This window comes from Megalobrama amblycephala, linkage group LG2, assembly GCF_018812025.1.
Source record: "Megalobrama amblycephala isolate DHTTF-2021 linkage group LG2, ASM1881202v1, whole genome shotgun sequence".
In the NCBI taxonomy this organism is placed as follows: Eukaryota; Metazoa; Chordata; class Actinopteri; order Cypriniformes; family Xenocyprididae; genus Megalobrama; species Megalobrama amblycephala.
The window spans coordinates 60,557,839-61,065,338 of NC_063045.1; the positions used below are offsets into that span (position 1 = coordinate 60,557,839).

General features: G+C 35.8%; 7 protein-coding genes and 1 long non-coding RNA gene across 12 annotated transcripts in view; 3 read left to right on the top strand and 5 right to left on the bottom strand.

Annotated features, from left to right (window-relative positions):
• Positions 1–24,459: 24,459 nt before the first annotated feature.
• On the bottom strand, positions 24,460–29,768 carry plk2a (polo-like kinase 2a (Drosophila)). Its single transcript, XM_048181326.1, has 14 exons — positions 29,514–29,768; positions 29,170–29,277; positions 28,975–29,091; positions 28,765–28,894; positions 28,496–28,679; positions 26,988–27,186; positions 26,736–26,883; positions 26,551–26,645; positions 26,322–26,460; positions 26,152–26,232; positions 25,810–25,969; positions 25,599–25,728; positions 25,394–25,504; positions 24,460–25,169 (listed from the first exon to the last, which is right to left on the bottom strand). Exons 1-14 carry the CDS (start codon positions 29,757–29,759, stop codon positions 24,978–24,980), a joined length of 2,040 nt encoding a protein of 679 aa, XP_048037283.1. The 5' UTR covers positions 29,760–29,768; the 3' UTR covers positions 24,460–24,977.
• Positions 29,769–32,427: 2,659 nt separating this feature from the next.
• On the bottom strand, positions 32,428–36,135 carry LOC125262528 (ATP synthase subunit C lysine N-methyltransferase-like). Of its 4 annotated transcripts, none has more exons than XM_048181328.1 (6): positions 36,045–36,135; positions 33,913–34,095; positions 33,728–33,832; positions 33,512–33,643; positions 33,374–33,424; positions 32,428–32,789 (listed from the first exon to the last, which is right to left on the bottom strand). In XM_048181328.1, exons 2-6 carry the CDS (start codon positions 34,069–34,071, stop codon positions 32,601–32,603), a joined length of 636 nt encoding a protein of 211 aa, XP_048037285.1. In that variant the 5' UTR covers positions 34,072–34,095; positions 36,045–36,135; the 3' UTR covers positions 32,428–32,600. The 4 variants fall into 4 exon arrangements, with proteins under 4 accessions (XP_048037285.1, XP_048037287.1, XP_048037286.1 ...); XM_048181330.1 differs by having other exon boundaries at positions 36,049–36,080; XM_048181329.1 differs by lacking the exon at positions 36,045–36,135 and adding an exon at positions 35,684–36,028.
• A 588-nt stretch (positions 36,136–36,723) lies between these two features.
• On the top strand, positions 36,724–71,298 carry LOC125262529 (ras-related protein Rab-3C-like). The gene is made up of 5 exons (XM_048181332.1): positions 36,724–36,934; positions 39,127–39,336; positions 56,059–56,177; positions 65,423–65,547; positions 68,294–71,298. The coding sequence occupies exons 1-5, from the start codon at positions 36,911–36,913 to the stop codon at positions 68,485–68,487; spliced, it is 672 nt and encodes a 223-aa protein (XP_048037289.1). The 5' UTR covers positions 36,724–36,910; the 3' UTR covers positions 68,488–71,298.
• An 11,272-nt stretch (positions 71,299–82,570) lies between these two features.
• On the bottom strand, positions 82,571–381,264 carry LOC125262530 (cAMP-specific 3',5'-cyclic phosphodiesterase 4D-like). The gene is given in 19 exon segments (XM_048181333.1): positions 82,571–83,898; positions 83,900–83,947; positions 86,284–86,466; positions 86,729–86,851; positions 86,944–87,098; positions 88,933–89,032; positions 89,390–89,554; positions 91,450–91,548; positions 92,658–92,833; positions 92,922–93,015; positions 106,282–106,394; positions 112,541–112,590; positions 112,738–112,814; positions 116,138–116,174; positions 123,694–123,756; positions 125,906–126,097; positions 299,105–299,343; positions 340,066–340,151; positions 381,159–381,264. Coding segments are annotated over 18 exon segments (2,364 nt in total). The 5' UTR covers positions 340,108–340,151; positions 381,159–381,264; the 3' UTR covers positions 82,571–83,490.
• Positions 381,265–387,099: 5,835 nt separating this feature from the next.
• depdc1b (DEP domain containing 1B) lies at positions 387,100–406,596 on the bottom strand. Of its 2 annotated transcripts, none has more exons than XM_048181334.1 (11): positions 406,416–406,596; positions 404,106–404,371; positions 403,198–403,336; positions 402,957–403,084; positions 400,126–400,256; positions 399,980–400,027; positions 399,116–399,256; positions 396,004–396,170; positions 395,666–395,842; positions 391,441–391,632; positions 387,100–388,537 (listed from the first exon to the last, which is right to left on the bottom strand). In XM_048181334.1, the coding sequence occupies exons 1-11, from the start codon at positions 406,461–406,463 to the stop codon at positions 388,373–388,375; spliced, it is 1,602 nt and encodes a 533-aa protein (XP_048037291.1). In that variant the 5' UTR covers positions 406,464–406,596; the 3' UTR covers positions 387,100–388,372. The 2 variants fall into 2 exon arrangements, with proteins under 2 accessions (XP_048037291.1, XP_048037292.1); XM_048181335.1 differs by lacking the exon at positions 406,416–406,596 and adding an exon at positions 404,934–404,983.
• A 136-nt stretch (positions 406,597–406,732) lies between these two features.
• elovl7b (ELOVL fatty acid elongase 7b) lies at positions 406,733–412,013 on the bottom strand. The gene is made up of 8 exons (XM_048181336.1): positions 411,902–412,013; positions 411,491–411,580; positions 411,217–411,407; positions 411,050–411,130; positions 410,893–410,949; positions 410,703–410,808; positions 407,802–407,938; positions 406,733–407,695 (listed from the first exon to the last, which is right to left on the bottom strand). The coding sequence occupies exons 2-8, from the start codon at positions 411,552–411,554 to the stop codon at positions 407,483–407,485; spliced, it is 849 nt and encodes a 282-aa protein (XP_048037293.1). The 5' UTR covers positions 411,555–411,580; positions 411,902–412,013; the 3' UTR covers positions 406,733–407,482.
• On the top strand, positions 411,582–413,187 carry LOC125262533. Its single transcript, XR_007183586.1, has 2 exons — positions 411,582–412,224; positions 412,866–413,187. It is a non-coding gene; the product is annotated as an uncharacterized LOC125262533 (long non-coding RNA).
• Positions 413,188–452,491: 39,304 nt separating this feature from the next.
• Positions 452,492–507,500, top strand: part of zswim6 (zinc finger, SWIM-type containing 6) — a 101,741-nt gene continuing 46,732 nt past the window's right edge. Inside the window, exon 1 of the mRNA XM_048181337.1 lies at positions 452,492–453,014. Within this exon, the coding sequence (XP_048037294.1) occupies positions 452,588–453,014 (427 nt within the window). The 5' untranslated portion in view covers positions 452,492–452,587. The remainder of the gene's footprint in view (positions 453,015–507,500) is intronic.

Genomic DNA, 507,500 nt, shown 5'->3' on the forward strand with positions numbered 1-507,500 from the left:
GGTTATCGATTATCAGTTATAATGTTAACCCTGAAATAATGTACAGTAACTGCAAAAATGTGTCATGCATTTAATTTGCCTGTATATATTACACATTTTTTGTAGTTACATTATTTCAGGGTTAACATTATAACCGATAACATTATAACCCATAACTGATATATTGGCCGATATATATATATATAGGTATAGTATATATCGGTTATCGGCTTTGAAATGTAAAGAATTATCGGTTATCGGTCAAAATTTTCATATCAGTGCATCCCTAGCAATTATGTGCCCGAAAACATTCCATTCATACTTTCTTTTTTAAGTATATAATTTATATATATCGGCCAATATATCAGTTATCGGTTATAATGTTAACCCTGAAATAATGTAACTACAAAAAATGTGTAATGCATTTAATTTATATATATATATATATATATATATATATATATATAGAATTAAAGAATTATCGGTTATCAGTATCTGTCAAAATATTTATATTAGTGCATTCAATTATTTGTCCGAAAACATTCCTTTCACACTTTTTAAAGTATATCCTTTTTAAAGTATAAAGTATATGGTTATCAGTTATCGGCTATAATTTGTCTATATATATATATATATATATATATATATATATATATATAAATAATATCGGTTATCGGCTTTGAAATATAGAGAATTATCGGTTATCGGTATCTGTCAAAATTTTCATATCAGTGCATTCCTAGCAATAATGTGTCCAAAAACATTCCATTCACACTTTATTTTTAAAGTATATAATTTCCATAATAATTACTCTTTTTTTAAAGTATGCTTGAGTGTACTTTTAAATATATATATATTGCATTTGATTTGATTTCACTCTATTTTATTTTGTCTGATTTATATTCAACCATATATCCATGTCTTCCAAAGTCGACAACATAAGTAAGCAGTGTCAAACTGACTTCATTTTTGGCCTCTGTGAGGTTTTCTCGGGTTGGAGTTGATCTGGGTTACATCACGGTCTCTGAGCTGAAGTGAAATCAAACAGTCAAACTTGTTTCCTCACCAATTACAGCCACTTCCAGGAATTTTGTACTGTGATTTTTCCACAGAAGGAACCCAACAACCCTGAACAATCTTGAGTAATTGTGCACCTAACAAAAACATCAACTCACTGTGGCATGTGCAGTCAAATGAGGCCTTGCATTGTATATGCAATCAACAGAATCAGTCAACTTTTTATTATGTTTGGTTTTGTTTTGTTCAAGCTGAGCCGACGTCAGACGTTTCTGCCAAGTGCAGCTGCCCTAAAGTGCGACAAAAGCCTATTTTTTTATTTTTTTATTTACTGCAGTAAGACTGATGCTTCTGAAAGGATTTGTATACTTGTGAAAAAGAAATACACTTTAGCATACTTTTAAAAAGAGTAATTATTACAGAAATTATATACTTTAAAAGGGAAGTGTGAATGTAATGTTTTCGGACACATAATTGCTAGGGATGCACCGATATGAAAATTTTGACCGATACCGATAACCGATAATTCTTTATATTTCAAAGCCAACAACCGATATATTGGTCGATAAATCTAAATCCAATTTTTTATATAATATTTGAGAGCCTGATTACAAAAACAAAAGTCTCACCATTAAAAGCCATGTCCCAAGCACACAATTATAATGTTCTCAATATAATTTTATGTAACCTACACTGTAAACCCAAATAAGTTGGGCTAACTCAAAAAATGTGAGGTAATCAGTTACATCAAATTATTAAAGTTATCATGTTCCCAATTTTAAGTAAGCAGAACTATGAAGTTTTGAGTTTGTAGTACTCATACATGTTAATTGCTCCTAACTTGAAGCATACAGTTCTCATACATTTTGATTGCAATTAACATAAAAGATGTAGTTAATCAAATGAGTTATTAACTTGTCAGAACTCAAGTTGAATGAGATTTTTTTAAGTTAAGAAACTCTGAGTTTAAATAATATTTTTAATGTGTACTCATACATTTTTCTTGTTGTTAACTTGAATTATTTGAGTACACTAATTCATACATTTAACATAAAATGATAAGGTTATCTCAACATAAATATTTAGCTATAATAAACTCATTCAGAAAATGCCAACTTCCAATTTGCTAACATGTTAACAATAGCATTAGCACTTACTGAATGAGTACAGCAACTTAAAACATGTAACTTACCTGCTCTCAAACCAACTTGTCACCATGATGGTATCTCTCCAAAAACCCACATTAACAGAAACTCTTCTAAATTAGCATAACAAAACATTAATCACTACTTGCCATTAATCTTGTACAAAAAACATTATATAACACTTAATTTTAGCATTTACTTTCCCTTTCGAGTGCCATGGGCGAAGCATACTAGGAAATAAAAAATCCCAGCCCAGTTTCAGTTAAACTTAAGTTTGTCTAAATTAAAAGAAATTAGTTCATACAACTCAAAACAATGAAACAGTTCAGTTTACTTGAAATATGTCAGTGCTGTGAACTCAAAAGAAAAAGAAAGTTAATTTAACTTAACTAATTTGTTTAAGTTTGTCCTACTCAAACCAATTAAGTGTTTTGAGCATTAGGGTTTACAGTGATGATAGACTCACGCTGCACATGTTGCACTTCTATGCACATCTAAAGTGTTTCAGATGAATGAAGGAAATAATCCAGTATACACTAGCACACAAACTCCTCCTGTTCTGCAGTGCAAGGTGTTGCATATGTTTGCCCATATAAGCATGCATGGCTGCAACTTTGGCATGTTTTCTAGACACACCCACTGGATCACAGGAATGCAGGAATACAGAACATAAGCATTTACAGCGAGCGCTGCTGCATTACTTCCTGTGAATGAGGAAGCATGTGGTTTCCTGCTCTTCTACACAAAAGGAAAATGATTTTTTAAATTCAGATATAAACAAGACTTGTTTGTTTTTGTTTATATCATAGGAATTTTCGTTGAAATTTTGAGATATAACTGCATCAAATATCTGAAAGAGAAACCTCTGGGATAGATTTGTCATGTTATTATGACACCCATCTATCCATCTCTGCTCCACTAAAGCTCGTTTGTGAGCGAGCCGCTAGTCAGCGATCCCGGTGGAGTGTGTCCTGCCAAAGGCTTCCACAACACAGAACAACATCAGAAACACCCATCAATATCTCGCCAACACACAGGCTTCTTTGCCGGCTGGGCTCAGGCTGATGGACATTGTTAATTATGGTACGTCATTTGTGACATTCCCGTTGGGCAGACGAGCCGGCTGGCAGACAAACTGGCATTATCTGTGGACGCGGATGAGCGGAGAGCTCTAAAAACTCTCTGAAAAGAAAGAGAGAAAGATAGCGGATGCAGAAACAGAACATGGAAACTTATATCACTCTTGAGTAGATCACTACAAGCAACAAACACAACTACGTTTTTCAGTAGTGAAACAGTAGATACAGAAAATGTGAAAAAGGACAACCCAGTAACTTTGTTTTGGTAAGCCTTTCTATGCAAGCATGTGAAAAAATGAGCCACTCAGATTTCACTCCCCTAGTGACGTAGGAAGGGGATCTTATTATAATATTACCGTTCCTTAATATGCACGTTTCCACCCACGGCGCCGCATTTTTGTTTTTGCAAGCGAAAATGGTGTACCAGTTCTAACACCATGGCAAAAGTTGGAGCAAAGCATGCTAACTGTTCTGTCGTTGGCTGCACAGACGAGCACTGAACACTATTTAGCGTCTTGTTAGCTTGGATAGCCTGCAAGTTGACCCTGGCAAGCTTGATTGCTAAAAAAGGAGCGTTTCTGTCCGAGCGATATTTTGGAAAAATAGTAGACCATTCACAGCATTTGATAGCAATCATAAACGTTATCCTGGAGTATATGGCTCTGTTTGGCAAACGGTATGATATGTATAGTGGGTTTTGCACAAAAGATTACCATGACGGCACATGCTAGTCGATGAGTTGAATCAATTTATCCACTAACCATTCAGAAACGTCTAAAAGTTGTAACTTCTTCCTGAGTCTCTCCATCAGTGTCGACTCCGGTTTGAACAATGTAAGGCTGAACACCGTTACTGACAATCCTCATTTTGGCTGCGTGAGATTCTCCAGCTTTGTTGTTGTTGAGCTGTTAAAGCTCCGCCCTCTTCTGGAAAGCAGCAGCAGCTCATTTGCATTTAAAGGGACACACACAAAAACGGCTCACACCCAAATAGGGGCAAATTTGACAAGCTATAATAAATGATCTGTGGGGGATTTTGAGCTGAAACTTCACAGACACATTCTGGAGATACCAAAGACTTATATTAGCCTACATCTTGTAAAATGGGCATAATAGGTGGCCTTTAAAAAAGTGTTGCTTTAACCAAGTTTGTCATATTGTATCCTTGCTGAATAAAAGTATATATATATATATATATACTTTTACTCAGCAATGATGCATTAAATTGATCAAAAGTGACAGTAAGGACATTTATAATGTTACAAAAGATTCTATTTCAAATAAATGCTGCTCTTTTGAACATTCTATTCATCAAAGAATCCTGAAAAATATGTCTCATGGTTTCTTCCAAAATATGAAGCAGCACAACTGTTTTCAACATTGATAATAATCATAAATGTTTCTTGAGCAGCAAATCATCATATTAGAATGATTTCTAAAGGATCATGTGACACTGAAGACTGATGCTGAAAATTCAGCTTTGATCACAGGAATAACTAAAATGTTTTATCTGTTATGCTGTTTAATAGACGTTGTTCACCCATTCAAAAATTCTCATTTTGTTTGTGTCAGAAAAAAATGGCTCTGATTGAAATAATAATTGTAAAATGAGATTCATTTCACCTGATCTTTTCTAACCACTCCCAGCATTTATTGTGTCACTGAATTTTTACAGGCTTAAGCCACTATTGACCATAAACCACAGGGAATTTCCAGGGATCTGGAACGGCTGGCCTCCCAGACGGCAGGAATGCTTGAAGTATATGTTGTCTACTGTAATTACATTCAAACTGATTAAACTATTACCTGTGGAATGTTTTAAGTGATGTAACTGTAAGTAATGTTTATTGAATAACTCAAGGCCAACAGTATCCACTTAAACCACAGAATGACAGGAGTTAATTAATCATTAACCAACCTACATGGAATTGTCTAGCAAGACACAGTGACCCCCTAAAAGTATATGAACACTTAACATTACAATCACAGATTGTCTTTTAACACTATATTTATTGTTTTATCATTCCAAACCTTAAAAAACATGTTTGTGCAGTCTCTCTTTAAAATACATTGCATTTTTTCTAATGCAGTGACATTCAGACTTCATTACACTTGGGGAAAATGTATTGCACTTGTAGTGTTCTTCAAATCTTAAAAGTATATTTTTATTAAAAACTGAATTTGCAGGTAATATAATATTAAAGAAACAAAAGGCCATTTAAGCGTAAAGAGAGTCTACTTTCATGACTGTACTTAAGTACACTTTGTAAGTGTTTGTTTGAAGTGTTTACACTGCAGCAGTTCTTTAAATGAACACAAAACATTTCTGAAAAGCATCGATGTACAGCATACAAGCAGATAGAAGTAATGACAACCATTTTATGTCCTTCTGAGCTGTTTGGCGTTATAATAAGTGGGATTTGTCTTTGTTGAGATGGCCAGTGTCAGCTGGCACCCTAGATAGTGTTTGCTTATGAGGCTTTGCACCTGGCGCTTGTCAGTAGCTGCTGTTTGACATTTATTTAAACATCCTCCATATTAAACTGAGGGGAGATGAGAGATCCTCTGTGTTTCATGTAGAGGAGCCTCGTTTTATAGTTGTAGTAACACTTTATCTTTTATTTTTGCACCAAATTTTGTAATTTTGTTGAACTAAACAGCCTGTTTTTGCTATTGTCCCCTCATATTCTTTGTTAATTTTCTCTATTGCGATTGGCTAACCTCTTTTCTTGGGAAAATAGTACTAAAACAACCCCACCCATACTGATGGGAAATATCACAAGAACATCACGCTCAGATTTCCCGCCTTAAATAACAACAACAGTATACAGTACACAGTATATTGCATCATTTTATAGTTCTATTATTGTACAAAATACTTTATATAATACAATGATTTTTTAAATGTAAAGGCAGTTCAACAAATACTACAACAATTTATGAATATGTTACAATAAAAATACAATGGATGGATGGATAAATGGATAGATAAATGGATAAATTAATGGATAGATAAATGGATGGATGGATGGATGGATGATGGATGGATGGATGGATGGATGGATGGATGGATGGATGGATGGATGGATGGATGGATGGATGGATAAATGGATAAATGGATGGATGAATGAATGGATGGATGATAAATGTATGGATAAATAGATGGACAAATGGATGAGATGGATGGATGGATAAATGGATGAATAAATGGAAGGATAAATGGATAGATAAATGGATGGATAAATGGATTGATAAATGGATGGATAAATGGATAAATAAATGGATTGATAAATGGATGGATAAATAGATAAATAAATGGATTGATAAATGGATGGATAAATGGATAAATTAATGGATAGATAAATGGATGAAATGGATGGATGGATGGATGGATGGACAGATAAATGGATGGATAAATGGATGGATAGATGGATGAAATGGATGGATGGATAAATGGATGAATAAATTAATGAATAAATGAATGGATGGATGATAAATGGATGGATAAATGAATGGATAGATGGATGAAATGGATGGATGGATAAATGGATGAATACATTAATGAATAAATGAATGGATGGATGATAAATGGATGGATAAATGAATGGATAGATGGATGAAATGGATGGATGGATAAATGGATGAATACATTAATGAATAAATTAATGGATGGATGATAAATGGATGGATAAATAGATGGATAAATGGATGGGATGGATGGATGGATAAATGGATAAATTAATGGATGGATAAATGGATAGATAAATGGATGGATAAATGGATTGATAAATGGATGAATAAATTAATGAATAAATGAATGGATGGATGATAAATGGATGGATAAATAGATGGATAAATGGATGGGATGGATGGATGGATAAATGGACGGATAAATGGATAAATTAATGGATGGATAAATGGATAGATAAATGGATGGATAAATGGATTGATAAATGGATGGATAAATGGATAAATTAATGGATGGATAAATGGATAGATAAATGGATGGATAAATGGATTGATAAATGGATGGATAAATGGATAAATAAATGGATTGATAAATGGATGGATAAATGGATGAAATGGATGGATGGATGGATGGATGGACAGATAAATGGATGGATAAATGGATTGATAAATGGATGGATAAATGGATAAATAAATGGATTGATAAATGGATGGATAAATGGATAAATTAATCCATAGATAGATAGATAAATGGATGAAATGGATGAAATGGATGGATGGATGGATGGATGGATGGATGGATGGATGGATGGATGGATGGATGGATGGATGGACAGATAAATGGATGGATAAATGGATGGATAGATGGATGAAATGGATGGATGGATAAATGGATGAATAAATGAATGAATGAATAAATGAATGGATGGATGATAAATGGATGGATAAATAGATGGATAAATGGATGGGATGGATGGATGGATGGATAAATGTCTTTTATTTTTGCACCAAATTTTGTAATTTTGTTGAACTAAACAGCCTGTTTTTGCTATTGTCCCCTCATATTCTTTGTTAATTTTCTCTATTGCGATTGGCTAACCTCTTTTCTTGGGAAAATAGTACTAAAACAACCCCACCCATACTGATGGGAAATATCACAAGAACATCACGCTCAGATTTCCCGCCTTAAATAACAACAACAGTATACAGTACACAGTATATTGCATCATTTTATAGTTCTATTATTGTACAAAATACTTTATATAATACAATGATTTTTTAAATGTAAAGGCAGTTCAACAAATACTACAACAATTTATGAATATGTTACAATAAAAATACAATGGATGGATGGATAAATGGATAGATAAATGGATGGATAAATGGATTGATAAATGGATGGATAAATGGATAAATTAATGGATAGATAAATGGATGGATGGATGGATGGATGGATGGATGGATGGATGGATGGATGGATTGATGGATGGATGGATGGATGGATGATGGATGGATGGATGGATGGATAAATGGATAAATGGATGGATAAATGAATGAATGGATGGATGATAAATGTATGGATAAATAGATGGACAAATGGATGAGATGGATGGATGGATAAATGGATGAATAAATGGAAGGATAAATGGATTGATAAATGGATGGATAAATGGATAAATTAATGGATAGATAAATAGATAGATAAATGGATGGATGGATGGATGGATGGATGGATCAATGGATAAATGGATGGATAAATGGATGAGATGGATGGATGATAAATGTATGAGATGGATGGATGAATAAATGGATGAGATGGATGGATGGATGGATGGATGGATGGATGGATCAATGGATAAATGGATGGATAAATGGATGAGATGGATGGATGATAAATGTATGAGATGGATGGATGGATAAATGGATGAGATGGATGGATGGATGGATGGATGGATGGATGGACAGATAAATGGATGGATAAATGGATGGATAGATGGATGAAATGGATGAATGGATGGACTGATAAATGGATGGATAAATGAATGGATGGATGATAGATGGATAAATGGATTAAATGGATTAAATGGATGGATGGATGGACGGATGGACAGATAAATGGATGGATAAATGGATGAAATGGATGGATGGACGGACTGATAAATGGATGGATGGATAAATGGATGAATAAATGAATGAATAAATGAATGGATGGATGATAAATGTATGGATAAACAGATGGATGGGATGGGTGGATGGATGGATGAATAAATGGAAGGATGATTAAATGGAGGATAAAAGGACATATAGATTTTTTTTTTTTTATGAGAATGTTATGTTATTAATTGTTCTAATCTTCTATAATTTTCTTCTTCAGTTTTCTCATTATATTTTTGGATGAAACGCAATCAGAGCGTGTTGTTGACGAGTTTGTGAGATTCACCAATTACTAAATGAGTTGTTTCTTTCAGTTTAGTTTCCGTGTCTGTTGTGGAAGGCCTGTGGATGGAGAGTTGTTCATGTTAGAGTTTGTCTGCACAGACTCTTTTACTTGAGAAGAGCAGGAAAAATCTCGTTTTCCATGATGCAAAAACACGTTCAGCCCAATTTTTGAGGGCGTTTGAAATAGTGTTAGAGCACAAAACCACCGTTCAGCCTCAGACTGCGTCAGTCCTCACAGTCTCTTTGTCCTTGTGCGTTTTCCTTGGGCAGTCGGTGTCTCATTTTCACTCTGAACACATGCGACACTCTCTCACGCTCCTGTTGCGAGGCTGAGAGGACGTGAGTGTTAGAGTCAGCTCTGTCTGAATGCCACGCTCTCTCTCTGTCACCTCGCTCATTTCCTGTGGCATCTCTGACCTTAATGTGCGAGGCAAACAAACCAGGATCCCGTTCACATTCGCCCAGAGAGTGTCATGCAGATGTCAGTGGAGCACAGAGCTGATATCAGTGAGCATTTGACTGATGACTCACTCATTCAAAACCACACAGGCGTGTTTAATGAGTAAACCACGAGCTTTATTGAAATGTAGTGCGTTCATTTTAATATGACGGTTTAAAGGCATTTTGCATTCACAGGCTCAGCTTTAGGTAAAGTTATGCATTTTAGATCAAAATGCATGTTGAAATAATTAACGTTGTCGACAGGTTCAAGAATGACTTCAGAGTAAGTGAGATTAATGGTGTTTACAGGAAATACAGACAATCCCTGTGCAAATGTTCAGAGCTGCTGGTGTCACACAAACTGTATGTGGCAGAGAGAGAAATAAAAATCATTTCATTACAGTGTGGATGTGGTTTGGCATCTGAATCGCCCAATTAAAGCTTGAACTTTCTACTTTGAGATCAATACTTGAAGTTACATTGTAAATGTTGCAAACAATTCTAAGACTAGTAAATTTCTACAAGCATGAATTAAGTACAAAAGTATACATTTTCAAATCATTTATTCAGTGTAGAAAATAGTAAATATTTTAATCAGTATATATGAGTATATATAAATGTTTACTACATTTATTTATATACAGTATAAAATATTTTTATATATATACATATTTACCAAAAATTTAATGTATATATATATTTAATAATGAAAAATATAAAAAATAATAAATTATATTAAAAATTATTTATTCATGCATTGAATTGTTTTATTATTATTTTATATTGTTTATAACATATTTAATATAAAAGCTTGTTTATATATATATAATGCATTTATAATAAAATATAAATAATAAATAAATAATAAAAAGATAAAACTCTATAAAATTATTATAAAACACTAAACATATATATATATATATATATATATATATATATATATTTTTTTAATATATATATATATATATATATGAGAAATAAAATATAAATAAAAAATTAGATTTTTCTATTTTTCTATTTTTCTAAAATATAAATAAAATAAAACATATAATATAACATAATATAATATAAAACATTTGAGTTTTCTAATTGCTATTTTTAATTCATAATAAAATATAAATAATCAATAATAAATAAATATTAAAATATATTTTATATATATATATATATATATATATATATATATATATATATATATATATATATATATATATATATATATATATATATATATATAATGCCTTTATAATAAAACATTAAATTATTTATTCATGAATTTAATTGTTTCATTATTATTTTTAGATTTTTATAACATACTCATATATGTATATATATATATATATATATATATATATATATATATATATATATATATATAATTAAAATGTATTTTATACATATTTTATTATTTATTTATTTATTTTTAATTTTTTAATTATTTATATTTTATTATGAATTAAAAATAAAAGAAAAATCAATTTTGTTTTTTATATATTTATTTCATATATATATATATATATATATATATATATATATATATATATATATATATATATATATATATATATATATATATATATATATATATATATATATTTAACAAAGCTTTTTTGATATTAAATGATTTGCTTGTAGCATGAAATCTCAGTTTCTTTCATTATTCAACACTTATTCCTGGTGGGATCTGTTTTTCCTCACTCCATTTTTTACATGCTCTGGTTTGGATAACACTAGAGAAAACTGTAATGTGAGATGGGAGCGATGTAGAGCCTTACAAGAATTAGACAATAAATAGGTAGATAAATAAATCATTATTTCAAATATTGGCTTTTACTCCCTTCATCCCAGAGCTTATTTATTGAGCTGTTTGTGTCCCATGGGTGTGTTTGGAAACCCTATCCAGGAGTAAATACATTTCTGGAAGAAAATCAATGTTTTAATACACTCTCCACAGATTTGATTATGAACAGCTCAATTCTGCAGCACAGAAAAGATGCTTTTGAGTGACTTGAGCTTGAATTCAAGACAAGCCATCTTGATTGTATGTTTGCATTCATGAACTCTTCATTAAAGTGCATCTTTTCTCAGGACGACTCGTGACATTCAATCCCAACATCAAACAGATCCCGTCCTATAAGGTAACATGGAAGGCAAAGGCGTGTTTTTCTATAGTATGAAATTTCAGATCACTCTTCTGCCCGTCTCTTTAAACCCACTCCAGCTGCACAAACATCTCTCCCCGTCTGACCCGCTGCCAGTAAAAATCCATCTGTTCAGTTAGGGTGTCAAACCTGCAGCCGACATCAGATGCCATAAATGAGAGTCCCCGCGAGGGCCGTGATTCTGACAATAACAGGTATGTTGAGAAGTTTCACAGGGCGGCTGAGAGCTTTTGAATTTAACCAGAACACTGTGTGCTGAACCGCCCCGAACCCAACAAAGTGTGAAATAACCCACAGAGACATTTCTTTGCTCAGAGTTTCATCGTTTCATTTTCATCACTGAAGAAAAAAAAAAAAGGTCTGGATTTACTTTAAAATTTCACAAATAATTACAAAGAAATGGAAAATCACACATTAAATTAAACAATGAAGTAGAATGACTGAAAGAGTATCTATCTATCTATCTATCTATCTATCTATCTATCTATCTATCTATCTGTTGTTCTATCTATCTATCTATCTATCTATCCATCCATCCATCATCCATCCATCCATCCATCCATCCATCCATCCATCTATCTATCATCTATCTATCTATCTATCTATCTATCTATCTATCTATCTATCTATCTATCGTTCTCTCATTCTATTATTTTATTGTAGATCTTTTTCTTGTATGAGAAACCAGCAACGTCACACATTTTTTTGAGGAACATCCATTAAGACCATCCATTTGTTTTTGCTGTTTTTCAGTATCAGTTCTCTCTGTATGCATTTCTCATTGTTATTATCTTTTTTTTTTTTGGAAAGTCATTATTCTGAGTATTTCTTTGACTGAATGGCGATCTCATTCTGCCAATGTATTGATTCCTTCTTGTTTAGCTCCTTGATGCAACATTAGGTCAACTGCAAAGATTTATATTTTCATAACAGTTTGCAAAGAGTAAGAACATGTTCAAATGCTTCTCTGAAAGCTCTATTGTGTTAGTGAAATCTTCACTCCTCCACAACCTCGAGCCCTCTATTCTGCGGTCGCCAGCAGCTTCACAAGCCCCATTGTGTGGCAATGTACATTGCATACTGTACCGGCTGTGTTGCAACAATCGTCTGCATTGTGTTTGCTTCTCTTAGAGAGCAGTGTAGGCAACACTGAGAATACTGTACACACTGAGACGCATTAGCAGCGATTTCTTCAGATATAAAGGCATGCAGACATCGCAATTTACTTCGTCTGATTCATAGAAACATGTGCAAGTTTTTATTTACCCTATTTAGTTTCCTGGTCTTATTGTGAGCGATTTATCAGTGCATGTTATTCTAAAGAAAAGCATTGTCTTCATAGACTTTCATGAAATAAGATCTTCTGAAACTCTCTTTTTCAGTTTGATCTTATACTGAAACAATTGAGATTTTGATTATTTGTGATTTTTATTTCCTCTTGCAGAGCGGTTAGATGCAGTGAATGTTTTTGTGCTCTATGTGGTTAAAAGGTGGGATATTTTAATTTTTAATCTCTTTATTTTAATCTTAAAAAGGGAATGTGTGGGAAAAAAGCCGTCAGGTGTGTTGAGGAATGTCAGGCGTGGTCCTGTTGAGGAAACTCAAAGATATGTTCATTTCCCACTGTGCCAACCGGCATGAATGAACTCGTTGCAAAGCCACAAATATGCAGTAAATAGCTTTTCTGTTGAGGTTTCCTCTGCTCATTCACTCCCTTACAGGCAAAAGATAAAACATTCTGATTAATAACTTAAAATGTAACAAAAAATAAAACATGAACATGGGCGAATCTGCCCTATTTCCACCTCAGAAAGAAAAAGCATTTCAAAAAGGCCAACTATTATTAATATTTATTTTTTTTGCAATGTGACATTATTTATGATGATTAAAAACTCAGTCATCACTGATTACATTCTTATTATTGTGTGCAAAAAATGTACATTTATAAAGCCAAAATTAAGTATGCATCCTATTTGTCATACTAAATTTAATTTATGCTGATTAAAAGTACATTATGTCTGAACAGTCTTTTACAGTAATGAGAAATGGGGTGAAAATGTGATGTTTGTTTGGGTAGTTTTTGTGTTACCCAGATCCTGAGTCAGATGTAACAACCCAGTGTTTGGACAGTTTATCCTGGGTCAGTCGTAATAACCCAGCGTTTGGGTAGTTTTTGTGTTACCCAAATCCTGGGTCAGACGTAACAACCCAGTGTTTGGACAGTTTATCCTGGGTCAGACGTAACAACCCAGTGTTTGAGTAGATTTGTGTTATGCAGATCCTGGGTCAGACGTAATAACCCAGCGTTTGGGTAGTTTTTGTGTTACCCAAATCCTGGGTCAGACGTAACAACCCAGTGTTTGGACAGTTTATCCTGGGTCAGACGTAACAACCCAGTGTTTGAGTAGATTTGTGTTATGCAGATCCTGGGTCAGACGTAATAACCCAGCGTTTGGGTAGTTTTTGTGTTACCCAAATCCTGGGTCAGACGTAACAACCCAGTGTATGGACAGTTTATCCTGGGTCAGACGTAACAACCCAGTGTTTGGGTATATTTGTGTTTCGCAGATCCTGGGTCAGACGTAATAACCCAGCGTTTGGGTAGTTTTTGTGTTACCCAAATCCTGGGTCAGAAGTAACAACCCAGTGTTTGGACAGTTATCCTGGGTCAGTCGTAATAACCCAGCATTTGGGTAGTTTTTGTGTTACCCAAATCCTGGGTCAGACGTTACAACCCAGTGTTCGTGTAGATTTGTGTTTCGCAGATCCTGGGTCAGACGTAATAACCCAGCGTTTGGGTAGTTTTTGTGTTACCCAAATCCTGGGTCAGAAGTAACAACCCAGTGTTTGGACAGTTTATCCTGGGTCAGTCGTAATAACCCAGCATTTGGGTAGTTTTTGTGTTACCCAAATCCTAGGTCAGACGTTACAACCCAGTGTTCGTGTAGATTTGTGTTACACAGATCCTGGGTCAGACATAACAACCCAGTGTTTGGATAGATTTGTGTTACGCAGATCCTGGGTCAGACGTAATAACCCAGCGTTTGGACAGTTTATCCTGGGTCAGACGTAACAACCCAGTGTTTGAGTAGATTTGTGTTATGCAGATCCTGGGTCAGACGTAATAACCCAGCGTATGGGTAGTTTTTGTGTTACCCAAATCCTGGGTCAGACGTAACAACCCAGTGTTTGGACAGTTTATCCTGGGTCAGACGTAACAACCCAGTGTTTGGATAGATTTGTGTTACGCAGATCCTGGGTCAGACGTAACAACCTAGTGTTTGGGTATATTTGTGTTACGCAGATCCTGGGTCAGACGTAACAACCCAGTGTTTGGACAGTTTATCCTGGGTCAGTCGTAATAACCCAGCATTTGGGTAGTTTTTGTGTTACCCAAATCCTGGGTCAGACGTAACAACCCAGTGTTTGGGTAGATTTGTGTTACGCAGATCCTGGGTCAGACATAACAACCCAGTGTTTGGATAGATTTGTGTTACGCAGATCCTGGGTCAGACGTAACAACCCAGTGTTTGGACAGTTTATCCTGGGTCAGTCGTAATAACCCAGCATTTGGGTAGTTTTTGTGTTACCCAAATCCTGGGTCAGACGTAACAACCCAGTGTTTGGGTAGATTTGTGTTACGCAGATCCTGGGTCAGACGTAATAACCCAGCGTTTGGGTAGTTTTTTTGTTACCCAGCTCCTGGGTCAGACGTAACAACCCAGTGTTTGGACAGTTTATCCTGGGTCAGACGTAACAACCCAGTGTTTGAGTAGATTTGTGTTATGCAGATCCTGGGTCAGACGTAATAACCCAGCGTTTGGGTAGTTTTTGTGTTACCCAAATCCTGGGTCAGACATAACAACCCAGTGTTTGGACAGTTTATCCTGGGTCAGACGTAACAACCCAGTGTTTGGATAGATTTGTGTTACGCAGATCCTGGGTCAGACGTAACAACCTAGTGTTTGGGTATATTTGTGTTTCGCAGATCCTGGGTCAGACGTAATAACCCAGCGTTTGGGTAGTTTTTGTGTTACCCAAATCCTGGGTCAGAAGTAATAACCCAGTGTTTGGACAGTTTATCCTGGGTCAGTCGTAATAACCCAGCATTTGGGTAGTTTTTGTGTTACCCAAATCCTGGGTCAGACGTAACAACCCAGTGTTCGTGTAGATTTGTGTTACACAGATCCTGGGTCAGACATAACAACCCAGTGTTTGGATAGATTTGTGTTACGCAGATCCTGGGTCAGACGTAACAACCCAGTGTTTGGGTAGATTTGTGTTACGCAGATCCTGGGTCAGACGTAACAACCCAGTGTTTGGGTAAATTTGTGTTACGCAGATCCTGGGTCAGACGTAATAACCCAGCGTTTGGGTAGTTTTTGTGTTACCCAAATCCTGGGTCAGAAGTAACAACCCAGTGTTTGGACAGTTTATCCTGGGTCAGTCGTAATAACCCAGCATTTGGGTAGTTTTTGTGTTACCCAAATCCTGGGTCAGACGTAACAACCCAGTGTTCGTGTAGATTTGTGTTACACAGATCCTGGGTCAGACATAACAACCCAGTATTTGGATAGATTTGTGTTACACAGATCCTGGGTCAGACGTAACAACCCAGTGTTTGGGTAGATTTGTGTTACGCAGATCCTGGGTCAGACGTAACAACCCAGTGTTTGGGTAAATTTGTGTTACGCAGATCCTGGGTCAGACGTAACAACCCAGTGTTTGGATAGATTTGTGTTACGTAGATCCTGGGTCAGACGTAACAACCCAGTGTTTGGGTAGTTTTTGTGTTACCCAGCTCCTGAGTCAGACGTAACAACCCAGTGATTGGGTAGTTTTTTTGTTACCCAGCTCCTGGGTCAGACGTAATAACCCAGTGTTTGGACAGTTTATCCTGGGTCAGACGTAATAACCCAGTGTTTGGGTAGCTTATCCTGGGTCAGACGTAATAACCCAGAGTTTGGGTAGTTTATCCTAGGTCAGACGTAACAACCCAGTGTTTGGGTAGTTTTTTTGTTACCCAGCTCCTGGGTCAGATGTAATAACCCAGTGTTTGGACAGTTTATCCTGTTTCAGATGTAATAACCCAGTGTTTGGGTAGTTTATCCTGGGTCAGACGTAATAACCCAGTGTTTGGGTAGTTTATCCTGGGTCAGACGTAACAACCCAGTGTTTGGGTAGTTTATCCTGGGTCAGACGTAATAACCCAGTGTTTGGGTAGTTTTTTTGTTACCCAGCTCCTGGGTCAGACGTAATAACCCAGTGTTTGGACAGTTTATCCTGTTTCAGACGTAACAACCCAGTGTTTGGACAGTTTATCCTGGGTCAGACGTAACAACCCAGTGTTTGAGTAGATTTGTGTTATGCAGATCCTGGGTCAGACGTAATAACCCAGCGTTTGGGTAGTTTTTGTGTTACCCAAATCCTGGGTCAGACGTAACAACCCAGTGTTTGGACAGTTTATCCTGGGTCAGACGTAACAACCCAGTGTTTGGATAGATTTGTGTTACGCAGATCCTGGGTCAGACGTAACAACCTAGTGTTTGGGTATATTTGTGTTTCGCAGATCCTGGGTCAGACGTAATAACCCAGCGTTTGGGTAGTTTTTGTGTTACCCAAATCCTGGGTCAGAAGTAATAACCCAGTGTTTGGACAGTTTATCCTGGGTCAGTCGTAATAACCCAGCATTTGGGTAGTTTTTGTGTTACCCAAATCCTGGGTCAGACGTAACAACCCAGTGTTCGTGTAGATTTGTGTTACACAGATCCTGGGTCAGACATAACAACCCAGTGTTTGGATAGATTTGTGTTACGCAGATCCTGGGTCAGACGTAACAACCCAGTGTTTGGGTAGATTTGTGTTACGCAGATCCTGGGTCAGACGTAACAACCCAGTGTTTGGGTAAATTTGTGTTACGCAGATCCTGGGTCAGACGTAATAACCCAGCGTTTGGGTAGTTTTTGTGTTACCCAAATCCTGGGTCAGAAGTAACAACCCAGTGTTTGGACAGTTTATCCTGGGTCAGTCGTAATAACCCAGCATTTGGGTAGTTTTTGTGTTACCCAAATCCTGGGTCAGACGTAACAACCCAGTGTTCGTGTAGATTTGTGTTACACAGATCCTGGGTCAGACATAACAACCCAGTATTTGGATAGATTTGTGTTACACAGATCCTGGGTCAGACGTAACAACCCAGTGTTTGGGTAGATTTGTGTTACGCAGATCCTGGGTCAGACGTAACAACCCAGTGTTTGGGTAAATTTGTGTTACGCAGATCCTGGGTCAGACGTAACAACCCAGTGTTTGGATAGATTTGTGTTACGCAGATCCTGGGTCAGACGTAACAACCCAGTGTTTGGGTAGTTTTTGTGTTACCCAGCTCCTGAGTCAGACGTAACAACCCAGTGATTGGGTAGTTTTTTTGTTACCCAGCTCCTGGGTCAGACGTAATAACCCAGTGTTTGGACAGTTTATCCTGGGTCAGACGTAATAACCCAGTGTTTGGGTAGCTTATCCTGGGTCAGACGTAATAACCCAGAGTTTGGGTAGTTTATCCTAGGTCAGACGTAATAACCCAGTGTTTGGGTAGTTTTTTTGTTACCCAGCTCCTGGGTCAGATGTAATAACCCAGTGTTTGGACAGTTTATCCTGTTTCAGATGTAATAACCCAGTGTTTGGGTAGTTTATCCTGGGTCAGACGTAATAACCCAGTGTTTGGGTAGTTTATCCTGGGTCAGACGTAACAACCCAGTGTTTGGGTAGTTTATCCTGGGTCAGACGTAATAACCCAGTGTTTGGGTAGTTTTTTTGTTACCCAGCTCCTGGGTCAGACGTAATAACCCAGTGTTTGGACAGTTTATCCTGTTTCAGATGTAATAACCCAGTGTTTGGGTAGTTTATCCTGGGTCAGACGTAATAACCCAGTGTTTGGGTAGTTTATCCTGGGTCAGATGTAATAACCCAGTGTTTGGGTAGTTTATCCTGGGTCAGATGTAATAACCCAGTGTTTGGACAGTTTATCCTGGGTCAGACGTAATAACCCAGTGTTTGGGTAGTTTATCCTGGGTCAGATGTAATAACCCAGTGTTTGGGTAGTTTATCCTGGGTCAGATGTAATAACCCAGTGTTTGGACAGTTTATCCTGGGTCAGACGTAATAACCCAGTGTTTGGGTAGTTTATCCTGGGTCAGATGTAATAACCCAGTGTTTGGGTAGTTTATCCTGGGTCAGACGTAATAACCCAGTGTTTGGGTAGTTTATCCTGGGTCAGACGTAACAACCCAGTGTTTGGGTAGTTTATCCTGGGTCAGACGTAATAACCCAGTGTTTGGGTAGTTTTTTTGTTACCCAGCTCCTGGGTCAGACGTAATAACCCAGTGTTTGGACAGTTTATCCTGTTTCAGATGTAATAACCCAGTGTTTGGGTAGTTTATCCTGGGTCAGACGTAATAACCCAGTGTTTGGGTAGTTTATCCTGGGTCAGATGTAATAACCCAGTGTTTGGGTAGTTTATCCTGGGTCAGATGTAATAACCCAGTGTTTGGACAGTTTATCCTGGGTCAGACGTAATAACCCAGTGTTTGGGTAGTTTATCCTGGGTCAGATGTAATAACCCAGTGTTTGGGTAGTTTATCCTGGGTCAGATGTAATAACCCAGTGTTTGGACAGTTTATCCTGGGTCAGACGTAATAACCCAGTGTTTGGGTAGTTTATCCTGGGTCAGATGTAATAACCCAGTGTTTGGACAGTTTATCCTGGGTCAGACGTAATAACCCAGTGTTTGGGTAGTTTATCCTGGGTCAGACGTAATAACCCAGTGTTTGGGTAGTTTATCCTGGGTCAGAGGTAACAAACCAGTGCTTGGACAGTTTATCCTGGGTCAGACGTAACAACCGAGTGTTTGGGTAGTTTTTGTGTTACTCAGTTCCTGGGTAAGACGTAACAACCTGCGGAAGTGATACTATTATCTCATTTCACAGATAGTTTGTTTCTGTACTGTTTCTATATAAAAATGTTGATACAGTGTAAAGTATATGCTTGTTGTACAGGCAGAATGTGGCGTCTGGTCGGTGTTGTATTTGTCCTGCCCCTCCCCCACTGTGATTGAATGGCACAAAGTGACAGTGATGAGCGCAGTGTTTTACTCAAAGATTCTTCAACTCGAATCGACCGGTAAAAAACAGAGCGCTTGAGCATGAAAAAGACGCACCTGACGTTTAAAAAACATGACGTTCCCACTGAAAACAATTGGAAAAGTATGCTAGCCGCTGGAAAAAACGCTTTGGTGGACACAAGGCCTAAGGAGACATTCACACAGAATGCGTCATTGCGTCTAACGTAAATAATAGAAACAGGCAAACAGCAGTGTAACGGTCATACACGTCCATCTAGCATGATGGAACAATGGAAAAGTAGCACATTGGAACGGCCCTTAAGTTATTAAAATGTTCTTTCTGAATGTTCTCTGAAACCTCCAGTTTTTTAAATGTTTTTAAAATGTTTTTCCTTTGTTACACAAATGCTAAGCAAACATTCCATTTTTATCATTCTTCAAACATTATGTGAATGTTACTTTTGAATATTTTCTGAACATTCCAAAACAAGTAATAACATTTAAAAAATGTTAGATGAATGTCCAACTAAAACATTTCAGGAAATAAATATTCCATGAACAATGTATCAATTACGTTTTTGTGCTAACGTTTGGAGAACATTATTAAAGACCAGATAACATTGAACTATGAACGTTCTGAGAACATTCCCTGTTAGCTGGGATGGTCCAAAAATAGGCTTTGTTTTTTATGCAAAATATAAATTCTTGATTTTTTCTTTAGATATTTTGTGGTGAAATTTGAAACTGCATCAACCACAAGAAGCTGCATTCAAATAAAAAAACTGTGAGACTGTGTGATTGCACATGTGATTCTGAGGTAATGTGATATGAGATCTCTTAATGAAACCCTCTGACTCCTGTCATTATAGCTGAATTTATACTGAATCAAATTTCTCTGAATTGAAGACTGTTGGTTAGACACGTCATGCATTATCCCTAAAAGCATCTCAGCTCTGCATGTGGATCCATTCAAGACAGATAAATCAGAATCCGTCGCTGACTGACATGTTCTCAACAGATTCAGACATGGACAATCACAGTACATGGAAACTGGGGCAAATGTGTGATGTGTCCGTGTAATGTAGGGCAGTTGGACACCCGGATATGAAGGATGTTGGAGTTGCCAGCAGATGGATGTTAAATAATCGGGTGTGATTCATTATCTTCATATGTTGTTTGCCATGTCTTGAGAAATAACATGGGAAAGCAGTAACCTCATTTTTTGTTTCCTGTGACATGCATAATGAACTGAATGGATTATTATTACATTTATGCATACACAGATATTATTGCACTTCATGTTTATGGTGTAAAGTTGTGGCTTAGATCCCTCAGACTGAAATATATGTTGACTTCATGTTGGAATGAAAGTCATGAACCACACAAACACAATGTAGTAACATGTCTCGAAGTATTTGAGGTTTGTGATGACATTGTGGAAAACATGCCATAAGCAATAGCTCATAACCACTTATTGTAATCTACCAATTGTGCATCCATTGTCCACACCTAAGGATGTAATTGTGATCCAGAGAATCCAGAGATTATATCTAATTATATCAGCGGCACTTAAGAGGAACTTGATTAAGATAATTAGCACAGAACATTTTCATTATAAGAATGCTGTCTAATACTTTACGGATTTGCACACTATACTCACAGTTTGTGCCAAGACATTTAGCCAGATTTTCTAAGCATTTTTGTTATTTTTTGTACATTTAGTAAACCTGAAGAAAGGATTTATATATATTTTTTAGTTTCTAGTAGTTTCTAAATATCTTCATCTTCTCTTGCGTGAACATGACTATTATATTATATGATATTATATTATATTATATTATTAATTATTTAATTTTTGTCTTTAAAATCCCCAAAAAGTCGATTGTGTCCCTTTCTTTACAATGCTGAAGCATCATTTATATTATATTATATTATATTATATTATATTATATTATATTACTAATGATAATAATAAATAAAAACACTAATATATATTATTATTCAAATCATGTATAAACATCATTATTTTAATGTATTATTATTATTATTATTATTAATCACATTTTAAAATATGAATTTTATTACATTACTTTTATTTTATTACTTTATTACTCAGAGATCCAGTCATGTGTGCTGAAGGCCTGTGTAAAAGCTAAAAAGATAATTGCTATGGTCAATATCAGTGGCTATGTACGTGTTATGTAACTGTAAAAGTGTTAGTTTGTGAATTCAGCCTATTAAGTAATCTGGCATTGACTCAGAGAAGACAAAATGGCCTACATTTCAAAGTGACAGATGATGCTAGAAAGAGACTCCAGGCGGCCAACTGTGAGGCTATACTGATCTTGGACAACAAACGCGTCTCTGTTCCTCGAATCTTTCCTTGTCAAGGCCAAGAGAGACAACAAACCAGCTGGCTCGATACAAAGATGAAAAAAACGAAAGCTGAATCTTGACATGGTAACTGTGTGACATAAAGGCCCAAATGTCCTCCCTTTCTCTTCTTCTTTTTCATTTCTTCCTATACTTTGTTCTGTAAATAAAAATGCATTTGCACCATAGATGGTTGCCATAGGGCTTCTGTTATTCCAAGATGAATAACAGTTAATGTTTCTTTAACTTTGAAATAGCTAGTTTTGTTCCTAACCAATTCATAGTAAAACCATGGACACACTACATCCACCATGTTGTTACTGTCATGAGACTCATACAAAAGCTTCCTGAAGCAGTGTTTTGAAATCGGCCATCACTATATAAGTCGTTATTTTGTTTTTTTTGGCGCACCAAAAATATTCTCGACACTTTATAATATTAATATTGAACCACTGTACTCACATGAACTGATTTAAATATGTTTTTAGTACATTAATGGATCTTGAGAGAGGAAATGTCATTGCTCCCTTTGCAGGCCTCACTGAGCCATCGGATTTCATCAAAAATATCTTAATTTTGAAGATGAACGAAGGTCTTATGTGTGTGGAACGGCATGAAGGTGAGTAATAAATGTCATTATTTTCATTTTTGGGTGAACTAACCCTTTAAGATTCTTCTCAGATTCGGGTATCTTTGGTTTTCCATCATACTTAAAGAACGAAAGTATATTAAAAGATATTGTGAGCCAGCTGTGTCTATTCTGCAGGTGTTCAATTAATTCTGAAAACCTTCTATGAGCTATTCATTCATCTTTAGTGTACCCTATTTATCCTTAAATTATGACTAATTATAACAACTGAGTTAATTAGTGCATGATCAAAAGACTTACAAAATTGGTGTTTGTCACAATAAAGGTGTAAAGCTTCATTATTTCTTTGGGTTGTGACCTAAAAGCGTGCCACAGGTCTGTTCCGATTGCAAATAGCTGAAATAATGAAATGCAAATAATATAGTAAAGCAATTCATCAATCAGATCAAGTATTTTTAAGCAATGCATTATAGAGAACAAAATCAAGTCAATGACAAGTAGGTGGTGAAAACAACACTCTTTTCATGTTTTTCTTCCCTTTTGTAAGCATAATGTGTGTTTTTGAAGTGGCTTCACCCTGGAGGTTTACATAATAGACTGCTTTGGCACTCAGACGCAGGGACAATTGGGGTAATTGTGCTTCAAAAAAGAAACAAAATACAACACCTCCACGATATTATTCATCTTTAATCTTTATACAAACATCAAGACAAGACAAATGCCGATTGCGGTTTTGCCACTGGCCTTGCATAATGAGTTCATCTCATCTCCCATGATGCCCTGGGAGATTGACGCAAAAGGACAAAGCGAACAATTAAATAACATGTGTTCTTGAAACATCACTCATGAACACTGACATAATTCTAAGGTCATCTTTATTAAATAAATAAATAGTGGGTCTGTCTGGTAATAAGTTATGTCCATGGCATTGCAGAGCGTGCGCACAGTGAAACGCAGCCGGTTCTTCCCGCCTTCCGGAACAGCGACGCACAGATAGGAGGAACCGGCCACGCAGAACTACAGCATCGGATCATTTCACTCTGGAGCCCGTGTCCTTAAGCAGGAATGTTTTCACAGTTAAACGAAATCTGCTCTCAAGAGAGCTACATCCAACCACCCTGCCTTGCTAAAGCCTCCTTTCCTCAAAGTTAACTCTTTCCCCGCCACTGACGAGTTTTTCCGGCAAACTGGGTTTTTACTGTTATACTGTAGGGGGCGCTGTTACGCCTTCTGAAATAGTACAGCATCTCCAAATCCAAAAACAAGCGAAGAAGATGATCTGCATAAACCAGAAGGAGAAGTAAGCTACACTCTAAAAAAATGTGGGGTTGTTTTAACCCATGTTTGGGTCAGATATGGACAAACCCAACCATTGGTTTAAAGGGGTCCTTGATTATGATTTGACTTTTTTAACTTTAGTTAGTGTGTAATGTTGCTGTTTGATCATAAACAACATCTGCAAAGTTACGACACTCAAAGTTCAATGCAAAGGGAGATATTTTCTGTTACAGAATTTTGGCTGCGTGAGATTCTCCAGCTTTGTTGATGTTCAACTGTTAAAGCTCCGCCCTCTTCTGGAAAGGGGGGCGGGAGCAGCAGCTCATTTGCATTTAAAGGGACACACACAAAAATGGTGTGTTTTTGCTCACACCTAAATAGGGGCAAATTTGACAAGCTATAATAAATGATTTTGAGCTGAAACTTCACAGACACATTCTGGAGACACCAGAGACTTATATTACATCTTGTGAAAGGGGCATTATAGGTCCCCTTTAAATTTCACCCAACGGTTGGGCTTGTCCATATTTGGCCCAAACATAGGTTGAAACAACCTCGCATTTTTTAGAGTGCAACGTGATCATCAATCATTCAACAGCAGAGGCGCTGGTTGGCAACTTTCGTAGTAAACGCTGGCAGGGAAAGAGTTAACATCTCCGTTTGGCTTCAACAAAGCAAGATTTCTGCATTTAAAAAAAGATAAACACCTAATTGAGATATAATTGTCTTGATTTCATCATCGTCTCTGGTTCCAGCCCAGCTCAGTTCAGTCCATTAGTAAAACTCATAATCCAATGCATCTCCTCCCATCTTCAACACTCTCCCGTCCAACCATAAGTACTCCACATTCTGGTCTTTTCAAAGTATCCCAGTCTTCGTGCGCTCGTATCGTTCAGTTGCATCTCTGCAACAGCATGTTAAGTGCATAGTCCATGCGGCTGCGAAGGTCCGCCGAGCATCCAGACACGAGCAGGGTGCTGAGCCGCAGCGTGGTAGACACACGGTCCTCGTTGATGTACGTCAATAGATATTCTTCGCTCTGATTGCACAGGATGATCTTGGTGTGATCGTGGTAGAAGTTGACCTGTGGGAATAGAACGTGTTAGAACGTCTTAATAGAATAGAACGTGTTACTTAGTAGGTGGCAGCAAATTGTCTTAATGAGTGAGTCATCCAGTCAAACGATTCATTCAAAACGGTTGATTCATTCATGGACAAAGTGAGTGTTTAGAATAGAACGTGTTTAGCATCCAAGTCAATGTTATGTAGATGTTTTTGCATTCTAGCAGAGCAAATGTGACGTTTTACCTGGAAAGTGCCATCGTTGAAGAGCATCATGAGTGCTCGGTCAGATTTGAGCCACTGAAGAAGGTACAATCTGGGTTTGCCTGCATCAGTTAAGTTGGGTAAATCACCTCCCTGTTGAGGAACAGCAAACGATAATCAGAAAACCTGATGCTTATTATTGATAGACTTCCAATGCAACCCATTTCCACCAAGCGAGGACACTTACATCCATCAGATTCTCCTCCATGTAGTGGGCGAAGTATTTTAAGATGGTGACCTGACCGACAAACTGCTCTGGGGCTTCGGTAGTGGGGAAGACCGAACATTGTCCCAGCTCTGCATAGTAATGCACCGTCCTGGAGGACAGAAAGACCTGTTAGTCTTCATGATTTTGATCAGCAAACGAGCTACAAAGACATTTGAGATCGTCAACGTACTTTTTGTCCGACAGCAGGCTCATGTGAGTGCCGTTGTTGAAGAGAACGCCAACTGTGTGATCTGACAACTGGTAGCCAAAGCCGTACTTGTTGGAATAGTCCACCCACTTAGTCACCCACTGGAAGCTGCTGTTCATGCTCTCCTTTGGAATATTATTAGCTGTAAATGAGAGATTAAAAATAGGTTATTAAAAGTGAGAATTATGGAATAAATGTTAATTTTTTATCTTACAATATGTATTATTTTTAAACACATTTTAATTTACTTTATTATAAAGAACGGGTTATTAAAAGTGACTTTGCATTTGTGAATCAGATCATGTTAGATGCTCTGATACGCACCTTCCGGCATGTTCTCCAGACAGCCTCTCAGTACTCGGGCGACGGTGTCCGCAACGCTTCCCATTGTGCTGTCCTCAAGACCTGCGGACACAAAAAGCACCAAAACCCATTAGATACGGCTCTGAAACATCCATTAACATCCTCACTGATCTGAAAGTGCAGTCTCTTACATTCGCTGCTGCTACTGCAGCTCCCTAGAGTTCCCCGCACTATCATTCGAATGCTGTCTCTAATGTGCTGCTTGCTGCTGGAGTCCTTTGCCACCGGGACAGCTGCTTTTCCAGCAGTTGTGATGGAGGGCTTAGTGTCCTGTGGGAAATGTAGGAAGGAATGTGGGGTTAGGTTACAATCTTAAACTTTCTGCACATCGATGAGAAGGATGAGGACGAAGGAGCTCACCTCAAGGGTTTGTCTGCAGGGTTGGGGGCTGACTGACGTTTTCCGAAGGTCAAGGCATAGTTTGTTTATGTCTTCCTCTTCCTTGGTTGGTTTATCTACAAGAAGCAAGCGAGTTTATCAGTCTAATTATGTAATTTGGGTAATCCACAAATGGTTTGCTGTAAACTAGGGTTGAAAGTGCTTACTTTGAGTCTCCAAGTACTTTGCTTTGTCCTTCTTTCCACCAAACAGGGCGGCTGCAGCTTTCTTGAAGAAGCTCTTGGCAGGGCTTGTGTGGTGAAGGTCTGGGGCTGCGTGGCAGCAGTTAGCAGACAGTCTGTCTGGTGTGAAACCCTGATATGAGAGGGGGAAAAAAACAAGCTCAAAGCCACTGAATACTTGAATACACTGAATTGGATCTGATTGAAGACGTTTCGTTTGCACAAAGAGACACACACCTGGCAGAAAAAGTCGTGGCGTAGAATATCATCGAGTTGTGGCCTATCCACAGGGTTTTTGGTGAGCATACTGCTGATGAGATGCTTGGCCTGGGGCGTCAAAGACGACGGCATGGAGTATCGCGCTTCCCGAATGCACCGGTACGTTTCTTTAAGGTTTGTGGTCTCAAACGGAGGTCTTCCCAAAAGCATGGTATACCTGTTGGGACACAAATTATCCATCATAAATAAACTTCTCCATGAGATTTACATGAAATCCAAGAGAAACATCCTTGCAATTTAAGAAAAAAAGACATTGTATGCAATGTGACTGAAATTACTTAGTAGGTGGCAGCAATGAGTGAGTCATCCAGTCAAACGATTCATTCAAAACGGTTGATTCATTCATGGACAAAGTGAGTGTTTTTATTAGTGAGTCGTTGAATCATTTATTAGGATTTAGGTGTTTGACTGATTATCGGCCCCGATATTAAGCATTTTTATGGTTATCGGTATTGGTCATTTTCAAAACTGATTTGCAGATTAAATAATTTAATTTCCACCTCTGTCGGAACAGCATTTAAGCAAGTTTTTGTCAGAGCCCTTGTTATTCTTTAATTTTTTTGTACATAAATTCTCATTTTTACACCAAATATATAAATATATATATATATATATCGGTTAAAAATATTGGTTATCTGTCTAGCTGATCTGTAATAATCGGCATCGGCCCTGAAAAACACTTTTTTTAAAATTATCGGCGCCAATATATATATTTTTTTTTTTTATAGTTATCGGTATCGGTCATTTTCAAAACCGATTTTTCTGAATAAATAATTGAATTTTGAAATGCACTATTTGACTCTGATGCAGACACCTGTCGAATCAGCATTTAAAGCAAGTTTTTGTCAGAGCCCTTGTTATTCTTAATTTTTTTTTTACATTAATTTTCATTTTTACACCAAATATAAATATATATATATTATATATTGGTTAAAAATATCGGTTATCTGTCTAGTTGATCTGTAATAATCAGCATCGGCCCTAAAAAACACTTTTTTTAAATTATCGGTGCTGATATTAAAAAATGTTATGGTTATCGGTATCATCATTTTCAAAACCAATTTGCCGATAAAATAATTTAAATTTGAAATGCACTACTTTTTGACCACAAATGCTCATCTTACATTAGCTCTGCGATGCGCCAAACATTACGTAATCACATTGGACTCTGACGTTAGAGACTACAGTCTTTAGCCTCTTTGTTAGAGCGCCCGTCTCCCATGCCAGCGACCCGGGTTCGAGTCCTGCTTAGAACGGGCGGTTCGAACAGGAGGAGGTAACATGAAGAAAGAAAGACATGAACATCTTGGATGACATGGATGGGGGTGAGTAAATTATCAGGAAATTTTAATTCTGGAGTGAACTAAAATTTTTTTGCCCCATATCATGTATTTTGGGGGCATTTTTATTAATTTGGCTGGCATTTTTGCCCTGAGCCCCAGTTAATTTTCAAGTGGTTTACTTACATCACACATCCGAGGGCCCAGACGTCAGATTCACAGCCGTGCCCTTGCTTGTTGAGGACTTCAGGCGACAGGTAGTTAGGTGTCCCGCATATTGTTCTTCTACGGTTCTCAACCGGCTCCAGCTTTGCAGCCAGACCAAAGTCTCCAACCTTGAGCTCCATTGACTCATTGATGAAAAAGTTACCTGGGAAAAGCAACAGAATCGGGTTACGAAGGTTCAAGGGGGTTTATGTATTATTTGAGATTGCATGCATGCTCTAGGCGCTTACCTAGTTTAAGGTCTCTGTGCAGAATTTCTTGCTCGTGGAGATACTTTAACCCCGAGACGATCTGTCTGAGGTAGTACCGAACCTCTGGTTCTGTCAGCACCTTTCGAGCCTTGAGAATATGTGCTAGTGACTGAAGAACGACAAAAATAAATACACCAGTCCAATAATATTTCCAACAAGACCTTGAAGAAGGACGTCAATAGTACTCACCCGTCTGCTGCAGTATTCGAGCAGGATGTAGATATTATCTTTGTCCTCGAAATGGTGGTAGAAGTGAACGATGTGTTTGTGATGCAGGGCTCTGTGCAATTCGATTTCTCTGTCGATCTGTCAATCAAACGGTTGCAAACTTAATAAGAGATTTGCAGCCAGCAGCAAATACGTGACAACAGGACAGCAAGTTACCTTTTCCCTTTGGTGAGGTTTGGAAACGCGCGTGTGTGGAATGATTTTGGCTGCATACATTTTGCCTGTGCTTAGATCTGTAAATTCATAGCATTTGGCAAAACCGCCCTGCAACAGAGAGAGAGAGAGAGAGAGAGAAAGGATGCATTATAAGACAATGACAAACTAGAGCATTACATATCAATGTATTCAATTGGTACAAATAGTTGCATGCATAATGCATAACTAATTTTATCAGTTTATAGAATTAAACAAATAATCAAACATGATGCACTTACAAAGTACTTTTGTATATCATGGTACTGTATAGCACTTTTTGAATAAGTCAAATGCAAAACATTTACCTTGCCCAAAACTTTTCCTCTACAGTAACATTTCCCAGTGGCTGAATCCGTGATGATGCGTGACATTTCTTGCGTGGCATGAGCATTATTATCCTCTACTTTCCCTCGTCTGCTCTCAGTGGCTCTGTGGTGTGTGTGTTCACACATCTTGCCGTTATTCACAGGCTGATGATGGTGATGATGATGGTGGTGGTGAGTTATAGTCCTGAGTATGTCCATGCTCGAGTCCCGACTGGGAAGAGTCATCACAGAGCTTCAGTCTTATACACGCGCGCGGTCGCTCCGCCCTCTTAGTTTATTTTCACGGGCGCGTCACGCGCGTTCACTGAGAGCGCTGGAATGAACACGCGCGTCTCAAATCAAAATGTTATGATTTGCGCTTTGACATATTGTAATATTTTATTACATTTAAACGAAATGTATAACTTTTAAATTGAAATAAAAATCTAAAATATAACTAAACATTTTAATTTATTATTATTATTATTTTGTGTTCAGAATTGAAAGTTTGTAACATTTTCAAAACACACTTTTTTTCTATTTTCTATGTATCTTACAATGTGTTTTCTGATTATTAACGCATATATTATTACGACATTTAACCTGTCCAAATATTCAATATGTTTTGTATCAAAAGCAGGACTTGCATGGACATGATTTAGAGACTGTATGTCACAGTAAAGATCTCTAGCGCCACCATGTGGTGGCTTTATAATAGTTTTACTACGGATTTAGATGTGTGGTGCATGCATGACTCATGCATGGTACTGACACCCTCCTGATACTGACGTACAGTCAACAGATTTATCATAAAAGTATGGGTTCAGATAGATAATAAGCATTTAACCTACATTCAAAATTCTAAATTATACCAATAAATTATGGGTTTAGATCATAGGCCAACTCATAATTGTTTTGCTTATCTAAATAGTGGCATGGCTAATGCAAACAGTATGTGTTGTGCATTCATCTTTATAACAACTTGTGTTCTTGTGAGATGAAGTGAACACTGCTCTTCTTTCTTTATTCAATGAAAGGCCATCAGTTCTCAGTCAAATTAAGGTGACACATTTCATACAACACGTTTGAAGAGATCTTTAGAAAGAGTGGGAGTGTGTTGATGCTGTTCTGAGAAGGCTGGTTTTCGAGTCCTGAAGTATAAATTGTTTACATGCTGAACTCAGTTATTTATAGTTAAATTCAACAGGTAAACATTTATATTTATTGCATGCAAACAAAGCAGATTCACAGCGCAGGCTGCTTAATGAAACACAAAACAGTATCAAATTGAAACCATATTCCAGTTGTCAAATGTAAAAAAAAAAGACCCTTCCTTTTTTTAAGTGACCACATGTGTTATGAATTATTCATCAGAGACTGCAGCAGAGTGTAAAGACTATGTGGAAGAGTGAGGAGCTCGTGATCGCAGGGAAATTGCATAAAAACAAAGAAGCTTTTACAACCACAAGCAATAGTGATAACAACATGTATGTAAATATGACAGACCTTATTGCTCATCCAAGACATGCAGGGTGAATGTGTGGGAGATTATGAAACACATGAAGATAAGATGTTTATGTATATATAATGTAATGAATAAACCAATAATCAGCACAATAATAAGCATCGTTAATGTAAGATAACATTTGCAAAACATGCTGCTTTCCTGAATTTTAATGTGACAGATATGAAGTGGGGTGCAAAAGTCTACGTCAGAGAGAAATCTGCGATCGCTTTTCATTACGACCTGAAAAAGCTTTTTAATAAGGATTTTTTTTGGGGGGGGGATTTTCATCAATAGTTTGAATTAGTTTTTATTTTTATACTTTCCATTTTCATTTTTAGCTAAAGTTTTAGTTTGTTTTTTTATTTTTTTGTCTGTATAATTTTTTATAAAATTTTTATTTTAGTGTTAGTTATTTTCAAGTTAAACTAAATGAAAATGAGAAATTTTGAAATAGCTAAATAAAATAATTTTATTAAGATTTTTTTTTTTAAAAAAATGTATCATTTACTTATTTTTAACTTGAAAATAGCTCAACTAAAATTGAAATAAAAATTTTATTTTAGCTATTTGAGTTCAAATAAATGATACATTTTGAAATAGCTGAAATAAAATGTCCTTTTTATTTAGATTTTTATGTCTATAATTTTATTTCAGTTTTAATTTAGTTATTTTCAAGTTAAACTAAATTAAAATGACAAATTCTGAAATATCTGAAATATAATGTTCTTTTTATTATGTGCATATAATTTTATTTAAGTTTTAGTTTAGCTATTTTCAACTTTAAATTAAAATGAGGAAGTTTGACTTGGCAACTGTCTGAAATAAATTCAGTTCATATATATATATATACACACATACATACATATATATGGGTCAAAGACATTTAGATGTCCGCAGTAATAAAAATTTACAAAAGTGATTTTATATACATAGAAAGCACATTACATGCAAGTAAAACGTTTACTTTAAGGGTTTCAAATAAGTTTTGGGAGAATAAAATGTCAAAATGTGGGTGAAATAATGTTCCATTGTCATTCAGTCTAACACATATTTATGTAAGAATGGAAACAACATACTTATTCTGACCGGTACGTATTAAAATATATAAAAGAATAAGTGAGCATACTAAATTTTATTGCATTTTAAATTAGTAAAAAAATTCTTGCTGACGAATGGGCAAAACCTAAGATAGTGGCAAAGTTTAAAATTGCAAAATTACAAGTAATTAGCATTTGGGGTAAAAGTAAAAGTCTTTAATATGGCATAAATAGATTTTTGTTGTTGTTGTAAAAATACATATATATATATATATATATATATATATATATATATATATATATGTAACAAGTATTTTCACTAGTGGTCTTTTAGAATATGTCCAATTTATGTCCAATAAAAGGCAAGAAATGACTGAAAACAATTTATTTAACATCACACATCCAATACTCTGTAAAAAGCTTTAGAAATGAATTGTTCTGCAGTCACACATCAGGACCACTGACCATAAGAGGGTGAATATTCTGATTTCTGAGTTGCATGTGGCATATTTGTCACATTTGAGAAGCGAGAGCAGTAGCTGTTCAGGCCTGTCGCTGGTGAGGAGAAGTTCTGGATGATTCTCTAGCAGTGTGAACATCATAAGCCCAGACCTGGTTCAGTCCAGATCCAGCAGTGCAGCTGTGAGGCCAGCGAGGAAAAGGGAAACGACACACAATGACTCTGGCATCCTCAGGAAGCTCCTTTAACAACTTCTCTTCCAGAACCCCCATCTGCCACATCAACAAATATAAATCACTGTTAAACATCTTCAGCCCTCATGCTAAGATGGTTTGGTAACATTTTACAGCATTAACTAATGCAATAGTTTGAGCATTTAATCATTTTGGTTATTAATGTCAGTTTCTATTAACATAATTAATGCTTCTTGAACTAAAAATGATTCAAAATTAACCTAAAAATAAAAAAATGCTATAAAATTAGTATTTGTTGGTTATGATATTTTATGCATTGTCTAGCATCAAACGCCATTTGAGCATAATAAACAACATTTATGGGACAGTTCATGCAAAGTCCCTTTAAGACAGTGTTATTCTATAGTCTTTGGTTCATCATGTCAGATTTTGTTGCTGATGTGAAATATGTAATTTAATTGTGAGTTCGGCAAGCAGTTTTTGAGATTTCAGGATTTTCCCATTTAAATAGATAGGACTTGGTCTTGGATGCCCGAAATAGCTGCCCGGAGGCGTTGCAAATATCAACAGACTTTCTTTGAAAGGGACTTTGCCACGACAAATAGACAGAAAATACATGACATGATCCTATAGCGCCCCCACATGGCGATCCAGCAACATACCACTGCAGGAGCCAGAAACACGGTCACGTTTCTGTATTTGGACAGATCAGTCTGGAATATAAAAGAGCTACAGTAAGGAAAGCTGTACTGTATCTTAATATAATTTGACTTAATGAAATATTTATGCATTAACTTTACCTTCCAGAAGTCTTTCTTGACAAAATGAATATCATTGCCACTCCACCATGCTTTACTCCTCGAATAGGCCAACAACATGGAGTTTATTTCAAACCCCGTGCACTGAAATCCCACAGACGAGGCTGCAAAAACCTGCATTTTTAATTCATGAGATGTTGCACGTTCATCTAGTGCGAGCTGACATTTTATCTTCATTTAAAAGTCAGCGAGACTTACCAAACGTCCGTCGCCTGATCCCAGGTCAGCCAGACGGCCTTTGCGTCCATCTAGAAGCTTGATAACATTTGCAGTTTGTTCTTTTGTTGAAGGTAAAAATGGCACCTGAGAACATCAGACCAGACCTTTTCAGCTTCCTTAGCGTCTCTCTATTAGAGAGAGAAATGTGTGGACAGTCAAAGCACCTTTAGTCTGAAAGGGACCCTCAGTCCAGGCATACAGAACGCGGCCCAGAGTCCGTAGACTCCAGCGAAGGCCGATCCGATCAGCAGGGTGACGTTGTGACTGCAGTGACGACTGAACCAGCTGCGCTGCTCCAGGATGACCTCGATACAGTCCTCCATACTGATGATAACAGACCCGCTGATCTGCCAAATATCATCATGGTCCAGCATATCAGGGCAAACATGTTTGCTGTTGTTGTTTAAACTTTGTTGTTCAAATTATTGGTCATAGGATGGAAATTAGAATTAAAATAACAGGATTATTCTAATACATCCGGGAATCACAGTCAAACAACAACATTTAAAATTGGGACCGCGATACTATAAATACTAATTTCAACAACTTTGTGTATGTCTTATAAATAGCAAAAAAATAAAAAATGTTTTAAAAGAATGGCCAATCTATATAATAATAATATAATACATAATTTCAGCAATTAAGATATTATAGTGATAATTTAATTTCAGCAACTTTATGTACATCGTATAAATAGCAAAAAATAAAAAATAATATATATATATATATATATATATATATATATATATATATATATATATATATATATATATAAGAATGACCAATCTATAATATAATATGATATAATATAATACAATATATAATTTCAGCAATTAAGATATTATAGTGATAATTTAATTTCAGTAACTTTATGTACATCTTATAAATAGCAAAAAATAGCAAAAAATAAAAAAAAATAATAATAATAATAATATATATATATATATATATATATATATATATATATATATATATATATATATATAATATATTAAATGACCAATCTATAATATAAAATAATATGCTATAATATAATATATAATTTCAGCAATTAAGATATAGTGATGATTTAATTTTAGCAACTTTATGTACATCTTATAAATAGCAAAAAAAAAAAAAAAAAAAAATATATATATATATATATAGAAGAATGACCAATCTATGATATAATATAATATAATATAATATAATATAATATAATATAATACAATATATAATTTCAGCAATTAAGATATTATAGTGATAATTTAATTTCAGCAACTTTATTTTATAAATAGCAAAAAATAAAAAACAGAATGCCAAATCTGTAAAATATAATTACAGCAATTAAGATGTATATAAAATTGCTGAATATATATTTAAATATCTTTGCAGTGTTGTTATTGTTAACTGTAATGTAAACTAAGGCAATTACAAATAGTTTTCGTTCATCGAAATTAAGCTTAAATAAAATTAAATATAAATATTACATGAAAAACAAAAATTATATATAATTAAATAATATAATTTTAAGTTGAATTAGCCTATAAAATTACTAAAGCTACTGCAAAAACAATAAAAACACCCCAAAACTAATAATAAAAATATAAAAATAAAAGTTAATTTTAAATTGTAATAAATACTATAAACAATACAAAAACAACATGTAGGCTAATTAGATCTCACTTCTCGAAACTATATCGGACATTAAACACTATTTATACATATTACTTAATGTTTCTGTATATTTATATATCATCCTTTTTTCTTTTTTTTTTTGCTTTTTCTGTAACTTCATTTTAACTAGTATTTTTGAGCTTGTACAACATATTATTTTGTACAGGAGTTAAATATATTTTCATTTGATTTGCTCTAGCTAAACAAACAAACAAACAAAAAAACCAATTGACTAAAATATCGGTTGATTGATTTATTGAGATGATATTTAACACTTACACATGAGCGGCCAGTAGAGGTCGCGCTTCTGCAACAATCCGGTGAAAATGGAACATGCGTATCGTGCACGCGCGCATGTCTCAAGTGTCAAATGATACACTGTCACTAAACAAACGTGACGTGTGTTCGACACGGTGCACGAGCCGTCTGTGCGTTTAAACGACTGTAAATGCTGTAAATACCGCAGTGAACACACTGAAACACGTCCTGTCAGCGTTACACGCCTCAGTCTCAATCGATACGATTGACAGACTCTGAAAGCCACTGCAATATTGAGCTACATTTAAATATTAATATGTTTAAAACACTAAAATGGGCCGTTTTTACTTAAAAGATATTTTAAAGATGTGTACTGCCTTACCTACTTCCTACAGCGGTTTCAGGCCGTTCGAGGTTAAAATGATTGACAGGAGCGACAGCCAATGAGATTATCGATCTTATCGATCTGCCCTCTGGACTTCCGGTAAATATTTCAGACAAACCTGCTAAAATGTTTATTTCTATTGTCTAATTTATTTCTCAAATATTTTATTTCCTAACTTTAAAGTTAAATATGATTTAAGTACTTTATAAATACGTTATTATATCGCCTTTAAATGATTGTTGATTTAAAAATTTTGGATACTTGAGTCAAATGAAAATTAAACATAGATTTATTATAGTAAAAGTGTAATAACTATATGTTTTTTTTTTTTTTATTAACCATTTGTATAACCACAGTTTTACTACTTATGGTTAAACTATGGTTATTTTAGCAAAACCATGTTTATTTTGTGGTTACAATGGTTTAACTACAATAACCATGTTTTATTTTGGTTTTATCTGTAGTAAAACCATGGTTCATTTTCAAGGTGCGTGGTTATTGGAGAGGTTTGTTATTTTACAACATCTGCTACCGCAAACATAATTTATTTATTTTTATTTTTTTTATTTTTGGGAGAGTGTAAATTGTTAACATGCTATTATTTTACTAATTTACATCGAAAATGCCAATTCTCTTCCGGATTTTAGGACTAAAAGCAATCGAATTGTTCTTTGGGGAAAACTACAACTCCCAGCAGCAAGCGCGACTGAGTGACGTCAGAACGGCCGGGAGCGCGCACAGCGGAGCGTCAGTGCGCGTTCTCTCTCTGGCGGCTGATGCTGATGCTCAGAGGACACGGAGTGATTCGAGCATCACCGGGAAGCGACTGAATTATCGTGCCAAAATCTTCGGGCTTCGGTAGGATGCGTCAGGACGGATCCATGCAGGTGTGTGCTTGCTTTTTTAAAGCTTTTATTGCCATGCGTGGCTTTATAATATTAAGTTACTTCATTATAATTACAGTTCCGCCTATCATTTCCGAATTGTATAAATGAAGATAAGGCGAAATATGTCACGATTGATTGTTAACCTTATTCTCAACATCATTAAATCCGTCGTTATGAACATAAGGGTGAATAAAATGCATATGGTTATTGGTGGAAACACACCCTAACCCTCTGTAATGTGGGGGTTGGGGGAATATTCCTGTACTAAAGCGTTTTATATCTCTAAATCGCTTCCTTACTTTACATTCATCATTATCTTAATTAAATGATTGTCAGCTTGACTGTATTTTTGAGATGGTGTTTGAGGATGGATGGCTTTCTAGGGTTCTTTCAGCCAATGACAAGCTCCAAATTTGATTGATGTCAACTCATAAAATGTGATATTTATATGTTTTACTGTATTTAGTTTGGTTTGGATGTATAATTTAGAGAAATAATCTCACTAGGCCTGTACTTTTCACAAGTTTCCTTAAACCGTACATCAAATCTGTCTTTTATAATACCCCTTTTAACCATATTTAAAAAATAAATAAATAAAAATGTTTAGGAGGAGGAAAAATACTTTAATATCTAATATTATTTCTACTTTAATATCAGATCTAGAATATTTCCAAACACTAAAATGTTCACAGGGTTAGGGGTCGACCGATATGTTTTTTTCAGGGCTGATGCCGATACCGATAATGCCGATAGTTTGAAGTGAGATATATATTAAAAGTACCGATAATGCCGATATTTTGAAGTGAGATATATATCTCACTTCAAAATATCGGCATTTTCGGGCATTATCAGCCCAAAATATCGGCATTATCGATATATATATATCTCACTTCAAAATATCGGCATTATTGATATATATATATATATATATATATATATATCTCACTTCAAAATATCGGCATTTTCGGGCATTATCAGCCCAAAATATCGGCATTATCGATATATATATATCTCACTTCAAAATATCGGCATTATTGATATATATATATATATATATATATATATATATATATATATATATATATATATATATATATCTCACTTCAAAATATCGGCATTTTCGGGCATTATCAGCCCAAAATATCGGCATTATCGATATATATATATATCACTTCAAAATATCTGCATTATCGATATATATATATATCTCACTTCAAAATATCGGCATTATCTGTATCGGCATCAGCCCGATAATGCTGATATTAATATTGCCGATATTTTGGGCTGATAATGCCCGATAATGCCGATATCGGGCTATGGCGATACCGATAATGCTGATATTTTGAAGTGATATATAAATATATATATACTTATATATATATATATATATATATATATATATATATATACTCCAAAATATCAGCATTATCGGTATATATATATATATATATATATATATATATATATATATATATGTCTGGTGTAAAAATGAAAATGAATGTCAAAATTAAGAGTAACTTTCGTTAAGTGCTTTTAAACATATCTTTAATTCTGAGAACTGTTAATAATAACATTTAATTTTAATAATAATAATAATTATAACATTAAAAGTGCAGGGAGCACCCAGCAGCATTCTGTAAAAATTTAGTAAAACTGGCATCAGAGCCAAATAGCACATTTGAAAATTACATTATTTTATCGGCAAATCAGTTTTTAAAAAAAATGACAGATACCGATAACCATAAAAATGCTTAATATCGGCGCCGATAATCGGTCAACCTCTACACAGTGTGTTTACGGTGTTTACATAATTACGTAACATCCAATTATTTAAGTGAAAAATGCATAGAATGCATATTTTTATTACGAAAAATTTATTTAGAGTACAAAAAACATACATTATATTATCATTATTCATGTTTATATTGTTGTTGTCTAATGAATATTATTGTGGTAAAAAACAAAAAGTAATAAAATAACAGTATTATCAAGTGACTCCCTTTTAATCCAAATTTCATTGTTAATAAATGTCATAGTTCTGTACGCTTCAAAATCTGCCCTTTATTTGTTTTTTGATTGGTGTCCACTAACTATTGTAAAATAGAGCCCCATAATAAACGCATGTTGTAGATTTGTTAGTGCACGTTTGTGTTGCTGCAGCAGTTTGTTCAAAGCGTCTTTTCTCGTTCCAGATGGCTGCGGCACAGAAAGAAGGATCTGACCAGAACTTCGATTACATGTTCAAACTGCTGATCATCGGCAACAGCAGTGTAGGAAAGACGTCGTTTCTCTTCCGGTACGCTGACGACTCCTTCACGTCAGCGTTTGTGAGCACGGTGGGCATCGATTTCAAAGTCAAAACCGTCTACAAGAACGACAAGAGAATCAAACTGCAGATATGGGTGAGTTGGCCTACATTACACAGCAGGTTTCATTAGACTAGCCTTGTAGCTTGAAATGAGGCCGGTTAAATTGATGCCTGGCTTGTCTCAGGTCAGTGCTTCCCAACTGGTGGGTTGCAATCCACCAATTAAGACAGATATCAGATATTCCCTCCTCCTTAAAAGTAAATACACTAGCTTTTGGTTGCTTAAAAGTATACTACATCAGTCTGTTTTGAAATTATTATGCATGGACATTCATGTTGTGAGATGGCCTAGGGTGTTGAATTTCATTGCTTTATTGTTCCAGAAAATATTTAATATGATTGATAAACTAAGATACTCACTATCCAACGTACACATGGCATGTTTGGTTTGAATAAAACGAACTCTGCTCCGATTGCTCTGTTCATCTGAAATAAGTATAAACAATGCCATCCAAACCCTGGTGCGCAGCAAACAAGTGGACCGAGACCCTTTCCAAACAAACTCTGTTGCGGTTCAACTGAAATATGAACCAAAGACATGTAAACGTACCAAAAACAGGATGTAATGTCACAAGATGCGACCTGTCTCTCAGCATGCAATCGCAAATTTAGTTCTCTTTCATGTCTTTTTGCGCTTTAATGGTCAAATACACACGCAGTTATGTCAAAATGCCCATCGTGTGGAGGATTCATGTAAACACAGCTGGTTAAGTCTCAAGTGAAAGTAAACAGTTGGGTGTAAACCGGATGTGTATCAGTATATTGGATCCGTGCATTTGGTCTTAAAGTGACAGCAGCCTAATAAATCTGCTGCTGCTTCTCTGTGTCATTAACGTGAATCAAACAAAAGAGAAGATAACTTACTGCCCTTGACTGAATAACAGTTTTTTGGCTTAAATAAGAATACATTTATATTTAATTTATACAGTGAAGACACAATGCATTTGATTATTTGATTATTACATTTCTGTACTACGTTAAATAAACGTAGCACCTGAAAATTCACATTTTTGTATTTGTCTTATTGTTTGTAATTTGCTTAATTTTTCTTATTTTTAATAACAGAAATGAGATAAAATAACACAAAATAACTCTATCGTGAAATCGCCCACCCCTAGGTGCAGTCATCGGAAACACTGTTTCTTTGCAGCAGATCTTCATTTGTTTTCTGGTGCTTTTTTTGACTTCTTTACACATTTATAAGCTCTTCACGAGTTTGTATGCACAAGCAGCGAGCGCATTTAGTCCATTACACAGCATTGTTTTGGATGTTCGGTAAGTTAAGTCGCAAAATATACGTCATTTTTCTTTAGTATTTTTAGGTTTGGTGTTAAAAATGACAGTGTGAACTTAGGGTGTGTTCACATTTGTAGTTTCTTTTGATGAAATATCGGTTTGCTTAGCATTCACACTGTCATTTCTAAGATACAAAACAAAAAAATGGCTTTTATGACGTATATTTTATGACGGAACTTACTGAACATCCAAAACAAGGCTGTGTTACGGACTAAATGCGTTCGTTCATCGTACATATGATGGTATTTTTACCAGCTGAGAACTCAAGGAGAGCTTATAAAATGTGTAAAGAAGTCAGAAATGCAATGCAAACAAACAGATCTCCTGCAAAAAGACATTTCCGAAGCCTGAACCGAACACATCTAGTGACATCACGCCCTGTTTTTGGGTCTCGGTCCACTTGTTCGGTGTGCACCAGGGTTCACATGGTAGCGTTCACACTTATTCAAATGAACTGCACTAACACAGCAATCGCACCAGAGTTCGTTTTAATCAAACAAAACATGCCAAGTGTAAATCATTTTCTCTCAAAAGAACCAAGAGAACCAAACCTAAATCAAAGCCACTTTGTTGCATCATAGTTCTAGACAGATTATTTAGCAAATTCTGATCGGCACAAACATACGAGTCAGTGTGACTCAAAATGGATGAAATGCCCAAAGGCAGGTGATGAGCAAACATAAAAGTGGCTTAGTGGAATGATGTTTTCAGTGGCACTGTACTTCTGTTAGACGTCTGGTATGCATGCTTTCAGAAACCAGACAGATGCAGGAATGTTTTTATGTTTTTAAACTGAACTCATTTCATTCATGTGCAGTTTTGCTGTAGTGAATCAGCCCTTTTTATGACACCGGATATAGTCGTGCTTAGTATGTCGCCTCTATTTTGTCCTTATTAAATCTTCAATACAGATTGATTGAAAACCGATTCGATACCGGAACATTTTATCTAGATGATAAACCAGCTGTATGGAAACTAGCCCAAAGCAAAAAGTGTGCATGTGTTCAATTCACATTGACGTCATTGATTTGAAGAGGTGGCCGATAATGTCATTACTTTAACGTCATTACTTTACGTCATGTGTGGAGAGCAAACGCTGATTGATCGCACATTCACAGAGTTTTGCATCAGTCATTGATTATATGATCAGTCACTTCATTTTTATGCAAGCACAGCTTTTATTATCTGCTCATTTGATGCTCGAATATATTGTTAATAATCCGTTATTGTTGGAAGTACCATTGGTACTCTCTGACAGAATGATTTCTGGGAAATCTATGGCATTACACTGAAAAGACTGTAAAAAGATAAGTGAAGAGACAAGAGAAAAGACCATGTTGTTTCTTTAAAGTACAATTTAGGTTTGTGTTGTCAAAATGTCGAGAAGACGCTGTTTTCAGCTTTGCGAATCCACTTTGTTGCAGTGGGGCGGAAATTGATACGGTAAAACAGACGCCATCTTTATTGTTCAAATCACTGTGTATCGAGTGCTGAAGAAGAGCTAAAATTCAGATATGCTAATTGACATTTGGTTTCCAACACACGCTGTAAACGGTCGACCAATCACAACAGACTGGGCCATCTGACCAATCAGAGCAGAGTAGGCTCTCGGAAAGGAGGGATTTAGAGAGACCGAATCCTTTATTAAACTGTTTCAGACACTGTGAGAAAAGAGCTGATTTTACAATGTATATTATGAGAAAATTAAAGTGTTTTTTGACCTTAGGTGCATGTAAACAAAATTAGGAGCCTTTAAAATGGCATAATATAAAGCAAATAAAATTAAAATGAACAATTTTGGTTTGACTTTGGTGTCAAACACTGGCTAGCTTTGCTAACTGTAGAAATTATTGTGAGTTTTATCAAATTTTCTGTTATTATTTAGTACATAAAAGAAAACATGATGCTTATTTTAAAAATGTCCTTATTTATTAAATTAAACCGTAGCTAAAAACATTCTTCAAAAGTGAAATTTATATTTTTACGTTGTAGCAGCTTTTGTTTATGGTGAAATTAAGCCAAAATTAATTATATTAACCTACATTAAGTAACATTTTGGCTTATGTCTTAAGAAAATATATTGATTAAGTGTGCTCACCAAAACCATGGTAATACTGTAGTACTGTTTTACCGTAAAAAAGTCACTGAATTAAAGCCAAACGTTTCGATTCAGTAGCGTCGTCGCACTATGTACATTATTTTGCAAAACATATCCTAGCACATTTCAGTATGTAGGACATGAGTTTATCGCAGAATAAATGTGATAAAACATCCTCAAGAGTCTTTATAGCTCCTGTCGTTCCCCTATTATATTAAACAGATGTCGGGGACAGGAACAGCTGGGCTCAACGTTTTTGTTACAGGAAGCGCAGCCGCATCGGCTGTGAATCATGTGTCTCATTCAGCGCCGTGAGAATAGCTCATTTAGCATTATAGATCTGAGCGGCTTCATTTTGAGTTTAAAGAATGCAAGTCAATCAATCCAGTGAAAAGCTTTTGAATTTGCCCCGACGTGCCATTTAAAGTGACAATGCGCATTTAGTGCAAACTGAAAATGTCTGATAATTACTGCACGAGGCCAAAAAGTGAAAACCAACTTGTTAGGGCTAAATGTTGAAAAACTGAATGGCTCTAGCTAAAACACGTCTAAAGCGCGTGATTTTATTAGCGTCGCCTCCTTCGCTCTCACTGTAGAGGGTTATTGAAGTGTGTCAAGAAACTAGACTCTCATCACCTCATGCTCATTTCGGAGATGTTGCAATAAACTAATGATGGGTTTCTGAGAAGAAACATAATAGGAAGTGTTCCCACGTACCTCACATTTATTATTAAGATCACTCTGTGATCACTTGACACCTCTGAACCTGCTCTAATTGCACAACCTCCAGTATACAGAGTTCATTTAATTCACAGTTTATACTGTATATATATATATATATATATATATATATATATATATATATATATATATATCAATATGACATTATTTTAAGATTGTCAGCTGATGTCTGCTTGACTAATTAATATAATAATAACAATAATAATAATAATGTTAAACTTTATATAAATTGTGTCAATTCCATCTACCAACAGATTTTTCAACAGATAATAAAAATTTTCAGATGTTTTTTAAGGTTAATATGTTTAGTATCTTGCTTTCTATCATTGAATTAATAGGATAAATATCCCTTTAAAGGGGGGGGGGGGTATCACACACAGTTTCTGCCAATCTCATGTCAATCTTGAGTACAGATAGAGTAACAATGCATCCTTCATATCTTCGAAAAGTCTTTAGTTTTGTCATATTTATAAAAGATAGATACGCTAAACCGAGTCTTTCCAGAAAAAGCTGAGATCCTGGAGGCGTGTCTTCCGTCAGTGCCATGGGCAGAGCTAAAGAGCTTCTGCAATGTCTGCTAGCTGCAACATCATTATAAATACAAAGGGAACAAAAGCGTTCGTGTTGTTTAGATTATATGCACTTGTGCGCTGATTGCCAACAAAACACAGACATCTGATGCAGCTTTACTCACCACCTGACATCTGCAAATCCAGTGCCGAACTGGGACTTTTTTACAAAGCATTCATTAATGAAATCCCGGGAACAAACAAACATATGTGCACAACTCCGTTGTGGCCCCGGAAAAACAAACTTCATCCTCTGTTCCCTTAACGCTGGGTTCTTTGGGAAGCTGAAAAAGGTAATCTTTCCCTCACAACCAAAAACACACTCTTTCGGTGACAGGAGCTGCGTCTCATTTCAGAGACTGCGTCCTTCGGAGGTCACATTTGAAGGCTGCATACGTCATCAAGGATGTCATATTTAAAGGTGCCCTAGAATTGAAAATTGAATATACCTCAGCATAGTTAAATAATGGAAATGACATACAGTGAGTCTCAAACACCATTGTTTCCTCCTTCCTATGTAAATTTGATTTGTGCAAAAGTCCTCTAAAGAACAGGCGAATCTCAACATAACACTGACTGTGATGCAACAGTCGGGATCATTAATATATACGCCCCCAATATTTGCATATGCCAGCTCATGTTCAAGGCATTACACAAGGGCAGCCAGTATTAACGTCTGGATCTGTGCACAGCTGAATCATCAGACTAGGTAAGCAAGCAAGAACAATAGTGAAAAATGGCAGATGGAGCAATAATAACTGACATGATCCATGATATCATGATATATTTAGTGATATTTGTAAATTGTCTTTCTAAATGTTTCGTTAACATGTTGCTAATGTACTGTTAAACGTAGTTAAAGTTACCATCGTTTCTTACTGTATTCACGGAGACAAGAGCCGTCGCTATTTTCATTTTTAAACACTTGCAGTCTGTATAATTCATAAACACAACTTCATTCTTTATAAATCTCTCCAACAGTGTAGCATTAGCCGTTAGCCACGGAGCATAACCTCAAACTCATTCAGAATCAAATGTAAACATCCAAATAAATACTATACTCACATGATCTAATGCAGTGGTTCTCAAACTTTTTAGCCAGCGACCCCTAAACTAACATCGACGAGAACTCGCGACCCACTACCACAGAATACACAAACAATAAACAAAAAAAAAGTTGTTTTAAATCCACATCCACTTCCTATGGAAGCTTGTTTCCACCACAGAATAAAAAATAAAAAAGGTAATTGCGACTTTATATCATTTATAACTTTATAACTCGCACTGCAAGTTTATATTTCACAATTATGAGAAAACAAGTCAGAATAGCGAGATGTAAACGCAATTTTTAGATTAAAAAAATCACAATTATCTTTTCAAATATTTTCTTATGTGGCAGAAACAAACTTCCATAATATTTACTGTATTTAGGCTTACCTTTAAGTGGGATGGGTGCACTTGTTTTTCGGTGCACAAAAGCGTAATCTGTGGCCTGATGTTGGATACGGCTACTCGCAGATCATCCTCAACATCAAGACGTGATCTGTATTTATTTTTCATGTATGTAACAGCGGAAAAAGTCTGCTCGCACAAATAAGTAGAGCCAAACGGAAGCAGTACATCCATTGATGATGATTCAGGCAGACTGTCCACAATTTCCTCAACATTTTTAACCTTGCGAATTACAAATTTATCCATTCTTGCAGTTTCCACGTGCAGTTGCGTACAGTATTGATAACTAGCGATCAGTCGCCGCACGGTGACGTCATGAAATATTATTTAATTTTTTTTTTTTTTTTAAAACCTTCTAATCAATTCTGTTCAATTCAAAAAATATTTATTTGTAATCTTAATTTTTTAGTATTGAAAAATATTTTTTGTAATCAGAAAATACAGAATTTTTTCAAACCAACTCGCGACCCCTTGAAATCATTCTCCCCAGTTTGAGAACCACTGATCTAATGCATGCATGCAACATGCATGACGAACACTTTGTAAAGATCCATTTTGAGGGTTATATTAGCTGTGTGATCTTTGTTTATGCAATGTATTATAGAGTTGCGAGCTCGGGGGCGGGGAGCGTGAGGATTTAAAGGGGACACGCACTGAATGGGTGCATATTTAATTATGCCCCAAAATAGGCAGTTAAAAAATTGAATAATAAAAAATCTATGGGGTATTTTGAGCTGAAACTTCACAGACACATTCAGGGGACACCTTAGACTTATATTATATCTTGTGAAAAAGGGTTCTAGGGCACCTTTAAGAAAAGTAACTGTAATAAAATTGACTGATGTTCAATGTGAGGTGTAAAATACTGTAATTTCTTTCTTACGTTGCAATCTAACGGTTATTTTTTTTAAATGAGACCGATGATGTATGCAGCCTTCAAAGGGTGCAGCTCCTGAATTGGGACACAGCCATTGTTGAAAAATCTCTCGGCTTCCGTATCCCTAACGAAACGCGTTGATGGGCGTGATCTTGCTCTGGGTGATGCGTGTGTGCACGCTTATCAGGGAGAAGTGTCTGTACAAGGAATTCCGCTCTCTTTTGACATCATACAGGACACACTCGGAAAAAACTCTCAGAATCCTGTACCGAAACCGGAAGTAGTCATTTGGCACAGAAATACTCCATCATACATCCAACACATGTTTTGAAACTTTGGCCATGTTTGGCATGAGAATGCAACTCTTCAACAGTGTAAATAAGTCAGAATGCATGGAATAGCATTACACCCCCCCTTTAATTGTTGTGATGTTATATATATATTAAAATTAGTCAAGAAGTTGTGGGTATTTTCTGGCAAACTAAAAATAGTCAAATATCATATTACCACTGATTGCAATCAAGAATAGAGCAGATTTTTGCTTTCCATCTTGTATTTTATTATTTATATCCTACTTAGTTGCTTATTAGATTAACCTCTAATGTCTGTAATCTAATTTGCAGTCATGGACTGAGAGTGATGAGAGTGTAATTATTATCAGTTTAGTATTGAATTTAAAGCTCTACCAGTCTTAAAATGCTTCATATCTACCCAAATCTGTACGTTCGTCGTCCATGTGCTTTGTGGTCAGAGGAGACGCCACCACCGATGGCATGACTATTCATCTTGAGCTATTTTTACACTCACTCTTTCAACCACGAAGCCTCTTGGGAGAGATCGTAGAGGTAGAATGAGGAGGTGAGCGAGTTCATGTGTGTGTGCTTGTGTGTGTGTGTGTGTGTGTGTGTGTCTTCTTTTCCCCGTGGCATATGTCTCCTTTCATTCACAGCTATTTAATTTCAATGCTTTTTTGTGTTCTCAAAAAATCAAAAGTCCTAAAAGCGATGCAAAATGTGTTCACTTTGTAAATATGATAAAAAAGAGACCTTTCAGCTGAAGAAACTAACATTGCTTCATTTGGAAATGAAATACCCAACTACCAAACTTTTCTTACAGTTAAATTTGCATTTTCAACACTTTGTCCTAACCAGGCAAAACACATTTGCAGTGAGAAGTAATTTCTCTGTTCACACTGAATGTGAAAATCAGAACATGTTTAATATATACTGTCATCATAATCGCTTGGTTTGGACAAAAGTGACAGTCTCACCAGACACAAGCATGTTGCGACACATAATCAATGAAGCCGTTTATGCTTTTTTTCTCACAGTAGATATATTGCGGTATAAACTGTATGAGTTTTAACCATCATTAACTGTAGTGAAACTGTAGGTGTGATTGATCTTCATCACCTGCCGTGGTTCTCCATCTCTTTGCACTGTGACATGCTGTCTGTGAATTTCTTTGTGCGAGCGTGAATTGATTTTCTCTGCTCTTCGCTCGCTGAGCGTCTTTCCTTCAGACTGTGAAAGTGTCAGCTGTTTTTTTTTACCAGTCCTCATTTGCTCAGCTGCTGATCTTAAGTATTTTAGCTCACTCCCAGCATTCACCCTTCTAAATCAAATCTCCTTCTCCCAACCGGCCCCAGAGGAAGGAGGTAACAGCCCATCTCCTAAATGACTCGATCACATTGTCTAACGTTAATTTATTGGCCCAATGAAAGGATAAAGGGTTAGTCCACATAAGTCACAGATCAATAAAACTCAGCGTGGGATTTGGAGCGTCTCCAGACACATGAATCTCTCAGATGGCATGCGAACGGACCGGCCCCATCAGAATGAGGGTGACGCATTGACGAACATGTTCTTCATTACCTTAATGACGACACGGCCACTGTTCCATATAGGAAATGAAAACCACTCACATATGGAGCAGAAACAACGCTGCCTCTGTGTCTGTTTTCAGGGCTTCCTGTTTGGGTCTCTAGCGCTGGAAAGCATTTCTAAAGCTCTCGCTTGATCATAACCTTTCTTTTCCCAGTGATATTCCTCTGAACTTTTCTCTTTTATAATGTCTCTCAGCCATCTCTCTTTCTAGTCTTTTTTCAAATCTCCCTCTTGCTCACTTCTCTCTCCTCCCCCGTCATGAGTGGACACGCCCCCTACTGCTGATTGGCCCGCTCTCTCCTCCCCCTTCATGAGTGGACACTCCCCTACTGGTGATTGGCTCACTCTCTCTCCTCCCCCATCATGAGTGGGCACGCCCCCTACTGCTCATTGGCTCACTCTTTCTCCTCCCCCATCATGAGTGAACATGCCCATTACTGCTGATTGGCTCACTCTCTCCTCCCCCATCATGAGTGGACACACCCCCTACTACTGATTGGCTCACTCTCTCCTCCCCCATCATGAGTGGACACACCCCCTACTACTGATTGGCTCGCTTCTCTCCTCCTCCATCATGAATGGACACGCCCCTTTCTGCTGATTGGCTCACTCTCTCCTACTCCATCATGAGTGGACACTCCCCTACTGCTGATTGGCTCACTCTCCCCCATCATGAGTGGACACACCCCCTACTGCTGATTGGCTCACTCTCTCCTCCCCCATCATGAGTGGACACACCCCTACTGCTGATTGGCTCATTCTCTCCTCCCCCATCATGAGTGAACATGCCCCCTACTGCTGATTGGTTCACTCTCTTCTCCCCCATCATGAGTGGACACTCCCCTACTGCTGATTGGCTCATTCTCTCCTCCCCCATCATAAGTGAACATGCCCCCTACTGCTGATTGGCTCACTCTCCTCCCCCATCATGAATGGACATGCCCCTTACTGCTGATTGGCTCACTCTCTCCTCCCCCATCATGAGTGGACACACCCCCTACTACTGATTGGCTCGCTCTCTCCTCCCTCTTCCTGAGTGGACACTCCCCTACTGGTGATTGGCTCACTCTCTCTCCTCCCCCATCATGAGTGGACACTCCCCTACTGCTGATTGGCTCACTCTCCTCCCCCATCATGAGTGGACACTCCCCTACTGCTGATTGGCTCACTCTCTCCTCCCCCATCATGAGTGGACACACCCCCTACTACTGATTGGCTCACTCTCTCCTCCCCCATCATGAGTGGACACACCCCCTACTACTGATTGGCCCGCTCTCTCCTCCCCCTTCATGAGTGGACACTCCCCTACTGGTGATTGGCTCACTCTCTCTCCTCCCCCATCATGAGTGGGCACGCCCCCTACTGCTGATTGGCTCACTCTTTCTCCTCCCCCATCATGAGTGAACATGCCCCTTACTGCTGATTGGCTCACTCTCTCCTCCCCATCATGAGTGGACACACCCCCTACTACTGATTGGCTCACTCTCTCCTCCCCCATCATGAGTGGACACACCCCCTACTACTGATTGGCTCGCTTCTCTCCTCCTCCATCATGAATGGACACGCCCCTTTCTGCTGATTGGCTCACTCTCTCCTCCCCCATCATGACTGGACACTCCCCTACTGCTGATTGGCTCACTCTCTTCTCCCCCATCATGAGTGGACACACCCCCTACTGCTGATTGGCTCACTCTCTCCTCCCCCATCATGAGTGGACACACCCCTACTGCTGATTGGCTCATTCTCTCCTCCCCCATCATGAGTGAACATGCCCCCTACTGCTGATTGGTTCACTCTCTTCTCCCCCATCATGAGTGGACACTCCCCTACTGCTGATTGGCTCATTCTCTCCTCCCCCATCATGAGTGAACATGCCCCCTACTGCTGATTGGTTCACTCTCTTCTCCCCCATCATGAGTGGACACTCCCCTACTGCTGATTGGCTCATTCTCTCCTCCCCCATCATGAGTGAACATGCCCCCTACTGCTGATTGGTTCACTCTCTTCTCCCCCATCATGAGTGGACACACCCCCTACTGCTGATTGGCTCACTCTCTCCTCCCCCATCATGAGTGGACACACCCCCTACTACTGATTGGCTCACTCTCTCCTCCCCCATCATGAGTGGACACACCCCCTACTACTGATTGGCTCGCTCCTCTCCTCCTCCATCATGAATGGACACGCCCCTTACTGCTGATTGGCTCACTCTCTCCTCCCCCATCATGAGTGAACATGCCCCCTACTGCTGATTGGTTCACTCTCTTCTCCCCCATCATGAGTGGACACTCCCCTACTGCTGATTGGTTCACTCTCTCCTCCCCCATCATGAGTGAACATGCCCCCTACTGCTGATTGGTTCACTCTCTTCTCCCCCATCATGAGTGGACACTCCCCTACTGCTGATTGGTTCACTCTCTCCTCCCCCATCATGAGTGAACACTCCCCTACTGCTGATTGGTTCACTCTCTTCTCCCCCATTATGAGTGGATACGCCCCTACTGCTGATTGGCTCACTCTTTCTCCTCCCCCATCATGAGTGAACATGCCCCTTACTGCTGATTGGCTCACTCTCTCTCCTCCCCCTTCATGAGTGGACATTTCCCTACTGCTGATTGGCTCACTCTTTCTCCTCCCCTATTATGAATAGATGCGCCCCCTACTGCTGATTGGCTCTCTCTCCTCCTCCTTCATGAGTGGACACTCCCCTACTGCTGATTGGCTCACTCTTTCTCCTCCCCTTCATGAGTGGACACACCCCCTACTGCTGATTGGCTCACTCTCTCCTCCCCCATCACGAGAAGACACGCCCCCTTCTACTGATTGTCTCTCTCCTCCCCCATCATGAATGGATACGCCCCCTGCTGCTGCAAAAATACAAAGCAGCACAGCAAATCATCATAGAATGATTTCTGAAGGATAATGTGACACTGTAAATGGAGTAATGATGCTGAAAATTCGTAATTTTTTGCTTTGATCACAGGAATAAATTATATTTTACACTATATTCACATAGAAAAACTCTTATTTTAAATTGCTATATCATCTCACAATATTAGCTCATTAGTTGACCAGATAAATGCAGCCTTGATAAGCAGAACAGACAAAAATATTAAAAAATCCATTGACCCCATCTGTCTTGCTGTGTCACAGTGTATGATGTTTTTGTGTCATCTCCATTATAAGTCACAGCGTTTTTGACAGCTTGACCTTTCAACAGCACCAGTCCCACATCTGAGTCGGTAACAGTAATGACTCCATTATCTTCTGTGTCTTTTAGAGAACATCATTTCAGCCTTTAGTTTGTGACCCAGTGAGTCTGAGGTCGAAAAGGTTATGCGTAAACCAAATCAATCACAAAAACATTTATTAGAAGCAATGGTTGGTGTTTTAGAGGCAGTGAAATGAAGGATATAATGTACAGCATGTAATGATTTTAAAGCAAGCTCATTTTCCTTGTTGCTCGCTACTTCATATATTGTCATTTTGAGCAAAATAGTGACATTTTAGTTAATGAATTCGATTTGTCTTGATGTGGTGTTGCATGCACAGTCATCTTTATTTATTCCCTTACAGCAGCTGAAGTGTTGTAACAATGACGCTGTCTGCAGTCAGACCATAGGCCGCTCACGCTGACTCAAATTAGTGTCATACGCTCACTAGCATTTCATGTGTCGGATATGAAGCTCTTCCGCTTGCATAAGATCCCTTAAGTGACTCACATGGATCAGTCATCTGCCTCCTATATCTTATAGCTCTCAAGTAATATTAAAGGTAGGGTCATTAATTTACAATGCTGATTTAATTGTTTCAAGTATTAATAATTATTTTTTTGTTTTTTTATTGATTTTATTATTTATTTTAAAATAGGTTTTCATTAGTTTTTTTTATAATTTACTTCTAAAGCTACATTTTCTCATCCCTTATTTATTAAAGAATACAGTATATTAAAAGTTGGACTGATGATTTAAATTGTTTAATTTTATTATTTTTTATTTATTTTAAAATATATATATTTTTTATTTAATCATTATTTTTTAATTGAATTCTAAAGCTAAATTTTTTCATCCCTGATTTTCTTTTTAGTAAATAAAATATATAAAAAATAGGATCGTCAATTATTTAATTTATTTATTTTTAAATGTATTTATTATTTATTTTTTTTAAGAGAAGAAAGTACTATTAAAAATAGGGCTGTCAATTTAACATGTTGGCTTATTTATTATTTATTATTTTATTAATTTGATTACATTTTTAATTGATCGACAGGCCTAATGTAACCTCAAGCAGACTGAAAGAGTTATATGTATATATGTACCTAGTAAATGGTACATTTTGCTCTCTCTCGAGGGGTCGTGGACAAGATTGACCAGCACCTGCTAAGGGAGCGACCGCATGCTGTTTGCTCTTATCAGAAGCTCTGTTTGTGGTAATTAGAGCCTCCACTTCAGTCTGTGTGTGTCCAAACAGAAGCCTTTCACAGAGCCATAAAGAGACGCTCAGAGCCCATTTTATAATTGCTTGCGGTTCTAGATCATCGTAAAGCCTCCTAATGGAGCCTGATGCTTTATATTTTGCCCACAATGTGTGTGTGTGTGTGTGCGCTTCTCTTTTGTATTGTATGTGTGTGTGAGTGAGTGAATAAGGTGTGTGGTCGCTCATTGGATCTGTCTGTGGCAGATAAGAGCACACACTCTGTAGGAGGAGCAGGATTTACCAGTTTGTCATGGTCCACTTCACACTAGAGGGCAGTGTTAGTGGCACAAAATATTAACTGCTGCAGTGTATTTCATTTAATTAATTAGAATTAATATTTAAAAAATGGTTTGAATGAATGATTCAATGACTCACTCAAATACCTCACTTGTTTCATTACTGAATGAATCTGCATTTTTGAACAAATCTCTTGATTGAATGATTCAGTGACTCACTCAAATACTTCACTTGTTTCATTACTGAATGAATTGGCGTTTTTGAACAAATCTCTTGAAGGAATGATTCAATGACTCACTCAAATACTTCACTTGTTTCATTACCAAATGAATCAGCGTTTTTGAACAAATCTCTTGAATGAATGATTCAATGACTCACTCAAATACCTCACTTGTTTCATTACCGAATGAATCGGCATTTTTGAACAAATCTCTTGAATGAATGATTCAATGACTCACTCAAATACCTCACTTGTTTCATTACTGAATGAATTGCCATTTTTGAACAAATCTCTTGAATGAATGATTCAATGACTCACACAAATACCTCACTTGTTTCATTACTGAATGAATCGGCGTTTTTGAACAAATCTCTTGAATGAGTGATTCAGTGACTCACTCAAATACCTCACTTGTTTCATTACTGAATGAATCAGCATTTTTGAACAAATCTCTTGAAGGAATGATTCAATGACTCACTCAAATACCTCACTTGTTTCATTACCGAATGAATCTGCGTTTTTGAACAAATCTCTTGAAGGAATGATTCAATGACTCACTCAAATACCTCACTTGTTTCATTACCGAATGAATCGGCGTTTTTGAACAAATCTCTTGAATGAATGATTCAATGACTCACTCAAATACCTCACTTGTTTCATTACCGAATGAATCGGCATTTTTGAACAAATCTCTTGAATGAATGATTCAATGACAAATACATTTTACATAGACATAAAACATTTTAAATACATTTTTAACAGTCACTTGTCGCCTCCTACTGGTGTAATGATGTAATTTATACAATCATTATTTGATGCATCAAGTTACTTTCATAAGGTGATTTACTCTATTTTGATCGCTTCCGTAGAGGTCAGTGTTTATATCCGAACTATAAACTATAAATCCCAGTACTTCTATGATAATTTGAATTATTGTAAGACAGAAATAATGATGATGTGTGGTTGAAAAGAAGTAAAATGTGTTTTAACACGACAACATTTTCAACTAAAACCAGAAAACTTTTTATGTATTTTGGCCATTCATTTACACAACAACTGCGTTTTGGGGGCCTGAAAACTCAAGCTTTTGAAAACGGATTTCAAAGTGCACGTTTTTGAGAACGATACCATTATTGTAAATATGAAAAATGCAAATTTGTAAAAACGATGACGTCATTACGTGTTCAGTCTATAGGTGCGTAGTGTTTTTTTAAAAAGTGACATCGCCATCTACTGGCCTAGCAGCAGAATACAGCATTTTTAGTCGTTTTTGCAGATCGGTCTTTGACAACGTTTTTCTGTTTTTAGTACTTCGCTGTCTTGTAAATGTACCTTAAGTTGACTTTAAAGCACCTTTGTGGTTCATTATCAGGGTTATTATAGTTAACTAAAACTAAAATCTTAGTTTTACTATGTTTTACTTAAAATAAAATAGAGTATTGTTTTATTTCAGCTAGTTGCCAGGAAAACATTTTGCATGTTCTCATACATGATGCATTAAAATAACTAATAACTAAAATAGCTAAAATTTTTATTTTAAATAAAAATAATAAAAAGTAGAAAGACATATTTAAATAAATAATATAAATGGCACAAAACTGTACTAATTACTAAAACTTTAACAAATTAAAATGCAAATGGAAAATATAAAATTTTTTGACAACGTTTTTCTGTTTTTAGTACTTCGCTGTCTTGTAAACGTACCTTAAGTTGACTTTAAAGCACCTTTGTGGTTAATGATTAGGGTTATTATAGTTAACTAAAACTAAAAACATAAAAACATTTTGTTACTTAAAATAAAATAGATTTTAAAATAGACTTTTTTTAATAAAAATTCATAAAAACTAGATAGATATATTTAAATAAATAATATAAATGGCACAAAAACTGTACTAATTAACAAATTAAAATGGAAAATATAAAAAACTAATTTAAACTGTTAATGAATAAAAGCTATAATAGTACCGCACACCATTAATTCGTATATAAACGGCATTTCAGTAAAACATATTTAATGTGGTTTATTTTTGTGTAAATATTTTTTTTTTTTTTTCTGTGACGTTTTGTTGCAAAGCAGTTATCAAAAAGCTTTTAAAAATTATTTTAAAATATTATATCACTGCATTAATTTGTGTCAGAACAATATCTTCCTTTCCTTGTTGTACTCGGGGTTGAAACTGAGCTCATTAACATATGACCGCCCACATTTACATATCAACAGCCATTCAGTATTCAGCAACTTGATTTGCAATCACCAAAACAATCATAACAAACATCAGAGAGAAAGTGATGTTGTTGTTTTTGATGCAAGAATCCTTTACTAACATTATAACTGCTCAGCTGGGAGAAATGACATGCAACAAAAGTGTAAAATATGACACTTTAAGGTCCATAATTTGCTCTATTATTTCCACCCACCCAACCAGCGCTACTGATACTTCCTGCCGTACTGCTCGATCGCCATGGTAACCCCTGGCATGTCTCCACTTTTCCCTGCTAAATTTGGGAACAATCTGGAATAAAATGTTAAATGACTTCCTGCTCTCATTTATCAAGCCTTCTGAAATATTATATGAATATTATTTGAAATACAGAGACTTTATAGGTAATTATAGGCATTATAAGTCCCCTTTAAACACAAGAGAAGAGAGATTTTCTTCACACACAGTATAAGTTTGACATGTTTTTCCACACCCTTTTGATTGACAGGATATAATCTGCCCTGATCATCGGCTGTTTTTAAACGATAGTGAAAATAATAGCTTTTATACCAATTATTGGTCGATACTTCAGTGCATCTCTAGTTACTCTGGGATTTTGGGTTTAAACTGTTAAAAAAGTGTTTAAGAGTCAAATTCAAATGAGTGTCTGATCTAACAAGGTTGTTTTGTGTGTATTTTTAAGGATACTGCCGGTCAGGAGAGATACCGCACCATCACCACGGCGTACTATCGTGGAGCCATGGGCTTCATCCTCATGTATGACATCACCAACGAGGAGTCGTTCGGAGCCGTCCAGGACTGGTGAGTCACCTCTGCTGATCTTTGCGATCGGAGCCAAAATCACTGGACGTGACGCCAACATTTGATCATGCAGAGCTGATTTTGCAGAACTTGAATTGGTATTTCTGCATAACAGATTGTGTGTGTGTGTGTGTGTGTGTGTGTGTGTGTGCAGAACAAAACACCAACGCCATGATTGAGACAGAATAAATATCTCAAGTTTATAAATCATCATCACATTGCTTTAGTGATTCATTGTTTGGTATTAAAATAAACATAGCAGTGGCGAGGCCATACATTTTAAAGATTATTTTGGTAATCGAATTATCTGTCGATTATTTTGACGATTAATCGAGTAAGCGGATATTTTTTGTAGTTCTAAAAATACACTTAGGCAAAGACCTAAGCCTTTAAAAATGATTTAAAGGGTTAGTTCACCCAAAAATGAAAATTATGTCATTTATTACTCACCCTCATGTCGTTCCACACCCGTAAGACCTCCGTTCATCTTCGAAACACAGTTTAAGATATTTTAGATTTAGTCCGAGAGCTTTCTGTCCCTCCATTGAAAATGTATGTACGGTATACTGTCCATGTCCAGAAAGGTAATAAAAACATCATCAAAGTAGTCCATGTGACATCAGTGGGTTAGTTAGAAGTTTTTGAAGCATCGAAAATACATTTTGGTCCAAAAATAACAAAAACTACGACTTTATTCAGCATTGTCTTCTCTTCCGGAATCCTTTCCATTGAATTGATTCCATTGAACTGATTCCATTGAACTGATTCCATTGAACTGATTCCATTGAATCCTTTCATCTGTCGGTGTTGGTAATGCACTTTTACGTCGCCGTGGTTGTTTTTGGCGATTAGGACATCCGCGACATTTTGAAGCATCGAAAATACATTTTGGTCCAAAAATAACAAAGACTACGAATTTATTCAGCATTGTCTTCTCTTCCGGGTCTGTTGTCAATTCGCGTTCATGACTCCGCTTCTTCTTCTTCTTTCCTGTTTTACGGCGGTTGGCATCCAGCTTATTGGTGCATTACCGCCCCCTTCTGCTCCGGAGTGTGGTTCACGACTCCGCAGTGAAGCTGCTGACGTGTTATCCAGTGCGGCAGAGCTTCGTTTACAGTCTGAGGGAGACGCACGCTGTATTCAAGCTATTCTACATTGTTTGTATTTTGGTATTACTATATTTTTTAAAATGGTGCGTAAGCGTGCATGTCGCGGATGTCCTAATCGCCAAAAACAACCACGGCGACGTAAAAGTGCATTACCAACGCGACAGATGAAAGGATTTAATGGAATCAGTTCAATGGAATCAATTCAATGGAATCAATTCAATGGAAAGGATTCCAGAAGAGAAGACAATGCTGAATAAAGTCGTAGTTTTTGTTATTTTTGGACCAAAATGTATTTTCGATGCTTCAAAAACTTCTAACTAACCCACTGATGTCACATGGACTACTTTGATGATGTTTTTATTACCTTTCTGGACATGGACAGTGTACCGTTCATACATTTTCAATGGAGGGACAGAAAGCTCTCGGACTAAATCTAAAATATCTTAAACTGTGTTCTGAAGATGAACGAAGGTCTTACGGGTTTGGAACGACATGAGGGTTATTAATGACATAATTTTCATTTTTGGGTGAACTAACCCTTTAAAATACATATCTAATAACAATGAGGCAATAATATTACATATAGACAATATATGGTTTTATAGAACAACACTGTTAAAATACATAATATAAACTGTCATCTTATTGAATTTAATTCAGTTTCACTTTATTGTTGGAATTTCTTTCAAGAATTGTCTCGCATCCCACAGCGTTTACTGTCTCACATTAATTCACATCTATACACATCCACATCAAATAATACGACTCTACAAAAAAATAAATGAAATAACTGCTGGTCTAGGATGAGTTTTCTTTGCAATAATAACATGATGTGACAAACGATCCCGTGCATATCTGTGTTTGTGCCCTGGAGAGCATCATCACAGGTTTCTATTTACTGCATGTTTTTGCAGCGTTGAGCAATCACAGACATATCTGTTGATTTCTTGAATGCAATACCCAATCAGAGGTGTTTAAACCACTCAATGCCAGAGTTTTTGTCCAATGCTGAGTTCTGCACGCTTCAAATCCTCTCATTTTTGTACATGCTGCAAAGTTTTGGGAGTGACATCCACTAAATTCTTGTATTTGACAAATTATTATTGTCATCTACAGTATGCATGATTTTTTTCTCCTTTCCCACAAAATATAATTTTATGTCTCATTTGATTGGGTGGACCAACCATCAATCTGAGTGGGTCAGTGCCACTGAGCAGTGGGTTTTTACGGAGAAATTTAAAGATGTGTGACTAACAAAACTTTAAAAGCTGAATTATAGAATATTATAGAATAGGACTGGGTACAAAATGTCGATTTCTCCATTTTAATTGATTCTCATTTTTATGAACCGATATCGATTCTTAAATCCCAAGAATCGATTAGTCTAGTCTGTTTTCAGTTAATGAATGAGCAGAATGTGTAGCTCCTCCCATCCAATAAATCACAATAATCTTTGTGCTTTGTTACTTTTAATATGAAGGAAAGTCTCAGATTTCAAATGACGTCCATCTTATTATGAGATTCAAAAAATAAATACCGTTTTGGCGCTGTTTAATGTGGCGTGACAGATCACTTTAGCGCCTCAGTTAAAGAGAAGCATGTGATCATCCTCTCCTCCGCTTTAATACCAGTTACAGCGAAATAAACATGCATGAACATCTGAAGGTATGTTAAAATATACAGTACAACTTACTGAAATCCGTATCATGTCTCGTGTAATCGCTCAATCAGTGCTTCAACCTCGGAAAGACGTCAATAAAACAGCTTGTAAACAATGTCACGCAACTTCACATTTACCTCAGAAAAACATATTCAGTGACCATAAACTCATTAGTCAGCTAGAAAAGTGCTCTAGAAAGCAACATTCTGATAAATATAGCTATGCACCGTTACATATTCATTATAATTTTTAATGTTCTTCAATATTTAATGCATGTTTGAATAAATCAGTTATGACAGCCGCAATTTAAATGTTTATTTTTTTAAAAAACAAATATGCTATGAGTAGAAATATGATTATGTAATTCTAAACTTTATTTATAATAAAAACATCATTGAGTGTAATTTAAGTGTTTGTATATAAATAAGTTAATTTAACCTTCAATATTATTATAGTAGTACCAGCTGACTCTCATGTGTAGTTTACAGCATTAGTTGAGAGATTGTTTTCCTATAGAAAATGTGCCATGAACTGAAACTGAAATACTACATCCAAAATAATCGATAATCGATATATCAAATCGTGAAAATTGTGTCAATAATTTTTTTTTTCTGTAAGAATTGAATACTATTTATTCAGCAAGGATACATTAAATGATCAGAGGTAAAAGTAAAGACATTTATAATGTTATAAAAGATTCTATTTCAAATAAATTATGTTCTTTTCAACTTTCTATTAATCAAAGAATCCTGAAAAAAGTGTCACGGTTTCCACAAAAAAATAAACTGTTTTCAACATTTATAATAAATGCAGAAGAATAATTTTTGAGCAAAAGACATTAAAAATCTTACAGACCCCAGAGTTTTGAACAGTAGTGTGTCATTATTGACTTTCTTAATTCACATTCCTGGTCTCATTGAGAATAATTCATCAGTGCAAAAGACAAAAACAAAATGTTGGTCCTGTAATGTAATAATTTGATAAGTCTCTGAAATTACTTTCATTTTCAGCTGATGTCATCAAAAATTATGTAACCACCTGTCATATATTTTCAACATCCAATCAATTCATGATGGATATGTGATGAAATATTCTTTTCAATTCAGAAACGTCACATTATTAAAGTAAAATTGATTGCGAACGGCGTTTCACATTGAATAAATTCAACAATGTGAGTGAAAAAGAAAACTAAGTGAGAAAATTATTGATTTTGTTTAGTTTTGGTCATGATATTATTAGTTAATAATATATTTTTATTCATATTTAGTATTTTTATTTAGATTAATTGTATTATTAAACTATTTTTTATTTTCTTAAGTATGGGAATGTGTTTTGTGGTGTAGAAAGTTATTATATTTTGATGGGATATTACGAATGCAAGCTTACACTAAGATGTTTATTAAGAGAGTAAACTGGGTCTGTTTTGATTTCATGTTGACTAAACGGTCCTCTGTGAGCAGTTAAAGAGGCCTTAGAGGAAAAGTGGCATTATTGAGTCTTTAGGAATCCATCTTGTTAATATTTAATAAGAGTCATTTAAATTTCTCTCAGTGTTAAAGGGCAGCAGGGCTCAGTTCAAGGCTTTACGGATGCCGCCCTATTGATCGGCTCAGCTGGGCGTCCGGCTGTGGTCAGTGAGCAGAGGTTGATTTAATTAGCGTGAGACGAGAGACTAATGAACATCCTGATAAGAGGCTGAGGAACTGGAACTGGAGCATAGCGGAGAAAAGGCGACCCGGGTCAGCTGCTGAGTCATTACAACCGCACAACGGCTTGATGTCTGAGGTTTATTACTTTATTAAGCAGAAATGAGACCTGAATTTACTGAAAGGACAGAGCTGTGGAGGTGAATTTGCAATTATACTGCTTCATCAGCAGATGTTATCTTTCTAAAGTAATAGTTCACTCAGAAATTAAATTCCGTCACCGTGTTGATGCTGATCTTTTCCATACAATGAAAGTAAATGACAAAACATTATAGATCCAAACAAGCACCATCAAAGTTAGACATGAATAAATGATGTAAAAAAACAAACAAACAAACAAACAAACAAACAATATATATATATATATATATATATATATATATATATATATATATATATATATATATATATATATATGATGTAAATAAAATAAAAATAGTATTTTCTGTCATACATTGCTCATTTTTTTATTTAAATATTTTATAAATAAATATTTAGTGAAATACTACTGTTTATCACTATATATATATATATATATATATATATATATATATATATGTAATAGTGTTAATAATAATATAATATTAATAATAATTTAATAATGTAAATAAAATAAAAATATTCATTTGTCTGGTCATTTTTTATTTTAAATTATTTAAATATTTTATAAATTAATATTTTCTGAAATAATATATATAAAATATATATATATAGTGATAAAATGTTGTATTTCAGAAAATATAAATTTATAAAATATTTAAATATGAAATATTTATAATAATATTAAATATATATATATATATATATATATATATATATATATATATATATATATATATATAATAGATTTGTAACAGTGTTTTAGATTTATTTATTTATTTATTTATTTATTTATTTATTTATTTAGATCCAAACAAGCACCATCAAAGTTAGACATAAAAAATATTATATATATATATATATATATATATATATATATATATATATATATATTAATAATAAGTTAATAATGTAAATAAAATAAAAATATTCATTTCTGTCATTTTTTTTTATTTTAAATTATTTAAATATTTTATAAATGAATATTTAGTGAAATACTACTGTTTATCACTATATATATATATATATATATATATATATATATATATATATATATATATATATATAGATAGATAGATAGATAGATAGATTTGTAATAGTGTTTTAGATTCATTCATTTGTTTACACTTTTCTGTTTTATTTTTATTTATCTTGTTTGTTTCCTAATCTAGTTGTCTGATAAACCTGCCATTGTATATTAAATAGATATTGTTGGCTCTTTGACAAATTGCTTTTGTTCCTCTTTTGTAAGTGTCTTCTGATAAAAGCATCTGCTAAATGCATAAATGTAATTGTATTTCATGTAAATGTACATGAACACTGGAAAAAATAGCAAAATAAAAAGGATTACATCTTTAGTCAAAAATGTTATTTTTATGTTAAAATTGCAAAGATTTCACCTCCTTAAAAAGCTACTTTTTGTTAGTAATTTGTCATGATGTTTTTCAGAAGGGTAGCTTGACTATAGTTCAATTGATGAGAAGCCTGTAGTTCTGCAAGCTTAAGAGTCGAAGCATTAGTCGCACTTTATCTCTTTATCTTGAGTCTGGTGATACTCAAGAGACTCCAGCTGCGGTCAGTGAACTGACACCTAATTAAACCAGACGTCTGTGGAAACGCTGGGGAATTACAGAAGCAACTTACTACAGTCTCAACAGTATCGCTTCGACATACATGAGCAAACGCTGTAATGTGTCGTGGGCTTCAGTGAGGCAGCTGTCTGCTGTTGCTATGGCACCTAAACTGAGACGTGTATAAAACATTAGCTTTAACTGTAAAAAAATCTGCAGGAATTTACAGGATTAAAGAGTATTATTTTATAATAAATTACTGTACATAATTATATACATAAAATGCAGCTCAAAGTGCTTTGCATAATCAATATCACATCTAATAATCAAAAAATCAATCAAAAAGTATAAAATACTAAACGTATACTGTAAAAGATAATTTATTAAAAACATAATTCAAAGACAACTAATTAAATGCTACATTCAAAAAATAGCATTTTTAAGAGTGTAAGATAAAAAGATGGGTTTTTAGTTTTCCTTTAAAAATACTGAGTGAACTGGCTTCCCTAATATCTATTGGTAGTGTATTCCACAATGATAATTGATAAATGATAATTGTCACCTTATTAATACTGGAGTTAAAACTTAAATCAGAATCTAAAATAACACACTTGTAACATCTAGTCTAACCCAAGGAGTCAATTTACCCAAATTCTTAAAACTAGTCAGAAATCTTCTGTGAAATCAATGTATGCTGGGTCACTTTCTTACTAATCATTGTAAATCAACAGCAGAATGATGCTGACATCACAGTAATTTCTTCACTGCTCTTGATTTATTGTGCATTCACATTATAAAGTCGTCTTTAACCATGTCACTGTTATAAATTATATTGTTTAGCACTGTAATTGTTTTGAAGTCACCACAATTGTGATCAGTGTTCAGTTTGCTTGGGATCTTGGACCTGGTCTATTTATATTCAAATTTCTGATCAAGCAAAGTCAGAAGTGTGGCAAACTGTTAAAACGATGACAAGCTAGAATAAGAAATAAACAAATTGGCTAATTTTAAGTTCTAATCTATTCTTAGCATTGGTTTTATTTTAGTATGAAGATTTGCCAATAACATATTTCAAATTCATAACTGTTTGTAGATGGATTTTTCACAGTAGTGAAGCAACAGCTGAGATGCATCTTTAAAAGATCTTTCAACACAAGATTTTTTTTCTTGTAAGCATAAGAATGATGCACAGATATCGATACATGACATGTACAAAACACAACTATGGTGAAACTCAACCAATAAAAATAAAACACAACATAAACCAACAACAACACAAACTGCTAAAAGTGCTTCAAGAATTTAGAGAAAAAAAGTTGAAATAAAATGTCATCAATAAACTCACATTTTAACTTACAAACGTACGTTTTAAGAATAAAGTCATTGAGTTTTAAGAAAAAACTCGCTAAATTTAGAGAAGAAAGTCTAAATAAAATGTTGAGAATAAAGTCCTATTTCGAGAAAAAAATCATTAAATTTTGAGAAAAGTCGAAATAAAATGTTGTTAAGAAACTCATAAAATTTTGAGAATAAAGTGTTGAGAAAAAAATCTTTAAATTTTCAAAAAAAAGTCAAAATAAAACTCAAAACTCATTAAATTTTGAGAATAAAGTCGTGTATTGAGAAAAAACTTCATATTTTGAGGAAAAATCTAAATAAAATGTTGAGAATAAAATCATTAAATGTTGAGAATAAAGTTGTTTTGATAAAAAAACATTAAATTTCAAGAAAAAAGTTGAAATAAAATGTCAATAAACTCATTAAATTTTGAGAATGAAGTGTTGAAAAAAATCTTTAAATTTTGAGAAAAAAGTCCAAATAAAACTTGTCAATAAACTCATTAAATTTTGAGAATAAAGTCGTGTATTGAGAAAAAACTTCATATTTTGAGAAAAAAGTCTAAATAAAATGTTGAGAATAAAATCATTAAATGTTGAGAATAAAGTTGTTTTGAGAAAAAACATTAAATTTCAAGAAAAAAAGTTGAAATAAAATGTCAATAAACTCATAAAATTTTGAGAATAAAGTCAATGTTTTAAGAAAAAACTTGTTAAATTTTATAGAAAAAAGTCTAAATAAAATGTTGAGAATAAAATCATTAAATGTTCAGAGTAAAGTCGTGTTTCGAGAAAAAACATTAAATTTCGAGAAAAAAAGTTGAAATAAAATGTTGTCAATAAACTCATAAAATTTTGAGAATAAAGTGTTGAGAAAAAAATCGTTAAATTTTGAGAAAAAATATGAAAATATTGTCAATAAACGTATTAGATTTTGAGACTAAAGTTGTATTTCGAGAAAAAAATTGTTACATTTAGAGAAAAAAAAGTAAAAAAAAATGTTGAGCATAAAATCATTAAATGTAGAGAATAAAGTCATTGTGTTTCGAGGAAAAACATTACATTTTGAGAAAAAAAAGCAGAAATAAAATGTAGAGAATAAACGCATTCAATCAGTGTCATATTCAGTGCATACTGATAGAGGACATGACAGAGACTAGAGATTTAACACGTTTTTTTTCTTGAAACACAACTTTATTCTCAAAATTTAATGAGTTTATTCTCAACATTTTATTTTGAATTTCTTGAAACACAATGACTTTGTTCTTGAAATTTAATGTTTATTTTCAACATTGTATTTTGCCTTTTTTTTCTCACAATTCAATGACTTTAATCCCAAGATGGTTTTATTTTTTTTATTAATGCTTGGCCCTAATCTTTTTCTGTATGTACATATGCGCTATTGAAAAAAAGTATAAAATTGTTTGTTTACAGTCCTTTTTTCCAAAAGTGTTTTCCAATACTGTAAACTCACAGACAGTAAAAGCAAGATTTTTTACAGTACAATTGTAAAAACTTAACTAAAATTGTCAGTAAAGTACTGTAGAATGAAAGTAATGCAGTTATTAACCTGGAATATACTGTAATTGCATACTAACATTTTTAACAGTGTATGTTTGCAGATGGAGCCCTGCATGTACAGTACAGCAATGCATCATCACAAAGTGTAGAAATAATCCATGAGCGATGCTTGTATGTAAAGTATGTGGGGTATAATTGCATTGTGAGAATGAATCGTGATATCCTTGGTTGTTTTTATCTAGGTCAACCCAGATAAAGACGTACTCCTGGGACAATGCACAGGTCATCCTGGCAGGAAATAAGTGTGACATGGAAGAGGAGAGAGTGGTGTCTGTGGAAAATGGCAGAATGCTGGCAGAGCAGTTGGGTAAGTTCACTCTTCCTGACCTCATCCCCAAACTGAGTTTGATTCCTCCAGGGACTCATTAGAAACTACCTGTGGAGCCAGTCAGGTGGGTCAGAACAACTTACTTCTTAACTAGTTTTGCTTCAAGACCCAGATTTTGCAGTGGACATTGAATAAAAATTGAGTACATAGTTCATAAGTGCATAGTGCTTCATTTGAGACAAAACATTTTAGCTATCTGACATTTTCATGTTTGACTCCAAAATGAACCAGATTTGAAATTAATCTCACCATGCATAAAATGCACCATTTTTGCTCCTATAGAAACACTGTAATAGAATATATACCTTAGACAGCTCACGTACTGTCATATGTTCACTGTGCATAAATTAGAGCATATGGAGGGAATTGCAGCTTTGAGCTCAGGCGATAATTAAACGCATATAATTGGATGACACCAGAATGTGCAGACAGGCTTGAAAATAGACACAATTACTGCATGTGTGGTGTGAGAGAGGACATACCCTTGTCGCTTTAAGACCGTCAAATTAATTATATCTCACGATTTGTAAAAGAGCACACATTCTGCCTACATAGGCAACTTACTTCTGAGGCACCATCCATATAGAACCTCATAAGTCACAGAATTAAGATGATCTACATAGTCAGCAACTTTGTGCAAAAATTGAGCTCCTCGTGTAAAGTGAACACGAAACTTGACATAAAATTGAAAAGAGATCGATGGTTACATGTTACTAAAAATACAATACTCTAATAAAAATAAAATACAATTTTTAATTTTAAATATAATTAACTATTTTTATTAATTATGATACATAAATACATTGAATTACTAATTAAATTATTAATATATTTATCAAATACATTTCTATTTATTAAATATATTTATTAAAATGCTACATTATTTTAAAAATAATTTAATATATTATTAAGCAGTATTGTACTATTTATATTAATGTTTATATTATTACTTATGTGTATTTATTTATGTATTTATTATAATATAATTTATATTAACTATTTATTTATGCATTTAATAAATATCTCAATAATATTTTTTCACTTAAGCTTGTTGAAATGTATCCTGTGATTTCTATTTGTACTATTTATATCAATATTTATATTAACTATTTATATTAGTATATATAATAAATATATAAATATATTGAATAGATATAATAATTACATTTAAATAATCAAAATAGTTTATTAGGGATGCACCGATATGAAAATTGTCTGATACCGATAACCGATCATTTATATTTGAAAGCCGATAACCAATATATTGGCCAATAAATCTAAATCCAAAATTTTATATAATTTTTGAGAGCCTGATTACAAAAACAAAAGTCTCACCATTAAATCCATGTCCCAAATCAACATATATTGGCCGATACCGATAACCGATAATTAGTTATATTTGAAAGCTGATAACCGATATATTGGCCGATAAATCTAAATCCAAAATCTAACTGATTTTATATTTAAAAATCAACATATATCAGCCAATGCCGATAACCGATAATCATTTATATTTGAAAGCCGATAACCGATATATTGGCCGATAAATCTAAATAAAAAATTGTATATAATTTTTAAGAGCCTGATTACAAAAATAAAAGTCTCACCATTAAAAGCCATGTCCCAAATCAACATATATCGGCCGATACCTATAACCGATAATCATTTATATTCGAAAGCCGATAACCGATATATTGGCCGATAAATCTAAATCCAAAATGTTATATTATTTATGAGAGCCTGATTATAAAAACAAAAGTCTCACCATTAAAAGCCATGTCCCAAATCAACATATATCGGTCGATACCTATAACCGATAATTATTTATATTTGAAAGCCGATAACCGATATATTGGCCGATAAATCTAAATCCAAAATCTAAATGATTTTATATTTAAAAATCAACATATATCAGCCAATGCCGATAACCGATAATCATTTATATTTGAAAGCCGATAACCAATATATTGGCCGATAAATCTAAATAAAAAATTGTATATAATTTTTAAGAGCCTGATTACAAAAACAAAAGTCTCACCATTAAAAGCCATGTCCCAAATCAACATATATCGGCCGATACCTATAACCGATAATTAGTTATATTTGAAAGCCGATAACTGATATATTGGCCGATAAATCTAAATCCAAAATCTAAATAATTTTATATTTAAAAATCAACATATATCAGCCAATGCCGATAACTGATAATCATTTATGTTTGAAAGCCGATAACCGATATATTGGCCGATAAATCTAAAAAAAATTTATAGAATTTTTGAGAGCCTGATTACAAAAACAAAAGTCTCACCATTAAAAGCCATGTCCCAAACACACAATTATAATGTTCTCATTATAATATTATGTAGCCGATATGACAGAAGTGATTTCAATCATATTTCAAGCAATTCAAAATCATGGCAAACATCTTAAGTGTCTCAGCTGAAGGAAATAATCCATTATTTATCGGCTTTAATATATTGGCCAAATTTTCTTATCGGGCCGATAACGATAAATAAATCAACATATATCGGCCGATACTGATATGGTAGCCGATATATTGTTTATTCTTCCATCTTGGATTTATTGTTTCACTAAGCTTGTTGAAATGCATCCCCAATACCAAGAATACAAGCAAAACTGCCTTAGAAATGTAATATTTATTTATATATAGAATATAATTAGTTAGGGATCTAAACTGTGATTTGGTGTCATTTCTGTCTACCAGGTTTTGAGTTTTTCGAGACGAGCGCCAAGGACAACATCAACGTGAAGCAGACCTTTGAGCGTCTGGTGGACATAATCTGCGACAAGATGTCAGAGAGTATAGAGACTGACCCCGCCGTTACCACCGGAGCCCAGGGAACGGCCCGGTTAACGGATAACCCTCCTCCACTACAGCAGCCTAACTGTGCCTGTTAGTGCTCAGTCTATATGGTAGCATAAGTGTGTGTATGTGTGTGTGACACCCTTTAGATGGATGCATATATCCTTTAATGTCATAGAATGCAGGTGCTGGAACAACCTGAATTTGATTGGTGCATGCCAGAAGTCATGTGACCCATTTACAACTACACCCAAACAAGAGCTGTTTCAAAAGCAACTTTTCAGTGTTTTAGAAAGCAGGATAGATAAAAATAGATATTGTTTTCAGTTTAGGCCACTAGAGGGCGTTCACACAGGACACTTTCTTGCAGGAGTCTTTTTTAAAATGTCTGATGCACGTGAATACACGTTGTGTACTTTGAACGCTCCTTTAGCCTGTTTTGTTCCAGCACCTCTGCACTAGAGTCACGTCTGTCTATACGGTGCCTAGTTCATTCTGACACACTGCTTTCTTTACTGTCAATCAAAGTCTTAACGGCCTTTTCAGCACTGTTAGTCAAGACCTCGCCCACAAGCATGTTTATTTCTCTAAGCTCCGCCCCTCTTTCTAACGCAAACGGAATGATTTCTGTTTTTTTTTTTAGCCAGATATTTAGATATTTAGGAAGATATTGCGATTATTAACAACATGACATTTATGTAAAGCTGCTTTGGAACAATATGTATTGTGGAAAGCGCTATACAAATAAATTTACAAATTAATTCTAAATTTTAAATGTTCAAAAATTTAAATATAATTACATCATCACACAGGACTTCCATAGAACACAGCCACAGCTTGTCTGGCAACAGTTGGAAAGGTGTGATTGGTCAGAATTCTTTTTAAAGGCGGGGCTTAGGAGAGGGAACCTAAAGCAACTGCATTAACACACACACACACACACACACACACACATGACTCCTTGTTTTTGTAGATCAGGAATTCATCCCATATTAAACTAGTCAAAATTTCCCATCCTGCGGCGGCAGCTGCATAACTATAGTGTGTGTGTGTGTGTGTGTGTGTGTACGCTGTAGATTATTAAAGAATATTAAAGTCACCTATATGAATACATGATATATCTAGTGTACATAGGTTTGTATATACCTCAGTCAGATGAATATAATGTTGTGGATTCGAGTAGCTGTTCAATACAGGGAAAAAAATGTGCATTAAATGTTTCTACGCATTTAATTTGATCATTGTAAATTAATTCACGCTGACTTGATGAAATGAGATATTTATTTATCTATTTATTCAAAGCAAACAGACTTTACAGTGAGAAAAAGATGAGCTGCGTGTGTCTGAAAACGAAACATTCTTTGTGTTTTTCCCCCCAAACCCTTTTTTCTCCATTTCTCTTTTCTGATTTATCGCTGTCGTCGGTTGTTTTTCTCTGCTGGCTAAAAAGCTACTTTGTGGAGGACGTGATTTGCTGTCCCTGCTCTTATCTGGCGTTACGCTCACGGCCGGAGAGGATTCGGTGATTTTAGATGTTATAAGGAATCTGAGTCGGGTCGAAGCTCGCTGGAGCTCGTCTTGTAAAATGATGCAGTAATAGCCAAGGAAATGTGTCGGGCAGCTATTTTCAGAAGTGCATCAATATTTCATCCGACAAACCTTACATGACTTTGGCCGTGGATGGAAATTTTTAAATGTTTGAGTCAGAAATACTGTATTGCTAAGAAAGAGCAGTCCTATGGTGAATGTCTTGAATATTCAGATAATATTTCACCTCAAAATGACACATTTTCACATTTTTTTTTACAGTACTATTTATCTATATATACGCCGATCAGGCATAACATTATGAGCACTGACAGGTGAATAACACTGATCATCTCTTGATCACCGCATGGATATATTAGGCAGAAAGTCAACATTTTGTCCTCAAAGTTGATGTTAGAAGCAGGAAAAATGGGCAAACATAAGGATTTGTGTGAGTTTGATAAGGACCAAATTATGATGGCTAGACGACTGGATCAGAGCATCTCCAAAACTGCAGCTCTTGTGGGGTGTTCCTGGTCTGCAGTGGTCAGTATCTATCAAAAGTGCTCCAAGAACCGGCGACAGGGTCATGGGCGGCCAAGACTCATTGAAGGCTGGTCCTTGTGGTCCGATCCAACAGACGAGCTACTGAAGCTCAAACTGCTCATGAATTTACTGCTGGTTCTGATAGAAAGGTGTCAGAATACACAGGTGGACCAACACAATATTAGGAAGGTGCTCATAATGTTATGCCTGATCGGTGTGTATATAAATATATATCAGGACCGTAACTACCATAAACATTGAGGGTCCCACCCCCAATAATTAGAAATGGCCAAATTGTCCTCCCTAATATTTGATATTATTGATGCCGCTCTGCTGTACTCCATTATGCACCGCTCTGTTTGTTGTTAGGATGACAAAACGAGTTTTAAAAGTTACATTTTTAGGCTGGTCTGCCTCAGTGGTCTAACAGCGCTCGTCACTGTCAGAATGAATGAGCTGGCCAATCAGATCAAAGAAGGCGGGGCTTACTGTTCACAGAAGATGAGTGTGAATTCCAATGCGACGCTTTCGTTTTAGCAGTGAAAGAGTACGTGGCGAGTCGCTAAACATATTTGATATTTGATGATAATATTTTATGATTGGACAGTGTTGCAAACTACTCCAAAATTGTATTGAATGAAATTTTTGCCGTTTTGAATTGAAAACATGCTATTATTTGATTAATATATGATTAATGTAATTCATAACTGAATGTGACGAGACAAGAAACGTTTTGCGTTTTTGACATATTAGATATACAAATAAGAGTGAATATATTTTTTAAAAAATAAATTGATTATTTAAAAACTACAATAATCCTGGAACAGTTTTTATTTCTTTTTCGTTATTTCCTTAAATCCCTTTTAATCTTTTAATTTCTTTTAATCAAAAAAATTACCCAATAACACACCGAAAAAGAAAAAAAATCATGGTACCCCAATGTTCAAGACATGGTTATGGCCTTGATATATATATATATATATATATATATATATATATATATATCAAGGCTGTAATGAGGGCAATGTATATATATATATATATATATATATATATATATATACATTGCCCTCCAAAAGTTTGGAAACGCCCTAAAAAAGTGGCGTTTTGGACAATATTGGCATGAATCCTTTTTAATTTGTGATAATTTTGCACTGATAAGGGACAACACAAACTCCAAAAACATATTTTACATAAACAGTTTATACATAGAAAAAACTTAAATTTTCGATTCATCAAAATATCCAGCATTAGCAGCTATCTGACCTAAACTGGGTTCTGATTGGTTCATTGTATTCTAAACTTAATTGGCAATCAATTGTTGAAGCTATTAAGGTGTGCTGACCCAAAAATCTTTTACAAACCTGGGCCAAGTTTAACCAGCATCACAGCTGGCAAAGGGGCATGTCTGACTTTGACATGTATATATTGCCATTATTATGTAATCAAAATGAAAATTATTATTGCTGGTCTTCAATGATAATGTCAAGTTACTTTAGAAAATGATATGGATTTATGCTGATATCATATATATATATATATATATATATATATATAAATTCCAAATCAACACAACGATTTTCATGGTTAAAAAAGTAAATACTAATATAAAGATTTTATTTGCATTATTGTAATGAGAATTTGGGACAAAAACACACAGAATTATCATTAATATAAAATGTACAACAACAACAAAAAACCCTATTGATCCTAAAAATGGGCTTCATTCTCTCTATATAAAATATAATTTCTAATCTCTCACTTTATGTCATTTTGGGCTGAAATATGACCTGCGCACGTTCCTGACGAGTTTCATGCGATTATAGGCGGTTTTATTTGTTTCTCATCCCTAGAGATGGTCCGACTTCCATTGTGATGTATAATAATCTAGGTAGAATTAAGGTAAAATAGCCCTTAAATGATAAAACTACATGGTGTGGTCTGTTTATATGTGTGGTCTTGTGAGTGTAGTACATAAAGAAGCCTCTATAACGTTAGGCCGACCATATATCCGGCATTACTTAAAACATATCATGGTCACAGGTGTACTGTAGACTGAATTCGCCGGTACTTATATTGCTAATAGTCCATTGATGTGTCCTCAGAATATAGAAAATCAGTACTTTGTTTCCCCAGCACAAGCCACGTTTAGCATCGTCCCTGCATGAAACTGTACGACATCTCTATTTAGATACCTGTATCTGTATAATCTTATTTATTTGTTCATTTATGCGTCCCTCGGTATGTGGGGCGCAGTGGGCCAGCAAGTGCAATATTTTGAATCCCTATCTCTTGTATATAGATGAATGACTGTGTGTGTGTGTGTGTGTGTGTGTGTGTGTGTGTGTGTGTGTGTGTGTGTGTGTAGAGCGTCTCGATGTGCCATGCTGATTTTGCACACTATCTTAACCCACGTGTGGATGATCGCTCTGCCTCACCTTCAACTATCTTTGTGCTGACATTAACACAAAATACTGTGGAGTTACATATAGGTGTGTGTGAGTGTTGGTGTATATACTAGTATCTTGTTGCAAGTCATCTCTGTGGTTTTTCTTTGTGTTTGTGTGTAAATCTCATTCAGTTAGAGCATGCATAGGGCTATAAGAATCACTCTACTGCAAAAAGAGTATTCAGTAGTTTTATAATAGCTGCATTTCAGGTGTAAAGCATGCATAAAAACGGCTTTTTAAATATGAGCTCAAAAAAAGAGAGTGAAAAACATCTAAACATAGGCTATACAAAAAAGTACTTGTACTAGTTCAGTATCAGATGGTAATGATACCTGTTCGTATATGATTCTACCATGCTACATGTCCAAAAATAAACATGGTACTTTATGTTTAGAAAAGTAAACCTCTTTGTTTGAATGATTTAGTGTCATTAACACTACAGATTTCATGTAAGAACATAATTATGTTTATTTTATCAATCATCTGTGGCTGTAAGCTACATGTGTAAATACTAATATAAAGATTTTTATATTAGTACTACTGTATTGTCCCCGAAATGCGGTTTTATTTAAAATTTTGTGGTTTTATTTTAAATATTTTGTTTAAAAAAGCTGGTTTGTGTGGAAAAAAAAAATCTGTTGGACCTAACTTGTGATATATCCGCAGTGATTTCTAATATTTTAGCTGAAGGAATCACTCTAGAGCTGTGTGTGTGGAGTGTGTATGACAAATGTGTGTCGATTACTGTTGAAAATATCAATAAATATTCCTATTGTGTTGATAGTCCTGTGGTCTTTTGTTGTATTAGTACAACTTGGGCAATAATATTGTTATAGTTGTTATATATTATTATTATATTATTATATATTATTATTATTATTGTTATTATGTTAGGGTTAACCCTATTATATTATATTATATTATATTATATTATATTATATTATATTATATTATATTATATATATTATATATTGTTATTGTTATATATTTCTCCTCAAAAACGCGATGTGAAAGCAAACGCCTATGATTGGCTCACCTCGGTCACCGCTGAGAAAAGTAACAGGTACCACGTGACAATGGCATATTTCGGCGCTTGAGCCGTTATTTTGACAATGATTTAAATTACATAGTAAATATATATTTTAGCCTTTACTTTCCTCCAAGGTCAACATAAACGTACATTTTCTAGGACAAAATACGTCACGACGTTTTTAAAGTTTTGTGTTATTGATTTATCTCAGAAGATCAACGAATATTTGATTCTTCATGACTCATCTGCACTCTAGAGGTCAGTGGTGTGTGTGTGTGTCGTTGAATTGGTTTCACTGCCCCCTGGCGGCAGTACTAGGTTATGACAAGCATGACAAAGCACATTCATTTTATCAATGTTGATCTCTTAATATCTTATCCAAAGCCATTTGAAAGATTAGAAGAAAAAAAAGGCGGGAAGAAGACCAGAGACCGTTTTTTTAATGGATGTCAGCGGCTTCACTACGCCGAATAAACTGATTTTGTGGCAAAACGGTTTATCATATAATGAATCTCAGCCCATTGACTAATTTTCAACATGTTTGCGCTTAAATATTGGTTTTAAATCGATCTATTTTTAGTTTACGCCGAAAAATGCTGTTTTATAAGAGAACAGGTGTAATTCACTTCTCATTCGAATTTCATGACGTCAAGCTGTAATGTGATTGGTTATCAAGGCGCACGTGACTTTAGTTAGCCGTTACTCTTTCTTCAATGTTGGTATACAAAGTTTTACATTTAATGGCTTAATATTCCAGCTGCATAATTTCAGTCAGCAGTGAAATCAGTCGTAATATTTGGCAATCGTGTACTTTCAGATTCACTCTGACATTGTCAGGAATTAATTCAAGCGTACATTTTCAGTTCTGCTTTTATACCTGTGGTTTATAGGCTACTGAAATATATTTTTTTAAACGTACATTTTGCATAACATATTTTTTTTTATTTAGGCCTATTTGTAACGGTGTTTTGCCAGAACCATGGTAAATATTTAAGTGAGGTAAGGTTTTCCCGCCTTTATTTTTATTGCCGTTTTAACATAGATATGAACATGAACAACGGCAGGCATAGTTTTATTGACATCCATTTGTATGTATGGCAAGTTCATAGACATGTTATTCTATTTAAAAGACAAAGCACATTCATTTTATCAATGTTGATCTCTTAATATCTTATCCAAAGTCATTTGAAAGATTAGGAGGAAAAAAGGCGGGAAGGAGACCAGAGACCGTTTTTTTAATGGATGTCAAAGGCTTCACTAAGCTGAATAAATTGATTTTGTTGCAAAACGGTTTATCATATAATGAATCCACAGCCCGTTGACTAATTTTCAACATGTTTGCGCTTAAATATCCGTTTTAAATGATTCGAAATGATGTCAAAGCTGTAATGTGATTGGTTATCAAGGCGCACGTGATCTTACTTTGTCTAATGTTGGTATACAAAGTTTTACATTCAATTGCTTAATACTCCAGCAGCATATTTCCAGTCAGCAGTGAAATCAGTCATAATGTTTGGCAATCGTGTACTTTCAGATTCACTCTGACATGGTCAGAAATTAATTCAGTTCTGCTTAACGTGACGCTCATTTTTTTGTGTCCTCATAGTTTTAGTTAAATTTAAAAGGGTAAAAATTGCAAAATAAATTAACAACTTACTTACATACATTCTCTTTTTTGAGGACCAAGTCTAAAATTTCTGGTTTTAATCAATTTTGAGAGAATATTTGGGGATTGATTGCAAAAATGTCAATGTGGTGTAACCGTAAAAACTTGGTATCAAATAATTGATCTTATTTAAAAAAGGTGAAATTCTCAATAAAACACCATATAAGGTAGTTTGGCATAATCTTACATTAGAACAATTTAATAGTAAATAAAAATAAATTTAACACCATTGTTCTGAATATTATAAATAGTTTGGGGAATCATTGGAGTCAAGTCAAATTCCTGAAGTGTCAAGGTGGTGTAACCACCATTCAAGGAGCCATTTTGTTAATATTGTGCAAGAAAACCATGTGACAGGAAATTATATCACAAAGAGGTGACACTTAATGCTGCATGCAAAGGTTAGTAACTGTCTTTAAAATATGAGATAATTTGACATTTTTAGGGTATGGTTAGGTATTCTTAGGTATACATGTCAAATGGTATGACCCCATAAATACATTGATAATTCATCATTATTATAAAAATGTGTGTTAACTTTAAAAATTACATTTGAAATATTTCCACCAAGGCCATGTGCTTACATAGGTGTCCATGATAATACCTGTCAAATTTGGTTTTAAATTGAAATGTCAAATGGTGTAACCGGTTACACCATTTGACTTCTATTACAAGCCTTTCTGTTAGGGGCAAATTTAGTCAAAATCACTAGTTTATATTGCTGATTAAAGATGAAATATAAACTAAACTACAATTTGGAACTATTTTCAAATGTTCAATGTTTTATTTTTTTGAGAAAGTGGTGCTTTATCCACAACTTTATTATTAAAGCTCTGTAATTCAGTAAAATAATATATAGTTATGTTGCACAACATTAATGTTTAGAACATTAATGTTTAACATTGAAATGTTTAGCTTCAATATTTCTATTCCATTCACTTAAGCAATATAAAATCATGGAGTGATTGCTAATGAAAGACAAGTGCGTCAAACGTATCGACAACAGCTTTTATTATGCCGCAGTCGCTGCTTCTGCTTCTTCAGGTCAAGCGTATGTGATGTAAAGCAGCTCTGTTTTAAAATATTAGACACATTTGTGTGTTCAAATTTGTTATAATGCTACTCTGTGCGTTCGCTCGGCAGCTGCCATGAGACACTTGTTGCACACTGCAGTCAACTAGATCCATATTAGGCATGGTAAAACATGGTACTCGCAGTAAATCAAAAAAACAAGATTTAAACAATAAGACTAAACGTGTTTAGCTATATAATATGATTAGATTTCTGTCGACGAATGTATCCAAACAGTTGCTCATCTGTCTAATAAAACACATAATATATTAAAGCGTCTTTGGTGTTTCTGTGGTTTCGACAAAATAAAACCGGAAACCGAGATTAACGCGGGTATCATGTCATTGATAGGCGACGCACGGACATGGCTCGTGTCCTGGTTATTATTTCTCTAGGTTTAAACATTCTTGGAAACATCTGGCATAATATAAGTACACAAGTCAACAAAATATATAAAATTGTCCAAGTGGTTTTTTGATATTTGAATCCAAAAGTCTTACATATTGTGCATTTAACCAAAGACTACAATTTACATCTATAAAATACAATTCATTAAATTTCTAAGATTTTATAATTAAAACGACATAACAGAGCCCCTCTTGCCCCAATCGATAAATCGATATAGTTTCAAGCAAGGAAACAGTGGCTCGAATTCTGATCCTGCTATCAGATATTTTTTTCTTAAGAAATCATCACTTTGATGATTTCTTGTTATCAGATATTGTTCCTTAAAGGGTTAGTTCACCCAAAAATGAAATTTCTGTCATTTATTACTCAATCTCATGTCGTTCCACACATGTCAGACCTTCGTTCATCTTCAGAACACAAATTAAGATATTTTTTGATGAAATCTGAGAGGTTTTTTGTAATCGCCCATAGAAAGCAACGAAATGCCCACATTCAAGGTCCAGAAAGGTTGTAGAGCCATTGTTAAAACAGTCATGTGACTGCAGTGGTTCAACCTTAATGTTATGTAGAGATGAGAATACTTTTTGTGCGCAAAAACAAAATGAAAATTATGACTTTATTCAACAATCTCTTCTCTTCCTGTCATTATCCTCACGCAGGTGACACAGTAACACAGTGAAGCCTTCCTTCTTTATGTCTGAATGCCAGCTCAGTATTGGCCAAAGCTGATCACGTGATCAGCACAGCGCATGCGTGTGAGACTGACGCAAGGCCCGGCCAATAATGAGCCGGTGTTCTGACGTAAAACCTGGAGTTTCTGCACTGTGTTTACCATGTCAACAGCATAGGAGAATGACAGGGAAGAGACAAAATAGTTTAATAAAGATGCTATTTTTGTTTTGTTTTTGCACAAAAAATGTATTCTTGTCTCTTTATAATAAGGTTGAACCATTAAGATTAAGGTTGATCCTTTGCAGTCACGTCGACTGTTTTAACGATGTCTTTAGTACCTTTCTGGACCTTGAAAGGGGTAATTTCGTTGCTTTCTATGGGAGATAAAATTATCTTAATTTGTGTTCTGAAGATGAACGAAGGTCTTATGGGTGTGAAATGACAAGAGGGTGAGTAATTAATAACAGAAATTTCATTTTTGGGTGAACTAACCTTTTAACTGTAAAATATATGAGACATGATTTCACTGTTCATTACTATGATTATTTCTTGTTGCCAGATGTTGTTTTTCATCACTGAAACCACTTAACTTAACTTGCTGACTGTCATGCTTGATTTTCAGTGTCAATTTGTTCAACAAACAATGGCCTTTGGCTGTAGAAGTAACATGGTCAGGTGGTGTAACTGGTTTGTGTCAATTGGCGTAACCAGTATTTTTCATAAAAAATATAATTATTTACAGAAAAATTAATGTGGAATAAAATGTAATCATCTAGTTTAGTGTAATAACATGATTTTAAACAATTTTAAAATAATTTGTCAAAGATTATTTAGAAAACAAATGTGTTTTCAGCATGTGTCCCACCAAATATTGCAAAAACACGTTAAAATTTACATTTAGAGATAACTCTAATAAAATTATTTTTCATTTGATATTTTAAATTGAAGTATATATTTCTATAAGTGAGCTTACATGCCATCTAGGTGGATAACATATTTAATATTTCTCATTCTTTGGCGGTTACACCATTTGACATTTTTAGGTACATTCATTCTTAACTTTAGTAAAAAATTGTGCAAATGTCATTTTTATCAACATAAAATCAACTTAGACACAATATATACATTTTAACGTACCTGATGCATGCTTTTAAAACAGGTTTTTAAAAGATTTTTTAATTTCTCATCTTGCCGCACCATATTTGTCACTGACCCTTTTATACCTGTGGTTTATAGGCTACTGAAATATATTTTTAAACGTACATTTTGCATAACATATTTTCAATGACATCTTATTTTTATTTAGGCCTATTTGTAACCGTGTTTTGTCAGAACCATGGTAAATATTTAAGTGAGGTAAGGTTTTTCCCGCCTTTATTTTATTGCCGTTTTAACATAAAAATATGAATATGAACAATGGCAGGCATAGTTTTATTGACAAGTTTATATGTTATTAGCCTATTTAAAAGCCTATAAGGGTAGATTCTTTCATAAGTTTGAAAAGTGGGTACAAATTAAGAAGCTAAATGCCCAAAATATTATATTTTCCATTGCTTTTTATCAGTCGCTTAGAAAAGAATGTAATATGAACAGTTGTTAATATGAAGCTGTTACTCTATTTGCCCACCAGGTGGCAGCAGAATCAAAGTTTCGATTTATATTCGACTGAGGGCGCTGTTAATGTTTTTTTGTTTTCATACAAATGTGCCTTCTAAAGGATTTTAGACTATTTTAGCCATAAAAATTATGTAACCTATAAATCACCAGTTAGCTCAGTTTCTACGGTCATAATACAGCGTGTATGAAATAAATAAAGAATAAATAAATGTATATGAATTATTCTAAAATACCTTACGTCAGTTTTGTTTATTATTTCATATGCTAATATATATCGTATTTGCATATCCGTACTGAGGCAACCATCGCATCGCGATACTTAATATTTTAACAGTTCACATATGTGACTACAATATAAAATACCACATGCCTAGTATATTTAATGCAAGAGCCTTTTTTGGAAAGAAAATTAGAGAAAACATTAACCAAACATCACAGTGACGCATGACGTTGTCATTCTCTGAGCGTCCACAAGGTGGCGGCGGCGCGCAGGAAGACCTGATGACGCACTGACTGAACCACATCAGAAGACTTTCAGTTTGACTCATCAAACCAAATCATGATGTTCGTGAGTTAACCAAGGACAAACCCTTATGAGCTTCACATCTGCAACACACACAATCATGCGACACACGTGTGGAATCAACCCATGCTTTTATTTCATTCGTTGCATATAAAATGAGTTTTTCTGTCTTTTGTTTTGTAGTTAAACCGTTTGGAGATGGACCTACAGTACAGACTGTATAAGAGACAAAAGTGTTTGGGTTTTTAATCAGCAGAACTTAGGAATCAAATGTTGAAGTATCCCTTTAATGACATTGAAAAAATACCAGTAATAATTAATAATAATAATAGCCACGATTGGCTTTGGTCCAGGGCTGCTAAAATCTACAGTATGCGTGTCAGAAAGTATGCTTATTTAACATCTGAAACTCTAGGGACTCGTTCAGTTAGTGCACAAGCACATCTACAAGGCTGGATGAGATGAAGGTCGCAGACGGTACCTGAACAAAGTTAAAGAACAGCGTGAAAGTAGAAGATCACAAGCAGCTCTAGGGCAAAGCAAACTGTCCTGCGTCTATTGCATGTTTGCTATGTGCCACTGTTTTGGACCTACAAATGAAAAGAAGAAACCTAAGGCGTCCTAAGCTTTAAGTGCAGCACATAAGATGCCCTGATAGCACACGTCGTGTCGGGACAGCTGTCTAAAGACACACAAAGAAAGATGTTTTTAAGTTTAAGGCACAGCCCTGGGGCCAAACGCCAGTGGCGACGCGTCTCAGATGGTTTGGCTATCCCCAGATCTCCAGAAACAAGCTTCTTATTTTTATACAGAATATTATTATCATCATTTTTTTTTATACATTGGATAATATCTATAATAATAATAATAATAAACATTCTCTCAACAAGAGTTTACCAAATACAGCAACTCCATCCGGGATGAAGTTTAGAATCTGTCATCATTTACAACAAACATTACAATATATACAGCAAAAAATAAATACATCGTTGTAAACAGCAAAAAAAATAAACAACAATAACAACAACAAAAAAAAAAAAGGTAAGGTCATCCGGTGAGGAAAGAATATATCATGGCACAAAACTTAAATAAAAATATTTATAACAAAATCAGTACTACTCGAGCCAGGTTTCAAGTTTCTGTGAGCGTATTATGTTTCCTACAGACTTTAAAAAGTTTTATGTACACGACCAGAAGACCAGTAACTTGCAAGTCCACACGCTCTATGCTACAGTTGATGGTCTACAGTACTGCTTTCAAACAGAAGCTAAACAATAAATAAAAACCATATACAGATATATATATATATATATATATAAATAAAAGCCACGTGCGGGAGGGAAGTTTTGGCATGAAATGCAAATGCGGATTTTGACGCTAAACTGCATCTAGCCCTAAGAGAAGATCTCTGATCTAATAAACCGTGAGTGGATGTGTGGGGAAAAAAAAAAATAAAATCGGTCAAATCGAAAGGCATTGCACAAGAAATACTCTGGGATTGTAGAGTATTAACGTGCAGGATGTGTGACGCGCACGCTGATGTGGTTTTCTGGGAGATCCTGCAAATGAAAGCAGAAAAAGGCAAAAGAAAAAAATCTCACATGCTACAGATGTCTTTACAACAGAAGTGCTTCAAATAAACGGCTTGTGAGGTTTAAGGTTTGACTTCTGATACACCCATAACAGGATGTTGCCATTGAGAGAAGTTTTGAGTTATAAAGCCCGAACAGGATGTTTGTGTCAGTCTGAACTGTGTTAAAGCCAAAAAAATAAGAGTATGCATGGTGATTAAATCAACAATAAAGTTCGTATAACACTTTACTTGGTGCCTGTAATGTTATGTTTAATATTACATAATATGTATTATGCATATATTACAATGTGTCTGTGTGTATAATACTAACATTATAGTATTATGTAATATATATATATATATATATACGTTATATTATACACATTTAAATATATAGTACCAGACATTGGAAACATTACTATTTTTAATGTTTTTGAAGTCTCTTCTGCTCATCAAGGCTGCATTTATTCGATCAAAAATACAGAAAAAAACAGTAAAATTGTGAAATATTATTACAATTTAAAATAATAGGTTTCTGATTTAATATACTTTAAAGTATAATTTATTTATGCAAATTTTCAGCATCATTACTCCAGTCTTCAGTGTCACATGATCCTTCAGAAATCATTCTAATATGATGATTTATTATCAAAAAATAACAGCATTTATTCAAAATAGAAATCTTTTCTAACAGTATAAAGGCTTTACTATCACTTTTGATCATTTTAACACATCCTTGCTGAATAAAAGTATTAATTTCTTGCAAAAAAAGAAAAAAGAAATTACTGAACACAAACTTTTGAGTGTATAATGTTGCAGAAGATTTCTATTTTAAGTAAATGCTCTTTTTTAATTTTTGTTCATCAAAGTATCCTGAAAAAAAGTATCACAGGTTATAAAAAAAATATTTAACATTAACTTTAAATCATCATATTGGAATGATTTCTGAAGGATCATGTGACACTGAAGACTGGAGTAATGATGCTGAAAATTAGGCTTTGCATCAGAGAAATAAATTATATTTTAAAGGATATTAAAATAGAAAACCATTATTTTAAATTGTAATAATATTTCACAATATTATTGTTTTTACTGTATTTTTGGTCAAATAAATGCAGCCTTGATGAGCAGAAAAGTCTTCTTTCAAAAACATTAAAAATAGTGATGTGTCCAAACTTTTGACCGGACCGGTGCTATCTATATATATTATAAATGCATTAATATCTTTATATCACAGGCTTCAAGTGCAGTGTTGCTGAAAGAACGGCTCTGAAACGAGACAGGAATCACTCAGAAAGAGTTGAATGTTCATAAAGCATCTGTAGGTGAAGTGTATTAAGAGGTTGACTGGAGGTAAAGTGTTGGACGAAGTAAAAAACAACGTAAATACAGCTTCTGAGAGAAGGGCGTGCGGCAGCAGTGATGTGTATACGGTGGCGAACGCACGACCCACGTTGCGTACTTGCAAGTTACCCTTCGCCTAAAGTTTCCTTGAAAACGCAACAGCTGCTGTTTTGATATTAAAAGTAAGTATGTAAAAATCTGTATGTATACCGTACAAAAATCATCGAAGAGGCCATGACAGCGCTGAGCTGTGTGTTTTTTTTTTTGTTTTTTTTGTCTTTTGTGAAATTTTTCTCAGTCAAAGTTTAGGAAGACTTAAAACGTAAAAAATAAGGTCTCTTTGAAATCCAAGGAAACGTGTTCCTGCGTCGATCTCCTCGGTGGGCGGCGTCTCCTCCGATTGCTTTGTGTCGAATCCCCGGAGGAGGGCGAAGGTAAACAAAACCAAGCTTGAAAAGACAGAGGACTAAATGTTATTCCTGAGTGCAAATAAAACGACAACCTACCGAAGTCTTAGTGTCCTCTCGTCTCCAGGCAGCTCGTAGAGAGACGGAAAGAGAAGGAGAGAGCGAGAGAGGAGTGGCCGAGGTCTCGGAGTGCAACGTGCGCTTTGGAACTCAATTTCATTGTCATTTATTAAATATTCGCGGCAGCTAGTTCGGGACGCGCTGCTACGTGTCTGCCGGCTGCTCCTCTTCGTCTTCCTCCTCGTCCTCCTCCTCCTCCACCATGCTGGGTTCCGTGGAAACCTCCTCCGAAATTCCCTCCTCCGGAATTTCCGTGGATTCCGAGTCCTGCGTGATGAGAGTTTTTGAATCACTACAGCTGTTGTCCTCCTCCTCGTCCTCGTCCTCCTCTTCTTCCTCCTCGGCCTGGCTGCCGCTGTCCTTCTCCGTGTCGGATTCGCCGTCCTCCTCCAGCGTCAGCTCGAACTGGAACTTCTCGGCCCCGCCGGAGCGGCTGCCGTCCTCGGGCTGGTCGGGAGCGGGCGACGGGCTCTGGGGAATGGTGCTCTGGTACCACTCTCGGTTGTCCTCTAGCGTGTCCAGGATGTCCTGTGCGTCCGGGTGCACGAGGTCAGGCCCACGTCTCCCACAGCGGGTGCACGATATAGTCAATGAAGCCCACCTGGAGACACAGAGGATTACAGTCATGTACAATCAATCAATCAATCAATCAATCAATTTCTATAGGATTAGTTGTTAAATATATTATTGTATGTTGAGTTTATCCTGCTGTCACCCTTCATTTTTGAGCACAGATCTGAACTTAAACTTGGTTGTAATTCATGAACACTTTGGAAAACAGACTAAGATCTGTCACTTTATTTAAAGAAGACACTCAGAAGATTATTGCAGAAGTGAGGCAGTTCAAAAATGGTTACAGATAAGTTTACTGTAACTAAAATTTTTTTATTCTATACAAAAAATATAAATATATATACTATGGAAGATTGTTTCCGCCATGAAATAACAAATAAAAAAGGTAATTACGACTTTTTATCTCACAATTCTGACTTTTTTTCTCAGAATTGCGAGTTATAAAGTCAGAATTGTGATAAAAATTTGCTATTGTGAGAAAAAAAGCCAGAATTCCGACTTTATAACTCTCAATTCCGACTTTACAACTCACAATTCCGACTTTACAACTCACAATTCCGACTTTAAAACTTGCAGTTCCGATTTTATAACTTGCAATTCCGACTTTATATCTCGCAGTTCCGACTTTATAACTTGCAATTCAGACTTTATAACTCACAATTCCGACTTTAAAACTTGCAATTCCGACTTTAAAACTTGCAGTTCCGATTTTATAACTTGCAATTCCGACTTTATATCTCGCAGTTCCGACTTTATAACTTGCAATTCAGACTTTATAACTCACAATTCTGACTTTATAACTTGCAATTCCGACTTTATAACTCACAATTCTGACTTTATAACTTGCAATTCCGACTTTATAACTCACAATTCTGACTTTATAACTTGCAATTTATAACTCACAATTCTGACTTTATAACTTGCAATTCTGACTTTATAACTCACAATTCTGACTTTATATCACGCAGTTCCGACTTTATATCTCACAATTCCAACTTTATATCTCACAATTCTGACTTTATAACTTGCAATTCCGACTTTATATCTCACAATTCCAACTTTATATCTCACAATTCCGACTTTATAACTCACAATTCTTCTGACTTTATATCTCACAATTCTGACTTTATATCTCACAATTCTGACTTTATAACTTGCAATTCCGACTTTATATCTCACAATTCCAACTTTATATCTCACAATTCCGACTTTATAACTCACAATTCTGACTTTATAACTCACAATTCTGACTTTATATCTCACAATTCTGACTTTATAACTTGCAATTCCGACTTTATAACTCACAATTCTGACTTTATATCACGCAGTTCCGACTTTATAACACGCAGTTCCGACATTATAACTTGAATTCTGACTTATAACTCACAATTCTGACTTTATATCACGCAGTTCCGACTTTATATCTCACAATTCCAACTTTATATCTCACAATTCTGACTTTATAACTTGCAATTCCGACTTTATATCTCACAATTCCAACTTTATATCTCACAATTCCGACTTTATAACTCACAATTCTGACTTTATATCTCACAATTCTGACTTTATATCTCACAATTCTGACTTTATAACTTGCAATTCTGACTTTATAACTCACAATTCTGACTTTATATCACGCAGTTCCGACTTTATAACACGCAGTTCCGACATTATAACTTGCAATTCTGACTTTATAACTCACAATTCCGACTTTATAACACGCAATTCCGACTTTATATCTCGCAGTTCCGACATTATAACTTGCAATTCTGACTTTATAACTCACAATTCCGACTTTATATCACGCAATTGCTACTTTATGAAATGCAATCACGACTTTGTCATGCAATTACAACTTTATAACACTAAATTCCGACTTCATAACACGCAATTCCGACTTTAAATCTTGCAATTCCGACTGTATATCTCACAGTTCCGACTTTATAACACGCAATTCCGACTTCATAACACGCAATTCCGACTTTAAATCTCACAATTCCGACTGTATATCTCACAGTTCTGACTTTATAACATGCAATTCCGACTTCATAACACGCAATTCCGACTTTAAATCTCAACCGACGTATATCAATTCCACTTTACTTTCCGACTTCATAACACGCAATTCCGACTTTAAATCTCACAATTCCGCTGTATATCATTCCGACTTTATAACACTAAATTCCGACTTTAACACGCAATAACTCACAATTCCGCAATTCTGAGAAAAAAAGTCAGAATTGTGAGATTAAAGAGTTGCAATTACCTTTTTTAATTTTTTTATTTAGTGGCGGAAACAAGCTTCCATTCCAGTTTTATTTTGGGGTTGTTGAAGTGATTACTGCAGTGTGTGGCGTGTGCTACCTGAGACTTCTCCACCGAGGCGTTGTGCTTGTCACACATGGGGCTGATCTCCATCCCTCGCTCTCTCTCCCGGTCGCCCTGACTGAAGAACTCCTCCATGATCCGGTCCGTCCACTGTCTGTACAGCTGCAGGGGTTTGGTGGGGTTACTGAGATCCGCACAGTGCACCATGTTCTGAAGCACCTGACCGACACCAACACAGACGATATTAACACTTCTGCTTCAGTTAGACAGCTAAAACAAACTGCATGATATATTTACAATAAATCAGTATCATGAGTTACATATTAAAATGATAACTTCTTTAATGTCCAATAAACAGTTATATTTATAGTTATATTTAAATGTTAATTAAATGGGTTTATTAAACACCATTGGTCAACAAAAAGACAGTCCCGCCCCCAGCTTCACGCCATTGGCTGAGACAGAAGTGGTGTATCCTCACTTGTATCCTGTCTGAATAGTTATCCAGCAGCAACACTCCAGAACTGGTGACCTTCTTCGTCTCCACCATCGTCTTCAGATCGGCCAGCAGGTTCATATGTTTGGACATATCCGTCGCTAAGACCTTGAAGAAACGTATGAGAAAACCTTGAGACTTCGGAATAAATAAAAAAACACACACTAGATGTCATTTCAAGGAGCTCCAGCAGAACGTACGATGTCTATGACCATCTTGCGCAGCGATTGTCTCTGTTTTTTGGTCAGGTTCTGGAAGATGTCACAGTTCTCCTCCTGCAGCAGTTTGAAGCCCACCGCCAGATGATGGTTCTCCAGCACCGATGAGTCATTGTACATGAGGGCCAACTCGGAGTCTGCAGACACACACACACACACACACACACACACATGAACAAAACACGGGAAATTCTGAAGCTCCCGAACACGACCCCGACCTTGTGCTAATCTCTACATCAGCGTGACGGACGCGCCGCAAACAGCCGTGTCAGCAGCAGGACTCCATCACTGTCTGCCAGAGATTACAGCGTGTGACGCAGCGCTAAAGCCTCTCAGACAGACACACACGCTCCCATGAGGCCTGAGTCGCATTTATCTGTCGTATCAGTGCATCAGGGCTGCTTATGTCAAAATAGAGTTATGTAAGAGGTTTTGAGGACAGATGTGCTGGTCTGTCTGTCTCTGAGCTGATGGGATTTGGTTCGTCAATGCAAGACTCTGAACTGAATATATAGATCCATGCATTACGACACAAACGCTTTTAAATACATATATTGTGATTTATATAATGCATAGAGCCCGTTTTGGTCAAATAATGCCTTCTAGTCATTCTAAGCAACTATTAACCTTAGTTTACAAGTCAATATGTGGAAGGAGAACTTGATGAATTTGCTTAAAATTTGTGCCCTTCATTTTTTATTATTGTTTACTATTTTCTAAAAGCAATACACATTCTGTCATATATTCACATCATAGCACGGCCTGTCACACCTTATTGCTTAATTACAAATAGTCATAAATAATGATGAATAATTGACACTTGAATAATTGAATAATTAAATGATTATATTTAAATATTTAATTAATGAGACTGTATTTAGACATTCTAATTATTTAAGTCTCTAAATATAATCTCATTATTTAAATATCTAAATATAATAATCTAATTATTTAATTGTTATATTTAGATATTTAAATAATGAGATTACTATATTTAGATATTACATTAAATTATTTAGATATTTAAAAAATGATTATTATATTTAGACATTAAATAATTAGATTATTATATTTAGACATTTAAATAATGAAATTACTATATTTAGATATTAAATAATTTAATTATTTAGATATTTAAAAAATGCATTATATTTTGACTAACATAATTTGATTATTATATTTAGACATTAAATAATTAGATTATTATATTTATGCATTTAAATGAGATTATTATATTTAGACATAAAATTAATTATCTTATCTTATATTTAAAAAAATATTATTACATTTAGATATTAAATAATTAAATTATTTAGATATTTAAAAAATGCATTATATTTAGACAAAATAATTCAATTATTACATTTATGCATTTAAATGAGATTATTATATTTAGACATTAAAATAATTATCGTATATTTAAAAAATATTATTATATTTAGATATTAAATAATTAAATTATTTTGATATTTAAAAAAATATTTAGACAAAATAATTAGATTATTATATTTATGCATTTAAATAATGAGATTATTATGTTTAGACATTAAATAATGAGATTATTATATCTACACATTTAAATTATTTGATTATTATATTTAGATATTTAAATAGATTTTTATAGACATTTTAATAATTTGATTATTTTTAATAATGTATTATATTTAAATAATTTAAAAATTAGATTATTATATGTAATACATTTAAATAAATAATGATATTATTATATTTAGAAATGTAAAAAAAAAAAAAAAATATTATTTAACCTTGAACAATTTTTACTAAAAGCATGGCTGCAGAGTTGTTTTTTAATGTTTTAAAATGTGCTTTATTATTATTATTATTATTATTAATAGTATTTTCTGTATCCTGTAACAAGCAATCAAATACATGACCACTGTTTAGTTCATTTTAATATAATTGATCATGTGCTCAGTTGTTTGAATGACTCGTGTATTAAAGCACACTTACTGGTGTTAATGAGGAACTGGTTGGAGACGCCCGGGTGGTCGACGTCGTGAATTGCACTGGCGAAAATGGCAGCGAGAATTTCAAGGTCTGTGAAAACCGCCTGAAAGAGAACAACATGTGGATCAGTGCGGTCAGTGAGAGCAGACATTACCTTCACCACATAACCTTTTCATGAATCCAGTTAATGGGCTCATATGCTACACCTGTAGTCAACTTATAATGTCAGTCAAGGCGTGTTGCACTAAAAACATTCAAAATTCAGTTGTTCCACAACTCTATATGTGAATAACCTCTGTTATGTGAAATGACCAACAATGGCCAGTTGTTGAACACTGAATAGGTGTTGATGTGGGCAGTAAACATTCACGGTTGTGGCATCAATACAATGGCCATTTTTTGTAGCTTAGTTTCCATGAATGTTCCGGGTGGAAGGTCTGCAATGAACCGCAGCTCTCACCTCCAAAGCAGGCGTGGAGAGCAGCACGTGTGTCGACTGCGTGACGTCAGCAGCATGAATGTTATTGTGATATGCAACATCAGCATGGTAATGGTCTTCTAAGGTCATCAGGTACGTTATGAAAGTGTCCAAGGGAATTTTAAATGTTTTGAGCAAATCCCTCTCCTGTGGGAGAGAAAACAGAGAGATAAGGGAATGCAAGTATCCATTAAAAACAACATGGAAATGCATATAATTTCAGTCTTGTGACTCAGCATGTCCTAACCAGATGCGATGCGATAAGACTCCAGTGACAAGCGATTTGTCAACAACAAAACAAAACCAATCCAAAATCACAGCCAATCAGAAGAGTGAGTGGGCGGAGTCTCTCTGCAAGCGCACTGCACTCGCAAACAAATTGATCAAAAAGCACAGCCAATCAGAGGAGCGTGTGGGCGGAGTCACTCTGCAAGCGCACTGCACTCGAAAACAAATCGATCTAAAATCACAGCCAATCAGAGAAGCATGTGGGCGGATTGTCTCTGTCTCTCTGCAAGCACACTGCACTCGCAAACAAATTGATCAAAAAGCACAGCCAATCAGAAGAGCATGTGGGAGGAGTCACTCTGCAAGCGCACTGCACTCGCAAACAAATCGATCAAAAAGCACAGCCAATCAGAAGATGTGTGGGAGGAGTCTCTGTAAGCGCACTGCACTCGCAAACAAATCAATTCAAAATCACAGCCAATCAGAAGAGTGTGTGGGCGGAGTGTCTCTGCAAGTGCACTGCACTCGCAAACAAATTGATCCAAAATCATAGCCAATCAGAAGATGTGTGGGAGGAGTCTCTCTGCAAGAGCACTGCACTCATAACCAAATCGATATAAAATCACAGCCAATCAGAAAAGTGTGTGGGCGGAGTCTCTGTAAGCGCACTGCACTCGCAACCAAATCAATTCAAAATCACAGCCAATCAGAAGAGGTGTGGGAGGAGTCTCTGTAAGCGCACTGCACTCGCAACCAAATCAATTCAAAATCACAGCCAATCAGAAGAGCGTGTGGGCGGAGTGTCTCTGCAAGCGCACTGCACTCGCAAACAAATTGATCCAAAATCACAGCCAATCAGAAGATGTGTGGGAGGAGTCACTCAGCAAACACTCTGCACTCGAAAACAAATCTATCCAAAATCACATCTAATCAGAAGAGCATGTGGGCGGAGTCTCTGTAAGCGCACTGCACTCGCAACCAAATCAATACAAAATCACAGCCAATCAGAAGAGCGTGTGGGCGGAGTGTCTCTGCAAGTGCACTGCACTCGCAAACAAATTGATCCAAAATCACAGCCAATCAGAAGAGGTGTGGGAGGAGTCACTCAGCAAACACTCTGCACTCGAAAACAAATCTATCCAAAATCACATCTAATCAGAAGAGCATGTGGGCGGAGTCTCTGTAAGCGCACTGCACTCGCAACCAAATCAATACAAAATCACAGCCAATCAGAAGAGCGTGTGGGAGGAGTCTCTGTAAGCGCACTGCACTCGCAACCAAATCAATTCAAAATCACAGCCAATCAGAAGAGCGTGTGGGCGGAGTGTCTCTGCAAGTGCACTGCACTCGCAAACAAATTGATCCAAAATCACAGCCAATCAGAAGAGGTGTGGGAGGAGTCACTCAGCAAACACTCTGCACTCGAAAACAAATCTATCCAAAATCACATCTAATCAGAAGAGCATGTGGGCGGAGTCTCTCTGCAAGTGCACTGCACTCGCAACCAAATCAATTCAAAATCACAGCCAATCAGAAGAGGTGTGGGAGGAGTCACTCTGCAAGCGCACTGCACTCGCAACCAAATAAAAAAGTGTATATTGTTTATCCAGCTGCGATGTCACAGAAATAGAATGTTAGAATCCTAAAGTAGAATCAACTCTTATCACCGTTAGGACAAAAACTCTGATCAACATGGAAAAGACGCCTTTTATGGCATATCGCGGCATCAAAACGCATCTGGTTAGGACACAGCGTCAAACACGTATTAGCACAGTAAACAAAGACCATTGGTGAATGTTTATGATTGTTCTTACCTGAAATATAGTGTACATCATCACCGTTAATGGCCTGTTGCCTGAAAACTCTGTGACTTTAAAAACATTAAGGCCCCATTTGTTTATGTCCTCCAGTTCCTGAAACAAAGCAGCAGATCATTAGATGGTGCTGTGGTGTGTGTCATGCCACTAAACTAAATTACTAATTGGTTTCATAATTGATGAACTCTGTAACATCGACACTGTTACTGAGAATCAACACTGAACTGACTTGAGCTGAATAATGACACTATTGTCTTCTGTAGAGCCGCTTTATACAGTAGTTGCAACTTTTGACAATGTAATGCAACTGAATTGAATCAACAGGACCAAATTAAGCTGAAAAATGACACTATTGTCTTCTGTAGAGATGTTTTATCGTTTGCTTCATAACTAATAAACATTGCAACACTGACAATGTTACTGAACTGAATCAACACTTCTAAATTAAGCTGAAAAATGACACTATTGTATTTTAAGCTGAAGCTGAAATTGAGGTAGTTTCTTTATTGATAGATTTTCCTGTTTAGTAACAGGAAGCTGCTTTGAAGCAATCTTTTTTGTATAAAGCGTTTTATATATATATATATATATATATATATATATCCTGTTTGAACTGCCTGCTCAAGGCGGGACTCGAACCCCGGCCCATCCGCATGGGAGGCGGGTGCTTTAACAAGGAGGCTTAAGACCACGGTCCGTTACATCTAAAAAAATGAGACTTGACTAAACCCATTTGCAAAATGCATTAAAAAAATACATGTTGGTTTGGCTTTCATAACAGCCACACAATGTTCTGGAATGATCCGGGAGTCGTTTTTAAAAATAACCAGTGAATTTGAGGAAATTGGTCTGAATAACCTGCTGAAAAGAGCGGTGTATGTTGGGTTTTTAATGCATTCATCAATCAGCATGTTGATGAACACTAGCAAAATGCCGGTCGACAACCTTCCTGTTGAACAGCGTGACACTAAACCAGCATGGAAACTCATGCTGGTCCAAGCTGGTCTTTTCAGCAGGGCACAAAACCTTTCCAATTCCACGTCATCCGTCCACGTCATCCCAATGACCTTTCATCAAGGACTACTAGAGTCTGTGATCAGGTCCAATCAGGATTCAATTGAGAGGATTGAGGTTATGTCCGAGTTTGAAGTGCTTGAAGGAGCTCTCCAACACAAAAAAGCCTGCCTGACATCCCTGTCACTCACCTTGGCTAAGGAGTCTTCCGTATCCGTCTTGACCCCGAAGCGAGGGATGTTGGAATTGGTGAGGCTGGTGCTGTGCATGAGTTTTTTCACCCCGCTGATCTGACACATGGGCTTTTTCTTCTTCTCCTTCTCCTTCTGCGTCTGCGGAGAGGGCATCTCCACATCGTGCTGTTTGTCTGGAGGAGAGAGAGCGCGAACGTCACATAAACTCACGATAACACTGACACGTCGACTGCATTGATGTTTTTGAGATTGATGGTTTACCTAAAAATGTGTTGGAGATGTACTCTGAGACCTGGTTGCCAGATCTGCTCATCTCAGACAGGTGGGTTAACTCCCTGTTCAGCATCCGCTTGAACTAGATAGACAGACAGATAGATATGATTTATGATTAGGTGACACATAGACAATGAATAAATTAATCAACTGAATTTTAAAATCAATCAGCTGTAACCTTCTACTCTAATCAGTGTGAGAACAGACTGTTCTTAAATACACCCTTAAATAAAAACCTAAAAACAACAACAACAGCAACACACACACACACACACACACACACACACACACACACACACATATATATATAATTTTTAAATAATTTTGCAATGCAAAAACTTTCTCAAAATGTTTGCTATCTATCTATCTATATATAAAATGAAATAATAATAATAATAATAAATATATGAAAATAATTGTGCAATGCAAAAAACATTCACTTTCTAAAAATGTCTGATACATATATAATGAAATAATAATAAATATATAATTTTATATATTATATATAATATATATAAAAAAATATATAATTTTGCTAATCAAAAATTGCAATTTTTTTCAAAATTTTTAAAATGATATTGCATATATATATATATAACATGAAATAATATTAAATAAATAATATAACAATTTTTAAAATAATTTTGCAATGCAAAAACTTTCTAAAAATGCTTGCTATATATATATATATATATATATAATAATAATAAATATATGAAAATAAAAAAATAAAAAAATTTTTAAATGCAAAAACATTCAAACATTCTAAAAATGTCTGATATATATATATATATATATATATATATATATATATATATATATAAATGAAATAATAATAATACTAATAATAATTAATATATAATTTTGCAATGCAAAAACATTCTAAATTCAATCTAATTCTTTTTCTTAATACACATTCGTTTTTTTCCCTTGTAATTGTCACACAAATTTGCCGTACCTAAAAATACTTTAATCTGTATCTGCAAGTCTTACATTACAAATGCACTGATTTTCAACATCACACCATCAACACTGAATATATCTGCGTATGGCAGTTTAGCAAAGATCCACCTAAAGCCTTCAAAACTCATCACACAAAAATCGAGAAACTCGTTTTTTCTCACGCCGTACAGACACTGTCCTGTTTGGATCATTGCATAAAATATTAATCTCTGCTAATTTACATGTAATTTACAAGTGGCGTACCGCACTTATTTGAATACATCAATTCATGACGACACAAAACCCACAACTAAAGAACGAAGGTAAATGCAGAGAGCCCAAATTGATTGTTTTGTTCACGTTTTGCTACTTTACAACCTCTATATTTGTCCAAGCCTACAGATTCATAAATCCATATTCAGAAAAATCATACCTTTATATATCCCCATGACACTGAGCGTAAATAATTTGCGTCAGGCATCTTCGCTAAAGCTCCAAATGCACACAAAAGCAAGAAATGAACCGCTCCTAGATCCTTCAGACAAGGCGACGCAAACGCTTCTGCAGTCTCAGTCTCAGAACTGCATGTGTGGATCAGGTGGAGGTGTGATGGAGGTGCGGAGGCTGGCAGACATGGCTCGGCTAGGCGAGGAAGATGCTGTGCTGCTCGACACCTTCCAAATATGGGACTGCTTGTATAATGGATGCTGCTCGTGCCCCTCCACACAGCCAATCACGGCTCATTACTGAGAGGGAGAGATGGGGGCAGGAGCGCCGTCACCCGCTGATGGAGGACGCAGGCCTTGGAGAACAACACGGATTTCACAGCTCACCTTGTACCTGGTATAATCATGAGCGGCAGTGTGTTCAGTTGACTCATCAGAGGAGTGGATCTGCTCACGTGATCTCTTCAAGTATTGATAGAAAGATTGATATAATTTGGTCCTTATAAAATATTTGGCTGCTATTATCGGCACTGACCAATCAGAAGCAGGAGCTTCCACTTGCATCAGAGCAAACTTTTTTTCATTTTTTTTTTTTTCCCAAGCACTTTGAGAAAAAAATTGTGTAATATTGTATGGCAGCTTTTCAATGATAACTTTAAAAATTAAAACATTTAAATTAATATATTTTTTTATTTAATGTATTTAATTAATATATCTTTCAAATATAAACAAAATAAAATAATTTATAATTAAAATAAAAATAATAATAAATTTAAAATATAATACGTACAATCAAAAATAAATGAATAGAATAAAAATTAAAAAATAATAAAAAATATTCAACTTGTTATTAAACTGGTATTAAGTATTAAACTGGACTTTAAAAAATATGCATAAAATAGTATTGCAGTGTTTTGATAACAATGATAATGATAACATTAAAAATAAAATATTTATATTTTATTACTTTTTAATATATTTAGTTAATATTTTCAAATATCAAAAAATAATTTATATTAAATATTATATATGTATATATATATAATATTTTTATAATTAAAATAAAATAAATGAATACATTTTAGAATCGAAAATAAATAAAAATAAATAAATAGAATAAAAAGTATAGTAAGTATTAAACTGGACTTTAAAAATACATACATAATAAAAGCACTCAATTATATGATAACATTACAAATATTTATATATTTTTTATTTAATATATTTAATTAAAATTTCTTAAAAAAATAAAAAAATACAAATAATTGAATACATTCAAAATATAATATGTACAATTGAAAAGAAAATAAGTAAATAGAATAAAAATAAAAATAAAATAAAAAGTATTAAGTATTAAGATGTTAGAAAAATACCATAACAAAACCGTATGGCAGCGTTTCAATGATAATGTTCATAAATAAAATATATTATTATTATTTATATTTTATTATTTTGTAATATATTTAATTAACGCTTCTTTCAAATGTCAAAAATTCAAAATAAATTCATGAATTATAATAAAATAAAAACAAATGAATACATTTAAAATATAACATGTATAATTGAAAATAAATAAAATAAAAATAAAAAGTATTAAATTCACTGAACGTATAAATAATAGATATTTTTAGGATCAATTTCTAGATAAATAAAAGAAAAGAAAAAATAATGTTTTCATCTCACATAATAAAATAATTTTATTTAAAATAACTATAATATGTATATATTTCTCGTTAGATACAATCGTCAACACTGGCCATTGAAAAACTGCCATTACACCAAAGCAGGGCCTGGTTGTTGGGATGTTCGTGAAGACAATTAATTTCAAATCCATGATAGTCAAAAAGAGGAAGTAGTTAAACTTCTCAGACTGTAAAACTCTTGTATAAGTGTAAATATTGACATGCTGATAAACAGGCTCTAATCAAAGGCCAATCAGAAGTGCTCGTCTCTGATGACACTTGCTACCTGGAGAAGGAGATCTGGAAATAAAACAACATGTCTGGAACAATACGGCAGCATTCATATGGAGATATCCACCCCCGTCCGAGCAGAACACGAGGCTTTCATGTGGCCGGGGCTGAAGTTCTCATTTGAAAAACAAATGGAGAGATCAGTGGCTCTTTTATGGAAGCAATAGCCATTGGCTGGATTTGTTTGTGGCTGATTTGAATATGAACCTGAAGCCCGAACCATTTGGCATCGATGCTATATTATCAGGAGAAATATGAGGCCTCTGCGGTGGCGTATTACGTCAAAGCATTTCTTTATGCAAAGAGAGATATTATGTGGTTCAGTAATAACAAGGAAATAAAGCTTGAGAGAATCCTTGTGTGTGTCGATTTATTATTGTTTGTTGTATAACCAAGAACTCCCTAAATGACATTTTAGAGTCAGAAAACGTTAGATTTTCGCTGGTTGCACACAATCGATAGATGTGCATTTTGGGATATCGCATAAAACAACGATGGATGGAAACGCCAAGATGAGCCTCAATTAAAAAAATGTGCATAAAAAACGTATGTGCTCAATTGAGGCGGATACATTTTTATAAAATCATTTGATGCACAACAAAAAACACGACTTTGCCTCAGCAGAGGATGTGATAGGATAACTGAATGAACCAGCGGACCAATCGCATCACAGCATCTCAAACACAAGAGAACATGACAGTGTTTGTTGAGTTTCATCTGCATTTATGATGTCTGAAAAAGAGCCACAGTTTCAACTTTGGATGGAAACATAGCTAGTGATGTCTGGTTGATGACTTCTCTGATTCATAAACTCACATATTATCATTTTGAATCTGATCAGATTTATAATCTGTTTATAAGCTGTTATATTATATGCACTATTTGTTGTGATATTTTTTTGTTGCCAAATAATAATTTTAATGAATAAATATTTATAAAATATCAAATAAAATATTTAATTCTTTATTGAAACATTTAATGAAACATTTAATTTAATTTATTAATTTTTTATTTAAAATATTTAATTAATATGTCTTTCAAAAATAAAAATAAATAAAAACATGAATAAAAATAAAATAAAAATAATTGAATATATTTAAAATATAATATGTACAATAAATAAATAAACAAAATAAAAAAAAATTAAAAAGTATTAAATACACTGGACTTTAAAGAATATACATTAAAAAAAATATATATAATAAAAATACATTTTTAGGATCAATTTATAGATGAATAAAGAGAAGAAAAAATTATGTTTTCATCTTAGATATATAATGTCGGGCAGTTTTGAGTCCTTTGTGTATGGAGCTGTTTTTGCATTATTTGTTAATGTTAATAAATGTTTTTGTTTTTTTAGCTAAATAATAATTTTATTTTTTTAAATATGTACAATTTTAATAAATAAATACATTTTATAAATATCAAATAAAATATTTAATTCTTTGTGTATATATATATATATATCCTTTTCAATAACTTTAAAAATAAAAAAAATACATTTTACTTCATTCAAATATGAAAAAATAAAAATATATAATTAAATATTATACATAATATTTATAATTGAAATAAAATAATACATTAAAAATATAATATGTACAATCAAAAATAAATAAATAGAATAAAAATTAAAATCAAAATAAAAAATATTAAACTTTTTATTAAACTATTGGTATTAAGTATTAAACTGGACTTTAAAAATATACATAATAAAATTGTATGGCAATGTTTCAATGATAACATTAAAAGATAAAATATGTATATTTTATTTAATATATTTCATTAATATTTCTTCCAAATATATAAAAATTCAAAAACAAAATAAAATAAAAATTATTGAATATATTAAATTATAATATTTTAATTATAATATGAATTACATTATATTATGAATAATACATTACTATGAATATCAATAATGATATGAATAATAAAATTGAAATATAATATGTAATGTATATATATATATATATATATATATATATATATATATATATATATATATATGTTTTGGGGTTGGATTTCCAGCAAAAATAACTTATTGAAATTGTACATGTCGGTCATGTCGCCCACCATAGCCATGAAGCATAATAAACGAAGGTGAAACAGGATCCTGTAAGAAACGCTGCCATACAGTACAGCAGATTCTGATTAATTATAGACTAGTGCTAACTCGAGGGAGTGCGGTCGTGCCGTAGGAAGAGTCTGGCTGCAGGTCGAGGCCGGTGTCACACTGATGGAAACGTCATGTGGAACAAGGGGGAAAACCTCTGACCACACCCCAAAATCTGCCGGCAGCTCTTTCACGCTCATCATCAGAAAGGCAACTCTATTTCTGGAGATCTAATTATCGCCACGTCAAGTTTTATTGTGAACATGCACACTCATAATAACACACATCTGACGGATACTAAATGCATCCTGGAACTGGATGAACTCGCATCTAAAGTGCACAAAGCCCGAATCTGATGAACTCTTACTGGTGCAGGTTTTGTATTGGTAGCGTGTTGAACACATTAAGCGTCTGTTCTGCTCGTATAAAGGCTGTACTACGATGCAAGAGGGCTGTTAGTTCTCTTTAGTGAGGAAAACAGACCGCTGTGGTTTTCTGTGAAGTAGTCTGGTGAATTCAGGCTGGATCTGAGGCCGGGCCTCGTGTGGCTTTGATTAAAGCCATCGGCGGACTCTTTGAGTATCGTTCAACGTTTCGTGCTTCACGGTCGCCGCTTCAGAGAGGACCAATGGGACGCCGAAGGCTTTACCACAGCGCGCGTGCAGGATCCAAATCATTCAAGAAACCCACTGGCCACAGATGCCCCCTCCCCAACCCATACGTCTCATTTTCCTCCAGTCTTTCTTGGTTTGGGGTCTCTGCGCCCCGGCACTGGGTGTGGTGTTTGAGGAGGATTCATGAAGGGAAGCTGGTAACTCCAGATCTGCTGTAATGGGAGGTCTTTAACTTAGTAGAAACATAAACATATACCAGTCAAAAGTTTGGAAAAATTACTATTTTTTAAATCTTTTGTAACAATATACACACATTTGGGGTGAGTGATTATTTTTCCATTTTTTTTTTTTTAAAGAAATTAATACTTTTATTCAGCAAGGATGTGTTAAATTGATCAAAAGTGATAGTAAAGACTTTATACTGTTAGAAAAGATTTCTATTTTGAATAAAATGCTGTTATTATTTTACCTTTTATTCATCAAAGAATCCTGAAAAAAGTATCAAGGGTTATAAATTTTTTTATAAATCAGCATATTAGAATGATTTCTGAAGGATCATGTGACACTGAAGACTGGAGTGAAAATTCAGCTTTACATCAGAGAAATAAATTATATTTTAAAATATATTCAAATAGAAAACCATTATTTAATATAAATATATATTGTTTTTTCTGTATTTTTGATCAAAAGAGACTTCTTTCAAAAACATTAAAAATAGTAATGTGTCCAAACTTTTGACCGGTATATATATGAAGAGTTTGGTTCCGAAATGCGATAAACGCCATTTAAAAACAGTTTTTCAAGACAAGTTTTTTTAAAAACAGCTATTTAAGACAGTATAAGACACTCTTCTCTGCTCTTCAAATACATAAAACATTAGCCTTTATATTTATATAGAGTCTGTAGAGTAAAGAAAACGCCGTACTTATTCAAACAAACACTTCTTTATTTACCATTGCATTGCAAACAAGCAGAGATGTTACAATCACTTCATTCGCGATTGAGTTTGACAGACAGTTTGAGGAGTTATATATCTCTTTTTAATATGTTTCATTGGTTAAATAATTGCAAAACCCATGTAAAAAGTGACCAATAGTAATGATTTATGAAAAAAATTAAAATGACATCTCTGCTTGTTTGCAATGCAATGCATATATTTTATGATCACTCAGTAAAGTAACAGCAGACCTGTTCTCAACGACACATGACTGGAGGAATCATTCACGTCTGGAGCACAAACAGTGTGGCATGAGTTTAATTCTTAAGGTTAGGGGTTTGTTTAAATCCATAAAATCCTCTAAACCTGAGCCACAGTTATGGGATTATGGGATTAGTTAGTTGTTGATGTTGGATTTATTGTTTTCATAGTCCATAGAGATGAGTCTGATTCTGTATATCTCTAAATAAATACTGATACCACTACAAGGTACTTTCATTTGTTACATATTAGAATCATTCGACGCAAAATATGTTATGCAATAAAGATCTTCTAAGCAACGAGAGATCAGATAACACACTTAAATTTGCATTTGATGCGCTGTTATAGAGCCCAGTTCATTTCTGAGCAACGGCTTCATTTGCATCGTATTATGATGATCAAGTGCGTGAGGCGTTTTGCATTCGCTCTCACAACCCAGCCCTCCTTCACGGCCCCTCAGTCTCTCCCGCCTGTTTTATGGTTTGTTTTTGAACGTACTGAGCATGCTCCGGAATCACCGGCATAGGCCTGCCACGCTGCATACTGATGAACAGAATACCTACAGTACACACACAGCAACAACATGCCCTCCCTGTCACAGCGCAGACAAACAGGCTTGTGCAGGATCCCACATGCTTGCAGTCGCCATGGCGACGCAGACAAATTGAGCCCTGCAGTGGGCTTAGACGCAGCGCAGACGACGGGCACGCACCACATTCGGCACAAAGACACCCAGCCGAAAGGTTAATGAGGTCCACTAGCAAACATTACGGCATCTTAGCAGCTCTCTGTCTGAACACGCTTATATTGGCCTGAAACATTCAAGCACGTGTTGATGAATATGAGGACAGTCTGGTAGTGCATATCATAGCCTGTCTGCTGTGTGTGAACATTAAACTCTCATATATGCTGTAAAGACGCTATGATGTCATGCCCGGGCTAGTTTAAACACGCAGCGTCTCATTCTATATCAGCGGTGAGCTTTGTGACACCGTGGACAAGCATACGATACATACATCCAATGATATTGGTATAGTTTTTATATAATAATATGTGTGTATACACACACACACACACGTTATTATATATATATATATATATATATATATATATATATATATATATATGTTTGTAGTGTAAAGAAAATGCTGTACTTATTTACTATTGCATTGCAAACAAGCAGAGATGTTACAAACACTTAATTCACTTCATTTGAGGTTTGTAATATGTTTCATTGGTTAAATAATTGCAAAACCCACAGAGAGATGAGTTTTGCAATTATGTATATATATATATATATATATATATATATATATATATATATATATATATATATATATACAGGATTGGGCAAAAATACATCAAAATGTATTTTAAAATAAAATACCAAATACCTCAATTTTAAGTGTATCAAAATAAACTACAAAATACAGCAGCCACACCATGTATCAAAATAAACTACTGTATTTTTGTATTTTAAAAATACTAAAAAATACTTTTACAAGGGAGCATAACATTTCTTCGCAAACCTTCCATCAATTGGCCTATTTGATCGATCCCTTCAGCATTACACTGACTCAATTGATTAAGTAAACAATCAACTTTTTGATAGCAACAGCTTTTCTCTGCCCGAGTCGATCACTAAATCTGACATATGCAACAAGTTAAAGGATTTTTGGATTAATATATATATATATATATATATATATATATAAAAAACACTAGAACAATGTTATATATTTTGTTGACTTGTGTATTTACATTATCCCAAATGTTTCCAAGAATGTTTAAATCCAGAGAAATATGCAATTTTAACCAGGACACGTCACCTATCAATGACATCATACCAGCGTTACCCTCGATTTCCGGTTTTATTTTATAGAAACCATGGAAACACCAAATATTTTACTCATCTGTCTAATAAAACATATTATATGATTCCACAAAATCAAGGATAAGCGACTGAATAAGCGACCTCTAGCGGCGAAAATTTATATATTGTGGATTTAAGAGATCAAATATTCACATATCCCTGTGATCTTCCAGATGAAGGTTAGTTTTAAAGTAACCAGAAGTTTAATTTTTAACAGCTTGCGAATGACTTATAATTGTATCCTAATTTAGTTTCTTGGTGTTTGGTAATAAAGGGCCTACTTTGCCTCAGCAACACTGACTCAATGACAAACAAGTCATTCATAAGAAGACAACTGATGGCACCTGTATTCATAGCAAGTAGTTTATAACTAATTAATCAACTGATTGTTAATCATAAATATAGGGGGCTGCTGCTCGGTGTAATAGTTTTCAAGAACATTATGTAAATTGGTAAACCATTTAGCTTATAGGCTACTAAAAAGAACACCAAAACTTAACATCTATTCTGAACTCAACAAGTCTGGGCAAATTGAGTAGGCACCAATCAGAGGCCGCATTTTTCTGATGTCATCATGTAGACTTCTCACAAAGTATTTTACACTATTTTAAAACTACAAAAATACAAAACACTAAAGTATTTTGATACAAAATACAAAGCCATTTTCAATGATTTCAAATAGAAATGACAAAATACTATTTTGTATTTGAAATACATGTATCATAAATACTGCCCATCCTTATATATATATATATATATATGCACACACACACACACACCGCTGATCAAAAAGTTTGGGATCGGTATTATATATTTTGGCGTCTGCTAAGGCAAGAATCACAATTACTACTTAACATTAGGAATTTTTCAAAACTTTGTTTATTTTATAGGTGAAAAAAAAAACATCCTTGGGTCAGGAAGCAACAACACAGCAAATTTAAAGATGGCTAGTGACTGACCTAAGACCAGTTCTCAAAAGAGTGTTTCCTGTCTATTCAGCAATAAAAGCTGATGGTGTTACAGTGAGGTTATATAGTCAGGTGTCACTGTAAACAGTTTGCATAATGCCCGCAGATGCTGGTGGGAAATCACAATAGTTAGCATGATCGAATTATAGTTTTAAAAATATTTACACGTAAACATTGTCTCATATGTCTCATCCAGGTGGTTGAGGAGATTCCCCCTTCCATATGTAATTAATTCCATATTGAGTACCCAGAAAAGCGCTATATAAATGTGAGGAATTATTATATGGGATGTTTCAAACGTGTTTAAATTTCATTGCATTTCTCCAACAAGATAATGATAGTACTGCATCTTTTATGCATATAATTTAAAATGTCTTTAAACTATAAAATATATATGTATATAATTAGACAAGCATCACTAATCATGATTAAACTTTGTATTAGTCATGTGAACAAACCTTTAACCATAAGTATTAAACTTTCTTTCGAATGCAACCTCAAATGATCAGAATCTGCACCTGGTGTGTGATAAAAATGAGTGGAAAAATCCCACAGACCTAGATATGTAGATATTTATGACTAAGACGATGACGAGACGACACCAAGGTCATTAAAGGATAACTGTGACTATATTAACATGCAATATCTTTGACGAGACTAAAATATAGTTAAAAATAAAAACTTTACCAAAAACTCAAACAAAAAGAGGAGACAAAATATCACAGACTGCTGTACTACAAGCTTTCATGCTTGCGGTTGCCAGATGTCACAAGCTTAAATTCCCCCAATCAGAGCTTTTCAGTTGAAACGATACATTTTCTGACCGATGTTTTACTTAATCCTTGCAATCTGGCAACCATGTGCACACGCTCTCTCTACACAGCGGAAGAAGCGCCGCCGATAATCTGAAAACACAGATGAACATGTAAGCTGGAGTTCAGCGATCTCCATTTGAGATATTCTGCTTAAATGAAAGAGTCGCTCAGTCAGTCTGTGTTCCTTCATGAGCCGTTTGCTTTCAACCTTCTCAGCGATGAACTGTAATAAATCTAAACATGAATTTAACCCCGGTTGGGTTAAATATGGACAAACCCAGTGTTTGGGGTGGGTTAAATGTTTGCCCAACCTGCTGGGTAGTTTTGTTTAAAAATGACTGTATGGCTGACTTAAAATGAACCCAAAATAGGTTGAAAAGTAAAAATCAGACACGTAATTACTAGAGGCAACAATAATAATCAAAAGGTGAACATTTATTAATAAGGAATTTAATAAATTATTATTATTTAAGTGTTATTTATTACATTTTCAAGTAAGCAAACATTTAACCCAACTTGGGTTGTTTTTAACCCAGCATTTTTTTTACAGTGTATATTGTGTACACTCTAAAAAATGCTGGGTTAAAAACAACCCAAGTTGGGTTGAAAATGGACAAACCCAGCGGTTGGGTTAAATGTTTGCCCAACCTGCTGGGTAGTTTTATTTAAACCAACTATTGTTTAAAAATTGCTATATGGCTAGCTTAAAATGAACCCAAAATAGTTGGGAAATTAAAAACCAGATGCAATTAGAGGCAACAATAATAGACAAAAGGTGAATGTTTATTAATAAGCTTTAATATTTTATTAATATAAATTTAATAGTTTAATAGTTTATTAATATAAATTTATTAATAAGCAATTTAATAAATGTTTATTGTTTAATAATTATTCATTGAACATTAATAAATGTTAATTTCCAACATACTTTGGGTTAATTTTAATTAAGCAATACTGTAATTTTTAAACAATAGTTAAATCAAACTACCCAGCAGGTTGGGCAAACATTTAACCCAACCGCTGGGTTAAAACAAACTAATTGCGGGGTTTGTCCATTTTCAACCCAACTTGGGTTGTTTTTAACCCAGCATTTTTTAGAGTGTACGATTGTAGTTGAATAACTTATGCAACCTTGGAAAACATTAATGTAATTTGGAATTATTAGAATTATTATTAGGAATTTCACTGTTTACATTTTTTAGGAAGTTTCTGGGTTAAAAACAACCCAAGTTGGGTTGAAAATGGACAAACCTAGCAAATGGGTTGAATGTTTGACCCAACTTGCTGGGTAGTTTTTATTTAACTCAACTATTGTTTAAAAATTACTGTATTGCTGGCTTAAAATGAACCCAAAGTATGCTAGAAATTGACCTTTATTAATAAGTTTAATAAATAACAATTAAACAATAAATATTTATTAAACTGCTTATTATGTGCTGAAAGTGCAATTCTTATGAAATTTCTAAACTGACAATGATCAAATTAACCATGATTATCAATACATTATGCAGCAAGACTAAAGTTTTCATTGATTAAACTAAAATGGCCAGACATTTAGTCGACTAAAACCTGACTAAATAAGTTTGACTAAATATCATAAAAACTAAAAAGTTCATTTAACAGACTAAATTAAAAAATAACGGACAAAATTAACACTAAACTCCCAGGTAACAACCTACTGTAGCAACTACCCAGAACTCCCAGGCATTCACATAGCAACACCCTGGCAACAATCCACAACACCCTAGCTTCACAGCAGGCAAACACCCCTCAAAAATCGAATGACTATTCAATGCATTGACATGACAGCAAACATTATATCACCCAGTTCCAGTATGACCTTCAGTAATACCGGCGCCTCCCCTCCTCACAGACCTGCACCAAACACACAAATCAAAACAAGACCTCCATCTCATATTTAACCCCCTGGAATTGGCACATTAAAAGATGCCTGTGCAGTCATCAGCAATGCTAAACATGATCCCCAGCGATCTGACCTCCCTCCCACAAGAACAGACCCACCATTCCAACGACAATGATGCTTCAGTCTGACTAAAGGTCTAAACTGACGATTCCGGCACGGGAACACACGCACACGCGCATAAACAGACACAGTCGATTATACTCACAAGCATTTGGATGTCGCGTCGGACGACGGTAACGCGTGATGGACAGCATGACTCGCAATCCTGCACGTACATGACTTATGTGTGTATCTCCCTGAAACTGCACCCCCCCTGGGGCAGCCATCTTGGCTCTACGCTACCTGATAACGTCTCCCGTCTGTGAGCCAACAGCCCTGCCAAATCGCACCAATTACCTGAGCTCCCCTGGGCGGCAGTAATGACATTAAGTCAAGGGAAGCCCTTCTTTCTTAGTGGAATATACCATGTGTTGACTCACCTTGTTGGAGGCCATCTCGCTGACGGAGTGTCGGGTCTGCAGGGTCTCCAGCTGGTCCAGGCACCAGTCCAGCTCCTCCAGGGTCTCGGTGGCCAGCTTCTGGTAGGCCTCCTCTGGAGGGAGACAGGGAATGGGGTGATCAGTTTTGAGGCGCTTGACCGGGCTAGCCGAGGCTTCCCGGACATCGTCCACATCGTAGACAGCCATGCTGGGATGTCCACATGGGTGACTCTTCATGCTGAAAGGATCAGGGCTAAAGGATCGAATGACGCGATAAAACGGAGTCACACCGCTGTCAGTCCAGCCGTGCAGGGCTCCTGGTGTAGAGCGCACCAGAGCCCCATGCTCCTGGAAAACAAAACACACACATATACAAGCACAGAGAATCCCTTTCCGACGCGCTTCTACTGATTCCCAGCCAGCCGCTGTAACAATTACACGTCCGCGCGCTGGTTTACGATTACGATCTCCTCCACAGGTCCACAAACTTCAGAGGATGTCTTTCGGCTGACGTTCAGTCTCACAACAAAAGAGAGAAAATGCAAAGCACCTCCCACCGGCTTTCAAACCCCCCTTAGTCAGAGATCCAGACCCTTATATGAAGCAACGAGCGTTCCTGGAGAGCGAGTCGTAAAAAAAAAAAAGAGAGACAGTGAGAGAGCCGTGCGGCACCTCAGCTACACACACATGACATAGGAGGCATTGCTTTACACAAACATGAGCGGCTTCCTGTGAAACCACAAACCTACAGAGCTGGAGAGCACGACGCAGAGAGAGAGATGCAAGATGTGGACCGGAGCGCTGGAGCTGGAGCCGGAGCCAAGCATCCCTGCAGACTCCCTGCTGTCAGCAAAAAAAAAAAAAAAAAAAAAAAAAAAGGGCCGGATCTCTGTTACAAATGTGTATTAAAAATGCATGCTGCAGTTGTGTCTTAAACATGACACGGCTCAGGACTAGAGTTTCACTACATCTGAACGCAAGATCACATTAACCACAACATGTGTTAGCATTTTCTATATAAAATGCATATTAAAATATAATATATTTAAATTAAATTTATGGAGTAATGCGTGTGTGTATATATGCATTGGCGAAATCTGGGCCAATAAATTAATTAAAAAAAACTATATGTATATATATATATATATATATATATATATATATATATATATATATATATATAAACTGGCCAAATATAGGCCAGAATACCAAATATGGCCTGAACATTATCACTAACCAAAATAAAGGATATAAAAACGTAAAATTAAAAATAATCATTAATTATTTTTTGTATATACAATGTATATTAAAATTTTGTATATTAAACATTGAGTAATGTGTGTGTGTGTGTATATATATACATATATATATCTATGTATTGGCAAAATATGAGCCAATAAATTAATTATATATATATATATATATATATATATATATATATATATATATATATATATATATATATATAATGATAAATCACATCCAAAATAAAAGTTTGTTTACATAATATAAGTGTGTGTACTTTATGTATTTATTATGCTTATATAAATACACATATGCATGAATATATTTTTAAAAAAATATAATATATTTATATATAAAATATTTATATATATATATATATATATATATATATATATATATATATATATATATATATACACACACATATACATACTGTGTGCCAATTAATTGTCCTGAACATTATCACTAACCAAAAATAAAGGATACAAAAATATATATATAAAAAAAATAATAATAAATTAAAATGCATTATAAATAAGTAAAAATATCAGAATAAGCCTTAATTATTTATTTGTTTTAAAAATGATATATATCTGCCTGATTAGGCTGATACTATAAACAGATGTATATTATTTTAAACCTGATTATTATTATTTTTTTTATTATTATTTTTCTCTGGTAATTTATGCCATTTAGATGCCTGATTTCACTTATGAAGCATGTGATTTCAAACCTGTGTTTGTGTTTTAAAATCATAAAATCAGTATGGATGAACAATATTGGTCATTATATCAGTTATCGTCTAAAACAAAAATTCTGGGTTATCAGTCTCGGCCAAAAGTGCTCTAAGAGAAACAGAGAATAGGGAAGTGTGTCTCTAAAGCGAAAGCAGACTTAACCAAATTGAGTAAATGTGCAGCAAACAACCACAGGAGTCCGATTGGCATCAGACTGGGGGATGATGGGACAGACAGATTGCTGCTGCTCTTTCATGTCCCAGAATGCTCCTGGGAGGTTGTTTACTTTAGCCGTAGGCCATTCCAGCGCAGACAATCTGACACACACGGATTCATTCACTGCGATGCTTAAAGATTACGTGACAGTCAATCTCTGCAGATTACGACTCAAAATTAATCCTCGTTCAGGGCCAGATTTCTTATTTTTTTCATAATCCTGGATTATGTCAGGGCTGTGCAGCGCATTTAAAACCTGAACCTGCGTCACAGGACGTGCATATGCTCAAACCGCACAGGTGATCAACAATAACCCATACTGTGCTGACAAAATGTTGCAACTCAACTCGTGTGTATCGAGTTACAAAGCTACAGTTACAAGAAAATCTTTCATCAAAACAAGCGTGCTTACGTGTGACACAATCACAACACGCACTTCAGCGGTCACAGGATCTTGGTGCTATTGTTATGAGGCAACCTTTAGAGCGATCTGACATGCAACTCATGCATAGCGTTTGCCCAACCTCTGACTCAGAGCGCGCTACACGCACGGGTCAACGGCAGATTCTTCTATTGTAATGCAATGGTCTGGGGAAATAACACCCAAAAAAAAAATGCAAGGATGCACAGATGAAAGGTTTAAAAAGGAAAAATGTGGGAAAGGATCAGATCATGTGTGGCATTCTCTCCGCCCCAACCCCCCATTTCTTTAGCCCTCGTCTCAAACGTCTGTCCAATCACTCTGAGGAGAATTCAAGAGCAGGGGTCCACTGTCCTTGCTGACAACATCTCCTCTGACGTCAATGGCATTCTTCTTGTGTTCAGTGCGACACCAGAGGCCGGCCCCTCAGAAGCTGCTGTGACTGAGAGCGGGACAGGGCTGCAGACAAACTCTGGACTGGATTCCTCAACACAACAGACCGCACTGCACGCTAGACACTGAATAGAAAATGCTAAATGTATCAAATAAAGGAATTCAGGGACTACAAAGTTGTTGTTTTTTACCCAAAATCAAAAGAAAAATATGCAAAATTAGATTTTGCATAAAAAGCCTATTTTAGGACAAATTAAAATAGTTTACATTTCTTTCCAGCCTGTTGCCAATTATCAGAATCCTACTTTAATGTGATTATAATCATGTTAAGCATATATATAAGCATGTATAAGCATATATATAATGTATTTAGTACCGGTCAAAAAGTTTGGAAACATTACTATTTTTAATGTTTTTGAAAGAGGACTTTTCTGCTCATCAAGGCTGCATTTATTCGATCAAAAATACAGAAAAAAACTGTAAAATTGTGAAATATTATTACAATTTAATACAATGGTTTTCTATTTTAATATCCTTTAAAATATAATTTATTCCTGTGATCAAAGCTGAATTTTCAGCATCATTACTCCAGTCTTCAGTGTCACATGATCCTTCAGAAATCATTCTAATATGATGATTAATTATTATTTATTCTCTTTTTTATAAGCTGTAATACTTTTTTCAGGATTCTTTGATGAACAAAACGTTAAAAATAGTCTTTAAAAATACTTTCTGTATTTTTTTGAAAGAAATTAATACTTTTATTCAGCAAAGGTGTGTTAAATTGATAAAAACTGATAGTAAAGACTTTATACTGTAAGAAAAGATTTCTATTTTGAATAAACACTGTTCTTTTTAACTTTTTATTCATCAATGAAACCTGAAAAAAAGTATCACAGGTTCCAAAAAAATATTAAGCAACAACTGTTTCCAACATTGATAATAAATCAGCATATTAGAATGATTTCTGAAGGATCATGTGACACTGAAGACTGGAGTAATGATGCTGATTATACACTGAAGGCACAATAAATATAGAATGGTGCTAAAATAGGCTCTATTCAAATAGTTTGATTTTGGGGTGAAATATGTCTTGGACCTTTCTCTTTCTAAAAACATTGGGTAAAAAACTGTATGCAACACCAGGTGAACCCTCATTCACTATTTATAACATCAACCACCTGTTCCAAAATGTCCAAACCTGATGTTTTACCTATTGTGCCGCTAATCGACTGACCCATATAGTTCCTCAAACATCACACAAACAGGTCAGAGATGTGTAAATCACTCAGAGCCACCACCTGCCAGACAGTTTCTGAGAAACTCTTAATGTCACCCGTCAGTGGGTCAGCAGTCTTGAAATACACAAGACCTCTCCAGTAATAGTGAGAAAGCAGCCGTGGGAAACAGAACCCTCGGGCTGACGCAAACGCCTTCAGAAAACCAGCCTGATAACCTAGATGCCACATTCAGAGAGGCGCCAGAGACCGCATCGTCCTCGCATTCTTATGCCATCCGCTGTCGGGTTGCCAGGCAACCATTGTCGGATCGTTCGAAAGAAAGGGGCGGGGCTTCTCTGTTTTATATATGGAAGCAGCCAATAAATCAGTCTATATGAGTAAAATTACAACTTTGATTTTGCGGCTTCATTTTCACCTCTTCTCAAACGCACACACGTGTTGATGTGAGTTGTACACGTATGACCGTTTCTATAACAGGCTTTGTACACGTTTGCGTGAAAGACAACATCTTGATTGACGGACTCATCTCGGCACGTGATTTTCAGCACTGGAAGCACGTCTCTGGCCGAGCATGAAAGCGAGATGGCGTGTTTATGCGAGTATCGTGTCAGTCTGATGGGCTGCCAGCTGCGCCATGTCTATTAATATCAGCTTTGCATGATTCGAATGAGCTGAAAGATTCAGCAATGTCAAAGCAGGTTGAGTTTACTTCTTTTGGAAGACTGTAAACATGCATCTATATGGACATAAGTATGTGATTGCCCAAATATCTGGTCAAAAGTTTGGAATAATTGATCATTTTTTATTTTAATTGTTTCTGAACGTCTCTTCTGCTCACCAAAGCTGCATTTATTTGATCAAAAATACAGTAAAAATTGTGAAATATTATTACTATTTAAAATAAGTGTTTTCTATGTGAATATATAGTAAAGTGTAATTTATTTCTGTGATCAAATCTGAATTTTCAGCATCATTACTCCAGTCTTCAGTGTCACATGATCCTTCAGAAATCATTCGAATATGATGATTTGGGGTTCATTTATTATTGGTGCTCAATTATTAATAATGATTCTTATTATTATCATCAATTTTGCATCTTAATATTTTTGAGGAAACCAATATATATTTAATTTTTCAGGATATTTTGCTCAGTCGAAAGTTCAAAATAACAGCATTTATTTGTAATATAATCTTTTGTAACATTATAAATGTCTTTACTGTCACTTTTGATCAATTTAATGCATCCTTGCTGAATAAATTTATTAATTTATTATAAAAAAAAAAAACATACTTACCCCAGACTTTTGAATGGTAATGTACCATTACAATTTCAGTTTTTAACATTGATAATAATAAAGTTTTCTTGAGCAGCAAATCATGAAAATAATAATAAAATAAACATTTATTTTAATGTGTAATAATATTTCACAATATTACTGTTTTTATTGTATTTTTATCAAATAAATTGAAGTGCCTTCTTTCCAAAAACATTTTAAAAAATCTTAATTATTCCAAACTTTTGACCGGTAGTGTTTGTGTTTGATAAGCATCTAATTTCAAAACTGTTGGTATTTAATCGGGAGTTGATCCTCCAAGGCTTTTCACTAGATGTCCATGTAGTGCATCTCTTTTCTACAATAATGTAGAAATGTGCATTGAAAGACTCAGTAGCATTGCTGAACGAGGCTAGCGAACTGCTTACTGTGTGAATGGAAGGAGTTTTGTCGCTCCCTAGAGGTTTACTGCTGCTATGACAGGTTTGATTAAGAGCGCTGAATCCAACACAACCAACAGGAAAGAATCTCGATTAAATAGAGCACAAATGAGTCTCCTGCTTCTCAGATGTTTCTCCTTAGAAAAACACTCCAGTGTACTGAAAGAGGTCTCAAACTGAGCTCAAATCAAGCAATCAAGAAGTCAGATATTTCAATATATGTTCAGTATTAATAAATCACATGACCCTTTAAATTCCTGGAATTATTGAAAACCAATGGGAAACATCTCACCTGTGAAGGAGGCCTTTGTGAGAGGAGGCGGATTACACATGGGGGATCGCCTGTGAAAATTAAGGATGAAAAAGCAGAAAGCATTATATAACTAAACATTTGATTCTTGCAGTCAAAGTACCAGGTGATTGTTCTCTTCAGCTCTTTTTGCACATCAACAACGGTCCATGACACTAAAGCTGTGTAACTGCACTCACTTGTTGGACGTTCGATCTTGCTGGAGGTTGGTTAACGCTGCAAAGTTATTCCGTACCGTCCTCAAACTAGCCAGCACCTTCAAGAGCAGAGCAAAACACAAGAGGTCATTTAGGTTTCGTTTTATCCATCACATTTCACCTTCACATAATAATACAGGAAAATGGAAAATGTGAGCATGTGCAGAGCTTCCGTTCAATTCTGAGGCTTTACCCACAAATGAGCTTGAAATACTGTCAAAAAGTGTACTTATATATATAGTATGGAAGCTTGTTGAAATAAAAAATATAAAAGGTAATTGCAACTTTTTATCTCACAATTCTAGTTCTAAAGTCAAAATTGCATGAAATAAAGTCAGAATTATGAGTTATAAAGACAATTATGAATTATAAAGTCAGAATTGTGAGTTATAAAGACTGAATTATGAGTTATAAAGTCAGAATTGTGAGATATAAAGTCAGAATTACACGATATAAAGTCAGAATTGTGCGATATAAAGTCAGAATTACACGATATAAAGTCAGAATTGTGCGATATAAAGTCAGAATTGAGATATAAAGTCAGAATTACGAGATATAAAGTCAGAATTACATGAAATAAAGTCAGAATTACGAGTTATAAAGTCAGAATTGTGAGATATAAAGTCAGAATTGAGATATAAAGTCAGAATTACACGATATAAAGTCAGAATTACACGATATAAAGTCAGAATTTTGAGATATAAAGTCAGAATTACGAGTTATAAAGTCAGAATTACGAGATATAAAGTCAGAATTACACGATATAAAGTCAGAATTACGAGTTATAAAGTCAGAATTGTGAGATTTAAAGTCAGAATTGTGAGATATAAAGTCAGAATTGAGATATAAAGTCAGAATTACACGATATAAAGTCAGAATTACACGCTACAAAGTCAGAATTACACAATATGAAGTCAGAATTGTGCGACATAAAGTCAGAATTGAGATATAAAGTCACAATTGCGAGATATAAAGTCAGAATTACACGATATAAAGTCAGAATTACACGATATAAAGTCAGAATTATGAGATATAAAGTCAGAATTACGAGTTATAAAGTCAGAATTGTGTGATATAAAGTCAGAATTACACGATATAAAGTCAGAATTGAGTTATAAAGTCAGAATTACACGATATAAAGTCAGAATTGCGAGATATAGTCAGAATTGAGTTATAAAGTCAGAATTGAGATATAAAGTCAGAATTGAGTCAGAATTGTGAGTTATAAAGTCAGAATTGTGAGTTATAAAGTCAGAATTGAGATATAAAGTCAGAATTGTGATATAAAGTCAGAATTGAGATATAAAGTCAGAATTGCGTGATATAAAGTCAGAATTGCGAGTTATAAAGTCAGAATTGCGAGTTATAAAGTCAGAATTACACGATATAAAGTCAGAATTATGAGATATAAAGTCAGAATTACGAGTTATAAAGTCAGAATTGTGTGATATAAAGTCAGAATTACACGATATAAAGTCAGAATTGAGTTATAAAGTCAGAATTACACGATATAAAGTCAGAATTGCGAGATATAGTCAGAATTGAGTTATAAAGTCAGAATTGAGATATAAAGTCAGAATTGAGATATAAAGTCAGAATTGAGTTATAAAGTCAGAATTGAGTCAGAATTGTGAGTTATAAAGTCAGAATTGTGAGTTATAAAGTCAGAATTGAGATATAAAGTCAGAATTGTGATATAAAGTCAGAATTGAGATATAAAGTCAGAATTGCGAGTTATAAAGTCAGAATTGCGAGTTATAAAGTCAGAATTACACAATATAAAGTCAGAATTATGAGATATAAAGTCAGAATTACGAGTTATAAAGTCAGAATTGTGTGATATAAAGTCAGAATTGTGTGATATAAAGTCAGAATTACACAATATAAAGTCAGAATTGTGAGATATAAAGTCAGAATTACACGATATAAAGTCAGAATTGAGTTATAAAGTCAGAATTACACGATATAAAGTCAGAATTGCAAGATATAGTCAGAATTGAGTTATAAAGTCAGAATTGAGATATAAAGTCAGAATTGAGTCAGAATTGTGAGTTATAAAGTCAGAAATGAGATATAAAGTCAGAATTGAGTTATAAAGTCAGAATTGAGTCAGAATTGTGAGTTATAAAGTCAGAATTGAGTTATAAAGTCAGAATTGAGTTATAAAGTCAGAATTAAGTCAGAATTGTGAGATATAAAGTCAGAATTGAGATATAAAGTCAGAATTGAGATATAAAGTCAGAATTGAGATATAAAGTCAGAATTGAGTTATAAAGTCAGAATTGAGTCAGAATTGTGAGTTATAAAGTCAGAATTGAGATATAAAGTCAGAATTGAGTTATAAAGTCAGAATTAAGTCAGAATTGTGAGATATAAAGTCAGAATTGAGATATAAAGTCAGAATTGAGATATAAAGTCAGAATTGAGTTATAAAGTCAGAATTAAGTCAGAATTGCGTGATATAAAGTCAGAAATGAAAAAAAAAGTCAGAATTGCGTGATATAAAGTCAGAAATGAAAAAAAAAGTCAGAATTGCGAGTTATAAAGTCAGAATTGAGTCAGAATTGTGAGTTATAAAGTCAGAATTGAGTTATAAAGTCAGAATTGAGTTATAAAGTCAGAATTAAGTCAGAATTGTGAGATATAAAGTCAGAATTGAGATATAAAGTCAGAATTGAGATATAAAGTCAGAATTGAGTTATAAAGTCAGAATTAAGTCAGAATTGCGTGATATAAAGTCAGAAATGAAAAAAAAAGTCAGAATTGCGTGATATAAAGTCAGAATTGCGAGTTATAAAGTCAGAATTGCGTGATATAAAGTCAGAATTGCGAGTTATAAAGTCAGAATTGCGTGATATAAAGTCAGAATTGTATGATATAAAGTCAGAATTGCGAGTTATAAAGTCAGAATTGCGTGATATAAAGTCAGAATTGCATGATATAAAGTCAGAATTGCGTGATATAAAGTCAGAATTGAGAAAAAAAGTCAGGATTGTGAGATAAAAAGTTGCAATTACATTTTTTATTTTTTCATTTAGTGGCGTAAACAAGCCTCCATAAAATAGTGTGTAAAGTCAACATGATATACATTCCCTGTCATTTTGTGAAGCATTCGATTGTACACGTTATTCCAAAAACAAATCTTTGTAAACATTTATTAAAAAGAAATGTCTAAAACAACTTTCTTTTTCAGCTGACATCACCAATCACTTTTATTTTCCAACTACTATTCATAATCCAATCAGCTTCTGTTGGATAAAAGTCCTGAATATCCTGTACATGAAATTACAGAAGTTGCAAAACAGCTTCATGTTGACTTTAACACTGCAGATAGTCTATTTGCTGGATGAGTCCATCATGAACCGCTTCCTGGGTCACTGACCTGTGCAAACGGCGTGACGATGAGGTCATCCCCATGACTGCAAGAGAACGGATAAAGTCAGGAAATCAGCACACACAACTCAATCACAAAGACAAAGAAAACGATGACTCTTAACGCGTGATACGCATGTTTATAATGTTGCATGCATTTGTCATGACAGACGAACCATATCCTCAATACAAGTGCAGATTTTTCCCAAAGAAATTCACAGTATGATATTCTCGCGTTTAGTCCTTCAGGAGGAACGAGATATGGTTTGTCTGTGTGACAAGAGACAACAAGGCAGGGACACGCTTGCATTAATGCTTTCAGTGCTAGTGAACGTTCACTACCAGTGTGAGGACGACCTACATCTCACCGTGAGACTCTGCGTCAACACATTCAGTGGGCATCACACATGCTGCTCATGTCTAATTGTCTACAAGGAGATTTCACAAGTCAAAAGTGTCATTTCCGCTGAATAATATTTAAATTCCATGAAACTTTGATGATGCAGTGACAACAGTGATGATAATTGTGCACAAAGAAAACAAAAAGTTTCACGACAAAACATGATAGAAGATGTAAAAGAAGTAAACAAATGATTAAACATCAACTTTCCATTAAGTACTAGGATATTCAGATGTCTAGATGGGCATCAGAAAATGCTGTTGACTTGAATAACCTGATTCTGAGTGTTCACTAGGTAGGCAGCAGCCTGATCCCACCCGAAGAACATGACGCATGTTCTGGTCTCACTTTCAGCGAGTTTTCTTTTACCCGTCTCACCGTTGCTCATTATCCTCACTGTCCTGATCTGATGGGGAATTGTGGTGTGAAATGGGAAATATGACGCAAAAACCTTCAGCATCCTGGTGAAAGTCCTCATTTACGGAAGAGGATTATGACCAAGCAATAATAAAAAATAAAACCATCTCGAGATTAAAGTCATCATAATGCGAGATCAAACTCGTTACATTTCGAGAAAAAAAGTCGAAATACAATGTTGAGAATAAAATCGTTAAATTGAGAATAATGTCATCGTGTTTCGTTATTCGTTAACTCATTAAAACTTGTGTATTTATCCTCAACTTTTTATTTCAACTTTTTTTCTCAAAACACAACTTTATTCTAAAAATTTTATGAGTTTATTCTCAACGTTTTATTTAGACATTTTTCATCGAAATTTAAGTTTTTTCTTGAAACTTTATTATTGACATTTAATGATTTTATTCTCAACATTTTTTTTCTCGATATTTAACAAGTTTTTTCTCAAAACAACTTTATTCTCAACGTTTTATTTAGACATTTTTCATCAAAATTTAATGATTTTTTTCTTGAAACTTTATTATCGACATTTAATGATTTTATTCTCAACATATTTCGATTTTTTTTCTCGATATTTAACAAGTTTTTTCTCAAAACAACTTTATTCTCAACATTTTATTTAGACATTTTTCATCGAAATGTAATGAGTTTTTTCTTGAAACTTTATTATTGACATTTAATGATTTTATTTGACGTTTTTCTACTTTTTTTCTCAAAATTTAACATGTTTTTTTCTCGAAACTCAACAACTTATTCTCAAAATTAGAGTTTATTCTCATTTTACTTAGACTTTTTTCATCGAAATGTAATGATTTTATTCTCGACATTGCATTTCGACTTTTTTTCTCTACATTTAACGAGTTTAATATCGCATTATAATGACTTTAATCACAAGATGGTTATATTTTTTTTATTATTATTACCTGGCTCTAATCCTCTTCTGTGCTCATTAGCTCTTTAAAAGTGTTAAACTGTCAGACGTGTGACATAACGGGACGTGCACATGCTCGCAACACGCTGGAGATGTGGTGCAGGTTTGAGTCTCTGTATGTCCACTTTCCTATCCGTTACAAGCTGTAAATTAACTTATAGTACATTTTAAATAATAAATATGTAAATTTAGGTATAAACCAATAGTTTCAAAATTAATGCATGTTTCAGTTTAACGCTTTAAAAAAAATCTACGCAATTAACTCGGCATCCATTTTTTTCCGCCATCCTTTAGCTAGTGTTACATTATATGATCATGTTCTGCATTGAGTTTTTTCGTGCTTGAACGGACAAAAATGCCCGTTTTGTCTTAAACAAGTCAAATAAAATCTTAAATGAACATAAAAAGTTCCACATCATTGCATCAGATCTTAAAGTGACAGCAGCCTAATAAACCTGATTGAAGTGTTTGATAACTTCATTCAATTTCTGTATATTTCCTACCTGTTAGATAAAATATTTAAAATATACTGTCTTTATGTGGTTTCTACACTGATTTGGAGATTAAATGTGAAATGATTGCAACATAAAAATATATTAAAAACTTTAATGTTAGGTGTGATTAATCATGATTAATCACAGAAACAAAAATGTGTGATTAGTCAATTTTATTAATCGATTGACAGCACTAATATAACTTGTTCACACTGACAGTGATTAAATTACTAAACTTCAGTATGCAACTGTATTTGACCAACAAATTCCTACAGGTTTTTAATTAATTTACAGATTTATGAAGGAAAAGGGAAAAAATACTTTTTATAGTGATTGCACTCTAAAGACAAACAGATAAACTTTTGAAATGCTGAGCATACAAACATTAGTTTGTACATTGTAAAAAAAATATTTTTATGATTTATCACATTTTTTTTTGTTGTCAAATCAACTTTAATAATTAACGTGGTTCAGATAATATAATATTTTGAGTTTCTGTTGATTAAACCAATCGCCTTCATTGTATCAACTCAAATTTTTAATTTCAATGAACTCAAAATTTTAAGTCAATCAGGTAAATTACTTAGTTAAACCAACAGTTCAGTTCTTCTTTTATGAAATTTCATGACTTTCAAGGCCTGATTCCTACATAATTCCAAGTTTTCCGTGACCAATGGAACCACAGTAAGTAGTAAATCACTGTCAGTGTGGATGGGTGCCCTTTTAATCGGATAACCTGACCTGTAACCGTTCTGCCTTTCAGGCTCATTTGCAGGTTGTAAATGCTGTTAGTGAGCAGCTAGTGGCGAGAGCAACAACAGGCGCTCAGAAGTGCTGTTAGTCGCTGCGGTGGGGGTTACGGCGCGGAGGGGTCCGAGTAAGCATATGCCGAGTTTGTTGGGAGGAGGGAGCGGTCGAGTCTAGGTTTCTGAGCACAGAACGAGACCTCCACAGCAGCTCGAAACACAACGTACCTTCTCCGCCTGTCATCCGGCTGGCTAAAGAAGCGTCCGATTTCACGCACAGGCCGTGTCCGTTTCAGCACGTGGGTGTCGCTGACGCTCCTGCGGTTTAGCATGATGCCGCGTGTCTGTACGTCCATGTGTGTGCATGTATGCATGGCGGGCTACATTTCCACACGCCGCTGGAGAGGAAAAGGTCACCGGCAGCAGGCGTGTGTACAGCGTATCACGCGCTCCCGTCCAACTGCTGCAGTATGCATGTGTCGCAAACGGAGCGCGCTAAACATAGCACAAAGCCACGGCTTCGGCAAGAGCAACAACCTGCTGCCGTGGGAAGATGAAAGTGGCCGGGTCAGGTGTGTGAACTCCAGATGAACCTCACCTGACATCTGTGAGAGTGCAAAACTAACTATTGGCAATTTATGAGCTCTCTGCTCAGTATGCTGAGACTGGCAGACCTTTCAGACAAGCTAAATGGAGAAGCAGCGCGCAGCTTATCAAAGCCGTAAGATCAGTGACACCAGCTCGTCTTAAAATCCTTTGAATTTCCTTTTGATTTCAATATTAGTCCAAAAACGGTCTAATGCTTGGCCAATGAATCGCACAACACATTATTGCTGAGCCCATTACTTTTAATTTAAGTCTTATGTCTAACTCTTTACCCAAAATTTGAAAAGCTACTTATGTTCTTCACTTATTAAAAAGTGGAGACCCTTCGAAGTTGAACAATTATCGTCTTATTTCCTTCAATTCTAGCTAAGATTCTTGATTCTCAGGTAAATTTGCAGTTAAAACTGTTTTTACATGATAATAATATTATTAATTTTACCTGATTATTAATAATTTTTCTGATGAACATAATCGGAGTTATATTAATAAATATCCTGACACATCCAAGCTTTATACGGGATCAACGAGTATGAAGCTCAAGAAAGTGCCTCCATCCATCATAAACGTACTCCACACGGCTCCGGGGGGTTAATAAAGGCCTTCTGAAGTGAAGCGATGCCTCTGTGTAAGAAAAATATACATATTTAATAAGTAATAAAGTAAAATATCTAGCTTCCATCAGACTGCCTTCCGTATTCAACTTAGGAAAAAAGTGTAATGCCATTTGCAGTTCTCTTGCGACGTCAGTTACACTAGATATTTTACTTTATTACTTATTAAATTCAGAATTTTCAAAACGCACTGCTTCACTTCAGAAGGCCTTTATTACCCCCGGAGCCGTGTGGAGTAATTTTATGATGGATGGAGGCACTTTATTGAGCTTCATACTCGTTGGTCCCGTTCACTGTCATTATAAAGCTTGGATGTGTCAGGATATTTATTAATATAACTCAGATTGTGTTCATCAGAAAGAAGAAAGTCATATATACCTAGGATGGCTTGAGGGTGAGTAAAGCTTTGGCTAATTTCCTTTTTAAAATGAACTAATCCTTTAAGTGATTTTCAGCCTGGTTTTAGAACTGGTCACAGTACCATCATAGCTGCAATGGTTGTGAAAATTACATTGTTGGTGCATTAGACAGAAAATGGCACTGTGCTTCCTCATTTGTGGATCTATCTAAGGCGTTTGAAGGCAAATTGTTGCTGGACAAGCTTAGGAATGCCTGGTCTTGCTTCTAAAGCTGTAAACTGGTTTAAAAACTATTTTGCAGACCGAACTCAGTGTGTTGATGGTCATAAATCAGATTTTCTTGAGATAATTTCAGGTGTTCCCCAGGGTTCTATTTTGGGACCCATTTTATTTTCTATTTTTATAAATGATGTTAGAAAGGACATCCAAGCAAAATTACACCTGTATGCAGATGACTGTAATTTATAAAAATATTGATTTTGAATGCACAGAAAACAAAGTTTATGGTGTTTTCAAAAGCTTGATGATGCTAGCATTTACACGTCCAACAGTAAATCCATTGAAAGGGTGTCTTCGTACAAATACTTGGGTATACGGATAGGTGATAAGCTTTCATTTAAAGTACATATTGCTAATTTAGTTAGGGAGCTCAACATAAAGATTGGTTTTTATTTTAGAAATAAATCTTGGTTTCACTTTAAATGCCAGGAAAAAAACTTGTGGAAGCCATTGTTTTCGCCTGTGATTGATTACAGTGGTTTATTAGTGTATATGTACGCAGCTACCTCTGTTTTACAGAGGCTTGATTCAGTGTACCATGCATCTCTGCGTTTTATTACAAATGTAAAAAGTACTTGAGTTGTGTTATGAGCTGTTTTCATATTTTCTGGAGCGAAATGACATGCAAAATCACGCTTGCATACCTAGAAAACATGTCGACGAGAAAGTTTCAGGCCTCAAATTGAAAATGAATCATTCTTTTGAACAAAACCAAAAGTGTTTCACTATCAAAAAAAGAACCTGTTCATTGAAATTTGAAAAAAATAAACAAATAAATAAAAATGAATCAGTCTTTCCAACAGTATTAATTACAGTGCACTAAGTGCAATACTGCTAATCCAAAGGCCAGTGAACTACTAAAACTCCAAGAGCAGTTGTGACGGTAGAAGGTAACGTTCGGGAACTGACACGATATTTCCTGCCATTCCGGTTTGAGAATGGATTCTCTGGCAAAACGAAACAAAAACGTGTGTCCGCTGTCCCTCGGGACTCTACATAATGCATGAGCTGGTGCAGGGTTACATAGAGAAACGCTCTGAGCTTGCAAAAATCAGGCCAGAGAGAGGAAGTGCACTGATATCATCCATCACCCTTCCATTTGCTTTAGCTATATGATCTGCTGTTTGATCCTCCTGTCGTTTATGTGCTTGTTTTGTCATGCAACTGAAGTCATTTCTACAATAACTCATGAGTACATCTCTATTCTGTTGTATTCTTATGTTCTGTTCCAAAACCTAGTGAGCTGTCTATAAAGGAAGCGATTTAAGGTATCAAGTGTTCTTCAGATGCAAAGGTCGTCCCAAAAGAGAAGTAGCATGCAAATACTACTTTGATTTTTTTTTTTCATTTTGGCAAAATTAGAATACATGCAATGCACAGAGATCCATAAAAAAAGAGAAATTTTAATTAGAAACACATCCCGTTAAATACTGAAAAGATAACAATATTTGTAATAATTAATATTACTAATTATAAAATAAAAAATATAATTTTTATAAAAATATAAAGTACTATAAGTAAATTTATATACATAAAATATTACTAATTATAAAATATAAAATTATTAATATTTTTGTAAAAACAATAAGAAATGTTTAAAATAATATATAATTAAATACACAAAATATTGCTAATAAAACAATTATAAAATATTACTAATTATAAAATATAAAACAAAATTAAAATATAAAATTATTAATATTTTTATACAAATAATAAAACATGTTTACTATAATTATAAAATAATATATAATTAAATAAGTATAACACAAAAGTTATATTATTTTACACATTAATATAAAATAATACTCAAATATTTTACACTATTTATATGTATGCTTATTAGAGCATAGAATTAATAGCTTGGTAAAATGCTATTTTATACAGAAATCAACTGTGAAGTCACATATAAAACATTGTAAAGCGTTCTAAATCAGGGTCAGCTAAGATGCTGTCTAAGAAGGCAGCTCCCTATGTAGGCATTAGGCAGGTCACTGGGTTTCAATGCAACGAAAGAGCAGGGTTGTGTTTCCTAAAAGCATTGTGAGCACATGGCAATAGTTTATACTTGTGATCATTTCGAGATACTGTTTAAATGTGATGACTAGTCCAAAATCTAATTCATCAATTTCAGAATTTGACGTAAAGCTTTACAAACCATCTATTTCTATTGAATGTCCAGCATTTTATCTGCTTATTAGATCAATCTGCTGAGGAACATTAAATTACGCGACACAATAGAGCGTATGCATCGGAGGAAATAATAATAATAATAGTCACATGTGCACCTCTAAACCGCTGTTATCAGTGTCACATGCAATGCGGGATCATGGCAAAGATGGAGACTGACAAACACGCACTCACACACATCCAAGCCACAAGCGGCATGTCATCCGAACTCATCCGTCTTCTCCATGCGATATCTTTCATAACGTTCCCCTACGCTCTTACGACACACAAAGGTTTTAATGCCCAGAATCTTCAACCAATCAAATCAACCTGGAAACTGAAGCCTTGAGGTTTGCATGCCAGGTCGATTTGGTTGTCATTCTGCGCATTAAAAGGTGAGGGTGTGGGTGAGGGATCTCAATGCATGTGAGACCGTGATGCTCGCGTCTACGGGTGAAGCAAGGTGATGCAAATTAGACAAGCAAGAGCATTCCTTGAGGAAGAGCAAGGCCAGGAGCTGCCGTTAGGACAGGCGAGCCAGAACCAGAACTTACTTTCCACTAATAACCGGCTCAGATCTCCGAGAGACCAGGCCCGGTCTCGGCAGGTGGTTATTCCTATCGATAAGGACACAGTTTGTCAGACAAACACACACACACACTCATACAGAGTGTATCACACACGTTGCTTCTTCTACCTTTGTGGTTTGTGAAGTAGCTGTTATAAATGACCGTGTCTCTAAAGAGGTCAGCGAACCGCTAAAGAGTCTCTCAGGTTCTTCAGTGGCTTTATTAATGTCATATTAAAGGAATAGTTCATCCAAAAATCATCTACTCACCTTCATGTCATTCCAAACTTAGTTCAGAATTCAAATGTCCTGATAATTTACTCTCCCATGTCATCCAAGATGTTTGTGTTTCTTTCTTCAGTTGAAAAGAAATGAAGGTTTTTGAGGAAAACGATCCAGGATTTTTCTCCATATAGTGGACTTCACTGGGGTTCAACGGGTCCAAATGTCAGTTTCAGTGCAGCTTCAAAGAGCTCTACATGATCCCAGACGAGGAATAAGAGTCTTATCTAGTAAAATGATCGGTCATTTTCTAAAAAAATAAATAAAAATTACATACTTTTTAACCACAAATGCTCGTCTTGCACTGCTCTGTGATGCTCCACACATTACGTAATCATGTTGGAAAGGTCATGCATGAAGTAGGCGGAAATATCGCGGTAGGGTGAAAAACTCAAACTCAAACTTCAAAATCGTCCGATATCGTTGTTTTACCTTTTTTTGTAAAGGCCATTTGAATTAGTCTTTGCATGTACACTTTGTAAACACTTTCCAACATGATTACGTAATGCGTGGCACATCACAGAGCAGTGCAAGACGAGCATTTGTGGTTAAAAAGTATATAATTTTTATTCATTTTTTAGAAAATGACCAATGGTTTCTCTAGATGAGACTCTTATTCCTCGTCTGGGATCATGTAGAGCTCTTTGAAGCTGCACTGAAACTGACATTTGAACCCGTTGAACCCCAGTGAAGTCCACTATATGGAGAAAATCCTGGAATGTTTTCCTCAAAAACCTTCATTTCTTTTCAACTGAATAAAGAAAGACATGAACATCTTGGATGACATGGGAGTGAGTAAATTATCAGGAAATTTGAAGTGAACTGTGGCTACTAAGCTCTCAAAAGAAGATAAAACACTAACACTATGGCTTTATAAGTCTTTTAGACTTTTAGTCCAAAACAATTTCACCGTAGTTCTCAAATTGTTCAATTTTCAGAGATTTAAATCTGCCATAGACCCACTGAATTGGAAAAAAAAAAAGTCACACATTTGGAACAACATGTAGTTTTCACCTGAAATATTCCTTTAATGCCATATTTACACTAGCGTTCAAAGGTTTGGGGTCTAATATTTTTGAAAAGAAGTCTCTTCTGCTCACCAAGGCTGCATTTATTAAAAAAATACTGTAAAAATAGTGAAATATTTTTACAATTTAAAATAACTATTTTCTAAGTGAATATATAGTAAAGTGTAATTTATATCCTGTGATCAAAGCTGAATTTTCAGCATCATTACTCCAGTCTTCAGTGTCACATGATCCTTTAGAAATCATTCTAATATGATGATTTGCTGCTCAAGAAACATTTATGATTATTATCAATAATGATGAAAAAACTGGAATGGATTCTCTGATGAACAGAAAGAACATTTATTTGTAATAAAAATATTTTGTAACATTATAAATGTCTTAAAATCTTACTGACCCCAAACTTTAAATGACAGTGTTCATAAAGACTTTTGTTTTCCTCATTGAAATTAGACACAGAGAGAAAGACTAAGGTAAACATGAGAGGGTCATGTGATCTGAGGGCAAACACACACATACGCACACACTCAAACAACAGTGAACCATCAATGTCATCAATGGATGAGAGGTAAATGTTTATGTGGGTCTGATTCAAATTAGCATAATTTGTGTTTGGTTAATTGGCCTTTTTCGACCTGTAGATCTTTTTGTGAAGTGAAATCAAATGAGATCACTATTCTTTACCTTTTTTTCTTTTGGTTACTAAGCATGAAAACTATAAGAAATGGGTGTTTTTATATCTGCATGGGCAAATGAAATTATGATGAATCACAACACAAGCATCTTATTTTTAGTGTGGCGTGTCCACATAAAAGAAAACTCAACTGACCTAAAATAAAGCAAAGGATAATGGGAGAATGGCACATTTTAAATGGTTGGAGTACTCACATGTCACTGGCGATGGAGGAGTTTCGGGACATGGACTTCGGCGACAGGTCATAGTCACTGTCGGAGCGGTAGAGGAAGGATTCCCTCCGCTGGCTGTGTACAAAGTTGGCCTGAATGATCAGGCCCGAACCCGGACTCGTCATGGGATCCAGGGGACTCCGTCCTGACGACGTGCCATTGTCCACATCAAAGCTGTAGAGGAAGAGAAAGAGAAAGCATGTGTTATGAAACCAATTAAGAAAAGTTAGAGTTAACATATTAAAAATGTGTGGCTAGGAAGTAGTGAAGGTGATTCGTGATTGGCTGTTTGCTGCACTGAGTCAAACGAGACCACCTTTCTGTTTCTATGACGCTTCTATCCAAAGATATTCCTTTGATCTTTTTCAATGGAAGTCTATGGAACTTGTTGCTAGGGTGCTTTAAATGGTTGCTAGGGCATGGCTTGATAGCTTCACAAAGATCCTGAGAGACTGATTGGTTGCCTGAGTAAAATGAGCCCACCCCCTTGTCTCTATGACATCGTGATCCAGAGTTATGTTCAATACAAAATCCCTATGCAATTTACCATAGTAGGAAAAACATGTAACGCAATGGGCATTCCCTTTACCATAGTATGTCTATGGGGCAACTTTGAGCAGCTCTTGCGCCCTGGGGGTACAACTTAAACCCCATTGCTAGGTATGTTCTTATAGAGCCTGCCAGCCTCTTCAAATGTGGTAACCCACATGTTTCAACGAAATCCTCACTGGGAGCTATGACTCGCCAAAGTTTGTCACAATGTTAAGTCTATGGGATTTATTCGCCCACTTTTTCGCCCGCTGGGCGAACACCGTACACCCGATTGCTTACAGAAGTCAAAGCACACCTCTCCTCAACAATCCACACGATTTGACACCTCATTCATGGGTCTATGACAAACAGTGTGGGAGGAGAAGCGCATCAAAGTTTTGTACAGAATAATAATAAGTATGCAAGAGAACAATAGTGATGCTTTGGCTTTGTCAAGCACCGCTAATAATGATCTTAGTCTTTCCTTCCTGTGACAGAAAATACAAGAGTTTGCATTGAATTCAATCCTAGTTACAGTTTGTGTAATGAAAATACCAAGAACATCCTGGAAAAAAAAAAACATGAATAATGCAGGACTTTTAATTATAAACAAGCCAAAAATACAGAGGGACTCTTATTTTGAAATGTCCATGCTTTACTATTACCGGCTACTTATTCAAAAAGACGAGAAACTATGCACTCTAAAGACCTGGGTATACTTCGTTTTTTTACACAGTCGAACGCACAGCCTTGGAAAGTATACTTCTCTTGACTCGTACGCGTACACAGGCGTTTGACGCATGCACAATTTTGAGCAATCTCTCTCAACCCATGTAAACATCTTTGTCTTCTTTCATGCTAGAGTTGTATAAATGAGGGTACTTTTTTCACACAATCTCTCGTCTATATAGGCCTCAAATGTCGCTGTAGCTTGCATGTGTTCCTTTCGGTCTGTTCGGTTTATGCAATTTTTCTTTGACTACCTTGTGAATCGACGCCCCCAGAGCACGGTTGCCACCTTGTGGATAAACAAATTACTGCAAAAAAAATTAAATGCGCATGTGCGACCTGTGCATACAAGTATGCGCGGTTACAAAAATCCGGCGGTGCGCGTACTCTTCTGATGACGGAATTCACATCACGTGCACGCTAACCCTCGCGTACGCGTAAAAAGTGAACTCTACTTTCGGCTTTACAACCATCTACAACATATTACAATATAAACATTGACATAATTCGCCACCAGCATATATAAGCAATCGTTTGACATAAATGCGCAAGATTCATCGACTGCGAACTGCTCTGAAACAGCGAACCTATGTATTGTGTTTGCAAACAGCGATGGCGTTTTTGTGGGCGGAGCCTACCTGGTGGCAGAAAATGACAGTTCTGCAGTAGCAGTCTGTGGAAGCCACAGAATAAAAGTGTAAAAAATTATAATTTCGAGTTTATATCTCACAATTATGACTTTTTTTTAACGCAAATCCCACAATTCTTAGAAGGAAAAGGAGAACTGTGAGATATACTTGTCATTCTGTCTTTTTTTCCTCAGAATTGCGAATTTATATCCTGCGATTCTGACTTTTTCCCCCTTAGAATTTGATACAAACTGAATTTTGAATTGTGAATATCTAGTTTACATCAAATTTATGCTTTAATAGTAAACTAATAATTGCAGGTTTCAACAGTCCAGGCTGTGACTTGCAACATAAACGTCTGCGTTTAGCTTCAAAAGGCGTCTTCAATGACGGTATTCTATAGAAATGAAGACTATAGAAATTTTTTTCTCTTATTCTGTGGATTTTGCCCATTTTCGTCCACTTGTTACCTCTATTTTTCTGCCACCACTATGCATGCGCAGTGACGTAACTGTGATGTCCGCTCCAAACTGGTCTATAGAATGCGTAACTGCGCCTCGCTTTGACTTTGAAACGTGCAGTACTCATATTTATTAATAAATCATAGCCTTTTGAAGTTTAATACTCACATCAGACTTCCTGTTTTTCCGTCTCCAAATTTAAGAGCTCTTAAAATAATCATTTAGATGTTTATTATACCATTTAAGATATATTTCATCTATTTATAGTTGCAAATATGAGTGAAACTCTCGCACTAATGACCTGTAGGGGGCGATGTTCACCACCTCACAGATCTGAGCATTAATGAAGATGGACCCAAGGAAGCATGTTTGCGAACACATGGGGATTGCCTTAACTAACGCTTAAAGCTGCTTATCATAATGACCCTACACTCGCAGTGAGGTTTCCCTCCCAGTGACGTCTAGTGCACAGGTGTACATTGTCACTGGGTTTAGCTGTCATTATCCCGTACATTGTGTTTAAGAGGCTGTTAGGTGGCTAATCGCCACGGTGATGTACTTGTGACGTCACAGGCAGTGATTCATTAGGTGACCGAGTTTCCCCGCGAGCGTCCCCACGTAGCTCATCTGAAACCCCAGTGACTCACTCTCCGACTGTTTTAAAGATTCGCTGCAATTTCCTAGAAAGTCTGAATGGGTGAAACTGGCAGAAACACGTGGAACTGTAACGCTGCCGCGTGGACGAGATGCTCTTCACTTATAGGGAAAACACAAGAGCAGATTTCAAAACCAAAGAATCATGAGGCCTGTCCGGTGGGAAAAAAAATGAGCAGGGAAAGAGATACTCTGATAAACGTGGGGAACATGCTGAAATTCCTCTCCTAAAAAGGATGAGAGCCGTCAGCTCAGTGAAGATCTAAACGCACCTACAGTACGCTCGCTAACACAAGCCAGACCGCTGTGTGTTAGCAAAACACAACTGCAGACTCACATCGTCTTGTCTGAATAGAAATGACAGCTGGAAATAATGTAAACATGTTTGCTGAAGCACATATGAACGGTTTGATGTATAGCAACCTGCTAAACAGAGAGAAGTCGTCCTGTAACTTGATCTGAGCTGAAAGTGCTCCAGGAAGCTCTTTCCTCGTCCTTAAAGCTTCGAAACCAGAGAATGTTTTGAAAGACTTGCTTTGAGGTCTGAGAACAAGACGCTTCTGTTCCTTCCTGTTTCACACTTTGGCCACTTTTGCATCGCTGTGGTTGAGACAAAGTTGAGCAAAACTCACAAGCCTGAACAATTACTGAATACAATCAAATATAAAGAATCAAATGACAATCATTTAATCTATCATTCTATACTGTCCATCTATCCATCTGTCCGTTTGCCCTTCTATCATCTATCTATCTATCTATCTATCTATCTATCTATCTATCTATCTATCTATCTATCTATCCGTCTGCCCTTCCATCCATCCAACTATGTATCTGTCCATCTATCCATCTATCTATCTGTCTGTGCGTCTGCCCTTCCATCTATCTATCTATCCATCTATTCATCTATCCGTCCATCTGCCCTTCCATCCATCCATCCATCCATGTATCTGTCCGTCTATCCATTTATCAATCCATCCGTCTGCTTCTATCTATCTATCTATCTATCTATCCATCTGTCCGTCTATCCATCTATCTATCCGTCCGTCTGCCCTTCCATCCATCCATCTATGTATCTGTCCGTCTATCCATCTATCCATCTATCAATCCGTCCATCTGACCTTCTATCTATCTATCCGTCTGCCCTTCTATCTATCTATCTATCTATCTATCTATCTATCTATCTGTCCATCTATTCATCTATCCATCCGTCTGCCCTTCCATCCATCCATCCATCCATCCATCTATGTATCTGTCCGTCTATCCATCTATCAATCCATCCGTCTGCCCTTCCATCCATCCATCCATCCATCCATCTGTCCGTCTATCTATCCGTCCGTCTTCCCTTCCATCCATCCATCCATCTATCCATCTGTTCGTCTATCCATCTATCTATCCGTCCGTCTGCCCATCCATCCATCCATCCATCCATCCATCTATGTATCTGTCCATCTATCCATCTATCAATCCATCCGTCTGCCCTTCCATCCATCTATCCATCCATCCATCCATCCATCCATCCATCTGTCCGTCTATCTATCCATCCGTCTTCCCTTCCATCCATCCATCTATGTATCTGTCCGTCTATCCATCTATCCATCTATCAATCCGTCCATCTGACCTTCTATCTATCTATCTAACTATCTATCTATCTATCTATCTATCTATCTATCTGTCCATCTATTCATCTATCCATCCATCCATCCATCCATGTATCTGTCCGTCTATCCATCTATCAATCCATCCGTCTGCTTCTATCTATCTATCTATCTATCTATCTATCCATCCATCCATCCATCCATCCATCACCTACCTAAAAATTTCTTCAAAAACAAAGCCATGTTGAAGTTTTAAAAAGTTAAGATATGAGGTTTGTCTTGACAAACTCGTGATTTTCTTCTTGAAAAGTTCAGTTATATGAGTATTATTTAAATAGTTTTTAATTCTACTTCTTACATTAACATTACAATTCTGCAATCCTGATTCAAATTTTATTCAAATTCAAGAATTAAATTGGAATTAAAAAGCATTCTTAGTTCAATTCTAAATGTTCTGAAATCCTGACATCGCTTGACATCCAAGATCCTCAAAGCTCTGACTGACTGACCTTGAAGAGAGAAGCAGAAATCAATGAGCTCTTGTTCTGCAGCCAGATCCTTCAGCGTCAAGTCCTGAAAAGTCTTTGCTACATGTTTTCACCTGTCACATTACAGCCAAGACCCTAACCTTTATCATTTTCACATGCATGACATGTCTGCTGACCTTCTCGTGCTGTACTCCAACGTAACACCAAACATTTGCTCATTTAATACGACAAAAATAAGAGTTCAGGGACTCTCAAATGCACCAGCATGGTGAACATCACCAAGTAAACCCCTTGATGTCTAGTGACGCACAGCAAATGAGACATTTGGGACACTGGAAAACTGGCTGCTTTTAGCTTCTCCGTGGGATGTTCTCCCGCACTGGGACGTGTTCTGTACTACAGTGGGATTTGGCCTGTTCTGACCTCAGATCTGTGACGAAAGCCACAGTATTACACCAGCTCCATTAGCACGTTATCATCCTAATGCTCTTCTGCACGGGAGCGTAAAGATACCTGAGCCTTAGCCGATACTGTCGGAGTAGTGTATTGCGATACGTCCGCCAGAGGAGCGCTGGAGGGACAGAACGGATATACCGTATTACTTCACCGCCAACTCTAATAACCAACCCGCAACATTGCGAGAATACATCGAAACCTGTCCGGAGGCTGTTTGTCTTGGACAGTCACCATGGGAATGCACACTAAACTGTGATGTCAAACTACTGTGTGAATTGGAAAAAAATTGAGTACTACAGGATATTAAATGAACATTTGATTAGGCACATTAACCACAAACATGCACGGTTTGGCGCATTTACATGAAGCATCACTCACAACGCATCTCATTTCAGTAATATGACGCTTTTCCTAGAGAAAGCAGGAAATAACTTGATTTTATCATTCAGATCTGATTATACTGTGAAAAGTGAAACATGTCAGCTGTGATATTATTGGTTATGTCATTTTTTCCAACCTCAGACCCTTGGCTACATCAGTGGAAAAGAAATCATTTTTACATTAACATGCTCTGATGAATTTATTTAAGAATTTATTTATTTGCAAAAGCATCACCAGTGTCCATCTATGGGAATGCTTCTGAATGAAAGACAGCTGTATCACATTTGCTACTTTCTTAAAGAGACAGTTCACCCAAAAATTCTGTCATCATTTATTCATGACATACTGTATGACACTTTAATTTTTCTGTGAAACAGGTTTTTTGTAGAATATTTACACAAAAAAAAAAAAAAAAAAAAAAAACAGTAGCGCATTTTCCGGAATATAAGTCGTCTTTTTTCTTTTCATCCTAAAAGTCGTGGGGACTTTTTGTGAGTTTATTTGTTTAAGTTTAAATATTATTTCACAGTATTTCTAAAAGTAATAATAAAATGTGACTTATAAACCGATGCAACCAGGGTTATTATTGTTAATTAAAGTTATTAAACACATTTGAAATTGTTAATTGAAATAAATAAAACAAATATGAGATGAAAAACTTCAACTAAACAAAAATTATAAACTTTGCCATGGCAACTAACTAAAATAAATTTAAAATGGCTAACCTAACTGGAAATAAATAAATAAAAATGATAAAAGCACATAACAAAATTACTAAAAGTTAAACTAAAATTAAAATGAATTTAAACTGAAAATATGAAAATAAATGCTAATTCAAAATATTAATAAAAGGGTTAGTTCACCCAAAAACAAAAATAATCACCCGTTATGAATCTTTTGTGTCGAATCAGCGGTTCGGAGCGCCAAAGTCACGTGATTTCAGCAGTTTGGCGGTTTGACACACGATCCAAATCATGATTCGATACAAAAGATTCATAACACTCCGAACCACTGATTCGATACAAAAGATTCATAACGCTCCGAAGCTTCCTGAAGCAGTGTTTTGAAATCGGCCATCACTATATAAGTCGTTATTTTGTTTTTTTGGTGCACCAAAAATATTCTCGTCACTTTATAATATTAATATTGAACCACTGTACTCACATGAACTGATTTAAATATGTTTTTAGTACATTAATGGATCTTGAGAGAGGAAATGTCATTGCTCAGGCCATCGGATTTCATCAAAAATATCTTAATTTGTGTTTTGAAGATGAACGAAGGTCTTACGGGTTTGGAACGGCATGAGCGTGAGTAATAAATGACATTATTTTCATTTTTGAGTGAACTAGCCCTTTAATAAAAAATATAATAGTTTATACAATATTAAAATAAGACTTTCCGATCTTTTTTTTCTCTCTCTCTCTCTAAACAATGCAATTGTTGTCAGGTGTGACAACAAATGTTGTCTTATAGTCAGGTGTGACTTCTTTTCTGTAAAATACAATAAATGATGACAACTTCCATTTTGGGGGTGAACTATCACTTTAAATATAATAAAGCAAACTATAAACAAAAATTCGAGACAAAGGTCAGCGGAGCGGAAACAAGCGTGACATCTACCCTAGTGAAAAATAATACAAGCACAGCGGTCAAACACATCTGTCTAGCGCGTTTACATTGAAAAACAATGGAAAAACATTGCATTGGGACGGGAAACGTGTTCTGTGTGAACGGCCCCTAACACATACAGCAGCACAACACACTCTTGAAAACTCCTTCATCCAGCAGGCCGACCTGACACATCCGATCTGCTTCACCAGACGTCACGCCGAAGGCTTAACATCACGCGCGGCTCGCATCAAAGACCCCGAGCTCCGTCACGTGAGCCGCGGCGGCGTCACAGAGCAGCTGCACCTCTTCCCATTTAAAGCACGCGGGTCGGCTATGTTTGGGGTGCGCTGGCAGGTATCTGTCCACCGGGGCCCCGTCTCTGAGAGGCTGACGCACGACGGGGGCCCAGGGCTCCTACAGGGCCCTCTCTAATTGGCCTGACCGTCAACTGCAGGCACATGGACGACAATGAGTTTATTTATAAAGGTGCCGAAGACGCACGGGAAGAGAGAGAAAGAGAGATGCCCTTGGCCTATTTTGGCAGAGGTCGTCCCCAGATAGATCGCAGGCAGGAGACAGAGTCCAGAGAGACAAAGGGGGAGAGAAGTCGTTTGGTGACGGTGCCACGAGGCGACAGGATGCACGTCTTTCTGAGCGCGTGCAGTGCGGCCTGCCGCAGGTTTCCAGGTCAGAGCAGGCTGACGGTGTGAGGCGAGAGGAGAAAGAGACGAGCACTGGAGCATGATGGGGCATCTGTTCTTTAATACGCTCCTGCAACATACTCATAGTAGAAGAGTCACCTTATTGTTTCAAGACGAGTATTATCCTGCAGTAATGATGCATATTGTGCCGTATTGCAGGATAATAACTGCTGAGATGTTTATTCTGGTGCAGGAATGCGTGAGCTATTGTGGTCTCTTGTGTTGTGAATGGTCTCTAATGGCGCATCTGAAATTTGACTCAAGCTCCCAACTGACAGGATTATGAAAGAGCGAAGGACCAGTGGTCAACGCTGGGAAAAGATTCACATCTTTTATGGGCAATGATATTTTTACACTGCACTAATGCCACAGTGATGTCAGCCAACAACAAACACACCAGAACTGTCAGTGTCAACTAGAAGTGACAGAAATTCATTTATACATGTATTGTGAGCGATTCATTAGTGCATGTTATTCCATATAACAACAAAAACTTTGAACAACTTTCCTTTTCGGCTGACGTCACCAAACCCTTGTTTTTCAACTTGACTCCATTCTCGTATGTAACGCCCTCTTTTTACAACGCAGTCAATTCCAGATAGATCAAATAGGTCTCGTCCTACAGTTTTTCTTGTTAAATATCCTGTTTTACTCAGAAATAGGTTACAAATGTAACATGGGTTTCATGTTGACTAAATATTTAACCACATTATAGGAACACAGTGTTTGATGAGTCATTAACACAAAAAGTAGTGATTACTAATCAAATTGTGACTATATATATATATATATATATTATTTTTAAATAAATAAAGAAAAATATTAAACATACTTTTGAAGTACATATATATAATATTCTTTAGTTGCAAAATAATATATATATATAATTATTATTATTATTATTGTAAAATAATATAAATACTATTAAAAATAAGCAAAATATGTAACAATACTTTTAATTATAAAATAATTTAAAATACTTTTGAATTACTTATATATAATATTCCTTAGTTATAAAATAATTTAGATACTATTAAAATATTTTTGAATATATTTTGAAATATATAATATTATTTTTAAAAAATAAACAAAAATATTAAAAATACTTTTGAAGTACATATATAATATTCTTTAGTTGCAAAATAATTTAGATACTATTAAAAATAAGCAAAAATACTTTTAATTATAAAATTTAAAATACTTTTGAATTATATATATATATATATATATATATATATATATATATATATATATATATATAATATTCTTTAGTTATAAAATAATTTATATACTATTAAAATATTTTTGAATATATATATATATATATATATATATATATATATATATATATAGGTAACACTTAAGTTCCATTAGTTAACTACTACATTAATTAACATGAACCAATAATGAACTGCACTTATACCGCATTTATTAATCTTTGTTAATGTTAATTTCAACATTTACTAATATTATTAAAATCTTATTAAAATAATAATTATTAAAATCAGGTTAACATTAGTTAATGCACTGTGAACTAACATGAACAACTGTATTTTCATTAACTAATGTTAACAAAGATTAGTAAATAAAAAGTAGTTAGTTCATGTTAGTTAATACATTAACTAACGTTTAACTAATGAACCTTACTTTAAAGTGTTATCTCTCTCTCTATATATATATATTCAAATTGTCTCCGTCAACCATATATACACATATTTACATACATGTACATATGTATATATACATATATATGAAAAGAGTTTGGATCTAAAACAGCTTCAGCCATAATTTAAGTTACTGGACATAGCAAAAAATAATTAGCTATCAGTATCAGCCTTGAATGTGGGTGCTTACCAAAATAATAACTATAATATTAATACAAAGTAGTCTGTGGCAGACACCAAACTATGAGATGACACTGTCCACACTCAATAGTAAGCAGGGTCTGAACGCATGCCGCATGCCTGTGAGCCGCCAGAGAGCCAGAATGAGAAAAACTTTACCAGATTCCCTCCGTGTTCCTGAGAGAGCTGGTGGAACGGGAGCGCGGTTTCATAACGATACTCATGGCGAAACGTGTTCTGTCGTCTCTCGGTTTTCTCTAGACCTCGTCAGAGTCCGTCCTGCTCCGTGATGGACATGTTCTCCAGATAATCCAGCTCTGTGCTCAAACTATGTGTCTCTCTCTGTGTCTGCAGGGGAAGTAAGCCGGAGTGTGTATCACGTTTCCAGTCCTCCTCTACTTTCTTTTCACTGGGTTGCAGTGGCCTAGCAGTGGGAGTGTGTGTGTGTGTGTGTGTGTGTGAGGAGGGATAAACCCTCAGGGTCCTGTGTGTGTGTGTGTGTGTGTGTTTGTGCTGTATCTCAGCGAGGGAACCAAAGCGGACGGCTTTAGGGAGTGGAGGGGGTGGAAATGCAGCTGGTGACAGCGTCAGAGCCCACTTCTCAGAGGCATGGAGGACACACACATACACACACACGCTAACCATGACAAGACAACAAAAAACACCACCCAAGGGAGAGAAAAAGCACAATGAGATCTCTTTAGCATCTCATTTCATTCTCCAACATAGAGAACAAATTGAGACCTCCTGCTTCTCACGTTTCTCACGTGCCTCTAGAGTTTCAGAAAAGACCTCAAACTGTGCTCAGATCTATTAGACACTTATAAGTCGTCACTTTCTAGTTTTAAAGCTCAGCTTTAAAACCATTTATAGTCTTTGGCTTTGCAATTAGAGGTGTTGATATGTCGTGTGGTGTTTGTTTTTATGTCTTAAAGGGACCTATAACGCCCCTTTTACAAGCTGTGATATAATCTCTGGTGTCTCCAGAATGTGTCTGTGAAGTTTCAGCTGAAAATCCCCCACAGATCATTTATTATAGCTTGTCAAATTTGCCCCTATTTGGGTGTGAGCAAAAACCATAGACTGTAAAAAAATATGGACGTAGCGTCCGTGACGTCACCCATAGAGTTCTGAACAGCAGTTTTGACGCGTAAATGAGGCCGCGGCCATCTTAGCTGCGCGTCACCGCACGTCACTCCCGGATAACTGAAAATGGGCAAAGAGGCGGGGAGGTGGTTTGAGCTGATATGACTGGTTGCTGAAACCACGCCCGCCTAGCTCGACGTGACCATGTTAGCAGCAAAGGAGCTATCTATCTATCTTAGATACGATCTAAAATATTAATGAAGATAAGTTTTATCATCAGATCGTTCTAAAAGTTTACTGTCAATCTACGGTGTTTCTTTAAGATATAGATGCTCCAACACCAGAAGTGTTGGGTGTGCAAATAACAACATGGAAAATCAAATGGGACTTCATACCTTTATAATGAAATAGAGATCGCGAGATGAATCCAATCTGTGGCACTTGGGTAAAATATGAGTGTCCATTGCAAAAAACATTTCACATTTCTTCTGAATGATCTGCTCTCTGTCATCGTTCTTCAAGAAAGGATGCAATCTGAGCAGCGTTTATGTTGTAAAACTGTATACGATCGTATCTAACAAACAAATGAGCCCGTGTCCAAAGTATATTTTTTTCAAAATAGTGCAGCAGTTTTAGTTATAATATCCAAGCAGTGCTGTCGGATTTTGATATCCTCCCGCCATTGTCATTGTAGTAAATCTCACAACCAAAACTTTCAGCCAATGCCACGATCCAACAACGTGTGTTCTGTGTCTCTTCCGCATGCGAGCACATCTACACAGACACACATCAGTCTCGAATATTATGCAGCAAGCCATATTTTATAATTGTATAAAATAATCGAGAAAAAAAGCACAAAAACGGCTGAGATGCCAAATTCAGCGGCATCTGAGGTAAAGTGACGGCTCACAGTCACAGAGAGCAGTGCCAATCCACCTGTCACTCAAGTGACCACGCCCTTAATTATGCAGAACTTTAAGGCTTAATATAATTTAAACGGATAAGTTATAAAAAAATTCACCCCCCTCAGAGTTGTCATGAAGGGCAAAAATAGCAGTATAGACCAAAACCACAATTTGAACCAACTTGTAAACATGTTTTTTTCTGCTATAAACTTGGCCAATTTAACATGGGACTCTATGAGATTCTGCCCTAGCGGCCAGTCGATGAATCGCAGTTTAAGTTACTTCCGTATTGGCTTCACGAGAGAAAGGGGGAGGTTGCCGCTTGGCAAAAACACGCCGTTTTTGTGTGTGTCCCTTTAAATGCAAATGAGCTGCTGCTCCCGCCCCCTTTCCAGAAGAGGGCGGAGCTTTAACAGCTCAACAACAACAAAGCTGGAGAATCTCACGCAGCCAAAATGACGAAAGTGTTCAGCCTTACAATGTTCAAACCGGAGTCGACACTGATGGAGAGACTCAGGAAGAAGTTACAACTTTTAGACGTTTCTGAATGGTTAGTGGATAAATTTATGTGGAATCAACTCATCCACTAGAATGTGCCATCATGTTAATCTTTTGTGCAAATCCAGCGTTGAATTGAGCAGTCTGATTCCTGGAATTTTAGGAGAAACATCTGAAGACAATTCCCACAATGCGAGGTTTCTAGGGTGTTGCTATTTGGTTGCTAGGGTGTTCTTTGTGGTTCCATGTGAGAGGAGAAAAGACATGGTATAAAAAAAGGAAAGCGTGTGAGAAAGAACGAGCCTCTCATGGGAAAGCGATAAAGGAGGAGAAGAGCTGGAGTGTGAATGACGGTCCTGACAGGAGTCAGGAGATATGGAGGTGTTTCTGAAAGCTTGAATGGACTCCACAGAGCTGTCGCGGGTTTTTTCAATATATGTTCCTGGTATTAATGTGCATGATTCATCAGGGCAAATTGAAGCTCTTTCCACTATGGAATAAAAAAATAAAAAAGGTAATTGTGACTTTTTTCTCAGAGTTTGGGAGTTTATATCTCACAATTCAGACTTTATAACTCGCAATATCTCAATTCTGAGGGGGAAAAGTCAGAATTGTGGGATGAAAAGAAAAATCTGAGACTGTAGGTTACCTTATTATGCATTTTTGAAAAAAATAACACTTTGAAAGCCCTTATGTATAATGCACTATAAAGGTTTTCATAATGTACACTGTAATACATTATACTGTATGTTTTCATAAAAAATTGCAACCAAAGTTTAAATGCATTATAATAGCAGATTCTGAAATTGGTTGTTTGTCATGTGTTTTAATGCATTATACTTTCTAAAGTTGTAACAATAAGTATTATAATGTATTATAACTGTGGTTACAAATATTAGTGAAATCATACAATGCATTATAAAGAGCATTAAAAGGCATAATTAATGCATTAAAAATACTTTTATAATGCACTATACATAAAGGCTGTAAGTAAAGTGTCTTAATCAAATGTTTAATCAAAATAAAATAACTTGCATCCAATAATACTGGATCAATTTAACCAATAGCCAAATGTAGCTGTTTAGGAACATTTTAGCTAATGTCGGCTATATGCAACACCTATACTTTTGACCATCCAACTACATTTTTTCTCATTGAACATCCTGTTTCACAAAGAAATATGGGTTGGGACTTTAAAAAATAAAGGTTTTCTAAAGAAGAAAAAAAGTTTGTGGCATGTTTGTGGTTCACGTATGACGTCAAGACTTTATTTTTGAGAGTTTGTGTGTCTGTATTCTGCATGATGTGCTTTATTGCACACTTCAACTTCCTCAATGCTGAACTCGAGATGCTCTTACTGGCACTCTTAGATATGGGAATGCAATTGAATTTCCTTACATGCGAGTGTGTGTGAGTGATATTGCCCAGCAGACCGTATCTGATCTAATAAAAAGACTTACTGATCCATGAAGCAGCGTGTAACATCAGAGCATTTAGGCAGCGACATGCACTTCTCAACTCTTCACAAATCCACACAAGCCCCTCCTGCACTCCAAAAACTGCTGGGTTAAAAACAATCCAAGTTGGGTTGAAAATGGACAAACCCAGCAATTGGGTTAAATGTTTGACCCAACCTGATGGGTAGTTTTATTTAAACCAATTTTGATTAAAAGTTAAATATGGCTGGCTTGAAAAATTAAATATGGCTGGGTTAAAACAACCCAATCGATGAGTTAAAACAACCCATTCACTAGGTTAAAACCACTCATTTGTGGGGTTAAAAAAACCCATTCACTGGGTTAAAACCACCCAATCGCTGGGTTAAAACAACCCAAACTCTGGGTTAAAACAACCCATTCACTGGGTTAAAACAATTCATTCGTTGGGGTAAAACAACCCAAACTCTGGGTTAAAACAACCCATTCACTGGGTTAAAACAATCCATTCGTTGGGGTAAGACAACCCAAACTCTGGGTTAAAACAACCCATTAACTGGGTTAAAACCACCCAATCGCTGGGATAAAACAATCCATTCATTGGATTAAAACAACCCAAACTCTGGGTTAAAACAACCCAAACTCTGGGTTAAAACAACCCATTAACTGGGTTAAAACCACCCAATCGCTGGGATAAAACAATCCATTCATTGGATTAAAACAACCCAAACTCTGGGTTAAAACAACCCAAACTCTGGGTTAAAACAACCCATTAACTGGGTTAAAACCACCCAATCGCTGGGTTAAAACAATCCATTCGTTGGGTTAAAACAACCCAAACTCTGGGTTAAAAAAACCTAATCGATGGGTTAAAACAACCCATTCACTAGGTTGAAACCACTCATTTGTGGGGTTAAAAAAACCCATTCATTGGGTTAAAATAACCCAATCGATGGGTTAAAACAATCCATTCGTTGGGGTAAAACAACCCAATCGATGGGTTAAAACAACCCATTCACTGGGTTAAAACCACCCAATCGCTGGGTTAAAACAACCCAAACTCTGGGTTAAAACCACCCAATCGCTGGGTTAAAACAACCCAAACTCTGGGTTAAAACAATCCATTCGTTGGGGTAAAACAACCCAAACTCTGGGTTAAAACAACCCATTAACTGGGTTAAAACCACCCAATCGCTGGGTTAAAACAATCCATTCGTTGGGTTAAAACAACCCAAACTCTGGGTTAAAACAACCCATTCACTGGGTTAAACAACCCATTCGTTGGGTTAAAACAATCCATTCACTGGGTTAAAACAACCCAATTGCCGCGTTTGTCCATTTTCAACCCGACTGTTTTCAACCCAGCATTTTTAGAGTGTGGCTTTAAACATCCATCCGTCATTACAGTCCACTCAGATTCCTAGCAGACAGGCGCTCTAATTAAAGCAATTAGTAAAGCAGAGGTGTGAAGTCGATCATCATGATCACGGCCCGGCCACGACAGACAACACAAGCCTGAGGATGACAATATCTACGACCACTCATGAAAGAGTTAATAATAAGGAATGGAATCTGAAGACTTTCTGCCAGCCAAATTAAATGTAACTTCATTATAAGTTATGTTAATGTCATGATACAATCATAAAAGGACAGATTGTTGATCAAATCTTTTCATTCACTGCCTTCCGATAATTTGTGGAAACATTTTTTAACATCACTGTGATTGGAACAATATCACATTTCCTGGAAGCGAGCAGTTGTGTTACAGGGAAGACATACAAAAATCTCATTCAACTGTACTTAGAATAACCAAACTCATTGTGATCTGAAAGCAGATGGAAAATTGTGTGCAGAATATTAGCACAGCATCTCATGACATTCTGATGACACTCATCACTTGTGCGGTACGTGGCATGTGGGTTGAGTCTTTTTGAAATGCATCCTGGACAAGCAACACATCATTGTGCTTTCACATAAAAACTGATGAACCTTGCAACAAGGCAGAGGAAGTACATGTGCAATGACAATCACACATGCTCCATCTTTTCTGCTCATGCCACTACAGTTTTAAACATATATATTCAACTCATTCCAAACAAAAGCAAATGCATGCATTTACTCAGGCTTGATTTGAAAGTACAGCTGTGTATGAGAAAGATGCAAAGCCTCAGCAGAACCGGACAAATGAAGAGCTGCAGAAAAATGGTAGGACGCCCTCTGGTGGAGAATACAGAAATCATAAAACTGCTTCATTAGTGCGAGGAATTTCTACCTTTTGACAAAAGGTGCACTATAATGATGATAATAGTAGTAATAATAATAATGATAACTCATTCAGAAACATTTAAACAAAGTTACTGAGCTGATATTTATCTCATAAACTGCCATTTATTCCATTAGACAGTTTTTTATCAGAACTAGCTGTCTAGAGCTGCACAATTAATCATTAAAAGATTGCGATTTCGACTCAAACACCCATACAATCTTATTCCTAAAAGATCAACGATTTGCCTGTGTCTATTGACAAAACCATACATTCAGATCTGTGTTGGCGCTGCTGCTGATCCAGAGAGAGTCATTGTCATGAATAGGTATGAAGCAGCTTCATAAACAGTCTTTTCAACCACACATTATCATTATTTCTGTGTTACAAACATTTAAATTATCACAGAAGTACAGAGATGAAGGTTTATAGCTCGGATATAAACACTGATGTCTACGTAAGCGATCAAAATAGAGCAAATCACCTTTTGGAAGTAACTTGACTGTTACTGTTGATTGTATCAATTACCTTGTAACACCAGTAGGTGGCGACAAGTGACTCTTAAAAATGTATGTCATTGAATCATTCATTCAAGTGATTTGTTCAAAAACGCTGATTCATCCAGTAATGAAACAAGCGAAATATTTATAAGTGAGTCATTGAATCATTCACTCAAGTGATTCATTAAAAACGCTACTTCATCCAGTAATAAAACAAGTGAAGTCTTTATGAGTGAGTCATTGAATCATTCATTTAAAAATGTTTTTGAAATAATTCATTCTAATTATTAAACATTTTTAAATAGACTGCCGCAATTAACATTTTGACAGAACCTCTAGTAAATTGCATGTTATGTAGTCTGTTCAGAGTTCTGGGAGAATCACGATCTCTATATGAAAATAATAATAATAATAATAATAAAAATAAAAAATGTGTGATTCTCATTCATCCAGAATTGTGCAGCTCTATAGCTGTCTAGTAAATGCATGAGATCCTCTAACTGTTATTAAATGTGTGATGTGCGTAAATGCAATGGAAATGTGTTTCATCAATAACGTCTTTGCTGTAACACTTGAGGTTTTCTTGTGAAGGAAACTGAAAAAAAAAGCATCAGGGCCATTTATCAACATACTGGGCCAAAACCAGTTTCCTCTTTCAAAATGAATATCACACAATTTCCCACATCCTAAACTGATCTGCAGTGATAGTAAATGCAAAAAAAAAAGAACAAAAAAAAATCAACTGTATGCTAGGAATAAATTCTATTTTAAAAAATATTCAAATAGAAAACAGTTATTTTACATCGTAATGATATTTGAATATTTTACTGTAGGTTTGATCAGACTTTTAAAAATAAAAAAAATATATTTTACAAAGCATAATGAGGAAATATATATATATATATATATATATATATATATATATATATATACACACACACACACACACACACAGTATATATAGCTGCAAAAATAGTAATAAACAATGGACAAAAATTTGACATGCTAACATGATTCCTTTTTTCCTCCATCATCAAATTTTTAATATAAAATAATAAGCAATTGGTTGGAGTAAGTAAATTAGAGTAAGTAAATTAATTTATTTTTTAAAAATTTCTTTGTAAAACAATATTTATGCAAGCGATGAGTCCACCTGTCCTGACATTTCACTGCTGAGACAAGGAAAATACTATCCAGAACTGTCCAGAAGATTGAGATATACAGAAAGCTTCAATGCAAACTACAAACTTCACAGCAAAGCACCCACAACTTCTGCCAGCTCACCACAGAAAAAACACACTTTAGCAAACCAGAATCAGCTTATCTCACAGTGTCAGGCAGCGTGAGATCAAGAAACTTCCAGTATGCAAGTCAAGAGTTTCTGAGCTTGTTCTGTACCTGTAGGATTTGAGCAGGCGCTTTCGTTTCATGCCTCTGGTTACGGCTTGGACGGGAGTGATGAAGTCACCCGTATAGTCGTTCTGTAAGTCCATCAAGGTTACGTCTGAGCTAGAGCCTCGTCTTGTGATGTCAAGTGTTTCCTGGACTGAGTTTGAGTTGCACAATCTCCTCCCCTTCGCGTCTTCATGTGGCCTCCGTTAACCCTGGCTCCTCCCCTTCTGGTAATCTGATTAGCATTTAGGGACACAGAGTCCAAGCGAGGGCTACTCTTACCTCGGGCTTTCCCTTAAAGTACTGCACCAGATCCTCATGTACCCTGCATTTGACAACCCACCTCTTCTTTAAAGGGATAGTTCAGTCAAAAATTAAAAATCTGCTATCATTTACTCACCCTCGTGTCATTTCAAGTCAAGTCACCTTTATTTCTTCAGCATATTATTTTAATGTACTACCGTAATACATCAGCGCAATACATTACATAATAAGCTTCATACAATAAGATTGTTTCAAAGCAGCCTCACAATAATAAACAGGAACATAACTGAAACGATGCAAACTTCATCAAGTTCTGCAATATGGCAGCTCTAGAAAAACACAATAGTGTCATTATTCAGCTCTCAAACCCATTCGGTTAATCTTGAAAACACAAATTGAGAAATTTTTAATGAAACCAGAGAGCTTTCTGGCCCTCTACACCCTAAAGGATTATTTTCATGATTTGGTATCACAACTTTTTTTCTTTTGTCAAATCACCTTGGATAATTAATGTGGTTCAGATAACATAATATTTCGAGTTTCTGTTGATAAAAACAATCGCCTTTATTGTATGAACTCAAATTTTTAATTTCAATAAACTCAAAATTTTAAGGCAACCAAGTAACTTATTTTTTTAAATGTGCCATCGAACGTTTTTTTACAAGATGTAATATAAGTCTAAGGTGTCCCCTGAATGTGTCTGTGAAGTTGCAGCTCAAAATACCCCATAGATTTCTTTTAATTATTTTTTTTAACTGCCTATTTTGAGGCATAATTAGAAATGCGCCGATTCAGGCTGCGGCCCCTTTAATTGCTCGCGCTCTCCGCCCCCTCCCGAGCTCTTGACTCTATCATTGCATAAACAAAGTTCACACAGCTAATATAACCCTCAAAATGGATCTTTACAAAGTGTTCGTCATGCAGCATGTCTAATTGCGTAAGTATGGTATTTATTTGGATGTTTACATTTGATTCTGAATGAGTTTGATGGTGCTCCGTGGCTAACGGCTAATGCTACACTGTTGGAGAGATTTATAAAGAATGAAGTTGTGTTTATGCATTATACAGACTGCAAGTGTTTAAAAATGAAAATAGCGACGGCTCTTGTCTCCGTGAATACAGTAAGAAACGATGGTAACTTTAACCACATTTAACAGTACATTAGCAACATGCTAACGAAACATTTAGAAAGACAATTCACAAATATCACTAAAAATATCATGATATCATGGATCATGTCAGTTATTATCGTTCCATCTGCCATTTTTCGCTATTGTTCTTGCTTGCTTACCTAGTCTGATGATTCAGCTGTCCACAGATCCAGACGTTAATACTGGCTGCCCTTGTCTAATGCCTTGAACATGGGCTGGCATATGCAAATATTGGGGGCGTACATATTAATGATCCCGACTGTTACGTAACAGTCAGTGTTATGTTGAGATTCGCCTGTTCTTCGGAGGTCTTTTAAACAAATGAGATTTATATAAGAAGGAGGAAACAATGGAGTTTGAGACTCACTGTATGTCATTTCCATGTACTGAACTCTTGTTATTCAACTATGCCAAGATAAATTAAATTTTCAATTCGATGGCACCTTTAAGATTTTTTACAGTGTAGGTAACCAAAACTTAAAAAAGGTTAAAAGGCACTGTAAAACAAATTAATATGAATCGAGCAGTTTAATCCAAGTCTTGTGAAAAGATACAATTGCTTTATACTATAAACATACACACTGTAAACCCGAACAGTACTACTTAAATCATTGATGCAACTTAAAACAATTACATTTTCTGAACGAGGAGTTTAGTTTTATTTTTGTGTAGCTCAACATTTTTGAGTAAACACTTAAATTATTATTTTTAAGTTTACTGAGCGATATAAAGTGATGTCATCCATGTCACGTCTGCCGACTTTACTGACATAACCAACGTTATCAGAAGAATCCATTTAACGTTAAACTGAGTTGCAGCAGATTTCAAGTTCAGAGCTTTGCATCACATTCTGTAAAATGTTGAAATTAAGTGTTATTTTGTGTGTTTTTGCACAAGATTAATACAGGTGAAAAAGTGTTATTGATTAATGTTCTGTTATTTTGGTATTTAAAGGTGTTTCTGTGATGTGGTGAAGAGTAGTGCCTGTGGTTAGGTGGAGAATGGCCTATAAATACTGCATGTTGATTAACAGTTTATGCAAGTAAACAGTGATAGTCTCTTTGATGGTTACAGTAGTGGATGTTGGTGTGCTGTTGCTAACTAACACTTAACCATAGAGATGAGTTGTTTACTTAAATGTTTTGAGTATAACTTATTGGGTTTTGCAACCACTGCATCAAAATAATTGAGAAATAAGAAACATTACGTATGGTAAACAGTAGTTTTGAAGTACAGTGGACTTAAACATTAAAAAAAAAAAAAAATTCAATTATTTTTAGTTTGACTTCATTGTTACTTATAATCAGGGCTTGACATTAATACCCGCCAAATGCGGGTAGATTTCAGCTCTGGCGGCTAAGACACCCAGTCCCACTAGCCACTTTGGCGGGTTGAATATAATTTCAGCCTACAGCCAAATGAAAGATAGCCAAGCTCATCGAAGCACAAAATTACAATCCGATCACAATTCGTTATCGATTAACTTGCAGTTAGTGAAGGCGGGATAGGCGGAATGACACACAACAGAAGCACTCTCTCTCTGTCGCGCACGCGATCAGATCTCCTTGCGCCTGAATAGTCAAATACACACACACACAGATGTCAAAATGTCCATCGTGTGGAGTATCTCGCCTGGTCTTAAGTGGTCAAACAGGTTGCTAAAAACTGGATATGTGTCCATGCATTCAGCAGCCCAATAAAAAAAATACCTGTCTGTCATTAATGTTAATCAAACAACAAAACATCTTAAATAAATGTATACATGTTGAATAAACCCACTAAAAGAGTTTAGCTATTTAATTTACTATTGTACTTGTAATTTGCTTCTTTGTTCTTTTTATATAGCCTAACAAAAAAAACAAAATAAAATGTATCATATTATGGTCATATCACCCACCCGTACATACCAGCTGTAGGCCTAGTCTTGATTTGGGTGGTCAGTCTGCATTTGAAAGTTTGAAAGGGTTTTAAATCTAGCTAATCAAGTAAAATGACTCAAAATCAAGTAATTTTAGCATGCCAAAGTCAACTTTAATGATTTAAAATGTAATTTCCCAACAGCAAAAGAAGTTAACTTTATAACTAAATAAATTTGAGTTGCTTTACTTAATTTTTTTGAGGCAATCGGTGTCTACAATAATTGAGTATTCTCAACTTATCGGGTTTTACAGTGCAGTAGTGGCCAAAAGTGATAGGAGAATTGACCTCTTCTCCCTTTTCTCAAATATTATTAAACATTTGTTGTAGATTTTGTAAGCATATTGCATAGTTGCACTTGGAGTCAATAGAGAACCAACAAATTATTAATTACAGATTATGTTATAGTCAATGTTTGCTTTTTCCTGAGTTGTTTGTCTTTCTATGCATTTCTTTTTTGCACAATATTTTTTTTTTGTCAGATAAATATCTTAACCAAGTGTAGTGTTTTGTCCTTAAATATTAAACAAATATTTTTCTCATATTTTGATGGTTTAATTGAAATTATAGGGTCATTAAAAACAAATATCCCCTGTGGACATCACTTTTGTGCACTATTGTATATAATTTAGTCTTTTATTCACATATAAGCACACATGCATAGAGCACATCAAATATGGTAAACACGAAAGATTGCATGTGTTATGCTAGAACAAACCTCATTGGTTCTCGTGCATCACACACACATGCACGTTTGAGCTTGTTTACCAAATGTGATGTGTCCTAGTGTATTTGTGTCCATCATTGTTTATATGTGAACAAAAGCTTAAATTAAATCTGTTCATCGTATAAATCAACGGTATTTCTTTGGTGACCTGGACTTTCGATGGAGGCACAGAAACCTTTTTTTGTGTGTTTTGAAGATTAACCAAAGTCTTATGGGTTTGGAACGACATTTTTGGTTGTGCTATCCCTTTAAAGCGACCTCACCACACGTGCATGCTTACAAACCAAAAACCTCAAAGAGAACATTGTCACAGGAGAGGCGGTGAAAAGGTCTGTGGGTAATATCCTCTTTCCGATTCACCTTTACACATGACAACACACCCGTTTGGCCGCAGGCCGCGTGTAATTGAAGTCTCCTGCTTCCTCTGCGGTTAAACGCGCCTCACATTCGTGTAAGACCTTAAGAAGCACGATGGGGGAGGAAGTGCATCGGTATAATTCCTCCTGATGGCCTTGTGTGGATCTGAAACTGAACTGTGTTGGAGCTAGAGAAGAAGAAGAAGCCAAAGCTCTTTGTGTTTATTCTCTCTAAACCCATCAAGTCATCAGCAGGTTCAGCGCCTGAGTTAACTGCTCATCGTCTGCGCAAACTGAGTAACTCAGAACAACAGAAAGGAGCGTCTCGAGGGAACGCTTTCACCATCTCAGCTGCTCCCTGATAAAACACGCTGATGGGGCAAATTCTCACACTCTTAAGCTGCTTTGCTCCTCACATAACAGAGCAATCAGATTACGGCTGACATTTACAAAGTTTAGCGCAAACAGGTAAGATTAATTTAACTCCTCCAGGCCTCAGGAGAATAAACACCTTTAGTGTGCTCCTTATTTGATTTTGAGGAAAAAACTGACCTAATTCAGGGCTCCAGACTAACATTTGAGAGCTTCTACAGAAGGTGGCGCTGGGTTTTTACTCATAATCATAAATGTAATTTAATCATATTACTATTATTTTGCATTAATAAGTGCAGTTACTAATGATATTACATGTTTATTTATTGAAAAATTCGACAGTAAAGCACTGAGCTTGAATTGAGATGCAGATAAAATTAACTTAACAGTAACATGCAAAAACATTTTTATAGGGAAAAATGTAAATATTCTACTTGTATTAAATGTACCATACTGAACTGACTGACAGCTTCAGTGATTATAAAAGGAGCGCTTTTTACTTGCTTTCTGCGTAATTCAGTCACAATTTGAAGAAGTTTTTGTTTTTCATGAGACTTTTCCTACTTGTCCATATATTAGGGAGTCAATAAGTGGTCCTCTGCTGCCATCTAGTGGCAAACGAGTAGCAGTGTTTTGTTTCACTTTCGTTTCGTTTGCCGTTTTTATGTTTCTCATATGAAACAGAAATGGCAGCTCTTATCAGTTGTGCAATGTGCAACAAAATTTAGTCGCACCAGCAGAAAAAAACAGTCACTGAAATTGGTAAACTAAGTGACGGTTGTTGCTAAACACAATGCTACAGTAGGACATTTCTATGCGGTTACTAGTCCTGTCACTAAGAAAAATAACAGAAGCCATCTCCTCAATAAACCGCATGATTTGATGCATCATTCATGGCTGTAGCACAAGCTACGTGGGTTGAGTTCAATTTACAGCTTCGGACTAATCCCTAACATCATGTACACTCTTAGAATAAAGCTTCAATGGGGTTCTATATAGAACCCAATGCATTAACAAAAGTTAACAAACTGAAGCTTACTGTAACCTAACTTAGCAGTCGTCATTCAACCACGAGTCAGATGCAACATCAGCCATATTGGTGCATAATGCACATATATCAAATATTTTAATGTGCATATCTTTTTTGCAATCCGCAGAGTAGATATCAGCAACACCAGTTGACTACATTCTAAAAAAATGCTGGGTTAAAACAACCCAAGTTGGGTTGAAAATGGACAAACCCAGCAGTTGGGTTAAATGTTTGACCCAACCTGCTGGGTAGTTTTATTTAACCCAACTATTGTTTAAAAATGACTATATGGCTGGCGCAAAATGAACCCAAAATAGGTTGGAAATTAAAAATCAGACGCATAATTACTAGAGGCAACAATAATAATCAAAAGGTAAACATTTATTAATAAGCAATTTAATAAATGTTTATTTTTTTAATTATTAATTATTACATTTGCGTTCTTTTTAAGTGAGCAATATAGTAATTTTTAAACAATAGTTGAGTTAAAAAAAACTACCCAGCAGGTTTAACCCAACCGCTGGGTTTGTCCATTTTTAACCCAACTTCGTTTTTTTCTTTTATCCCAGCATTCTGTAGAGTTTACCAATAGTAAAAATGACACTCCCCATTGCAAACACCACTAATAATAGCATAATTGTCAGTAGGTTTCTAAATCTGAGTGAGTGTCTCTCACCTGATACGGCTCTATTTAGGCTCTTTAAGGTGAATGTGATTAAGTGATATATAAACACATCTCCAGCCTGAGCTCTGCCTCTTCACTCAATCACTTTAGGAATATACAAACACATGAGAGGAAATGTTTACACACTATAACAAACAGCCATAGTAGGTAAAGCAACCCAGCATAAACAAAACGCTAAAAACTTGAATTATGCACCACTAGAAACAGCATAAAAACAGCAAATAACAAACGTTACCATCTTCTCCAGGCTTTAATGTCGATGGGTTTGTTGGTAGCAAACGGTGAGCCGCTAGTGGACATACAGCGATGTTTGGCTAACAGCTCAAGGGAGAGGAGGTCGGTGCGAGTGGGTAAACTCATTTTGACATCAGCTCATCTCTTTCCCCGTCCTCTCTTTATGGACACAGCGCGAGGCAATGTGACACCTGCCGCCGCAGAGACACTGAGCATTCATAGTCATATTCAGACACCTCGCTGAACCTCTAGCCAAACATTAAACCCCGGGAACAGCGCTGATACGCTCTCGTCCAGAGACCTGCCAGTTTACCGCTGGAGCTGCCAACATCTGATAAAACTTATGAGACTTGATGTTTATTGACTGGTTCTTGGAAACCCCACGCATACCTGTCTGTTTGGTGTCACTGTGACACTCTTGTGTAGTGACAGACCGATATATGGACCAGGACTGTGGTCATTTTCAGATTATCTATGAAGATATGTAGAATTAGCCATTTTAAAGCTATTTAATCTGCCCCCAAGGGATGTGCAAAAAAAAAAAAAACATTGAAATTGTCATCTGAATATGTATGGACAGACTTCTACTAGGCTTGTGGGTGTTACTAGATTTCAGTTACAACACCGGTTACATCACATTGCCGTTTTGATTTTTTTTGTAGTAATAAAAATCATTTAGTTCAGTTAGAGAACAGACACTACAATTAAAAACTGAACATGTTGCAGCAGCAGGAGTCAGATTTCATTTATCACGAGAGTGAGGAGCTGACTGACGAGACGATAGCGGAAGATTTGGTGTCAAAGCAAAATGTAAAAGCGCCTATTTGGCAATATTTTGGATTTAAACCCAATGCTAACAACAACCTGCAAAGGATTAATTGATATGTTTTTCCATTAAGAATAATAACGAACCCACCATTCAAGAAACTGTCGCCCCCGAACTGGCGCTAATTTGAAAGCGAAAGTAAAATGCGCACAACCACACGGGCATTCATAACGGTGTGTGTCTACTTGCACAGAGCAGAGCGAGAGTTTTCAGAGCGAGATTGCAAAAAAACTCTGGGGCAGTTCAGCTGAGTTGAGAAAGCAATCCGACCCAATGGACCAACGAAGCAAGCGGTATCATTATCATAATGGCAAACGTGTTATATAAAAAGCAGCAGTGTCTGATTCTGTGAGTGAGCACATTAGATATTGCAGTTGAAAACCAAAGAGTGTCTCTTTTTCTTAAAATGTTTAATTTAATTGCTCTTCTCAGTGCATTGCAAGAATCCCGACGAAGCCACTCTAACTGCATTTTATAGGCTATATAATAATGAGGGAATTATGGCTACATTTGCATAGTATTTGCGTGTGTGCCGATAGTTACAAATAGAGATCGACCGATATATTGATTTACCGATATCTTTCCGGATATTTAAGCATTTTACCATAATCGGATATCGGTTTTGTAATATCAGATTTACAGATAAATGGCGCCATCTTGAGGGTGTTTTGAGAATTGCATGCAGGATTGCCATTACAGCGCATCTGAGGGGAGAAGAGAAAACGGCATGCACAGGTAAAGTATACTTACCTGATTGCTGTAATTAGTAAACTTTATTTAACATAACAGCCATTAATGCATGAATTAGATGTGTTATAAATGCCTGAAATGTAGCTAGATTATGCAGCTTGTTTCTAAGAAATAGAGACAAGCTCACGGAGTCACATAAGATAATCCGTCAAGTCCCAATAAAGATGTAACTTTGCATGAATTAAATGATACAGCCATGAATGAGCACATGTTGGAAATAAAAGCACTGAATTTAATTCTCTCTCTGTTGTCTGCTCATCATTAGTCTCGTGAAGTCGTCTGCATTCTGCGGGTTGATGCTCAGGAAGTGCTCCACGGCCACCGCACTTAACTTTTAACAAGATTCACTTGTTTAAAACAATGTAATTATATCAACATTTACTATATAATAATTAATTCAACTGCTACTCTATGGAACACAACTCTATGGAAATTAATTATCATCTCCATGAGCGATCACAGTTTGAGTATAGTTCTGTGTAAATGCATCATTAAACAGTGCTTTGTCAGCAGATATTTCATAATCTAGAACGACAAAAACATTATTAATAATTCTGATATAACACACCAGTTGAGAAATGCAATAAAATATGATGTTTTGTTTATTATATATTACAATATTCCAGAGAATATTATTCAGTTATTTAACATTATCCAGCTAATTATTCTTCGCTCTTTAGCCTATTAAACAGCTTATAAATCTACTAAAACTGTAGTTTAATATGAAATATTATTTTTTAATATTTATTTTGCTTATTGTTAACATTAATGCTGCTGCTGATGCTTTTTATAAATAAAATTATTTTTGTAATATAAAGATTAAAATTAACATGAAAGACTACAAATTTTCAACAAAAACAGTTTAGTAATAGTGCACTTATTTTTATTTTTTGCACTTTCAGACCCCTCTATTTATAGGTGTATAAATAAGATTTGTTTTGTTTTCTATGCAAGGAGGGAGTAATTGTTATAAATAAAATGGTTTGTTCAGTTCAGTGGTGTTGTAACCATGTCAAAAACAGAAGTATAACAGCAAATAAATATCGGTTCTGCATATTCTGTCCATATTCGGTTCTGTCCATCACTAGTTACAAATAAACCACAATATGCTCATGGAGTGAACTTGTCAATCATCCTGATGGATGATGCAGAGGAAACTCTGACCAATAAGAAGACAGATTTACTCGCATGTGACTTGCATAAACACATTTTTGTATGCTTTGAAATGCTGAATGCTGAAAGCGAACAGAACCAAGAAGAAAATGCAACATTGTAACAAATTAAGTCCCTGTATCGGAACAAAGCATACATTCTACAGGTCTTAAAATGCCCTTAGGGCATATATATATATACTGTTATATATAACAATATATATATATATATATATATATATATATATATATATATATATATATATATATATATATATATATAGAGAGAGAGAAAGAGAGAGAGAGAGAGCAAATATTAAGTACTACAGTGTTAATCGGTCATTCTGCTCTCTAGACAGTAGCATATGAAGTAACACTGTTACTAACTCTACTGTATGCAGCATGTGTAAAACTGCCATCCTCCTCCTGCAGTCACTATGAAGGGAACCGTGAGTGTAAGTGGACAGGTGAATTCATTGTGTTGATTTATGACCATGAGTTCAGCGCTGGTGATGAAAACAGCAGAACAGCAGATGTTTGTGGGAATCATAAAGCCTCTTCCCCTGACTATTAATTTCTCTACAAAACAGAAAACTATGACTAATTCAGGAAAAAAGATCTGGCTTCATTGATCCCATCTGCTCTCAAAGGATTTTGAGGTTGAAACTGATGATTCATTTAGTGGCGGGCTGCTATTGGGTCATCCCTGGTCAGGTAACCAGGCAGAAAATATGACCGCTGAATATACAGTGGCATTAAATATGAAATCAGGATTAAAATTGTATTATATTTATGAGGATTTAAACCATTCTATGAAAGTAAGGCAAACCCTAATCTGATTCAAATGGACTAAAAAAAAGTGCAATTAAACAATATTTTGAAGAAATTAATAATAATAATTAAAACAGTAATAGCTGTTGCAACTGTATGCTTTGGAATAAAACAAAAAAAGAAAATATAATTATTATTAAACGTATCAAATTAAGTTGAACAAATATAAAATGAAAAAATAAACAATTTATTAGTCAATTAGACGAGGCTTGGTCGAGCAAGATTTTATTATTTGGTTAGTCGCAGAAAAAAAAAAATTCGACAGGAAGTGGCAAAGTCACGCAGTCCGTGAGAGACAGATTGTTAACAGCAGGAAATCCAAACATTTGCATATCTTTCATCTTTCATCAATCTCAAATATGGCTTGTCAATTGAAAATTGTAAGTAGTAGCAACTTTACAAGTCACTCGCTTTAATGTTAGCCTAGTCCTAGATAAATGTGCGTTGTTGTAAGGTGCATATGCGAGTGTTTGTGTGGAGAGCGCGCTTATTGCATGACATGGAGGCGCCGGCGCGATCACTTTTGCATTTTAAAATACTCCATCATTTTAGTCATACAGATAAGAGTAATGCCAACTGTAAAGGGTCTACTTTTTCTGTAAATTCACAATAACAGCAAAACGTTGTGCATTTGTAAAACAATGAAAACAATCAGGATGCGCTTTCTGTCGTCTCGGCCTCAGTGAATTCGAGCACAAAATGAACTGAAACTCAGCGTATACTTGCTTCACAGACACCAGTGTGCTGTGGAAAGCTTTATGCTTGCACTTGAGCGCTGATTAGGCTATGTTTTATATATATAGTAGGGTTGCACAACGATTAATCGCGATTAATCTTTTGGAAAATAAAGGTCTGTGTTACGTAATATATGTGTGTGTTCTGTGTATAATAATTATGTATATATAAATACATGCACATACATGTATATATTTAAGAAAAAAATATATTTATATATAAAATATTTATATTTATATGTAATAGAAAATATATATAAATATGTATATTTATTTATACATGTATATATTTCTTAAATTTATACATGTATGTGCATGTATTTATATATACATAATTATTATACACAGAACACACATATATTACGTAACACAGACTTATTTTGCAAACGATTAATTGCGATTAATCGTTGTGCAGCCCTAATATATAGGCAATTAAAAGCTGGTTATTATGATTTATGGCTTATTAATGTAAACGTGCTCTTAGTCGACTAATAGCTTAAATGAACGACTACTAGTCGAATAGAAAAATCTTTAGTCGGGGGCAGCCCTACAATTTATATAATAATAATAGTTAGTGCAAAAGTATGCTTTGAATAAGGTGTCTGCTAAATTAATAAATCTAAATGAAATTATTAATAAACAGATCAATCAAATTAAGTTTAACAATAAAATAAAACAATTTAAATAATAATAATACTAATAATAGTTGGTGAAAATGTATGCTTTGGATAAGGTGTCTGCCAAATTAATAAATGTAATTGAAATTATTAATAAACAGATAAACCAAATTAAATGTAACATAAAATGTAAATAAAAATAAAATAAATTGTTATATTTTATTTAACAAAAAATCATGTAAAATAAAAAAAATAAAAAATACAAAGTAAAATTTGTGCCTCACATTTTATTTTTATTATTATTATTTTTTTTATTATTATTATCTGACCTGGTCCTATCCAGCAGTGTTTGCGTGCACATGCACAGAAAGGAGGTCAGCATTATGCAGATCAGGTGGCGTGGCAATATATCACTTTGTAAACAGCTAGTCTAAACTCCGGCTCCTAATCTCTGCATTTTTCATCAGCACTGTAACCATGGTCCCTGAGGGGCAGACGAAACCTCTACAGGTGCAGTCCTGTTGATGTGTGCTTCATGGAAACAAGCAAACTAAATTCTTGCCACATACTAGTTGATGAACATCATAGGCCCGCCCTGCTGGCTGGCTGAACCAATCACATCCCAGGAGTGAAGCTATATACCACAGAGAAATTCTCCTGTGATTAGATGCAAAACATTCTAATGAAGTGTTACTTGTCTGATCCTACCAGAGTGAACACGGTTTAGGGTGCTTGGTGCTAGTAAAGAATGCTGTGTTCCCTTTAAACACCACTAGATGGCGACACTCTCATATCTGATCTCTACAAAGCAAATCTATTTAATGATGTTTGCCAAACTCTGAACATAAGCTAGATTCATAACTAGTATTAGATCACTCAGGTCACACAGGCTGTAGCCAGAAAGGGGTCAAGATGGCTGACTAGTCATTGATCAACCGACTTTTTGACAATGATTAGGGGTGAGCTTTAAATGGGATGAACTTTGCAATTATTAAAAAAGGATTTTAATGCACTGTGCTTTAGTGAGTTAGACTGTCAGCATGCTTAAACCTTTTTAGAGATATTGCATCTGCAAAATCACATTTAAAGCATATCCAAGTTAACAGGGAATGTTCTGGAAAGGTTCTCTGAACAAAAGTTCTTCCTGTAACATTAATAGAATGTTCGTTCAAAGTTATCTCAAAGCGTTAACACAAAAAATGTTATTTATACATTGTTCATGGAACGTGTTTTTTTCTGGAATGTTTCAGTTGGACGTTTATCTAAGGTTTTTGAATGTTCTACATGCATCAGAATGTTCACCTAATATTCAAAAGTAATGTTCACATAATGTTTGAAGAATGATAAAATGGAATGTTCCCCTTAACTACGGAAGCTTGTTTCCGCCACTAAATAAAAAAATAAAAAAAGTAATTGCAACTTTATATCTTTTTTTTATCATGAAATTGACTTTATATCTCAAAATTCTGACTGTTTTTCTCAGAATCGCGAGATTTATAGAACTGAGTTATAAAGTCTGAATTACGTGATATATAGTCAGAATTGTGAGTTATAAAGTCAGAATTGTGTGATATAAAGTCAGAATTGTGTGATATAAAGTCAGAATTGCGTGATATAGTCAGAATTGTGAGTTATAAAGTCAGAATTGCGAGATATAAAGTCTGAATTACGTGATATAAAGTCAGAATTGCGAGTTATAAAGTCAGAATTGCGAGATATAAAGTCAGAATTTTATGATATAAAGTCTGAATTGCGAGATATAAAGTCAGAGTTGTGTGATATAAAGTCAGAATTGCAAGATATAAAGTCAGAGCTGCGTGATATAAAGTCCGAATTTCATGATATAAAGTCAGAATTGCGAGTTATAAAGTCAGAAATGCAAGACATAAAGTCCGAATTTCATGATATAAAGTCTGAATTGCGTGATATAAAGTCAGAATTGTGTGATATAAAGTCAGAATTGCGAGATATACTCAGAATTGCGAGTTATAAAGTCAGAAATGCAAGACATAAAGTCCGAATTTCATGATATAAAGTCTGAATTGCGTGATATAAAGTCAGAGTTGTGTGATATAAAGTCAGAATTGCAAGATATAGTCAGAATTCTGAGTTATAAAGTCAGAATTGCGAGATATAAAGTCTGAATTTCATGATATAAAGTCTGAATTGCGTGATATAAAGTCAGAATTGCAAGATATAAAGTCTGAATTACATGATATAAAGTCAGAATTGCATGATATAAAGTCAAAACTGCGTGATATAAAGTCTGAATTTCATGATATAAAGTCTGAATTGCGTGATATAAAGTCAGAGTTGTGTGATATAAAGTCAGAATTGGGAGTTATAAAGTCAGAATTGCAAGATATAAAGTCCGAATTGCGAGATATAAAGTCTGAATTTCATGATATAAAGTCTGAATTGCGTGATATAAAGTCAGAATTGCAAGATATAAAGTCTGAATTACATGATATAAAGTCAGAATTGCATGATATAAAGTCAAAACTGCGTGATATAAAGTCTGAATTTCATGATATAAAGTCTGAATTGCGTGATATAAAGTCAGAGTTGTGTGATATAAAGTCAGAATTGGGAGTTATAAAGTCAGAATTGCAAGATATAAAGTCCGAATTGCGAGATATAGTCAGAATTCTGAGTTATAAAGTCCGAATTTCATGATATAAAGTCTGAATTGCGAGATATAGTCAGAATTCTGAGTTATAAAGTCAAAACTGTGTGATATAAAGTCCGAATTTCATGATATAAAGTCTGAATTGCGTGATATAAAGTCAGAGTTGTGTGATATAAAGTCAGAATTCTGAGTTATAAAGTCAGAATTGCGAGATATAAAATCCTCTAAATGTAACATTTTTATTTGTAATTCACATGATTCAGATGGAAATAAACTCTTGGATGAGGTAACGTCAAATATAATATCGACCTTGTTTCAGAAACTGCATTAATCGGATGAATCAGCTTCAACTCGAGATGGCCTCTGGGACACAGATGCTGACCTAGAGACGACAGAGCATTTCTGGAAAAATAAAAGGAGGGAAAACAGACGAGGGCTGGAGGAGCAACGGGCCCCATGTGAGACCTTCTCCTGCCAAGCGGCTCTGTTTGATTGGTCTAATTCAGTGTCTACAGTGGAAACCCAGAGACACACAATCACATCTCCTGCCACCCCTCATTTAGCCCTGGCTTTGCACGGATCCACTCCGCCACCTGTGTCCCAAACCTCTGCACTCGCTCCTTGTGCCTCGTCCTGTGCCTTTCCAATGGACACGCTTTACATCAAAGCTGACTGGAGCTTCAGAAATATAAAAAACCCCCAAACAAACATGGACTATATTTGAGGCTGCTGTTTACACCTGGTATTTACGTCCGTCTCAGACAACCACAAGTGATCAACTGAAATGTTCTGAATTTTACACTAATTTTTCATGAATTTGAACTGAGGCAGCACACAGTATGCAGAAATGCAATTTGCATTTCAATGTAAGGAAGTAGAATTAAAATGAATTAATATTCAAAGTAATACATATGGCTGTCATTTTTAAACTATGATAGACAGAACGATGGATGGTTGAATGGATAGATAGATAGATAGATAGATAGATAGATAGATAGATAGATAGATAGATAGATAGATAGATAGATAGAATGATAGAATGATAGATAGATAGAAGGAGAGACAGATAGAAGGAGAGATACACAGGAGAGATAGAACGATAGATAGAATGATAGATAGATAGATAGAACGATCGATAGATAGACAGATAGATAGATAGATAGAATGATAGATAGAACGATAGATAGACAGACAGACAGATAGATAGATAGAACGATAGAACGATCGATAGATAGATAGATAGATAGAACGATAGATAGATAGATAGATAGATAGATAGATAGATAGATAGATAGATAGATAAATAGATAGATAGATGGACGATAGATAGATAGATAGATAGATAGATGGATGGATGGATGATAGAACGATAGATAGATAGATAGATAGATAGATAGATGGATGGATGGATGATAGAACGATAGATAGATAGATAGATAGATAGATAGATAGATAGATGATAGAATGATAGAACGATAGATAGATCGATATAGATAGATAGATAGATAGATGGATGGATGGATGATAGAACGATAGAACGATCGATAGATAGACAGAAAGATAGATAGATAGATAGAGCGATAGATAGATGGATGGATGATTAGATAGATAGATAGATAGATGGATGATAGAATGAAAGAACGATAGAACAATAGAAAGATAGATAGATAGAACGATCGATAGATAGATAGATAGAACGATAGAGCAATAGATAGATAGAACGATAGATAGATGGATGATAGAACGATAGATAGAACGATAGATAGATGGATGGATGATTAGATAGATAGATAGATAGATGGATGATAGAACGAAAGAACGATAGAACAATAGATAGATAGATAGATAGATAGAACGATAGATAGATAGATAGATAGATAGATAGAATGATAGAGCAATAGATAGATAGAACGATAGAACGATAGATAGAACGATAGATAGAACGATAGATAGAACGATAGATAGATAGATGGATGGATGATTAGAAAGAAGGAGAGATAGAATAATAGATAGATAGATAGATAGAACAATAGAATGATAGATAGATAGATAGATAGATAGATAGAACGATAGAGCGATAGATAGATAGAACAATAGATAGATAGATAAATAGAATGATAGATAGATAGATAGAACAATAGATAGATAGAACGATAGAACAATAGATAGATAGATAGATAGAACAATAGATAGATAGATAGATAGATAGATAGATAGATAGATAGATAGATAGATGGATGGATGATAGAACGATCGATAGATAGATAGACAGAAAGATAGATAGATAGATAGAAGGATAGAACGATCGATAGATGGATGATAGAACGATAGATAGAACGATAGATAGATGGATGGATGATTAGATAGATAGATAGATAGATGGATGATAGAACGAAAGAACGATAGAACAATAGATAGATAGATAGATAGATAGATAGAACGATAGAACGATCGATAGATAGATAGATAGATAGATAGACAGAAAGATAGATAGATAGATAGAAGGATAGAACGATCGATAGATGGATGATAGAACGATAGATAGAACGATAGATAGATGGATGGATGATTAGATAGATAGATAGATAGATGGATGATAGAACGAAAGAACGATAGAACAATAGATAGATAGATAGATAGATAGAACGATAGAACGATCGATAGATAGATAGATAGATAGATAGAACGATAGAGCAATAGATAGATAGAACGATAGATAGAACGATAGATAGATAGAACGATAGATAGAACGATAGATAGATAGATAGATGTATGGATGATTAGAAAGAAGGAGAGATAGAACAATAGATAGATAGAATGATGGATAGATAGATAGATAGATAGATAGATAGATAGATAGATAGATAGAACGATCGATAGATAGATAGATAGGTAGATAGATAGATGATAGAACAATAGAATGATAGAACGATAGATAGATAGATAGATAGAATGATAGATAGATAGATAGATAGATAGAACAATAGATAAGATAGATAGATAGATAGATAGATAGAACGATAGATAGATAGATAGATAGATAGATAGATAGATAGATAGATAGATAGATGGATGTAGGGCTGATCAGACTCGGCTCTCACAGAGAACTCTAATCCATCGGCACTTGTAAGTAATAAGTTAATGCAGGTGAATTTAATCAGAATGTCAGCGGGTGAGCGCCTGCGGTACGGTTGTGTCAATACAACAGCTTCCTGAGCGATAAAAGACCCTGAGCTAACTGAGGAGTGCCGTCTGTTCAACTGAGGCCTGTGAACAATGGCTCACTTAAACATGTTTGTCCTGTTGATGGTGAAACTGTGATTTACGACTGGCTGACATCACTGAACAATACACGAGTGAGTTGACTGATGACTTACTTGTGTTATCCTGGACTACATACACATGCTGGAGGGGATGTGTTATGAAACCCTGCTCATGCTCAACCCTGAGGGTCTGATGAAAACAGTAGGCACAAAACTAAAGTGAATCCAGATGTATCAACAGAAGCAAAGTCTTTGGGAATTGGACATCTTGAAAGATCAGCTTGTCCTTTGGAAGCAGCAAAAGCCTTAGGACTGTTGACCCAGGATTGTTTGGGAAGCCCCGTTGGAATGTTTTGCTTAGATCAAGTTAACTAGCCTCAGATCCCATCTAACCCTTCCAGACTGAACAGCCTAATAAGAAAGATACACTCTAAAAAATGCTGGGTTTAACGATAATTTGGGTAAAACAGTCATTTTTAAACAATAGTTGGGTTAAATAAAACTTCCCAGCACATTTGGCAAACATTTAACCCAACCGCTGGGTTTGTCCATTTTCAACCCAACTTGGGTTGTTTTTAACCCTATTTTTTTAGAGTGTAGCATCTATATTTACATATAGAATATAGATGAAAATATTATATATGGACTCTTCATGGATGCCAAACGGTGGTTTGGTCAAACAGGTACAGTTACGGCCACCAGCAGATACTGTAACACAAGATGACCATCTACTGAGATCACAAGTCACATGATACATGCTTTTAACTTAATAAATGAGTCAGCCTTTCGTTTTCCACAGCCATCATGATATTTTCTTTGCTGTCTTGTTGTGTTGGAGGCGGGTGCTCTAAACTGCCCTAAAATGACACAATTACTGCAGTATTTGCATATTAAAGCAGATGTTACACTCTAAAAAATGCTGGGTTAAAAACAACCCAAGTTGGGTTAAATATGGACAAACACAGTGGTTAGGTTAAATGTTTGACCAACCTGCTGGGTAGTTTTATTTAACCCAACTATTGTTTAAAAATGACTATATATGACTGTCTTCAAAACCCAGTGAATGGGTTGTTTTAACCCAGTGAATGGGTTGTTTTAACCCATCGAATGGCTTGTTTTAACCCAGTGAAAGGCTTGTTTTAACCCAGCGAATGGCTTGTTTTAACCCAGCGAATGGCTTGTTTTAACCCAGCGAATTTGGTTGTTTTAACCCAGCAAATGGGTTGTTTTAACCCAGCGAATGGCTTGTTTTAACCTAGCGAATGGCTTGTTTTAACCCATCGAATGGCTTGTTTTAACCCAGCGAATTTGGTTGTTTTAACCCAGCAAATGGGTTGTTTTAACCCAGCGAATGGCTTGTTTTAACCCACCGAATGGCTTATTTTAACCCATTGAATGGGTGGTTTTAACCCAGTGAATGAGTTGTTTTGACCTATTTTGGGTTAATTTTAATCCAGCCATATAGTAATTTTTAAACAATGGCTTGAAATTGGGTTAAAACAACCCAATCGCTGGGTTTGTCCATTTTCAACCCAACTTGGGTTGTTTGTGACTCAGCATTCTTTAGAGTGTAGAGGCAACAGTACTGTAATAATCAAAAGGTGAACATTTATTAATACGCAATTTAATACATGTTTATTATTTAATTATTTATTAAACATATTAATAAATGTTAGTTTCCAGTCATTTTTAAAAAATTGTTGAAATAAATAAAACTGCCCAGCAGGTTGGGTCAAACTTTTAACCCAACTGCTGGGTTAAAACCTCCCAAATCGCTGGGTTTGTCCATTTTTAACCCAACTTCGGCTATTTTTAACCCAACAATTTTTAGAATGCATTGTTAAAAATCATTGCAGATGGAACTGATTGCAATGCCAAAGTCATGGGTTTGATTCCCAGAGGATGCATTAACTAATTTAACTCTATCCATTTAGGAGACTCTTTTATCCAAAGCGGTGAACACATGAGGAAAATCACATGCAATTTGCCATATAGAGTTTAGTATAAACTAGACTAGACTATAAACACACTAGAGCAGAAGTGAAATGCAGAAATTATTTTTCTTTTTAAAAATTTAAATGAACAAATAAATAATTCAGAGTTAAAGTGCTACTGTATATACATTAGTCTAATAAAATGAATACATTTAAAGTTTAATGCAAAGTGTCTGCAAAATATATAAACATAAATGCGAAACGCCGATCCCTGCAGTATATGAGGTGTCAAATGTGTTTAAAAGGGCCTGTGCAAGGAGAGACAGTGCCAGAGCGGATCGCTTAAAGGTCTTCGTGGATCAGATTCTCAGTCGAGGCAGGATCAGCTTGACGAATGTGACTATGAATGCTGTAGAACAAGTTTAAATATCTGAGCTAAAATTAGCAACTGAGTTCTGACATCACTTCTGAAGCATTTTCACCTTGTAAAGCCTGACATAACAGAACCTTTAGACAACATATTTAAAAAATCGAAAGAACTGGTTGAGTATCATATTTGATACATCAGGCTTTTATGAGCTCATATTCAAGGAGGAAATGTTAACTAAATTTTATTCAGAGGCCCAAACTGAGCAAAAATATGCAATTTGGTGCAGTTGCTGATATTTACACTTATAGGTCTATGCTGAAAAAGTGAAGAAATGGATTATAACTACAGCATAAATATAACTTAGTACCACAAAATCCTCTTAAAATACAAAATATTAAACAAAAAACATTATAAAACTAAAATATACTACACGAAATACCAAAGAAATTGGTAGTTTTTACAGACACGCGAAGAGCACCAGAGGGTTAAATGCTTTGCCTTTGTTTTATGATCATAGCTCTAGTTTTAAAACATATGATGCAATACAATACAATGACGTATAAACAAATAAGCATTCCTCAAAAGCTGAAATTTCCATATCAAATATGATACAACAGGCTTTATAGGGTTAAATATCACTCCTTCATTTTCCCTGAAGTCTGCTAAGCCTTATTTGCCATCAAAGGCTGTCGGTTTGTCTTTCCATTTACCCAAGATGCTCTACTCATTACAGCAATGCGGTAAAGACAGACGCCACTCATGCCGGAAGCGTGTCGGTGGCGCCCTGTAATAAGAGGGATTCGTTTCTTTCTAACGGCAGGTTTAATTAGTGAGTGCCATGTGGCCGATCACCTGGGATGAGAGAGTTCTGCCAGCTTCAGCGTCTGGACTTCTGTCTCACTCTGTCTCGCTGCTTTAATGATCCTCTCCACAGGAGACCGAGCTTTCGCTCCCTCTGCGCCATCGCATCTCCCAGACCCGTTTGGCAAGAGCAGCGCCGACAGCTCAGATCTGCTCATTGAAGTTTTTTCAGGTACAATTTAGTGGAACGGGCCCTTTTCGACAGCGATCCGAGCAGGTTATTAAAGGGATAGTTCACCCAAAAATTACTCACCCTCAAGCTATCCTAGGTGTATATGACTATATTCTTTCAAACTAATACAATCTGAGATATATTTAAAAATATCCTGCTTTTCCAAGCTTTATAATGGTAGTGAATGGGGGGTGAGATTTCCAAAAAAATGCATCCATCCATTATAAAAATAATCCATACGGCTCCAGGGGGATAATAAAGGCCTTCTGAAGAGAAGTGATGGGTTTTTGTAAGAAAAATATCCATATTGAAAACTTTATAAACTATAATAACTAGCTTCCGGCAGACAACTGTATGCATTGATTTGTGGTGGTAGAGTGACCTCTGACCCGACACACTGACGAACGTGGAAGTGCAGAGGATAGAGCAAAACAAAAACAAGTTCTAAATATGGATATTTTTCTTACAAAATCGCATCACTTCACTTCAGAAGGCATTTATTAACACTCTGAGGTCTGAAAACGCGCCGGCGCGTTTTGCAGGTTTTTTTTCACATTGCAGCAAAACAGACTTAAAATACTCCGTCATTTCTTGTCATAGAGACATAAGTAATATATCAATTGAAACTATAGAATATATTCTTTTATTTGTATACACTCAGAGTAAAAACAAAATGTTGTGCTTTTTGTAAAATAAAGAAAACTAACATGATGCGTGATTTCTCCTCTCCCTCTGAACGAACTCCAATCTGATAGTTCTCAGAAAATGAACTGTAACTTAGTGAATACTAATCACAGAAAAATTAAACTTATGTCTAAAAAAACTTTAAGATGTCAGGTTTTAAATCATTTAAGTCAAATCGAAAACAAACCTTCTGTGTTTATGTAATCTGATTCAGCTCATTATCCGCTAATGCGGCCACGCCCACGGAGCCAGCGCTATTCAGACGCAAATTCAGAGGTTAGGGAGCTCTAGAAGACATGCAGTTAGTTCCTGTTTTCTTTTCTTCTATAGATGAATTTTAGATGAGTTTTTGTTTCTTTAGCGCCCTCCGGCTGCAGTATGAATTGGAAACTCCATTCATGGAATAGCCTCTTCTTCTTTTAGATGAATTTGTGGACTAAAAATGCACAGAGAGCGCCCTCCGACTTCAAGGATGAATTGAAAACACCAGCGCTCATAGTAATGACAATGAATATTAAATAAATATAACTCCTCTGTATAGAAAATTGACATAAGCATATGAGAATCCAATATTTCTCCAAATGTGCATGCTTTTAAACTAAAAGCCTATATTCAGACTCTTTGCATCACAGAAATACATTATATTTTAAAGTATAATATAAAACCATTACTTTATATTGTAATAATATTTTTCTGTATGTTTCATATATCATGATGAGCTTGAGACATCACAGAAGGTTTTTTTCACAGCCTACCTGACTGAAATGCCTCATTAATATGCAAGTCATTTCAGCTCATTACTATCCAATTCTTTTGTCTTCTCAGGTGAGAATGGCCCATTATTCAGTGGTGATTCACGCCTCCATGCATACTGTGTTTCTTGGCAAAAAGTGTCTTACAAAAACTAAATAAACATATTGTTTTATATGAAGGAGTAGGCAGCATAATTTTTACATAATTTTGAAGCAAAGACTCTAGTTTACAACCTCCAATACCCTAAAGTATTGTAAACACAGATTTACTATACTTTTTTTGGCCTTATTTCAGTGACTTAAGTTTTTTGTTTTTTCAATAACCACGCATAAATGTTATTCCTTCAAAAACACAAACATGTACATACATGTTCCTCACATATTATTGTAGCCTAGTTTGTGCTGAATACAGTGTAATGACACTTTTTCCATTAATATGTTTATGAACAACTGAAAAAAGCACAAATGTCAGGGCATGTCAAAACTTCTCCAGGCCCCAAATCAGCCTCAGACTCCAGAGGGTTAACCCCCTGGAGCCATATGGATTATTTTTTATGATGGATGGATATGTTTTTTCTTTGGGCCTCAAAATCTCGCCCCCCATTCACTCCCATTATAAAGTTTGGCCATTTGCTGGAAGCTAGTTATTATAGTTAATAAAGTTTTAAATATGGATATTTTTCTTACTAAAGGCCATCGCTTCACTTCAGAAGGCCTTTATTAACCTGTTGGAGTCGTATGGATTATTTTGATATTGGATGGATGTATTTTTTGGGGCTTCAAAATCTTGCCCCCCATTCACTATCATTATAAAGCTTGGAAGAGCTAGGATATTTTTTAATATATCTCCGATAGTGTTTGTCTGAAAGAAGATATGAACCTATGATTGCTTGATGGTGAGTAAATCATGGGATAATTTTAATTTTTGGGTGAACTATCCCTTTAATAAATCTGTTTCGTTTAAAGGTGAGCTATTACCAGGGCTGGGTAGGTTACTTTTAAAATGTACTTCACTACAGATTACAAAATACATGCTTTAAAAAGTAATTTGTAATGTATTCCGTTAGATTACCCAAGTTTTGTAACTTAATCTAAATACTTTAGAATACTTTGGAATACTAATAATATGTAACACACACAAAAAAAGTTAATTACAAGTTTTTCTCACAATTCTGACTTTTTTCTCAGAATTGCAAGTTATAAAGTCAGAATTCTGAGATATAAACTCGCAATTTCCCAGTAAAAAAGTCAGAATTGCAAGAAAAGAAGTCAGAATTGTAAGTTTTTAATAATGCAATTCTGACTTTATAACTTGCATTTACGAGTTTATATCTCACAATTCTGAGAAAAATGTTCAGAACTGTAAGATGCAAACTCGTAATTGCAAGGAAAAAAGTCAGAATTGTGAGATAAAAAGTTGCAATTACCATTTTTTACAGTTACAAGGGACTCACAAACACATGAAAACAGTCGTGGATTATCAGGTAATGACAGGACAGTTCAGATTCAAGGGTATATACATTTTTGAATGGGGCAATTTTTATAAATTCAGTCATTTTGTCTTGTGGAATATATGTAAGCATATTTTATGTGAAATAGCTTATTCAGGACAGTACTAAATACAATTAACTTGCAATTTTTATAATCCCTCTTATTTGGTTAAAATGATTAAAATGTTGCATATTCTGCAAACTTATGAGCAGAAATGGAGCTGATGCTTTTGCAGACTGTCAGAGTCAGAGAATCACCAACTGATTTTTACATGAATTACCCGTCACAGTTTACATTAATGTTTAAATGAAATTCAAAGTAATCACTTTGGTAATCTAAAATACTTTTCAAATGTAACTATAATTTGATTACCACCCACTTAAAATGTAACTGTAATGAAATACAAGATCCTAGTACAGAATAGGACCCTTTAAAAAGTGTGCGCAGGTTGGCATTACCATCAGCTGTAAGCGTTTCCATATACAGACAATGAGAAACTGAGCTTAACGTCAGGCACCAGCTATTTCGGGGACAAAATAAATAATGTGAAACATGAAACAAAGACAGACGGAGGGTATTTAAAAGAAAAACATTCTTTGAAGTCCAAATGAGATGAGAGGACATATTCTGGAGAGAAGACCACCTGTGCCTGGATGGAGGACTAAACGAGAACAAAAGAAGTTTAAGCCACCTCATCCCCTTAAATACCCTCGCCCGCGTCACAGATAACAGGGCAGTAAACACGTTTCTAACACACGCAGTCAAGCGCAACACTTGCTGACTGAAATTTACATAAATGCATATTGCACTTGCATTCAAGGTGTGCATATCAGTTCATGTGTATGTTATTGGCGATTTATACCTCCACGCGGCTGCCCTTCTACCACCAACATTTCCTGTGATTTGTTTACATCTGGGAACATATTTCTTAAAACAACATTCCCAGCTGGAAACTATTGCAAAGTTCCCAGAGGGCCTGAAAGCTTGTGCATTTATGTCCGCAACCTCTGTACCAATCAAGAAACAAGATCCTCAAATCTCAAGGGGAAATACGAGCAATTATGGGCCAAAAAAAACCTCAGTTAAAATACGAACAGACGCAGGGTTTAATCAAGAGCAAAAGAGTCTTTGTAAAGGTACAGCACATCATTCAGGTGATCAAGCACCCTGTCAGACTTTTATTTGCCCTTCTAAGATTACTAAAATGAAACAGTTGTTCATTAGAAAAAAAGTAAATTGCCTCTGTACTCATAAAGGTATAAACAATTTTTTTTTTTTTTTTTTTTTTGACTCCACTAACTATTCCCCCATACTGCACTGGTGTTTCTTTAGTTTACAGTCTGATTTTACAGTTGGTGCACTGCTGCAAATGTAGTCATGAACCACAAGAATAAACAGAGCTGAGGTCATCTTCTACATACAGGACAGAGTCTTTTACACTGTTCTTCAGTGCCCCGCCCAGTTAAATCATATTTTACCTAAGATGAATTTGATGAGATAAATTTTTTTTAAAAAGTACTGGAAAATAATGGAATGCAAACATGTCTTTCTATTGAGTTGCAAAGCAAATGTTCAGTGTGATCATGAGCAAATGACTCTTATGAACCTTTAATGAACGGTTCAAAAAGACTGATTCACTGAATCAGTCTGAAAGTTGTGTGTATTTAAAGATTGTGAGAAATAAACAATAAATAGTTATAAATACATATATATAAAATATTTTAAATGTATAATACATAAATAACATATAATATATGTTCTGAAATAAGTCTCTTTTGCTCACCAAAGCTGCATTTATTTTATCAAAAATACAGTCAAAAAATTAAATATTATTACAATTTTAAAATAGCTGTTTTCTATGTGAATATATGTTAAAATATAATTTATTTCTGTGATCAAAGCTGAATTTTCAGCATCATTACTCCAGTCTTCAGTGTCACATGATCCTTCAGAAGTCATTCTAATATAATTTCTTATTATTATCAATGTTGAAAACAGTTTTTGCTGATTTTTTTTTTTTTTTTTTTTCAGGTTTTTTGCAGTTTTTTTGGAGGGAAATCAGGATACACTGCCATTCAAAAGTTTGGGTTACGTAAGATTTAATAATAATAACACTTTAATTCAGCAAAGGCACATTATATAAATCCTGAAATAAATGCATTAAATAAATTGCTGAAAATAAATGCTGTTCTTTTGAACTTTCTATTCATCAAAGAATCCTGGGGAAAAAATCAGTTTCCAGAAAAATATGAAGCAGCACAACTGTTTTTAAAATTTATCATAATAATAAATGTTTCTTGATCATCAAATCATCATTTTAGAATGATTTCTGAAGGATCATGTGACACTGAAGACTGGAGTAATGATGATGAAAATTCAGCTTTGATCACTGGATATAAATTACATTTTATAATATATTCACATAGAAAACACTTATTTTAAATTGTAATAATATTTCACAATTTTTACTGTATTTTTGATTAAATAAATGCAGCCTTGGTGAGCAGAACCTTAATGTTTTCAAACTTTTGACCAGTACTGTATACATAATATTATAAAAAAAAATGACTATATTATATTGTGCATGTATCTTTCTCTCTCTATATATTATAATATAATTAAAAAATGACTTATATTGTGTACATTATATTATTATATAATAATGTAAATATAAAGGCATAACTAAATAAAAAGTAGATGGGAACAGTATTCTCTTAGGGAAATGCTATGATTTTTAGAGACAATGACTTTTAAAGCTCTAAACTCAAGATTACTTTCAATTTTTCAACAGGACATTTCAATAAATTATCCATAAAAATGGACACATGGATACGTACATGCATCTGAACTGTGCGGAGCTCCTGCTAATCTCTCCAGCCTCCGGTCACCTTCATTTGCACTGTTAAATTCAAAACAGCTCTGGCACTAAATCTTCAGAGGGTCTTTCCTTCGGTCTAATCCTTATATTATTCACAGCACAGCGGACATGGAGAGCGGCTAGCGTTTATGCCTGTAGCATTAGCACATGGCTGAGGTAATGGGTTTAGTCATTTTGCTGTTGGAAGTGCATCACGCTAATGCTAATCCCATCAAACCGTACCTTTGTGATGTCACTGACCTCCCCTTAGCAGTGGGTGTGCATACATATGGGACGTACCAGGGATGCCCTGTCTCAGGGGTAAGCCTGGGAAGATCTCCAGACGTCACAAGCAACACTGCCACGTCTTTTTATAGCACAGAAGAGTGCATCGTGTCCGCTGTACGATTACTACATCTTATCCTCAGGGTCGACTAACACCTGAAAAACGTCACTTGAGAAGTGCATTATGTAATCGGAAATGTTTTAGACACATACATAGCTAAATGACAATGTTATTCGCTTTAAAAAGCCCTCAAAGCCACGTTAAAATAAGCAGTTAGTTGCCAGTGTGTTTGCTGCTGTTCCCAATAATGCATTGAAATCCATCTGCTCTATATGGATGCAAAGATCTGCTGATTCAGCTCACGTCTGCACTATGAGAAATATTAAATAATGGCCTCTGCCTCTTCAATCTGACCCCAGGATGCTGCTGCTGATTGATGGGAAAGAGGAGGCCATGCAGTGATGTGGCATTGTGCTTACAATATTCCTAATGAATATAGACAGTGGATCCCAAAATGGGGTACGTGAGGTGACAGAGGGGGTACGCAAACAAAATGCTAAATTTGGCCATTTATTTAATTCCACTCAACCTTAAAATAACATTAAAATTGAGCATGCATTTCTAACTGGCAAAATGCCGTGAATACATGACATCCAATCAAATTACCTCACCTTTTGTGGTCAAAACTAACTGCATCCAATCTGATGTCTGCTGCCTTAGCAAATCATGCTACATTACTGCCGTTCTTGACAATATACCTTTGTAAAAGTGTTACTTCATTTTTATCATAATTGGATATTTCTCTATTTTTTTTTTTATGTTAACCCTCAGGGGTCTGAGGATTTTCGGGGCCCTGGAGAAGTTTTGACATGCCCTGACATTTGTGCTTTTTTCAGTTGTTCATAAACATATTAATGGAAAAAGTGTCATTACACTGTATTCAGCACAAACTAGGCTACCATAATATGTGAGGAACATGTACGTACATTTTTGTATTTTTGAAGGAATAACGTTTATGCGTGGTTATTGAAAAAAACAAAAAACTTAAGTCACTGAAATAAGAACAAAAAATAATATTATATATGTGTTCACAAGACTTCTGGGTATTTGAGGTTGTAGATTAGAGTTTCTGCTTCAGAATGATGTAAAAATTATGCTGCCTACTCCTTCATATATAGATAGAGAGATTTAAATTTTGTAAGACACTTTTTGTCAAGAAACACAGTATGCATGGAGGCGTGAATCATCATGAATAATGGGCCATTCTCACCTGAGAAGACAAAATAATCACATAATAATGACCTGAAATGACTTGCATAATAATGAGGCCTTTCAGACAGGTAGGCTGTGAAAAAACCCTCTGTGATCATATCTCAAGCTCATCATGGTGTAAATCAAACATACAGAAAAAACAGCAATACTGTGAAATATTATTACAATTTAAAATAATGGTGTTCTATTATATACTTTAAAATATAATGTATTTCTGTGATGCAAAGTGTCTGAACAATTATGTTACCTCTATGGCATTTCATATAGGCTTTTAGCTTAAAAGCATGCACATTTGGAGAAATATTGATGGATTCTCATATGTTTGTCAATTTTCTATACAGAGGAGTAATATTTATTCAATATTTATTGTCACAACATTTAGTTTTTACTCTGAGTGTACACAAATAAAAGAAAATATTCAACAGATTAAAATGGTGTATAACTCTTAATTGTATGTGCAACATTGACGGAGTATTTTGAGTCTCTTTCACACTGGTAAGAAAAAAAACACGGTGGTATCGAAAAAATCAATTGGAAAATCAATTTAGGGGTCAAATATTGACCCTTAACCCTCTGGTCCTCTTCAGTTAAAAAATGAAAATTTTGACGTTTTGAAATTTTACTCTTTTTTTTGCTTCATCAGAATGGGATGACACTTGGTGACTTTTGTTGCATTAGCTATGTGAATTCATGGACATGATCTTAAAGGGTCGGGGAAAAAACACACACACACACACACACACACACACACACACACATATATATATATATATATATATATATATATATATATATATATACATAAAGTAGCGCCGCGACTACAACACAGAGCAAGTTCTTTGCAAATGTGTGAAATAAAATAAAAAATTCAGCCACAAAGCAGTAAAAAAAATGAACGGCAAGGAAAAGAGGTTACACTCTAAAACATTGAGAGTACAAAACATACACACCCACTCAAACACACACAACACACTATTATACACACACAAACAAACTGGTGTGGCTGTAACAATATGGTAAAATTGAGCCAAAAGACTGAAATAAAAGGTTGAAATCAGATCAGACCCAGATTTATTAAGCTGTGATAAAACATACCTGTTACATTTTTGTCGAATTTTGATGTTGTGTAACAAAATGTTCTTCTCTGTTTTCAAGTTTGACTGTAGTAAAATTAAAGCAAAAACTGACACTTGAAATCAACATTTCAAACCCCAAAAAATCTAAACTTCGACAAAAAGTCTTTGAGAATGTCCAAGTATAAATCCAAAAATGCAACTTAATAAAAATAAGTATTTATAAGTCACTTTATATAGAACTATATAGGCATCTAGTAGTTACACCACAGCATTACAAAAGTTTTTCTTTTTTTACTCCCACCAGATGTCACTAATCTACCTTCAAAAATTGAATTTTAAATGTCGTTGTCTTTATTTTAATATGGAATACTGCTTTAATTGAAACATTATTTAAAAAATATATTAGAAAAAAAAATGTGCATTGTTTTTTATGGGAAAAAATAGATGGTAAAAATTGTATACATATTGCATAGTATCATAAAATACCCTCAAAATTTGAAATAATACTCAAAAAATATTGTTGAACAAGAATATATTACATTATTATTGGATATACAGCCTAGTCTCATTCCGGCTCTTTTTAAGTGGTGTGAACGAATTTTCTGCTGACCATACTATTAAAGTAGACAATTTTATCTCATAAGGTTCCCTGATTTTAGCAAGCGATGGCTTTTAAAGACACAAAGGCAGAGAGAGATGATCATGGAGGAGTGTAAAGCAGTCTCTGGTGTGTGGGTTATTTGTTATCTAGTGTGGCACACGCTCCAGGGACAGCGCTCAGGGAGCTTTGGCAGACAGCATGCAGTAAATATCACAGTGTGAAACGAACCATTATAAAGCTACTACAATAGTGCAGATGCAACTAATGGGTGGCATGTTGCTCTATGAGTGATTCCTAAACAGATGAACTGAGAAATTTTACAGTTACGCAGTCCTGAGCACTATGTACAGAATGAGTCACAAGGCACTGCATATTAATAAAGTCTGTCAAATTTTATCAGACTAAAACACTAAAGCTCAATTCTGAATTAGAAAGCTAATCACTCTATCGCCCTCTTGACAGTAACAGAAGAACGCAAGCTAAGTATGTGCAACTGGACAAATGCATTTCGCATATGCATTTTTGCATAAGACTGATTGTAGGTGTCGTAAATTGTAAGTCCGTTACCGAACGTCTCTCAAACACACTCTAAGCTCAGTGCTGGTTAATCCTTCATTATTTTGCTGCGTTGCTTTTGTGTGGTAATTGATTTTCCCAATTAGTGACGGCACAAAAGCATATGCAAAGGTCATTCAAACAAGCTTACGTGGCACATGCATGAAGAGTGGATGAGCACAATCATGTGAAACCAAGCAGAATAAGGTGGAGCACTCTGACAAGCACTGCCCTTCTTAAACTATTCAGAGCTCAACCGAGTAGATCAATTCCACTGACTTCACAACGTAACACCCACAATTCATCTGATGGCATGTAACTGCCTCAATATTTCCTGAAATGTACTTGGGAGAAAAAGAAAAAAAACACAAGCTTTTCATCATCCACGTAAACCACTCCGTAGAGAAGCAGGGGACCGGTTCAATAAGAGTTAAATGCAAACATGAAATGTGTGAGCGAGCGTGTTTCCAAAAGAAAGACTGGGATTATGTGATTTTGGGCTTATCACACAGCAGTGATAAAATGTTTAAAATTCTTTTATTGTCCGCAGACGTTCGGTATGCTCTCAGTTATTCAGCCATAGAATTCCATTAAAATCTCTCCCTCTACGAAACTCAAAATTATATCCATTTCAGGCACTTGATGCATATGATATTTCATATTATTTGGATATTTTGGAGTCCAGCCTCTTAGGTGGAAGCAACTTAACATCTAACAAAGAACAGCATAAGATAAAATAATAAAAAATAAATAAATAAATAAAGGATGCACTAATATGAAAATTTTGTCCGATACCGATAACCGATAATTCTTTATATTTGAAAGCCGATAACTGATATATATTGGCTGATAAATCTGAATAAATTTTTATATAATTTTTGAGTGCCTGATTACAAAAACAAAAGTCTTTCTCACCATTAAAACACATATCCCAAATCAACATATATCGGCCGATACCGATAACCGATAATTATTTATATTTGAAAGCCGATAACCGATATATTGGCCGACAAATCTAAATCTAAATTTTTAAGTAATTTTTGAGAGCCTCATTAGTCTCACCATTAAAATCCATGTCCCAAGCACGCAATTATGTTATTATTATAATTTTATGTAGCCGATATGACAGACTTGGCTGTACATTGCACTGCATTTTCCTTTTCGAAGTGATTTCAATCATATTTCAAGCAATTCAAAACCATCAGGATGAACATATGTATCTGAAGTGTCTCAGCTGAAGGAAATAATCCATTATTTATCGGCTTTAATATATCGGCCAAATTTTCTTATCAGACCGATAACATTAAAAATGAACATTTATCGATACCGATATGGTGTACCGATATATTGTAAATAATTATTTAATTTGTTAATATTGAGTAACTTGCATGTTACAAACAATATTGCCAGCAAAAGTAGTTTCAAACAAAACCATGGCAGAATTAACTGTAACGCATCTCTAAAACGACACAAAAGCATGTGTTTCGTTACTGAATGAATCCGTTTTAGAATGAATCATTTGAATGAATGAGTAAAATACTCACTCAAAGACAATGATTTGTTTTGCTTCTGAATGAATCATAGTTTTTTGAACGAATCACTGATTAATGATTCAATGACTCATTCAAGAAGTCCCGTAACTTGACAGCATGATTATGTAGTATATTATAATATAATATACTATAATATAATATAATAATACACTCACTATTGCCTTTCTTAATTTGAACCCACAACCTCAGCTTCTTTTGGTGAGTCAAAGAAAACTTGTTCAAACTGACTTGTCTGTTTCGCAAACAGAGGCAAATGAAGCTTGTCATTGTTCAGTTTCTGTAATTGGGACACATGTTTGCATAATCTTTGCGTGTTCTGCTTGTGACGTACGTTAATGTTTGCTCCTCATTGCTTAAAACAACATTAGTAGTCCATTTCTATAATACAAAACGAATCAAGCAGTGAATATAAAGAGTGTAAGTTCATTCCAATAAGGAAGACTGTGTTGTTCTTACCAGCAGGGAGCTTTGACATGTCTTGACCTGACAAATGCTTTAACTGCAACTAATGTAAAATACTGAACTGCACAGAAAACGTTTCACATGAAACGTCAATGGAAATGCCTTAGGGAAGACGACTGAGATGAGAGATCTGTCTTAAGGCTATAAAACACAACCTTAAAGGCTGATCTGAACCCAACCCTGTCATTTCTGAATGCAGAAATACCAGCTGAACAGCATACGGCAGATCACTGGACCATTGATCTCTTCTGAAAAAAACAGCATGGTGTAGGTGGAAGTGAAAAAATAGGTAAAAGTTTGACGGTTTAAAGCAGCAAACGTACACACACACACACACCCACACATGCTTTCAGTTCTCACAGAACAATACTGTCTTGCTGTAGGGTCTGAAAGAAATCATATGGTGCTTTCGCAACTCTGTAATTTGATCATAGCAAACAAAAATGCAAATTACTTGTCCAAATATTTAGGGAGCATTGTCGGTACATGAACTAAACCAACGCTAAAGGTCTGTTTAATGTCATTTGTCATGTGCTAAGTCCCTGCAGTGCTTCTTTTATGACCCCTCTGTTTAAGTTGTGACTTAAGGAAACTTAAGTGTGACACTCCTACATGAAACTAGAAACACGGACCTCCGTTGGACTGAATCCCTGTTCAACGTTCCTGTTACCTCATTTATCACCATCGCAAAGCAGCATGTCAGAGCGATGCCATTATAGACGCCACAGAGCCCTAGTGAGAAGCAAGACATTATACCCAAAGCCCGCCGCTGTCAAGTCTGATTCACTGTGCCGCTGTTTTTGCCCCTTTTTTGTTTTTTGGGCTTCCACACCAGAGCCTGCTGTTCATACTCGGGTGTTGACGGGCTTCAAAAGCTGGCTGGTGAACACACGAGGCCCGCGGTCACTAAAAAAAGGCTGTGGCTGCACACATAACGTGGAAAACACCCAATGTGGAGAGCGAAAATAAACAGTCACATGACGTTTGTGTAGCAAAGGCCTAATTTCCTGGGTGCCAAAAGCTAATACACACGGGAGATGGTAGTGCACATCGCGACTTTTTAAATGCTTAGCTTAAATGTGTGATATGAATAAACGGTGCTCATAAACGGCTGTTGAAATAGTATTTTCAATAGAAATGAGGTCCCGGAAACAGTATTCACAACTTAAGCGGATGGTGACCTTTATGGAGATTCCAACAGACCACAGTTCTCAGAAGTAAACTTCTATAGTGGTGAACAGAAATCACAACAAATATCATTTTTACGTTCTCATTTGCACCCCAAAAATGGCAAATTTGCGCTTACTCCTTCAGCCATTGTAATAGAAGCATTAGCCAGTTTTCTGTAATTTAAAGCCAAGGAAAACAAGTATAATCTTATAAATGACCTATAATGCCAAGATGTAATATAAGTCTCTGGTGTCTCCAGAATGTGTCTGTGAAGTTTCAGCTCAAAATCCCCACAGATCATTTATTATAGCTTGTCAAATTCACCCCAATTTGGGTGTGAGCAAAAACACGCCGTTTTTGTGTGTGTCCCTTTAAATGCAAATGAGCTGCTGCTCCCCGCCCCCTTTCCAGAAGAGGGCGGAGCTTTAACAGCTCAACAACAACAAAGCTGGAGAATCTCACGCAGCCAAAATGAGGATTGTCAGTAACAGAGGCGGGGTTTATGTAAATTTTAGGGTTTGTGATGTCACTAACCCAGGAAGAAGCTCGTTGTAGTCCCTACCAGCCGTTTGTTGTAGTCCTTAAGCAGCGAATTATTTAAAAGAAAATATCTCCCTTTGCATTGAACTTTGAGTGTCATAACTTTGCAGATGCTGTTTATGATCAAACAGCAACATTACACACTAACTAAAGTTAAAAAAATCAAATAATAATCAACCACCACTTTAAACAAAATGAAAATATAAACAACCACAATACCCAAAGTATGGCTTTCCATCAGCACCTTTGCTCATACTACGCTGACACCTGATGACATTTACCTCAAGATTAAGACAAATCCACAGGCAAATATGTGCAACCTCAATGTTTTGGTGTGTAAAACAGGCTTGACCTACCAACTGCCTCTAGTGTCATGAAACACAACTACACATATAGTAGTGGCCAAAAGTGATGTCTGGAGGGGAGATTGGCTTTTAATGACCCTACTAAACCATCAAAATATTTAAAATATGAGAGAGAAAACAAAACACTAAACTTGATTAAGGTATTTATCTGACAAAACCATTTGGCAAAAGAAGGCAAACTACAGCTAAAAAATGCACTGACTACGACACAATCAGTTCTTATTTAGTTGGTTCTCTCTTGTTTTTGCATTTGTTCATAATTTCACAGCCTGGGCAAAAATCATTTGTCATGTTTCATTGCGTTATCACAAATAAATCAATTGACTCCAAGCACAACTATGCAATATGCATACACAATCTTTCTAATAATATTTGAATGAAGGATGAAGATGTCAATTTTCCTAGGCCGGACGTCACTGTTGGCCACTACATTACACTAACTGTCCCGTTTCCATTTTCCAAGCCATTTTTCACCACTCACCATATCCAGGAATGCCTTCGGAACGGGAAATTGTTGACGTGCATCATTTTTTTCTCCCTTCCTGTGTAACTGCGGCCGGTCTTCATTTAAGCAAAGGTGTGGTTCGGGTTGGCTCCTCTCTCTCAGAAATAAATAACTCTTACGCCGGCCTCGGGATAGCCATAATACACCCTGCTTACATGTCTCCACTGAAACGTGCTCCAAGCATCTCAGAAACAAGAAGTCCGCCTGGAGCGATGGAGATTACATCTTCTTAGATGTGTGCTATTCCATAGAAGAGTCTCGAGAAGACACTTCATCCATTTATAAATGTTGACAAGTGTGCGTAAATCAAATTTTAAGGCAACAAAATGGCAAGCATGTTACACTGAAAAACAGTCTCGAGGGTTAAGGGGTTGTTCCATAGTAGTAGAGCAAAAATAACAAACAAAGAGCAGAACGAGGGTCCTTCCGCTGCCGTTTGTGTGGGATTTGAAACTCACTGTGGTACATCCTCATCCTGAAGTCTCGACATTAATAACCGTTTGAGGAAAATGCTTCATTTGGACGTCGGAGATGCTTCCCCAAGAATACCCGGAGATGCATGCCGTCCCTTCTCCAAAATATTCCTGGTGCAAACAGCCCAGATGCCATGGAGAGACGGATGACGGGTCCGATTCGTTCCGATGGGCTTTGTTGTCCTCAGTAAGCCCTGGAAATATTGGTCCCAAAAAAGAGTAAACGCTCCACTCCTGTCAAACACCGCTATTGATCCTCTTAGTGCGGACAGCTCTGATTAATTCAGTGGTGTTCCTGAAGGAATGGGTGGAGCAGCCGTAGAGGATGAGATGGAGAAGAGAAAACACACCGAGTGTCACCTCAGGGTTGTCCGCATTCCTGTGTCTTCCCGTCTCAGCCGTCTGATCATGGATCTCATCAGATTTGGCAGGCAGTGACAGCGGTTAAGGTGCCGCAAGAAACCAATTAATGCGGTGAAAGCAGCACGTGCCAAACCTCTCGCCAATCACGCAAGCTTTACTCTGTCGCTCTTCCTTACCCGAGGGTTTCTCTTTCTCTCTCCGTCTCCCTCCCTCTCCGGCCAGTATAGCAGTTTCCCGGTTCTTTTCGCTCTCTGCCTCTCTGCTGCAGCGCCGGCTCTGGGCTGTACAGGGTGTGTGTCTGTGTGTGTGTGTGTGTTTGGGAAAGACTGTGTGACTTGTTGTCTGTGTGTGAGCGTCAAGGGGCCCCACAAGGGAAACTCTGACCGGCCGACGACGCAAAGCGCTAAATAAAGCACACGTCTGACAGCTGGAAGAGCCTGTTTCTGCAGCACGGAATTAAAGCCGATGATAATGTCTCAAAGGTCAGGAGCAATGACAATGATATGGCAAAATAAATATAAGAGTTATTATATAGGACAATACAGTCCTACAAACTCGCTCTAAACTAGCTGTAACATAGCCTGGGCTGCTTATAAGGTGCGAGAACAAAACACCACGTTTGAATTGGGAGACGCCTCATGGGAAAGAAAAATCATAAAGGAGATCTCTTTTATATCTCTAGAGTTTCTTCTCAATGGAACTGATCCTGCAAATCCAGCTTCTCCTGAGAACAAAATCTCATGTTTCTCCTATAAAGAGATTTTGATAATTGTGCATCAGAAATCTCAAATATTTCTCCTCAATTTTGGCCAAGATCAAATTATATGAGCTGCGATAAACGTTTTCATTCAAACTCGTATTTTATGTCAACGTGTTATACTCATTTGTGTCTATTTTAGTGTTTATTGTATCGTTAGCATTAGTGCATGCTCGTGACCCTCAGGGTTCCCCAATGTGCCTGACTGATGCCATTTTAGGACAAAGAGAAATTTGCAAACAGACAACTTTGCAGTGATGCCTGTCTTAAAGAATTATGCATGCTGTCCAGCTAAGTACCTTCAATTTTTCTTCTTGTTCAATTTTCCCCTTCGAGTAACCAGGAAAAAAGTGCGCTGACAGATTATTCCCTGTGACATAATTCAATTTCACCTCTAAATCTGACTGATGTTTTTATGCAGGGCCTAACACAGCGTAATACCTGGTCATGAATCAAAAATATCTTTCAGGATGGAGATGTTAGGAATTACAAAATAGTGACTGATGCCACGTGCGACTAATGGATTTGAATGTCTGTCTTGGTTTGTTCAGGTGTGTGTTGAGTACACATGCACATCTGAATCGACCACAAAGCTGGACACCAGCGATGCCAATTTACATAAATTCTCATAATCGATCATTGTTTATATTAACGATCAAATTAATCGTTAACTTTAACCTCTTAAATAAGAAGCAGGGGGTGCTACAATGTTATAATGTTACTTAACCACTTGCTTAACACTCTGAGGTCTAAAAACGCGCCGGCGCGTTTTGCAGGTTTTTTTTCACATTGCAGCAAAACAGACTTAAAATACTCCGTCATTTTTTGTCATAGAAACATAAGTAATACATCAATTGAAACTATAGAATATCTCCTTTTATTTGTATACACTCAGAGTAAAAACAAAATGTTGTGCTTTTTGTAAAATAAAGAAAACTAACATGATGCGTGATCTCTCATCTCCCTCTGAACGAAGTCCAATCTGATAGTTCTCAGAAAATGAAGTGTAACTTAGTGAATACTAATCACAAAAAATTCATACTTATGTCTAACAAAACGTTGAAATGTCAGGTTTTAAATCGTGCAAGTCAAATCGAAAACAAACATTCTGTGTTTATGTAATCTGTATGAAAAGAGAGCCATGTCAGAAGTCCGTGATTCAGCTCATTACCCACTAATGCGGCCACACCCACGGAGCCAGCGCTATTCACAGGCAAATTCAGAGACAACACATGCATTCATCATCTCAATCGTGTATTTATTGCCTTGAAAATTGTTTATCTGGATGAAAAAGCCATGGTTAGCGATCTCTGGAAGACATTCAGTAAATTCCTGTTTGTTTTCTTCTATTGATAAGTTTTAAGTGAGTTTTTGTTTCTTTAGCGCCCTCCGGCTGTAGTATGAATTGGTAAACACCATTCATGGAATATCGTCTTCTTCTTAGGTGAATTTGTGGACTAAAATGCACAGAGCGCCCTCCGGCTGCAGTATGAATTGCAAACACCAGCGCTCATAGAGATAACAATGAATATTAAATAAAAAATAACTCCTCTGTATAGAAAATTGACATAAACATATGAGAATCCTATATTTCTCCAAATGTGCATGCTTTTAAACTAAAAGCCTATATTCAGACTCTTTGCATCACAGAAATACATTATATTTTAAAGTATAATATAAAACCATTATTTTATATTGTAATAAAATTTTTCTGTATGTTTCATATACCATGATGAGCTTGAGACATCACAGAAGTTTTTTTTCACAGCCTACCTGACTGAAATGCCTCATTAATATGCAAGTCTTTTCAGGTCATTACTATTCAATTCTTTTGTCTTCACAGGTGAGAATGAGCCATTATTCATGGAGATTCACGCCTCCTCGCATACCGTGTTTCTTGGCAAAAAGTGTCTTACAAAAACTAAATCAGTATATTGTTATAAATGAAAGAGTAGTCAGCATAATTTTTACATAATTTTGAAGCAAAAACTCTAGTCTACAACCTTCAATACCCAAAAGTCTTGTGAACACAGATTTAATATACTTTTATTGGCCTTATATCAGTGACTTAAGTTTTTTGTTTTTTCAGTAACCACGCATAAACGTTATTCCTTCAAAAACACAAACATGTACACACATGTTCCTCACATATTATGGTAGCCTAGTTTGTGCTGAATACAGTGTAATGACACTTGTGTCATTAATATGTTTATGAACAACTGAAAAAAGCACAAATGTCAGGGCATGTCAAAACTTCTCCAGGCCCCAAATCAGCCTCAGACTCCAGAGGGTTAACCATCACCAAACTGATGTCGTTTTAAAGCTTAGACGCTTATCTTTACAGTGAATATAGGGAATATGACCATTACTTAAAGGGGTGGTTGATTGTGACATCACTAACCCTAAAATTTGCATAAACCCCGCCCCTGAGAACACACATCAAAGGGGGCAGGGCCATGTTGAGCTGCTTTAGAGAAGAGGAAGAGTTGTTGTAGTAGAGTGTTGTTCATGCCGTCATTTTACGCCGGACTGCTTCACAAACGAGGATCAATTCAACACAAAAGATGAACATGACGGCACATGCTAGTGGATGAGTTGATCAACTCCAAAGCAACTACATAAATTTATCCACTAACCATTCAGAAACGTCTAAAAATTGTAACTTCTTCCTGAGTATCTCCATCAGTGTCAGCTCCGGTTTGAACAATGTAAGGCTGAACACTTTCGTCATTTTGGCTGCGTGAGATTCTCCAGCTTTGATGTTGTTGAGCTGTTAAAGCTCCGCCCTCTTCTGGAAAGGGGGCAGGAGCAGCAGCTCATTTGCATTTAAAGGGACACACACAAAAATGGCGTGTTTTTGCTCACACCCAAATTTGACAAGCTATAATAAATGATCTGTGGGATATTTTGAGCTGAAACTTCACACACACATTCTAGAGACACCAGAGACTTATATTACATCTTGTAAAAGGGGCGTTATAGGTCCCCGTTAACAAGTGCTTTTAATTTGCTGACATATTAGAAGTGCACTCTTCCATAGTGCAAAAAAACAATGAACGTTTTGGTTTGTAACTTTGCGCAACATCAGTAAACCATAGTAGATCACATCTTTATTTAGAGCAGGTGGTCTCGAACGAGCCCAAACACAACATAAGACTGAATGACATTGACATGATGCTTTGCCAAAGCAATAGCACTTCCAGGATTTGATGCGATGCGATCATGATGCAGTGTTTGAAACGTCATTTGATAGTTCAACCAATGGAAACTGGATCTCGGGTGTGGTGGGTAAGTATAGAGAGAAGGGACGATGTGTAGAGACCAATCAGACACTGTTTTACTGGTGGAGCGTGCTTGGATTGGAACGATCGCTCAGATTGACAGGTCTTGATTCACAGCTGAAACATCATCACTCATCAACCAGGATTTTATTACTTGTTTATTTCATGTATTTTTATTGTGGCTTTTACACAAGTATAAATAGTTCCTATGTAGAGTAAAATCACTTGTTTGGAGGGTTTTTTGGACCCTTGGTTAATTATGTTTTGAAATAAACAGTTTGCCTACCTAATCCATTAGATAGATAGATAGACAGACAGACAGACAGACAGACAGACAGACAGACAGACAGACAGACAGATAGATAGATAGATAGACAGACAGATAGATAGATAGATAGATAGATAGATAGATAGATAGATAGATAGATAGATAGATAGATACAGTGCTTCCCACACACAGACTTTACTTGGGCGGGCCGCCCACGTATAATAACGGCCGCCCAAGTATATTTGGAGACACATTTTTGCTTTTATTATTTTTATCCACTTATACTTTTATATCTGCGCAAGATAATGAAACCATCCGTGATCGTTAAACTAGTCGTTTCATACCTGCTCGTTACGTGTGCGTCAGAACTGTTTACTCCAGCTGACATTCCCACAGGCGCTGCATTTTGCAAAGTCACTAGGCGGCACTGTTGCGCTCTCTACAAGCTCACACAACAGCACTTCAGACTGCTTCAAAGTGATTCTCAATCAATGAAAAGCGAAGATTTATGCCAAGCGATTGCTAATGAACTCAAGTTGATGAATTACTACAAAGTCTACTTCATGGCCTTTATATAAAATGTTTTAGACGATTGTAAGAATCTGAAGGATCAGCCTGCAATAGTACAGACATTTCAAAATAAGAGTCCCGGTGTATTTCGGGCTTGTTTATAATTAAAAGTCACACGCTAAGTTTTTTATCTTTCTTTTAGGCATTATTGGTATTTTGGTTACACAATAAATTGTATTTAATTTGATTTCCATTTAATGCATAGTAAATTATTGTAGTCTCCCCCACAGAAAGAAAAGACTAATATATGTGTCAAATAATGTTTTTATTCATTTTACAAATTTTACTAGTAAAATCTGTGTCCCATTCACTGAGAGAGACACTATATGACAGCAAGGAGAACATTGGAAAAGGTAAACCATTTAAATGCTGTAATTTTGCATAATTTACAATGCATAATAATGCATAATATTAGTATGTAATTTAATGTAATATGCTATGTAATTAAAATTAATTTCAATAAATAAAAATACTGTTAAAAATCGCACATTATTTGTTTGTCACATGTAGTAGACCATTTTTGTGCCATGGGTAATAGGAGGATTTTTCGCCAGGCTACCACCGCAAGTATATTTCAAACCTGTGGGAATAGATAGATAGATAGATTCTATTCAGTCATCAACATCTCTCTTCACCAACATTTACTTCAGCTGAGATTCGTTACATAAGCTCGGTTCACTTCAGCATGGCCTTATATTACACACAGCAGAGGCTCAGTATTTACTTATTAAAACCTCTGTGTAGCTCAGCGCTGGGCGTAAATGTCACTTTGTGTTTTCTGCAGTCAAGCGAGAGCCTGATGCCCACAGTCACTTCAGATCAATGTGAACACGCAAACCGCACAGAAGCGCCCGGAGAGTCGCAGTGACCCCAACTGCTCTGCAGCGCGACGCAGCCAGCATCTTACCAACACGCAGCAGAGCTTTCCTTCATCTCTCATGCAAACCTATCAACAGGAACAGAGCTGCAGGGCTAATACCTGCTTATGCTAAGCAACTTAACAATAGCTTGAAGTCATTAAACAACAGTCAAGCTAGCCTTGTGGATAGTTACACTACAACATACTTACAAGAAGTAGTGACATTATTGTGCTTTTTTCCATGTTCAACTTTCTTTAGTGTGTAATGTTGTTATTCTCTATATCAGTGTCACTGTTTCTGAAACGCCTCCATTGTAGTCTTGAGTTTTCTTCACAATATTCCTCATTTAAATAATTAATATACAGAATAAAGGGGCGGGGCCTGATTGAGTTAGTTAGTAGTGTGTTGAAACTGGCGGTTATGGTAAGGGGCGGGACATTTCCCAAACAACAATCACAACACACTGCTCCAGCCGACCAATCAGAGCACATTGTGCTTTTCAGAAGGAGGGGCTTCATAGAGACAGGAACTAAACAGAGCGTTACTGACAGACTGGGAAGAGAGGAGCTGCAACAATGGAGAATATGAGGAAAATAATCAACATTCAATTGTTTTAGAGCCCAAAAACACAATCAAGACTGAAAAAGGGCATATAGGTCCACTTTAAATCTATTTAAGGGAACTAATCATTTATATAATCAGATTATACACCAAAACTGAATCAAAAAAAAAAAGTAAATGGGTTATAGTTCATTGAACTATATTGTCTGAACAAACCAATCTGCTTAAATAAATCAGACTTCTCAGAGTTCTATTTCAGTGCATGCCTAATTTGGCTAAATATTTGTGTAAGTGCACAGGAAATACTTGACGAATTGCTAAAATGTGCATTTTTAAGTCAAGGAACTGCATGTGTCCTCGGGTGAAACTTGTAATAGACACTATCCACCTCTCCTGTCCTTCCTCAGGGGCCAGAGAACAATCCCCCTGGGTGGAAGAACTGAAGATAAAGATGAACATGCTTCCTCCAGAAGGCCCTCGTGGCTGTAGTGCGTCTACAATCTACAGCCCTCAGTAGGGCCTCTGCCTATCACCATCCTCTGCCTGCAGGAACATGAACTGATAACACAACTACACATAAGCACACACACCCATCAGCTAAACTACTCACATTTCCTCTATGACTCTCCAAGGGAGAGATTTTCAGCTTTCATACAGTGCAGAATCTACACGGTTTAAACGTTTGGGGTTGTTGTGTTTTTGTCTCTTATGTGCACCAAGGCTGCATTTATTTGATCAAAAATCAATTAAAAATAGTGAAATATTTTTACAATTTAAAATAGCCGTTTTCTATGTGAATATATTGTAAACTGTAATTTATTCCTGTGATTAAAGCTGAATTTTCACCATCAGTCTTCAGTGTCACATGATTCTTCAGACATCATTTTAATATGATGATTTGCTGCTCAAGAAACATTTATGATTATTATCAATGTTGAAAAAATATTTTTGTGGAAACAAGGACAGATTTTTTGCAGGATTCTTTGATGATTAGAAAGTTGAGCATTTAAAAAAAATATTTTTTATAACATTATAAATGTTTTTACTGTCACTTGTGATCAATTTAACGTGTCCTTGCTGAATAAAACTATTCATTTAGTTAAAAATCTTACTGACCCCAAACTTTTAAACATTAGTGCATGTACACATTAGGGACGTAACGGTGAGGAAATGAATGCCCGTGCAGCCGCAAATTGGCGCCAATTCGTGTGACGGCAATTGCCTGAATGGTGGATTCATTATGAAAAACACAACAAATAGAAAAACACAACTAATCCTTTGCAGCTTCCCTATTAGCACTGGGTTTAAATCCCAAATATGCGCTTTTCCAGTTCACTTTGACACCAAATCTTCCGCCATCGTCTCGTCAGTCAAATGAAATGAAATCTGACTCCTGCTGCTGATCTGTGCTGCGACTCTCACTCGGCTCATGCTGCATTGAACAGACATGTTCAGTTTTTATTTGTAGTGTCTGTTTTCTAACTGAACTAAATGATTTTTCTTACTATAAAAAATCTAAACGACGGTGGGGGGCGGTGGGCAAGTGATGCAACCGGTGTCGTGGTTGAACACCGTCAACACCGACTATCACAGCAAGCCTAGTACACATTGCAAAATCAAGACTGTAAATGAAGACAGAGATTAAGAGATTTGCACTTTTACACACTTTTTTCAGAGCCAGTGTTTCCTGAATCCACTTCACCAGCGAAGCAAAAGGTAAAATAAATTATTTCATCTCATTTATATCATATTTAGTTTACAACCTGAATGCAAAATAACAAATACAAAATAATATCTAATCAGTTGCGTGCCATCACTGTCGGCACGCAACTGATTAGTTTGATTCACAAAAGAATTACTCTTATGAGCCAAACCTTTGAATGAATCAAATTCAAATTGATTTGAATGAACAAATCAATTCTTTTAATGAATCATATCATATAAGTAACAAATGACTGAATACTGAATAAGCATCTGATTTATTTACTGACTGAATGTTAATATGTCAAAATGCCTTCAAATGTTTTAATGTTGAAATAAAAAGCATTTCTTTGTTTATCGGCTGCCTTGTTGCAAGAACAGAATTCTGGGAATATTATGAATGCATATAGCTCATGCATATATTCACTTCTTATCTCACTGTTGCCAAAATATCAGATGCTTGAGCTTGTATGTTTTTAAAAATAGCAGTGGTCAGGAGTTATGTAAGCCGGACAGGCTGGAAAGGCCAATGAAGTGTGTGTGTGTTTGTTACTGCAGCGAGGGCTTGTCACTGGCTGTTCTGGGATGCCTGACTGGCTAAAACGGGAAATGTCAAGCACAGCCAGGGCAGGTATATGCTACAGCGGTGTGCAAGGTCACATCCCGACCCCTGCTGAGCAAACCCCACTGCGCTTCAAGTGCATGACGAACTTGTACATGCATCTGAATGTGACCCAGCGGGTACAGATGTGGATTACTTCAAACTTTACTGTGTCTCTGCAGACGTAGCTGTTTATTCAATGCATTGCGCTGACTGTGCAAGCGTGGGAGGTTCTTGGAAAAGCAGTCGGAAGGCTATACGTCTGCCATCAACTCCCCGCTGGCATGCTTTTTGCAGCATTCGGTTTCATTCTCCTTGTTAACTCATGTCAGACTGTAAGATGTAATCGCAAAACCTCTGCAAACACAATACAAGACCCTGTGTGACAGAAAGGGCTGAAGACAGGAATATATGCAATTGTTTTGAACATTGCACTGGTGCTACAGATGTTTGCATGCAATTATGCATGAGTATAAAACTCCTGTTACCATTGCTGAAAGCAGCTATGCATGTATGCTATTTATGTTATCAATGACATTAGTAACATATGCAATTGTTTTTGAGTTTACAGACCATAATAAATTCAATAAATATAAATAGAAGTGTCATAAAATGATGGTTAACAAAGAGCCCATTTTTTCTTGTGCATATGGTATTTTTCCACAGATATATATATATATACATAATATATCGTCTACATCTTTAACATAAGTATCCACATCCTTCCAAAACAATCTTTAAATCAGGGCTCTTCAAGTAGTTTCATTCAAGGGCTGAGTAAAAATTATTTTATTAATTATTAGGCTTAAATGAAAATATTCTCACAGTGAGACTTGGTAACCACAGGTAAAACCATACATGGCTACTCACTACCACTGTCAAATGATATTATATTATGATATGTTATATAGGCCTATAAACAGGTACAAACTACACCTTAACAAAGACATGAATTATATATTCCCCTAACGTTACCCACCTAATGAAGATATTGCAATATAAATGGATATAACATAGTTTTCAATATAAATATTCCACATTTCCACAAACCATGGTAATTTACTACAGTTAATTCATGGTAAATGTTATGAAGTTATGAAGTCAGAATTGTGAGTTATAAAGTCAGAATTTTGTTATAAAGTCAGAACTGCGAGTTATAAAGTCGGAATTGTGAGTTATAAAGTCAGAATTGTGTGATATAAAGTCAGAATTGTGTGATATAAAGTCAGAATTGTGAGTTATAAAGTCAGAATTGCGAGATATAAAGTCAGAATTGCTTGATATAAAGTCAGAATTGGGTGATATAAAGTCAGAATTACGAGATATAAAGTCAGAATTGCGAGATATAAAGTCAGAATTGTGTGATATAAAGTCAGAATTGCGAGTTATAAAGTCAGAATTGCGTCTTATAAAGTCAGAATTGTGAGATATAAAGTCAGAATTGCGTGATATAAAGTCAGAATTGCGAGTTATAAAGTCAGAATTGCGTCTTATAAAGTCAGAATTGTGAGATATAAAGTCAGAATTACATGTTATAAAGTCAGAATTGTGTGATATAAAGTCAGAATTGCGAGTTATAAAGTCAGAATTGCGTCTTATAAAGTCAGAATTGTGAGATATAAAGTCAGAATTACATGTTATAAAGTCAGAATTGCGAGTTATAAAGTCAGAATTACATGTTATCAAGTCAGAATTGCGAGTTATAAAGTCAGAATTGCCTCTTATAAAGTCAGAATTGTGAGATATAGTCAGAATTGTGTGATATAAAGTCAGAATTACGAGACATAAAGTCAGAATTGCGAGATATAGTCAGAATTGTGTTATATAAAGTCAGAATTACGAGATATAAAGTCAGAATTGTGTGATATAAAGTCAGAATTACGAGATATAAAGTCAGAATTGCGAGATATAGTCAGAATTGTGTTATATAAAGTCAGAATTACGAGATATAAAGTCAGAATTGTGTGATATAAAGTCAGAATTACGAGATATAAAGTCAGAATTGCGAGATATAAAGTCAGAATTGTGTTATATAAAGTCAGAATTGCGTGATATAAAGTCAGAATTGCGAGATATAAAGTCAGAATTACATGTTATAAAGTCAGAATTGCGAGTTATAAAGTCAGAATTGCGTCTTATTAAGTCAGAATTATAAGATATAAAGTCAGAATTGTGTTATATAAAGTCAGAATTACATGTTATCAAGTCAGAATTGCGTGATATAAAGTCAGAATTGCGAGTTATAAAGTCAGAATTACATGTTATCAAGTCAGAATTGCGAGTTATAAAGTCAGAATTACATGTTATAAAGTCAGAATTACATGTTATAAAGTCAGAATTGCGAGATATAAAGTCAGAATGACATGTTATCAAGTCAGAATTGCGAGATATAAAGTCAGAATTACGAGATATAAAGTCAGAATTACATGTTATCAAGTCAGAATTGCGAGTTATAAAGTCAGAATTGCCTCTTATAAAGTCAGAATTGTGAGATATAAAGTCAGAATTGTGTGATATAAAGTCAGAATTACGAGACATAAAGTCAGAATTGCGAGATATAGTCAGAATTGTGTTATATAAAGTCAGAATTACGAGATATAAAGTCAGAATTGTGTGATATAAAGTCAGAATTACGAGATATAAAGTCAGAATTGCGAGATATAAAGTCAGAATTGTGTTATATAAAGTCAGAATTACATGTTATCAAGTCAGAATTGCGTGATATAAAGTCAGAATTGCGAGTTATAAAGTCAGAATTACATGTTATCAAGTCAGAATTGCGAGTTATAAAGTCAGAATTACATGTTATAAAGTCAGAATTACATGTTATAAAGTCAGAATTGCGAGATATAAAGTCAGAATGACATGTTATCAAGTCAGAATTGCGAGATATAAAGTCAGAATTGCGAGATATAAAGTCAGAATTACATGTTATCAAGTCAGAATTGCGAGTTATAAAGTCAGAATTGCCTCTTATAAAGTCAGAATTGTGAGATATAAAGTCAGAATTGTGTGATATAAAGTCAGAATTACGAGACATAAAGTCAGAATTGCGAGTTATAAAGTCAGAATTGCCTCTTATAAAGTCAGAATTGTGAGATATAAAGTCAGAATTGTGTTATATAAAGTCAGAATTACGAGATATAAAGTCAGAATTGTGTTATCAAGTCAGAATTGCGTGATATAAAGTCAGAATTGCGAGATATAAAGTCAGAATTACATGTTATAAAGTCAGAATTGCGAGTTATAAAGTCAGAATTGCATCTTATTAAGTCAGAATTATAAGATATAAAGTCAGAATTGTGTTATTTAAAGTCAGAATTACATGTTATCAAGTCAGAATTGCGAGTTATAAAGTCAGAATTACATGTTATCAAGTCAGAATTACATGTTATCAAGTCAGAATTGCGTGATATAAAGTCAGAATTGCGAGATATAAAGTCAGAATTACATGTTATAAAGTCAGAATTGCGAGTTATAAAGTCAGAATTGCGTCTTATAAAGTCAGAATTATAAGATATAAAGTCAGAATTGTGTTATATAAAGTCAGAATTACATGTTATCAAGTCAGAATTGCGTGATATAAAGTCAGAATTGCGAGTTATAAAGTCAGAATTACATGTTATCAAGTCAGAATTGCGAGTTATAAAGTCAGAATTACATGTTATAAAGTCAGAATTGCGAGTTTATATCACACAATTCTGACTTTATAATTCGCAATTGCAAGTTTATATCTTGCGATTCTGATTTATGGAGCCCCGCACATGACATGCAAGAAAAAAACAGTCGGCTAAATCGTGTGCATGATTAGTAAATTGAGGGAACGGCTTAGTAAAGTGTGAGCACAATTTACTTTTTTTTTCTTTTTTTTTTTCCTGCATGTCATGTGCGGGGTGCCGTACTGATTTTATTTCTCACAATTGAATGTAATTGATTATTTGTTCATTTTAATTTTATTTAGAAAGTTTTCATCAACTCACAAACACCTGTTTGGAAAATCCTGTTATATATTATTTACAGCACTTTTGGCGGAACAGTGAAATAAGGAATGTAGGAGGAAAGGCCTCACGTATCAGGAGGAAATGAATGATCCGTGGAGATGAATGGTTTCATTACCCCAGACTCACAACAGATGAAGCAATTACAGATACATTGTGAATTACTGCAAGAAGTCCAACGCCATCTGTCAAAAAAACAAATCAGAAAACAGGTCCAACTGGACGGGATGTTCCTCGAGAGATCTTGGTGAATTCGGGTGCTAGGCATGTCTGTGAATAAAGTGTGATTCATCTGGAGTTACATAATCTGAAATAGTACATACTAATCTTCAGGATCCTGGGTCTGACAGTGATTTATATTTTTTATTGATGACTGTAAGTCGGGTTCTGTTCCGTGTTCCTGGTTTTGGTTTGTTTATATTTTTTGTTTTTTGCCTGCCCTTTTGTTTTGCCTATTCATTTAATAAAACTGTGACACTACCCTTACACACACTTACCTGCCTATTTCCCACCTGTCCTGGAATTACAGTAAGTTGTCGTACATGGAAAATAAGTTCTCAAATGTCATGACATCAGATCATGTCATCTCTTTGCATGTCGTCACAGACGGCAACTGTACCCTAGTAAGACGAACCAGAGACCTGCATTCATCCATGAGCCACGACACGAATGTTAAATGCATGTGGGGAACTCAAAGCACCACAAAGGCACGCGCAGCAGCGTCAGCGAGGTCTGCGTTCCAGCAGCGCGGGTGACATTTACGCACACCGATCACTTCGCCGTGGCTCATTAGCATGCACCGTGGAGCGCCGCTGTGATGGACAGCCCACTTCTGTTGGCACCCAGCACTGGCAGTTTGGAGCCGTGAACCTTCCAGCAATTAAGATGTCAAATAACGCTGGCCTCCACCTCCAGAAGCGCTCTGCTCACAAGCCTGTCACGTTGGAAGCTTTGGCCTTTCTGAGCGAGAACGTCTATGTAAATCTCACTCACTCAGCCTGCAACAAGCAATTGTCAGTTTGCTGATCTCAAGTCAAGGCTGTCAGTCAGAGGGTTTCAGCTCACGGTTAGAGCCTGGAAAAAAGCGGAACGGATTTCTGGAGGCCATCATTCGTTAATGTCCAAAGCATCCCGCATGCTTTACTTCAAGTTGACATGAAATCAAAAGTGTTGATCTTGACAGAAATTTGATACATTATGAATTAAAATACATCACTAATGCAGGGTTATTGACGTTAACTACCACTAAAACATTTTTGTTAATTGAAATATTGCTGAAATAAAATAAAATATCAATTTCAGATGAAAAACAAACCACAGTAGTGGCCAAAAGTGATGTCCAGTGGGGATATTTTTGTTTTGAATGACCCTACAAGTTTGATTAAACCATCAAAATATGAGGAAAATATTTTATATTTTTTAAAATATTTTAATTTAAACACTAAACTTGGTAAGGAATTTATCTGACAAAATTATTTGGCAAAAAAACGCAAACTACAGCTACAGGTTTTATTTTACTACGCAACAAAAAAAAAAAATATAGAAAAACAAAAAGCTCACATTGACTATAACATAATCAGTTATTAATAGTTTGTATGACACTCTAGCAAAAATTATGTCGGCACAAATTTGTCATGTTTCATTGCGTTATTATCACAAATAAAACTCCAACTGTGCACTATGATTACAAAACTACTTTTTGAGTATATATTTAATATTTTGTGTGGTCCTAGTCATGATCACAGCTGGAAAACCAAAAAAGCCTTCAAGCATTGGATGATGAAACCAGCATGGAAAAATCCCACACTCACATAAAGTTCTCAAACAGGAATAAACATGGTTGAGTTCCGGATCTGAGAGCGTTCGAAGACAAACCCATGTTCATTTCCTATCAAAAGCGAGAGAGCTATTTTAGCAAAATGGTAGTGTGTTTTCTGTGCCACGTGTCAAGAGCCTCGAGTCTATTATCTGGAGTAACAAAAAGAGAGACTTCCTCTCAGGGTAAGAGCCGTTTAATGACACATGTGGTTCAGCGGCGCTCAGCTGCATGAAGAAGATGAAAGAAAAAGAAAACCGTCGTCTGACTCACGGTTTACACACTGACCTGCAGGACAACACCTGCACAACTCACATTACAGCAGCTCAAGAGCAGCCTGTCCAAAACTACAACACATTTTTGATCAAATAACTGGTTGTGAATGAATAAAATAGCATAAAATAGAAATAAATTAGTCGTTTATACTAAATCGATCCTGATTGGTATGACATGCCGTCGTTTAAGATTTAACATGATCGTTCACTGCTGGAAAGAGTGTCTTAACACACGTCTTAGCCATTTTTATACAACATTAGTGACACTTCCATGGCAAGCAACCCACAATGCACTGCCATTAAAGGGCCGGAACAACAGGTGGACTGGAGAAAACCCCTGCCTGCCATTTTCACCAGCACTAAAGCAGCACTTTGTCATCATCAATCATTCAGGGCTGATCCCAGAACTGCCTCCACAGCATCACTTACTGCACAGGAAATGGAAAAGCATCTACCTGCTCATTTACAACCCACAGTGCACTTAACAGGAAATACCTCACCACTGCAAATGACTGGAGATAAACAGCACACACTAAACTTCAATGAAAGATTTGACATTTATCGTCATAATTATCGATATCGATAGATTTGAACATATTTCTGACAATTATTTTTTGGGCCATATGGCCCAGCCCTAGATCTCACTTTAGGATTGTGGCTCGTGAATTCAGCATCTTTTAACATATGAAATCACATTATGAATGTGGCTTATAAACCATTAAGATTATGGTGCATATGTTTGTTTGTCCTGTTAAGGAGATTTTCACCATTTTCTCTTCCAGAACCACATTTTCAAGCTCTACTGTAGGGCCCTATAAAATCCTTTTTATTTATTTTTTTCAAATTCCTTTTTTTCTGATTTTACGGAGCCTCGCACATGACATGCAGGAAAAAAAAATAGTGGAATAAAAAATAGAAAAAAAATAGCTAAATTGTGCGCATGATTTACTTTTTTCCTTGCATGTCATGTTTTTTTTTTTTTTTTACTCCATTTTAATGGTTAAATTAACTTTTAGGGTAACACTTTAGAATAACTCACGCTATGAAGCATTAGTTAAGCATTAGTAAATAGTTAATTAATCATTTATAAAACATTAATAGACATTAGTAAGCCATTTATAAATACAGCTATAAATGCTTTGTTCTTGATTTATAAGCATATCTATAATGAGTTTAATAATTGTATTTTCATACTTTATTAATGATCAATTTATCATTTCTAAATTATGTATTACATTATTCACAAACCAGTAATTTAGGAGTTGTCAGTGGTTCATAAGATCATTTAGGAAGTGTAAGTAAATGATTAATAAAATATTTAAATGTACATTTATGCATCTTGTTATTTAGACATATAGTATTAGTTACTCAGTGTGTTAATAAATGCTTTATTAACATATTCCTAGTGTCAAAACTACCTCAGTACTAACTTTAAAACATTAGAGAACAGCAGTGCAGAAGATCACTGAACCTTTAAATCTCATTTATAAAAGCTTTACAAAGCATAAATAGTCCTCACTTTAGATGAGCTCACAAAAATAGTTAACTGACTGCTTCTAAATGTTTTATAACTACCTGAATTAATCATGAATTGCAGTAGGAATATGTGTTAATAAAACATTTACTAACACACTAAGTAACTATTACTATGTGTCTAAATAATAAGATGTATAAATGAATGTTTACATAGTTTATTAATCATTTACTTACACTTACTAAATGAACTACTGACAACTCCTAAATAACTGGTTTTGTAAATAATGTAATACTTAATTTAGAAATGATAAATTGATTATTAATAAAGTATGAAAATACAATTATTAAACACATTATAGATATGCTTATAAATCAAGAATAAAGCAATTATATCTGTATTTATAAACTACTTACTAATGTCTGTTAATGCTTTATAAGTGATGAAATAACTATTAACTAATGCTTCATAGTGTGCAGTTATTATAAAGTGTTACCATACAACCTTATTGTAAAGTGTTACCCCAATTTTAGTAATCAAAAAGCATGTCTAATTAATTGAAATAATACAATTATACAATTTAACAACAGTTTAACAAAAATTACATTTTTTAGGGCCCTATAAAATGCATTTTATTTTTTTCTTAAATTCCTTTTTATTTTGACCAGTTTTCTGGATTCCATTTTAATGGTTTAATTACATTTTTATGCATGTCTAATTAATGGGGGGAAAAAAATCATTTCTATGAAGTGTTTTGTTTTTGTTTTTTCAGTAATTCTGTGTTGTGTATTTCAAATGGAAGCATAAAACATTCATTTATCTTTTAATCATATGAAACTAAACTTTTGTCAAAGTGCTGCACAACAGTTACTGTTAAAATTAAAATATGAAAGAAAAATTTTGATTATTCCGTAAAAATGAAGTTTTAATAATAATGTATTATTAGTAGTAGTATTAATATTCCATTGAGATGTAGCTAAATTCTTCTGTACAACAGTAATATATTTCTGTCACAATTTCTTCAAGTTAAACCGGACTTTTATTTTGACGGGTTGCAGTGAAGACCTTTGAGTTTCTGTGTGTTTATAATATGACGATAGTTTTTTTTCTCAAATGAAATGGTAAAATGCTCATGAAGTGATTCTGGAGATGAAGTTCATGCATTCATGGCTTATTCTAGATGAAGCAGGATCTATGAGGTTCAAGATGCTGAACCCGTTGCTATCTCACTTGTGTTTATTTATGAACATCTTCACCGCTTGGTGTGGGTGAGGCTACTGTGGTTCGGTCAGAATCATGGGAAAACACGGCCTGTCATTTTCTTCAAAAACATCTCTTTCCCACACACACACACACACACAAACTCTAGAAGTCCTGCAGGCCCTGTGGCAATGAGACCGAGTCCCAAAAAAGCCTGAAGAAACGGGGACCGTTTTAACAAATTGAACAGACAGCCTGAGAATTGTGAAGGCCGGTTGAGTGAACATACATAAAATCAGACCACAGTGCTCACGAAATGACTCATTCTCATGACATCACATTAACAAAATACTAATAAAGCCAAAAATAGTGCAAACAGTTCCCAAAAACAAGAAGTGTATACATGAGATTTGACCTCTGACTCGACAGTACGCTGAACTGAACGGACTCAGGGTCGTATTTTTGTTCTGGTCAAATTAAATATGACTTCTGCTCTGACTCAGGTCTATTCCTCTCTCTTTCTGAAATGGCAGCCTCAGGCTTTATGTTTAAAGATCAATAATCTGTCTGCAGGAAATCGGCTTATGCTGACGGGTTGAAAATGTCTGATTTTACGTCTCATTTTAGCAGTAACCTTAAGGTAAACCCCATCCTGTGGCATTTGATTCTGTCTGAGCCGCATTGATCTGAGAAATTAAATAAGAGCTGAACCGTAACCTACAGTATTTACCAGTCATCAATTATTTCAGAGACATTACACAGGTTATCGAGCAGCTGCTAATGCGGGTGTGTGTTTCTGTGTGAGAGAGAGCGAGGATGTCAAAAGTACCAATACAAACTCAAATGGTTTAAAACGCAACTGTTTGACAGAAAATGTGAGTAAATTCTCTGTAATCTTTGCAGGAATGTAATACGAAGATTATATAAAGGAACATTTATCTGCAGCAATACTGTTACAGTACAGAGCAGGTACAAAAATGCAGGCTGGGTATAAATATAGATATCTATGGGCACAATATGCATCACATGACTAATGCCAAATGCCTCCGTTTTCGACATCCAAACTACAATGCGAAAACGCCGTTTTCAAATTTATCCATTTCTTTGACAAAAACGCTGTCTCAGTGTGGACGGAAGGCCAAAATGGAGAGAAAAAGAAGCGTTTTCAAACGAAAACGTAGGGTGAGTAAAGGTTGATTGGACACTTTTTGCCATTGAGATGATTGAGAAAAAGTGTCCCAATCAACCTGAATTCACCCTATTAGTGCAGACGAGGCCTAATACTGAAAATAAATTTAAAAAACATTAAAGGGTTAGTTCACCCCAAAATGAAAATAATGTCATTAATTATTCACCCTCATGCCGTTCCACACCCGTAAGACCTTCGTTCATCTTCGGAACACAAATTAAGATATTTTTGATGAAATCCGATGGCTCTGTGAGGCCTGAGCAATGACATTTCCTCTCTCAAGATCCATTAATGTACTAAAAACATATTTAAATCAGTTCATGTGAGTACAGTGGTTCAATATTAATATTATAAAGCCACGAGAATATTTTTGGTGCACCAAAAAAAACTAAATAATGACTTATTTAGTGATGGCCGATTTCAAAACACTGCTTCAGGAAGCTTCGGAGCATTTTGTGTTGAATCAGCGGTTCGGAGCGCCAAAGTCACGTGATTTCAGAAGTTTGGCAGTTTGACACGCGATCCGAATCATGATTCGACACGCTGATTCATAACGCTCCGAAGCTTCCTGAAGCAGTGTTTTGAAATCGGCCATCACTATGTAAGTCGTTATTTAGTTTTTTTGGTGCACCAAAAATATTCTCATCGCTTTATAATATTAATATTGAACCACTGTACTCACATGAACTGATTTAAATATGTTTTTAGTACATTAATGAATCTTGAGAGAGGAAATGACATTGCTCAGGCCTCACAGAGCCATCGGATTTCATCAAAAATATCTTAATTTGCGTTCTGAAGATGAACGAAGGTATTACGGGTGTGGAACGGCATGAGGATGAGTAATAAATGACATTATTTTCATTTTTGGGTGAACTAACCCTTTAATATCAGTAAAAACAAGACCAAAGAAACAAAACAAACAAACATTCCTTCCATTAAATAAGGAGAAAAGCAAATCCATTATTCCAAATCACTCCATACAGTATGAATCAGTCTGAACTCACTGCGTTCTCAGTGATTTCTGCTCTAATACAGGCTGGTTATGATGAACTGAATCAGTGTTTTACCATCAGCATGTGTCTTCACCAGTGTTACTTACCTAAAACAGAAAAAGAGAAGAGAAAACAGTGTGAATGATGTGGACTAGATGTTTGAATATTCACAATTAAACTATTATTCTGTCTTTAGTGTGTAATGTCACTGTTTGAGCATGAAAAAGCCCCTCCAGAGTTATTCTCTACATCAGTGTTTCTGAACTCCCTGAAACGCCTCCATTGAGTTTTCTTCGCAATATTCCTCATTTAAATAATTCATACGCAGAATAAAGGGGCGGGGCCTGGTTGAGTTAGTTAGTAGTGTGTTGAAACTGGTGATTATGGTAAGGGGCGGGACATTTCCCAAATGACCAATCACAATGCACTGCTCCAGACAGCCAATCAGAGCACATTGTGCTTTTCAGAAGGAGGGGCTTCATAGAGACAGGAACTAAACAGAGCGTTACTGACAGACTGGGAAGAGAGGAGCTGCAACAATGGAGAATATGAGGAAAATAATCAACATTCAATTGTTTTAGAGCCCAAAAACACAATCAAGACTTTGAAAAAGTTCATAATAGGTCCCCATAAAGCTTTCACACAAGTACAGCAGTGCTGAATACTGTGAAATGACCTGATAATGTGTGACAAGACTGACTCGAGAGGACAAAATCACACACACAATCACTCTCCTCTCTCTAATAAGCTGTTTCTGTCGTTCTCTCTGTCTGTCTGTCTTTCCTGAGCTCTTCAGACAGCTCTATTTATAGTGTGTTACTCACAGTCTTTGCACGTAATTAGTGACAAACACACACACACACACACACACACACAAACACACTGCATCAGCATTAATGTCTGGGGCTGGATGACTTCATTTTCACATCACATTTCCACTCATATGAAACATTGACGAGTCACCTTTCTTTCTATCACACTTTATACAATATAGATTGTTTCAAAGCAGCTTTACAGTGATAAACATGAAAATAATGATGCTAACACAATGCAATAGCTCTAAAAGACAATAATAAACAGTCATTATTCAGTTGAATTCAGTTCAGTGTTGATTCAGTTTGGTTCAATAACTGTGTAAAGTCATGAAATTAGTTTAATTAATCTATAAAGCAGTGATGTTGTCATCAGCCAGTTCAGTTCTCATCCAATAGTGTCAGTGCATAATACTGCCAAACATTAAGTGTCCCAAACTAAGCAAGTCAAAATGTGACAGTGGCAAGAACCCAAACTCCATCAGTGACGGAAATGGAGAAAAAATATTAATTCAGAATATTTAAACAGGCAAAAACACTTTTAGTGATGGTTATAAACAGCATACTGATACCTATGCTATACAGTGTTTAACTCTGTTTAACTCACACATACAAACACATAAAGCCTGAGAAATGTGGAGCATAAAAGTCAAAAATACCCAGCAGATGGGCCATGTCTATCTTTATTGCTTAAATAGACACATAAACAATAATACATATTGATCACACTTCATATAAGCCCATTTAGTTTTTTTAATTTTTTGAAAGAAATTACTACTTTTATTCAGCAAGGATGCATTTATTGCTTAAAAGTGACAGTAAAGACATTTTATATATTTAAAAAAGTTCAATTTCAAATTAATTTAAGTTTCTATCAATAAAATCCTGAAAAAAAGTGAGTTTTCAACATTGATTATAATCATAAATGTTTCTTGAGCAGCAAATCATCATATTAGAATGATTTCTAAAGGATCATGTGACACTGAAGACTGGAGTAATGATGCTGAAAATTCAGCTTTGATCACAGAAATAAATTAAATTTTACAATATATTCACATAGAAAACAGTTATTTTAAATTGTAAAAATATTTCACAATTTTTACTGTATTTTTGATCAAATAAATACAGCTTTGGTGGGCAGAAGAGACTTCAAAATGTTCAAAAACATTACAAAATCTTACAGACACCAAACTTCTGAATGGCAGTATAAATGCAAAGACAGTGATGGACATGTGGAATTACATTTGATATTTAACATCGTATTTGGTCTTATATTTGTAATATCACCTACATGTGCACCTGGACAAGCTCATGCTCAAATCTGGAATTGTGTTGTGCAATTTTTGGGTGTGTTTGCACCGTTTGCGTCAGGTGCTAAAATAATGCAGATAGACACGAATGACGCCATCAGTTTGAGCAATTCCCTCTTTGCTGTCCTTTTAGTACTGCCTGTCCACTTCCTCTCAAGCAGAACATTGTGAGGAAAGCACTGCAGACGCATCTCTTAAATAATGTATCGAGGCTCTAAAAGGTCTTTTATCGAGGGCTGAACTCACAAACACCCTCCATTACAGCTCTTGCTTCACATTATTGGCCTATTAAGACACAGTGTAAAAAATTTGTGTTTTTTTTTTTAAATTTATGCATTGAACTATTAATTTTTGCCTTTAAAATCCCATATTTCATTACAGAAGGAATCCAGCTTCCAGGTGAAACTATGGGCCGGTCCTGCGTAAATCCCCAAAAATTAATGCTTGAAATGAAAAGCCTCTTTGTCTTTCAACTTACCATTTCTTACATAAGCTTCATTTGTGATTCGTGTTACATAATGCAAGGTAATCGCCTGCATCTTTTGTTTGATTTATGTGCGTGTATGGATAAAAATCTAATTAAAAAATCTCCCCTTTCCACAGCTTTCCAAGAATGCCTTGCATGCTTCTGTGAATCTGAGATTGTTTTACTAATAATAAAAATAATAATGCTTCTATTTCATTGCTCTAGTAAGTTTTCAGTTCACGTTCATTCATTCGTCATGAGGTAAAACCAACTTCTGTTAAAGCTACAATTATTTAAAAGCATGTGTCAAAAAAAAGAAAAAAAGAAATGCATGTCAAAACAAGTTGTTACACTCCCTCAAAGAAAAAAATAATTGTCGGATGCCATGAGACCCAGACTCGAGGTGCGCTGACGTCAATAGTCTGGATTGTGCCCATATTCCCTAACCCATTCCGCATCATTACCGCACCTAATATTCTTAACACTAAATTAATCAGCTCTGCACACAGTTCACTTCACGTACCGCTCTCGCTTTCAACTCAACAACTGATTTGAGCGTAATGAGCATGTGAGGCTAAGAATAAAAACAGATCATAGTGCTAAGCAAACAGTCCGAAATTTGATGCACATTCAAATAAAGCGGGATGAGCATCGTGGACCGTCAGGGTTGTATAAACCCGATTCCAAAAAAGTTGTGACACTGTACAAATTGTGAATAAAAAAGGAATGCAATAATTTACAAATCTCATAAACTTATATTTTATTCACAATAGAATATAGATAACGTATCAAATGTTGAAAGTGAGACATTTTGAAATGTCATGCCAAATATTGGCTCATTTTGGATTTCATGAGAGCTACACATTCCAAAAAAGTTGGGACAGGTAGCAATAAGAGGCCGGAAAAGTTAAATGTACATATAAGGAACAGCTGGAGGACCAATTTGCAACTTATTAGGTCAATTGGCAACATGATTGGGTATAAAAAGAGCCTCTCAGAGTGGCAGTGTCTCTCAGAAGTCAAGATGGGCAGAGGATCACCAATTCCCCCAATGCTGCGGCGAAAAATAGTGGAGCAATATCAGAAAGGAGTTTCTCAGAGAAAAATTGTTATCATCATCTACAGTGCATAATATCATCCAAAGATTCAGAGAATCTGGAACAATCTCTGTGCGTAAGGGTCAAGGCCGGAAAACCATACTGGATGCCCGTGATCTTCGGGCCCTTAGACGGCACTGCATCACATACAGGAATGCTACTGTAATGGAAATCACAACATAGGCTCAGGAATACTTCCAGAAAACACTGTCGGTGAACACAATCCACCGTGCCATTCGCCGTTGCCGGCTAAAACTGTATAGGTCAAAAAAGAAGCCATATCTAAATATGATCCAGAAGCACAGGCGTTTTCTCATTTAAAATGGACTGTGGCAAAGTGGAAAACTGTTCTGTGGTCAGACGAACCAAAACTTGAAGTTCTTTTTGGAAAACTGGGACGCCATGTCATCCGGACTAAAGAGGACAAGGACAACCCAAGTTGTTATCAGCGCTCAGTTCAGAAGCCTGCATCTCTGATGGTATGGGGTTGCATGAGTTCGTGTGGCATGGGCAGCTTACACATCTGGAAAGGCACCATCAATGCTGAAAGGTATATCCAAGTTCTAGAACAACATATGCTCCCATCCAGACGTCGTCTCTTTCAGGGAAGACCTTGCATTTTCCAACATGACAATGCCAGACCACATACTGCATCAATTACAACATCATGGCTGAGTAGAAGAAGGATCCGGGCACTGAAATGGCCAGCCTGCAGTCCAGATCTTTCACCCATAGAAAACATTTGGTACATCATAAAGAGGAAGATGCGACAAAGAAGACCTAAGACAGTTGAGCAACTAGAAGCCTGTATTAGACAAGAATGGGACAACATTCCTATTCCTAAACTTGAGCAACTTGTCTCCTCAGTCCCCAGACGTTTGCAGACTGTTATAAAAAGAAGAGGGGATGCCACACAGTGGTAAACATGGCCTTGTCCCAACTTTTTTGAGATGTGTTGATGCCATGAAATTTAAAATCAACTTATTTTTTTCCCTTAAAATGATAAATTTTCTCAGTTTAAACATTTGATATGTCATCTATGTTGTATTCTGAATAAAATATTGAAATTTGAAACTTCCACATCATTGCATTCTGTTTTTATTCACAATTTGTACAGTGTCCCAACTTTTTTGGAATCGGGTTTGTAATTGTTCTCGTTGAATGATAAACTCTGACAATGAGGTAAATAATGTTTAGGATGTTAACAGCGTAGCACAGGGGTTTGGTGTTCACACTTGAGCGCCGGTGACATTTGTGAATAAAAGGTGCACATGTGCATCACGCATGTCCTCTCAGTTAAACACAAATGAACCATCAGCATCATGCCTGTGGATTCTCCTCATATTTAATTAATGTCTCGCTGGATTTGGGTAGCAATATTCAATATGAACACGGTGCAAAATGGCAATGCACTTCTGTATTTATGTTTACATTTTCTATAAAATATGTGCAACATTTAGAGCAAAATGATAATTCAAATTCAATAACATAATTTACATGTATTTCCTACACTGGTTTTAACATATATTTTATAAATAAGGCATAAAATCATCCCAGTCATCCAGTGAAAGAAGGACTCGAGCTATATCTAGAGATTTGTGCTGACTTTCTTTGCACTTTTGACTTTTTTGACTCTTGAGGCCAAGCAACACATTAGAAATCACCGAGAACATCCTAGCAACCACATACTAATCAACTAACAACCATTCAAAACACTACAGCAACAACAACTCAATGCTTTGGACAGCGACAGACTTGTGCAAATTCATAAGCCTTTTGGCAACAGAGTGACTGAAACAGACTGCAGTGAGCGACAATCCTGAAGGTGAGGACGTTCACGTGGAAGTGCATCTCCACCAGCTGCTGTGTGTGTGTGTGTGTGTGTGTGTACGTGTGTGTTTGCATACGTTAGTGTCTGTCACACCCAAATAGTAAACCCAACAGCATTTCCTTGAGCATACATCACTTGTCACTTTACCCAAACACACGTTTATATTCCAAAGAATTTCTTCCTGTTTAAACACTGCAAGCATTTCATCACACAACCAAGAACCCTACGAGCAAAGCAAATATCCTCCAAAATGACTAAAATTACTGTCAGTAGTCTGTCACAAACATTTAGTATTAGGTCTAAATAGCAGATAGTAATGTCATTTTATTAATTATTTATTATTAATTATATTGTTATTTGTCAAATAAAAAGTAATACGAGTTCTAACTGTAATTCATAATGTGTGTGTATATATATATATACACTACTACTATACTACTACACATAATGCATATATATATATATATATATATATATATATATATATATATATATATATATATTGCACGTATATGATATACATGGAATATTTATACAGATACTTTTAAGTACAAATAAAAACAGATGGTTATAAAAAAGATTACCAGTTGGTTACAAATTTACCACAGCATAAGCACTAATAATTTAATAATAAATGATAATACAAATAATAAAACAAGGTTACACTTCTCTGCTGGTTGTCATCTGTGACATTTTCAGCCTAAAGCTCCTGGTGGCACATCAAAACAAATAAAGCTCTCCATCCACACCTTTAACATGTGCGTGTGGGAGAATTAAAGACAAACACTTCATCTGACAAAGTGCTGACTGATGACGTCTGAATTTCAGCAGGTGGGGAAATATCTCCTAATGAACAGGGTGAAGGGAGGGATAAAAATGCTGATGTGAAAGTAGAAGCAGATGCTACTGCTGCTTCTGGAACACAGTGGCGGCTTTGGAGCGCAGACGCTCGTGGCTCGGCTCGCACAGAGGAGTCTCTCACTCCCCACGTCATCGGCCGCCCTGCCTGCGTCAGTCGAGTCCAGGCATCCTGGCTGCTCCCAATAATTCCCTCACACGTTCCCTCTCTCTCCGTTTGCGGCCTGCTACACCGTGCCCTTCTCCCGAGAGGGGGGTGGGGTGGGAGTCTGGACTAATCCGTCCTCGCACGGCAGAGCTACAGAAACAAAGAGCTGTGGGAGCGGATTGAAATGACTTTCCAGACATGGATTGGTGCGTTTTAATAGGCCTTTCATAGTCTGCCAGGGTCAATTAAAAAACTCTGATTTTCACACTAAGCATGCAATAATGCACTGAAGGCAGTCTGAAAGATTGTAATGGGCCGCGGCATTCAGATGAGGAAAGTGCCAATACTTCCTACCAGAGTGTCTAAACAGCCACTAAAATGACCATAACAGATATTATATTATATTATATTATATATTTTATTTTATTTTAGAGTTCTTTATTTTATTATAAAAATATTATATATATATTATAAAAATATTATATATATATATATATATATATAATTTTATCATTTTTATATATATTTTTATAATATAATAAAATATGTAAAAAAATATTATAAAATATAATTAAAAACAAAAATATATTATTTATATATAAAATATTTATATTTATATATATAATATAAATTTTATATATATATAGATATAGATAGATAGATAGATAGATAGATATTATATTATATATTATATATTTTATATATTATATTATATATTTTATTTTAGAGTTTTTTATTTTATTATAAAAATATTATATATTATATATATATTTTTTTATCTTTTTTACATATTTTTATAATATAATAAAATGTGTAAAAAATATGATAAAATATAATTAAAAACAAAAATATATTATTTATATATAAAATATTCATATTTATATATATATATAATATACATTTTATATATATATATATATATATATATATATATATATATATATATATATATATATATAGATAGATAGATAGATTAAAAATAAATTTTAAAAATTAAAAGTAAATTAATTTGGAAAAAAAAAATAATTTAACAACAACAACAAAAAACAACTAAAAGTACTTTTTATTACTAAAACAAATATCACACGGATGATGAAAAATGATATTGTCAGCAAGCTCCCAAAGCTTGAACCACAGTTTTTTGGTGTCATTTAATTTCACTATCCTTTTCTAAGGTGTCTCATATTATGTTATGAGCCCACAACTAATTGCAAACATATTTTTAATGCATAATATTGCTTATGTTCATATTCACCAGGCCCAACCTGACTGTTATTTCAAGCTTTATAATGAGGTTTGGTGTATGCTGGCCTCCGCTTGCGTCAGAAAACAGGCCGTTAAGTGTATAAAACAACTTTACAGAGCCAAAGCAGTGTCAGACGGGCCGGGCCAGATGCCACGCACAGCTCGGATCAAAGCTAAGCCACTGAATATGAAATCCATTTTAGCATGCTAACCACACGGTGACTGTAAACCTTGCACCCAGTTCTCATAAATGAAGCTGTAAATCTTTTAATACTTGATTTTGGTTGGAGCACGTTTAAAGCAAGCAAATCTGGTACTGTGGCATTCGTTACGAGAGCTGTAATTTGACGAATAGCAAATTAGTTTTCAGACACACTTGGAGTTCAAAGACACTGTTAAAGTTTGACTCTGAGGCCGCGATGCGTTTAAAGCAAACCGTGCAGCGAATGTCACATGCTTTAACGCTTTTCCGATTGTTGGCAGAGTGCGTCATGTGTACACAAGTATCTGCTTGTCTAGAGGGATGATCTTATGATATTTACGATAGGACAGGCACTATATCAATGCGCTATGTCAGTCAAATTGCAAACAAGACACAGTCTCTTGGCAATATTCAATATTAAAATGCCTAGTCGGTGCCAAATATGTGGTTTACAAACACAAACACTCACTCATGTGGTGAACTCCATAGTAACAGAGTAAATACTGAACACAAATCCACTGTGACGCATCTTTGTTTTGTGTGTAATGGTGTAACGGTCACATTATACAGCCACAACACAATAAAAAAATGGAAAAAACTGCTGGTAGTGGATGAAGCCTGATTGACAGTGATGGACAAATACAGACTGAATACAATAATAATATTAACAATCGTAAAATAATAGATTCAAGCTTTAAGCTTTTTTGTTTTGAAATCGTCCATCACTATATAAGTCGTTATTTTATTTTTTTGGTGCACCAAAAATATTCTTGTGGCTTTATAATATTAATATTGAACCACTGTACTCACATGAACTGATTTAAATATGTTTTTAGTACATTAATGGATCTTGAGAGAGGAAATGTCATTGCTCAGGGCTCACGGAGCCATCGGATTTCATCAAAAATATCTTAATTTGTGTTCCGAAGATGAACGAAGGTCTTACGGGTGTGGAACGACATGAGCGTGAGTAATAAATGACAGAATTTTCATTTTTGAGTGAACTAACCCTTTAAGACATAAATGGCTCTGTTTACTTGCAAATACATGGTCATTATGGCACATAGGTATGTGTATTTAACCGTTCAAGCCCAATTAGGCTTCAAAAAGCACTCAGTTCAGTCCTCACGCGCTCTATGAGCAGCGGCTCCATGTCGCGCGTCTCTCGACGGCGCTGAGAAACAGTATCTTCAGAGAGCGCGTGCATATGCTGAAATTAGTTGTCTTTCGCTGCTAATTGCACTTAAACAGTTTAAAACCACTTGTTTTTAAACTGCAATGCTTAAAAACTCATGCAAAATTATAATCTTTGGTAACACTTTACTTGAAGGGGTGTGCATAAGACTGACATGACACCTTCATAATCTTGACATGACACGTGTCATGAATATGAAGGAGGTTTTATGAATGTTTATGACAACTGTCATTAAGTGTCATTCGCTCAATTATGTCATTTTTAATGCAAAGATGACATTGTTTGAGATGTCTTTGTTACGACAACTTGACATAAACCAATACATCATAACCTGTCAGTGTCTTTGTCATGACAACTTGACATTACCAAGATATCATAACCTGTCATAAACATGACATAGCAGATTAATTATCAAACTTAAAAAACTACTTAGCTTTATGGGTTAACATTACATTACATTATTTTGGTAACACTTCAGTATAGGGAACACATATATAAACGATTAACTATGACATTTCCCTCAATAAACACTTAATTTACTGCTTATTATAGTTAATTGTTAGGTTTAGGTATTGGGTAGGATTAAAAATGTAGAATAAGGTCATGCAGAATAAGGCATAAGTACTAATAAATAGCCAATATTTTAGCCATATGAATGCTAATAGTAATAAGCAACTAGTTAAAAGACCCTAAAATAAAGTGTTACCATTATTTTATAACAGTGTCATCTTTTTTAAGAAATTTGAAATTCTGACCTTCTGTTGGTGGAAACTTAAAAAAACAAAAAACAAAAACAAAAAAAAACATGAAATGAAAAATAGTCGTGACGCTGTTATAAAATTATTTGTCAGAGTATTGTCACTTAATGACATTTTAATGACAAGTTCAATTTGTACCACTGTACTTGAGCTCAAGATACATATTTATGACACTGTTATAATGGCCTCATGACAGCCAATGTCAAAACCAACCACATGACAGTTTAATGTAATGTTAACCCATAAAGCTAAATAATGTCAAGTTGTCATGACAAAGACACTGACAGGTTATGATGTATTGGTTTATGTCAAGTTGTCGTAACTCGGACATCTCAAACAATGTCATCTTTGCATTAAAAATGACATAACTGAGCAAATGACATTTAATGACAGTTGTAATAAACATGCATAAAACCTCCTTCATATTCATGACGTGTCATGTCATGATTATGAAGGTGTCATGTCAGTCTTATGCACACCCCTTCAAGTAAAGTGTTACCTAATCTTTCGTGACCGCACAGCATAGCAACCTCACATAAGCGTAACCTCGATCGTTGAAAATCTCTAGTTCACAAATTTCTACCGGCTAATCGTGTCTACCAGTATATCGCCCACCCCTACTTATTGTGTTTGATACACTTTAACATCGAGCACGTCTCTAATTCGCGATCTGCACAGAGTTACTTTTCAGGATATATTGCGCTTATAACTCTTTTAAGATCAAGCACGTCCCGCTCTTTATATTCTCATTCATGCATTTCATCACTCTGAAGTGTAAATAGTGCAATATATTTACACACTAATATATATACGATATAGCAAAATCTCTAACAATAGACATTTTATTTAGTGGTAACGATATACAGTACAGTCCAAAAGTTTGGAACCACTAAGATTTTTAATGTTTTTAAAAGAAGTTTCGTCTGCTCACCAAGGCTACATTTATTTAATTAAAAATACAGTAAAAAACAGTAATTTTGTGAAATATTATTACAATTTAAAATAACTGTGTACTATTTAAATATATTTGACAAAGTAATTTATTCCTGTGATGCAAAGCTGAATTTTCAGCATCGTTACTCCAGTCTTCAGTGTCACATGATCCTTCAGAAATCATTCTAATATGCTGATTTGCTGCTCAATAAACATTTATGATTATTTTCAATGTTGAAAACAGTTGTGTACTTTTTTTTTCAGGATTCCTTGATGAACAGAAAGTTCAAAAGAACAGCATTTATCTGAAATACAAAGCTTCTGTAGCATTATACACTACCGTTCAAAAGTTTGGGGTCAGTAAGAATTTTTATTTTTATTTTTTTGAAAAGAAATTAAAGAAATGAATACTTTTATTCAGCAAGGATGCACTAAATCAATCAAAAGTGGCAGTAAAGACATTTATAATGTTACAAAAGATTAGATTTCAGATAAACACTGTTCTTTTGAACTTTCTATTCATCAAATAATCCTGAAAAAAAATATTGTACACAAATATTTTGTACAATTGTACACATTAAATGTTTCTTGAGCAGCAGATCAGCATATTAGAATGATTTCTGAAGGATCATGTGACACTGAAGACTGGAGTAATGATGCTGAAAATTCAGCTTTGCATCACAGACATAAATTACTTTGTGAAATATATTCAAATAGAAAACAGTTATTTTAAATTGTAATAATATTTCACAATATTACTTGTTTTTACTGTATTTTTAATTAAATAAATGTAGCCTTGGTGAGCAGACAAAACTTCTTTTAAAAACATAAAAAATCTTAGTGGTTCCAAACTTTTGGACTGTACTGTATATTGTCATATCGCAGTCCTAGGACAGTGTCATTCATTCAGTGCTTAACATGGCAGATGCAGGTGAAAGACCTTCTGGACAGTTGAAGCAACTGTCTGTCATTGTTGCGATCAGGCCAGTGCTGCATGGTCACGAAAGTTCATAACTTGCATGTGTTTTCAAGCGTTGCCGATTTAAGCATTTAAGCGAAAGAGAACTGCGCGCTGTGCATGCAAGTTTTGTGCATGCACACACACCCGTGCATCTCAAATAATAAAATGATTTCTCTTTCACGTCTCATTGCGCTAAAATGGACAAATGCACACAAATTTATCTCAAAATGCCCACCTTTGCTAGTCTCCAAATAAACATATTCAGTTATGGCTTAAGTAAACGGTATAGAAAGAACGCGTATTATTATATTGGTTCCACGCATTAGTCTTAAAGTGACAGCAGCCTAATATTCCTAATATTTTTAATGTTAATCAAACTACAAAAAGCAAAGAAATCACTCCCTGCTCTTCACTGAATAACTTTTTTGTAATTTTAATAAAGATTAACCTTTATTTAATTTGTACAGAGAAGATAGTCATTTTACTTTTGGTTACTTTATTCAATTTCTGTCATAACCTTATTTATTACAATACAAGGATCATGGGTCAGAAACAAAAGCAATAAATATTGAATAATATCATTGAATTAATTGAATCAAATCGAAAATCGAATCGGAATCAAATCGATTCGGGACATCTGTATCAATTCCCTCATCCCTAGTCATGTATAATATATTAAATGTATTACAGGAGTAATGAAATATTACAGTTTTTTTGCATCTATATTTATACTAAATGTGTACTGTTTTTCGTAACAAATACCCTATTACAACTAAACCATACAGTTATTTTTTACAGTCAAATTGACGAGCCCTGTGTGGTTTTATTTGTGCTTACCATAAAATAATAAACATTTCATAATGAAATGCAGCTCAAAGTGCTTCACAAGTATAAAAACAAATATTGGCAATACAATATATAGATATAATCAGACAATATATAATCAATATAAAAATACTCAAAAACAACTATAAAAGTTTCACAAGGTAAAATAAAGATATTGGCAATACAATTTTACACAATCAATATACTGTAAAAATAGCAACGATAAAACTACAAATGTATGACATATGGAAGAACAACGGTGAATTTTAATGAGCAAATAAAAAGGGCTGTAGAGATTCATAACAGTCAGAACATTTACATTTTTCCCTCCACAAGGTCACAGGCTTTACATATTTACACAATGTAACATTTCACGGTAAATGGAGGCTGTTTGCGTTTGCATTCTAAGCTAACACACAATTAGCCATAAAGGAGCGCAAACAGCGTGACGAAGGAACACAAAGAGAGTGACCTGTACCATTAAAAACACACGAGGAAACTGACGCTCAACAGCCTGTGTCAGCTGATTGTCACGGTCTCATTTTGAGAAGCGTAAGACGACTTTTTTTACATTAATGGGTGAAAAATCATCCTTGTGTCCCATTTATTTCGGGCTCCTTTTGTAATTAGGGCTCATATCTGCTTTTAACGGAGCACTTTAGCCCGACAGACAGCCCACGCACGACTTCACCTCAGCTGATGCATACAAATTCACTTTCATGTCCTAATAATTCTGCTCTCTAAAGGTACAGAATGAACAGGAGAAATTAGGGGGCACATTTAGTGCATGTCACGTCATTATTTCAGCATGGTGAATGGACAGACTGCTTGAAACCGTATTTTCGGGTTAAAGACCGCAGCTTACATAGCAAACACTGTTTAATTTGAAAGCATGTCAAAAGTGCATGGCAATGAATCAGCCAAAATAAGGATTTAAGCTCAATCCTAGCCACTGCTGCTGTAGACTGCATCCCCCTAGTGGTCACAAATGTGCAACTACCACAACAAACAGACAAAAGATTGTGTGTCACCATCATATAACCCAATAAAAGTCAATGTTTGCTATATAAATAGTGAAATAAACATCTGAAGCCTATTATTAAAACAGGTCTGTAGATATGGTTTGGGTCCCTTTCTCGAAAACCTCTCTGAATTATATGCCAAAATGTAATAAAAATAATTTAGGGTGTTTGTTCAAATGCTTAACCGTAAGTATAGGCACTATATATTAATATTGATGCTTGACCTAGCAAACATCAGTAATGAAAAAGATCTCATATGGTTTTAAATGACAGCAGGTTTTAACAGGTCTGATTAGGTAACTAGCCCTCGCAGAAAGATAAACACATGCTGTGGATATTTTTCCACTATTAAAACCAATTACTTCTGAGTGAAAGCCGTTTATCATGTGTGCCAGAAAATTGTTTCCAGTAGTGATGTTTGGCTTAGCATGAATGAAGCCGAGCTTTTCTGTTGTATGTTTACACGACACAAACACACAATTACAGTGCGTGTGCTCGTCAGGACTAAGACTGTAAAATGATACTGACTGTCCGATTTAATGTTGTTTATTATTATATTCTATATTTATATGTGTGTATTTATATATACTATACATACACACAGTACCGGTCAAAAGTTTGGACACATCACTATTTTTAATGTTTTTGAAAGAAGTCTCTTCTGCTCAATAAGGCTGATCAAAAATACAGAACATTTTGAGATATTATTACAATTTAAAATAAAGGTTTTCTATTTTAATATACTTGTACTATATAATTTATTTCTGTGATCAAAGCCAAATTTTCAGCATCATTACTCCAGTCGTCAGTGTCACATGATCCTTCAGAAATCATTCTAATATGATGATTTGATACTAGTTATTATCAATGTTTTTTGGGAACCTGTGATACTTTTTTTCAGAATTTATTGATGAATAAAAATCTTAGAAAGAATAGCATTTATTCAGAATAGAAATATTTTCTAACTATATAAGTTTTTACAATCAGTTCTTTTACTATTACTACGGTCAGTAAATTAGTTAAAAAATTACGCAAAGTTACGACACTGAAAATTTTCTTTTAAAGACATTGCTGTTTTAGGACTACAACAAACGGCTGGTAGGGACTACAATGACCTTCTTCCCAGGTTAGTGACATCACAAACCCCAACATTTACATAAACCCCGCCCCCGATAACACGCAACAAAGGGGGCGGGGCCATGTTGAGCTGCTTTAGAGAAGAGGAAGAGTTGTTGTAGTAGAGTGTTGTTGACATGCCGTCATTTTACGCCGGACTGCTTCACAAACGAGGGTCAATTCAACACAAAAGATGAACATGACGGCACATGCTAGTGGATGAGTTGAATCCACATAAATTTATCCACTAACCATTCAGAAACGTCCAGTTTCATCCTAAAAGTTGTAACTTCTTCCTGAGTCTCTCCATCAGTGTCGACTCCGGTTTGAACAATGTAAGGCTGAACACTGTCATCATTTTGGCTGCGTGAGATTCTCCAGCTTTGTTGTTGTTGAGCTGTTAAAGCTCCGCCCTCTTCTGGAAAGGGGGCGGGGAGCAGCAGCTCATTTGCATTTAAAGGGACACACACAAAAACGGCGTGTTTTTGCTCACACCCAAATAGGGGCAAATTTGACAAGCTATAATAAATGATCTGTGGGGGATTTTGAGCTGAAACTTCACACACACATTCTGGAGACACCAGAGACTTATATTGCATCTTGTAAAAGGGGTATTGAATGTCCACTTTAAAATATATTACAAAAAAATATTGTCTTGGTTAATATGTATTTAGGACTAATTTAGCAGCTGCTCCATTGCTAAAACAGAAGGTAGGAGCAGGAAAAACTGGTGGTTCCGATCGCTAAAAAAATCTCGCTCAAGGCAACAAAAACAAACCACAAAGCCTTTCTATTATGATTAATTTTGGCACTGCCGCACACATACTTAGCAGACAGTAAATATTGTCCTTTTCATATGGCTGCGGGCCAGTTTTCCCTCATTGCTCCAATTCTGTGTTTTTTGCAGAGAGTGCGCTGATGACATCACCGCGGGCAGATCGATTCGCGGACGCACTTACAACCCCTCTTCCAGTCGGCCGCGGCCGGGCCATTAAAGTGCACTGAGTGTGCCGGGCTATTAGGACCTCGGGCTAAAGAGAGCACGAGGGATTCATGGAAAACGCCGTTGCCTAGGAAATAAATGCCAAAGATGTCATCCGCGAGGCCAGAAATAAATATATAAAAAAGCGCTCTGAATAATAACAGCGGAGTCGTATCTCAAGATGCACATTGGAGCTCAAGTAATAGCAAATAAAGCCTGCATGTTCTGACGTGAGGAATGCTAATGAGGCGGACTATCAAGAGAAGACATGAATGATGTGATGCATTCTGAAGGGGCCGTTTCCATTCAGACCACTGGTGCAATGGGAGCTGGGATACGGCGCTGGATGCAGCTGTCCACTTTCATATTGAAATGAAGCAGGTTGGAGTGTGATAGCTCAAAGGAGACCATCACGCTCTCTCTCCTGGCTATATGTAAGAGATAAGATTGCATGCTACCTTTATATCTCACTCCCCGAGCACCTTTGCGGCCGCTTAACTCAGGCTAAATGAACTGAACCTTTGCCCATTAGAGACCTGGTGCATTTTAATATCTCTCATGCTCAAATGAAACATGAGCTCTGAACTCTTTCCATATCAGGAAATGATGTACTCGTGTTTCAGCGAGGTGCGTTTATGATTCATCCAGGAGCTTATCAATTGTCAATTAATCACGCGTTCAGTCATCTGAAGCAACCGGCTCAATGTCATCAGTGTTTCTCTATAAATACAGAAAATGTTCACTGTAAACACTTTGATTGTGTGTTGAAGTACAACACGACAACATGCACAATTCAGTCTCTCTGTAACAGGGTTATTATCGTTAACTAAAACTATTTATGTTAACTGAAATAAAGCTCAAATAAAATATAAATATTAGTTGGCAACAAAATTAAATCAATTTAAGTTGAAGCACTAATTGAAAATTAATACACTGTAATAAAATTAAATTAAATCTAAATAGCAATATTAAAAAAAAAAAAAAAAGAAAAGCAAATAAAATGACAAAAGCACATAACGAAATTACTAACATGAAAACTAAAATATATAGATAAATAATAAATAATAAAACTTAAATATGCACTACCTTTCAAAGGTTTGAGGTTGGAAAGATGTTTCTTCTGCTCACTAAGGCTGCATTTATTTGATCAAAAATACAGTAAAAATAGTGAAATATTATTAAAATTTGAAAGAACAGCTTTCTATGTGAATATATTGTAAAATATAATTTATTTCTGTGATCAAAGCTGAATTTTCAGCATCATTACTCCAGTCTTCAGTGTCACATGATCCTTCAGAAATCATTCTAATATGATGATTTGATGCTCAAGAAACATTTCTGATTATTATGATTGAAAACAGTTGTGCTGATTAATATTTGTGTGAAAAATAAAAACACATTTCCTTTTTGTAGATTTACTATTGTTAATCTACAAACTGGGAGTTAAAATTAATATCTGTGATAATCAACATGCCACAGATTTTGCTGATAGAGTTTAAGATTTATTTAAACTCCTTTAATATTAAAAAAAGGTTACTTTTCTCTCTATTTCTCGCTCTCTCTGCACAATCAATCAGTCTGGACAGATCTATTTCTTATCCTGTTTTCTATGAAACGTAACCCGTAGAGAACATCCCGGATCGCTCTGTCAATCCCAATATACACAAAACGTACAGTGCATATTCAGCCGCTGCAACAGGCAGCGTTCATATCGGTGTATCTCTGGGAAGGCTGTCAACATGATTTATTGGCAATTGGAGAACAAATCAAACAGGGACACATGCTAAACTGAAATAGACTTCACTCGAACATTATACCTACCCAGAGACAACATGTTTCTCCACAAACTGACAGACCGTGAGCAAAAAATAACTAGATTTTTATATTTTTGAGACACAATGCTTGGGGATTCTGGGTGGTTGGTAGGGCATTGCTATGCGGTTGCTAGGTTTGGGGTCAGTATTGTTTTTTAAAGAAATTAGTAATATTATTCAGCAAGAACACAATAAATTGTGTCAGTGAACACATTAATAATGTTATAAAATAAATGCAAAATAAAAGTCTATCACATTTTCCACAAAAATATGAACTGTTTTCAACATTGATAATAATCAGAAATGTTTCTTGAGCAGCAAATCATCATATTAGAATGATTTCTGAAGGATCATGTGACACTGAACACTGGAGTAATGATGCTGAAAATTCAGCTTTGATCACAACAATAAATTATAAAAATATTTCACAATTTTTACTGTATTTTTGATCAAATAAATGCAGCAGATTTTAAAAAATCTTATCAACCCTAAACTTTTGAACTGCAGTCTAAGTCCGTGGGACTTTTTTTGCTTATTTTATCATCCGTCAGACAAAATCCTTCAGCCTAAGTAACATTTACGACAACACCAGACAAGATAACAGCCAAAATGTAAAAGAGAGGGTTAGAGGTTTTTTAAAAAAAACGTCCTACAATGCTGAAGATTATCACCAAGAGGTCTGAAAACTGTTATAGCGTCTACAACTAGCCAGAACGTGTCTCACAAGCGTGCATGCTGCGATCCGGGGCTTCATGTGGCACTGAAGCATGAGCAAAAAAGCATTAGAGATGTTGACTAGCACTGATTAAATATCTGTACAATGAGTAACACAGAACAGACAAACAAAAGCCTGACTAATTCTTCTAGTGTCTTACAATGCCAACTAGATTTGTGTCAACATTTGGCTTTCTCAAATTAAACTCAGACGATTTGTGTTACTAATTCTCAGGCTCAGCCTTTAAAGTGTGTTAAAATGCAATTTCATGTGAAAGTCAGTCGAATGTGCCAGGAGCCAGATGTCTCGGATGAGTATATGCCATGTGCGGCGTCTTCTCAAGCCAGGCCTGAGTCATTCTGGAGACGCCAACCAAATGTCTTTTATGTGGTCTTCACTGGCAAAAGTGCTTTAATTTGTGAGAAAACAGACAACATAACACTGTGCACCACAGTGAAGCCTATTGCTGAGAAAACGTGAGCTTTGTGCTGAGGGTTTTATGAGCGATCATGGCCGGGAAAATATCAGTTGGTGGTTGTAAAATAATGGCAGTGTGCCTCAGTGTGTTTGTGTACGGCGTGTGTGAGCAATTTTCCCTGTTTGCTCGGTCATGCCGAGGTAAAAGTCACCTGCGAACACAAGAGACATTAACTTCTGCTTTCTGATGTCAGATTTGCAAGTCACCACAGAATCAGAAGGTGTGGGGTCAGAAAGATTTTTAAAATTAATACTTTTATTCAACAAGGATGCATTAAATTGATCAAAAGTGACAGTAAAACCTAGGGCTGGGTATTGACACATTTTTCACGATTCGATTCGATTCCTATTCACATGCTTTCGATTCGATATCGATTATTTTGGATGTAGTATTTCAGTTTCAGTACATTGCAAATTTTCTAGAGGAAAACAATCTCTCATGAATATGTAACGGTGCATAGCTATATTTATCAGAATGATGCTTTCTAGGTCACTTTTCTAGCTGACTAATGAGTTTATGGTCACTGAATATGTTTTTCTGAGGTAAATGTGACGTAAGATGTTTTATTGACATCTTTCCGAGGTTAAAACTCTGAGCGATTACACAAGACGGATTTCAGTAAGTTGTACTGTATATTTTAACATACCTTCAGATGTTCATGCATGTTTATTTCGCTGTAACTGGTATTAAAGCGGAGGAGAGGATGATCAAATGCTTCTCTTTAACTGAGGTGCTAAAGCGATCTGTCACGCCACATTAAACAGCGCCAAAACGGTACTTATTTTTTGAATCTCATAATAAGATGGACGTCATTTGAAATCTGAGACTTTGCTTCATATCAAAAGTAACAAAGATTATTGAAATTTATTGGATGGGAGGCGCTACATATTCTGCTCATTCATCAACTGAAAACAGACAAGACTAATCGATTCTTGGAATCTAATCAATTCTTGCTGCAACTCTCGTTCGTCTCAAGCTGCATTAAGCAGATGAGTTACATTTTTAATTGCAGTGTCTGTTTTCTGACTGAACTAAATGATTTTTATTACTAGTGTTGTCAAAAGTACCGGTACTTCGGTACCAAGTCGGTACTGAAATTTTGAAAATGTGAGATACCAGCATTTCCGTAGTACCGGTAGTACCGAGAATCCGGGTATATTCGGTACCCACTGATAGGGCTGTGCCAGTATTTACTTGAATATGACACGAGTGAAGCACAAAGCTTTGTTTACAGAAGAAATAATAGGTTAGCAATTAAATGTGACATCGCAGCCATGGAAACATTTTGATTCATGCCGAATGAGAGAGGTGCGTGAGTCCATACATTCAAGCTTCATATTCTGTTTTCCGAATCGCGATCTGGTCACCTGATTAGCAGAGAACTGAACAATATTCCATTAGTTATTCCACTGAACATGGAATCTGTTTCTTTTCCCAAATCTTCACTCACGCAGGGGATTATAACGTTTCTTTCGTTCGCATTTAGGCCTATTAGGCTATTCGCATTATTTACTGTGGTAAAGTAGAACAAACACCGTAGGACAGAAACCTTTTTACTTGCACGTCAGTTTCTATTTAACAGAGTTTGTGCTTGTTATTAGACTTTATAAGGCGCGTCAAGTTTATTTGTATATAGTGCGTTTCACACACCAGTGATTTTTACTTTCGTTTTCTCTGGCAGCGCTAAATCAAACATAGCCTGAATGTCTTGCCCCTGCAGAGGATAAAACTCGCTCTTCAGACCTTTTACAACAAGTGTCAGTTGTTTGTAACATCAGGAGATAACGAAGATATTATTAAAGAGAAATGGTCTCATTCCTGCTCGTGTCCCACATCCCTCTCAAAGCGCAAAGCGGCTATATCAAAGTAATAACGGGACTTTGGCTATATATGACGCGTCTTTGTGTGGAAATAAAAAACGAATGCTTTTTGAAATAATATTTAACTTTCTTATTATTTACCAATATTTATTTCATAGTTTTAGAGGCTGTAGTGTGTTGTTTCTCTGACGGAATAGCTAAAATAAACACGCACGTCTGTTACCCCTGTTGAAAAAACGAGCATATGCTGGTAAAGTAGGTTTTGAAGCTGGTATGCTGGTTTGAGCTGGTTTATGCTGGTCCAGGACCATCTTAGGACTAGTATGGACCAGCAGGACCAGTTTAGGACCAGCATTTTACCAGCATACAGCTTCAAAACCTACCTTACCAGCATATGCTGGTTTTTTCAACAGTACACAATGGATGTTTGAGCATTTAATTATTTATTTATTTTTTTATATTTCAAAATTTATTTCATTGAGGTAGCCTATATATACACACACAAACACACACACTCCAAATCATATTTAATGTTTTTAAAATAGGCTATATAAAATAGTAAAATAGTTCCAATAGATTTTAATGTGGTACCGAAATTGGTACCGAGAACCGTAAAATTTTCATGGTATCGGTACAGACTACTGGAATTTTGGTACCGTGACAACACTATTTATTACTATAAAAAAATCTAAACGGTGCCACGGTGGGAAAGTGATGTAACTGGTGTTGAGGCTGAACACCGCTAACACGTCAACACCAACTATCGTAAAATCAACATATTAGAATGATGAAGGATCATGTGACACTGAACACTGGAGTAATGATGCTGAAAATTTAGCTTTGTGTAATATTTCACAATATTACTGTTTTTACTGCATTTAAGAGACGTCTTTCAAAAACATTTTTACAAAATCTTACCAACCCCAAACTTTTGACCCATAGTGTATTCAAATTTGTTATGCATTCACTCTCAAATTGAGAGCATACGTTCTCTGTAACCAAGCCTTCTGACATGAAATACTGAAGTAAACTCAATTCCAAAGAAAAAAACGTTCAGATGTTTATGAGTGAAGCTGCACCAGAAACATCAATGCTCTGGGAGTTAAAGGGGTAATAAACTACAGCAGCACAAATACATGCTCCAAATTAGAGCAAAGGAGAAACCGACGCCTCTCTCAGGAGATGCACTCCTTTAAACATCAAACGCTATCGCACGCAGTATCGGAAGACGCGTGACAGTTTCAAAGGGCCGAAGCGAGTATGATTGAGTCTGTGATCTGTGATTCATTCAATGCAAAAAGGACGCCCAAAGCTTGTCTTAATGACAGCTTTCAATGACGTACCGCTGAGGTATTATCAGACACAAGCGCAAAAAAATACCATAAAGATCATCTCTTGCACTGCATTCTTATCGGTTTGCAGATTGCATTACTTGCATTTATTGCCACCTCATTGACCTGAGCAGGTGAGGTACAGAAAGCCTCTCCAGGTACCACATCTGTGAATGAAGCGAAGGTGTCTGTTATGCAATTAAAGCTGAGGACACGGAAATTATACCAGACGGCTCACACAAGACGTCATCTGAGAATTAACAAGCTAGAAACAAAAGGAAGCTGAATGCATATGAATTAGAAAGGTTTGAACCGAAGCTGCTGTCGGCCTCTTAGGCACGTTTTTCACAAATGGATGGTGATTAATACAGGAACAGCCGGTCTCATGAGACGACAACACAGCATCAACACTCATAGTACAGTACGATCTCTTCCTGCTCTCTGATGTGCAGGTACATTTGTGTTGATTTAAACAGGCATGCAGTTAAACGTGGCGAGAAAGAAAAAAGAGCATGCAACACAGGCATTGAAAATATTTTGGCATTATTTTCGGACGGTAATTGTTTCTCATAGGGACGTAATGTATTTTCATCATTTATAGGAGCTAGCCAGTGAATTTATTATCGTCCAAATCCAGAATGTCAGTGTTTTTCTCCCACAAAATCCTCAGTTGAATTACCTATTGTTTTTTGACAAACGCCAAGGTTGAGTTGTAATTTAATTGCCATCCAAATGCACATCTCTGAGTTTACAAGAGGAGATCAATTTTTTTAAACAAAATTCACAGTTTAAATCCTTTTTGACCACTGCAGAACACCGTATGATAACTGTTGCGCTTCACTGTAATTTGCATGCATTTTAAATATGTACACTTTTATTACTGAAATGCTAGGAAGTATTTATTTATCACCGCTGCACCTCAGCGAAAGGAGAAAGAGGAAAAAAGCATGCAAACATTTGAAATGGGCCGTTACAGCAATATAATTTTAAAATGCATTATAGCTATACAATTATATACATTCAAAATATAAACCAAGCAACATTTTGTTTAACTTATTTCTGCTAATTTCCATCATTTTAAAATAAGATAAAATGCAAGACTCTAGCGTGTGTATGTTCCTATTTTTAAACAGGAGATTTAAATAAACAGGATATTATTTTCCTGTTATTAAATTAAATATGAATTTATTCGTATTATTCAAAGCATATGACATTTTGTTGACAGCAGACAATCATGCGAATGCATGAGCAAAATCTGAATGCATGAATTTTTTCACTGAGGTGCCATGCAAATTTATTTTTAAAAACGTCGGCATGAGAAACAATTACCGTCCAAATGGGGCTTTTGCAGACCTGCCAACCTTGGAAAATTTTTTCGAGTACCAGTGTGACGGGACGGGGCACGGGTGTCAAATTAAAATTAAATTAAAATTAAAATTTAATTAAAATTAAATTAAAATTTAATTAAAATTAAATTAAAATTTAATTAAATTAAATTTTTAATTTGACACAATTAAAAATTTTACTACACCTGCTCAAAAGCATTTTTTTAATTCATGATTAATCTTGCATTGCATAATGTGTTCTTATACAAACTGACAACCACAAGTGAATCGCATTCATATATTTAATATGGACTAAAAATTTTTGTTTGCAATTTCAAGAAGGCTATATTTACATACAACTAACCTGACAGTTAAGTCGTTTATACAGGTTTTGTAAGGAAAACTAGTCTACAATTAAGAAACCCTTAGAAAATAGTAAACATTGAATTTACATGTGATTCATTTAAAATACTTAATTTATTATTCCAATATCCAAATATGATACTAAATCCCACAGGAAAAAAGGGTTTCTATTTGTAACGTGCTGTCTTTGAATTATAAACAAGACCAACATTCGCTGAATAAAGGTTAGCCAATACAAACATATTTATAGAAAACAGTTGACAATGAATAGAAAGGACCAATAAGAGCAAACGAATCGAGTATTCAAGAATATCAAGAAGTTAGTCATATAACGAGGGTTGTGTTAACTAAAGCGTCCGTCATTTACCGAATCTTAAAAACACGGGTGGATAATTAAAAATCTTTTCTGACAAAAAAACAACACAAGCAAGAACAAATTTTAAACCAAACACGGCAACTTTCATTTTACCTCTCTGTGTGCGCGCGCGTTTGTGTTTACGAGAGCTCGCGCAGCACTGAGACAATGGTTATTTTAAATGCATAAGTAACTAATGTGCTAGATTTCATACAAAATAAGTAGGCTATGTAACATAAAGGTACTTTAGTTAGTATTAACACAATAACGCAACACATGTAGGCTATACGTTTCTCAACACTGAGAATAAACTCTCTCGAACTCTTTTGCTGGATTTGAGTACTAGGCGTGCACAGAGGAGTCACCCGGTTTTTGCGTAGTATAGAGTGACAAATCGTACCAGCGTACTTTGAGGTCAAAATGCGTACCTGGTACGCAAAATGCGTACATGTTGGCAGGTCTGCTTTTGCCCCAAAAAAGATTTATTCAATCATTTAACGTGACCATATCTGCCGCTCTAGTGTACCAGTACCCGCTGATAACCGTCTGCTTTAAACCCTCTGTCAAGAGCGTCAAAGGTTTCTATTTACAACATGTTTTTGCAGAGTTGAGCTTGGTAGCCAATCACAGACATATCTGTGAACGCAATGGCCAATCGGATGTGTTTAAGCTAGTCAGAATCTGCTCAAAACACCACAGTTTTTGTTCCAACAAAGTATAAACACTAGAGATTCACTAAAAAGCGTACACAGTCTTTACTCGCTTTCTGTATATTTTCATGCTTCTATCTAAACATTTCAAATTTTCTGTGACAATCATATGGACAGAACAAAACAATACGATACTGTACGTCAAATGATCTGTGCATTAAGTCTTGGAGTGTAAACGCAAAATAATAGACTCGCCACTTTTTCTGTAATGTTACTTTTGTAACTTTTCAAAGTAAATAAATAAATGCTGTTCTTTTTTAACTTTTTATTCAACGAAGTATCCTGAAAAAAGTATCACAGGTTATAAAAAAAAAAATTAAGCAGCAAAACTGTTTCCAAAATTGATAATAAATCATCATATTAGAATGATTTCTGAAGGATCATGTGACACTGAAGACTGGAGTAATGATGCTGAAAATTCAGCTTTGCATCACAAAAATAAATTATATTCTAAAGTATATTAAAATAGAAAACCATTATTTTAAATTGTAATAATATTACTGTTTTTTTATGCATTTTTGATCAAATAAATGCAGCCTTGATGAGCAGAAGAGACATTAAAAATAGTAATGTGTCCAAACTTTTGACCAGTACTTTTGACAAGCCTGTTCTTCAACATAGACTCAGATTAAAGTTACATTTGAATACGGGGAAGGTGAATATGACAAAGAATCTAATGAAATCGTGAAGAACAACAAGTAATCACTGGCATAAAATGCCCAGTTTGTAGTGAAAGTTAACTGGTTTTCATATAAAATACACCTACGGCTAATTCAACATTTCATAAAGTCCACTGAATCAATATTCACTTATTGACTCTCAACGCCTGTGTGACAGATGAAGGATATGTGTAACTATGGCAATGAGACAAGTAGAAGCCGCCATCATAGCATCAGCCATCACCGTAAGGTATACTGGGTTTTCCCAACATACATGTTGGAGTGTGAATCGCTAGGACAGTAAAGCACAGTATCCGGACCCTTACCAGGTGTGCGCCACCGTGAAGCGCCGCTGCTTGTGGCTGTTGTTATTAAGCAGCATGCGACGAAGCAGCCTGGGGGAGTTTCGCGGGGACAGGGTGATCGGAGACAAGCGGGGGGACATGGAGGACGGGGATCTCCGGTCCCTGGGGCGGCGCGGACGCTCCTGCTGTAGCAGGTTCTCTCTCAGGATGCGCACCAGGTCCTCGTTCAAACCCACATGGTCCCCGTCGTGGAGCTGTTTCGGCGGGACCGCCAGCGTGTCCTGGCTGCCTCCCGGCTGAGCCATTCCTGGGAAACCAAAGTGTCACTTTCTTCCTGTTTGTATCCGTTAAAAAAGAAAGTTGCGGTAAAGGCAACTGAGAAGGTGAGAAGTCATTCCTCCATGGAGGTCAAACCTGGAGTTTCTCTATTAATTCCTAACACAGGGAAAAGCCAGGCTGTGCTCCGGCACGGTTTGGGAGACTGGAAAACGAGCGTGTGCACGATCTCCATGTGTTTGCAGGGGGTGAGAGCGCGCGAGGGAGGGGAGAGGGCTGTGTGCGCACGGAGAGGAGGAGACTCACCCGTCTGTGTACCAACACACAACACTGAGAACACATTATGCTGGTTATTGAATAAACCGGCCTCTCCCAGCAGCGGCGTTTGTAAATACATCAGAGGAGCGGTACCACAGACAGGGCAGCAGGGGCAATTTCATCCGCACTTCTCATTTATCCGTCACACCCGCCTGTCTGTGGGCTGGAAAATGAATAGAATAAATGTGCAGAGTCTTTATGTGATGGATGCTTCGTATAATCATGTGCACCTCAAAGTGAAAGGCATCATAGATAATGTGGCATGTGTGTCATGTGTATATAAATGCAGGACGGAAGAGCAACAATGAGATCTAATGATTGGCCTCATCAGTTCAAATTTAAAAGATGTTTGTATTAAAAGCAAATATATAAAACAGATGGCTCTGATGCTGTAATTTAATTCGATGTGAACAGACAATTTATAAACACACGCATTACCAGAGAATGAAGCTGTTACAAACCATTAAAATGAAGCATGAATTATATTACTTCTATATTATTAAGTATATTAATATACATATTACTAATACTACATATTAAAAAACATATAGATTTATATATATTTTAATAATATACAGTGCTTCCCACACATAGACTTTACTTGGGCGGGCCGCCCACGTAAAATAACGGCCGCCCAAGTATATTTGGAGACACATTTTTGCTTTTATTATTTTTATCCTCTTATACTTTTATATCCGCGCAAGATAAGGAAACCATCCGCGACTGATTAACTAGTCGTTTCGAACTCTTTATGTGTGCGTCAGAACTGTTTACTCCGCTGACATTCCCATGGGCGCTGCATTTTGCAAAGTCACAAGGCGGCGCTGTTGCGCGTTCTACAAGCTCGCACAACAGCGCTTCAGACTGCTTCAAAGTGATTCTCAATCAATGAAAAGCGCAGAATTATGCCAAGCGATTGCTAACGAACTCAAGTTGATGAATTATTACAAAGTCTACTTCATGGCCTTTATATAAAATGTTTTAGACGATTGTAAGAATCTGAAGGATCAGCCTGCAATAGTACAGACATTTCAAAATAAGAGTCCCTGTGTATTTCGGGCTTGTTTATAATTAAAAGTCACACGCTAAGTTTTTTCTTTTTCTTTTGGGCATTATTGGTATTTTGGTTACACAATAAATTGTATTTAATTTGATTTCCATTTAATTCATAGTAAATTATTGTAGTCTCCCCCACAGGAAGAAGAGACTAAGAACATTATTTTACACATATATTATTCATTTTATAAATTTTACTAGTAAAATCTGTGTCCCATTCACTGAGAGAGACACTATATGACAGCAAGGAGAACATAGGAAAATGTGAACCATTTAAATGCTGTAATTATGCATAATTTACAATGCATAATAATGCATAATATTAGTAGGTGATTAAATGTAATATGCTATGTAATTAAATTTAATTTCAATAAATAAAAATACTGTTAAAAATCACACATTATTTGTTTGTCACATGTAGTAGACCATTTTTGTGCCGTGGGTAATAGGAGGATTTTTCGCCCGGCTACCACCGCAAGTGTATTTCAAACCTGTGGGAACCACTGATATATATAAAGAGACTTGGTTTTCCTGCAAACAGACAAACAGCTGAGATCAAACACCCTGCAATAAAACAATAAAACTCACTAATCTGGAGAGAAGATCTCAGAGAAAGAGCATAAAAGAGCCTTACTCAAACTTCTCTCCTCGTTTATCAATGCATCCCCCTCTCCCTACTCCCTTTATTCCCCCTTATTCAAGTCAGTCAAAGCTCACTAGGAATGCCTATACTCCACAAATGACACATCTTGTGTTTTCCCTTTCATGTTTGGTATCATTTTAAATGTCTCAATTTCACTGCAGTCACTGTTATTATGAGAAAGACTGAAAACTTAGGATAATTCTGTTCTCCTTTTTGTGGAGATACTCTCCTCTCCCCCGAAACCAGGTGTTTGTGTAGTAAATTTACAACTCTTTTGTTCTGGTCTGGGTATTTAAAGGAAAGTGGCAGAGCAGCCATTTGGGAAATTCTGTAACCAGAAGCATTTCTCTGTAACATTTTGAGCGCTGTTGAATGGAATCTTGAATACCTTTGATTGGCCGCTGTGTTCACGCACTCAACAGATACGCTCAACATTAGGAGTGTAACGATATATCGCAGTACGATATTTCGCAATGCAAAAATGTTACGATATGTATCGTTGAGTGGTGGCGATACTTTTACAATATGACGGCAGTCTAATCTTATTGGTATTCAGCACAAACTAGGCTACCATAATATGTGAGGAACATGTATGCACATGTTTGTGTTTTTGAAGGAATAACGTTTATGCGTGGTTATTGAAAAAACTAAAAACTTAAGTCACTGAAATAAGGCCAAAAAAAGTATATTAAATCTGTGTTCACAAGACTTCTGGGTATTGGAGGTTGTAGACTAGAGTTTTTGCTTCAAAATTATGTAAAAAATTATGCTGCCTACTCCTTCATATAAAACAATATATTGATTTAGTTTTTGTAAGACACTTTTTGTCAAGAAACAGTATGCGTGGAGGATAATAATGACCTGAAATGACTTGCATAATAATGAGGCCTTTCAGACAGGTAGGCTGTGAAAAAACCCTCTGTGATCATATCTCAGCTCATCATGGTTTAAATCAAACATACAGAAAAAACAGCAATACTGTGAAATATTATTACAATTTAAAATAATGGTATTCTATTATATACTTTAAAATATCATGTATTTCTGTGATGCAAAGCGTCTGAACAATTATGTTACCTCTATGGCATTTCATATAGGCTTTTAGCTTAAAAGCATGCACATTTGGAGAAATATTGATGGATTCTCATATGTTTGTCAATTTTCTATACAGAGGAGTAATATTTATTCAATATTTATTGTCATCACAATGAGTGCTGGATACTGTGTTTTCAATTCATACTTGCAGCCGGAGGGCGCTTGCATTTTTAGTCCACAAATTCATATAAAGAAGAAAAGGAACCAGGAACTAATGGCATGTTTTCTAGAGGTCGCTAACCATGGCTTTAACATCCAGATAAACACTTTTCAAGATAATAAATACACAATTGAGACGATGTACACAAGTATTGCTTCAGAATTTGCCTCTGAATAGCGCTCGCTCCGTGGGCGTGGCCACATTAGCGGATAATGAGCTGAATGACGGGAGTCTGACATGTCTCTTTTCATACAGATTACATAAACACAGAATGTTTGTTTTCGACTTTGCACAATTTGAAACCTGACATTTCAACGTTTCTTTAGACATAAGTGTCATTTTTTTGTCATTAGTACTCACTAAGTTACAGTTCATTTTCTGAGAACTATCAGATTGGACTTCATTCAGAGGGAGACGAGAGATCACGCATCATGTTAGTTTTCTTTATTTTACAAAAAGCATAACATTGTGTTTTTACTGTGAGTGTACACAAATAAAAGAAGACATTCTACAGTTTCAATTGATATATTACTTATGTCTCTATGACAAGAAATGACGGAGTATTTTAAGTCTGTTTTGCTGCAATGTGAAAAAAATCCTGCAAAACGCGCCGACGCGTTCCTCGACTCCAGAGAGTTAAGGGTGCGTCTCAATCAGCTCTCTAGTTCAGTAAGTGTTTCGCGCACACATCGAATTTTGCAAACAGGTTTAAACGTTTCTCGCGTCAGTCTCTTGCTTGGTGCCACAGCAACAGCTGCTCACAGAAAAGCAAACTATGCTTGTGATGCTTTGCTTTAAGAAGTTCTGTGGGGAGGTTCACATATTGCGTCTTTTCCGCGTGCAAGTCAGTTATTTCAAATGTAGCCAAGCGGCAGACGCACTCATAATAGAAGCACCGCGGTCGTGACGCGCATGCGGTGCGTTTTCCAGTAGCATTGTGATGAAAAATCAGCTATGGCCTTTCCGTAACAAAACATCAAAATCTCAGCAGAACAGCTGATCATAGCTGTACAGGGTGGTTTTTATATCTTATCTCCATAAATATATCTAGTAGTAAAGGTAATGCAAGGGCTAGAAATCACTTTATCCTTTGCTGAAACTTCCCACTCCTCTTGGAGAGCGCGATTCATGGTTGCATAGCAACCACGCTTTTTTAGACGCGATATGTGAACGGTTCTTTAGAATTCTTAATTCTAAGTTCGTGTTAAATTTAACTTCTTTTTTTCGGTCACAGACAGACCTATTCAACTGTTAATTTGAATACAGAAGGTTTTTATTAAACCTTGAAATGTGATCTTGTAGGCACAACAAGGAAAATTACTGAAATTTGTTAATGTTTTTTAAATAAATCTTATTTGAATTTCAGTTTCATTTTGTTCAAAATATCGTGATACGTATCGTATTGTGAACTCAGTATCGAGATACGTACCGTATCGTCTCTGATATGCCATTGTGTTCACATGCTCAACATATATGTCTGCAATTGGCTACAATGATCAACGCTTCAAAAACATGTTGTAAATTGCTATTTTCGACACTCTTCACCGAGCGCTTATACAAATACCTGTACACATGGGAGCTTTTGAAACCAGGTGTCTATCAGCGGATCCCTAATATATCCGCTAATAGACGGCAGCTTTAAGAATGACGAGTTATGTCCGTGAGAACACGACCGGCCGACGTGAATCCAATGTGACTGTGCCAAAAGTCTTTAACTCCACTAAAGCGATGAAATGACTGACGTCTTCAAACAGGTGTTTGTGATTGAATCAGGAGTGTCTGTGTTAAGCTAGTGAAGATCACAGTAGAGGTCAAACACGATTAATCAAGTGAAAGAGCCGCAGCACGAGCTTTGGGTCTGTATGAATGAGATTATCTCATTACGTGTGGCATGTCTCATATCAAGGTCACTCTGTAGCATAGTATGACAAGAGGTCAACATGAAGTGGATCAAATGGCCCCTCGTTCATGCCAATAAAGACAGCTGTGTATAGACAACATTAGATAGGCTTAACTAGTCCGCAATGTCATGAACTCAGTTCTTAAAGTCTCACACAAAAATAAAAAAGTAAAAACTCCAAAAATGAAAAAAGCACCATAAAAGAGGGCTATATGACTCATAGCTTTATATGATGAACAGACTGAAATTCTGTAAAATCATGCCTTTGATATTTTATAATTAGGCTACATATGTGACAGAGAGATATACATTAAATTGTTTAAATTCAATGAACATGTCAGTCTACCACTATGCATGCAATAAATACATGAATAAATAAAAAAAATCAGCCATTAGAATCTAAATATTACAGGCCTTCTGATTAAAATAATCATAAAAGAGATGTAGAATACTGAATAATAATATATAAAAAAGCTGAGTGAGGGAGAATGAGTTGCGGAAACTCCCACTGGTGCGACAGATTGTAGGAGAGAAAACATTTACGAAATGCAACTGTGCACATTCTGGAGCGCTTTATTCAAACCTGTCCAATGTCTTTCATAAACACTGTACTGTGACTTCTACATAATCAGCACAAAGATCAAAGTAACCTGAACACAATTCATTTGCTCAGGGAAAACAAACAGGGGAGTTTATTATAAACTGATTTGCATTGCCAGAGAACTGTACTGAATCTAGACCGACTTTAGAATTGCCTAGAAATTCCATGCTAATGATTGAGTTAATGAGCTCATTTCAAATGCAGCACAGAGATGAATCAGGACACAATGAGCCTGTGAAAGATCCCGAGTGTGAGGATGGTAATTAAGAAAGAGAAATGAATCTAATTAAGTCCAATCACGTTACTTGTTTGTTGTTGTTTTATTTTTTTTTTTTTTTTTATTCTTTTTTGGAAGGGGGCAGCATACTTTTTTCTTGATAAAGGAAATGGTAAGAAAAGGTCAAAAAAAAAGTTTTATAAAATTTTTCAATTTTTAATTAAATATATAGTTAAATATATAAATATTAAATATAAATGAAATATATAATTGCATTAAAAAATAATGCCAAATAAGAAAATTCCCACTGGGAGAAAAAAGTTTTATAAAATTTTTCAATTTTTAATTAAATATATAGTTAAATATATAAATATTAAATATAAATTAAATATATAATTGCATTAAAAAATAATGCCAAATAAGAAAATTCCCACTGGGAGAAAAAAGTTTTATACAATTTTTCAATTTTTAATTAAATATATAGTTAAATATATAAATATTAAATATAAATTAAATATATAATTGCATTAAAAAATAATGTCAAATAAGAAAATTCCCACTGGGAGAAAAAAGCTTTATACAATTTTTCAATTTTTAATTATATAGTTAAATATATAAATATTAAATATAAATGAAATATATAATTGCATTAAAAAATAATGCCAAATAAGACAATTCCCACTGGGAGAAAAAAGTTTTATAAAATTTTTCAATTTTTAATTAAATATATAGTTAAATATATAAATATTAAATATAAATGAAATATATAATTGCATTAAAAAATAATGCCAAATAAGAAAATTCCCACTGGGAGAAAAAAGTTTTATATTTTTTTCTGTTTTTTATTGTATTTTATTTTTTATTAAATAAATATATAAGATAAATATATAAATATTAATTAAATATACAATTTCTTTAAAAAATAATGCCAAATAATGTAATTATTTTAGTTTAAGCTTTTGTAATTTTGATATGTGCTTTTGTCATCTTTATAATATATATATATATATATATATATATATATATATATATATATATATATATATGTGTGTGTGTGTGTGTGTGTGTGTGTGTGAAGAAGCACAACTGTTTTTGACATTGATAAACAGAAATTTTTTGAGCAGCAAATCATCATATTAGAATGATTTCTGAAGGATCATGTGACACTGAAAATGTAATGATGCTGAAAATTCAGCTTTGATCACAGAAATAAATTACACTTTACTATATATTCACATAGAAAACAGATATTTTGAATTGCAAAAATATTTCACAATATTACTGTTTTTACTGTATTTTTGATCAAATAAATGCAGCCTTGATGATCAGAACCGTCTTCTTTCAAAAACATTAAAAAATGTAATGTTTCCAAACTTTTGACAGGTACATACAGTATATTAATTAAATATATAATTATTTTAAAAACTAATGTTAAATAATGTGATTTCATTATATATAATATGGGTTTTTTTAGACAATGATATTCATGTGTGTGTGCGTGTGTCCATCACACACCTAATGATGCAGGCAGCACAATATCAGTGGCACATCGCAGCTTCAGAGATGTCGTCTCATGAGTTCATTAGGTTCACCATGGCTAGATGCCATCATGTACGTAAGCAAGACAGCAAATTTCCAAAACGCCAGCTTGCATTACCCAGTTGTGGCAAAAAGTCACTTGGCAGTGTGCTGACGCCTACATCATTACTATAGCAACCGATGCATCCCAGAAGATAACTATACCGCCTGAACGCAGAGACGGCTTGATTTAATCGCAGTGACAGTGTGGAAAGACTGGATTTGAAAAACAATGGACAGAATGAAAGAATCCAACAAGAACCAAGACAAAAGCCTTCAGGATGAAGTCTTTGTCGCCACCTTGTGTTAACAGCTGACACCACAGAAAAATCCTAAACTGATAATATACGTTTGCTTTGTGTATTGCATATAAATAGTCTTGGAAACAGCATAAAGATATACGTTAAATACATGTAAATGGTGTGTGCTGTGACAAAACACAGGAAAACCAAAAAAATATCTGGCTGCAGTTCCTTACATGACCAACAGAGAACACACTGGGATCATGAATCGAGATTTGTCCTCCAACTCGATTGGTTTATGAAAAGGTTACACATACCTGATGCAATTCTGGCCCAGACAGTATGAAAAATATCTAGTCTGCAGTTCATTTTTACAACACAATGCAAGAGCGTTTGCATTGCAAAAGCATCACTTTACCACAGTATTTATGATTAGACATTAACACAACCCCTTAATTAAGACATTATTATTAAGGCATAAAAGATTTGGATTTATATTAGTTTTTACTAAATGCTTGCCCATGCAAAACAAACAGTTGTGATTGCTAGGGTGTGTTGGTGTCAAAAAGGCCTCATTTTTAAGTCACTTTGGATAAGAAGTGCCTGATAAATGATTAAATGTGAATGCAAATGCAAGTCTTTATGATATTCTGTTCTAGGATCTGTTTTATCCATCACCAGGTCTCATCATTCAGAAAGGTACCTGCACACTTGTTGTAGGGGTTTGTTCAAATCACTGAAGTATGAGCAAAAAATTTGTTCACAGGCGAGGGGGGACGAGTTCTCTGTGCGCTTGCATTAATGTCTATTGTATTTCTCGAATACGAGGGGGGGAAATACATTTTAATGAACGTATGCAAAAGTAAATCAATAAAGCTGCTGTTACTGAATGTGGCTGCAGTCTGAAACCAGCACGCTGTTTCTGTAAAGTGCTATTGATGTGCATGACTCACGTCCCAGATTCTTGAAATTGCTGTGCCCGTGGAAGCACTGGGTCTTTTATTTGAGAGCGGACTGATTGAATCTCACAAGGCATAAAAGCGTTGCCAGATTATTCATAATTACTGGGGACAAATCTGGAAGATTCTTTTGTAGTCGCCATCAACACAACAGCGCATGCACTGTGAGCGCGTCTGGGTACGAATGCGTCAACGCATTTGCATTTAAAACAAATTACACTGGCTGAAAAGGAGCGCCTGTGGCGGCACTTTAAATGCATTTTTAAACAACACTATAAATTAAAGCTGAATGTCAGCATTGAATGCAGCCTGTTTAAAGAATAAATAAATAAATAAATACATTGGTGTGAATTATTGGTTTGAATTTAAATTATATATTTATTTCTAATATGATCTACAAATCTGAAATTCTCTCTCATCCAACTTTTTGTATCTCTAACCGGTTCCCGTTCTTCCCGTGATTTAGACTAGTCATCGATCAAACATTTTACACTGCCATTCAAAAGTTTGAGGTCAGTACGATTTTTCATGTTTTTGAAAGAAGTTGCTTCATCTCTGCATTTATTTGATCAAAAATACAGTAAAAATAGTGAAATATTATTACAAGTTAAAATAACCTTTTAAAATTTGAATATATTATGAAATGCAATTTTTTCCTGTGATCAAAGTTGCATTTTCAGCATCATTACTTAAGTCTTCAGTGTCACATGATCCTTCTAATATGCTGATTTGATCAATTTAAAGTATCCTTGCTGCATAAAAGTATTAATTTCATTAAAAAACAGAATTATTACTAAACTTAAACTTTTGAATGGTAGCGTAAAGATAACATGGAAAGTAAATTTTTCTCCATTCAATAACAATTTTGGCATGAAAAATTGTTTTCACTTGCTCATACACATGTCCCGAAACATCAGGTTATTCGGTACAACTGCTATAAAACATGGAAAATGTGGTAATATTTTAAAAACTTGTACTAAATATAAAATGTTTGATTGACCTTTTGCTAGCTAGATATCATCCTGTTAGCATTGTTTGAAAATATTGTATATTCGGTATAACCAAAAGTGTCATTCGGTAAAACCGAAATTTTGGTTTAACCGAATAACTTTTTTGGTGACAAATTTTGTCCATCTTGTAAAAAATGACAAAAGCAGTGTTAATTGATTATAAAACCCACATAATTTCATTGTTAATACTTAATAAATCTTCAAAATTAATTATATCTCCATATTATCCACCATATTCGTCAACGGCCCATAAACTAGAGCTGCACAATTCTGGATAAATTGAGAATCACAATTTTTTTGTTTTAATTAGAGATCGTGATTATTCCAAGATTCTAAAAAGATGACTAAACAAAATAACATGTAATTAACTAGAAGTTCTGGCAAAATGTAAATCGCTGCAGTCTATTTAAAATTGTTTAATTAATTTGAATGAATTATTTAAAAAAAACAGTTGAATGAATGATTCAATGACTCACTCAAATACTTAATAAATCAGCGTTTTCATCAAGTGACAAGTGACAGTCACTTGTCGCCACCTACTGGTGTAACGATGTAATTGATACAATCTTTATTTGTGTATTAGTGTCAATTTACTTTCCAAAGGTGATTTACTCTCTTTTGATCGCTTCCGTAGACGTCAGTGTTTATATCCGAAATATAAACTTTTATCCCAGTACTCTCTCTGGCTCAGCTGCAGCAAAAACACAGATCTGATTGATCCAGTGTGATTTTGTCAAAGGTTTAATAGACACGAGAATGGTTTTCATTTAGGAATAAGATCGCGTGGGTGTTTGAATCGAGCCATCTTTTAACGATTAATCGTTCAGCTTTAGTATTTAATCGCATTTAGCATTTTCTGTGCTATCCATGATCCTATCAGATCCTCTCACCCAACTTAAACCCTACTGGTGTGTGAATATCAACACTTAATATCATGTTATCTACAGCAGGCTATAAATGCATGAAAAGGGAGTGATTTTAGCCTTTTTTAAAAATATGATCCTTGTCAAAAGCACTGTTCCTAATTACTGCCCATACTCACCATAGGGTGAAACCAGCGCATGAACAATCTGATTGCAACCAGCCGTGAAACACAGCAGCGGCCTTATTAACACCCGTGTTCTATCCAGAGCGAGAACATATACTTTCCCGAGGTCTGTCTGACGGGAACAGTCACACGGATACATCTGCAGGACTTAACTTCAGTCTCATTAAAAGCCTGCGTGAAGGAAATGCGCATTTCACTGCTTCCATTTTGAGGCGCATTTACACTATAGCAATTTTAGCAATGTCAGCTGTGATGGGAACACGGGGCTCATTAAACGCTGCTGAAGGTACAGTCGACACATTAGTTACTTTCATCTGCACAACTTTCCTGACCTTTGGCAGCATGTAGGTTGTGGCTACGCTGTTAATTCTGTGACGATTTTATGCGTCAGATGCTTAGACTTGTCTGCATGCGAATGAATAAATGAGCTTCAATAACCGCAGGTGAGGCAGCAATGTAGTTCACTAACACAAACACAGCAGAAATGCTAGCTTAATTAACACTCAAATATACACTAGATCCAATTCTACATCCATCATGATCAGTGCAGGTAAGCTCAGAATGGCATGCTAACTATTTTTGAAAGAAATATAGTATGCAGTGCATATATTGTGTACAGTATGCATGCAATACTCCAGTGATCTAGTGCATTTACTGTATCAAAATATTCAACCAGATTACATACAATATTGTATCTTATATTGCAATGCATTTGAATAGATATTCCATTTCCAGAGTGACAAATGAATACAAGTAATATTATCTGTGATTATACACTCTAAAAAATATGAAGTGGTTGTTTTAACCCAGCTATTGGGTTGTTTTAACCCAGCTATTGAGCTGTTTTAACCCAGCTATTGGGTTGTTTTGACCCAGTGAATTGGTTGTTTTAACCCAGCTATTGGGGTGTTTTGACCCAGTGAATTGGTTGTTTTAACCCAGCTATTGGGCTGTTTTGACCCAGAGAATTGGTTGTTTTAACCCAGCTATTGGGCTGTTTTAACCCAGCTATTGAGCTGTTTTGACCCAGTGAATGGGTTGATTTAACCCAGCTATTGGGTTGTTTTGACCCAGCTATTGGGCTGTTTTGACCCAGCTATTGGGGTCTTTTGACCCAGTGAATTGGTTGTTTTAACCCAGCTATTGGGATGTTTTAACCCAGCTATTGGGCTGTTTTGACCCAGAGAATTGGTTGTTTTAACCCAGCTATTGGGCTGTTTTGACCCAGTGAATTGGTTGTTTTAACCCAGCTATTGGGCTGTTTTGACCCAGCTATTGGGCAGTTTTGACCCAGAGAATTGGCTGTTTTAACCCAGCTATTGGGTTGTTTTGACCCAGCTATTGGGCTGTTTTGACCCAGTGAATTGGTCGTTTTAACCCAGCTATTGGGCTGTTTTGACCCAGAGAATTGGTTGTTTTAACCCAGCTATTGGGCTGTTTTGACCCAGAAAATTGGTTGTTTTAACCCAGCAAATTGGTTGTCTTAACCCAGCTATTGGGTTGTTTTGACCCAGTGAATTGGTTGTTTTAACCCAGCTATTGGGTTGTTTTGACCCAGTGAATTGGTTGTTTTAACCCAGCTATTGGGCTGTTTTAACCCAGTGAATTGGCTGTTTTAACCCAGCTATTGGGTTGTTTTGACCCAGTGAATTGGTTGTTTTAACCCAGCTATTGGGCTGTTTTAACCCAGCTATTGGGCTGTTTTGACCCAGATAATTGGTTGTTTTAACCAAGCAAATTGGTTGTCTTAACCCAGCTATTGAGCTGTTTTAACCCAGCTATTGGGTTGTTTTGACCCAGTGAATTGGTTGTTTTAACCCAGCTATTGGGCTGTTTTAACCCAGTGAATTGGCTGTTTTAACCCAGCTATTGGGTTGTTTTGACCCAGTGAATTGGTGGTTTTAACCCAGCTATTGGGCTGTTTTGACCCAGTGAATTGGTTGTTTTAACCCAGCTATTGGGCTGTTTTAACCCAGTGAATTGGTTGCTTTAACCTAACAAACTAGTTGTTTTAACCCAGTGATTGGGTTGTTTTAACCCAGCGAATTGGCTGTTTTAACCCAGCTATTGGGCTGTTTTGACCCAGTGAATTGGTTGTTTTAACCAAGCTATTGGGCTGTTTTAACCCAGTGAATTGGTTGCTTTAACCTAACAAACTAGTTGTTTTAACCCAGTGATTGGGTTGTTTTAACCCAGCGAATTGGCTGTTTTAACCCAGCAGTTAGGTTAAATGTTTTCCCAACCTGCTGGGCAACTATTGTTTAAATATTACTGTATTGCTTGCTTAAAATGAACCCAAAATATGTTTGGAAATTATTAAAGTTATTAATATGTTTAATAAATGAACATGCATTAATAAGTTTAGTGAATAATAATTAAACCAAAAACATTTATTAAATTGATTAATATATATTCACCTTTTGATTATTATTGTTGCCTCTTGAAACTATGTGCCTGATTTATTTTGGGTTCATTTTAAGCAAGACATACAGTCATTTTTAAACAATAGTTGGGTTAAATAAAACTACCCAGCATGTTGGGCAAACATGTAACCCAACCGCTGGGACAAAACAACCCAATCACTGGGTTTGTCCATTTTCAACCCAGCATTTTTAGTGTACACAAAATTGGACTGAAAATGCTACATTATTTTTTTAACAGAGTCCCAAAATTATACATGCAATATTATGAGGTGGTACAATAGTACTGTATGAAACTTCCATCATTGCACACATCTTTTTTAAAGCGTACTAGCAATCCATTCTGAACATGCACACATCCACAGGACCAGAAATGTATGGTGCATATCAACCTCATGGATATTGCATGAGATGTAAATGAGACATACCTCTGGAAAGTATGTCAGAATGGCTTGAACATGCTTGCTTGATGTGATGTTTTCATGTAAAGCCATAAATGTTTTTAAATACATGAGTTAAAGCCGCAGAAATGAATTCCCTGTTCTGATGGATGGCAACATTCAGCCCCGCCATCAGCATACAGTAATACCACTGAATTACTATCAGGGGCACCTCTATTTGCCTTAATCAAGAGTGGCAGAGAAATTCAAATGCAAGGCCTGAGGAATAAACAGAAAACATTTAAAACAGAGCCAAAGAGCTGCTCGTTATAGATGTCAGTTTGAATTTGCAGCCACATTCAGGTTGCTGTAGATTCCAGCCATCATGTCACACACATTCTGACCAGAAGCACAGACGATGAAACATATAGGAAACCAAAGCTATGTTTTGAAGATATGTTGAAGAATATGGTTAACCAAACAGTTGATGGAACCTAACCATACATCCATTTGGTTTTCGACATTCTAAAATATTTTCTTTTGTATCCAGCAGAAGAAAGAATTTCATACAGGTTTGGAACAACTTGAAGGTGAGTAAATTTGAATTAAGACAGAATTTTAATTTTTGGGAGAACTATCCCTTTAATGCATAATTTTGCTGTTTCACAGAGCATAGATTGGTCCGTGTTAATGAGCATTTTAACCCTTTAAGACCTGAAGGCTTTTTTTTTCTGAGCGACACACAAAAGTAAAGACTCATAACTCCAAAACTCTAGCAAGGAGAGTCAAAAGGTAGGTATCATTTTAAATTTTAAGAAAATATAAATTACATTACATTTGGACATTTTCTTGCTGAGAAACAGCTGATAAAAGACAAAAAATATATATAATTTAAAAAAAATAATTTTTCTTTTTTTTTATTTGACATGGAATAACTCAGGAACACAATAAGATCGCTAAAAAATTCTTTTTTGGTGATGCTCTCCTATATGTGAGCTGCATCTGGTTCAAATTTCGTGGTGATAGCATAAAGAACAGTTTGAAAAATTATTGTTCATTTTTTCCTCAGCCAGGTGGCGCCAACGGGCGGTAAACTCCGGTTTAGAGATGCTTCTCAGCAATCGTTAGGAGTTCTTCAAAATGGTTAGATGCACTAAAAAGATGAGATTGTAAGCTTTAAAATGATATCTATTATGTGTTATTCCACATTGGAAAACGAACATGGATGGGTCCAGGAACATTGGATACACACTGCATCCCGGAGAGATGAGAGACATGTTTTTAGCCAAGTATGTTAAATCATTCCGTGAGTAATATCTTGTGATCAACGCAATATATTATATTGATTTTGGATTCATTTTAATCTTGAGAATCTGCTTTAAATATTGATGTGCAATTTTTTATGATCTGTGCATTTTCCTGAAGTTATGAGCACGTGAAATATACATACTTGTAGTCAGTTAGCGGCTGTGCTATTTTTGTTGTAAACGCATATTACTCAGACTCATTAGAGGGTGAAAACAACGCAACAGAAGCATGTTGGAGGCTTGATATGAAAGTTTAAAGTCTCTGGTTTTGTATGCAAAAAGAATTTTTGTGCTACCTATATGGATTCAATTTTTATTGGCTTTTAAAGAGAGACAAATGGGAGCGCCGACGCACCATCCGGTCTTAAGGGGTTAAGATGACATGCAGCTTTGCCACACAAACTCAAACTATTGCATCATTGGTTGCATTCGATGTAGACAGGAAGGTGAAATGATGACTAGATGCTATTTGCTGAATTAAAAATGTAACATATTGAGCTTAATGTAGCATAATAAATCCTAAAATGTTTAAAGGGAACCTATAATGCCCCTTTCACAAGATATAATATCAGTCTCTGGTGTCCCCAGAATGTGTCTGTGAAGTTTCAGCTCAAAATCCCCCACAGATCATTTATTATAGCTTGTCAAATTTGCACCTATTTGGGTGTGAGCAAAAACACGCCGTTTTTGTGTGTGTCCCTTTAAATGCAAATGAGCTGCTGCTCCCGCCCCCTTTCCAGAAGAGGGCGGAGCTTTAACAGCTCAACAACAACAAAGCTGGAGAATCTTTCAATCCTGTGTGGAGTATTTCACATTCTACACAAACTGCAGCCAAGGCCTCTGAATGAACGTCTACAGCTCTTCACATTTCACTCGCTTCATTTCCCCTTTCATTCTCTCTCTCTCTCTCCTCGGCGTGAAGGTGGCCGCATAGGTCACTAGGATGCGGTGTCTGACCTTCAACTCTGAGGGAAGAGCACCTCGGGCCTTCAGTTGCCGTCAAGAGCATTACAGCTGGAAGCATTCACTTCCTCTCAGTGTACCCTACACACACACACTCACACACTCCTCCTCTGGGAACAAAAAAACGAGCTTTAGCTGCCACGTCGCGCACAACCCCCCTCTCCATACACATACTATCCACCTTTTCCTGCAGCTCCGACTCAATTAGCTCTGTTTTCTCCCAGCGGCGCACACAAGAGAAGAGGCTACACAGTTCAGACCACAGAGACGTGAGCTAGAGACATCGAGTTTGCTTTTCTGAGGTATTATTGTTTTCTAACCACAGATGCGGCTGTAAAGGTCTGCAGCACTACACTCTCCAAGCTATTCACTTCAAAATGGACGCTGTTTTTCTTGAAGTTCACCTATAATGTTGGTGTCATTCATATTGCAGATTTCTGTGACATATCAAACTCTTGCTTCCAAAGATAATACCCAGTTTTCAATGAAATATTCATAAATTGCAATTTGGCAAATCAAAACATAATATTCATTACTGAATATTAAAGAAGCACTGACGTCTCTCATGAACTTGCGAAGTGTGTCCTATCATATAACATACGTCAGTCAAATTAAATCGGAAGACTCATTTCCTGAGAAGCCCGTCACAATTAACACCATCCTGTGAGAAACCTGAGAATAACGCGCAGGTGTAAAGCATCAGCACGGCACCGCGGGAGTACACTGACTTGATTTCAGCTCATTTGCATTTCTCTATCTGATTCCCCTGCTTTCCTATACATCTTTGTGCTATTTTAGAGCTGCAACTATCAGCAATATCATATACTATTGTCCAAAAGTCTGAGGTTGGTATGAAATTATTGAAAGTCTCTTCTGCTCATCAAGCACGTAGCGCTGAAACCCTTTTATAATTGTTCAAATTTCCAAGAATCAGCATTCTTCCCTAAAAGTGATCGGGCAGACCAAACCCTAAGTCGTAGTACTCCCACCGTCTACAACATCACCAATCGTCACCGATCGGCCTGACAATGGCACTACAGTGGTCAAAAGTAGGGTTGCACGGTGTACCGGTACTACGGTAGTATCGCGATACTAAAGCTTCAAAATACTAGCGATGCCATTGTATTTTTAAACGGTAGTATCGTCAGTACCATAAGGAATGTTGTATGTGCGGCAGGTACACTTCAATTGAACATGCGTGCCTGCAAAAACATTACAAGAGACTGCCGTTGACTGTCTGCTGTGCCCTGTGTAGTAAATGCTCTGTAGAATTAGCGCCTTATTGTTTCCTGATGCTTCAGTTAATTTTGCAATGAGATAAAGTTGCGCTTGCACGTTGTTGTTCGCAGTGCATTTTATCTGGAGAAAGGGTCTGAAATTCACTTAATTAACATCATAAAATCTTTATATAAGAATGAATTCTCACAGTTTTTCCGTTGCTCATTTGGCCACTTCTGGAAAAGATTAAATAGTTTGTTTCTAGAAACATTTTGCGAACACGATTCAGACAAATGCAATTCCATTCATCAATAAGCTATAGCGTGTTTGCACTCGGTTCTTATCAATCATATCAATCGTGATTTTATAATTATAAATGTATTATATGTTTTACCCTCTGGAGTCTGAGGCTGATTTGGGGCCTGGAGAAGTTTTGACATGCTCTGACATTTGTGCTTTTTTCAGTTGTTCATAAACATATAAATGACAAAAGTGTCATTACACTGTATTCAGCACAAACTAGGCTACAATAATATGTGAGGAACATGTATGTACATGTTTGTGTTTTTGAAGGAATAATGTTTATGCTGGTTACTGAAAAAAACAAAAAACTTAAGTCACTGAAATAAGGCCAAAATAAGTATATTAAATCTGTGTTCACAAGACTTTTGGGTATTGGAGGTTGTAAACAGAGTTTTTGCTTCAGAATTATGTAAAAATGATGCTGCCTACTCCTTCATATAAAACAATATGTTTATTTAGTTTTTGTAAGACACTTTTTGCCAAGAAACACAGTATGCATGGAGGCGTGAATCACCACTGAATAATGGGCCATTCTCACCTGAGAAGACAAAAGAATTGGATAGTAATGAGCTGAAATGACTTGCATATTAATGAGGCATTTCAGTCAGGTAGGCTGTGAAAAAAACCTTCTGTGATGTCTCAAGCTCATCATGATTATGAAACATACAGAAAAATATTATTACAATATAAAGTAATGGTTTTATATTATACTTTAAAATATAATGATTTATGTGATGCAAAGAGTCTGAATATAGTCTTTTAGTTTAAAAGCATGCACATTTGGAAAATATTGGATTCCATTCTTATTAATTTTCTATACAGAGAAGTTATATTTATTTAATATTCATTGTCATTACTATGAGCGCTGGTGTTTTCAATTCATCCTTGAAGTCGGAGGGCGCTCCTGTGCATTTTAGTCCACAAATTCATCTAAAAGAAGAAGAGGCTATTCAGAATGGAGTTTCCAATTCATACTGCAGCCGGAGGGCGCTAAAGAAACAAAAACTCATTAAAATTCATCTATAGAAGAAAAGAAAACGAATCAGTTGAGCTCGCTATGATTCATCCAGATAAATACTTTTCAAGACTCATTGAATCATTATTGCCTCTGACATTTGCTGCCACCTACTGGCGACTTTAGTCTCCAGAAGGTTTGTTTTCATCTAAAAGTAGGTTTTTTTAGACTATTCTTTTCTGTGATCATTTTTTTTTCGCCAATTGGAGTTCAGAGGGAGAGGAGAAATTTTTATTTCTATACAAAAAGCACAACATTCAAATAAAAGAAGATTTTATATTTGAAACATTAACAAAAAATATATTTTAAGTCTGTTTTGTTGCATAACATTATTTATGCAATTGTAATTGAAGTGTAAACGAGCAAGAGCGCTGCATAAATGCTACATCACTAATCCATTCATTAAGTATTTGCTTCGTTCCTGATGAATCAGCTGTTTTGAACGAATCAGTTGAATGATTCATTGACTCATTGTCATTAACACTTGCTGCAGTACATACAGCTTCTGTTAATATCATAACATTATTTATGCAGTGAAGTGTAAATGCTAAGATGAATTTTGTTTACAATGATTCATTTGATTGGTAATAAAAGCCTGTTATTCATTCTCATTAATGAAGTATTCAGAGAAAAATCTGGTCTGTTTTCATGTTTTTATGAAAGTTTGGTTCATTTTGTATACTGCATGGTATCGCGATACTACTTGGTATCATGATACTTTAGCTGGTATAGTATCGTAAGACATTTTTATGGTATCGTGACAACCCTAGTCAAAAGTAGGAAATGGCTCATATATTCCTAAACCGTTAGGCATAGGCTCAAGGATCTTATATCATTGGAATCCTTGGCTCAAAACGGACAAGAATGAAATTTCTGGCGAAATTTTCAGGTATTTTCAAATTTTTGAAAAACTGACTTTTTTGGTTTCTAGACCCGAACGGAACCAAATCAGTGCAGTGAGATTCTGATTGTCAATAGTTATCAAAAAAAAAGTTGAAATTTCGATTAACGGTCCCTAAGGAAGTAAGTTGATTGTTGCCTGTGATTTGTCGGCGAGACAAAATCAGGGCTAAAATCGTGCAGTCTGAACTCGGCTTAAGGGCCGGCCAAAATATTTGAAGTGGGCAGAGGCAACTGGCCACTTGGTGGCACTCTAACAGCAAAAAAAATTGAAAACAGCTATAACTACTTCACCAATCGATTTGAAAATTGGCACACTATCCCTGCGTTCCAATGTCCATACTATCCATCCTAAATAGTATGTGAGATTAAAATAAGTGTGTCCCAAAGCATAGTATGTTGAAAAGAGTATGCCAAAAGTCCCCGGATGGTCTACTATTTCCAGTAGATTTTCAAAGTGTGAATCCGTGCACACTATAAAGGCTAATATTGCCCACAACCCACTGCGCATTGGACGAGGATTCAGCTCAGAACTACAAACACGAGTAAAAAGTGTTAAAAAACTACAAAACATGGCGGATACGCGCGATCGACGCTGAGAGGTTTGAGTGACTAATAATCAGTTTAACCTGATAGAAAATATATATTTAATGTTATCCGTGTTATTTTTCATCTGCAAATACCAATGTGGACTTTTATAAAGATCCGATTGGCCATTAACTTTTAAATGCATCTTTATGCATTAATATGAGGAGAGTTCTCCACATGAAAGACTCGCGACTGCAGATCAACGTGCTGCATTTCTCTCCGATACGGTATGAAATGAACTAAATGAAATCTGGAGGATGTAAGATGATTGACAGGCCAGTTTACGGTGACAGGATGCGACAGAGAGAAAAGACGCGATTGTATGACGTGTTAGTATGTCCCAAAGCTTGTCTACTCTTTTGCTACACACTCAAAAGTAAGTACTTTTGGTTCACAGAAAGAGTACATACTTTTAGGGCGTAGTATAAGTAGGCGAATTGGAACGCAGCTAGTGTCTTTGTCCAAGGTGCCATGACTGTCTATGAGGACACTTACGTATCTCGAAAAACATGTCCGCCATCGGCCAATGAAGTTTGTCTATCTATCAGACAAGGTTAACAGAGGGCGATTGGAACGAAACTCGCTGGGCCTGCTTGACTCACAGCCCAAGAGGCCTGAGAGAAATTCACCCACGACATTTGTACCACATGGTAAAACTCTTCATTGTGAGCAACTTTTCCTCTAGGACCGCTGCTGTCCATCGAATCATTCGTTAAATATTGGAGATTATTTCAAAAACCAACTTTGGCAAACTAGTCCTAGGTTTCTGGCTCAACCTCGATAACTGCTAAAAAGCTTCATAAAGCACAAATTTCCTATGGTAAATTGCCTGTATTGGCTGTAAATGCTCTTTTACATCTATGATCCAAGTGGTTACATGCTTGCTAAATAAAACATAACACCTTTTTTACGCATTTGCTTAAAGGCCTTAAAGCGCTTGAACCCCGATCAATGCTGCTTAATTTATTATTGTGATCAAAGCTGATTTTTCTTCAGTGTCACATGATCCTTCAGAAATCATTCTAATATACTGATATTTTTATTAACAGTTGCAGCCCTATTGCATTAATCACAGTAAAGTCATTTTTGTGAAAGCCTTCAGAAAGTAAATGCTTAAAAGCTTCATGAAACACGAGGAAAGCAGGTCACGTCCACTTGAAATAAAGTGTAAACCAGCCACTTTTCCTGTCCTCCAGTATAAGGTCTGACCCATGGACTTCTCCTCCAGATGGTTAGTGTATAATAATAAACACTTTATCGCCGTCTATCTCTCCCTCGGCTGTAAGTTTGGCTAAGACTAAGAGACGTAAAGGCTCTCTGGCCTGACATGTTTCAGTCCCAATTCACACTTCTGTCATTTCACCGTTTAAAAGGTCATCTGGATTTTTCTTGCTCTTTTGAAATAAGAGTTTGGTGTTCTATGTAGACATACACAATATAAAACTGCACCATATTGTGACTCTAATGGTCAGAAAGAGGCTGAAAAACAGATGAACAAACTGTTTTTGGTGCAGCAAAAAACAACCTTTGACGTCAGAGTTCAGGACAGTCACGAGTGAAGGGCCTGGGACCGTGTGCATCTTCCCTTGAGATGGATGTAAATGCTAGTGGACAGTTTCCCCAAGTATGATAGACCTACTTGACAAATGGTCAGCGTTTATCATTGAGCCGCATTTATTTGAGAAGCCAATGTGATTGGCCAGGCTGAAATGAGGCTGGATTCAAACTAATCTATTTCCTGCCAACTTCAGACGACGGGGGGAGGGAATTGAGTCCCGCATGTTGCTGACTGTGGTAGAAACGTCTCATTCTCTCACATCTTTTTCACAGGTGCAGTAGCGTAGCGTTCTCTGTGGTTTGAGATCTCAGCCGTGTCCTGCAATCGCTTTCACGTGCTTCATGTAACCATCTGTGAATGAACTGTACCTCCTTACACCTATAACAGTCCTGGCATCTTAAAGAGCCCCTATTATGCTATTTAAAAGGCTCCTAATTTGTATTTAGGTCTCTTACAATAGAGCTACATCCATCCAAGGTCAAAAACACTTTCATTTTCTCATAATATGCATTGTAAGATCAGCTCTTTCTCACAGTGTCTGGAACGGTTCAATAAAGGATTTGGTCTCTCTAAATTCCTTTCCGAGAGCCTGCTCTGATCTGATTGGTCAGACGGCCCTGTTGTGATTGGTTGACCGCTTAGAGCATGTGTTGGAAACCAAATGCTCATTAGCATATCTGAATTTCAGCTCCTCTGCATTTGATACACAGTGATATGAACAGTAACGATGGCGTCGGTTTTACGGTATTTCCAGCCAGAGTCTCATCCTTTAGAAATGCAACAAAGTGAATTCGCAGAGCTGAAAACAGCATCTTCTTGACATTTTGACAACACAAACCAAACTTTCAGCTACAACTACAGAGTTTGATGGCGTGGCAAAGGAGTCGTTGTTCGCCGCCAGCCAATGAAGACCACTGTGCTACAAAACTACGTAGGTTTGTAACTTTAAATGTCATGCACTTTGATCTTTAAAACTTTGCAGACCTTTTATTTTCACAAACCAGACAATAAGGTAATATAGTAGGTAGGGGTGTGCACAAATAGTCGAATATTCGACCTGTAATTAATATTCGAAAAATAAAAATACTATTCGAAATTTTACTATGTTGCTTTGCTGGCCGTAAATGCCGTGAATCCATGATAAATCCTAAGCACTAAAACTCGCAGCTATAACTAAATGCACCGGGTGGCGATGTGGAGCGTGTTTAACAAGTTTATTTTATTTGATCACATAATGTTGTCGTCTGCCTCGCGAAGTTTGGAATTACTGGATGAAAATGATACAAAAATGGAATTACTTTTGATCAAATGAATTAATGAAACCGAGTTATCATAATATCACCACCATAATGAGAAAGCACATTAAAATCAAAGCACCAGTCGAATGAGGAAAGACAGCTGTCCCATCACTGCATTCACGACAGGTAAGCGCAGCTGTAACCCAAGTGATCCAAGAAGAACTGATCTGATAGCAAAATGATTTTGAGACATATGCTTCCTTTAAATTTCGTCGAGGGAGATATATTTACGAACAGAAAACACAAAGTGCTACTGTTAGAAACTTCGCTTAGCACACCGTTATGTATTATCGTTATCTTGTTTCTGCAATGTCTGTTGCGGCTCGTTTTCTCACCCGAGCATGTGGATATTATTGTTTTTCTCAACATGAACATGTGAAACAATATGAAAATGATAACCATATACTGACTCGTTATGAACGTTTTGTACGATAACTGGTGCTGTCTGCTCTATTAGCGTTTTCCTTGTTCGCGCTGCTTGAACTTTATATATATATATATATATATATATATATATATATATATATATATATATATATATATATATATGATGGAGCAATAATAACTGACATGATCCATGATTACATGATATTTTTAGTGATATTTGTGAATTGTCTTTCTAAATGTTTCGTTAGCATGTTGCTAATGTACTGTTAAATGTGGTTAAAGTTACCATCGTTTCTTACTGTATTCACAGAGACAAGAGCCGTCGCTATTTTCATTATTAAACACTTGCAGTCTGTATAATTCATAAACACAACTTCATTCTTTATAAATCTCTCCAACAGTGTAGCATTAGCCGTTAGCCACGGAGCACAGCCTCAAATTCATTCAGAATCAAATGTAAACAATATAACAGTATACAATACTCACATAATCCGACGCATGCATGCAGTATGCATGACGAACACTTTGTAAAGATCCATTTTGAGGGTTATATTAGCTGTGTAAACTTTGTTTATGCACTGTATAAGGCAAGCGCGAGCTACATGGGCGTGGAGCACGAGAATTAAAGGGCCACACACCCTGAATCGGCTCATTTATAATGATGCCCCAAAATAGGCAGTTAAAAAAATGAATTAAAAAAAATCTATGGGGTATTTTGAGCTGAAACTTCACAGACACATTCAGGGGACACCTTAGACTTATATTACATCTTTTTAAAAAAAGTTCTAGGGCACCTTTAAGATAAAATGTAAGCTTGTTGTGTATATTGCCTAATCGTAAGCTTGTTCAGAAATGGTTAACTTCTTAACATCATTTAAATAAACAAATATTCGAATATTCGTTTTTTACAAGCCCAAACATTCAAATACAATATTTTGGAAAAATGCCCATCCCTAATAGTAGGGTAACTTTAACAGATGCTGTGAAAGCTTGAGACATCTGTATCAGACATTTTTCACAGAGGAAGCTGAAACACTTCTGTGTTCATACATGATTTATATGAAACCCATTTGGCTCCAAACTGCCTGTCCTAGAACTCATCACATCAAATAACCACAATTATGAGAACTGACCCATGGGCTGCATTTCAGAAACTAATGAGATGCCTACCAAGACACCATTTCTACAGAAAATGCTGCTTTTTATGTTTTAAAAAAACCCAACTAACAAAGAATGTCCCAACTAGCACAATTACATAAAAGCTTTCTGCAATATTCAAAAATTAATAATGTTTCTGAAGGTATTAGGTAAGTGGGTTGAATAAAGAGGTTGCAGTCTAGCTCTGTGATTCGCCACGCTTTACGTAATCACGATGGAAAGGTCACGCATGACGTAGGCAGAAGTACCGATCCAGTGAATGTGTAAAGACTAAGTCAAATGCCCTTTACAAAAAAAAAGGTAAAACAATGATGTCGGATGATTTTGAAGTTGGAGGAGAAAATGAGATGGAGGTACTTCTGCCTACGTCACACGCGACCTTTCCAACATGATTACGTAATGTGTGGCACATTGCAGAGCAGTGAAAGACGAGCATTTGTGGTTAAAAATTATATATATATTTTTTTAGAAAATAACAGATCGTTTCGCTAGATAAGACCCTTATTCCTCGTCTGGGATCCTGTTGATCTCTTTTTGAAGCTGCACTGAAACTGACATTTGGACCCATTGGTCCCTGTTATAAAAATTCTGGAATATTTTCCTCAAAAACCTAAATTTCTACTGAAGAAAGGAAGACATAAACATCTTAGATGACATGGAGGTGAGTAAATTATCAGGAAATTTAAATTCTGACTCCTTTAATAGTTTTAGTTAACAAAAACAACACCGGTTCGATGTATCATTGACATTTGTGTCACAACACAAAATTTTTTAGAATATAAACCCGTTAAAGGGTTAGTTGACCCAAAAATGAAAATTCTGTCATTAATTATTCACCCTCATGTCGTTCCAAGACCTTCGTTCATCTTCGGATAACAAATTAAGATATTTTTGATGAAATCTGATGGCTCAGTGAGGCCCCCAACAAGATCATTGCTACATGAAGCGTTATGAATCTTTTGTTTCGAATCAGCAGTTCGGAGCTCTGAACCACTGATTTGAAACAAAAGATTCGTAAAGCTCCGAAGCTTCATGAAGCAGTGATTTGAAATCACCCATCACTAGATATTGTTGAATAAAGTCATTATTTTGTTTTTTGGCGCACAAAAAGTATTCTCGTCGCTTTATAATATTAAGGTTGAACCACTGTAGTCACATGAACTGCTTTAACCCTTAAATGCATACCTCGGGTCTTTAGTGACCCGGGACATCATTCACTACCCTCCTCCTCATTAATTTTTTAAAGTTAGACATCAACCTTCTTGGTATTCCTCAATCAATTTATTATGAAGAATATAACAAGAAAAAAATCATAAAATTATAAAAGAATGCCTATTTTTGCATTCATTTTGTGTAAAAATTGTATAGGGTCGCAAACGACCCGAGGTGTGTATGAGTGTACGTATATTTTTTCTGCACAACAATAATTGAATCTTAGATGACAGAAAAGGTGCAATTCACCTTTATTCCACAAGGTGGCAATGTCTGATACACAATGCTGAAGTGACGACTCATTTAGACAGAAAACGAAATAATAAAACAAACATGAAATGGCTCAGCGATTTATTGCAGAGCAAGTACTGAACGCAATCAAATATGACTGTAACTGTTACTGGATGGATCTGGTGAAGCTGTTAGCGATCGAAATATTGATTTTGAAGATGTTAAATTATATCGTTTTGAGAATACGTTTGAGATCGCAAATGGGCTCATATTCGTGACCTCAAACATAAAACTAGCCTATTATTTGCTGAATTTACTGGGAAATGAGCTCTGACGAGGACAGTGATGATGGCATAAAACATCTGCTCAAATGGAGCCCTTTCAAGCTCCAAAAGGTAACAAAATATGATTTATTTTATTCTTCTGTAATTGTTACTCTAATATCAGAGGAGTTTTATATTATCGCGACAGGTAGAGATCCTTCAGTGTTAGATATAGATCCGGGTCGATAAAGACCCGAATATGTAAGAATGACTGGCGAAACAGTCATGCATTTAAGGGTTAAATATGTCTTTAGTACCTTTCTGGGCATTGAAAAAGGAAATTATCTTGCTGTCAAAGAAGGCCTCACTGAGCCATCAGATTTTATCAAAAATATTTTAATTTGTGTTCCAAAGATGAATGAAGGTCTTATGGGTGTAAAGCAACATGAGGGTGAGTAATTAATGACAATTTTGGGTGAACTAACCCTTTAAATGCCTAAATGGTTATGCATGAGGGTAAATCACTGAACCTGGAAACTGGCATTGAACCAAATCATTTCAATTGCACTAGCTTCGGAAGCCATGCAGAATGAATGAAGCCAGGTTCCTGTATGCACATACAGACAAGATGAGGAATCCATGCCAATAAGCCTGCTCAGGCACTTGGATGTGATTTTGTTATGAGGTAACACCGAGTGTTGGCAACTGCACTTACTCAGATGAAGAAATTATATAGCTTTTCCTACCCACACAATCTGTGCAGGGGATGAAATTCTGCGGGCACATTTCTGTAGTGCCGAACAGTCCAACTAAAGCCATACCGCTACAGAAAAGCCCTTATTTCACAAACATACAAAACTGAAGATAATTGTTTTTATCACTTTCTGTAGTGCAAACACTCATTCAGACCAACAGGCGTGACAAAAAGTGCCTCAAACATACAAGACATACAAACAAAGCTGTAGTGACTCGTGGGTTCACAGCTTCTCATTCCAAAGCCTGTGTTTTCATGCAATCACACGTTGAACAAAGTGAGTTATAGGGAAAATTGGACTCTTGTGGTCAAGCACACAGGAAAACGAGCCTGCCAGCCCACCGCAGTGCAAGACGCCGTAAACAACAAATAGTCGAGTGCATATGATGGCTGCAGTGTTGTATTTGCATAAACAACCTAGGCAGCTCAGATCTTGTGGATCTCAAAGCTGCTCTTGCCTTGATTCAATTCACCACTAATTGGCCCACAGGATTGTCTTAAATGATTCAGTGCTATGCAACCACATGATCAAAATGCAGATCTGTGAGGCTGGAGGCACTTAGAGGTTTTACTCTTCAAATGGCAGCATGCATACTGACCATCTGTTATTGAATCATGGGCAACATTTTATGGTCAAATCAAATGTTCGCTGTAAGTGCTTGGGTTTGAAACGGCTCCAAAGCCACTCACCAATTCTCATACAGATATTAAAAAAAAAAATGCACTGGATATACTAGATTTTTATATTTTTTGCTTTGACTGCCCGTGCAAAATCCATCGCCACAGTGCTTAAGTGTTGTGAGTGGTTACCAAAACATTGGTTGCTAATTGTCTCCAAGTGTTTAATGGCTCATTTCCACCGAGCAGTACAGTATGATTCGGGTACAGTACGATTTTCACCGGCAACAGTACCCTTACTTGATATGCGTGGTGTATGCCGGAAAGTACGCCATTCTCGCACGAAGAAGAAAGCGATACAGCAAACAACAATGGAGGACATACACTTGTTCTTGCTTCTTGGCATGTGGCTGTTTGTCACAAGAAGTAGACAAGCTTTGTATGTTGCGCACCGACATTAGGCATTTCTCAATACCAAGTATGCAAAGTTCTGACTTGCGTCCTTGGTAGTTCACACTAGTGTGGTATCTCACGCCTACCAGCAAGCGTCAATAGCGGAGGAGAAAACCCGTGTAATTTTAAAATACTATTTTATTGTTTCATGAAATGTAGTTTTGAGAGAATGTAGTTGTTTTATTTTTTGTGCGTGTCCCTTTAAATGCAAATGAGCTGCTGCTCCCGGCCCCCTTTCCAGAAGAGGGCAGAGCTTTAACAGCTCGCGCTTTGGTTGCTCAACAACAACAAAGCTGGAGAATCTCACACAGCCAAAATTACGACAGTGTTAATCTTTTGTTCAAATCCAGTGTTGAATTGATCCTCGTTTGTGAAGCGGTCTGGGGTAAAATGACGGCATGACAACAACAACAACTCTTCTTCTTCTCTAAAGCAGCACAACATGGCCCCGCCCCCTTTGTTGCATGTTCCCAGGGGCGGAGTTTATGTAAATTTTAGGGTTTGTGATGTCACTAACCCAGGAAGAAGCTTAACCCTCTGGAGTCTGAGGCTGATTTGGGGCCTGGAGAAGTTTTGACATGCCCTGACATTTGTGCTTTTTTCAGTTGTTCATAAACATATTAATGGAAAAAGTGTCATTACACTGTATTCAGCAAAAACTAGGCTACAATAATATGTGAGGAACATGTATGTACATGTTTGTGTTTTTGAAGGAATAACATTTATGCGTGGTTATTGAAAAAACAAAAAACTTAAGTCACTGACATAAGGCCAAAAAAAGTATAGTAAATCTGTGTTTACAATACTTTAGGGTATTGGAGGTTGTAAACTAGAGTTTTTGCTTCAGAATTATGTAAAAATGATGCTGCCTACTCCTTCATATAAAACAATATATTGATTTAGTTTTTGTAAGACACTTTTTGCCAAGAAACACAGTATGCGTGGAGGCGTGAATCACCACTGAATAATGGGCCATTCTCACCTGAGAAGACAAAAGAATTGGATAGTAATGAGCTGAAATGACTTGCATATTAATGAGGCATTTCAGTCAGGTAGGCTGTGAAAAAAACCTTCTGTGATGTCTCAAGCTCATCATAATATATGAAACATACAGAAAAATATTATTACAATATAAAGTAATGGTTTTATATTATACTTTAAAATATAATGTATTTCTGTGATGCAAAGAGTCTGAATATAGGCTTTTAGTTTAAAAGCATGCACATTTGGAGAAATATTGGATTCTCATATGCTTATGTCAATTTTCTATACAGAGGAGTTATATTTATTTAATATTCATTGTCATTACTATGAGCGCTGGTGTTTTCAATTCATCCTTGAAGTCGGAGGGCGCTCTCTGTGCATTTTCAGTCCACAAATTCATCTAAAAGAAGAAGAGGCTATTCCATGAATGGAGTTTCCAATTCATACTGCAGCCGGAGGGCGCTAAAGAAACAAAAACTCATCTAAAATTCATCTATAGAAGAAAAGAAAACAGGAACTAACTGCATGTCTTCTAGAGCTCCCTAACCATGACTTTTACATCCAGATAAACACTTTTCAAGACAATAAATACATGATTGAGACGATGAATGCATGTATTGACTGAATTTGCGTCTGAATAGCGCTGGCTCCGTGGGTGTGGCCGCATTAGCAAATAATGAGCTGAATCACGGACTTCTGACATGGCTCTCTTTTCATACAGATTACATAAACACAGAAGGTTTGTTTTCGATTTGACTTACACCTGACATCTTAACGTTTTTTTAGACATAAGTTTAATTTTTCTGTGATTAGTATTCACTAAGTTACAGTTCATTTTCTGAGAACTATCAGATTGGAGTTCGTTCAGAGGGAGAGGAGAAATCACGCATCATGTTAGTTTTCTTTATTTTACAAAAAGCACAACATTTTGTTTTTACTCTGAGTGTATACAAATAAAAGAAGATATTCTATAGTTTCAATTGATATATTACTTATGTCTCTATGACAAAAAATGACAGAGTATTTTAAGTCTGTTTTGCTGCAATGTGAAAAAAAACCTGCAAAACGCGCCGGCGCGTTTTCAGACCTCAGAGTGTTAAAGCTGTAGTCCTTAAACAGTGATTTCTGTAAAAGAAAATATCTCTCTTTGCATTGAACTTTGAGCGTCGTAAGTTTGCAGATGTTATTTATGCTCAAACAGCAACATTACACACTAACTAAAGTTAAAAAGTGAAATCATAGTCAACCACCCCTTTAACTTGGCTCATACGAGGTCCTTCCGATGGGACGATCGCATCAAATATACAATATACTTTGGCCGACCTTCACCTCAAAACCTCTAATAGAGAGAAATGTGTGAATGCAGCATTGATATTCTGGGATACTCTCCCCTACAGGGGCAGCGTGTTGCACAAGCCTGGAGCGTTTGACCTCAAAAGGAGTTCAAGAGACATACAGATGGCTGGAGAGGAGAGGAGAGGGCACTTAGTGGCGTTGTCATTTAGACTGCGTTTTTGTCCTTCCTCAGCTCCCCTGCCTGTGTGATAAAGGGTTTGCATCACATAAACGGATCACCTTCACTGCACCAAATCGAATTTCACACAAAACCTCTGCATTTCTTTCTCTTTCATAGCCCACAAATGGAGCGCGTGTGATTTGAGTCCGTAATAAGATACAAAGTAATGCAAATAAAACTTCTCCGTAATTTCATTTTCTCATGATGCATGCTTCGGCTTCAGTTAGTTAGCTCAAACTGTAGCATCTCATTAACCAACGCGCACCAGAATGTGACCATCCATCTTAATCTTTAAGGTCTATGCAGAGTTTATTTTCTAGCCGGGTGCGTTTCAATCACCATGACACTGTGCTCATTTATCTGTGCTGTGAATGCGGTGTAATCCTCCCTCTTTGTACAACAGAGGTTATGTTTGGAATAACATATTACTATTGCTGCATATAGGCTAGTTCTGTATGTTCAGTATACTGTGTGCAATCTCTAAAATGTGAAATACACATACACATCGATGGACTGCTGAATGATAAAGCATTTTGACACAAAATTAGAATAAAAATGCAAAATAAAATTATTTATAAAAATATTATTATAATTTAAAAATATATAATATATATTTAATATAATAATATAATATAATGGTAGAGGAAGCATATTGCACTGATAATGGCATGGTCTTGGGTTTAATTCCCAAGGAAAATATACTAAAATATGAACTGAAATGAAAATAAATAAATAAATAAACGCATCTGTCAATAAAATAAAATAATAATAATAAAAAAATAAAAAAAAATAGGTTGGTCTTGGGTTTAATTCCCAAGGAAAATATACTAAAACATGAACTGAAATAAAAAATAAATAAATGCATTTGTCAAAATCTTTAATAAAATAAAATAAAATAAAATAATTGCTTGGTCTTGGGTTTAATTCCCAAGGAAAATATACTAAAATATGAACTGAAATGAAAATAAATAAATAAATAAACGCATCTAGCAAAATCTTTAATAAAATAATAAAATAAATATAAAAGAAAAATAAAATAAAAAAATAAAGGCTTGGTCTTAGGTTTAATTCCCAGGGAAAATATACTAAAACATGAACTGAAATGAAAATAAATAAATAAATAAATAAATAAATGCATCTGTCAAAATCTTTAATAAAAAAATAAAATAAAATAAAATAAAAGCTTAGTCTTAGGTTTTATTCCCAGGGAAAATATACTAAAACATGAACTGAAATGAAAATAAATAAATGCATCTGTCAAAATCTTTAATAAAAAAATAAATAAAACAAAATAAAATAAAATAAAAGCTTAGTCTTAGTTTTATTCCAAGGGAAAATATACTAAAACATGAACTGAAATGAAAATAAATAAATAAATAAATGCATCTGTCAAAATCTTTAATAAAAAAATAAATAAAACAAAATAAAATAAAATAAAAGCTTAGTCTTAGTTTTATTCCCAGGGAAAATATACTAAAACATGAACTGAAATGAAAATAGATAAATAAATAAATAAATAAATGCATCTGTCAAAATCTTTAATAAAAATAAAATAAATAAAATAAAATAAAATAAAATAAAATAAAATAAATAAATGCTTCAAAATCTTAATAAAAAAATAAATAAAATAAAATAAAATAAAATAAAAGCTTCATCTTTTTATTCCCAGGGAAAATATACTACATGAACTGTAATGAAAATAAATAAATAAATAAATAAATAAATAAATAAATATGCCAAAATCTTTAATAAAAAAACATAATAAAATAAAATAAAATAATGGCTTGGTCTTGGGTTTAATTTCCAAGGAAAATATACTAAAACATGAACTGAAATAAAAAATAAATAAATAAATAAATGCATATGTCAAGATAAAATAAAATAATAATTAATTAATCAATTAAAAGCATCTCTCAAAATCTTTAATAAAAAAAAAACTAAAATCAAATCAAATCAAATAAAATGAAATCAGGACTGCCATTTGTAACACAGCCAGAGTTTATTATGCCACAATTACGGCGCAGCAGCCATGACTCACTTTAAGAATGTTACATAAGCCTATTTAAGAGTCAATCAGCTGAGATGTGAATATGTATGAAAGTCATAACCATGTGTTCCAGAGGGCGTTGCATTTCACCTCCATAAATATGTACCATTTCACAGCTCTCAAAGCCATAAGTGCTTTTCCATTCAAAATGAATATGAAAATGCCGCAAAGAGCATGATGAGGAGAATAAAAAACAGCTTTGTCAAATTAGGGCCATGATTCATCAGATGTTGTGACCTTCGAAGACATTTAACAGATGCCCATGTGAATTCCAAAGGTCACCTCGGAGAAACGCTACGACTACACAGAGCTTAATAGTATTCGGTAATTGACTTCAACACTGTTGCACCTCAAAAACAAAGCAGACAGCACACTGCAGCTCTGAAGCGGGACTAACGGAGTACGAATGAAGCATATGCATGAGCCACGGGGAGCTGCTAATGGTGCATCTGATGGGTTTGCATATTTTTAAAACGTCTCTCTCGTACATAGCCGTGTTGAGCTGGTGTGATTCATTAACAGTCAGCGTCCCGTGACATTTGCAGTCCAGGGCAGTGATTGTCCAAGAGGTCCCAGCCCAGCGAAGGAGAACATACACTGTAAATCCACTCGTCACTGGGAACGGAAACATCCGGAATACATTAACCGAACATCTCACAGACTTCAAAGGGAAGTAAACGCAGGCTAAATCATCATGAAAACACTGTACGAGGAGCACCAGAGAGGTAGCATATTTTTACCAAAAAGCGCCCTCAAAACGAGTGCCTTTCTGAGATGTTTCACCATCAAGCACATGAGTGTCTAAGAGTAGGTGTTTCATATTTCTGAAGCTGTCATCCACAGCCTGGATACCCACGGCATTCAATCCCGCAGTGGAAAAAACTAACTCGATTTTTACATTTTATGAATAATGTGAGTGGAGCTCTGTGCAAAATTCACCGGCATGATGCTGGAGGTGTATTATTATTATTACTATTATTTAGTTTGCTTTAATTTACTTTATTAATAATAATAATAATAATAATAACATCATCATGAACAATAATAATAATAATAATAATAATAATAAAAGTTGTTATTATTTTGTTGTTATTTATTAGAACTAAATTAAAAAAACACTAATCTAAATAATTATTGTTATTATTATTTTAATTTACTTTATTATTAATAATAGCAATAATAATAATGGTAGCAGTTGCTGTTGTTGTTGTTATTAATATTATTAAATTATAATACACTAAACAATAATAATAACTGTTATTATCATTAATATTAGGTACTGTTGTTAATATTACTAATTCAGTTTGATTTTAATAATAATATTTATTTAAAATAAAAATGAATTACTAATAATTACAATAATTTAGATTTTTATTTAATAATAAAACATTTATTATATATAATAATAAAACATATATTGTTAGTATTTTTTTTAAATTTGTTTAATTTTCATTTACTTTAATAATAACAACAACAATAATAAAAAAGTTTGTAGTTGTTATTTTGTTAAAATATTTTGTTTTCTTAAATTAAAATGAAACTAAACTAAATAATTTTAATAATAATAATAATTGTTGTTGTTATTATTTTAACTTAATTTACTTTATTATTAATAATAGCAATAATAATAATGGTAGAAGTTGTTGTTGTTGTTATTATTGTTAAATTAAAATTAAATGAAATAATAATAATAATAATAATAATAATAACGTATTATCATTAATATTATTAAGTACTGTTGTTAATATTATTAATTCAGTTTGATTTTAATAATATTTAGTTAAAATAAAAATGAATTAATAATAATAACAATTATAATAATTTAGTTTTTTATTTAGTAATAGTAATAATCAATGATAATAATAAAATTATTATTAGTAGTATTATTTTAAATTTGTTTCAATTTAATTTACTTTAATAACAACAACATCAACAATAAGTTTAATAATAATAATAATAATAAAAGTTGTAGTTGTTATTTATTATCATTAAATTAAAATGAAACTAAACTAAATCATTTTAATAACAATAATAATTGTTATAATTATTATTATTCTAGTTTAATTTACTTTATTAATAATAGCAACAACAAAAATAATAATAATAATAACTGTTATTATCATTAATATTATTAAGTACTGTTGTTAATATTATTAATTCAGTTTGATTTTAATAATAATATTAAATTAAAATAAAAATGAATAATAGTAATAATATAATTTATTTAATAATAATAATAATACTTTAATAATAATAATATTAATGAAATTTTAAATTTGTTTCATTTTAATTTACTTTAATAATAATAATAACAACCATTATTATAATTATTAACATTGCCTTTATTATTAATTATTATTTATTAATAATTAGCAATTAGGAGTTTATTGAGGCAAAAGTCGTAGTTTATAGTGAGAATTGCACCCTAAAAGTGTGACAAAATAAATCAATAACTCCTCACAAAGGTGTGAAATTCTCACTCAGATTAGTGCAACAGCATGCGGGATTAACATTTCTAAATAACACGCTGTATTTGCCTGCTCTCCATCGAACCAAATAGACGACTGATTACCCATAAATCTCCATGATCCCTGACAACACCTACAGCTGACAAGAGCAGCGATCTGAAGCGCTGGCAGCCTAATGGCTAATCCAGTTTCCCACGCAGAGCAGTCTTTCCGAAGGCCAAACTTAACGGACTCCTGCTAGCCAATAGCATCGCTGATGGCGCCTCCAACACGGAGCAGAAGTCGCATGCGGAGAGCGGGGGTTAATTCCTCATTGAGATGCGAGGGCTTTACGGTGAACGATTGCACTAATCCCCGCGTTTGTTCTGGTTCTACCTGCGCTTCTCTTTCCGAAAAATCAAACACTTCAGCTGGAATGAAAGATTAAAGTGGCCTGGTGTACGAGCTGAAACAATGAAGGAGTAAATATTCATGAGTTCCAGGTAAGAGAAAACTGAGAACAAAGAGAACAAGCCTTGATGCCTGGGCTGGGAATCATGAAGACTTTAATGCTGCTGGTGCCAATTCTAAAATTCTTTATTAAGATTAAAAACTGTTTATACTATATAGTCAATTAAAATTCACAAAGAAATGACTGGTTCTTTTTGGTGAATCAAAAACATACAGCACAACCAGTGTAGTCTGATTCACGAACAAATGACTCTTATGAACCAATTCTTTTTAGTGAATCAAAACATACAGCGCATTCAGTCTAGTCTGATTCACAAACAAATGGCTCTTATGAACCAATTCTTTTTAGTGAATCAAAACATACAGCACAACCAGTTCTAGTCTGATTCACAAACAAATGACTCTAATGAATCGATTCCTTTTATTGAATCAAAACATACAGTGCAGTCTAGTCTGATTCACAAACAAATGGCTCCGATGAACCAATTCTTTTTAGTGAATCAAAACATACAGCGCATTCAGTCTAGTCTGATTCACAAACAAATGGCTCTGATGAACCAATTCTTTTTAGTGAATCAAAACATACAGCGCATTCAGTCTAGTTTGATTCACAAACAAATGGCTCTTATGAACCAATTCTTTTCAGTGAATCAAAAAACATACAGCGCAATCAGTCTAGTCTGATTCATGAAACAAATGGCTCTTATGAACCCATTCTTTTCAATTAATCAAAAACATACAGCGCAATCAGTCTAGTTTGATTCACAGCGCAATCAGTCTAGTTTGATTCACGAACAAATGGCTCTGATGAACCGATTCTTTTCAGTGAATCAAAAACATACAGCGCAATCAGTCTAGTCTGATTCACGAACAAATGGCTCTTATGAACCAATTCTTTTCAGTGAATCAAAAAACATACAGCGCAATCAGTCTAGTCTGATTCATGAAACAAATGGCTCTTATGAACCAATTCTTTTTAGTGAATCAAAACATAGTCTAGTCTGATCACAAACAAATGGCTCTTTTGAACAAATTCTGTTTAGTGAATCAAAACATACAGCATAACCAGTGTAGTCTGATTCACAAACAAATGGCTCTTATGAACCAGTTCTTTTTAGTGAATCAAAAACATACAGCACAACCAGTTCTAGTCTGATTCACAAACAAATGGCTCTTATGAACCAATTCTTTTTAGTGAATCAAAAACATACAGCACAACCAGTTCTAGTCTGATTCACAAACAAATGGCTCTTATGAACCAATTCTTTTTAGTGAATCAAAACATACAGCGCATTCAGTCTAGTCTGATTCACAAACAAATGGCTCTGATGAACTAATTCTTTTTAGTGAATCAAAACATACAGCGCATTCAGTCTAGTCTGATTCACAAACAAATGGCTCTTATGAACCAATTATTTTTAGTGAATCAAAACATACAGCACAACCAGTCTAGTCTGATTCACGAACAAATTACTCTTATGAACCCATTCTTTTTAGTGAATCAAAAACATACAGCGCAATCAGTCTAGTCTGATTCACAAACAAATTACTCTTATGAACCCATTCTTTTTAGTGAATCAAAACATACAGCGCATTCAGTCTAGTCTGATTCACAAACAAATGGCTCTGATGAACTAATTCTTTTTAGTGAATCAAAACATACAGCGCATTCAGTCTAGTCTGATTCACAAACAAATGGCTCTTATGAACCAATTATTTTTAGTGAATCAAAACATACAGCACAACCAGTCTAGTCTGATTCACGAACAAATTACTCTTATGAACCCATTCTTTTTAGTGAATCAAAAACATACAGCGCAATCAGTCTAGTCTGATTCACAAACAAATTACTCTTATGAACCCATTCTTTTTAGTGAATCAAAACATACAGCACAACCAGTCTAGTCTGATTCACGAACAAATTACTCTTATGAACCCATTCTTTTTAGTGAATCAAAAACATACAGCGCAATCAGTCTAGTCTGATTCACAAACAAATGGCTCTTATGAACCCATTCTTTTCAGTGAATCAAAAACATACAGCGCAATCAGTCTAGTCTGATTCACGAACAAATGGCTCTTATGAACAAATTCTTTTTAGTGAATCAAAACATACAGCACAACCAGTGTAGTCTGATTCACAAACAAATGGCTCTTATGAACCAATTCTTTTTAGTGAATCAAAAACATACAGCACAACCAGTTCTAGTCTGATTCACAAACAAATTACTAATGAATCGATTCCTTTTATTGAATCAAAACATACAGTGCAGTCTAGTCTGATTCACAAACAAATGGCTCTGATGAACCAATTCTTTTTAGTGAATCAAAACATACAGCGCATTCAGTCTAGTCTGATTCACAAACAAATGACTCATATGAGCAGGTCTTTTATTGAGTCATTCAAGCCTCACAAACATTCTATAATATTTTTACATTGTTACAATAGGTTTTACACAAGAAATGCAATATGCATGTTTGCTTCACTGCAGAACTCTTCTCTGCAGAAACATTAATGGAACAGAACGTCATGACAATTATTAGTCTAGTATTTAATTTTTAGCTCATCTGAAAAAGTAAAGACATGTCCATGAACATAATTTCTTCGATGAGGTCTGCTGAAACCATGGAAACTATCTACTAATAAAGAGGCTATGACCTTTTGAATAGTGTATATTAAAGGGAAGGCTGCAGCTGGTGACGGTCTATTCCGTAAACAAACGACCAACTTCTGCTTGCAGCATTCAGTTTTTCCAAGCTCTTCCAAGCAGCCAATTATGTGGCTGTCTATTAGCTATCTTTATGAAAACCTCCTTTTCTGCAGTGTTTAAAGCTCAGCGTGGACACAGGAGCGCGGCGGAGAATCCCCGGAGAGAGCAGGACTGGCTCCATAAGCAGTTCATATTTCCCTGCTCTAATCAATTCAACACAACGCAGTCGTCAATTAGCAGCGCCGGGCAGCCAACCATCTGCCATCACCTTTAGAAACGAGAGAGGAGATTCCACTAAGGAGAAAGGTGTTGCTAGGCAGGCGTGTGTCTGTGTGGGATGAGCCCGCCGCTCTTTGACTTTTGCGCTTTAATAACATTCCTTTTCATAACTACTACTTTGTGAGTAATTAGGCTGTTCGCACTAGAAAATTTCATTGCTCTTGCATATCTTAATGGAGGTCCCAGATATGCTTCATTTAAGTATCATCTTTGTCCTGGATGTTTCTGTTAGAAATAGACAAATGAGACAATTAGGACAGCCCCCGACTATAGATTTTTCTCGTCGACTAGTAGTCATTCATTTACGACATAACATGACAATTCCTTGTCTTATTGTGCTTAATTGTCAAGGAAGATTTTTAATAACTTAAGGATTTTTTTTAAGTTAGTTTATGTAAATCACAAAAACTTTGAACAAGAATAGAAAATTAATTACAGAAATGTTCACAAATTGTCTATGACCTTTTTCAGTTGTAATAACTTTCATGACTTTTCTATGTATGAAAAAAAGCACACTTTTAAAATTCCCTTATATTTCGAGGTTTTCCAAAACCATGGAGACACTGGTAAATTGGGTGAATTTTGATTTCATCATGTTGACTTTAATGTACATAACATAAACCATATTTGATTTGGTCTTGCAGATTATTATTAAATTGAGATCTCAAACTGACAAGTCTACAATCAAGCACCAATGTTGAGATGTCTTCGAAAACTCAATTAGGACATTAAAGTAGTTTCTGTAAATGTGCCCTAAAAAAACAACATTACTGTGTGCATCTTGAGACAATACAGTGGCACATTGCTGGCACATATTTTTCCACTCAATTATGTCGTAATAACGAGATGTTATGTCATTAAAACACCATCTCTTCTCATTATAATGAGATGTTATGTTGTAAAAATGACACGTCATAAAACGAGATGTTATGTCATAAAAACGACATTTGTCGTAATAACGATGTTTTGCAGTAAAAACGACATCGAAATAACAAGATGTTATGCCATAAATACAACATATTTTCTCGTAATAACGAGATGTTATGTTGTAAAAACAATGTCGTAATAACAGCATCTTTTCTCATAACAACGAGATGTTGTCATAAAAACAACATGTAATAACAAGATGTTATGTCGTACAAACGAAATGTCGTAATAACGAGATATTATGTCATGAAAAAGGCATCTTTTCTAGTAATAACGATATGTCATAAAAACATGTAATAACGAGATGTCGTAAAAACGGCATCTTTTCTCGTAATAACAAGATGTTATGTCATAAAAACATGTCGTAATGAGATGTTTTGCCGTAAAAACGACACATCGTAATAACGAGATGTTATGCCATAAAAACAACATATTTTCTCACAATAACGAGATGTTTTCGTAAAAACAAGATGTTATGTCGTAAAAACAACATGTCGTAATAGCGAGATGTCGTAAAAAGTCATCTTTTCCCATAATAACGAGATGTTATGCCATAAATACAACATATTTTCTTGTAATAACGAGATGTTATGTTGTAAAAACGACATATGTTCTCGTAATAACGAGATGTTGTCATAAAAACATGTTATAATAACGAGATATGTCGTAAAAATGACATCTTTTCTCGTGATAACGAAATGTTATGTTGTAAAAACAATGTCGTAATAACGAGATGTTATGTCGTAAAAACAACATGTAATAACAAGATGTTATATCGTAAAAACGGCAATTTTTCTCGTAATAGCGATGTCATAAAAACATGTAATAACGAGATGTCGTAAAAAGTCATCTTTTCTCGTAATAACGAAATGTTATGTTGTAAAAACATGTCGTAATAACGAGATGTTATGTCATAAAAACAAGTAATAATAACTAGATGTTATGTCATAAAAATGCCATCTTCTCGTGATAACGAAACATTATGTCATAAAAACAACGTGATAACGAGATGTTATGTCATGAAAACAACATGTAATAATGAGATATTATGTCGTAAAAATGGCATCTTTTCTCATAATAACGATATGTCATAAAAACAACATGTAATAACGAGATGTTATGTCATAAAAACAACATGTAATAACGAGATGTCATAAAACGTCATCTTTTCTCGTAATAAGGAAATGTTATGTTGTAAAAACATGTCGTAATAACGAGATGTTGTCATAAAAACAAGTAATAATAACAAGATGTTATGTCGTAAAAATGGCATCTTATCGTGATAACGAAACATTATGTCATAAAAACAACGTGATAACGAGATGTTATGTCATGAAAACAACATGTAATAATGAGATATTATGTCGTAAAAATGGCATCTTTTCTCATAATAACGATATGTCATAAAAACAACATGTAATAACGAGATGTTATGTCATAAAAACAACATGTAATAACGAGATGTCATAAAACGTCATCTTTTCTCGTAATAACGAAATGTTATGTTGTAAAAACATGTCGTAATAACGAGATGTTGTCATAAAAACAAGTAATAATAACAAGATGTTATGTCGTAAAAATGGCATCTTCTCGTGATAACGAAACATTATGTCATAAAAACAACGTGATAACGAGATGTTATGTCATGAAAACAACATGTAATAATGAGATATTATGTCGTAAAAATGGCATCTTTTCTCATAATAACGATATGTCATAAAAACAACATGAAATAACGAGATGTTATGTCATAAAAACAACATGTAATAACGAGATGTCATAAAAACGTCATCTTTTCTCGTAATAACGAAATGTTATGTTGTAAAAACAACATGTCGTAAAAACGGCATCTTTTCTCGTAATAACGAGATGTTATGTCGTAAAAACGGCATCTTTTCTCGTGATAACAAAACATTGTCGTAAAAACAACATGTAATAACGAGATATTATGTCGTAAAAACGGCATCTTTTCTCATAATAACGATGTCATAAAAACAACATGTAGTAACGAGATGTCATAAAAAAAATAATCTTTTCTCGTAATAACGAAATGTTATATTGTAAAAACAACATGTCGTAATAACGAGATGTTATATCATAAAAACAAGTCATAATAACGAGATGTTATGTCGTAAAAACGGCATCTTTTCTCGTAATAACAAGATGTTATGTCGTAAAAACGACACATTGTAATAACGAGATGTTATGCCATAAAAACAACATATTTTCTCACAATACCGAGATGTTGTCGTAAAAACGAGATGTTATGTCGTAAAAACAACATGTCGTAATAGTGGGATGTCGTAAAAAGACATCTTTTCCCATAATAACGAGATGTTATGCCATAAATACAACATATTTTCTTGTAATAACGAGATGTTATGCTGTAATAACAAGATATGTCGTAAAAACAGCATATGTTCTCGTAATAACGAGATGTTGTCATAAAAACATGGCATAATAACGAGATGTTATGTCGTAAAAATGACATCTTTTCTCGTGACAACGAAATGTTATGTTGTAAAAACAATGTCGTAATAATGAGATGTTATGTCGTAAAAACAGCATCTTTTCTCATAATAACGAGATGTTATGTCATAAAAACAACATGTCGTAATAACGAGATATGTTGTAAAAATTACGTCATAATGAGATATGTTGTAAAAACATCATCTGATCTATAATAGAGAATTTATATAGCCTATTTATTAACACACATCCGCGTTCGAAAAGCAAAAGCAAAGCGTAAAATTACTTTCCAATGCCTGTATCAATGGCAGTGCCCATAGCACGAGATTGTTGTGATCTGATGTACAGTTCATCACAGATACTTCATCTAAACCAAACTTTCTCAAACTTATGAGGTAGAAAATTTTCCAAACACTCCTCATAATTAGCCTATAGCATTGATTAAACCCAAAGTCAGTGTGGGTGAGAGTAATGAACACAATATAATTGTTTTATTGCCATATATCCCCATTTTTAAATATGAACTTTTTAATAATAAAGCATAATTTTGTAATTTACCCTATTTTATGGAAATTAAGTCACACCTGATTATGTTGCATGCACCGGGTCAGACTTACGTTTCTGAACCCCCCTGATAAATCAACATAATTGAGTGCAAAAAAATAATTTTTAGATATATCACTGCAAGTTGCTTTCAGTTAAAACAGCTCAAACATGCATTTTAGTCTGGGACTAGGCTTAAGCCTTTTCTGACAGACATGAGAATAAGTCATTTTAATTTGTACACAATCCACACTAGAAAATCATGCATACAGTTTACTAGGGTCTCCATTCGCTCTTCATTTATAACATATTGCTCTCTTGGAGAAAGAGTTGAGATTTAAAAGATCATATGAACTCTGAACATTCTGCCCACAATTTTAATAATTCAGCAAAGCCGCACCTGTTGGTGATTCAGCTACAATCCTTCCTGTTTCTGAACTAATTGGAGTGAGTCTAATGTCATCTCCAGTGTCATTCTAATGTGATTAAACTAGGGGAAGTCAACATGTACTCTACTCTGAAGAAGAGCACAAGCACTTACGGAGAGCAGCCAAGCCATTAAAAAGATAATGATGAGAGATTCAATTATGACTGCAATTCCTGGAAGGACAACAGCATTGCAAATGACTCAAAATCAAGGATGTTACCCGAATCAAGGCCTTTCTGCTTTTAAAATATGCACAAAAAAGTCCATTGGGTATCTGCTGTGAGTCTGTGTGACAGAATTGGAGCACAAAGGGAAAGGAAACATCTCGCACTAAGTGATTTTATGTGACATAAAGTGGGAGCTGAACACAGACAAAACAGGAGGAGCATCAGACGAACAGATAAAAGAATTCTTTGTGCATTTTGATACCATTATAAACTGACAAAACGTCGTAATCCTAGAGGGCTGCCATAAGTGTAGACTCAACACACAAAAAAAGACAAAAATATAGTGAAAGAAGATACGCTGACATTTAGTGCTGCAAGGCAGCTGTCTGAATAACGTTCATGCACACTGAAGTCATTTTTCACAAGTATAATAACCATAAAAAAATGAAAGAAGTAATAAGATAATATTACAATCTTACAGCAGAACAATAACCATCTAACAAAAATGATTGTATGAGTATTTGCAGCTCACATAAAGGAATATGTAGCAAACTCAACTTTAATCGACAGCATTTGTTCTCATATGTCAAGCAAAACTGCATGTGTAAAACCACGACGTAAGAAAATGCATGGGGGATATGCTGCGTGTCGTAACTTCTGTCATTTAGAGATGACAACACATGACATTGACACGGCCGTCTGCCGGAAACTAGTTATTTTAGTTTTAAATATGGATATTTTTCTAACAAAAACCCATCGCTTCACTTCAGAAGGCCTTTATTAACCCCATTTGATGCATTTTTTGGGCCTCAAAATCTCACCCCCCATTCACTACCATTATAAATCTTGAAAGAGCCAGGATATTTTTAAATATATCTCCAATTGTGTCTGAAAGAAGATAGTCATATACACCTAGGATGGCTTGAGGGTGAGTAAATCATGGGCTAATTTTCATTTTTGGGTGCACTATCCCTTTAAGATTGGGAAAGTGAAAGTCTATTAATATTGAAAAAAATGACACTTCACCATTAATTTTCATCAGTCTGGTAAGCAAAGCTTTACTTGATGTTCAGTGCGTGTCTGCTAAACAAACACACATGCATGTTCTGCTTCCCTTCCGTACACATCCCGCTCTATGTGACTAAACAGGCTGACGCTTTAATCTTTGATGAGCTGAGAGCCATCACGAATGGCAGAGCACTCAATCTAACTTGACAATTCAGTAAAATACATTTCCCAAGAGCTCAGGGTGAAATCACAAGCTTTAGCGCTGGATCGGTCACATATCAGCTCCAGCACAACATTAGTAGTCCCTGCACTTACAGACATAAATGTCAGTTTTCCACAGACTTTTAAGGAGCCAATAGCACGACCAAATGCACAGAAACAAAAAGAATTAAGCATTGAAGTCACGGTCAGGGTTAGGGATGGGTATCAAGAACGGGTTCCATTTTAGAACGGTTCCAAATTTCCAATAAGAAATGCGCGTTTCGATTCGATTTCCGATTTGCATTTAAATGGGATTTACAATAAGGCTTGCAATCTATTCAAATTTTTAATCTAATTAATTACATGATGTGGCAATTAATTAATCTAATTAATCACTATTTAATCGCACATACATTTTGGCTGAGAATTTATACCCAAAAGATAATTTGAAGTCATTATTGTGTAAAGCATCAAACAGACATTACAAAAAGTAGCTTCAGAAAGAAATATTTTATTTGATTAGACACAGAATTTTTTGGACCATGAGGTTGAGTAAATGATGACTGAAATTTCATTTTTGGGTGAAATATACCTTTAGTTTTTTGTTTTTTTTTAATTAATATGTAAATATGAAATTTATTTTTAAATAAAGTTAGATTCTAAATAATAAACTAAAACTGCCAGTAGGTGGTGGTAAATGTCTTAATGATCAAGTCATTCATTTTATTCATTTATTATTAGTCTGTGCTGTTTTCTGTTGATGCACAAACAAAACATTACTAAACATTTAGCGTGCATGCAATCTAATAATCGCAAAAAGCTTTGTGCTTTGTTACTTTTAATATTAAACAAAGTCTCAACTGTCGATTTTATTATGAAATTCAAATAATAAATTTAGTTTTGGCACTCTTTAATACAGCATGAAGGATCTAAGTATAAGTCTCTGGTGTCTCCAGAATGTGTCTGTGAAGTTTCAGCTCAAAATACCCCACAGATCATTTATTATAGCTTTTTTTGTTGTTTTTGTGTGTCCCTTTAAATGCAAATGAGCTGCTGCTCCCGCCCCCTTTCCAGAAGAGGGTGGAGCTTTAACAGCTCAACAACAACAAAGCTGGAGAATCTCACGCAGCCAAAATGACGAAAGTGTTCAGCCTTACATTGTTCAAACCGGAGTCGACACTGATGGAGAGACTCAGGAAGAAGTTACAACTTTTAGACGTTTCTGAATGGTTAGTGGATAAATGTATGTAGTTGTTGTGGAGTTGATTCAACTCATCCACTAGCATGTGCCGTCATGTTCGTCTTTTTTAGTTGAATTGACCCTCGTTTGTGAAGCAGTCCGGCGTAAAATGACGGCATGACAACAACACTCTACAACAACTCTTCCTCTTCTCTAAAGCAGCCCAACATGGCTCCGCCCCCTTTGTTGCGTGTTCTCGGGGGCGGGGTTTATGTAAATTTTGGGGTTTGTGATGTCACCAACCTGGAAAGAAGCTCGTTGTAGTCCCTACCTTACCCAAACATTTCAAGCAAAAAGCTGAGAAAAATCGCAATTTGTCAAAGTCTTTGTCCGGACTGGATGATCTAAACATGGAGTAGCTTGAGCCCATCAACATATAAAAATAATATAATTAAATATTAATAAAAACTACAATAGTATCTCAATGATTCTAAAAAAACATGTAAGATCGTCCCGGGGTTTCTAATTTGAATGCAATCAGCTCTTCTCTAAAGAGCACACACATTCGTCACTAATTAGACAGAGTTAGGCTCGATGGGACGTTCCTAAACATCTGCAACTGTCTAATTAATCCTGTTAATGTGAAACCGAACAAACCCAGTTAACGTAAGAGTGAATATCTAGGAGGAACAGGAGTCAATCCTTTTGGGGGCAAAAATGTAAATGTTGAGCAAATGTCAAAGCGAGTGCTGCCGTCAGGTTTCAGGCTCTTTGTTAGAAGTTTGGTGAAAGACAGCGATGGGACGTGAATTTATTTAAAAGCTGGAGAGGGACCAGAGGATGCTGGGTAAATTCATGTTTCACTGATGTACTTTAATCCGGTGTTTTTCCTCACACAGCCTCTGTAAAAGCTAAATTTTACCGCTACCTCTGTGAAATCTAATCCCGAGTGTGGTATATCATTATTTTTTTACACTTCTCCTCATTTATTCTGACCTTCCTTGAATACCGTAACTAAAGCTTAATTTCTCATTACGCTGCCTGGTGCACCTTCGATATGAAGGTGAGTGAAATTACAGTTGGTGATAATTGGTAATTCATTCCCTTAATTACATACTTAACGTAAAAATTATATAATTATGCGACAAGACATATGTAAGTCTTGTTTATTTCATGATGCATTCACAGCACTTCTATAATGGGCACATCCAGATGTCCTTTGTTAATAATTGCAGCTCAAATGGCGTTTACAAAACGAATCCCTTCAGAATAGTGCTAAAGAAAGGTTTTTCTCCTAATGGTACTAGGCAAAAATGTGTCTTTGGGTTGTGTACCATCAGTTATAAGACGAAAACACTCAGCGGCGAGGATCAGAGGGTACCAGAAGTCGTTAAAATAAAGTGCAGTAATTGCCTTCTTGTTTATCTAACAAATGAGGCCTGATATGTTCTGAGCGCAGTGACTTCGGGGCGTTTCTACAGAGAGAATGACAGAGCAATTTGTTAGCATTATAATGGCATTCCAGTGAGGCTTTTTCTGGGAACATTTGCAATCTGGGCTTACAGATAATGGACAAGTGTATTTTTTCTCAAAAACCAGAGATCTGCATTAATCAGACACCCGAGGGGGGTGATTACAAATGTTTCCGCTGTCTTTATCGCTGAAGAATATGAAATTTGCAAGAATTTACAAGTTCTCGCAACAAAATGGTACAAAAACTGCATACAAATAAAAGAATTATATGATAAATGTTGGGAGGTTTATGCTTTTAAAAAAGGCAAAAGAAAGAAACATGTAAATTGAACTTGACAAAATACAGTATTGGCCAAAATTTATGCCGATCTTCACGCCAATCAACCAGTTTGATTGTTTTATTTGAAACCAAATTGTGTGGATATCGTTTTTGGCCAGGCTATTTATGAACACATGCAAAAACAAGAGAGAACCAACAAAATATTAATATTTGATTATGTTGTAGTCAGTGTGAGCTTTTTTTCTATGCACTTTTATGTGGTGTCAAAACACTTTCTTAAAACTAAATGTTTCTAAAACTAAGGAGATGACTATTGATTTTAACTCTAGGAGGAAATCTTTTCAGGATAAGCAATCAAGCATTAATGGAGTAGGCATCGAGAGTGTTGAACAGTACTGTTTTGGATAATAAATTGTCCTTTTCTCCCAATACTGAGGCTATTTGTAAGGGGGCAGCAAAGATTGTATTGTTTGCAGAAATTAAGGTCATTTCAGGTGGACAAAACATTGATGTGCATGTTCTATAGATCCTATATTGAGCCACTGTTATCCTTTTCACTGTTGTGCTGGTTTAATGAACATTTAGTGTTTGTATTATATTTTTGTTGTTTATGTGAAATGCTTGTGTGCTGCAACCAAATTGCCCTCAGGAAATTAATAAAGATGAAATGAACTGAACAGTAAAATAAAACCTGTAGCTGTAGTTTGCTAAATAATTTTGTCAGATAAATACCTAAACCAAGTTTAGTGTTTTGTTCTTCCCTCCAGTGCCGGCCCTAGCCTTTTTGGCGCCCTAGGCAAGATTTTTTTTGGTGCCCCCTTATATTGCGATTTATAGTATTTAGATAAAATAATAAAAAAATAATAACACTTGTATAGCACTTTTCTAGATACCCAAAGACGCTTTAACATGAGCCTAAATTATTTTGCCATTGACGTTTTCATTTATTTTGTAAAAAAGGGTTTTAAACTCACAAGTTTAAATACTGTAAATAAAAGTGCAACACTTTTGGTAAAAAAAAAAAAAAAAGCAACACAATAATATAAACAAAAGCCACTTTAAAAATAAATCCAAATAACTGGATCATAATTTACTCAAATATAAAAACAAATCAAAAAACAAATATGATTGAAATAATACAGTAAAAGTATGATACATAGCCTATCGTTGGCTGTGCATCCAACGATGTTGGATTCAAATATTTCCTGCATCTGAAGCAAAAAGTATCTGAAATCAGCTACTAGTTTACCAAGCAAAATGCATTAGAAATGCATGCAAAACTCTGTAAAGCATATTTTGTAAATATTAGAACAACACAGTCCAGTGTCCACAGATTTGATGTAACACAAGAATTATTGTAATAATTAATATGCAAATAATTTAATGTTAAATAAATGAATAGATAATACACATAAAAGTATTATAAGAAGTACAAAGAGATTTTTGAAATAATCCAACATAAATATTACCTGTCTACGCCTCTAGACTCACTATAATCGAAGATGTCACTGGTAGGTTTCTACCTAGAAATATCCATCTTGTAGTCATGATTCTGAACAACTAAATGATTCTACTATTATGCCAAGGTGATAAATCATCTCTTGCCTGCTTATATTGTCTCATATAGTGAACAACTATATTATTAGACCTTTGCTAACTGCGTTTAATGTGCCTCTAACTAATTAGAGACATTTCAAACCAATTGGCATAAAAAACGACAATGTTGTTGGCCTTAAAAAAAGGCTGCTTTTCAAGCCATGGTAATGCATGTTTTTGAAGGATTGTATATCAGTCTGTTTATGTAGATATTCATCTGTAAAGTTATCTGTTTAACGTGTTAGCTACTTGCTTCGTCAGTCCGTGTTAGCTTAGTGCACGCGCACAATTAATTAATTCAGTGTTTTCTTCACACAGTCTTACATCTGGCTTTTTCGTGTTTTTCCTCCTCTTCTTTTCGTTTTTTTCTTCCTCGCGCACCAGATATTTTATGAGGTCGTTTTGACATGTCGCCACTTCGCCCCTCACTGATAGCACGCGCACACATCCAGCACAAGCCATTAAACAGAAAGTAAACAAATCGGCACACGGGGCCGGGGTCTCACCTTGCTCCGGCCATCCTTCAGCCAGGTGTCAATCAATTGGGGGCGGGTGCAGTAAATGCCCTTATTTTGGATTTTTATAAAGGCTAATACAAATTATTAATACTAATTTGAAGTTTAGTTTGCTAAAGATATCAGCAGTTTGGTTATGTTTGTAACTTCTTTGGCGCCCCTAGCGATATTGCGCTAGCATTTGCCTATACTGCATATATAACGGGCCGGCTCTGCTTCCCTCATATTTAAAATATTTAAAAAATGTTTTAAAAACATATTTTAATAATATAAATCGAACTTGTATGTTCATAAAATAACAAATCTCCCCTCCAGTAATCATTTTTGGCCACAACTGTAGATGTTAGAATCTGAAACGGGATTAAAAAAGCGCACTTAGTAGGAATAGCTTGCTGAAAACTACACCAAACACCAAAAATGATATTTGTATACTTATTTTGAATCTGAGTGCAATACTAAGGATATTTTATGTTGTTCCACTGGAGCTTAAACCTCCCTTTAATGTATAATTTTAATTCTTATTTTTTCCATTTTGAAGTGTTGATTTTTTTCTGAATCATAGGATTTTGCAGTGTACAAAGGTAAACTATCTTTTGTTAGCAGCCCTGCATGCAGAAATAAGATATCCCTATGATTGACACTGTGGCGCAGGACTTTAAACCCGCAGTGACGGACAGCAGAAACCCGGTGCGGTGAAATCCATTACAGCACTGAGAGCTGTTTTAGCCATGTGACATGAGCGAACACTCATTCATTCACTCTCTCGGCTCTCAGCACCCACTCTCTCTGTACTGACCCACCTTAAAAATACACCAAAGACACGATCATTCACTCTACATTCCCCAAACTATTGTTCCTCGGGCCATGAAGCAATCAGTGTTAATGACAAAATGGAGTTGGAACTAATGAAAGACACCATTTGAGAAATCAAGATGACCTGATGTAGATGGTAGATGAAAAAGAGGGTACAAAATTAACACAAGGCTAGTAAAACTTGGCTTTGGGGAAGAAGAAAAAAACTACTGGCCAATGGACAGTATGCACTCTAAAAAATGCTGGGTTAAAAACAACTCAAGTTGGGTTGAAAATGGACAAACCCAGTGATCGGGTTCATTTGTAAACAATAATTGGGTTAAATAAAATTGTCCAGCAAGTTGGGCAAACATTTAACCCAACAGCTGGGTTTGTCCATTTTCATATAAGGTTTTTCTAAGGTGTCCCCTGAATGTGTCTGTGAAGTTTCAGCTTAAAATACCCCACAGATTTTTTTTTTATTAATTTTATTAAATATGCGCCGATTCAGGCTGCGTCCCCTTTAAATTCTCGTGCTCCCCTCCCCCGGAGCTCGCGCTTGCCTTAACCAGCATAAACAAAGTTCACACAGCTAATATAACCCTCAAAATGGATCTTTACAAAGTAATCGTGTAAGTATTGTATTTATTTGGACGTTTACATTTGATTCTGAATGAGTTTGATGGTGCTCCGTGGCTAAAGCTAACATTACACACTGTTGGAGAGATTTATAAAGAATGAAGTTGTGTTTATGAATTATACAGACTGCAAGTGTTTAAAAAATGAAAATAACGGCAGTCTTGTCTCCGTGAATACAGTAAGAAACGATGGTAACTTTAACCACATTTAACAGTACATTAGCAACATGCTAACGAAACATTTAGAAAGACAATTTACAAATATCACTAAAAATATCATGATATCATGGATCATGTCAGTTATTATTGCTCCATCTGCCATTTTTCGCTGTTGTTCTTGCTTGCTTACCTAGTCTGATGATTCAGCTGTGCACAGATCCAGATGTTAATACTGGCTGCCCTTGTGTAATGCCTTGAACATGGGCTGGCATATGCAAATATTGGGGGCGTACATATTAATGATCCCGACTGTTACGTAACAGTCGGTGTTATGTTGAGATTCGCCTGTTCTTCGGAGGTCTTTTAAACAAATGAGATTTACATAAGAAGGAGGAAACAATGGAGTTTGAGACTCCATGTACTGAAGAGATTTCCATGTACTGAACTCTTGTTATTCAACTATGCCAAGGTAAATTCAATTTTTAATTCTAGGGCACCTTTAATCTTGGCTTGACAAACACTTACAGATAGATGAACACTATGATTGGAAGAACACTTAATTTCCCCAGAATGCAATACCTGTCACATCCGAACATATAAACATATTAGTAATGGCTAATAAGAGGCTTTTCAGAAGCAACAACCAATTGTAACGAGCGATTTTTACACGTCTGATCTTTGGCACATCACTCAACACTCATAACAAGCTATAGAAGAAAAGCAAAAAACAATTAATTATGTAATTCGGTAACATACTTGAGATTGTTTCCAATGTGTTGCCTACAAGAATATGGCCCTATACACAAAATAGTGAAGTACTGTAAAATATTGTAAAATTGCAACTACAAGCTGTTTTTGAAACAAGTCTCTCGTGCTCAACAAAGCTGCATTTAAAAATAGTGAAATATTTTTACAATTTAAAATAGCTGTTTTCTATGTGAATATATAGTAAAGTGTAATTTATTCCTGTGATCAAAGCTGAATTTTCAGCATCATTACTCCAGTCTTCAGTGTCACATGATCCTTCAGAAATCATTCTAATATGATGATTTGCTGCTCAATAAACATTTCTGATTATTATCAATGTTGAAAACCATTCATATTTTTGTGGAAACCATAATGTTTTTTCAGGATTCATTTGATAGTTCAAAATAACAGCATTTATTTGAAATTTTTTTGTAACATTATAAATGTCTCTTAGAGGGTACACTCTAAAAAATGCTGGGTTAAAAAAAAAAACAAGTTGGGTTGAAAATGAACAAACCCAGCAATTGGGTTAAATGTTTGGGTAATTTAATTTAACTCAACTATTGTTTAAAAATGACTGTATTGCTTGCTTAAAATGAACCCAAAGTATGTTGGAAATGAACATTTATTAATAAGTTTAATAAATAATAATTAAAAAAAGAAACATTTATTAAATTGCTTATTAATAAATGTTCACCTTTTGATTATTATTGTTGCCTCTAGTAATTATGTGTCTGATTTTTAATTTCCAACCTATTTTGGGTTCATTTTAAGCCAGACATATAGTCATTTTTAAACAATAGTTGAGATTGAGCAGGTTGTGCAAACATTTAACCCAACCGCTGGGTCAAAACAACCCAAGTTGAGTTGAAAATGCATTTGTTAGAGTGTACACTTGTGAGGCAACAAGTTCATTTTGAACACTCCCCATCATTAATTAAGAGTCTATCATTTCATCATATATGCTTGACTCCCTGGTGGATAGTGACAGCTACACCTCCATCCCCGCTTCACAGCCTCCGTCGCTGAAAAATACAGACATCAAACAATGTGTTTTCAGTGCATGAGGAAGTGTAACATGCATTAGCTGACATCCAGCTCCTGTACACAAAACACAGATGGTGTTACTGAAAGTCATCTTATAAGAGCCTCCTGCAACCACAACCTCTACACAAAAGGGTGGAATATTCCAGAAAAAGGTGACATTAAACAATCATGTTACAAAATAATAACTAACACGACTATGACAGCACCGTCACACAAAACAATAGTAACCCAGGGAGAATAATCCATACGCTGCGTGCCGAAACAAGAGCGCTCAATTATTTAAAATACTTCCAGCATCCATCTTCTTTTTGTGGTTTGAGACAAGCATTCAGCAGTGTATTGATTTCCCAAAAGGTCTGGAAGTCTGGCTGCATTCAGAAGAATACAAAGCAGGTCTCTGAGGATTGTTCGGAAGTGCGTTTGCTCGCTTAAGAAAACCACCCTACTAATGGCATACACCCCGAACGAGTTTTATTCAAGCACTTTGCTGTTGATACAGTCAGGCGTGCTTTTAATTAGCACTTCAGAAAGTAGTAGCACTACTTCAGCAGCGTAAAGAGTCTAGAAACTCCCACTTTTACAAAAGCATCAGCACAGTCACTCGACTCTAAGATGAGACACATAAAAAAGGAGAAAGCAAGGTTTATTTGTCCTCTAGCTGGACTCTTCAATACAAAGCGACACTGACCATGTCAAATCTAGCCTGCATGTTTTGCAGTTGTTCTTACTAATTAGCTGTCTGTGAAGAGAGTCAAGAGGACAGCACTCCCTAAAGCATCTTCTTGAAGTATCTCTGCAAAGGAGAATCATTCAAGTGCCCAAAATCTCTCAAGATGATTAGCCTAAAATGATGACGCCTGTATAATAATATCTGGTCCGTCCCATCATGCACAGCTCTCAAATTATAAGTTTGGCCCTGGGATGCAGATCTTCAGTGATTTATTATGCTGTCAAAATCCATCAGTTGTCGCCAGCTCAACACATTACTGGAGGAAATTATTCTGGTGTGGCGAGCCAACCTCATACTGCAAAATTACAGAGGTGCAGATGCACAGATGATGCTCAGGTGGTAAAATGGGTTACTTTCTCAGTAAGGCTATAACAAAACAATAGTGTTTTTGACAGCAAAGCCATCCTCACCTGCAAAATGACATCTTGCCACATCACTTTCCTTCCCTACGGAGAACTAACTGTACAGCATCTTCCAGATCTGACCCAGTTTGGCTCAATGAAGTAACACTTGCAAACATTCACTACACATACAGTATCAATCCAAAGAGAGGATCGGTAAAAAGCGTGTAGGGACGTGAATCTAGTTACAGTGACCATGCCATTGCAGCACATGAATTTCCCTTGAGAATCACCCTGTGCTCTGGTCAATAAGCTGACAGACAGGCCTACGGGCTTAATAGCTTGTGTGCCACCTTCCATCACAGGGGTCATGCATTTAAAATTTGCTCAAGTAACATTAGGAGAGCAAAATAATTAAATTCTGCAAAAATGAGAACTTCAGCAGGGAATTAACAATAAGGATGACCTGCTAGCCCGGGGCCAGTGTACACTAGTGATCGACCGATATTGATTTTTTATAACCGATACCGATACCGATTATTTGCATGTTTATGTACCTGATAACCGATATGCAGAACCGATATTTATTTACTGTTATACTTCTGTTTTTGACAATTATTACAACACAAATGAGCTGAACAAACCATTTTATTTATAACAATCACTCCCTCCTTGCATACAAAAAAAAAACCTTTATATTTATACACAAATAAATAGAGGGGTCTGAGTCCAAAAAATTAAAGTGCACTGTTACTAAGTGTCTTTGTTTTAAAATAAAAGCTTTGAGGTAAAAAAATAAAGCACAAAAATGATTATAACATATTGGTGGATGCCAACTGACAAAGTGCTGTTTGACTATAACTTAATCAACCGCGATCGCGCATGGAGATAATAAATAATTAATTTCCACAAAGCGGTAGGCTATATTTATATGTGTATTAGCGAAATAATTGTTATGTAGTAAATGATAATATAATCTAGGGTGTTTAAACAAGATAATCTTGTCAAAAGTTTCATTCAGTGGCCGTGCTTAAGCCTCCTGATCATCCGTCAGTTGCTAAGCAATATGAACGAACTTTTTCTTCTAGACTAATGGTGAGCAAATACAACAGATAGAGAATTAAATTCAGCGCTTTTAATTTCAACATGCACTCATTCATGTCTGTTTTATTTAATTCATGTAAAGTTACGTCTTTATTGGGGCAGGACATGACGAATTACACTACGTGACTCAATGAGTTCGTCTCAATTGTTTAGAAACAAGCTGCATAAATTAACTATATCAGGAATTTATGTCTCAGATCTCATTTGTGCATGTCTGTTATGTTAAATAAAGTTGATTAATTAAAGCAAACCAAGTAGAACATATACTTTACCTGTGCACTGAGTTGTTGTTGACTGATCTCCTCAGACGCCCGGGCTGCAATGGCGGAAATCTCAAAACGGCCACAAGATGGCGCCGTAAATCGGCGAATCCGATATTACAAAACCGATACCCGATTATGGAAAAATGCTTAAATATCGGGAAAAATATCGGTAAACAGATATATCGGTCGATCACTAGTGTACACAGAACGCGTTTTTGCTTTGGAAAGCGCGAGACGCAGGCATTGGAATAGAGCTGCATGATATATCGTTTTAGCATCGATAGTCACATCGCAGGATGTGCGATGTCTAGTAGGGATCGTTAATCCATACAGACCAAACACGGTTCAAAACGCAGGTTGATTCTCTGATTAATTGCAAAGTTTGACCATCGTACAATGAAAGTTTATCGTTTCAACGTGTTTTAGGTCCTGTGAGTTTAAACATTCAAGTGATTTTTAAACCATTGAGCGCATGGAGACACGAAACTGAACTCAATTCTGAACGCGTGGCTGTTTTATGTGCGCACTAGGGATGTGACGGTGAGAAAATTTCCCCACTGGTTAATCGACATGTGACAACACCAGTAATACCGATGTCACTTAAATCATTTATTAATGCCGGTGTGGCCGTGTGCATTTTACTTCCACTTTCAAATTAGCGGCAGTCACTTAAAGGATTAGTTCACTTTCAAATAAAAGTTTCCTGATAATTTACTCACTCCCATGCCATCCAAGATGTCCATGTCTTTCTTTCGTCAGTCGAAAAGAAATGAAGGTTTTTGATGAAAACATTCCAGTATTATTCTCCTTATAGTGGACTTCACTGGACTCCAAATGGTTGAAGGTCAAAATTACAGTTTCAGTGCAGCTTAGAAGGGCTTTAAACGATACCAGACGATGAATAAGAGTCTTATCTAGTGAAACTATTGGTCATTTTTGGAAAAAAATACAACTGTATATGCTTTATAAACACAAATGATCGCCTTGCACGTGCATCCGCTTTCTGTATTCTTCAAAAAGCTTAAGCTGTATGTCCTACCTCTTCCCAATTCAACTTATGTAACGAACGTGGTACCAGTTCTGTTTTTCCCATAAGTAGAATAGGGAAGGCGTAGGACATACGGCGTAAGCGTTTTGAAGAATACGGAAAGCGGAAGCCATGTTTTTAGAATGCCGCGTCATGCGCAACACGCGGCAAAAGACGCAAGATACAAGTGCAACGGTCATGCACGTCCATCTAGCATAGACGTAGAAAAATAATGTAAAAGTGGCACGTTGGAATGGAAAAACGCGTTCTGTGTGAACGGCCTCTAATGCCCGGTTCAGACAACACTATTTTAGCCCGATTTTGCCATGATCTGTTTGACGTAGGGTGTCGTGGGGATTCGTTAACGACAATAGGCGTTGGGACGCAAGATTCGATTGTTTCAGCTCGTGTAGTGTGTCATAGTAGACAACAACCAAAGCCGTGTCTGCGATGCTTCACGACGTCACGACAAAAAGACTAGTATGTTTAATCCTTTTTTTTTTTCCGGTTGTCAGTTCCGTCACGTGTGACACTGGCCAAAAGGAGTGCAGAAGTGCCTTCCTACATGCTTTCAAACATGCCGAAATAAAAAAGAGACAGTCTGACATGATTCTTGTCCATGACACAACAAGAGTCAAAATCGTATAATCTGACACAGTCACTTTCGTAACCAACTAAAATATTGTGTAGTCTGAACCTGGCATAAGAGTGTTTTGTATTGCAAACTGTTGTTGCATATTCTGCTGATTAGTCACTAAGACAATGTCTTTTAGCAGGCTAAAACAGATGGCTTTGTCAAATTTGCAGAAATGACTTGTGATCGTCTTAAAAACATCAACAAGAAAACTACAAAAACATTCAATTATATTTTATTTTAATTAAAAAAAAACATCCAAAAACGATTTTAGTGAACAAAAAATTGTTAAAGAAAATTTAGCATTTAATAAAAAATATATGTAATATATATAATACTATCATTTGTAAAAAAAAAAAAAAAAAAATGCATTGCTAAAATGAAAAATTTATCTAAATGGCATTTTGTGGTTAAAGTGAGACAAGTGAAATTATTCACAGGGCAATTAAAAATTTGAACAACAGTAACAGAAAAAAAGAAAACATATTGTTGAGACATTTCAAATATGACTTTTAGAAAGTGGAACAACCAAATAGAAAATGACAGTACTGTACGACTAAGTAAATTATCCAGTTTGTGTGGAAACGCAGCCATAACTTTGCTGCAAATTAGACAGCCATTCACAGGGAGAACTCTATAGTACAGACCCTAATTGGATGTGCCCTTGACCCTGATGAGTTGTACAATGAAACATATAATGTATCATTTTATAGCTATCTAGTTATGTAAGCACCTGGGTACACCGGTCACAGGATCATACACCATAATGAGGATAACTCGAGCTTACAAATCTAAAAACAAAAAAAAAACTAAATACAACTATTGGCTAACTGTACCACTTTTTTGGGACCCTTCCATTGGGGTACCAAGCACAATAGTACCGTACCAAAATTGTGGAGCTACACCCTGCAGAACATTGACTGATTGACAGAGAATCGTCACTTGCGCGTGCAACACAAGAGGCGCCACACAAATGTGGTTCAGGCAACGCATGCATTGATTATCTTCACTTCATGTAGGCTATATAACAAAACAAAATATAAAACACAACCTTGCCTCTTTTCGTTTTCATTTAAAAAAATATGAAACTTATTAATGTGTGGTTCAAGCAATATGTGCACATGTACTCTGATTATCTTCACTGTATGTAGCCTATAATAAAATGAAATAAGACAAAACAACCCTCTCTTTTTGTTAAAAGACAGTTTTAATTATCAATAATAACCATTATAAAAGTATAAGTATAAAGTATGAGAAGCTATACAATATGAAATAAAGACAAGCAAACAATTCAGTTAAACATACAAAGTCAGCGCTCTAGTACTAAGTTAAATAAATATATAAAGTTATGAAACTTCACTTTGCCCGGGAACAAATTATAAATTGATGAGACCAAAGATTGCCCGTTATACACAAGATAAATGATATCTCGTTTTTAACCACTACAGAGACATCTGAGCCAGCAGCGAAGGACTAGCCGAGGTACAGCTGCTCTCGGATGGGTACATGAGCGCCCGGTGATCGCCTGGGCCCGGTTTTTCAAAAGTAATCCACTAGGATTTTGGATAACGGATTGGATCAAATCTTGAAAATGTGTTTTTCAAAAGAAAAAACGGATTACATAATCGGATTAGATCACGTAATCCAATCTTGGTTTTGATCCGGATCAAACCTTTAGTTTGGGTTTTTCAGAACTTTTTTGTAGGATTTGGATCACTTTGATCCAAAAAAACAGGATTATCCTGATCCCAACAGGGGGTAGGATTTCAAAGTGGATTCCAGGAGGAAAATGTAGTAAAACTTTAAAACTAGTCAAAAAATACAACATTTTTATCATGTAATATACATACACATTTTTATCTTGCTCTTGATTAGTTTAACTGTTAAAGTAATAAATTAAATGCAGACATTAGTCTACATATTTAGCCTTTCGGTAACCTACTGTAAAGTAAAAAGAAATTTTGGTGTCATAAAACAATCCCTAAACAGCTGTAAATATCCAACAAAAATATATTTAATTCAAAACCCATATTCTTTCTATCAACATGTCCCTTTAGGGCCTCCGTAGAGCACTGGAAATCCAGATTTGGTGATCCTGAAAAGTTCCTATCCGGATCAGATTGATCCAATCCGATGTTGCTTTAAAAAACTGGCTCCAAAAGTAAGCTGGATTACGTGATCACGGATCGCAAAAAAAAGGATTACTAAATCCGGATCAATTTTATCCGGATTAAACCTTTTGAAAAACCGGGCCCACGATCTCACAACTCCAACAACGTCAGATCAAATTTTCAAATAGGCACTATCTTTATAAATAAACCACAGATTTGAGCTTTAAACAACAACATTCTCGCCTGAAAAACTTTTAAAACTACATTTCATGACACAATAAAGTCGTTTTTAAATTACGCAGGTTTTCTCCTCTGCTTCTCCGCTATTGACGCTTGCTGGTAGGTGTGCTGCTGCATGCACGTCTGAACTTTGCATACTTGGTATTGGGAAATGCCGAATGTTGGCGTGCAGCAAGCAAAGCTTGTCTTCTTGTGACAGCCGAGAAGCAAGAACAAGATCAGCTGTATCCGTTGTTGTTTACTGTGTCATTTTCTTCTACGCGCGAGAATGAACTGTACCGAACTGAACCGTACCGCTCAGTGGAAACGAGCCATATGTGTATCTGACAAACAACCTCAGCACAAACCAATGAAAAACTGCATGCCACACTGGTTGAAACTAGTTTAATTAGACTAAGTGCACTTTTTAACCCTTTAAGACCTGAAGGCTTTTTTAGAGGTTTTTTTTCTGAGCGACACACACAAAAGTAAAGACTCATAACTCCAAAAGTCTAGCAAGGAGAGTCAAAAGGTAGGTATCATTTGATAGAAAACATTTTAAATTTTAAGAAAATATAAATTACATTACATTTGGACATTTTCTTGCTGAGAAACAGCTGATAAAAGACAAAAAATATATATAATTTTTTTTAAAAAATTTTTCTTTTTCTTTTTTATTTGACATGGAATAACTCAGGAACACAATAAGATGCTCTCCTATATGTGAGCTGCATCTGGTTCAAATTTCGTGGTGATAGCATAAAGAATATTTTGAAAAATTGTTGTTCATTTTTTCCTCAGCCAGGTGGCGCCAACGGGCGGTAAACTCTGGTTTAGAGGTGCTTCTCAGCAATCGTTAGGAGTTTTTCAAAATGGTTAGATGCATTAAAAAGATGAGATTCTAAGCTTTAAAATTATATCTATTATGTGTTATTCCACGTTGGAAAATTAACATGGATGGGTCCGGGAACATTGGATACACACTGCATCCCGGAGAGATGTGAGACATGTTTTTAGCCAAGTATGTTAAATCATTCCGTGAGTAATATCTTGTGATCAACGCATTATATTATATTGATTTTTTATGATCTGTGCATTTTTCATGAAGTTATGAGCACGTGAAATATACATACTTGTATTCAGTTAGCAGCTGTGCTATTTTTGTTGTAAACGCATATTACTCAGACTCATTAGAGGGTAAAACAACGCAACAGAAGCATCTTGGAGGCTTGATATGAAAGTTTAAAGTCTCTGGTTTTGTATGCAAAAAGAATTTTTGTGCTACCTATATGGATTCAATTTTTATTGGCTTTTAAAGAGAGACACGCAAATGGGAGCGCCGGCGCTCCATCCGGTCTTAAGGGGTTAATGGCCTTTTAACTCCTGAGAATAACTGACTTTTTGACAGCAATCACCATCCAGACAGGAAGTGAATTTAACTGACTGATGGTTTAACATGACACAAATCTGACCAAACTGTACAAAATTCAGACCAATGGGTGACAAACAGTGTCAGCTGTCAACTCCCTGGGAGTTGCGTTTTATTCTTCTGTCCAAAGAATTGTGTCTATCTGTCTATCCAGCAAACGTTCTTAGAACTTTGGCTAATTATAAGTTATAAGCAAACATTCTTCCAGTAACATTTAACAGAATGTTCAGAGTTTTGAATAATGTTAATCACAAAAGTGTTATTCATATATTTTTCGATAAATGTTTTTTTTTTCTGAAATGTTTTGGTTGAATGTTCGTCTAACATTACTAGGGATGGGTAGAGTTAAGGTTTTAACGGTGTTACTACTCTTAACGATACTGCTTATCGATCCGGTACTTTAACGGTATTCTTATCGGTACTTTTTATATATATATCTGAATTAACTTTGCTTTATATTATATAGTGTCCAGCATTTTTGGTGTTTTATATAAGATACAGAACATGAACAAAGAAACAAAGTAAAACAAACCGACAAATACAATAAAACAAAGATACAAATGAAATAAAGTGCTTTAATTTGTTCAGATATAGGCCTAGCCTATAAAAGAAATCTAGTAAAGTAACCAAATGTAAACACTTCATGGTTTTCACAGTATAAATTAATAGATTAATGCTTATTAAAGCTAACTATTCAGATGAAGAGCTGTAAGTGATCTTCTCTTTGCATTTTGTTGTTTGATTAACACTGATGGCATAATCGTCAGAAGGTGACTGCTGTCACTTTAAGACAATAGATATTAACAGGCATCAGGTTTTCTGCCAGCTGTTCATGTACACTTACGATATAAACTGCGTTTAAGTAGCTAAACACACTCCAATCCGCTCATTTTAACATATTTTTGTGTGTATTTAATCGTTTGGACATGCACCTGAAGCCCAACGTGTAATTTGTTTGACTATTTGCGATACGTTTTGGAGCGCGCACACACAATTCAGCAGCGTCTCTTGCGAGGATTATTGTGCTTTCAACGTTTTAAAACGTTGATAATAATTATCAAACATTTACTGCAATTTAGCAACAGTAAAGACTGCATTTTACAACAATCACAACAATAGAATAAAGGTGTGCTAGACGAAACGTGGCTACTTTTTAATAGTTTTACCTCAGATATCCAACACGCGTTCACTGGAGCACCACGACGCGTACGTGTTGTGTTGACGCGAGAGCAGACGTTATTGTGTGAATCAGCATTAAAGATTAATATTTTGTAAATAAAGTGGTAAATTATGCTTTTTTTTTTCCATGTCACTTCATAAAATTTAGGTTAAACCACTGGAGTCACATGGATTATTTTAAAGATGACTTTCTGAGGCTTGAAAGTGGTAGTTGCGTAGCCTGTCAATGGAGGGACAGAAAGCTCTCAGAATTAATCAAAAATATCTTAATTTGTGTTCCGAAGATGAACGAAGGTTTAGACTGCCAAATAACTTTAAAAATAATGCCAAAAGTAATAGTAATGGTTACTAATATTTATAAATGCATATAATGTTTTTATTGTTGTAGTTTAATGATCTTTTTAGCAAATATTGTTAGAAATAAAGCCATTAATAATATAACAAATAGTACAACCATTAATCTTTGAGGGTTACCAAAAATAAAAACTCTATTTGGTCGTAAAAATAACAATGTCAGTCAAACTTTAGCAAACAACCACATATGAATTGATAAACACATTCACCACAGGCGTAAATAATTCTACCTGAAAGCACATGTGAATTTACGCTGGTTCCGCCCAAGCAATATTCATAATGTATAATTAGACAGATTATCCACATACATCTATCTTTCTGAGGCTTAAAAATTGTGGAAAATTGCATAGCCTGTCAATGGAGGAACAGAAAGCTCTCAGATTTCATCAAAAATATCTTCATTTGTGTTCTGAAGATGAACGAAGGTCTTACGGGTTTGTAACGACATGAGGGTGAGTAATTAATGACAGAATTTTAATTTTTGGGTGAACTATCCCTTTAATGGGAACATTTGCAGAATGTTCTTAAACATTTTTGTTAGCTGGGTATCTGTCTATCTATCTATCTATTACCCCAACTCCTAACAATGAGCTCCCTGCACTCAGGGAATGAAACCCAACGCTGGCATTACTCCTTATAAGCAATATACTGGGAGATGAGGGCAGCCCGCCCAGAAAGCCCACAGGACAAAGTGTTCTCTGTATTTAAGAGTAAAAATCCACCTCTGCTCGACCCCCACTGTGTTCATCAAGATATGTTCAATTTGAAACGAACTCCAGAGACAAAAACATCTCGACTCAGCAATACCGTGTAATCAGTGACAAAAAAAAATCAAGAAATGGCAACTGAGTAGGCAGTTAACACATGCCACGTTACGGTTTTTCTTCGTCCGTGTATGGGAATGAGAGGACATGGTTAGAGGTTAGGTGAGAAAGACACTTTGGCACATTAATTATGTCTGTAAGTGGAGAGGTTTGTCCTCCTGAGGACAATTCAAGGTGGAACAACAACTATGATTTATGATCAGCAAAACAGAACGGTGCCACACAGCAAAACTCTAAGACTGTCAATGACGACTGGCATCAGCGTAATATACATTTCCCTATTGATTGTTGTGGATTACACCATTTAGACTGCCAAATAACTTGCCAAAAGTAATAGTAATGGTTACTAATATTAATCATATATTTATAAATGCATATAAATGTTTTATTGTTGTAGTTTAATGATCTTTTTAACTAATATTGGTAGAAATAAAGCCATTAATAATATAAAAGTATAGTAATCTTTAAGAGTGTTACCACAAAAAAAAACTCGTAAAAATAACAATATCAGTCAAACTCTAGCAAACAACCACATATGAATTGATAAATGCGTAAACACATTCGCCACAAGCTAGAAGCACGTGTGAATTTACGTTGGTTCCGCCCAAGCAATATTCATAATTAGACAGATTATCCATATACATATGATTATATTCCACACACACTTTATTGCATTCCAGCATTATAGTGCAATAAAAAAATACTAATAAAATAAATAAATTATATATATATATATATATATATATATATATATATATATATATATATACCGAAGGACGAGTAAGTAGCGATCAAAAAGGATATGTTTTTAAATATTTGCGGAATTGAAAAACCGTCGGCAAATCGCTGAGAGACATAGAGGAACTTTAAAATAAATAAATAAATAAATAAATAAACATATAAAATCAAAAACATTATACTTAATAAATGGCTGTTATTTTCTATTAGAGATTAAATTTGTACTCTAATTAGTATTGCAATAATTAAACGATTATGTAGCCTATCAAAACAAGGAATCTCGTGCATAACAAAGAAACTAATGTGCACGCGCTTTAAGTCACTATCACTTTAAGTCGTTTGACTTTCAAGTTCATTCTAAGGCAAAAAAACCTGAATCTGAACTGATCTGCACAAAGAAAGTGCACTTCACACACCCATCTATCCCTCATAATGATCTTACCGCCTAAATCCCTGAAAAGACGACGGCCACGACATCCGTGATTTCTTCAGACCCGGTCGGTGACCCGTATCCACCGCGTAGGTTCGGTCCATTTTCCCCGGTTCTTTCAGGTAAGCTTTGTGTCGATGTGTGTGAGAATATCCCGCTGTCTCCCCCTCTCGCTCGCTGTCTCTCCACTCACTGATGTGTACTGAGACTTTCTGCGCTAGAGACGGTGAGGCGGGCGGCTGCTGCCTCCGCAAATGTTCAGGAGGAGCGCGCGCATCATCTCCACACTGATGCTGCCGGTCACTTTCCCGCTCAGCGGGAGCGACCGTTATTTTAAACTGTCACTGACTCTGAGGAAAAGCGCCTCAGGACAAAACGCCTCTGATATTCAGTACGTCACCTTCATAATAAGGTGAAGAACCTTATTAAGTGAGGTAATAATCACACGAAGCACATCCTGTCATGCAAAAATATGTGTGCTGTAACATAACTGACGTGAAAAATACCATAAACTGACAGGAGGACAAATTATATCGAGTACTATATCGAAGTAAAGAAATGACTACAACGATGATCCTATACTTTGTTAATTTAAGAAACGTTTTAGCAATAAAAATAGCAGTTTAAAAGATGCTTTTGTAGCTTTTAAAGGGTTTGTTCACCCAAAAATGAAAATTCTGTCATTTATTACTCACCCTCATGCCGTTCCACACCAGTAAGACCTTCGTTTTAGTTGAAATCCGATGGCTCCGTGAGGCCTTCATAGCCAGCAATGACATTTCCTCTCTCAAGATCCATTAATGCACTAAAAACATATTTAAATCAGTTCATGTGAGTACAGTGGTTCAATATTAATATTATAAAGCGACGAGAATATTTTTGGTGCGCCAAAAAAACATAATAACTACTGATATAGTGATGGACGATTTCAAAACACTGCTTCAGGAAGCTTCGGAGCCTTATGAATCAGTGTGTTTGTTTTTTTGGCGCACCAAAAATATTCTCGTCGCTTTATAATATTAATATTGAACCACTGTACTCACATGAACTGATTTAAATATGTTTTTAGTACCTTTATGGATCTTGAGAGAGGAAATGTCATTGCTCCCTAAGAAGGCCTCACGGAGCCATCAGATTTCAACAATAATATCTTAATTTGTGTTCCGAAGATGAACGAAGGTCTTACGGGTGTGGAACGACATGAGAGTGAGTATTAAATGACAGAATTTTCATTTTTGGGTGAACTAACCCTGTAATCTGTCTATTAGCATTGGAGTAGTCTATATCCTAGGCTATATTCCTAAAATACAATATATACAAAAACATTTACATTGCAGTAAGCTATCAAAACTTAATGGTAACACTTCGGTATAGGGAACACCTATTCACTATTAACTCCTACTTCTAATTTACTGATTATTAATAGGTAGTAAGGTTTTGTAGCATTTAAATTTAGGTATTGGGTAGGATTAAGGAATGTAAAATGAGGTCATGCAGAATATGTGTTTTATAAGTACTAATAATCAATCAATATACTAGTAATATGCAAGCTAAGATAAGCAACTAGTTAAAAGTGAGAATTGAACCCTAAAATAAAGTGTTACCAACTTAATATTTTGCGTTAGAATGACTTTCATTGATTTGACTTGTTGAGATAACTCAAATATCTAAGTTGTCACTTAATACAGCGTCACATTTCAAGTTGACTTAACTTAAAAGGCAGCACAAACATTTACTTTAAGTTTAAAACAACTTTTTCTTTATTTTTTTAACCAGAAATATTTATGACTCATCTTCACTTATGGGCAAATGAAGGTTTTTTTTTTTTTTTTTTTTGTCCAATTAAATGGTTTCTAAAATGAGAACATCTCTTAAGCAGAGATGGCGTAAATTTGGAAGTTAGCATCACACTGGTTCCCTCAACAAAAACCCAATTGGATTTTTCCATAAGCTTTTAGATTTTTGCAAAAAAACAAGCTCTGCGATCAACAAAGGTTTGTTATACTTACACATTTTGTGCATCAAGATAATTTTCACAAATTATCACAACTTTTATGAATTTTAAAGCCTAAATACAATCGCCAGAAGTAAAAAGCTTAAGGTAGGCTATAAACAAACTACACCACGGTCCCACTAAGCTTCCAACAGCTCTTTCAGTTTTTATAAGCACAATGAGGCTGTAAAAGCAGACTGAGTTTACCTGTTCAGCATGATGATGTTTAATGTCCCCGATTGCCTCTGTACTCTGTAAGCTGTTTTATTGATGTCTTTACGTGGTTGAAACACAAATAAAGTGATTACATGAGACATGATACATTCTGGTAAGTTGTAGGCCTACTATATCTTTCAACATACCTTTTAATGTTCATGCATGTTTTTCGAGATATAACTTGTATTGAAGAGGAAGAAAAGACTCAATCCACGCTGCCGCCTGAACTGAGGCATTACAGCGATCTGACATGTCACATTTAAGAGTGTCAAAACGCCATTTATTGTTTGAATTTCATGATAAAATGGACAGAATTTGAAAACTGAAACCTTTATTCTTATCAGAAGTAACAAAGCACAAAGTTTTTTGTGATTATTGGATGGGAGGCGCTACAAATAATATTTGATGTAGGGAAAAAAACGCAGACCTGGCTTGAACTACGGGTGATTCATAGGATCAAAAAGAGCCTGCTTTAACGTCACTATTTTTAAACTGTTAATGCATTAAAATTCAGTGATTTTCTTCACACACAGTATGTATGAGTTGCAGTCTGAACATGTTTTTCTGCACCCTTTTGATTGACATCGGCCCTGACCTGATGGCCAATAGTGAAAATAATAGCTTTTATCGGCCGATACCCATTGTTGGCCGATACATTGGTGCATCTCTACCAAAAACCCATTGCAAAAAACCCATTGACTTCGGGACGATGGAACCAGAAGTGCTAAAATGCTAACTCGTTTCAGGGTTATATAATCCCAACTTACTTTTCAATAAGAAATAGTCAAAACAAGAAAAGAAGACTGTAATTTCATGGCACGGTTAACTAACATTTTCCACCAACTTTGTGGGTGGGCTCTTGAGACCAAATTTTCCTATGCAAATTAAAGTTTACTGTAGGCTGACTGATTTTCATAAGTTGATAAGTTCCATAATTGATCTGAATAATGAATATAAGTCTGGCAGAGCAAATCAAAGCACCTATTGGTTTAACGTTTGTGTGCGGTTTGTGCTCTGTGAGCTTGGGAAGATAGAATATGGTAATTATTTTTTGCAGTTATGAATCTGCATATGTGAGTCAGACAAGTAAATCTTTCAGGGGGAAATAAAACAGACCACATTAAATGTGATGTGTGGATGGTTGTCAATGATATTGTTTTGCATTTTGGGCAAGTGATGCATCTATTCACAAACTGAACATGACCAAGACTTACAATCTATACTCAAAACAGAGATGTGTCAGGGTGACCTATTCTGACCTGAATCTTTTTTAAGTAGCCTGACTGCTCCAATTTTGATGTCTGCTGATTACAGTACGACAAGAGGCTTGTTAAAATAAGGTAAATACAACTACTAACCTAGTTATATTTAAAAGATCCCGAAAAAGAGAAGCTGTCAATCTCAGCTGTCAATCTCAGCTGTCAATCATGACGTCACACTCCCAGTTTTATAGCATCAAATAACTAACTAAAACTTATTTAAAAAACAAACATTTGAATTTATTTGAAATGTCCAGTTTTATTCTAAAAGTTGTAACTTCTTTCTGAGTGTCTCCATCAGTGTCCGACTATGTAAGGCTGAACACGGTCATCATTTTGGCTGCGTGAGATTCTCCAGCTTTGTTGTTGTTGAGCTGTTAAAGCTCCACCCTCTTCTGGAAAGGGGGCGGGAGCAGCAGCTCATTTGCATTTAAAGGGATACACACAAAAACCGTGTGTTTTTGCTCACACCCAAATAAGGGCATATTTGACTATAAAAAATGATCTGTGGGGTATTTTGAGCTGAAACTTCACAGACACATTCTGGAGACACCAGAGACTTATATTACATCTTGTAAAAGGGGCATTATAGGTCTACTTTAAGATTTAAGAATAGGTCCCTTTAAAGACTTTACGTTGTAGAGCAAAACATCGTCAAGTCATGGACCTCGTTTTACTCATACATCGAAAAACCCTATAAAAACCAATAGGAAAATCTCAAGGGAACCACTGGTGAATTAGTCTTCCAGGTTTTGACGTCACGCCTGCAGCACTCTATACTGAAACACAAGCATGGGAATAATCTGTGTAATTGGAGAATGTGCAAATGCAGAGCCATGATTTACATCACAACGCAAAGAATACAATTGCGAAAATCAGTTTTTTATGCTTTACATGGAGCATGACGCATGATCTATTTATTACATGCCAAAGCATGCACAAACTTCTAAACGAATCCCAGATGTATTCACATATCAAGGGGCAGAATATGACTCACCAGACACATAAAAATTGTATTCCAGTCCATGGCTGATTCAGGCTGCTGATATGATGCCACTCAAGCACAGCATGGCCTCGGCAAGAGACGAATTCCTATTTTCATACGTCTGTAAAACCTTTTCAGAATTTGGATATGCCAGGCTGTATCTATAGAGCCCCCCAAATCAGTTAAGGTCAGCTATAATGAAAGGTGTTTAGGAGTTTTCATGCTTCGGTAATACTTTTCTGACATAAAAGTGCACAGTTCAGCAGTATTAGTGCTGAAGCTGATTTAAACAATCATGGTGTCACTAACAGGGTGGCCAATAGGCCGTTCAAATCGACCAGCAAAACATGTAACCATGTTGAAGAAACTGTTGAATTATAAATGAACCATGCTTGGGGCCAAACTAGACAATATATGCAGGAAACTTCTTTAGAAAGCAGCACAAATCTCCTCTGGAGTTTGTATAGGTCAGAAAATCTGTAATGCAATCATAAGAAAGTGCGTCAGGTATTCTATTAATTTCACTTTACAGGGCGAATGACTTGTGATCACTGTGACATTTAAACTGGATGTCTGTGATTCAGAAACCTGACAGGAAATTACTCTCTCATTCCCAACAATGTGAATAGGTCTGACGGTGTTTTCTCTGTGGGGGAACGTAAAAGAAGACCTTTTTTTAAAAAAAAAGAAAAATCTGTCCTTGGTTCTAAGCAGCACTTCCATCTTTTCTCATAACCTTGTAAACTATTAGACGTTAATGGAAGGAGATTGCACCCAGTCTATAAGGTTTGATTGAATCCTGCCACACTAAAACACTACATCAGTGCACGACCAGTTTGGCCTAAAAATAAAATGCAGCTCAAAGATGACGCAGATTTTCAATGAATAGCTACGGGAGGAAATTGATTGTGAACGGTGGGGTGCTTCTGATTTCGCTCTGTTATAGAATAAGGCCATTTTTGACACTTGCACGCTAATGAAGAATGCCGGTTATTTGTAAGAACTACTCAACCCATGGAGAATCTTAAAAATGCAAGAACATGAAGTCACCACAGCTAATGAAATATTCATCACAGCTAAAATGCAACCCTACATATAAACTAAATATTTACAGGAAAAATGAAATAAATAAATCCAATCGAAATAAATACAGTTCCTGAATGTTATTTAAATATACAAGTTATTTCATACCGTTCAAAAGTTTGGGGTCAGTGAGATTTTTTAATGTTTTAAAAGAAGTATCTTCTGCTCACCAAGCCTGCATTTATTTGATTAAAAATACAAACAAAAACAGTAATATTGTGAAATATTATTCCAATTTAAAACAGCTGTTTTCTATCTCAATATCAGTGCTTCCCACAAGTTTGAAATATATTTGCGGTGGTAGCCGGGCGAAAAATCCTCCTATTACCCACGGCACAAAAATGGTCTACTACATGTGACAAACAAATAATGTGTGATTTTTAACAGTATTTTTATTTATTGAAATTAATTTTAATTACATAGCATATTACATTTAATTACATACTAATATTATGCATTGTAAATTATGCAAAATTACAGCATTTAAATGGTTCACCTTTTCCTATGTTCTCCTTGCTGTCATATAGTGTCTCTCTCAGTGAATGGGACACAGACTTTACTAGTAAAATTTATATAATGAATAATATATGTGTCAAATAATGTTTTTAGTCTTTTCTTCCTGTGGGGGAGACTACAATAATTTACTATGAATTAAATGGAAATCAAATTAAATACAATTTATTGTGTAACCAAAATACCAATAATGCCCAAAAGAAAAAACTTAGCATGTGACTTTTAATTATAAACAAGCCCGAAATACACCAGGATTTTGAAATGTCTGTACTATTGCAGGCTGATCCTTCAGATTCTTACAATCGTCTAAAACATTTTATATAAAGGCCATAATGTAGACTTTGTAATAATTCATCAACTTGAGTTCATTAGCAATCGCTTGGCATAAATCTGTGCTTTTCATTGATTGAGAATCACTTTGAAGCAGTCTGAAGCGCTGTTGCGCGAGCTTGTAGAACGCGCAACAGCGCCGCCTTGTGACTTTGCAAAATGCAGCGCCCGTGGGAATGTCAGCGGGAGTAAACAGTTCTGACGCAGACATAACGAGCAGGTACGAAACGACTAGTTAATCGATCGCGGATGGTTTCATTATCTTGCGCGGATATAAAAGTATAAGAGGATAAAAATAATAAAAGCAAAAATGTGTCTCCAAATATACTTGGGCGGCCGTTATTATACGTGGGCGGCCCGCCCAAGTAAAGTCTATGTGTGGGAAGCACTGAATATACAGTGAAGTGTAATTTATTCCTGTGATCAAAGCTGAATTTTCAGTCTTCAGTGTCACATGATCCTTCATAAATCAATCTAATATTATGATTTGATGCTCAAGAAACATTCATTATTATTATCAATTGTTTACAACACATCACCGACTGTGTTTATGAGGAAACTCGCAGAGACGGGCATTTTGACTTAATTTTGCATGCACGTGTACACTCAAGCTCAAAAAGAAGCGAAAGAGAACTTAATTCTGTGTTCACATGCTGTTTGCATGGCTCTACAGTCTTCTTGCACTTGATGTTTAAACTGACAGGACTTAAAAACACATGCAAATGATAAACTTGCACTCTGGTTAAACTTTGCAATTATTGGCCGAACCGTACTGGCCTATAGGGATCAGCTACGATCCCTGTACTTAACATGTGACTGTGCTCACATGGCAATAACTAAATGCTAAAAAAATATATATCGTGCAGCCTTAGTTCCAAACTAAGAAGCAGCTACTAAAGCTCACAGTGTAATCTTTACATCCCAATTTAAGCAAGACTATAAAAACACAGATGCAACCCTACCCTGAATATTGGGCTCTTTTGCCTGTAAGCAACCACCCACAACACCCACAAAGTTCTGCACAGGCAAGCAGCACTCACATTGTGTTCAGTAAAGGTGAAACTTTATTGTGAAATAGTTATCGCCTAACAGTGAGGACTACAAAATGTAAGATGCAAGAACATTCACTGATAAAATGCCATTGTATATGTGGATACCTTAAGAGAAACTGATCTTAAGCTGATCCCGGTTCATTGAGCTTCCGGTTCAACGCTGCTGCCTGCCTGCTGTCTGACCTACGCTCGGAGCTTCGTAGAGTTTATCCTAAATCCTTCTCTTTATTCCTATTCACATAATATAACTTTCTTATTTTTCACTAGATTACTTAACCTATTGCATAGTATTACTAAACGGAACGATTTATTACTAGCAATCCACCAGCGTAATCACCTAGTGTTAGCCATAGCCTGCTAGCTACCGTCTACTTTCTTTTTTCCTCTAAACCAACCTTCCTTGTCGATTTAATGGCGGATTTATCAGATGTATGTTATTCTGATCTGTCCTCGCCAGATCGGGAAGCTGTGGAGACGTTGCTGCCCGGCATTCATCGATCCACCGCGAGGTACAGCGTCCCGCACATCACCCTTGCCCCAGGCACCGGCAAGCGACCGAGACATCCAGCCAGCGAGTCCCGTGTGCGTTGCAGTTTTTCGGACGGCGTTCATCAAACACACGGTCAGTCATGTCCGACGATTATCATGTGTATTAAATGCAACATGTACAGCTTAGCTCTTTCTGTCAGCAGTGAGCCTTACACATGTGATAAATGCAGGGATATTGTCAGGCTGACAGAGAGAATCTCAGAATTAGAGACACGCATCCAAACTTTAATTGAGGATAGTGAGAATGAAAGGGCCTTAGATACTGCTTTGGATGCGACTAGCCTAGTAAACACTGCACATTCGGTTCCGGTTGTAGAAGCCATGCAGCAGGCTAACTGGGTGACTGTGAGGCGGCATAATGGCAAGAACAAACACCACTCTTCCGTTCCGATTAAAACATCAAACAGGTTCTCCCCACTCAGTGACGCACCCACTGAGAATCCTGTTGAAAGTGCCCTAGTTATTGCAAATTTAAAAGCGATTCTATTACACGGAACGTGAAAATACTAAAATTAACATTAAAGAGACACCAGCAGAAGTAATTTGTTCTGGCCCTCTTCCTGTTCGTCGGAGTGATGAGATAGTTAGCCATAGTCACATGTTTGCCGGGGGCCAGAGCACCTGACATCTGCTCTTCTCTCTAAAGCAAATTTAAAAGTGCTGGCTAATGCTAAACGTAAATATTCTAAAATCATTATCCACGTCGGCACAAATGATGTTCGACTTCGCAAAAAATGAAAATCAGTCGGAGATCACTAAAATTAACATTAAAGAGGTGTGTGAACTCGCAAATTCAATGTCAGCAGAAGTAAGAAAGGCAAAGGGGGAGGTTTGTTCTGAATTTCAAATATAACTCCTTTGAAGTGATGGTGCCATTATGTAAGTTGACTCTTCCAGGCCACCAGGACACCATGTTCGTCGGAGTGATGAGATAGTTAGCAGGTTATCATCACTCAATGGCTGGCTGTCTAAGTGGTGTCCGGAATTGATATTGATGCAGAATAATATAGATCATTATTTAGTTTCATAGACAATTGGAAAAGCTTTTGCTTTATAAATAATCTCCCCGGGCAGACCTGATCTGTTGAAAAGGCTCTCTCTTTTCCAGATGGTATTCATCCCTGGTATGATGAGCCCGGGATGGTGCTGCTAGAAGTTTTTCTTCTCTATAAGAAATGCTAGAAATTTGAAAACAAACATAATCCTAGGTATTTATTTGACAAATAGTCTTAGAGCTGAAACATGACAAACCAGGGCCCAGATCAGAACTTCTTTACTTGAAGATTGATAATATTAGAGAGAAAATTAAAAATATGCGCAGACAATCTGGCTAAACCGACCGTCTGCTAGCCGCCTCACGTCACAGAACTCAAATAATTCACAGCACATAGAAACTCTTTCACCTAGATATTATCACATAGAGACTGTGTCTGTACCTCGAACTAGTAAATACAAAAAACTTCCGAAACCTTTTAAGGGTAAAAATTTAATTGATGTTCAAAAAATGAAAATCACAGATAAATCAGATAAACAAATGATAAAGCTTGGGTTACTGAATATTAGATCTATTTCTTCAAAAGCACTTATTGTAAATGAAATTATCACAGACAATAAACTAGACTTGCTGTGTTTGACAGAAACCTGGCTAAAACCAGACGATTTTTATGTTATGACGGATGGCCAATATGATTGTTGATGCTAAAAATTTGATATATATATAGTTATAGGGAAAAAACAGCATACTTACATGCTGCTGGAGAAAAATGTAACACATTATAAATGTGTTAAAGAAATCCAGATTATATGCCTCCACACAAAAGGCATCATCAGTTTTTGCTCACCTGTCGGTGTCAGCAGATGTGATGGCGATGAGCGGGGGGATGCGCAGTGCTAGGGTGGTGGGACGGGCGATCGGCTCCATCTCTTTGCTGTTCCAGTCATGTTGCTCAGCTTGCCGGAAGGCCAGTGGGGGCAGCTGCAGGTTTCGACTGGATCGTCTGCGCACTTGGATGAGCTCCATGCCTGGAGCGGCTCCTTCCTCTGCCTCGGCTCCTGGGTTCTCTGGGGACCCATCACACACCTGGCACAACACAAACACAAACTTATCATTTACAAGTGCTCGGTCTTCAACAGAGCTGTGTGGAACAGATCTGGGAAGGCGGTGTTGAGTGCACAGGCCTACAGATATGTCTTGGGTTTATGATGGTTCGAGTTTTATTTTTTATTTTTTTATATAATTGACTAAGGGGCAGGAAACTGCACACACTCTTCCCAGATCAGCCAGCTGTCAAAGTGCCAAATCAAAAAGGGAAACTAAAATGAGGCAAGCTACATGCAATGCATCAGTTTGCACCATGTGTCATTTTCTGAGACATTTCAGTTTTTCCTTACTGAAATGCCTCAGAATCTCTCAAAATGTGTTCATCCAAAAATGGAAATTATCCCTTGATTTACTCACCCACAATCCATCCTAAGACTTTCTTCACAATCAGAGATGGCTTTTCCAAGCTTTATAATGGTAGAAAATGGGGGGCGAGATTTTAAAGCCCTAAAAAAATGCATCCATTCATCACAAAAATAATCCATACGGCTCCAGGGGGTTAATAAAGGCCTTCTGAAGAGAAGCGATGGGTTTTTGTAAGAAATAATCCGTATTTTGATATAAGAGAAGAGGGAGCTTGAGTTTGTTGCACAGCCCTATTTGTTCAAACAGCGAGAGGCGTCTAAGCTGATGACACTCCTACATCCTGCGTCATACATCGCGCCACGGATTACGCATGTGGCACTAGTCGACTTGTGTAGTACAAGTTAAATCAACTCTGCTCAGAGTACATATGGTCCCTCTCTATATAGTGTTAAAGTAACACTGAAGCAGAGTTAAAGTTAATGAGATAATTAAGTGATTAATTAAGTGATGATTGGGCATTAGTGATGAACACCTGCTGTTAACAAGCAGAATCACTGAAGAGAAACACAAGAACTACTTCCAGCCACAGCCTTAGATGAAATCAACTGAAGATAAAAGACATTAAATCTCTCAAGATCTGATTAAACAACTCCAAAAACAGCATATTATCTCATTAACCTTAACTCTGCTTCAGTGTTATTTTAACTCTATGTAGAGAGGGACCATATGTTCTCTGAGCAGAGTTGAATTAACTTTGGGGATTTTGCTGTGTATGCATATGGTTGTCTCCTGGAAGCTAGTTATTTTAGTTTATAAAGTTTTAAATATGGATATTTTTCTTACAAAAACCCATCGCCTCGCTTCAGAAGGCCTTTATTAATCTTCTGGAGTTGTATGGATTACATTTATGATGGATGGATGCAATTTTTTGGGCTTCAAAATCTCACCCCCCATTTACTACCATTATAAAGCTTGGAAGAGCCAAGATATTTTTAAATATATCTTTCGTCTGAAAGAAGAAAGTCATAAACACCTAGGATGGATTGAGGGCGAGTACATTTTTGGGTGAACTATCCCTTTAAGAGACTGTGTGGCAAGGTTTTATCAAATCTTTTCAGATCAAAACATAATACATAAGACCTAAAACACATTCCCCACACCCCCCCCCCCCCAATTCACATTCCCAGAATGAGCTATTATTCTCAACTATTATTCTCATTACTGAAATACAGTAATTTTTACTAGATAAAAATGTTTTTTTTTTATTTATTTAACCAAACAACACCAAATTCTATCATGATGCAGAAATATTTTTTCCAATATGATCCTAAAATAAGCTTCCTTTTCACCAAGCACAATCTGATTTTGGGGTGAAATATGACCTGGATTTGTTCTTGACAAGCTCCATCCTAGTATAAATAGATTTGCAGAAAATGAGTTTGGTGGTTATAATGGAGGCATGACCCCAAGATGAATTCCCAAATTAAGTAAATTAATTTCCTTAAAGAGTATGTCAAACCTCTTGGGACTCTTGAGGCTATGAGTCTAAATTTAATCAGCCCAGAGATAGTCCTTTCTTGTGCCATTCTGGTAGAAAAATTGTAAAAGAAAATGGAAAAAACATGCAAAAAAATAGGTATATTGTCATATTTTCATACAGCACTTAATTTAATATATTCCATGAGGAGATGCACTTAGTTTAGCTTCACAAAGCAGTCTTGGTGTCCACAAAATGAATAAAGCAAGCAGGAAAAAAATGGAAAAGATTGTTTTCTGGGCTTATTAATTATTAAGATGTCAAATGTTCTGTCATGCCTTATTATTTATGGGATATTTAAAGGGATTGTTCACCCAAAAAACGCTCAAGTTGTTCCAAATTGGTATGAATTTCTTTGTTCTGCTGAAAAAGAAGATATTTTGAAGAATGTCGGACAACCCAACAGTTGATGGGCCCCAAAGACTTCCATAGAAGGAAAAAAATACTATGGAAGCCAGTGGAGCCCCACCAACTGTTTGGTGTCCAACATTCTTCAAAATATCTTCTGTTGTGTTCAGCAGAAATTGAGGGTGAGTAAATGATGACAGAATTTTCATTGTTTGGTGAACTATCCCTTTAAGCGAGCACAAATTGTCCATAATAAATCCAATAGAATGGGCTCTCTTTAGAAGCAATTTGTTAACGAAGGTGACCAAGAAGACCGATGAGAAGGAAATACAATATTCACACACAATACAATACAATACAATTCCCCAGGTATACTCTCTGACGCCTACAAACAGCTCTGGAGAATCACCTAATAGGCTGCGTTCACATTACTAGCGCTTTTTTACCATGAAGGGAACCGATATGTGTGCAGAATCCACTCACGGTGCGTATCCCATAGGGACTGTTGAACTGTGCCGCAACGAGATGGAAAGCATGCTGACAGAGGAAAGGTAACAAAGCCTCTGTGTGTTTGCATTTCCCAAGCTGCAACTTTATTACCATAAGTAGTCTGTCAGTGTAAACACAAAACTTATAAGCAGAGAGGTTTCCGTGGAACACAGAAGCAGTCATTAATTTTGTATTTTGCATAACTTCCAAATACTTAAACACACACACACACACAAAGTGCTGATGTAACTTCATATTTAAGCTCTCTCTCTCTTTTAATTGGACCAATAACTTGCATTAATCATGACCGCGTGAAAACCAAAAGTATAAAAACATCTATCAAATTAAAGCTCCTCTCTATTTTCCCTTTTTGCAATAAGGCCCTAATGCACAATTCATTATTATATGAGTAGCTTGACTCATCCACTGAAGCCTGTGGGCATGTTGAAAGCCGCGGCCCCCAGCACAAAGCATCAAGGGCTTCATTTATAGTCAGAGCAACATCTCACACCGAAGGCACATAAAATGCGTCCATGTGACTAAACAAGGGATGGAATTAGCGTTTGGGTTGGCTGTCTGGAGACAGACGGCACAATATCATGAAAATTGCAGAAACACAATAAGAAGATGTGCGCCGTTATTATAGAGTCAGAGTCGCATCAGGAGGGGCGGGTGGGAGACAGGGGGTTTAAAATAGTCTTTCGAAGCGACTGTGGAGATGCAGATCACAGCGATGGTTTGAATGGCACGGCGCGCAGTGGAACAAAGGACTGAACCCTCCACCTGCGGCTCACGCTGGAACGCGGCACTTTGTTCGGCGAGAGAACAGAGAAAGGGGAATGTGAGGCTAATTTCAACTATTTGGCAGATGTATTCTGGGAAAGGAGGCAGAGGTTATCGGTTGGGCGTGGGCTTGAACATCTTGCTCTGGACAATGGAACATGACTCATGCTTGAGAGCGACTGAAAGCTACAAAGACTGATAAACTTCAATAAAACCAGAACTGATCGATAGATGTTTATAAAAACAGATCTGACTGGATATTCCGAGCTGTAAAATACTCAATAATCAAATTAATCACTGCAATACAAGCCATTGAACTATTTTACTTGGTGGAATAATATTGAATATTATTATTATTAATATATTTTATTATCGAAGCTTAGCTACTCATCATGCTCAAAGGAATAAGTGATGAGAGGCCATGTATTTGAGTGGTTTCTTATGGTTTATTGCTTTAAAATGTCATCAGTGGGTTTATATACTGTACATATTGTTCAAAAGTTTGGGGTCAGTAACATGTTTTTAAGAAATTAATATTTTTATTAATTAAATGTGACAGTAAAGACATTTATAATGTTACAAAAGATTTCTATTTAAAAAAAATGTTCTTTTGAACTTTCTAGTCATCAAGGAATTGTGAAATGAAGCAGTTTCCACAAAAAATATGAAGCAGCACAACTGTTTTTAACACTGATAATAATCAGAAATTTTTTTCTTGAGCAGCAAATCAGCATATTAGAATGATTTCTGAAGGATCATGTGACACTGAAAAAAAAAATCAGCTTTGATCACATAAATAAGATTTTAAAATATAGCTGCAAGCAGCAATTAAGCAGTTTGTTTCACAACAGAAACAAACAAGGAAGTTAGCAGCAGACCAGCAATGTCATAATGGACTGATAGCAACTGAGACAAAGACACTGCATGTCAATTTTGAAGTCAATCAGACCAACAGTACTGTAGTTAGAGCAAAGTTCATGTTTTGTTCAATTATAGTGCCACCAGGTGGCGCACTCCCACCACTTTTTGTGTATGTCCTCAGAGTGCCCCTATACATAACCGCACCAAATTTGGTGAAAATATGTCATTTCGTTTAGGAGTTGCACTAACCATAATGTTTGGTGATGTTTGGTATCGTTGAACTCGGCAAGGATTCAGGAATCCAAAGAGATGAATCCCGTGAAAATAAGTCAGCCACATCCAAAGTTCTAAGCATTTAAAAAAAAAAAAAATCCGAAACTTCTCAGACTTCTTCAGGGCATCGTGCTGATGACCCAAACCGAGTTTCATAATGATATGTTCATGTGTCCGTAAAATACAGCATTTTACTGCAAAATTCAAAATGGCCGATATGGGAAAATTGGATATCATTCGACTTGGCATGACGCCCCTGTCACGTAATGGTGGTAAGGAACTCTCAAGATGAGGCAGAATACAGGAAGGTAGACTTTTACTTCCAAATAACAGAAGAAACTCTTCATACCACTCTACATACAAACGAGAACTGCCCGAGACAGAAGGAGAACACAGGGTATATATGCACAGCAAACAAAGGGAACTTAACAGATAATTAATAAGAAAAACCTGAACTCAATCTGTAACCAAGGGAACTAAATAATGGCGGGAAAAACTGAACAAAGGAGTACACTGCAAAAAATGCTGTTCTTACTTAGAATTTTTGTCTTGTTTTTAGTCAAAATATCTTAAAGTTCTTAAATCAAGAAGCATTTTCTTGACAAGAACAAATTATTTTCTTGTTTTCAGGAAAAATAAATCAAAATTAAGCACGTTTTTCCTTAAAACAAGCAAAATAATCTTAGTCCAAACTGAAAACAAGATTATATAGCTTATTCTTGGTTTGAAATAAGATTATTTTGCTTACCCCATTGGCAGATTATTTTGCTTGTTTTAAGGAAAAACTTACTGAATTTTGACTTATTTTTCCTGAAAACAAGAAAATAATTTTTACTTGTCAAGAAAATGCTTCTAGATTTAAGAACTTTAAGATATTTTGACAAGAAACAAGACAAAAACTCTAAGTAAGAACAACATTTTTTGCAGTGTACATGTGACAAATGACAAAACAAACAGAGAGTCCAAAACAGATGTAATCCTGACAGCCCCGAATCTAACTAGAATTTTGGGACAAACAGTTCAGAAGTTATAAGCAAAAATAGCCATTTTTCATATCTCCGGAGCAGTAGGTAGCGCTGCACCGAGCATGTCACCTCAGGTCATGCCTGTGATGACATGGACCAAGTTTGGTCTGAATACGATAAAGCGTCGAGGAGATACAGCCTTAAGTCTATTTTTCGCAAGCGCTACGTAAAATTCATTTGCACGTTTTTCGAAAATGGTTTGACAAATCAATTGAATTCCACTTTTTATTGGCATGGCCCGAAGATGATCTGGTTCAATTTCAGTGAAAATCAGAGCAACGGCCTTGGAGGAATTAGAAAAGGTTGGTTTTTCTGAAAATTCAAAATGGCGGGAAATTTGTCATGAAAATTGCACTTATGTTAGCATAAATATAAGTGCAAGTTTGGACAGGTGGTGGCGCTAGAGGGACTGAGTTAGAGACTCCAAATTTGCTATGGTGACAGTTCAGACTGCCCTCTATCAGTGTGCCAAATTTCATAACTTTCCCACAAGTGGTTCTGTGGGCTCCCATAGACTCAAAAGTGGAAGAAGAAGAGGAAGAATAATGCCAACGGGTACAATAGGTGCCTACACACCTTCGTTTTTTATAATGGTTTTTTTAACAAATAAATGCAGCCTTGCTGAGCAGAAGAGACTTTTCAAAAACAAACTTTTTAATGTTAGTGTATACATATATACAACCTACATATACACACGGCTAAAAATTTATTTTGGATGAAATAATATTTAGAACAAAAAATGTTAAACTGCCCAGCGTATGAAATGCTTTTTCTTGCATTAAATGATACGAATCTTCAGTGGGCCAGATGGTAAATTAATCATAGGTGTACCGTTGCTCTCTGCAAATGTTAAAGCTCCTGAATTGGCTTGCAGTGGGAGAACAGGGTCCCTCCGTCACTGGAGGATGAGCTAAAATATTCATGTCTGTTCACAGCAGTTTCTCTCGTTTACAGTCATCGACTGTATATTAAAAGAGCCAGTAGTGAAGTCACTCAAAGAGACTGAAACTGTTCTCTTTACTCCAAACAGCTTTGACTTACTCTGCAAGGCAGATGCCGTTTTGTACAAATATTAATCTAATTTTGTGTGTATACACAATTTACGCCATTAGCCGGGTCGTCCTTCACAGAGCAGACAAATATAGCCCTATCCCTCAATGTTATTCATCTCTTACTGGATGTCAATGTTTCAGAAAGTGAAAAAATGTGGCTACATCCATCCATTGTGTGAAGTATTACAGGGTTCAGGGCATAAATCAGCTGTTTCATCACTCATCCGTCAGTCGAGGTATCCCGGGAGTTACAGGAGCCCGTGTGCAGCAGGAGAGATCGGATCAGCACAGTACTGCTGCTCGCCATTCAAAGGCTGTTCCTGTTAATAACTGAGAAGCCATTTACAAGATTAATCTCGTAGATCAGACGGCATGAGTTATCTTTTGCCTTTTCTAAGCCTCAACCTTCTCTTAGACACCTTGACTGACTCTGTAGTTAATTTTCTTGAAAGAGGCATTTTCATTACTTTTTAAAGTCAACATGCCGTTATACTTTATTTCGATAGTAAACTTTAGACATTCTACTAACTATAAGTAACTTTGCAGCTACATGTCAACTAAATCTCATTAGAGTCTGTTAGTTTAGGGTTAGGGTTAGTATAATAATTTACATTTACATTTATACATTTGGCAGACGCTTGCGATAATTACTTGTATAAAAATAAAGGGCCCTATTACAGGAAAGCTTAAAAGTTGATAATTACGATAAAAATAAAGGGTCTAAGCACATGATCTAAAGTGCACGGCGCAAGTGCGCTTAGGGCGTGTCCGAATCCACTTTTGTTAGTTTAACAATGGGAAAAATTGTTGGTCTAAAAGGGTTGTCCCTATTCTCTTAATGAGTAATGGGTCTGTTTTGGGTGTAATGTGCAATAAACCAGTCTGAGTCTCATCTCCCATTCCCTTTAAAAGCCAGTTGCACTCGTGCCATGGCAGATTCGCTATTTACATGGCAAAATTTGCAAGCAGAAAAACGCTGCTAGAATGCTTCTCTAGCGAGGAAATGGATCTGCTCGTACACGAGGTTAAAGCAGATATTAAGCAGACAGTCTACTTATACTCTAATGACTGCTAGTTGACAATGACATGTAGTTGCAAAGTTACTTACTATATAGCAGAATGTAGAGCTGCACGATTAATCATTAAAGATCATGAACTATATTTGAACACGTAAATGACAACGATTCGTCTGTCTATTAAATCTATGACAAATACAATCACAGCAAACATTCACATCTGCATTGGTGCGGCTGTCATGAATAGGTATGAAACAAACAGTCTTTTCAAACACACATTATTGTTATTTCTATCTTTATAATAATTCAAATTATCACAGAAGTATTGGGATAAAAGTTTATAGTTCGAATATAAACACTGATGCCTATGATCAAAATAGAGTAAATCACCTTTTGAAAGTAACTTAACACTTCAATTAAAGTTTGTATTGATTACATTGTTATACCAGTAGGTGGCAACAAGTGACTGTTAAAAAATCTGTTTAAAACCGCTGATTCATCCGATAACGTTACATTATATGGTTCAAATGAACCAATCATTTTTTCCTCCCATGGCACAGATAAAGGATATGGTCTTTTCAGCACGGAACCATGGTAAAGGGGTGTCTGAGCATGTGACTGCCTGTCTGAGTTTTGTCAACACTCGACAACCGGAGGCGGCATGAAATTTGACGGAGGCGGCTGCCTCGTAATTCTCTATGCAGGAAAAACCTCATATATATATATATATATATATATATATATATATATATATATATATATATATATATATCGGATTATACCTGCAGTGTAAATGAGAGTGTCATTGAATCATTCACTCAAGTTATTTTATTTTGAACAAATAATTAATTAAAATTAATTACATTTTTTTTTAAATAGACTGCATATATTGAGATTTTGTCAGAACCTCTATTAAATTACATGTTGTTATGTTTAGTTGTCTATTCAGAGTCATGGGAGAGTCAAGATCTCTATTTTAAACAAAACAATTTATCTAGAATCGTGCAGCTCTTTTAGAATGTCTATCAAAATAAATTGTTACCATGCTTGCAACTCTTTTACTTTTGCATGATTTCATTCATTGGGAATTGAATTGAGAAGATGAAAAGTATCTCTATATAAGCATCGATTGAAAAAAAAAAAGGAATTGGTAACATCAGCCAAAAAAATAATTCAAAGTTAATAAAGATAAGAATTTATTTTGCTTCAGAATATCCAATGAATCGTGCACAATAAAACCAGGAATGTGTATAGGAAAAGTAGTATTTCATGTTGACTTTAATTGCTTCACCAGATAATATAAATGTTACTCACGGAAGATTAACAACGTTAGCATCTGTCGGACATAAGAGCCATTAATAACAGATCAGGTTTGATGTTATTAAAGGATCATCGATCCAAGTCTTTATGTCCCTTGGGAATCGCATTCTCAGACACACATCCATGATGTAGACCTTAAAAATCGAGAGGGGCAGCAGAAGGGTCCTCAGCTATATAAGAAAACTACTTGAACCCGCACCCATGTGACTCTGTTCGATATCTACATCAAAGGCTGAGCTGGAGAACATCCTCTGACAAAAGACAAATAACCTCCAGTCCTCTCTCTCATCAGTTGCAATGATCACTGTCCATGTCGCTTCTGCAGCTCCTGCGACAGGCAGCTGACCTATGGATTCCCGCTTGAATTGCAATTAAGGGTCCCATCATTTTTTTCAAGGAAGCTTTGATGTCTTATGTGCAGTTTGCCTTAAAGAATCAATCAGAATCACAGGCTGGATGAACTTCCCCACAAATGAAGAATACTAACTGGTGCATCACGATCAGTTTGAGAATCTGACGTTGACGTTGCTTACTCGCGCTTCAAAATGTGCATGTTATGACGTTAACATGGAATCCAATTATGCAAATGTGTTTCTGTGCTTCCTATGTGTGACCATTAAGATATATCATCATTCACCCTCATGCTTGACAGAGACCAAAACTTTTTGCCCTAAAAACATTTTTATAGCCAAACAGTAAAAATGATAAATCGATTTGGCTTTGCAAATAGAGACGCCATCGCCGTGAAAGACTGACATTCCCTTCTTAAGTAAAACTGAAATGGTGACTTTCTTCTTAACAGACACACTCACATAGTCAAGGACAGCAGAAGAAGATAAAGGAGAGATATTTAATGACAGAAATGTGTCACAAACCGGCTTGCATCTGTATAAATTTAGACCAGTATAATTATTGCAGCAGATATTTACATAGTAAGAAAAACTAGATTTGCAAGATTGCTATTTGGTTGCTAAGGTGTTCTGTGTTGTTGCTAGGTGGTTTCTTACCAGTCCAAGTAAGAAGAGTTCACCCTCAGGATATTATGGTCTCTAGATACAGCTCGTAAATCTGTGAAATTTTTTTCTCCAGTTTTATTGACCAGCAGGTGCATCTGATCACTTACATAAATCGATAAAGATTTATACATAAAATCAAATGGCTGATGACTAAATGATGTATTGATGCATCTTTTTTTTTTTCATATATATTTTTAAGAGGCACATTTATTTTGATATTCTCATGTGAGCCACATCTGCACACAATGTTGTAAAGAAAACTCCCATTTGGTGGTGTTGGTCCAATTGCAGATAGACACTAGATTTGCACATGTTAGAGAGCACAGAAGACTGAAAGACTTTCTTGATTGTTGAAGCCAACGATTGATGATCTCATGTGCAACTTTTTTTTCTCATTATTTTGTTTTCTATATTGACTACTGTTTATTTTTTGTTGTGGCTGTCCCAATTGATATACAGGATTTGCAAGTTCTATTAAATGTTCATGTTACATTTTGGCTGCATTTGTGAGTTAATAAAAATGTTACTGGTTGAGTAAAATAGACACATAATATCAGGCAACACTTTATTTCGATATGTCCACTTTAGACATTCTATTATCTATAAGTAACTTTCCAAATACATGTCAACTAGCAGTCATAAGAGTATTAATAGACTGTCTGCTTAATATCTGCTGACACTTTATTTGGATGATCCTACAGACATTCTACTGACTATAAGTGACTTTGTAACTACATCTACAACTTATTCTACTAACCTAACAGTCTATTAATACTCTTATGAGTTAGTTGACATGTAGTTGCTAATTAAAGAGTTATTGTTGTTGAAATGTAGTTGCAAATTAATGAAAGTTAATTGACATGTAGTTGCAAATTAATGAGTTAGTTGACATGTAGTGACAAATTAATGAAAGTTAGTTGACATGTAGTTGCAAATTAATGAGTTAGTTGACATATAGTTGCAAATTAATGAGTTAGTTGACATATAGTTGCAAATTAATAAGTTAGTTGACATGTAGTTGCAAATTAATAAGTTAGTTGACATGTAGTTGCAAATTAATAAAAGTTAGTTGACATGTAGTGACAAATTAATGAAAGTTAGTTGACATGTAGTGACAAATTAATGAAAGTTAGTTGACATGTAGTGACAAATTAATGAAAGTTAGTTGACATGTAGTTGCAAATTAATGAGTTAGTTGACATGTAGTTGCAAATTAATGAGTTAGTTGACATGTAGTTGCAAATTAATAAGTTAGTTGACATGTAGTTGCAAATTAATAAAAGTTAGTTGACATGTAGTGACAAATTAATGAAAGTTAGTTGACATGTAGTTGCAAATTAATGAGTTAGTTGACGTAGTTGCAAATTAATGAGTTAGTCGACATGTAGTTGCAAATTAATGAGTTAGTTGACATGTAGTGACAAATTAATGAAAGTTAGTTGACATGTAGTTGCAAATTAATGAGTTAGTTGACATATAGTTGCAAATTAATGAGTTAGTTGACATATAGTTGCAAATTAATAAGTTAGTTGACATGTAGTTGCAAATTAATGAGTTAGTTGACATGTAGTGACAAATTAATGAAAGTTAGTTGACATGTAGTTGCAAATTAATGAGTTAGTTGACATATAGTTGCAAATTAATAAGTTAGTTGAAATTAATAAGTTAGTTGACATGTAGTTGCAAATTAATGAGTTAGTTGACATGTAGTGACAAATTAATGAAAGTTAGTTGACATGTAGTTGCAAATTAATGAGTTAATTGACATATAGTTGCAAATTAATAAGTTAGTTGACATGTAGTTGCAAATTAATAAAAGTTAGTTGACATGTAGTGACAAATTAATGAAAGTTAGTTGACATGTAGTTGCAAATTAATGAGTTAGTTGACATGTAGTTTGCAAATTAATGAGTTAGTTGACATGTAGTTGCAAATTAATGAGTTAGTTGACATGTAGTTGCAAATTAATAAGTTAGTTGACATGTAGTTGCAAATTAATAAAAGTTAGTTGACATGTAATGACAAATTAATGAAAGTTAGTTGACATGTAGTTGCAAATTAATGAGTTAGTTGACGTAGTTGCAAATTAATGAGTTAGTTGACATGTAGTTGCAAATTTATGAGTTAGTTGACGTAGTTGCAAATTAATGAGTTAGTTGACGTAGTTGCAAATTAATAAAAGTTAGTTGAAGTAGTGACAAATTAATGAAAGTTAGTTGACATGTAATGACAAATTAATGAAAGTTAGTTGACATGTAGTTGCAAATTAATGAGCTAGTTGACATGTAGTTGCAAATTTATGAGTTAGTTGACATGTAGTTGCAAATTAATGAGTTAGTTGACGTAGTTGCAAATTAATGAGCTAGTTGACATGTAGTTGCAAATTTATGAGTTAGTTGACGTAGTTGCAAATTAATGAGTTAGTTGACGTAGTTGCAAATTAATGAGCTTGTTGACGTAGTTGCAAATTAATGAGTTAGTTGACATGTAGTTGTAAATTAATGAAAGTTAGTTGACATGTAGTTGCAAATTAATGAAAGTTAGTTGACATGTAGTTGCAAATTAATGAGTTAGTTGACATATAGTTGCAAATTAATAAGTTAGTTGACATGTAGTTGCAAATTAATAAGTTAGTTGACATGTAGTTGCAAATTAATAAAAGTTAGTTGACATGTAGTGACAAATTAATGAAAGTTAGTTGACATGTAGTTGCAAATTAATGAGTTAGTTGACATGTAGTTGCAAATTAATGAGTTAGTTGACGTAGTTGCAAATTAATGAGTTAGTTGACGTAGTTGCAAATTAATGAGCTAGTTGACATGTAGTTGCAAATTAATGAGTTAGTTGACATGTAGTTGCAAATTAATAAGTTAGTTGACATGTAGTTGCAAATTAATGAAAGTTAGTTGACATGTAGTTGCAAATTAATGAGCTTAGTTGACATGTAGTTGCAAATTTATGAGTTAGTTGACGTAGTTGCAAATTAATGAGTTAGTTGACGTAGTTGCAAATTAATGAGTTAGTTGACGTAGTTGCAAATTAATGAGCTAGTTGACATGTAGTTGCAAATTATGAGTTAGTTGACGTAGTTGCAAATTAATGAGCTTGTTGACGTAGTTGCAAATTAATGAAAGTTAGTTGACGTAGTTGCAAATTAATGAGTTAGTTGACGTAGTTGCAAATTAATGAGTTAGTTGACGTAGTTGCAAATTAATGAGCTAGTTGACGTAGTTGCAAATTAATGAGCTAGTTGACATGTAGTTGCAAATTAATGAGTTAGTTGACGTAGTTGCAAATTAATAAGTTAGTTGACATGTAGTTGCAAATTAATGAAAGTTAGTTGACATGTAGTTGCAAATTAATGAGCTAGTTGACATGTAGTTGCAAATTAATGAGTTAGTTGACATGTAGTTGCAAATTAATGAGCTTGTTGACGTAGTTGCAAATTAATGAAAGTTAGTTGACGTAGTTGCAAATTAATGAGTTAGTTGACGTAGTTGCAAATTAATGAGTTAGTTGACGTAGTTGCAAATTAATGAGCTAGTTGACGTAGTTGCAAATTAATGAAAGTTAGTTGACGTAGTTGCAAATTAATGAGTTAGTTGACGTAGTTGCAAATTAATGAGTTAGTTGACGTAGTTGCAAATTAATGAAAGTTAGTTGACATGTAGTTGCAAATTAATGAGTTAGTTGACGTAGTTGCAAATTAATGAGTTAGTTGACGTAGTTGCAAATTAATGAGCTAGTTGACGTAGTTGCAAATTAATGAAAGTTAGTTGACGTAGTTGCAAATTAATGAGTTAGTTGACGTAGTTGCAAATTAATGAGTTAGTTGACATGTAGTTGCAAATTAATGAGTTAGTTGACATGTAGTTGCAAATTAATGAGCTTAGTTGACATGTAGTTGCAAATTAATGAGTTAGTTGACGTAGTTGCAAATTAATAAGTTAGTTGACATGTAGTTGCAAATTAATGAAGTTAGTTGACATGTTGACATGTAGTTGCAAATTAATGAGTTAGTTGACGTAGTTGCAAATTAATGAGTTAGTTGACGTAGTTGCAAATTAATGAGCTAGTTGACATGTAGTTGCAAATTTATGAGTTAGTTGACGTAGTTGCAAATTAATTAGTTAGTTGACGTAGTTGCAAATTAATGAGCTAGTTGACATGTAGTTGCAAATTTATGAGTTAGTTGACGTAGTTGCAAATTAATGAGCTTGTTGACGTAGTTGCAAATTAATGAAAGTTAGTTGACGTAGTTGCAAATTAATGAGCTAGTTGACATGTAGTTGCAAATTTATGAGTTAGTTGACGTAGTTGCAAATTAATGAAAGTTAGTTGACATGTAGTTGCAAATTAATGAGTTAGTTGACGTAGTTGCAAATTAATGAGTTAGTTGACGTAGTTGCAAATTAATGAGCTAGTTGACATGTAGTGCAAATTTATGAGTTAGTTGACATGTAGTTGCAAATTAATGAGTTAGTTGACATGTAGTGACAAATTAATGAAACTTAGTTGACATGTAGTTGCAAATTTATGAGTTAGTTGACATGTAGTTGCAAATTAATGAAAGTTAGTTCACATGTAGTTGCAAAGTTACTTATAGTTCATAGCATGTCTAAAGTGGACATTCGAAGTATAACCTACACTCTAAGAAAAAAAGAAAAAAAAAAGTCCAATTAATGATCTAAGGCAGTGGTTCCCAACCACATTCCTGGAGCCCCCCCAACACTGCACATTTTGCATGTCTCCTTAATCAAACACACCTGATTAAAGTCATTAGCTTATTACTAGAGACTCCAAGACCTGAAATGGATGTGTCAGACAAAGGAGACATGGCAAAATGTGCAGTGTTGGGGGGGGCTCCAGGAATGTGGTTGGGAACCACTGATCTAAGGAATCATTCATGCGTTGCAGAATTAGTTACACACATTGAAGCTAAATACTTAGTACTAAGGGTCTGTTCTGCACTCATTTACACCAAATATCTTTTAATGGCTCTTTCTGGCCATTTAAGTCCCATTAAATCTGTAGCACTCATTCCTAAAATGGTATAATTGCTGCTCCTAAATGAGCCTGTGATACTTTTTCTTCAAAAAATCAAGCTGAAGACCTCAATGTCAGGCAGAAAGCACACTTGATTTTTTTCCATTGGCTTGGGATTGTCTCCAAAACTCAGTGAATTACAGTCACAAGCGTCGCTCTCGATACATAACACCATATGTCCCAGGAAGCACGCCTGTAATCCCAGTCAAACCCTCGGAGAGATGACTACAAGTGCCGTCAGCGGCTTGTTGGTTCTGAAGCAATAACTTTGTCTAAGCCCTCACAGACATGTTATATTTTTAGACATGTGAGACGACATAACCTAAAGAAGCCCAACAGACTCGGAGTATCTGTCAGCTGTAATAAGAGATACCGTACCACCCTACAGCGATCCTGCAAAGCTCTCATTAACATTTTAATAGCATAAATCCAGTGTAACAGAGCGGAGTGATCACGAAAAAGCTTTACAACAATCATTTCTCCTGTCAATATTACTGTACAACTGTAATTTCTGTGCTCGTAATGATAGCTTAAGCAATCACCAACCATTTAAATATGAACTATATACTGTAATGTTGCTGTAAGTTTTCTTTGGGGCCTAATGGATTAGTGCCATGAATAAAACTCCATACTAATGTAAAATTCATGATTCAAGTTCATTTCAAACCTCAGCATATATTATAACCCTTGAGATTATAAGTGTTTTAAAGGGGTCATATCATGGAAAACAGGAATTGCTCTTTTGAAATAAGAGTTTAATATGCCATGTAAACAAATTCATATTTATAACGCAATGCTCCTTTGGATGCAGTCCATCCAAAAATGGGTCATTAATTGAAGTTGAAATCATAACTCTTTCCCCACCACTGACGGAATTTTCCAGCAATACATGTTTTACCGTTATACAGTAGGAGGCGCTGTTACACATCTGAAAGAGTACAGAATATCTGCACTGTAAACCCTAACACTCAAATAATTAATTAGTTTGAGTAGGACAAGCATAAATTAATCTAATTAGTTCAGTCAATTTAACTTTTATGAGTATTTAGCACTTTCTTTTTCTTTTGAGTTCACAGAACTGACATATTGTAAGTAAACTGAACTGTTTCATTAACTGTTTCAAAACTAACTTAAGTTTAACTGAAACTGGGCTGGGATTTCAATTTCCAGCATGCTTTGTCCATGGCACTCGAAAGGGAAAGTAAATGCTAAAATTAAATGTTATATATTGTTTTTTGTGCAAGATTAATGTTAAGTGGGAGATTTAGTAGTGATTAATGTTTTGTTATGCTAATTTAGAAGAGTTAATGTGGGTTTTTGGAGAATGACAAGTGGTGCATGCGGCTTGGTTTGAGAGCAAGTAAGTTGCATGTTTTATATTGCTGTACTCATTCAGCAAGTGTTATAACATGCTATTGCTAACATGCTAGCAAATTAGCGAGTTAACATTTTCTGAACACTAATACTAATTCCACTAATAAATTTGTTTACTTTGAGATTACATGATCATTTTAAGTCAAATGTATGAATTAGTTTACTCAAATATTTCAATTCAAGAACAATTAAAATGTACAAAATAACAATCTGCCAGTTCTGCTTACTTAAACTTTGAATTTCTTAACTTTTATGTAACCGATTGCCTCAATTGTATTATGTTTTGCCAGCTTATTCGGGTTTACACTGCAGGAGAAGAAGCAGCAGAAACAAGGGATTGAAGCATTGCTGACGCACATGTAAAATAATGTGATCAAACATTAAACAGCATATAAATCAAAACTGCCTGAATGAAATGTTGAACCCATAAAAGGGAAATGACTGTGAAGCTTTGAGAGTGTTGATGGACTCGATCTACTCCATCTGTGTTTTGATTAGTGATTGACTGATATTGATTTTTTAGAACCGATACCGATAATTTGTGTGTTTATGTGCCCGATAACTGATATGCAGAACCGATATTTATTTACTGTTATATGTTTTTGACACGATTACAACACCACTGAACTGAACAAACCATTTTATTTATAACAATCATTCCCTCCTTGCATAGAAAACAAAACAAATCTTATTTATACACCATTAAATAGAGGGGTCTGAAAGTGCAAAAAATAAAAATAAGTGCACTATTACTAAACTGTTTTTGTTGAAAATTAGTAGTCTTTCATGTTAATTTTAAACTTCATATTACAAAAATAATTTTATTTATAAAAAGCATCAGTAGCAACACTAATGTTAACAATAAGCAAAATTAAGGTAGAATGTCTGTTGTTTTCAAATGGAGAAAATAAACTAAAGACAGGAGTCATATCAACTTTGCAGAAATGTAATACTTCATATTAAACTACAGTTTTAGTAGATTTATAAGCTGTTTAATAGGCTAAAGAGTGAAGAATAATTAGCCGGATAATGTTAAATAACTGAATAATATTCTCTGGAATATTGGAATATAACAAACAAAACATTGTATTTTATTGCATTTCTCAACTGGTGTGTTATATCAGAATTATTAATAATGTTTTTATTGTTCTAGATGATGAAATATCTGCTGACAAAGCGCTGTTTATCTCTGCATTTACACAGAACTATACTCAAACTGTGATCGCTCGCGGAGATAATAAATAATTAATTTCCATAGAGTTGTGTTTACTTGGATGTTTATTGGTGAATTAATGGTTATATAGCAAATGTTTATATAATTACAGTGTTTTAAACAAGTGAATCTTGTTAAACGTTACGTGCGGTGGCCGAGCATCAACCCGCTGAGTGAACAGCAGAATGCAGACGACTTCACGAGACTAATGATGAGCAGACAACAGAGAGAGAATTAAATTCAGCGCTTTTATTTCCAACATGTGCTCATTCATGGCTGTATCATTTAATTCATGGAAAGTTACATCTTTATTGGGACTTGACGGATTATCTTATGTGACTCCGTGAGCTTGTCTCTATTTCTTAGAGACAAGCTGCATAATCTAGCTACATTTCACACATCTAATTTGTGCATTAATGGCTGTTATGTTAAATAAATTACTAATTACAGCAAAGCAGGTAAGTATATTTTACCTGTGCATGCCGCTGTCTCGTCTCCCCTCAGATGCGCTGTAATGGCGATAATGCACGCAATTCTCAAAATACCCACAAGATGGCATTTATCGGTGAATCCGATATTACAAAACCGATATCCGATTATGGTAAAATGCTTAAATATTGGGGAAAATATCGGTACATCGATATATCGGTCAATTTCTAGTTTTGAGAAACTCTTTGGAAAAAAAAAATCATGATTTTCTCAGGGTTTTTGTTTAAAATATTGCTTTTTTTAGGAAATGTACGCACATTCAAGTGTTGATAAAAAAATAATGCACGAAGCTAGAATAAAATGTTATTGTTGTTTTAAAAGCTTTCTTTTTATATATTGCATGTTCAGATATTCATACAACAAAATATTCTTGGGGCCATGAAAGTTTTGTGAAAATGACCAAAAATGCTGCCGCTGGTGGGGAAAGAGTTAATAGACAACCACCCACATTTACATATCAACAGCTATGCAGTATTTAGCAGCCAATAACAGTACAGTATACAGATGGTAACCAATCAATACAGAGATCACAAGACGTGAAATGAAAAAGGAAAATGCTACAACAGTGTGAAATATGGGCCCATTAAAGCACTGAAATGAATAGAGTCGCAGTGGTCAGTGGACTGTGTGTGTGAACCAAAAGAAAGATTTGCTGAAGCTCTTAATCCTAAACGAATCTTTACACATCTCAGTAGAGCATGACACTGTGAATCCACAACAGCATGTTCACCCCTGCCGCCCATCCAAGGTCGTGGCTCATGATTCGTAACGTCTATAACTCAATGGTTGCGGTTTCACAGCTCAGGGGATTTCTCTGCGCTCACTGATTTATTAGTGGAATTTGCAAATGCAAATTTCACTACTATTGCTCATACCTCATACAATAAGTACTAAAGTGATATCAAAATTGACAATTACAGAATATTACGGTGCTTATCATGAATTATCTATCCGTGCACATCATTATTTTTTTTTAATTCATGTGCACTCGTAATCTTTAGTCAAAAATGTTTAACCTCCCCCTCAAAACGGCATCTGTTCTTTTCATGATGTGCGTCTAGCTCGAGGGTTGGAATAAATATCTACAAAATTGTCAAAATGCCCATTTTGGTGAGTATCCTAGTGAACATAGTCAGTTATATCTTAAGTGAATGTAAACACAAGAAAGATAAAGCATGTGTAATAGTATCAGTCTATTGGATCAGTGCATTCGCTCTTAAAGTGACAGCAGCCTAATATTCCTGTTGCTGTCTTTGTTTTAATGTTAATCAAACAACACTCACTGCAAAAAAATCACTCAATGCTCCTGACTGAATAACTTTTGTAACTTTATAATTAATTTATAAAGTGAAGACTATGCAGTGTTATTTTACATTTTATTTATACAATTTCTGTACATAATCTACCTAATTTGTATCTAACTACTGTTAGATCTACCTGAAAAGCACTGCTCATTTAATTTGCATCTTGCATGTAGTTTGATCATTTGTTCTTATTTTATTACAGACTGTTTACTTGACTTTAATAGTGTTTGAAATTTATATTATATTTATGTAGAATTTTTTCATTTTCATTGTTCTTGCATTCTACATAAAAAGTCTGGTGAGTATCCTAGTGAACATAGTCAGTTATATCTTAAGTGAATGTAAACACAAGAAAGATAAAGCAAGTGTAATAGTATCAGTCTACTGGATCAGTGCATTCGCTCTTAAAGTGACAGCAGCCTAATATTCCTGTTGCTGTCATTGTTTTAATGTTAATCAAACAACACTCACTGCAAAAAAATCACTCAATGCTCCTGACTGAATAATTTTTGTAACTTTATAATTAATTTATAAAGTGAAGACTCTGCAGTGTTATTTTACATTTTATTTATACAATTTCTGTACTTAATCTACCTAATTTGTATCTAACTACTGTTAGATCTACCTGAAAAGCACTGTTCATTTAATTTGCATCTTGCATGTAGTTTGTTCTTATTTTATTACAGACTGTTTACTTGACTTTAATAGTGTTTGAAATTTATATTATATTTATGTAGAATTTTTTCATTTTCATTGTTCTTGCATTTTACATAAAAAGTCTGGTGAGTATCCTAGTAAACATAGTCAGTTATATCTTAAGTGAATGTAAACACGAGAAAGATAAAGCAAGTGTAATAGTATCAGTCTACTGGATCAGTGCATTCGCTCTTAAAGTGACAGCAGCCTAATATTCCTGTTGCTGTCATTGTTTTAATGTTAATCAAACAACACTCACTGCAAAAAAATCACTCAATGCTCCTGACTGAATAATTTTTGTAACTTTATAATTAATTTATAAAGTGAAGACTCTGCAGTGTTATTTTACATTTTATTTATACAATTTCTGTACATAATCTACCTAATTTGTATCTAACTACTGTTAGATCTACCTGAAAAGCACTGTTCATTTAATTTGCATCTTGCATGTAGTTTGTTCTTATTTTATTACAGACTGTTTACTTGACTTTAATAGTGTTTGAAATTTATATTATATTTATGTAGAATTTTTTCATTTTCATTGTTCTTGCATTTTACATAAAAAGTCTGGTGAGTATCCTAGTAAACATAGTCAGTTATATCTTAAGTGAATGTAAACACGAGAAAGATAAAGCATGTGTAATAGTATCAGTCTATTGGATCAGTGCATTCGCTCTTAAAGTGACAGCAGCCTAATATTCCTGTTGCTGTCTGTGTTTTAATGTTAATCAAACAACACTCACTGCAAAAAAACTCAATGCTCCTGACTGAATAACTTTTGTAACTTTATAATTAATTTATAAAGTGAAGACTATGCAGTGTTATTTTACATTTTATTACTTTATACAATTTCTGTACACAATCTACCTAATTTGTACCTACCTGAAAAGCACTGTTCATTTAATTTGCATCTTGCATGTAGTTTGATCATTTGTTCTTATTTTATTACAGACTGTGACTTTAATAGTGTTTGAAATTTATATTATATATCAAATTTTTTCATTTTCATTGTTCTTGCATTCTATGTAAAAAGTCTGGTGAGTAAAAAAAAAGAAAAATTTACTAGCCAATGGCGATTCAAGCTTCAGTGTGTCCATAGAGGGTTGCCAAGGACGAAATCAAATCCCAGAAGCCGTTTCACTCCGATATACGTCACAATAGGAAAGAAAAGACAAGCGCAACTTCTGTTTCATGCTGACTTTAAATTTGTGCAAGTTATCTCAAAACATTTGTACTACACAACAGTGTTTTATTGTTAAACATTAGAAAACCTAAAACTAAAAACTTAAACTTTAAATATTAAAACTTTTTTTAGCTATTTGCCATAAGGCAACTTTTCTAATTTTTCAGCAATTTTTTTGTCTCATAAAATTATAAAATGTTATTATATATGCTATTATTATATATGCTATTATTATATTATATTATATTATATTATATTATATTATATTATATTATATTATTATTATGTAGCCAAAATAAAACTATGGAACAAAAATAAAGCCCACTTTTGACAAACAATAAGATTATAGCGCTATAAATGTAATATTCAGTCCAAACACTGAGGTCAATGAGATGAAAAGGGTAACAACAATCACTATACTGAAATAAATGATTAATTCAGGGTCACCTCAGGCTAAGGAGCAAAATGCAATCTGAAAGAATCAGCAATCAGACAAGGGTGAATAATCAAGAGAAAATTGCTGCCGTGTTTCAGGAGGAAAGTTCAGATAAACAGCCTGCTTAAAGTGAACGAGCAAACGAGAGTGGCGGAAAGACGGAATGAGAGAAGGAAGAGTGATGTACACGCGAATCGCTCAGAGCGCTGGGGTTGTATATGTGTAGCTGAGGGCTTTATGAGCTGTGTGGCTGTTGCGTGGGATAAATGTAGCATCCATTCAATTCAGCTGTTCTAGCCAGCATGATGTAGAAAAGATTTAAAGATTCACTTGATACCGAGAGCAACAACTGAAGGTGAGGAATGACTTGCAAGATGAAAATGTAATTTCAGGTCACACAGCTGCTGAATTTAAAAACAAAAAACCTCACTCTTGACTGACTGAAACCAGGCAAAAGTGACAATGCAGATTTGCAAAACAGCTTCAATTTATGATAAAAAAATATTCAAAATAATTTTAATAGATGTGCAATATAGGCATTCTCACAGCGAGTGTCATGGCGGACGAGCAAACCCACCTTATTTTTATAGATACTACTGTTTTTGTAACGGAATGTAGTTTTAATAGGTTTTTAGGCGCGAATGTAATTGTTTAGGCCTCAGATATGCGGTTTATATGTAAATATAGCGCCTATTTGAAAATTCATTTAGATGCTTTCGGAGATGTGAGCTCCAGGCCGCCAGCGACCGTTCAGTGCTCATGTACCCGCAGAGAACAGCTTCATCTCGGCCAGTCCTTTGGGAATTTGCTGCTGGCACTTATAGCGTTTAAACATGAGATATAATTCGTTTTAGGTATATCAAACGGACAATCTTTGGTTTTATTAATCTATTACTTGTTCCAGAGCTAATAGATTTGGCTTAAGGGCTATATTATGTTTCACAACTTTATACATATAAATATATATATATATATATATATATATATATATATATATATATATATATATATATATATATATACACACACATTGAAATTAAATCCTGTACTAACTAGAGTGCTGCGTTTGACTGAACTGTTTGCATGTGTTTATTTCCTATTTTACTTCTTTTACTGTTATAATGGCTATTGTTGTTGATTTAAATATTATTGTTCAATAAATAATATTTTATATAAATAACATGACGTATTTTTTTGGTATTGAGAAAGAGTCTGTTAGTGATTTTGACTTCAGTGAAAGTTACATTAATACGCCATTAGATGGCAGCAAAGACTGTCAGTTAGTTGCAAAGACTTTTATATTGAAATGGACTGAAACAAGGAAACAAGGACATTGTTTTTACTTTAAACAACATCTTACAAGACGCAACTGACAAATGCATTGACTAGCGCTGTCATGGGAAATCCTCTTAAATGTTAAAAGGACAAAGATAAAGATATCGCTTTCCACAGCGGACATTCAAACTGATTTTGTGATTATGAATATAAGATTGACCTGAAGAATATCAGCTAGATGCAGGTAATACACTCGCTCAGGTGATCTCTCTCGCATAATACTCTACATAATACAATGAGTTTCAATGTAGCGACTCAACATTCCTCCGTTACTAGTTCTAAAGTGATGTTTTAGAATTAAAGTAGACTAGGGCTCAAATGTTAAACTGTCAACTTGAGATTTGAATCCGTGGCAGAAGGAAGTAGTTCCTCACAAAAGAGAGTTTTTAAGACCATCTGTTGTTGTTTCTTATTTATTTACACACTCATGCCATTGAACTGTTGTATAAATGCAATATCACACTCGTAGCCGTGTGATATCGCTCTATATCAGCACAGCCGAATCACAGTTGTGATGATATAGAGCGATATCGCACAGCTACGAGTGTGATATTGCTTATATATATATATTATATATATATTTATAAACGTTTATGTTAGATGCAATTATTTAAAATATTATATTAAAAATTAATTGGGTTTTTGCTGAAAACAAAAAAATATATCTGCCAAAGCAGTCAGATTCCCTGTGATTAAGTTTATTTTTCTCAACCCACTGGCAGATTTTTATACTCCTTTGAAGTATAAACTCACTTAATGTTGATAATTTTGCTTCTCAAGTAAATGTGTCTTGATTGAAGAATGATACATATTATTACTGGAAAACAAGATAAAAATACTGAGGAAGAGCATCATTTGTTTGCAGTGTAGAAGCAATAAGCCACTCGAGGACGCTTGTTTATGAGGTGCTGTTACACACAACAGGAAGCAGAGGCTTACTTGTTTATTAAATCAAACAGCATAGAAATAAATGAGAAAATAATCTGCATATGAGTAGTGTCATCACATGCAGAGCCCTTTATTAAAAGCAGACGGTATTTCCCTGCTGGTGTCGAGAATATATCTCAACGGCCATCTCCATTTCACCTTGATCCTCATGAGATTGGAATAGGGATAATAAATAGTAAATGATCCCTAAAGATTAAAATGCTGATCTGATCCGAGTGTGAAACTTTCAGATCGTTACTGCATAGCCTGAGGCTATTAATTCAATTAAGTGGTTAATTGTTTGAATAATGTTAATGACTTCAAATAGTCTGATGATGCATGAAGTACTTAAGAGTGAAAGATAAACAGCATGTAGCATGACAACTTCTATACAATTCTGTTGAGAAATGCAGTGGTGCTTGTTTGCAGGAGTTGTGTTTATTTCTTTACAGCATCTAGTATTTATGACGTTAGCGCTGAAGGTTACACTATGTACAATTGTTGGTAGGAGGACGCTTTTCAGCGGTTATGAAAATGGCAAAAAAGTACATTTTAAGGGCTTTGCAATAGACAGAGCCTTGGTGCGTCACTCTCACTCTTAAAAAATAACTTTCCAAAAAAAGGTTTTACAGCCTTTTATTTCCTGATTCCAACAGGAACCGCTATACATTTAGAAAACGCTCAGGCACTTTGTAAAACCCAGGATGACTTCACTTTTTATAACATAAAAATGACGTTCTCAACCATTTTAATTTCATAATATGACAAAATTCTGAACAGGATATTTAATAGGTAGAACAAAACTTGATTATGTCACCAGATTCTCCAGAAAAACACTGAGAAATGCAGAAAATGTAAATCATTTCAGAGATGGAAATATTATCTTTTGATGAAAGACTATTAAGACATTTTTTTTCTGCACAATAACAAGCACTAATCAATTATTCACAATAAAATAACAGAAATGTGTATTAAAGGGTTAGTTCACCCAAAAATGAAAATTCTGTCATTTATGACTCACCCTCATGTCGTTCCACACCCGTAAGACCTTCGTTCATCTTCAGAACACAAGATATTTTTGATGAAATCCAATGGCTCAGTGAGGCCTGAGCAATGACATTTCCTCTCTCAAGATCCATTAATGTACTAAAAACATATTTAAATCAGTTCATGTGAGTACAGTGGTTCAATATTAATATTATAAAGCCACGAGAATATTTTTGGTGCGGCAAAAAAAAAAAAAAATTCAAAACACTGCTTCAGGAAGTTTCGGAGCGTTATGAATCTTTTGTGTCGAATCAGCGGTTCGGAGCGCCAAAGTCACGTGATTTCAGCAGTTTGGCGGTTTGACACGCAATCCGAATCATGATTCGACACAAAAGATTCATAATGCTCCGAAGCTTCCTGAAGCAGTGTTTTGAAATCGGCCATCACTATATAAGTCGTTGTTATTTTTATTTTTTTTGGCGCACCAAAAATATTCTCGTGGCTTTATAATATTAATATTGAACCACTGTACTCACATGAACTGATTTAAATATGTTTTTAGTACATTAATGGATTTTGAGAGAGGAAATGTCATTGCTCAGGCCTCACAGAGCCATCGGATTTCATCAAAAATATCTTAATTTGTGTTCTGAAGATTAACAAAGGTCTTACGGGTGTGGAACGACATGAGGGTGAGTAATAAATGACATTATTTTCATTTTTGGGTGAACTAACCCTTTAAGTAGAGATGCACCAATGTATCGGCCACCGATATTTATCAGCTGATCCATTTAAAACAAAACTATTGGCATAATGGCTATAGCATGTAAAGGCAGGAACACACTAAGCCGACGGTCGGACGATTAAGTTTTCTCAGTCTGTTCCGCACAGTCAGCTGAAGTTGGTCCTCGTCTGCTTTTTTCCTATTTGACATGTTGACATGTCGGAGCTCGTCTGTCCATCGGGCCATCTGATCATTCTGATTGGCTGTTCAGCTACTGCCACCTGTTGGTACGGAAAGACAACGGACGTGCTACTTGGCTGTCGACTGTCGAGGGTCAGTTTGGTGTGTCAGGGCAACTTTGGACCCAGACGCTGCCGACATGAGCCAACCCCGCAGTCTGCTTTCGTCGCCACTAGTTTGTCGCCATCGGCTTGGTGTGTTCCTGCCTTAAGAGAGACAAAGCATCTTGTTTACAACGTGTTTTTGCAGCGTTGAGCAATGTAGACCATCACAAACATATCTGTTGATTTCTTGAACGCAATGACCATTCAGAAGAGCATTGGCATTTTGAGCGGTGAGTAAAATTACATAAATATGGGATTAATAGCGCAGTCAGCTTCATTTATTGTAACAGAACTGCTTGAGATCATGATGAACTAACTAACTTTTTAGTGATTTGCACGCTTTCTGAGATGCCAAATACCATGCAAGTGTGTAATCTGTCAAAATTAACAGAGGTTTGTGAACGTAGATGCTTTATTAACAAATAATTTATCAGTGTTTATGTTGGGATGTGTAGGTTGTGTGGTGACAAGTAACTTGAAAATATTTAACCCTTAAATGCATACCTCGGGTCTTTAGTGACCATTCACTACCCTCCTCCTCGTTCATTTTTTAAAGTTAGACATCAACCTTCTTGGTATTCCTCAATCAATTCATTATAAAAGAATATAACAAGAAAAAAAATCATAAAATTATAAAAGAATGCTTATTTTTGCATTCATTTTTTGTAAAAATTGTATAGGGTCGCAAACGACCCGAGGTGTGTATGAATGTACATATATTTTTTCTGCTCAACAATAATTGAATCTTAGATGATGGAATAAGTGCAATTCACCTTTATTCCACAAGGTGGCAATGTCTGATACACAATGCTGAAGTGACGACTCATTTAGACAGAAAACGAAATAATAAGAAAAACATGAAATGGCTCAGTGATTTACTGCAGAGCAAGTACTGAACGCAATCAAATATGACTGTAACTGTTACTGGATGGATCTGGTGAAGCTGTTAGCGATTGAAATATTGATTTTGAAGATGTTGAAAATTATATAGTTTTGAGAATACGTTTGAGATCGCGAATGGGCTCATATTCGTGACCTTAAACATAAAACTAGCCTATTATTTGCTGGATTTACTGGGAAATGAGCTCTGACGAGGACAGTGATGATGGCATAAAACATCTGCTCAAATGGAGCCCTTTCAAGCTCCAAAAGGTAACAAAATATGCTTTATTTTATTCTTCTGTAATTGTTACTCTAATATCAGAGGAGTTTTATATTATCGCAACAGGTAGACATCCTTCCGCGTTAGATATAGATCCGGGTCGATAAAGACCCGAATATGTAAGAATGATTGGCGAAACAGCATTTAAGGGTTAAAGGAAATCTATTTCCAGATGTTCCCTGGAGTTGGTTCACCCTCCGCCTATGATCAGAAAATTCATATTTAACGCATCTTGTTTTTTTGGTTTTTAGAACTTGGTCTATTTCAGTAATAATACGGGATGTTATTGTTTTGGTGAAAGTCTGTTTCTCGGATCATAAAAATGTGTGCCCCCCCTATGAAAACGAAATGCCCCCCCATTCTATATGTTCTGGCAACAGCTCTGAAATCGATATCGACCAATAAAATCAGTGCATCCCTAGTATCAAAAAAGCAAATGCTTAATATATTTTGACTTTACCTAAAATTTGACAAACCAAAAATTTTAAAAACCTCTTCAACGAATAAAACGGCTCAATTTTGGAATTCTATACAGCCAAAAAAAAAAAAAAGTTCTTTCCCAGAACTATAAAAACCTTTATTTATAAGACCTTGGAAAATTAGAATGAACAATTCAGGAAATAATGAATAATACATCATCTTGGAAAATCTTTTCTTTTATTCTACAAATTATTCTTTTATTCCAGTTGATAATCAAGGTGGTTCAACCATGGCGAAGCATCTGCCAATGTGTGGTGGTGAGATAACATCATATTACGTTTTGATGTTCTCATTACGCAATAATAAATCATCATTAGCAACGGCTAATAAACAAATCAATTAAGAAGGAAGCCTGAACACAACTGTACGAATGAATCTGATAACATAAAGTACGCTGACATCATGCATCCTGTAATGATTTAACAACCAATTAACAGATACAGATGCCCCTCTCATCTGCCGTTTATAGATCCAACTGTGGTGAAGAATAAATCACCTTCTGTTCGAAACACCGTAATCGGTTATTTTTTACTGCCCAAACATGCGCCGTTTGCAAGCGAGCGTGGCTGTGTGTGTCGTACAGATATTAGCTGCCTATTAAGACTCACCTCTCAAGGGTTCGTTAGTAACAGCACAATGAAGAGGGATTATCCCTGCTAAATGTGTGGCCACGGCTCAATAGTCCTTGTCCTCCAGCACTGGACCATTTGTGTAATTGGCTTAAAACTGCAAACCACATACAAATGTATGAATAAGGTGTAGGGCATAATTGAAGAAAACAAAATGAAAGCAGTCGTGCACCTGCTGCACGCCTGGTGTTTATTGTTGCTCTGAGCCGGGTCATTCTCGCTGGCGGTCGCGGCTAAGTTGAATTTATGAGCGTTCTTAAGTAGGTCAAGCTCATCTTCTTTTGAAAGTCTGTGTAGAGTAGAGTTTCTCCTTGGGGACGTTTATTGTTTGCGCTATTGTTTGTTTTTCTGCTGCTCTGCGGCACTTGGGTCATCCTGTAATAAGCAACTCTATTCAGAGAAGCAACAGAAAAAATTGCATGCTGTCTGGATTTAATGTGCAATCAAATAAAAAGCCCCCATGATCATTAGACTATGTTTTTATAAAGTCTCCTGAAGTCTATATAATAATGAGCGGTGTTTGCCAAGGCAAGCTTTACTACTACTACTACTATTACTATTGTTCATACTTGGGTGTTTTCAAAAAGAGAGATGCGCTTTCTAAGCACAAATTTTGCCTGGTGGACAAAACTTATGGGGAAAATAAGTCAGACTGTCTCTGATTTACAGTCATAGCTAGTGATCTAGAGACTTGGCAGTAAGTTCTTTTGACATGGCCTAATAAGAAACACCCTAATAACCACCTAGCAACCACTTGAACACCCTAGTAACCACCTAGCAACCACTCAGAACAGGGTAGAAACCAACAGAACTCTCTTGCAACTGCAAAACTACAATTGGCTGCATGTTTTGTAGGGGCAACCATTTAAAATACCCTTACCAACCAGCTAGCAACCACTTGAACATCATAGTAACCACCTAGTAACCACCCAAAACACCCTAACAACCACTCAGAATGGTCTAGAAACCAATAGAACACTCTTGCCACTGCGGAACTACGACTGGCTGCAAGTTTTGCAGGGGCCACCACTTAAAACACCCCAACAACCACTGAGCAACCACTTGAACACCCTAGTAACCACCTAGCAACCACCCAAAACACCCTAACAACCACTCAGAATGGCCTAGAAACCAATAACAGAACACTCTTGCCAACTGCAAAACTACAACTGGCTGCAAGTTTTGCAGGAGCAACCACTTAAAACACCCCAACAACCACCGAGCAACCACTTGAACACCCTAGTAACCACCTAGCAACCACCCAAAACACCCTAACAACCACTCAGAATGGCCAGGAAACCAACAGAACTCTCTTGCAATTGCAAAACTACAAGTGGCTGCAAGTTTGCAGGGGCAAACCACTTAAAACACCCCAACAACCACTAACAACCACTTGAACACCCTAGTAACCACCTAGCAACCACCCAAAACACCCTAACAACCACTCAGAATGGTCAGGAGCAACCACTAGAAACCAATAGAACACTCTTGCCACCGTGCAGAACTATGACTGGCTGCAAGTTTTGCAGGGGCAACCACTTAAAACACACTAACAACCACCTAGCAACCACTTGAACACCATAGTAACCACCCAAAACACCCTAACAACCACTCAGAATGGCCTAGAAACCAATAGAACACTCTTGCAACTGCTAAACTACAACTGGCTGCAAGTTTTGCAGGAGCAACCACTTAAAACACCCCAACAACCACTGAGCAACCACTTGAACACCCTAGTAACCACCTAGCAACCACCCAAAACACCCTAACAACCACTCAGAAAGGTCTGGAAACCAATAGAACACTCTTGCCACTGTGCAAAACTACAAGTGGCTGCAAGTTTGCAGGGGCAAACACTTAAAACACCCCAACAACCACCAAGCAAACACCCAAAACACCCTAGTAACCACCTAGCAAACACCCAAAACACCCTAACAACCACTCAGAATGGTCTAGAAACCAATAGAACACACTTGCCACTGCAAAACTACAACTGGCTGCACATTTTGCAGGGACAACCACTTAAAACACCTCAGTAACCACTTGAACACCCTAGTAACCACCTAGCAACCACTCAACCACTTTCAGAAACCAATGCTCTTGCAAACTACAACTGGCTGCAAGTTTTGCAGGAGCAACCACTTAAAACACCCCAACAACCACCAAGCAAACACCCAAAACACCCTAGTAACCACCTAGCAAACACCCAAAACACCCTAACAACCACTCAGAATGGTCTAGAAACCAATAGAACACACTTGCCACTGCAAAACTACAACTGGCTGCACATTTTGCAGGGACAACCACTTAAAACACCTCAGTAACCACTTGAACACCCTAGTAACCACCTAGCAACCACCCAAAACACCCTAACAACCACTCAGAATGGCCTAGAAAACAAAAGAACACTCTTTCAACTGCTAAACTACAACTGGCTGCAAGTTTTGCAGGGGCAACCACTTAAAACACACTAACAACCACCTAGCAACCACTTGAACACCATAGTAACCACCCAAACCACCCTATCAACCACTCAGAATGGCCAGGAAACCAACAGAACTCTCTTGCAACTGCTAAACTACAACTGGCTGCAAGTTTTGCAGGAGCAAACACTTAAAACACACCAGCAACCACTTGAACACCATAGTAACCACCTAGCAACCACCCAAAACACCCTAACAACCACTCAGAATGGCCAGGAAACCAACAGAACTCTCTTGCAATTGCAAAACTACAAGTGGCTGCAAGTTTGCAGGGGCAAACACTTAAAACACCCCAACAACCACCAAGCAAACACCCAAAACACCCTAGTAACCACCTAGCAAACACCCAAAACACCCTAACAACCACTCAGAATGGTCTAGAAACCAATAGAACACACTTGCCACTGCAAAACTACAACTGGCTGCACATTTTGCAGGGACAACCACTTAAAACACCTCAGTAACCACTTGAACACCCTAGTAACCACCTAGCAACCACCCAAAACACCCTAACAACCACTCAGAATGGCCTAGAAAACAAAAGAACACTCTTTCAACTGCTAAACTACAACTGGCTGCAAGTTTTGCAGGGGCAACCACTTAAAACACACCCAACAACCACCTAGCAACCACTTGAACACCATAGTAACCACCTAGCAACCACCCAAACACCCTAACAACCACTCAGAATGGCCAGAAACCAACAGAACACTCTTGCAACTGCTAAACTACAACTGGCTGCAAGTTTTGCAGGAGCAAACCACTTAAAACACCCCAACAACCACTGAGCAACCACTTGAACACCATAGTAACCACCTAGCAACCACCCAAAACACCCTAACAACCACTCAGAATGGCCAGAGAAACCAACAGAACACTCTTGCAACTGCAAAACTACAACTGGCTGCAAGTTTTGCAGGAGCAACCACTTAAAACACCCCAACAACCACCAAGCAACCACTTGAACACCCTAGTAACCACCTAGCAAACCACCCAAAACACCCTAACAACCACTCAGAATGGTCTAGAAACCAATAGAACACTCTTGCCACTGCAAAACTACAACTGGCTGCAAGTTTTGCAGGGGCAACCACTTAAAACACCTCAGTAACCACTTGAACACCCTAGTAACCACCTAGCAACCACCCAAAACACCCTAACAACCACTCAGAATGGCCTAGAAAACAAAAGAACACTCTTGCAACTGCTAAACTACAACTGGCTGCAAGTTTTGCAGGAGCAACCACTTAAAACACCCCAACAACCACTGAGCAACCACTTGAACACCCTAGTAACCACCTAGCAACCACCCAAAACACCCTAACAACGGCTCAGATAGGCAGAGAAACCAAAACAGCACTCTTGCAACTGCAAAACTACAACTGGCTGCAAGTTTTGCAGGAGCAACCACTTAAAACACCCCAACAACTGCACTGAGCAACCACTTGAACACCCTAGTAACCACCTAGCAACCACCCAGAACACCCTAACTACCGCTCAGATAGGCAGAGAAACCAAAACAGCACTCTTGCAACTGCAAAACTACAACTGGCAGCAAGTTTTGCAGGAGCAACCACTTAAAACACCCCAACAACCACCGAGCAACCACTTGAACACCCTAGTAACCACCTAGCAACCACCCAAAACACCCTAACAACCACTCAGAATGGTCTAGAAACCAATAGAACACTCTTGCCACCGTGGAACTATGACTGGCTGGAAGTTTTGCAGGGGCCACCACTTAAAACACCCCAACAACCACTGAGCAACCACTTGAACACCCTAGTAACCACCTAGCAACCACCCAAAACACCCTAACAACCACTCAGAATGGCCTAGAAAACAACAGAACACTCTTGCAACTGCTAAACTACAACTGGCTGCAAGTTTTGCAGGAGCAACCACTTAAAACACCCCAACAACCACTGAGCAACCACTTGAACACCCTAGTAACCACCTAGCAACCACCCCAAACACCCTAACAAGCGCTCAGACAGGCAGAGAAACCAAAACAGCACTCTTGCAACTGCAAAACTACAACTGGCTGCAAGTTTTGCAGGGGCAAACAATTAAAACCCCCAAACAACCACCTAGCAAACACCCAAAACACCCAAGTCTTGCAGGGACACCCACTTAAAGCACCCTAGCAACCACTTAGCAATTACTCAGAACACCCTAGAAGCCACCCAGGACACCACAGCAACCACACAGCAAACAGTTTTGCAGTGGAAAGCAGCTCTCATATTTTCTTTAGTTGTCCTCTAAAATGAGAATAGTTTTTCTTGCAGGTGTAACAGGACAGTAGGCAGCACTGTGTGTGAGAAAACAGTGCTAGAGGTTGTTAAAATGGGTCGGCAGTAGGAGATATTGATATTGTAAGTGGCAGGGATGGGTGAAGGGTACACAGTCAGATCTAGTATGCCGAGCCGGCTTGTCTTTGACAGGCTATTCGACTTTGTGGCTTCTGCAGTGTGTGGGCGCCCTTGCCCCATTACTGCAGCTCGTACACAAGCAGCCTTCCAAGTGTGTCATCCAGACAGCCGTCAGGGCCTGAGCCTAATGCACTGCAGCAGCGGCGAAACAATCTCTGCCACCACCAGAGGGGATGTACGCACATGTCCACACTGCTGCGATTAGACAGCGCCCGACTACAGCACGGAAAGAATGACACAGCCTGGCATGCATACAGATCTCTCAATATCTCACAGAAGCACTATGTGAAAGTATCGGCATTGTTATTCCATGCTGCCCTTAGGCGCTGGTGAAATTTCAACCACAAATGAGGTCACGTGACTGGGTGAATCTCACGTAACCCGCCAAAAACTATACTTCACCAAAGATCTAAATAAATAAATAAATAAATCATCCCTGCATAAAGAAAATGCTGCCTATTTGTAAGAGCATTATTTATACAGCATAGGTTGCACTGCTTTAATTTATTATTCTATTAAATAGAAATTATATTGTAGTCAATCTTGCTGTAATGAGACTCACTATAAAAATATCAAAAGAAAACCATCCAGACATGCACATTACAGTAATGTAATGCATGGGTATGTAAAATATTAAATAAGTCTAAATAAATCAACATAAAAAAATCTACATGGTCCTAAACATACAGAAGTTTTCAATTTCTTTATGTAAACAATTATTTATTTTTTCTTCCTTTTTCCTTTTTTCACACACATTACACACACTTCCTTTTTGAATTTAGAGGTAAAATGTGACCAGGACATGTTTTCTTGAGATTTACGAGAATAAGACTGTACGAAAGAACACCATAATCATTTTTCTAAACAAATTAAAAAAATAATAATAATAATCTTTGCATAAAGAAAATTGTTGCCTATTTTTAACCATATATTAATATAGCATAGGCTTTACTGCTTTAATTTATGTTGATTTTAATTTAAAAAATTATAGTCAATTTATATATATATATAAATATATGTATTGTAATGCAGGGGTATGTCCTAATAAATGTGTCTAAATAAATAAATAAATCAAAATTAATAAATTAATTGTTTTCATAAATAAATTGTCTGTCTAAAAAAATATATTCAAAACATTGGTTTCAATTTCTTTATGTAATATATATATATATTTCCCTTTTGAAATTAGAGGTAAAATGAAACCTGGACATGTTTTCGTGAGATTTACCCAACTAAGATGATCGTGGCAAGTGTCATTTTGTGTACATTTATGCGAAAGAACACCATAATCATTTTCTATTAAAAAGATACAGGAAGAGCGTTTGTTTGATAAGTGGGCTGCTGAGTGCGTTTGAAAGGCAGATGCTGTGTTGCAGTCTTTTGATCTCTGAAAATTTCAGGCCACTACTGGTAAGATCTTCTTCTATTACTGTTAATCAGATCGGATTGATTGAATCAGGAGCTATCAGGATGCGATCAAACACGTGGGACTCCTCACCACGGCTAATGTACTGCTCTGAGGTCAGTAGAAATGTGTGTGCGTGCGGATAAAAGGATGCTGACGTCTATTTGACAGACAGATGCTACATGACATGCCTGTGTACGGATAAACGCAAACCTCTGAATAACCCAGCTTTTGTCAAAAGGGCATATTGTTAACCACTGTCTGAAAAAACGGGCTGTGCCCTTTTCAAGAATCAGCCAATCACTGCGCACCGATGGCAAAGCAACACGGCGGAGAGAGTTGATTAAGGAAAACAGTGGTACATTGCTGCTGCGCTCTAGGTGATTCAATATACCAAACATTAAAGATACAGAATGAACAATAAAATAAGAGATGGAAAGCAATTAAGGCTTCCAATGACTTATGAGAAGCTATTCTATTGGCTTTTATTGCTCAGAGGTTGCTTTTTTAAAGCTCAGGAGTATTAATGGAGCTCTCCATTAAGTTTTATTTAAATATCATATATATATATATATATGGATAGCTATATATATTGCGAGATATAAAGTCAGAATTGCATAATATAAACTCGCAAATCTGTCTTTCATAACTCGCAATTCTGATTTTATATCACACAATTGTTTATATCATGCAATTTTGAGGAAAAAAGTCAGAATTGTGAGATATAAAGTCAGAATCCTGACTTTTTTTCTCGCAATTTCGACTTTTTATCACGCAATTCTGAATTTTTCCTCAAAATTCCAAGATATAAACTCACAATTGAGTGTTATAAAGTCAGAATTGTGAGTTATAAAGTCAGAATTGCGAGATATAAAGTCAGAATTGCGAGATATAAAGTCAGAATTGCGAATTACAGTCAGAATTGCGAGTTATAAAGTCAGAATTGCGAATTACAGTCAGAATTGCGAGTAATAAAGTCAGAATTGCGAATTACAAATTCAGAATTGCGAATTACAGTCAGAATTGCGAGTAATAAAGTCAGAATTGCGAATTACAAATTCAGAATTGCGAATTACAGTCAGAATTGCGAGTTATAAGTCAGAATTGAGTGTTAAAGTCGGAATTGCGAGTTATAAAGTCAGAATTGTGAGATATAAAGTCAGAATTGTGAGATATAAAGTCGAGTGATATAAAGTCAGAATTGCGAGATATAAAGTCAGAATTGCGAGTTATAAAGTCAGATTGCGAGTTATAAGTCAGAATTGCGAGATTAAAAAGTCAGAATTGTGAGTTATAAAGTCAGAATTGCGAGTTATAAAGTCAGAATTGCGAATTACAAAGTCAGAATATAAAGTCAGAATTGCGATTATAAAGTCAGAATGTGCATGATATAAAGTCAGAATTGCGAGTTATAAAGTCAGAATTGTGAGTTATAAAGTCAGAATTGCGAGTTATAAAGTCAGAATTGAGTGTTAAAGTCAGAATTGCGTGATATAAAGTCAGAATTGCTAGTTATAAAGTCAGAATTGCGAGTTATAAAGTCAGAATTGAGTGTTATATGGCGTTATTTTACTGTCAATTGTCGAGAGCACATTATTGTGACGCGAGAGCATATCAATGTAATGCGCGAGCGCAAATCTGTCCGCTCGCGCGCGGATTTTGAGAAATTGACTATGGTGGTATGTGATCTCCACATTAAGTATTAAGGGAATGACGATTTGACCCTGATCTTGTTCGTCTTAAATCAGAAGATGTTTGTTGGTAATACTTTACAATAAGGTTGCGTTAACATTATTTAACTGCATTAGTTAACATTAACTAATAATGAATTGCTCTTCTTCAGCATTTATTAATATTTGTTAATGTTAATTTCAACATTTACTAATACGTTATTAAAATCAAATGTTGTATTTGTTAACATTATTAAATGCACTGTGAAGTAAACAACCAACAAACAGCTGTATTTTTAACGTTAACAAAGATTAATAATTACAGTAATGTATTGCACATTGTTAGTTCATATTAGATAATACATTAACTAATGTTAACAAATAAAAACCTTATTGTAAAATGTTACCTTTTTTTTTTTTTTAAATTTCAACACAAAACGTATGACCACAATAACTTTAAGAAACATTTTTTGTTTGTTTGTTTAGATAAATAGGGGTTTGACCTGTAATGTGATGCAGTTAGACTAGGTTACATTTGATAAATATTATTAAATTGTAAAGAAATAAAATATATATTTTTGTCGAAAGAATTCCAGGCGCAGTTCACTCTCAGCCAATAAGATTCCACGTAGCATTTTCATGGATCAGTCGTCTCTTCTGATTGGTTTATAACTTTTGACAGCGTTTAATCCAAAAGCGCAAATTAATTTCTGCAAGAGCACGGAGAGATTCGTGAGTGCACATGTGCAGTTTGAGCGTGCAGGACACGTTTGAGCACGCAGGAAACAGTTTGAGCGTGCACACACAATATCTGAGCGAGAGGAGAGGCAGTTCATAAGAGAGCACTGTATATTTGAGCGCGCGCGTCCAGATTTGCGCGAGAGCAGAGGAAATCCGCGCGCGAGCGGACAGATTTGCGCTCGCGCATTACATTGATATGCTCTCGCGTCACAATAATGTGCTCTCGACAATTGACAGTAAAATAACGCCATAGTGTTAAAGTCAGAATTGAGTGTTAAAGTCAGAATTGTGAGATATAATGTCAGAATTGCGAATTATAAAGTCAGAATTGCGAGTTATAAAGTCAGAATTGCGAGTTATAAAGTCAGAATTGCAAATTACAAAGTCAGAATTGCGAGATATAAAGTCAGAATTGCGAGTTATAAAGTCAGAATTGCACATTATAAAAGTCAGAATTGCGAGTTATAAAGTCAGAATTGCGAGTTATAAAGTCAGAATTGAGTGTTAAAGTCAGAATTGTGAGATATAAAGTCAGAATTGCGAATTATAAAGTCAGAATTGCGAGTTATAAAGTCAGAATTGCGAGTTATAAAGTCAGAATTGCAAATTACAAAGTCAGAATTGCGAGATATAAAGTCAGAATTGCTAGTTATAAAGTCAGAATTGCGAGTTATAAAGTCAGAATTGCACATTATAAAAGTCAGAATTGCGAGTCATTCTGACTTTTTTTTCTCGTAATTGCGAGTTTTTATGATGTAATTCTGACTTTATAACTCGCAATTCTGACTTTTATAATGTGCAATTCTGACTTTATATCACGCAATTGTGAGTTTATATCTTGCAATTTTGAGATAAAAGTCACAATTACCTTTTTTTTTATTTTTTATTTCATGGCAGAAACAAGCTTCCAAATGTTTCTCCTAAAATCCCTTTTAAGGAAATAGAAATACAGATCCAGTCTTATTTTAGCATCATTGCTGTATTATTATTATTTTGTTAATAATTTGAATTATTAACAAAATATAATAGAAGACTTTATTTTTTATTTTCTGTTTTTATTTTATTTTACGACATTTTTTTAACATGTCTATATAGTTATTATGGTACTTTACAATAAGGTCTAATTTGTTAATGTGCTAACTAACTATGAGGAATATATATATTTTACAACATTTATTAATCTTTGTTAAATATTAGTTAATAAAAATTTTCATGTTAGTTTACAATGCATTAACTAACAGTAACAAATACATTTTTTTTTTTTAAGTTTATTAAGTTTATATTTTATAAGTATTGTTCATTCTTAGTTCATGTTAACTTAAGTTAAAAATAATAGTTTAGTTTTATTTATTTCAGTACTTCAACTTACATTAAACAAAAATGAGAAATGTTGCCTTGGAAAAAAGCTGAAATAAAATAACTTTTATATTTATTTTTTATTTCATTTTCAAGTAATGCATTTTTTATGGTTTTAGTTTTAGTTAACGATAATAACCCTGATACACACTAATTAGGCTGTGATTGATGTACAGTAAGAGTATAGAGCTATAAAAATAAATCAGATCATTTGGTTTGAAGAAATGTTTGAGTTCATATTTAAGATCTCAATTTAAAATAAGGTTCTCTTCTGAAGCTCACATGTGAGATTACTGGGACATTTTCCTCACAAATAAGGAAATCTGAAAAGCAAGAGACTTACAATGTTTCTCTTATTGCTGTCTAGAAGGAACAACTGAGACAAATGATTTTTCATTTCTACCGGAAGTCACCCTCCAACTTGACTCAGTGCACCTTCGCTCTGAGATGCCATTTGGAGACGTAATTATAAAAGCACTTAAAGTCTGTCGGCGCAAACGCACTCGTCCTTGCTCGTGGTGCTGTGCGGCCTCATTTAAAGGCATTACAAACGATTTGCAGCTGCACTGCTGGTCACGCTTGACGTTGATGCTGCCTGGCGATGCAGAAAGTGACGTGGGGAGTGAGAATGTGACGGGTCTGTTGATCTTACACCTCTCTGTCACATTAAAGCTGTCCAATGGTGACACACACTTCCATCACAAAACACATGGCTGACCAGAACACCTTCAAAACACAGTGCTTCATTTAGCAGCGGATGCACAGACCAATTGAGCTGATTGTGAATTATATGGGACAAACATATTTAAATATAAAGTATTTAAAGGGGTCCTTGTTGTTGTTGCCATTCTGTCATTTTACACTGGACTGCTTCACAAACGAGGGTCAATTCTACGCTGGATTTGCACAAAAGATTAACATGACGGCACATGCTAGTCGATGAGTTGAATCAACATAAATTTATCCACTAACCATTCAGAAATGACTAAAAGTTGTAACTTCTTCCGGTTTGAACAATGTAAGGCTGAACATCATTACTGACAATCCTCATTTTGGCTGCGTGAGATTCTCCAGCTTTGTTGTTGTTGAGCTGTTAAAGCTCCGCCCTCTTCTGGAAAGGGGGCGGGAGCAGCAGCTCATTTGCATTTAAAGGGACACACACAAAAAAGGCGTGTTTTTGCTCACACCCAAATAGGGGCAAATTTGACAAGCTATAATAAATGACTGTGGGGGATTTTGAGCTGAAACTTCACAGACACATTCTGGAGACACCAGAGACTTATATTACATCTTGTGAAAGGGGCATTATAGGTGCCCTTTAAAGTATTGATGAATTTAAAGTTACAATGAAATGGCATTGGTAACCAATTTCCTTAAATTTACAAAAAAAATATCCTACTCAGTATTATTATCTTGTTTTCCACTATAAATTTCTAAACATTCTTTAATCAAAATACATTTACTTGAGAAGCAAATCCAAATTCCCAAAGATATTAAAGTGGGTTTTTGCTGAAAATAATAAAATATATCTGCCAATGTGGTCAGAAAAATAAACTAATTTTCCCTTTGAATTAAGTTTACTTTTCTGACCCCATTTTTTCCCCTTGTTTTAAGCATAAACTCACTCAATTATGAGACATTTTTTCATAAAGTAAGACTTAACATCTTAAGTCATTTTGCTTCTCAAGTAAATGTGTAAATGTGGGAAAAAAATACTTTTAGCAGTGAATGTATTTAAGAGTATATTATGGGATTTGATTTTATCCATCAGGAATTTATTGTAAATTATTTTATGGAAAGGTTATACAGGCAAACTTTTTTAGGGAATAACGTGCACCCGATGAATCATTCACAATAAGAAAGATGTATTAAGAAAGTAAATAGAGCTCCTTTGATTTCATTTTGACTTTAAATGAGGTAGTGTAATTGCTTCTGGTGCTGTCGTTCTGTAATGAGTCAAATCAGAGGCGCATTTCATCCGCAAACCGTTTTTCCTCACAAAGTCTTGAATATTACATATTACTCCCAGAATGAGTCATCAGACCTCAGAGGCAAAGAATGATTGCAATAAAAAAACAACAACAGTAGAGAACATACGGTAAGAGTGCAGGCTGTTCAACCACTACAGACTTTCTCTATGACAAATTAGAGGAATTTAATAAAATTGCTTCACCCCATTCCCAAGATTCCCATTATGTGAATTTATTCCTCATTTACACTTTGTACAGTGAAAGTACAGGAGTACTGAAATGCACTCACAGTCCCCAGGGAGTCTGTCGGTGTGCAATCGATCTTTTTCATCCTGCCAGATGCTCCAGCATGTAATTCCTCACACAGTCAAAGAGCTGAAAGAGAAAAACAAGAATAAAGCTGGTCAAAGAGGCAAACTAGACCTGGTAAAACCACATTTGACATATGGGAGAACAATAATTAACGGATATTGGGACCTGCTTCATCTAGGCAACCATTTTAGGCATACAAAATAATTGAATGAATAAATAAATGCATAGATAAATACAAACAAATAAATAAATGCATTAACATTTAATGCATAATTAACCTAATAAATAATTAGAGATGCACCGAAACTAAATTTCTCATACCGATAGCGATCATTCAGAGTGATATCTGCTGATACCGATAACGATACCGATAGTTTGGGGGTTCTGCTTTTTAAACCTCCTTTTAAATTAATAATAATTTCATTATAATTAGTAATTAATCATTATATTTTTAATTATTATATTTTGAAAGAAACACAAATAAAAACTTTATTTTCTCCATTTAATCAACTTGTAACTGGTATCATTTATAAACATAAAAATATAAACATACCCTCTTTTGATTAACAGGATATATCGGCCCTGACTATCGGCCGATAGCTGATAGCGTGAAAATTTGCTTTTAATTTGGAATTACTTATAGAGATGCACTGATATATCGGCCAATAATCGGTATCAGCCGATATATCGGTGCATTTCTATAAATAATTGCATAAATAAACAAATGCATTTAATTGCAATGAACAAATTCATGTATAAATTAGGGATGCACAATATATCGGCCACCATATCAGTATCGACCGATATATGTTCATTTTTAACGTTATCATTATCGGCCCAATAAGAAAATCATATTAGAATGATTTCTGAAGGATCATGTGACACTGAAGACTGGAGAAATGATGCTGAAAATTCAGCTTTGATCACAGGAATAAATTACATTTTAAAATATATTCAAATGGATAACAGTTACTTTATATTGTAATAATATTATACTTTTTTACTGTATTTTTGATGCAATAATGTGAGCAGAAGAAACTTCTTACAAGAGCATAAAGAATCTTACCAAACCCAAACTTCTGAACTTTTGAAATCAAAATTTTTATATAATTTTTTCAGAGCCTGATTACAAAAACAAAAGTCTCACAATTAAAAGCCATGTCCCAAGCACACAATTATAATGTTCTCATTATAATATTATGTAGCCGATATGTCAGACTTGCGCTGTGTTGTACTGTATTTGCTGTATTCAAGCAATTCAAAACCATAATGGCGGACAGTTTTGCATCTGAAGTGTCTCAAATTAAGCAAATAATTAATTATTTATCGGCTTTAATATATCGGCCAAAGTTTCTTATCTGGCCGATAATGATAACATTAAAAATCAACATATCGGCCGATACCGATATGGTGTCCAATATATTGTTCATCCCTATACTACAGTATTAAGTTGTTAGCTAATCAACACGCTCAAACTATTGAAATCCACTCAGAGAGTTAGTCAAGTCTGCTTTCACCTGAAGAGCTCTACTCGTGTGGTGTGCTTGAGAGATCGTTAATGATGCTTGACATGAAAAGCGTTTCAAATCAGACACTTATTAGGTTCCAGCCTTTGTAAGGTGTAGTCAGTGAGAAATCTCACTACTAGATATTAAAACAGAGCAATGGGGTCAGAGAAGGTGCTGTGATAATATTAAAATAAGGACAGATGAGCTGAACACCCACACTAAGACTGCAGTTAAGATGAATCCAGCTTTGTAGAGTAATGCAACTGCTCACAACAACAAACCTGAGCCAGCAAATAATGCAAAGAACAGCCCAAAAATAAGCCTTTATTAATCGATAATCTGCCTCTGCAATCATAATTTTCTGTGAAAAGGAAAGGAAATTGTTGGTGATATCTAGTGTTCATTTCACCCAGTGATTTGCATGTATTGGTACGTGTTTTGAGACTTGCAAAAATGTAAGAAGAGGCACATTTTTCCAGTGAGCCTGTGAAGTTTTATGGATGTTTGAGAAACACAGAGCCAAAAACACTGCAAGGAAATGACAGCCAACCTCTTCATCTGTCTCCTCATCAGCAAGTGAGAGATTTCAAAGCTCTTCCGCTGGCATTCTCAACACCTGACGGAAACTCAGGACAATTACGCTCCGAAATGAGCCGAGATTTCCTGCAGCCTCTTTCCTATTTACCTACGGGAAATGAAGGACTGAAGAGGAATGAAGTGATGTGACAGTGGAGTGGACAAATCGGCCCTTAAGAATCAGTTTTGTTTTTAATGCAAACTGCATAAAATTTGGCACAGGTGTGCATTTTTATTGGAATTGTACTATTTGACCCCCATTTCATTTAATAAATCAATTTTACACTAGTAACACAAAATAGTTCCTCTCAGGACCTTAAGAGACAAAAATGTCCCCATTGAAACCCATTAAAACTGCAATTTTTAATCCCAGGGTCATTTAACTATAAAATGATGCAGTCTTTGTTAATAGGCTTTCATTCTGTTGGCAAGGCTTCAACATTTTATTTTTTACTATTTTTTTACCAAATGGTGCCATTTTCTCAGGTTTGGCTGATAAAGCAAATACTCGCTTTATTCCTGTTTTCTTCTCCAGAGCGAATTGGATAAAGTATGCAGCTATAATTGTGTGGTTGTGTTGGTATGGATATGTGTGTATTAAAACAATTGTGTGTGTGTGAGTGTAATATTTGAGAGAGAAAATCTCTACTTGCATCTAATGGGGAAAATCTGGTACTTTGCCCAAACAAAATCTTACTAAAAGCTCATTTTTTGAAATATCAACCTCAAATTTGGAACACAACTTGTTTAGATTTATTGCTTTGATTTTCTAGCAGTTTTTGAGTTCAACATGTTTCAAAAAATATATATATTACAAAAAATAATGTTCATAAATAATTTTCATAAACTTAAACCTCAATAACTTTTGTCTTATTTCACTTTAAACTTTTTTACTTACATTAAACAGATTAAACAATAATCTGTCTTCTTTAAAATTAGACCAAAGTTGAGTCTGTGCTCCCAAATTTCAAATTTTTATGACATTTTTTTTAATTGAAGCACAAGGGTTAAAGTGGAAGTACTAAAATTACGAACATTAAAACTGAATAAATAGGATAAATAGGAATGTTTAAGAAATGAATAAGAATGAACAAAAGCTCAATGTTGAAAGAAATCTTTAGAAGATGATGAAAGATTATTACGACAAACATTTAATAAAAAAAAAAAAAGTTACATTTTATGTTGACTTCAAGTCTCCTGCTTCTCAAATGTTTCTCTTGGTGAGAAAAATAAACAGTAATCTTACACGTGTCTCCTCTAGGGTTAAGAAGATATCAATGTGTGCTCAGAAAACACTAAAGTCTCAGATATCTCAATATGTATTCAAACATTTCTTGCTTTTTATGTGTCAACTATAAACCACTTTATGTGTCTGTTTATGAATTTTAGATGAGACATCTGAGACCAAGTTGATAATTAAACAACACAGAACTCAATTTAACACAATGAAATAGCAAATTCCCAGGGATTTCATGACATTTTGCTATTTTTTCAGTAAACAGACAGGCTGTAATAAAAAATTACAGATTATAGTCTAACGACTCTTAAACTAAAATGAGAAGTCTGGTGACGAACACAGTCACTTTCGATACAAAGGGAAAATAATTCGTTTTTCTTTCCTGTCAGTCACACAACGGGTGCGGTGGAAGAAAACAAAACATGAAAAGTTCTTGCTGACTGTCATGACATGTCATTGAAGGCCTGTGATGTAATCCCAGATTAGCGTGGGTGGGAATGGAAAGTGTCGCGCTAAATTGGCTACAATAACAAGTCAAGATCTTTTCAATAACGAGAAGTTCTTCCGCGGTCACATATGGATAAGATTGACGGTTCAGCACAGCAGTTTGTGAGTCACTGTGGGTTATTTCTAAAATGGATACGAGTCTGTAGCCAACGGAGTCCCTGCGATCCCCTACCGCTCTTAAAACCAACCCTACGCTCCTGAAGACTCTCTAAATCACTTCAAAAAGTCCTCGGATAATAGTGGGATTTTATACCATTAGAGTGCACTAATTCAGTTTCACTGCTTCAGGCGCTGATATTAAATGGAAAATGAACCAGGGGGCAGAAATTATAATGAAGGATATTAAGCCGTTTGAATGAAATTTTAGGGCACACCGGCGAGACGCGGCCGCCAGAGCACGGTTCCTCTCGGAGGGGAAGCTTACTTGGAAGCCCTTCCTGACATCACTGTGCGTCAGTGAGACGTGAGCGTGTCCTTGTGAGGCCTCTGTAACCGTCTCACTGCTGGCGGAGACAGACACGTCAAAGTCCATTGTTTTTCTGAGACATAAATTAACTATCCTGCTTATAAATTAAGCATTGATGCATCATGAGTTTAAGGAATGGCCTCACTAGCTCCTTCTGTTAGATGCTGAAAATACACTCTCAAAAATGCTGGATTAAAAACAACCAGGTTGGGTTAAATATGGACAAACCCAGCGATTGGGTTAAATGTTTGACCCAACCTGCTGGGTAGTTTTATTTAACTCAACTATTGTTTAAAAATTACTGTATTGCTTGCCTAAAATGAACCCAAAATAGGTTAGAAATGAACATTTATTAATGTTTAATAAATAAATAAAAAATGTATACATTTATTAAATTGTTTATTAATAAATGTTCACCTTTTGATTATTATTGTTGCCTCTAATAATTACGTGTCTGATTTTTAATTTCCAACATATTTTGGGTTCATTTTAAGCCAGCCATATAGTAATTTTTAATCAATATTTGGGTTAAATAAAACTACCCAGCAGGTTGGGCAAACATTTAAACCAACCGCTGGGTTAAAACAACCCAATTCGCTGGGTTAAAACAGCCCAGTACGCTGGGTTAAAACAACCCAATTCGCTGGGTTAAAACAGCCCAGTACGCTGGGTTAAAACAACCCAATTCGCTGGGTTAAAACAGCCCAGTACGCTGGGTTAAAACAACCTGGGTTAAAACAATTCGCTGGGTTAAAACAGCCCAATTTGCTGGGTTAAATCAACCCAATTCGCTAGGTTAAAAAAAACTCAATCTGCTGGTTAAAACAGCCAAATTTGCTGGGTTAAAACAGCCCAGTACGCTGGGTTAAAACAACCCAATTTGCTGGGTTAAACAGCCCAATTTGCTGGGTTAAATCAACCCAATTCACTGGGTTAAATCAACCCAATTCGCTGGGTTAAAACAACCCAATTCGCTGGGTTAGAACAGCCCAATTTGCTGGGTTAAATCAACCCAATTCGCTGGGTTAAAACAGTCCAATTTGCTGGGTTAAATCAACCCAATTCGCTAGGTTAAAAAAAACTCAATCTGCTTGGTTAAAACAGCCAAATTTGCTGGGTTAAAACAGCCCAGTACGCTGGGTTAAAACAACCCAATTTGCTGGGTTAAAACAACCCAATTTGCTGGGTTAAATCAACCCAATTCGCTGGGTTAGAACAGTCCAATTTGCTTGGTTAAATCAACCCAATTCGCTGGGTTAAAAAAACCCAATCTGCTTGGTTAAAACAGCCCAATTCGCTGGGTTAAAACTAGGGGTGTAACGATACGCTCAGGTCACGATACGGTACGTATCTCGATACGGAGTTCACGATACAATACGTATCACGATATTTTGAACAAAATGAAACTGAAATTCAAACAAGATTTATTAAAAAAACATGAACAAATTTCAATAATTTTCCTTGTTGTACATACAAGATCACATTTCAATAAAATAAATAAATATAAAATTTTAATAAAAACCTTCTGTATTCAAATTAACAGTTGAATAGGGCTGTCTGTCACTGAAAAAAAATGTTAAATTTAACATGAACTTAGAATTATGAATAGGGGCCGTTCACATATCGCGTCTAAAAGCGCGTGGAAGGCGCGGCCGCACCGCTTCTCCTTCTTTCCAAAGCGCTTGCGCTCCCGTGGCGTCGGTCGTTGCTATGCAACCATGAACTGAGCTCTCCAAGAGGATCAGGATGTTTCTGCAAAGGATAAATGATTTCTAGCCCTTGCATTAGTTTTACTACGAGATATATTGATGGAGATAAGATATAAAAACCACCATGTACAGCTATGATCAGCTGTTCGGCTGAGCTTTTGATGTTTTGTTACGGAAAGGCCATAGCTGATCGGTTGATTCTTGTCACACGATCTGCGGTGCGCTTGCGGCATTCTGAGAAGTTGAGAATTGCATGCGCGTCGCGACCGCGTTGATCCCATTATGAGCGCGCCGGCCGCGCGGCTACGTTTGAAAACAATAACTGACTTGCACGTGGAAAATACGCAATGTGAACGGTCCCACAGAACTTCTTAAAGCAAAGCATCGCAAGCGTCTTTTGCTTTTCTGTGAGCACAGCTGTTGCTGTGCACTGCGGTGAAAGAAAGCCACGACGTTTCTCACGCGACCATGCAAGAGACTGACATGAGAAACGTTTAAACCTGCTTGCAAGATTCAATGTGTGCCCGAAACACTTACTGAACTAGAGAGCTGATTGAGACACACCATCTACGATAAATCGTTACACCCCTAATACTTATAGTAATTTAAAAATGTGGTAGCATTGGATCTGGACAGGAAGGATAACTCTGAGAGTTGGAAGGGGTGTGTCGCGATTCTGCCTTCTCACATCGCGATACAGGTTCGTGGACCTGCGTATCGCGATTTCAGTTTCATATCGCATATCGTTACAGCCCTAGTTAAAACAACCCAATCCGCTTAGTTAAAACAGCCAAATTTGCTGGGTTAAAACAACCCAGTTCGCTGGGTTAAAACAACCCAATCTGCTTGGTTAAAACAACCCAATTTGCTGGGTTAAAACAACCCAGTTCGCTGGGTTAAAACAACCCAATCTGCTTGGTTAAAACAACCCAATTTGCTGGGTTAAAACAACCCAATTCGCTGGGTTAAATCAACCCAATTCACTGGGTTAAATCAACCCAATTCGCTGGGTTAAAACAGCCCAATTTGTTGGGTTAAAACAACCCAATTCACTGGGTTAAATCAACCCAATTCGCTGGGTTAAAACAGCCCAATTTGTTGGGTTAAATAAACCCAATTCACTGGGTTAAAACAGCCCACTTTGTTGGGTTAAAACAACCCAATTCGCTGGGTTAAATCAACCCAATTCGCTGGGTTAAAACAACCCAATTCGCTGGGTTAGAACAGCCCAATTTGCTGGGTTAAATCAACCCAATTCACTGGGTTAAAACAGCCCAATTTGTTGGGTTAAAACAACCCAATTCGCTGGGTTAAAACAACCCAATTTGCTGGGTTAAAACAGCCCAATTCGCTGGGTTTGTCCATTTTCAACCCAACTTGGGTTGTTTTTAACCCAATTTTTTAGAGTATATATGTACCATTCAAAAGTTTAGGGTACAGTTTTTGTTTAAAAGAAATTAAAATTTTATTCAGCAAGGATGCATTAAATTGATCAAAAGTGACAGTAAAGAAACTCTATTCACTAAAGAATCCTGAAAATAAAAATATATCACAGTTTCCACAAAAATATGTTTTCAACATTGATAATAATCATAAATGTTTCTTGAGCAGCAAATCATCATATTAAAATGATTTCTGAAGGATCATGTGACACTGAAGACTGGAGTAATGATGCTGAAAATACAGCTGTGATCACAGGAATAAATTACAGTTTAACATATATTCACATTGAAAACAGTTCTTTTATATTGTAAAAATATTTCACTATTTTTACTGTATTTTTTGATCAAGTAAATACAGCCTTGGTGAGCAGAAGAGACTTCTTTCAAAAACATTAAAAAGCATTTCCGACCCCAAACTTTTAAATAGTTTACATCATTATGGCAGCAAAGCATTGATGGCCATTCGGAAGTACCAGTGTATTCTAATTAAATTAAATTAAATTAAATGTAAAAAAAAATTGTTACCATAAAAATTGAACAGCATGGGGAAAGAAATTGCAATTGATGGCACAGAAAATTCTAAAAGAAAATGTTTGTAGATCAGAATTTCTGTCCATACAAATATAATGAATGGGTATTATGAATATTTGTACTTCTAAAATTGCATTTCTCACACCACAGGACCATTACAAATTACCAAGTAACTAAAAAAAGAAACTGTGACTAGTCACTACACTTATGTTGACAAAAATGCTATGCATCAACTATTCAAATATGGATTATACTCTAGGTTATTTCACAGTTCTGCTTGTGAATATCTAGTTTGATTGCTCCAACATGCCTCAAACCAAATTCCCAATATCATTCAAAGATTTAATAACTAACCTGGCAAACTTCGGCATATCCAGTGATCAGTTTGTTGTTGTTCCGTGCTGAAGTCCGGCACCTTTTACAAACAACATTGTTGCCATGCAGACTGACAAAGACCTGTGCACTCAGACTGCAGGAAGTTGCATAATAGTTAATGCAATCTGATTGGAAATTGGCATGTTTGTAAGTGCTTTCCAAGTGAAAGGACTGCAGGCGGTCTGTGTGCGAGCTGCCTGACACTACTGTACATGTGATGGATAACAAAACTGAAATTAAGATGCACAGAGAGCGTACAATACAATATACATCATTTCAGATTTGTTATTTTGATGCACAGTCTCTGTAATATTAAATATGAACTGAAATCCAGACTACCAAGTTGGGGTTTCAAATGCAACCTGGTCCAATCAGTATCTGAAATTACCTGGGCTGCTGAGGGAATAACCTCATCATATAGAGCAACAGAGAAAGCTTTCATACATCTGGGAACACACTACAACAAATCTAGGTTGGATTAGGAACATCAAATCAATTTTATTTGATATTATGTTATCTAATGTAGAATATTTATTAAATTAGTGCTTAAGTGCTTCATACTAAAATATTGTTTTGATAAAAATAATTATTTTGTGAAACTGAATACTTGAACTTTGCTCACTAACAATAGATCTTAGGAAAAACAATGTTTTGTTCATCTCACTGAGCAAACAAGCCAATTACAAAAATCACACTCCCACACATTTTTTTAAATATCAATTTCAAAGTAAAGTGCAATTGGCCACAACTGAGGTCATTTATCTTTGTGAAGAGTCATTTCGTCGGTAGAGTATTTGACCTAAAGCAATATGTTATTTAATTATGAAAGATGGATGAGCTTGACTTAAATGTGAACACAGTCATGAATCAGTCTATAAACAATTGTACTTAAACGCTAAACATTTCATTTTAAGGATTCAGGATATTGATTTTAGCTTAACATCTGGTGAGCCCTACATAGTTTGGATCTTGTGATTATGATTAAACATATTGCGCATAAAAAAAAAAAAAAATGTTCAGTGTCTCTTGAATTCATCAGTCTTTTTTACTTTGAAATACTAAAACTATACTAATACTGTCTGTTTAACTAGACGAAAAGACCTTGTTCAAAACCCAGCCCTTCAAAAGACGTCAGCCAACCCGACGTCAGCAAATCCAAACGCACAAATTGATTGACAGGCAAAGAGCTGCTCTGATTGGTTACATTTTCAGATTCACAAAAACATTTATAAGTACAATCTAAAAAAATACTGGGTTAAAACAATCCAAGTTGTGTTGAAAATGGACAGTCCTAGCGGTCGGGTTAAATGTTTGCAAAACATGCTGGGTAGTTTTATTTAACCCAACTACTGTTTAAAAATGGCTATATGGCTGACTTAAAATGAACTCAAAATAGGATGGAAATTAAAATTCAGAAACATAATTACTAGAGGCAACAATAATGATCAAAAAGTGAACATTTATTAATAAGCAATTTAATAAATGTTTATTTGTTATTTATTAAACATATTAATAAATGTTAATTTCCCAAAATATTTGGGGTTCATTTTAAGTAAGCAATACATAATACAGTCATTTTTAAAAAATAGTTGAGTTAAATAAAACTACCCAGCAGGCTGGGCAAACATTTAACCCAATCGCTGGGTTAAAGCACCCAAATTCTCTGGGTTAAAACAACCAACCGCTGGGTCAAAACAACCAACCGCTGGGTCAAAACAACCCAATTCATTGGGTCAAAAGAACTCAATTCACTGGGTCAAAACAACTCTCCAAAATGATCTCTGACTATGGAAGCTTGTTTTTGGCCATAAAATAAAAAATAAAACAGGTAATTGTGACTTCATATCTCAGAATTCTGAATTTTTTCTCAGAATTGCGAGATATAAAGTCAGAATTGCGAGATATAAAGTCAGAATTATGAGATAAAGTCAGAATTGCAAGATATAAAGTCAGAATTATGAGATAAAGTCAGAATTGCGAGTTATAAAGTCAGAATTGCGAGACAAAGTCAAAATGGCACATTATAAAGTCAGAATTATGAGATAAAGTCAGAATTGCGAGTTATAAAGTCAGAATTGCGAGTTATAAAGTCAGAATTATGAGATAAAGTCAGAATTGCGAGTTAAAAAAGTCAGAATTATGAGATAAAGTCAGAATTGCAAGATATAAAGTCAGAATTGAGATAAAGTCGAGATATAAAGTGAGTTATAAAGTCAGAATTGCGAGACAAAGTCAAAATGGCACGTTATAAAGTCAGAATTATGAGATAAAGTCATAATTGCGAGTTATAAAGTCAGAATTATGAGATAAAGTCAGAATTGCGAGATATAAAGTCAGAATTGTGAGTTATAAAGTCAGAATTGCGAGTTATAAAGTTTTAAGCAAGCAATACAGTCATTTTTAAAAAATAGTTGAGTTAAATAAAACTATCCAGCAGGCTGGGCAAACATTTAACCCAATCGCTGGGTTAAAGCACCCAAATTCTCTGGGTTAAAACAACCAACCGCTGGGTCAAAACAACCCAATTCACTGGGTCAAAACAACCCAATTCACTGGGTCAAAAGAACCCAATCACTGGGTCAAAACAACCCAATTCATTGGGTCAAAAGAACTCAATTCGCTGGGTCAAAACAACCCAATTCACTGGGTCAAAACAACCCAATCGCTGGGTCAAAACAACCCAATTCATTGGGTCAAAAGAACTCAATTCGCTGGGTCAAAACAACCCAATTCACTGGGTCAAAACAACCTAATCGCTGGGTCAAAACAACCAACCGCTGGGTCAAAACAGCCCAATTCATTGGGTCAAAACAACCCAATTCGCTGGGTCAAAACAACCCAATCACTGGGTCAAAACAACCCAATTCACTGGGTCAGAATAACCCAACCGCTGGGTATGTCCATTTTAAACCAAACTTGGGTTGTTTTTAACCCAGCATTTTTAGAGTATATGTTGAAAATGGACAAACCCAGAGATTGGGTTGTTTTGACCCAGCGGTTGGGTTACATTTTTTCAACCTGCTGGGCAGTTTTATTTAACTCAACTATTGTTTAAAAATTACTGTATGGCTGGATTAAAATTAACCAAAAATAGGTTGGAAATTAAAATCAGACACATAATTACTAGAGACAACAATAATAATCAAAGGGTGAAATTTAATAAATTATTATAATTTAATTATTATTAATTAAACATTAATAAATGTTCGTTTATTACACATATTAATAAATGTACATTTTCCAACATATTTTGGGTTCATTTTAAGCAAGCCATATAGTAATTTTTAAACAATAGTTGAGTTAAATAAAACTACCCAGCAGGTTGGGCAAAAATGTAATCCCACCGCTGGGTTAAAACAACCCAATTGCTGGGTTTGTCCATTTTCAACCCAACTTGGTTTGTTTTTTTAGTGTACAATTAAATGTGGAAACATTTTTCCATACTCATATTCAGGTCTGTTTTTGGCCCAATATTTTGCAAACAGTATGAACAATTTTAACTTAAGTACAATGTCTTTAGTGCTGTCATAACACCGGAACCAGTATCATGCTCGTGTCATGGTCAATTAAATCCAATAGGGGTCTCTGCTGAGCTACTAGAGATCTGTTCTCCAGCTGATTTCCCCGGCCTCAAGCCAGTTAATTAGGAATAGTGAGTCATATTTCAGCGCCATTACAGATTTATGACTGGAGAGAGGCCAATATTACAATGCGTAATGATGGAATAAATAGTCGAAGCAAGATTAAAAACAATGAATGATGGCTTGGGCAAATCATCATAATCATTTGTAACCAGTTTCCAGCATTATCAGAAAATAAAGCAAGCAACCATACAAGAGCCCTGTGCTATTTCTAAGCTACCGTTATGAGTTATAATTAACTATATTAAAATTACTGTCATGCATCTGGAATATCATAAATGCCCTGGGAGCTTGGTTATTGCCAAATACTTATGTCTAATAAGAAAATCCTCATTTTGATCATGCCATCAATGGATTTTAATGCTCGATGGAGCCATGCGCTGCTTCTCAGTTAGTCCTCACCTCAAAGTCAGTTCAAAATCTCATGGGGAATTGAATCATTGATATTGATTCGTAATGAGTCGGATTGGATCATGTCATCACACTGCCTCCAGCAGCTCAGTTTCATCCCTATATAAAGAATGAACTCATGGAAAAATGTGTGCCGCGTGAAATCACGCTCAATAGCTGTTCTGGGAGCTGATTGAAACAGACGATGCTCATCGCACACGCCGTCTCAATACAAATCACCATCAGTCTGTCAGCGCTGGGTAACTCACAGAATCAAGAGCTGTCAAGATCCCATCACAGTCAATCGCTCAAAAGTGAAAAGTCTAGGAAGAAAAAGGCAACGATTTTAGCTAGATTTTAAATAACCCTCAGGAAGATGTTATCTCTTTTTCGTAGCTCATTAGATTTAATGGAGTTCTCAATATTACTCAGTTGAAGTATCAACTTTGTCTTGGATTCTCCTAAAATGTTTCCTCCTTGGGGGGAAAATTGAAGCAAATGGGCCAAGGTTGACATACAGTACGAGTTTAGAGAGAAGCTCAGATCATTAGCTCTTGGTGAATTTGGTGAGAAATGTTTGACTTCATACTGAGATCTCTGACTATGGAAGCTTGTTTTTGGCCATAAAATAAAAAATAAAACAGGTAATTGTGACTTTATATCTCAGAATTCTGAATTTTTTCTCAGAATTGCAAGATTTAAACTCACAAATATAAAGTCAGAATTGCGTGATATAAAGTCAGAATTATGAGTTATAAAGTCAGAATTATGAGTTATAAAGTCAGAATTGCGTGATATAAAGTCAGAATTATGAGTTAGAAAGTCAGAATTATGAGTTAGAAAGTCAGAATTGCGAGTTAAAGTCAAAATTGTGAGATATAAAGTCAAAATTGTGAGATATAAAGTCAGAATTATGAGTTAGAAAGTCAGAATTATGAGATAAAGTCAGAATTGTGAGTTAAAGTCAGAATTATGAATTATAAAGTCAGAATTATGAGTTAGAAAGTCAGAATTATGAGTTAGAAAGTCAGAATTGCGAGTTAAAGTCAGAATTGCGAGTTAAAGTCAGAATTGCAAGATTTAAACTCACAATTGCAGATATAAAGTCAGAATTGCGTGATATAAAGTCAGAATTATGAGTTAGAAAGTCAGAATTATGAGTTAGAAAGTCAGAATTGCGAGTTAAAGTCAAAATTGTGAGATATAAAGTCAAAATTGTGAGATATAAAGTCAGAATTATGAGTTAGAAAGTCAGACTTATGAGATAAAGTCAGAATTGTGAGTTAAAGTCAGAATTATGAATTATAAAGTATGAGTTATAAAGTCAGAATTATGAGTTATAAAGTCAGAGTTGCGAGTTAAAGTCAGAATTGCAAGTTAAAGTCAGAATTGCGAGATATAAAGTCAAAATTGCGAGATATAAAGTCAGAATTATGAGTTAAAGTCAGAATTATGAGTTAGAAAGTCAGAATTGCGAGTTAAAGTCAGAATTGCGAGATATAAAGTCAGAATTATGAGTTAGAAAGTCAGAATTATGAGTTAGAAAGTTAGAATTGCGAGTTAAAGTCAGAATTGCGAGTTATAAAGTCAGAATTATGAGTTATAAAGTCAGAGTTGCGAGTTAAAGTCAGAATTGCGAGTCAAAGTCAGAATTGCGAGATATAAAGTCAAAATTGCGAGATATAAAGTCAGAATTATGAGTTACAAGTCAGAATTATGAGTTAGAAAGTCAGAATTGCGAGTTAAAGTCAGAATTGCGAGATATAAAGTCAGAATTATGAGTTAGAAAGTCAGAATTATGAGTTAGAAAGTTAGAATTGCGAGTTAAAGTCAGAATTGCGAGTTATAAAGTCAGAATTATGAGTTAGAAAGTCAGAATTATGAGTTAGAAAGTCAGAATTATAAGTTAGAAAGTCAGAATTGTGAGTTAAAGTCAGAATTGCGAGTTATAAAGTCAGAATTGCGAGTTATAAAGTCAGAATTATGAGTTAGAAAGTCAGAATTATGAGTTAGAAAGTCAGAATTGTGAGTTAAAGTCAACATTGTGAGTTATAAAGTCAGAATTATGAGTTATAAAGTCAGAATTATGAGCTATAAAGTCAGAATTATGAGTTAGAAAGTCAGAAATTCATGAAATAAAGTCAGAATTGACTATACAGTATCTCCAATTCTGACTTTTTTTCTCAGAATTGTGAGATATAAACTTGCAGTTGCTTATAATGTCCAATTGTGAGGAAAAAAAGACAGAATTTCGAGTTATACAAATGTTTTAAAAAACACTTTAAAGCTGTTCAAATATTATTATTAATAATAATAACTTTATTTTCTATAACACCTTTAAAGGAGCTTCTCAAAGCGCTTAAAAAATACAGTTGACATGTTGATGTCATAATTATATAACTTTCAAACGCAAGACGCGGGCAGTGAAATGGGGAACAGTGCGAGATCTCGAGATGTGTTTTTTAAAAGTTTATCTTCTTTTACCTTGAGCGCTACATTTTTAGAGCGCCTTGTCATGCACAAGACACTGAAAAAGACAAGAGGTGTGAGCGCAACGGTCAAACACTTCTGTCTACTGCATGTTTACATTGAAAAACTATGGAAAAGTAGCGCAGTGGAATGGAAAAACACAGTCTGTGTGAACCTGGAAAATAAGTTTTTTATCATTATTTGAGCATAAGAAACTATATATATGGGATGGTTCATATTGGTGATTTGAAGTAGTTCATTTAATTATGAGTTCGGCAAGCAGTTTTTGAGATTTCAGAATTCCCCTATTCAAATAGATAGGATTTGGTCTTAGATCCCCGAATAAGCTGCTCGGAGGTGTTTTGAATATAGCCGCAAATGAACAGACTTTCCTTGAAAGGGACTTTGGAGACATCCGAGAAGGAGACTGTCCAAAACTGGAAAATGTACCATAATTTTACTCAATCTCATGCCTTTTGAAACCTCTTATGACGTCTGCGAGTCGTATGGGCTTATAAGATGCATTATGTCCTTTCTGGAGTTTGACAGCTCAGACGTTCTGCTAAACTTTTGAGTTCCACAGAAAACAAGAAAAAGACTGGAACAGCATGAGGGTGAGCAAATGATAAAAGTATTGTCATTTTTTTCAGGGTGATCAAGCCTCTTTAATCTCAGTGCTGTGTAGAAGAAACAACAGAGGTATTAAAAAGATCTGTCTTTCCTATGGGAAGCTACAAAACCCAGACAGTAGCTTATTTTCCAAACACTCAACTAATCAGACGAGGAACAATCTTGAATTGATTTTGAAGCTGTTTGGCTGGCGTTATTATATAATGACACTCTCCATTCCCTATTCACTCAGACTGTTAAACTACACGAAAACCTTTTGTGCAAAACTACATGCGTCACTTCAGGTGACATAACGTCCATCACCTCGACACTCATTTAGACGCCTGCGTCTGCTCAGAGTTTCAAATCCAAGGTTTATCTCAGCAGGGTGCAACCTCAGAGCAAAATAAGCCTTCAAAAGTTCAGAAACCTGCGGGTTTTGAAACCAAAGCTTGGTTTAAAAATGCAAAATCATTCATTTAATCAGTCTACGAGCTGAACCGCCTCTGTACATTTCATGTACAATCACACCTAATCAAGCCCACTTTGACACCATTATTTTAATGGGTTTTTCCTCAAACAGCTGGGAAAGGTGAAAGTTCCTCCAGGTCACGCTACAGCCCATCAACGGCTCCTGAGCGGAGATCTACACTAATGACAGTGTGTGAAGAATTACGCCTCAGGCAGATTCGCTGTGGGGACACAGTAAGATTGGGTATGTTCATAATGGCATAATAATGTTTTGCAGTATGTACTTCAAAATGTACAATAAACAACCAAATAAAACAGTGTATGTAACACTGTATCCCATAATCCAATGTGCTCAACTTGACCTTCCATTTCCAGTGGGATTATTGAACTGGAAGTGATAATAACTGCAAATTCTTTCTTCGTTTATAATCTAGGATGCCAATATTTCACAAATAATTACATAGAAATGGCAAGTAATTAAATATAATGAAACACATTGAATTTTTGTCTTGTAAATTGTACTACAATAATCTTTGTTGACATTTTTTAAAGTGAACCAATGGAATAAAGAAGTGATACACGCAATGTTCTTCAATAAAAACTAAATGAAAATAAAACTTTTACAAATACAGCAAAGAATAAATAAACATTTTAAATAGAAAAAAATAAATAAATATTTTATTTATATTTAACCCTTGCAAGCTGTTCATTTGGGATGTATACTCTCAGAGCCCCCAGACAATAAAATGTGATTTTGTAACAAAATAATGTTTTTTGGTTTGTTTTTTAAGTACATTTTTAGCACTTTAATAAAGGTGCCATCGAACGTTTTTTCACAAGATGTAATATAAGTCTAAGGTGTCCCCTGAATGTGTCTGTGAAGTTTCAGCTCAAAATACCCCATAGATTTTTTTTAAATACATTTTTTAACTGCCTATTTTGGGACATCATTAACTATACACCGATTCAGGCTGCGTCCCCTTTAAATCTCGCACTCCCTGCCCTCCCGAGCTCTCGACTATAAAACAGTGCATAAACAAAGTTCACACAGCTAATATAACCCTCAAATGGATCTTTACAAGATGTTCGTCATGCATGCGTCGGATCATGTGAGTATAGTATTTATTTGGATGTTTACATTTGATTCTGAATGAGTTTGATAGTGCTACGTGGCTAAAGCTAACATTACACACTCAGGGCTCTCAAGTGTCACGCACTGAGAGTGACAGTCACTCATTTCGGTCTTTTGTCACGCACTCCCGCCACACATTGTATTTCTCACGCAGAAAAACTATTTATCATATATTTAATATGCCGCAGCGCCCAAAATGTATCTGGCCGCGCCGCTCTCTCTATGGAACCGGGCAGGAATCAAGCGCGTCTCGAACCTGCCACTTATCAGCCAATCAAAAAAAAAAAGAAGAGGCTACACAATAGCCAATCAGAAAATAGCACTATTGTATCTGGGTAAGATTTAACGCAACAACCAATGAAAAAAAAGCATATCCTGGAATTGTTCACCATCATCCTCGTTCACCCACAGAGGAAAACACTGGACCTCTGAGCATCACTTTGAGCACAGAGTAAGTCATGATCTCCTGTTTTAATGTTACAACAAATTCACAACTTGTTTGACACAAACAATGACAACTGCTGTTAGATAATCAGATAATCAGCTTCAGTTTTCATGAGTGTGAACTTAGACAACAGTTTTACAGCCTGTTCATTGACACCTGCTCAGAACAAGTAGTCAAGGCCTAGTTATATTTTGCTATCACACGAAGACTGACATTTTGTTACATTAAACATCTCTCTCTCCAAATAGTTTTAATAATTTTATTAGCACTAAATAAATTAAAGTGTATTGCATCGTCGATGTTATAGGTCACTTTTAAAATCATGTCACATTTTATATCCTGGCCATGGATCAGTGTTTCCCATACATTGACTAGACTGTGGCAGCCCGCCACATTCTAATTGGTCCCGCCACAGTCGCAAAATATGAATACGGATATGACGCGATATTTAAATTACCGTCCGTAATTAGACTAGCACCAATTAAGTTTTCGTGCACTATATTCAAAGTCATCTGAAGCCATTCCATAGCTTTTTTTTTTTCTTCCAAGAATTAGGCTAGAATACTTTTTGCTGCTGAATTATATACTCACCTAGTTTACTTATTTATTTATTGGTCAGCTTATGATTATATATTTTTATTCATTTTTTATTTTTATCTATAATGAAGTGGTGTGTTTAGTGCATTCTTTTACTTTTAGAGCACAAAATTGTTTACGAGAGAACAAATTTCTTCATTGATCTAGTCTCTTAATTTTGCTCTTAGAATGCACTAGATTCATGCATTTAAATATAAAATGTACAAAATTTTACTCCGGGGTTTTTTTTTTTTTTTTTTTTAAATGGGGGGGATGTCACTCTTGCCTGTCTCCAAAACTTGAGAGCCCTGCACACTGTTGGAGAGAGTTATAAAGAATGAAGTTGTGTTTATGAATTATACAGACTGCAAGTGTTTAAAAATGAAAATAGCGATGGCTCTCTTGTCTCCGTGAATACAGTAATAAACGATGGTAACTTTAACCTCATTTAACAGTACATTAGCAACATGCTAACGAAACATTTAGAAAGACAATTCACAAATATCACTAAAAATATCATGTTATCATGGATCATGTCAGTTATTATTGCTCCATCTGCCATTTTTCGCTGTTGTTCTTGCTTGCTTACCTAGTCTAATGATTCAGCTGTGCACAGATCCAGACGTTAATACTGGCTGCCCTTGTCTAATGCCTTGAACATGAGCTGGCATATGCAAATATTGGGGGCGTACATATTAATGATCCCGACTGTTACGTAACAGTCGGTGTTATGTTGAGATTCGCCTGTTTTCCGAAAGTCTTTTAAACAAATGAGATTTACATAAGAAGGAGGAAGCAATGGAGTTTGAATCTCATCACCTTGTTTAGTTCCCTTTGTTGGTCTCTTGTATATATACCCAGTGTTCTCCTTCACTCCTTGTCCGTTCTCGTTTACGTTTACATGCTGTCTCTACCCTGTTGGAATCTCCTGTGTTTTATTAAAGTATTACTCATCTTCATCTTTGTCGTGCGTTGATACACAGCAACTGTAACACAGAGAAAGAGCTCGACTAGTGCTATTTTCTGTTTACTATGCTTTTTGACTAACTGAAAGACATCTTTCCATATGTTTTTTTTTTTCAAATTGAATTAATATCTATATCAATAAATCACAATTACAACAATAAAATTACTTTTTGTCCAAGTTTAGCATTTTTTTTTTACTAAAGTAACTTTTTGTACTGAAGTTTATGATAACATTTACATTTACATTTATTCATTTCTCAGACGCTTTTATCCAAAGCGACTTACAAGTGAGGAATACAACAAGCGAGTCGTCATGACAAGGCAAACAGACACAAGAAGTGCTCACAATACAAGTTTTAGGCAGTGCTCAGAGTATCATAAGCTACAATAGAGAGGGATTAGAGGAAGTGAAAGGATAGGTATAAGAAGTTTTTTTTTTTAAGATGAGGTTAAGTGCTCATGAAAGAGATGAGTTTTCAGCTCTCTTTTGATAAATTGTATTATCTCATCCTTTCATCTCTCTCTCTCTCAGTGTGTGTGTGTGTGTGAGAGAGAGAGAGAGAGAGAGAGAGTATGAATTTGCTGTTTAAGGACTACAACAAACGGCTGATAGAGACTACAACGAGTTTCTTCCCGGGTTGGTAACATCACTAACCCTAAAATTTACATAAACCCCGCCCCCGAGAACACAAAACAAAGGGGGTGTGGCCATGTTGGGCTGCTTTAGAGAAGAGGAAGAGTTGTTGTAGTAGAGTGTTGTTGTCATGCCGTCATTTTACGCCGGACTGCTTCACAAACGAGGATCAATTCAACACAAAAGATGAACATGACGGCACATGCTAGTGGATGAGTTGAATCAACTCCACACAACTACATACATTTATCCACTAACCATTCAGAAACGTCTAAAAATTGTAACTTCTTCCTGAGTCTCTCCATCAGTGTCGACTCCGGTTTGAACACTGTAAGGCTGAACACTTTCGTCATTTTGGCTGTGTGAGATTCTTCAGCTTTGTTGTTGTTGAGCTGTTAAAGCTCCGCCCTCTTCTGGAAAGGGGACGGGAGCAGCAGCTCATTTGCATTTAAAGGGACACACACAAAAACGGCGTGTTTTTGCTCACACCCAAATAGGGGCAAATTTGACAAGATATAATAAATGATCTGTGGGGGATTTTGAGCTGAAACTTCACACACACATTCTGGAGACACCAGAGACTTATATTACATCTTGTGAAAAGTGCTTTATAGGTCCACTTTAAGTTCAGAACAGTTTTTGTCTCACTCTTCATTTATAATCCCTGTGACTTTGCCAAATCAGATATACCATGAGCAGAATGTTTGCAATATAACTTCTATACTGATACCAGAGATTAATTGAGGTCGCAAATGATTAAATGGCCTTTAAAAAAAACAGTCTTTGTAGTTCCTGGTGGATGATGGATATATCTGAAAAAAACAGCAGCCGGCAAACCTCCAAAAAAAGGACTTTTTCAGCACAAAGACAGATCGCTGTGCTGTGATGTGCTTCAAAGCCCAATGAACTCTGCCTTAGAAACTGATCAGAGACAAACGTGGAAAGCTCTGATCAGACATTTGACCTCACAATCCCACGACTTCTCCACCAGCTGTCTAATGGACTACACTTATTTCTGCCTCCAGAAAACAATTCCTCGACGGAGCTCGACTGTCAAAACCTGATGCATTATTTTGAAGAAACAGATGCTGGAAAAACTGATGCAGGCTTTTCCATTCCATGCAGCTCAAGAATGCAACTCCCTCTCGCAGATGGATCCGGCTAATGATAGCTTTGTGTAACTATCTTCTCTGGATTGTAATCAACACATCACGTTTTGTGTTTGAGATGCGCCGGCTGAAACCAAACACGGAATAAACAACGTGAAATCACAGATACTGACAGCGCAAGACATTTGAAGAGAAGCTTTTACACTGATAATTACTCCTGACAGCACTAAAACACGAAATGTCTGGGACATTTATCTGAGACTGGATTGTTTACATATGTGACATACATGTGCGTGTACTGTAATTAGGCCGCTTGCAGATGCTGCATGCAGTGAAGTTATCATTAACTGCAGCCAATAAACAAGCTCTATTGCTGTGCTTTCCTGTAACTGCTAAGCATGTTTTATAAGTTTGGTAATACATGCATTTCATGCATTTTTGGTTACACAGGAACGTCAAAGCAAAACCAACGCCTTTAACAAGCAATACAACAGGGTGTGTGAATCAGTGCTCCAGTGGGACCCTTCTCTACTGGCTTCTCACGGTACCAAAATTCCAGTAGTCGGTACGATACCATGAAAATTTTACGGTTCTCGGTACTAATTTGGGTACTAGTGTTGTCAAAAGTACCGGTACTTCGGTACCAAGTCGGTACTGAAATTTTGAAAATGTGAGATACCAGCATTTCCGTAGTACCGGTAGTACCGAGAATCCGGGTATATTCGGTACCCACTGATAAGGCTGTTGGTAATATTTACTTGAATATGAAACGAGTGAAGCACAAAGCTTTGTTTACAGAAGAAATAACAGGTTAGCAATTAAATGTGACATCGCAGCCATGGAAACATTTTGGTTAATGCCGAATGAGAGAGGTGCGTGAGTCCATACATTTAAGCTTCGTATTCTGTTTTCCGAATCGCGATCTGGTCACCTGATTATTTAACAATATTCCATTAGTTATTCCACTGAACATGGAATCTGTTTCTTTTCCCAAATCTTCACTCACGCAGGGGATTATAACGTTTCTTTCGTTCGCATTTAGGCCTATTAGGCTATTCGCATTCTTTACTGTGGTAAAGTAGAAAAAAAACACCGTAGGACAGAAACCTTTTTGCTTGCACGTCAGTTTCTATTTATCAGAGTTTGTGCTTGTTATTAGACTTTATAAGGCGCGTCAAGTTTATTTGTATATATCGCGTTTCATACGCTGGTGATTTTTACTTTCGTTTTCTCTGGCAGCGCTAAATCAAACATAGCCTGAATGTCTTGCCCCTGCGGAGGATAAAACTCGCTCTTCAGACCTTTTACAACAAGTGTCAGTTGTTTGTAACATCAGGAGATAACGAAGATATTATTAAAGAGAAATGGTCTCTTTCCTGCTCGTGTCCCACATCCCTCTCAAAGCGCAAAGCGGCTATATCAAAGTAATAACGGGACTTTGGCTATATATGACGCGTCTTTGTGTGGAAATAAAAAACTAATGCTTTTTGAAATAATATTTAACTTTCTTATTATTTACCGATATTTATTTCATAGTTTTAGAGGCTGTAGTGTGTTGTTTCTCTGACGGAATAGCTAAAATAAACACGCACGTCTGTTACCCCTGTTGAAAAAAACGAGCATATGCTGGTAAAGTAGGTTTTGAAGCTGGTATGCTGGTTTGAGCTGGTTTATGCTGGTCCAGGACCAGCTTAGGACTAGTATGGACCAGCAGGACCAGTTTAGGACCAGCATTTGACCAGCATACAGCTTCAAAACCTACCTTACCAGCATATGCTGGTTTTTTCAACAGTACACAATGGATGTTTGAGCATTTAATTATTTATTTATTTTTTTTTATATTTCAAAATTTATTTCATTGAGGTAGCCTATATATACACACACTCCAAATCATATTTAATGTTTTTAAAATAGGCTATATAAAATAGTAAAATAGTTCCAATAGATTTTACTGTGGTACCGAAATTGGTACCGAGAACCGTAAAATTTTCATGGTATCGGTACCGACTACTGGAATTTTGGTACCGTGACAACACTAATGGGTACCACAGCATGTTTGGCGCTGCCAGAGAAAACAAAACTAAATATCACCGGTGTGTGAAACAAATAAACTTGACATGCCTTAATAAAGTCTAAAACAAGCACAAATGTGTTCGAAATTGACGTGCAAGTAAAAAGGTTTCTGTCCTACTGTGTTTTTTCTACTTTACCACAGTAAAGAATGCCTATAATAGGCCTAAATGCGAACGAAAGAAACGTTTATAATCCCCTGCGTGAGTGAAGATTTGGGAAAAGAAACAGAGATTCCATGTGGAATAACTAATGGAATATTGTTCAATTCTCTGCTAATCAGGTGACCAGATCGCGATTCGCAAAACAGAATACAAAGCTTAAATGTATGGACTCGCGTACCTCTGTCATTCTGCACTGCAAAAAATGCTGTTCTTACTTAGATTTTTTGTCTTGATTCTAGTCAAAATATCTTAACGTTCTTAAATCAAGAAGCATTTTCTTGACAAGTAAAAATTATTTTCTTGTTTTCAGGAAAAATAAGTCAAAATTAAGTAAGTTTTTTCTTAAAGGTCCCGTTCTTCGTGATCCCATGTTTCAAACTTTAGTTAGTGTGTAATGTTGTTGTTAGAGTATAAATAAAATCTGTACAATTTTAAAGCTCAAAGTTCAATGCCAAGCGAGATATTTTATTTAACAGAAGTCGCCTACATCGAACGGCCAGTTTGGACTACATCCCTCTACTTCCTTCTTTAATGACGTCACTAAAACAGTTTTTTGACTAACCTCCGCCCACAGGAATACACAAGAGTTGCGTTTGTAGAGTGTGTTTGTCGCCATGTCGTCGAAACGCTGTTATTTTCATCCCGCAGTCCAATCACCGGGTCTGATTCCGGCTCAAATTGATAGGGTAAAATTAAAGACATGTTTACAATAACACTGAGCGCGTGCATCTCCACGTTATGGTAAGAGGCGTGACCTTTTCCGGGCAAGGTTCGCTCAAGAGCTGTCGAATCACAACACAGGAACCGCTGGCACAATCAGAACTCGTTACGTATTTCTGAAGGAGGGACTTCATAGAACAAGGAAGTCATCAGCCCGTTTTTATGACAGTGGAAACAGCGGTATGCAGATAAGTAAATTATGTGAAAAATACTGTGTTTTTTTACAGGCGAAACATGAACACGTTATATTGCACACTATAAACACAATCAAAGCTTCAAAAAACCACGAAAAACGGGACCTTTAAAACAAGCAAAATAATCTGCCAATGGGGTAAGCAAAATAATCTTATTTCAAACCAAGAATAAGATATATAATCTAGGGATGCACCGATCCGCCTTTTTCACTTCCGATACCGATCCCGATACCTGGGATTCAGTATCGGCCGATACCGATCCGATCTTCAAGTAATAAGAAAAGCGCTAAATTACCTAATGAACTGTATGCCTCACTTAGGGCTGTGACGGTCGGCATGACAACCGCGCAACCGCGGTCGTGGAGTGTCACCGGCGGTAGTGTGGCATGTATATAATATATAATCTCAAAGGTCGGGTTAACCGAGAATTTTCCGTCATTGTTGGAATTTTTTTTTAGCAGTGACGGAAAAAATCTGCAGCCTGTCCGTCATTTTGACAGATTACTGAGGCTGATGTAACTTGCAACTGTAATTCCCACCCCTGTCCAGTAGGTGGTGAGCGTGCTCCAGTGTGGCAGCAGAGCGCGAGTTCAGTCTCCAGAAAATGAAAACGATGCGTTTGATTACACACACCCCAGTTTGTCCATTTTATTATATTATATTATATTATAATACTTATGCTTACATAATTAAAGTTTCTAATCTGTTTTGTTTTAAATAGTTTGTTTTATTTTTCTTGCTGCTGACTATAAGTTTATGGTCAATGAATAGCTTTTCCTACGTGACATTGTTTACAACACTGATTGAACTGACGTGATACAGATTTCGGTAAGCTACTGCAACTTTCAACATATTTTTTGATATTTTTTCAACATATTTTTTCAACATGTTTATTTCCTTCTGTAAAGTAGTAAAGAAGAAGAGATGATCGCGTTCACTTACGATCCTCAAAAAGTGTTGAGATGAGATGAAAGATGAAAACTGAAAGTGACGCAGACGAACTTTTTTTTCATAATACTTTCTTTTCATACTATAAATAAATGCATAGCCTGCCTAGGCCTATTTGTTTATCCTATAAGTTTGTGAATACATATGAAAATGTGGATGAAATCAGAAGCTATTAAATGTCTTATAATTAAAATATCAAAATTAAAATGATGCAGCAACATATGATAGATAGGACAGAACAAAAAAATGCTATTGAACAATCTTTCATTGCGCAAAAGTATCATAATATGAACAGCTCCCATACAGAGCGGCACAAAGCGCTTATGCGTATCCCGTGTGCAGAATGATGCGCTTGAAGCATCATGGAGTCGCAGCGCTCCGCAGTGAAAAGTTCAAAGCACAAAGTTAAGATATATTGATGGGTATTGTATTACCGGTATCTTGATTAAGTATAATAATAGAAACATTGATTCATCTTGGAGAGAGTTTCATTGTGTTACCGAACGCGACACGCAGTCTGAATGCTGAATGGAGAGTGACTGACAGCCGCAGCGGAGGGAGGCCTTTACGTGAACTTTAATTTAACAACTAAAATATTCATCTGTACCTCAAATTAAACTATGGAATGGCTTCAGAACACTTGGAATATAGTGCACAGAAATTTTATGGTGCTTTTTAATGTTTTTGTGCCTTTTGTGGAGCCTAACAATCACAGAATAGTACACGCACAGTATCGGATTTGGATCGGTCCCGTCCGGCCGATACCCGATCCGGCAAAAATGGCAGTATCGGCGCCGATACCGATCTGAATATCGGATCGGTGCATCCCTAATATAATCTTGTTTTCAGTTTGGACTAAGATTATTTTGCTTACCCCATTGGCAGATTATTTTGCTTGTTTTAAGGAAAAAAGTACTTAATTTTGATTTATTTTTCCTGAAAACAAGAAAATATTTGTACTTAAGAACTTTAAGATATTTTGACTAGAAACAAGACAAAATTTCTAAGCAAGAACAGCATTTTTTGCAGTGTGCATGAATCCAAATGTTTCCATGGATGCGATGTCACATTTAATTGCTAACCTATTATTTCTTTTGTAAACAAAGCTTTGTGCTTCACTCGTGTCATATTCAAGTAAATACTACCACAGCCCTATCAGTGGGTACCAAATATACAGAAATGCGGGTATCGTCACATTTTCAAAATTTCAGTACCGACTTAAAATTTCAGACTCCCAAGTACCGGTACTTTTGACAACACTACTACTGGCTTTAAATATCAATTTCTTGTCCAACACTCAACAATTAGGAAACCAAAAAGATGCTTGACAAAGAGAGTTTTTGTCATTTCGAGATTTATTAAGATTAACGGCAGCTCTAACACTGCCAAATGCTTTTTTCTTAATTTTAAAGGATTAGTTCACTTCTGAATTAAAGTTTCCTGATAATTTACTCACCCCCATGTCATCCAAGATGTTTCTTTCTTTCTTCAGTTGAAAAGAAATTGAAGAAAAGGATTCCAGGATTTTTCTCCATATAGGGACTTCACTGGGGTTCAACGGGTTGAAGGTCCAAATGTCAGTTTCAGTGCAGCTTCAAAGAGCTCTACATGATCCCAGACGAGGAATAAGAGTCTCATCTAGAGAAACCATCGCTCATTTTATGAAAAAAAAAAATTAATTATATACTTTTTAACCACAAACGCTCACAAAATGTCATGCGTGACCTTTCCAACATGATTACGTAATGCGTGGCGCATCACAGAGCAGTGCAAGACGAGCATTTGTGGTTAAAAAGTATATAATTTTTATTTATTTTTTAGAAAATGGCCGATGGTTTCTCTAGATAAGACTCTTATTCCTCGTCTGGGATCATGTAGAGCTCTTTGAAGCTGCACTGAAACTGACATTTGGACCTTCAACCCGTTGAACCCCAGTGAAGTCCACTATATGGAGAAAAATCCTGGAATGCAATTAATTTCTTTTCGACTGAAGAAAGATAAACAACTCGGATGACATGGTGATGAGTAAATTATTAGGAAATTTTAATTCTGAAGTGAACTAATCCTTTAAATAATTTAAAATAAGAAATATTTTCAAAACATTAGCCAAAAGAGACGTTCCAAGGAGACGGCGGTTGCATGTAAAGAGATCATGATGAAAGGATTTTGAGACGTAATTGTGTCGCTCTGAAAAAAGAAAAAAACACTCTTGCAATAAATAAAACAGGAATTTCAAGAAGGTTTTACACATTTACGTCACAGACGCAGGAAGCATGACACAAATCAGAATGCTGTGATTGCTCCAGTCTTATACTTATTTTGCAATTTTCATGCTGATCTAAAAGATAAGGAAAGTGGATAACCTGTAAGACTTCCAAACAAACGTATGCAGACCAAAATTATAACACACTTCTCCTCATCAAGCCACATGATTTGAGAAATAATTCATGTCTCTAACACAAATCATATAGGATAAGTTTATTGCTTAGGGTTATGGGTTTGTTCCAATCACTAACTTTAATACGAGCAATTAGTAAGTGATGCTGCCTTGGCAAATGCCACTAATCAGGCTAACAAGAGGTGGGTCCAATTAAATGGAAACTACTATGCCCTTTTTCAAAGTCTTGATGTTTTTGGGCTCTACAAGAACAGGTTTTCATGCTTGAATGTTCATTATTCTCCATTGTTGCAGCTCCTCTCTTCCCAGTCTGTCAGTAACACTCTGTTTAGTTCCTGTCTCTATGAAGCCCCTCCTTCTGAAATGCACACTGTGCTCTGATTGGTCAATGTCCCGCCCCTTACCATAACCGCCAGTTTCAACACACTACTAACTAACTCAACCAGGCCCCGCCCCTTTATTTTTTCATATGAATTATTTAAATGAGGAATATTGTGATGTGTTCATTCCCAGAAGAAAACTCAAGACTACAATGGAGGCGTTTCAGGGAGTTCAGAAACACTGACACTGATATAGACAATAACTCTATTTGAAGTGATTTTGGAATGACTTTGTACTTTGGACCTTTTTCATGTTCAAACAGCAACATTGCACACTAAAGAAAGTAACTATTGTTTTGCACTTGAACTTCCAGTGGCCCCAAAGAGTATTTGGTTACAAAAGTCACACTTTAAAATGTCAGAATGTTTGCATTGGATAAAATATCAAACAATTTGGCATTTATTATAAAGAAACATTTCACAAAAGAGGTTTCTTGGGTTTTGAATAATAAAACAATGTCCAAAGTAAAGACGGTATTGTGTGACACTGTGTTTGTTTGTGGTTAGCAGATCTTGTGCATAGTTAATGAGATTCTCAACATGTGGTTTCTCTGCTAGGTGTGAATTTAAGGAGAATTTACTTCATACATTCACTACCAAAACACCAGCTGATTCATAGTTAATATTGAGACAAAATAGAATTATACAATTTCAGACAGTTATAATTGAGACTTAAGTGTCCAGATACCCTTTGAGGTCACTCGGCATCAAATTGAAACACACTTCAATGTGACACCCTATATGAGTAACTTAGCTTTATGAAGATTAAACCACTTTGTGTTAAAGATGCCCTGAAGACAAATATGCAAGTTCTAGGATGTACATCAAAACTGTACAATAAAGATTCAGGTTTTAAGATCACCATCAGTGCACATGTTTTTAAAGGGGTGGTTCAGTGTTTGATTGTGTTTTTGGGGCACAGTTTAACATGTCTCAATGCTTCGTTTTTTTGAAAACACTGTATTTTTCATATATTTTACCTTTATTCTACACCTCTGTTTCCACTGTCATATGAACGGCTCGTTTGACTTCCTGCTTCTATTAAGCCACTCCCTCCGACATACAAAATGTGCTCAGATTGGTTAGCTGGTCCACTGAATCATGATTCGCTGAAGCGTCTGGAAACGACACGCCCCTTACCATCCGTTGCCTTAGTGAAAATGTAAATAATAGCGTCTATATTGCTGTATCGAATTGAGCCCGAATTAGACCCAGATGAACAGCAATCGTGGCTTTTAAAGGACGTTTATGAATGGTATTTCATTTAGTATTTGTGTCAAAGTGTTTAGATGCTGTCACTGCTGTTTGTTAGCTTTCAAATTACAGTTTTATCCTGATTAAAGCTTTACTGTAGCCGAATACATGACTGAGTAGTTGCATTTTTGTAAAGGTAGCGTTTAATTTATAGCATGAACAATTTATTGGCCTCGCCCACTTTGTTGCATGTTCCCGGGGGCGTGTTTTGCAGGGTTTATGATGTCACCAACCCGTTGTAGTCCAAAACCGGTCGTGTTTGTAGGCATTTAACTTTAAAAGACAATATCTCCGTTTGCATTGAACTTTCAGCGCTGTAACTTTGCAGATACTGTTTATGCTCAAGCAGCAACATTACACACTAACTAAAGTTAAAAAAGTGAAATCGCATTGAACCACCCCTTTAATGAACCAAACCAAAAAGCATCTGAAGAATCTGTAATGACTTCTTCAACTCCAAAAAACAAACCTACACTCTACAAAATGCTGGGTTAAATACAACCCAAGTTGGGTTAAAAATGGACAAACCCATCAAGTTTGACCCAACCTGCTGGGTAGATTTATTTAACTCAACTATTGTTTAAAAAATACTGTATTGCTTGCTTAAAATTAACCCAAAGTATGTTGGAAATGAACATTTATAAATAAGTTTAATGAATAATAATTCAATTGCTTATTAATAAATGTTCACATATTGTTGTATCTAGTAATTATGTGTCTGATTTTTAATTTCCAACCTATTTTGGGTCCATTTTAAGCCAGCCATATAGTCATTTTTAATCAATAGTCGAGTTAAATAAAACTGCAAACATTTAAACCAACCGCTGGGTTAAAACAACCCAGTCGCTGGGTTTGTTCATTAACCCAGCATTTTTTAGAATGTAAGATTCCTATATGACCAAAAATGGTTCTTCCAACAGAACTAAAAACCACTACAGGATCTTCACCATTACCAAGTACTGTAGAAAATGAAGGATTGGGTATTATTATGTAGTTCTATGAACCTACAAACCAAAAAGGAACTGAAGAACCTTGCCACATCAAGATCTTCAAAGAAGCAACTCAAGGCCAAAAAATGGTTCTTCCAACAGAATTAACAACCAATCCAGGACCTTCACATAATCAAGTTCTGTGGAAAATAAAGCCCAGGTTTGATGTTTCACAAATAAAACCTTTAGGAAACCATCAATGTAATGGTTCTTTAAAGAACCCCAAAAACAAGAACCTATAATGTAACATCAAGAACCTTCTGAATCTCCAAAGAACCACAGACTCTCAAAAATAAAGTTTCCAAGAGGAGGTTTTCACAGCAATGCCATAGAAGAACTATTGCTGGTCCCACAAAGAACCTCATTTTTGTCTTTGTGTAGAATCTAAATAAACTTTTTCCATTGCAAAGAACCTTCAGTGCAATGGAAAGACTCCATGGATGTTTACAGTGTTTCAAAGATCCCAATAAATAACTTTTATTTTTAAGAGTGTAGCAACTCAATACCTCTATAGACCTAAAAAGCAGATGGTTATTTGCTAAAAAGTAGCAACCACTGAAGAACCTTCATTATGCGTCAAGGCATCTTTAAAAGATGTTACGTTTCAAGAAACTAGTCCAACACTGCATAATTCAATCAGGAAATAAGATCCCTAAACAACGGCAATCTCAACTTACTTGTTGCAAGAGATTCAGATGTCAATGTGCCTGAGAATAGATAAAGACTGACAGTGAAGAAACTCACCTGTGTGCCTTCACTGATGCCCAGTGAACTAAAAGAAACGCCTGCTTTCGTCTACAAGAGGCTGTTGGACATCTACACGCATTGGCTTGTTACTCCAGCGAAGAGAATGTGAATGAATTCTTGAGTCTTGAGCGTAGTTAGCAGCCCAATGCGTGGTTACACGCTGGTTTACAATGATGACACTGATTGTATGTGCAGCCCAAGCCAATGATGTGTCACATACACACCCACCACCCCCTTCCAAACCAGCAGATCTGGATCCAACTCGCCGGAGGAGAAGTCGAGGCTGCGTGTGCAGCTCAGCTCAGGAACAACCTACTAAACCACTGACAATGAGCTCTAATCCCACACAGCGCTCATTCACTCCATTGTTTGTGCAAACGAAAGCAGCACCACACCTCTCTGAGGTTTAACCGGCCTGCAACGCTTTTCAAACACTATTTGGATCACATGAGGATCCAGGAGCCAGAAAACAGTTTGGTCGTAGCGGTCAGGAAATCGGATACAGCTTGACAATGGTGTTATTGAGGTTGGGAAGACTGATGCTAGTTTTTGTGGTCAGCGTAGTTTGAATGGCCGCTTCCACATTCAAAGTTAGGAAAATCTTGAAGACCAGGGACAGAGTTCAACTGAGATGTCAATAAAACCTGCGCTGATGTCCGCATTTAATGGCTACTAGACTTTTACCTTGAGAGAACAAGAGGAATTTCATCAAATATAAGGGATTGAAGACCAGAAAACAATGACAATCCAATGCTTATGAAATACTAAACTGGTTTACTGAAACATCTAAACCAACTCGTGCAGATGTAAGAAGAATGAGTCGATTCAGAATTGAATTAATGGTGAATTTGAATTGAAATGGACAACAACATATGGAGTTGGACTGGAATTTGAATTGAAATGACACAGGAATTTACTGAACTACAATTTAATAAAAAAATATCAAAAATAAGAACCATTTTGTTGATCCATTAGCACTGTTTATTCTCAAAAAAATCTTTTTTATTATTATTTTTCTGTTTACAGACAACTTAAAAAAAACATGCTGACATCAAAATGTGAATCTATTGATTATATAAAGTAAATATCAGCATTCTGGGAAATTAATCTTCGATCGTAGTCTAAAAAAGTAAAAGTTTGTATAACAATATAATGACATATAAATAAACAAATTTCTACACTGTAAAAAAAATATTATAAAATATCATTGTATTATAAAACCAATCATTGTATTAACTCAATTTTTTAATTTCAATGAACTCAAAGTTTTAAGGCAACCAGCTAACTTACTTTTTTAAGTTAAACCAACAATTCTTTTTTACAGTGTATGCATAATTTCAAACACTGGTTTTTAACCAGTATTGTGACGTACTTCTGAATAAAATGAATTACTGAAAAAGAAAAAATGTAGAGCGGGGACTTGGTTCTATCCATTAGTTGTTGATTGGATTATGAGGAGTGGGCGTTGCACTCAAAAATAGAGGTGGATCTAAATGCGAGCTTGCAGAAAGGGGCGGGGTTTAAACTAACTACAAGACAGGAGAAATCCTGCATATATCACCAGACATACTATAGACCAGTGGTCACCAACCTTTTTAAGCCCAAGATCCCTGACCTCGACCTTTATGAAAGACAAGATCTACTTGATAGAAAAAGACAGCCCAGATTGTATTTAGTTTTTTTTTTTTTTTCGTGGCCAATTTAGATTCTGATTTATTTATTTATTTTTACAAGCAAATTGGCCGATTCTGATACTGGTTGCAGATATTTATTATTATTATTATAATTATTATAAACAAAAATACATAGCCATTTCAAATTAGAGGGAAACACTGCTTTTTAATCACAATCCAAACAAAGATGCTACGCACATTGCATGAGCAGTTGTTTTTTATTTGAATTAATTGAGATTTAATTTCAAGATTTAAAGCAAAAACAGAACGGTCTGACTTTATCTTTGTGAAATTATATGCTACACAAAAAAGCATGCAACAAAAACAGCAGGCTGAATGAGACGCAAATTCACTCTCTGACAGCAGGCGGCGCTTATGGAGCAGCAGTGATACAGCGTTTCCTTGGTTACCGCTGTAAACAAAGCTGAACTGCGCTAATAATTAGCTACTTTATTCGGAGGTAAGATGAAAATAAAATGCCGTTGCCATCGAAATTTTTCTGAAGACAGTAATTCCTTTTAGAGATGCATTCATATAATCCCTCACCCCTAATTCAATATTTATATTTTCTTCCTATATTTCGAGCATCGTGAACAGTGAGCTGCTCTGCCTGCTACAGAATTTTCTCCTCTTTGTGTCCGTCTTCAGCGTCTCTGGCCTCTTGTTTACGGCCGTTTTACAGACTCAGACATAATGTGGGCTATTTACCTTTATCACTGTCCCAGTAGCTCCCGAAAATAACAGAAAAATAAATACAAAAATACAGTACAAAGACTGGAGAAATTATTTTTGTACTCATATTTCTGTTATTTTTGCGAGCTACTGGAACAGTGATAAAGATCGACCGGTCGATCGCGATCGACGGGTTGGCGACCACTGCTATAGACCTTTTGCAGCCCCGCCCCTTTTCAGCGCTGTGCTTGTTGTGTTCGGTCTTCTAGTTTGTGTTTCCACAGCATGAAGGTAAGATCTTACGGATTTATGAATGAACCACTCGTTCCCAAATCTTCCCGGTGTGGTGAGAAATCGAGTCCCCCCAGGAATCAGGTCTCCTTTAAGACCCCGAGTGAAAGTTTCAATGAACTTTTAATGGGTATATTTTTAGCGCCTGGTTATTTCCAGTTTGATTTATAATGCAATACATATGCATTCAGTTTATATTTCAAGCATGTTCAAGCAATTCCATTTTGTCAAATTCAAATTACAATTCTACATCCTGTTTGCTACCTCAATTTCAATTCATTTTCACTTCAGTTCTGAATGTCACACAATCCTGACGTACAAGTTACAACAAACACTCATTTGCCTGTGATCTTTAAGCATGAACCCTGGAGTCATAAAAGGAAAAGACAAACAACAAAGTACAACCTCCACGATGGGGGCTGTTTCTAGATTCCCAAAATTGGCCAAATGTAATGTTTTGTATGTTTCGCACCTCAATGCATTTGCTCATTTCCACTAAATCACATGTAATGGGGCCACTAACAGCACAAAACAACATTGTGATATGCTATTTGCCTTGTCACAAAACCCATTATATTGATGCAGATCGGCCTAATTTAGTAACAACATGAGTGCGGCCTGTCAGCCAACATCAGCGTCTTGTCTTAGCTCAAAGGAATTGCGGTACTCAAGTGTATAATCTGGCCAAATAAGGTTCTTGCAAACAAATAAAGGGATGCAGCAAAGGAACTGATCCTTAATTAAATATGCAGCACGCTATGATCGTGATCAATGCAAACCATGATGCAAAACAGGCTGGATGTTGGTGTTCAAGCAACCCAGCTGGTGTGAACAGTACAATGTGCATCCCATATGTATGTGTTGCATATTTAGAGTGGAAAAGCTGCAATGAATAAGGTTATTTTTTGTAACTTAGGAAAAAAAATTACTATTGCTTTTGTGTACTCCCAAAGGATAAGCTACTGTAACCCCATGCATTTCATGAAACGAGCAAGCTGACAGTTTGCAACAAGGAAATGGGTTAAAAACAGCTGGTCATGAAAAAAACCTTTGAGAGTTAATGTGAACTTGTGCTGACGCGTTCCTGCTTATCCCAAAGAAAACACAGTGACGGGCTCCGAGCGCCAGTGGGTGTTGTTTTTACGTGTCTGTAGCTTACAAAGGGTTGGGAAAGGCGTGAGAAAATGCGATATGTGCCATGTACCATCAACAGAGCTATTTCCACTCTTGAGTAAATTTTCACCACAAATTCAATATAATAGCCCTGTAAATTATTGGCAGAGATCTGTTTTCTAAGATATTTGGAAGTACAGTATAATGTCAAAAGCAATTATTCTTAACACAGCTCTAGTACAAAAAAAGCCTTTGGAGGGGCCGATTTAATACTAATTTAAAGGGATAGTTCACCCAAAAATGAAATTACTCACCCTCAAGCCATCCTAGGTGTATGACTTTCTTCTTTCAGACAAATACAATCGGAAATATATATTTAAAAACATCCTGGCTCTTCCAAGCTTTATAATAGCAGTGAATGGGGGAAGTAGCAGTGAAAGTAAGCAAAGCATTGTTTCTGAAGCAAAGCATTGTTTTTTTGTAAGAAAAACTTTATAACTAACATAAAATAACTAGCTTTCTCATTATTGTAAGCTTAGACGCCTCTCCGATTTAAACAATTAGAGCTGAGCAACAAACAAAGCTCCTCTTCTCTAATATTGAAATCCTCTGACATTTCTCTTTAAAAATTCTCATTTTAGACTTCTAATTCGTGACCGGTGTTTTGTTTTGCTCTCTCCTCTGTGCTTCCGCGTTCGTCATTAAGTCATGTGCCGGGTCAGAGGTTACTCTTCCACCGCAAATCGATGCGTACGGCCATCTGCCGGAAGCTAGTTATTATAGTTAAAAATGTTTTAAATATGGATTTTTTTTTTTTTTTTTACAAAAACCCATTGCTTCTCTTCAGAAGGCCTTTATTTACTTTATAGCCTTTATAGTTTTACGATAGACTGATGCATTTTTTTTTTTTTTTTTTTTGGGTTCAAAATCAGGTCCATCGTTCACTTCCATTATAAAGCTTGGAAAAGCCAAGATATTTTTAAATTTTGTGTTATTGTGATATTTTTAAATAAGATTGTGTTTGTCTGAAAGAAGATAGTCATATACACCTAAGATTACTTGAGGGTGAGTAAATCATGGGATAATTTTCATTTTTAGTTGAACTATTACTTTAACATTATGGGCCCTATTTTAACGATCTAAACCCAAAGTGTAAAGCGCACGGCGCAGGTGCACTCGGGCGTGTCCTAATCCACTTTTGCTATTTTAACGACGGAAAAACGGTCCGTGCGCCGGGGCGCATTTTTGAAATGGGTTGTCCCTATTCTCTTAATGAGTAATGGGCGTAACGTTCAATAAACCAATCAGAGTGTCATCTCCCATTCCCTTTAAGAGCGAGATGCGCTCGCGCCATGGCGGATTGCTATTTACATGGCGGAATTTGTTGGCGGAAAAGCTGAACGCTTTTATATTTATGTAGCCTACACAATAATATTCTTTTACACTGTAATCCTTTTGTTTTTAATATTTGGCATGTTTGTGTGATGCGAATCCCTGTGTGTAATAAGCAAAGTCAACGCGCACTGTGGACAGTTTCTACCAACGCGCTCTAACAAAAAAATATTGCGTCATTGACTTTAGACCAGGTTTGAGTTGGTCTTTGGCGCAGTCTATTTTCAGCTCCTTAAAATAGCAATGTGCCGGCAATGCGCCTGAACACACCTCTTTTAGACCAGCACGCCCATGGGCGCACTAACTGGCGCAAATGCATTTACTAATTTAAGGACGTGGCGCTGAACGGGAAAACGCGAACGGCGCCGGACGCAAACTAGCAAACACACTTGCGCTGCGCCTTGCGTCGCATTGCGCCGGGTGTATTATAGGGCCCTATAATGCGAAGGCAATATAGTTTGGTTGCAAAATTCAAGAGTCTATCTGCTAAATCACAGGTGCCGAACATACGGCCCGTGGGCCGAATATGGCCCACATAGGTGTCCAATCCAGCCTAGGGGATTATTTGAACAATAATAAAAATAGTTATGCATGGTCCACTGGCCATAATGCGAACCGTTATTAGTTTTATTTTGGGCCAATATCTATTCTGGACTTGCAAACAAACTGCTTTGCAATCATTTCCCAAACTGTCATTTGTGTGGAAATATTACGATGTCTGTAAACAGGACGTTAACACAAGCACACAGCAGAGCAAATACTGTACCAGGCTAAGCTCACTGTTTGTGAAATATAGGAAGAAAAATATAAATATTGAATTGGGTTTATATGAATGTAACTTAGAAGGGAACTGTCTTCAGAAACGTTTTGATCTCCGTATAAGTAGCCTATTTTATAAGCGCAGCGCTGCTTTGTGTACAGCGGTAACCAATGAAGAGCTATATCGCTGCTGTTCCACAAGCACCACCTACTGACAGAAAGTGAATTTGCATTTTCATTCAGTCCGTTTGCTATTTGTTTTGTGCAGGTGTCTTATCAGGGTTCAACAATAAGTGTTGGCGCTCGGGACAGTAGACGCAGCGGTCATTTGCCCGATCGGGCCAGTGCTGTCGGGTGTGCGATATATATATTGTCTATGATATCGTAATTGTTGATTAAACGATCTGAAATTATCGAGTATGTCCCTCACTTTACAAAAAACAAACAAAAACACACACATTGAGTGCACGCATACACTACGTGACGTAGTCTAGTAGGTTAGACTAGTGCGCGTGCATATATAGTGTCCTAAAATGCCTTTAGAATGACCCAGGGTAAGGGGCAAAAATGCCCCTGTATATCTATATTTATATAATTTAATATAGTTAACCAATATTACACAAAGAGCGCCGTTTTTCTCCAAATATCAGCATGATTAAAAATGTGATATTGATTTTATTCATCGTACAGTTTAATGAACAAGAACTTAATATCAAGTGATTTACATTTTAGACACCAAATCGCCTGTTTCGCTCTATTTCGCCTACTAAAATAGTTCCAAACAAAGTCCACAGCATTGTTTTGCATCTCTGAGCAACATTTCCTGAATGAATCAGCCGTTTGAATGAATCGGTTGAATCTCAATGACTCACTCATTAATAGTGATTCGCTGCCACCTACTGGCGGGTTTAATTTCACTTTTAAAGTGTCTTTTCATTTTTTAAATAATTTCAAATAACAGTATTTAACATTTTATATTTTCAACATTTCAAAACATTATTTATGCATCTGTAACTGCTCTTGACTAACTTTAATAAAGTTTAATCCATAGCTAAATAGTTAGATTACAATTTCAGTACCTGAAAATCTCCTGTTTAAACCTTCATGAAAAGCACTGTTTATTACATGTAAGTGTTCTGTTGTATTTATTTGTGCTATTACTCGTAATTTGATTATTTTTTACTATTTTATTACTTGACTGTTTATTTGTCTAACAACATTTAAAAATTTGAGTGAGTTAATCTAGTAGCTTTTGGTGTCATAACCCTATTTATTAAGGTTACATGTAACAAAAACAGCAAAAACAATAACTAGGCTTATTTTATAGGCCCATTTTCTTGGAGCAATTAATTTAAATCAAAAACAACTGCTCATGCTCAAAATGCTGTGATGTGTATACCAAATGGCTATAAATAAATTTTAAAACATTATTTTAAAAATCTAATAGTCTTTTCGCAGTAAAGACAAATGCAGTTTTCAAAGAGCAGTGTGGTTTTTTTCTTGCAAATTAATGTGTAGTTTGTATGGTTAATATTAATGTAACTGTCAGCTCACTAAGGTTTAAAATCGTCCCGCACATGGTTACATTTTTCCCATCCAGCCCTCAACTTAAAATAAGTTTGACACCCCTGTGCTAAAGCATTGCAGGTCAGATTTGTTCTGAATGGATGCCGTGGTCAAAGAACTATTTCCTGCGTCCCAACCAAACAATCTCAATCATCACGGCCGCCGTCCACATAAAAGATGTGCCAAAGTCACATCTTCTTTCATCGAGTCCACTTAGTCAAGGTTCCTTACATTAAAAAACAATCATAATTACTTAATTAGGTTTTATATCACAATTTTCCACCTTCTAGAAATACATACGTCATGAAATGAATTGACACACATTGATTCTTGTTTGATCAATTAAACCAGCATTTAATATGCTGAGTCAACTAAGTCATTGTCTGCTGACAACTGCAGTGTCTCATTCCATTCCCTAGTTCCCTAGTCAGGATCTATTAAACGTCAGGATCATGATGACCTCATTCCCAGCTGTAAAAGTACAGTGCAACTCAACAATAAGGATTTTTTCTGATGGCTGGCCACCAAAAAATTAAAATAAAATCATTATTTTTAGCAATGCATTTTTATATTTGCTAGAAAATCTATATTTTTAATGTTACAATGTTATTTGTTTCAATGTTAAGTTTTCTAAAATAAAATGTTCAACAAGCTTAAATTATACAACTATAATGTAACTCCATAAATTCATTAACAGACAACAAAAGAATGGCATGATGCAAAACTGACGCTTCCAAGACTATCACAAGATGCAACTTCAGCAAACCTCATCTGTGTAATTCAGCTAATAGACAACACAATGCAAATTCATAGCATAACAATGAATGTCCATCGTCAATGCATAAAAGTCTTTGGCTGCATCCGAAATCACATACTTCCCTACTATATAGTAAGCACAAATCAGTATGTGACAAAAGAAGTATGTCCGAATTCACTGTATTCATAAAAGAGTAGGCAAAATGTACCTGGATGAACTTCTTCTGACGAGATTCTGAAGTCTCGAGAATGGGATAGTGACACTTTACTATCCCATGAGGCCACGGGAGAGGATTTGTGAATGGCAGTGAAGCGGCGCAACTGACGTTGGTAGGTCACATGATAATGATAACATGGCGGATGTAGTACATCGAGATTAAATTCATACTCATACCAAACATACTTTTTTAGTGGTCATGAAGTAATTACTTATTCAAAATAAGTACCTACTCAAGAGAGTATGTGATTTCAGACACAGCCAAAATGGCCGAGTTTTTCAACAGGCCCCAAAATTGTTTCAGCATCCCTGTTCACGTGTTTTTATTGTGCGTTTTGGGAATTTCAACTGCCAATGGGAAAAGTACTAAAAAATGGCAGATTTCCTGGCAAAGTGTGCGGAATACTGAACTAGGGAGCTTATTGAGAAACGACCAGCAATAAAAGTCTCAACAAATGGCGTATTTGGGGCGCGACCATGAAGCGTAAGAAGCGTTCAGGAATCCTGTTTGAAAACACAAAGGCTGCGTCCGAAATCGCATACTCTCTTGAGTAGGTACTTATTTTGAACAAGAAATTACCTCATGACTGCTAAAAAAAGTGCATTCTATATAGTATAAATTAATGTAGTATACTACATTCGCCATGCTGTCATCACGTGACCTACCAGCATCAGTTGCATTGCTTTACTGCCATTCACAAATTCTCTCCCATGGCCTCATGGGATAGTAAAGTGTCCATTGTACTTGAGAATCTCACCAGAAGCAAAGAGCTTAGAACCCAAGAGGCGACACTTTGATACTTTTTGGGAAACAGCCACTAGATGGCGCTCCGGTAGCGCAGCCTCCATTATGGGGTGAAAATACTAACTGGAGCATTGAATCCTTCACATCTTACGCACCCAAAATCGGCGAATTTCACAGCCAAATCAGAAGCGGAACAGAACAGTTTTTTAAATTAAGTCACCAGTAAATTGTATGGCTCCCACAGAAAATGTTGTATTGTCTTACATATGTTTTATTTTACCAGTTGTGGAATCCAACCATTCATCCATCTGAGGTAGCGTAGTTAGCCTATTGAGTATTTCCATTTTACGCAACTTTACACATTATAGTAAATTAATAAATTAATTTTAATAAATTTAAGATCATCATGTTTGCAGCGAACACTATATTTCAGACCTAGTGGAGTAATAGTAATAATATCTAGGTCTGAATTGAAATTGTAAAAACTATATTGTACATTTTAATGGATCACGCTACAAACATAACGATCTTATAATTCATGATGCATTGCTGTGTCCGTTATAATCACATAATTTTGGACACTTTTGCTTTAATGGACATTAGACAACACTGCAAAATCAAGCTGTTATATTCATATTGTCCAACATTCTCAATTTTTCTGATGCATGTCTTTAATTTAATTTCATATGTTAAAGAATTTTAACCCAAACTGACTGGGTTTCTAGAGAGCAAAGGTTTTGTGAAAAAAGTTAAAAAGACTTCAACACAAAGTGTGTAAAATAAACTGTAAAAAGGATTTGATGATCACTAGTGATAGTATTTTATTCTGTGTTGACATAATTCAGGTTGGATTTCAGCTTTAATGTACTTTTTGTTTTAACAAAGCAGCTGATATCGCCATAGAAACTAGTGGACTGAAGACTCGCTTTCACCCCAAAATGGCGGAAACGCAGGGCTGCTGCTGGGCGCCGGTGTTTCAATGGAACTTTCTATTAAGTGTCGCTTCTTGTTAGTGTATATTCTTTGCCAGAAGCACGAGGTCATCCGTGTCACATACTGTTTTTTGCCAACTACATAGTAGGGAAGAATGTGATTTCGGATGCAGCCTCAGTCACACACTTCAGCTCAACGGCTGTTTTGCCGCGGTTCCTTCAAGATTTATACATACATGACATTTAAAATGATTAACAACCGCTTCGCATGTGAATTGATTAACATCAGTTACTCACGAACGTGCTGTGGGGTCCAATATAGTTTTTAATTCATCTTTCAAAATCAGCTTCATCGTATTTTGGAGGTTCAGGAAACATTCCGCGCTAAAACGTGCCGCGCAAACTGAAAATGGGCGGTACTTATTTACATTGCCCGGTCAGGTATTTTGGGTCTATATAATAATTTTATTTTAACGATTCACTGTCTGTTTTCAATTTAAATGTGCATTAAAATCTCGCAGTATCAATATTTAGGTGTAAATAATTCTTCAAAATGTTGCCTCACATAACCGATGTGGTCACGTGGTACGTTATGAACACAAATCAGAAAGTTCACTTTAATATTCTGCGATATTTCTGATTGAACTGCACTATCAGATGAGAACAAAACTTGAACTGAATTATGCAGCTTCTTATAGCTGAAATGTACCCGTTTCATAATGAAGTGCTTTAAAATAATAATAATAATAGATGACTTGTTGAGTCCATTGAACTTAAAGGGTTAGTTCACCCAAAAATGAAAATAATGTCATTAATTACTCACCATCATGCCGTTCCACACCTTCGTTAATCTTCAGAACACAAATTAAGATATTTTTGTTGAAATCTGATGGCTCCTTGAGGCCTTCATAGGGAGCAATGACATTTCCTCTCTCAAGATCCATTAATGTACTAAAAACACATTTAAATAAGTTCATGTGAGTACAGTGGTTCAATATTAATATTATAAAGCCACGAGAATATTTTTGGTGCACCAAAAAAAAAAAAAAATAACGGCATATATTGATGGCCGATTTCAAAACACTGCTTCAGGAAGCTTCGGAGCGTTCGATATGCATTAGCTTCAATATGAATCAGCGTATCGAATCATGATTCAGATCGCGTGTCAAACTGCCAACGGCTGAAATCACGTGACTTTGGCGCTCCGAACTGCTGATTCGACACGCTGATTCATAACGCTCTGAAGCTTCCTGAAGCAGTGTTTTGAAATCGGCCATCACTAAATAAGTCCTTATTTTGTTTTTTTGGTGCACCAAAAATATTCTCATCGCTTTATAATATTAATATTGAACCACTGTACTCACATGAACTGATTTAAATATGTTTTTAGTACATTAATGGATCTTGAGAGAGGAAATCATTGCTGGCTATGCAGGCCTCACTGAGCCATCGGATTTCAACAAAAATATCTTAATTTGTGTTCTGAAGATGAACGAAGGTCTTACTGGTGTGGAACGGCATGAGGGTGAGTAATTAATGACAGAATTTTCATTTTTGGGTGAACTAACCCTTTAAGTTACCAATCCTTTAAAGCAATAGATGTAAATAAATATACTTTCTACTATGTGAAATGAGATTTGAATACGATCCAATGGCTTTTTGAACCGTCGAGCGGCATCTTGAGGAAAAACAACTTTCTTTTTCCTAGGAAACAGTTATTATAACGTGTGTGCTTATCATCCTGATATTCCAGCCAAGAATTTTTCTGAAGCAGCTTTGTTTTTCATTTACTTCAGCTCTTCTTGGCGCCTCCTGGTGCGTCACGTGAGGTTTGACGTCAAACATAGCTGACGTTTGAATGGAGTTTTCAAAACACAACATTCAAGACTGTTCCACCCTTTTTTTTACAGTCTATCAATGTTTTCCTTATCCTGCCCTATTTTAATTATGTATTTGCATAACCTAATCTTCTGATTTGTGCCAACTTACGGGCTCTAAGCATATTCACAGCCAGTATGCATTCATCCAGATAGTCTGAATGGTGATTCTGATGTCTTTGTACATCTCTTTCATTGGCACTAATCTAATGGTAAATTAGCTGGATGAGAAATAGCACTATAAAATCCTCACTACAATAGCTTGTTGCATAACTGCGGCTGCTTTCGCATGATTGTATATGTGGACCATTTAATCACAAAACACCTGAATGTTGCAGCCGTCTTCATTAAGTAGGCTCAAAGTGAATATTTATTAATAGAGATCTGCAGACAGTATTGATTGTTGCACAGCACAGAAGAGCTTTTGTTTGTCAGACAGAATCATTGAACTTAGTGTGATGAATGGCTGGCGAAACTCCAGTTCGGGGCAAATATTGATCAATAATCTCACTGATACTATTACTGAACATGGTACATGCAGTGCTGATGTGCAGGTCACGCAACAAGTTCAGTGTGAGTTCACAGACTCGTGTCATTAGACACAAATATCATTTTGAAATCATTTGTGCTTTCAGAAAGTGTGCATGAAATCGTAATAAACAAAGTACTTCTGTGGCATTTGAACAAAGTATTTTAATATCACTTTCATTTGTAGACTCATTTACTTAGTATTGAGACTTATGAAGCGTAATATACATATTTTGTTAATGGGATTCATTTGGGTTGCATAATAAAAACCCATTAACGTTATTCATCTCCTAAAACTAAGGTTCTGTACAAAAAATTGTTTCCTCTCTCCAAATTTGTCACTACCGAAACTACCGAAATAATACATGAGAAAGGTTACATTGATCTATTAAGATTTTGTTTACATCTACCATGTAAATATATTTTTTGCTATATTTTAAAAAAAAAAGTTTTCACATGTAAATCAATAACAATTACAATTTTAACAATATTTCAAGTGTAATTTATGAGATTTGTTGTATTTTGAATCTTTCTCTGTAAAAGTTTATCAAACTCATTTCAAAGTGAAGGATTCATTAGTTTGAATATACATTGAACCAAACACTATAATAACATCTTAGTTGATCATTCAATATACTTTATTTTTGACAAAACATCCTAAGTTTTTGGTCGTGACTGCACAGTTTCGGTAGAGACGGTAATGTGTTGGTAGTGACCACATCACATGACACAATTTAACTCACATACTAGAACACTAATGATTTGCATAACTGTACTAAATTTTGGTTTATTTCCCCCAAATAAATGACTGTGTTCCCTTTTGTCACTACCAAAACAATGATGACATGTTTTGGTCGTGACTGTTTCGGAAGTGACAATTTTAGATACTTTTGAGCCGAAGATGCTAATCAGCACATGGTTAGCTAGCACAGTTCTGAACAGTTGTACACAGAAAAATCATTAAATCTGATCGAATAACACTCAGAAAACAATGATGTCACAACCGAAACTTCACCATGTTTCGGTCGTGACTGTTTCGGAAGTGACAATTTTAGATACTTTTGAGCCTAGCTCAAAGATGCTAATCAGCATATGGTTAGCTAGCACAGTTTTGAACAGTTGTGCACAGAAAAAGAACTAAATTTGATCGAATAACACTCAAAAAACAACGATGTCACAACCGAAACTTCACCACGTTTCGGTCGTGACTGTTTCAGTAATGACAATTTTAGATACTTTTGAGCCTAGCGCAAAGATGCTAATCAGCACATGGTTAGCTAGCACAGTTTTGAACAGTTGTGCACAGAAAAATCACTAAATTTTATCGAATAGCACTCAAAAAACAATGATGTCACAACCGAAACTTCACCACGTTTCGGTCGTGACTGTTTTGGTAATGACAATTTTAGATACTTTTGAGCCTAGTGCAAAGATACTAATTATCACATGGTTAGCTAGCACAGTTCTGAACAGTTGTATACACATAAAAATTCAATCTTATCAAATAACACTCAAAAAACAGTGATGTCACAACCAAAACTTCACATTTCGGTCGTGACTGTTTCGGAAGTGACAATTTTAGATAATTTTGAGCCTAGCTCAAAGATACTAATCAGCACATGGTTAGCTATCACAGTTTTGAACAGTTGTGCACAGAATAAATTACTAAATTTGATCGAATAACACTCAAAAAACGATGTCACAACCGAAACTTCACCACGTTTCAGACGTGACTGTTTCGGTAATGACAGTTTTAGATACTTTTGAGCCTAGCGCAAAGATGCTAATCAGCACATGGTTAGCTAGCACAGTTCTGAACAGTTGTACACACATAAAAACTACATTTTATGGAATAACACCCAAAAAAGTTTGCTTAATTGCAGAAAAAAGGTGTTTGGTAGTGACGTTCCTTAAAGTTACACACAGATTTTCAGACTTTTAAACACATTAAACTCGATGATGATGATCTATCTACTATGAAAGAGAGGCAATGAGACAGAGGGACACAGGAATACTTCCTGATCAGAAATGTAGAAGTGTGTTAAAATCAGTCTCAGCTAATGGACTAAAACACACACTGTTTCGGTAGTGACATGAAAATGCGGGACACATTTTTTAACATAAAGCTTCATGATTTAAAAATAAAATAAATATTTTTTTAACTAAAAAAAATCAAAAATATATTATTAAAAACAATGGAAAAATCGCAAAAAATATTTCAATATTTTCACAAGTTGAAGTTAAGGGGTTAGGGTTCAGGACAGACACCTCCCAACTGAAAGTACCCAATAAATGAAGATTTTATTTATATGAAGGTTACTGGTATTTTAAATATTATTGTGGGATTCAATAGATAACAGAAGGATCTCAGTAAACATCTAAAATTTGAATACTTAAATGCTTTTTAAATGTGTTTTTTGGTTGTGAGACAGCAGTTGCATCAATTCTGTTGAATGGCCCATATATGAACCTATATGAAAATATTGATGATATTTACTCACTGTTAAAGCAAAAGTAAATCTTAGTCATACAGTTATTCCATGTTTGGAATCCTTTTTAAAGTTCTATAGAACCTTTTGGGTTCTTTTGTTTAAAATGGTTCCAAATGAAACTTTTTGTGGGTTTCAGATATAGCGAATGATAAAACTGTTTCTTCACTGTATTCTCATGCTATGCTAAATTTAAACTCCTCTTTCAGAACCCAACATCTCTCTCTCGTCTCCGGCTGAGCTGAAACTGGATGGAGCCCAGAGGCTTCAGATATTGATCACCAGCTATAAAGGAAAGTGACCTTCAAAAACTCTATCTTCAACTTGCCGGATGATTCACTGCCTTTGAACAGGCCGCTTAAAGAGATGTAATTAATGCGTAAACCTGCATGCCGGCAGCATTTGATTACCTGGAATAGACCAGGGGAGCCCAGGGCCAGCTGGGACGTTTCTGCACGATCAAGGTCTGTTTCAACTCTGACACACAGAGAATTCACCGCATGCATGTGTTTTGTTTATGTCAGGCGACGGGCTTGTGAAGGAAAAAATATATTGTTGTGAAATTGCATGAGTAATTATGTTCATTTGTGAGCGTAATTACCACCGGTTTCATCTGATTTATTTGTAGCTAAATTGCATCTCCTGTTAGACATAATTAGAACCATGTATTTAGCAGGCATTGTGCTTCTGACTGCAATTCAGGACATATTTACATGTGTGCAACATGAAGAATTAAACTATTAGGGTTTCATTTTCATGTCTTCTGCAGCGAGTCTCTTTGTTGGTGTATAAATGCAACACTTCAGAAGGATATGAGGGTGTTTTGAGGTGTATTAAGATGTGAACTTGCAGGTTCATGTGTTCATATGAGATCATATGCCATTTTGCACTAAAGAGTGAACAATGTTGAACACGTCACTGTTTCAGTTCAGTTGAGCTTTATTGACATGGCAACTGGACTAGTATTACCAAAGTATTATAAGGTATATACAAAGTATTGTGTGTGTGTGTATATATATATATATATATATATATATATATAGTATTTTTCTAGTTCCATCCTGGCAGGTTTGTACTAAACATGCAGTGATGTTTTTTTTGCCAGGTTTCTAAGAGATTGATTATTAGTGCACTACTGACCTCTTGAGGAAGAAAGCTGAAATACACTTCAGGGCACAAATACCGTTTATAACAGATTAAAAACATTGAAATTTGTCTCTCATAGAAATTGAGGTGTATATTAGACATCATAACATAATTAATTGACTAAGATTGATGTTTAGCATGTATGTCAGCTTGCGAGATTATTACCTTTCTGAAATTAAATACACAAGAATAACATCATATAATTATATAGATTTATTTTTTCAATTCAGTATTTGTGATCACAGTGCAGACGTCCAAATCAGTAACAATAACTCCAGAATTTGCACAAAATCAAAACGCTGGAGACACAAAACTTTTGAAATAAACACTGAATTAGATGATAAATTCATCCAGCATCGTACATTAAGTTTGCGATCCATCATTTTAGAAACGCATGTAAAAGCTGCCTGGCTTAATCCAGTTTACAGAAAATATCCGGGAAGCCTTAAATGGTATGTATTGAACGATATACTTACAGTACCATTATAAATAGTCAAGTAATACAATGTGAAGGTTTTCTTTAGTGCTACGTGATGTGTTAAACAAACTATAACCAAACAAAAAGAACCAAAGAAACATGAACTAACAGAGAACCACATACAAACTTACAACCCCACAAAACAGAGAACGAATAAGTATAAAAATAACGCCTGTATCAGTAGTTGTAGTGACACTGAGATCTACCTGACAGCATTTATAAATCTAAGTATAAAATCAAAAGCCATTTTCTAGTGACCAGCACAAATTAATGTTAAACTCAGTGACAACATGATTTAGCAGAACTGAGAACTGAACAGCTGTTAGACGACACCTGCAGCTGGAGGTAAAACTAAACGAATTACAGCTCGTTAAAAATAGAACGCAACTGATTGAAAATGTTACAGATTATTTAAATCAAACGAATAAAAAACAACAAACACTATGGATGCCGCGTTTCTGGTTATAATAACATTCTACTTTATAGATAAATCGTTTTATTATTATTTTCAGGCCCATTCTTAAAGCAAGACACTACAGGTGAACAGGGGAAAATGTACTTATAGATATTATTATACTTTCCACAGTTAATCAAAGTACATTAGGAAAACACGTTTTCAGAAATGTTATTTTTAAATATGTAAATTAGACATGATCTACTTACATATGGAATAATTTGCATACATAAACTCGATGAAAGCGACCTTTAAATGCATTGTAATTGAAATCTACAGATGCAAAGAGATGAATAAAATAAACACTTAAATGTGTATTTTGGATGTTTTCTTCCACTAGTATGAAAAAACACCGGTTTTGCCTGTAGTGTCTCGCCTTAAAGGGCTCCAATGCATAGCATTATACTTTAATGAATCCAACAATTCAGTCAACTGATGGCTGATGAGGTGAATTTGGTGTTATGTAGATTTAGGATGTCATAGCACCACCTTTACTGATCAGTAACATCTCTCCTTGATAGTAACACTTCCCATCAGTCTCAAGCCCGAAAGCTCCAGCTCCTCTGGAAGGGTTGGAAGGGTTTCTTCAGCGTCAGGAACATCAGCTGAGGTTTGAGTCTCGGCAGTCTCTCTGGGAAAAGCGCCGCCTCACTTTCAGCGGTGGGAAAGCGTCTACGGTAGATGTCGGGATGAGATCTCTGGAACTGACGGCAGAGAAAAATCACACGGGGGGAAAAAACAGTGCATCTCAGATTTCCCCAAAATGAGAGTTTGAAATATACAGACAAGTCACATTTAAAGAAATATTCATGGTAAAACAATTCAAGCTCCATGAAGGCTAAAGAAAGCCATTATAAAGTATACTTGGGTTTTTACACGTATGCATAGTACTCCAATAACTTTCTCCATAGGGAAAATGATTTTTTATGATAACTCCGAGGTTGTTAATCAATGGTATATGCTTTTGTTGAAGCCATTTGTTCAAATTATTTCAACTTTTTTAACTCCTTAAGAGCATACCTTGAGTCTTTAGTGACCCGGGACATCATTCACTACCCTCTTCCTCATTCATTTTTTAAAGTTAGATATCAATCAATCAATTCATTATAAAACAATATACCTTTTTATTAACCCTTGTGCGGTCTTCGTTTAAGGGACTACACTCGTGGTCTTCGGGGTCTCTGGAGACCCTGGCAACAAAATGCAATTTTGTAACATTATAATATATTTTTTAAAAACCAATGTAATTTTATTCTGTTTATTAATGTTTTTACTCAACATTTGTGCAGATTTTGGAGGATTTGTGATATCTTTTAAATTTATATAAATAAATTAAAAAATATTTTTTTTAATAGGTTTTTATGCAAAAGCAGCTTTTTATGTAAAATTCACTTTATAAAAGGCCCAGATTTCATTCATGTGGATAACATGGATAATTTGACATGGTTTAGTGTAAGATTTTTGCCCATCTTTTGGAAAATGCTGTTTTAAAAGTAAAAAAACTATCACTTTTTACCAGTAGATGGCTGCAGAGCTCCACTATTTGCTACGTGCTATTTGAATGACTGAAAGATGTCTTTTCACAAGTTTTTTTTCAGTTGGATTCATATCTAAATGTTATGAAATCATAATTATAACAATAAAAATTACTTTTTGTCAAAGTTTAGCATTTTTTTGCACTGAAAAAAATCAGTTTTTCAATAATATCATCAATAATGTAACCCACAGAGACCCAACTTAGAAACTGGACAAAATCCATTCTCAAAATCAGAAACAACGCACAACACACATAGACAGAAATGAAGTGGAACACTTCCAAAAATGCAAAAAACATCCCCAGTACAAAATGGACATGCTCTCTCACACACACACGCGCGCACACAAAAATAAAAATTATTTATTTTATTATTTTATTATTTTTATTATAAAATTATTATTGAAAAACTGATTTTGCCCTGCACAAAAAAATGCTAAACTTTGACAAAAAGTAATTTTTATTGTTATAATTGTGATTTCATAACATTTAGATATGAATCCAACTGAAAAAAACTTGTGAAAAGACATATTTCAGTCATTCAAATAGCACATAGCAAATAGTGGAGCTCTGCAGCCATCTACTGGTAAAAGTGAAAACTGCATTTTTCAAAAGATGGGCAAAAATCTTACTCTAAACCATGTCAAATTATCCATGTTATCCACATGAATGAAATCTGGGCCTTTTTATAAAGTGAATTTTACATTAAAAGCTGTTCATGCATAAAAACCTATTTCAAAAAGTATTTTTTTATTTATTTATATAAATTTAAAAGATATCACGAATCCTCCAAAAACTGCACAAATGTTGAGAAAAAACATTAATAAACAGAGTAAAATTACATTGGTTTTTAAAAAAAATATATTATATTGTTACAAAATTACATTTTGTTGCCCGGGGTCTCCAGAGAACGTAACTTTTTTTTTTACACTAACATAAAAACAAGATATTTGTAGATATTTGTATTATTTGTAGATCTTAAAAGTGTTAACCACCGTACAAAGTCTCATGCCATTTGGACAAAGAGAGCATTTTTTTTCATTTGAGCAAACATCATTTGCGGGTCAAAAAGACCCCGAAGACCCGAAGGGTTAAATATATATATATATATATATATATATATATATATATATATATATATATATATATATATATTTATTTATTTATTTATATTATATATATATTATATATATATATATATATATATATATATATATATATATATATATATATTTTTTTTTTTTTTTTTTTTTTTTTTTTAAATGTCTGTTTTCCTATTCATTTTTTGTAAAAATTGTATAGGATCACTAACAACCAAGGTGTGTAACAGTGTAAGTATATTTTTTTCTGCACAACAATAATTGAATCTTTGATGACTGAATAAGTAGCAATGTCTGATCCACAATGATGAAGTGACGTTTCACTCACAGTCACTGCAGGCAGAAAACAAAAGAATAGGAAGTATCATCAACAAAACTTGAAATGGCTCAGCGATTTACTGCAGAGCAATCAAATATTAGTGTCACTGGATGGTGGATCTGGTCAGAGATCAAAATATAGATTTTGAAGATGTTGAAAATGATAGTTTTGAGAATATGTTTGAGATCACGAATATGAGCCAGATTCTGAATGTACTGGGAAATTAACTGGGAAATGAAGACAGTGATGATGGTATAAAACATCTGCTCAAACCAAACCCTTCCAAAACATGCTTTATTTTATTCTTCTGTAGCTGTTATTCTGATATCGAGAGTTTTATATCGCGACCATCCGTGTTAGATAATGATTGGCAAAACATTCATGCATTTATGGGTTAAAAACATGTTTTACAGCGAAACTCGAGGTGAAAAACTACATTACCCATGATGATGTCCATATAAAATCCATATGTCCACCCCCTACCATAACCACAAGTTTCAACACACTACTAACTAACTCAACCAGGCCCCGGAGGAACTTCGCGAACATGTAAAAAAGCATAATAGAACCCCTTTACGTCTATTATACATGCCACAATGTTTCTGTGGTAATGCACAGCATCATGCCACAGATATCAAAAGAATCCTTTCTAACCTGCTTCAGCTTCTTCTTCTTGTCTTTAATGGACATGTTCTTGTCTTGTATGATGCTCTCCAGCAGTTCCACGATGGCACCCTGAGATCCAGAGACCCTCTGCTGCTCAAACTCCTCTCGGCTGATCTGTCTACAGAACGAGTGAGGCGGAGACGCCATGGAAGCGTCTGTGTCTGCACCGGCGTACTTTATCTTGAACAAACCAAAGCATGTGAGGAAATCAGAATGTGTGGTGAGAAAGAGACATGAATCAGATGTTAATTAAGAATTTAATAATTTAAAGAGAAAAAAATGAGTAGAGAAAAAGACAACAGGGAATCAAAATGGACTTAATATTCTTTTCTGGTAACACTTTACAATAATTTGTTAACAAGAAAAAACTATGAGCAATATATTTTTTTACAGCATTTATTAACCTTTGTTAATGTGGGTTGCTAAAAATACAATTATTCATGTTAGTACACAGTGCATCAAGTACACTGTAGTTTTCACATTTGATGTTTTCAGGAACAGACTGAAGACTCAGAGCATGAAATCCAAGGAATAAACTTTAATATCCTTACTCACTAACCAGGAAACAGACAGGGAAAAACACCTCTTAACATAACAGTGATCGGACAGAGAATGAAAGTCAAGGCACAACTTGAATAACAGACACAAACAGGGTAATTAATTACACACACCTCATTCAAGCGAAACTACTAAAAGTTACTATAGAAACTTGAGGAGTGGCGGGAAACTGAACAAAGGAACACAGGAACTGATCAAAATACAAACTGAACGTCTAAAACCAAACTGGAACATGATAGTAGTTAACTCCTGTTAACAAATGAAACCTTATAGTAAAGTGTGACCACATTTTCCTGTGCACATTGATACTATTTTATAATTGGTTTTTAATTTTAGCAACTCTGCTCTGATATAACCAAGGCTTTGTGGGCAAGCAAGAATAATATCAAAACAATAATATCACAGTGTACTTTGCACAATCCAATCAAATCTTAATTAATAAAATGTATCTACAATAATTATTACATTAATTCCAGTGTGCATTACTAAGTAATATAATTACTGTCATTTAATTACTTTTCCCTTGAAAAAGTAAAGTAAGGGATTGCTCTTAATTCTTCTGTAATCTAATTAGTTACTTCTGATGTAATTGCATTAAATACTTTATAGACTATAGAACAATTTTATATATATATATATATATATATATATATATATATATATATATATATATATATATATATATATATATATATATATATATATATATATATATATATACATATACACACACACACACTATCGCTCAAAAGTTTGGGATCGGTAAGATTTTTAATGTTTTTAAAAGAAGTTTTGTCTGCTCACCAAGGCTTAATTTATTTAATTAAAAATACAGTAAAAACAGTAATATTGTGAAAAAATATTACAATTTAAAATAACTGTGTACTATTTGAATATATTTGACAAAGTAATTTATTCCTGTGATCAAAGCTGAATTTTCAGCATCATTACTCCAGTCTTCAGTGTCACATGATCCTTCAGGAATCATTCTAATATGTCAATTTGCTGCTCAAGAAACATTTATTGGTTACAATTGTACAAACATTTGCGTACAATATATATATATTTTTTTCAGGATTCCTTGATGAATAGAAAGTTCAAAAGAACAGCATTTATCTGAAATACAAAGCTTCTGTAGCATTATACACTACCGTTCAAAAGTTTGGGGTCAGTAAGAATTTTTATTTTTTTGAAAAGAAATTAAAGAAATGAATACTTTTATTCAGCAAGGATGCATTAAATCAATCAAAAGTGGCAGTAAAGACATTTATAATGTTACAAAAGATTAGATTTCAGATAAACACTGTTCTTTTGAACTTTCTATTCATCAAATAATCCTGAAAAAAAAATATTGTACACAAATATTTTGTACAATTGTACACATTAAATGTTTCTTGAGCAGCAGATCAGCATATTAGAATGATTTCTGAAGGATCATGTGACACTGAAGACTGGAGTAATGATGCTGAAAATTCAGCTTTGCATCACAGGAATAAATTACTTTGTGAAATATATTCAAATAGAAAACAGTTATTTTAAATTGTAATAATATTTCACAATATTACTGTTTTTACTGTATTTTTAATTAAGTCAATGCACCATTGGTGAGCAGACGAAACTTCTTTTAAAAACATTAAAAATCTTACGGATCCCAAACTTTTGAGCGGTAGAGTATATATATATATATATATATATATATATATATATATATATATATATATATATATATATATAATTTTAATAACATCAAAATTTAACCTCTATTATTAAAATCAGCGTTGCTGCACATTTTTTTAAGTCAAATTTGAGGCTTTTTAAGACCTTTTCAAGACCCGAAGAAATAAAAATTAATACTATACATTAGGGGTGTGCAATATTGACAAAAAAAATTATCAATATTTTAAAGTCATTTCAAAAGCACCTTAAATGGATTTCCAAAATTTTTTAAACTTATTAGATGTATGTATCATCTTTTACGTCAAATTCTAACATTCAAATTAAAATCTATTAGAATAATAGCACAGCATAGAGCTGTTACCAATCAAATTAAATCATTATCAACAAAATCAATATTTGCAATGCAGAGTTGACAAAAGCGGCATGAGAAGTGGCATTAATATATTTACACAGCATTTACAATTTGTCTACATATATTTAATTCAATATTTAAATATGAAATGATTTCTAATTAACTTTTTGATTAGTGTACTTTAATTATGAAACTAAACTGCCAGTAGGGGACAGCAAGTCACTCTCTTATTGAGTGAGTGAGTCATTCATTCAGCCGATTTGTTCAAATGACTGATTCAAAATGAGGATTCAGTCAGTATATAAAAAACATTTCTGTCTGTTGCACTGTTCTTCATTTTGACAATATTGTGTCTAAAATGTAACTCACAATGTTAACTTATTGTTCATTTAAACTGTTGTATAAAATAAATATCACATTTGCAATCGTTCTGATTTGGGGAAAACGGCACTCTTGCTCGTGTGATATCGCATAACTACATTTCATATTATATAATTATATGGTGAGACAAAAACTCATGGGGGCAAAAATGCCCATGTATCTTGAATTTTGAGGGAATATAACTGCATACATCATGCAGTCAGAGCGCGAGTGACAAACTCAATGTCAGCATGCACATCGTTAAATTGTCACGTGAACAATCAAATCCACAAAGAAAAATAAAAGAAAAATAATATGTACACTAATTAGATAGTTTTCATTTAGTAAATGATTTAGATATGTCTAAGTCAAATTGTCATAAAATTTAAGAACTCTCATAAATAAAAATTAGACTTTTATGGCCTTAAATTTAAAAAATCTAATTTAAGACCTTTTAAGACTTTTTAAGGATCCGCGAGAACCCTGTAAAATGTATGTTTTAATTAAATATTTAATATTCTCCCTTTAAATATTACATTTTTAATATTTGGTCAGTTCAAGAATAATTTATGCAATTTTACATTATTTATTTGAAAGAATTAAAAGAGCATTTTCTTGTCTTTCCTTGCATTGTTCAACTGCTCAAGGTTGAAATGGGATTTAGAAAGTAATTAGTAATAAGTAATGCAATACTTTTTAGAGAGAGTAATTAGTGCAATAATCTAATTGACCCTTCGCAAAGACCCGCCCCCCTTAGTTACTGTTGCTATGTCCGATAAGCCATGGCGCTGTCACGCCACACACAGTGAAAAATACATCGCAGAGCAAAGAGGACACTGACAACACGTTGACAGACAAGACAGAGAAGGTTACTTATGATATTAAACAAAGTCCCAGCTTTCAAACTGTGTAATTTTTTTATAAATTCGAACAATAAAAAACGTTTTGTGACTCTTTAATGTGTTGTGAATGTTGTTTCAAATGCGGAAAGACATCAGTACACACCATTTTTCAAGTTCAAGTCCACCGAGGTTAATCTTCTAACTCCTGACTGCTTTGTCGGACAAAATGGATTCGGCGTTATGACTGGTTAGATCGCTTGTCAATCAAACTTCCAGCAAAGGGTCAATTACACTTTTGAAGATGTGATTAGTACCAACACTGATTAATTCCCACTTAATATTCTGTTTCTCTCAGATATGCACTAAAGAAGTTCATATTTTCAGTCAATTAACAAACATGTAATGAATAATGTGAGATGCTGACCTGAGCTCTTCTGAGGTGGGACAGATGCTCCTCGACAGATTTTCGCAGGTTGGACGGCACCTTCAGCACACTTTCATGGTTATCAATCATAAACGTGACCAGCTTTGTGGCCAACAGCTCATCCAAGTCCACCTCATCTGCAGATCCCAGAATGCACCGCGAGAAGGTCTGGACCATCTGCACGGGAGCGTCACCACCCACAAGAGACAGACCGTGTGAAAGCTGCTTGTCGAATCTACTGAACGCTGAGCTGAATTATAAATTAACTATGATGGTTAAGGATTAACAGCTATTTGCCTTTCATACAGAACATCTATCTGAGGAAGAGAGCGAGTTACCAGAGTTCGTGCTCCTATGGTGTCGTTCAGAGGGGGCAGTGAGGGGTTGGCACAGACTTTAGCTATCAGACGCATTAACAGCTGCAGTTTACGCCGGTTGGCCGGAGGCAGCAGGAGGAAGCAGACCTGCAACGCTTCAACTGCAACCGACTGTCGCTGCAGAAGCCCTGCGGGAGGAACATCATTCATACTAATTCAGAGCCTAGCTGAAGTGAATCCTTAAATTAACAATAAAATAAACTAAGTGCAAATAGCGTCCCTTGTTGGCAATCGCTATTTACACTAGCTCCACCCACCAATGTCTGGTTGGGCCAGAATAGGTAAATAAAATCTATCCCTATTTTCACCTAGTGTAAACATATCGCTAAGAAAATGCTGCTATTGTCACTTAGTGTAAATAGCATCTATCGCTTAGAAAATATGCTATTTTCACTTTTGAATTGCCGCAAATTGCCGCTGCCTAAAATAAAATATTTGAAAATTTGAAGTCCCCATGTAGTCAATAATTTTATCCCTCAGAACTTATCTTTGATCACCAAAATGACAAAATTTCCTGTGGGAAAAAAAAAAAATAAATCTTCATGCCTTAAAGGGTTAGTTCACCCAAAAATGAAAATTCTGTCATTTATTACTCACCCTCATTTCGTTCCACACCCGTAAGACCTTCGTTAATCTTCTGAACACAAATTAAGATATTTTTGTTGAAATCCAATGGCTCCGTGAGGCCTGAGCAATGACATTTCCTCTCTCAAGATCCATTAATGTACTAAAAACATATCTAAATCAGTTCATGTGAGTACAGTGGTTCAATATTAATATTATAAAGTGACGAGAATATTTTTGGTGCGCCAAAAAAAACAAAATAAGGACTTATATAGTTTCAAAACACTGCTTCAGGAAGCATTGCCGCATAATGAATCAGCGTGTCGAATCAGCGGTTCAGAGCGCCAAAGTCCCATGATTTCAGCAGTTTGGTGGTTTGACACGTGCTCCGAACCGCTGATTCGACACGCTGATTCATAACGCTCTGAAGCTTCCTGAAGCAGTGTTTTGAAATCGGCCATCACTAAATAAGTCGTTTGATTTCATCAAAAATATCTTAATTTGTGTTCTGAAGATGAACGAAGGTCTTACGGGTGTGGAACGACATGAGGGTGAGTAATTAATGACAGAATTTTTATTTTTGGGTGAACTAACCCTTTAAAATAGCTTGAATGTACCTTTGCACCCTTGCTTCATTTAGTAGGGGAGAGCGGGGTAAGTTGTCACACTCTTCATAACTCCAAAACTAGAGGCTCTATCTCAAAAATCAAATAGCCACTTTGTGTGACTTCTTCTTCTATAGTCAACTTCCTGTTCACATGTGGTCAAGATCGCTCTAATCTGAGGTTAGCACAATTTTCTTATTTTTTGGCTTAAAAAGTAAAAAATTTGCACTTTAAATTTTATGCAATACAACTTTGATAGATATGAATGTTAATGTTTGCACAACATAGAGGAGACAATAACGTGTCTTTTGATGCTTTAGCTGACGTGCTATGTTGAGCGAACCTTGAGATTTAGCCAACATTAGCACACATGTCAGTTTAGGGCAAGTTGTCTCAATGACTTTGGGGCAAGTCGCCGCGTGTGACAACTTGCCCCAGTACAAATAAACATATATAACATGCTCAAAAAAGAGGTTTAACATGTTAAGTTAAGCGAGTTATCTGCAGTTTTCCATTCAGTTATCATGGATCTATGTGCAAACCAGAGAAAGTTTGAGTTTAAAGTTCAAAGTAAAGTGGTCTTGCCACTTAATGTGTTTTGATTGAAATGTGTATTGTTTGGACTGAAATAATTGTTTTTCCAAATTCTCTAGGCATGATTGTTTATATTTCCAGTTCTGGTTTGAATTTAAAAATTAAAATCAATAATAACAATTAAGTAGTTGTGTTCTTATTTTTATATAATCTAGTGTGACAACTTACCCGGCGATGGGGCAAATTGTCACAAGTGCACATTCTCTATTCAACAGTCTACAACTCGGTAATGAGATAAGATATGAAAATGTAATGAATACAACATGTGTGCCCAAGACTTCCTTCTTTCATTTGGTATGACATTTATACCATTGTGATGTATGGTGCTCAGTAAATATTAAACAGTGTGAAAAGTGTGACAACTTACCCCGCTCTCCCCTTTACACGGATATATGAATATGCAAATTAGCCCCACCTCCACTTCGTATGATGAACAACACTTGCGTCAATACAATGAACATTCATTAGTCTATTAATTTGGCACCCTATTCTGCAATTCCTGTGACTTATCCACCTAGCTGTCCTGAAATTACATTCTCTATCTTTGAAACAGTTATTTTGAAATTAATTATGGCAATGAATACAACATGTACTCCTATTCCAACAGTTGTTCTTAAGGAGTGTCTGCCATCAATAAGTCCCTTCATTCTGAACATCGTGAACACCTCCCTTACTATTGGTATTGTTCCAGAAGGCCTTAAGGTTGCAGCTATTATTCCAGTCCTTAAAAAGCCTGGATGTGATAAATCTGATCTACAGGCCTATTTCAAATCTTCCCTTTCTTGCTAAGAATGTGTCGTTGCGACAACTATACTCACACTTGTCATTCAACAAGCTTTTTGAGCCTTTTCAATCTGGGTTTAGAAAGGGACACAATAGAGAGACTGCCTTGGTTTGAGTCATGAATGACCTGCTTGACCTCAAAATAGAACAAATCACCTTTTAAAAGTAACTTGTCTCTTCAAATAACGATTGTATCGATTGCATCGTTACGCCACCAGGTGGCGACAAATGAAATGTAAGTCATTGAATCATTCATTCAAGAGACTTGTCAAAGACTATAGATGTAGAAAGATGGTTCACTCATATTAGTTATGAACGGGAGAAACTGCAACGCGCAATATGGCGAAATACGTCCCGCCTTCTAAATAAAAGAGCCAATCGCTGATTGATAAAGTCATTTGAACGCTGTTAGAAGCTCCGGTTCCCATAGAAACCTGAGACTTGCGCTTAGGACTTGGCGGGGCTAATTGGCATATTCAATGGATAAGGTGAATAAGAGATAAGTGAATAGCTTGTGCATCACTCACCCAAAATACTGACAAATATTTCATACAGATGGAACGTCAAAAGTGGTTCTTTCAGTCTCTGAAAATGTTCTGCAACCGTCCTGAAGACGTCTCTCTCAAACCCTGGATACATGGGCTGCCTGGCATCACTGCCATTGGGCCCTAAAGACGATTCAGAGATGTATAAAGTATCATAAAACACATAGCGGCTGTAAAACACATGCATACAGACTTCATATTTAATTCCATATTAATACAGGGAGTGCAGAATTATTAGGCAAGTTGATTTTCTGATCATATTTTTTTTTCCAAGCACATTTTACCAATTCCAATCCACATCAATCTTAATAACTACTATTAATATTGTTTTTAATCATTTATAAGTGAGATATAATTGTTCATGAAGGCTGGAAATGAAAAATGCCTTATATTCAGGTGTGCAGAATTATTAGGCAAGTTTTCTTTTACAGGCAAAATGAGCCAAAAAAGAGATTTAACTCAGACTGAAAAGTCTGAGTTAGGAAGAAAACTTTTCAGTCTGAGTTAAATCTCATGAGTTTTTTGGCTCATTTTGCCTGTAAAAGAAAACTTGCCTAATAATTCTGCACACCTGAATATAAGGCATTTTTCATTTCCAGCCTTCATGAACAATTATATCTCACTTATAAATGATTAAAAACAATATTAATAGTAGTTATTAAGATTGATGTGGATTGGAATTGGTAAAATGTGCTTGGGAAAAAAATATGATCAGAAAATCAACTTGCCTAATAATTCTGCACTCCCTGTATGGCAAGCTATAGATAAAATAATTGCTTATTGTGATGATTAATAATAAATTTAATTATTTATTGAACAGTAATGTCTTTGAGTTGAATCACTCACAGTTTGCCAGGCATTTCATTGCAGACAACACCCAATGAGGCAAGTCCTCTACAGAAAAATAAATATCAGAAACAAAACAGAGAACGAGATCTGTCAGACATTAGCTTTAAGAACATTTAATGTGTTATGATATAACCCATGCTCACCTGTTTTGTTCTTCAGGACAACAATGCCCTGCTTATTAACGCCAAACACATTGTGAACGATGTGCTTCGAGCTCAGAAGTTTGGCATCTAGAACCCCGTCCAGAGACTGGAGACCCAGAACAGTCTGTAAACTAACAAGAGAGTTATCTATAAGGGCTAGGTTATCTCAACCAGGCCCCGCCCCTTTATTCTGCATATGAATTATTTAAATGAGGAATATTGTGACGTGTTCTTTCCTTGGAAGAAAACTCAAGACTACAATGGAGGCGTTTCAGAGAGTTCAGAAACACTGACACTGATATAGAGAATAACTTTGAGGGACTTTGCAGAGTTTTTTCATGCTCAAAGCCTCAAACTGAAACATTACACCAGTGTTCATTTTGACAGCAAATTTTGATTTAGTTTTAGTCATAGTCTTTTGACTAAAATGCCATTTAGTTTTAGTCATGTTTTAGTCTACTAGTCAACTAAATCTAATTTAGTTAAATTGTAATGCATTAAGTATGCATGCACAGATCCAATACTCTGATATACATCTGAAATCCTCCAAACTGTTTATGTTCACTTAAGACGACCAACTGTACTTTACTTGCCAAAACGGACGTTTTTTGAACGTTTAAATGCAAAAAGACACGAAAGAGAGCTAAATTCAGTGCTTTTCAGGGATTGACACACTTATCATTGAGGTACTATTATAGTTTTTCTTAAAAAAATGATTAGATTTCAATTTTAGTTTTTCTGCTTTCATTGTAATTTTAGTTAAAAGTTTTAGTAACTTTTTTTGTTTATGTCTTTTAGTTTTTGCTTTTAAACGTCATTATAGTTTTTTATTTCTGTTTTAGTTATTTTAGTACATCAGGTTAAGCCAAAGCTTGGAATCTAGATGAAATAAAATAATATTTTTAAAATAACAATTTTTATTTCAGTTAACATTTATTTCAACGAATGAAGATTTTTTTTAATGGTTTTAGGTTTAGTTAACTATATATATATATATATATATATATATATATATATATATATATATATATATATATATATATATATATATATATATATATACACACAGTACAGTCCAAAAGTTTGGAACCACTAAGATTTTTAATGTTTTTAAAAGAAGTTTCGTCTGCTCACCAAGGCTACATTTATTTAATTAAAAATACAGTAAAAAACAGTAATATTGTGAAATATTATTACAATTTAAAATAACTGTGTACTATTTAAATATATTTGACAAAGTAATTTATTCCTGTGATCAAAGCTGTATTTTCAGCATCATTTCTCCAGTCTTCAGTGTCACATGATCCTTCAGAAATCATTCTAATATGCTGATCTGCTGCTCAAGAAACATTTAATGTGTACAATTGTACAAAATATTTGTGTACAATATTTATATATATATATATATATATATATATATATATATATATATATATATATATACATACTTTATACTTATATATACTTGAAAAATATATTGAATAATGTGTCCAATAATCTTCTTAGTCTTTCCTTCCTGTGACAGAAGATACAGTAGCTTACTATGAATCAAATAGAAATTAAATTAAGTTAAACGTAGTTTGTTGTGTAAACAAAATAACAATAATGACCAGGAAAAAATAATAATAAACCATCCTGCATACACCGTGACTCTTATTCTGAAATGTCTGCACATTAGCAGGCTGCTCATTTAAGTTCAGATGAGGAAGATAAAATATGCATTGTTATAACATACTACCATATAAACATCGTGTAGTAAACATTATTTATCAACATTAGCTTATAAGCAATCACTTGGCATACATTTTTGCTATCCATTAATTACTTCAAGTCTGAAGTGCTGCTGTGCGAGCCTGTAGAGGCCGCAACAGCGCCGATTATTCCCGTGGTTAAATCAGCACGTTACACTTCAAATGTGCTCATCTTCCACACAGGACAGCAATTCTGACTGGATATCTTCCCAAATCGTCCCTCTCTTTCATTTTCATCTCGTTTCTATTCGTTGATGATAATGAGAGTAGATTTTAGTCATAGATTTAGTCATTCAAAATGCATTTTTATTTTCGTTTTCTTCCGTGAAAAAATGTCATTGACGAAAATTATGTTGAAAATTATTCGTCAAAGAAATGAACACTGCATTACACACTAAAAAAGATGAACATGTAAAAATTTTAAATAAACAAACCCTTTTTTAAGCAGGATTAGAGCTTCTCTGGGCCTGTTAACACCTGATCACTTCATGAGTTTTCTCTGATCGGATAGACCAGGTGCAAATGCCCTCCGAAGTGCTTTCGCAACGGATTTAAATCCGATCGCTCAAACCATTTTAGGAGATGAAATTGGTAAGTGTAAATGCATCTGGTTGTTGAAACCACATATGTAAATTTTACTCCTCCCAAAAATAAAAAAAATAAAGTGTGAGAGCGTGATATAGGCTATATCACGCTCTCACACTTTTTTTTTTTTTAATTTTTGATATGACAGCGCTACTGCATCACCGCAGATGAGCAGCTGCGTATCTCTTCAGCAAGCTGACGTGCAAATTGAAACTGAAAGTAAGTTCTTATCTTCATAAGAAGTAGTGAGACTAATCTTACCAGTGCTGATGCTGCTCTTTGTCCTATTGTGGTCTTTGATCTTGAAATTAGCAGATGATAAATAAAATGCAGCTCATATCTGTTGCTTTTATTGACGTGAACTCTGTTAAATTTGCATATAGCGCGGGAACTGAAGAATTTGTTTTGCGGAGACACATTTAAATCAGATAGTGATCAGTAAAAACACATGAAGTGACCCGGTGTAAACAAAACAAAAAATCTGTTGATGCTTACTGTGTTAGTGTCATTGACTTCCATATCTGGTCCACGTGTTTCGGGGTTAACTCTCTCCTCCGGACTAATCGGCATTCCGGCACCTCACCGATGGCAATGCTGTGCCTCTTATTCCACGACTCTGAATTCTAAGATCAAAATAACATTTTAGGAACTTACAAAAACTATGTGAAACTTATGCTCAGTAGGTTTAACATTGTAAACGGCACCAGAAAGAATACATTTTCATGTTTTCTCCTACCATAAGAGGCTTCATGGGGACCTTCTCCGGCACTGAGATCTCCTCATAGTCGTCCCAGTGTGGGATTCTGGGAACTGAGATATGATCTCTTATAGGTGGACGCACAGGAACAGGCTTCAGAGGAGATTGTGGAGGAAATCTGACAAATTTAAAGCATTTATTATGAATTATTTTGAAATAAAAAAAATTATTTTGTAGTACAATGCAATATAAACTACCATTCAAAAGTCTGGGGTCCGTAAGATTTTATATCAGATATCAGAATGATTTCTGAAGGATCATGTGACACTGAAGACTGGAGTAATCATGCTGAAAATTCAGCTTTGGATCATAGGAATAAATTACATTTTACAATATATTCACATAGAAAACAGTTATTTTAAATTGTAAAAATATTTCACAATTTTTTACTGTACTTTTGATCAAATAAATGCAGCTTTGATGAGCAAAAACATTTTTTTTTTTTTTACGTAACGCCCCCTGAACGGTTGAGTGTATATATATATATATATATATATATATATATATATATATATATATATATATATATATATATAGCTTTTTTAAAATGTATAATTAATATATTCAATATAATTTAGCTATAATTATTATATATATATATATATATATATATATATATATATATATAGCTTTTTAAAATGTATAATTAATATATTAAATATAATTTAGCTATAATTATATATATATATATATATATATATATATATATATATAAAATAGCTTTTTTAACATTTATAATTAATATGTTAAATATTTAGATATAATTTAAATATATATATATATATATATATTATATAAAATTCAATACAATACAGAGCAGTTTCAAAGCAGCTTCACATTAATAAACAGGAAATTGATGCCATTTCTGAAAGATTCTTTTAAAGCACCTGTATAGATGCCCGTTGTCCTCAAAGTCCTCTTTACCAAACCGTCCTTTGACGTCCTCGATGACGTGATTTTTGAGGAATTTCCGGAGTAACTGGAGTGTTTGGAAGCGCGTCACCTCCGGCCCGAAGTTCTGGTTTTGTCTGAGCAAATCGTGGAGGAAGTCGACAGCCTCAGCTCCGGTGAAACTGTGATCGTAACTCCTGAAATGAGCCCAGTGACGTCTGACAGGCATTCCACCACGGAAGAGCATGATGGTCTCATTCCACTGGAAAAAAGAGAAGACATTTCAGATTTAATGCAGTTTTTACTGACACTTGTTGAGAGTTTGTAAATTTACATTGTGACAATGTTGTGGTATAACAATAATTGGAGTAAATGGTATTTTTGAAACTAGTTACCACTGTGAATGTTGTTGCAATGTAGTTTATCTTCTGGGATCAATAAAGTGCATCTAAAAGTTATGGATTTCTCTGATGCTTGCTGAATGTTTTAGATTCACAGATGTAAGAAAAATCCAGGTAAACCATTCTTGTATTTTGCACTTCTCTGTTCACCCTTACTAATGCATTGGCCAAAGTGATGATTTTCTTTAGAATTTGTCACCAAAAATGTTGGTTATACCGAATGACGATATTTTCAAACAATGCTAACAGGATGATATCTAGCAAAAGGACAATCAAACATTTTATATTTAGCACAAGTTTTTAAAATATTACAACATTTTCCATGTTTTATAGCGGTTGCACCGAATGACCTGATGTTTTGGGACATGCGTATGATCAAGTGAAAACATGAATTTATCAAATAGTTAAGAGAGAGTTAGTTACTTTGCTTCATGACCATGTGGTCCTTTGCAGGTGTCTGAATGATGTCACATCCTGTCACATGATATTGACCGCATGACTTGGTCTTTTTATATTGGTTACTCCAAATGACGTCAATGAAATTCATTTTTCTGGACATTCTTTCTCATAACAAAGCAACAACTTCTACACATAATTTTAATACCATTTTGTTGATATATGATGTTATAAAATCATGCCAGAATAAAAAATATATACATTTATCACATTTTAAGATATTTTAATCACAAATGAAATGGCTGTATTGGCCTTTGGGCGGTTAAACCGAATGACCTTTTGACATTTCAAAATCTTTAAAATATCTTTATATGTAGCAAAATATAATTAAAAACCTTTTGGATTCAATAAAATAGATCTAGTTGTAACTACCTCACATACTTTGGATGTCATATATTTGTTTTTTATTATTATTAAGGCCTTCGGACAAAAAAAATGACCTTTTCATGCTTTCTTAAGGATCTCTAATTTTCTGAAATGTTATTTTAAATATGCAAATGAGGCATTCTCTAATTAAATACACACTAATTAGCATAAGTTCTCAAAACAGAAATTTTAAATTCATATTTTCATTTTGCTGACATATTAAGAGATCAACGTTTTTACAGAAGAGATCTATTTTTATCGCTCCATAAATCATAAAAATACTGTCAACAGCCATAAAATAATTACCATGTTATAGGAATATGTGATATGTTACGTTATATATGTAAAAACCATCAGAATATAGATAGAAATAAAACTAAAGTTTGTATGTAAGTGCTGAAGAGGCGATTTCAGGCTTAGTGCATTAGAAAAAAATTTCTAAAAAAGTCTTTAAATGTATTTATTGTACTTGAAATCTAAAATATAGTTTAACATGAAAATGTACTATAGTAATTTATAGTAAATACTATAGTGTTTTTGAATCATACTATAGTAAAGTACTTGAATTCTATAAGTTGCTGTGGTAATAGAGCAACTATAACAATATAAACAAATTACTTTACCCAATACTGTACTAAGTTTTCTACAACTAAAGGGTATATTATACTAACAGTTTACTGTAGTAAAAACTAAAGTATACTACAGTATTTAGTACAGCTTATCAGTTCATACTACAGTATGCTGTAGCATTCATTAACAAAGTGTTGTAAATACTATAATATATACAGTATGTATACTACAATTTTCTATAGTATGGTTCAAAAACACTATAGTATTTACTATTATTTACTATAGTATTTTTTCATGTCTTTCCACGTTACTCAGAAAGTTATTGAAGCAAAATAGCCCAAAGTACATGAAAAAAAACAAAGGTTTTGCCTATTATGTGTGTGTGGCCTTATATTATTGTAATATATTTGAAACAAACAGATTAAAAAGTCACTAAAGTACACATAAAATCAGCTCATGTGAAGCGTTAAATCAACGAGCGAAAACATTCAGCTTTTCAAAAGTTATTCTTACCAGTTTCGTCGCCCTATAAGGCCCAGGTCCAATCATTTTACCATCCATTTTAGCCCTATTAAGTTTTAAAAACTTTTATTATTAATAATTTATCCATTTAACGCGTTTATCTGTGTAAACATCTCCACGCCAGTTACTTCACTTTTGAAAACCGAAACGTTCCTGCCAATGATGTGATTGGCACACGAAACCAGCCACGTGATGCTGCTTTACCAAATATGGGAATCAGCTTTACCGGGGTTGCCAAAGTGCAGTATGGGAGATGTAGTTTAACTGAAAAATTATGCACACTTAATGAAATCGCTAAAACACAGAGATGGTGACAAATAATTTATTTTGTTTCACTATAAAAACAATTCGATTTCTTTCACAAAATTGGAAATTGATTTTAAAAAGACAAAAACAAGGAAAAACAAAAATCCTGTGACATTGTTCTGGTCTTCCATTTCCTCACATCAGAATATAAAAGCATAACAGGTAATTCCTACAAATCATTTTTTTTTTTTTAAAAGATCACATTAAGAAAACATCAATATTAAATAAAGAATAAATAGATCACATCATAAACACAGTAACTTCAGATGATGTCACTTCTGCGGCACAGGTTCGAGCACAAGCAGGTCGATCAGTCAGGTGTTCCTCAAGGGTCAAAGGGCCTCGGGCTCATTCAGTTACAACTAAAACACAACCTTCAAAAACCCCTTTTAGCAACAAACGTCAATCACCTTTGCTCTCATAACCTCTGCATATTTGGCCAGCAGTTCAATCATATTCCAAAGCTGATAATTTCAATATTTACAGTTAAATTGGAAGACATTATAACAAATACTGTACTTCCCACCCCATACTCATTTCAAAGCCTTAAGTGAAGACAAAAATGAGGACAGATTCTCTAGTAAAACACCAGTGTGCAAATTCTGAAGTCTTAAATCCAGTGATAAGGTGGCGGTATTCCACAATTAGTTTTAACATAAAACAGGGGAGTGGAACTTGAACACATGAAATAAAAAGGAATATTCCCACTTAACAGGTTAGAGCTTCACTTTTTAGGTTGGCCAAGGGAAAGATCACTCGGATTTCTTGAGAAGGTAGTTTCCGTTCTCAAGCACTTTGGGAAGCCTCTTGCCCTTGGTGTAGGCGTGGTAGTAGAAATGGAGGAACAGGAGCAGGAAGATCAGCCCATACAGTCCGATTATGTAGAGGAAGACGGGGAACTGGTAAGGACAGTCCTTCATGAAGAAGAACTGGCCGATGTGAGCCGTGACCATCACAAACTGAACCTGACACAAACAGAATGGTCAAGTTAAAACCAGCTCAGAGTTCCCACGTCAAAAGCCTGGATTTGGACAACAAGAAGATAGATAAGCTTGTGAAAGGTTAACTTACCAGCTGAATGGTGGTCATATACTTTTTCCACCACAGGTACTTCTGGTAGGCGGGTCCCATGGCAGAAAGAGCGTAGTAGGAGTACATAATGACATGGACGATGCAGTTCAGCAGGGCGTGGAAAGTTCCCAGACCACCTAAGAAAGCCAAATATACCATTAGCACTTAATAGCATTCGTTAAAGGAATATTTAACCCGAAAAGGACTTCATAGAATAAAATTAAAGTACGGAGCCCTGCACATGATAAAAAAAATAAAATAAAAAAATGAATATGCACGATTCACAAAATTTGTTTCCTTGATTTGCCAATTCGTGCACATGATTTACTAATTCGTTTCCTCGATTTGCCAATTTGTTTGCTCAATTTGCTAAAATTGCATGCACAATTTACCATTTCATTCCCTCAATTTGCCAATTCGTGTGCACGATTTACGAAATTCATTCCCTCGATTTGCCAATTCGTGTGCACGATTTACGAAATTCATTCCCTCGATTTGCCAATTCGTGTGCACGATTTACGAAATTCATTCCCTCGATTTGCCAATTCGTGTGCACGATTTACGAAATTCATTCCCTTAATTTGCCAATTCATGTGCATGATTTACCAATTCCCTCAATTTGCCAATTCGTGTGCACGATTTATGAAATTTGTTCCCTCGATTTGCCAATTTGTGCACTTTATTTAATAATTCGTTCCCTCGATTTGCCAAGTTGTGCGCATGATTTACTAATTCATTACCTTGATTTGCCAATTCGTGCACAATTTACGAATTCTTTTACTCGATTTGCTAGTGCACTGGCACCATTTACCATTTCGTTCCCTCGATTTGCTAAATCATGCGCACTACTATTTCGTTCTGTCGATTTGCTAATTCGTGCGCACTATTTACCATTTCGTTCCCTCGATTTGCTAAATCATGCGCACTACTATTTCGTTCCCTCGATTTGCTAATTCGTGTGCACCATTTACCATTTTGTTCCCTCGATTTGCTAAATCATGCACACTACTATTTCATTCCCTCGATTTGCTAAATCATGCGCACTACTATTTCGTTCCGTCGATTTGCTAATTCGTGCGCACTATTTACCATTTCGTTCCCTCGATTTGCTAAATCATGCACACTACTATTTCATTCCCTCGATTTGCTAAATCATGCGCACTACTATTTCGTTCCCTCGATTTGCTAATTCGTGTGCACCATTTACCATTTCGTTCCCTCGATTTGCTAAATCATGCACACTACTATTTCGTTCCCTCGATTTGCTAAATCATGCGCACTACTATTTCGTTCCCTCGATTTGCTAATTCGTGTGCACCATTTACCATTTTGTTCCCTCGATTTGCTAAATCATGCACACTACTATTTCATTCCCTCGATTTGCTAAATCATGCGCACTACTATTTCGTTCCGTCGATTTGCCAATTCGTGTGCACGATTTACGAAATTCATTCCCTCGATTTGCCAATTCGTGTGCACGATTTACGAAATTCATTCCCTCGATTTGCTAATTCATGTGCATGATTTACCAATTCCCTCAATTTGCCAATTCGTGTGCACGATTTATGAAATTTGTTCCCTCGATTTGCCAATTTGTGCACTTTATTTAATAATTCATTCCCTCGATTTGCCAAGTTGTGCGCATGATTTACTAATTCATTACCTTGATTTGCCAATTCGTGCACAATTTACGAATTCTTTTACTCGATTTGCTAGTGCACTGGCACTATTTACCATTTCGTTCCCTCGATTTGCTAAATCACGCGCACTACTATTTCGTTCCGTCGATTTGCTAATTCGTGCGCACTATTTACCATTTCGTTCCCTCGATTTGCTAAATCATACGCACTACTATTTCGTTCCGTCGATTTGCTAATTCGTGTGCACTATTTACCATTTTGTTCCCTCGATTTGCTAAATCATGCACACTACTATTTCGTTCCCTCGATTTGCTAAATCATGCGCACTACCATTTCGTTCCCTCGATTTGCTAAATCATGCGCACTACTATTTCGTTCCCTCGATTTGCTAATTCGTGCGCACTATTTACCATTTTGTTCCCTCGATTTGCTAAATCATGCACACTACCATTTCGTTCCCTCGATTTGCTAAGTCATGCGCACTACTATTTCGTTCCGTCGATTTGCTAATTCGTGCACACTATTTACCATTTCGTTCCCTCGATTTGCTAAATCATGCGCACTACCATTTCGTTCCCTCGATTTGCTAAATCATGCGCACTACTATTTCGTTCCGTCGATTTGCTAATTCGTGCGCACTATTTACCATTTTGTTCCCTCGATTTGCTAAATCATGCGCACTACTATTTCGTTCCGTCGATTTGCTAATTCGTGCGCACTATTTACCATTTTGTTCCCTCGATTTGCTAAATCATGCGCACTACCATTTTGTTCCCTCGATTTGCTAAATCATGTGCACTACTATTTTGTTCTGTCGATTTGCTAATTCGTGCGCACTATTTACCATTTTGTTCCCTCGATTTGCTAAATCATGCGCACTACTATTTCGTTCCCTCAATTTGCGAATTCGTGCGCACCATTTACCATTTTGTTCCTTCAATTTGCGAAATCATGCGCACTACTATTTCGTTCCCTCGATTTGCTGATTTGTGTGCACCATTTCATGCCTTTATGTCGTTCCACACCCGTAAGACTTTCGTTCATCTTCGAAACACAAATGAAGATATTGTTAATGAAATCTGAGAGCTTTCTGTCCCTCCTTTGATAGAAAGGACTCAGATTTCAATAAAAAGATCTCCATTTGTGTTCCGAAGATGAACGAAAGTCTTACGAAGGTTTGAAGTGACATGAGGGCGAGTAAATGACAATTTTCACTTTTGGATGTACGGTCCCTTTAAGTGTCAGTCGTATAATACTTTACCTGGGGCGAATCGGACCCCAAACCACCATGTGAAGGGCATGATGGAGTGATGGTAGACGTGAAGGAAAGTAACTTGGCTGTTCTTTTTCCTCAAGACAAAGAAAATCTACAGAGACAAAAAGGAACGAGAGGTTTAGCGTCGGTAGGCCATTGTAAAATTGGTTTTTAAATGCAAAATAGACCCACTTACAGTGTCAAGCATCTCAATGAACTTGGAGAAGTAGTACAGCCAGCAGGTCCATGCCATCTAAAAAGGAAACAAGATAGTAAAGGAAATGCCAAATCGTCGCACGCGTCATCTGACGGTAACAAATGCACAATGGAAAGAATGTGCTCCATTCACATACCCTGAGAGCCTGAGGAGAACTGGAATAATCAACGAGGTCACACCCATAGGTGTAGCCGTTCGCCCAACCAGACATGAGAAACTGCGAGAAGGTGAGAGAGGATAATAAACACACAGATACAAGGGAGGTGCATGATGCAACAGAGACAGAGTTCACAAAGGACAAACCTCATAAATCATGTAGAGGGAAAACGCCACAATGCTGAAGTTATAGATGATCATGGGACGCTTGAGGTCAAAGGGCTTGCGGTTTTCCATTAGCCGAGGTCCCAGCGATGTCACAAAGTAGACGTAGGAAGCGATGATGATCGTTTGAGGGAACGGGGAGGCCATAAGCAGCCAGTTCCCAGTCCGTGGATCTAGAAGTGATGCAAAAGACGTCTTATTTTCAAGCCAGAACATTACAGTCATGCTGATGACGAGGATGAGGATGCAAACTCACCTGCTTCCTTAATCCACTGATCATACAGAAGAACGGCTCTTGAGGTCAGTGTGTTGAAAGACATGTCTAAGGAGTCTTTAGGCTTCTCTTCTAGAGGAAAAGAAGGAGATTAAATCATCAGCAAGACTTTTAAATAAATAAACTTGTTAATGTTTGCCTGAAGAAGGAAATTGAGCAACATGATGATGCCACTCCCAAAGAGACAAAACCCAAACAACTGGAAAGACATGAAACCTCAGAAGATTCCAGATTATTCCAATTATTTTAGTATTTCAACTAGGTATTTAGCTTGAAAAACATCCAAACTTTATAGAAGGGCGATACGTGTTTTCAAACCACTATGTTTACTTCAAAAGTAAACGTTTAGTCTAGGAAATCTCATATATAAGAATCCTACGACAAAACTCAAACCTTAAAACCCGACGTTGTGCTCCTTTCCAAGCTCTCCCTCCTTCTCTCTGCTCCCGGTGTCAATTGCAAAACTCCAAATACACCTGCAGTTCTTATACAACCTGTGATCCTGGCTCCGCCCACAATTATTCATATATGGAGATTCCGTCCCATGAAACTTCCGGAATTTAGGTCGAAACTTTGAGGCATCCGCTCATTGGCGTTTCCATGGTTGCTCGAATGAAAATATGAGCGGAACGCTGTACGAATGTCAACAGCAGGTGTGTTTCATTATTTTGCCCCCGGAAAAAAAGCTTGGAATTGGTGCAAATATTCGAAAAAAGGTCAATATATGAAAAAAAAATGTATTTTTTTTTACCTCAAAATTAACAGAAAACGCAGCTAGTAAGTCACACTTATAACATTCTCTAGGTTGGTTTTTCCTTGAAGCTTAATTTCTGTCTAGACACATACCTTAAAGTCCACAAATAAGCTACAGTAGCTACTGTTGTGTTATTGTCCAGCGAAAAAGACAGATTCTTTTGTGACAACATGCCCCAGTTATAAAAATGTGATAGCCTACTAGAATTCGTTTAAAGGGGTAGTTCACCTAAAAATGAAAATTCTGTTATCATTTACTCAAACTTAAGTTGTTCCAAACCTGTATTAATTTCTTTCTTGTGCTGAACACAAAAGAAGATATTTTGAAGAATGTCAGTAACCAAACAGTTTTTGGTCCCCACTGACTTGCATAATATTTTATTTGGTTTGGACTTGACAGAATTTTCATTTTTGGGTGAACTATCCCTTTAAAAGACAGAAGTATATTCTACTAATAATGTGATGATTACAAAACATTGCAGTAATAGGAATTAAGGGATGTAGGAGGAATAATTAATGTATTTTTACTTTTGATTTTAAAGTGAAATGTTTGTGTGTGATTCACCCTATACAGTCCTGTTGACTTCAATCACCCTGGTTTCAGTTTCAGGGCTGGGTCGCCCCATCACTGAAGACAATTAGCCTGAATGAGCAGAGGGGTTCTGTTGCTTTTGGAGTCATTACTGCACAATAGAAGAGCCATACATTGTTTGGGTGTGAATAATAAAACTAAGCTACGGGTGGAAAAAGATAACCAGATGAAAAAACACAGGCCCATTGGTCCCAGGATTTATATGGCTTATTTCATACATTGTCTGTATTTTTATTTGTGCATTACGTAAACATGTCCATTGCACTTATCCTTTAAATTGAGTTGCAGATATTGCATGTTATGTTTGCAGAGTAATTAAAGTGCATTAACTCATTTGAAACATTTGAAATGCTTTTAATGAGCCTTCGGGTGATTGCTATTTGATTTTGGATCTCTAGACTTCTAGAATGCACATAAAGATTATTTTGAATATTGAGCAACACATCAGGTAACCCTGAACATACCTGAGCTGTGACAAACATTTCAGACCAGACGGATCTGTTTTTTTTTCTTCTTCAGACAGGCATTGTGATAAACCACTGATGTCACAGCAAAAGGCTCACCTTCTTAAAGGGATAGTTCACCCTAAAATGAAAATTATGTAATAAATTAATCATCCTGCTGTTGTTCTATTGCCGTACGCCCTTCATTCTTTAAAGGACCACAAAAGGAGAATTTTTAAATAATGTCTTGCTCACACTCTCCCATATAATGGCATTGAATAGCAACCAGCTTTTTTAAAAAAGATGCAAAAGTAGGGATGCACGATATATCGGCCACTATATCGGTATCGGCTGATATATGTTCATTTTTAATGTCATCGTTATCGGCCCGATAAGAAAATTTGGCCAATATATTAAAGCCGATAAATAATGGATTTTTTCTTTCAGCTGAGACACTTCAGATGCTCACCATGATGGTTTTGAATTGCTTAAAATATAATTGAAATCACTTTGAAAAGCAAAATACAGTGCAACATGTACAGCGCAAGTCTGTCATATCGGCTCCATAATATTATAATAAGAACATTATAATTGTGTGATTGGGACATGGCTTTTAATGGTGAGACTTTTGTTTTTGTAATCACACTCTGAAAAATGATATAAAAATTTGGATTTAGATTTATCAGTTAATATATCGGTTATCGGTTTTCAAATATAAAGAATTATCGGTTATCGGTATCAGCCAAAATGTTCATATCAGTGCATCACTACGCAAAAGTTACAACGAACACAACGGATATATTCACCTCAGAGAAGAAGTTACATGGATTGTATTTTGTGTTGTGTTTTTTGTAAATCTTGATTTCTTTCAACTTGTGTGTTTTTCTGGGTGAGTCAGAGTGAACTGCGGCGCTAATAGAGTTTCGTGAACACGCTCGTCGCGCACAGATAACCAACGGCCAAGGTCAGGATTTTCATTAAATAATACATTAAATTTCATCGTATACCGCAAGAACACTTGGAATTCTTGGAACACTTAGAATTCATTCTGTGATACTTTTGCACCTTTTTTTCATTTGTGTCATTTGTCATTTCAATGTCATTTTTTTAATTCTCCTTTTGTGGTCCATAAAAGAAAGATGGGCATACAGCATTAGAACAACACCAGGGTGAGTAAATGATGACTCAATTTTCATTTTAGGGTGAACTGTCTCTTTAAATATGTTATCTGTGTTCTTCTATAAACTATAAATTGCATAAACATTGTAGCTAAGAGAGCAAACAGAGAGAAAGGAACCTCAGAAAAAAACGGTTCAATGGTTCTATATAGAACTCTAGAACACTTTATGCCAAAAAGGTTCTAAAGACCGTATGTAGCCCCGCCCCTTTTCTGCGCTCGTTGTGTTCTGTCTTCCGGTAAGATCTTATGGATTTATGAATAAACCGCTCGTTTTGGAATCTTCCTGGTCTGACATTTGTTATGACATTCGCTTCAAATATTACAATAACTTTCGTTATCCATCAGCTAATTACTCTTCGACAGCAGTGCCATAGAAATATACAGCTAACGCAAAAACGGATGTTCTAACACAAAATTTAAAGATGGCTCTGTGTTTTTTATGGCGCATAAGGAGAAATATCTTAAATTATTGCATAATATTTTCGTTAACCGGGTTGTTTTAATTTTTTCTAGTGATCAAGTTTGACAAGCTGCTTAATTCATAAATTTTAATTACAATTTAAAATTTAACTAAAAAATCCATAAAGTGTCCCCCTAAAAGGTTCTATATGAAGCTATATAGAGAGTACAATGTGACATCAAGAACATTAATCTCTAAAAAATTTTGCTCAATGTAAGAACCCAATGAACCAGAACAGTTGCTGATTCTTTCCTCACGTCAAGGTTGTTCTCTTCAGAAAATGACAGCGACACAAAAAATGTTGTGATAGTGTGGATGAATTCCATTGTAAAGGACTCATCTGAATGAAGTTATTACAGAAACTTGAGTGTTCCTGTTCTTGTTACTCAGTGAAACCGACTAGTCGAGCTCTGTCAGGATGGAGCCAGACTCATCACTACATTGTCTTAGGGGCTGTTTACACTAAAAACAGAAAACTTTTTATACGTTTTGGCTGTTCATTTACACAACAACTGCGTTCTGGGGGGCTGAAAACGCAAAGTGCAAGTTTTTGAAAACAATTACTTATTGTTATTGTCCGTTACCGTTATTGTCTCGGTGTAAACTACAAAAAAATGGTGGCGTTATGTGTATCTCATGTTCAGTCTACAGGAACGTAGTTTTTATTTACAAAGTGACTTCGCCAACTACTGACATGAATAATACAGCGTTTCTAGTCGTGTTCGCGGATCCATGTGAACGTGGATCGTTTTGATAACGTTAGTTGCAGGGTTGCCAGGTTTTCACAACAAAACCCGCCCAATTGCTTCTCAAAACTAGCCCAAAACTAGCCCAATCGCGTTTCAGGGTAAAAATCGTGTTCCAGGGGTAAAATCCGCGTTTTGGGCGGGGTTTCCTGGTAAAAATCGCATCCCAGGGGCTAAATATCATGTTATTTGGGGTCGCTTCAACCTGAGGATATTAAAAATAACTCGCGGCAACAGTAGCCCAATTCCGCGGGAAAACCGCGGACTTGTGTCTGTTCGCGAAAAACGAAGAAAAAAACTTCTTCGTGTAAACGTGCCCTTATTGTACTAGGGATCTGTGGAGACAATGTATAATATTGGCGATAAAATATTTTCTTTAATTAATAAAGTCTCTAGTCTTATTAGTGGTGGTTCCAGGTTCAGTAACGGTTGAAAGTGAAAAGGAGCTCATGAACTGTATAATAATGGACTAATTCCAATGGGTTTCAATGCAGATGGAGTTTACTGTTATATTTTATATATACAGTACAGTCCAAAAGTTTGGAACCACTAAGATTTTTAATGTTTTTAAAAGAAGTTTCGTCTGCTCACCAAAGCTACATTTATTTAATTAAAAATACAGTAAAAAACAGTAACATTGTGAAATATTATTACAATTTAAAATAACTGTGTACTATTTAAATATATTTGACAAAGTAATTTATTCCTGTGATGCAAAGCTGAATTTTCAGCATCATTACTCCAGTCTTCAGTGTCACATGATCCTTCAGAAATCATTCTGATATGCTGATTTGCTGCTCAATAAACATTTATGATCATTTTCAATGTTGAAAACAGTTGTGTACTTTTTTTTTTTTCAGGATTCCTTGATGAATAGAAAGTTCAAAAGAACAGCATTTATCTGAAATACAAAGCTTCTGTAGCATTATACACTACCGTTCAAAAGTTTGGGGTCAGTAAGAATTTTTATTTTTATTTTTTTGAAAAGAAATTAAAGAAATGAATACTTTTATTCAGGAAGGATGCATTAAATCAATCAAAAGTGGCAGTAAAGACATTTATAATGTTACAAAAGATTAGATTTCAGATAAACACTGTTCTTTTGAACTTTCTATTCATCAAATAATCCTGAAAAAAAATATTGTACACAAATATTTTGTACAATTGTACACATTAAATGTTTCTTGAGCAGCAGATCAGCATATTAGAATGATTTCTGAAGGATCATGTGACACTGAAGACTGGAGTAACGATGCTGAAAATTCAGCTTTGATCACAGGAATAAATTACTTTGTAGAAAACAGTTATTTTACATTGTAATAATATTTCACAATATTACTATTTTTACTGTATTTTTAATTAAATAAATGCAGCCTTGGTGAGCAGACGAAACTTCTTTTAAAAACATTAAAAATCTTAGTGGTTCCAAACTTTTGGACTGTACTGTATACGTTACATAAGCACATGTTGCTGTGTACTTGACAGCTTTCGGTTGTCGTTAAAATACTTTACAGAAACCCTTGCACAAAAATGCATTAAGAGTGTAGTTAGTACAAACATTTAAAATAAACAAAGGTGGTTGTGACATCACAAAAATGTGAATTATGCTACTCATCAGGTTCAGCTGGAAAAGTTAAAGAGCACTTGTCTGTTTTTGAATATGATACACATTTTGTTAAACACCATAATATAGTATATTAAATAATGAGATTATAAACCCTTTAGCATTCAGTATGTTTGGATGCTGTTGTTGTTATGAGTCATCAGTGCGATTTGGACTTACACATTTTTAGATTTTTTACCAAAATGTATTACTTTTCTGAACACCCAACAACATTAATGCCATATTTAACTTCCAGAAAAACATATTTTCCCATCTCAGGCATCAAATCCCTATTATTATTGGTCATTATTTTAAGTTATGGACACTATGGGAGCTCTCTGAATATTATTATAAAATGTATTTGTGATAAAATCAACATTTTCCTATTAATCAGATGTATCTCACACTAATTCAGTAATTGCAAATTTAAACGTTACATAAAATCTCACACTTTTGCTACTAAAGCCTGGAATGGGCACTTTTTGTGACAGCAACCTCATCATTTATGATCAATTTGAACTAAAATCAGTATTCTTATGATTGCTCTGAACATTTCAGACATAATTCAACTAACTTTAAATTACTTTTTCATAAACTTAACAAATAATAATAATAATAATAATAATAATAATAATAATAATAATAATGTAGTTGTGATTTTTTTGCCCAAATTGGCCACTGCTCTAAATCTAAATAGAGAGCACATGGCATGCATGATATTAAGAAATCATGAATAATGTTGAAATAACAAAGACAATTTTCACAAGTAATAGTTTTCTATCTTTAATTGATGTAACGGGGTTGAGTCGTTAAGCTTGACCAACACAATTTCACAACATAATTTAGTTATAATTATTAAAGAAGGTGGTAACTTGCTCACAATGTTGTTCAGAAGACTTCTATGATGTCACTTCCTATTAATGATGTCACATAAGTATCCGTTCATTATGGTTTGTGTTTTGTTTACTGAGGTACAGAACTAAATGATGTTATTTTCAATGAATAATCATGAATTTACTTTAAAAAAAACATTACCAGCAAAAAAGCACAGATGGATATTTATGGGAATGGCAAAATGAATGAACTTTTTTCTCATTTTGTTATTTATATGCCAAGTACACTTTCATAGAAGGCCTTGAGGGACATGACAAAATAGGTGGTGTCAACTGAAAAAAAACAAAATAATTTCTAATATGAAGATAAAATGTATGTCATGTTTTTAAACATTATTAAAGGAGACATTTCAATTAATGCAAAAATCTTTTAAAAATATATTTTGGTGACCCAATAGATAAAATACACTGAAAAAGGTCAGAGGGACTCAAATCGTACCGGTTTCGTGGAATGACTCAGTTACTGTATCGATCTTTGTCTGTACTCATATCAGTTACATAACTGAGGTTGAAATTCACAGTTGAAATTCCAAATTCATGAAATTTATGTAATTCACAATGGTAGTCTAAAAGTATTTTGTGTAGAACTCCAAATAGAACTGGTGTTCTTGACTTAAAGCATTTTATCAGGATAACTTAGCATCTTAATGGACAAATAATGCCTCAATTGCAATTAAGTTCAATGTCAGAGGTAGGGCAGATTCTGTGTCTTTGCACTATAGTTTATGATAAACATCTAACACTTTTGGCAGAGACCTCAGGTGCTTGAGGTATTCGGCCTGAGGGCGGCGCTCTAATGTTGATTGACAGGCATGCTTTGAATGCCATCTTAATGTAGTATTTATTGCATCCGAATGTTGTTTTAGAATGTTAGAAGGAATTCTGGTGAGGAAAACAAAGTCATTTCTATTCTCAGAACAACAAACACAACAGAACTAGCTTATATAAAGGCTGTTCACATGAGAACGTTTAAACTTTGATTAATTTAATACGAAGAACAGACATGCCAACTAACTAATACACGCATACCTGAAGAGGACTGATATCGTTTTGATTTTGAACTCTGGAGTGAGTTTACACAAGATAACGAGAAAATGAGCGCGCTGCAGTTCCATTTTTCACCACATATTTACATTGGAAGATTGCGGGGCGCTGTAGAGCAATTCCTCTGAATGAATCAACCGTTTATATTGGTTTTGTTTTGGCAGCGATAAACTTCTTAAAATTATAGAACTAATGAATTTCTTAGAGTTATATTCTGTGTATATTATGCTGTGTGTATTGTGCTATATTGTATATGACTCCATGTATAGTTTTGTGCAATATTTTATAATATTTTGTATTGCATAATAAAGTTGTGAGGTCCCATATTTCTGTAGAAAGTGCAAATTTTGCCACGGTAATCTGTTCTGAGTGGTTGCCAAGGCGTTGCTATGTGGTTGCTAAGGTGTTCTGAGTGAATTTAAATGTTTACTTTGAAAGCCTGTTCACATCAAGGACGATAAAAGTTATACAATCGTTCTAAATATGAAAGAATAGCAGAGTACATATTACAACTGTAACGATAACGATATAGAGAAACGATATCGTTGGAATCGCTTTCAAAACGATATTTCTTTCCAGCTGATGAACGATAAAAACATTGACAGCCAATCAGAGTCCACCCTGCTTTAAAGCGCTCGAGCATTTAAAGGGATAGTTCACCCAAAAATCAAAATTCTGTCATTTACCCAGCCTCAAGTTGTTCCAAACCTGTATGAATTATTTTATTTTATTATTATTATTATTTATTTATTTTTTTTTTTTTTTGAAGAATGTCGGTAACCAGTTGATGGGCCTCATTGACTTCCATAGTATTGAAAAAAATACTATGTAAGTAAATGGGGTCCCATCCAGTGTATTATATAACAGAATTTTCATTTTTGGGTGAAGTATCCCTTTAAACTTTGCATAATATTATTCAAATTAACTTTTTATTCATAATAATTAATATTGTTGCTTGACTTGTCTCATTATGTCCACTAGAGGGCGCCAAATACTAGATTTTCTTGATCTCCACATCATACAGAGAACTCTCTTTATTCCATGATGTTACAGGCACTTACTGATAGTCTAGGAATATGAATTCAAGCCAATTCTCTTATTTATTATTTAATAAAGCCAGGACTCTGTGTGACCTCTAATAAAGACTGGAGCTCATTGCATGTTTTAGCCTATAGCCTCAGATATCTGATTCAGATAAGACCTGAAAAGTGAAAAATCACATTTCCACACTTACTGATCTGTTTACGTGTGTTTTAAGAGAAATCCCACTAACAGCGTCTTATTCAATACGGCGATCAATGACACCACCTAGTGGTGATACTGTGTAGCTGCACACTAGAAATTTTAGTTATCCAGTCATTTGCATATTATGTACATACTATACACTGCATGACAAGTAGTATGATAATCTAGTGATCCACAGGTAGGTTTGTCGCAGTGAGTTTAATCAAGGGATGTTGTGCTGCTCCAGACCTCTGTGTAGGACGGTCAAGGACAATGTCTCGGGCTGAATGGATTTCCTCTCTGTGATAAAGGGTTGAATCTGCTTTGGCTGTGATGGAGGTCAAGAGGTCGCAGCGCAGCAGGTGACGGCAGCCGTAAAGGAACGACCTCATCGACAGGTTCGGACAACAAATCCCACACACTTCCATTGTGATGAATCGCACTGAGCAGAGATGACGTGACTGAAGTGTCGGACAGTGTGAGGGATATTGAATCTGGCTTTATCCAGTGTTTAGGTTTCTGTGCTGGACGTTTATGCAAATGAGTGCATATTTAATTAGGTAATGCATAATTTGCATATTTTAACATAACATTTCAGAAAACGTGTAATACACAACAATTGTCTTAATGTTTGTAACAATTGTCTATCAGAGTGAGAAGAGCAGGAATCTCAAATATAAGAGAGATTTCCTTTATTAAACATATTTTGGTCACGACATAATTTCCTTTAGTGTTACATAATAGTTTTGTTCACTCATTATAATTATTATTATTATAAAATGTGGAAAAGTGTCTAAAACGTCTCTGCCAGTAAGAGTGTTGAAATGCCTCTTGACCACTAGGGGCGCCGTTTATCCACATAAAAATTGAGAAGAAAGAAACGTTTGCAGATTCCAGCAAAAGTAAACATTTTTATATATTATTAAAAATCACATTTATTCTAAATGGGGGTCCTATTCTGCTTTTTTTACATATTTAACTTGCTCTTTGAGCATGCAAAATGTAATTAATATCAGTGTCACTGTTTCTGAAAAGCCTCCATTTTGAGTTTTCTTCCGGGAACGAACACGTCACAATGTTCCTCATTTAAATAATTCATATGCATAATAAAGGGGCGGGGCCTGGTTGAGTTAGTTAGTAGTGTGTTGAAACTGGTGGTTATGGTAAGGGGCGGGGCATTTCTCAAAACACCAATCACAACACACTGCTCCAGCCGACCAATCAGAGCACAGTGTGCTTTTCAGAAGGAGGGGCTTCATAGAGACAGGAAGTAAACAGAGCGTTACTGACAGACTGGGAAGAGAGGAGCTGCAACAATGGAGAATATGAGGAAAATAATCAACATTCAAGCATGAAAACCTGTTCTAGAAGAGCACAAAAACAACATCAAGACTTTGTAAAAGATGTCTAAATCTTGTGTTACTGTGGCTCATGCTAATATTTTTAATATGTTGTTGTCATGTTTCATAGTACACTTTAGACACCCTAGCCATGTCAGGCATCAGGGAAAAGGACCACCGCTTTGTTTTTAACACAACAACAGATGGCTCAGTGTCAATGCTTTCTCCCAGCCCCAAACCTGAAGGAAATATCGCAGAGAAATGCGCTCCAGATTGCCGGTTTGTCGGTCGCCAGTCGTCCCCTGGGTAAAATTGGGGAAATTCAGCATTTGTTTTCAAGCCAAAAGTGCTCCGATTGTAAGAAACCCAGACAGACAATGAACACAAAATCAATAGTTTGTTTACTGCTTTGTTTAATTCCAGTATCTTCATGAGCGGAGGATATTCTTCCTGATTTTCCTCAAATAATTATATCACAACATTTCACCACAGTTTTTAGATGAAAAATATTATTCTGAGGTCATTTATTTGTAGTTATTGCTTGTTTGTGACTAGAATTGAAATGCTAAAACTCGCCTACAGCGTGACTTTGGAGACTAGGACACGTTTTCTGATGTCTGACTGAAATCAGACAGTTAAAGCACCATATTATCACTTACAAAGTTTCTTGTCCCATATGAGATGTTGTTCTATCAGCGCAGGTTTATTGAAAAGCTCCTCGGAGGTTACAGTATTTCCCTCATGGATTGTACAGAGATGATTCGTCTGTGTTAAACATTAATTGAATTTTGATTTTAGGCAATTATTCTTAATTTTTGTGGGTATTTGCATTAATCTAAAATATTAATGGGTTCATTTGGCTGAGTGTTTGGCCGCAGAGGACCCTTCCTAACTCTGAACAATCTTCAGCCGTTTCTCCACTAATCTTAGAAAAAGAGAGGCAAAAAGAGCACAGATTTTGTAAAAGAAATTATTGGAATCGACTAGGATCATCTTACAAAAAATACCAGTGGTAAACAAAAATCATGTTTATAATGTACCAAGTTCAATTTATCACCAGGTTTTTGGCTTTAAAAGAAATGTAGGATTTTGTTTAAGGCACTTTTGAGCAGAAATGTATATTGCATTATACTTTTTTTTTTTTTAGATGCCTTTAAATGGCATTTTTAAACAATATGATTTTTTTTTGCAACTTTACGCTATGGTTCTTTAGAGTGCCATTTTTTGTAAATAAATTAACTTTTATTAGGCAAGGATGCATAAAATTGAACAAAAGTGACATTTATAATGTTAAAAAATATATATTTTTGAAGAAAGAAAAAAAAAAATGTGTGTGTGTGTATATATATATATATATATATATATATATATATATATATATATATATATATATATATATATATATTTAGTTGGCATATATATTTATATTTAACTTTATTTTCATCAAAGAATCCTGAAAAGTGTATCATGGTTTCCACAAAAATATTGAAACTTTTTTCAACGTTGATAATAATTAGAAATGTGACACTGAAGACTGGCGTAATGATGCAAAAAATTCAGGTTTAATCACAGTAATAAATTACATTTCACAATATATTCAAAGAGAAAGCAGTTATTTTAAATTGTAATAATATTTCACTATTTTTACTGTATTTTTGATCAAATAAATTCAGCCTTGGTGAGCAGAATAGACTCATTTCAAAAACATTAAAAAATCTAAACAACCCAAATAATTCGAATGATAGTGTATATGAATAATGCAATTAAATGGTACTATTTATTCGTTCTTTTTACAGTTAAGGGAATTTTCCATAACAACATCCTTTGTTTACAAAAATCCCTTTCAATTTGAAAGTCTCTTGCGACTCACTGACTCATTCACTCCTAAAGTTTGCTAATGTTAATGCAACTTTCACTCAATCCATATTACGCACCCTTACTCAATACCAAACACAGCATATTATTTGTATAAAATAATATTTATTGAATAACAATATTTAAATTAACAACAATAGCCATTATAAATGACAATAGGAAATAAACACAATTCAGTCAAACGTACAAAAGCAGTGCTCTACAGGATGTAAGTTAAATATAGCCTTAATATTAAATTATTAAATTTAACATAGCCCAATTCGATTTGCTCAGGAACAAGTAATAGATTAATAAGACCAAAGATTGCCTGTTTTATGTACCCAAAATGAATTATATCTCACGTTTGGGCCAGCAGCAAATCCCGAAGCACTGGCCGAGATGAAGCTGTTCTCTGCGGGTACTCGAGCACTGAACGGCCGCATAGAGCGCGCATCTTTGAAAACGTCTAAACAAATTGTAAAATAGGTGCTATGATTCAATATGAGTCACATATTTCCGGTCTAAACAACTACAAAAACTCTTAAAACTACATTTTTGTGGTACAACAAGTGTAGTATTTGCAAAAATGGATTTGCTCGGCCACCATGAAAGTCGCTTCAAGCGGCGTGATGCAAATAATGAGTGCTGTTCAGATTCGAAAACCAGAAAGAACTGTTGTGTGTGTGTATATATATATATATATATATATATATATATATATATATATATATATATATATATATATATATAGGGCTGTCAAATCGATTAATCGCATCTAACATAAATGTTTGTGTTTATATATATATATATATGTCACATTTGTTGTTGAAAGGCATGACTAGCAGCACAGTAACCAGTTCCTGACAGACAGAACGTGGTTATAAGCCTCACCGTACTGTCTGCATGTATCTCAATATTTCCATGATATGAAATTCAAATTTTCAGGCAGGTGGGAGGGCAGGGGGAAGATGGAGAGAGAGGTTTCCAGACATTTCTCTCCTCGCCGCGCGGACTGTCAGACGTCACGCGGCAGATTGTTTTGACACCCCGTTAAGAAATTCAGGAGGAAGATGGACGGCTCATGAAATTTGCAGGCCCTGATTGAATTTATGATATTTTCATAAAGGCCATCAAGTGTGGACGCCTGCAGGGAAGAAAACCTGACAGACAGACGCAGAGAAAAAACGATGTGCGGGCTCAGGACCCTTTCCTAGACTATCACACAGCACATATTACTGACCACAGGAGGCCGCGGCTCCTCGCGCTGATGTATGAGCTCCTCAACACAGAGCTCACGTTTAGATTCGCTTTAGAAGATCAGCAGCTTGGTGTCGTATCTTCACTGGTGCTGTAAAACAGAGAAATTTGATTATTCAAGGTTAAACAAAGACATTTAAAGATCATTTTAAAGACGACATGAATCACAACACACTTTATTATTATTATTATGCTGGCTTGAGAAGATCAACAAACTGAAAAGCTATTTAAACGTAAGACTCTAACTCCTAGGGCTTTCACGCTACAACGACCAAACTCGGGTTAGACCTTCAGACTGTTCTGACTTATATCTTTTCTAATTTTGACTTTGGAAATTCCTGTATCTGACTTACAAACAATCCCAAATTCCCATAGGCTTTCATTGAGGGGCACAACAATCTAAAACATGCTAGCAACATGCTAAAACATGTTAGCAATGTGTTAATTCATGTTAGAAACATGCTATCAATATGCTAAATCATGCTAACAAAATGTTAAATGTGATAGCAATGTGATAAAACATGCTAGCAAACATGCTAATTCATGCTAGCAATATGCTAAAACATTTTAGCAATGTGTTAATTCATGTTAAAAACATGTTAGCAATTTGTTAATTCATGTCAGCAAAAAGCTAAAACATGTTAGCAATGTGCTAAGTCATGTTAGAAACATGCTTGCTATTTGCTAATTCATGTTAGTAACTAGCTAAAACATGGTATGTGCTAATAGATGTTAGAAACGTGCTAGCAACATGTTAAATCATCCTAAATGTTAAAAAAATTATAGCACTGTGATAAATCATGTTAGCAACATTCTGAAACATTCTAGCAATGTGCAAATTCATGCTAGAAACATGTTAGCAAATTTGCTAATTCATTCTAACAAAATGGTAAAACATGTTTTACATTTGTTAATTCATGCTAGCAAAGTTAATTCATGCTAGCCACGTTAAAACATGTTAGCAATGTGGTAATTCATGTTAGGAACATGCTGAAACATTCTAGCAATGTGTTAATTAATGTTAAAACATGTTAGCAAATTTGCTACTTCATGTTAGCAAAATGCTAAAACATGTTAGCAATGTGCTAATTCATGTTAGAAACATGCTTGCTATTTGTTAATTCATGTTAGTAACTAGTTAAATCATGGTATGTATTAATTGGTGTTAGAAAACCTGCTAGCAATGTGTTAAATCTTGTTTGCAATGTGCTAATTGATGCTAGAAACATGCTAGCAATGTGTTAATTCAATGATAACTATTATATCAATGCTAAAAACATGTTAGCGATGTGCTAATCCATGTTAGAAACATGCTAGTAACATTAAATCATGTTAACAAAATGCTAAAACATGTTAGCAATGTGATAAATCATGTTAGCAAGATGTTAAAACATTCTATCAATGGACTAATTCGTGTTAAAAACATGTTAGCAATGTGCTAATCCATTCTTTAAACATGCTAGCAATTTGTTGAGTTGTTAATAACAAGCTAAAACATTGGTATGTGCTAACTAATGCTAGAAACTTGCTATCAATGTGTGCTAAATCATGCTAGCAATATGCTAATTGATGCTAGAAACTTGCTACCAATCTCTGTTTTATGATATACTGTATTGCCTTCAAAACCTGCAAACTTTAAGCATTAAAACTTTAAACTACTTCAAACTGAAAACCTTCAAACTTTCTGATCAGGCTTTCTCAAGCCAACATCAAAGTTTGTCTTAATGAACTTTTTTATCTAGTTATTATTATTATATCATCATTCTCTGCCTCTTTTTTTGCTGAAGTAATCAAGCCTGTGTGGGCCCCAATCTCAGCAAGAGCGTCTATTGACGTCATTTCAAAGATGGCAGAAGTTTAAAAAAAAATGTAAAACAGATATCTTATTGTTGGCTGCTTTTAAAGTGTATGTGAACATTTTGCAATCAAGACTTGTTTTCACAGTAGTTGGCATAGGAACACGAAATGCTCTTGTTGAGTCATGGCGCCCCCTTGTGGTGTACATATGACAATGACGTGTATTAAAGTCAGAAATGTGAAATTTTAATTTGGCTATTCCCACCAATGCGACAGTTAACAGCACTAATATCACAGTCCAACACGAAATACAAGTAAAGATAAACCATGCATCTAAAACAGCACATCTTGTGCAAGATTTTATGAATCAAAAGAACGACCTTGTGCTGTACTATACGCAGAGATAAATATCTGATATCTTCAAAGATCTGAGCCTTTAGTTCATTTTAAATGAATTTGTCAGAGTTGCACCGCCCCAAACAGCCTTTCCTTCATTATTCAAGCAACTGAAAAATTAATATAGTGCTTTCTGGGTGCAAATGCCTCAGTTTGCACTGCAAAATTGGGAAGAAGGATATTAAATATTTATACATTCACAATCCTTTCAATTATTATCTGACACTTTGATAATAAAGTAAAATCCTAAATGAGAATATCTTGAATGCAGAATGCAGAGCTGAATTACCTCCTAACACAATATATGCACTTCAATTATTAAAACTAGATGGAGATCTCGATGCATTATACATTTATATTTCTAAAAACACTTGAGCAGTTTTCTGTTGTTTGCCTAATTGAGATTTCTGAAAATTGATCATTGTTTAACAATAAAAAGCATTGCATAAAAATAAAGCATTTTTTATCAGTTTAAATAGGGAACAATATGAGGCTTGTGTGAAATTGTGTAATGGAGGCAAGCTATTAAGAGATGTTTGGCCTCCTATGCTGGAGACGCCGATTTGAATTCTGCTTGGAGCGGGTCGAGTAGGACCTGTTAAATTTGGTGCCGTGACCCGGGTGGAAGTGAGGTTTAGGGGGGTGAGTGTAACAAAGGCAAGCTAGTAAGAGATGTGTGGCCTCCCATGTTGGAGATGCCAATTTGAATCACGCTCAAAGGGGGTCGAGCAGGACCGGTTACATTTGGTGCCGTGACCCTGGCGGGAATGAGGTTTAGGGGTATGAGTGTAACAGAGGCAAGCTAGTAAGAGATGTGCAGCCTTCCATGCAGGAGACACTGATTCAAATCCCACTCACCTCTTATACCGGAGACACCAGTTTGAATCCTGCTCAGAGCGGGTAGAGTAGGACCAGTTATATTTGGTGCCGTGACCCGGATGGCAGTGAGGTTTAAAGGGGTGAGTGTAATGGACGCATGCTTGTAAGAGATGTGCATGTACACCTTACTCCCTTGGCGTCAAGAGGCACGCTAGGTGCTGCGGTCTTTAGCATCCTTGTTAGCGCCCACCTTCCATGCAGGAGACGTCAGTTCGAATTCCGCTCAGAGTGTTTAGGGGGGTGAGTGTAACGAAGGCAAGCTAGTAAGAGATGTGCAGCCTTCCATGCAGGAGACGCTGATTCAAATCCCACACACCTCTTATGCCAGAGACGCCCGTTTGAATCATGCTCAGAGCGGGTAGAGTAGGACAGGTTATATTTGGTGCCGTGACCCGGATGGAAGTGAGGTTTAGGGGGGTGAGTGTAACAAAGGCAAGCTAGTAAGAGATGTGTGGCCTCCCATGCTGGAGATGCTTATTTGAATCACGCTCAAGGGGGTCGAGCAGGACCGGTTACATTTGGTGCCGTGACCCTGGCGGGAATGAGGTTTAGGGGTATGAGTGTAACAGAGGCAAGCTAGTAAGAGATGTGCAGCCTTCCATGCAGGAGACACTGATTCAAATCCCACTCACCTCTTATACCGGAGACACCAGTTTGAATCCTGCTCAGAGCGGGTAGAGTAGGACCAGTTATATTTGGTGCCGTGACCCGGATGGCAGTGAGGTTTAAAGGGGTGAGTGTAATGGACGCATGCTTGTAAGAGATGTGCATGTACACCTTACTCCCTTGGCGTCAAGAGGCACGCTAGGTGCTGCGGTCTTTAGCATCCTTGTTAGCGCCCACCTTCCATGCAGGAGACGTCAGTTCGAATTCCGCTCAGAGTGTTTAGGGGGGTGAGTGTAACGAAGGCAAGCTAGTAAGAGATGTGCAGCCTTCCATGCAGGAGACGCTGATTCAAATCCCACACACCTCTTATGCCAGAGACGCCCGTTTGAATCATGCTCAGAGCAGGTAGAGTAGGACAGGTTATATTTGGTGCCGTGACCCGGATGGAAGTGAGGTTTAGGGGGGTGAGTGTAACAAAGGCAAGCTAGTAAGAGATGTGTGGCCTCCCATGCTGGAGATGCTTATTTGAATCACGCTCAAAGGGGGTCGAGCAGGACCGGTTACATTTGGTGCCGTGACCCTGGCGGGAATGAGGTTTAGGGGTATGAGTGTAACAGAGGCAAGCTAGTAAGAGATGTGCAGCCTTCCATGCAGGAGACACTGATTCAAATCCCACTCACCTCTTATACCGGAGACACCAGTTTGAATCCTGCTCAGAGCGGGTAGAGTAGGACCAGTTATATTTGGTGCCGTGACCCGGATGGCAGTGAGGTTTAAAGGGGTGAGTGTAATGGACGCATGCTTGTAAGAGATGTGCATGTACACCTTACTCCCTTGGCCTCAAGAGGCACGCTAGGTTCTGCGGTCTTTAGCATCCTTGTTAGCGCCCACCTTCCATGCAGGAGACGTCAGTTCGAATTCCGCTCAGAGTGGGTTGAATAGGACCGGTTAAATTTGGTGCCATGACCCGTGTGGAAGTGAGGTTTAGGGGGGTGAGTGTAACGGAGGCAAGCAAGTAAGAGATGTGTGGCATCCTATGCCAGGGACACCGCTTCGAATCCCGCTCGAAGCGGGTCGAGCAGGACCGGTTACATTTGGTGCCGTGACCCGTATGGAAGTGAGGTTTAGTGAGGTGAATGTAACGGAAGCAATCTAGTAAGAGATGTGCGTGTAAACCTCACCCCCCTGGCCTCAAGCTAGAGCTAGAGGCTGTGGTCTTTAGCGTTCTTTTTAGCGTGCCAGCCTCTTATGCCGGAGACGGCCAGTTTGAATCCTGCTCAGAGTGGGTCGAGTAGGACCGGTTACATTTGGTGCCGTGACCCGGATGGCATTGAGGTTTAAGGGGGTGAGTGTAATGGACACAAACAAGTAAGAGATGTGCATGTAAACCTCACTCCCCTGGCCTCAAGAGGCACGCTAGAGGCTGCAATCTTTAGCGTTCTTGTTAACACACCTGCCTCCCATCTGGGAGACGCCGGTTCAAATCCAGCTCAGAGTGGGTCAAGTAGGGCCGGTTACAATAGCTTTCAGGCTAATGCTTCCTCAGTTGAAAAAACAGCTCTGAATCTTTAATAATTGTTGTATGTAGTTGAATATTATCCAGATCCCCTTTAGATTGGTTCCCATCAGCGTTTCACAGATACTTAAAATATGTTTCAGTATCAGATAATCCATAATTCATACTCTCTTGGAGCAGGCTGCTGCTGAATGAAAACTGTACAATAAAACTAAGGGATATAATTTTCATAGTTACACTGCATTGGGAGTTTGGTTGATTTATTAACACAGTTTGTTCAGCCTATAAACTTTATGTTTTAAAACCCATCCATGCTAGAAAAAAAAAAGACTTGTCATGCAGTTACTATGGTGTTCTGGGTGGTTGCTATGTGGTTGCAGTGTATACTAATATGTTTTAAAAAAGAAATAGCTATATTAATATTTCACTCACTGACTTTGAATCATTATAATTTAAAAAAGAATAGCAAGCATCAAAAGTGCCATCACACTCATCAAAAAATGCAGCAGACTTTTGTAGAAGTTGCTCTGCAGCCATCCGGCATGGAGCAAGTCATCATTTCCAAACGTTCAAATGTTATCTGGCTAAAGATAGGCTGGTCGTAACCATGACGACCGGTGCTGCATCACTTATCACAAAGGAAATTGGTGGGAGAGTGCAGGTGCCCGAGCAACACATGCACCCTCTCGCTGAAGTCTTCATAAAGCTGTCCATTAGCATGCAAGTAACAGGAGTCTCAAGGAAAGCTTAAAAATAGAATCCATAGGATCATTGATGTCTGTAGCACAAACTCAATAGAGTATTAGTCAGGTCCTGGAAGTAAAAACATTAAATTTTCTCCATAGGAGGAGGATATAATCGATGGTATTTGCTCTGTTGAAGCCGTCAGTCCACATTATTTCAACTTAGTTTCACAATAATCATGCTTAATAGCGGAATTCATGATGGAAAAACTACATTACCCATGATGCTGTGTAGAAAATTCCACCAATCAGAATCAAGACAAGTGAAATGTGCCAAAAGACGGCTAATATCACCCACAACCCATTGTGCTTTGGAGGAGGATTCGTTTCAGAACTACAAACAAGACTAAAAAATGTTAAAAAACTACAAACATGGCGGATGTGTGTGACCTATGGTTAAGTAGAGTCATGTTTAACAGCAAAATTCATGGTGAAAAAACTACATTACCCATGATGCTATAAAGAAAATTCCACCAATCAGAATCAAGACAAGTGAAATGTGCCAAAAGACGGCTAATATCACCCACAACCCATTGTGCTTTGGAGGAGGATTCGTTTCAGAACTACAAACAAGACTAAAAAATGTTAAAAAACTACAAGCATGGTGGATGTGCGTGACCTACGGTTAAGTAGAGTCATGTTTAACAGCAAAATTCATGGTGGAAAAACTACATTACCCATGATGCTGTAACGAAAATTCCACCAATCAGAGAGTCAAGACAAGTGAAATGCGACAACAGAGCTCTTAAGCTCCGCCCGCTCCCATGAAGCACTGCGAATGAGGTAATAGATTTACCATGCATCCCAAATCGCATATTATACATCCTAAATAGTATGTGAGATTAGAAAAAGTGTGTCCCAAAACATAGTATGTTGAAAAAAGTATGCCAAAATCCCCGGATGGTTTACTATTTCCGGTAGATTTTTAAAATCTGTGCACACTATAATTGCCCACAACCCATTGCGCTTTGGAAAAGGATTCGGTTCAGAACTACAAACACAACTAAAAGTGTTAAAAAACTACAAACATGGCTGATGTACATGACCGACGGTTAAGTACAGAGGTTTAGATAAAGGGGTTTGAGTGACTAATAATCAACATTTAACCTGATAAAAAATATTTATTTAAAGTTATCCATGTTATAAAGATGCAATTTTATGATGTGATATTATGTCCCAAATCTTGTCTACTTTTCTTCCCAAAAAGATTGGGACGCAGCATCCATCTCCATACACTCTTAAAATACTTAAATATTTGTATACATATGCATATTTTTTTCAGTAGACTTAAAATATATCATTTTTATATATGTAATCAACCTTTTTAAATGAGGAGTTTTATATTTCTCCATTACGTTGTTTGCAAAGCTTCATGGGATTGTAGTTCTTTCCCACATTAAAGAACAATTAAGTACATAGTCTTGTAAATTTGTATATTTGTCAGATTTTAAAATACTTTTTTTACTTCAAATCAAAGATTGTAATGTTGAGATTCAACTCATAGCTGGTTGCCTTGATTTATGGCTCCAACTTTTTCCCTTATGGGAGAAATGAATGGAAAAAATATTTCCGGAATCAACGCCGCTGAAAAAGTGTGCACTAATGCACCCTATAGTCATGCTTGCTTTAGCACACAACTGCTAAATAAAACGGCTAAAAGTCCAAGAGTATCTTTAGCTAAATTCGTAGGGGTTTCCAGAGCCCTTTGGAGGATATGAAAGAATAACTAATCATAAGCGCGGGTGGGGGAGGCTCCTTTTATGGAAAATATAATGAATATGGTTATTCTGACAGCTTGTTCACACCCAGCCTCCCACAAACCTGGCAGATTCACACTCTCCACACCCTGTCACCCCCAGCTCCTGAACCAATCCACAGGCACAAGGGAAGAGAAGCCTCAGAGCCAGACAATACTGGGCCTAGAGACTTGTGTGGCCTGAAAACAATGGTTTCTTTAAACTGTGGTGCGTTTTGAATAAATAAACAGAGAATAATGAAGCACATGTCGTGCACACACCCTGAGTAATGCTGCGTTACAGCCGAACTGATAATGCAAACGCCCTCTGACAGTGACTTACAGCATGAAGGGCGCCGCCAGGAGGGGGTGGAGCCTGGAGCTGATCTGTGCTTTCAATCAGGTCCTGTTTTAGTGCACACTACATAAGAATCAGGCAAACAAATAAAATCTAATACTGCAGACAGCTTTTAATGCTTGGTCATCCTACATTTGTTCAAAATCAGGAACAAATGCTTAAATGAACACTCATAATGGATAAAATATCAGTATTTGTTTATGGCATGCATGACAACCTTATTATTCAACAAAGGTGTTTACTATGTGAAGCATCACTATAACTATTACTTACACTTTGAGTCATTTGACATGTAACTGATATGGAGAGTATTTCAGTACTATCTTAGTATTATTATAGTATGAATTCATATTTTGAATAGTTTTTTTATTTTTTATTTCAGTAAGTACCGAAAGAAAACTCATTTTGCTATATGCGCATGAAGCCGCTGCTCATAGAGCATGTGAGTACTGAACAGAGTTCTTTTTGCTGCCTAATTGGGCTTCAATGGTTAAATACACATTCTTACATGTTAAAATGCCCATCTTTGCAAATATCATCAAAAACACAGTCATTTTATGTCTTAAGTGAACATAAACAGTTGAGAAAGAAAACGCATGTGTAACAGTATATTGGATCAGTGCATTCGGGCTTAAAGTGACAGCAGCCTAATAAACCTGCTGTCATCTCTGTCATTAATGTTAATCAAACAACAAAAAAGAGAAAATCTCTCAATCTCTCAGGGATTTGATTTGAGCAACAAATTTGAATAAAAAGTGTTTTATACTACAAAAATGGTGGATGTGCAAGTCCGATGGTTAAATTGAGAGGTTTAGATAAAGGGGTAATTTCTTTCCTAAATGGTAGACAAATATATAACTGTGACAAATATTAAAATTAAAACGCATGTGTAACAGTATATTGGATCAGTGCATTTGGTCTTAAAGTGACAGCAGCCTAATAAACCTGCTGTCATCTGTGTCATTAATGTTAATCAAACAACAAAAAAGAGAAAATCTCTCAATGCTCTCTCAATGGATCACTTTTGTCTCACTTTAATGAGAGTACGCTGGTGATATACCGGTAGACATGATTAATCATAGAAATTTGGGATTTTGGACTATCATCTTTATCGAGGTTACACTTACGTGACGTTGCGCTGCTCTTACGAAAGATTATCGTTTGCATGTGATAACCATTAAAGAGCAGCGAAAGAGAACTCAGTTCACTATATGAGAGACTATCGCATAATATTCATCCTAAATAGTATTTGAAATTAGACTTGACTTGTCCCAAATGGTAATATTCCAAAGATACCCGGATGTTCCACTTTTTCCGTTAAGAATCCGAAGTGCAGATCCAAGCACACTCTAACGGCTAATATTGCCCACAACCCATTGCGCAGTGGACGAGGATTTGATTTGAACTACAAATTTGAATAAAAAGTGTTTTATACTACAAACATGGTGGATGTGCAAGTCCGATGGTTAAATTGAGAGGTTTAGATAAAGGCGCTTGAGTTTAAAAAGGGGTCATTTCTCTCCTAAACAGTAGACAAACATATAACTGTGACAAATATTAAAATTAAAACACATGTGTAACAGTATATTGGATCAGTGCATTTGGTCTTAAAGTGACAGCAGTCTAATAAACCTGCTGTCATCTGTGTCATTAATGTTAATCAAACAACAAAAAAGAGAAAATCTCTCAATGCTCTCTCAATGGATCACTTTTGTCTCACTTTAATGAGAGTACGCTGGTGATATACCGGCAGACATGATTAATCATAGAAATTTGGGATTTTGGACTATCATCTTTATCGAGGTTACACTTACGTGACGTTGCGCTGCTCTTACGAAAGATTATCGTTTGCATGCGATAACCATTAAAGAGCAGCGAAAGAGAACTCAGTTCACTATATGAGAGACTATCGCATAATATTCATCCTAAATAGTATTTGAAATTAGACTTGACTTGTCCCAAATGGTAATATTCCAAAGATACCCGGATGTTCCACTTTTTCCGTTAAGAATCCGAAGTGCAGATCCAAGCACACTCTAACGGCTAATATTGCCCACAACCCATTGCGCAGTGGACGAGGATTTGATTTGAACTACAAATTTGAATAAAAAGTGTTTTACACTACAAACATGGTGGATGTGCAAGTCCGATGGTTAAATTGAGAGGTTTAGATAAAGGGGCTTGAGTTTAAACAGGGGTCATTTCTCTCCTAAACGGTAAACAAATATATAACTGTGACAAATATTAAAATTAAAACACATGTGTAACAGTATATTGGATCAGTGCATTCAGTCTTAAAGTGACAGCAGCCTAATAAACCTGCTGTCATCTGTGTCATTAACTCTTTTCCTGCCAGTGTGTTTGAAAAAAGTTGCCAGCCAGCATTTTTGATCATTTTTACAAAACTTTCATGGCCCCCGGAATATTTTGTTGTATGAATATCTAAACATGCAATATGTCAAAAGAAAGAATGGAGCATCTGCTTTTAAACAAAAGAAGTAACATTTTTAACAAATCGCTCTTTTGTCAAAGACTACATCTGGATACAATTCAGTAAGATGATCAAAACACAGATGGAGTAGATCGAGTCCATCAACACCCCTAATGCTTGCACGGTCCTATAGTTCATCCCGGGACGACAGTTCATTCAGTAACGTTAGGCGGTTTTGATTTATACGCTATTTAATATTGATAATCGCGTTATTTTACATGTGCATCTGCTTACATAAGAAATCGTTTGTTTCTGCTTCTTCTTTGTCTGTGTTTTGATCTGGAGATTCTGTGCTCTTTCAGAAGATGTGTAATAGCGCCCCCTACCGTATAACAGTGAAATTTCCGTCAATGGTGAGGAAAGAGTTAATATTAATCGAACAACAAAAAAGATAAAATCTCTCAATTCTCTTGACTGAATCACTTCTGTCTCACTTTAATAAGAATACATATACATTTAATTTACACAGTGAAGATATGCAGTGTTTTTATACATTTGATTATATTTCTACAATTTAAGAAGTATTTCTTATTTCCAGTGCTTTTCTTTGTCCTATTGCTTGTAATTAGTTTCTATGTTCTTATTTTATTACTGACTGTTTTCTTGTCTTCAATTTTTATTTATTTATTTATTTTTTACGTATAGTATTAGTTTTTTGACAATAAAACAGAGTGAAGAAAATCACATAAACGAACCATATTTAGGGACAAATAGGGACTTTTGACTTGGCAACACCCTAGCATGTATATTTTTTTATTTATTAGACATTAATCAAGTGCATCATAGTCAAAGATTGCAGTCTGTACCGTTTCACTCCTAATTCAGGTCAATAATTTCACAGTTTCCACAGCTGCGAGGCGATAAGCTTCTGAAATCAAGCGTAATGGTTCAGTATGTTCCAATATGATGCAATTAATGAGATTTGAGGTGTTTTTGCCAGATATAGCATTATTGCAAATCAAATCAAATGCATACAGGCCACGTGTGATGTTTGTTGCACAATAATTTCACAGCGAAGCTCCTATTTTAATTAAAGCAACCCACACAGGATAGTCCAGGCATTTCAAGGAATATTTGCCCCTCCTTTGTCCTTTTTTTTTCATCCTCAGTGCAGATTTGCATGAGCCGTTGCAGCGGGAGGCAACTCCCCCATCCTGCATTTACATACATAAATCTGTGGAGCACATTTGTCCATTATAGCTGAGTATCCTAAGAGCAGGGCCTCGGGGTCCGGCCGTCTAATAAGCCATGCGCTGTCAGAGCCATGGTGCATCATCATAAATTGTGCATGGAGGTTATGTTTTAAACATTGCACTGCAAGCACGCACACACACTCCCAAATAAACAGCGGCGTACTCGCACGAAAAGAGTATATGTACAGGCCTATAGGATCTGAGCGGGTGGTGTTGGTTTCACCAGACGGAAGAGAGGGTGTGATGCTGCCCATCTGTATCACGCTGAGCGCTCGTGTAGGCGCCCATATTGCCCAGTGGTTTGAGTCTTCATTTGAAGGGGGGATGTGTGAGAGCACACGTCTGTATGCATGTGTGCACACGTGTGCTAAAGCATGCCTGAATGCATTGTGCATTTTGGCAGCGCACAATCTGTGTGCGCAAACGGGCGGACAGGACTGAAGAGGAGTAATAAATTCGAGGGTTTCAAACAAAACAACATGAAACCGAGAGCAAATGAGTGGTGTGAAAATGCTAATTCTCTCAAATATGTCTTTGTCTGCATGGGCAAATGATTGGTTCGCTGTAATCCAGAATGAATTCCAGCTCCGAGGCAAAGATAGCAACGTTTTTTGCAGTATGCCGAAGGGTATTTCTTCTTGGAGAGTGTAAAACGGGTGCAAAGTGTGCTTCATTCTGCAAACGATATGTTTCCGATATACTCTATAATGACAGTAAAATCCAAATATTAATGTGCAAATAATCATACACTACCATTCAAAAGTTTGGGGTCTGTATGATTTTTGTTTTTAAAGAAATTTATACTTTTATTCAGCAAAGATGCATAAAATTTATATTAAAAAAGATTTATATTTCAAATAAATGCCATTCTTTTGAACTTTCTATTCATCAAAACATACTGTAACAAAAATGTGTCAGTTTTCAACATTGATAACAAATCATCATATTAGAATGATTTCTGAAGGATCATGTGACACTGAAGACTGGAGTAATGATGCTGAAAATTCAGCTTTGATCACAGAAATAAATTACATTTTACTATATATTCACATAGAAAACAGTTATTTTGAATTATAATAATTTTTCACAATTTTTACTGTATTTTTGATCAAATAAACACAGCCTTGGTGAGCAGAAGAGACTATCAAAAACATAAAAAAATCTTACCGACCCCAAACTTTTGAACAGTAGTGATAGGATATTAAAATAAATAGACTAAGCAACTTCTAAATGGGAGTAGAACGCAGTTTTGCTGTTGATACAAAAGGCCGTAAGTCTGTAAATCCAATCAAATTTGTCTGTCTTGGTAGAAGCTTCTCAAAAAGTTGTAAGACAAGCCCTCATCCTCAAAAAACAAACAAAACTAGCAAAAGGTTTGAAGAAAATATGACACAGATCACTTGCAGCAAGGATTAACAGTCAATTATTACCCATCATTCTGAAGAGAGAATCGGCCAATCAGAGAGTCGTTGATACGATGGAAATGGAATTTGAAAAAAACTGCAATAAAATTATATATTATATATTTTTTTCTACTTCCAATCAATAAAAATTAGTTTTATATAGAGTGTTTGCAAGCCAAAACCTGGAAACAAGTTGCATTTTAGCACTTAGGTTCATGATAAAAAGTCAATGGGTTTTTGGTTAAATGCCTACAATAAAACCTGTGGTTTACTGAAGCTCAAGATATTTTAATGTTTTATTCCATGAAATAAAATGCATTGGTAGTACCTTCTTGTGAATAGACTTGAAAAAGAGGGATGTTAACAAGATAGAATTTAAAAAGTTGTTTGGGACATTATGTGTTGATTACGTATATAACAACTACACTCTAAAAATGCTGGGTTAAAAACAACCAAGTTGGGTTGAAAATGGACAAACCCAGCGACTTGAGTTGTTTTGACCAACCTGCTGGGTAGTTTTATTTAACCCAACTATTGTTTAAAAATGACTGTATGGCTGGATTATGAACGGCGGGCAAACATTTAACCCAACCGCTGGGTTTGTCCATTTTCAACCCAACTTGGGTTGTTTTTAACCCAGCATTTTTTAGAGTGTATATTTTACATTTATTGCCAAAATATGTGTGTGTATATATCTATAATTTTTATATGTGTATATATATATCATTTTTTTTAAAGTATTTTGAGAGCATATGGAGACCGATTACATCAATTACATCACAGCGCTTCATACACTCTAAAAAATGTTTGGTTAAAAACAACCCAAGTTGGGTTGAAAATGGACAAACCCAGCAATTGGGTTGTTTTAATCCAGTGGTTGGGTTAAATGTTTGCCCAACCTGCTGGGTAGTTGTATTTAACCCAACTACTGATTAAAAATGACTATATGGCTGGCTTAAAATGAACGCAAAATAGGTGAGAAATTAAAAATCAGACACATAATTACTAGAGGCAACAATAATAATCAAAAGGTGTACATTTATTAATAAGCAATTTAATAAATGTTTATTGTTTATTATTCATTATTTTATTAATAAATGCTCATTTATTAAACATATTAATAAATGTTAATTTCCAGCATATTTTGGGTTCATTTTAAGCAATCAATACAGTAATTTTTATACAGCAGTTGAGTTAAATAAAACTACCCAGCATGTTGGGCAAACATTTAACCCAACCGCTGGGTTAAAACAACCCAATTGCTGGGTTTGTCCATTTTCAACCCAACTTGGGTTGTTTTTAACCCAGCATTTTTTAGAGTGTAGGAGTTGGCGGAGCTAAAGAACTCTTTTGGCTCATTTTACTTGTTTCAACTCTCTGATTGGTGGAACTCTGCACAGAATCATGGGTAATGTAGTTTCTGTCCATGAATTCCACAGTTCAAGGATAAGTTCACTTTCAAATGAAAATGACTCAAGTTTTACTCATTCTCAAGTCATCCTAGGTGTATATGACTTTCTTCTTTCTGATGAACACAATCAGAGTTATATTAATAAATATCCTGAGGCATCCGAGCTTTATAATGGTATAAACGGGACCAACGAGAATGAAGCTCAAGAAAATGCATCCATCCATCATAAACATACTCCACACGGCTAATGTGGGGTTAATAAAGGCCTTCTGAAGTAAAGCGATGCGTTTGTGTAAGAAAAATATCCATATTTGACACGTACACCTTCCCTATTCAACTTACGGAAAAAGTTACACTTTCTTGCTACAGTTGAATACGGAAGGCGGTCTGCCGGAAGCTGGATACTTTATAACTTGTTAAATATGGCTATTTTTCTTACACAAATGCATCGCTTCGCTTTGGAAGGCCTTTATTAGCCGTGTGGAGTACGTTTTGCTTTGGATGGATGCACTTTCTTGAGCTTCATACTCGTTGATCCCGTATAAAGCTCAGATGCGTCAGGATATTTATTAATATAACTCCGATTATGTTCATCAGAAAGAAGAAAGTCATATGCACCTAGGATGGCTTGAGTGTGAGTAAAGCTTGGGCTAATTTTCATTTGATCCTTTAAACAAGATTATTTTAAAACTAGGTTCAAATCATGCAGACTGACGGCTTCAACAGAAGAAAATACTTTTGATTTCCCTGTGGAAGTTTTTACTTCCGGTGTCTTGACGATTAATGCTACCAGGTTTTGCAACCAACACTATATTTGCATTGTTTTAAGGGTATGTTTAGGGTTTGGGGTAGGTATGGACGTTAATAAATCATGAATATGATGCTGGTAGCACTAATCGTCTGAACACCGGGACCCCGACTGTTGCACTCAATTCCTCCTCGGCCTGTGGAGATGCAGCGATTGCTGGTTGTTCATCGAATCGCTGGTTCTCCACCTCTCTCCACCCCCCTTCGCACCGTCGCCCGGCCGTCAGAACCCACAACCCTTCCCCAACACCCCCAACAACACCCTCCCTCCCTCCATGAGTGTAGCATTTAGTGATTAATGTGAGTTTTAATTGTCAAGCTCACTTTTATGCTCATTAAAGTGTATTATGCAGCAGTTAGGGTATTAAAGTTCAGTGAGAAATTTCATGCATACTAATCAGAATGCAAATGAGCCTGGCATAAAAGAATCCCTAGGTGCTGGCAGAAGTGTCGTTAGTTATCTCTCGCCGTGGCAGTCTCCAGCAAGGGAAAGAAATGACTCGGGCTAAATAGATTTTTTTGGTACATGTGCAGGGATGGAGCAGGCCATGTAAAAAGCCAGCTTAAGAATGGAAAAGAAGCATGATAAAAAGAACTATTCATTGGCGTGTAACAATTAGGACAATGGCGCTAGATAGAAATAGCTTTCTGTACAGAAAGGGAAAAGGCTGAATGGAAAACGTACATTGTGAAATGCCGTTTGCTCTGGAATCTCGTGTAAAAACAGATGAAATTATTGCTGCTTTTGGAAGCATGGATGCACAAAGGAATAATTTTTTTATATATATATATATTAACATATTTTCGATACTTATTTGATTACGAGAACTAAAACAAATTATTTCAATATAAAACAGCCAAAATAAAATTAAACGTAAAGACATTGTTCAGTATTTCATGTTCAAACCTGTTTCTTTCTTCTTTGGAGCACAAAAGCAGTGAATGCAATGCAATGAAAGGGACTGTAAAAGGACAAAAAAGTATCTTAAAAGTAGTCCACACACATGACTGAAACATTTGTAGTGCAGGATTTACTTTGAAGCAATTTTCAATCAGAAATTGCTGTTAAATTTCACAAATAATTACAAAGAAAGGTCGAATTAAACATGAATTTTTCAAATAGTGTTTTCTTGTAATATGTGCTCAAATAATCTGTTACAACTTTGAAAAATTATGTATTTCAGTCAATACAATAGCTTCGCGTAAGAAACGGACTGAAATTCAAGTCATTATTCGCCAAAAATGTAAAAAAGAGCAAAAAAAGTGTTTTGCTTTACAGGATCGAACTCATCACAATATTCCTTGTTTAAATAATTAAATAATTCATATGCAAAATAACAGGGTGGGGCCTGGTTGAGTTAGTTTGGAAAAATATTTGTAACCAAGCAGATCTCGCCCCCATTGACTATCATAGTATTTTTTCCCCTACTATGGTAGTCAGTAGGGGGCGAGATCTACTTGGTTACAAACATTCTTCCAAATATCGTCCTTTGTGAACAGCAGAATAAAGAAATTGTATACAGGTTTGGAACAACTTGAGGGTGAGTATATGATGACAGAATTTGCATTTTTGGGTGAACTATCCCTTTAAGACAAGTCAGTTCACTCGGCGGCCATCTTTGAAACGTCTCTCAGGCATGCAAGTGCAGCTCCTATCTCTTCAAATGGGGAAACATCAAATTCTTCAAAGCTGTTTGCCAAGCTTTTGATTAAATTTAATATTTGAAATCACCAATAAAATCTGATAAACGCTCGAATCATAACAAAAACGGCATTCAGTCTCTATAGGAAGCACGCGTCTGACTGTTTCTATAGGAACCGGAGCGTTAATGGCCACTGCAGTGATGCAATCAATGATTGGCTCTTATTCTGCCGTTTTGCGCATTGCACTTTCTCCCATTCATAATAATGCGAGTGCACCGTTTTTCTATATATAAAGCCTTTGGTTGAAACTGGCGGTTATGGTAAGGGGCGGGGCATTTGAAGCGCTTGACCAATCACAACACACTGCTCCAGCCGACCAATCAGAGCACATTGTGCTTTTCAGAAGGAGGGGCTTCATAGAGACAGGAACTAAACAGAGCGTTACTGACAGACTGGGAAGAGAGGAGCTGCAACAATGGAGAATAATGAACATTCAAGCATGAAAACCTGTTCTAGTAGAGCCCAAAAACAACATCAAGACTTAAAAAAAAAGAATAATAGGTTCACTTTAAAAGCTGAATTATTATGTGCATTATTAAGTTATTGCAAAAGCAAAGACAAATGTATGAAATGTGCACGTGTGTGTGACTAAGAGTATAAATGAATGCCCTCTCTTGCCCCCTCACAGTGGCACACGCAGGGAGAATAGCTTCTGTCATTATAACTGCTCCATATTCCTGTCTGCAGGGCAAGATGGAACAATAATAAAGATATTCAAAATGAGGCCCATACATTTTCTCCCCAGCGTGATGCGAGTGCACAGAGATATGACAGCGCTGGTCCGATTGCTCGGCACCAGGAGGGGTTACTGGATGCTAATGAGATTCACACAGGTATTTGGGAACAATGCAGAATGTTACTGGTAGACCCACAATGTTCAGAAGCTTCGGCTTGCATTCTGTTGCAGGAAATTAGCTTGTTTTTTTTGTCCCCTTCTCTTGTTTTTGAGAGCAGGTCTGACCAATAGACTCAAGCAATACTTACAGTACACTCTAAAAATGCTGGGTTAAAAACAACAAGCTGGGTTGAAAATGGACAAATCAGCGAACTGGTTGTTTTAACCCATTGAATTGGTTGTTTTAACCCAGCTGTTGGGTTGTTTTAACCCATTGAATTGGATTGTTTTAACCCAGTGATTGGGTTGTTTTACCCAAGTGAATTGGTTATTTTAACCAAGCTGTTGGGTTGTTTTAACCCAGCAAAATGGGTTGTTTTAACCCATTGAATTGGTTATTTTAACCCAGCAAATTGGATTGTTTTAACCCAGCTGTTGGGTTGTTTTAACCAAGCAAATTGGATTGTTTTAACCCAGTGATTGGGTTGTTTTACCCAAGTGAATTGGTTATTTTAACCAAGCTGTTGGGTTGTTTTAACCCAGCAAAATGGGTTGTTTTAACCCAGCAAAATGGGTTGTTTTAACCCAGCAAATTGGGTTGTTTTAACCCAGCAAATTGGATTGTTTTAACCCAGTGATTGGGTTGTTTTACCCAAGTGAATTGGTTATTTTAACCAAGCTGTTGGGTTGTTTTAACCCAGCAAAATGGGTTGTTTTAACCCAGCAAATTGGGTTGTTTTAACCCAGCTGTTGGGTTGTTTTAACCCACTGAATTGGTTTTTTTAACCCAGCAAATTGGATTGTTTTAACCCAGTGATTGGGTTGTTTTACCCAAGTGAATTGGTTATTTTAACCAAGCTGTTGGGTTGTTTTAACCCAGCAAATTGGGTTGTTTTAACCCAGCAAATTGGGTTGTTTTAACCCAGCTGTTGGGTTGTTTTAACCCAGCAAATTGGATTGTTTTAACCCAGTGATTGGGTTGTTTTACCCAAGTGAATTGGTTATTTTAACCAAGCTGTTGGGTTGTTTTAACCCAGCAAAATGGGTTGTTTTAACCCAGCAAATTGGGTTGTTTTAACCCAGCTGTTGGGTTGTTTTAACCCACTGAATTGGTTTTTTTAACCCAGCAAATTGGATTGTTTTAACCCAGTGATTGGGTTGTTTTACCCAAGTGAATTGGTTATTTTAACCAAGCTGTTGGGTTATTTTAACCCAGCAAATTGGGTTGTTTTAACCCAGCTGTTGGGTTGTTTTAACCCACTGAATTGGTTGTTGTAACGAAGTTCGTCAATACGGGAAGAAGGAGGCGGGAACCGGCGAACATTCAACAAAACTTTAATTAGAAATAAACAAAGAACAAAACGAAAGTAATGCCGGCAGACCCTCGCGGACGTCTGCCGGCCACACAAACATAATAAAACATAACATAAAGTCCAGGCCTGGTCCTCTCTCGTCCTTCACTGTAGTCGCTCCTCCTTTTATGCTCCCGGAGCTCCTCCGTGAGGGACTCAAGGCCGGTGCGCCTCCCAGGTGAAGCTCATTAACACTCGCGCCACCGGCCTCGCGCCGTTCCCTCACGGCTCTCGCCCGCCCTGGTCGCCACATACCCCCATCGCCCCTCGCAGGCCGGGGGGTACTCCCGAGACTGCGCTCTACTCCCCCCGGGGCCTGTCTCGGCGGCCGCAGCACCTGGGGGTAAGGACAGACGAGACGAGAGAAAGGAGACGGAAGCAAGGGGAGCGACAGGACGAGAGAGGGGAGAGAGGAAAAAAGAGAAAAAAAAAATTCTTGGTCCGGTTCCCCGACACACTGCCGTTCGGTCCTCAGCCAGCCGGGAGGCTCTTCCTCGCGGTGCCATGCGGTGGCACTGGACGCTCGGTGGACGGCCCGATCCTCGACCGCCTCCTGGCGGCCGGCGATGGCTCCTCCGGACTGAGGGCAGCCGGCAGCGAGTCCCCCGTTCCCTGCTCCTCCCCTTTATGGCGGACGGCAGCAGGCTCCGGCCCACGGCAAACGGCGGCGACTCCTCCGCTCCCTCTTGGACGGCAGCCACCCCACCTCGTCCCAGGGGCACAGCCTCGAGCTCTCCGTCCCACCTGTCACTAGGCTCCAGCACCACCGCCTCGGGCAGCCTCTCGCGGTCTACACACACTCCCGCGCTGCCCGAACTCCGCAGCACCGCGATCCCCCTCAGCAGCGAGGGCTCTTCGACAGCATGTCCCTCCTTCCTCCCGGGTTTCGGCACCAATGTAACGAAGTTCGTCAATACGGGAAGAAGGAGGCGGGAACCGGCGAACATTCAACAAAACTTTAATTAGAAATAAACAAAGAACAAAACGAAAGTAATGCCGGCAGACCCTCGCGGACGTCTGCCGGCCACACAAACATAATAAAACATAACATAAAGTCCAGGCCTGGTCCTCTCTCGTCCTTCACTGTAGTCGCTCCTCCTTTTATGCTCCCGGAGCTCCTCCGTGAGGGACTCAAGGCCGGTGCGCCTCCCAGGTGAAGCTCATTAACACTCGCGCCACCGGCCTCGCGCCGTTCCCTCACGGCTCTCGCCCGCCCTGGTCGCCACAGTTGTTTTAACCCAGCAAATTGGATTGTTTTAACCCAGTGATTGGGTTGTTTTACCCAAGTGAATTGGTTATTTTAACCAAGCTGTTGGGTTGTTTTAACCCAGCAAATTGGATTGTTTTAACCCAGTGATTGGGTTGTTTTACCCAAGTGAATTGGTTATTTTAACCAAGCTGTTGGGTTGTTTTAACCCAGCTGTTGGGTTGTTTTAACCCACTGAATTGGTTGTTTTAACCAAGCAAATTGGATTGCTTTAACCCAGTGATTGGGTTGTTTTACCCAAGTGAATTGGTTATTTTAACCAAGCTGTTGGGTTGTTTTAACCCAGCTGTTGGGTTGTTTTAACCCACTGAATTGGTTGTTTTAACCCAGCAAATTGGATTGTTTTAACCCAGTGATTGGGTTGTTTTACCCAAGTGAATTGGTTATTTTAACCCCGCTGTTGGGTTGTTTTAAACCAGCGAATTGGTTGTTTTAACCCAGAGAACTGGGTTGTTTTAATCCATTGAATTGGTTAATTTAACCCAGCTGTTTTCAGTACTCTCAGTCTCTGTTAACAAATAAAGTTTAAAAACAAGCAGGTTTGACATAATCACAGCAGAAATACCAGAAATTAAAAATGTTTCCATGGCAATTAAACTGAAATTAGTTTAAGTTGAAACTAAAATTATTAACTGAAAAAAAAAAAAAAAAAAATATATATATATATATAAATAAATTTAACCAAAATAACAACAACAAAACCTAATAAAATGACAAAAGTTTAGTAAAATTACTAAAAAATGTAACTAAAATGAACATGAAATCTAAAAATAAAAGCCAATTTAAAATATTAATAAAAATAAAACAAAAACATATAAAATAAGGTAACAGGTAGAACAGGTAATTTTTGAAACTTTGTTTTGCATTATTCAATTCAATTTATTTGTATAGCACTTTTCACGATACATATCATTTCGAAGCAGCTTTACAGAGAATACATGTCAACATTACAATTTAGAGAATCTGGTATCGGAGGTGACTGTCCAGTGTATGTGCTTTCAGAAATGTACATATAATCATGCAGTTAGCTAACAAAGTAATAATTTAGGTGATTTAATTTACAATTCGCAGTTTAATGATTATGTTTAATCATTGCAACTTTAAATCAATATTACACTATATTATATTATAATCATATGTGGCCCATGAAGACGTGCCAGGTTTAATGTCAGTGAGTCTTCTAACTAAATATGACACACCAAGTTTGAAAAAGAACAAAGCTATCATTTGACTTATATATGAAAAATAGAAACATAAACTCACAAATATTCACAGAGAAAAAAGCAAGGCATAAAGGCTTGGAATGACATGAGGGTGAGAAAATATTGAACTCGTTAGTTACTATTCTTTTAATCACTTGAACTTCTCTTTGGATAAAAGTTTTGCCAAATGAACAAATGCTGTTTTATCCCTGAAATAGTTATGCTTGCACATGTGACATTTCGCCTGTCACGCTGAAATTGACATGAAACAAGAGGCGATGCCGTCGTAAATCCATCGACACACTTTAACGGGGAAACAAAAAGTGTTAGAGTTTAATACCAGCAAAATAGTCTTGCTCTGATGAATATATGTGTGTCTGTATAATTAAAAACATGGGAAAGATCAGAGTACAGGGGACTCGGGCCGGTCCAAATCCCTCGACTCTCTGTTTTGCCAGCTGTCATTTACATGATGCCAAAATGTTGTCAGATCAAACAGATTTGTTTTGGCCAAGTCTGTACGGATCCTTTGATCAATTATCCTAATTAGGAGGGCAGTTATCCAGGATAGAATTCCATATGCATGAATAAAAGTTTGTCCTCTATGACAGAGCAACCTGAACTTTTCAAGAGGAAAGCAACACCTGAATGTCACATTGCTTGCTTAGACAGCTTACAGTTATTTTATATGGACAAACTAATTAGATTTTATATCTTCACAAGATTTAATATAAGTCTCTGGTGTCTCCAGAATGTGTCAGTGAAGTTTCAGCTCAAAATCCCCCACAGATCATTTATTATAGCTTGTCAAATTTGCCCCTATTTGGGTGTGAGCAAAAACACACCGTTTTTGTGTGTGTCCCTTTAAATGCAAATGAGCTGCTGCTCCCGCCCCCTTTCCAGAAGAGGGCGGAGCTTTAACAGCTCAACAACAACAAAGCTGGAGAATCTCACGCAGCCAAAATGAGGATTGTCAGTAACGGTGTTCAGCCTTACATTGTTCAACACTGATGGAGAGACTCAGGAAGAAGTTACAACTTTTAGGACGTTTCTGAATGGTTAGTGGATAAATGTATGTAGTTGCTGTGGAGTTCATTCAACTCATTGACTAGCATGAACTTCGCAGTGAGTATATCGGGGCCTTGAATCATGTTCAGTCTCTCGTACGTTACATGTGCACAAGCAGTAAGTTGCTGGCTGCAGTTCACTTAACAACCACTGGTGTCGCTAATAACAAGGTTTTCTGAATTCTATATTAAAGGCCCACTAAAGTGCCTTGAAATGCACAGCATTATTTAATGTGTTGACGTAATTTCGACTGAAACAGGAAGACAGGGCGGGACATATCGAACAGCTCCCCCCCTTTTTAAAAACAACCAATAGCGTTTTGTTGATATCACAGCTCGGCCAGAGCTGTTGAACTCACTAAAGCTGCATTTTCCTCCTATCTCTAACCGTTTCTCCTCCTGATCTCCTCCATATCGCTTTAAAATATAACATTCTGTGCAGAATTCAGATGGGTCCGATACGTTTTCTGGTCGCGCATATGATCCGCTCTGTGCTATCATCTCTCTGCGTGACACTAACGTGAAACCAGACTTCATTCGCCTCAATGGAAAGCATATTTACACTGTCTGAATAGCTTAGCTAATTTACTCATCTCTTATTTACATCTCTAATATACTCATCTCACTTGCACGAATTCAGTATCCCTCAAAATGAATAAAAATGGAATATTGCACAATGCAATCTTACAATATTACACAAATCTGCAATAATTATATACATTAAATTAAACAAATATACTTTATGTATTTAATCTCACTTTATTAACCAATGTCTGACCTTCAATGATCTAATTCAATCATACTAATTAGCAAAAATGACTTTAGATAAACATTACATTTCCTTCAGCCTGAAGCTTATTCATTTCACTTTTGGTGTGATTTTAGGGTCTTTACATTTGCCAAAAATAGAACTTTTTTGTTGTTATTAAAAAACAAACAAACAAGCCCAGCCCAGGTGAAAAAAAAAGTAATGCAAAAGTAATATAAAGCATTACTTTTCATAAAAAGTAACTAAGTAACGCAATATTGTAATGCATTACTTTTAAAAGTAACTTTCCCCAACACTACTTATATCTTCTAAATGCGAATTTTGTCATTGTTTTTGGAGCACACTACCTTATAGATATTACAGTAAGGCATAAGCCATACCAAAACAATTCAATTTTGATTTCATGGGGACTTTAAGACATTTCTCCTTATATAGAACCTTTTTTTGCATGAAGATTTCTTTAAAGTCCCCCTGTAGTCAATCATTTTATCCATTAAAACTCAACTTTCATTCACCAAAATGACATATTTAAAGTTTTTTCCTTGAAAAAAATGTCTTCAATAGCTTGACTGTAACTCTATACCCCTGCCTCATTTAGTATACGCTGTTCTATGAATATGCAAATGAGCCCCGCCTCCAATCACTCGCACCAGCTAGTGATTGGTAGTGTGGCAAGGTAGTTTGTGACGTCAGTAGTTCACTGCAATTTTAAGATTAAAATACTTAGAAATGGTGTTGAATTTGCACGTGGTTTGTCTTAAAGCATATTAAAAACGCCACATAGACATATAAACAACATTAAAATCTTGATTTTCACCACAGGGGGACTTTAAAATTGAGTCAAGAACCCTAGAGTTTAAGAACCCCTTTGAAACTTTTCTTCTAAGACTGTGTTTACTTTCAAGTTCCTGATTTGCAGAGCATGTGCTTTCAAAACTTTTTGACAATATAATGAAAACAAACTTTTAATAGTTTAAGCAACCAGTGTCAAGCTCATTTCTAGAAATATTCAACTTGCTTTCATCAAAAACACGGTCTACTAAACGCTACGGCACCCGTATGCCACGCTGCATGTGTCCATTAAAAAAATCTGAAATGACAGATGAGGGAAGCTCAAATTGTGCGGACGCTAATCTGAAATGCATTGCATTGATCGGCTGGAGATTACAACATCCCGCCAATGAGTTGCAATTAGTTACATCACATTTCTCAATCAATTAAACTTACCCCGAGGCCACACTTTTTAATATCACCGGTGAGACTCTTGCATGAAATTAAATTAGCGCTCTTTCTCGTTAGGTGGTAAGTTCTCCTTTTGTAGTTTTATCACAGACACCTGCTGTGGTCTTCGGATCTGTCACTGGATCAGACGCAGAACAAGGAATCACCTGGAATGAAAATGAAAAAGTCTTTACCCCTCATGGACTGGAGTTAATATGAACGTGTATCCACAAGACTGCAGCAAAGATAAGAGTTAAAACAGGCGAGATATCAAAGACACGGATCGACTCCTAAAATGTGGCATAAAGTTTGCATGGATTTACCTTCAGGATGTGTGGAGGATAATTCTCTAAGTGTTTGATCCGTTTAAATTGGGAGCAAACCTTTTCCCTTTACACTGCACATTTAAGATGAATAGATCTCATTTATCTAGCTGTGAAGCGTTTAGCAAAGCAGCATAAAAGATAACATTTGAACAAGGGAAGAAATATTTATAAGAGGGATGATGAGCAATTCCACTCATTTTCTTTTTGATCCAATACCAAATATATCAAGGTCAACTAAACAGTTTTGGATCAGAATTTGGGATCGTTGTTTAGAATGAAAATCTATTAATGTCCAAAGTTTTGGGGAACATCAAGTAGGGGTGAATTCAGGTTGATTGGGACAGTTTTTCCCAGTCATCTCAATGGCAAAATGTGTCCCAATCAACCTGAATTCACCCTTTCCTATGCATTCCCTTTAAGTCAGGGGTTTTTGAAATGGTGTACAGAAGTTTTGAGAGATTTTATTTTTTAAAGTTGGAAATAAAACCAAATATTTTTTCTGGAAAAAAAAAAAAAAAAAAAAAAAATATATATATATATATATATATATATATATATATATATATATATATATATAGGGGTTGATTGGGACATAAAGTCAAATGGGTCAATATAAGTAAAGCATACAGAGTTTATTTATTTATTTTGCTGAGCTCTAGCTGTGAGACCACATAATCAAAATGGGATGCCCTCATTGGTGTGACATCATGTAGGTGGGCGGGGCAGGCATCAAACAGGAAGTTGACCCTGAAATGCATGAAGTGAGGAAAATGACATAAGCTTTTGCTACACTCTAAAAAAAGTTGGGTTGAAAATGGACAAACCCACCGATTGGGTTAAATGTTTGCCTAACCTGCTGGGTAGTTTTATTTAACCCAACTATTGTTTTAAAAAGACTGTATTTCTTGCTTAAAATGAACCCAAAATATGTTGTAAATTAACATTTATTCATAAGTTTAATGAATAATAATTGAACAATAAACATTTATTAAATTGCTTATTAATAAATGTTCACCTTTTGATTAGTATTGTTGCCTCTAGCAATTATGTGTCTGATTTTTTTGATTTCCAACCTTTTTTGAGTTTATTTAAAGTAATTTTTAAACAATAGTTGGGTTAAATAAAACTACCCAGCATGTTTGGCAAACATTTAACCCAACCGCTGGGTTTGTCCATTTTCAACCCAACTTGGGTTGTTTTTAACCCAGCATTTTTTAGAGTGTAGTTTTCATAATAAGGTCATAAAATTGTCATAACTACTATTTTACACAAACATAAATATGATGCACTACTGCAACAAAATCAGTAAAAATGTGTTAATTTCATATTTCTATTTTCAGAATTAGGTTGTTTTTATTTTGTCCCATAGGACAGCATGATTTTGGATGTTTAGGACAGTGCTTAAAGGCTTAGCTAATTAAGAAAATAATTAACCTTGCAATAGAGAATGCATCCCAATTTGCATTTACTCATGCATTATGACATTTTTTAATATAAATAGTGCGAGTAGTGTGTTCACACTGATGATACATGTGTTTTCCCATTCAATGCAATGCATCTATACACTGTATCTACTTTGCATTTTAATGTGTTCTTGGAGCAACTTGTAATGAAAAAGAAGTGTAATAAAGTGTAATTACACTAACATTTTGTTGCATATATAGTGCATAAGTACATCAGTGTGTAATTTAGGACGCAACTATGGTATGCTCGTTCCCAACCTTTTTGTGCAACCCCTAATCAATAGTCAAAACATTTTTTAATTTTTTTTTTTTTTTTTTTTTTTTTTTTTTACAGATTTTGTTGCAGTAATGCATCATATTCACCCAACCTTTCATCCAAATGGTACCACAAAAAAACAAAAAAAATTTTTTTGGGGTCAGTTTACATCATTTTCTGGACCTGAACCATTTTTTTTCGTACTTGACTACACTTTTAAAAGACTTTTGGACTTCTTTTAGCTCAATTACATGTATTGTGGATGCATTTATAAACACTGAGAAATAATGTTGAACAGAAATAAACATGGACTCTTAATAATCATGCATATGAAATTATATCAAAGTATACAAACTAACTTGTGTCATAAAGCCTAAATCATTATCAGTCCCAATCACCCAAATGTTACCAAGTTTACATAAAAGGGTATGTCACGCATCCTTCATTATATTATACCCTTGTTACCTGTTCAACATCTTCAGTATTACAGAAATGATGTTTTTAATCTCTTATCCTTATTAATTTAGAATGTCCTCTAATCCCTATGATATTTCCGTCATTAGTTTGTGGACAGCGACAAAACCATGAGCTTTTCCAACCTCTCGTGCCTCTTCCCGTTGTGAACTTATGACACTCATTATGACTCCAGCAAGGATTCGCCGACGTGCGAGAATTCCGCCTCCCATTCCTTTTTTAGCACGGCACCAGACGCGCAGGCCACGCCTCTTTCTTATTTTGTCTACACAAAGGCTCCGAAGCCCCGCCCTTTTGACCAAATAAGTCCGGGCTGTCCTTACACGGCGAACAATCGATGCGCGTCGCAACCTTTTCCTTTCCTTATCCCGTTTATATAGTACGGCGACTTCCGCCCTTGCCGTTAAAGCAGTGCGATCATGGCGGAGCGCGTTCAGCAGCCCCCAGCTAAACGGCTCTGCTGCCGACCCGGGTATAGTACGACATGTAGACAGGGGCAGCGAGCCGGTGGAACAGTATGCGGCGGTTCGGGTTCTGGCCAAGGGGGATCCAGCAAAACCCAGAGCCCCGAATCGCTTCTGGACATTGCAGCGCGTAAAGTAGCGGAGAAGTGGCCGTTCCAACGGGTGGAGGAGCGTTTCGAGCGCATCCCGGAGCCCGTACAGCGGCGGATCGTGTACTGGTCTTTCCCCAGGAGCGAACGGGAGATCTGCATGTATTCCTCGTTCAACACGGGCGGAGAGGAGAGCGCGTCCAGCGGGGAGAGCGTGGACGAGACGCGGTTACCGTTCCGACGCGGCATCGCATTGCTGGAGAGCGGCTGTGTGGACAACGTATTACAAGTCGGTGAGTGTCGGATGTGAACCCGCGGCTTGGAAAATGTTTTAATATAGTCACCATCACGCAGAAAGAGTCGAGAGAAAACGTTCGAATGTCGTTTAAAAGAGGAACACGAGCCGAATGAAAGGGACTATTGAATTTACACCGAACAAAGGGAGGAATACAACGGGTTTAAATCTCCCGACAGGGTTCCGGGATGTCGTTTCGTATTTCGCACTTTGATAGCCGAGCTTATCGATACATTGTGGCAAATGAACGTTCTGGATACATTGTAGCGCTTTTGTATCTGCGCGAGATAAACAGCGCGGAAGTGGAGCTCGATGTCGCTCGATCCATTCAGCGTTTAAAACGCATTTTTCTTTGCTTTTTCGTTATTCTGTCGCGTCTATCTTGTGTTGTGGTTCAACTTTAGTCGGTGTAATCGCGTATTAATCGTGTATTTTTACGCACGGCGGTTGAAATGTCAAATCGTACGAAGCTTGTCTGGTGTGTTTATTTTTCTGAAGTGAAAGCGTGAGGGGGGGTTATTGGCGTAGTAAGTCGGCCAACTGCTGGATGTGGAGCTGTCATGTCAACATAAAAAAAAGCGATTATTTTTTATCGCTAAGAATAACCAGCCTCAATTTTAGCATCGAAACGCTGTATTTAGTGGGTGCGCATATCAAATAGCCTATTGAAATTGGCACTTTGTTCCCATTTTCATGTTCGCTTGTGTCTTTTCAGCTTTCTGTCACCCTCCGAAAAGGAAGGGAAACAAAAGCTTCTTTTTATTTTCTTTCACTGCTTGTTAAATGGAAAAGATTTGGGAAAGGGGTGGGAGGAATGGCGATTTAAAGACGCAGTGCTTCTTTTTTAAACGGCCCCTAATGATATGCATACGTTCCAGCTGACCCTTGTGACGTCAGCGTGCGTCGCGAAATTGATTCAGCACTATAAGTGCAACTTTATCCACCTTTGTTTTTGAACTCCCTGGCTCTCCACCCTTTGGAAACAATTCAAGATTTTAATCACATTAGTGCCTTTGCTTAATTTGAATCGTAATGCAATCAGCGAGCGTAATTTTCTGCATGACTATCCCCCCCCCCCTCCTCCACGTCCGTCGCCCGGCGGTGCCTCAGCTGGGCTTTATGCCCTCACCCTTCAGCCAAAATGGGTTTCTGCTCTCAGCAATCCTGTGTGTCTTCCCTGCCCGGTGCCTCTTTAAAAACGGACTGGCTGTCTCGGAAGATCAAGGGCTCTTGCCCTTTTTCCAACAGGCTACGTGGAGCTCTCTGCTTTTGATTCGCTTTTTCCCCCTTTGTGTGCGCCTCATTCCGAGCTCCGGCGATGGGAAATGACAAGCCTCCGTGCACGGGGAGGGTTTCTTGGCTGATTGCATCCCAGTATGGAATGCTCTGCAAAAATAAAGCCAAGCAGCGATAAATAAAAGATGCAATCTTGCGACGCAGGCAGGGCCGGGGGGGTTGCTTTCAGCAGACCCGGATTAGCCCCGATAGGTAGGGCTCACCGTGACGAACGAGCCGAGACTGAATTCAGGACAGGAATTTGTTTTCCTTTCTGTCATGTGCAGGGGGAGGGGACGCAGTAAAGCGATGTATTTCTCATAAATGTTGGCAGTTGGCCACGTTGCTCTATATTTACATACCCTCCTCTTTTGTGTGCATGTAGGATGTTGCATGCAGCAGTGATCTTGGGGGGGAAAGTGTGTGTGTTTTCATCAACAATTGATGCACACTGCGGGTCCTCGAAACAGATTGCTGTGGAAACCAGCATGGCATTATAGCTCTGGGAACAGGCTTGCGGATGCAAACGTGACACGAGCGCTGCATCCTTGTATTGATCACAGTGTTGCCTGAAAGGTCACCGGGTTCAAGTTCAACAGCCGCGTGTTAGGACTTTATTAGGCTGCCGATCGGATATTTAATGCCGGTGCCTTTTGCTTGCAATATACTCAGCTGTTAAAGATCAATGGGAATTAACAACAGATACAGTGGGTCATGTGATGTGCGTCCTTTGATGTGTAATAAAACAACAGAGGCGGCTGCAAAGATCAGAGGTCAGCGTGGTATATGTCACTGCTTTCGGTTGCCGTAATAACTTGACAGTTAAATCTCAAAGCGACCCGAGTGATGTCATTTTCCATTATTATACTTCGAGTCTGTTCTCGTTCTCGGAAATACTTGAGGTTTTTGAAATTCTAGCATTGTAGATGTTAATGGCAGAACCATATGCGAGTCCCAGAGGTGCATTGATCAGATAAAAGAAGACGGTGTCGTAGTGGCGTAATGATATAACGGGACAGAATAAACTGATTTGTTTATTGATCTCGCATCAGGGGAGACGCAGATTTCCATCAGCCTTATTAACCCAGAAAGGGGGTGTGCGTGTGTGTGTGTGTGTGTGTGTGTGTGTGTGTGTGTGTGTGTGTGTTTGTGAGAGAAAGAATGAAAAATAGAGTGCATGTGTGTGTGTGTTCCAGCTCACTGAGCCAGTGGAAAGAAAAGCCTTATGCCTGCGTTAACATTTCTGTCATTCATACACAGAAGTGCAAAATTTAAGATGTGCAACTTAAATCTTGCATGAGGCTGTTGCTTTTGGGGCCGTCATGAGCGCCATGTGGAAGAGAGCGTTTAAAGGCTGTGGATTTGAGGTCAGTGTGTCTCTGTGATTGCTTTATGATGCACGCGTGACGTGTGTTTAGTAGTGATGCCACTTTTTCACCTTCCAGTCTGAGATGTTTTGGAGGAAGATACCAAGATTTTTGCCCTTTGTTTTTCTCACTTTGTTCCTAAAATTTAAAAAAAGTTCAAGCATTCCTGCACTATATAACACGTATGCACATTTTTTATAAACAGTGTATCACACAATGCAACGTGTTTGACTTGATACACCACTAAAGCACATATTATTTAATGAGACTTCCAAAAGTAAAGTCCTTTTTTACTCAATATTGGATTAAAAATGCAAAATAAGTTTATTTTTAAGATGCTTTGCTCTACGCATTTGAAAAGATTGTGAAATAACGAAGTGTTTGTTTTTTAAATATAATGCAGTATTTCATAAGTAGCAAGCTCATGTGATGCAAATAATTTCCCAGAAATTCTGCATATTATGCAAGTTTTCTCAAATATTATTTTAGACATGTTTATTATTTTTAATTTTGCATTAGTTCACTTCAGAATTCAAATTTCCTGATAATTTACTCACCCCCATGTCATCCAAGATGTTTGTCTGTCTTTCTTCAGTCGAAAAGAAATGAAGGTTTTTGAGGAAAACATTCCAGGATTTTTCTCCATATAGGGGACTTCACTGGGGTTCAACGGGTTGAAGGTTCAAATGTCAGTTTCAGTGCAGCTTCAAAGAGCTCTACATGATCCCAGACGAGGAATAAGAGTCTTATCTAGAGAAACCATCGGTCATTTTCATAAAAAAATTAAAAAATTATATACTTTATAACCATAAATGCTCATCTTGCACTGCTCTGTGCATTGAGGAAATCCTGGACTGTTTTCCTCAAAAACCTTCATTTCTTTTCAACTGAAGAAAGAAAGACATGAACATCTTGGATGACATGGGGGTGAGTAAATTATCAGTATATTTTAATTCTGAAGTGAACTAATCCTTTAAATCAGATCAGTATGGTCTAATTGGCAATAAACGCTACGTTTTCCCGAGCAGCTTTGAGAAGTCAGATTGACAGTAAGCCTACAGATTTGCACCATGTATTGAAAGTTAGCGCTCCACCCACAATGCTCTTTGATGTAGTTTGTGGTGGAGGGCGTAAGCTGTGCTCTCTGCTGCAGGGTCTGTGCTGTACAGTATTAGACTGTAGTTTTCTTCACACGCCACATACTTCAGTTAAAATGGTTGCTTAAGCATGTCACCAAGAGCTTGATTACTAGCATTACCAGTCAAATAAAAGCCTAGCGATTCATTCTTGTGGAATTCGGCCGTTACAGAGATGTGGATGGCTACGTTGCGAAATATCACATCATTTGAAGTTTAGCCTGAATGTTACATTCCAAACTACTACTGTGGCCCAAAGCACTCAATTTCAGGAAAGGGGAAACTAGAAAACAAATAAAGCTGTTATCCTACTAGTTTGGCTCTTTTTAACTGACAGGTTGACTCTTTGTGTGTTCAACAATGCAAAGATGGAGGATTCTGATATTGAACAAGCTTATTTCTTTCGTATGAGCTCAGAGGTTGTTATCGTAATGATGTGATGAGCATTTAAGTGATGTTGGTCAGAATAAAGTGGACTTGCTGGGCATCTTCATATTTCTTTCTGTCCTTTTTCACTTCCCAATTAAGATAGGAAGCTTTTATAGTACAAAAAAAGATGCATTAGGTGTGTAATCGATGCCTTGTGTTTTAGTGTTCTCATGCTTCCATAGAGAATAATGGGAAATATAGTTAGTTTTGCTTTGAAACTAGGGATGCACGATATATCGGCCACCATCTTGGTATCAACGATATATGTTGATTTTTAATGTTATCGTTATCGGTCCAATAAGAAAACTTGGTCGATTATATTAAAGCCGATAATTAATGGATTATTTCCTTCAGCTGAGACACTTCAGATGTTCATCATGATGGTTTTGAATTGCTTGAAATATGATTGAAATCACTTCTAAACGGAAAATACAGTGCAATGTACAGCGCAAGTCTGTCATATCGGCTACATAATATTATAATGAGAACATTATAATTGTGTGCTTGGGACATGGCTTTTAATGGTGAGACTTTTGTTTTTGTAATCAGGCTCTCAAAAATTATATACATTTTTTTTTAGTTAGATTTATTGGCCAATATATCGGTTATCGGCTTTCAAACATAAATGATTATCGGTTATCGGCACTGGGTGATATACGTTGATTTTTAAATATAAAATCATTTAGATTTTGCATTTAGATTTATCTGCCAATATATCGGTTATCAGCTTTCAAATATAACTAATTATCGGTTATAGGTATCGGCCAATATATGTTGATTTGGGACATGGATTTAATGGTGAGACTTTTGTTTTTGTAATCAGGCTCTCAAAAATTATGTAAAAATTTGGATTTAGATTTATCGGCCAATATATCGGTTATCGGCTTTCAAATATAAAGAATTATCGGTTATCGGTATCAACCAAAATTGTCATATTTGTGCATCTCTACTTAAAACTAGGGATGCACAATATATCGGCCACCATATCGGTATACAATAAGAAAATTTGGCATTAAAGCTGATAAATAATGGATTATTTTCTTCAGCAGAGACACTTCAGATGCAAAACTGTCTGCTATGATGGTTTTGAATTACTTGAAATATGATTGAAATCACTTCAAAAAGGAAAATGCAGTGCAATGTACAGCGCAAGTCTGTCATATCGGCTGCATAATATTATAATGAGAACATTATAATTGTGTGTTTGGAACATGGCTTTAATGGTGAGACTTTTGTTTTTGTAATCAGGCTCTCAAAAATTATGTAAAAATTTGGATTTAGATTTATCGGCAAATTTATCGGTTATCGGCTTTCAAATATAAAGAATTATCGGTTATCGGTATCGACCTAAATTGTCATATTTGTGCATCTCTACTTAAAACTAGGGATGCACAATATATCGGCCACCATATCGGTATCCGATAAGAAAATTTGGCACTAAAGCCGATAAATAATGTATTATTTTCTTCAGCTGAGACACTTCAGATGCAAAACTGTCTGCTATGATGGTTTTGAATTGCTTGAAATATGATTGAAATCACTTCTAAAGAGGAAAATACAATCGGCTTTCAAATATAAAGAATTATCGGTATTGGACAAAAGTTAATATCGGTGCATCCCTACTTAAAACCCGGCTAAATTAGTGATATTTTCTGGCAAACTCATGATCATGATCAATATCGATCAGCTTGATTTCTAGGATTTGTCATTATATAGGCTATTATATTGTCGTTTTATGAATTTGCATTTTATTTTAATAGCTGTCAAAAACTGCTAAAATTGTATTTTTCTTTTTGTTTTATAAGGTGAGTTCAGAGTGTTAAATTGCACATAATCATTTTGATTATTAATATAAGTAGATTTAACCATTTATTGAACTTTGATGTCTTATTCGCCATCTTATAGAAGAAATTAACGACTTGAGGCTGTACATGCAAGGATTTTACCCTAGTAAAGGGTGTTTGCTGCCGTGGCAAAATCACCGAAACTCATATCTCAAACTCCTTCATGAGATAAATGAAGTGCATACAGTAAGCAAGTCATTTTCTGTAGCGTTTGACCTTTTTCTGGAGGATTGTAGTGTTTCTCCGTATGGCGAAATCTGTTTGCACTTCAGTCTGAGAGTCAAGTATCTGGAGAGGATCAAGGAGTTTGACTTCCTCTCGACAGGATCACGGCACAATGACAGGCTGCCCTTTTATCATTATATAATAGTCGCCCTCCTTGTTTCGGTGTTATTTTTGAAGCCTAAAGCAAGACGTTGCCCAGTAGCCACTTTCAGAGCGTGATTGACTGGAATGTGCTCCACTTCCCAACATCTACATACTTGAGCAGCATCCAGTGCCCTGGAAGGCTGGCGTTCCTTTCTGGGTGGAGTTTGGTCACAAGGCCCTGAGCCTTCTTTAAATGAATAACACCACTATCGATTGGAAAATAATTTTTTTTTGCATTGCAACCTTTGCATTTTTCGCTCTGCTTTTATAATGGAGATGCATTGGAATTTTCAGTGTTCTAGTCCTTACTTTTTACATATGTTGACAACTGGCTGTTGCTTTTGCATGCATACGGCCAAGCCGTCGTCTTTGTTCTTCAGTTTAAGATCCATATGCGGCCCATCTGTGCATATGGTGTTGTCATATTAAGTTTGACTGCCCAGCGAATACCTTTTGAATCTCACTCTCCATTATTAATCATCATAGAGGTTATAGTTCTGCTCCTCATTGAATTCTCCAGAATCGGCACCAAAGCCCTCGTCTGTGAACATCATGAAGCTATCGGTGTTTGTAGATGTTTTGGATTGTGTTCAGAGGAGCACAGGCTGAATGAAGACACACATTATTTCCCTTCATTGTCCGAATCAATACGTTCAGCTGAAGATAATGGGTGATCATTCAAATGCACGGCAATAAACATTGCGTTTTGTGTTGAAAGGAGCTGATGATGTGTTTTCCAGTGCATTCATTGGGTGTTTATCAGCATTACTTTCAATGCAAATGAAATTCAATGTTATTGTTACAGAATCAATTTTTACTCTAGTGGCGGTGATTGTCGAGTCTGTATCGAGCTGAAGTGGAGAGTTCAAGCACACAAACTTAAGGCTGGGGTCAGTTATTTCAGAAGGTTATTCTTTAGTTTTCTTTCACAACTGCTGATTTTTCTTCTCGTCAGTTACTTATCTAAACAATACCCGATTTAATCGAGTACTTGTGATTTGTTACCGTTTAAAAAAAAAAAAAGACATATAGTTTGTTTCAGCAAGTGTTTATTAATTGACATCCCAATGTTTGCAACAGTTACGGGTTTCATTTTGTATTTAACGTGCAAAATAACATTGTAAATTGACATGCAACATTAATAACCTTAACATCCAAATATTTTGAATAAGTACGTACTTTGTGATCACTAAAAAAGTATGTTCTATAAGTATGAATGTAATCCAGACGTACTACATTCGCCATGTTGTCATTGTCATGTGACCTTCCAGCTTCAGTTGCATCGCTTCACTGCCATTCACAAATCCTCCTCTGTGGCCTTATGGGATAGTATGTAAATAATGCATTATTATAAACATTTCAGATAGTATATGCTACAGTCACATGACATCACATTGTGTGTTACTGCTTAATTTAGCAAGTGACAATCTGGTTCTCCTCTTTTAAAATATTATTTTGCATTCATACAAATGCATTTTTGAAGACACATCAGTTGTTTATTAATAAAATAAAGGGTTTGTTAAACTGACTGCTGACTAATACTACTTCCTGTTCATTTGTCACATGGGAAATGGAAGGCCAAGTTGAGTGCATTGCATTGTGATTTAGTGCCCAGTGCAGTGCCGTTTATTATGACAAAAATAGTAGTATGCCATCCGAGTATTCAGGAACTTTGCAAGCCATGCACAGTATAGACTACCGGTCAAAGGGTTCGAATAATTAATGCTTATGCTCAGTTTTGTATCAGAAACCATGATACATTTTATTTTTCAGTATTCTATGATGAATAGAAAGTTCAAATAGAATCTTTTGTAGCATTATAAATGTCTTTACTGTAACTTTTGATCAATTAAATGCGTGCTAGATTAATATTTTGTAATCTTTTTAAAAAAAAAAAAAGCTTTTTAATGGTAGCGTGTCACGGTTTCCACAAAAATATGTTTTCAACATTGATGACAATCAAAAATGTTTCTTGAGCAGCAATATTAGAATGATTAGATCATGTGACACTGAAGACTGGAGTAATGATGCTGAAAATTCAGCTTTGATTGCAGAAATAAATTAAATTTTAGCATATATTCAAATAGAAAACAGCTATTTAGGATTGCAAAAATATATCTCAATATTACATATTTTGATGAAGCCTTGCTGAGCATATTATTCTGTAATTATTCCAAACTTTTGACCAGCAGTGTGCATGGTATATGCTATTCTCACACACTTCCCCTTTAAGAGATCTTCTGTACTAACCTTCAACATGCACTTGGAGCATGGGAAGTCTAAATATTATTAGCTCATTCTCTGGTTTGTTTCACAGGGAGGCGTTTGATGGAGGAGTGAGCGTCTTTAATTGCTTTTAGGGCCGCAGCTGTATGGGTTTTTTTGTTAGTTAATATTTAGTTAATCTCTAGACTCCAGACCTGCGGGAGAGTTTTCCAGCACCTCTTCATCCATCTTGCGCTGATCTGTATTCCTCCAGCACCATTAACCTTCACCGAGGCGGGTGAGGAAGAGGGGGGCGAGGAGTCGAGTTTGTGGGGGCAGGGATAGCGAGGACTCTCTCTGCTCTGTTTGTTTTCCATTACACGGCGTTACGCCCGCCCCGTTCTCCTGGCCTGCGTTCGCGCCAGACATCAGGGCTCACCGCAGGTCCATACGGCACCGGGCCCGATAAAAAGACTCGGAATTGGACCCGAACGCAGGGAATTACCTGGAAAGCCAGATTGCTTGTCCTGTCCCTAATCCAGGCTACAGCGAGTCCCTGGCAGCGAGTCTGGGTTTGGACGGATACCCCGAAGCGTGCTGACGCACAAACCGGCCGAGTCTCGCAGGGGGACCGGCCTTAAACGCAACGCAACCTCTCGCGCTCCATATGTTGAGGGACGGAGAGTGGGTTATTTGTCCCGAACCCTCCGCGAGTCCCTCGTTTCGAAGACCCGATCGGTCTTCATTATCTAGGCCCGCAGCTGAGACCTGGAAACGGCATGGTGATGAATGAGACCTTTAAGTTCACATTAATAGCTAACTATTGCTCATAAGGAGCTTTAGATTGGCGCTCGCTGCTTGATTGGTGCGCCGCTCTCCGCTAATGTCTTTGTGTCTTTGAAGGGGACGGAGAGGCTCGGTGAGAGCGCTTCGAGTGCTTCGGTATGCATTTTTGGGTTGCTCAATGGCTGTTTGGAGGCCCCTGTGTGAAGAGCTGCAGGCTTTGACATGTAAAGTCCATTGAGGGATGTAAAGACATTGCAAATATAGACCCTAGACACTTCTGCCTCATCATGCAATCAATATTTCACCCCAAAAATCATTTACTCAAGTAGTCCACACAATGTTTTCTCGCTCCGCCGCAGCTCGAATATCTATTTTGCACATGCTCGTATTTATAATTGCCAGATTATCAGTGAATAATTGCTTAAGTTTAGGTGTTTTCTTCACACAAAGCTATAATATGAGTTCAGAAGAATATAGTCCCCCTGCTTAAATTTGTGATTTTTTTTTTTTTTTTTTTTAATAGTGATGAAAGCCAAAATATTAAATGTCACAGATGTATATTCACTATTCACTCAGATTTGAAGCCAAATTAGAGGGGTGTAAAAATTATTTTAGAAAGATGGCAGCAGCATTATTTCATTTTTACACAGAGATTGGTAGATCTATTAGTAAAATCGATTGACTTTAGCAATCTTTGTTTCATTATATGCCAACGGTGACGGTTCAAAAATGGGAAAAAAGCACTTCTTGTGTGTTTTCGCCTCAAGTTTGCATGCCTGTAACTCAAGAAGTATTAAAGATATCTTAATATCCTTTTAGATTCTGCTTCTTAACAAACTTTTCTTTTGGTATCTTCATTTTTGAGGCACTTCAATCCCAGAGATGTGGACATGTTAATGAGGCTCCATGAGTAAATTGGTCAGAAACCAAATGTGGGTCACTGTGCATACAGCTAAAACTACTTTCTTTTAAAGAGGAATATCTGAACGAACAAATAATGTTGAAACTAGAACTCTATCTTGTGTTTTTCTATCATCTCAATTGCATCTGTGTGTGCCATAAATACTCCTTTTCCTAAGTTTGCATGCCTTTAACTCTAAAAGTATTCAAGATATCTTAATATCCTTCTAGATTCTCATTCTTAATAAACTTTTCTTTTGCAATCTTCATTTTTAAGGCTTTATATAGTTCAGTCCCATATATATTGGGACCCCAATGTGACTCCAAATTGTGAAATTTGACCCATTTTCAATTATCAAGAACCAAATGTAGGTAAACAGCTGATAGTTATTGTGTAAATATACATCTGTGACATTTAATATTTTGGCTTTCATCACGATTTTTGTTTGTCTTTCTACAGAAAAAATATTAACAAAAGCCGGGGAAGTTTATGAAAGTTGGTTGATTTGACAAGGAATGACCCTATAAGTGTTTTTTGATTTTTTTTTTTTTGATGACCGTATCCTTTTCTGGCCAAAAGTTTGGGGTCACTAAAGATTTAGATTTTGTAAAGAAATTAAGTACTTAATACTTTTAATTGACTTTACTTTTAAATAATGAACAGTTTTATTGAGAAAGGACTTCTTAATCTCATCAGAAGTGACATTTATAATGTTACAAAAGATTTCTATATTTTTTTCATTATTTCTTTTGAGCAAAGAATCCTGAAACAAACATATCACAAAATAAAATTTCCACAAAAATATTAAGCAGCATAAATGTTCAGATTCAAATGAACATATAATCAAAAAGAAAAGTTTTTAATTGTAATAATATTTGACAGAAAGCAGCCTTGTGAGCAGAAGAAACATCTTCAAAAACATTAAACAATCTCACAGACGCCGAACTTTTGAACGACAGTGTGAATTTATTCTGTTCCATCATGTCATATTTATTGATTTAAGTCAGTGTTAATTAAGTATTCTCTAAAATAACAAATGCAGTGCTGTAGATTCTGCGGTCTAGTCGTGTGTCGTTACAGAAAGAGTGACTTGCACATTCTGACTAGTTTATAACCTCATAACCTCATTTTGTGCAGATGCAAGTTGCAATATTATGCTTATGTCATGTATATATCTGATTAATCGCATATGTATAGTATTCATTTGGGGAATTAATTAGTAAAGTGCCTCAGTTTACCGGTTTCAAGCGGCTCAGTCCTCGTCATGGTCTATGATTGCATTATTAGAAAAACTAGAACTATTGATTTTTCTTCTAAAGCATTGTTAATATTTTGCAGTGTTATTTTGAATATTTAAAGTAAAATGCCTGGCAAAACTCTGGACTACTGTGATTTTCTTGTATGTTCTCCTCGAGCTCTCCTTCAGTGTCTCACGATGGAAAGATATGAATACGGCCTGGTTTGAGGGCGAGTAAATAATCACGTGATTTAGATTTTTGGGTGAACGCTCCCTTTAAAGAGGCCAGCTGTGAGTGTTTCGAGGAGGAGCTCGATGCGGTACGTTTGAAGATGATGATGGCGGGCTGTGACGAGGGGCTGTTATTTCCCTTTTCTCTTGTTTTTCTTCTCTTTGTCTAAGCGTGGTTAACCTGACCACGGAGCAGAGCTAGCAGCTGTGCTCCTGACGATCAGTTTCAAAAGCAAACCCGGGTCACCACTTATCCACCATTTCCTGCTGCAGCTCCCCCTTCTGGGACCCATGTGCTGGATAGACTTACACACACACACACACCTCCTCCTTCCGTCTGCTCGCCGGCTTTAATGAGCTATGAAGAACAGGACGCTGAGAGTTTAACCTTCCCGTTCAAACGGCCCGTCTTTAGGTAAACAAAACAAATGCAGGCTCCTTCAGGGGCCGCACATGCTCACACAGGCCCTCCGTGCTCCGTTGTTGATCCAACGCCTCGCCCATCTCCGTCTCACCCTTCAGCCGCCCTGGCGAGAAATGAGCGCCAGTGGGTGCAAGAACCAGAAGATCCTGAAGTCAAACAGGTTGAAAGCGATCACGAACCGCATGGCTGGTGTGTGTGAATTGAGCCTGCTTACTTTAAAGCATGTTTACAGTTTTGTGAATGATTCATCAGTTATTCACAAAAATGTGCTTGTTATTGTGGATGTAGTCTCCAGAATGTGTCTGTGAAGTTTCAGCTCAAAATCCCCCACAGATCATTTATTATAGCTTGTCAAATTTGCCTCTATTTGGGTGTGAGCAAAAACACGCCGTTTTTGTGTGTGTCCCTTTAAATGCAAATGAGCTGCTGCTCCCGCCCCCTTTCCAGAAGAGGGCGGAGCTTTAACAGCTCAACAACAACAAAGCTGGAGAATCTCACGCAGCCAAAATGAGGATTGTCAGTAACCTGGGCCCTATAATTTCCGCGATCGCGGAATCCATTCATAAAAGCGGAATTTACTATAACGCGGAATGTCATGGAATTTGTCAAATTTTTGATAAATGAATTAAAAGCAGGTCAGTACACGTAAATTAAATCGCGATATAGACTAGTGACTGAATATTAAACCGCAAAAAGACTATTTAAACATGAATCCTGCATGTCTGTGTGACTGAAATGAATGATGCGGAAGCGCAGTTTCATTTACCTCACACACAATCGCGCAGGCGCACGCACGCTGAAGCATGTGCGACGCTCGCGGTGTTTTCGTCCTCCGTCGCCTCACTATATGAACGCACGAATTCATCTCCAGAGCTGCTCTGAAAGTCACTTCATCAGCATTTAACCGCTTCGTTTGAGAAAATTACCGTCACAGAGAAACTCAAAGCTCTAGGCAAACCGTCAAAATAAAAGTTTGATTTAACTTGACAGAAACATATTACTGTTGTACAGTAGAATTTAGGTAATTTAACAATAAATTATTGAAATATATTTTAAACAATAATCTCAGTGTTTCTCCCATGTTTTAATTTTAACAGTAAAGCTCTGTTGTGCAGCACATTGAAGTTTAATTTCATGATTAAAAGATAAATTAAATGGTATGCGTTCATTTGATTGCCAGAAAAATTTAAATACACGACACAACAATTCTGTTTTTAAGAATTCAATTAATTAGACATGCTTTTCGATTATTAAAATGGAATTAAACCAATAAAATGGAATCCAGAAAACAGAATTTGGTAAAAAAATAAAATTTGAGGGGAAAGAATAAAACGTAGGGCCCTAAAAAAAAAAAAAAAAAAAAAAAAAAAAATGTAATTTTTTTTTTTTTTTGTTAAACTTTTATTAAATTGTTGGTAAATTGGACAAGATTCATTATTTCAATAAATTAGACATGCTTTTTGATTACTAAAATTTAATTTAACCATTAAAATGGAGTCAAAAAATAAATAAAATGGAAAAAAACGGAATCCAGAAAAATTTAAACGGAAAAAACGGAATTTGGGGAAAAAATAAAACGGAATTTGGGAAAAAATAAGATGGATTTTATATGGCCCTAAGTAACGGTGTTCAGCCTTACATTGTTCAAACCGGAGTCGACACTGATGGAGAGACTCAGGAAGAAGTTACAACTTTTAGCGGATAAATTTATGTTGATTCAACTCATCGACTAGCATGTGCCGTCATGTTCATCTTTTGTGCAAATCCAGCGTTAAGTTTGTTAAGCAGTCCGGCGTAAAATGACGACATGTCAACAACACTCTTCCTCTTCTTTTCCAGCTTTTTTACACTTGTTTTTAACTTGTTTATACTTAAAAACAGTGTAAAAATACTCATATTAAACCGTAATGCTTATGCAGTGTTGCTTTAATTAAATTTGTCTTGTTTTAAGGGTTTTTTGCATATGTCTTTCACAAAAATGTGCTTGTTGTTGTAATCTTTAGGGCTCAGTGTCTATCTTTAAGGCTGACGTGATGATGATTCTCTGTAGCAGAAGGTGCCGTTTTATTGTTTTCGTGTCTGTGTGTGTGTGTGGCGGCATGTTTTCCCATCAGGTTTTGAAATGAGGCTGCCAGACGGGGGAAATGGAAACGCTGCGGCACTGCGGAGGCTCGATTTGCTTTCCGAGCCAGAGTATGCAAACTATTGACAGGCCTTTATCATTTTTATTTACTGGAGCGCGGGAGGCAGGAGTGTGTGTCAATTCGCTGGCAGAGCCCAAAACCGATCGAGATTTATGGGAGCGTAAGCAAGACGAATGGACGGGACTGACTTCCTCCGCGGAGCGGCAGAAAATGCCATAAATGACACATTTAGCACTGCAAGAATTGGGCGGCATCCGTTAATTTAGCGTGGATATTGACAATGCCGTGAACACAGGTGGAAAGAGGCTAGTTTTGAACTGTAATAATGATTGTAATTCCATCCGCAAAAGGCATAACGCTACAAAACGGAAGAGGGCCGCAGCATGACAAATCATCCGTGCCGAACGGTCTGTAAATTACACCCGGGGAAAGAAAACAAAGGGGTTGGGAGCGTTCGGAAACGCATTTATTTTCACGTCAGTTCACCAGCTTGTAATCTGACTTACTCCTACATGATGGAATTGTGCAAAATTGCTTGTAAAAGACACTGTGATCCTTTGTTTAGTTTTGCAGCTTCTTGCCCAACCAGAACGATTAGTCTTTGTGTTTGGGATGAAAGGTGAAGCCATCGGCGCATTAAGTTGACATTAAGTGAATGAATTGTTCGAGTCGCACCGTAAGATAAGCGAATAAGTCATTCTTTGTGTTTGACTCGGTTACAAGCCCGCTTTTGTGCCTCATAAGAGTTCACAGCGCCCCTGTAAAAGCAGCCAGTGAGTCAGTAACTGTTCAAAACGTGGTCATATCCTCTAAACGAGTTTTTCTGGATGAGGAGTCATTTAACACCAGGCCAGAAGTCTTTAAGAACTCCCCAGTAAGCATTTTCTCTCAGAAACACAAGTAATATGTTTAACGTTAAGGAAAATTGGTCTGCGGTCGTGTGACAGGCGGCCACACTGGCATGGCAGCCTTTTGCAGTAAGTCTGCTGTGACTTTGACACGCTTTTAAAAAGTTCTTGAGCTGAGCACAGCTGTGCCGAACCTGACTGTACACACACACACACACACACACACACACACTTGGCTGCCAGCAGGCGTGGGTGGCGTTTGCATTACTAAGGTTTTGGCATGTTTGTCTCTGACAAGGTTAAAGTTTTAAATGGGGATTGTCACATTGCCCTGCATCTGTGGAGAAGAAACGGCGGAAACACTCAAGCACACACATAATTAAACTTGGAGATTTGTTGCATTCAGTTTTGAATAGTATATTTATCTCTACAGTGTTTTTATTTTGTTTTCTGCTGCATTCACATCATGCTGAAGAGGATATGTGGACGGCCTTGTTGTGATGTTCAAAAAACACCATATTTTCCCTCATTGTTGCAGCTCCTCTCTTCCCAGTCTGTAACGTTCCTGTCTCTGAAGCCCCCGACTCTGATTGGTCGGCTGGACCAGTGTGTTGTGATTGGTCAAGCGCTTTGAGCGTCATGATGGAAAAAAAATTGTGTTTTGTGTCTTTTAGTCCAAGTCTGTTAGCTTTGAGGCAAATTTATATACTAGTGCACTCCTAAAAAACATTTTAAACATTAAAGGTGCCCTAGAACTTCTTTTTAAAAGATGTAATATAAGTCTAAGGTGTCCCCTGAATGTGTCTGTGAAGTTTCAGCTCAAAATACCCCATAGTTTTTTTTTTTTTAATTCATTTTTTTAACTGCCTATTTTGGGGCATCATTAACTATGCACCGATATATAGGCTGCGGCCCCTTTAAATCTCGTGCTCCCCTCCCCCGGAGCTCGCGCTTGCCTTAAACAGCATAAACACAGTTTACACAGCTAATATAACCCTCAAAATGGATCTTTACAAGATGTTCGTCATGCATACTGCGTGCATGGATCGGATCATGTGAGTATAGTATTTATTTGGATGTTTACATTTGATTCTGAATGAATTTGAGGCTGTGATCCGTGGCTAACGGCTAATGCTACACTGTTTGAGAGATTTATAAAGAATTAAGTTGTTTATGCATTATACAGACTGCAAGTGTTTAAAAATGAAAATAGCGATGGCTCTCTTGTCTCCGTGAATACAGTAAGAAACGATGGTAACTTTAACCACATTTAACAGTACATTAGCAACATGCTAACGAAACATTTAGAAAGACAATTTACAAATATCACTAAAAATATCATGATATCATGGATCATGTCAGTTATTATCGCTCCATCTGCCATTTTTCGCTATTGTTCTTGCTTGCTTACCTAGTCTGATGATTCAGCTGTGCACAGATCCAGACGTTACTGGCTGCCCTTGTGTAATGCCTTGAACATGGGCTGGCATATGCAAATATTGGGGCGTACATATTAATGATCCCGACTGTTACGTAACAGTCGGTGTTATGTTGAGATTCTCCTGTTCTTTGGAGGTCTTTTAAACAAATGTGATTTATATAAGAAGGAGGAAACAATGGAGTTTGAGACTCACTGTATGTCATTTCCATGTACTGAACTCTTGTTATTCAACTATGCCAATATGAATTCAATATTTAATTCTAGGGCACCTTTAACAGTTTATGCCTTGTGTTTCAGGAGAATTAGCCAAAAGTATTGCTGGCTCATCCTGGACTCATTTTTGTCCAATCCTAGAATGGTATAAACTGCAATAATATGAGTACTTATTGAGTTTTTAATCTAAAAATCCTTAAAACAAGATGCATTTAATTGAAGCAACACTGCTTAAGATATTAAGAATACTGCGTCTTTAATATGTATTTTGTCTCACTGCACTGACAGATTTTTTAACTTGTTTATACTTAAAAACAGTGTAAGAATATACTCAGGCAATTTATGAAAACAAGTCTTAATATCTTATGCAGTGTTGCTTTTAATTAAATTTGTCTTGTTTAAGGGGCTTTTGGATATTTTTAATGTGTTAATATATTATGCAGTGTTGCTTCTCAGTCTCAAGTCAATTTTAGTTTCAAGGATTTTGGGATAATTTAGCTCAAAAATACTCAAATACAGACACTCAAGAGTATTGTTTTACAGTTGTTTTACAAAGTTATGATTGATGGTTGTGAGATAAACTAACCAGCGATGAGTCCTTTGATTGTGCAATTTCCTGTTTCAGTAGGAAATACATTAACACAAGGAAGATTAAGAGATTTTATGTGGTCTTTAATGTTTTCTCTTGTTAAATATTTTTAATAGCAAAGTGCACCAGGTAAAGGTACATCAAATTTCAATGAAAATTTGTAAATGTGACTGCACTTTAACACTGGCTATGATAAAATGACTTCTCAAAGAGGTGCTGCTGTTTTGGTTGTTTACAATTAAAAAACAAAAAGATGAGCATTTTTTACTAGTCGAAAAACTTGTAATTCCGACATTGTTGTGAATGCACATTAGTGTACGCGCTCTTCCCATTGAAATGCGTTTGTCTTCAGTACAGAATAGGTGTAACGGCGGTCACCAGTCAGAACCGCAGCCGTGGAAAGCGAATGTGAGCGGGCCCAGGATTGAACCCTGATGGACCTCGCCAGGCTTCAGCTGTCTCCGTGGCGTGCACTGAGAATTATTTTATTATTATTATTTTTTTTTTTTTTCATTAATTCACTAGTAGAGGGTCCAAAACCTGAAATGAGAGTGTCTGATAATGCACCATAAGTCACTTTCAACCTAAGTAGGTCTCTATTGTCGAAGAACTTGAACATGAGCAAAATCTGCGTGGGAAACTTTCCTCCGTCATGTGAAATATTGAAATGACTGTTTTTCACAGTTTTGACTAGGTAAATGTGACTCCGTTTTAACCCTGGCTATCATAACGCTGATCACAGAGCTGCTTCCATTTTGGTCGTTTACAATTTTAAAAAAAATTGAATTTGATTTCAACAAAGACATGAGTATTATTTTAAAGGTGCCCTAGAATTAAAAATTTTATTTATCTTGGCATAGTTAAATAACAAGAGTTCAGTACATGGAAATGACATACAGTGAGTCTCAAACTCCATTGCTTCCTCCTCCTTACATAAATCTCATTTGTTTAAAAGACCGCTGAAGAACAGGCGAATCTCAACATAACACCGACTGTTACGTAACAGTCGGGATCATTAATATGTACGCCCCCAATATTTGCATATGCCAGCCCATGTTCAAGGCATTACACAAGGGCAGCCAGTATTAACATCTGGATCTGTGCACAGCTGAATCATCAGACTAGGTAAGCAAGCAAGAACAACAGCGAAAAATGGCAGATGGAGCGATAATAACTGACATGATCCATGATATCATGATATTTTTAGTGATATTTGTGAATTGTCTTTCTAAATGTTTCATTAGCATGTTGCTAATGTACTGTTAAATGTGGTTAAAGTTACCATCATTTATTACTATATTCACGGAGACAAGACTGTCGTTATTTTCATTATTAAACACTTGCAGTCTATATAATGCATAAACACAACTTCATTCTTTATAAATCTCTCCAACAGTGTAGCATTAGCCGTTAGCCACGGAGCACAGCCTCAAATTCATTCAGAATCAAATGTAAACATCCAAATAAATACTAGACTCACATAATCCGACGCATGCATGCAGTATGCATGACGAACACTTTGTAAAGATCCATTTTGAGGGTTATATTAGCTGTGTAAACTTTGTTTATGCACTGTTTAAGGCAAGCACGAGCTCCGTGGGTGGGGAGCGTGAGCATTTAAAGGGGCCGCAACCTGAATCGGTGCATTTCTAATTATGCCCCAAAATAGGCAGTTAAAAAAATTAATTTAAAAAAATCTTTGAGCTGAAACTTCACAGACACATTCAGGGGACACCTTAGACTTATATTACATCTTGTAAAAAAGCGTTCGATGGCACCTTTAATGGTTGAAAACCTCTTAATTCCGACATTGTTGTGAATGCACATTAGTATACACACCGTTCCCACTGAAAATGAAGTGCGTTTGTATTCAATATAGGTATAACGACAGTCACCAGTCAGAACCGCAGTCACAGAGAGAGAATGTGATTGGCCCAGGATTGAACCCTGAGGGATCTCGCCAGGCTTCAGCTGTCTTTGTGGCGTGCACAGAGAATAATGGATCTGTTTGTGTTGTGCTCAGAATGACTCCTCAAACACAATCGTCAAGGCGCTTGCACTAAAACAGTTTCTTCGAACGCACCTCTGTATTTATCTGCAGATTACCAATACTGATACGGTCTGGGCGCAGCGCGTCTTTGTTTGCTGACGGTTTCTGCTGCAGCGTCCTTCTGGGAAATGCCACATGCACCTCCAGCACTGATCATACATTTTTTGTTTCATTTAGTTTCATCTCATTGCATTTCGTTTCATCTGGTTCCATTTTGTTCCATTTTGCTAGCAGAGGGTTCAAGACCTGAAATGAGGATGTCCGATAATGCACCATAAGTCACTTTCAAGCTAAGTAGCTCTCTATTGTATTAAGTAGTACATTTAAATCTGCGTGGGAAACTTTTCCCCCTCATGTGAAATACTGAAATGACTGTTTTTCACAAAATTTTGCTGAGCAGTGGTAAATGTGACTGTACTTTAACACTGGCTATGATAAAATGACTTCTCACAAGAGCTGCTGCCGTTTTGGTTGTTGACTATTTAAAAACCGAAAGACATGAGCATATACTAGTCGAAAACTAATTCTGACCTTGGTGTGAATGCATGTTAGTGTACGCACTGTTCCCATTGAAATGCATTTGTATTCAGTACAGAATAGGTGTAACGACGGTCACCAGTCAGAGCCGCAGTCGCGGAGAGCGAATGTGAGCGGGCCCAGGATTGAACCCTGAGGGATCTCGCCAGGCTTCAGCTGTCTCCGTGGCTCGCACCGAGAATAATAGACCTGTTTGTGTTGTGCTCAGAATGACTCCTCAAACCCAGTCAGCAAGGCACATGCACTAAAACACAGTTTCTTCTAATGCACCTCTGTGTTTATCTGCAGATTACCAATACTGATACGGTCTGGGCGCAGCGCGTCTTTGTTTGCTGACGGTTTCTGCTGCAGCGTCCTTCTGGGAAGTGGCCACATGCGCCTCCAGCACTGATCACACACTGGGAATTAGATCTGACATGCACATGGCTGGTTGGCTTGCTCGCTCTCTCTCTCTCTCACTCGATCCGGGGGAGGAGGTGTGGAGGGGCGGAGCTTGGCAGCAGAATTCCTCCTTTGTGCTGCAGTTGTAGGCTCGGCTTTGTCTCGAATTTCATGTCGGTTGACGTCGCAGACCGAGGACATGTGTGCTCGTTAGCTTTAAAAACGAGCTAAAATGAGCAGCGCCGGAGCCTGGCAGCCCTCGCCGTGCCACAATACCCATCTCCAGCGGGCACAATGAGGGCTTGGCGTGACAGCCTGTCGCCATGCCACTCTACCCAATGGCTCCAGCTGCACGTTGGTCCCATTCCCGCTATGCAAGAGGGCTTTTCCAGATGGAACGAGTCCACCTTCCACTTTCCCCTCAGACAGGAATGCACCATCTCCCCCACTCCAGCCAGGATCCGAGCTCAGTTTTGGCCATTAACCTCTACAAACAAATGACAACTGGCTCTTTTTGATCAGCCCAAGTGGGAGCATATGTGGCGAGCCGCTCCTTTCTTTTTGTCCGTGAGCCGATGTGGCATGTGGTGCCAATTGAGGATCTTTTTCTGCCGTAATAACTCTTTCCAGTCAGCATGAAAGAGAACTTCTTAAAGTTTCTGCCGTCAGGAAGTGCAGCTGGAGGCCTTTGCTTTAGTGCTGAACGGCCTGTTGAATATGCGTCTTGACTGGCAAGGTGACGGACTCTTGTGCAAACTGGATCGTTTTTACTGCCTGTTTATGCAGCCTGCGCACCTGTTGAAGTTAAGAGGTCAAGGGTCGCCTCTGAACAGCTAGTGTTCGCTTGTGCAGGTGGAGCAGGACCGGCGACTCTCGCAGTTGACTTAACAGTGACAGACTGTTGACAGGTTTTACTTCATTTAACATGCCTACTCTCGAGCTTGTTTAATAGCGTAATGTTTTGTGAATTCCACTGTGTTTAAATGGCGGGTGTGTTTGTTTTGAGGCAAGTCAGTTCACTTGGTGGCCATCTTGGGGCAGCTCACATTTTGTTAATAATAATAAAAACGTGTCAATTATAAGTCATTACACCAACTTTCTTCAATTGGTGTGACTTTACTATAACATATAGGCTCTTTTTTTTTAAATGTTGTTTAAATAAATTGGCAACTGTATGGAAAAAAAGTGTAAATATGTATGTGTCGGTATTGATTGACGTAATATTGACTTTCAACAACTCTATTCCAGACAGAGATCTGTAGACACAACTGTAAACACAAGCTCTTTCCAGCTTATATCAACATCAGCCAGTGTTTGCATTTTAATTTTTTTCTCTCGAAATTATTATTACCCGATCTGTTAGCGTTGCTGTTTCTGTTCATGGATTCAGTCCTTTTTTTGTTTTGTTTCTCTTTCAGATGAAAAAACGGATTTGGTATTTTCAGAATTATCAGTGCATCCCTAACAATAACATTTTTAAATCGCAATAAAAGCAATGTTATGTTTTTTCATATCTAAATTGCATCTTTGTTGACCTATGTTTAATGTTTTTTTTTTAATGTAAATTTATGTTTAAATAACTATTTTTAAGTCAAGTGAAGATGTTGGCTACAAGTTTAGCTTTGCGATTTTCGTTTTTCCACAAGTTGTCAAACTGAAGAAGACCTTAAAAATAGTTTTTTGTTTTAGCATTTATGAGTTGATTTTATTTTATTTTATTTTATTTTATTTTATTTTATTATTTTTTTAATTTATTTTTTACTTTTATTTTATTATTAATTAAATTTTATTATTTAATTTATTTTTTATTTTATTTAATTTTATTATTATTTAATTTATTTTTTACTTTTATTTGTTTATTATTATTTAATGTATTTTTTTACTTTATTATTTTTATTTAATTTTATTATTATTTTATTTATTTTTATTTTTTTATTTTTTTATTTATTTTATTTTATTATTTTTATTTATTTCTATTTTATTTTTTATTATTTATTTTATTGTTTACATTTATTTTAGTTTATTATTATTATTATTATTATTATTATTATTATTTTATTTTATTATTTTATTTATTTTTTATTTAATTTTATTTAATTTTATTTTTTTAATTTTATTTTATTATTATTATTTAATTTTTTAATTTTATTTTATTTTATGCCCACACACCCAATTCAGATCATTATTTCACTAATAGAGGGTCGAAAACCTGAAATCGGGTTGTCTGATAAGGAAGACCTCTAAAAAGTGTTATTTGTATGGCCTCCAGAAACCAGAAATGCTGTTTTAGATGATTTCAAGAGGAAGACTGACTTCTGCCATGACCTATTCCTGTTGTAATCCGAGATTTTTGTAATGTTTCACTTCCTTTATCATCCCACGCAAAGTTCATGCAAGGCAAGCTGATGAATATGCATGAGATCTTTGAGTTGCAGGAGCAGAGAAAGGTCTTCTCCTCTGATCTGTGATCGACAAGGACTGAGGGCAGTAGGAATCCTTTTGACATTTCCCTTCAAAAGAATCATTTACAGAGAAAGATTTCTCTCTCCTTCAGTATGAATCACTGTTTTGTTTAGCTGTTCACTCATACTCGTGCTCCGCCCTTCATTGATTAACCCGTTAAGTGTTTGGTTTTGTTAACACTCTGAGGTCTAAAAACGCGCCGGCGCGTTTTGCAGGTTTTTTTTCACATTGCAGCAAAACAGACTTAAAATACTCTGTCATTTTTTGTCATAGAGACATAAGTAATACATCAATTGAAACTATAGAATATCTCCTTTTATTTGTATACACTCAGAGTAAAAACAAAATGTTGTGCTTTTTGTAAAATAAAGAAAACTAACATGATGCGTGATCTCTCATCTCCCTCTGAACGAAGTCCAATCTGATAGTTCTCAGAAAATGAAGTGTAACTTAGTGAATACTAATCACAAAAAATTCATACTTATGTCTAACAAAACGTTGAAATGTCAGGTTTTAAATCGTGCAAGTCAAATCGAAAACAAACATTCTGTGTTTATGTAATCTGTATGAAAAGAGAGCCATGTCAGAAGTCCGTGATTCAGCTCATTACCCACTAATGCGGCCACGCCCACGGAGCCAGCGCTATTCACAGGCAAATTCAGAGACAACACATGCATTCATCATCTCAATCGTGTATTTATTGCCTTGAAAATTGTTTATCTGGATGAAAAAGCCATGGTTAGCGATCTCTGGAAGACATTCAGTAAATTCCTGTTTGTTTTCTTCTATTGATAAGTTTTAAGTGAGTTTTTGTTTCTTTAGCGCCCTCCGGCTGTAGTATGAATTGGTAAACACCATTCATGGAATATCATCTTCTTCTTAGGTGAATTTGTGGACTAAAATGCACAGAGAGCGCCCTCCGGCTGCAGTATGAATTGCAAACACCAGCGCTCATAGAGATAACAATGAATATTAAATAAAAAATAACTCCTCTGTATAGAAAATTGACATAAACATATGAGAATCCTATATTTCTCCAAATGTGCATGCTTTTAAACTAAAAACCTATATTCAGACTCTTTGCATCACAGAAATACATTATATTTTAAAGTATAATATAAAACCATTATTTTATATTGTAATAAAATTTTTCTGTATGTTTCATATACCATGATGAGCTTGAGACATCACAGAAGTTTTTTTTCACAGCCTACCTGACTGAAATGCCTCATTAATATGCAAGTCTTTTCAGGTCATTACTATTCAATTCTTTTGTCTTCACAGGTGAGAATGAGCCATTATTCATGGAGATTCACGCCTCCTCGCATACCGTGTTTCTTGGCAAAAAGTGTCTTACAAAAACTAAATCAGTATATTGTTATAAATGAAAGAGTAGTCAGCATAATTTTTACATAATTTTGAAGCAAAAACTCTAGTCTACAACCTTCAATACCCAAAAGTCTTGTGAACACAGATTTAATATACTTTTATTGGCCTTATATAAGTGACTTAAGTTTTTTGTTTTTTCAGTAACCACGCATAAACGTTATTCCTTCAAAAACACAAACATGTACACACATGTTCCTCACATATTATGGTAGCCTAGTTTGTGCTGAATACAGTGTAATGACACTTGTGTCATTAATATGTTTATGAACAACTGAAAAAAGCACAAATGTCAGGGCATGTCAAAACTTCTCCAGGCCCCAAATCAGCCTCAGACTCCAGAGGGTTAATGAACACCATACATCACGTAGGCCACGGTATGGGACTTATCCCCTGCATGCATAAAATCCAAGAAAATGTGAGCGCACCATGTTATTTGTCATGTTTTCGCCCCCTCAAGCATGTCTATTCCAAAGGGAAGCAGTGATGTTTGGTTGGCCTTGTGTGAGATGATGCTTCTGAAATGATAAAGCATGGCTGTGTCTATGGACCGAGATGAAGATCGAGTCCTCTCAGGGCAGGTTTGCTTCAGGCCGACTCCTCTCATGTGTTATGGAGCTCTTAGTTGTTTCTTGTGCAGCTGGCTCTGAGAACAGCTGACAAAACCAGAGCCCAGGAGGCTTGTGGGAAGCCGTGCCCCGTCAGTAGGGGGAATGAGGGGGTCTTCTTGGCCGAGGCCTTTACTGCAGGAGCAGCTGGAAGCAAACGGCGTTCACATGCGTTCAGAGCCTCTGGTCTTCATAAGTGCTCAGGGAGCATCTGAAACATATCTTTGCTCGATCCTCCAGCAGACTGTGTGTTGTGAAGGGATATTAACTGTCTTCTCTGGCTGTTTGCACTTATTTTTAGTATGCAAGTGTATATATTTTTAATAATAATATATATGTATTTTAAAGGGGACCTATTATGAAAATTGAACACCAATGTGTATCTGCAATGTGTGAGAACAACCAGCCAATAATGATAACAATCCACTCACTCTTTTATAATTCCCATAAATCAAAAGCAGTGTCTTTAAACGAGCTGATTCAGATTTTCCCCCCTACGATGACTTAATCCCCGCCCCGCCCACAGCTGTGTCCTTCAACAAAGGTTGATTCTGAAATGTATAAGGCTAAACACCGCTACTGACAGTTTCTAACATTTTCAGTGCGTGAGATTGTCCTGTTTTGTTGTTGCATGAGCTCTTGAAGCTCCGCCCTCTTCTTGAAAGGGAGCCGGGGGCACCAGGTCATTTGCATGTAAAGGGACACGCACAAAAACAGTGCATTTTTGCTCACCCACAAAGTGGTAATTTTAACATGTTATAAAAATGACATTCTGGAGTTATTGTGTGTGTGTGTGTATATATATATATATATATATATATATATATATATATATATATATATATATATATATATATATTACACTACCAGTCAAAAGTTTGGAAACATTACTATTTTGAATATAGTCTCTTATGCTCATTAAGGCTGCATTTATTTCATAATAAATACAGAAAAAAACAATAATATTGTGAAAAATTATTACAATTTAAAATTATGGTTTTCTATTTTAATATACTTTAAAATATAATTTATTTCTGTGATCAAAGCTGAATTTTCAGCATCATTACTCCAGTCTTCAGTGTCACATGATCCTTCAGAAATCATTCTGATATGATGATTTATTATCAATGTTGGAAACAGTTGTGTTGCTTAATATTTTTTTGGAACCTGTGATACTTTTTTTCAGGATTAATTGATGACTAAAAGGTTAAAAAGAACAGCATTTATTCAAAATAGAAATCTTTTCTAACAATATAAATCTTTACTATCACTTTTTATCAATTTACACACATCTGTGCTGAATAAAAGTATTAATTTCTTTCAAAAAAAAGAAGGAAAAAAAAATTACTGACCGCAAACTTTGGAACGGTAGTGTATATTGTTGCAAAAGATTTCTATTTTAAATAAATGCTGATATTTTTTTACTTTTTATTCATCAAAGAATCCTGAAAAAGTATCGCAGGTTATAAAATAATATGAAACAGCACAACTGTTTCCAACACTGATAATAAATTATCATATTAGAATGATTTCTGAAGGATCATGTGACACTGAAGACTGGAGTAATGATGCTGAAAATTCAGCTTTGATCACAGGAATAAATTACATTTTAAAGTATATTAAAACAGAAAACCATAATTTTAAATTGTAATAATATTTCACAATATTATTGTTTTTACTGTGTATAATTATGTATATAATTTCTTTGAAAAAAACAAAAAACATACACACATACATGTATTGAAGAAATGTATATATTTAAGAAATAATTGAATGTAATATACTGTATATAGAATATATATATTACATAACATTTATTACATATATATAAATATAACAGACCTTTCTTAAATATATACACATGAATGTGTGTATTTATATATACATAATTATACACAGTACACGATTATTCTTTTGACAGCACTAATTATATATAATATAATATTTATAATAATTAAATGTATTTATTTAAATAAATTAAATAAATAAATAAATAAATTTAAAAAAAAATATATATATATATATATATATATATTTTATATATATTTTATATATATATTTTATATAATATAAAATCAGTTATCACATGAAATGTCTAATAATCGTATCATTTGGACAGTGCTTCAGGATTGTGGCTATTATGTCACTATTTCCACCTACTCTTGAGCTCATGGTAGATACATTATCACTAAAAAAAAATAGTTTTTTGGTGTTTTTTTTCCCCCATTTGTTAATTTTTACTTTAACATACATTGGCTGGAGTGTAGATCAGGAAGTTGTGAAGAGTCGAGGTCGGGAAAGATGATAGAGAACAGGGAGGGTACGGTGGGCGTCAGCCTCGCCAAAACCCCAAATGTGTCTCCGAGAGCCTCCCAAAAAAAGGAAAGATGGCCGACTAGGCCGGCTCTGTTAAATATGTTTTCATTTTAAGCAGCAGACAGACACTGGGGCTTTGGTTTATAGCGGAACAAAGCTGAAAGCCATATGCCCGAGCTGATCAATGGGGCCTCGCAGCACGTCGATGCGGCTTTATAGCCGGTGCCTATATTTAATTACCCATCCACCCCCACCTGATCATTACCACATGTTTGTCGCTTGAGTTTAGTTGTCTAAAACACCCCAATGCTGTTACGCCCGTGACGACAGTGTGGCTAAATAAGCTGTTCCGCGGATCGGCTGCCGTTTGCTCGTGCTCGTATTAATTTGTGTACTTGCGTGCGAAATGCAACCAGACGTATTTGGGTTACAGATTGTAGTGCTCTTGAGAGAACCGTGTTCTTTAAAGCCTGTTGGAGGTTTGCTTTCATATTCAATGAAATGGCTCTAATGCATCCTGCGCGCCTCTGTCCTCCCCCATCCCTCTCTCCGGCCTTCGCTCTATTATGCTCCCTCTATCTCTCTCTCTCGGCTTTTCAGTTGTCTCTCTTCGTCTCCGCTGATCCAAAAACTCAAGCACTACTTGTCAAGTCCCTCTCCAAGCTTGTGTCCTTGAGAATCAAACGAAGAGGAAAAAAGCCTTTTGAAATTCAGCTGAGTGTCCGTTTCTCCCGGCTCTTTGGAGGCTTTGTCCCGCTCTCGGTGAGAACTTGGAGCCGAACGCGCTTGTTTGTTGACATGCCTGCGTGTGTGCGCCCGGGTTTCGAATCAGATGAGCCTTTTTAACTGTAAGATGACCGGTCGTGGCGCTGATAAACCCTGCGTTTCGTCAGCAGATCTGCGTGGCGTGATACCGCGGCACCGGTGGCCCTTTTCTCCTGATAATGCAATGCGGTTCTGTGCCTGTTACTGCTCCTCGGCTCTCCTCCCCCTTCCAGTCAGGGCCGGACAGAGATTCAGGCTCTCGGAGGAACAGTTTTAGCCCTGTTTTTTCCTCCCTTATCACCAAGAAAGAGTCTAAATATGAGCGTGTCAGGAAAATAGGGCTGACCCTGCGTGATCTACAGCAGTGCTTCTCCGCTCATGGTTCACAGATGGCAGGGAAAAACTATTAAATACAAATAAAATGCAACAAGTTGGATAAAGTTTAGTATGTATGTATGTATGTATGTATGTATATATATATTAAATATATAATTATTAATACATCAAATATTAATTTATATTTATTTTTATTTATTAAATATATTATATATTAAATGTTATTTATCTATTTTAAATAGATTGTTCTAACTATTAATATATCAACTTTATATTATTTTTCTTTATTTTAAATATATTAAATATACTTTCATATTGTTGTTTTATTTTATTTAATATATTATCATAATTAATATATCATATTATTTATATTTTTAATTTATTTATTAAATATATTATATATTAAATGTTTATTTATCTATTTTAAATAGATTGTTCTAACTATTAATATCAACTTTATATTATTCATTTTTATTTATTTTAAATATATTAAATATACTTTTATATTGTTTTTTTTATTTAATATATTATCATTATTAATATATCAAATATTATTTATATTTTAATTTATTTATTAAATATATTATATTTTAAATGTTTATTTATTTTAAATGTATTAAAAGTATTAATCTATTTATTAATACATTGATTATTTTTGTTTTTATTTATTAAATATATATATTAAATGTTATTTGTTTATTTATTTTAACAAACTATCCTATTTAACTTTTAATATGTACAATATTTACTTAAATTATTTATTTTTATTTATTTGAAATGTATGAAATATTCTTTTATTTTGTTTATTATTAAATGTTATCATAATTAATATCAAATATTTATTTATATTATTTGAAATGTATTAAATATACAATAATTTATTGTAAATTATTCATTAAATATATTGTAATTAATATCAAATATTTGTTATTTATTAAATATTTATTTAAAATAGATTATTCCAACTATTAATATATCAAATATTTATTTATATTATTCATTTTTATTTATTTGAAATATATTAAATATACTATTATTTTTATTTATTTATTTATTTTGTGAATGCTCATTTCCTCTATTTTTATATTTAAATAATCTTTTCTGTCATCCGACTCGCTTCAAGTTAGTCTTTAACGCTAATAATTAAGACTGAGACTGTAAACGTAATTTTTAGTAAATTAATTTTTCATAAATTATAATGTACATTATAATTTATGCCTGAATTCACTTTGTGTTTATTTACTTTTAGTTAGTTAACTTTAATTTACAAAACAATATAGAATTTGTTTTGCATGTGAATTATTGGCATTTAGTAAAATTGTCACATTTCCTATTTGGTTGCATGATTTAGGTACTGCGAGTCTCCACTCGGTGTCCACGTCAAAATCAAAACTTGTAGATCACTGTACGAGTCGGGATCTGCTGTGATATCTTCTCTCGCGCCTCCCTTCCCATCTCTCCCATCTGCGACGCTCCGTCCCTGTGAGCTTTAACCCCGTTTGAGCCGTGACACGTCTGTGTCCTTTCTTAATTGAAAACACAGACCTAATGCGTGTCGCCGCGGAGGAGGACGGTACGCTTCGTGGCCCCATTGTGGCGGGACTCCCCTCTCTGCGCAGGAATTCTGGGAGTTAAAGGTGAGGGAACTGAAAAGGCTGACTGCGCTTTGTGTGTTTGGATTGCGCCTGATCTGTGTGTCAAAGCGCCACGACTGTGAACCGGCCAGCTGTCCTCTCTGATGAATGCCCGCTGCTTTTACCGCTTTTAGCTGTTGCTGTTGGAAATGCGCAGGACAAAGGGGAATTTTCATAGAGGCTAAAACCAATATCTGACCTGGCATTCACTCTCGGACAGAATGCTTTCAATGTGCAACTAATTAGTGGAACTTTGTTTTGAGAGCAGCCTGTTTTTTAGCTGGTGGGGGATTGTTTAGGATGAGCAATCTGAAAGTTTCATGTCAGGAAAATGTTCCAGCAGTATTTAAAAAGAACTGGACTTTTATATTTACAGAAAAAAAAATGTGCATGCCAATGCAAAACTCACTGCCAGGATGCCAGGAGGTTGTGGGTGCTTGCCAGGATGTTGCTACGCAGTTGCTAGGGTGTTGTGGATGGTTACTAGGTGATTGTTTCTTGCCCAAGTCTTAGATATTCAAGTATCTCCACCAGTGCAAGTCTATATATATATATATATATATATATATATATATATATATATATATATATATATATATATATATATATATATATATATATATATATATATATATATATATATATATATATATATATTGTTATTTTTATTTAATATATTATCATAATTATTAATATATCAAATATTTATATTTTTTTATTTTTTTATTAAATATGTTTATTTATTTATTTTAAATATATTAAATGTATTAATCTAATTATTAATACATTGATTATTTTATTTATTAAATATATTTATTTAAATATAAATTTATTTTTAACATTATCCTATTTAACTTTTAATATATATATATATATATATATATATTTTGTGTGTGTATATATGTGTAAAACTTTATATATTTATATTATATTTATATATTTATTATATTTATTTATTATATATATATAAAAATAAAATTGTATATTATATTTTAAATATTATATTTATTATATAATAAAATTATATATACAAACAAAATTGCAATAAATAAATTTTATATATTTATAAATTTATTTATTGCAGTTTTTGAATTTATAGTTTTAGCTTTTCAAGTTTTATTTTATTTTATTTCATCTTTTAGCCTTTTTTTATTTTTTTATATATATTTTTTGTTTTGGTCTTTTTGCATTTTCAAAATTTTTTTTTAATTTTATATCTTCTTTTTGCCGTGTTTTTTATTTTATTTTATTATTTTTATATTTATTTTTTTATTTCGTCTTTTTGCCATTTTTATCACTTTTTTATTTTATTTTAATTTATTTAATCTCTTTGCCATTTTACCTTTTTTATTTTATTTTTATTTTATTTTATTTGGTCTTTTTGCCTTATCTCATTTATTTTTATTGTATTTTTTTTTCATCTTTTTGCCATTTTATCTTTTTTTTACATTTTTATTTTTATTTTATTTTATGTAATATTTTTGCCATATTATCATTTATTTATTTATTATTATTTTTTTTTAATTTAATTTAATTTAATTTAATTTTATTTTATTTTATTTTATTTATTTTATTTTTTTTAATTTTTTTTTTTCCACCGGGTAAAAAAACATGTTCGATTACAAAAGTAATTGCCCAACTCTTCTCAACAAGCTGCATGATTTGACATGTCATCTGTTGTTCAACTATGTTCATAATTTAAACCATGCAGGATGAGTTACACAGAATAGTTTACTACCTTAAGTATAAGCAATAGTAATCACGATACTTGCCTTAGAGAAAACCACTAATAACCTGCTGCCATCCATTTTGCTCATGAAAGCCAGTAGGGTAACAACCACATACTATAATCTATTATTCAGAGAACTAAGTGCATGAACTTTCCCTCCAATTAGACCTAAGTGTTGGTTGCACTAAAGCAGAGAGTTTGAAGCAAAGACTGTCAAACTTCAGTTCTAAAACTGAAATTCTCTCTCTAGTACTGAATGGTTGCGTTCTGTTACTCGATTTCCAGTAATAAAAATGGCCAGCAGCAGTTACAGTTTCGGTAAGATTGTCGTCTTGGTTATGAATGTTATGGTGATTTGTAATGAGTCATTCAATGTTGGCACGTTTCAACGTCACATTTGTGGTCACCAGCATGCTTGTTGAATCAAGCCCTAACTTTACAACCAGTCTAACGGGAATGGAGATGTTGTCAGCAAATTCTTCTGGTTTTCGATGAGATTCTGTATCCCGTAATCACCGTCATGATCCCTGATCTCTACCTAACTGATCATTCATCTCTGTAGGCCTTTTAATAGTTCATTTACAGCTGGAATTAATGGCTAGTCGTTAGTCAGTAATGCTGTGCAGCTGGTAGCGATGCATTAGCAGCCTCTTTTTTACAAGTTTACCCTCTTATCTGTCAACTTAAGCACAGATGTAGTAGTTCCACAAACTTCTGTTTGAATAATCTGTCCGCTTTGTTTTGGAAGGGAAGACTCAAACTGTGACCTTATTATTGTACGTTGACCTCACTTTCTCCACCCTGTCTCTCCACCCAGGTTGCAATTAGTGAGCGTGGTAATCCCCATTCAGATTGGTCATCTTGTCAGAGTGCCTCCTCTTCTGTGCCTCAACCATGGGTCTTCTGATGCAGAAAGCCAAAAAAACAGTAATTCCCATGGCCATAGCTTTTATTTTAAAGCTCATGTTTGAAGAGGAGCCCACCAGTTTCCTCAAAATGAGTCTTGGCAGGGCCATGATGGTCGCAATTATACTCAAAATGTCACCGGACTGCCCTCAGAGTACTTTGATCAGTTTGTTGCCAGTAAAGGCCTCGACTTCAAGGGGAATCGTAATGCAGCTCTGCCTTCTGCCGAATTCAGAGCTTGTGCAAACATATGCACAAATGAAAAATAACTTTGTCGTGAGTAGAGGTCAAGTGATGTGGAAATCAGCTGGATGCAAATAGATGGTAACAATCGCAACATTAAACATTTGGGTCGGACTAGTGCGTATTTTTGTCGCGTTTAGTCCTTTCAGCTTTGACGGCAAACATACTGCTGTTCTCCACTAATGCAGCGTCTAGTCAACAAATTAATTACTACTTAATGATTTGAGAAGACGTACGGTAGTGTTCTGTACACTTACAGTTTCGTTTTCGGTTTTAAATCCGCATCTGAAGTGACGTGCAGCTTGCAGTCTTGCCTGTCAAAACAAACTCCATGAGGCTTTAGTTTATATTTTGCCTCTAGAGGCCGCTCTCGTACTGTATAATAACTTTGCACCATCCTCAGCCACTCCAACAACAGACACAGCACTGAAAAACTATTGGTATGGATCTTTGCCAATAATCGATATTTCCAGTTATCGGTTATCAATCGGTAGACCTCTAGTTGTGAGTATATTGGGGCCTTAACACCTCCGATTCGAGCTGGCGAATTTGTGCCCGAGGTGTGGCACACCCATCCACCCTCATCTTGATTTGCGTCTTGAGGCTCCGTTGAGCAGTTACCAGTGATTTCAATTGACCTAGTTTGGGGAAATCCTCATTGACCTAATTTGTGGATGGCTTGCTTGCATGTATCTCAGTTCCTCCCCCAGTTACCATCACATGGTCGTCTGCCTCTCATTGTTGTCGTCTGCTCTGAGGTCTTTGGGGTTTTGGGCTGGAAGGCCTTGCCAGTTTCTTTTGTGCTTCCTGAGTGCGGTTAAAGGGCTGTGGAGGCTTATTGTTGTTGAAGCTTTAGTTGAAGAGCCCCTCACTCTTCTTGACAATTACGTACCGAACCAAACCCCACCCCTCTCCTTGGGTCGACCCCTCCAGGGGCGAGCTGGTGTGTCTAAAGGAGAGATTGGGTTCTCTATTGTAAGCAGGGCTTACAGCTACCTTACACTGCACACCTAACCCTGCACATTCACACGCACACAATGCAGGGCTGGGAGGGAAGCCGGAGGTCTTGTAGGAGGGGTGGGATGCTGTTGAAAGAGGTGGGGAATGCTATTGTCTCCTGGGCCTGCAGTTAAAGATGGGTCTGGTCACAGCAAGTTGAGATCGACCCCCTCCAGACAGTCATGTCAACCGTCTCTTGAGTGTTGCGGCCACCACTGCTGCTCTGAATGGGGAGGAAACTCCTTACAGTGCTTTGGCTCTTTTACAGCTTCCTCTCATGGATGGTTTTGGCTCGGGGAAGTGGTGGTGCCATTTTGTTTGCTAGAGCCATTGAAAGATGGAGCTGTTTACAGTCCTCTTCAGCAGCCAAGTAAACAATGCCAAAAATTGGTTAACTTTGAGTTTGGTCAACCAATATGGGTCTTTCAGTTGTCAATTAGGGTTTGGTACGTACCTCGGTATTGAAGTCACGGTTCGTTATGGGTTCGGTACAGCAGGGGGAAGAAAATTGTTAAACAAATTGTCATTCTCTTTAAATAAATTCAATTATAATTAGCTTTTTCTTACGGATCTATCTCAGCTAATGCTGTAAACTGTATACAGGAGCCCAAACTATTAAATTCAGTTGCAAAAAAAAACAAAAACAAAAAATAAACATAAAACAGGTTTTGCATTAACTTCTAAATCTAATTATAAAATTATTTTTCTACTCAAATTCATTTTTGAAATATATACTATTATACACAGTTACAGTCATAACTTGTTTTCATGACAAATTTATTTAAACATATATTAAGACATTACTAACAGGCAAAGTAAATATAATGAATATATAAGCTAATATATAGTGCATATATTTAGTGAAACGAGTCCATTTCTTTAGTAAACTAACATGCTGTGGACACTGAATGACTTGCCTGAGGTAAATGTAACGCTAAGTGAAATCTTATTTTCTGCCTTGTAGAATATACATAGATCATCTTCTGCACTTTTTTCTGTTGTGGCGGTTAGCAAACAGCATTGCATTACCGCGCACCCCCTCTTCTGGTTTGGAGAGTGAATCGCCTGTGACTGACTGTATTCGTCGACTGACTGTATGCACCAAGTTGTGATGCCCGTACCATGATAGTTTGGGATGAATACATATACATACACCGTAGGAATGTAGATATATACAATTTTATGTTTATTTCATGTTTAAATCCTCAAGAAAATCATGCAAATATAGAAATTGTAGGAACCCTTTACACTAATATATCTATTCTTCTTGTCTTTCATGAACAAGACTCAAAATGTTTATGAATTTAAATCTCAAAAGTACCCATATAATCTGATCTACTATGCTAGTTCAGATCTAATACTCACTACATGTATGTTTTCCAGCAGCATCTCGGATTGAAGGACAAACACAGACTCTCTTATAACCCGTCCGCATTCAGGGACACAAGGCTGCCAGGTGTAATTTGTAGGCAAGGGGACCTTGCTCCTCAGGGGTGACATTTAAATCTTATTTGTGTGCGATGCAGTGAAGTTTCACCTTTTCAAACATGCTATTTGCTCTCCTGTTTTTAGACACGCACACGCCGTCTCTCCCCCAGGACTGGAGGATATTATAGACTCGGGTGGCTTAAATCACCAATGAAATAAACATGTATGAGACGGCTGAATTGAAACTCTTGCTCAAGCTTTTGCTTGTGCACAAAGGGAACTAGATTAGACTTTTTTTTTTTAAAAGAGGTCTGCCTGCACAATGCTCGAGTTTCTCCTCGCTGAAGTGTCTTGTCCGGTCACATTTCTGTTGGGTGTCATTGTTGACTCTAAGGTAGAAACTGTGTGGAACGCTGGACCCGTGTCAAACGCTGGTCTGCTGACGAGTTCACTGCCGCATGGATATTTTCATATCTGAAATGGCACGGCAGTAGGCGTCAGGCAAGAACTTAGTGTTTCCAAGAGACGCAGGACGTGGGTTCTTCAATTCTGGGAAGGATTTGCTTGCTGTTTATTTTGTGTTTTTGGTGTAGCAGACGTCATGAGCTCGTTTTAACCCTCCACACAAAATAGTGACCAGGATGCAAAGAGTTAAAGGTTGGCGGCTGTGGCGGCCGGCGCTATTATGCAAGCTGTTAAGCGAAAAGGAAGTGCATTACAAAATGCTGAGCTCAGAGGTCTGGCGCGCGGCCAAGCCTTCGTTTTTTTTTCTTCGCCACAGCTGAGGGCTTTCTAAGCTTCCCACCAGTGGGTTTGTCTACTGTTTAGGAATTCTCTCTCTCTCTCTTGCTCTCTCTCTCTCTCTCTTTCTCACTCGCTCTCTCGTTCTCTCACCTCCCCCCGCTCTGCCTCTCCCTCGTGTCCCGTGACGTCAGCAGAAGTTGAGCAGTTCAGCTCGGGGCCAGGCACGGTTCGGGGTTGGGCCACACAGGGGAGTGTCTGTGGCACGTTTGTGTGTGGGTTTACTTGGCTGTACTTTCAGGATGAGTTTATCCCCAGAAGTTAGTTCAGTCTGACTCCTTTTGAGCACATCTTCGTTTTTGTTTCATGAACTGTTTGTTTTCATAAAAACGCTACAAGGTCAAAAATGAAGTGACTACACATTCTGACAACTTTTCTAAATCCCAGTGAATATAAATGAGTGTGTAAATTTTGTTTGTATGTGAAAACAATAAACAATGTGCACATCTGTACTTATTTTTATTTGAGACCACTAGTGCTTGGCAATAACTAAAATCAAATTTTAATGGAAATGGCATTTCTTAATATTTTTCAGCCTTTTGCTCCATTTATCTCAATATTTGTTTTTCGATCGGATGGCGCACAGGAATGTTTTTAAATATATTACTTACTCACGATTAATCGTTTGCAAAATAAAAGTCTGTGTTTACATAATATATATATGTGTGTTCTGTGTATAATAATTATGTATATATAAATACATACACATACAGGTATAAAGTTTAGAAATATATGCATGTATTATATATATATATATATATATATATATATATATATATATATATATATATATATATATATATATATATATATATATATATATATATATATATATTACATATAAATATTTTATATATAAATATAACATTTTTCTTAAATATATATACATGAATGTGTGTGTATTTATATATACATAATTATTATACACAGAACACCCACATATATATTATGTAAACACAGACTTTTATTTTGCAAACGATTTATCGTGATTAATCGTTGCAGCCCTAATTTATATAATATTTCTTCACTGACATGACAATGCATAGAAATGGACAGAAATGCATACATGGATGTGTTCTTTAAAAGATTTTGATAGCATTTTAAGTTTTATATTGGTATCAAAATCATCATAGATGTATTATGAATATTTAATGTGTTGCATTGGCCTACATATTGAATAAAGAGTGTAAATTTACACCATTAAATTAGTTATTGATATGCTCATTTCTTTGATACGTTATAAATATTATTAACTTTTTAAAAAATATTTTTAAAATATTAACTTTTATTTTATATTTTATTTTTGTATTTAATTTAATTAAATTTTTTATTAGAATATATATATTATTTTGCTCCTATAATGCTTTTTAATGAATTAGTTATTGCAATGTATATAATTAGTTATTGCAATGTTATTGCAATTGCAATGTGCGGACGTATGCCACCGTGGGCGGCTCTTAGACTGTGAGAGGTTGCAGATGACTGGCAGTGCGTGCAGCACATCCCTTGTGGCCGCTGTATCAGCTGACTTTGTAGCACAGCAGGGGCGGGTTTGTCTGGGGAGGTGGGAGTGTCTTACAGACTCCACCCACCAGCCTCTCCACATCCACTACATGTTTCTCAACCCCTCTCTTCCTCCGGCCTCTGTGCGTGTCTCCTTTCCTCTTGTGCACATTATTAGTCAGGTTTTCCAGTCGGTTAGTCTGGGTGTAAATTCCAGGCATACTAACCGAGCAGGCGTCTCTAAGGGGAAGTGAAAAGCTTGCTGAAGTGTGCACATCTTTGCTGCTGTTTTCGACTAATAACCACTTGGTTCTTGAAGCCTAAAATTAGCTTTGAAACTAGTAAACTTAAGACTTTAATTTGTAGTTATGTCCTATCATTATAGCCCTCCAGAGCACTTTAACTGAAATTGATCTTTATAGTCCTTGTATGTTTTTATATAAACTTACTAGCTAAGCTTTTGTTGCCATGTTTTATAAAACAGACATTTCTGCCTCTAAATGTCTGATTGAAGTATGTTACTTGGTGGATGATTAATTCTTAAAGCAATAAGCCACTAAAAGTTGTGCATTACTGTTGCAGTTTCTTTGTTAAATGATCTTTGGCGTTGTATTTTGTTGATAAAACCATATAAAACGTGTTGTATGTTGAGCAGAAATGCTTTCCTGAAGCACATCGTGTTCCCAGCCTCATGCACGCGTATCTATCACTGATATTATGTGGCGAAGGGGAGTCAACGCGGTTCATCCCATGTTACGTGGCTGCATCCTATTTTTAAATGCCATTTCGCCCTCACCGCCGGGGCCCTGATGGGCAGGGAGGGGTCCAGAACTGCTCCTGGGATGAGGACAGGCAGGCGGATGGTCGTGGCCTGCCAGACTCCAGTGGTGATATTACTCATGTCCAGCCCAGCAGGCCTCAACCACGTCAAACCTCGCGCACATTGGTTTAGACTGCCACATTTCCACACAGTTTATTCCTAGAAAGTCTCTGGAAGTCTGCTTTACCTAAACCTAGTGAACTGCCCACCTGGCAGAATTTTAGATGAACATGAAATCTGTATTAAATGGTAGAATGTTGATGAAAATTAGCATTGCATGCATGATTCACAAATAACGTGAGCCCAGAATGCATTGCGACAAACTGGTCGATGACGTCAAATGTCAATTTGTATTTTTATTTTGTACTGAAATGTGTCAAAATAATTATAAATAGTTCTGTCTAGGGTTGTGACGGTGCGGAAATTTTGGGGGGAGGGGTTTTCCCTCGTTTACGCCTCGTTAATTCAAAATCATAAATAGAGATCGACCGATATATCGATTTACCGATATTTTAAGCATTTTACCATAATCGGATATCGGTTTTGTAATATCGGATTTACCGATATTTTGAGAATTGCACGCAGGATCGCCATTACAGCGCATCTGACGGGAGACGAGACAACGGAATGCACATGTAAAATATACTTACCTGCGCTTTGCTGTAGTTAGTAAACGTTATTTAACATAACAGCCATTAATGCACAAATTAGATGTGTTACATAAATGCCTGAAATGTAGCTAGATTATGCAGCTTGTCTCTATTCCTTAGAGACAAGCTGCATAAACTAGCTACATTTCAGTTCTGTGTAAATGCATCATTAAACAGCGCTTTATCAGCAGATATTTCATAATCTAGAACGACAAAAACATTATTATTAATTCTGATATAACACACCAGTTGAGAAATGCAATGTTTGTTATATTCCAGAGAATATTATTCAGTTATTTAACATTATCCAGTGAATTATTCTTCACTTTTTAGCCTATTAAACAGCTTATAAATCTACTAAAATTGTAGTTTAATATGAAGTATTACATTTCTGCAAAGTTGATATGACTCCTGTCTTTAATTTATTTTATCCATTTGAAAACAGACATTCTACATTAATGTTGCTGCTGCTGCTTTTTAAATAAGATTTGTTTTGTTTTCTACGCAAGGAGGGAGTGATTTATTATAAATAAAATGGTTTGTTCAGTTCAGTGGTGTTGTAATCGTGTCAAAAACAGAAGTATAACAGTAAATAAATATCGGTTCTGCATATCGGTTATCGGGCACATAAACACACAAATTATCGGTATCGGTATCGGTTTTAAAAAATCAATATCGGTCAATCACTAATCGTAAGTAAAATGCACACGGCCGCATGGGCATTCATAACGGTTCCAAGCAGAGTGAGCGTTTTCAATTAATTCCTATAGAAGTTGAGGTCCGTGCCAGTAGACACATGAGTGCGCGTTTTACTTTCGCTTTCAAATTAGCACCAATTCAGGGGTGGCAATTGCTTGAATACTGGGTTCATTATTATTCTTAACTAGAAAAACACAACTAATCCTTTGCAGGTTCCCTATTAGCACTGGGTTTGAATCCAAAATACTGCAAAAATCCAAAAAACTTGTGCCATTGTCTCGTCAGTCAGCATGATAAATAAAATCTCCTGCTGCTGATCTGTGCTGCGACTCTCGTTTGGCTTACGCTGCATTGAGCAGACATGTTCAGTTTTTAATTGTTGTTTTCTAACTGAACAAAATGACTTTTTTTTCTTGACGACGGTGGTGGTGGTGTCGCGGTGGGCAAGTGTCTCCCAGCATATTTGGCTGCTCAACCAGCTGAAAAGTGCCTGAAACGCGCCGTCACATCTGGGAGACCAGCAAGCATTGGTTGGTTTAAGCTGTTTAACTAGGTTTTGGACCATATCTTATCTCAAAGTACTACTTTTTCTTTAAGTGGCTGATGGCTAACGCTAATGGTTAGCATGTTGGGAGCTGGGATCTAAAGCCTGACCCTGCCGAAACACTAAGTGCGTCTCCAATGGTAGTTTTCCACTTCCCCGGCAGGCCGAGCTGAATGTCAGCACTGTTGTTCCCTGCGGTGATGAAGTGGACCAGCACTCATGATAAAGGGCAGGAATGTTATATTTAGGAGCTTTTACCTCCAGTGTTCAGGCTCAAACTTTAGCTTGGCTTATCTTGTTTTCTCCTTGCATCGCTGCTTTACTGAGATTTTTTTTTTTTCTCCACAGGTTGATTTAAGCTGCTTTTGCTTTTAGTTGTCATCTTTTTGTTTGAAGTTTTTTTAAAATTATTATTATTATTATTATTATTATTATTATTAAGGTTAATTCAGGAGAATTGGGGCATTTTGTTCCCCAGCCATCACAATGGCAAAAACATCCCAATTTACCTGAATATACCCTATTATTATTATTATTATTATTATTATTATTATTATTATTATTATTATTATCATTTATTATCAATTTATTATCATTAAGGTTAATTCAGGGCAATTGCGATGACTGGATATTTTTTCCAGTCATCGCAATGGCAAAAAGTGTCCCAATTTACCTGAATTCACCCTAACAACAACAATAATAATAATAATAAATAGATTAATTAAATAACAATAATAATAATAATAATAATAATAATAATAATAATAATAATAATAATAATAATAAATAGATTAATTAAATAATAATAATAATAAATAGATTAATTAAATAATAATAATAATAAAAAGATTAATTAAATAATAATAATAATAATAAATAATAATAATAATAATAATAAAACATTGATTAATTAAATAATAATAATAAAAATAAATTATAAATTGATTCATTATTATTATTATTATTATTATTATTATTAGCTTCCTTAAATATAATTTATCATCTCCTTCAAACAGAATATATATTTTATTTATTTGTTTGTTTGTTTGTTGTTATGTGTAATCTTTTTGTTTATTTATTTATCTATCTATTTATCCATTTGTGGTCATTTTAATATTAATAAACAAAAAAAAAAGGCTTCTTAAGGCTTCATGCATATTTTGGGTTGTTAGTATAGTAATATAAAATAATAAAACGCCAATGAATCATTATAATCAATTTAATCTATATTTAGTATTACAGTCATTATAATGTATAATTATTATTGTTTTTAATTATTAATGTTGTTATTTATTTTTATTTTATTTATTTTTTAACAATTATGGGGGGTGTTTTTGTTTTTCAAAACAACACATGCCAATTTACTATCATTTTACCAAAGTACTATCATTTTACTAATACCAAATTGCTAATACCAAATTACTATCATTTTATCAGAGTACCATTAACTGTGGTAATTAATGGGTATTTTTAGCGCATCAATATATGTACTTTAATATTTAATTTTATCTATAAATCACTTTATACAATACAGATTGTTTCAAAGCACTTTTACAGTGATAAACATGAAAATAATGATTCAATGATGCAAACAGAATTCAATTCTGCCATAAAGCAGCTCTAAAAAGACTATAATAAACTCTCAATATTCAGCTGAAAAACAGTGATGTCGTCAGCTCAGTTCAGTTCTCATCCAATGATATCACAATATTGTTGAATATTAAGTGGTAAGGGAAGGTCAATAGTTAATAGGCTTTTGAAATGCCACACTTGTTCAGAGGGACTCATGCAGGTGCTTTTCTTAAGTTTGAGCAAATGAGGCTGTGCTGTAACGTGTGGATATTTTAACAGCTTCAGCGCTCGGCATGTAGTCCAATCCTCGGTGCCGTTCCCTCGCCATGTGTTTCCAAGAACCTGGTTTTCCATTTCATCCTGTAACATGAATCGAGTCCCAAGTTCGACCCACCCACAGTGGGTCAGGAAACAGGTGTACGTCTGTTTTTTCTTTTCCGTTTTGCGTATCTCTGTGTGTGTGTGTGTGTGTGTAGGAGGGGTTTGGCGGGCAGTTCCCCTGGAGTAAAACCGACTCCTCCTCTCTCGTGTGTTTTGGGAAAGCGATCCGCTGAGCAAACAGTGTGGTGGAAGAGGAGGTGGAGACCAGGTTGGTTGACGAGGGCCCCGTGCGGCACGGTAAAGGCTGATTGTTGTGAAAACACCACTGGGCTGCAGCTGTGCTTTTCCAGGCCTCTGGAGCCGAGAGGAGAAGACCTGTGGCACGCTGTTTACTGATGGGACCACACACCAAGACTTACACACCTATCAGGGGCCGTATTCACGAAGGGTTTTATCTTACCGCTTGGGGTTTCTAGCTAGGAGTTTTAGCCTAAAACTTATTCACAAAACCCTTAAGAGCAAGTTTTACTAAGGAACATCCCAAGTTATCCCATCTTAAGTTGCATCCCAAATGATGCACTGTATACTAGGGGTGTAACGGTATGCAAACATGTTGGTTCGGTACGAACCTCGGTATTGAAGTCACGGTTCGGTACGGGTTTGGTACAGCTGTTTAATAAAAATTAAAAATATTTTTATAATTAATAGGGCTGGGTATTGACAATTTTCATGATTCGATTCGATTACTATTCACATGCTTTCGATTACGATTTTGGATGTAGTATTTCAGTTTCAGTACATTGCAAATTTTCTAGAGGAAAACAATCTCTCAACTAATGCTGTAAACTATACATGAGAGTCAGCTGGTACTACTTTACTATAATATTGAAGTTTAAATTAACTTATTTATATACAAACACTTAAATTACACTCAATGATGTTTTTATTATAAATAAAGTTTAGAATTACATAATCATATTTCTACTCCAATTAGTTTTTTGAAATATAAACATTTAAATCGTGGCTTTCGTAACTGATTTATTCAAACATGCATTAAATATTGAAGAACTTTAAAAAATTATAATGAATATGTAACGGTGCATAGCTATATTTATCAGAATGCTGCTTTCTAGGTCACTTTTCTAGCTGATTAATGAGTTTATGGTCACTGAATATGTTTTTCTGAGGTAAATGTGACGTAAGATGTTTTATTGACGTCTTTCTGAGGTTGAAACACTGAGCGATTACACAAGACATGATACGGATTTCAGTAAGTTGTACTGTATATTTTAACATACCTTCAGATGTTCATGCATGTTTATTTCGCTGTAACTGGTATTAAAGCGGAGGAGAGGATGATCACATGCTTCTCTTTAACTGAGGCGCTAAAGCGATCTGTCACGCCACATTAAACAGCGCCAAAACTGTATTTATTTTTTGAGTCTCATAATAAGATGGACGTCATTGAAATCTGAGACTTTGCTTCATATCAAAAGTAACAAAGATTATTGAAATTTATTGGATGGGAGGCACTACATATTCTGCTCATTCATCAACTGAAAACAGACAAGACTAATCGATTCTTGGGATTTAAGAATCAATATCGGTTCATAAATAAGAGAACTGATTAAAATCGAGAAATCGATTTTTTTTTTTTTTTTTTTTTTTTTTTTTTATCCAGCCCGAACATTTTTTTAAGGATAAAATATATAGGAAGCTCTTTCTTGCACATTACTATAATATTAAAGGTCAATTAACAACAGAGCCCAAACTATTACATTCAGTTGTTTTTTATTTTTAGATATAAAAAAACATGTAAATCGCACATAATGCAAAACCTGCCTTAACTTCTAAATCTAATTATAAAATTATTACTCCAATTCATTTTTGAAATAATATAATCATTTACACAGTTACTGAACAATTTATTTAAACATATATTAAGACATTACTAACAGGCAAAGTAAATATAATGAATATATAAGCCAATATAGTGCATATATTTAGTGAAATTAGTTCATTTCTCTAGTGAACTAACATGCTGTGGACAATAAATGACTTGCCTGAGGTAAATGTAACGCTACGCAAGATCATTTTATCGATGTCTTTCCACGATTGATAGATTACACGCATATCTAGATCATCTGTTCTTCTTCTTCTGCGCTTTTTCCTGTTGTGGCGGTTAGCGAACAGCGTTGCATTACTGTGTGCGCCCCCTACTGGATTGGAGTGTGGATTGCCTGTGACTGACTGTATTCATCTGAACCGTGACACCTGTACGGTTCGGGACGAATCCATGTACCGTTACACCCCTACTATACACTATGCACTTGTACACTATGTACTCAACTGTATTATATATGAATTATATAAGGTTATTTTGTCATTTGACAAATATACAGTTGCGACAGTTGAGTGTCAAGCTTTCCACACGTCACTTTTTCGTTTTTGAATTTTCAGTGAACACACTATATTTAAGCCCCTCCTTCTGAAAAGCACAATGTGCTCTGATTGGTCAGCTAGAGCAGTGTGTTTTGATTGGTTGAGCGCTCTGAGTGTGTTTGGGAAATGTCCCCACACTATTGACTAACTCAACCAGGCCCCGCCTCTTTATTTTACGTATGAATTATTTAAATGATTAATATTGCGACGTTTTCATTCCCAGAAGAAATCTCAAGACTACAATGGAGGCGTTTCAGGGAGTTCAGAAACACTGACACTGATTATAGAGAATAGAGGGACTTTTGCAGAGATTTTTCATGCTCAAACAGCAACTAAAGAAAGATGTAACATAATTGTAAACATATGTTAAATGATTTTTGTTCATTTGCATCTAAACTGTTGCTAAAGCCCTACGCTGTGCTTCAATCCACATGAAGAGAGTAGGAAGAAGAAAATATCACAAATGTATACGTCAATAACAATCTAGCATGTTTTTTCCAAGATTACTCACTGCTGAGGACGTTATATTTAATCCACTGGGAATTTCCAAACTCAATTAGACAAGTATTTGGCTATGGAATTGAATTTGCTGAAGTATTCATAGATATATTGTGAGGAACCCATATTTATCTGTGGATATACACCCACTGACCACGACTGCAGTGATATAAGGCTGCGATTATATTCATTAATGTTTTCCAAACGTCTCATGAGATCAATTATTTAATTTGTAAGCAGGGAAGCAGCTCCTCCTTGACCCCGCTCAAGGTTTCCAGCTCCTCTCTTTCGTTTTGGGAATGCGACAACTATATTTGGCTGCTGTTATTTGACATCTAATTTTTTTCTTGAAGTGGCGAGCGCTGAGGGGAGCGTGGTAGTAATCGCTCCATCGACTGTTTTAGCAGACGTTAACTGCAGCGTTAAAAATGCTTTTGATCCGCTTCTGTGTGTTTGGGTGGTCTGAAGAAGAAAACAAACTGGTTTGTGTAGAAATGGAGCGAGGGTTTCAGTATGGTTAACTTGGTTTCTGGGACAACGTCGCACTGTTGGGCTTGGGCTAAAATTGGCTACTTTCGAGACACACTGGCCTCTTTGGGAACTCTCGGGTGACCCGCCTTAAGGGCGCGGAGGGGTTGAAATGTCAGTGTTTAATAACTTGCACATGAGATACTGAAACGTACGTTTTCTTAGTATGCTGGGTTAATGAAAAACAGCACAGCCATTTTTTTTTTTCTTTCCTTCTAGTCTTAAAGGGGAACTATTATGCCTTTTTGGGCTCTACTAGAACACGTTTTCATGTTTGAATGTTGATTATTTTTCTCATATTCTCCATTGTTGCAGCTCCTCTCTTCCCAGTCTGTCAGTAACGCTCTGTTTAGTTCCTGTTTCTGTGAAGCCCCTCCTCCTGAAAAGCACAATGTGTTCTGATTGGTCGGCTGGAGCAGTGTGTTGTGATTGGTCAAGCTTGTTTGGGAAATGCCCCGCCCCTTACCATAACCGCCAGTTTCAACACACTACTAACATGTACACAATCTGTACATGTTGACATAATTTGGATAGTTTTTACCAAGTGACTGATTCATTTGTGCCAAAATACTGAGTTTGATTGGATGCATGACCTTTGACATCAACAACAAAATGGGAAGCACTTTTACCTTTAACAGATAGGTCACCCAAAAATGAAAATTGATTTCATATACAATATAAATTTAGATATTTTTATTTATATTAATTTAGTTATATTTATAATTTAAAATATTGCCAACACCAAACTTGGTAGAGTGTGTGTGTGTGTGTGTGTGTGTGTGTGTATATATATTTATATTATATATATATATATATTATATATATATATATATATATATATATATATATATTTCATGAAAATGAAGCCTATTTTAGGACCTTTAATTATTTTTTTTATTTAATTTAATTTAATTTAATTTAATTTAATTTATATTAATTTTTATTCATTTATTTTATATTTTATTTTATATTATATTTTATATTTTTTGTTATTTTATTTTATATATATATATATATATATATTTATATATATTATATATATTTATTTTTTTTTATTTTATTTTATATTTTTTATTCTTATTTATTTTTTATATATATTTTAATAAAATAATAATTTTATTATTATTAAATAAAATATAACAAAAATATAAAATATAAAATAAAATATAAAATAAAAAATATATAAAAATTATTAAATAAAATATATTTTATATTTATTTTATATTTTATATTTTTTGTTACATTTTACTTAATATTTTTATTTAATAATAATTTAAAATAAAATAACAAAAATATAAAATATAAAATAAAATAAAATATAAATAAAATAATAAAATAATAATAAAATAAAAGATAATATAAAAAAATAAAATAAAATGCAGTATAAATTATAATATAAATGAATAAAAATGAATATTAATAAAATAAAACATCATTAATGGTCATAAAATAGGATTCATTGTCTTTTTGGGAAAAAAAATAATATTATATTATATTATATTATATTATATTATATTACACACACAACCACCAAGTTTGGGTTGGCAGTATTTTATATATTAATATTTTATTTTATATATTATATTATAAATATAACTAAATTAATATAAACTAAATTATATTAATTTTATTTTTTTAATATTATATTTTATTTTAAATTATTTTTGTATTTTTATTTTATTTATTTTTAAATACATGCACGTTTTTTTTTTATCAAGCTGGGTCGAGGGAAAAGCGCAACCATTTTTTCCTGTTTTTTTAGTCTTTAAAAAGCGTTCAACGGCAAACATTTTCCCTATGACCGAGGCTCCTTCTAACCAGGTGGCGTCTCACTGCTCGTCTACTTCTGGAGGCAGTGGGCTGAAAACACACATCACATGATTACATTCGGTTCGTTCTTGCCAGGGTGGCGGGAATAAGATGATGGCCAGATACTGGCCTACAAAGGTAAACACCAAAACACGTTTTGCATCATTAAGCACCATGTTTCGAATCGCTGCCATCATCCCAGAGCAAACATTCCCTGGCTCCGATGTCATAATGGAAACCACTTGTTTGTTTGCACGAGCAATGCATTGTGGGTATCCTTGTGATCGAGCAGACAAACATAGGCCTGTATCTTGTTTTCGATATGCACTGTTGTTTACCCAGCTAAGCTTGTTCGTTCTTCTTGTTTAGTAGCTGTACTGCATTTCCCTTCCTTTCTGGATGTGTAGGTCAGCGCTAATTGGACATTTTGAGACAGAAATACTTGAAAAGGTCGTTCTCTGGCCGGAAAGGTTAGATGCACGTCTGTTTGAAGGCCGGCATGGGACGTAACTCTTTCGACGGGAGAGGAGTTACGGCGGAAATTTGCAAAGCACTCAGACTTGTCGATCTCTGGAAGCACGGGACTGTCTCTGCACACGTTTCTGGTGGGCTTTTCAGGGCGGAAAAAAGCCCCGGCTGCCATTCTTCTTCATTTACTCTGTCAGGGTGTGTGAGAGTGACTAGCCTCGCTGTCGGCCAGAAAACGAGGAGTTATCAATCTCCTCAGCTCCAGCAGCTGGGCCTAATCCACTGCGCTTGTCTGATGGCAGTTTCATGACCATTAACGATGCCGTTTTGTGTTTTGAACGTGACCTGGAATAGTGTGTTTTCTGTTCATTTGAAAAGTCATAGTCATGTCCATGACAATTGTACTTTTTTGGGTGTATTATCCCTTTAACGATCCACAATTGCATGGTTAGAAGGGAAAAAACAGTGCAAAATGCTCTATGCACTAGATCAAAGTCCCTTTAAGGCAATTCGTGACTTTACCGATTGGCTCTTTTATTAAGAGGGCGGGACTTATTTTGCCATATTGCGCGTTGCACTTTCTCCCATTCATAGTAATATGAGAGCACCGTCTTTCTATATACAAAGTCTTTGATTAGATGAACCAGGAAGACTAAGTTCACTTATTTCGGCCTCTTGCAGTTGCATTGCATTTCTAGCATATTATAACTTCCCATCATCCCAAGCTGCGTATTAGCTATAGATTGTCCTGCTGTGCCTGTCTGAAGTGTGTGAACTCCTTGGGGTTTTACCTAAGTGCTTTAATAAAACTGACCACAGAGAAAAAGTCTTAATTAAAGTCATGCTAATTGTCTTGTTGCCCCAGCTATTCCATTAACTCTGCCTTAAACATTAGCTGTTCGGGCCGTAAATCCCCCTGCCGGACGGGCGCTGACATAACTCAGACCTATCAGCTCGCATCCGCCAGCTCCAGCTTATAAAACTGATATACGACGCGAGGTATAATTATTTGTCATAAAAACCCAATAAATGTCATTGTAGCATGTGCGAGGTAAACTGAAGCCGCTTTCACGGTCTCTTCAGAGTGTGTGGCACATATATATAGTGTAATTATGATTGTTATAATTTATATAATATTTACAATAAACAGTAGGACAAATGAAAAGTTATTATTAATATATTTCATTTAATTTGCTTTTTTTGTTTTATTTATTTGAGTTTTGTTTTTTATTGATTCGTTTTTATTTATATTTTTATTTATTTTGATTAGATTTTTTTATTTATTTATTTATTTATTTTGAGTTGATTAATTTTTATTTATTTTTTATTGTTTTTATTATTTTACTTTTTAGTTATTTTTCATTGTAATTGAAATATATTTCAAATATTGAAATATTTGTTAACTTATAGATTTTTTTTAAATTTAAGTGAATCTTTGCTTAGTTTTTTTCTATTTTTTAATATTTACAAATTTTAATACTTTTTGTATTTTATATTTCTGATACAAAAAATATGCAATATTTAAATATTAAAAAATATTTGATTTGAATAAATGTCAATATTTACATATTAAAATGTATATATACATTTTAAAAAAATGTAAAATATATATATATATATATTTTTTTTTTTTTTTTTTTTTTAAACAATATTTACATTTAAAAAATATTTAAAAATTACAAAAAATATTTATAAATAATAAATAATAATATTAAAAACTGTTTTTACATAATAAAAATGTCAATGTTTAAAATGCATATTTTAAAAAGTAAACATGTCATTTAATCTTACAAAAAAATAAATAAATATATAGACATGAAGTAGCCTATTGTAATATGAATAAATCTCCGTCTCGGCACTGATGCAGGAGAAGTTTCATGGTTCTGTGAGGAGAGTGGAGGTGAAGCTAATTATTTACCAGGCTGTCAGAGAACAGCAGGAAGCTCACGGCAGCCTTTAACCCGGTCTAACAGATGGCTCCGTTCTGATGAACTGTCCTGGAGACGGCTCCTCGTGCGATACGAGGACTCCGGAGAGCTCGCACTCTCCCTGTACGACATCCTCTCCTGACGCCGGCAGCTCGTTAAAGAGTTCCCCCGTCTCCGAAAGTGCCTCAACGGCAAGAAAATCATTTAGAGAGTGAAATACATATATGTGTGTGTGTGTGTGTGTGTGTGTGTGTGCTGGTGTGTGTGTGTGTGTTCTGGTGTGCACTGTCAGTGTCTATCTAGCGTTCTATCAAGTGTTCTATCTAGCGTTTTGTCGCTCTAGTGTTCTATCTAGTGTTCTATCTAGTGTTCTATCTAGCGTATTGTCGCTCTAGCGTTCTATCTAGCGTTCTATCAAGTGTTCTATCTAGCGTTTTGTCGCTCTAGTGTTCCATCTAGTGTTCTATCTAGCGTTTTGTCACTCTAGCGTTCTATCTAGCGTTCTATCTAGCGTTCTATCTAGCGTTCTATCTAGCGTTCTATCTAGCGTTCTATCAAGTGTTCTATCTAGCGTTTTGTCGCTCTAGTGTTCTATCTAGCGTTTTGTCGCTCTAGCATTCTATCTAGCGTTCTATCAAGTGTTCTATCTAGCGTTTTGTCGCTCTAGCGTTCTATCTAGCGTTCTATCTAGCGTTCTGTCCCTCTAATGCTCCATTCTATTGCTCTAGTGTTCTATCTGGCGTATCGCTGTAGCGCTCTATCTAACGTTCTATCTACCGTTGTATCACTTTAGCGTTCTATCACTCTAGCTTCATACGCTCTATCTAGCGTTTTGTCGCTCTAGCGTTCTATCAAGTGTTCTATCTAGCGTTTTGTCGCTCTAGCGTTCTATCTAGCGTTCTATCTAGTGTTCTATCTAGCGTTTTGTCGCTCTAGCGTTCTATCTAGTGTTCTATCTAGTGTTTTGTCGCTCTAGCGTTCTATCTAGCGTTCTATCTAGCGTTCTATCTAGCGTTCTATCAAGCGTTCTATCTAGCGTTTTGTCGCTCTAGTGTTCTATCTAGCGTTTTGTCGCTCTAGCATTCTATCTAGCGTTCTATCAAGTGTTCTATCTAGCGTTTTGTCGCTCTAGTGTTCTATCTAGCGTTTTGTCGCTCTAGCATTCTATCTAGCGTTCTATCAAGTGTTCTATCTAGCGTTTTGTCGCTCTAGCGTTCTATCTAGCGTTCTATCTAGCGTTCTGTCCCTCTAATGCTCCATTCTATTGCTCTAGTGTTCTATCTGGCGTATCGCTGTAGCGCTCTATCTAACGTTCTATCTAGTGTTCTATCTAGCGTTTTGTCGCTCTAGCATTCTATCTAGCGTTCTATCAAGTGTTCTATCTAGCGTTTTGTCGCTCTAGCGTTCTATCTAGCGTTCTATCTAGCGTTCTGTCCCTCTAATGCTCCATTCTATTGCTCTAGTGTTCTATCTGGCGTATCGCTGTAGCGCTCTATCTAACGTTCTATCTACCGTTGTATCACTTTAGCGTTCTATCACTCTAGCTTCATACGCTCTATCTAGCGTTTTGTCGCTCTAGCGTTCTATCAAGTGTTCTATCTAGCGTTTTGTCGCTCTAGCGTTCTATCTAGCGTTCTATCTAGTGTTCTATCTAGCGTTTTGTCGCTCTAGCGTTCTATCTAGTGTTCTATCTAGTGTTTTGTCGCTCTAGCGTTCTATCTAGCGTTCTATCTAGCGTTCTATCTAGCGTTCTATCTAGCGTTCTATCTAGCGTTCTATCTAGCGTTCTATCTAGCGTTCTATCAAGCGTTCTATCTAGCGTTTTGTCGCTCTAGTGTTCTATCTAGCGTTTTGTCGCTCTAGCATTCTATCTAGCGTTCTATCAAGTGTTCTATCTAGCGTTTTGTCGCTCTAGTGTTCTATCTAGCGTTTTGTCGCTCTAGCATTCTATCTAGCGTTCTATCAAGTGTTCTATCTAGCGTTTTGTCGCTCTAGCGTTCTATCTAGCGTTCTATCTAGCGTTCTGTCCCTCTAATGCTCCATTCTATTGCTCTAGTGTTCTATCTGGCGTATCGCTGTAGCGCTCTATCTAACGTTCTATCTACCGTTGTATCACTTTAGCGTTCTATCACTCTAGCTTCATACGCTCTATCTAGCGTTTTGTCGCTCTAGCGTTCTATCAAGTGTTCTATCTAGCGTTTTGTCACTCTAGCGTTCTATCTAGTGTTCTATCTAGCGTTCTATCAAGTGTTCTATCTAGCGTTTTGTCGCTCTAGCGTTCTATCTAGTGTTCTATCAAGTGTTCTATCTAGCGTTTTGTCGCCCTAGCGTTCTATCTAGCGTTCTATCTAGCGTTCTGTCCCTCTAATGCTCCATTCTATTGCTCTAGTGTTCTATCTGGCGTTGTATCGCTCTAGCGCTCTATCTACCGTTCTATCTACCGTTCTATCTACCGTTGTATCACTCTATCGTTCTATCTAGCCTTATATTGCTCTAGCATTCTATCTAGCTTTCTATTGATCTAGTGTTCTAGCTTTGTACGCTCTATCTAGCGTTCTATCTAGCGCTGTATCGCTCTAGCATTCTAACATTCTATCTACCATTCTGTTGCTCTAGCGCTCCATCTAGCGTTCTATCGCTCTAGCATTCTATCTAGCGATCTAGCTTTCTATCTAGCGTTGTATTGTTCTAGCGTTGTATTGCTTTAGCGTTCTACGCTCTCTCTAGCATTATATTTAGCATTCTATCTACCGTTCTGTCGCTCTAGTGCTCTATCTAGCCTTATATTGCTCTAGCCCAATCTGTCTCTGTCGTTCTCTCTTTCTCTCTGTCACTCTATCCATCAACCTATCTATCATTCTATTTAATATTTTTTAGCATAAAGAAAAAGCCTGTTAATGACATGAAGTATGATGTTTGTTTGTTTATTTGTATTTATTTTAATTTCAGTAAGTAAGGTGACCCAGAATGGTGTGTTGTCTGTTCATCAGCGCCCACGTGCTGCTCCAGATTCATTTGGGTCATGATGAATAGCAGAATCTCTCTGCTGCGTTTGTTTATATTGGCTTCCAAATCTGCGCTCACTTTCATTATTACCTTCCCCGTCCTCGGGGAGCGTTTTAGAGAAAAATAATTTTGATTATGAAGCTCACTGCTGAGCACTGCGTCGTCTGAGAGTTAAAGTGTTTGCGTCTCGGTGATTGAACAGAGCGCTGTAAGTGGCCACCTTGAGACCGCCGGTATAATTAGTTGATTTGCAGCGTGATATACGAAACATCGCTTCTTTTGTTCGCTTCCCATGCAGATGAATAGAAGCGCTGTTTCCTGAGGCGAACGGTGGTTTGCGTTGAGGAATCCCCCCTAAAAAGTCTAGACGCACGTCAAGTGTTTACTTAGGATCTTAAATGGTAACGGGGTTGTTGAGTGTTGACGACGCGGCACGTCCAAACTCAACACACAGCGAGTAGTCAGTGCTCCAGGTGGGTGTATCAGCCACATCTTTTGTTTCCACACAAACCTGCACATGACCAGTGCAAACAGAGGATAAAACGGCGTCTTACGTAAGTGTTGTTGCTGAAAACATGGATTAGAACGCCGCCGGCCAGTTCCTCTGCGTTCGGCCCTCTGTACAGGTTTTTTTGTACTCTTAAACTGCAGCTCTTGGCATCTTCTTTCTCCACGTCCTACAAGCAAAAGCTTTTCTCAAGTGATCGAATATATTTAGCGTTGTGGAAGAGGCGTATAGGTGGACTCTGCTGGGTCAGCACATTAAGAAAGGAAGTGAAACTTGAACATTCATCCTTTTTTTCTTGTACCAATAGTGGGCCGTTCCCACCACTAACAGGATATGTGCTATTAAAGGCTGGGGAGTCTGTTTTTACCCTTTAGGCAGAGCTAATGTGAACGTGGGGCACAGACACCATTAAATAGCGGTTTATAATGCATTGTTTTCTTGCAGGTTAGTGGTTTCTGTGTGTACTAGAGCAGTAAGGATGTGCTACGATTGTCACAATACCAAAATTGCAGTTGTCAGTATTGACTGACACCACAAAACAAATGTTGAACACGCTTCTTTATTTAAAAAATATTTTATTTTATATTAAGTTCTAGTTGTGTAATATTTACAAACAGTAGGACAAATGAAAACAGTTGTTATTAATATATTTATTTTATTTTATTTTTTAGTTTTTTTTTTTTATTTGACTTTGACTTTGATTTTTATTGATTAATTTATTTAACTTATTTTAATTATTTTACTTCTTGTTTTTGATTCATTTTTATACATTTAGTTTACTTTGTTTTATTTATTGTACTTTTTGTTTTTATTTTTTTATTGATTTTGATTTTTGAAAATACAAGCAAAAGTTAACAAATTAAGTTATAATTAATATATTTTATTTTTTAGTTGTTTATTTAATTGACTTTTTAATTTTTTTATTGATTCATTTAACTTATTTTATTTATATTTTCGTTTTTTTTATAATCCACAAAAACACAAGCAGTGGGACAAGTGAAAAGTTATTTTTAATATATTTAATTTATTTTATTTTTTAGTTGTTTTTTATTTATTTGACTTTTTTATTTTTTTTATTGATTCATTTATTTAACTTATTTTATTTATATTTTCGTTTTTGATTCATTTTTATACATTTAGTTTATTTTGTTTTTATTTATTTTTCAT

Coding starts and splice junctions, on each gene's coding strand:
- plk2a (XM_048181326.1), bottom strand. CDS start 29,759: ATGACTCTTCCCAGTCGGGACTCGAGCATGGACATACTCAGGACTATA. Junction 26,646..26,735: donor AAAGTACTTGGAGACTCAAA/GTAAGCACTTTC, acceptor TGCTTCTTGTAG/ATAAACCAACCAAGGAAGAG. Junction 25,170..25,393: donor TCAACGATGGCACTTTCCAG/GTAAAACGTCAC, acceptor CTATTCCCACAG/GTCAACTTCTACCACGATCA.
- LOC125262528 (XM_048181327.1), bottom strand. CDS start 34,122: ATGCTGGACCATGATGATATTTGGCAGATCAGCGGGTCTGTTATCATC. Junction 33,833..33,912: donor GGGTCCCTTTCAGACTAAAG/GTGCTTTGACTG, acceptor TGATGTTCTCAG/GTGCCATTTTTACCTTCAAC. Junction 32,790..33,373: donor TGTTTCTGGCTCCTGCAGTG/GTATGTTGCTGG, acceptor TTGATGTGGCAG/ATGGGGGTTCTGGAAGAGAA.
- LOC125262529 (XM_048181332.1), top strand. CDS start 36,911: ATGCGTCAGGACGGATCCATGCAG. Junction 39,337..56,058: donor GAATCAAACTGCAGATATGG/GTGAGTTGGCCT, acceptor TGTATTTTTAAG/GATACTGCCGGTCAGGAGAG. Junction 65,548..68,293: donor AATGCTGGCAGAGCAGTTGG/GTAAGTTCACTC, acceptor TCTGTCTACCAG/GTTTTGAGTTTTTCGAGACG.
- depdc1b (XM_048181334.1), bottom strand. CDS start 406,463: ATGGATGGTAAAATGATTGGACCTGGGCCTTATAGGGCGACGAAACTG. Junction 404,372..406,415: donor CTTATAGGGCGACGAAACTG/GTAAGAATAACT, acceptor TCTTTTTTCCAG/TGGAATGAGACCATCATGCT. Junction 403,085..403,197: donor TCCCCATGAAGCCTCTTATG/GTAGGAGAAAAC, acceptor TTTTGATCTTAG/AATTCAGAGTCGTGGAATAA.
- elovl7b (XM_048181336.1), bottom strand. CDS start 411,554: ATGTCTTTCAACACACTGACCTCAAGAGCCGTTCTTCTGTATGATCAG. Junction 411,131..411,216: donor CCCTCTACATGATTTATGAG/GTTTGTCCTTTG, acceptor ACCTTCTCGCAG/TTTCTCATGTCTGGTTGGGC. Junction 410,950..411,049: donor GTTCTCCTCAGGCTCTCAGG/GTATGTGAATGG, acceptor TTTCCTTTTTAG/ATGGCATGGACCTGCTGGCT.